At 47.3% G+C, this 540286-nt stretch overlaps 77 protein-coding genes, 1 long non-coding RNA gene, 7 other non-coding genes and 5 pseudogenes across 128 annotated transcripts in view; 40 read left to right on the top strand and 50 right to left on the bottom strand.

Moving 5' to 3' along the window:
• Window positions 1–2567, bottom strand: part of LOC117846026 (pyruvate decarboxylase 2) — a 2644-nt gene extending 77 nt beyond the window's left edge. The window contains exons 1-4 of the mRNA XM_034727127.2: window positions 1445–2567; window positions 704–1354; window positions 461–578; window positions 1–377 (exon numbers count right to left, since the gene is read on the bottom strand). The exon at window positions 1–377 is cut by the window's left edge and continues 77 nt beyond it. Of these exons, the coding sequence (XP_034583018.1) occupies window positions 21–377; window positions 461–578; window positions 704–1354; window positions 1445–2133 (1815 nt within the window). The 5' untranslated portion in view covers window positions 2134–2567 and the 3' untranslated portion in view covers window positions 1–20. The remainder of the gene's footprint in view (window positions 378–460; window positions 579–703; window positions 1355–1444) is intronic.
• A 142-nt stretch (window positions 2568–2709) lies between these two features.
• On the bottom strand, window positions 2710–5758 carry LOC117843526 (inactive receptor-like serine/threonine-protein kinase At2g40270). Its single transcript, XM_034724141.2, has 6 exons — window positions 5408–5758; window positions 5219–5303; window positions 4175–4614; window positions 3898–4088; window positions 3682–3814; window positions 2710–3583 (listed from the first exon to the last, which is right to left on the bottom strand). Exons 1-6 carry the CDS (start codon window positions 5484–5486, stop codon window positions 2988–2990), a joined length of 1524 nt encoding a protein of 507 aa, XP_034580032.1. The 5' UTR covers window positions 5487–5758; the 3' UTR covers window positions 2710–2987.
• A 633-nt stretch (window positions 5759–6391) lies between these two features.
• On the bottom strand, window positions 6392–11202 carry LOC117843525 (ubiquitin-activating enzyme E1 3). Of its 2 annotated transcripts, XM_034724140.2 has the most exons (7): window positions 11047–11202; window positions 10696–10943; window positions 10292–10509; window positions 9298–10092; window positions 8349–9217; window positions 7626–8058; window positions 6392–7128 (listed from the first exon to the last, which is right to left on the bottom strand). In XM_034724140.2, exons 2-7 carry the CDS (start codon window positions 10928–10930, stop codon window positions 6532–6534), a joined length of 3147 nt encoding a protein of 1048 aa, XP_034580031.1. In that variant the 5' UTR covers window positions 10931–10943; window positions 11047–11202; the 3' UTR covers window positions 6392–6531. The 2 variants fall into 2 exon arrangements, with proteins under 2 accessions (XP_034580031.1, XP_034580030.1); XM_034724139.2 differs by lacking the exon at window positions 11047–11202 and having other exon boundaries at window positions 10696–10969.
• An 894-nt stretch (window positions 11203–12096) lies between these two features.
• Window positions 12097–15163, top strand: LOC117846121 (eukaryotic translation initiation factor 2 subunit alpha homolog). The gene is made up of 5 exons (XM_034727235.2): window positions 12097–12724; window positions 13392–13538; window positions 13614–13718; window positions 14484–14582; window positions 14765–15163. Exons 1-5 carry the CDS (start codon window positions 12209–12211, stop codon window positions 14876–14878), a joined length of 981 nt encoding a protein of 326 aa, XP_034583126.1. The 5' UTR covers window positions 12097–12208; the 3' UTR covers window positions 14879–15163.
• Window positions 15164–15320: 157 nt separating this feature from the next.
• TRNAG-GCC (transfer RNA glycine (anticodon GCC)) lies at window positions 15321–15391 on the top strand. Its single transcript has one exon. It is a non-coding gene; the product is annotated as a tRNA-Gly (tRNA).
• Window positions 15392–22690: 7299 nt separating this feature from the next.
• LOC117843678 (SNF2 domain-containing protein CLASSY 1) lies at window positions 22691–28710 on the bottom strand. Its single transcript, XM_034724344.2, has 6 exons — window positions 28125–28710; window positions 27421–27515; window positions 27068–27303; window positions 25597–26958; window positions 24940–25092; window positions 22691–24849 (listed from the first exon to the last, which is right to left on the bottom strand). Exons 2-6 carry the CDS (start codon window positions 27467–27469, stop codon window positions 22951–22953), a joined length of 3699 nt encoding a protein of 1232 aa, XP_034580235.1. The 5' UTR covers window positions 27470–27515; window positions 28125–28710; the 3' UTR covers window positions 22691–22950.
• A 124-nt stretch (window positions 28711–28834) lies between these two features.
• LOC117843679 (uncharacterized) lies at window positions 28835–30885 on the bottom strand. The gene has a single exon (XM_034724345.2). It carries the CDS (start codon window positions 30609–30611, stop codon window positions 29145–29147), a length of 1467 nt encoding a protein of 488 aa, XP_034580236.1. The 5' UTR covers window positions 30612–30885; the 3' UTR covers window positions 28835–29144.
• Window positions 30886–31136: 251 nt separating this feature from the next.
• Window positions 31137–32349, top strand: LOC117843680 (CASP-like protein 4B1). Its single transcript, XM_034724346.2, has one exon. The coding sequence runs from the start codon at window positions 31507–31509 to the stop codon at window positions 32095–32097; it is 591 nt and encodes a 196-aa protein (XP_034580237.1). The 5' UTR covers window positions 31137–31506; the 3' UTR covers window positions 32098–32349.
• Window positions 32350–33121: 772 nt separating this feature from the next.
• Window positions 33122–36334, top strand: LOC117844648 (26S proteasome regulatory subunit 4 homolog). The gene is made up of 5 exons (XM_034725382.2): window positions 33122–33677; window positions 34440–34685; window positions 34856–35242; window positions 35327–35467; window positions 36093–36334. Exons 1-5 carry the CDS (start codon window positions 33192–33194, stop codon window positions 36174–36176), a joined length of 1344 nt encoding a protein of 447 aa, XP_034581273.1. The 5' UTR covers window positions 33122–33191; the 3' UTR covers window positions 36177–36334.
• A 99-nt stretch (window positions 36335–36433) lies between these two features.
• Window positions 36434–38490, bottom strand: LOC117844647 (uncharacterized). The gene is made up of 5 exons (XM_034725381.2): window positions 38259–38490; window positions 37900–38163; window positions 37732–37815; window positions 36819–37614; window positions 36434–36728 (listed from the first exon to the last, which is right to left on the bottom strand). Exons 1-5 carry the CDS (start codon window positions 38378–38380, stop codon window positions 36636–36638), a joined length of 1359 nt encoding a protein of 452 aa, XP_034581272.1. The 5' UTR covers window positions 38381–38490; the 3' UTR covers window positions 36434–36635.
• Window positions 38491–42307: 3817 nt separating this feature from the next.
• LOC117845885 (sex determination protein tasselseed-2) lies at window positions 42308–44276 on the top strand. Its single transcript, XM_034726962.2, has one exon. It carries the CDS (start codon window positions 42586–42588, stop codon window positions 43579–43581), a length of 996 nt encoding a protein of 331 aa, XP_034582853.1. The 5' UTR covers window positions 42308–42585; the 3' UTR covers window positions 43582–44276.
• LOC117844515 (uncharacterized) lies at window positions 43766–46265 on the bottom strand (annotated as a pseudogene).
• A 3813-nt stretch (window positions 46266–50078) lies between these two features.
• Window positions 50079–50709, bottom strand: LOC117844514 (senescence associated gene 20). The gene has a single exon (XM_034725207.2). The coding sequence runs from the start codon at window positions 50563–50565 to the stop codon at window positions 50269–50271; it is 297 nt and encodes a 98-aa protein (XP_034581098.2). The 5' UTR covers window positions 50566–50709; the 3' UTR covers window positions 50079–50268.
• A 2741-nt stretch (window positions 50710–53450) lies between these two features.
• LOC117845213 (uncharacterized) lies at window positions 53451–61802 on the bottom strand. Of its 2 annotated transcripts, XM_034726172.2 has the most exons (24): window positions 61291–61801; window positions 60949–61020; window positions 60287–60330; window positions 60062–60173; window positions 59789–59860; window positions 59316–59378; window positions 58871–58948; window positions 58699–58791; window positions 58484–58603; window positions 57973–58056; window positions 57542–57757; window positions 57404–57451; window positions 56856–57110; window positions 56547–56644; window positions 56201–56445; window positions 55939–56007; window positions 55791–55855; window positions 55363–55532; window positions 55193–55271; window positions 54835–55090; window positions 54358–54403; window positions 54101–54209; window positions 53959–54021; window positions 53451–53863 (listed from the first exon to the last, which is right to left on the bottom strand). In XM_034726172.2, exons 1-24 carry the CDS (start codon window positions 61591–61593, stop codon window positions 53783–53785), a joined length of 2841 nt encoding a protein of 946 aa, XP_034582063.1. In that variant the 5' UTR covers window positions 61594–61801; the 3' UTR covers window positions 53451–53782. The 2 variants fall into 2 exon arrangements, with proteins under 2 accessions (XP_034582063.1, XP_034582064.1); XM_034726173.2 differs by lacking the exon at window positions 57404–57451 and having other exon boundaries at window positions 61291–61802.
• A 733-nt stretch (window positions 61803–62535) lies between these two features.
• LOC117843179 (uncharacterized) lies at window positions 62536–65187 on the top strand. Its single transcript, XR_004637632.2, has 4 exons — window positions 62536–62729; window positions 63517–63598; window positions 63896–64091; window positions 64595–65187. It is a non-coding gene; the product is annotated as an uncharacterized lncRNA (long non-coding RNA).
• A 46-nt stretch (window positions 65188–65233) lies between these two features.
• LOC117844513 (uncharacterized) lies at window positions 65234–66097 on the bottom strand (annotated as a pseudogene).
• Window positions 66098–66424: 327 nt separating this feature from the next.
• On the bottom strand, window positions 66425–68216 carry LOC117843178 (probable pectinesterase/pectinesterase inhibitor 21). Its single transcript, XM_034723740.2, has one exon. The coding sequence runs from the start codon at window positions 68200–68202 to the stop codon at window positions 66505–66507; it is 1698 nt and encodes a 565-aa protein (XP_034579631.1). The 5' UTR covers window positions 68203–68216; the 3' UTR covers window positions 66425–66504.
• A 4969-nt stretch (window positions 68217–73185) lies between these two features.
• On the top strand, window positions 73186–75281 carry LOC117845310 (COBRA-like protein 7). Its single transcript, XM_034726306.2, has one exon. The coding sequence runs from the start codon at window positions 73186–73188 to the stop codon at window positions 75172–75174; it is 1989 nt and encodes a 662-aa protein (XP_034582197.1). The 3' UTR covers window positions 75175–75281.
• Window positions 75282–75508: 227 nt separating this feature from the next.
• Window positions 75509–78830, bottom strand: LOC117845311 (probable protein phosphatase 2C 33). The gene is made up of 6 exons (XM_034726307.2): window positions 78261–78830; window positions 78019–78190; window positions 77542–77867; window positions 77312–77437; window positions 76980–77212; window positions 75509–76074 (listed from the first exon to the last, which is right to left on the bottom strand). Exons 1-6 carry the CDS (start codon window positions 78471–78473, stop codon window positions 75852–75854), a joined length of 1293 nt encoding a protein of 430 aa, XP_034582198.1. The 5' UTR covers window positions 78474–78830; the 3' UTR covers window positions 75509–75851.
• A 5195-nt stretch (window positions 78831–84025) lies between these two features.
• LOC117843497 (uncharacterized) lies at window positions 84026–84974 on the top strand. Its single transcript, XM_034724104.2, has 2 exons — window positions 84026–84308; window positions 84406–84974. The coding sequence occupies exon 2, from the start codon at window positions 84501–84503 to the stop codon at window positions 84726–84728; it is 228 nt and encodes a 75-aa protein (XP_034579995.1). The 5' UTR covers window positions 84026–84308; window positions 84406–84500; the 3' UTR covers window positions 84729–84974.
• Window positions 84975–85116: 142 nt separating this feature from the next.
• On the top strand, window positions 85117–91530 carry LOC117843495 (BRCT domain-containing protein At4g02110). Its single transcript, XM_034724102.2, has 10 exons — window positions 85117–85504; window positions 85590–85679; window positions 85782–85886; window positions 86091–86192; window positions 86596–86680; window positions 87075–87141; window positions 87233–87277; window positions 87433–90327; window positions 90434–90650; window positions 90768–91530. Exons 1-10 carry the CDS (start codon window positions 85214–85216, stop codon window positions 91326–91328), a joined length of 4458 nt encoding a protein of 1485 aa, XP_034579993.2. The 5' UTR covers window positions 85117–85213; the 3' UTR covers window positions 91329–91530.
• Window positions 91531–92709: 1179 nt separating this feature from the next.
• LOC117843496 (uncharacterized) lies at window positions 92710–95919 on the bottom strand. The gene is made up of 3 exons (XM_034724103.2): window positions 95224–95919; window positions 94440–94891; window positions 92710–94360 (listed from the first exon to the last, which is right to left on the bottom strand). The coding sequence occupies exons 1-3, from the start codon at window positions 95299–95301 to the stop codon at window positions 93091–93093; spliced, it is 1800 nt and encodes a 599-aa protein (XP_034579994.1). The 5' UTR covers window positions 95302–95919; the 3' UTR covers window positions 92710–93090.
• A 1832-nt stretch (window positions 95920–97751) lies between these two features.
• Window positions 97752–99304, bottom strand: LOC117842694 (uncharacterized). Of its 7 annotated transcripts, none has more exons than XM_034723197.2 (6): window positions 99155–99260; window positions 98999–99054; window positions 98400–98459; window positions 98229–98276; window positions 98104–98163; window positions 97752–98019 (listed from the first exon to the last, which is right to left on the bottom strand). In XM_034723197.2, exons 2-6 carry the CDS (start codon window positions 99041–99043, stop codon window positions 97966–97968), a joined length of 267 nt encoding a protein of 88 aa, XP_034579088.1. In that variant the 5' UTR covers window positions 99044–99054; window positions 99155–99260; the 3' UTR covers window positions 97752–97965. The 7 variants fall into 7 exon arrangements, with proteins under 7 accessions (XP_034579088.1, XP_034579086.1, XP_034579087.1 ...); XM_034723195.2 differs by having other exon boundaries at window positions 98400–98462; window positions 99155–99246; XM_034723196.2 differs by having other exon boundaries at window positions 98999–99244.
• Window positions 99305–103360: 4056 nt separating this feature from the next.
• LOC117842957 (serine/threonine-protein kinase TIO) lies at window positions 103361–114331 on the top strand. Of its 2 annotated transcripts, none has more exons than XM_034723494.2 (22): window positions 103361–103866; window positions 103969–104043; window positions 104268–104360; window positions 104459–104533; window positions 104633–104725; window positions 105068–105131; window positions 107942–108026; window positions 108164–108236; window positions 108321–108389; window positions 108484–108561; window positions 108682–108784; window positions 108872–109009; window positions 109137–109275; window positions 109686–109851; window positions 110071–110169; window positions 110253–110768; window positions 111634–112779; window positions 112852–113085; window positions 113185–113328; window positions 113412–113492; window positions 113588–113776; window positions 113940–114331. In XM_034723494.2, the coding sequence occupies exons 1-22, from the start codon at window positions 103777–103779 to the stop codon at window positions 114183–114185; spliced, it is 3996 nt and encodes a 1331-aa protein (XP_034579385.1). In that variant the 5' UTR covers window positions 103361–103776; the 3' UTR covers window positions 114186–114331. The 2 variants fall into 2 exon arrangements, with proteins under 2 accessions (XP_034579385.1, XP_034579384.1); XM_034723493.2 differs by having other exon boundaries at window positions 108869–109009.
• A 284-nt stretch (window positions 114332–114615) lies between these two features.
• Window positions 114616–126464, bottom strand: LOC117842958 (lon protease homolog, mitochondrial). Of its 2 annotated transcripts, none has more exons than XM_072291706.1 (20): window positions 126325–126464; window positions 123138–123203; window positions 122832–123023; window positions 122664–122729; window positions 122542–122583; window positions 122251–122373; window positions 121835–121933; window positions 121316–121381; window positions 121149–121235; window positions 120982–121021; window positions 120700–120871; window positions 120499–120623; window positions 118700–118830; window positions 118496–118600; window positions 118179–118292; window positions 117472–117639; window positions 117031–117132; window positions 116344–116595; window positions 115470–115985; window positions 114616–115140 (listed from the first exon to the last, which is right to left on the bottom strand). In XM_072291706.1, the coding sequence occupies exons 2-20, from the start codon at window positions 123153–123155 to the stop codon at window positions 114952–114954; spliced, it is 2607 nt and encodes an 868-aa protein (XP_072147807.1). In that variant the 5' UTR covers window positions 123156–123203; window positions 126325–126464; the 3' UTR covers window positions 114616–114951. The 2 variants fall into 2 exon arrangements, with proteins under 2 accessions (XP_072147807.1, XP_034579386.1); XM_034723495.2 differs by lacking the exon at window positions 126325–126464 and adding an exon at window positions 124147–124694.
• Window positions 126465–127481: 1017 nt separating this feature from the next.
• Window positions 127482–133689, top strand: LOC117842956 (probable glutamyl endopeptidase, chloroplastic). Of its 9 annotated transcripts, none has more exons than XM_034723485.2 (16): window positions 127524–128054; window positions 128157–128313; window positions 128409–128610; window positions 128692–128802; window positions 128943–128991; window positions 129097–129203; window positions 129291–129794; window positions 130152–130280; window positions 130525–130821; window positions 130927–131385; window positions 131493–131558; window positions 131797–131857; window positions 132095–132244; window positions 132333–132467; window positions 132567–132830; window positions 133166–133689. In XM_034723485.2, exons 1-16 carry the CDS (start codon window positions 128049–128051, stop codon window positions 133229–133231), a joined length of 2763 nt encoding a protein of 920 aa, XP_034579376.1. In that variant the 5' UTR covers window positions 127524–128048; the 3' UTR covers window positions 133232–133689. The 9 variants fall into 9 exon arrangements, with proteins under 9 accessions (XP_034579382.1, XP_034579376.1, XP_034579377.1 ...); XM_034723486.2 differs by having other exon boundaries at window positions 127526–128054; window positions 128157–128295; XM_034723488.2 differs by having other exon boundaries at window positions 127530–128054; window positions 128226–128313.
• Window positions 133690–142690: 9001 nt separating this feature from the next.
• On the top strand, window positions 142691–144201 carry LOC117843618 (nicotianamine synthase 3). Its single transcript, XM_034724268.2, has one exon. The coding sequence runs from the start codon at window positions 142829–142831 to the stop codon at window positions 143861–143863; it is 1035 nt and encodes a 344-aa protein (XP_034580159.1). The 5' UTR covers window positions 142691–142828; the 3' UTR covers window positions 143864–144201.
• Window positions 144202–146583: 2382 nt separating this feature from the next.
• On the top strand, window positions 146584–152323 carry LOC117843617 (aldehyde dehydrogenase 22A1). Its single transcript, XM_034724267.2, has 14 exons — window positions 146584–146949; window positions 147070–147098; window positions 147529–147630; window positions 147806–147933; window positions 148013–148135; window positions 148647–148800; window positions 149482–149585; window positions 149668–149746; window positions 150165–150260; window positions 150361–150498; window positions 150918–151133; window positions 151216–151407; window positions 151634–151777; window positions 151858–152323. Exons 1-14 carry the CDS (start codon window positions 146838–146840, stop codon window positions 152020–152022), a joined length of 1782 nt encoding a protein of 593 aa, XP_034580158.1. The 5' UTR covers window positions 146584–146837; the 3' UTR covers window positions 152023–152323.
• A 1432-nt stretch (window positions 152324–153755) lies between these two features.
• On the top strand, window positions 153756–155387 carry LOC117844512 (uncharacterized). Its single transcript, XM_072291705.1, has one exon. It carries the CDS (start codon window positions 153953–153955, stop codon window positions 155108–155110), a length of 1158 nt encoding a protein of 385 aa, XP_072147806.1. The 5' UTR covers window positions 153756–153952; the 3' UTR covers window positions 155111–155387.
• Window positions 155388–158068: 2681 nt separating this feature from the next.
• Window positions 158069–159225, top strand: LOC117842948 (transcription factor bHLH149). The gene has a single exon (XM_034723477.2). The coding sequence runs from the start codon at window positions 158193–158195 to the stop codon at window positions 158946–158948; it is 756 nt and encodes a 251-aa protein (XP_034579368.2). The 5' UTR covers window positions 158069–158192; the 3' UTR covers window positions 158949–159225.
• A 4389-nt stretch (window positions 159226–163614) lies between these two features.
• On the top strand, window positions 163615–165776 carry LOC117842501 (ABSCISIC ACID-INSENSITIVE 5-like protein 3). Its single transcript, XM_034722972.2, has 4 exons — window positions 163615–163851; window positions 164051–164677; window positions 164806–164877; window positions 165408–165776. The coding sequence occupies exons 2-4, from the start codon at window positions 164090–164092 to the stop codon at window positions 165507–165509; spliced, it is 762 nt and encodes a 253-aa protein (XP_034578863.1). The 5' UTR covers window positions 163615–163851; window positions 164051–164089; the 3' UTR covers window positions 165510–165776.
• A 596-nt stretch (window positions 165777–166372) lies between these two features.
• On the bottom strand, window positions 166373–167895 carry LOC117842502 (uncharacterized). The gene has a single exon (XM_034722973.2). It carries the CDS (start codon window positions 167380–167382, stop codon window positions 166813–166815), a length of 570 nt encoding a protein of 189 aa, XP_034578864.1. The 5' UTR covers window positions 167383–167895; the 3' UTR covers window positions 166373–166812.
• Window positions 167896–169606: 1711 nt separating this feature from the next.
• LOC117844584 (uncharacterized) lies at window positions 169607–175377 on the bottom strand. 2 transcript variants are annotated; one of them, XM_034725302.2, is made up of 6 exons: window positions 175220–175377; window positions 174119–174512; window positions 173066–173652; window positions 171718–172976; window positions 171097–171303; window positions 169607–170195 (listed from the first exon to the last, which is right to left on the bottom strand). In XM_034725302.2, the coding sequence occupies exons 2-6, from the start codon at window positions 174457–174459 to the stop codon at window positions 169881–169883; spliced, it is 2709 nt and encodes a 902-aa protein (XP_034581193.1). In that variant the 5' UTR covers window positions 174460–174512; window positions 175220–175377; the 3' UTR covers window positions 169607–169880. The 2 variants fall into 2 exon arrangements, 1 of the variants encoding a protein (XP_034581193.1); XR_004637897.2 differs by lacking the exon at window positions 169607–170195 and adding an exon at window positions 171436–171547 and having other exon boundaries at window positions 171164–171303.
• Window positions 175378–175567: 190 nt separating this feature from the next.
• On the top strand, window positions 175568–179410 carry LOC117844585 (uncharacterized). Of its 2 annotated transcripts, none has more exons than XM_034725304.2 (6): window positions 175568–175934; window positions 176473–177384; window positions 177482–177556; window positions 177905–178017; window positions 178115–178338; window positions 178577–179410. In XM_034725304.2, the coding sequence occupies exons 2-6, from the start codon at window positions 176592–176594 to the stop codon at window positions 179223–179225; spliced, it is 1854 nt and encodes a 617-aa protein (XP_034581195.1). In that variant the 5' UTR covers window positions 175568–175934; window positions 176473–176591; the 3' UTR covers window positions 179226–179410. The 2 variants fall into 2 exon arrangements, with proteins under 2 accessions (XP_034581195.1, XP_034581194.1); XM_034725303.2 differs by having other exon boundaries at window positions 177860–178017.
• A 3298-nt stretch (window positions 179411–182708) lies between these two features.
• On the top strand, window positions 182709–183815 carry LOC117843952 (calmodulin-binding protein 25). Its single transcript, XM_034724743.2, has one exon. It carries the CDS (start codon window positions 182875–182877, stop codon window positions 183487–183489), a length of 615 nt encoding a protein of 204 aa, XP_034580634.1. The 5' UTR covers window positions 182709–182874; the 3' UTR covers window positions 183490–183815.
• A 1259-nt stretch (window positions 183816–185074) lies between these two features.
• Window positions 185075–188911, top strand: LOC117843948 (RINT1-like protein MAG2L). Its single transcript, XM_034724735.2, has 4 exons — window positions 185075–185353; window positions 185489–185596; window positions 186154–186263; window positions 186401–188911. The coding sequence occupies exons 1-4, from the start codon at window positions 185116–185118 to the stop codon at window positions 188363–188365; spliced, it is 2421 nt and encodes an 806-aa protein (XP_034580626.1). The 5' UTR covers window positions 185075–185115; the 3' UTR covers window positions 188366–188911.
• Window positions 188912–190104: 1193 nt separating this feature from the next.
• LOC117843951 (probable serine/threonine-protein kinase PBL18) lies at window positions 190105–192112 on the top strand. The gene is made up of 3 exons (XM_034724742.2): window positions 190105–190414; window positions 190506–191146; window positions 191243–192112. Exons 1-3 carry the CDS (start codon window positions 190354–190356, stop codon window positions 191789–191791), a joined length of 1251 nt encoding a protein of 416 aa, XP_034580633.1. The 5' UTR covers window positions 190105–190353; the 3' UTR covers window positions 191792–192112.
• A 1907-nt stretch (window positions 192113–194019) lies between these two features.
• On the top strand, window positions 194020–199401 carry LOC117843949 (alpha-L-arabinofuranosidase 1). 2 transcript variants are annotated; one of them, XM_034724739.2, is made up of 18 exons: window positions 194020–194237; window positions 194650–194826; window positions 194998–195052; window positions 195203–195414; window positions 195565–195686; window positions 195773–195926; window positions 196126–196195; window positions 196288–196433; window positions 196514–196559; window positions 196638–196690; window positions 197329–197473; window positions 197702–197820; window positions 197902–197973; window positions 198052–198155; window positions 198318–198374; window positions 198591–198789; window positions 198870–199013; window positions 199093–199401. In XM_034724739.2, exons 2-18 carry the CDS (start codon window positions 194806–194808, stop codon window positions 199210–199212), a joined length of 1839 nt encoding a protein of 612 aa, XP_034580630.1. In that variant the 5' UTR covers window positions 194020–194237; window positions 194650–194805; the 3' UTR covers window positions 199213–199401. The 2 variants fall into 2 exon arrangements, with proteins under 2 accessions (XP_034580630.1, XP_034580629.1); XM_034724738.2 differs by lacking the exon at window positions 194020–194237 and having other exon boundaries at window positions 194587–194826.
• A 172-nt stretch (window positions 199402–199573) lies between these two features.
• TRNAE-CUC (transfer RNA glutamic acid (anticodon CUC)) lies at window positions 199574–199646 on the top strand. Its single transcript has one exon. It is a non-coding gene; the product is annotated as a tRNA-Glu (tRNA).
• A 612-nt stretch (window positions 199647–200258) lies between these two features.
• Window positions 200259–204900, top strand: LOC117843950 (CBL-interacting protein kinase 31). 3 transcript variants are annotated; one of them, XM_034724741.2, is made up of 16 exons: window positions 200259–200766; window positions 200856–200923; window positions 201629–201870; window positions 202004–202066; window positions 202192–202263; window positions 202459–202566; window positions 202666–202746; window positions 202858–202911; window positions 202996–203121; window positions 203222–203311; window positions 203517–203639; window positions 203739–203849; window positions 203979–204092; window positions 204279–204335; window positions 204428–204502; window positions 204585–204900. In XM_034724741.2, exons 3-16 carry the CDS (start codon window positions 201682–201684, stop codon window positions 204660–204662), a joined length of 1341 nt encoding a protein of 446 aa, XP_034580632.1. In that variant the 5' UTR covers window positions 200259–200766; window positions 200856–200923; window positions 201629–201681; the 3' UTR covers window positions 204663–204900. The 3 variants fall into 3 exon arrangements, with proteins under 3 accessions (XP_034580632.1, XP_034580631.1, XP_072147805.1); XM_034724740.2 differs by lacking the exon at window positions 200856–200923 and having other exon boundaries at window positions 200261–200766; XM_072291704.1 differs by lacking the exons at window positions 200259–200766; window positions 200856–200923 and having other exon boundaries at window positions 201752–201870; window positions 202009–202066.
• A 156-nt stretch (window positions 204901–205056) lies between these two features.
• Window positions 205057–207174, bottom strand: LOC117843953 (dihydrofolate reductase). Its single transcript, NM_001422304.1, has 6 exons — window positions 207044–207174; window positions 206858–206950; window positions 206561–206659; window positions 206012–206053; window positions 205462–205693; window positions 205057–205348 (listed from the first exon to the last, which is right to left on the bottom strand). Exons 1-6 carry the CDS (start codon window positions 207158–207160, stop codon window positions 205197–205199), a joined length of 735 nt encoding a protein of 244 aa, NP_001409233.1. The 5' UTR covers window positions 207161–207174; the 3' UTR covers window positions 205057–205196.
• A 330-nt stretch (window positions 207175–207504) lies between these two features.
• LOC130494095 (calmodulin) lies at window positions 207505–209381 on the bottom strand. The gene is made up of 2 exons (NM_001422303.1): window positions 209172–209381; window positions 207505–208172 (listed from the first exon to the last, which is right to left on the bottom strand). The coding sequence occupies exons 1-2, from the start codon at window positions 209245–209247 to the stop codon at window positions 207799–207801; spliced, it is 450 nt and encodes a 149-aa protein (NP_001409232.1). The 5' UTR covers window positions 209248–209381; the 3' UTR covers window positions 207505–207798.
• Window positions 209382–210755: 1374 nt separating this feature from the next.
• Window positions 210756–213695, bottom strand: LOC117845837 (SNF1-related protein kinase regulatory subunit beta-1). The gene is made up of 4 exons (XM_034726924.2): window positions 213339–213695; window positions 212156–212340; window positions 211859–212021; window positions 210756–211297 (listed from the first exon to the last, which is right to left on the bottom strand). The coding sequence occupies exons 1-4, from the start codon at window positions 213693–213695 to the stop codon at window positions 210980–210982; spliced, it is 1023 nt and encodes a 340-aa protein (XP_034582815.2). The 3' UTR covers window positions 210756–210979.
• Window positions 213685–217096, top strand: LOC117843508 (rhodanese-like/PpiC domain-containing protein 12, chloroplastic). Its single transcript, XM_034724122.1, has 8 exons — window positions 213685–213993; window positions 214475–214597; window positions 214711–214802; window positions 215155–215255; window positions 215342–215452; window positions 216187–216295; window positions 216572–216622; window positions 216734–217096. The coding sequence occupies exons 1-8, from the start codon at window positions 213750–213752 to the stop codon at window positions 216812–216814; spliced, it is 912 nt and encodes a 303-aa protein (XP_034580013.1). The 5' UTR covers window positions 213685–213749; the 3' UTR covers window positions 216815–217096.
• Window positions 217097–217169: 73 nt separating this feature from the next.
• On the bottom strand, window positions 217170–217242 carry TRNAA-CGC (transfer RNA alanine (anticodon CGC)). Its single transcript has one exon. It is a non-coding gene; the product is annotated as a tRNA-Ala (tRNA).
• A 954-nt stretch (window positions 217243–218196) lies between these two features.
• On the top strand, window positions 218197–222703 carry LOC117843506 (transcription factor TGA2.1). 3 transcript variants are annotated; one of them, XM_034724118.2, is made up of 10 exons: window positions 218197–218293; window positions 219577–219623; window positions 219706–219889; window positions 220312–220419; window positions 220505–220564; window positions 221090–221167; window positions 221260–221311; window positions 221434–221705; window positions 221807–222052; window positions 222224–222703. In XM_034724118.2, the coding sequence occupies exons 3-10, from the start codon at window positions 219824–219826 to the stop codon at window positions 222368–222370; spliced, it is 1029 nt and encodes a 342-aa protein (XP_034580009.1). In that variant the 5' UTR covers window positions 218197–218293; window positions 219577–219623; window positions 219706–219823; the 3' UTR covers window positions 222371–222703. The 3 variants fall into 3 exon arrangements, with proteins under 3 accessions (XP_034580009.1, XP_034580008.1, XP_034580010.1); XM_034724117.2 differs by lacking the exon at window positions 218197–218293 and adding an exon at window positions 218837–219138; XM_034724119.2 differs by lacking the exon at window positions 218197–218293 and adding an exon at window positions 218841–219138 and having other exon boundaries at window positions 220336–220419.
• LOC117843504 (GDSL esterase/lipase At1g09390) lies at window positions 222657–225364 on the bottom strand. The gene is made up of 3 exons (XM_034724114.2): window positions 224243–225364; window positions 223783–224129; window positions 222657–223681 (listed from the first exon to the last, which is right to left on the bottom strand). Exons 1-3 carry the CDS (start codon window positions 224610–224612, stop codon window positions 223100–223102), a joined length of 1299 nt encoding a protein of 432 aa, XP_034580005.1. The 5' UTR covers window positions 224613–225364; the 3' UTR covers window positions 222657–223099.
• Window positions 225365–225496: 132 nt separating this feature from the next.
• Window positions 225497–227140, bottom strand: LOC117843507 (galactinol synthase 2). Its single transcript, XM_034724120.2, has 2 exons — window positions 226129–227140; window positions 225497–226024 (listed from the first exon to the last, which is right to left on the bottom strand). The coding sequence occupies exons 1-2, from the start codon at window positions 226903–226905 to the stop codon at window positions 225794–225796; spliced, it is 1008 nt and encodes a 335-aa protein (XP_034580011.1). The 5' UTR covers window positions 226906–227140; the 3' UTR covers window positions 225497–225793.
• A 10650-nt stretch (window positions 227141–237790) lies between these two features.
• On the top strand, window positions 237791–239609 carry LOC117845149 (transcription factor MYB2). Its single transcript, XM_034726078.2, has 2 exons — window positions 237791–238251; window positions 238336–239609. Exons 1-2 carry the CDS (start codon window positions 238092–238094, stop codon window positions 239118–239120), a joined length of 945 nt encoding a protein of 314 aa, XP_034581969.1. The 5' UTR covers window positions 237791–238091; the 3' UTR covers window positions 239121–239609.
• A 5500-nt stretch (window positions 239610–245109) lies between these two features.
• On the bottom strand, window positions 245110–249121 carry LOC117845147 (importin subunit alpha-4). The gene is made up of 10 exons (XM_034726077.2): window positions 248786–249121; window positions 248150–248246; window positions 247980–248071; window positions 247774–247899; window positions 247505–247687; window positions 247244–247407; window positions 247054–247132; window positions 246169–246297; window positions 245909–246036; window positions 245110–245823 (listed from the first exon to the last, which is right to left on the bottom strand). The coding sequence occupies exons 1-10, from the start codon at window positions 249080–249082 to the stop codon at window positions 245430–245432; spliced, it is 1689 nt and encodes a 562-aa protein (XP_034581968.1). The 5' UTR covers window positions 249083–249121; the 3' UTR covers window positions 245110–245429.
• A 1279-nt stretch (window positions 249122–250400) lies between these two features.
• LOC117845148 (nuclear poly(A) polymerase 3-like) lies at window positions 250401–255697 on the top strand (annotated as a pseudogene).
• A 423-nt stretch (window positions 255698–256120) lies between these two features.
• LOC117844511 (subtilisin-like protease 1) lies at window positions 256121–257324 on the bottom strand (the record flags this gene model as incomplete). Its single annotated transcript, XM_072291926.1, has 1 exon — window positions 256121–257324. A coding segment is annotated over one exon (984 nt), but the record flags the coding sequence as incomplete, so codon positions are not given.
• A 433-nt stretch (window positions 257325–257757) lies between these two features.
• Window positions 257758–259427, bottom strand: LOC117843370 (uncharacterized). Its single transcript, XM_034723948.2, has 2 exons — window positions 258191–259427; window positions 257758–258108 (listed from the first exon to the last, which is right to left on the bottom strand). The coding sequence occupies exons 1-2, from the start codon at window positions 259379–259381 to the stop codon at window positions 258010–258012; spliced, it is 1290 nt and encodes a 429-aa protein (XP_034579839.1). The 5' UTR covers window positions 259382–259427; the 3' UTR covers window positions 257758–258009.
• A 7515-nt stretch (window positions 259428–266942) lies between these two features.
• LOC117844594 ((+)-neomenthol dehydrogenase) lies at window positions 266943–271066 on the bottom strand. The gene is made up of 7 exons (XM_034725317.2): window positions 270927–271066; window positions 270309–270851; window positions 269142–269186; window positions 268818–269064; window positions 268651–268728; window positions 267944–268129; window positions 266943–267815 (listed from the first exon to the last, which is right to left on the bottom strand). Exons 2-7 carry the CDS (start codon window positions 270491–270493, stop codon window positions 267435–267437), a joined length of 1122 nt encoding a protein of 373 aa, XP_034581208.1. The 5' UTR covers window positions 270494–270851; window positions 270927–271066; the 3' UTR covers window positions 266943–267434.
• LOC117844595 ((+)-neomenthol dehydrogenase) lies at window positions 270959–274684 on the bottom strand. 3 transcript variants are annotated; one of them, XM_034725319.2, is made up of 7 exons: window positions 273318–273466; window positions 273097–273224; window positions 272623–272667; window positions 272299–272545; window positions 272132–272209; window positions 271748–271933; window positions 270959–271631 (listed from the first exon to the last, which is right to left on the bottom strand). In XM_034725319.2, the coding sequence occupies exons 2-7, from the start codon at window positions 273150–273152 to the stop codon at window positions 271251–271253; spliced, it is 993 nt and encodes a 330-aa protein (XP_034581210.1). In that variant the 5' UTR covers window positions 273153–273224; window positions 273318–273466; the 3' UTR covers window positions 270959–271250. The 3 variants fall into 3 exon arrangements, with proteins under 3 accessions (XP_034581210.1, XP_034581209.1, XP_072147804.1); XM_034725318.2 differs by having other exon boundaries at window positions 273097–273239; window positions 273318–273465; XM_072291703.1 differs by lacking the exons at window positions 273097–273224; window positions 273318–273466 and adding an exon at window positions 274662–274684.
• Window positions 274685–287653: 12969 nt separating this feature from the next.
• Window positions 287654–289815, top strand: LOC117842069 (protein ETHYLENE-INSENSITIVE 3-like 2). Its single transcript, XM_034722418.2, has one exon. The coding sequence runs from the start codon at window positions 287731–287733 to the stop codon at window positions 289603–289605; it is 1875 nt and encodes a 624-aa protein (XP_034578309.1). The 5' UTR covers window positions 287654–287730; the 3' UTR covers window positions 289606–289815.
• Window positions 289816–293229: 3414 nt separating this feature from the next.
• LOC117846479 (uncharacterized) lies at window positions 293230–297050 on the bottom strand. The gene is made up of 5 exons (XM_034727670.2): window positions 296773–297050; window positions 295096–295829; window positions 294941–294994; window positions 294639–294823; window positions 293230–293720 (listed from the first exon to the last, which is right to left on the bottom strand). The coding sequence occupies exons 2-5, from the start codon at window positions 295763–295765 to the stop codon at window positions 293634–293636; spliced, it is 996 nt and encodes a 331-aa protein (XP_034583561.1). The 5' UTR covers window positions 295766–295829; window positions 296773–297050; the 3' UTR covers window positions 293230–293633.
• A 5128-nt stretch (window positions 297051–302178) lies between these two features.
• Window positions 302179–306873, top strand: LOC117846633 (kinesin-like protein KIN-7J). The gene is made up of 13 exons (XM_034727867.2): window positions 302179–302471; window positions 302560–302649; window positions 302754–302854; window positions 302975–303088; window positions 303180–303261; window positions 303394–303461; window positions 303548–303613; window positions 303710–303834; window positions 303992–304325; window positions 304438–304554; window positions 304631–305524; window positions 305781–306079; window positions 306312–306873. The coding sequence occupies exons 1-13, from the start codon at window positions 302306–302308 to the stop codon at window positions 306610–306612; spliced, it is 2757 nt and encodes a 918-aa protein (XP_034583758.1). The 5' UTR covers window positions 302179–302305; the 3' UTR covers window positions 306613–306873.
• Window positions 306874–307560: 687 nt separating this feature from the next.
• On the bottom strand, window positions 307561–310567 carry LOC117846634 (probable lysophospholipase BODYGUARD 4). 2 transcript variants are annotated; one of them, XM_034727869.2, is made up of 5 exons: window positions 310001–310567; window positions 309553–309896; window positions 309233–309429; window positions 308746–309148; window positions 307561–308623 (listed from the first exon to the last, which is right to left on the bottom strand). In XM_034727869.2, the coding sequence occupies exons 1-4, from the start codon at window positions 310461–310463 to the stop codon at window positions 308791–308793; spliced, it is 1362 nt and encodes a 453-aa protein (XP_034583760.1). In that variant the 5' UTR covers window positions 310464–310567; the 3' UTR covers window positions 307561–308623; window positions 308746–308790. The 2 variants fall into 2 exon arrangements, with proteins under 2 accessions (XP_034583760.1, XP_034583759.1); XM_034727868.2 differs by lacking the exon at window positions 307561–308623 and having other exon boundaries at window positions 308625–309148.
• LOC140221754 (uncharacterized) lies at window positions 307872–308744 on the top strand (annotated as a pseudogene).
• Window positions 310568–314340: 3773 nt separating the features above from the next.
• Window positions 314341–325110, top strand: LOC117843805 (nuclear pore complex protein NUP214). Its single transcript, XM_034724521.2, has 18 exons — window positions 314341–314741; window positions 314826–315043; window positions 315426–315594; window positions 316253–316402; window positions 316749–316873; window positions 317343–317455; window positions 318270–318412; window positions 318511–318673; window positions 318804–318979; window positions 319091–319857; window positions 320063–320215; window positions 320340–320397; window positions 320838–320971; window positions 321051–321175; window positions 321331–321649; window positions 321790–321997; window positions 322114–324102; window positions 324748–325110. The coding sequence occupies exons 1-18, from the start codon at window positions 314531–314533 to the stop codon at window positions 324855–324857; spliced, it is 5331 nt and encodes a 1776-aa protein (XP_034580412.1). The 5' UTR covers window positions 314341–314530; the 3' UTR covers window positions 324858–325110.
• Window positions 325111–327680: 2570 nt separating this feature from the next.
• Window positions 327681–330571, top strand: LOC117843808 (myb-related protein 1). The gene is made up of 7 exons (XM_034724523.2): window positions 327681–327878; window positions 327966–328164; window positions 328271–328347; window positions 328440–328497; window positions 328583–328670; window positions 328752–328821; window positions 329678–330571. Exons 2-7 carry the CDS (start codon window positions 327966–327968, stop codon window positions 330224–330226), a joined length of 1041 nt encoding a protein of 346 aa, XP_034580414.1. The 5' UTR covers window positions 327681–327878; the 3' UTR covers window positions 330227–330571.
• A 3638-nt stretch (window positions 330572–334209) lies between these two features.
• Window positions 334210–337718, top strand: LOC117843807 (cyclic dof factor 1). The gene is made up of 2 exons (XM_034724522.2): window positions 334210–334369; window positions 336060–337718. The coding sequence occupies exons 1-2, from the start codon at window positions 334286–334288 to the stop codon at window positions 337425–337427; spliced, it is 1452 nt and encodes a 483-aa protein (XP_034580413.1). The 5' UTR covers window positions 334210–334285; the 3' UTR covers window positions 337428–337718.
• A 1441-nt stretch (window positions 337719–339159) lies between these two features.
• Window positions 339160–341438, bottom strand: LOC117842924 (WUSCHEL-related homeobox 11). The gene is made up of 3 exons (XM_034723449.2): window positions 340653–341438; window positions 339781–339956; window positions 339160–339597 (listed from the first exon to the last, which is right to left on the bottom strand). Exons 1-3 carry the CDS (start codon window positions 341251–341253, stop codon window positions 339583–339585), a joined length of 792 nt encoding a protein of 263 aa, XP_034579340.1. The 5' UTR covers window positions 341254–341438; the 3' UTR covers window positions 339160–339582.
• Window positions 341439–352413: 10975 nt separating this feature from the next.
• Window positions 352414–354117, bottom strand: LOC117846417 (thioredoxin-like 1-1, chloroplastic). Its single transcript, XM_034727574.2, has 4 exons — window positions 353783–354117; window positions 353313–353489; window positions 353036–353200; window positions 352414–352944 (listed from the first exon to the last, which is right to left on the bottom strand). Exons 1-4 carry the CDS (start codon window positions 353993–353995, stop codon window positions 352675–352677), a joined length of 825 nt encoding a protein of 274 aa, XP_034583465.1. The 5' UTR covers window positions 353996–354117; the 3' UTR covers window positions 352414–352674.
• Window positions 354118–371122: 17005 nt separating this feature from the next.
• Window positions 371123–373100, bottom strand: LOC117842207 (NAC domain-containing protein 92). The gene is made up of 3 exons (XM_034722575.2): window positions 372815–373100; window positions 372420–372694; window positions 371123–372200 (listed from the first exon to the last, which is right to left on the bottom strand). The coding sequence occupies exons 1-3, from the start codon at window positions 373008–373010 to the stop codon at window positions 371697–371699; spliced, it is 975 nt and encodes a 324-aa protein (XP_034578466.1). The 5' UTR covers window positions 373011–373100; the 3' UTR covers window positions 371123–371696.
• A 12541-nt stretch (window positions 373101–385641) lies between these two features.
• LOC117844510 (ricin B-like lectin R40G2) lies at window positions 385642–390628 on the bottom strand. Its single transcript, XM_034725204.2, has 4 exons — window positions 390278–390628; window positions 389432–390176; window positions 386824–386837; window positions 385642–386496 (listed from the first exon to the last, which is right to left on the bottom strand). Exons 1-4 carry the CDS (start codon window positions 390560–390562, stop codon window positions 385855–385857), a joined length of 1686 nt encoding a protein of 561 aa, XP_034581095.1. The 5' UTR covers window positions 390563–390628; the 3' UTR covers window positions 385642–385854.
• Window positions 390629–395066: 4438 nt separating this feature from the next.
• Window positions 395067–397439, bottom strand: LOC117842739 (ricin B-like lectin R40G2). The gene is made up of 6 exons (XM_034723243.2): window positions 397166–397439; window positions 396964–397086; window positions 396195–396875; window positions 395982–396104; window positions 395495–395723; window positions 395067–395401 (listed from the first exon to the last, which is right to left on the bottom strand). Coding segments are annotated over exons 1-6 (1323 nt in total). The 5' UTR covers window positions 397331–397439; the 3' UTR covers window positions 395067–395399.
• An 8326-nt stretch (window positions 397440–405765) lies between these two features.
• Window positions 405766–407937, top strand: LOC117842829 (NAC domain-containing protein 58). Its single transcript, XM_034723353.2, has 3 exons — window positions 405766–406123; window positions 406217–406527; window positions 406971–407937. Exons 1-3 carry the CDS (start codon window positions 405943–405945, stop codon window positions 407568–407570), a joined length of 1092 nt encoding a protein of 363 aa, XP_034579244.1. The 5' UTR covers window positions 405766–405942; the 3' UTR covers window positions 407571–407937.
• Window positions 407938–409211: 1274 nt separating this feature from the next.
• Window positions 409212–413423, bottom strand: LOC117845404 (probable apyrase 2). The gene is made up of 9 exons (XM_034726435.2): window positions 412563–413423; window positions 412326–412454; window positions 412184–412240; window positions 411995–412087; window positions 411327–411532; window positions 410800–410894; window positions 410118–410332; window positions 409798–409987; window positions 409212–409711 (listed from the first exon to the last, which is right to left on the bottom strand). The coding sequence occupies exons 1-9, from the start codon at window positions 412878–412880 to the stop codon at window positions 409602–409604; spliced, it is 1413 nt and encodes a 470-aa protein (XP_034582326.1). The 5' UTR covers window positions 412881–413423; the 3' UTR covers window positions 409212–409601.
• Window positions 413424–415737: 2314 nt separating this feature from the next.
• On the bottom strand, window positions 415738–419112 carry LOC117842291 (phenylalanine ammonia-lyase). Its single transcript, XM_034722681.2, has 2 exons — window positions 418533–419112; window positions 415738–417753 (listed from the first exon to the last, which is right to left on the bottom strand). The coding sequence occupies exons 1-2, from the start codon at window positions 418895–418897 to the stop codon at window positions 416007–416009; spliced, it is 2112 nt and encodes a 703-aa protein (XP_034578572.1). The 5' UTR covers window positions 418898–419112; the 3' UTR covers window positions 415738–416006.
• A 2149-nt stretch (window positions 419113–421261) lies between these two features.
• LOC117844509 (adenosine kinase 2-like) lies at window positions 421262–424399 on the bottom strand (annotated as a pseudogene).
• Window positions 424155–427817, top strand: LOC117846370 (uncharacterized). 8 transcript variants are annotated; one of them, XM_034727518.2, is made up of 7 exons: window positions 424177–425006; window positions 425082–425285; window positions 425674–425817; window positions 426013–426201; window positions 426489–426655; window positions 426871–426955; window positions 427600–427817. In XM_034727518.2, the coding sequence occupies exons 1-5, from the start codon at window positions 424398–424400 to the stop codon at window positions 426597–426599; spliced, it is 1257 nt and encodes a 418-aa protein (XP_034583409.1). In that variant the 5' UTR covers window positions 424177–424397; the 3' UTR covers window positions 426600–426655; window positions 426871–426955; window positions 427600–427817. The 8 variants fall into 8 exon arrangements, with proteins under 8 accessions (XP_072147803.1, XP_034583409.1, XP_034583406.1 ...); XM_034727515.2 differs by having other exon boundaries at window positions 427407–427817; XM_072291700.1 differs by having other exon boundaries at window positions 424181–425006; window positions 425115–425285; window positions 427407–427817.
• A 5188-nt stretch (window positions 427818–433005) lies between these two features.
• Window positions 433006–436860, top strand: LOC117846271 (uncharacterized). Of its 2 annotated transcripts, XM_034727410.2 has the most exons (3): window positions 433006–435212; window positions 435625–435790; window positions 436643–436860. In XM_034727410.2, the coding sequence occupies exon 1, from the start codon at window positions 433239–433241 to the stop codon at window positions 435105–435107; it is 1869 nt and encodes a 622-aa protein (XP_034583301.1). In that variant the 5' UTR covers window positions 433006–433238; the 3' UTR covers window positions 435108–435212; window positions 435625–435790; window positions 436643–436860. The 2 variants fall into 2 exon arrangements, with proteins under 2 accessions (XP_034583301.1, XP_034583300.1); XM_034727409.2 differs by lacking the exon at window positions 436643–436860 and having other exon boundaries at window positions 435625–436067.
• A 13156-nt stretch (window positions 436861–450016) lies between these two features.
• Window positions 450017–454261, top strand: LOC117844619 (zinc finger CCCH domain-containing protein 53). Its single transcript, XM_034725347.2, has 9 exons — window positions 450017–451439; window positions 451516–451701; window positions 451791–451976; window positions 452102–452181; window positions 452271–452504; window positions 452596–452710; window positions 452865–453089; window positions 453178–453262; window positions 453404–454261. The coding sequence occupies exons 1-8, from the start codon at window positions 450445–450447 to the stop codon at window positions 453215–453217; spliced, it is 2061 nt and encodes a 686-aa protein (XP_034581238.1). The 5' UTR covers window positions 450017–450444; the 3' UTR covers window positions 453218–453262; window positions 453404–454261.
• Window positions 454262–458570: 4309 nt separating this feature from the next.
• On the bottom strand, window positions 458571–460100 carry LOC117845622 (uncharacterized). Its single transcript, XM_034726686.2, has 3 exons — window positions 459905–460100; window positions 459708–459789; window positions 458571–459583 (listed from the first exon to the last, which is right to left on the bottom strand). Exons 1-3 carry the CDS (start codon window positions 459914–459916, stop codon window positions 458772–458774), a joined length of 906 nt encoding a protein of 301 aa, XP_034582577.1. The 5' UTR covers window positions 459917–460100; the 3' UTR covers window positions 458571–458771.
• A 3751-nt stretch (window positions 460101–463851) lies between these two features.
• LOC117844805 (probable galacturonosyltransferase 7) lies at window positions 463852–468895 on the bottom strand. Of its 2 annotated transcripts, none has more exons than XM_034725595.2 (9): window positions 468579–468895; window positions 468351–468385; window positions 468125–468202; window positions 467640–467787; window positions 467102–467154; window positions 466338–466636; window positions 465716–466073; window positions 465081–465623; window positions 463852–464777 (listed from the first exon to the last, which is right to left on the bottom strand). In XM_034725595.2, the coding sequence occupies exons 1-9, from the start codon at window positions 468703–468705 to the stop codon at window positions 464496–464498; spliced, it is 1923 nt and encodes a 640-aa protein (XP_034581486.1). In that variant the 5' UTR covers window positions 468706–468895; the 3' UTR covers window positions 463852–464495. The 2 variants fall into 2 exon arrangements, with proteins under 2 accessions (XP_034581486.1, XP_034581485.1); XM_034725594.2 differs by having other exon boundaries at window positions 467102–467163; window positions 468579–468894.
• A 474-nt stretch (window positions 468896–469369) lies between these two features.
• Window positions 469370–478057, bottom strand: LOC117844804 (uncharacterized). The gene is made up of 20 exons (XM_034725592.2): window positions 477730–478057; window positions 477481–477593; window positions 476848–476923; window positions 476597–476739; window positions 475802–475888; window positions 475468–475551; window positions 474797–475004; window positions 474348–474433; window positions 473615–473846; window positions 473394–473514; window positions 473047–473183; window positions 472607–472715; window positions 471637–471679; window positions 471323–471497; window positions 471145–471215; window positions 470972–471065; window positions 470578–470817; window positions 470290–470496; window positions 469799–470116; window positions 469370–469697 (listed from the first exon to the last, which is right to left on the bottom strand). Exons 1-20 carry the CDS (start codon window positions 477745–477747, stop codon window positions 469572–469574), a joined length of 2688 nt encoding a protein of 895 aa, XP_034581483.1. The 5' UTR covers window positions 477748–478057; the 3' UTR covers window positions 469370–469571.
• Window positions 478058–478199: 142 nt separating this feature from the next.
• LOC117844803 (mediator of RNA polymerase II transcription subunit 33A) lies at window positions 478200–486475 on the bottom strand. The gene is made up of 12 exons (XM_034725591.2): window positions 486111–486475; window positions 485910–486023; window positions 485021–485374; window positions 483753–484069; window positions 483510–483601; window positions 483089–483428; window positions 482585–482792; window positions 482047–482161; window positions 481440–481613; window positions 480030–480705; window positions 479698–479904; window positions 478200–479578 (listed from the first exon to the last, which is right to left on the bottom strand). The coding sequence occupies exons 1-12, from the start codon at window positions 486344–486346 to the stop codon at window positions 478488–478490; spliced, it is 3924 nt and encodes a 1307-aa protein (XP_034581482.1). The 5' UTR covers window positions 486347–486475; the 3' UTR covers window positions 478200–478487.
• A 5182-nt stretch (window positions 486476–491657) lies between these two features.
• On the bottom strand, window positions 491658–493392 carry LOC117844508 (protein GAMETE EXPRESSED 1). The gene is made up of 5 exons (XM_034725203.2): window positions 492920–493392; window positions 492698–492809; window positions 492427–492613; window positions 492184–492340; window positions 491658–492085 (listed from the first exon to the last, which is right to left on the bottom strand). The coding sequence occupies exons 1-5, from the start codon at window positions 493252–493254 to the stop codon at window positions 491815–491817; spliced, it is 1062 nt and encodes a 353-aa protein (XP_034581094.2). The 5' UTR covers window positions 493255–493392; the 3' UTR covers window positions 491658–491814.
• A 3882-nt stretch (window positions 493393–497274) lies between these two features.
• Window positions 497275–500911, bottom strand: LOC117845681 (uncharacterized). Its single transcript, XM_034726745.2, has 3 exons — window positions 500518–500911; window positions 499741–499917; window positions 497275–499648 (listed from the first exon to the last, which is right to left on the bottom strand). Exons 2-3 carry the CDS (start codon window positions 499856–499858, stop codon window positions 497520–497522), a joined length of 2247 nt encoding a protein of 748 aa, XP_034582636.1. The 5' UTR covers window positions 499859–499917; window positions 500518–500911; the 3' UTR covers window positions 497275–497519.
• A 6614-nt stretch (window positions 500912–507525) lies between these two features.
• LOC117843212 (serine/threonine-protein kinase AtPK2/AtPK19) lies at window positions 507526–512736 on the top strand. 2 transcript variants are annotated; one of them, XM_034723777.2, is made up of 7 exons: window positions 507526–508059; window positions 510346–511243; window positions 511354–511436; window positions 511520–511640; window positions 511720–511893; window positions 512002–512106; window positions 512204–512736. In XM_034723777.2, exons 2-7 carry the CDS (start codon window positions 510584–510586, stop codon window positions 512519–512521), a joined length of 1461 nt encoding a protein of 486 aa, XP_034579668.1. In that variant the 5' UTR covers window positions 507526–508059; window positions 510346–510583; the 3' UTR covers window positions 512522–512736. The 2 variants fall into 2 exon arrangements, with proteins under 2 accessions (XP_034579668.1, XP_034579667.1); XM_034723776.2 differs by lacking the exon at window positions 507526–508059 and adding an exon at window positions 508934–509126.
• A 293-nt stretch (window positions 512737–513029) lies between these two features.
• Window positions 513030–517047, bottom strand: LOC117843213 (eukaryotic translation initiation factor 2 subunit beta). Its single transcript, XM_034723778.2, has 10 exons — window positions 516902–517047; window positions 516712–516815; window positions 516004–516109; window positions 515873–515928; window positions 515720–515771; window positions 515535–515635; window positions 515045–515190; window positions 514799–514941; window positions 514527–514612; window positions 513030–513441 (listed from the first exon to the last, which is right to left on the bottom strand). The coding sequence occupies exons 2-10, from the start codon at window positions 516754–516756 to the stop codon at window positions 513370–513372; spliced, it is 807 nt and encodes a 268-aa protein (XP_034579669.1). The 5' UTR covers window positions 516757–516815; window positions 516902–517047; the 3' UTR covers window positions 513030–513369.
• Window positions 513521–513606, bottom strand: LOC117846696 (small nucleolar RNA SNORD34). Its single transcript, XR_004638422.1, has one exon. It is a non-coding gene; the product is annotated as a small nucleolar RNA SNORD34 (small nucleolar RNA).
• Window positions 513777–513860, bottom strand: LOC117846694 (small nucleolar RNA SNORD34). Its single transcript, XR_004638419.1, has one exon. It is a non-coding gene; the product is annotated as a small nucleolar RNA SNORD34 (small nucleolar RNA).
• LOC117846695 (small nucleolar RNA SNORD34) lies at window positions 514029–514112 on the bottom strand. Its single transcript, XR_004638420.1, has one exon. It is a non-coding gene; the product is annotated as a small nucleolar RNA SNORD34 (small nucleolar RNA).
• LOC117846693 (small nucleolar RNA SNORD34) lies at window positions 514281–514358 on the bottom strand. The gene has a single exon (XR_004638418.1). It is a non-coding gene; the product is annotated as a small nucleolar RNA SNORD34 (small nucleolar RNA).
• Window positions 517048–517610: 563 nt separating the features above from the next.
• Window positions 517611–522908, bottom strand: LOC117844624 (probable inactive receptor kinase At5g58300). 3 transcript variants are annotated; one of them, XM_034725351.2, is made up of 4 exons: window positions 522655–522908; window positions 522213–522244; window positions 518913–520267; window positions 517611–518470 (listed from the first exon to the last, which is right to left on the bottom strand). In XM_034725351.2, the coding sequence occupies exons 3-4, from the start codon at window positions 520198–520200 to the stop codon at window positions 517839–517841; spliced, it is 1920 nt and encodes a 639-aa protein (XP_034581242.1). In that variant the 5' UTR covers window positions 520201–520267; window positions 522213–522244; window positions 522655–522908; the 3' UTR covers window positions 517611–517838. The 3 variants fall into 3 exon arrangements, with proteins under 3 accessions (XP_034581242.1, XP_034581244.1, XP_034581245.1); XM_034725353.2 differs by lacking the exon at window positions 522213–522244; XM_034725354.2 differs by lacking the exons at window positions 522213–522244; window positions 522655–522908 and adding an exon at window positions 520456–520528.
• Window positions 522909–532485: 9577 nt separating this feature from the next.
• On the top strand, window positions 532486–534005 carry LOC117842029 (acid phosphatase 1). Its single transcript, XM_034722363.2, has 3 exons — window positions 532486–533038; window positions 533132–533338; window positions 533678–534005. The coding sequence occupies exons 1-3, from the start codon at window positions 532629–532631 to the stop codon at window positions 533853–533855; spliced, it is 795 nt and encodes a 264-aa protein (XP_034578254.1). The 5' UTR covers window positions 532486–532628; the 3' UTR covers window positions 533856–534005.
• Window positions 534006–534160: 155 nt separating this feature from the next.
• Window positions 534161–539468, top strand: LOC117842028 (cytochrome P450 714B1). 4 transcript variants are annotated; one of them, XM_034722361.2, is made up of 4 exons: window positions 534604–534738; window positions 536282–537498; window positions 537709–538550; window positions 538650–539468. In XM_034722361.2, the coding sequence occupies exons 2-4, from the start codon at window positions 537372–537374 to the stop codon at window positions 539085–539087; spliced, it is 1407 nt and encodes a 468-aa protein (XP_034578252.1). In that variant the 5' UTR covers window positions 534604–534738; window positions 536282–537371; the 3' UTR covers window positions 539088–539468. The 4 variants fall into 4 exon arrangements, with proteins under 4 accessions (XP_034578250.1, XP_034578252.1, XP_072147799.1 ...); XM_034722359.2 differs by lacking the exon at window positions 536282–537498 and having other exon boundaries at window positions 534161–534738; XM_072291698.1 differs by lacking the exon at window positions 534604–534738 and having other exon boundaries at window positions 534745–537498.
• The last annotated feature ends 818 nt before the right edge of the window (window positions 539469–540286 follow it).

Raw genomic sequence — 540286 nt, 5'->3', positions numbered from 1 at the left:
CGACCTGGTCATCTATATATCTACTGCGGGTTTGGTGGCCTGGAGTTTGCTGCGGAGACCCTGGATCCCCACTCGAGGAGCTCCTTGCTGGTGTCGTCCTTGTGCGCCACCACCTCGATGAAGCAGAGGCAGTCCTTCTCCCCGGTGGCCGTGTCGATGGCGGCCGTGAGCTCCTCCTCGCACGCCACCTTGGCCGTCCAGCACTTGCCCTCGCCGTTGTGGATGGCGTCCACGAGCCCCGTGTAGTTCCAGTTCTTGATCACGTTGTAGGGCCCGTCGTGGATCTCCACCTCGATGGTGTAGCCGCCGTTGTTGATGAGGAAGATGATGCTATTCTGCTCGCACCGGAGCATCGTGGACACGTCCTGGGCGGTCACCTACGTTTTTTACATTGCATTCATCAGAAAATCATCATCACATGTGACATATTCAGAGCAACTAACAATATACATAATTAAACCTGGAAGCTGCCGTCGCCGATGCAGGCGATGACCCTCTTGCCGGCGGCTCCCTGCGCGTAGCCGAGCAGCGCCCCCACCGACCAGCCGATGGAGCCGTACTGCATCTGGAACTCGTACCTGCACAAGGCACCATGGTGGAGCACGAGCCTGCACAGCTTAGTCAACTAACCCTGCGTATATACACAGCATGCTACTTGTACTGACAGGAACAACAACAACAACAACAAGTAAAGCATTCGCACCCGCATCCTTCCGGCAGCCTTAGCTTCTGGCAGTTGAACCACGAGTCTCCCGTCTCGGCCAGGACGGCGCTGTCGGGCGTCAGCATCCTCTGGATGTGCTTGAACAGGACGTTCACGCGCAGGGGCTCGCCGGCCTCGCTCTCCGCCGGCTGCCCCTCCGGCACGAAGATCCTCCGGTAGTTGTCGTAGGCGGTGGTGTTGCGCCGCACGCGCCGCCCCAGCTCCGACAGGAAATCCCTCATCATCACGCACCCGAAGGTGGGGCCGTTGCCGACGGTGACGCGGTCCGGCTGCACCACCACCGCCTTGTCCTTCTTCAGCAGGAACGAGTAGCCCACCGAGCTGTAGTCGTTGAAGATGGGTCCCGCGAACAGGTAGGCGTCCGCCGACTCCACGATCTCGGCGCAGAAGGCCGTGCTCACGGCGCCCCAGTAGGTGCCCAGGAAGCGCGGCAGCGTCTCCGGCACCAGGCCCTTGGCCGACGGCATGGCCGCCACCGCGTACCCGCTCGCCTCCGCCAGCTCGACGAAGGCCTCGCCGGCCTTGGCCACGCGGAGCTTGGGGCCGGCCACCATCACCGGCTTCACGGCCTTGTCAAGGAACGCGACGGTGGCCTCGACGGCGGCCTCCAAACCCATCTGGTTGCTCAGCCTACATCATATTTGCATGCAATGGTGTTTTTGTTTGTTCGATCCATCATGGAATTGAAGAATGGAAACAAAGCAAGCAAACCAAACCTACCTTGGCGCCAGGAAGTATGGCACTGGGTCTCTCGTGAACGTCGGGTGCGGCATCCCCGGCAGGTTGCAGCTGACGCTGATGTAGACGGGCTTGCTCTCCCTGAGCGCGGTGGAGATGGCCCTGTCGATCTGCTCGTGCGCGTCGTCGAGGTTGTTGACGACGGCCTGGTGGCAGGTGACGGGCTGGAAGCAGCGCAGCTCCTGCGAGAAGTCGGCGAGCCCGATGGTGTGGTGGAGGATGCGGTTGGTGCCGTAGTCATTGGAGTTGGGCCCGCCCACGATGCAGATCACCGGCAGGTTCTCGCTGTAGGCGCCGGCGATGGCGTTCAGCACGCTGAGGCCGCCGACGGTGAAGGTCACGGCGCAGGCGCCAACGCCGCGGGCGCGCGCGTACCCGTCGGCGGCGTACCCGGCGTTGAGCTCGTTGCAGCAGCCCACCAGCCGGAGCCCGGGCTCCGCGATCAGGTGGTCCAGCAGCGTCAGGTTGAAGTCCCCGGGGACGGCCAACACGTCGCTCACGCCCACCTGCACCAGCCGCCGGGCAAGGTGGCGCCCCAGCGTCGCGTCCCCTGGGGTGGAAACCGGCGCCGACGTCAGGTAGGGGCAGCCCGGCGCGGACGCGGCAGGGCAGGCAACGGCGCCGCTCGCCGCTGCACGGTGGCCGTCCACGGACCCGATGGTGGTCTCCATGACTGGAATTGGGGATGTTGTTTCTTGGGCTGGGAGTCGGGAGCGGAGGATGGGATTTGAGGCTGAGGCTGCTTTTGATTTATAGCTATGCGAGGCGAGGGGAGGGGCAACGAGACGACCGCGGGCGACTTGTGTCGCACGACGTAATCTCTCCACCTCTCCCTGACTCCCTCCACCGTTTCATCCTCTCCCTCCGTGTGATTCGCAACCATATTACAAGGAAAGAAATTGGAGATTGTTGGTTACCTGGACAATGAATGATTTTGGTTTGGGGAGCAAGCCAATCAGCTCTATCTTGTTATTATGCAACCCAAAGTAAAGGGCCCGTGGAGCAACCCAAAGTAAAAAGATTCAAAGAACAGAAAGTTAAATTGAGTCCCCAAATCAGCTCTTGTTATTATGCAACCCAAAGTAAAGGGCCCGTGGAGGCCTTTTAAGGAGAGAGGGGAGGATTGAGTGGAGAGACGGGGCTGACATGTGGGCCCATCTACCAGTTCCATATAATGCACAGTCTGCATGCCACATAGCTGGCTTAACTTGAATTAAGAAGATTTGGGACCTATATGATTCGATATATGATTCAACTAGCAAGTTTGGGGAGCTGATTACGCATTTTGCAAGTTTGGGGACCAGGACGACACACCGATACAAGTTTGAGTACAAGTTTGAGGACCGGTGATGAACTTTACTCTTTTGGTAATATATTACATGCAACACGGTGCTACCACCAGAAAGAAAGAAACCAAACTATACGACCCTTCTTCAGGCTCAGCAACCACATAACCAACCAAAGAATTTCTAATCACAACCGACAACAAATTGCTGCATGCGGATGGTCGTTTCATAATCAGGCATCAGCTAGCTTCAGAAGACATGATCTCCAGCTCCGCCCACCACAGCGGAGACACCTTTGGAGTCGCTCCCTCAGGCCCCAGCGAGGTGATCTCCTTCATCCAAGTGGCGACCTGCGCCATCTGTGGTCTCTTCTTCGGATCCAGCTCAATGCAGGACCTCGCAACCTCGCACAATGCACGCGCAGCTTCTTCGGGGAACGAGCTCAGGCTTGAGTCCATCAGCTCCGCAAGACACATGCTACCATCGAAGTAGTGTGATGCCCACTGCTCCAGTGACCCGTCTTCCTCACAGTAGGGAACTTTTCCGGTTAATATCTCCAGCAATATTATACCAAACTGATGCACGATACCATCTATGTCTGAAATTGTGGAGTCATCAGTGGCTAAGCTGGAATTGGATTTCAATCCCTTGGTGTCACTCCAGAAATCAAGGTCCGAGACCTTTGCAGCAAAATCATCAGTGAGGTATATAGTACTCGAGTCAAAATTCCTTGGCACAATAGGTGGATTCATCTGCTGCATGTGCTCTAGACAATAAGCTATCCCCATCGATACCCTAAGCCGCGTCGTCCAGTCCAGGTTCTCAGCCTCTCTAACTGCAACGCAAGCAAACACATTGTCAAGTAGCGATACGATATATATTTGCCACTGATATGAGATCCATACTAAGTTGATGCTTTCGTAAGTCACTTACCATGCAGATGCTCAAAAAGTGTTCCATTTGGAGCATATTCAAAGACCATTGCTCTAGTAAAAGGATGATCTTCCTCACAATAACCAAGCAGATTCATGAAATTCTTGTGGCTAACTTTGGATAGACTTGTAATCTGAAGCAGAGGCAATTCATTTATAAGTGTGCATTATGCAAAACACAATATATTTTTGTGCGTGCAAGTAACTAGCATGCTACCTTCTTCCTGAAGTGGGATTCACATTCTTTTGACCAATCCTTGACGGATGTTATTGAGCTCGACACAACTGCTATCTCAACTCCACTCGATAATGTTCCCTTGTACAGCATGCAGCTAGACGTAGAACCAACTATATTGCTAAAGTCCTCACAGGCTGCTTGCAGCTCGGATCGTTTCAATGCAGGTACACCTGGACACATGATCATATGCCATGGTGTAAGTTGAAATTGAAGTAGACAAGCATAGCAAATGCACCAAGAACATAACGAAATTTACCTGTCACAAATGCTCGTTGCAGTTGCCCGCTTAATCCTGTAGCCCACGGCCTGACACTGCCAACTTTCTTAGCTCGACAGTACATCACAGAAGCTGCTGCCATGACAAGAAAAACTGCGCTCCCTGCAGTTACTATCCTGTAGTTTCTCCATGAATGCTTGTGCGGTGGAGGGGAAGGCAAAGTACTAAGTGGTTCTGAAGGGGCTGCCAGTGGATGAAATCCTGAAGGAGATATTGCAGGTATAGAAGCAGATGGTGATGGCGAGGCTCGAGGTGGAGCATTGAGTGGTGAGGGTGATGGAGCAGGCACTGGTGATAGTTTTTGCGGGCTTTTATGATGCTTGTGCCGCTTCTTGTGAATAGGAGGAGGTGCTTGGAGAAATGCAGTATATTTATCACCAATGTGCAGTAATCTTCTAGCATGCCCATTTATGAGGTTTCTGTAACAGGAAACAATACAAAGAACAATTAATTGCATGTGATTTGAGTGGGAAACTAATCGGTCCCGAAGTTTTGAGTGTCAAATGCGCCGAATGCATCTGGCATGAAATTTGACAACTTTGTAAACAAAAAAAAAGAGAACAATGCAAAGCAGCATTTGGTACAATGGAGTTAAAAAATCACAGAGATGTAACTAGTATACTGTATGTTGACAGCCTGTTCTATGCAATTGCTAATGTTCCATACTACCATATAAATGGTGCACCAAATTCCAATTCAACAAACGCTGAATCATAGAGGAGACTGCTTTGTAGGCAAATTTGATGTCTATTTGATTAGTGAGGAAAAGTACACCCGTCGATAAGGCAACATCTGATCGGTTCTTAAGCTCTAGGACAGCAATATCCAAATAATAATTCATATCTATGCAGTGCAGCCATCAGCCCAAAAATCGGCAGGCAAAAACATACTTTTCTTTTTCCAATTCCACGTCTGGCTGTCGAAATTATGAATAAATGAGCAGATAGAAATAGAAAGGATATCGCTGCTCGAAAAGAAAACGTAAAAAAGAGGAAAATTTGTAAATTGTCATCACTCACTCACCCAAGATGATGAGCAGTAGGTAGTATGGTGCTGCTGCTGCTGCTCCAGCCATCGGCACCGATTCCTCCTCCTAGAACTCCGATCGCTGTACAACCAAGACATACAAGAGGACAATCACCGTCAGTACAAATAGATGAGGCCAGCCACTTGAGCAGAAAAACAAGGGGGCCAAAATCCGAGGACACCGACCTGCACTACCGCGGGCGAGCAGCAGGCAGGAAAGAGAAGCCAGCGGCAGGAGAAGCCGGAGCAGCGGCGGCGGCTCCATTCGCAGGGAAGAGCAAGAAGAGGAAGCGGGGAATGGGCAATGGCATGGGGAAGGAAAGGAAGCAGCAGATGGGAAAGCGAGGAATTGTGGTGTTTGGTGGCGACGGCGCGACGCGAATGATGAGATCTGCTCTGCGGCGGGGGAAACGCGTGAACGAATGGTAGGGGAAACTGAAAAGGCAGCAGCTTGGACGCGGCCAAACCAGAGCAGAGCAGAGCAGCAGCCAAAGAACAATGAAATGGAAACCCTTTTTTTCTTTGGTTCTTTTCTCCCCAGGTGTGCGGTGGGTGTGGAACTGTGGATCTATTCTGGACCAAAAGAAAATGTTTGCACCGAGGCCCTCCTAGCTTCTTCTAATTCTCACCCACTTTGAGACAAAATGATGGGCAGGGCAGGGCAGGTAACCAAAATTTTAGCCTATATATATTGTGATCAATCAATAAAAAAAAATAAGAAGAAGAGAAGCACATGCGGTTAGTTAGTCGTACCTTTCTTTTAGGGAGATTGTCAGTTGTTTTTTTGGATCATCAAGTGTGAAATAAAAAATTATTTAGCAAAAGAAACAATATGATCCCAAAACGAACGCCTCTCAACTGTTGACCATGACTGGTAACCGTACTTGGTAGACCCAATTGATTACGGGACTCTCACATGTTCCATTCATCCCATTTGGATCTTATCTCGTTAGTGGACCTGTAATTTAAGTAGAAATTCATCCAAAATTTCATTTTGTACGTTTTCAATTACATATATTTGCAAAGTCTACCAAAAAGTTTCGTTATTACTCTCTCCGTCATAAATTACTATTCATCTTGATAGTCGTTAGTTAAATTAAATGGCACTATCTCCATTCTCTCATATAACTACAGCAGCTTAACAGGAAACTAGGATGCTAGATAGATAGATACAGCTACCAACGCCAATGTGGCAACCAATTAAACCGGGTGATTCCGTACTGTTTCCGACACAAGAGCAAACTAGAGTGTTTTCAGTGGCAGGTCTCACACAAAGAACGTAGCCATCTTTCTTCCCAGAAGGAAGCTGACTACCGGAAATAGACGGACACGAGAGGGATATCAATGTCGTTCCCATCATCATCCTCACAGGCCACCACTAAATCTATGTGCCTCCTGTACTCGGGGACCTCCACCTTAGCGACTTCCCTCGCCACATCAACAACCTTCTTCTGCAGTCTTTCCTTGTGCCTCGCAAACATGCTGTTGTACAGCAGAGACGTGCCGCAGGACATGCTGTAAGCGCTGAGGCCCTTGTTGCTGAACCACTGCACCAGCTCCGCAACAGTCAGGTCACCCTTGATCGACCATCGATCCCATACAGTCCAGCTAAGGTCTTGGTGCTTCATCGCCTTGGCTGGAACAGGCTCGGCCATCGAGAACAGAGGCAGCGCTAGGTTGGCGAATGTGTTGCGGTAGTCCTCAATAGGGTGCTCCCCAGCAATAACCTTGTATAGCTCGAGGCACACAAGACCTGTGGCCATGGCTGTCGAAGTTGCAATAGCAGGGATGATTCTTCCAGCAATGAACTTGGCCTTCAACTTGTCAACCTCGGGAATGCTATAGTTCCTAGCACGCATGTTCGCAAACCCGGATATTAAATCCATGTGAAAATTAGTGTCATCGTCCTGGAAAAAAAGCAAAGGGAACGTAAGACCAGCAATTTCATGATGATGTAATGAGGAATGACAACTCAGTATCTGCCATACATCTAGCACAAGGTTTGCTTTTTCAGCATTATTTTAGTTCAAGGATGCAGACATAAAGTCCAGAACATCTGACAGTGAAAAAAAAACTTAATGTTGTCATAAAGGAAGAGCAGGAAGCATATCGGAATCCAGGACAGCCAACACACAATGTCACCAACAATGAGATAAATGAAATAATGATTTGCAACACCAGGACCAACTGTCCTCCAAAAATAAATAAACAGGTAGATTGTAAACTACTTATGGTGCTGATAAGTAGGCATAACTTGTTTACTAAGAGTAAAGAAGACATTGGCTAGATACAAACATCAGGAAGAAAAACTATAAACAACAGAGAATGGCAGCAGAATTTGCAGAGACAAAAGGCAAAAAGATCTTTGAACCTTAGATTTGCATAAAGATGTTGGAATACTCACCTTCTCAAATTGGATAGGTTTCATTTGGAATCCTGGAGGCAGATTCTTTGCACATTCTTCTAACTTGGAAAGAAGCTCATCAATAACAGCAACATCATCAACCGAGGTGCTAGAAAGGTTAGTTGCCTTCTCATCTGTCACAATATTAACCCCTTTCTTTGGCCTAAATTCAGGAACTGCAACCTTATTGACCGCCTCAGCCAGATTACTTGTGTTCTTTGCCCAGTCAGGTATAGCAATTCCAAATGACTCTGCTCTCAGTATTGAAGCAGACATGATGAAGTGAATTTGAGATGAATCAGTGGCTGAAAATTGCAGAGGCCGAGGAAAGCGCTTTGGGGCAGACCAGAAAGGAGTGCCCGTGCTAGTAGAAGCATCTTCAGGAAAAGTGAATGTGAGCTGCTTCACACGGTTTGAGAAATAATCTTCAAACCTGCTCAAGAAAAACAAAGGGAAGTTTGTTAATCTTACAAAAACAAAACTCTGAAGGTGTACCTTCTGAAAAAAAAAGATAGATCTCAAGTCAATCTTAACAGTCCTGGACTACAAAGGCAAGTTGGTAATATATAACAGTACAAGGGCATAATTATTTGTGGTTATGGACCCATATTTTCTTATGCATGCAGGAGGAAGATGCGGAATTCCATTAGACATGCAGAAAATAGTAATGGAAATCATTACAGAGAAGAATATAAAAATGCCAAGCAGAACATTTTAGCATACCTAAGTCGGGCCCAAGTTATGCAGTCCTCAAATGTAATGCATCTCTCCTTGCCAAGACATTCAGAGACACGCTCAAGTAATTCTCTTGCCTGGGCATCACCTGCCTTCCTCATGGCAGCAGCATATTGAGCAGGATTAGACAGAAAAGAATTCACTTCATTTGGTGTTTTCTCTAGCAAACCCTCAAACTCTGAACGAGCCCATGTCAAGCAATGATCAATATTGTGTGGAAACGAATGAACTGTGCACATGGGTGCCTGCTTCTCAGGTGGGTCTCTTGAAGCTCCATAATTTTCAGTAAGGTGAGGAATGACCATTTGAGTATTGCATTTTGCACCCAATGTCCCTGACTCCAGTAGTGGCTTCTGGAAGTACAGGCACCTCATGTCCATATACATCCTAGCGTTAACATTATCAAGTGCATTGATGACCACATTCAGTCCATCCCAGAATGTGTCATGGAACACATTTTCGGTATCTGGACAAGCACGGTTCTGAAGAGCGTCAATTTGGAGGCTGGGGTTGATAGTGCTGGCGGCAGCTGCTGCTACAATAGACTTTGCCTGTCCAATGTTCCAGTCACGGAATAGAAATTGGCGGCTCAAATTGCTTTTCTCGATGGCATCATCATCTGTTATAGTTAGCTTTCCCTTGGAGCTGCAAGAGACACCCATTAAGGCAAGGTTCTTCAAGAATTCACATCCAAGGGCACCAGAACCCACAACGAAAATATTTGCATCTTGCAGCTTCTTCTGAAGCTTGGAACCAAATACAGAGATCTGAGCATCATAGCGGCTGTTTGATGGCTTCAGGTCTTGGGGATCCAACTGGTACTTAGGGAGAGATTCGACAGAATCAAAGTAGAAGAACTGCATACAGTGGAGTTCCGTCAGACAAAGATAAGGGATGGCAATGTGACAAAGAAAGTATTACTATTCATAACACAAACCTGGAAAAGCGGATGGAATTTCCCTGAACATGCCTTCACAACTTCCTGACCAACAATACCGCCAAACATAGCAGCCATTGGGTTCAAAACAGCTCGAGAACCACTTGCAAAATGCCGGAGCAACTTCTCATCAATTTTTTCCAGCTTAGAATCAACTGATGCTTCATTAATATCAGCAGCAAACTTCAGAAAGCTTTGAGCATCCTGCTCACAACCAGCAGTAGGATATCGCCCATGCGCTTTCTTAAAATTATCCAGTGCTTGAAATGCTAGGTGAAGCACAGGGGACCGTTCAAATTTTGAAAAGTCACTCAGAAGGAAATCGCCAGGATCTCTCATAGCATCTCTTAGTGCCTTGAAACGTAGAACCTTTGGTTCCTTCACTTGTGTAACAATTCCACCTTTTGTATAAACACCATAGGTACTTGTATCATCCTCGATGCAGAATGAAAATGGCCTAGCATTTTTTACCTTTCTTGGTTTCCCATCATTCAATTCTACCATGCCCTGGACCTCAGAGAAAACAACGAGATCACCGTCCTGAAACTCAAGCCGCTCATCATCAACACAGGACACCATTGCAGGACTGTCATTGCTGATAGATGCAATTATACTGGTATGTGGATCTTCACCATCGACATCATGTACGGTAAACTCGGGTCCAAAATCACAAAAGGCGCTACCGAAAAGGCCACAAACTTCAGCTTTGATGAAGGAGATTGGAGGCTGGTGGCTGTGACAGTAGTCGTCAAATTCATAAGCCTTGTCTAGACTTATATCAGTGAAAACAACAGCCTGCAGCATCAATCAAGTTGTGAGTTAGGCAACCATATCAGGTAGACAAGAATTATGTGAAATCATCAGAAGTGTAATGCTTCAGCAGGCAACAAACATTGGCAGATGTGAGCAACCACAGCACGCATAACATGTTGAAGACCAAAAGACACTGCAAGTTGACAAGAACAGAAGATGGTGCTGAGAATTGGAGACAAACCTGGAACTTAGACAAGTGCTCTTTTGTCAATTCCTCTGTTAGAGCAGAGACCAGGACAGCATTGTTCAGCTCTTGCAACTTGGATACACAAGCAACTGCCCTGTTCTTTCCAATATCTTGCTCTGACAAAAAGAAATTGGCAGACAGGTCCCACATGTCCACATTCTTGGCATCATGTATAGTGACAGATCTAACTCCAGCAAGAGCTAGATTCTTTGCTGCAAAAGAGCAGCAGAATTGTTTAATGACTTGCAGTAGAATTGTTTAATGACGTGAAAACAGTTGGTATGTTGTTGCTTGATAGAATCAGCCGGTATGTGACACTTTATGCGTGGGCTGGCCTAAACTTTGAGCAAAACATAAAAGATTCTGAAAATGGAGGATGGGAAAGGGGACAGACGAACCAATCTCAGCACCCAGGCCATTGAGTCCAGAGACGAGGACGTCGGAGGCGAAGAGGCGGCGCATTGTCTCCCTGCCGTAGACGGCGAGCTGCCTGCTGTGCAGGTCCTCGTCGATCTCCGGCGGCGCCCCATTCCGACTGCCATTACTGGCGGTGGCGGCGGGCGGCGATTCCCCAACCTTGGACCTCTTGGGCTGGCCGCCGTCGGCGCCCGCGGACCTCTTGGATGGGAGCATGGAGAGGAAGCCCCTGCGCAGCAACCGTAAGCACCTCATCGCGAATGGCCGACACGAAAGGGAACGGCGGGGAAAACAAAACACGAGATAAGTAGCAATGGAGAGGGTGGGATTACCTGGGCGGGGCGGCGACCTCGGCGGCGTGGGGAGGGAAGGGATCGAAGTGGAGTGGAGTGGAGGGTGAGGTGCTTGGCGTGGCGGCTAGGTATCAAAGGGAGCCGAACGGAGGGGAGGCGCCGCCGCGAGCCTTGGACTTGGAGGGGAGGGAGGAGACAGACGAAAGGTATTTATACCGGACGAACCGCGGAGCGCAGGGCAGGAGCTGCCAATTGCCTTTTTCTTTCGGACGCGCACCAGGCAAAAGTGTGATACTCTTATTTTATTTAGTTCATCTTAATATAATAATAATTTAGTGTCATATAACATCGGTTTAAGACATGCAATTATTTTATTAATTGATGATCGGCCACCACTGATGTTGAGCTAATCGCTATATATAATAATTTGTTGCGAATAGGTTCCGTTAATTTTTACAATAAAATTTTTACGGGATAGGCAATTTAGAAGATTTACTGAATTTTTTTGATTTATATGTTCGACTCAATATTAGTAGGGATTAATCAGATGATTACGTGGCATAAACCGCCATTAGATACCACTGAACCATTGTTAAATCAAGGTGGGAATGATAAATGCACCGATTTAGTTAGTTAAAGAGTTGATTTGTACCAAATAAAATATGAGAGATGAATGACACGCTTCTGTAATACTTGAAGGATGAAAAATACATTTTTATTCCTTAAAAGGAGGGAAATAATACTCGTATTCACCCTTTTCTTTTCTTTGCGAGTAGTACCTTCAAAACAACTTGATTGGTAAAATTTAAAAAGGGTAAAATTATCACAAATGTCATATTAGGGAAAACACTTAACAATGATCAATTTTAAAAACAACTTAACAATGATCAATTTTAGGGACCAGCTGGGCCTGATCCAAGCCTCATAAGGCCTACCACGCCCCCAACATCTATCTCTTCCTATATGGGCCACCATATTGGTGCTGATGCGGGTTTGGGCCGTGGCTGGGCAAGACCATTTCCGGACAACAGCCGACCCCCAGCGCCCGTCTCTCGCTATAAAACAAAGAAAGACGGGACCCAATTTCCATCCCTCTCGGAGAAACCGAAACCGAAACCCCAATTCCATTTCGACCCACCACCGTGCTCGCCTCGCCGCCTCCCAAAACCCTTGCTAGACCCCAACTCCGGCGACCGCCGCAATGCCGAACCTCGATTGCCGGATGTACGAGGCGCGCCTCCCGGAGGTGGACGAGGCGGTGATGATCCAGGTGCGGCGCATCGTCGACACGGGCGTCTACGTCGCCCTCCTCGAGTACAACAACATCGAGGGCCTCATCCCCCAGACCGAGCTCTCCCGCCGCCGCATCCGCTCCATCGCCTCCCTCGTCAGGATCGGCCGACAGGAGACCGCCATCGTCCTCCGCGTTGACCACGACAAGGGCTACGTCGACCTCTCCAAGCGCCGCGTCTCCGACCAGGAGGCGCGCACCTGCGAGGACCGCTACAACAAGGCCAAGCTCGTGCACTCCATCATGCGCCACGTCGCCGACACCGTCGACCTCGACCTCGAGACCATCTACGAACGCGTCGCCTGGCCGCTCTACCGCAAGTACGGGCACGCCTTCGACGCCTTCAAGCTCATCGCCGCGGACCCCGACGTCATCCTCGACCCACTCACCTACCACGAGGAGGAGACTGGCCCCGATGGCGAGCAGGTTTGTTTGTTCCTCTCAGAGATTTTCCCTTTGCGCCCGTCTCGTCGTGCAAATTGACTTCAGCTAATGCATACTGCCTTGCGAGCAATTGAGTAGGGATGTAAGGCTAATGTGGTTTGCTGCGGTCGGTGGTCCCCAAACTCCCCCCCCCCCCCCCCCCCCCCCGCCCCGATTTGTTAATTCTCAGTAGTTTTTTTAGAACGAAAATTCTCAGTAGTTGGCTTGGAGTCTCTCGTTAATGTGTATGGAATTACTACCTGATTTAGATTTTTCATTTTTGTGGCTTTGGAATCGGTTGGCTGAATCATGAAAGAAATCTGGGGGTAAACTGCTGCTAGGTTCTTCCATTCACTGTTCATTTTATCATAAGCATGAGGTAGGCTCGGCTGATTGGGTGCCTCAAGGATACTTAAGCATAAATTTGACGATGACATGGATTTAACCATTGCTTGATTGTGAGTTGTGCATATATGTGATGCTGTCATCTCACTTTTAGTTCTTATGGAAACAACATGAAGAGTTGGTAGATTCAGTTAAGCTATTTGTAATTTTTTTATGAATCTTGGGGCTGATGTTGATCATTCATGTCCAAAGTAATCCCTTAGCAATGTAGAACTTGTGAGAAGTATCTTTCAGATTTGATTGATTCTCCTGACTCTTCACACAGGTGACTAAGGTCGTGCCAGCTGTCACCCCTGAGGTTAAGGAAGCCCTGGTCAAGGACATTAGGAGGAGAATGATTTCACAAGAACTCAAGATTCGCGCGGACGTTGAGATGAAATGCTTTCAGTTTGATGGTGTGCTCCACATTAAGGTCATGTTTGTTCTTGTCACTGCATATGGAACTCCAAGTATATGGTTGAGTTGCTGATTGCATTTAGTTTTGCAGAAAGCCATGAGAAGAGCTGAAGCTGCTGGAACTGAGGATTGCCCTGTGAAGATGAAGCTGGTCGCTGCTCCACTATATGTTCTTACAACGCAAACCCTTGACAAGGTTGGTGTTTACGTCCTCTCACTTTGCTGGGCAATGATGGCTTATGCTCTACCTCTTCTTCCACCCCCCCCCCCCCCCTTTTTTCCTCTCCTTTTTCACATGGAAAGTCCAGACCGAAATTCTTCACAAAAATAGATTTAATGTATTTGTCATGGGCAGTCGGCTGGGCCAACTAGGCCTATTGGACCGGGTCTTTACTACCTATGACAGTATTGGTGCTGCCATGTTTGAAACCTAAAACTGAAATAAGTATGGCTTTCACCTTTGTACATTTCCTAGTTTGTGGCGATCTTATTTTGGATGTTAATGTAGGCCCATGCTGTACATCCTTGCAAAATAATTTCCCAGCACTTGTGTTTTATTGAGGAATTGGCACTGCTCATTACATGAAGGATAGGTTGTGGACGGCATGCGTATTGATCTCTATTAAATTTCTTTCCAGATTCTGTTGATATAATATTTCCAAGTTGTTAGCCACTATCTAGAGTTCTATTTGCTTGTGTCAGGGGAACATGTATATCATGCAGTACTGTAGTCCCTAAGGGAGCATATACACTTGAAATGAGTTGCACGGTGATACGAGGATAGATATTGTAATTTGCTAATTTGGGTGCATGAAGCAATACTTACTAGGCTTTTAATTTCTTTGAAAACACGTTTGGGTCCTTTAGGAACTTCATGTTGAATGGCAAAGGGTACCTGCTTATCCACTTATCTAGCGCTTGAATGTGTTTCTAATGTATTTGGTATGTTCTTTTTGAACAGGAACAAGGCATCTTGGTTCTTACCGATGCAATCAAAGCTTGCTCTGAGGCGATTGAAGGTCACGGTGGGAGATTGGTGGTGAAGGAAGCACCTAGAACGGTAGGTTGTTTCACTGTCAGATCCGTTTACATCAAGCAGTGAGTGAATGTGGTAGTCTATTCCTGCTTCTGCTAGGCATCATGTTTTGGTAAAACTGAATCTGGGTGCTATTAATGTTGGAAGGAAAAAAAAAGATAGTTTGAATCAGCCTGCATCAGAAGTGATGATGTTTGCACATGCAGGTGAGCGAGAGAGAAGACAACCTGTTCCTGGATAGCATTGCGAAGCTGAATATAGCCGGTGATGGTGACCAGAGTAGCGAAGAGGAGGAAGACACAGGCATGGGCGCCCAGTGAGAGTTCCTTCCTATGTTGATGAGACTTGACTGTACAGCACGGGCATGGCGGGTGTCAGGTTCAGGGGTGTGTGTTGGTTCCTCTTGGGCGTTGCAAAGCTTTGGCTTGTTTTTGTTGGATGGTGGATGTTAGACGTGAAAAGTTTGCTAGGCTAATTACCTTACCTGTTGTGGTCTTGACAAAATGTTGGATGCTCCAGTTGACAAAGTGATTGGTGGTTTGGCTGCGCTGTTCAATAGTGGTATGTGGTCTTGTGATGCTGCATCTATCCAGTCGTTTTTTGTGCCTGTGTATAAATCTGCCATCATGGCAGCGGCTTGGGAGGATCGGTGATTGGTGGTTTGGCTGCGCTCGTCTCCAAGGCCTGTAGAGCTCGAGCGGAGCAACAGCGGCCAGAAGCATCAAGAAGAATACCTTTCGCACAAGCAAATACATCATCGTAGCACCAGTGGTCTAGTGGTAGAATAGTACCCTGCCACGGTACAGACCCGGGTTCGATTCCCGGCTGGTGCATGTCAGTTCTATTTTTTCTTTTACCCTGTATGGTTCCGAGACAGGACGAATACTGCATGGAGGAGGATGCACACTGCAAAGCAACTAGCAGCAAAGCCAGGTCCACAAGCAACGAGCCCACTGGTTGTCAACTGTCTCAATTGGCACATGATCTTCTAGTGACCCAAATGATAAGAATTTTGATAGGAGCTGTCTATCTACCGAGTACCGAGATGCTGCTATGCTACAATTGGATGGATTTCAGTTACAACTTCTACAAGGCAAACAAGCTAAGATGAAGGTTTGCAACAACTTGTCTGATTTAGATAAGATCAAATTAGGATATATTACATCATCAATTCATCACAAGTACTTTTAGCTTCTTCCATGTGGTGAACTAGATACCTCATAGCTTCTTCCATGAGGTGAACTAGATACCTCATAAGACACTACGATAATCTAGGTGTTAGAAATTAGCTCTCCGAGGCGACGAGTCGCCTGCCAATCTTCACCTGCAGAAGCGACGATTAGATCTACCGAGATGAACTTGCATGATCGCAGACAATAACGGAGACACAATCTTTGTTGACGAGGTCCAGCCGAAGTCTACATCCCCGGAGCATGACTACAGGCGCATCTTCCCAATACCGTAACACCGGTCGCTTTGGGATCCCGACATCGTGCCTCCTCCCCCCTGCGAGCCTGTCGCTATGTCATCATGGTTACAACAGCAGTTCTCATCTCATATTTATGAGGAGGTCCTCATCTCATATTTATGAGAGGCTCGGGTTACAGAGTATGACATGGACTCTACCCTATACTGCTAAATACAACTCAAGTCCCATCGTAACTGGACTCGTACAAATATTCGACGCAATATCTAACAAACTCCACCTTGGTGAATATTCCGCCACCTTGAAGCCGTCTTGCGCGAACCTCCATGTACATCGAACTTGAGCTATCGCCTTTGCCGCTCTATCAAGAAGTGCTCGAAGAAACACTGCTATCCCTGCAGTTCCCAACTCCGTGACTCCACCTGCAACTATGCACCCTTTTCTTCTATCACCATAGTTTCTACTAAGCAAAATTAGATTTATCTCCAGCCAAACAGCAACTAAATCTAACACACCATGCTCAAGCTGACTATACACCGTCATTACCGAGTCACATATCGGAATTGCCACACTAGCATTGCTCTTCCTACCGCTGCCATACTACATCGGACGTCTTACACCGTAATCTCCTGTAGCCATACCCAACTAGATTACTCCAGCTTACTTCCTTCCAGTTCAGCCCTTTGGTATCAACACGTCTTTCGATTCATGCTTCAGTAACCCACACGTGCAACTCGAATCGATTCGCGCCCTTGCTGATTTGGAAGCATGCAAGCTCCTTCCATGCAAACCTACATCCCAAGCTCGAGCCACGAGTCGCCACGCCAAGAGAACAACAACTCCATCGGCCACCACGCTTCTATGTCATCGCTTCTGACCCGCGGTATGACTAGCCTATTGCCGCCAGTCTCTCCGTCGTGCACCACAGTATGTTCACCCTCCAAGTGAACTATCCGCCGGCCATCTTGAACTATCTGCCTTGTGCCCCGTGATTTGTCCGACCCTGTTGACGGCAATTAGCACACCAATTTGTGAACCACAAGCGCACGAATCATCGTAGCCTTTCCCTTAGAGTATTCCATCCAAGGTTTATCAATCTGTGTATCTGCAACAAACTGACTAGGGCTTTCCATCTAATCTAATGGGTCTAATCCTAACATGAAGCATAGATTGCATATGAAGGGTAACTTTGATGTAAAGATTGATATAACACCACCAAGGATAGCAAGAGTCTATCATCTTCTCATTGTAGTTCCAGCCAAAGTGGTAACCAATTTATGTAACACCTTGATAAAGAGTCAAAAGACGGCTCGCAAGCGGCTTACTTTCTTGTGGTTGCCACTGCGAGGTGCGTGCTGACACCTCCGGTTTCCCAAAGCTTTACCTCAATGACTCCCACAATACTCACCATCGATCCTACTCAACATTATGCAATCGTTCGGCCTTTTCCTCCCACATGCTGTCACCATGCAAGGGTAATCACACCGACTTCCTACACACTACTAAGATGTATCCGCAAGACATAGACTAATCACCACGATTACACCTATTCCTACTAAAGGCATATGGTAGCTACACATATGAAAATAAGCATGCATCATAGTAGATCAAAGTAAGCACAAGATTAGATTGATCTCACCATCGTGTGTACATAAACCTTCATGATCACGAGGCTCGGCTCCAGAACTCCACCATAGCTTCGCTGCGCAGGGACGACCATGGCGGCTAGGGTCTAGCCTAAGACATCTCCTAGACAACCTCGAAGACTTGCAGCGGCCCTCAGCTCCCTCTGGTGTGTGTCCCTCTATTCATCGACTTCTGGTAGATTGATTCGGGGCTTGGTGAATTTTCGGGGTATTTATAGTCTGGAGAGCACGTGGCAAAAATTGGAAAGTGAGAGGGAGCAAGGAAAGCCTCAGGCCGATTGACCTAGGGGGTCCAGGCCGATCGGCCTAGCCCTTCCTTTTATCCCCTCGCGCCCAACTTCGTCACCAAGTCTCCTCTGATATTTTGGAAGCTTATTTTTTATGCATGTGGGCCTGACACGCTGATAGCTTCGGGATGAGATTGATCTTTGATAATTTTTCAAATCTCCGCTTGATCTTCTTTGATTCCTCTTTGATCCCGAAGTGATACTTTCCATATCTTCACAATCTTATCCCTTAAGTAATCTTAGAGGAGTGCTTGCTAAAAATGAGCGTCGGACGGGACCAGAAGACCCCTGACTGATCGGCTTGGGCTTCACCAGGACGATCAGCCTGGGCTCTTTCTGAGCCTGCTAGCCTTCGTTTTTTATAGGTTCGTTGCTTGTTCGAGGTTTTATTCATTAATATGCTTTTAGGTACAATTTTCTGAAAAAATAGAATATTCTCTAAAATACAATGCATATGCGAAAATGGGGTTATTTTAGGTGTCAAGTGGTGGGTTAGTATAAGAATATGTATAAAAACACCACTTAAATGACACTAAAAGTGTGTCACTAACGAGCGTCAACAGGAGCAGTCTATCCATCACAGGTAGACCACTAATGAGCTGCTCTACACCTCGACCATGTCAACATGTCACTGACTCTGTCGCTCCTGAGCACCCACTGAACCGCCATCGAACTCCTATCAGTCGCCATGTGCACCACGACTAAACACCATCGACAGCCTTCGCTCGCGGCCAACAAGCCTGCAACATCGGCCTGAGGTCCGGTACGCTGAACACTACCTCTCCTCCCTTGTCTGTTGCAATTCTCCATCAGCTTTTCCCCAACATCTAGTCGTGACCTGTAGCTCCGTTGTACACACAACCTGCACACTCCCGCATGCTCGTCGCAATAAACTAATCCGACTTGGTTTGTCGATCACCAGACTGTCCACCCTTGCCGTAGACTGTCTGCACAGATTTTCTCCGAACCCTTTGTCGCCGAACCATGCCTGCACCGAGCACTTAATCTTGTGTGCCCCAATGCCCCGCTGGCCGTTGCCTTACTGCTGCCTGCGTCCTCAGCTTCACACGCACGATGCATGCACATATATACCAAGCAAAGAGCCACAACGCCATGCACATGCAGCACGTACCCCCACGTGAGTTTTTTTTTATATTTTTTCTCCTATTCCCGTCTCGGCCTGATGACACAAAGAGAAAAAATAACCGGCTGCATCGTATGACCACCAGACTCCTGCAGGGACTCATGTCGATCGTGTCCTCATGATCCTGTACGCCGCAGCTTGCAACTGCACCGACACAACACCACCGATCCATGGCCGGGCTCCCTTGACTTCGTACTGTTCCCTCCGTGCATACACCTCCTACCAAGCACACGTGGACCCTACACACCACGCCTTGCGCTTGCTCTCGGAGCCGCACAGAACACATCGAATCCGTCTTCCAGAGTCCCACCATCTCACGGTTCCTACGGCACTCTGCACGCCAAGCCTGCAATGCTTCCTTCTCGCTCAGCAACGAGTCATGACCAACCTGGAGTCCTGGACTCGCCGCAACTCGCACCAGAGCCACCTCGCGACCCATCTCCGTACGCGACTCGATCCTCGCTTGCCTTGCCATCACGTGCCCGAATGTCAACCGCGCTATACTCGACAACAACAACCATCTAACCAAGAACCCTAACCACCGCCAACCCTCACGTCGACATGCCGTGACGCCACGACCATAGCCATGCTCCACCTTGCGTCGTATTTGCTCCGCACCGACCATATGTTGAACGACTCCTTGTAGATGCATAACCCTCGAGTCTTCAGGTGATCTTCCGCACAGCCTCTAGATCCAATCTAACCCTAGCGCTGATATCAATTGTTAGAAATATGCCCTCTGTGGCGACGAGCCACCTGCGGAAACGACGATTAAATCTACCGAGATGAACTTGCACGATCACAGATGATAACAGAGGCACGATCTTTGTTGATGAAGTTCAGCCGAAGCCTACATCCCGGAGCATGACTAAGGGCGCTCCTCCCCAATACCGCAACACCGGTCGCTCCAGGGTCCCGGCATCGTGCCGCCTCCCTTCGCGAGCCTATCGCTATGTCATCATGGTTACAATAGCAGTCCTCGGGAAACTTGGAACATCTCTGGGTCACATGATGATGGGGGAGCCCGTGAACGTTTCCGGAGGATCACACGGGGTTGGTTGTGACTGGAGAGTTGGACTCGGGAATTGGGATAACATCTTTGGGAGATCACATGGGTTGTATGTCATGGAAGAGTTGGCTTTGATGTGTGATGGGGGAGATTGTTAGGTTTAAACACACATCGAAAATTGATGGTGGGAGAGCACAACATATATGTGGGAGCAGCTCTCACCCATCAGACTAGTCTTTTGGGTTGAGTTAGACCCAAGGTCTTATTGTTGTGGGCTCCGGTTGACCTGGGCTTGATGGGGCATCGACTCATGGGTATAGCGGGTTGAGCTGGATTCCGCTGTGCACTCTGACAAGTGGTATTAGAGCCAAAAGGTCAGGAAACCTGGAACATCTCTGAGTTACATGGTGACGGGGGAGCCCGTGAACGTCTCCGGAGGGTCACACGGAATTGTTGTGACTAGAGAGTTGGACTCGGGGCCTGGGATAACGTCTTCAGGAGATCACATGGGTTGTATGTGATTGAAGAATTGGGTCTGATGTGTGACAAAAGAGATTGTTAGGTTTAGTTTCACATCGGAAATTGATGGTGGGGGAGCATAACATATAGGTGGAGGCAGCCCTTAGGCTAGTTTTTTGGGTTGAGTTAGGTCCAAAGCCTTGTTGTTGTGGGCTCCGGTGGACCTGAACCTGGTGAGGCGGCAGCTCGTGGGTATAGTGGGTTGGGTCGAAATCTGCCGCACACTCTGGTTTAAGTTTTGAATCAAATAAAGATAGAATGCACCAATGGTATTAAGCTCCTAAGAAAAAATTAGGAAGAGTATTTTTCCCTCTGAGCATCTTGTTTCTTCAAATCTGAAAAGTTCAAACATACAAGTTTTTATCAGAACTGGATTACGAACGTACCAAAAGAACACATTTATTTTTATCAGAACTAGATTACGAACATACCAAAAGAACACATTTCAGAATTTGTCTGGAACCTTCAGAAACACAAGGATAGATTATACCGATGAACAGAATGGAATATTTCCTAAAGGGTTGTATGACTTCATCAACTTACAACATATTTCATGATTTTTTTTTATCGGCAGTATTACTCTGAACATACAAGTTTGGCAGTCAGTAAAACCAAAACAATTAACAACCTACAGGCTCCTGTCCAGAATTAACACACAAGTTCAAAGGCTTGGTGACACATCTTGTGCACCTGCATGCACTGCTTCCAAATTACTTAAAATGTGTCCAAAATTTGTATGGGCAATCTACAACTTATTACTCACATTTTGTTATAGGCTCTTTTCCAGAATCCTGCAAAATGCTTAGTTTACTGGCTGACAGTTCAACCAATTCGTCAGAAACTTCAGGATAGATTCAATCTGTCCCATATTCTTACATTTATAAGCCTTTGCAAATGTTTTATTAGAACTGTAATGTGATGGTTTAGACTAACAAATATAACCAGAGAAGCTTGATCTGAAGTGTGAAAGAATAAGCCAAGTGACATTTTCCAACATGTAACTCTGATTGCACAACATGAAAGACTAACAAGCTATAACTAAGAATCAGCAGGGATGCAGAAGGATTGCCTCAAGAGTTCAGAAAAATTAGTGATGCCTAACACACTCATTGCGAGGTTCACAAACTAATGTGAGAACTTCAGCTACTTTGGTATATGCGAGGTGACTGCCCTGCTGCAGGGTGTCATCTTCTTCTCAAATCCCCAAATCATCATCTATCCTACCCAAAATTTCCTAAATTCCACGACAAAAATAGTCTACAAGCTTTGTCGGATTTAGTGGCTGGCAGTGCACCAGAGGTTACCAGGTGGTAGATTTGTAGGTAGAGGAGATCTCAAGATCAAGAACTCGAATGGTAACACAAGGGCGCAAGGTTTAGACAGGTTCGGACCTCCAAACAGTAATACCCTACGTCATGTGTTCTGGTGGATTGTATTGCTGGTATGGGCTGCGAAGAGTTGATGTGCATTACCCTCGGAGGGGCATCCCTGGCCGCCTTATATAAGCTGACAACCTAGGGTTACAATCAGATAGGATCTGATCCTAGTCGGTTGTTACATGAAAAACAATCTGAGTCGGACTACAACAAGTATCATGCAATATCCGGCAGAATCAATTTGCCCGACCTCTAGACTAGTGCTTCACGTATCTTACTGCCTTGGCCCGACCAATATCTTAGGTGGGGACTCGTGGGTACCCTTATCCATCTATCCTACACTTTCAAAGGAAGATCTTGCTGAAATCCAATTAGTCAAACAAACTTTTGCTACCGTAAGATATTACAAAACCTTGACTCGGGAAAATGACAATGTCCGAGCTAGATCTTACTCGCATTCCAAGCTCTTTTTTTTTGCTTGCAAGATACTAGGACCCACTACTAGTGCTGCTTCCTCGCAATTAGATAGCATTAGCATGGTACACTACACTTATATATACAATCAAGCAAGAACAAAGGCAGGACTAGGACCCAGAACCGTATAGCTAAACAAACCTACAACAAACATGCAAAATCTCGCAAATTGCAGAGTCCCATGAGATTCATGCCAGCGGCCGCTCGAGGCAAACTTTGTACAATACCAAACAAAGCCAGCAGAATGTGGCTTCTGAGTTCCCAATTCGGTGGTATATTTGCAACGATTGTCATCCATCAAACGGTCACCTCATACAGGCAAGCATGTTCATTAGGACTTAAAATAACATAAAAATCTAAGATCTTCACCTTTGAGTCGTAACGAAAAGGATCTCTAGATTTTCCCCAGCTAAAATCACTAGACTAAATACGTGATCCTTTTCCATATCAGCAAAATGCAAGTTTTCTAAGCATGAGAGGGACATGGTAGATATTACTCTAGTAGCATTTCTCAGTCCTGCTTCACTACTTTATGGAAAGCTTTGGTCTGATCTTCATCAGCAAGCTCCTTCAGAACTTCATCATCGATTTCAGTCACATTGTTTTGCAATGGTTCGTCAACATAACGTCCAAAGAAGACCATTTTTGCAAGCCGAGCTTTCCTCCTGTTGCTGTTGTATTTATCTTCCTCCCATGTCCCAGATGCCACAAGAAGGTAGACATATACCATTCTCTCCTGCCCAGGCCGGAATGCCCTTGCTATAGCTTGCATTGTCTTTGAATGGTTCCACTCTGAATCCAGCATCACTAGTCTTGATGCACCGGTCAGACTGATACCCTCGGCACAGGCTGTTGTTGAAGCAATCAGCACCTTCCTCTTCCCCTTTCTATCACCATTGAATTTATCCATGACATCCGAGCGCACAGGGAGCTCTTGATCACCTTGCAACACCAGGACTTCCTCCCCAAGACGCCATCCAAACACAATCTCTATCAGCTTGACAAGAAAGTTTATCGGGGATACATTGTGACAAAATATCAGCACCCTCTCCCCTCTGAATGAGGACTTGTGCAGAAGATCGATCACAAATTTTGTCTTGCAACCAACAGTGTACTTCTGCTTGTACTTCTCAACTCTAGCTACTTCTTTTGGGGTAAAGTAAGTGCTAGCACACTTGGTTGTTTTTATAAGCCAAGGATGGATAGAAGCAATTGTGATGAGCAGCTCAACCTCCAGAGGATAACGGGCAATGCCCGGTACGGGCATTGTTACTTTTGCTAGCACCTCTTCCTGGATGTCAGTGGGTTTCATGAAAAGGGTATACACACGTATCCCTGGAAGATTGTTTTCTTTTGTCCCTTCAAATATATCGATGAACCCACAAGTAAGCTTGTTTAACAATGAGATGCCATCCACTCTGTCATGCATGCTACTAGACTCAATCTTTTGCCCCACTTTTTCCACAAAAATGCGCCTTGCCACTGCTTCTTGATGTTTACCAGTCCTGTTCCGTGTTTCCCTTTCCGCTTCTGGAACTAGCGCCGTCATAACATCACTGACAAAACGAGGTCTGGCCAAAGATAAGGTGTTGAAATACTCTTCGAAGTTGTTCTGGAAGACTGTACCAGACAAGAGAATTCTAAATTCAGTCTTCACCTTCATCAGTAGCTTTCTCAACTTTGATTTGTTGCTTCTTGGGTTGTGCCCTTCATCGAGGATCAATAGCCCAGGGTTGTTCATCAGAACTTTCGCCATGAACGCCCGATGCTGCAGTTTTGTGTCTTCTTTTGTAAGTGCTAAGAAAGATGGATATGTCATGAGAAGAATGCTTGGATTCTCATGCCACTTGCACAATTTGTCCAGACTATCCATCATCCGCATCATTTTCAAGGATGGTTGGTGGAAATTCTTCAAAATCGCCTGTGTTTTTGAACTAAGAGTCCCCATTGCTTTTCCCCTTCCGTTAGAGTAGTGGAGCACATGTAAAGGAAGCGAAATGCCCCATGTCTCAAACTCTCTCCTCCATGTATGGATTGCAGCTTTTGGAGTAAGCACCAATGGTCGGCTTCTTGGGTGAACTTTCAAGTAACTGACAAGAAATGAGATCAGCAACAGTGTTTTACCCGCTCCGGGAGTATGTGCAACCACACAGCCACCTCTACTCGCTGTTGAATCATCCATTTCTTCAAGCTGTAATGAGCCTGCCAAGTTTTTCCATATAAATTCAAACGCTTTTCTTTGATGAGCATGTAACTTTGGTTCAAGATCAGTGATTGAAGCCCACACATTCCCAGATCCCTTAAATTTGGAGAATTCTGGTGCGCAGATCTCAAGAAAAGAAGAGTCAAGATCATGATCATCTTGACAAAATCCGCTCCGTCCAGACCTCTCATAGTCCTTACCAGCGAACTGCAAAGAGTGAAAATATGAATACGGTCAATAATGGGGTCTCCAGTAAAATAGAGAAAAATGCTAGTTTGATCTCTGTCGTGAAGCTACCATTGGTGGAAAGATATCCTTTGCCTCAGTGCACACGACGTTGCACAACCTGCAGGTTAGACCAAGCTGTTCATCCAGTATGCAGTCATGATGACAGTGTTCTCCTTTTCCTAGATCAGTATTGCTCTCACGAGTGGCTTCTGAATCTTGCATCTGGAAGTCCAAATTTGTTATTCTATAACACTATAACCACAAAAAGAAAAGGTAGCGGATTCCCAGCAAAGGACATGAAGCAATTTATGGCAAGTATTATTGCCATGGAATCTAAGATTGAATTCATTGATTTATAATCCTTATTGATCATCCAAAAACTCATTTTGCTAGAAGCCAGTCCAAATGATCAAAACCAATAAAATTAAATATTTCGATAGTAGAACATATTAAAAAACTATTTCGTGATGGGTAAAATTTGTGCAAGAGAATGTAAACTACTTCCAAGCTCTAAAGTTCAAACAATACCCACCAACTTACTAATAGGAGAATTGAACTCCGTTTTTCTACCGAAAAATAGGATCAAATCCCTTACTGTCTATACCTCAAATTATGCAGCGTAGAATAAAGATATTCTTAGACAAAATGGAAGCAGCCGTTTATATGTTTCCCAAACATAAGCCCCTTTCAGAAAACAACTAGGAAATAAAATCACGCTTCACGGACCTGCTTTTGCTCAAGAAGTGCTATTGAGGCCAATGCATAGTCCATTTCTTTCCACAGTTCTTCAAACTCATCCTTCTCCTCTTGACTATCAGTGGAAGGCGGCCATGTAAAATCCCCTTCTTGGTAAGCATGTCCGTTACAGTTCATTATCTGTACATCTAGCTTAAAGTCAGAATCTCTCTCCATTTCACACTGGATATTTCCAATGCATTGGTCTATCATTTCCTTGTATTCTCTTTCACGCATGTGTTTCTTTCTTTTCCTACCCCTCTTTTGGCAGAATGCTGGTTCACTATTGCCACCTTGGCTGTGAGATGAAGTAAATGGCTTCAATCGAAATGATAAAGGTGGACGACTGTTCTTCTCCTTGTTCTTCGCAGGTGTATGTGGAATGTGGGAATCCGGGCTCCTTTGCTCAGCTGCATTCTTCTCTATTTCCACGCAGGTTGGTTTTTCCTTTACAGGAAAAGAGCATTTAGTTCTTTTCATTGGGTTCTTGCGCTGGACTTCCATGGAACTTGGGTCTTCCTTGACCATGAAAGGCCCGAAAACTGTTTGCTTCACCCAAGGATTTCCTAGCACCTCTTCATCACTTGATTCTCCCTGAACTGGTGAATCCCAACTCGAATCACTCTGTGAATTCTCATTCTTGGTTGATGATGCGTTTCCCTCTTTCTTCTTGTAGGTTCGATTGAAATTAGGTGCATCGTAACAAGTAAAGCGGTCTGGCTGAGTTTTCATACGCTTTGAACGTCTCAAGTCCACATGCTCGTACAAGACTTCAACATCTTGTGCACTATCCAATTCATCCATCACAGCGGTACACATGTCTTCTGTGAAATTGTGCTTCTTAACCTGAGTGACTTGAACTGTTATGATCCTTGGACGTAAAGCCTCATCACGTGGTTTGAATGATATTATGTCCATGCTCTTGCCAAAACCTGGAGGTATGCTCATGGAATCATCACTATACCGCTCTTGATCTCCTTTGATGATTTGATAAATGATCTTACCTTCTACCACCTTGATGTTGAATTCCATTCCCCTCAGGCTAGACAAAACTACCAGGTGTGTAACTTCTGTGGAGAATCTTGCACTTAACAGCTTGCTTCTATTATGATGGAGGCAATCCTCTGCCGAACTCCATTGCACGCTGCCATCCTGCAGCTCCCCAGAATGGAGCTTTTGCAAGATGAAAACATCACCCGCTGTCACTACCTTGGCTATTGTACCAGTTGTCACTTTTCCTTTACTGCCAGGGCACTGGTCTTTGTAGAAAATAACAGTAAATAAGCAGAGGCAGTGGTCTGTGTGATGTTTTTTCTTGATTTTGATGAGCCTTGCATCACGATACAATGGTACCTGCGCTCATAAGAGAACAAAAGACACCTGTGAGATGATGCCATACATGTGGAAGATGTAACAAAGTGAAGTTCTAAAATTATAAAAAAGAAATAGTTAAGTGCCATACAGAAGATTTTGTTTCTTCTCTGGAACTTGCTTGCTTTACACAGACATCTGCACCTGGCCTGAGAACATGTGAGCAATCTAAGCAAGTTGCTTTTCTGGAATGTAAGCGCAGATAGTCCCCATCAATGTTATGCTCGACAGCGGATCCAGAGTGGACAAATTTCACAAAGAGGCTGCCATTCCGTATCCTTATAGAATTAACTCCATGCCATGATCCGTTATGAAATGCCTCGAATGCTGTAGGCAAAGTATAAACCGTCAGTTTTGTCATATATTTGTCAGCAATGTTTGAAAGATATCAACAATGCTGGCAGCCTGGCACAAAGGAAACAGGTGCTGAAACATATAACTTACGAACTGCACCGATGGGGTGGTTATGGTGGCCTGCGGTTCCCTTGATCATCTTGTAAGCAATATTACTTGAACCACATGATCCCAAACTGAAGTGCCTGCTAAGCAGAAGATAGACGGAACAGAAGGGTCACTTCATACCAAAATGGAGTTCTTAGACAGTACAAAGGATCTTCACAGGCAATGCATCTTGGTTTACAGATGGCACCTTTTGTTTTCAGAAATAAAGATCATGGTGGCGCAAGAAACATTCCATAAGCAAAAGTTCGGCTACACCGCAAACAACAATCCAAGCATGAATATATTTTCTGCTGACTTAATGTTTTGCCCGATGTAAAGGTATCCTAGATTGAGGTAAAAATCAGCAGCACGGTTCAATAGAAAACTGTGGCACAAGGATCCTGCCTATGCTAGTAATAAAATTGATGCATCTGTATGCAGGATAATAATGATACATTCAGGAATCTTGATAGAATGACTGTAACTAGAAACCAGCTTTGACTCAGCTGGTTGTCCAAAAAAAAGAAGTCCTTTTCCACAGCCGATTACTGTTCTAAGCACTTCCTCTACTTATTCAGCAGAAATGTTGCAAAGGATTCGGTTTGGTCACTCAAGGCAAATAAAGAAGAGATGGGGAACGCAGAAGAAGAAAACCCTAGAACGAGATTGCATTTGCATCCATCCAAGAAAAGGTTCGTAGAGCTTGCCTTATACCAATCCAAAGTCTGGGTGAACAGGAACGGCGGGTCGGCGGCGCACGGGCGTTTGAGGAGGAGGATAATGGAGATGGAGTGAACAGTGACGAAGAAGGGGGGAGGAGGAGAAAGATTGCAGAGGAAGTGAAGCCGGACTGCAACAGCAACAAATGGCGTGCGTCATTTCAGGGGGCGAGGGCGATCACCACCGCGGCGGGTGCGCGGGTCCCACCCAGCAGTGAAACCGTGGGGGGTCGAGCCAGCCAGAGCCTGCCTTCCTCAAGAAACGAGCACTTGCTCTTGCTTCCAGTGTTTGCGAGTTCCGACGAACAAGCATGGGTACAAAGCCAAACCAGCACAGGCGCAAAGGGAGGATGCGACAGAAAAGGCCAGACATTCCGGCCCAAATGTGAATTCACCACCATTGCCAGGCCTTCCTTGATCACGGTCGGACAACTGCCACTGCCTTGATCCTGGATAATACTTCCATTGCCGCATGCATACGGATAAACAGTGTTATGCAGAATACAGGTTAGGCATAACAGGGCCTGCTCCAAGCCAGAATAGTGACTACAGGTCATGCAGATGGTTCTGACCATTTTTTTTTACATTTCCAAGGAAGGTTAGGGCCTGCATAGCTATCATCATAACCTGATTTTCCTAACCAAAGTCAGTGTCATTTTGCAACCAAACTGGTGAGCACATTCTAGCACAAAGTGGAATTGCAAGAATAAAATGTCCATTGATCATTTCAATCGTTTGCTCAACAATGGCGATTGCAATCCACAGCAAGTTTTAATACCAGTATAAGTACATTTCTTTCCCTTCACCAGACTCCTTTAAACTACAGATCCTAGCAGCATAAAACAATTCAATTTGTGAATTGCCATGTTTACAGGAGAAATGAATACAGTGTGGAAATAAATTACCTAGTCAAAAAAAGAAAAAAAAACATCTGTAACTCTTTGTAGTTCAGCTCTATCTGCAATGAAACAATCCAGAAAACCATATGCCAGATTACCAGTGAAGCCTTTACCACCACTGGTGCACAAGAACGCCGCTCTCCCGCAGTGAACTGAAAAGGTCCAAGCACTCCTCGTACGTGTTCTCATACTTGGGCGACCGCTCACCAGGGCAGCACTTCTGCCAGCGGTTGTAATGGCACTCCAGGAACAGCTCATCGACCAAGCAGATGGCGCCTGTATCAAACAGCCTTGGTATCAAATCAAACTCTGTACCCTCCACATCCATCTTCATCACCACATAGTCCTGCTCCGTCACCGTCTGCTTCAGCCACTCGGCGAAATCAAACGCTGGGACACTCCTGACCTCACCGGACATCCTGTTCCCTGCTGCAGGGCGGATGCGCCCCATGCCCCGGCCATTGGCCTTAGCCTCTTCCTCCTTTCCAGGGTCACCATTGATCTCAAACTTGAGCGTGTCGTTCTTGACCCAGGCTGCATATGGAAGCAACGTGACACCCTTCTTCGCGGCATACTCAGAGTGGAAGGCGGGGTCGGCCTCAATGGCGTACACCTGGAAGGTGTGGTTCTGCTTAGGGTAGTGCTTGCGGAACCAGCTGCCTATACTGGAGCCGTAGCTGCGGGCGCCAACATCGATGTACACGTAGCGGCGCTTGAAGCTGATATCAGCGAGTGCCGGGAGGTACCTGATGTTGTTGATGTTCCTCTTGAGCGTGATCCATGGCTTGAGGGGTTCTTCCTGGATGAGTGGCTCGGCGTGCTTGAGGAGCTGGAGCTTGTGATCCCCAATTGAGCAGTTGTTGTTACCTGCGGTGCCTCCTGTGGAGGAGCTTGTGATCTTCTGGAAGACTAGTTCCCGGAGGGTGGAGGCGTCGTCCTGGGCGTTGATCTGGCGAGAGCGGAGCAGGCGGAGGGCCGGCAGCAGCGCCTGAAGCGAGCGGAGGCTGTAGGCGTCGGTGGCGCTTGACGTGAGCAGGACGAGATGGGCCTGTGGCTTTAAGATCCGCGCGGCCTCGGTGGCGAGGTCGGCCGGGCGCTTGGCGGTGTCGAGAGCGCGGCCGGCGAAGACGAAGTCGACGGAGTTGGTGTTGAAGGGCAGGCGGGTGTCGTGACCGGCGACGACGAGCGGCGGAGAGCGCTTCTTGTGGACGGCGACGGCGGCGGCGACCCCGAGCTCCCGCATGGCGAGCGCCTCCTGCGCGCCGCCGAGGCAGACGGCGCGGGAGGCCGGCGCAAGGATGCCCTGGGCGAGGTGGTCGGCGAGCAGGGCGGCGTGGTACTCGACGGCCCTGCGCCATTGGCGGGTGCGCCAGGCCTCCGGGGACGGGACGTCGGCCGTCCTCCTGGCGGCGGTGGCAGCAACGGCGGTGGCCGGGTAGAGTGACCAGGCGTTGGCGCCGGCGGAGACGGCGAGGAAGGCCCCGTAGAGGAGGCGGAGGGCGAGCGCGGCGACGGCGAGGAGGAGCGCGCGGTTGAGGAGGGCCCGGGCGGAGCAGGAGCACCTGGAGGGGTCCATGGGTGTGGATCTGGCGGCGAATTGAAGGGAGGGACTAGCGGGAGCAGAAGCGGGCGGCGGTGTGGTTGGCGCCGACGAGGAGGAGGAGGAGGGCGGAGCGGAAGAAGGTGGGGAGGGGAGGAGGGTATTCCTTGTTCTCCATGGGTGGGTGGGTTACTTGCGGTGGATCTCCATCTCCATCTCCATCTCCATCTCTATCTCTAGCGCCTGCCTGCCTGCCGGCCGGCCGCGGAGAAGAGAGGGGAGGAAAGGAAAGCAAAGGAGAGGAAAGGGCCTTGGTTGGGCCTTTAGCTGGGCCTGGGTTCCCCAATGTATTACAATCGTGCCACTGGCCTCCTCAACGGTCGGTTACGAAAAACGAGAATGGCAGTCGGAGTAAATCTGTACTCCATCCAAGGGTGCTTTGCACTAAAATAAAATAATGGGACGCGGTTTGGGCACTCCGGGTCCATCGATGCCCATCTGGCTGCCACCAAGTATGCCCGTTAGGACGCCGATGCCTCCGACAGAGGAAGGAGATGGTGGTAACTCTGAGCAGTTTGCACCACGATCCATCCGCTCTTTTTCTTTGAGCTCGCGATCCATCCGCTCGGTTTCCGACCCCCTTCTTTCCTGATCGCAACCTCCCCCTCGGCGCGATTACGCGACCTCCCCTGGCTCCAACACAGGAGTCGGAGTGGGAGGGGAGCTCAGCTTTCCCCACCACCTTTTTTTGACTCGATCGATTCGCGGCTTTGCTGGCCCCAATTAACACCCACAAAAAGCAAAGCGACACAAGCAAATTAAGTATAAATAAAATGATGATGGAGTCTGATCCTTTTCATCACCACTCAGACTCAGCATCCAACACCAATCCCACCGCTTCCTCCTTGCTTCTCCACTAAGGAAGCCGGCCATGGCCATGGCTGTCATCACCCCCAAAGGAGGCAGCAGCAGCCCCGCCTACGTTGCCAAGCCGCCTCCGCCGCCGCCGGGCTTCCACAAGACCGCCGCTGGGTACGACTCCTACAACGGCCGCGCCACCACCACCACCGCCGCCGCATCGGAGTCGGACGAACGCCGGGCCCTCGACGGCATCGTGCTGGCGCTGCACGCGGCCGCGGCGCTGCTGGCGTTCGTGGGCGTCGCGCTCGTCGCGTCGTGCCGCCACGGGGACTGGATGGAGTTCGCCCGCTACCAGGAGTACAGGTACCTTCTCGGCGCATCCGTGGTGGCCTGCGTCTACTCCGCCGTGCAGGCGCTCCGCAACTTCCGCCGCCGGACCTCGGGAGGCCTCCTCGATTTCGCCGGCGATCAGCTCGTGGCGTACCTACTGATCACGGCGTCGTCGGCTGCGCTCCCCATCACCATCCGCATGAGATCGGCCGTCACCAACATCTTCACCGACGCCATGGTAGCAGCCATCAGCCTGGCCTTCGCCGCCTTTGCAGCACTCGCCTTGTCCGCCACCATCTCCGGCTTCAGGATCTCATCAATCTCATACTAGCAAGCTGCTATCACTCTACCATCATCCTCTACCTGATGAGATATCGAGTATGTATATTCCAAGCTTCAAACAAACAGAGGATTAATTATATATATTCGACGAAGCAACATGCATGTAAGAATATAGATGCTTGCGTCAGTATCACACGTAGCAGCTGTGGATTGTTGTTCCAGATCGATCTGGTACGGTGAAAATTCTTTGGAGATAGCAACACAAACAAATGCAGCTGCTTTGGATGGGCCTCTTTAATCATTTCTCTTTTGCTGAAAATTCTTTCCGGGAGACTCTTCTCTGCGAATCACTGTGTGTGTCGTGATAGCAACAGGAGAAAAAAAAACAAAGACGAAACCTGGCAGACGATGAAGCGACCCATGTCTTGCAACTGGATACTACCGGCAGACTCTCTCTGTGTGAATCACTGAATTGTGTGCGTGATTGATTGCAACAGAAACCAAAAAAAGAAAGAAAAAAAAAGAAGAAGCAATCGCTCGCCGCTTGCTTTTAGAAAGAGGAAACGCGACGAAGTTACGTAATCTTGAGATGATTCAACAGTCAACCCGTACGATAGGTTGGCAGGTAGAGTTATATAATTTCTTAATTTGTGTATACGGAAAAGAAATATTATGAGTTGCATGGCACAATAACTCGTACAATAGTTATTAAGTTGTCTCATAGTCCTGCATACAATTTAGCTCATGAAGCAGTTGTTTCGCGAAACAACGATCTTCTTCTCTCTCCTCACTCTCCTTCCTCCACATTATTAAAAATTCTACGTGGCACTGCATGAGATGACTTATGAGACTGCTGACGTGTAGCAATGTACTCGCTCTCACGCCTGCTACGCGGCCCATGTTTTGCCAGTCGATACTACTTGGGCCGATTTTTGCCTTCATATCACAACGGATGGATAGATGGGACGGTAAACGGGCCACAAGAAGGCCCATTAAAGGGACCCACGTAACGTAGCCCACCCACCCTTCATCTTGCAGGGGAAGTTGAAGTCGGAGGAGGAAAAGGGGGCGCATCTCCGCCTCCTCCTTTCTCTACCAAGCTCGCATAACCCAAATCGAAGCAAACCCAAATCCTTGTCGACCATGGGGCAGGGCACTCCCGGGGGCATGGGCAAGCAGGGAGGCGCCGGCGACCGCAAGCCGGGGGACGGCGCCGACAAGAAGGACAAGAAGTTCGAGCCGCCGGCCGCCCCCTCCCGCGTCGGCCGCAAGCAGCGCAAGCAGAAGGGCGCCGAGGCCGCCGCGCGCCTCCCCAACGTCGCGCCGCTCTCCAAGTGCCGCCTCCGCCTCCTCAAGCTCGAGCGGGTCAAGGACTACCTCCTCATGGAGGAGGAGTTCGTCGCCGCGCAGGAGCGCCTCCGCCCCCAGGAGGACAAGGCCGAGGAGGACCGATCCAAGGTCGACGACCTCCGCGGCACGCCCATGAGCGTCGGATCCCTAGAGGAGATCATCGACGAGAGCCACGCCATCGTCTCCTCCTCCGTCGGCCCAGAGTACTACGTCGGGATCCTCTCCTTCGTCGACAAGGACCAGCTCGAGCCAGGATGCTCCATCCTCATGCACAACAAGGTTCGCTTTCTCTTTTTTTTTTTGCCCCCCTACCCGCTACTTAATCTACTAGGCACGAGCGGATCTACTACTACCAGCCCCCTTAACCTCCTCGATCTAAGTATCCCCGATCTACTAAGCTGATCCCTGCTGATTTGGGAGAGGTTGGATTTTTGAAGGCGATCTATGTATCTGTACCTCTGGGGTTAATTGTTGTTAGGTTGGGGGAATTTTTGTAGAATGGACGGGGAACTTTAGGCTCTCGTCTATTGTCCAGTTAATCAAGGTTTCAACATAGATTAAGCGAACCATGGAACTGAGATTCATCAGAAAACTATGGCCCTGCGGATTGGTGGTTTCTCCTGAGGAGTTGGGCTAATGTATCGAAACCTTGTTGTTTTAGCGATTTGTCTCATGCTGTACCTGATAAATTAAGGTGGTTAGGGTTTAGAGGTTGTTTCTCGAATCAAGGATGACCAACTAAGGGTTAGCACTTAACTAGGTTCTCCTGACTGTTCAGATTCATATGTTTCAGTTCCCGGAGTGGTGATTGATTCTGTATGCTATGCCAAGGCTGCACTGCCTTTCATTTTCAACCATTATACATGTATTCATTTTAGAGTCCTTTGTAGCCTCTAGCAGTTGTCCTAGACTCTTTCCTTACATACTCGATGTGCTCACCGGGTGCTTTCCATGGATAATAATCGTTTTGGTGTGCACATGCATTAGTGGATCCTTTACAACTAACTGCTAACTCACTCAAACATGCCTTTGCTTCTTCAGGTTCTGTCTGTGGTTGGTATACTGCAAGATGAAGTTGATCCTATGGTATCTGTGATGAAAGTGGAGAAAGCTCCTCTGGAGTCTTATGCTGACATTGGTGGGTTAGACGCTCAGATTCAAGAAATTAAAGAGGCCGTTGAGCTTCCATTGACCCATCCTGAGCTGTATGAGGACATTGGAATCAGGCCTCCCAAGGGAGTCATATTATACGGAGAACCTGGAACAGGAAAAACTCTGCTTGCCAAGGTCAGTGTTCTGGCTTGCAAGCATAGTAGCTGTCAGTATTATTTCATAGTATTGCAATTGCAGGCTTTGATCCTCCATGATATCCATGCTTATCCAAACTATGCCTTCCTTTCCTACTTTCTAACTTTTCAAATAGCGTGGGTGGTGATTAATTGAAACTGCCTCTGCAGGCTGTCGCTAACTCAACGTCTGCAACTTTCTTGCGTGTCGTTGGAAGTGAACTTATTCAAAAATACCTTGGTGACGGTCCCAAGCTAGTAAGAGAACTATTTAGGGTGGCGGATGAGCTTTCTCCCTCAATAGTCTTTATTGACGAGATTGATGCAGTTGGAACAAAGAGGTATGATGCTCACTCAGGAGGAGAGCGGGAGATTCAAAGAACTATGCTGGAGCTGCTGAACCAGCTAGATGGTTTTGACTCACGTGGAGATGTTAAAGTTATTCTAGCAACGAACCGCATTGAAAGTCTTGATCCAGCTTTGCTTCGGCCTGGTCGTATCGACCGAAAGATTGAGTTTCCTCTTCCAGATATCAAAACTAGACGGCGCATCTTCCAGGTACTGTGCCATCTGTAAATGATAAACTTTAATTTATTGAAATGAGAATTCGTTAGATTCTTAGCGAGGTTGTGAATTGCGCAGATACACACATCAAAGATGACGCTAGCTGATGATGTGAACTTGGAAGAATTCGTGATGACGAAGGACGAGTTCTCAGGTGCTGATATCAAGGCTATCTGCACAGAAGCTGGGTTGCTCGCATTGAGAGAACGGAGAATGAAGGTACGAGTCAGCATTTATCCCTAATTCAATTAGCTTTAACATTTTTTATGGATACAAGTATTCAGTGCTCTTTAGCTATTTCATAAATTGAAATGCTACTTGGGTGCATACAACTTAGTCTCCGCTGTTTCCTTACTGGTAGCTATTTCGTATAATAGAAAGGTGTAGTGTCTACTTGGGTGCATTCAACCTAATCTCTGCTGTCTCCTTACTGGTAGCTTTTTCATATGATAGAAAGATGCAGTGTCCTTCAAAATTGAATAGATATGCACCCTCGACTAGAATCAGAAGCAGGCTTGGAACGGATCTTTAAAAGTTTTAAGTATTTCAAACACAATGGGGAAGATCCTAACCAAATATCTTCCAGAACATAGTCCTCTCACCGTTAACCACTTGGTGTAAATTTGTTTCTGGACCAACATATTAGTTTGTGACTTTGTTTAGTGTAAATTTGTGAACTGGGAGAATTTCAGAAAGTAGTTATCTGTTAGTAGTGTCATGTTCATCCACATGGTCGTTAAATTCTGGTGTGTGCTTTATGCAATGTTGGTCTGGGCATTTGAACATATAGCCATTGCATGGTTTGATTTGACATTGCTGATGTTCCTGTTTTCTGGTACCCTAGGTGACTCATGCTGATTTCAAGAAGGCGAAGGAGAAGGTGATGTACAAGAAGAAGGAAGGCGTCCCGGACGGTCTCTATATGTAATGAATTAGTCCCCTGATTGTCAGGACAAGGTATCGTATTGTAGTAGCACTTTCTCTTCATCATGGGAGATATGTTGATTTGGTTGTCCTAGTACTTGTCGCACTCACTTATGTGGTTGGAAAACATTTATTATCCTTTGATTTAATTATTTCAAGTAATATTCCCTTTGCCAAGTAAAATATGCGTGTCAGCAGCATGCAGCTTTCAATTTGTTCCACGTAACGTGCCTGATTGCAGACGAAAACAACAACTAGTGGTGATCCAAACACCTTGGATATGCTTCAATTTCACTTTGGCACCAAGCGCGAATCCAAAGTCATCACCAGTTTAAAATTGCAAAGTGCCTCTAGAATCAACAAGCTACAACAGTATGGATACTAGTTCTGAAACAATCCGAGGAAATGAACCGCAAGACTTGAGACCGATAGAATCGAATCACAACTTTATCAAGATGTTCATTCACTTGTCCTTGTCCTTTATTTGATGTAGCAGTGCAGTCCTGCTGTCCAGAATACTTCTCGAACGATGGATCGGACTTGGACCGTTTCTTAGCTGCAAACACCACGCATCTTTCTTATGAGGGTCATGTTCTACAGTGGCAGATGCAAGAATAATACAGGGAAAGGAAAAAAAAACGTGTACCGTGATTCTGTCCTGAGATGCAACCTCAGGTAGGGGATGCTTGGGCCTTGGTACCCAGGGAGGTGACATTCCCGCTAGCTGTTCCACCGCTGAAAACAACACATTCTCATGATGCAGACTATCTTCATCACCTTGACCTGAAGCTGAGTCGGCCTGGGATGGTTTGTTTGCTTCTGAATCTGACACCGTATTGCCGCGACAAGATGAAATCTCCGGTCCCTTGTGCTTAAAAACTTGTTGCTGGTTTGTGCCTTCAGCTTCTGACCAAGCCTCGTATGAATGTATTGCAGGCTCAGACAACTCTGTAGTCTTGAGAATTTTGCCTCCTGCACGGTTCACACGATTTCTTCCGAATGAATTTCTATAAGTAATGGGTCCTGTATGAACCTTGACTGATAGCCACTGCATCGGAGGAATAGGTACAAGTGGCGGTGTATCAACGTTGGTATCCTCAATGCTCACACCCTTGTTGCAGGATGTTTCTTGCACGGTGCCATCAGCAGTTTCATACTCGTGAGTACTGAAGCGAGCACCTGGAGAGAGCCATGCCTCGAACGAGCTAGTCCTCTCGAGCTCATCACTGCAATTCCCCACGTAGTCCGAGCAGCAATTGGATGTTGGCGAATCTTTGGATTGCCCAGGGCGATTTTCCTTGGCCTTGTCCATTTCCTTCTCCGCTGAAGACTCGTAGTACTTTGGAAGGTTGATGAGGCTCCCGGGTGTCTGCCGATGTGTCAGCTGCCGGAGCATGGAAAGGAAGCCAAGAGACTGCTTTTCGGATGCATCTGTTTGGGATCTGAATCAGAGTAAGCAGCAAGTATGGATGGTTAAGGAGAAGAGAACACTACTGGAATAAACAAACAAACCAACCTTGATATGATAGAAAAACACAAGCTAACAACACAGGTGTTACCTGCAGTCGTCAGAATGGCAAGTCCTGAAGAAGGAGGGATCGGTGTACCTCTTCAAGCACGCGCCCTCGCCATGAGCATCAAACCTACAGATATGTATATACATACAGAATTGATGAGCTAGCAGAACAGACATGTCATCTGCAGAAAGAACATGGCCGTGGTACCACCTGTCAAGCGCTGACAGGTTCGGAGGCCCGCGACAGCGCTTGATGTGGTCGACGATGGAACGCGGTGGCGCTTCTCCGACGCCATGCTGCTGATGATGGTTGAGATTGAGACGTGGGTGCCAGTCGAGACGATGGTTGGGTTTGTTGTGGATGGACGGGGTCAGGTCGGCCTGGAGCCGCTTGGCTCGCATGGCGAGTCGTCGGCCTCGTGCGGACACGGCCATGACTTGGTCTTGCAGGCCGTCCAACACCTCCGCGGCAAGCCTGCAGTGCAGTTGCAGTTGCAGAGGAGAATTGAAGCTGATGGAATTGAACTGAAAGTTGGGTGGTGCAGCTAGCAGATGGGAGGCAACACGTACTCTGCGAGGTCTCCGAGCTGGCGGAGGACGGCGACGAGGCCGGCCATGGCAAGGCCCTCCAGGACGGCCTCCCCCTCGGGGGGCTCTTGCTCACTGCTTGGGCCCAGAGGCAGAGCCGCCATTGCTGTCTGCTTGCTAAATGCTAATGCTAGCTGCTCTGCTCTGAGCCTCTGATGTAAGCGAAGAATTATTTAATTGAATGGGTTGCTTTGCTTGCATCCTCATCCAAAGTAATGGCTCTGTCATGGGTCAGCAAGCAGCGGGTACATGCATGGATGGATCCATACCATGCGTGTGCTTGTGGCAACTTTGCTTACATACGTACAGTTCATTATTGTACCCTGTGCCCTTCCGTTCTGTTGCCTACATTCGTTGCTGTGCACCATCTACGGCTAGGACGATGACATGTGGTTCGTTTTCTCACTAGAAGAAACACTGCACTGTACACAAATGATTACATGATGACAAGATCTCGCTGGTGTATGCATGCTACATCTATCACATGACCCTGCATTGCCAGCCTTCCTCTGCCTACCAACTTAGCAAGAGCCAAGTGTAAACATGCATGGGTCACTCACAAAACAACACACAGATAGGCCAACGGCCCTACGATCGCATTGTCTTCAAAGCAACGATTAGTCGATTGCACGTACAACCACTCCTTGACTGAACTACGGATTAATTCAACAAATGTACCATGCATGCTACGTCTGCAAACGTACACTACCTGTGTCTTTGCTTTGGGCCGTGGCGAGTTTGTTGGGCCCATCTGGTTTGGTACGCCTCCTCAACTGGGCTGTATCCTCCAATATGACTTCGAATTGGATTCCCCTGTTTGCTGCATAAAGTATATACGTAGATAGATAGATACGTGTGTGTCTATATATATATATCTATATATATATATAAAGAAATGATTAGTGACGCACGATGATCACCCACAAAAAATTTGTTCGAAGAAGAAGAAGAATCAGCAGCTTCGTCGTAGCTATTTGTCATCAGACGATATTGATAGTGGTCAGGGGGTATATTAAGGTTGCGTTTGGCAACTGATTCTCTGCTGATTCCAGCAGGAGCTCTGCCAAAAAAAATTTCAAAGAGAATGTTGATTCTGTGAAGTGATTCTCTGAAATGAACTAAGAGGCTGGTAACTGAAAAAAGTAGCTTCTCCTGATTCTGTGAAGTGATTCTCCATCCTTATTTTAAGAGTTTATACTTTTAAAAGTTTATGATAGAGAATCAAAGAGAATCACTTTCAGCCACAGAATCACTTCTCTCAGAGAATCAGCTCCCATAAAGTATCATAATTAGATGGAGCTCTACCAAACAGACCCTAATACTACTAACTGCTGGGGAAAGCGCCATCAGTACCGGATCCAAACTCCCCTTTAGTACCGGTTTTGCAACTAGTATTGCTAAGTCGGTACTAAAGGGGGTCCTGTAGTACCGGTTTAAATAACCGGTATTAAATGGGGGGCTTTAGTACCGGTTGTTTATACTAACCACATCCCGCTGCCGCGCCTCCCCTGCGACCCCCCCCCCCCCCGCCTCTGCCACACGCCCCAGCCGCGCGCTGCTAGAGCCTCACCGTGACCCAGAGAGAGAGAGAGGGAGAGGGAGAGGGAGGGAGGGAGGGAGGCTGCGTACTCACATAGCCACTATCATCGCCGTTGTCGCTGCGCTGCTGCCAAACTGCGCCGCCGCTGGATCCACCTCCTTGCTCACCCGCCGCCACCGGATCCACTTCCTTGCTCAGCCGCCGCCACTGCCAGATCCACCACCTTCCTCACCCGCAGCCGCCGCTGCCGGATCCAGCTCCTCTTGCCCGTGCGCTACCGTTGCTCTTGTCCCGCCGCCACTCCTCACTGCTGCGCGCGAGTGAGGGGCGAGTGAAGGGGGGAGAGGAGGGGCAACTGAGGGAGGGCCGCGCGGAGAGAAGGGAGGGCCGAAGTGAGGAGCGACGGAGAGAAGAGGGCCAGTAGGAGAGGCAGTGGCCAAGGGAGAGAGATGCGTGAGGGAGGATAAGGCTGTGGTAGAGGGAGGGACGGAGGGGGAGGGGAGCGGAACCGAGACGCGATTAGTATCGGGTGGAGCCTCAGGCTAGGTGGAGGCTCCACCCGGTACTAATGGGTGACCTTTAGTACCTGTTGGAGCCAACCGGTACTAACGGGGGTCACAGGGGCTCATAGGAAACTAGCCGTTAGACTCGGGTCAAAAACGAACTGGTACTAAGGGCTAGGACCAATGCTCAGTTTTCCAGTAATGTAATGATCCCTATAGTTAATAAGGGCACCATCGATCAGTGAGTGCATGACCAGTTAACGAGTACTCGTACTCCCTCCATCCCTAAATGTAGCTACTTGTAAGATTAAGGACGTAGATTAAAAGTTTATATTACTCTTCACTAGTTTTCATGCGCTAATTAAGAGGTTAATTATGCATTTCCTATTTAATTGGTGGCAAGCTTGCATGTAGATCTACATTTCATAATTGATTTGCATATTTTAGACCTCTCAAGCTAAATAATTCACTTGAGAACTCAAAAGTAGGCGGAGGTGGTATGTATTGGTTCATCGGTCGATGTGCGATCTCGCTCCAATATAAGTGATGGCCCAAATCTCTGTTCAATAATCAATTAATCATGCGCTTATATATGTACTTGCTCGCGTTAGATTAGATCGTAATAATGTCCTACGCTTAATTATACGATCGATCCGGTGTTGGCGTTTCAGACCATCAGTACGTCTCTCTTCCTGTCTTTTCATCAAACAGTATCGTATCCGATCCTCATGAATAAGACTTCCATTTTCTTTATGGAGCATGAGCAGATATACAACAGGATCGTATCACGAGACCAAGCAAGGTTATTATGTGACTGATAATAAGAGATTCGTGTGGTAGCTAGCTGCCACTAGGCCGGGTTAGTGCCAGAATCTTGCAAGATGCAATCTCATTATATGCAACTGCTACAGCAGCATAACTTTTAACCCCAATCCATGCCGTGCCACTGCCGCAAGTTTAGCTGTAAGTAGTGGCTATGGTGGCACATTTAAGTTTTTGGACTTGTAAAGGTAAATGTGCTAGAGAGGCTACTGCTCCCTCTGTCCTGGAAATGAAAATTCTTAAACTCGATCGTGCCTATAGAGAGCTGTATCATAACTATTAGTATTTTTTTTGTATGAACTTAATCAAACTTAACATGATTTCATTTAAGAACAAAGCTAAAAAAAGTACTCTTTTGTGACACGGAAGTGAGTAGGTAGCTAGGTTTGAAAAGAGAGCGGTTGCAAGGGCATTATTGGAGGTGAGCTGCTTGCTGCCCAAGTTGGCATATGTGGCATGTGAGAATTCCCAATCTACCCAAACACGAAAACAGAGCCCTTCCCCGCTGCAGGTACAGGGAAAGCTGCAGTGTGAGGTGATGTGACGCCATTGACCGACATTTTACAAGTACCGTACCTTACCCCTCACATGAACCTGGCCTCAATCTTTCTCACTGTACACCTATGACTTGACATCACTACTGTCCACTTATCCCTGGCCTCCTGGTTGCAGCATGGTTGAATTTTGGCCGGTGAAAGCATGGCTTCTTTCGACAATGATACACTTCGGTTTGAGCTTCACACTAACAAGATCATCATAAAGCTGTGACAGTGCTTGCCTGAACTGGCGCTGAATTTTGAAGCAACTTTCTTCAGGGCTAAATTGAAAGCAACCTTTTTTATGGCACAAGTATAATGCAAAGCGGCTCATGATCACCATTTGATTTATATTTATTTCATCTCGTTATACATGCATGTACACATTTCAATATATACTGGCGACTTATTTTTGGGCCCTCGTGTGGCTCATGCAGCGGCATATATACGTGGATACTCTCAGAGACACGTAGGTAGGAAAATCTCAAGAAATATATGATAATACGATATGCTGTTTACATTTGCACTCCATCCAAGATAGTATATTCTATATTATGCATGCATCACAACAGAAACTGTAGTTGGTTAGGTTGCTCGATCACTGTTCACACGGGTTCGAGTTATTGATTTTATTGTAGCGGTAAATGACCGTAAACATTAGAGAAATTTTAGAATGGTTTGAAAAAATGATAGCCGTCCATTTCGAAAATATACCGTAGCACTGCACGGTGCGCATGATCACCCAAAGTACAATGCTCCTCTCGCATAATGTGGTGCTCCACGCTTTATTTGACACGAACGAACAAGAGGCCGGCCTGAGTTTTGTTTGGGCTCGCCACGCCAAGCAACAAGCTAGATGCCAAGGGCGAACTGTGTGACTATATATATGCGATGCAGCCGCGTGCTCCATGTCCATCGCTCCTCCCGCACGCAATCCATCGATGCACGGCGCCGTCGTCCAAGACCCCTCGTCCCCCGCCATGGCCGCCGCCGTCGATTACATACCCGACAAGAAGCCCACCGCCAACTGCAGCAGCATGCAGCACAAGAGCAGCAGCTGCTGCAGGCTGGAGGGGAAGGTGGCCATCGTGACGGGCGGCGCGCGGGGGATCGGGGAGGCCATCGTGCGGACGTTCGTGCAGCACGGCGCGCGCGTGGTCATCGCCGACATCGACGACGCGGCGGGCCAGGCCCTGGCGGCGGCGCTGGCGTGCTGCTACGAGCGCTGCGACGTGTCCGTGGAGGCGGACGTGGAGCGCACCGTGCGGCGCGCGGTGGCGCGGCACGGGCGGCTGGACGTGCTGTGCAACAACGCCGGCGTGCTGGGGCGGCAGGCGCCGGGGGACAAGAGCATCCTGTCCCTGGACGCCGCCGAGTTCGAGCGCGTGCTGCGCGTCAACGCGCTGGGCGCCGCCCTGGGCATGAAGCACGCGGCGGCCGCCATGGTCCCACGCCGCGCCGGCAGCATCGTGTCCGTGGCCAGCGTGGCCGGCGTGATGGGTGGCATGGGCCCCCACGCGTACACGGCGTCCAAGCACGCCCTGGTGGGGCTCACCAAGAACGCGGCCTGCGAGCTGGGGCGCCACGGCATCCGCGTCAACTGCATCTCACCCTTCGGCGTCGCCACCCCGATGCTGATCAACGCCTGGCGGCGTCGTGGCGACGGCGACGAGGACGACGACGCCATGGCCGCCCCCAGTAGCTGTAGCTCGTCGTCGTTGGATGTGGAGAAGATGGAGGAGGTGGTGCGCGGGCTGGCCAATCTCAAGGGCGCCACGCTGCGGGCCAGCGACATTGCGGAGGCGGCGCTGTTCCTGGCCAGCGACGAGTCCACCTACGTCTCCGGCCACAACCTGGTGGTCGACGGCGGCGTCACCACCTCCAAGAACGTCATCGGATTGTAAGCAACAAGCTGCTGCAATCTGTTTCTGTTAATTTGTGATGGATTATTGGTGGGTGGATCATATTGTTAGACAATGCTTGATCGAGCGAGTCCGTGTTCGATCTGAATGAATGTCGGCTTGGGTCGCAAACGCCGCTTGAGTCGCTGCTGTCAGTATCCGAACGAATGAACGTCTCTGAGCTAGGTTAGCGGTTGTTGTTTTCCTGCAGGCAGGACCAGACAATTGCCAGTAGCCCGTACTTGATGATTTTGCCACGTACTGATGGCCGCATCTGAGTGAATACTCAAAAAGCTAGGTTCAGCAAAATTAAAAAAAACAATAACACGCGACAAGATTCCTGCTGAAAACTGAAAAGAGCTTGGACACACCAAAACAGATGGACGGATTGCAGGTTTAGAAGCTAGCCAATGAAAAGCTGCAGGCCGCGTTATTAGGACCGCCGGTGAGGCCTTCGGTTAACGGTTTCACTGGTTCAACCGTTGAAAACCGGTTGAACCGTTGGTTCGATAACTTTGGATCGGAGAAGTGAACCGGCCAAAGAAAACTTTGAACCGGTCTAATATACCAGCCATAATTAATATATATACACCATTATATAACTACAATAGCAAATATTTCAAGTTCAACTATTCAAATGTTCGACATGCAAACCACAAATTCAAATAGCAAGTTTGCAACATGCTACATGCTGATATGATTGGCACACCACAAATGACAAATGCACAGCCAAAGTGCTACACACATGAACAGGGACAAGTTCACAAAGGTTTTTTGACAACTCAAAGTACTCGGACTTGCTTCCAAATCTTCATCCAATACCATATCAAGATCATCAAGCATATTTTCATTGTCAGTAGCCATTACTTCATTTTCTTCCATGGCATCGGCCTCAGCCTCATCCAAATTTAGCTCTAAATCTGAAAAACATTATCAAGTTAGATGTTAGCATAGGCAAACATGTATGCTGAAAAGAAATAATCTTGAACACTTGACATTACCATCACTGCATCGTATACTCAAAGAAGCAAATTCACCACGGAATTCATTTAGCTCTTCCAAGTTTAGACGAGGTGGATTATCTTCTACTGTCCATGCTTCATTTCCCTTACGAATCTCATCCAAACTAATTGGATCATAATTTCTAACAGTTTTCTTTGACCTAATGTAAGAAAAATTGAATATAGTGATGTATTATTTCTAGAAACAAAGTGAATAGCAAGGCAATGAATGTAATGAAGCAAAATAAAAAGGTACCTTTGGTGCGATCTCAAGTTGCAATGAACATAAACAATATCATTTAGCCTCTGATGCTCAAGTCTGTTCCTCCTTTTGGTTTGTACATGCTCAAACAAACTCCAGTTCCTCTCACATCCAGAAGCACTACGAGTTTGGCTTAAAACACGACGGGCTAGCTTCTGTAAATTTGGTGCGCTGCAGTCGTCTGTTTGCCACCACTCATCTACATGAGAAAAAAAGACAAAAAATAAATGTTGCTGAAATATAATGGAGAAAACACAGAACTAAAGAACAATATAAGACAAGGAGAGTTACCAGCTAGCATGTGTTGTCTATCATTGTTTGCAGTTGAACGCCCAAAGTCACCTTCTCCCTTTCTGAAAATTCTCATCTCTCTTGTCAAAGAACTTCGAAGAGCAAAATCTTTGCCAGCATATTTCTCAATTACATCAAGAATCCCAGAAGTGGTGAAATTATACTTCTCTCTTAGCTCATCATTATACTGGTTGTTGGGATTAAACCAAAAGCCAGCAGCATGAAGATTCTTATCAAAGTGTTTATCCGACCTTGCATCTATGTACTCTAAAAAAGGTCTAACTAACTCCTTCCTCTGAAACCTCTTCATGATTTCATCTCTTGAAGCATGGAAGGCTGCAAAAAGATATCCCATGGTAGATCGCTCGTCACTCTCCACAATTCTCAACACCCAAACTATTGGTTCTAATAATTGACAAACAATAGCACAATCTTTCCAAAAGGATTGATCTAGCATAGCTTTGGTAAACTTTTTCCCATGTGGTTCCTTACAATATGCAGAGGTTGTCCACTCTTTGGAGATAATCATTGCATGAAGATCAGCCTTATGCTTGTATATGCTTTGCAATGCAACAAAATTAGTAGCAAAACAAGTTTGTGCTGGACGAAGAATCTCATGACCTTTACTGAACTTTCTCAATAAATATAATGGATAGCAATGGTTGTAGATATATTTGTAATAGATGATGCATGAGCTACAGTAGTCTTCACTAGATTCTCCTTGCCAAAGTCAGACAGTACTAAATTCAAACAATGGGCAGTACAAGGGGACCAATAAATGGATGGAAACTCATCTTCTAACTTTCTACCAGCAGCAACCATGTTCAGGACCAACAAAGTTCACTACATCTTTAAATAACTTGAACAAGAAATCTGCAGTTTTGGAACTTTCAGTGGCAACAACTGACTTGAGAAAGACAATACCTTTGGGACAGTAGACCAAGAAGTTGATGAGTGTCCTTCTCTTCCTATCTGTCCATCCATCAGCCATAATTGTGCAACCAGTTTTCCTTTAGGTTTTGCGAAATCCATCAACAAAGTTTTTCTAGTTTCCTGAACACATTTTGCAAGTTAACTTTTGAACAACCAGCCACATTTTTAGGCCATTTAGCTAAATGTTCCATAAAATGATGGATTCCTCCTCCTTGAAATTTCATGTTACATTACATGTACTTGATCTTCTTTTTTCCTTCTTCAATAATTTGTGTACAATATCCCCATGTTGGATCAGTTTTTCTTCTTGTCTTTGGTTCTGCTACTGCCTCTTGAACACTGGGTGTTGACTTTGGATTACTCTCAACTGTAGTTGGTGTATCTGAAGAATTCACTGTATGAAAGAAAAAAAATAAAGAGCGAGTGTCGGATTTAGTGACCGGTAGTCCATCAGGGGATTACCCAAGTGGTAGATTTGTAGGCGGGAGAGATTGTAAGACCAAGAACTCTAATGGTAACACAGGGGTGCAAGGTTTAGATAGGTTCGGGCCTCCAGAGAGTAATATCCTATGCCCTGTGTTCTGATGGATTGTATTGTTGATCATAGGTGCGAAGAGGTAACATGAGTTATTCTCGGGGGACGTCCCTAGCCGCCTTATATAGGATGATGACCTATGTTACAAGTCGGATAGGATCTAATCCTAGTTGGTTGTTACATGGAATGCAATCTCCGAGTCGGACCACAACATATATCCCGCAATATCTGGGCGAAATCTGTTCGCCCGATCTCTGAGCTTGTGCTCCACGCGTCTTCATGTCTTGCCTCGCACGCCCTGGTCGGGAGGGGTCCACTTGCCAGGCCGACCAGTATCCTGGTTGGTGGGGACCCGTGGGTACCCTTATCCCTCAAGCCCCCGAGCAATGTGGAGTCGAACAGGAGCCTGTTGGATGCACAACAAAGCTTGTAATGTACTCAGCTGAAGTTGCAGTTTCATCATAGTGACAGAGGGGTTGTGCAGTGCTCAAAAATAGAAAGAAAATTTGAGGCTTCCGCAGGCATATGACAAATGTCGGGTAGCAATGAGGTGCGGATCGTCGTCCTTGGCAAGAGTGGGTGGCTTCATATTGGACCAGTAGATGAATCTGCCTTGAGGGGTTGATGTGATTACTAGACCCTGTTGCAGACCTGATAAAGGAGTCTCCTCATCCAGATCCGAGTAGTAGTCGAGGTCCTTGATTGTATCCATATCGGATTGTGATCTGGACAGGACCGTCTGATAGACAGTGGTCGTATTGCGGAGTCCGAACGGGAATCAACTTTGGTGGGAATCTAACTCGCACGATGGCTTATGTGCCGGCTCGTGAAAGTCAATCCGACTGGCAGAAGAAGTCAAATTAAACTCGGACTCATCCTCCCAGCGTCCGACTAGGTCAGGAATTGATAATTCGCCAAACTTCTTGACGAGATCCTCCAGAGCTTGGCACCGAAGCTTCATGGTTTGCTGCTTCTTCTCCGGGGTCGACGCAATGTGGCGGTTGAAATTTCCAGCGCCGTCTGTGATGCAAACTCAGGAGTTAAAGACGAATGTCGCGCCTGCTTCAAACGCGACGATTGGCTTGATGATGACTTGTGCCATCGAGTTCGCTAGTGGATTCTCGACGAGACCCCCTACCCGGAGCATAGCTATCCGTGTTTAGATCCGGCAACCTACTGAGAGAGGTGCCCAAGGTAGTGTTTTAGTTAGTGGGGCTCGTTGAGATTAGGAACTCGAAGGTAAACGCAGACACACGATTTAGACAGGTTCGAGCTGCTAGATTGTGTAATACTCTACGTCATGTGTGTTGGTTGGATTGAATTGCTTTGAACGGGGTTCCTACCTCACCTTATATTGCTGGGGGCAGGGTTACAGGTCAGTTGGTTACAAGAATACTAGTCAGATACGACTAGAGGAGTTCTACTCTTAGTACTTTCCTAATCATCGACTAGTTCATATCTTTCCATGTAGACTACGTCGTCCTACGCCATGGTCTTGATGTGAGATACGTCTCGGTGTACAACTCTAGTCATATTTAGGACTGTCAAAACCTTCTATGGGCCCATAGATGTATGTACGACCCATTGGATAATGGGTACCTAGCGGGTGATCCATACCCGCTTCAATGGTAGTCAATGTAACAAAACATGTAACTAATTGTGAAAGCAACATTAAATCACCGTTTTATCAATAGTTTTAGTCATACAATAACAATATAAGACAATAATACTAGTTTTAACTATGTCACATGCAAATGGAGTATCTTATCTCTTCAACTATATGATATACACTAGAAATAATCTAAAGTATTATATGTAAATGATTCCCAACAGGTGGTGGGTAGATGGAGGACGCAAGAATGTTCCCACACCCACTACACCCGATGGATGAAGGAATCACCCACTAAGGCACCCATTGGAGGAGAAAATCCCCATACCCACATCCTAATAGGGTTTTTACCCGCGGGTAAACGGGTGGCAGGTACCCATTGACCTCCGTACTTAGTTCCTGCATTGGGAGGTACCCACCCATGCGAGCTTCATTTTCTCAGTCAGCCTCCCATTTGTGTCACCTACGTGCGTACTTAGGGGGGGTTTGGATCTTTAGGACCTCCTAAAATTTATGTCACATCGAATATTCGGAGGCTAATTAGGAGTACTAAATATGAGCTAATTATAAAACTAATTACACAGATGGAGGCTAATTCACGAGACGAATCTATTAAGCCTAATTAATCCATCATTAGCACATGTTTACTGTAGCATCACATTGTCAAACCATGAACTAATTAGGCTTAATAGATTCGTCTTGCAAATTAGTCTCCATCTGTGTAATTGGTTTTGTAATTAGTCTATATTTAATACTCCTAATTAGTATCTAAACATTCGATGTGACAGAAATTTTAGGAGGGACTAAAGAAACAAACACCCCCTTATTTCGAGATCTGCATACGCAGAGGCAACAGATGCATCCATCGGGTGGTTCGTTTCATGAAATAAATCCATGGCTATATCTCTCCTGCGAGGCCTCCCCTATATCTGATCCAAAGAGAAGAAGAAAAAGGAAAAAGATCCCAAGCACCTCTCGTTCTGCTGTATCTTTTCTTGTTATCGTTTGACTCTGAGCGCGACCGCGAGTGCAAACAACAACAGGCAGCAACAAACAAGGAGCAATCAGCTGACTGTCTTTCTTGTCGCCGTTAAAGGAAGCTGACAAATAATCTTTGACGACAAATAATACACATAGAGGATGATGCTCTTGTTTCTTGTGTTTGGCGCGCCCACCAGCAGCAGCAGCGCCGCATTACCAGAGCATAAGCATTACATTCCAAGAATTAATTTTAAAGATGAGGTGCTAGTAGCAACTGACTCGGATCCTATCAGTAGTAGTATATGCTACATACCACCACTATGTATGCATCGAGAGCATCAGACAGACACACTCGCGAGCGACAATAATTCTCTTATTGATTCTTATTGATTCCCTTTCCGAACTGATGGCTTAGTAAAAGCAGGACAGTTTTTAGCTGGCTCAAATTACTTGGGTCAATTTTACTTGGGTCCAAACGTACAGGTCTACATCGGATCGGATATCATATCATCGTGGCTGCCGTCAACCTTTTATCTCGTCACTTTTGCTTTTGCTTTTCTTTTCTTTCTTTTGGGTGGTTGCTTTATTTCCGCCGAATATTACGGCAAGTTGATTCATGATTTAGTAAAAGCAGGAGCATGCATGGCAAGGCATATACCTTTGCTTAATTGCAAGGTAAGATTGATGTGCTTTTTTCTTTTTTCGTTTGGTCCATAACGCTAAATTAAAGGGTTTGTGAAAATTAATCAAATCCCTGCATTTGCTGGTGCTGACCAAGTAATCTCAGCAGCATTTGGTGGGTTGATTCTGTATGCATACAGATGTATATATCCAGTGACAGTAGATGAATAAGAAGGCAAACTGAACATATACAGATAATCCAATATGTATGCAACACAATACTAGTTTGGTTTTTATGATTACTGATGAGGAGGAGGAAGAAGCAGCAGCAGTACAGAGGATGCGGCGTCGCCATCTTGCTACTGTAGTAGTAATTTCACACACCACCAACACACCTACTATTACTTACTAATCGATTGCTCGATCAGCCCATCCAATTATTGTTCAATCAATCAGATCAGAGGGCCAGGACGAGGCCCGGGAGGGAGTTGGTTGCGCGGTCTGGGCGTCGGCTCTGCCAGATGCACTTGGTGGCGGCGGCGAGGCGGGTCACGGTGAGGTCGGTGTTGAAGTACTCGCGGAGCTGGGTGATCACCCCATCGGCGCCCACGGTCCAGGCGTGCACCCAGTACACACCCCGCTCCTGGTCGCCGCCCTCGGCGATGACGGTCGACCCGAAGGCGTCCACGGAGCGCGGCGCGAAGCGGAAGCTGCTGCTGCTGTTTGATCCGCCGCCGGTGAGCACGCGCATCATGTGCTGGTGCTTGGGCGGGCCATGGAACCACCACTCGAGGTCCGCCGCCAGGAGGGCCTGCACGCCGGCGTGGTCGCGCCCGTTCAGCGCCTCGTACAGCCGGAGCACCAGGAACTTGTTGCGCTGCTCCTCGCTCTCGCCGGCGGCGGTGGCGCCGAGCACTCGCGGCTCCTCCTCCAGCTTAGCAGACGCCGCCAGCTCCTTGGATCCTAGTGCGCGCGATTGGATGGTTTTGGTGTCTTGTTGGGCCAACAATCCAAGACGCCGGGGGAGATTGGAAGGCAGGCAAGGCGGGGCCTTTTTTTATAGATGCAGACAGAGCGAGGGGAAGGCGGAAACCGATGCGGACACCACACCACGCCGACCTGAGTCGCAACTCAAACGCGTGTCATCTGTTTACACACAACCAACACAACTCAAACGCGGATAGGATTGGAATTGGATTGCAATTTTATGGGGTAAGAAATACAAAAGACAAAGATAATGGGTTTTTAATCAAATATAATCACAGCCAAGTCTCATCACAGCAAGTCAAGTGCTCTCCTCTCTTTTGACGTGCACTCCACGTTGCCTAGCACACCACTTTGACATGCAATTGTATATATACTTTCTCAACCTCCTCAAGCTAATCTTCCTTACTTTTGCATAACTTTATTACATCTTTAACTTTATTACATCTTTAACTTTATTACATCTTTTTATAAATCTATTATAAATTATAGAGGATAACGACCAATGCGATGTTGAGTTGCGATCTTTGTGTAACTTGTCCTGAACATAATATTTAGATATAAACTAAAGGTACCTTGTCTTGAACATCATATTATATTTAGATATAAACTAAAGGAATTGTACTACAACTAAAATTTAGACCCAAGAATCTATGGATTATATGTGCACATGTGTACACACGGTGGACACTCAAAACCATTGTCTCCTCCTACAACTCTTGCATTGCAAACTCAGATTTATGGAGTTTGTAGTTGGACACTATACCGTTACTCCACCACGTGGTATTTGGTTCATTCCTGACGGTTTTCGTCCGTCAAGATTTTGCTGTGCCGCTTCCTGGTAGTGCACCCATACAGCTTATCATAGGCTGCTACCACCCCTTTTTTATTAGGGCATTACATGGAAATTCTCCTTCCAAATACCACCTTTTCTAGTTTTTGCCTATTTGTTTCATTACTCTTCGTTATTTTTGACACAAACTCAAATTTGATCTTGATCGTGCTGTCCACACAAATCACCAATATATCATCACCATCCCTTTGCCCTAAAATTTTTCAAATCCTAAATTACTACTTTTGTTACTTGGATGATGATGAGGACTTTCTAACTGGCTTGCTAATCCTCAACTCAAGATGCGCTTATGCTAACAGACTTTCAGTGAGTCTATTCAATCTGGAATTTTTGGTTTTTTCCCTTTTACCATCCAAAAAATAGCGCAGAACAAAAATTTCAGAGGGGCTGAAATGTAAAAGGTGCATGCGAGGTAATCCCTCCGTTCCAAAATTTTGATCATTTTATCTTTTCTGGATATATAGATTTTGCTATGTATATAAATATAATGTTATGTCTAGATACAGAGCAAAATCTATATAACTCGAAAAGATAAAACGATCTACATGTTGAAACGGAAGGAGTACGAGATACATGATGATTATTAGTGAGGTGGCGGACTGAGGGAGGGATGCGATGCATGTTTGGTGGTTTCAGGCGAGGTTTCTTTGTTGTGGTCCGCTGGCTCTTGCTGGTGGGCGCAACACAACAACAGGAGTGAGAAGCGACGCAGCTAGCTCTAGCTGGGGGTGTGCGCTTCGGGGGAGGCAGCAACCAACGAGAGACTTTATAAAAAAGAAAAGGAGCAATGAGAGAGAGAGAGAGAGAGCGCATTGTCTGGCTGTTTTCTTTCTCGTGGCCATATATCCATTCCATGACCTATTTGGTGGCCTTGGCAATGCATGATGAAGGTGAGTATGGACCGGCGGCGCCACGTGCGGAGACCATGCCTAGCTCCAATGGCACTGCCAATGCTGTTGCTGTGCTGTCCTGTCCTGTCCTGTCCTGTCCACAACATATTGCGATGAGATGGATCCACAAGCCAACCACAAGGACAGCAAAGCTTCTGCTGATTGTTTCTTGGTCCACCTGGGGGAGTGCCACTCGGGGCAGGAGCTAGGCATTGGAACGACGACGAAGCTGCCCAGAAGCTTCTTCGTTCCCTCTCACGATTAGTGACGATGCATCCGCCGCCCCAGCCGCAACGCTATAGCACGGCTGTCGCAATAGCGACGTCACCTACTATCAGCTATTAGCTGCTGCATGACCCTATCATCATCGTCACCATCCACCTGGCAGAGCATGTAGGATCCTTACATATGCATTATCACTCCAGATTCCTGATATTCACACGTCATGTGCATAAATACAAGCTTCACTTGTTGCTTGTTGGTATAATCTATTAAAGTATTAGTTAGAGCATGTATATTATTGCTACACGTCAGCAGTCCCATAGGTCATGAAGTGCCACTTTGGAATGCATTATTGTACATTATTGCTAAGTCGTCTCAAGATTACGTGTCAATGCATGAGACCGCCTAATCTTAAGACGACTTAACAGATAACTATACAATGGATTGTCTTATAAATCATGTTAATTTTATCAGTACCGATAGATGAATCATGCGTTATATATATGCCTGGCTGCCTGCTGCTTATACATACCAAGAACAGAAGCTATATATAAACGATATCATATATGACGATGAAACGACGTGGTGCAGTTGCGTACGTCCTACACACACTCGCAAAAAATACAGGAGGCGCCAATTGCATGCGTTTGTGTGGAGAGAAGAAAGAGAGAGACTCACACGCACAAGAAATGGAGAAATCAAGTATATATTCAACCATCATCCGAAATGTCTCCCTGCTTATCTCTCGATAAGACGCGAGCGAGCATAAGCTGCGACTACGTTCCTGTACGTACTGGTGGCTGATAGCCCTGCCGCGTGTGCCGCCGTGGCTTGTCACTTCAGTTCTCACTGCACTTGTGTGTCAACGACACGTGTAGCATGTTGGCATCGGGTAGTTCAGTCGTCATACGAAATCCAGATAACCAAACAAACAGTACCTCAAACTGTTGGTAGTAGTAACACAATCAAATCGATGCATGGTAAGTAAAATGACCTTAGAATTGATGGAAGCTAGACTAGTATTAGTTTGCCCTTTCAAACGCCAAATCCAGAAGAGTACGGAAAAACTTGTGGGGATACACGGGTGGTTCCTCTGCGAGTGCCTGTGAGTGACCAACATTATATTTATAATATTAGTTGTGAGTCGTGACATTGGTGGTGGTACAAATTTTATGCGAGTGCCGGCCGGCTAGCTTACTTGGTGAATCAACACGGTGGATGGAGTCATCCCAGGTACAGTATTCACTTCTATCAGCAGAACCTGCAGGACCAAACACGCATGTGAAATCACAACGAATATCCTACTTCATTTCCTCGCAACATTTATGTCACCTTCATACCTCCCCACTTCGCACGTTAACAAATGCATCGATGCGTGAAAAGCCTTCCAAACCTAGAGAGTTCGCCATCATCTCAATACTCCTTTTGCACCTTTGCAGAGCATCCTCACTACACAAGGTCAAAAGATACAGCAATGTTAACGCGTGATGCTGTGGATTATGTCAAGCAAAAAACGTTAACGGCATTTGAGTAAGAATCTCTGCTGTTATTAAAAGAAAAAAGGGGAGCTTGGAATAGTCACAAATAAAAATCAGACCTCATAATTGTTGCAGGAGGTGGTGTCAAGTTGATTCCAGTGCCACCTGAAAATCAAAGTACTCATGTTATGCCTAAGCAGGCTTAGAAGCATTGCCTAGTGTCTACTGCTTCATAATACAAACGGCCCAGTGATAAAACTTTTGAGGAAGATAAGCTACAACAGACACTGTTACCTATAGCGCTTATGATAATAACAGTGGAGTACTGTGCCCCACAAATAAAATTTACCAGCACAGGGCAACCAACAATACTAAACTGCCAGTGAGACAAGACGAGAATGAAACGCCAAATCTGAAACTTCCAAGACATACATGGTGTTCTACAAGAAATTATTTTTCCCCTTCTAGCATATTCATTTCCATGCCACCGTTATTTGAACAAAATATCGAAGGACAACACTCACAATAGCAACTCTTTTTACAATTTCAGTCCCGAGACCATAAACAAGGTAAATAGAAAGCGTGATGATACTTACCTTGAAATTTCTCCTCAAGAGATAAAATATCACCACTTTCTTTCACTGTGATGCTTGGATTTAACGAGTGCATTTCTCCACGTTTGCCAACTACACCAACAGTTATTTCAAGCCAGTCGTTTTCACCCTTCCATACCAGATGGCGGGCACTACCGTTCTCCAATTTATTTGAAATGATAATTTCATCAGTTTCAATAAAAGGCTCAAATATTAATGATTCTGGAGGAGTAACTGGCATCTCAATAACCCCATGTGCCTAAAAAATATAGCTTAGTGTTAAAAGTGCATCTGATTACTGGCACATATAGTAGTTCTCAATTGGCAAAAAAAAAACATGGTTTGGTTGAGTTTTTAGTACCCTGGACAGACAATTAGCTGGCAGGCGCTGAAACTTTTTCCTCAATGCATTTGTATAGACTTCTAGGTCCTTTGGACAGCTGAAAATAGTTATTTTTCTTAATGAGCCGTGCAAAATACATTGGTGAGATACAGCATATATTGAACTAGAGTTGAATAATAAATGCTTACCACAATCTTGCTACACCAGTAGAGCACCCGTCACGAGCTGGTTTCACACATACTGTCTCCGTTTGTAATTTTGCTTTAAGTTCGTTCCAGATATCAACAAGAGATGACTTCAGTACCTCTTCCGTTGCTCTTACATCCTTAGGTATGGTGTGAACTCCATAACTAGTCAGCTACACAAGTACCAGAAATACTGTAAGTAAAATCCTTTGGCATGGTGACAGTGCTAGCATGACTATAACTATTTTTTTTTCCCTGGACCAACTCTAACAAAATATTCAGTAAGTGAGAATTTTGCTATCAATAAATTGATTTAAGTTGGTTGCGTCATAGTGACATTATGAAATATCATTCTATCTTCGTACTAGGAAATCAATATTTAAATATCCATAGCAATCTGTAAAAGAGCGAAAGGTACAACAGGTTCATACATGTTCAACGGCAAGTGAAGTTGCAACTTTGTTCATGCATGTTCTAGAAGCTAATGGTCCTGGTCCTGCATGACAAAAGCTTGTAATGGTTATATATTCTTAAGTTTGGCCACATACGAATACACTATATATAAGCTACAAAGCGAACCTGTGTAAGGAACTCCTGCAGATTCCAACAATGTTTGAATGGTACCATCCTCTCCAATACCACCATGCACTACATGTAATACATAAGACATGAAAAATTAAATAAAAAGAAACAATAAGCAGCAACAGGATTGAATAATTGGCACTTGATAGAGTCCATTAATTCCAGAAATATTACATGCAATGCATTTTCAGATTGTATTGAATTGCAATAGCTGGGCAACTCATAACTTCATGAACATAAGTATCTTTTGGAAATATACCTGCTATAAACACTACAGCTCCAACTTCTTTTGCATGGTTGATCCACTGTTGCAGTGAGTATTTGATAGGTTGTTCATAAGCAATGTCAAAGCCCGCAAACCAATCATGTTTGCTTAATGCTGGCCCAAGTTCATTCATTACTTGTTCACGCAAACGAGAAGTTATTTCAACTCGTTCTGGTTCAGTTGCCTCAACACATGCAGCATGAACTTCTTCAGTGGTATGTCGTAACACTAATGAATACCTGCCACATAGAGTATGCCAAGGTAAGCCTTTTCAACAAATCAAGATTACGGTGTATTACTATAATATCATCCAGAAGATCCAATAAGATGCAACACTTACGGCAGCATCCAAACTTCACGTGAAATGCCACTGAAATCTTGGTCATGGGAGGAGAAATATCCATTAGCAGGTGCAAGAAAACATGGTGTCACGTCAAGCTGAAAGCAAGAGAAGAGAAAATGAATCTAGAACAATGGTACATGAAAATAGAACATATATACACTGGCACAAGATCAAGCTGGAAGCGTGGTATGCCATAGGTTTCAAGGTAACGGTAACAAATAGTAGATTGAACATAGGCAGAATTTTTGCAAAAACAATGCATAAGCATCAAGCATAGAACAAATATTTGAAGGCAAGAGATCTTACATCATCAAAACCTTGCAAATTGAGCCAGACATTGGTGCCACTCATAAGTGATACTTGCCGCTCTGAAGTGTCCCCTCCGAAGATCACAAAAACCTTCTGTCTGGATGTACCTTTTTGGATTGATTCTGCTTGTTTTGATGGTTGTAGTTTTCTGGACAAAGCGGTCCGTGCATTATTGAATGGAACAAGAGAAGGGAACCGCGAGCAAGCATGCTGAACAACTGTACGAAGGATTTGAGAGTGAGAGAATCCAACCTGAAAAGGGTTGTTTTTGGTTCTGAAGTTAGTGACAAGATTAAGCATTCTATAGAGTGCACAAGTACTTGCATGATACTTTCAGAAATAGCATGATAATAGGTATTAAAAAAATCATTAGATTAGAAATTTATACTGCACATCATTACCAAAATACAAATACACTCAATGGCTGCACAGTTTGAAGAAAAGATGCAAAGTAGCATGGAAGATCATGTATGCTACCTAAATAAGAATTTATCTAGAATCAGAATTGCAAAATTAAAAGGCACATGATACCATATTATTATTACCGCTGAAGCTTGTTGGAACAAAAAGCTGGTTTGCTCCATCCCACTTACCTGTTACATAGAGTACAACAGATATGATGCACTAGAAACTGCAGGACGTGATCCGAACTTGAGAACAAACAAGGATATGAATATGCTTACCAAATTAATATCCGTGAAAAGGATAGTGCCATACTTGGTATTTCCAAATTTGCCACTATTTTCAGCTGAGGGTAAAGAAGTAACTGGAGAAGGTAAAAACCAACCATCTATCCTTGCAAAGTCATGCAGGCCAAGGCGACGAAATAAAACAGAAAGCCCTTGTCTTATGCAATCAATCACCTCTGCCGGAAAACGTGGAGGTGTATGATAAACAACCTGGGAAGAGGTCAGCAAACGTTTCAATTGTTGCTTGTGTAAGAACACTTGGCTTGTGAAAAATGCAATTATTTGACTGAGGCCTTGTGACAAGAAGTTCTAAAAGTTTGTTTCAAATGAATCTGTATGACTGATGTAGCAGAGACCAACAGAGAGTGATAGATGGTTTTGTACACATTACCAATAGAACTTGCGTTTTAGTCTGGGATCTATACCTGTTGAGTCGGAAGGTACTTCCTGCGGTAGTTGAATATTGTATCCTCCTTGCTATCACTACTGCTGGAGTGCTGAAGCTCAACCTGCAAAAAGGAAAGGGAAATAAAAGAGGTTAATTTGGGTTCTCTAAAACATTGAAGTAAAACATGTCAATGAATAAGAGCAAATTTCTTTATCCGCAGTGGACCATCAGAAATTTTTGGTGAACCTTTTGAGGACATACTAAATATGTCCTTATTGTGATAGCTTAAAGATAGTACTCCAATGGCTTCCAAGTAGGCTTGAATTGAAGGTTGATATAAGGTCGCAGGACCTTGATTATGCTGATTAAGATATGGATTATAGTTACCATGCCTTTGTGATTAAAAAATGGTATCCTTTGCATTTTGGATGTCACGGTTGCTTTTGCAGAGAGAAAAAAGAAAGGACCCTTGAACATTGAACAAATTGTTAAGATGTTTCCAGGATGAAAAGACATCAAAGATAAGGAAAGGAAGATATGTATCATACTTCTGTTGGAAGCAGAACAACAGGCTCACTGTTGTTAGCAGCCCCAACATCAACCACGATAGCTGTAAACTCAGTGCCCCCTTCAAGGAAAACCTCTACAATAACTCTATCATCAATTCCCTGTCAACCAACAAAGAGTTTCAGATCTCAAATTATTACTGTGTTTAACCTGAATGGTTCCAGAAGTATAGTAGAAACTAGAAAGTATTCTGCACCTCTGAAATTATTTCCTCAGCTTTCTGAGCAGCGTCATTCACACCATAAGCAACAACCACACCAATACTTGACCCAGCCCTCGTAGGTTTGACCTGTGCAATCACATCAGAAGTTACATCTTCACATACAACCATGAAAACAATCTTTCAAGTGAAAAAAACTATCACTTACAATCACTTTTCCATTTTCTTTGCTCAAATTTGTGGTTTGGAACCATGCCTCCAGCTCTCGCTTAGCCAACTTGTCCTTCTACTTTTTCATAGATACAATTGGAGGATACATGATCAGGTCACCAAAGAAGAGCATCAGAATTACCACATACTACCATTCTTTTTCCTTAACTATTGTGGTAATGTAGTAACAGATAAGAATTATTTTTATTCCTTTTTTCCCAAGTATTAGTTAAGATTCAGTCCCCTGGAAGCAGCAGAAGAACTAAAACAAAACTTATTTTCAGATATATGAAGCACAGAAAAAAAAAACATAGTTGCAAAGATTTGAAATTTTCGACAGTCACTGCCTCTCTTTCAGTTAAACTACATACTGTGTGCATTAACAAAGATAAACATAATGCATATCACATTAAGGACACTATGAAATAACGAGCAAGCTTTACCTCCACAAGAAAGTTTGGCACAGTTAAGAAACCTTGTACATCAAGCTCGAGGGATGCGCTATGCTGCAGCCAAGATTAAAATCAGGTAACTATAAATGGATTCTTTGACATTAAATAAACTACAAGTTACAATAGTGACAAAACGAGATATTGATGGACATATCATATTTCACATGGCCTCTAGTAGCAATACTTTAAACCTGCTCACTGGATAGCATTTCATAAACTCCACTTACTCAGTGCATGGAACATTTTGTCCTACTAAGTTCCACAATATCCAATAATCACCTATCACGTTTCACAGATAATACTGGAAGACTTGCTTGTCAATTCAGAAAATGCTGGAGACGACACTTGATAGTGTGCTTGCATCCAAGTATGTGATGGCATAGAAGGATGGCGCAAGCAAAAGAAAAGGGGGGAGTTGATGACATATCTGGTCAAGAACAATCTTGAAGAACCATAGAACGTACCTTGTCAAAAGCACGCTGGCATTCCTTAGACGACGTCCCAACAAATGGAACATTTGCATTCTCCAAGAGCTCCTGAATATTTCAAAGAGATTGTGTGAACACATGGATGTCAGACCCAGACATAGTTCACAGGTGAGTGTGTAAACATTGGTCAAAACAAGAACCACTTAAACACAACATGCTAGTGCAATACCAAGTAAAATTTATAATCCACAAGCATGACTGACTCGATGTTTTTGCTTGAAAAGCAAGCTTTCACTAGTAACCACAAACCTGAATGCCACCATCTTCACCAAATTTCCCATGGATCACTGGGAAGGCAATGTCAACATTGGTGGAAAGATGCTCCGCGAAGTCAGATAGGGAGTGAAATCCTTGGGCTAGACTGCAGAAGCGAAGCTTAAAAGTGAAAAATTTTAAATGAAATAATATTACCAAGGAACAGAAACTTTTTTTTGAGGGGGGCAAGGAACAGAAACTTGCTGGCAATAGGCTTACCTTTCAAGTTTGAAATCAAAATCTGAAGGTGTGTTGGAATATAGCTGTGGGAGAAAAACATGACAGGCAGTCATTTTATTGTGAATTATGAGTCCATAAACTAGCAACCGAAGTGTGTGTTTCAAATAACTGTAAAGGACAAAAGGCTCTGTCGTTCGGGTACTAATTTCATCTATACAGAGCATGCAATTGTTAATCAAATTCAACCAAGGGAACCTATATCTTGTTACAATATATTCATGTGGGCTTGAATAAATGTAGCTGCGCTAAGTGGAGCTGCATAAATTCCCTCTTTCTCTCTCTTTTTTAATAAAAGGAGCTGCATAATTCTTATAGGCACAGCAGAGCACCTTGGAATCCTACAAAGCTTGAGTTGATCACGGGGAGTATGTAAAGCCAACAAAAGTTGGGGCAAGTGCGTTGAAGCAATGAAGCTGAGCAGAGCCTGATGCCTCGATCAGGGGGGTCTGTACAAAAAACAAGCAGCTAGCAGGTGCGGGTATAAAAAAATAGGCCAACAAGAGCACGTACACTCGGCAGTGCAGGCTCTGAAATAAAAGGCAAAAATGAGCGTGTGTGTTTGGCAGTTGATAGTAGAAACTTGCAAGCATGGATCACCGATTCAATTCAAAGAAGCGCATAGCTGGAGGGCCTGAGCTGACCTGTGCCGGCGATATCGCGAAGGCGTTCATGCCAGAGTCGATGTAGTAGCAGCTGACGACCAAATCATCGCCCTGCATCTTATTTATCGTCAGCAAGGAAGTCTCCAAAAGAAAACATATAGTAAGCGACGAACACGAGTGAGCTTAGGATGCTAGAGTAGACAGACTCGTGGCTCCGCTGACCAAGCGTTGACTGAGCCAGGATTCAAAGCAATATTATATCATACTCCGATTAGCTAATGTTGTCGAGTTGCTAACGCTGTAAGTACATCCGCTGAACTCAAATTCAAACCCGCGCGCCACCAACGACGATTGATTATCAGCAAGGCCAAGCGAAGCGACCTGAATGTGATCCAGCACGGAGCGCGCCGAGTTGAGGGAGACGCCCCTCTCGGCGGAGGGACCGCCGCAGACGAGCCCGACGCGGAGCGGCCTCCCCTGCTCCCCCGCCTCTATCCCGGGCTCCCGCTGCTCGGCGGACACCGCCGCGCGGAGCGGAGCCGGGAGGCCTCGCGCCGCGGACGCGAACCCTAGTGGCGGGGACGAGACGAGCGCGCGGCGCGGCGGGGCGAGGACGCGGATGAGGCGAGGCGTCGGAGAGGCGAACCGGGGGGGGAGAAGGGCTTGGGGACGGGGAAGCGGCATGGCATGCGATGCGATGTGGCACGCTGCGGTGGGCGGTGGGGAGGGAGTGGAGGAGCGAGGCGGCGATCACGCTGACGCGGCCGTGTGCGGTGGTGGGAGCCGGCGCCGCGCGGCCATGTCCTTTTTGTAGCGTAAGCGGCCGGCGCCGGCTCGTCGTGTTCCCCCGCCCGCCGTCTTCAGCTGCTTCCTCTGTTTCTTTCGCCACCTCCAACTTTATTATTGGCGAAACTACTTGTCACAATAACACCGTTTCTCTCTCTCTCTCTTTCTCTTTTTCCCTTTCTTTTCCTACTTTTTACCTCTCGAATCATCAAGTGACATCTACCCCTAACTCCTAAGTGGCCTTTTTTTAAACACTCGATTACAAGAAATTTATTTGGTTTGCCGTCTCAGGTTATTGTTAACTCATAGATTTTAGTTTATTGGTAGGTGAGGCATTTCATCAAACAGAACCAGAAGTAAACTAGCAATTTAAATCGGTCAAGAACTCAACGATGGGGAGAGAGTGGAGGGCCCGACGAACCCCGAGCGCTTCATAGTCAATCTTGCAGCTTTCTGAGATCCCCGCCCAGTAGTTGTCTTTAATTTAAAAATTACTTGTCTTGACTGGATCTTTAAAGTTCTTCATCAAGATTGTAACGAGACTATGACGTGCTCAAGCCTCAATATTCTTAATATTGTGATCTTCAATATCGTTTGCATTTTAAGATAATATGTTTTTAATAAAAAAATCTACTCAAAGTTGAACTACCCGCCCACAACATATTAATTTGATATTGGTTGCGGACGGCAGTTAAGTGTATGACGATGGAAGTAATAAAATTTTGCTTCACTGAACTTACCAGATTTGAGTTTGAAGCAAAAGATTAAAATTGAATTTATAAAGAACGTATAAAGTCGTCAGTGAGCAGCAGGCAGACCCATGAGTCTTGTGGGCTGGCCCGCAAACGTTGCGTTGGATGTAAGCAAAGGAATCCCGTCTGTCTCTTTGATTTCATCCGTCTTCTTCCTCGGGGCGGCTATCGACGTCGACACATCGCCGCCGGAACCCTAGATAGCTATCGAGTGAGGGAGAGAGAGGGCGGCGTCGAGATGACCGGCCTCCATGACAGCGCAAGGCCGTGGAGTCCCCCCTGGTCAGGAGTTAACCCCTCCACCTGCGTCACCGTCCTTAATTTTGCATTGGCGTCAGTTGTGGGTTCGTTGCTTTGCTTCGTATCGCTTTGGTAGTATTCAACTATGGCCAGTAATATGTGGCGTCAATTTAACCCCTGCTGCGCAGGAAACCATATTATGCTATCCTCAACTTAAAAAGCCAAAACCACCTATAATTTGGTATGGAGGGAGTACCTTTTTACCATATTCATGTTTTGCTCATCTGCATACTTTTCTAGGAGTTTTTCCTTGGCAGAATATAATCAGTCTTCATTTGAAATGTATCAGAGTCTTTACATTTTTTTTAGAAAAAAGAACACCATCCTATTACACTCAAATTATTCAATTTTGAGATGTAGCTAGCAATACACATGCCTTGTTTTAAAAATCTGGGGAAGAAGAACTTCCCAGGAATCAGGGGTCACTAAATTTGCCAGTATGTATGGAACTATTGTGCTCAAACAAATATAGAACTAATAATCATGCTCTGCGAATTTCCGTAAGGTGTTTATCATTAACACCTCTGAGTGAATACTAAGTTTGCCATTAACAACTGCAAGGCATACTCTCCCACTGGTGACTGCACCTAAGGTCCAAAATACTGTTTATTCATGCAACTTATCACCTTTTCAGAGTCATTGTATCTTAGGAACACTCTGCTTATTCAATTCCTTCCCGCACGTCTTCAATATGACAATCTTCTTTATGATTTAGATCGATGGTTATATGACAACAAAAAATGTAATGTTAGGACTTGTGCTCTTGCAGAAAGGAGCCCGAGTATGCTCCATCAAGGCAGACCCCAACATGTGCTCAGCTGGGTTTGGAACACTACAACAGCATTAATCAGGTCTGTAATACTCGAATAACCAAATAGCAGATTGAGAACATTTATGGAACACATTGCATTCTTCTATTTATCACATATCTAATTTTCTCAATAAAGTTGCAGTCAATCCCTAGTAGTAATACATGGAATATTTATACTCATTGTGCAATGTTAGCAGCTGAAAAGGACATAACACATAACTGGTTGTCAAATTATTACAGTAGACGGGGTTACAGTACATGTCAGTATAGTTGCTTTTGAGCAATGGCTCACTTGAGTTGCTAACAATCTATATATGTATGCTTGCAAATCGGTCAGGGGGATGAGCATGAGCTAGTTAAAGCTGTGGAAAGTAACGCCTTTATCTTCAATGGCGTGTGGATTCATGCAAATTTCCTTGCTAAGCCGATAGGTGCTACCAGCTTTGACGATCTTGCTCCTAATTACTTCTTTTCTGAACTGAAAAGTGATTATGAGGGATTCTCTTGTATCTCATGTGTCAAGATGGATCCAGGTGTGTAATTCATTCAAGCCTTCATTTTTCTTATCCACATGCTTGTACTTATCTTTATCCGAAATGTTATGGTGCAATTTTCATCCCTGTATTCTGTGTGACAACTAAGCAAAAGCAAAATAGAGTTGGCTTGATTGCAGCCAAGGCATGATGTGATGTGAGGAGGGTGCATAGGATAATAATATTATCTTGTCACTTTAAGTGGAACTTGTTTTGTAAACCCTGTGGCATTTTGGAGTAATTTTGCTCTGATAAACAAAGTAACATTTAGCATTGGTCTCGGCTGGGTTGCTGATATATTCTTTATGTACATAGCATGCCTCATATTCTTTTGGAGTAGATAGGCGCCTCACAGGCCTTACCTACTTAACTTGAGTTACTGTAGTGTGTCCTCTTGTATTTATTGTGCTGTACATTGGTTTTTTATCTTGTACCGTGAGCATTCTAACCAGCCAGAAGCTGAACATAATAACAACACTTGTGATATTTTTCCTTGATTGTAGGAGTACCCAAAAAGCTTGGTGGTTGTGGAGTGTTATCCATCCGGCTGATGATGGATATCAGAATGCGCAACCTTTTAATGACTCGGTTACCGCTAAAAGTGGTGTTTTCACTTTCTAAGTTGTGAAAGAATCGTACCTGAGAGCACGTACTGATCCGGAGGGAGAAAGCACTCACTGGAACCGAAATCACCTCTCCGCACCTGCCGGATTGCTGCCCGTTGTCTACAAAAGTGCCACCGCCGCCGCCGACGACGAACAGAAGCGAGCAAGAGGGCCGACCGGAGTTGGGAGGAGGGGATTGAGCAGGTGACAAGAAAAGGCGAGGAGAGAGGTTGCGGCGGCGCCCTCTTCTCGCAGTCACAGAGCCATGCAAAAGAGGAGGAAGTACACACTTTATTGTTTATTACTTTTCTTCACTTCTCTTCTTGGCCTCGGGACCTTTTTTTTTTCACGTCCTGCTAGGGCGAGCTTTAGCAAAACACCACAGAAAACTTAAGTACTTGATGAAGAGGGGAAAACATTCAATTTGGCTGTTTTGTAGCAAAACTCGTTCGAATAATTGTGTTTCAACAAAAGTGCATCACGATATACGGCATTTTTTGACAATGAAAAATACTGTAATGACGAGCCAAATCAAAGTTACAGCCGCAAGTAGCACCAGCAGAGTTGAGGCAACCAAACACAATAGCACAGCGATGACACCACGGTTTGCGCCGGTCGTCCGGCCCCCCTGTCTCGGTCCTCAGTGGCATGGCACATTCGTGGCCGTTGAAGACGACCTTGGACGGAAAGCCGTCTCCGGCAAGGACGTCGATGCCGGGGTTCGTCTTCTTGGTGAAGGAGAGCACCGACTGCAGCTTGCCAGGCACCGGGTAGTCGACGCCGCTCATGTTGGTCTCCCTGAGCAGGAAGTTGAAGCCTTCCCTGGCCTTGATGAAGATGGTGCTGTTCCCGACGGCCGTGGCGTTGAAGGAGTAGGCCTGCTCTAACCCGGCCTACGCCTTGTCCATGACGACGGCGGTAAACCACTCCTGCATGTCCGCGTCGCCCCAGTTGAAGAGCGTGAGCCGCGCGCTCCAGCCGCCGGCGAAGTCGGTGGCCACGTGCCAGTTGATGCTGACGCCGCAGAAGTCGCCGCAGGGCATGGGGTTGGGCACCGCGAAGCGCTTCTGGTCCGCCCACGAGAGCGCCTCCTTGGCCCGCCTCCCGAACGGCATGAGCAGCGCGAAGGGCGGCAGCAGCATCGCCGGCGCCGTCGTGCTGCAGGACGCCGACACGGCCGGCTGATGGCTGGCGGGGCAGCCGCACGCGCACGTCCGGCAGGGGATCACCGACTGGTTGTAGAAGGACGAGAAGGAGACGCATGCAGCACCTGGGCGGCTTGGACGACTTGGCCGTCATGGAGGTCGTGATGTTGCACACCACCTGCCACGACGCCACGACCCTTTCCATAACACCAAATGATATGGCGTGACCCTTGGCTTAGTCACAACATACATGCATTGGCAGAGTATTTGAAGTGACTAGTAACATGCAATATTCATGTATTAATCGGCAAAAAACGAGACTAGGTGAGCTTATGTTAACATTCGAGTATGACGATCCCATATGCTAAAAGTCCTTTAGTGCATGTCGTAGTCACGAGTAAAAACCGATATTCAGGTAATAATTGACAAAAGAAAAAAAAATACAGTATACATATCTTAATGAGTGACCATATATCGAACCCGCGCGCCGGTGAGACTAGGTGAGCTGATGATGTTGGTAAGAAAACAGTGGAGCTATCTCTAGGCAAATAACCGGCAGGTGCAAGCAATACGATACGGAACAAAAGAGAAGAAGATCGAAGAATGCAAGGTAGCTAGCTGCTAAGAGAGTATGTAGGATGGATGGATGGATGATGAGTGCCGTCAGTGCATCCTGCCTTGCTGCGCCTGCGGCAGCAATCCTGGGATGAAGGGGACGCCGAACTTTGGTATGAACTGCTGTCCCTGGATGAAGGTCTCGACGGTGAACTCCTTCTGCGCCTCCTCGTAGGTGACGGTCTTGATGCCGCCCCACTTGGCGCGCTTGCTCATGTCGGCGCCGGCGCCGCGGTTGTCGACCTCGGCGTAGAAGAGGGTCTGGAGGCCGAAGTCGCCGTTCCACTCGAGCCAGCCCTTGGGGTCGATGAACCCTCCGATGTCGTTCTGGATGTAGAGCGTGCGCGAGTACTCCTTCCATGGGCGCGCGAGGTAGGTGGGGATCTTGCCGCCGGCGTCGGCCTTGAAGTCCGGGTGCGGCTCGATGGTGCAGTTGTGCAGGACGGTGCCGCCGACGGAGCGCTTGTCCCGGCGGCCCTGCGCCGTGATGATGTTGGCCTGGTTGTCCATGGGCTTGCGCGGCTGGATGAGGCAGTTCTGCAGCACCACCTGGGAGTTGCCGAAGATGAAGTCGATGGTGCCGGTGACGGTGCAGTCCCGGAAGAACTGCCGCTGCGCGTGCGTGTAGAGCGTGTCCTGGTAGCCGTCGAAGGTGCACTGGTAGAAGACGGCCTGGTCGCTCTGCACGCGCAGCGCCACCGCCTGGTGGTTCTCGGCGCCCGCCGTGTTCTCCACCCGGACCCCCTTCATGAAGAAGCCGTTGCCGATCGCCTCCATGGTGGCCGTGTCCTTGGTGGTCAGGTTCATCTTGAAGTTCTTGTTGCCCGTGATGATGGTCTTGTCGGCGCCGTCGCCGATGAAGGCCACGTTCGTCTGCGGCCGCGCTACCGACACGTACTCCTTGTACGTCCCGGCCTTCACGTACACCACGTACATGGCCGCGTTCTTGGGGGGCACCTTGTCCAGCGCCTCCTTGATGGTCTTGACGTCGCCGCTGCCGTCCGCCGCCACGGTGACGTTGGGCTTGAACTCCGGCGACTCCGGGCTGGCCTCCAGGAGGTGCCTGCTAGCCGCGTCGGGCATCCAGGCGGGCGCGCCGTCGTCGCCGAGCAGGCGCCTGCCAATGCTGAGGCCGCCTAGCGTGTCGGAGAACTGGTCGACGACGGCGAGGATGTCCTCGGTGAGCTCCTGCGAGGCGTTGAGCGCGTTCTGCATCTTGGCGGAGGCCTCGGTGGTGGTGGCGTTCATGAAGCCGTCGAGGCAGGTGTCCTGGTAGGTGAGCGCGGCGCTGAGCCAGGTCTTGAGGTCGTCTACGGCCTTCTTGAAGTTGGTCATCTCGAAGCCGCCGAGCTTGTCGAAGGAGGACTTGAGGTCGTCAATGGCATACTCGAGCATCTCCTTGCAGTTCTGGAGCGCGCCCGAGGTGCGCTTGTCGTTCTTGAGCTCGGTGAGGGTGGCGGACTCGCTGATGGCCTTGTGGATCTTGTCGGAGGTGACGCCGAAGATGACCTTGGCGAGCTCCGTGGGGGAGCTCGCGTTGCCGGCCGCCTTGCTCAGCTCCGCCTCGCAGGTCTGCTGGTAGTCGGTGGGCTGGCAGAAGGCCTTGACGGACTTGACGGACATGGAGAGGTTGTCATCGCCCTCGCCCTTGCTGCTCGAGTTGCCCTTGAAGGACACCACGCACACGGCCGCCACAACCGCCACCACAAGGACGGTCGACGCGCCGATGATAGCACCTTTGCTCATTGCTAATTTCTGATTATCCCTCTCTCGATTTGCTTATTGGATGGATGAACAAAGGTGCTTGGTGGGGAGGGCAGAGATGGGTGTCACCTCCCATCCATCTTATAGCGTCCGCCAATGGCGGTCATCGATCCATCGAGGTGAAGGAAGATGGTACGTACGTGCGATCGGACCGACGACGACGGTCAGCCGCACGACCCAATTGACGGCGGTCCTTGGACACACCAAACAGTTGTCAAAATGTGCATGCTTACATTAGGCTTTGCATTGCATGCAGCCATGCATGCACGCACGCATACTTATTTTCGGTGCCATATGATAGTATAAAATTAGCTCTGCACGAATAATTTGCAGAGTAAAATACCGGTCCTAAAATCTCAAAATGGTGTTATTCGAGTACCTAAACTACTAAATATTTTTAGGTCCCTTATTTCGGTAAGCCATCCGAGTTCCTAAACTACTAAAATATATTTTAAAATCTCCGAATTCGTGGTTACTCCAAACACCAGGACGGAAGTACAAGGAATGCTCTCATTTCTATGCTTGATCTTGTCTGTTCCCACTATCCTCTCCAAATCTAGCATAACATGATATGATTGCCAGCCAAATCTAGCATAACATGATATGATTGCCAGCATAAGATGGTTGCAAAGGTGTCGAGTGAGGAAGAAGAACTGCTGTCAGCGGCGGGCAACATGTTTCGAAATTTGAAAATGTATTTTGAGAGTTTAGGAGTAAAATGTACGGCCGGCTCTTCAACTTGGCAGCGAGTGTCATCTAGGTTCCCAAACTCCCAAAATGCACATTCAGATCTCTAAACTTGCTAAACGATTTACGTTGGGTCCAAATCAACGTTACCCGCATTAAACTACCTGCGTGGCAGATTGTGCATTGATGTGGACTAACATGTGGGTCCCACTTGTCAATTCCACCATCTACTCTCCACATTCTCTCTCTGCCTCACCTTTCTTCCCTCTCTCGTCACTAGCATCTCCAGCGGGGAACCGTGTGGCACGGCGAACCGGAGGCGCATCTCCGGTGGGGGCCATGGAAGCAATGGACCAGTGGAGCATCTCCGGCAGGGTCCGTGAGGCAGCGACGCATCTCGGGGGGAGGGGCGTGAGGCCACTCCTAGTGCTGCGCCACCATCTTCATCCTTCGCTCCTGTACTCTGTCCGTTGCCCATCCACCGCCGTCGTGGCGCATGGCTACCGCTACTGCCAGCGCTGGGATGCGCGGCCCTAGAGCTCAGGCCGCTCGGGGGCTGCCCCGGCTGCGGCTCGGAGCCTACCGCCCTCGAGTTTCGCAGGGGAGCGGGAGAGAGAAAGAGGGTTGAGAAAGATAGAAGGCAGAGGGAGATGATGGAGCTTGCATGTAGGCCCTACATATTAGGTCCACATCATTACGCAGTCAGCATGCCACACATGCAGTTTAATATGGGCACGGGTGATTTGGACCTCACGTGAACTGTTAAGCAAGTTTAGGAACCTAGATGTGTCTTTTGGGACCTAAATAACACTCGTTGCCAAGTTAAGGACCGATCGTACATTTTACTCAGAGTTTAGGGACCCGGATGACACCCGGGGACAAGTTTAGGGATTCCAAAATGTATTCTGAGAGTTTAGGGACCCGGATGATACTTTGAGACAAGTTGGTGGGGGGTTGAAAATGCATGTTGAGAGTTTAGGAACCTAGGTGACAGCTCATGACAAGTTTGGGGACCGCTCGTGCATTTTACTCATAATTTGTACATGCAAATCAACCTCATCTATACAACTTGCAAGCTCCTTGCAACTATGTACGGCCATGGCAAGCTGGATATAAAGTTGATCATGCTATGGCACAGCAATGTATGCAACGCAACAGAAGAGAGCATGCATTTGATGAGTGCAGCGTGAAAAAAAAAGAATATATGTGATCTCTTTTCTTTTAGTTTCCTTTTAAAGAGGATACAATCAAATACCAATTCCATCAATGAATGAACAAAAAATAAGTCAAGACAACAACATTAGGAAAAAGTCCTATTTACCTCCCTAGACGTTGGGCCGAATCCGAGTTTCCTCCCCGTAATCGAAAACCGTCCGTCTAGACTCCTCGAGTTACGAAAACTGAACATGTGACCCCCCCACCCGATTCCACTTAGGTTTCATCCAACCTGGCGCCACGTCATCACCACGCCCACTTGCCAACGTGTCATGGCCCCAGCTGTCAATCTCACCGACCGCTCGGGGGTATAAAACATCCGTCGCCGCCATTTCCTCCTCATTCACCGCCATTCCCCATCCCCTCCCAAACCCTAGCGAACTCACTCCGTCACTGATCTAGTGTGATGTCGAGTTCGATGAGCGGCTCTTCCTAGAATGGCGATGGCTGATGCCGGAGCTCTCTTATCCCCTACCGCATAGGGCCCTCGACTATGAGCCGGCCGTCCTATGCCACTGTCGTAAGAAGGTGGCACTGTGGATCTCGTGGAGCAATGACAACCCTGGGCGGAGGTATTTGAAGTGCTACCGTGCTCGGGTGAGGTAATGTTGAGTTCTTGATGTGTTGTTTGTAAGGGATCTGGACATTGAATCGATGTTTGAACTTGTGTTGTTGCATTCTGGAGGGTGTGATTTCATTTGTTGGTATGAAGGGCCTGTTGATGAGTTCATCCGTGGCCTTCTTGTGGATCTGCGTGATGTTGTTTGGTCCCTGCAGTGCGAACGGAGGGAGCACAAATGTGCTCATTTATAAAAGTTGCTATCTGCCAGCTGGTTGTTCTGGAGTTCTTGGAGCACAAACAAACCCAAGGACAGTGCTGCCAATCACATTTTGCTCTAACCCTTGTAGGCTCATCCTTGATGAAGTTCACTACCTTCCTTTCATGCAAACAATACCTTATAATAACATCCTTGAATTCTTTCTTCCCATTGAACTTCATCCCCAACTGAAACTTGGGGACTTCATCCCTAGAATTGAACCTCCTATAATGGTCTTTCTTCTTTCTTAATTCCCCATCACTGCCAATCTCGTCAACTGAGTCGTCATCATCTGAATCAGCATATGGAGTAGCATATCCTTCACTGTCATCCTGAGTTTCACCTACATTTGGAGCATGCCTACCTAATTCCACATCATCTAGTGTAGCCACTTCACCACTCTTCAACTTCATCTTAAAAGCTTTGAACCTTTTCAAAATATCAGAAGCTTCATCATCTTCTTCGGAGGAACAAGCATCACCAGGCATGTAATCACTATCTTCATCATCTTCTTCTGAAGAATTTGATCCATTCTTGCCGGCTGCCTCATCCTTCTCGCCACTACCTTCACATACTTCCTTTCCCTTCTTACTAGGACTGCTGTAGAATTCTTTAACAAACTTGATTTCCTTCTCAACTTTTTCCCTACACTCAGATCTGCACACTATATCCTTTACTCCTTTCCCTTGCTCCACCATATCCACCAGCTTATCCTCAAAAGCACTTACATTTTTCACATCTACAGGTTCATCATCAGACCCTATCTGGGCTAGGACATCCTCCACAAAAATATCTGCAACCCCTCCTTCCACAATGCAATCAGACATATCCTGGCATGCCTTGTCATCAACTAAAACACGAAGCCCATTCTCCGGTTCCTTTCCAGGAAACAACCGATGCAACAATATTTCTTCACACGCTGCACAATGGTCATGCAGGTGACCCACTATCTCTGATAAAGAAATCTTATCTCTATCAATGTATGACAGTGCTTCGTTGCCTCCATAGTACTACAGTTTTTTACCATCTTTTAAGAAATCGCTCTCGAAATGAAACCTCACACAGAGTTCATCTAGGACATCCATTCCAAAATAGATCTTCCACCCTACATGCAAATACGAACACAAACAGTGCTAAGCCTCGTGCCGAATCTAGCCATAACCAAATAAACAAACCATCCAGACTAAACAAATCCAACTCGAATGAATAAGAAACTACATTCCCCACTCCCCACAGCAATATCGAGTATAATATCCCACGGGGACCACCTAAAGTGCATCCATCCACTAGATCCAACAAATCAACCCAAAATAAAAGAATCGAACACAAAATCACCGCCGTAGTACAAACGTGCGATTCAACACCACCTCCCCGATGAGTTTGGGAGTACCCGTCGAGCTGTCCCCGCCGGCTCGATAGGAGTGAGTTCGGCTAGGGTTTGGGAGGGGATGAGGAATGGCGGCGGATGAGAAGACGACGGCGGCATATGTTTTATCCCCCCCTCCCCTCCCGAGCGGTCAACGAAACTGACAGGTGGGGCTCATGACACGTCGGCAAGTCGCCGTGGTGGTGGTGATGATGTGGCGCCAGGTCAGATGAAACCAGAGTGGAATCAGGTTGGGGGGATGGGTCACGTGTCCGATTTACATGCCTCGAGGAGTCTGGACAGTTTTCGAGTCCGGGGTAGATCGGCCCAAAGTCAAGGAGGTAAATAGGACTTTTTCCGCAACATTACTGCTGCAGCTCCCTTACCGGCGCACCGGCCCGCTTCATTCAAGTCCAAGAAAGGATCTAAAACTGTCTTTATTTGGGCCTATGGACGGCTTGGAAGTCTGGGCCACCATCCATCCGTTGTGGAGTTTGGGCCCATGGTTGGTTCCGCCGTCCACCAGTGTGCGCGTCATCCGTTGGCCGGATGCCAAATGTCATCTCCTGACCGTCTGCTTTGAAAACTAAGAGCTCATTGTGATGTGTGACAGCGAGACTTGCTTCGAATCATCAGCAGCGAAAATTGCCGCCCCCACCGTTATTCGTATTTGACAAGATCAAACATGTCCTGCAATCCAGCATTAGCATAGACAGACAGCTTCCTTGCTTCGTCTTGGTCGTCGTCTTCGTCTGCTTGGACGGACTCTTGCAACGCAGACTCGATCCAACCCGCGACCTTTTGTACTTGTACATGGAAGCGGCCAATTCCAGGTCTACGCTTCCACTCCAGCGGCCGTGCTTGCCCGGCGCTTCAGCCATGGCCCTGCGCCTCGCCGCCCATCCCTTCGTCTCATGCTCCGCCGTGTTCCTCCTACTCGTCGCGCACGCGCTCGCGCAGCCGGCTCCAGCGCCTGACGCCGGCTGCAACGGCATCCTCCTCACCTACACGCTCCAGGGCCGCGACAAGATCAGGCCCTTCGTCCCCAACCCCGACTCCCAGCCCTACGCCTTCCGCGCCAACGCCACCGTCCGCAACGCCGGCACCCGCCCGCTCCGCTCCTGGGCGCTGCTTCTCACCTTCGTGCACGGCGAGATCCTCGTCGGCGTCGACGGCGCCGTGCTCACCTCCGGGGCCGACCTGCCCTACAACACCACCGCGGACGCCGGCAACGCCACGTCCTTCACCGGGTACCCGCAGACGGACCTCCTCACCCCGATCGCCACGGCCGGCGACCTCGCCAAGATACAGGCCACGGCTAACCTCGTCGGCACGCTCTTCGCCGGGCCCGAGCCGATCGAGCCGCTCCCCTCCGCGCTCTCGCTCGCCGACCCGTCCTACACCTGCCCGCCGGCCACCAACGTGTCCAGGTCCCTCTCCACCTGCTGCGTGCTCACTCCCGCGGCCGCCGCCGGGAACGCCAGAGCCGCCACGGACCCGGCCTTCCTCCCGCGGCGCACCGGCGACCTGGTGATCACCTACGACGTGCTCCAGACGCACGAGACCACGTACCTGGCGCTCGTCACCCTCGACAACGACGCGCCGCTGGGGCGCCTCGACGGCTGGCAGCTGTCGTGGGCGTGGCAGCGCGGCGAGTTCATCAACTCCATGAGAGGCGCCTACCCGCGGGAGGTGGGCGCGGCCGCCTGCCTCTACGGTCCCCAGGGCCAGTACTACAAGGGCCTTGACTTCTCCAAGGTGCTCAGCTGCGACCGCAAGCCCGTCGTCCTGGACCTGCCGCCGTCGCGGGCCAACGACGCAACCATCGGCCGGATCAACCACTGCTGCCGGAACGGCACCATCCTGCCCAAGTCCATGGACGTCGCGCAGTCCAAGTCCGCGTTCCAGATGGAGGTCTACAAGATGCCGCCGGACCTCAACCGGACCAGGCTCTACCCGCCGGCGAGCTTCGAGGTCCGCGGCGCGTCGCCGCTGAACCCGGAGTACGCGTGCGGGCAGCCGGTCCCGGTGAGCCCGTCGGAGTTCCCGGACCCCAGCGGGCTCGCGTCGAGCACGGTGGCCGTGGCGTCGTGGCAGGTGGTGTGCAACATCACCACCTCCACGACGGCCAAGTCGTCGAAGCCGCCCAGGTGCTGCGTGTCCTTCTCGTCCTTCTACAACGAGTCAGTGATCCCCTGCCGGACGTGCGCGTGTGGCTGCCCCGCCAGCCAGCAGCCGGCCGTGTCGGCGTCCTGCAGCACGACGGCGCCGGCGATGCTGCTGCCGCCCTTCGCGCTGCTCATGCCGTTCGAGAGGCGGGCCAAGGAGGCGCTCTCGTGGGCGGACCAGAAGCGCTTCGCGGTGCCCAACCCCATGCCCTGCGGCGACTTCTGCGGCGTCAGCATCAACTGGCACGTGGCCACCGACTTCTCCGGCGGCTGGAGCGCGCGGCTCACGCTCTTCAACTGGGGCGACGCGGACATGCAGGAGTGGTTCACCGCCGTCGTCATGGACAAGGCCTACGCCGGGTTCGAGCAGGCCTACTCCTTCAACGCCACGGCCGTCGGGAACAGCACCATCTTCATCAAGGGTAGGGAAGGCTTCAACTTCCTGCTCAGGGAGACCAACATGAGCGGCGTCGACTACCCGGTGCCTGGCAAGCTGCAGTCCGTGCTCTCCTTCACCAAGAAGACGACCCCCGGCATCGACGTCCTTGCCGGAGATGGCTTCCCGTCCAAGGTCTTCTTCAACGGCGACGAGTGCGCCATGCCACTGAGGATACCGAGCCAGGGGGCCAAGACAAATCGTGGTGTCGTCATCACTATGCTGCTGTGTCTGCTTGCCTCAGCTCTGCTGTTGCTGCTGTAACTTGCCACTTTAATCCGGTTCCGTCATTCTTTTTGCTTACTATACTACTATTATCAATTTGTTGAAACTCAATTATCATTCGGTCCATTTGCATTTTGGATTTTGGATGTTACTTTGCCCCATTTGCATTTTGGATGTAGATCAAACGGTTTGGTATGATGCTACATCTCCTGATGAATCCCCTTACTGCAGTTCAATTGTTCTATCTATCAACAGCTCAAAACTCAAAGATAAAACAGCATGTCTGCAAGCCAATTCAGCACGAGCAGAGCAGGTGTTTTACACATCAGCACACGTTTCGTACTTCAGTTCCAGCAAAAAATACATTCCACAATTAATCCAAAGAGCACCATCGATAGCTATTCAAAGAAAGATCCACAGACAACACTAGGCAGGCCAATTTTCCCTGCACAAGGCGAGACACACTATAGGGTACATCAAAACTACAAGCTCCGAATTATTTTTAACTAATTCCTCAAGAATATCAAACTTTTCAGTTGGGGTTGTACGTAGACAACAAACTGGTTAGCACTTAGCAGCCAATATTTTGTACCAGGCTGAGAATACAGTTAGTTACTCTTCAGCAAACAATTATACTTGGATCCAGCAGCTTATTATCCTCTCTTTAGTTTCTGCACCCAGCAGCAGGCTTGTCTTCAGCAGAGTCTTGATTCATTTCACCTGCATGCTGTAGAGCGGCTAGATCTTTTACCTTCCATAGCGTCTTTCTTTTTCCGACAGTCCAAACAAAGATGTGGACCGCCCCATGGCGCATACGGGGAAGAGCAGTAACCATCACCATTATCTGTCATCAAACCTTCAAATGGTTCTTGGTCCACTTGGCAGATTGCACAACGGAAAGGTGGTGAAGCTGCTTTCAAGGACAAATTCCTACCGAGCCTGCAACAGTAAGGCTTTGTTGTTAATGTTATTTAGGAGCAAACACAGAGGTGCGAGCAGATTAGTCTTCCTCAACAACAAATGCAGCAGCAATCCAAGGTAGCAATTGAAAACCACAAAGCCTCAAAGTTCAATATGCATTTCAAAGTCCTAACCATGGACAAGTGTTTGTATCTTTCTAAAAGGAAAAAAAGGTGTTTGCTTATCCCTGGCTCCCAGCTGAAATATTTTATGTGCCATACTGCCATCTAGAGATAAGAGGTTCAAATGTAGGTGTGATGTGATATGACACCTGGACCCAATATTGTTCTGTTCATAAAACTAATTCAAAAAAATCAAAAGAACCAATATTGTTTATCTTACTAAGATACTCGTAGGAAAAGAAAGAAAGAAAAGGTAAGTTAGGCTGTGAAACTGATTCCTAGAGTCATGGTATATAGCACACCAGATTGAGCTAAACATTTTCATCACCTATACAGAACACAGGCAAAGTACCATCAGTGGTCTAGTTTAGGAAAAAAATTGGCTATGTTCGTTTGTTCTACGTATTATTTACTAAAATAGCTCTGGAATCTCAGAATAAAACTGATGCGACATGTCAAAGAAAGCTTCATTGAACATGTATAGAGATAATCTAAGTCAACAATGAGGATAGGTTTGAAAGGCAAAGCCAGTAGAGATACAACAGGTTGTCCAGATGCTCTAAGAAATTAACAAGGCAGCCTACTACCTGACCATTCCATGCTAAACACATGTGACCATTTATGCGTTACATATGTTACATCAAAGTCCAATTTGTGTAATACCTCACTAAATTGCACAACATAAATAATACTGAAGTACTGAATTATGACAAAGAAATTGACCAAGAAGAATACAGTGGAGCAATATCAAGTATGACATACCTTTCCTCTAACATCGCAGACCCTTCTTCAAATAACTCCTCCACAGAACCAATTGAAGCAGACTTGCCTCCAAGCTTTCCAACTGAACTATGAGACCTTCTACGGAAAAGTGACTTCAACTTGTTCTGATTTTTCTTTGGAGACAATTGCGGTGATGTCAAATGATCGGATGGTATAATGTCCACAACTACACAGGTGGTGTCATCCTTCAGCCCACTTGTTTTCAGAGCTTGCTGCACAGATAACAGGGGACGTTGAAATTAGAAACTGAGTCAGTCATGCTTATGCTCCAAAAAAAATCTTCGAGCTTCGAGAGCTATACGCAGAATTACCTTAACCACAAGCTTTGCAGCCAGTTCTGCAGGCAATCCTCGGCATGCCTTTGCAGCTGCTTCATTGGATAGTGCATCCCAGATGCCATCTGACGCTATAATTAGCCTTCCTCCGGCATTTGATAACTGAAATTGCAAATAAAAAAGAACATTTTCACAAGTCAGCATAAGATGCATCATAGCAGAGTAGACTAGAAATCCCCTGCATTCTGCAAATGATTGGTATGAACCTTGACTTGTTTGACATGTGGAATGGGCACAATGAACTCCCCAACATCCGTGTCCCCGATGGATCTTGAAAGGCACAAGCCACCTGGCCAGCACCGGAGAGGACCGACCTCCTGGCCTCCGAAGAGATTGAGGCGGCCGACTTCCCCGCCGCTGGCCGTGACGCGCTCCCGCTCCTCCGCATTCTCCTCGAGGCGGTGGTCGACGGTGAGCAGCTGCAATTCGCCGCCCTGCGTGTCGAGGATGCAGCGCGAGTCCCCGACGGACGCGACCGTGACGGTGAAGCCGTCGATGACGACCAGCGTTGCCGTGGTTCCCGACACCTCGCCTGAGTTTGAGTTGGCAGGCACAGAGCGAGAGAAAAGGTGTTATTTTTTTTGAGGTCTAAATAATTACTAGAGCTGAAGGGGGGGGAGGAGAGAGAGAGAGAGAGGGGGGGGGGGGGGGGGGGTTCGGGAAGGAGATGCGATCGGGGCGACCTTTGCGCTGGAAATCGATGTCGGCCTTGACAAATCCGGCGACGAGCGCGCGCGGCAGCGCCTGGAGCCAGTCGTCGCGGCCGATGTCCGGCGGCAGCGCGCTGATGACGTGCTCGAGCAGATGCTCCTTGCTGTAGACCGCCGCGGAGACGCCGTTGTGGCCGTCGAAGACCTGCGGCGCCAGATCCAGGCAGCGGGCGTGAGATGAGGAAGCAGCAGCCAGGAAAAGAGAGGGAGCATACGGCGAAGACGGAGAATGCCGATGAGGGATCTCCAGGGACGCGGAGGCAGTCGGGCTTGACGAGGAAGTAGTCCTCCCCGCGCTTGGCGAAGCCTGCGTGGCCGTAGCGCAGGGTCGGGCGCTCGGAGCCGGCGGCACGGAGCTCCCGGCCGATGAGCGTGGCGAGGGGCAGCGGTGGCGGCAGCAGACGCGTCTCCCTGGCGGCGGTCGCCATCGGTGGCCGCACCTACCGCCTGCCTAGGTCCTCCTAATAATTACAGTAGTGGTAGAACACAGCATTCGTGGCGCGGAGGAAGGGACGCAGAGCAGAGCAGAGCTTGGTGGTGGTGCTGCAAAGGCCTGAAATTGGGTGGGATTTGGGGGAGAGGGAGAGCGGCAGAGGAAGAGGAAGAGGAAGAGGCAGAGGCGCCGCGGAGACGGAGAGGATCGGAGGAAGCCAACAAGCAGAAGCAGCAATGGAATTGGAAGGAGAGACAAAGCCCTCCTCGCTCTCCTCTATAATTCGAGGGAGACGGTGGAGTGGTGTGGAGGTGAGCTAAGCCCAGCTGGTTGGTCGGTCAGCCCATCAGGTGAGGGTGCTCACTGCGATTATCCCTTTTCCTTTGGATTAGTAGGTAGTTAAGTGACCTGGCCAGGCGATTGGTTGCTGTGCCAGGCCAGGCCATGTGGTGTGCTGCCCTGCACTTTACAGCCCCGCCTGCATCTCACTCTCCTCATCTTAGGATGATGGACAGGGCAAGCATTTTTCATAGTTCATCACTACAACTCCGTAACATGTTACTGCTACTAGAAAATCCAGGAGTGTAGTAAGTATTACCGACTCCTAATGGCAACAAAGCAAGAGGTTAGTTACTGCACTCGTTACCGTTTAAGGACCCTCGGGAGCCCACAGCACTCCAGCTGCCTGAATAGAATTAATGATTTGCTTTGTTTAATCGGGACCGAACGCGTCAATTAGGTGAGGGAGACGATGAATGGGAACGGAATGCAATGGATTAGTATGTTGTTGGTGATGATGATTATAGAGTACTTATGTTGCTGCTGCTGCTGGTTACTCCACCTCTTGGTCATCACTAATCAAACACCGCGTATAACGGCGATTGGCTGCTGCCCTTCCGAGGCCAGGGCCACTACGACGCCACGCTCGATGCCCGGCTACGTGTGCGCCTGCGACGTCGTCCCGCTCCCGCCCACCGCGCCCGGACTGGGAGCTCGTCAAGGCGGACGGGCTCTTCGTCGCAGATCCGGAGGACGGCGTCCTGAGGCAGAGCTTCATGACGCTTGCCGGCATGGGCGACGCGGAATTCTGCATCCTCGAGCCCCTCAACACCGGCGGGGGAGAGGTGACGCTGGACATGGACACCGGTTGCTCCGCGTCACAAAGTTCCGCCTCCAGCGCGCTCGCCATGGCCACCTGCGAACATCGTCTCGACGCATTGCCCGATCTGATTACAGACTGCACAAATACGACCGCAATTTTGCACCCCAAGCATTCTGTATGTTTTTTTAGAAAATGGATAAATATCCGACCTGTGCCAAAACATCCTGTATGTGTGCGTTGCATTCTCCATCGCAATTGTGATCGAGATCGTGGAATGAATTTCTTTTTGGATGTTGATATTGGAAAACATGGAATTGAATTAGGTTCACTGCCAAATCAGCCAAGGTATTGAAACGCGATGCATGTCAAATTCTAGATGTCATTCAATTGGCTTTTGGAATCATAAGAAGCAGCCCAATTCAAATCCTATTTGAACATACAAGCTCCGCCTTCTTCCACGCCGACGACCGCTGCTCCACGTGCAAGCACGACCCACTAGCCACCTCGTCACCCTGCTGGTGGCGCCCGTTGAGGGGAGAGAGGGAGGGGGGGAGGGAGAGAGGAAGGGGAAGAGAGAGATGCCTGAGCTCCACGGCTTCGCTGCCTAGATCCATCGCCTATGGTGAAGCGTCCCACATAAGCAGAGACTAAATGTGATACAAATATCAGTCCCAGGAGGTTGATAACATATTTATTCAACAGATGGTTCAAAAACCATACAATTCCCGAGGGAGCAGACGCGAAAGCCACACCAAAACGATAAGTAAATAAACAACGGTAACGATCCAAGCTACTATCCAGAAACAACACTCGGGACTACACGTCAGCGGAAACATCCTGCGAAGGGTCAACGCCACAGACAACGTTGGGTGCGGAAGCGACCTCCTACTCGATGTCTTCAACAACGAAGTACGGGTCTTCCTCTGAAGCAACAAAACAAGGGTGAGTACAAAAGTACTCAATAAGTTCAACCCCATCCATGGAGGGGGATAATACAAGAATATCCACAAGTCAATCAAGGATAAGGTTAAGGTTAATTTGCAATAAAGCTAGATTTTTAACACATGCAAGGGTTCATTTTCAAAAGGGTTTTCGTAAAGTATTTCTTTAGTAACCGAATCATTAAGTGGGCTTGATCTTACACAAATTATCCAATTTTTAATACTACCGGACTCCCGTCCATGGTAGCTCACTGCACAACTGCTGAACACTTCCAAAATCCAACACACAACATGAAAAATCATCAATCTCCCAAAAGCTAGTTACGTGCCCAAACCTTAACTCGTCCAATACCATGGACACGGCTATTCAAATAGGTTTTAACTCTGCAGAGATGTATAATTTACCCACAAGTAGGGTACCACAGCACGATCATTTTAGTGTCAGTGCGGATCCTATCAAAGTCATTACCCACCTTAGCTAAGACCTGACTAGCCAACACGAAAGCAACCAAGGGGTTAACGACCTACCAACGAGGTCTTAACCGGGACCTAAGTCATAAAGACTTACTCCTCAATGATCTTCCGTTGCTCACCAACTCTCCTGATGGCTAACAGACCAGCTAGTGGGATTTATGCTAAGCCTTCGCCGCATACAAAGGTCGAGTGGTTGCATGATAAATTGGGTTAGGCAAGATGACACATCAACTCGGGCCTTAACCATGACAAGACGGATATCTCCCAACCTGCTCAACCACTAAGGTACAAGCCCGACTTGGTATTTCACACAAGAAACACCCACCCGTCTCATCTAAACATTTGTTTTATTTTATTTCCCAAAATCCATTTCCTCCTTTAAAACACTCACACCTTTATTCTTTGATAAAAGACATTGTAGTCATGATTTGTAATAAAATGAGTAACAAGGTCCTAAGCGTTCTAGCAGTAATTATCATCCAAACAGAGCATATCATATTTAGAGATAATTCTAGGACATCAAGGAATAATCATAACAATCAAGGGGTGGCTATCCAACCGGGTTTTTAGCAGTAAAACAATATACAATTTTATAAAACATGCCAATAGGTTGTGTTTGAAAAACTAGGATAAATATGCATCAAAGGATGGGATTAGACTTGCCGTCCTCAAAACCTTCCGGGAGTTTCTGCTCGAGGTACTGGCCATCAAGCTCCTCTTCACGCTCCTCCTCCTCGGTCACTCCACGGTCTATGGCACACACAAGCAGGCACACAATAAATAAAAGAAAATAAAGTTTTACTTGTTGAGCTCGGAGAGAGTGAGAACCAAATATAGAGGAAGAAGAGTATTTTCAAGGAATTTGTAGATGACTCGGCGGGAATATGTTTAGGAATGACGTGGTCGAATTTGGAGTGCATAGGAGGAAGTTTGGTGCATAAAATGTCGGCAAGAAGGTGTTTAGGGGCTGGTTTTGAAGGGTTCAGGGACTTTTTGTAAAGAACTTGAGGGAGGGAGGGGCTTCTGATGGAAAAGGAAAAGAGAAGGGGGAAGGGTCTCGATATAAATAGGGGTAAAGAGGGGGGCCTTAAAGGCAAAACTGCCTTCTTCTCGAATAGATTTAGGGGAGGAAGGCCGGGCTTGGGCGGTCGGCCAGCCGACAGTGGCTGGGAAGTGGGGGAAAAGAGGGAGGAGACCGAGAGGGACCGATTCCTCTTCTCACCCCGGGCTGGGGTGGCTTGAAGGGGCGGCTCCACGGCGGCGGGCAGAATGCGGTGGTGGCGGTTATGGGCGGCGGCGTTGGGGAGCTCGAGAGGGAAGGGAGATGGTCGGGGGTGCTTGTGGTGGAGTGGAGGGTGGAGTGGAGGGTCTTTTATAGGCTGGAGGCGAGAGGGAGGGGACGGCCAACGGGTGGCGCAAAGGGAGGTGGCAGGCAACGTTAATGGCGGCCGGGATGGTTGGGCACAAGGTGGCACTGTAGCGGGTGGCGCGGAGACTTGGCGATGGGCGGCACGCCAGCGGCAGGAGTGGTGGCGTGTCGCGGTGGCGAAGTGCGAGCGCGGCAGGACAGGACCGGGGCGCGCGCGACGAGGTGGGCAGGCGTGCAGGGCCAGGCAGTGGCGTGCGGGGTGGGGCGCGTGCGCGCGGGGCTAGGGGCAGGCGCTGGGGCGAGCGGTGGGTGTGGGGCTGGGGTGCGGTGGCGAGCGCGGCGCGTAGGCGGTGGCGCTAGGGTCGGGTGCAAGTGCACGGTGCGCGGGGAGGTAGGCGCGGTGGCGTGCGCGGCAGGGGGAGCGCGGTGGCTTGCGCGGCCAGATGGCGCGGGAGAAGGAGGAAGAAAGGGAAAAAGGAAGGAAAGAGAAGGAAAAGAGAAAGGAAAAGGAAAAAGGGAAAAAGAGGAAGGGAAAAGAGAAGAAAAGGAGAGGGAGAGATGGCGGCGATTGTGGAAACGGTCGCGAGCACGTGCGGCGTGACTCGCGGAGAGGAAAAGGAAGATAATGGTGGGTGGTCGTCGGAGATTTGCGAAAGCGGTCGGGCTAGCAACGATGCGTGACGCGCGGGTGAAAAAGAAAGAAAATGGATAGTGGTTGGCTTTGGTGTTGGGACGGCGGAATCGCTGGGAAGATGGGATTTTGGAGCTCAAACAGTGAAAAGATTTTGAAAATGATTTTTAGCGAGTGATTTAACTTGGTGAATTTTTCCGGAACATTACACATGGAGAGGAAGAGAGCGGCGACGCCTCTACCGGATCCGCGCAAGGAAGAAGATAAGGGGGTTGATGCTGCCGGCAATGAAGAAGGTAAGCGGACAGAGCTCACCCGCGCCGCCCTTGACTCGCAGGAGAAGGTCGCGCCACTCTCGTGTCCGGGGACTGGTGCGCGGCATGCCGGGGAGGAGATGATGGGGTGGCACGGCTCGTGCTGAGGGGAAGAAGGCGGCCGGCGGCCGGAGATCGGAGATGGAGGGGTGGCGCGGTCCGCGGAGGGAGATAGTGGGGCAACGAGCCTCGAGCGGAGGGAGATGGTGGAGCGGGGGCAGCTCGAGCGGAGACAAAGGGGGAGGTTAGAGTTGCGAGAGAGGGAGAGAGAGAGATGCGGGAGGAGGGGAGGGTGATTTTCACCTAATACGAAACGGGGTGGCTCGGTAGCTGGACCATATGGTATTGGAGTAAGATCACGACCATCAATTCCAAAACCGTCCAAACAGCAGAATTCGGGTGCCAATTCCGAGCTTCAATGTCGACATCCAAACGAGCCTTCCATTGCCTGCATTCACGTGGCAGCAGTCCAACAGAGATGCACTTTCCGACCGGACGGCTGAGGGCCTGTTTGGCTCCAACATGTTAAAGTTTAACACCCGTCACATCGGATGTTTGGATACTAATTAGAAGTATTAAATATAGACTAATTATAAAACTAATTGCACAGTTGGAGTGTAATTCGCGAGACGAATCTATTAAACATAATTAGTCCATGATTTGACAATGTGGTGCTACAGTAACCATTTGCTAATGGTGGATTAATTAGGCTTAATAGATTCGTCTCGCGAATTAGCACAGGGTTCTGCAATTAATTTTATAATTAGCTCATGTTTAGTTCTCCTAATTAGCATCCGAACATCCGATGTGACACTGTTAAAGTTTAGCACCTCGTATCCAAACACCCACTGAGACGATACGAGATGGGACGAGACGGCAGTTTATTCTTGAGACGTTGGCATAGGATGCCGCTGGCGGCCCGGCAAGAATCGCTGCGCTTCATTTATTCTCGTTCTCTTGTTGTTGGTCCATTCATCCTCATCTCAGCAACGTCTGCAGGTCTGCTGCAGCCTTGTTATTCATTGCTTTGTTTTCTGCTGACTGACTGGTGTCTGAGCCTGAGTCGTCTCTCTCGATCCACCATCTCCAAATAAAGGAAGCCGCTGCAGGGATCCGAGACGCTCAGGGCAGGCTCATTATCTCTAGCTCCTCCCACCCCCAACTTGATAACCGGAAGAGAAGAAGATCGCCATGGCCCCTTCGTACCGGCCCTACGGCGGCGGCGAGGAGCATGGTGATGCGCAGCGGAAGAAGAAGGGCGGCGGGCGGTGGCTGTGGGGCGGCGACCCTGCGGAGATGAAGCGGCGGAGGCGGGTGGCCGGGTACAAGGCGTACCGGGTGGAGGGCAAGGTGAAGGCGTCCATCCGCAGGGGGCTCCGCTGGATGAAGGCCAAGTGCGCGCACATCATCCACAGCTAGTAGCCGATGATCCTTTGTGTTTGTTCAACAATCGGTTCTTGCATTGTTTCCTTTGTCTGCCGGTACATGCCAGGGATAGATACCATCCTTGGCATATCTGTATTGGATTTTATGGTTTGCTTGCGGCTGCAGAGATCGACATGCACGCAATGGTTTGTGGCTGCCTATGCCTTGTTGAACCAACTGTGAGTAGAGAATTACTAATGATCAGCATTCAGCAAGGAAATGCATGCTTGGTGCAATTAATCTTTGCAATCATCATTTCCCTGCTTTCATCTGTACATGTGACCGATGGATATGAATAGCGCGAAAGCAGAATATCGCTTGCTTTGGGGACACGCCGAATGCCTCTATTACTTCCCGATGGATCCTACCACCTCCATCCCCAGGCAATAAGGGATGTGCAGAGTTGCAAAAGTCCATCTTCATCTTCCCCCGCCCTTGAGATGAACAAACCTGAAACGAAAATTAGTTAAAAAAAAAGAATGGGTATCGAAAATAAAGCCCAACAGTCGTCGGCCCATGGTCTCCTCGTCCAGCCCGATAGCCCGCGCCGCGCGCCGCGAAAAGCAAAATCCTCATTTCCCTCCTCCGTTTTCGAATCCCATTTCCCCATTCCCAAAGGAATCACGCGACGCGCGCAACAATTCGCGGCGACCTCCAACCCTAACCCCAATCTCCTCATGCCCCCGCACGCCGACGGAGACGCCGAAGCGCGCCTCTTCGCCGGCGTCCGCTTCGCGCTCTACGGCTTCAACACGGTCTCCGAGTCCCAGGTGCGCGCGCCGCCTCCCTCTCCCCCCGCCGCGCCTCGATCCGATCCCGTTCCGATTCCATTGATGCGGTTTCCTTCATTCGCAGTATCGCTTAGAGATAGAACGGTGCGGCGGCGTCCACGCCGGGGCTTGGGACGGGGACTGCACCCACGTCATAGTTTCCGGCACCTTATATGTGAGTTCAGTTCTACTTCTACCTGCGATTGTCTTGTTCCTTCGGTTGCTAGTTTGGTCACCTTTGATTCGCTTCACATGTGTCAACAAAAAAAAAATGCAGGATGACCCAGTATGCGTGGCGGCGCGGAAGGACAAGAAGAAGGTTGTCACCGAGCATTGGGTGGAGGACAGCTTCGAACTTGGAGAGTTGGCTGATGCAGATCGGGTCAGTCTCGCTTCTCTGTCTGCATTCTATGCCTAACTATAGCGCTTGTGTCTCTTGAACAATAAACTACGCAAGTGGTTTTCAGTAGGGTATCACCAATTCACCATGCTTAAGTCCTTTCTCTAAAATTAGTAATTTAATGCGAATTAGTATTTTCTACTGATTAATCTGAGGCTGTGAAGGTGCTTGTTCTTAATTTGCCAGGTAATATACACGCCAGTCAGAGATGTCAAAGGCATTCCGGGTAGTGATGAACTTCACATTTGCTTGACGGGGTACCAGAAGAGTTGGCGTGAAGACATAATGGTATGGTAAACGATGCTACTTCGATCCATTCCTCATGTCTTCCAATTTTGTTTCATTCCACCGCACATAAACAGTGTGTAGCCAAGTTATTATGATTGCCTTCAGTTGATGAAGAGAGCATGTGTTAGGACCTTTGTTTTTGTTGTTCTCTTTGCTCTGGCACTTATTTTCTGTTCCTCTCTTGACATTTCTTTGTTGTACCATTCATTCCATTTTTCTAAGACCAGACGTCTTCCAAATCAACATGCCCACTGAATGACAAATTCTCAGCTTGCTATAGGAGTAGAGCCACATGTGGCAGATGCTTAATGGGGGTAGTTTATTTTCAGAATCAAGTCCAAAAACCAAATTGTTTAGTCACCCTCATTACAGTCGTTTCATGATTTATTGATATCAAATGTAGAGAATGGTTTCTTTGATGGGAGCGCACTTCTCCAAGTCTTTGAGAGCAAGCGAAGACACCCATCTCATTTGTTACAAGTTTGAAGGTATTTCTTCATAGTTTTGTATACTATATACTTTACACTGAACTTGTGTTGCCATTAGTGTACTTCAGTCTTTACTCATTAGTCCATTTAGAGATATACGCCCATCTATTCAATGCATTGATTTGGCAATTTCGAGGCTCATTTGTCCTCCATTTTCTTATAAAGGTGCTAACATGTTCATTTATGGGCGCTGCTGGTAGTTGCTTACATTGGCAATACAAATTTTGATCTTTCTTTCCTGTATTTAGTTGGCCTTAATTTCAACAAGAATGCAATAATTTAACCAAAGCATTCCTCTGAACATTCTCCTGAAAATTTTGAACTTGTAGTTTCAATCATCAGTTGCACTATTATTTGAATGTCATTCGTCAACCACTTTTCTAAATTGTGCTAGGTGAGAAATACGAACTTGCTAGACAGGTGAACATCAAAATTGTGAATCACCGGTGGCTGGAAGAATGGTATGTGATCTAACCAGTCTACCCCCAAAAATAGTTATTGTATAGTGCCATGATTATTTGTACTGAAGTATTGTATATGCTGTTACCACAGCTTAAAGGCATGGGAGATTCTTCCAGTTGATGATTATACGAAAAGGTAAGTGTACCCTCATTTCTTTTTTCTCTGATGCTTTCTATTTTATGTATCATTCAATATCCTGAGGATCGTATCGTTCTTATATTCCAGGAGTAGTATAATAGTATACGCGATGCTCTTATTTTATTCTAACTCTGGTAATTTATTGGATCCAGTGGTTGGGAAGTAGAGATAATGGAAGCACAAGCTAAGGACTCTGAAGATGAAAGAGAAGATGTTGGTAGAGGCTCATCAAGTGGTAGACATATTATCAGAAGCACCCCTGTTGCAGAGATTAGAACAAAATCTCATGTTGATTCTGCTGTGGGTGCACCCATTCGAGGTCCTACTATCTCTACTAGCAATGCAGATGGTGCTACAGGAAGACACTTGGGCACTCCAGAACCGATTATGAAAGCAGAAGATGCGAGCACAAAGTCATTTGGCATCAGAGCTGATTCAGGAGGTGCCCCTGACACAAAATATGCTACAATTTCTGTTGATGGGGATGCCCATAAAACTTGCCCCTCTCGCGTTTATGAGAGTGAGAATTGTGAGTCTCCTGCAGATCAGGTCAGTAGGGATAAAGCTAAAGGTGATCACAAAAGGGAACCTGACACTAGGGCTAGTACCCTCTGTACTCCCAGTGTACATAAAAGCATTGCTACTGCTATTCCAGCAGACAACACAAAGAATATTGACAGGAACTCTACGCACAGCTCCAATCAGTTCAATGTCAACAATGATCTTCAGTCAAACTCTTCTGAAGAAAATTGCTCCAAGAAAACAGTACACTCAACAGAAATGAGCAGAAAGGTAGATCAGAAGGATGATGGGCATATACCTGATCCCCAACACACCATTTCTGAGTCATTTGCTGAAGAAAAGCTACGCAAGCGAGAGTCTAATCTAGGACCAGAAGACAAGTCAGCATCAAGAAATAACCAAATTTTAGGCTATTCCAGAAGGCGATCTTCAAAGTCAGTATCACCTGAGGCTAATTTAAGATCAGTTCATCAAACAACATCGTCTCAGTGTTTCGAGGGGAATACGTCAAGGACTGAGTTTAATGTTACACCAAGAAAGAATAATCAGGATTTTAGTTGGCACGCTGACACCCAAGGCCTGCAAGAAAATGAAGTGATAAAGCATGTTGTCAATAGATCAGGTGGTGGACATGCTCAGAGGAGGAAGAGCATTCTTGCTTCATTCAGTTCAAAGGCACCGAATGAAGCCCCAGACTCAGAGACTGGAATATCAAGTAGCCCTTTATCAAGCAAGGAAAGTGCATCTGAAGCAGCTGTTTCTAATCTGGGTAGAAGCCCTGCTGAATCTACCAAAGTTGATGGTCATCTAAACAGTGGTCCAACTGTGAATTTTTCAGAGAAGCAAATGCCTGGCTCATTTAAAAGCAACTTGTTAAGTAATAGGAGGACATCTTTGAAGCTTGCAAGCCCTGCTGAAGTAGAAAAGCTTCCTGAAAATTCTGCTAATGAGAAGAATATGGGGGCACTGGGTGAAGTAAATGCACCAGCACTGCATGAGACAACAATTGAGAAGCATTGTGCTATATTCCCTTCTGTCAATTCTGAAGTTAGAAAAGAAAGTTCAGGTGTCTCTCTTCAAAATCAGGACACTGAGATGATTGATCCTGAGCAGGTAAACAAAATCGAAGCTGCAGCTCCTTGCTCAAAACCTGAGAAGGTGGTTTGTCACCAGGAATTGGAAGCAGATCCTAAGGATATCCCAGTTAACGAGATCACTGATAAAGATGGAACATTTCCCCCGAAAGTATCAACTTCTAGAGTGAGGAATTTTGGTGCCAAGAGGTCTCGAAATGCTGGCAGTAAAGCAGCTCCTCAATTGATTAATAGCAAAAGTGAGGTTGCACCTTCTAAGCCCATGCACGATAAAGTTGCTTCTCATGAAAACGTAGAGACGCAACAGGCGGAAGCATGTTGTAGTCCAAATGCTGCCAAAAGTACACCTTTGTTTCCTGCAGAAGTCCTGAGCAACAAATCAAGAAATGAAGTTCGGAGCAGCTCTCTGGGTCCCAACCGTAAGATGAATGAATCACTAATGGCTTCCAGGGCAGAGTCTGTTAATATGCCTCTGCAGAGAAATACAAAGGGGAGCCACAGAAAGCTTTCAAGCACTGCTAGTGTGGATGAAAATCAAGGAAGTTCATCTCAGAGGGTGCCAAATTCCAAATCAAGTAAATCAGTTGCAGAGGGGTGTCGTACTGCTGATGCTGATATGGCCGATTCACCAACTATTGAAAAAACTGAGACAATACCATCAAAGTCAAGTTTTAGTGAGGCGGTCCCTCCACAAAATGGAGAAGAAAACCATCAAAAGATTTTAACCAGTGCAAGTGAAGCTGACCATGGAGTATGTACAGCAAATAAAGTAACAGACAACAGAGTGCGCAAGGTAGTAGCCAAGAGGAAATTGTCTGCTGTCCAAAAGAAAAAATCTGGCAGTGTATCGGTATCTGAAGATAAATCTGTCTCATCAGCAAGAGCTGCACAGAGTTCTAGAAATGCTAACAAGGTAATGGTGGATCAAGAGCTGCAGAACACCAAAGAGGATAGGACGAATGATACCTTTGGATCATTATGCAAAGATGCCATAAAAGGGAGATCGAAAGACATGCAGAGTTCTAAATCGAGGAGCAACAAGAGACAAAAAACTGCAGATTTAGTGGATGATTCTACAGATTATGACAAGGAGAACATACCAGTCAATAGTAATTTCACTTCCAAAACAAGAGCAGGAAACAACAGCATGAGTTCCAAATCCACCACAAAAGCATTACAAAATAGCAAAATTGTGCTTGATGACTGCGGTATGATAGAAGGAAATAATCGTGGAACCTTGAACATGTTGGAACCAACTTGGTTTATGTTAAGCGGACATCGCCTGCTGAGAAAGGAGTATAAGGCGATACTTAGACGTTTGAAAGGCAGAGTTTGCAGGGATTCACATCACTGGTGTTTCCAAGCAACACATCTTGTCACCACTGAGCTCCGCAGGACTGAAAAATTCTTTGCAGCTGCAGCTGCTGGCAGGTAAAACCTTCTAACTCAACTTCTACTCTCGTTGTATAATCATTCTTCCTTTTTCTTTTATGTTTTGATGAAATCCGAATGAGTTCCCTTTATTGTTGAAAAAAAGGTGGATACTCAGGCCTGATTACTTGACTGCTTGCAATGAGGCTGGCAAGTTCTTAGAGGAAGAGCCATTTGAGTGGCATGGTGATGGCCTCAACAGCGGTGATACAATTAGCTTGGATGCTCCAAGGAAATGGCGCCAACTGAAGCTGCGTACTGGCCATGGTGCTTTTTATGGGATGCGGGTCATCATATATGGAGAATGCATTGCTCCAACACTGGTAAGACCAATCGGGCAAGTGCTGTTTTTACCTGATAACATTGGTACCATTCATCTTTTTAGTGGCTGTGATTGGAAATACCAGTACCTAGCTCATTTATGTTTATTTCCCTAACAGGACACACTAAAGCGCACGATCAAATCTGGTGATGGCACCATCTTAGCAACCTCCCCACCGTACACCCGGTTCCTCAAGTCCAGCATCGATTTTGCTGTTGTATCTACGGGCATGCCAAGTGTAGATGCATGGGTGCAGGAGTTCATGAGGCACAACATCCCTTGCATCTGCGCAGATTACCTGGTGGAGTACGTGTGCAAGCCCGGGTACCCCCTGAGCAAGCACGTCCTCTTCAACATGCACGATCTAGCGGAGAAGTCCCTGCAGAAGCTACTGAGGAACCAAGAAGACGTGATGGATGCCGACACCGAAGAGGAAGGCGAGGCTGATGTAGGCTGTTCTACCTGCGGATCAAACGAGCAGGAAGGTCTCATGCTGACATGCGGCGGCAGCGGTGGGAAGCAGGCCGGGTGTGGGGTTCGCGTGCACGTGGATTGCTGCAACCCTCCGGTTGAAGCTGCCCCAGATGGCGAGTGGCTGTGCAGCAAGTGCGACCAAGGAAAATCTGCAAAGAAGGCTAAGAAGTCTGCTGGGAAATCAAGAGTGCTGAAACGCCGATGATCCTATTGCGTGGCGGCAAGTGTAGCTGCGTTTTTATAATTTATAGTAGAAAGAATAATTGAGATTTGTGCCTTTGTGACCAACTTTTCGGGAGATGCCCGCTCAGCATTTCCAAGGATCAACAGTGGTCTGTCTGGAGGTTTAGTATACAGCCTGCAGTTCATCAATATATGAAAACCAATGCTTAATTAAGGTTGTTAAATTTGGAGATGCTCTTGGTGCGTTAAGTGGAAGAGGAGGCATGGCGGGGAAGCGGGGCAGCTTTAAAATACCTCATGTGAAGGATGAATGGAACTTGATGATTTCGTCTAAAAAACAGCTCACGCTCTGCTCGTGTTGAATCATGCTCTGCATTTCTGCAACCTCATCATCATCATCAGTAAACTAATGAATGCAAGCCTACGGTCCAACCAAATCAACATCATCGTAGAGATTCAGGAACCGTATGTAATTTTGCATCCCACGGCATGATCATTCAGGAACTGGCGACGCATACAAAACGTAATGCATGCAGGATCCCAAAGAATAAGGGATGCCGACTCTGGACGATGCCACGTATTAACATCAGGATGGATGACCAAGCTTTGCCTGTCTGGTCCCTGCCTGCCTCTCAATAAACAAAAGCCGTCATCCTATTAATTATTTGTCTCAAAATTCTCGCAGAAAAAAGAAAGAAAGAAAAGCAGCCTCAAAAGGGGAACGTCCTTTCTGCACATGAGTTTGCAAACTGTAAAGTGCAGTATGCTATTGGTATGATCCACGCTGCTACAGTGCAACAAGGACACGCCTCGTTGTTTTCAGCTCAGCCTAGGCCGCTTCTCTCATGGCTGCATCAGATCAGGCCACTCAAGCTTAAACCACCGAGACCTGCTCCTGATGGGAATCACATGGACCTTCAGTCAGCGCAAATCGGTCCATCGATCTGAGCACTTGAAGAATTTTCGTTAATCACAGATAATCTTCAAGTAAGCCACAAGCCCACAACACACCAAAGGATATGCTACTGTAGCTTCAGCAGTGAGGGGATTTGGGCGTCTCTGAAAAGCTTGTTTTGACAATATTGTCAGACAAAAAAAATGATGGTGCATCCGTGGGGATGGGACCATGATTCAGAGATCATGCAGAGCGCAAATGCAGACGCAGTACACCATGCTCATGCAGTCATGCTCCACCACAACTGCAATTCTGCGCCGCAAAGCATCACCGTGCAGAATTCAGATGCAGAGGGGGTCATCTGCTGCCTGCCCACCAACCTCAGCCACGTCATCTTCTTCCAGCACACAAGCATGGGCCCTCTCTCTCTCTCTGCATCAACCTCAGCAGAAACCTTAGATCTCAAGGCCACCATTGCCATGTGTGATGCCATCTCTTTGCACCAGTCTTAACAAACACACTTCACCATCAGCTTTCAGGGACCAACAGATCCACCCAGAGAGGAAACGGAGGGGAGAGACCTCCAACATCTCCAAATCTAGAATGACAACTGTACAAAATTTGCAGTACCAAGTACTAGCATCTACATGAGCAGATTCGGAAAACTATGACAAGCTCGCAAAAGGAAAGGACCTGTTGAACAAGACGAAATCAAATCTCCCCTGCTTCCATCCTATTTTTGGCTCATCCGTCATTTTCATCTTCCCAAACTGTACAGTGCTACTACTGCCAGCCACTAGAGCTTCAAATTCTCTCTGCATTTTTTTCCCCGCCAACTCTGTCCACGAGTCTTTTCTTCCCACCCACCGATGTTTTGGATCAACAAGTATCAGCAGCTCATTGCCTCGCACTTCACCGGAATCGCCCGGTCGAACCCGCCTCGGGACACCAGGGAACCCACCACCGCCATGTCGCGGCAGAACACACCTTGGAACCGCGGGCTCATTGGTGTCGCCGCCGCGGTCACCAAGTTCCTGGGCACTGGAATTGGAATCACAGTCACAGGCGCCGCCTTTGCAACCACAACCTCTGCCACGGGCTTCTCCACCACGGTCGCTTCATCTTCTTGCTTGGCCGCTGCCGCGGCAGCCAAGGCAGCAGCGGCGTCCTTGGCCCTCTGCCTCTCCGCGGCCTCCTCGTCCAGCACGGCGGACATGATGAACGAATACCCCTTCTGCAGCATCCGGTAGAGGAACAGCGCCGACATGCGCGCCTGGTCGCGCACGGCCTCAAGGTCGCGGTGCTCGTCCACGAGCTCCAGCCTCTCCGCGAACGACACGGATCGGTCGGGCTTCAGTTTCAGCGTCAGCAGGAGGTGCGCGCGCTCAAGCTCCGAGCGCGTGCACCCACGCGGCACCCCGAGGAGCGCGTAGTAGTCGACGCTGCACCCCTCGCCGGCGGCGACGCGGCCGCGCAGCTGCTGGATGCGGGCGGTGAGCGTGCGGTGCGCGCCGGCGATCTCCCCGAACCGGATGCCGCCCTGTGGCCGCCAGCTCGGCCCAGGCAGCTTCCCGTCCCGGAGCGCGGCGTCGTAGAGGAGCTTGAGGTGGTCAAGGTCCCGGAGGCAGTCGGGGAGCGCCCCGACGGACTCCAACAGATCGGCGCGCGCGCGCAGCGCCGGGATGAACGCCGGGTCGAGCGCCAGCGCGCGGTTGCAGTCAGCGATGGCGTCTGCCGGGCGCCCGGCAGCGCGGAACGCGGCGGCGCGGCCGACGAGACAGGCCGTGGCGAAGGGGTGCGGCAGCACGCTGCGGCGCGTGTCGAGAACCTTGTTGAAATGGCGCACGGCCTCGGCAGGGAGACCGGCGTCGAGCGCCGCCGCCGCCGCGGCGCGACGGCGGAGGAGGAGCTTCACGTGCGCAAGCAGCTGCGACACGGACTCCGCCTCGCTTGCCGGCGCCACCGACCCCGTGCCGGACTTGGACGTTCTTCTCTTGGCGGCGTTGGCCGTCAGGTTGGACGGGGAGAAGCTGTCCTCCGACCAGCACACGCTCTCGCGGCGGAACGCCGCCGAGGCGAGGCGGCGGCCGGTTTGGAGAAGCACCACCGCGTCCTCCATTAATCCGAGGTGGAAGCAGGCCTGGCCCAGGACCAAGTACCTGTACAGGCAACGGCATTGGATATTAGCACACCAGGTTGCAGCTTACTAGAATTAAACGGCGAGGGAGACGCTTTTACCTCCACTGGGCTTCGGTGTTGGATTTCTTGGAGAAGCCGGCGACGAGGCGGCGCTTCAGCTCGGATACGTCGAAGCAGCACAGGAAGCGGGTGCGGCCAGCGCCGGCGTGGGAGCGGTCGCGGTCCGGGGACAGGAGCTCCACCCTGGAGGCGGCGGCGAGGTCACCGGAGCCGGATGAACAGGAGGACGAGGAGGTGGTGGCGTCGTCGCCCGAGCAGGACTTGACGCAGCTGGGTATGTAGTCGCGGAGCATGTCGGCGACGTCACGGTAGCGCCTGAGCGCGAGAAGCGCGCGCGCTCGGAGCTCCAGCGCCGGCTCCGCCGGCGGCGACATCTCCAGAGCCAGGCTCACCAGGTCGAGCGCCGCCGCCGCCGCGTCGTCCCCATCCTCGGTGTCCTGCGCCGCCGCAGCGAGAGCCGCCCGCGCCTCGCCGAGGTACCTATCAATCACCTGTCGCCACATTGGAATCAACACGTCGCCATCAGATTTGATTTGAGCCGCAAGATTGGATCTTTCAGTGAAACCATGCTCCCGTCGCGGAGAAAGACAATTAATCGGTTCTTGGACTCCGCAAACAAAATGCATCAGAAGGTTTATCGACCACGCATCTCGCCATCTGGAGGCCAACGGCGAGCACTTGCCGCGTGGTGAATGCAATGGATCGAACCAGCCACCTCGGATTCTCGGGATTGCGGCGGCAAAGGGCAAAGGCCAAACCAATTCGGGCATCGAAGGGAGAAAGCAGAAGATGAAATGGGGGGCAACGCAGTGCAGGCACCAACCTTCTTGTTTCCGCGTAACCACTTCATCTGTTTCTTCGCCGGAGCCGGAGACGAGGAAGGGGATGACGCCGCCGCCATGGCATCAACCGGCCCAAAGATATAGTTCTCGTGGGCAGCAGCAACGGCAACAAGGTTAGGATCCTACGGATATGGAACGCCTAGTTTCCTTGTGGTGACTGATCCTGATTGATCTTCCGGATGAATTGGGGATCCGGAATGCCAGCGTCGCGTCGATCTGCTCTCTCTCTCTCTCTCTCTCTCTCTCTCTCTCTCTCTCTCGTCTCTCTAAATAGTGGCTGGCTGGCTGGCGTTGTCCTCTCTCTCTCTGGAATGGAATAGAAATACTCTACACAAGAAAGATGAGTGAGTGAGCTTTGCTTGGGTGTGCTGACTGGGTTTTGCTTTGAGGGAAAGAAAGCATCGATCCTTCAAGTTCCTAGCTGGAGGAGGGAGGGGGATACCCAGCTGCCTGCCTGCCTGCCTGCTCCCCAGCTAGAACAATGGACAGACAGTTAAAAACGAGATTTCGAAGAGGATTATATTAAGAAGGAACAAGGTCACATGTGGAGGCAAGGCAGCGTCAGCGTGGTCTTTCCAGCGCATTATCCAGGCTAGGCCATGTGTTGATTGCTTCCGGCAGTTAGTAGCAGCTCAGCAGCGAGCGGCAGGGAATACTCCACTCCACTCCACTCTGCCTGCTGCTCCTCCAGCTGGACTGACGTCTACATTGTCAACTCATCACACGGAGAGTAGATTCATGTTTTCAACGGCTTATTAGCAAGCAATCCAGTTTTTTCATTCCTCCTCCTGCTGCTGCTGGTGGAGATGAGATGAGATGAGATGAGATTGATTGAATGTTAGGTTAATAAGATGATTAGTTATCAGCTGGCTGCTGTTGAATACTCCTAATTAATAAGATGATTAGGGGAGGTTTGGATGATGGGAATATAAGCCCGCTGGGAGTATAAAGTAGTAGGGTCTGCTGAATATTTTCTACTAGTCTGGCTACTAAACAGTGCTGCTGTCCAATATCATGTTGATATGCAGGTAAAACTCGATGCAAAAGAAATAGAGGCAGGCAAGTACTGTTGCTAGGTCTTGGTTACCAGGGACCTCACTCACACCTAGCTAGGTCATTGTTAAACTACTCATAAACAGGTGCATTGCATGGCATGAGGTCCCTCCCATGCAGTTCCCTTCCTTCCATCACTTGCATGCAGTCATCGATCCAACAGTAGCCTACTGCTTCTTTGTTGGTTTTAGGGACCATATCCCCCCCCCCCCCCCCCCCCCCCCCCCCCCCCCCCGCCTCTTTCTCATGTCAGTTAGAGTGTAGCCCACATAACTGCAGTTGCATCTTCATCATATATATGATCCATGCATCAAATTATTGGAGGATAAGTAGCGGCGGCAGGCAGTACTAATTAAGTTCCAGTGCCAGGCAATTAGCGATTGGACGGATGCTTTATATTATTAATTGCACACGCATTGTTTTATTTGCAATGAAAATGACTAAATGAGTGATGGATATGCATGGAAGAAGAATAAGGTCTTGGCGTGATTGTATACGTACTGCTGCGAGTATATACTGGACCCGGGCAGCAGTGTTACGTCAGTGTCATGCATCGTCTGACAATGATGGATCGAAGCTAGCTGTTGGTCGTTACATGCATCATGGATTCATTACCTTACCTGCATACTATATTATATTTTATTTTATATAATCGATCTGTGACTGTGAAGAATGAACTACTAATCATCTATATTAGCTTGGAAGTACAAGTAGGCATGCAGTAGCTGGCTATTAACAGTCCTGGAAGGATCATGGATCGATTTGTACCATCATTTCTTTTCTTCACACTCATCCATATGTTCTAAGGCAATCTTGTGGCAGCAAGCAGGCAGTGATACTTTTCTTTTCTTTTTCTTTGAAAGATATAAAGCCGCAGGCAGTGATAATATAGTGATGTGCCTTTGGCTGCCTTTTATCATATGGATCGATGATTCACAGCCCCTGCGTGCATACCCCTTTCTTCTTCCAGTCCATCCATCCATCCCGGGCAGGCACGTGAATAGACTGGTACGTATTTTGGATATTTGGTAAGGAAAAAACAGGAGAAATACTTCTTATCGTTACAAAAGTTGTTTTTTTTTAAAAAAAACGACTTCATCACCACCAGAGAAACTGCATGACTTTTTCTTCTTCCTTTTTTTTTCTTTTTGGATAAGTATGCACTTGAGTGACTTGATGATGATGCAAAAAAGCGACTGGCCGGAGGGAGGAGAGGGGCCGCGAACTGAAGCAGAGCAGGCCGGCCCCCCAACCCACCACGCAAAACAATCTAGCTTGAGAGGCCCAGTGCTGATACAAAATTCTCAGCCCAATATGCTTCTGGGCCGCTAGATAGCAATTCTCCTCCAAAAAGCCTTGTCATTTCCATTCTATCTCTTGTTATTTTTTTTTTGGATAAAGTAATTCTACCTCTTGTTTGCTGGATACTTACACAAGTATATATGGAGAAGCCAAGTACTGTAGAAGAGGATACATTCATCATCTGAGAATACCAGATCCAGCTTAGACCAATAAGCATAGGAATGCTGCTACAATTGTCTACAATGCAACCAACTAAACAACTAATTAACTATAATCCCAGTCAGTATATATGGAGCGAGCAATCCCTGCTGCGTGCATCATAACACAAGCTAGAGGCTCTTGTTCACATCTCAAATCGTCGCAGAGGTTCAGGTGGACGCGCAGGTCGGCTTGCGAGGGGGAAGCTGGTGATGGGGCGTCCTCTGCACGCAGAATTGCTCGCTTTCACCACAATGCAATGCAATGCAACTTCATCAGATGATGGTGAGCTCAAAATCACTCCTCACCTTTAACTTTGGCTTCAAGGATTCGATAGCAGCCCGTGCGCCGCTGCTGTTTGCAGCTTCCTGAAGCAAAGCATCACAAATTAGGTCTATATCTCTGGACGGTGCGGATGAAAAGGATTGGATACCTTGCCAAGGACCCAGTCCGCTGAATCAAAATAGGCACGCTCGTGATCCTGCACAAGAAAACGACCGAATTAAATAAAGGAGATTCCTTGCTGATCGATCGGTGTTGTTGCATCTTTTTTTTTGGGTTTATAATGTATGTACCTTTTTTTTGTTTGAAAAGTAGTATGTACCTTTGAAATCAGAGGCTTCTTAGGTGCCATTCCTCCGTACTTCTTCTCAACGACGACATCCTGCTGCAACAGGGAAATATATATTCAGGATCATATATAGTTCCTACCCACCCCGGTAGGTGCAGAGTGCAGGCTGCAGTACAGTAACGTAATATTGCAAAGAAGTACGTAGTATAGTGCAAGCATGTGAAACATGCTTAACGATCGAAGCTGTCCCTGACAAGGACAGAAACGATTCAGATGAATGTGCTCAAATCAAATGATCGAGGTTCGCAAATGGTCCATGCCGATGCCAATATAATGGGGCCCCAAAGGTGAGAGATCGAGAGTCCATTCCAAGGTTGTCTCATTGGTGAAAAAAGAGGCAAGTGAAAGGCTAGCTGGTAGTACTGTTCTAGTCTATCTATCATGGAACAAAATGCACGCGCTTGGGGCCTCAGAAAATTCAGATCCCTAACATCACTTTCATTTTTGTTTTGGGGATTTCAGTGGATGTAAGGTTCAGAGATCACAACTGATTTCAGTAGCTGCATATGTAATGATTAATGAACTCAGAGAAATCATGGCAGACTGGGAGATCGAGTAAGGAGGAGGAGTACCTCTTGTCCAATGGCCGCCGAGGAGTTGGCGTTGCAGTCGGCCATCCTCGATCTTCCTGCTCCACAAGCAAAGAGCTGGAATCACCCAGACCTAGGGACAGGGAGGAGGAACCGATCGAGCAGCGGAGCAGGTAAACAACAACAAGGATTGGATACCTTGGCGGGGGCACGTACTGTATCTCTGTATCTCGATGGAAGGAAACGAAACGATTTGTGCTGTTGGGTTGCGATGCGGTGGAGTTGAGCATATTTATAGACAAACGGAGGAGGAGTTGTGCATCCATCCATACACCCGGTTCACGCTGCTGCCTAGTACTATGGTATTCTCTCAAGATATACTATACTGAAAACGAATGCCCAAAGAGGGGAACCTATTTACTGCTACTATTGTTTACTCACCAGTTTTGTTATTCTTCATTATGATATAATCCGTATATATCATGTTTATCAAAAAATAACTGTGCGAGATATATTAATTTACTCCTTCCTCTTTTTTTATAAGTTTTGACCAACAATTAGTCCAATTATATGCTTGTTTGGTGCCTAAAAATTGTAAAAATAAATCCATACTTTACACGTCTTCAATATGGTATTGACTTTGTAACACTGATTATGTATTCTACGATAAATTAATGGTCGGAGTTTGTTTTCAAATGCTTTCTCAAATGTTAATATAACTCATGCATAAAGAAAAGGGAATGGTAGATTTGAATCAGGCTTTGCAAATAAATAGGGAATATCATGAAAAGAAATTACTCAAGAAAAAAAGTACACTACTAACGTCACTTTTGTACATTTTGGAATTAATTAACTGCAAACAGCATGCTAAATGCAAATGATTAATTCTTGTTCATTTGTGATAACAGCACCTTGTTGAGTTGTTATTCTTGTCTTGTGGGTTTCAGACTTGCAGTGGCTGGCTGGGCTTGAAAGATCCCTAGCCTCTCCCCAAATCCTCCTGCTGCTCCTGTCTGACTCGGCCTCCAATCCCCCTCCCCCCCCCCCCCCCCCCTCTCTCTCTCTCTCTCTTACACACCTTTTGTTTTCCTTGGCTACCGATGCATGCTTTCAGACAGATGTTCCGCCCTATCTCCTGGTTGCGTGGAATACCAACTTTAAAAAATTCCCTATCTTTTACAACCAACCAACCGATCCATCCAACATCCATGCCTGGTTGGAGATTGCTTTGGCTCTGCACCAATTCATCTCAGACTTATTTCAGGTCAGCTCAAAAATTTGTGGAGCGCAGTGCAGCTTGCTGACTGTGCTAGTTTCTGCAGCTGCATGATCCTTATTTTGGTACTGATGATTACTCGCATTCGATTGAAAATTAAGATCTCGATCGGATGGCGTGTTTTGTTTGGAGTCCAAATTGAAACTTACCCATCTGATGAATATGAAGCAAGTTTGGAGTACCTTATTACTAGCTTGGTGAATGTGAGTAATCATCAGTACCAAAACACGCCATCCAAGCAAGATAGATAGGAAACTACACGCCATCCGACTATAATTTGTTTGGACTTATTTTGGAGTACCTTATTTTAGTACTCCAAACAAGATAGATAGTAGTAGCAAAATTAAACAAGATAGATAGAAAGAGTTGCCAAGCGTTGGGTGGATGGTGGATTACTATATTTATATGGTAGATTACTATATTTGCCAATGCTACTATATTTACATTGTTCATGTGATTGAACATCTGAGGCAGCAGCTGCCATGGCCGGCCCTCTTCACGGCGATTGCTACCGCCTACAACTCGACGGTCATTGGATCCTGTGGCATACCTGCGATTGTAATCCAACTCTAACCCACACCAATCCACATCAAGTTAATTTATTTTTTAAACCTAACTCACCCCATATTTATATTATCTAAACCCAAACCAATTCACCCTACTAGTTGATAGAAGCCATGTGTTTGCTATAAAAAATCATGGTTTGCTATATAAATTTATAGGCTCATGTAAAAAACTCGTATATATTTGAAATAGATATGAATGGTCAATTGGCAATCAATCAATACAAGCCATTAGCCTAATTCTATTTAGATAAGCTTCTATGGTTAATTATCTAGCACCAACCATGCATCTTTCCTAAAACAAAAGGTTGTGTTATATTTTACCTGAGCGCTTTTAACGCTAGTAACGATGCTAAGTTGTGTGCTAGTGTGTTCTCGTTAAGGACCCTATCATGTTAGTGTGCTCTTGTGCGGTTGATTGATTTGTTATTGTGCTCTTGTTTGATTTGGCTTTTTGTAACGAGTGTCTTTTGGGTGGACGCAAAGCCAACCAAGGAGGCACAGGCTACAGCACAGCCGCCAGTCAGGGTGGTTGTTGGAGCACTAGCGCACAGGAGTAGCAGACGAACCTACTTGCAAGAATCGAAGCGGCAAATAGGATATACCAACAAGCATGATTGCTTGCCGGTGTGGTAATGGCATATATGCTGGTGGAACAAGCAACTTCATCCATGTTTGGTTCTTCCAATCTCTTCTCTTCTCCCGTGCAAGCAGTGTAATCTTACTGAAAATGCAATTTTTTACAACTGATTTAACGACCCGCAAATCCCAATTCAATTTTTCGAATAGACTAATTCAATATTTCATGAGAGGGTCGGGTATTTATTTATGATTGGCATGAGGGATGAAATATTAACTTATAGCTGTAAAAATACCAATAGAAGATATATAGGTTTTCCGGTCTATTATGTCGATTATGCAATTTTGATCATCTTCCTTCGGTTCACTCCATTATTTCTTGCTCCAGCTTGCCTTAGTTTGTCTCAGCTCAATTTTGAGCGTCTACACTTTGATGGTCAGCAAAGCACGGATAAACAACTGACGTTTCACATATATTATTTCTTGAAATCCCACGTGGAGAGTGAAATTAAATGAAACAGACCATATTCTCAAAAAAGAAAAAGAAAAGGAAACAGACCATACTCGCAAAAAGAAAAAAAAAACAGACCAAACCTGTCTTAATGGATTCAAAATCAAAGAAACATATGGGCCAAGTAGAACGTATGAGCCAAGCCCAACTGCTACTCCTTCCCTCCGGAAGTTTTTTCTCCCTCACCTTTGAGGATTTGAGATTTGTGCAAAACAACTCACACCGTTGGATCCCACAAACTCTAACACACATGACCACACCCCCTGCCTCCTCCACTCTCGCCGCCACCCGTCATGCGCCCTGCAGCCGCCAGTCGTTGCTTCGCCCCCACCCCCCTGTCGTCGCCGTGACCTCATGCATCGCCGCCCCTTGCAACCTGGCCCTGTCGCGGCGTCACCCCGCCCCGCTGCAGCGCATGCCACGGACGCCGCCGAGCCTGCACGCCACCGTGTAGCCCAGCCCACCATGGTTCGCACCCCGTGTAGTCCAGCCCCACCACCGCGTGCGCCGCTCGACGGCACCAGAGAAGAAAGGTTCAAAAAAATATTAGCTGAACTTTGTCAAAAAAATATTGGTTCAACTTTTGTTGGAAAAAATATTGGTTCATATTTTTCTGAAAAAATGTTGATTCAATTTTTTCTAAAAAATATCGATTCAACATTTCTCGTCAGGAAGAAATCTATCTTAGATAGGTAATTCTTACATCGGGAAGCGAGCAGAACAATTTGGTTGCCTTTATCTCAGCAAGCGTCAGCACAACTAGTTGAACTTAACCTTGGTATCGAGCAGTTGAACCTGAATACCAATCAAAATAATGTCTAGTCATATATCTGTAGCTCAGATGTTTTCACAAGTAAAAGAGCATATCTTAGCCTGCAGGGCTCATGTCCAGCTTCTCCTCTCTTCGAATGGTTATGGAATCAAAGGCGCAAAATAAGCATAAGTTCATTTTTTAACTGTTGCTAAAGGATAGATTGAACACCAGTAACCTGCTACGAAGAAAACACATGGAGTGTTATTATTGTGTGCTTTGTATTGAGAACTTAGAAGAAAATATTGTTCACTTGTTTTTCGACTGTACAATTAGCCAAGCTTGCCAGCTGTAGTTGGACGTTCACTGGGAGTGTTGGACACTTCCTTGGACCCTCAGGACATGTTCATCAGGGCTAGAGGGCGATTTGGATCGGTCATCTTCAGGGAGGTAATCATTGTTGCAACTTGGACGATCTGGTGTTATAGGAATAACATTATTTTTTACTGTGGCTCCCTCTCCTTTGCTCGTTGGAGTTCCTTTGTGGATGAACGGTTACCTTACAGGGGAAACCGAGCCTCTTGTAATTTTTCATTTCTTCCTTGGGCCTAGGGCCTGGTAAAATGTACACATATCCTTTTCCTTTTTAAAATAATAGCGCCCTGAAAATAAATGAAAGAACGCGGCGGCGGCGGCCCGGAACCCACACCACCGACCGACCAACTGGGTGGGGGCCGGACAATTCGAAATCCGCCGAGCGAGCGGGAAAAATATTTAGTTTAATCCCCAAGCAAAATGCTACTCCCAAATCAAATCAATCAATTCAAATCGAAACTGCAAAGGCGAGGCGAGCACCAGGCACCAGCGACCGGATCCCCTCCTCCTCCATCGTCGCCGACCTTGCCGCCGCCAGCAAGCAAGGGCCGGGAGCCGCCGCCCTCCATCACTCCACAGCACACCAGCGACCAGATCCCCTCCTCCTCAATCGCAAGCAAGGGATTGGGGAGCCGCTGCCCATACCTTGGCCGCCCTCTGCTTGTGCAGTGGATTGGGCATCGATTCGTACGGGAATCGATCAACTTTGTCTTTCCTTTCGTGGGAAGGAAGGATCCATCCGTTCGCCCCTGATTGCAATCCGAGATGGGGATAGAGGATTACCATGTCATCGACCTCGTCGGGGAGGGCTCCTTTGGCAAGGTTTACAAGGGCAGGCGCAAGTACACTCGCCAGGTACAACCCGCTGGATTTGGGCCCATGTGATGAGTACATCAACTGGATTGCGTGCCTTATAATTGATCTAGTTTCTTTTCTTCTGTCTCGAGTTTGATTCAGACGGTTGCGATGAAGTTCATTCTTAAGCATGGGAAGACCGATAAGGATTTACACAACCTTAGGCAGGAGATTGAGGTAACTGCAGCTAGCTGCTTCTCTACATGCACTTCAAACCTAGGCAATTTTGCTGTAAAACACACAACTAGGGTGTTTAAGAAAACTATATTTCATCTGTCCTTGCAACTGCAGCATTTAGCAATTCGTTTTACACCTGTTGCCCAGGCACTTGTTTAGCTTACTGTGTTTTTTCTTATCTCACTGTACCATCTCACCTTTTGCTGTCACCCACCACTTTGTAGATCCTCAGGAAACTCAAACATGAGAACATAATTGAAATGATCGATGCTTTTGAAACCCCTCAGGAGTTTTGTGTTGTCACGGAGTTTGCTCAGGTACACAACAACTCAGTTCGATTACTGTGTGATTTCTCATCTTTGACTGGTTTCCATATATTTGGGTTGGCTAACGTCATTGAAAATGCTTGTCTCAGGGAGAACTGTTTGAGGTGCTTGAGGACGATAAATGCCTTCCAGAAGAACAAGTTCAGGCGATTGCTAAGCAGCTGGTATGCACTTCACTCTTATTTCTGTGTTCTTTGCTTATGCACCACGGCAGCCCAGAGTTGTATTGGTTGCCTTCATGGTTTCAACACATCTCGTTTCAGGTAAAAGCATTGTATTACTTGCATTCCAATCGTATTATTCACCGGGATATGAAACCTCAGAACATCCTTATCGGGAAAGGATCTATTGTAAAGGTAACTTCTGATCCATGTTGGCATGCATATTTTGACAATGGCTGATCATCCATATTTGCTACATCTGTGTAGCTGTATACATATACAGTGCACACAATCCTATATTTCATGGTTCAATGCAGTTTATCAATCCATCTGGTGTGTATCAGTTTCCTGCTAAGTTTCTTACCACATGATGTTACTCGAATGGGCTTTCGCCCCAGCGGCCATGATTCTTGCCTTGAATGTTCAGTTCAATAACTGTCGTTTATGGCACATTGGTTTACTCTTCTAGATGCAATTCTCATCCACTACACAACAATGGTTGAAATTACAATTTTGTTCTTTCATGCCTTTTTACAGCTCTGCGACTTCGGGTTTGCTCGTGCCATGTCAGCTAACACTGTTGTATTACGCTCCATAAAAGGTACTTATTTTCCATCTTCTCATGCTAGATGTCGTTTCTTTTAAAAAATCATTTCTGTCTTGTAGCCTGTTTGGTATGTTTCATTTCATAATCGACCGGATCTCTGGATCTTGGAAGTCCCTCTAGCCATCTGTTGCCTATTGGCAGAATATTAACATTTTGATTTCCTGAACATAATGTAATAGCGGTCGATGAATTTTAAAAGAGGCCATGTGATTTAGTTGTACTGTTATCTTTCTCATCTGGCTATAGTTTTTTAGTAGTGGCCAACACTATAGCCAGATTGAATTTATCCTCAGAAGAAGAGAGGATAAACGGGCATGCTTGGATTGCAAGGTGATACCAGGGGAATGTGTTGTTTCTCAACATAAGCTTGTGGTGGCGGACTTTTGTTTTCAGATGCGCGCACGCAGGGATAAACAAGCCAAGATTGCAAGAACAAAGTGGTGGAAATTGAAAGAGGAGATGTCAGAGGTCTTCAAGGAAAGGGTAATCAAAGAGGGCCCTTGGAAGGAAGGAGAGGACGCAAACAACATGTGGGAGAAGATGGCAAACTGCATTCGAAAGGTGGCCTCGGAGGTGCTTGGAGTGACCAAGGGGGCTGGAGGCGTAGATAAAGATACTTGGTGGTGGAATGAGGAAGTCCAAAGGACTATTAAGGAGAACAAAGAATGCTATAGGCGCTTGTTCCATGACAGGAGTGTGGACAACATAGAGAAGTACAAGGAGGCAAAGAAGATCGCAAAGCGAGTTGTAAGTGTGGCAAAGGGTAGGGTGTATGAGGATCTTTACCAATGATTAGGTACGAAGGAAGGAGAGAAGGACATCTATAGGATGGCTAAGGTTCGTGAGAGAAAGACGAGGGACTTCAACCAAGTTAAGTGCATTAAGGATGAAATGGAGAACATCTTGGTAAAGGAGGATGAGATCAAATATAGATGGCAAGAGTATTTTGACAAATTGTTCAATGGTGAGAATGAGAACACAACCTTTCAGTTGGATAACTCTTTTGATGACACCAACAGGCACTCTGTGCAGAAGATCCAAGAATCTGAGGTTAGAGAGGTGTTGAAAAGGATGAAAAGTAGCAAGGCAATGGGCCCAGATGGTATCCCAATTAAGGTGTGGAGATGCCTCGGGGATATAGCTATAGTATGCCTAACCAAGTTCAACCATATTTTTCAATCGAACAAGATGCCGGAAGAGTGGAGAAGTATTCAAAGTTGTACTAATTACCGAGGAATTAAGTTGATGAGCCATACTATGAAGCTATGGGAGAGAGTTATCGAGCATCGTTTGAGAAGGATAACATGGGTCTCTATGAACCAATTTGGTTTCATGCCTGGGAGGTCAACCATGGAAGCTATTTTCTTAATAAGACAAGTTATGGAGCGGTATAGGGAGAAGAAGAAGGACCTACACATGGTTTTCATTGACTTGGAGAAGGCGTATGATAAAATACTAAGGAATGTTATGTGGTGGGCTTTGGACAAACATAAAGTCCCAACAAAGTACGTTGGACTTATTAAGGACATGTACAACAATGTTGTAACTAGAGTCCGAACAAGTGATGGCAACACAGATGACTTTCCGATTAGAATATGATTGCATCAAGGGTCTGCTTTGAGCCCTTATCTATTTGCCTTGGTGATGGATGAGGTAATAAGGGACATTCAAGGGGATATCCCTTGGTGTATACTCTTTGCGGATGATGTAGTGCTAGTTGATGAAAGTCGAGCAGGAGTAAATAGGAAACTGGAGTTGTGGCGGGAGACCCTAGAGTCAAAAGGTTTTAGACTCAGCAGAACTAAAACTGAATATGTGAGATGTGACTTTGGCACTACTACACATGAGGAGGGAGATGTCAGTTTGGAAGGCCAAGTAGTGCCCAGGAAGGATACATTTGGGATCAATGCTACAACGAGATAGGGATATTGATGAGGATGTTAGTCATAGAATCAAAGCGGGGTGGATGAAGTAGCGCCAAGCATCAGGAATTTTATATGACAAGAGGGTACCATTGAAGCTAAAAGGCAAGTTTTATAGAACGGCGATTAGACCTGCAATGCTGTTGGCCTACAAAAAGACGACATGTCCAGCAAATAAGTGTTGCGGAAATGCATATGTTGCGTTGGATTTGTGGTCATACGAGAAGGGATCGAGTCTGGAATGAGGATATATGTGATAGGTTAGGGGTAGCACCAATTGAAGAAAAACTTATCCAACACCGGCTGAGATGGTTTGGACATGTTCAACGAAGGCCTCCGGAGGCACCGGTGCGTAGTGGAACCCTAAGGCGTGACAGTAATGTGAAGAGAGGCAGAGGAAGACCAAAATTGACATGGGAAGAGGCAATAAAAGGAGATTTGAAGGGATGGAATATACCCAAAGATTTAGCCCTAGATAGGAGTGCTTGGAAAACAGCTATTCATGTGCTCGAACCCTAATTTGTGGCTCTTGTTGGGTTTCAACTCTAGCCTACCCCAACTTGCTTGGGGCTTGAAGTCTATGTTGTTGTTGTTATCTTTCTCATCTCTCTTAAAGCTGTACTACTTAGCTGATCTATGAATGCCAACTGCTCTGTCTGTGTTTCCTTCAAATTTTTGAGTGGTCTTCTCAATGGATATAGTTGATCCCAAACTCATACTTTCCAAAACACACTGGCTGCTTCTGTACACTGTAACTTATTGTATGGAGTTGTCTCCTTTAAATTGAGCTGGTTTCTTTATAGCCTGTTCAGTCATATGCTATATTGTCATAAGTTCTTTTTGCCAACCTCTCATTTCACTAGGTTTGCTTTACCTCTGCAGGGACCCCCTTATATATGGCTCCAGAACTTGTGAGGGAACAACCATATAACCACACAGCTGACTTATGGTCCCTTGGGGTTATCTTGTATGTACATCCATATTGTTCATATTTGGACCTTGTTAATTCTGTAATCTTCTCTTGCTAGTACATTCTGGATTTCAAAGTATTGTGCTTCACTTTGTCACTTGCGACCTTAATATATGAACTGTTTGGTTGGCCAGGTATGAACTGTTTGTTGGACAGCCCCCTTTTTATACAAATTCAGTCTATGCACTCATACGGCATATTGTCAAGGTACTATGCTTATTTAGTTATTTATTAATTTGTGACCTTTTGCTATTTTCAAAACTGATTTATACGCTTTCTTCAATGCAACAGGATCCTGTTAAATATCCAGATAACATGAGTGCAAACTTTAAGAGCTTCCTTAAGGGTTTACTAAACAAGGTCATAAATGCATCTTTACCCAGATCACATCTATGAGTTCATCCAGTCCTCCTTTTTATTTACTAATGCTGTGTGACTTTGTATGATGGAATAGGTGCCTCAAAGTAGATTAACCTGGCCAGCATTGCTGGAGCACCCATTTGTGAAAGATGATTCAATGGCATCAGCAGCTGTAAGCATCTTCAGTTATGTGCTAATATTAATAGAGGAATTCTAGTATCTAAACAAATTAGTACTTAGAATATCACTAAAATTACATGCTCAAAGCATATAGTTATTTTTTTTTACCCAGGATACTCGAACTGCACCTTTTGAAGTTAAAAGATCAGAGGATACTCGGAAAACAGAAGAAATCCAAACATCAAGGAACCAGCCTTCCCCAGATGATCCACAAAGTAAATAATTTAAATACTAAGCCTATTTCCTTTTGCTTAGGCATTTTTTGTTCAAGTGTTACCTTGAACTGATCTAATGTTCAGCAGGTAGAATTACTGCTACCAATGGGGAAAATGCCTCTGATAAACCAAAAGGCAACAGAAAACTAGATGTTCCTATGCAAGCTACCCAGGACCATCATGGTTCATCTACTGGTGCTGTTCCTGAAAGCTGCTCTCCCTCAGGCAAGTTATTATCCGAACAAATATTCAAATTTGACTTCTAAGTAGTTCGTGTGGGCAGTGTTGTTGATTAGCACAGCAGGTTTCTTCCCTGGAAAGAGAGGTGATCTTTCTAAATGCTTCATTGCAGAGTGTACTGCTTTGGATGAACTGGAAAAAGCTTCGCAAACAGTTAAAGGTGCAAACAACATTGTTGAAGACAGTGAAGCACTGTCAACCGTTATCAGCCCCATCAAAACTTGGCTGACTAATCCTCCAAGCTCACCCAGGTAGATTTGTAGCTTTTCCATTCCTCATGAGCTGTTCAGGTATTCTTCTCTCCTGAAAATGTGAAGAAAGAAAATGGCTAACCCAAAGTAATGGGGTTGTGATGCAAATAGTTTTTCAAGATGGTGTTTACCCTTTATTGTGTTGTTAAGGGCATAGTAGTCAAGGGTACTAGAGTCATTTTCTAACCTAGGGTTTCATCTGTATCACTTTAAATGTATGCACTCTACTAATTTTACATCAGTTCAGTGGTAATTTCTCATCTATAAAGCATTGCGCTGTCTAAAGGCATGACATCAGATAGAATATTTGGATGAGAATATTGTATGACATTCACTCAGCAGAAGTCTTTCTCCTGGTTTCATCCTGCCAAGTCTCTAATTTCATTGGATGCTTGATTCAACTTTTACAGGGAACTGAACATTGATGGAGCAAACCAGTCACTCAGAATTATTAAAAACTTAATTGATGCCGGGTCATGTCAATCTTATGCAGCAATTGACATCTGTATGCTTCTTGAATTTACAAATCTCATTATCAGAACGAAGCTTTCAGATGCTTATGGCCTTGTAGTGAAGGTACTTTCAGCAGTCAGACTGATTTTTGTTCACTAAAGATATTGATACACCCCAGCAAAGTAGTAAACCAAATGAAAGCAACTTCTCTTCTTTTGTCATACTATATCACACAAATATGTCCTGCAATTCTTAGTTTGAAAAGAGAACGTAATTCTTACTTTACTGGGAATGCCTTGGATGGTATAGTTTGCAATATATAACCATGTTTTTTATTGGTAGTGCCTGGCAATTGCACGAAAACTGCTGGATACAAATGATGAAATTATTTTAAGTTCTTATGACAGCCACTGGTGCTCTCTGTATGAGCTTTATTCACAGGTAACACTTTGCTACCCACTTCGGGTTTCGTTGTCAGCTATTTCCCCCCTCTTTATCTTGATTATGCGATTTTTGGTATGCAGATCCTGGTTTCTACAGTGGATCCATCTGGAAGAATTTCTCGTGAGTCAACTGCCTGCCTTGCTCTGATGTTATCCCGGGTTATCTCTGGGTTGAAAGCAGGTATGTCATCCGAAGGCCCAAAGGCAGTTGATGAAAGTCTCATCAAGATTATTGATCACGCAAGGAGGTCGCAGTTACTGGAGCTCTTGTGTGAATGCCTGATAGCTTCAGGTTCAGACATAATATCAGGTTCTACGAACATGGTACCTGCTGCATGTGAGGCATGCAAGGCTATTTGGTATCTAGCTCATGCTGTTGACATTATGTCCCTTAGTGCACACCATTTTTCATTTCCCTTAGCTAACTCATGGCGACAAATTCACTCTATGCAAGAGCAAGGTTCAATGGCAGATTCAAACTCTACCAATCTGATAAACATATTTGTCAAATCATTTCTGGCCTCACGACCGATGCAAGTTGCAGTTTACCACTGCTTGCATAATGGTCTAGAATCAGCTATTCATGCTTGCCTCCAGGTAACTCTCAAATGCTGTTTGACTATGAATCCATACATTTTCTCTCAACACCTTCCCCATGGTGATCTTTTCTGTTGGCGTTGTGTAAAGTTAAGATAATACGGATTCGTGTCCTCATTTTAAAGCAATCCATTCATCACACTGCATTGGCATGGGGTAAATACCATCATGCGTTGTAGTTTGCTCTAAAACTAAATTGTAGAAATTAGATTTTAGTTTTCTCTAAAACTAAATTGTACTACCTCCGTTCTTAAATATACAACGTTTAGGACAAGCAAGTTAGTTCATTTCTGAACTAATTTGCTTCTAAATGACGTATCTTTGAGAATGGAGGGAGCAGGTATTAGAAATGGATGCATGGCTTATTGAGCATCCTTTTGCACCAAGAACTGTTAGGAGAGAATCCTTATTTTATTCTGTACATTCAAACTGCAAGTTGTTGCATCCACAGTTGGATATGTAATAAACTAAGTATGGAATCTACAATTGATCCAATTAGATTTCATGAGGGGTAGCATTGACACAGGTAACTTGCTGAAGTAATTCCTTGGACTCAGAATCCTGGCCTCGTATCAATATTGTGATAGCCTTAACCTCAGAGTTATAAAGCATGCCACTTATAGTTTAGTTGCATTGTCATCAGCAACGTTATGAAAAATCCCATTTCAGAATTTCTTTGGACAGATCAATTGGCGATCAAACAATTACTTACATTACACATTTTACACTCTTCAGTTCACATGCCACATTGCTGCAATCCTTTTCCCATTGCGATAAATTAATACAATATATTAGTTTTTTTTTACTAAAGTTACATCTACTTCTACTGTCTCGATTCTTAATGCTTCTAAATGTTGCTTTTCAGCTTATCTCAAGGGCATGTCTGCAGAATGTTCCTTTCTGTGCCATCATTTGCCGTCCATGGAATTCACCATCTGATGTGGATGGAGTAGAATACGGTGGAGATGGAACAATTGTGTCTGATATGTTTTCGTTATTGTCACTGTGCGGATCATGTTTAAATAAGGAATCCAAGCAGAATAGCAATCAGAAATGCAAGCTATCCAACCCTCATGCCCTGGCAGTGCATTGCTGCCTTGCATTAGCAACAATAGCTGCATGTCTGAAGTCAGAGGGGGAGTTTTCAGCATCGGTTATCCTAACAAGTTCCCAGAAAAAACAGCGGTCCCGGCTCTCAGTTCTTGCACACCTCTCATCAGTTGATGATACAGTCAAGAGTTGCCTGCAGCCACACTGTGCATCTGCAATGCTCGCACTCTCGTCACTTGTTTCACTTGAAAATGGAGGTCATACCAGATCTTCTCTTTGTGAGACCGCCCTTGCTTTGTTTCCTCGTATGGCAACACTGCACACACTGCTGAAGCTTTGGTTATCTGATGGAAGCGAGGCACTTTGTCGATATAATGCTGGCCTTCTGAATCTTTTTGGACTCCGTGATGGAAGTATTGGGCTGTTAGAGACAAGATTGAAATGGGGTGGTCCATTGGCCATCGAACAAGCCTGCTCAGTTGGCATCCCACAGCTCCTAATCCGCTTGCTTACAGATGGTTTCTCCAAAGAGACATCTGACGGGAAAGATGGTTCAATGAGCCGCAGTGGGTTGTCTCCTCTGGGAGTTGTCTGGACTCTTTCTGCTTTATCTCAATGCCTTCCTGGTGGAGTTTTCCGTGAAATTTTGTATAGAAGGGAGCACTTAAAGCTCTTAACTGACTTGTTATCTGATAAACACCTCAAGGCATTGGCAGCCTGGACGGGTCTTGGTGGTGGGAAGAGGGGAGTTCGAGAACTGATAAACTCAGTTGTTGATATCTTGGCATTCCCATTTGTTGCTGTGCAGAGTTCTCCAAACATGCCATCAGCATCTGCATCCATCAATAGTGGCTTCCTGCTTAACGTTGCATCGCCTGGTGGACGAATTGGTACTGAGAATAAGGAAATGCTGAAAACTATCGAGCAAAACATGCCTCAGTACATTCAAGTTCTGCTAGAGGTCTGATTAGTTGGCTCTACCTTTTCCTGTTTACCAGTGAACATTTCCATGATTTATTACTCTCTTCTACAGGTTGGTATTCCTGGATGTATGCTTCGCTGTCTTGACTATGTTGGCTTGGAAGATCTAGCTAGGCCCTTGGCCATTGTGGCCAAAATGGCAGGCTACCGGCCGCTTGCTTTGCAGCTTCTTAAAGAAGGCCTTCTAGATCCTAGTAGAGTAGCAGGATTACTTGAGGGTCCTATTGCAAAGGAGACTTTGCTTGATTTCCTTATGATTGTTTCTGACCTTGCTCGGATGTCAAAGGTTTGTCATTCCTTGGCATCTCTAGGATAGATGTTATATTGTGATGCTGAAGCTTTGTTGGATACTTGGATATGCAAACTGATACATTGTGACTGCCAGGATTTTTATGTACCCATTGATAAAGCTGGCCTTGTTGGATTTCTGAAGAGCTACTTGTCTAATGATGATCCTGATATAAGAGCAAAAGCATGCAGTGCCATCGGCAACATGTGTCGCCACAGCTCCTACTTTTATAGTCCACTTGTAAGGAAGTCTACATATATTTTTAATTTCTTTGCAGACTGAAATCATATGCCAGTATTAACTTCGCTGCTGTCTGGTAACAGGCAGCAAATAAGGTGATCCAGCTCGTGGTTGACAGATGTTCCGATCCTGACAAGCGCACACGGAAGTTTGCATGTTTTGCTGTAAGTCTGTAAAATGCCTATAAAAGAATTGAACTTTATTTTTCAAGAGGAGAGTCAGACTGACTGAGCTACTTGTTAAATTCTTGCCATGTCAGGTTGGCAACGCTGCTTATCATAATGACATGCTGTATGAAGAACTAAGACGGTCCATACCTCAACTGACTACGTTACTTCTTGGTCCTGAGGAGGATAAAACCAAAGGCAACGCTGCAGGTGCTCTCAGTAATCTAGTGAGGAACTCTGACATACTTTGTGAAGATATTGTCTCCCAAGGCGCAATTCAGGTTTGTCAAGTCTGCCTATTGCTCATTCCGTGTTCTGTTGTCTGCGTTGAGTGGCTTCTAATCCTACTTTGGTTCAGTAAAACTGTTGCTTTGCCTTAATGCCGATTGAATCACTTGGTCAAGTCTTGTTACATAACTCGTATCCGCACTTATTGTTGTGCAGGCGCTGCTGAAGATGGTGGGCAGTTACTCTACTGTTGCGCTGAGCCCCAGCAGGCGTGATGCTCTTACTGAATCGCCGCTAAGAATCGTGCTCTTCGCCCTGCGCAAGATGTGCGACCACGCCATCTGCAGGAACTTCCTGCGATCTTCAGAGCTGCTCCCAGTCATTGTTCACCTGCGGCAGTCACCCGATCCAACGATTTCCGAGTACGCTTCTGCCATCGTGAGCAGAGCGTGCCAGGCTTGACGGTTCTCCAGGCTGTTGTACACAGGGCATGATCATGCCAGAGTCCCAAATCTCTAGTTGCTGGAGTCGTGATGTAGTATACGGTCTTACAGATCAAGTTGTCCACAAGACTTTTGCCAATCTAGTCAGGTTATGTTCTTGATCCACTGTTTGTCTCGTTGGTCTGTCCGCGCGTCTTCCTGACTCGAGGCCCCATCGCCCAGGTGCACCTCGATAGAAATCCGCCATGGCCACTGGCTATCTGTGCTCTGTAGCCAAAGCCAACGAGAACGCCGCGACCGAGGCCACCGGGACCTCAATTGAATTGATCCACCAAGTACCTTTTCAATGCGACAAATTTAGGGCTTTTCTGGAACCAGTGATTCACAGAACCAAACTGCCCTCGAATCCAAGTTTTACGCCTCCCTCTAGCACAACAAAATGACCTGTGTGAACAAAAGGACCGAAACGACTAGTTTTACAATAGAGCCTAACTGTTACATACCACAAGAATGTCAAAACTCCCACACCAAAAAATAATAAATAAATAACAACTCTGCATCCCTGGTGCTTTTGGATAGCACAAGTGCGGTATATTGGTTTACACTGCTTTCTTTTCTTATTTGTAATACCACTACAACCACCTAACCAAAATTTCTTAAATTGAATGTCTTATGGGGTGAAAAAAAATTGTCGTGATGTCAATTAACTCTACTCATCTCAGTTACAATGGGCCTGCCAACATCTTCGCTATTCAGCCCGTCCCCAGGCTCTTGAGCTTCATCTGCTAGCTTGTTTCTGTCCTGGCGTCACTCTGGAAAGCTAAATCATATATTTCACCGTATGCGTCAACAAAATGAACCTCGAGGCCTTCCTTCACATTAGAAGCAAGTTCATCAAAGTCCCTTTTATTAGCTGCTGGAAATATGAGTGTCTTGATCGCACTTCTCCTTGCAGCGATGGTCTTCTCTTTTACCTGATAGAGACAAACATGATGCACAAGATTTAGTGTCCAGTGATCCTACTCATGAAATTGTATTAGTATCACCGTGGTGTTGAAGTGAATTGGTGTTAACATTGATAGGCTTAGCTTTCAGATGCTGTTTGCTAATCATCAAGCACCTTAAGATGTAAACATCACAACAATCATATGAATGTCACCTAGCATCTGAAAGCTAAGCCTATCAACAAGAACGGCGGAAGATGAAATAAGGAAATCACTTCACATTTTTCTGTAAACAAGTGATATTTTCTTGCTTCATATACAAAAGGCAAGCTTGAGTAGGGAATACAGAGAAAACGCACCCCGCCGATTGGGAGGATTCTCCCAGTTAATGTTACTTCACCAGTCATTGCAAGGTCCTTCTTGACAGGCTTTCCCATGGCTAAGGACAGCATTGATGTTATCATGGTGCATCCAGCACTAGGGCCATCCTTAGGGGTGGCCCCTGCAGGAACATGCAAGTGCACTTTCGACTTTGCAAAAAATTGATTATCTGGCTCTTTCTCCAGTAATATAGCTCTGCCAACTGTTTGCGCAATCTGAGCACTCTCTTTCATGACATCTCCAAGCTGCCCCGTCAGCACAAGAGCACCTTTCCCTTCCCCTTCCTCCACTTTTGTTGTTTCAACGTACAAAGTAGAACCACCCATAGCAGTCCAAGCTAAACCCATGACCACTCCAACAGGAGTCTGTTCATATATACGCTCTGCCTGGAAAACAGGTTTCCCAACAAAATCACCAAGGTTTGATGAATCAACCACAACCTTCTCGATTGCCTTGTCTGCCCCATCTTCTTTTGCTCCATCTGTGTCCTTGCCCTACAGAATAAAGGGATCAGTAACTTTCTTACAAGGTGACATATAACATCGTAATATAATATTGTTTCACACTCTCCTGAGTCCAAAGCAATATAGATTATCATATAGTTAGTTAAGTGAGCTAGCAACCACATCCATGGTTTTCAGACCAACACGATGTATAAAGACAGGAAAAAGTGCTGTTCAGTACCCTATGTGATTATATTTGACCTGTTTATAATACCCAGCTGCCATACACCAAGGGTAAAGATACCATATAGAGGACCCATTCGGCATACTAACAGGGAACAGGGCAGTACCAAGTTAAGTATCAATATTTTGTTTGAAAGAAACATAAAACTAAAGAACATAACACTACCTCGGATACACTGTCTTCTTTGGGTGCTTCAGTTGTATGCACTTCATGAAGTACTGCTTCAGTTGTATGCACTTCATGAAGTACTGCTTCTTTTGCCAAATTTGCTTCATTAGCTTCCACAGCAGAATCCTTCAAAATCTCATCTTTTGCTATGGCACCATCACCACTACTAGGTTCCTCATTTGCTGTGACAATGAGAGCCTCCTGGTCTGGCTCATTTGATACCCCTTGGCGAACAAGCTGCAGAGCTATCTGCAAACATAAAAAGTTTGTAAGGTATTTATGGTCAGAGTATGACCATATTGGCGAGCAAAGGATATGGGTGGAGGCATTGACTTGAACTAGCAGTAACCTTTCATACAGATGACTTGAGATTGCTTAAACACTACCAACAATCAGCCAACATATACCCTTTTTTTGTCAGAGGGACCAATTCCAGTGTGCCAAGGAATGCAGACAGAAAATAATGTTAAAATGCATCAAGAAGCAAGATGATGTCACAACGCCATTTTAAATTTAGCATCGCTAGCAAATACTAATGCACAATAATAATAGGAAACACACAGGAACTGATACCAGATAATTCAAACAAGAAAGGATTGTAGCCCTACTTTCTTTTGTAGAGAAGTTAACCTTTCATTTCTTGAAGGTAAAAAAGTCAGATCAGTATGAAGTTATTTTGTGCACCTTACGGTAAATTTTCTCAATCTGCTTTTGAAGGTTCCGCACTCCAGCTTCACGGCAGTAATTTTCAATAAGGGCAAGAAGAGCTGCATCTGTAACTTCAACCTGTACATGTTCGTGGCTGAACCGTTAAGTCAATATTGATAATAAAGTGGAACAAGAAACAAGAAGTTTATTGGGACACTTCACATACTGCTGATGAAACTATGCAAGTATATATTAGGTGGTGCAAGCATATGGATATTATACAAACATGAAGTTTACAACATGTTGGCATTTGTTTTTAATCGAATTTACAACAAATTTTCCCTTTTATGTTGTTTGTTTTTTTATTCATGGAAGCAATTCCAAGGTTCCTTTTAGAAACGAATGTCCTATGAAATTAATGATTCTCTCTCATGCATATTAAATGATATGACAATTATAAGAAGGTGTCCAAGATACCTGTTCAGGCTTAATGCCACAAGCCTCTCTTGTATTCTTCTCTAGATAGTCCCGAGCAATATGCATCTTCTCATCAGTTATATATCCAGCTATTGCAATGATCTCCATCCTATCCAGCAATGGATTTGGTATCATCTCTATAACGTTTGCTGTGCAAACGAACAGAACCTAATTTTCATAAACAAAGTTACAGAAGATGACAAGAATATTACAAACAGAAAGTAGCATGAAAGAAATAGTTGAGCACAACTGAACACACTCCAAAAACAGCAATAATAGAAGATTGGAAAGGCAGAGCATAGTGTGAAAACCATCTTAAGCTGAACCGAAGACCATCCTACTGTCAAAAATCTCATCATATAAAACAGAACATAATACTAAGAATATTGCACCATTGACATAGCACACTAAGACCACAACTTACTGTAGCACACTAGCACGTAGCACCATTGACGTGAATGATGTGATAGCACAATAACCAACAACGTATACCCAATGATTGCAGCAAGCGCCATGAGAATACAAGATTACGAGACGGTGATGGCAATTATCAATCTCTTACTATTAAGCTTTGGGTATGTACTTCAAAAGAAAAATATCACCTCAATTATTTTTAAAAAGCTAACATGGTGAAAAGGTTAAATTGTAAAGCCAACCACACGCATACAGTCAAATAGGCAAAACTCTTGAGGGATCAAGGAACTAACCTTAGATAGGTCAATAGGGACATCGAGGTAGTGATCTAAGAAATTAACATTCTGCTCAGGGTCGAGAAGTTCCAACAATGCACTAGCTGGATCGCCAGAATGCCCCCTCCCAAGCTGACAGCCAGACAAGTACATTAGCATTCATGAAGCATGCACAGAGTTGTCACATTGGCTAATAAAATAACTGTTAAAGTGCGTCCTGTGTCAAAGTTCCATCACAGGCCATTATGCAAGTATAATGCATGCAAGCTGTTATTAGCAATTTAGCATTCAAGCAACATAAGACCAAATGGACCATAACCAGTAGTTAGGAGTACCTTGTCAATCTCATCTATCAAAACTAGAGGATTTGCTGTCCCAACTGATTTAAGACATTGCACCATCTTTCCTGGCATTGCACCAACATACGTGCGTCGATGACCCTAAGGTTGTTGACAAGTTACTTACACAACTCTGGGTTTGTAGTAGAAAATAAAACACATGCATCTGTACAAGACATATCAGGAATATTTGCTATGTACCTTGATTTCTGCCACGTCAGCCAAACCTCCAACAGAAAACCTGTAGAATTGACGGTTGAGTGCACGTGCAATTGAACGACCAATACTGGTTTTACCAACTCCAGGTGGCCCAGAAAGACATATGATCTTGCCTGTTGTAAAAGATAAATAGAATTATGGTTAGAAGAACTACAGATGGGCAGTGAGGAACCCAAGACATCAAATTTAGGGTGTGTTTGGTTGGTGGGACGAAGTGGGATGGAACGGGATGATCCCAGTTCGTCTCACGTTTGGTTCGGAGACACGAGGGATGAGTCCATCCCCAGAAGGGGATATTCCCTCCAGATGCGGGACACCCCATCCTTCCAAAACAAGCGGACGGGGGCGTCCCACTTCGTCCCCAAAGGCGCCGTGGTTCTCTGTCTCAGCTGCTCGAGCACGTGGGCGCTGGAGGAGGCTGGCCGGCGACGCCACGACGAGCAAGCGGCGGCACGGGCCAAGGGCGACAGGCAGGGGAAGGCGCTGCAGAGGCTGTCGGCGGTGGAGGCGGGGTAGAGGAGGTCGGCCTCGGGGCAGCAGGCCGCCGCCCGCGGAGCCATCTCAGGGGGCGGGACGGCCAGGGCCGCCGCAGGCGGAGCCATCCCGACGGGCGGCGCTGCCAGGGCTGCCGCCGGCGGAGCCATCCCGGGGACGGCGTTGCCAGGCCCGCCTCCGACGGAGCCTGCCCTGGGGGGTGGGGCAGCCAGGGTCGCCGCCGGTGGAGCCATCCCGGCGGGGCAGCCCTGCTTGGCGCGGCATGGCCGAGCTCAGCGAGCAGAGCAAGGCCTCGAGCTCAACAATGGTAGCCAACAGCTATGCGGTTGAGGAGATAAGGTTGGAAGGAGAAATTAATAAAGGGAAAAGGTGGATGACAGGTGGGGCTGAGGAAAATGTTTAGGGTCCACTGCTAACGGTGTTAAAATCCTCATCCATCCCTCACTCTCAATCTCTCCAACCAAACAAAAAATTGGGACGGACTCATCCCATTCAACCAAACACGAGATGGGATGATCCCATCCTAAAAAAACTGGGACGGGATAGTCCCGTCCCGCGTTGTCTCCGAACCAAACATACCCTTAGAGACCATGGTGTGCTATATGATCTTGCCTGTTGGCGCTTCAAGAGTAAGTAGATTAAGAAGTATCCCTCTATTTGTTAGGCAAGTATCTTGATAAGTTAGGAAGTAGAGGATCATGCCAAGCCAAGCCTCCTCTATAAATCCCCTTCCCTCCTGCACCCTTTATGGTTCAGGTTAAGATAGAAGGGAAATCCATCCATCCCTCCCAGCCCTAGCCAGGGGCCACACCCTTCTAGAGTAAGTAGATTAAGGAGTATCCCAATAAATCTAAAGCCAAGTCAACACGTGGTTACTCCATCGCAAAACATAAGGGGTATTAGTTTTGTCCTAAGTCAAACTTCTCTAACTTTGACCAAGTTTATAGAAAATATGTATTGTGGATTCATTCTTCTATAAACTTAGTCAAAGGTAGACAAGCTTGACTTGGGACAAAACTAAAACACCTTACATTTTGGAATCGATGGAGCAATGCTCATGTGAATAGTACCGCAAGCCCCTGTGAATGCCGCAACCCTCTCTCTCCCCCTCCAACCAATCTAAGCACATAACAGTTATGCTGAATGAAACAGAATTGTGAAAACTCAATGCCATTTTTTCATTATGACACAGTTGAGGATGCATTAATGCAAGCAGAACAATACTTAAACTTCTTTACAAGCTCAATACAATAGAAAAATCAGGAAATGATATGTATGTATCAAACCTTGTGAAGTCCCTCTTAACTTCCCAACTGCTATGAATTCCAGTATTCTCTCTTTCACATCACTCAAACCATAATGGTCTTCATCAAGAATTTTCTGAGCATGGTGGACATCGAAGTTTTCATCACTGCAACGGAAGGATAAACACTAATGAGGCACAAGCATACTACAGATTTCTCAAGGAAAGGTAGATAAATACAAACCTATAATTTCCCCATGGCAATACTGTCAGCCAGTCCAAATAATTACGAGTTACATTGAACTCACTAGAACTGGCTTCCAAAAGCTGAAGCTTGGTAAGCTCTTCTTCAATGACTTGAAGAACATGAGGAGGACACTTGTCCTTCTTTGATTCTATGCGTTCCCTAAATTTTGCTGCAACGCATAACCAATAAGTCAATTTGAATAGTCCGTGGCAATTGTGTAGCTATATGGCTGATAAAAGCATATCCAAAGCTCATAAGTATCATAGTTCAAAAACAAACCAGACAGTGCTGTTTTGTCATCAGTCTCCAAGCCCAGCTCCTGTATACATGACATACACAGTCAGGTATTATTGGTATCAGGCTTTTCTACAGCAGTATTAATTTGATCATCAACATTTAAGGAACATAGGTGGCCTGATAGGACCAGCAGAAAGTAATGAAAGTACCTTCTTGATCGCCTTAAGTTGCTCGTTCAATAAGTAACGCCGCTGATCTCCACTAATCTTTTCTTCAATTGCTTTTGCTATGGATTGCTGAAATGGAAGCATATTAAATACCAAGAAGATCGGACGGAACATGATAGCAAAGACTGGAAAATAAGAAAATGAATTACCTGCAACTTACTAATCTCCATTTCCTTTTTCACTAACTCAAGAGTCAACTTCAAACGCTTATATACCTGTTCCAGATGCGTAAAAGATAGCTCAGAGAACCCCAAAAAAATAAAAGATGGATGAAGCAGATAATAAACTCCAGCAGCAGATGAATAATTCAAAACTTTCGTTAGGAATGCATTCAGAACAGAATGCGATCTTCAAGACAATATAGATGACCATTGTATTCCAAAATTCATTTTCTGCAATACTTCTCATGCTCTTTTGGTTGCTTTGGAACAAGAATCCTCTAGCCGAGGAATTAATAGTTATGACTGGCCACCGATGCTTAACAAACAAGCCAAGCAAGTAAGAGTGAACAAAACACAATACAATAATCTTCTGCTAAATTTTATGAAAATGTTAAACTGATAATTCCAAATTATGACAAGTAGATTTAGAAAGGCTGATGGCCCTAGATGGACAAAGCACACAAGGAAACATTTAAAAAGAGAGGAGTTTAAGCAAATTTTTCTTACATCTAATTCCTCAAGCACCTCCTGGCAAAGCAACTTGTTGGCACCAGAGATAGCAGCACCAAAGTCTGCTAACCTTGGGTAGTTAAAATCACCAATGTGCTGAAATAGAGCGATGGAGTTCAAAATTCCCAGTTGTTAATATGAAATCCAATGGCATCCAGAAAAATAGAAATGCATATCATCAAGGAAACTAAACAAACATATTGGTTATATGATCGGTCCAGAAAAATAGAAATGCATATCATCAATGTGGTTAATTATGCACACCCTGCCTAATACTGGATCATTTTACAGAACAAAAAACAAATCACCAATTGCAACAAGCTTGAAAAGTTATCTCATCTTGCAACAATTCCAACTTCAAGCAAATGATTAAAAAATCAAATGTGAAAGGAAAAAAAATTAAAAAGTCTGACCTGTGTGTAGGTTTGCACATGATCCTTCCAAAGGGAACTTGCCCTTAGAACTTCCCGTAAAGTTGATATAACTTCGAATGAAGTAGCTTTTATAACATCGTCATCCTTGTTATAGGGATTTTCCTGCAAAGCGCAACTTAAATAAGACATTGCAAAGTATATTCCAAAGAAAAACATAGAAATCCTACACTGGGTTCATGGTGAAATCATGTTTAAACAGAAGATGATAATTTACTGATAGCATATGTATGAAATACAGAAGCAAGCATGAGCAAAGATGAATGGAACTACCTTTAGATGGTCAACTTTAACTGTTAGTGGATCCTCTTCGACCTGCAATTTTTCGCATATTGATGAAACAAATGAACTTATACCCACAGGAGTTGAATGGCATGCAATCTGAAGTATCTTACCATCTCAGTTATCCGTAATCGCCGGTGACCAAGTAGCACTACCTGATCCCCCTGAATGCTTGTAATCTACAGAAATAAAATAAGTAAATAACGGAAACTAATTACACAGAACACTTTACAAGACGGGGGAAACACAATTCTTCGATATTTTGAAAATATTCAATTTACCTGAGCAAGCGTCCCAACTTCGTGAAGACGCTTAAGCAAGTCTTTCCCTTTCAGATCATCAATGCTTTTCTCTGAATCTGAACCAGTCACAATATTAGGGTCAGTACCTTCTTCATCTTTCACAAGAAAGGCACCAGCATACGAAGCTGATCTTTTGCGATTTTCTATTAAGGCTTGCAACAGCTTTTGGTCCTGGGGTATTTTCAAAGAAGAGGAAACAGCACATCATTTTGCAGGGAAACGATGAAGTCATGCATTAAGAAAGTTATGAAACTCATTTCACAAACTCCAGATAGAGCAACATACCTTTACATAGACCGGCATGTAAAATCCAGGAAAGAGTGGTCGATGTGGAAGAGGTAATGCTACAACCTATTTGAACAAGTGAGCATGACAGTGACAGAAGGTCATGACTGGCAGAATCAAATCATAAGATATAAACACACATCAACAGTCCACTTAACAGATTTTTGTGCTACCACTTTGAAGTTCGATATCAAGAAGAATATATTCACAATTCGCTTCAACAGATAAACAACAGTGGTTTCTAGGATATAAGAGGTCTAAAGGGGGGCCAACACAGCATATCCATTTGGTGGAAGAGAGCAAGGCCCTTTAATGCTTTAAGAATGACCCTACTGAACCCATATTTCATAAAATGATGGCATTTACTCAGCTTCAGCCACACTAAAGATGAAGTTAAAATGTATAATAAACCTCTGATACTATAACAAAAAATAATAATCAGTCCCAAAATGTTTAATTTGCATCCTAAAAAATGCAAGCCATTTTAGCTACTTGGGTTTCTCACACGATATATGATTTTCCTCCCAAATTGGAGGTGTTCTACGCAATTCTCATCATAACTTCATTAATACAGTTCATGTTAATTGTGCAAGCGAAACCTTTGCAATCCTCTCTGTCACACCAGCAGACTCAATAAAAGCCCTCAATACTGGCTGTCTATATAATGATCTCTCTGCACAGCTCTGCCGAACTAGAAAAATATATGAAACAGACTAAGCCTGTTTGGTTCAGACCAAAGGATGTCTGGTATTTATCCCGGTGCATTCAAGCTGTATTGTAAATTTTAGCACAAACTTGCAATCCAAAGTTATTCCATTGCTCAGATTGAGCAACGGCTCTGCTATCAAATGCAGCACACTACTGAAGCACTGAGTTAGTGGTTCATTTGCGTCCGAATCAATCTGGCGCTCAACCCAAGATACAGAATCTAATTGCACATTTCCAGGCGAATGGCTGCTGCAAAAGCAACTAAGCAAGTGACTCTGACCCAGACGGACAGAGCGCGTACCGAGAGGCAGTCCTCGATCTTGGGGTTGGTGGGCACGATGGCGGAGGACGCCTTGCCGTCCGCCTCCCCCTCCGCAACGGTCGCATCCTCGGCCTTCGCCTCCGCCTCGGCCGCCGCCGCCTCAGAGTCGCTCGCGGAGGAGTTGGAGCAGAACCGCGCCCTCCTCCCCAACAACACCGAGCCACGGCCGCCCCTCAGCGTCCCCAGGACCCTGAGCAGCGGGGACCTGAGGTCCTCCGCCGCCGCCACCGCCGGTGCGGCGGCGAACCGCGCCGGGAAGACGGCGGCTGCCGCCGCCGCCGCGCGCAGCATGGGAGATGCGGGAGGTTTTGCGGCGTGATTCTAGGGTTTCCGACGGGGCAGTAGAGAGAAGTCGCGGCCTTTCCACTACGGTCCGGTGTTTTGGTTTGGGGAGGAAGAAAGGGAGGAGGGCGAGCCGGCGGCGAGGGAACGAAGCTACCGAACCCTTCTAAAACCCTCGAATTTAGGGCTCGTTTGGCGCCGCCGGCTCCGGCTCCGGCTCCTGTGCGTGGCAGGGTGAGCCAGACTAGGTGGGAGCTTCACCAAAGTGGTCTTTAATCACGTTCTTACTGAAGGAATAAAAAAAATAGGCATTAAATTTTACCAATAATGATATGAAAAATAGAAAAGCATTTGAAAAATACGGTTGAGCCAATCATTTTCTTGAAAAGGAAAATAAGTGGATTTTTTACGATGACCCTCTAAATTATTATAATCAATTGTATTTGTGTGAGTTTAATATTATTTTAACCACAAATAATATAATGATTTAGATGAGCTAATTATTAATTTGTGTACAATTACATGGAACAAAAATATTTATAAAGGTCCACTAACTGCTATCCTTTTTTCTAAAAAGTACGATCATGATTGGGTGCTTGGCGTAGAATAAGTGGAGCTAGAAGTCATAGAACAACTCCAACTCTCCTCCTATTTTTGGACTCCTATTTCACCCAAATGAGAGTCTTTCGTTAAATTTCTCAATCCTACTCCCTCCGTTCCAAATTGCAAGTCATTCCAAGAATCTTGGAGAGTCAAAACATCTCAAGTTTGACCAAAATTATAGAGAAAAATATAAAGATTTATGACAAATAGATATACTATGAAAATATAATTGATAAAGAATCTAATCATACTTAGTTGACATCATAAATGTTATTATATTATCATATAAATTTGGTTAAACTTGAGATACTCTAACTCTCCAAGATTCTTGAAATGACTTACAATTTGGAACGGAGGAAGTATTTAACAATGAACTCCAACAAACCCTTCATATTTATCCTTATGTTTATCACCGGCAGCACTACTGGATCAAATGGTAGTGGTGACCATCAAAATGGAATTGCATGGAGGTAAATTAGTGGGGGACTAATCATTTTTTGGGATGTGTGGTTTTGGTGGCTAATTTTGACGATTGGCAGCGGTATCTTGTTGTATTCGATTCACACACCAATGCACAGTCGCACTGCAGAGCTATGCGCGTGGCGTGCAGAGCACAAGCTTGTTGCTTGGAGCACCGCAGGCCCTGCGATGACGTGCGGTCCCAGCAATGGCGCGCATGGCTAGGGCTGCAAAGCATCGAACCTCGCGGCGGTGCTCTGTCTACAGTTGCGGTCAGGAGAGGGGAAGTCTGCGGCGGCGCGGGAAGCTCGATGATTGCGCCTCCCTCTCGGATGAGAAGTCGGAGCAGAAACTCCTGCATATGGAAGAAGGTCGAGGACACTGGATGAGAGGTTTCAAAGTTAGGAAGCGGATGAGAGCTCGGTTGGAGTAATTTTTTGCGTTTCTCTCTCCAGGAGGTGGGATGACGGGTGTTAGAGTTGTTCTTAGCTTCTCTGGTACATCATTCATCTCTACATCCAACCTCGTCTTCGCTATCATTTCGGGTAGATGTAAATAGTTTTCGAAAAGTTATCACTGAAAAGTACTATCGGGATGAAGATCTGATGAAGAGGATTACCCGTATAGGAAAACTAGATCCGTTAAAGAAGATAGAGCTTGATCATAATTCATACCAGCATTTTCTACTCCAGCTTGTCATTTTTATTTGAAAAAATTGGTCGACTTCCACATCGACCCCGTAAAATATCACTGAAAAGTACAGACCTCAACCGAAAATACCAATCTGAAAATACCAATTTGAGAGGTACAGACCTCAACTGAAAATCCAATCTGTTAGACAAAAATGCCCCTCCATCTTCCCCAGAACACACCTCATCGGCCATGGCAGCGCCGAGCTGGATCGGGCTCCGGCCGCCGCGCGCAGCCCTCCTACTCCTCCTGCTCCTCGCCCTCAACCTCACTTTCTCCCTCGCCGCCAACTTCGAGGGCTTCGACTCCGACGACCTCCCCTCCACGGTTGGCGGCGTCGATGCTTACGATGACGAGGAGGGGCTCGACGGCGTCGACCTCTCGCCCCCTCCGCCCATCTCCCTCTCCACCTTCTCGCCTTCCCCTCCCGTCACGATGACTTCGGCGCCGAACCCTAACCCCGCCGCGCCCACGCCCTCGAACCCCACCCTGGCGCTCGATCTCTGGGACGAGGACGAGTTCGAGGGCATCCCCGTGCCGGAGGCGATCTCCTCCGACGACTCCGCCGCGCCGGCCGAGGCCGCCCCATCAGATCCCTCCGTGTAGGCGGCGGCCGAGGCGGCGCCAGCCCCGAAGAGGACGCCGGCGGAGCTCCTCCGTGCCTTCTCCGTCGAGATCGCCTGCGTTAGCTTCCTGATCTGCTTCGTGCTCAACTACTTCACGGGGAAGAACGAGAACATCGTGCTGGCCTGGGCCACCAAGTTCGCCACCAAGGACTCCATCTTCGCAGCTGGGAGGGGCGGCGTCGCAGTGCTGGGAGGGTCGGCGCCGCCGGTCGGAGAGAAGGGGAGGGCGACGCCGCGACGGGATTGTGCGAGGGGAGGGCAACGAGCCAACGAGTCACGTGTGTGTGGATATCGGATAGGATAACGCCTGGTACTGGATTTTCTTTTGCTCCTCAAGCCAAGGGTAGAAATGTCATTCCACGTTCGTATTATGTGCTGAAAAGTGTCAAAAAATAAGTTTTTGTTGGAAAAATGTGACGGAGTGCAAGGTTCAGTTAACATCTGCAGGCGTTTGGATACGGAGTACGGAGGGTCACATCGGATGGTTGACGCTAATTAGGAAGACTAAATATGAGCTAATTATAAAACTAACTGCAAAACCCTTACTAATTCGCGAGACGAATCTATTAAGCCTAATTAATCCATCATTAGCAAATGATTACTGTAGCACCACATTGTCAAATCATGAACTAATTAGGCTTAATAGATTCGTCTCGTGAATTAGACTCCATCTGTGCAATTAGTTTTGTAATTAGACTATACTTAATACTCCTAATTAGTATCAAACATCCCTAAACTAGGTACAAACATCCTCTTAATGGTATTTTACGAGGTTGATGTCTCGTTATTCTACGGAAGTCGCGATCTTCGCCTATATTATCCGTAAGGAAGAACAAAAACACTGAACACGATCCAAAGGCTACCAGTGTTTCCCAAGCTCTCCTCAAAGACTTGTCCATTCCACAGACCACAGGGACAGCAGAGGCCGCCGGAGGGAGGTAAAACAATCGCGCGCGCCGGCGGACTCGTTCATCCCCGTGGCCGCCAGAGGAGAGAAGGGGACAGTTCGAAAAATCGCTTATTCCATGCTGCTTCCGAGATTTGACCAGCGCATGTGCTTCTCCCGCGCCAATTTCATCGCCGGACCATCTTACTCGGCTCCATTCCGTACCCATACGCCTCTGCGCCTTTTGCCTCGTCGGAGGATTGCCAGGCGCATCGGCCTCGCGACGGCAGAGTTCGCCGCCGGTTCCTTCTCGGGCCCTGCTCTGGAGGAAGACGATGGAGGTGGGTCTCTGCCTGTTGTTGAAAAAACCCGAGCTTTAATTGATCATTATCATGCCTTGGTTGAGAAAGAACTGTAAATTTTGCCGATGTATTATCTGGTAGATATTGGGGATTTTGTTGATTCGCATGCTGAAAGGGCCCCTTACCTCTGTTCGTATGGGTACTGTTCAGTTGAACGTTTCCTTCACTGGTTTCGAGTGGATTAACAGTGCTGGCCTGCTTGGATTCTGGCTAATCGGAAGTAGGCGAACTTGTCAAAGTTCTGTCCGTGGCTCATCCGTTCAAAGTCACGTTGGTTCTAAGGTATAATCTGCAGAACTAATTTCTAGTTTTAACACGATGTGCTGTCCACAGATCTCGGATATCGTCTCCCTCCAAAGGAAATCCAAGAGATTGTTGATGTGCCACCGAATCCCAGTTATTATATCTCCCCTCGCCGAGATAGGATCATGTTTCTAAAACGTAGAGCTATGCCTCCATTGTCAGACCTTGCTAAACCTGATAAAATACTTGCTGGTATACGGATTGATCCAAGTTCTAACACAAGGAGTCGAATGTAAGTGGTGGAAATTATAGGATTTTGTGAGAATATGTGCTAATAACTTTGCTTCAGTTAATTTGCACCTGTCTTTTGTAGGTCCTTTTATACTGGGATCAGTATCCATTTGCTGATGGATGATGGAACTTTGGGTCCAGAGAAAGCGGTTAACGGATACAATGCTAATGCAAAGATTAATTTTGTAGGATGGTAACTTTCCCATCATAATTCAAAGAGTCGTTATTTTAGTATGCAAAAGAGTTACAGCATGCTGTTTTTTATTCCCTAATCATGTTCTCTGTTCCTAGATCAAATAAAATTGTGACTTCTTCTATAATTCTGAATTTCAGGTCACCAGATGGTCAGCACGTGGCATTCACTGTGCGCTATGAAGATGAGGTGATAAGTTGATGCTTTAGAGTATGATGAAACAAGAGCACTTTTTGAGTGGTTACGTGGTTGATGATTCTATTGTCTACTTGATGGCTTGATGCATCTGAGTAGGTGGACAATGGCAGCAATTTAGCATTGTGGATTGCTGATGCAGAATCTGGAAAAGCTAGACCTCTTTTCAAATCAGCAGACATCATGTTAAATGCTGTTTTCGAGCTGTGAGTACCAATAACTTTCCAGATGGTCTGTTTTTTCTGTTCTTTTTTTCGCCCATAAATCCCCGTTCTTATTCTGATACTTTTCAGATATGTATGGGTGAACGAATCGTCTTTGTTGGTTTGCACTATTCCTTCATCACGTGGAGATCCACCTACGAAGCCGTTGGTTCCTTTTGGTCCAAGGATCCGGTCTAATGAGCAGAGAAACATCATTCAGATGAGATCCACAAAAGAAATGCTGAAAGATCTGCATGAAGAAGAATTGTTTGATTACTATGCAACCTCTCAGATAGTATTGGTTACCTTAGATGGGACAGTGAAAATGATTGCCCTTCCTGCTATATACATTTCTCTTGATCCTTCACCAGATGGGAAATATTTGATCCTTACTTCTGTGCACCGACCTTATTCTTCTATAGTTTCATATAAAAGGTTCCCCAAAAAGGTTGAGCTGTGGACAGTTGAAGGTAGATTTGTCCGTGAAGTTTGTGATTTGCCCCTTGCGGAAGATATTCCTGTTGCAGCTAATAGTGTCCGTAAGGGAAAGCGTTTAATCAGGTGGAGGCCTGATATGCCTTCAACATTATTTTGGTAAGCTTAATATTTCAATTGATGATGCAGCTTTACTGCAGTAGATTGCTTCTATCTTAAATTCTGGCAAGCCAAACTAACCAAACTCGGCTTTGTGGTATTTATAGCACAAATCTATTTTACTTTGTTGCATTTGGAGTTATCTTCCGAATCCTTATACCTTAATGGTGATTGTGCGAAGGTGAACCATGAGTTTTTCCACTCTTTATATATAACAGAATCAGCGTCTTACGAATGTGACCATATATTTTTGACCTATTATAATACTATCGACAGTACCTAATCAATCATGTACATAATTAATTGTTTCTGGGTACCATCATTATTTTCTGAAATCAACATATCGTATTTTGGAAGGGTGGAGGCACAAGATGGAGGAGACGCAAACATTGAAGTATCGCCACGTGATATAGTTTACATGGAACATGCCGAACCTTTGGATGGTGAAAAGCCTCAAGTCTTGCTTAAACTTGACCTTCGATGCAGGTACCAAATTACTGGGGGGCTAACCCTTCCTCTACGCAGTGATGCTCACATGCAACATGGATTTAGCTCGGCCTATATGCTCTTGCAGAAAATTTGAATTTTACCATGAAATATTAGGCTGTGAAATATGAAGAATTTAGCCTAGTTGATTAGGTTCCTGTCCTAAAAAATAACATACATATACTTTATTGACCTGCTCATGCCCTTGCTGCTACAACCATCGTTTTGGTTGTCAAATCTACAGAAAGACCTACTGGTGCTATGGATCGTTTGCACTGGTCTATGAATATTGGTACAAGACACGAATAACAAGAACGTGGGTTATATCACCTGACCTCAAAAATCATAGACCTCGGTTATTATTTGAAAGGTCTTCAGAAGACGCCTACTCAAATCCAGGATCTCCAGTGATGTGCAGAACTCCGGCAGGTACTGTTGTCATTGCAAGAATTAAGAGAAACTGTGAAGGAAGCTACATCTTACTGAAGGGAAGGGGTGCCACACCAAAAGGAAGCACCCCATTTCTTGATCTTTTCGATGTGTATGTTTTTCTCCATCAAGCATTGAAGTTGCACATCTCATGTCCAATTTTCTATTCCTTTGAAGTCGATTAACATAACATGGGGCGGTACTTATTTCCTTACAGAAATACTGGAGAAAAGGAGCGGATATGGGAAAGTGACAAAGAAAAATACTATGAATCTATCCTTGCACTTATATCATACCATCCTAAATGTGAAGTGCAGCTTGATCAACTAAAGTTACTTGTGTCTAAAGAGTCAAGAAGAGAAATCACCCAGTATTATATCAAGATTTGGCCAAACAAGAAGCAAGTCCAGATTACAAATTACCCACATCCATATCCTCAACTGGCACTGTTGCAGAAAGAAATAATCAGATACCAGCGGAAGGATGGTGTTAAACTTACTGCTACATTGTATCTGCCTCCAGGCTATAGTCCGTCAGAAGATGGGCCTCTCCCATGTCTCATTTGGTCTTATCCTGGAGAATTTAAAAGCAAAGAGGCGGCCGGGCAAGTCCGTCGATCACCAAACAAATTTGCACGCATTAGCAACAACTTTCCTCTTCTTTGGTTAGCTAGAGGGTACAATATGCCTTGCTTGATGTTATTGAGTTATTTATACTTTTGTTTTGCTTTGCAATATGTTGAATTCGTTTATCTGATAAGCTTATATTTGGTGCATCCTACAGGTTTGCTATTCTTGCTGACCCAACAATCCCTATCATTGGTGAAGGAAACCAAGAGGGAAATGATAGGTAGTGTTATGCTTGTTAATATAGAAGATAACAATATGATTATACTGCTCTGTTATTTGGACATCTGGAGCTTCATTTTTTGCAAAATGAGTTAATTGTCAAATACTCATTAATCACATGCTCATCCTGTTGAAACTTATCTTTGTTTATTTTTTCCCTAGCAAAGCATTAAAGTACTAGACATAATGCTATTGCATCCTACTTTGATCGAGTTGTGAAACTTCATTGTTTTTTCTAGGTACATAGAGCAACTAGTTGCTAGTGCGGAAGCAGCAGTAAATGAAATTGTAAGAAGAGGGGTAATATTTTTTTCCCTGCTTTTATATTTATGCAAACATTTCTGACTCACACATACTTATTGCGCTTATCTGGTTCCACTTGTTTTCCTACCATGCTTGATATTTATTTCAGTCCCCTCCTTTTAGAGTCTTTTGGAAGTAATTAGCATGCGAATATGAAGTTGTGGTCCATTGTAAAAAGTATTATGCTTCATGCTGCTTATGGAGACTTCTAAGCATATAAACTATCTTCTTCAGGTTGCTCATCCTGACAAAATCGCCGTGGGTGGTCATTCATATGGTGCGTTTATGACTGCTAACCTCTTAGCACACGCCCCTCATCTGTTTTGCTGTGGAATTGCTCGCTCTGGAGCTTACAACAGGACACTGACTCCATTTGGCTTTCAGGTGCCTGACCTAACTGCATAATGCATCCTTTATCTAAGCTGAACAAGTTTATGTTGCCTTTTGATTTGTCTATGTTTTTGTATTGAAGAAAGAGATGAGGACGCTATGGGAGGCTACCGATACCTATATTAAGATGAGTCCCTTCATGTCAGCTAACAAAATCAAGAAACCAATTCTACTAATTCACGGAGAAGATGACAGCAAAGTAACTACAGCAATGCAGGTAGCAACAGTAGCTTCTGGGGTATTAGTACTGAACGTTTTGTTTTTCCTCCAGCTTCAGTTGGTATTCTGGAACTAAAGTCTTTGCATAATTCTGTAGTCAAGCCAATTTTATGATGCCTTGAAAGGTCATGGGGTGCCATGCCGTTTGGTGATTCTCCCATTTGAGCGGCACCAGTATGCTGCGAGGGAGAGCATTATGCATATAATCTGGGAGACTGATAGGTGGCTGCAGAAGTACTGTGCAACTAATCCTGGGAACATCAAGGATATGGAAACGAATGTTGACACATCACAATCACCTAATGATGCTGTACTGGATCATGAAGCTTTGACCTTAAACTTCACTAAGATATCTAGTTTGGTAAGTATTTTTATGTCATGAGGTTGCCTTTTTATTTATTATAAAAATTATCTGTCCTTTGTGTGACTTTAAGTGTGCAAGTAATTCCTGGATGGGTTATTACTTCTTCGATTTGAGTTTGGAGTAACAACAGTGTAAAATCCAAATACTGGTGGGACCAGAAAATGATATGTTGTGCAAAGTACGTATTTGTGCTTTGGGACATGCTATTCTTTGTCTGGGTGTTCTGAGCTATTGAGTTTTAGACTGAAATACATCATACCGAAATGCTTCCCTTTGTACATTTTGATGTCCTTATAGTTGAGTGAGGAATCTGATGTCAAGTTATTTTGCAGATCAAGTTGATACGGTTGGCCTTTGCTCAAATTGTTTTTAGGAAGTCAAAAAACAATATGCAATGATATTGATTGGTTCCTATGCACAGAGCAAAATAATCCTTTGGGTATTGCTTTCGTGAGTGCCGAGATCAGTGCTTAACCCAACCAGAAGAGTATTGCTTCACTCGTTGCTCTTGGGTTTTCATTCTGTTCTTGTAACAAGAAGCTCTAAGCCCCAGTAGTCATACTTGTATAGATTGTTAAATATCATCGATATACATCTCTGTAGCAGTGTAGCTGATAGCTTGGGAGTTCCCTTCTGGTTAGACTAGGGCTATACAAAGTAAGCCCATTTGCATCTCTGAAGCAGTGTCATGCGATGCTGATGTTGACATAAAGCTACAAGGCCAATAATACGTGTTTACTGGTAAAAATGCTTTTACATGTAGCTGTCAAATGTTGTATCAGAATGATTTCCTATATTAAGCAGAACCATGTGAAAACTGCGAAAGGGAAAGAGTTTCGGTAAATATTTTATTTTACCTGATGACGCCTGCAGAACAATATAATATCCTCTACCACCAGGATCGTCTTGTTTGGTTGCTCCAGCTGGACTAGACTTGGATGCCTAGCTCCCTGTCCCTTTTCATACGCGCGTTTGGATTAGCTTGCTTTGCTAGGTAGTTTGCAGAGTCTTTCTTGATCGCGCCACGTAAAGAAGCCGAAGAAATTAACTTTAGCACGATGTGAACCGTTCTAAAAAGCTATTGTGCTGCTTTGACCTTTCATCGATTTCATTGGCATCCTGTTTGTACTGTTGAGCTGAGAGAAACTTGGAAGCACTGTCGTCTGCTTTGTATTTTGACCAACAATGGGGCAATAGAATGACTGGTGGCGGATGCATGGGAGGACTTTGTTTCCCTCAAGCCATTTTCTCTTGGACAACAATTGTTGTGATACCTTGTGTGCGCGCGCGCGCCACCGTTTGGTTACAAGACAAGGCATGTACAGAGAGTTGTGGTCCCTATCATCTACAAATAGTTCCAACAACTGTTATGTCATGTGACCTTGTTTGGAAATTAGGTGATGCCTGCTGCCAGAGGAGTGCATGTCCCTCGATTTTTTGGGTGTGAATGTGGTGCCCTCAATGCTCGAATCATTTTCGATAGTATCGTGCTGTTATCCTATGCACTAGGATATGATCCGGGATAGCAACAGCAAGCAGTAGCAGCACATACATCATCTTGCCAAGGCAAATCCTAGCTAAATCCTAACATTTCGTCAGTGGGAAATGAAATGGCAAAAAAAAAATTTTATGGGAACGTCATATAAAGAAAAACAGAGGGAGTATGATGTAGGCCGGGTCGGGTAAACTAAAAAAGAGATGGACGGAAGAAGTTGCCGAAAACAATCGCAAGCACCACACCCAGTGGCACATTATATTTGGACAGGAATTGGTTTGCTCGCGCACTATTATTACAGGCCTGGTAGCAGTAGAAATGCAGGTCGTTTTCGAGGAATACAATAATGGAACCGATTCGATTGGAGCGCGCATGAACTCCCATCGAAGCAAATTAAAAATTGTGTGATCCTAGCAGCTACCTAGAAGACTCGTGCCCGCCACAAGCCCTGCGCATTTTTTTCCACACACGCAACGCCCATGTCCTTGTCGCAACTTTGGCGAGTGGAGATCCATTCCTATCGATCAGGATATCTATAGCTGAGAAAACAGTAGCTAGCGACCGTACCCCGGGCCATAATAATTCAATTCAATTCAATGCGCGACCTCGATTCTCTTATCTTCGATCCTTTTACATCATATTCTTATACTTCTTCGACCTCTGCGCGACTGCACACAGTCAAATTTTTACATAATTTCTAACTTTTCAAGCTAAACACAAATAAGAAGGGGAAATAGTACGCAAATGATAGGAGTAAATTAAAAGATCCATCAATTGTTAGTAAAAATATCTAAGGCGACCACTTCCAACACCTTGCTTGCAACATGAATCAGAATCGTAGCCAATTCAATACGCTCTCTGAAAACAGCCGGCATTTACGTACCATATGTCCATGCGATGCGATGGATAGATCATAGATGAGATGCTACCATATATATATACCAAGCAAAAGACGATGGAATGTGAGCTTTTAACAGTCAATGTATATCGATATCGCCTCGCCCGCCGAAAGTTGGATCAACTGGCTGGTGTACATCATTCTCTTCAGAGCGGAGCGGAAGGAATAGTTTCATTCCCATCTTTTCGTCCAAAAGTTCCATTTGAGATGCTGCCGGTCAGCTAGCTTTGCGTGCAGTACGTTGGTTGAAACTTTTTCGATCTTTGGTTGTGCAGCAAGGTAGCGGCTGCAAGGAAAATGACTCGCGCTAGCTGTCCTCCCACGTACTACACCACCTCTGCGTATGCTTGAGCTCTTTTGTTGGCTTCCGATGATTTCCAAGGGCCAACGTTGCCGCTTCGGTGCCCCCTACTGCTGCCTCACTACAGTGACAACCAAAACGAGAGGAGGACGAGCAGCAGCTGGTGCGTTGAATTACAAGAGAGATCGATATGATCCAGGAAACGCATGCATGCAGTAGTATAGCTGGATCCATCATGCTGCAAAAATCGATCCAGAAAGCGCCAGACCGGTTTCGCGTCGAGTCGTCGCATTTTTGTGTGCTCCCATTTCCTGATCCGAATTTCCTGTTTGTGATGTGGAATCGTACCTGTTGGTTAATTATTCATCAGACAAGAGCAGTAGTTGCCGGTGAGCCTTCACTGGCACTGTGTACTCGTCTGAAACCGAGACGTTTCGATCGTTATGCTGCTGTCGCTCACTAGCTAGCTCTATCTTTTTTGGGATGGTCCCTAGTCTTTCGGCGCTTGCTGAAATTTGGATACTATACTATATATGGCATCTAAATGGACTCCATTTGTGCTTGACTTAATTTATTATTAGAATGAGAAGAAGAAAATTTAATTTGTCAATGCTAAATTAAAACTGCATCGGGTCAACATGCTGCAATATGCCAATCACCAAGGTTGATTCAACCTCTGGTCACTGTGGATGTAGACCACCAGGCACCACCCCATCGATGATCATGGTCCTTTTTAGCATGACCACATTGCAGCCCTTTCAGGTGGCAGGTGTGTCACCATATATTCAGGGCTAGCTTCATCCAACCATAAAAGGTTGCAGATCAGATATGCGTATTCCCTGAAGAAAAAGAGGGAGAGAACATTAATCTTCTAATGAGAAAAGTCAACCATCCAGTAATCTTAATTCTCAAGCAAAAGAGATTGCAGTTTGCATGTTGGTAATCACTAGAACACAGTATGTAGTAACTAGAACAGCTGAGATCACTCTTCTCCAAGTGTGTGCAGTAAAAGAGGTTGCAGTTTGCTGTGACTGTGAGGATTACCTGTGACTGAGAGGAATCCAGACCACTTTACTAGCTAGCTCGCAGTCTTGTCGGTAACAGGAGATTATAATAAATGTCATCGTAATCAAGTAGTGATATTGCCATCGTGTGTAATCCTCAACACCGGAGCACCAGTGCTGTTTGATATTCTGCACTTACCCACCAACAGAATAATGCACCAATTATTTTATGCATTAGGCATATACTGATACTAATACTGGTACATAGGTGATGTTCCTTTTCCTTGTAAAAATATGTTTTTGCGAATAAAAAATATAAATTGAGAGAACCCTTTTATTGACAAAAAAAAATTCAACCGCTCTAGCATTTTTTTTTTACTATTGCCATTACAGCATTACCTGAGTTCACAAAAAAAAACTGGAATAGTTGGACTTGTACACAGTATACGTGGCATTGTATATATTAAAAAACTGTAGATGTAACATGCATGTATGCATGGTACCACCAACCCTAGCTAAGGTATAGCCTGCTGCAGGTAGATCTATCCGATCGACCAAATGACGACACCGTGAACTCATAAGGTGAAGGCGGCTCCCTCGCATCATTGTTCTGCCCAACAAAGTTGCTATAGCCTTTAGATGCTTTCTTTAGGCACATGCTCATGACAGTTTAGTATATGAATGCAGCGGTCGTAGTAATAGCCACTGACAATGCGGACCTATTCTCGATCGCTAGATCCACGTACTAGCTGTTGTAAATGGGTATCCATAAATAGTACCACGAGTAACTTAAATAGTCCTACAAGATTCGCATATCTATATCTTGTTATATTTTAATTGTATAGAATGTAAAATAAACGGTTGTATTCGCCGCCCCTTACGCGGTTCCAGCTAGGTTACGTGACGCAAGATACAACTGGCATAGATAGACAACTGATGAAAATCACGTAAGATCTGTTCGTACACCTGTATCTATATCTTGTGGTATATTAACTATTGATAATACACCGTTCTCCTTTGGAGTTACTCGATACGCGCATCAGTCATGTAAATTGGTAGTTTCCCACAGATATATCAAAGTTGTGCCAAGAAGCAGAGGAATTGCCTAAAACATACACACCGTGATATAATTGCTGTTTCACTGATGTTTATTTCATTTTTCATACTTTTTTACTTTTGTCTGACTTTTATATGCTTCCCGTAACTATTTATTTGCAGAGGATTCAAGGTCTTGTATATAACTTCGAGAATTGTAGGCTACATAGTAAATTGATGTCTAACATTACCAAATGGATAAAGAAATATGAACAGAAATACGTTAAATCCATCATGTTAACTATATTATGAAAACAGGTCCCTTCTCGAAGATATTGTATTCTATAAAAAAGTAGAAACCTATCAACGCGTGTACTTGTGATAGCGTAACTGAGTGATATTGCCAAGCATCAGTTCCATGACGAGTCGTTGGTGAAGTAAATTGCACCACGCATGCATGTAATCTGTATCGATTGCTATAAACTAGCAACGTAATCGTTGAAGCTTTTGTAATGAAAGCCATATATTTCCTTTCTTACATGAAGTCAGAAGGTGAGGCAGCCCATACGCACGTCTCTATATGTGTGAACACGAAATATTCCTCTACGCATGATGATGGCATGAAATGAGCCACCATGCATTTGAACTCTACCTACACATATAGTTTGAATAATACACATATGGACGAAATAGCCCAATTCCAATCATGCATCCTATTGACTTTGCTTGCAACAACATGCATATATGAAAAATCTTTTGTGTGAAAAATCATTTCTTTCAATAGGAATTGCAATGTGTCGTCCTAGATGGCTCTAAACACCCTTAAGTGCAGATGATTCCACTGACGTTTGAGATGCCATGACAGACAACATAGAGACATGCATATGCTTTAGCACGTGTAGAGTTTGAGTTCTCGACTCGGCGCAGATGCTTCCAGGAATTCACCGGCGCTATTCTTTCAATGATAAGCAATGTGTCCGTCGACAGCGAGGTACCAATGGTCAGCTCATTCTCTCAAATATACTCATGGAGGTAAGGTTATGTGTGTATTTATAGAGTTGGGTGCGTGTGCGTTTACGTGAACTTCTGCTTATGTACCGTGTGTTTCAAAAAAAAAGTTGTGTACATGTACTATGTTTTGAAAAAAATAAAGTTATCACCATAATCTCAGTATTCCATAATCCCAATTTTCAGATGATTTGTGTTTATGATAATGAAACCTAGGATAGCCTATCCGATTCGTGTGCTTTTGTAGGAGTGCAATAACATAAATGCCTTAATATTTTGTATTAGAGGGAACATATTGAAAGTACAAGCAGGTGCAATCTCATATATATATATAAGTGCATTATTTTTCTATTAGAGGAAGCATAATGAAAGTACAAGGACAGAAATAAGTGTGGATAATTTGAGGTGTCATATATCTGTAAGCATCGTTGTCATCGACAGTCGAGAATATAATAATAAGTCTTTTGGCGAGTTTTTCGTTTACAAAAACGTTAACGACGATGGCGTTGAGATATCACTGTTTTATCATCGATCGAATTGCTGCACGACGTATGACTTGTTAACAGCTAAGCTTTGCATCTAGTACTACTACAGGCGTAGCGCCGACGACCACAAACCTAGTAGTCAGAATCGTATATCGAACAAATTAAAGGTAGATAGCTATCTATAAGCACTTGTCGAGTTGCAGCTGCAAGCGTCCTAGCTACCACCCGCATCCGGCCTCTTCTTGTTTCCATCGCTTCTGTTGGTACGTAGCTTTTTAATAAGAAGATCTCATCTGTTTTTGGATAAGGAAAATTTTATTATTTACATTCAAGATTTTTACATACAAAATTGCTAAACTTTATTATATTCAAGGTTTTAACGTCGAGTTGTTAAGGGACATTAATAATTAATATAATGTGATCCAGGTAGGCCAAAATATACAAGAGCAAGGCGCATAGCTGCAAGGAATAAATCAAAGTCAGAATCCTTTTTTTTTCCCTTTGCGGGGGCAAAACCTATATATTTCCTTTAGCGCATGCATGATTTCCCCGCCAGGGTCAATATATATTTTATCATCTTCTTCTCAGTAGTCGATGTTAGAGATGAGATCAGACGTCTACCTCGAGATGCAATTCGTCAATTTACATGAAAATATGGTCGGTGCATTGTCGTTTACGAGAATTTAAAGACGAGAGATACACATGTATGAATGAATGTATGTATGTATCTCAATCGAGCCTCGTTCATGATATCCGATCCATATGGTCAATGGATCGGTTACGTTGGTGCATGCATCTTCTTTTTAGCTTGATTTTTTTTAAAAAAAAATCTAGGACCAATCGATTGATATGCTGTGACCGCGCCAGGTATCTTTTTATTTTTTTTAACGAAAAAATTTGACAAGATAGTGCGAGTTTCTAGTAGAAAAAAATATAAGACTATAGCACTGAAGAGGAAAAAGAAAAGAAAAGAAAAAACAACATATACTCGTCCGGTGAATTGGGACATCAACGCGGGTAACCACTCATCTCGAAACCACCAAACCCGACTGGTTGGATTGGAACCTCAACGCAGCCGCACCGCTCCACTCGGCAACTGCAGACAAACTGAAGCCTTAATTATCGCGGCATCCACCAACATTCTCACGCTTATGTAGTCGTCGAAACCTTCATGCGTGACCCCGCATCGACGAGGACCCGAGAGAAACAGACTGCACCGCACCGAGAAGGCCACCGCCATGCGGGACCCTTCGTCATAGTGCTGCTGCAACACCACATTCCACCCAACAAAGTGATACCACCAAATCCGGACCTCTTGCAGGCTGCCTCGCAGTCACCACCACGATAACACAAATGCGTGGGGACCTCGCCACACTTGCCGTTGGACTTCACCTTGCTCTCGTCGTCTCGAAGAAATATTGCGCGTGGGGCCTCGCCACGTCCGCCACACTACTCCATGTCACAGATCCGTTTCTTTTGTCGCCATTAGAATGGAGGGAAATGTTGCCCCACTGCAGGTCAACGATATAGCCAAGATCTCCATCCAATAGCCAAGCCACCGCTGCAGGTCGACTTCGTCTCGTTGCTCCACTCGCGCATATAGCCTTCGCCGCCAAGCCAGCAGCCAAAGTAGTTGCTTGCGCCATCTTCTGATGATGTACCACACCGGTGTAGCCCAGCAAAGCTGAGCCGCCCGCCACAGTCCGCTGCAAGCCTAGTCATCTCACGATGTTGTTACTGCAAGCGTCGTCCTCCGACGCAGTCCCACCTGCACTGACAGTTGCAAAGCAACGCCAGCTGCCGCGGTCCGTTGCAAGCAGTCAACCCGACAAAAATGTGATAACCCCTAGCCGCCACCAGAACTGCGATCGCCTCCACGCGAGCTCAGCAACCCCTGTCAAGCTTGTCATCCTACACCATGCCGCCTTGCCGCGCCGCAAGCCTGTAATGGCGGGGCTGCAGCCTCCTATAATCAACGGCGTCTCCAGCAATGCCACAAGACGAGTTGGGTCTCTAGAGATGACGCCTCTAAGGATGGAACGACACCAATAGCACCGCCGTCACTCGTCTAGAATATGGACAGGGTTTTCACCCAAAAAACCCCATGCAGCAGGAATGGAGCTCCAAAATGACACCCCAACGGGGAAAGCGACGCCCTAGGCGCCGCCGTCATCGCCACCAGCAAGATCGTCGGCAAAGGCTTTCTCCTGAAGCATCCTATCCGTAGACACTGCACGTACACGGCCCGACACTCCAGGACTGCAACCATGGAAGCCCCCCGGGGGCAGTGCTGCCGTCATGCCTCCTCGCGCCACGCGTAGACCCCCTCTGGTTGCGCCACCACAACGCCTCACCGCAACATCACTGCCCGCCTGATCGCCGCCTACTGCCGTGCCGAGCTGTAGCCTCTTCCACGTGCTTTGCAGGGCCGCCGCTGACCGCATCCATGCAGCCACCCGCCGCGCTGAGCAGGAGCCGCGCGGCCACCATCCGGCCCGGTCTAGCCGCTTTGCCGCACCGCGGCCCACGCCGTCGGGTCGCCTCGCCCCACCGGGATGACCTCCAAGTCCCCCGTCGACTGCCAGGGATGAACAACGAGCGTCCCGCCGTCAGCCGCCTCCTCGCCTCGCGTTGCAAGCAGGCACAACCCGATCGCCACCGTAGGGCCGCCGCCTACCGCGCACATCGCCTGGCGACGCCGCTGCAGATTGGCCTCCCCAACCAGGAGCCCCAAAGCCACCGCCGACCACGCCGTTCCAGCCCGCCGCCGCCATCCCACGCGAGCACGCGCAGCGGCCGCCGCAAATCCGCACGCGCGCAGTCGATGGCTAGCACCGTGGGCTGGCCCTCTATGCAGATCAGGCCCCGAGGGCGCCGGATCCAGTCCAGAGGACACCGGATCCACCGCCCCGAGCCGCCGCCACCGCCTCTACGCCCGGCGCCGCTGCATCGTCAACTAGGGGTGGGCGCACCCTGGGTCGACGGGAGAAGCCACGCCGCCGCCTTCCTTGCAGGCACATAGGCTTCCGGTGCCCTGCTCCGGCGGCGACGAGGTGGTGAGGAGGCTCTGAGGGGGGGTGGCAGCAGTGGAGGTTGGGGCGCCACCCGAGTTGCCCCTCGAAAGGAGACGACGCGGGGGTTGGACGGTTAAGGGGCCTATAATTTTTTTTGTATTTTATCTATCAAGAACTAATTACTTTGATACAATATAGTTTGACATTAATCTCGATCGATCGATCACAACTTGGCTTTGTGTGTAAGCTACCTACCAGTATGCGTAGACAGGGTCGACTGACGTTGACAGGCATGGTCGGCCGGAGAAGGAAAGAAACACAACGCCGAGACGCTCTGAATTTTGTGCACCCCAAGGCCAAGGCTGAACAAGCAACGGTCCAGGACCCTTTGTCCCTTCTCCGCATCTGCCACTTGTCATCCCGTCTCTGCCACTTGGGCCCTATGCGACATAGCCAGGCACCACGTATCCTGCCTCCCGCTGCCACTTGGGCCCCATGCTAGATCCTGGGGTGCCACGTGTCCTCTCTCACTGCCAGTTGGGGCCCACGCAGTTTACATGTAGGCTCCACCAAACTGCCCGCCCAGCTACCTATATATAAACTGCCTCGCCCGCTGCCCCCAAATGCCATTGCCCATTGGTCGCCAAGCAGCAGCAAACCTGCTCTGCTGCAGCAGTCACAAACAACAAGTCACTGCCTAGCCTTGCTTGTTGAGAGCTGAGACTGTGACTGACCGTACGTGCCCGCCACGCGCCATGGTCGACATGGGGAACAAGCAGGAGGAGGAGGTCCAGGTACCAGTCCCGGAGGAGGGGATGGCGTCGGATGAGGAGGCGGCGCTCGTGCACAAGATCGCCGGGCTCGCCGCTGCCATCGCCAAGCTGCCGTCGCTGAGCCCGTCCCCCGAGGTGAACGCGCTCTTCACGGAGCTGGTGACGGCCTGCATCCCTCCAAGCGCCGTCGACGTGGAGCGCCTCGGCCCCGAGCTGCAGGAGATGCGCGCGCGGCTGATCCGCCTCTGCGCCGACGCCGAGGGCCTGCTGGAGGCCCACTACTCGGACCTCCTCGCCGGCTTCGACAACCCGCTCGACCACCTGGGGCTCTTCCCCTACTTCAACAACTACATCCTGCTGAGCGAGCTGGAGCACGGCCTGCTGGCGAGCCACGTTCCGGGGCCGGTGCCGGCGCGCGTCGCCTTCGTGGGCTCCGGCCCGCTCCCGCTGAGCTCCCTGGTGCTGGCGGCGCGCCACCTGCCGGCCGCGTCCTTCGACAACTACGACATCTGCGGCGAGGCCAACGAGCGGGCGCGCCGCCTGGTGCGCGCCGACGCCGGGCTGGGCGCGCGCATGGCGTTCCGCACCTCCGACGTGGCGCACGTGACGCGGGACCTGGCGTCCTACGACGTCGTCTTCCTGGCGGCGCTCGTGGGCATGGCCGCCGAGGAGAAGGCGCGCGTGGTGGAGCACCTCGGCCGCCACATGGCCCCCGGCGCCGCGCTCGTGGTGCGGAGCGCGCACGGCGCCCGGGGCTTCCTGTACCCGGTGGTGGACCCGGAGGAGATCCGCCGCGGCGGCTTCGAGGTGCTGGCCGTGCACCACCCGGAGGGCGAGGTGATCAACTCCGTCATCATCGCGCGCAAGCCCGTGCCCGCCGACGCGCAGGCCGGCGGCGGCGTGGCCCACGCGCACGCGCACGGCGCCGTGCTGAGCCGGCCCTGCCTCTGCTGCGAGATGGAGGCACGGGCGCATCAGAAGATGGAGGAGGTGGCCCTGGAGCAGCTGCCATCCTAATTGCTTCATCGATCCATCCTAATATGATGATGATATGCATCATCATCATATTCATAGTATTACTATCTATCTATCTATCATGGGGATTACTATGATTTACATCTAGCACTACTAGCCATTAATTAATCTTAATTTATCCCCTCTATCATATCTGTATCATCGACGGACGACATGATGCATGCTAATAATCTGCTTGACCGCATGCATGTCGTTGCTATTGAATTGCTCTAGTAATTTGTGTTTGCGTGAGTGATGAAGAGTCGTCGTTATTAGCAGTGTGATGATTCCTGAATCCTGATGATATATAATTTGTCTGACTGTCTCCGTGTTTGATCTCATCCGATTTAGCAGCGTGTCATCCGTTGTCTGTTTTGATGCGACGGCGTTGGTGCTCTGTCCGGCAACGGCAAATGCTATGTTCCGAGCCTGGGCTTCTCCGGCTGTGCATGCCTTTGCTTTCTTTGTCCTAGGCTCTACGCAGCAGGATGCTCTCGGCAGGGCAGTGTAGCCAAATGATTCAACTACTAGCTAGAAACGTAAGGAGGCAAGCAGGACTGCTGAAAATTGGCTCCCCACACACCTGCAGTATTCTGCTGTGATGCAGAGTAATAAGGTTATCCTCCTTCGTATATATCAGACAGAAATGCAATTCTATCAGTACACTGGTATGTACGGTATTTTGAATACTTCTGTGAAAATATATTATCTTAAATTAAAAAGTTCTATATTCTGAAAATATTCTGAAACTTCTATAAATTCCTATCCATTGTCAAAGTTAAAGAAAACGACTTGGGGCCTAGATATTTCCGTTCTGATGAGGAAGTACTGGTTTGCTTGTCCTGTCGATCAGCTTGTCGAAGAACACCGGATTGCTATGTGTCAGAAAAATTGGGGTATCACAAGGTAATAATTCCTTGATCCAACGGTTATCACCAGCTCACCACAACTTAACATCAACATAATCTTGCCACGGACTCCAATCGTGTTCTACCGCCGCCACACGCCACCGTCCAATCCGGGACCACTGCCGCCCACACCGCCAGAAAACCACGCAAATTTGACCGAATTTGAGCAGGAATGACAGCAAGATCAAGAATAGTGATTGGTTTTGCGCATCAGACGATTCAACCTCACCAACCTACTCAGTTTTCAGCTCGATGGAGTTCGTGATTTCGGAACGGATGCGTGCGATCAGATCACTGCCGACGTGAGATAGACTAGGCTCAAACACAGGCAAAATTTGGGGAACCGAGGAATTTTCCTTTCCTTTTTCTATTGTAACTGTTATATTGTTCATACCAAATTCATTACAGCAACTTGGCTTATAAGCCAACGAACTCACCCGGTACCCCTCGGGTCCACATGTCATACAAATAAACGCACGCACTCTTTTACTTGGTGCTTCCCTTCAACAAAGACGCCTTCTCGTGGTACGCCTTCTGTCACTTGGTTGCCGGTGTGACAGCGGTGGGCTCAAGACGCGGTGGATGGCGTCGCAGAGGGGCGAGCCCCTCCGGTGGCTCTGTGGAGGTTGTCGCTCGTTGGAGGTGACGAGGAGGATGGCGGTGGAGAGGGGCCATGATCCCATGGACGCAAGGCTGCTCTTGAAGAGGAAGGAGATTGCAATGTAGTCGATTCCCATAGCTTTCTATTAAAATCAAATATAATAATAAGTATAGGGGCCTCAGCAAATTACAATGATAGTGTCTTGCGGCAAAGTCATCTTTTTTCAATGGTTTGTGGCAAAAGGCAAGGTTGAAGTTATGTATCAACATTTTAGAAAAAGAAATAAAAATGCATCGTATACACATATGTAGAAAAAAATTGATGTTAGGATATTAAGGAGAGAACATCTAAAGAAAAGAAAACGAAAGTGAGGACGACGATGGTGTGGAATGGAGGAAGAAAAAGATAATCCGGATAAGTTATATGGGGACTTATCTTTCTTTCTTTGCATATTGCAGCTACTAAGAGGATTAACTGTTATCGTGAGATGTGAGTAGCAACAACTGTTGGATATTTTCGTAGCATGATGTCTTGGAAAACATAGAGATACTTCAAGTCTACGTGCCCCATGTGTCAGTGTCTTATCAAAACTTGCTACAGTGCCTTGTGCCCTCATCATTCGCATGAGCTAGGAGCTTTAATATAGAGTAATAATAGATAAATGGAAAAGGTGTATTTTTCATCCCTCAAGTAATGACATTCATCCCTCGTATCAATCCTTTAGCTAATTAACCTGGTGCATTTATCATCCCCACCTTAGTTTAACAATGTTTTAGTGCCATCTAATGGCGGTTTATGCCACATAATTATCTTACTAATCCTGCTTAACAATGTAATATGCTAAGTTGAAGATATAAAAATCACAAAAAATAAATTCTCTAAATTTTCTATCCCATAAAAATTGTATCGAAAAGATTAACGGGACCGATTCACACCAACTATTATTATAGCGATTGACTCAACATTAGACATGACCAAGTAGGGAATAGTAATATGATTACATGGTCTAAGCTGGTGTTATATGACACTAAAGCAGTGTTAAACTAAGGCAGGGATGATAAATGCACCTGTTTAATTAGTTAAAGGATTGATTTGCACCAAATGAAAATAAAAATGAGGGAGGAATATCATATTTTTGCAATATTTGAGGAATGAAAAATAGAAAAATAAACGCATAATCTAGCAGGCCAGCTCCTCCCTCCCGGGCTCCCCACTGCCACGCGGCAGTCAAGTCAGATGCCGCTGGGCTCCCACTCCACTCCTCCAGTAAAGTTGTTAGCAAGGCATTTCCCCCTCCCCCTCCCGATCCGATTCGATTCCCTCCTCTTTGTTCGCTTCTTCCCTCCGATGCAATCTCGCCGTCGCCGTCGCTAACAAACCCACGCTTCATCACTCGCCGCCGCTCGCCCTCCGCCGGCGAGCCGCCGGAACCCTAGCAAGGGACGGAGGGAGGCTTCGCTGCCCACCCATGGCGTTCTGGTGGCCGCTGCTGGTGCTCGCCGCCGCGTACGCGCTCTGCCGCCTGCTCCTCTTTCTCATCCCGCCCACCGTCCCATCCATCGACGTCGACGCTTCCGACGGTACCGCCCTTTCTCCCCCATTTTCATCTCATCTCATTCTTCTGCTGCTGTTATTCCTTCAGATTTTAGGGCTTTGTGAGGGTTTACTCATTCAGTGTGTTCCGTTCCCATTTGGCGCAGTGTTGGCCAAGGAGGACAGCTTCATCTACGTAAGCCCCTCCCCCCTCTGCACTTCTCCACTTGTTGCTCTTGAATCGAGTTGAGCTAGCCCGGGAAGCCACTGATGATCCAGTCTGATTCTGTACTATTAGCGTTGGCAAATTGCATTTTAAACTTCCATGAATGATTAATATGGGTTAGATCTCAGGCTCAGAGTGGTTCGATGCAGTAAAGAGGATGGTACCTTACAGTAAGTTTGAGTCTTATTTCCGCCAATATAGGTTTCAGAAAGCACTAGACATAGCTTTTCTCTACGGGTGCAGAGGTGATTTGCTTCCACCTGGGTGCTGAAGCACTGACAGTTTGAAATGTCCTGTTGTGGCCACCGTGATAGCTGTAATTGCAACAGAAATTTGTTTTTGGCTCATCGTGTTTATCAATTGACGGAATGTATCATTCCAACTTGATGCGTTTCTGCAGATACCGAGAAAGGGCAAAGCAGCTCAGACCGACAAGGTCCAATGCTATGAACCAGCAACCATGAAATACTTGGGGTATTTCCCTGCATTGACTCCTGATGAGGTATGTCCCTGTCCTGCTATACTTAGGTAGGGTCTCTTGAGCACAAACTAGAGATTAATCTGGACCGGCAAATAGTTGGAGATCGCATAAAGATTGTTACGCTCTTGCAGTATTTTGGACCTCATTAATGTGGCTCTATTTGGGTTTAATTGTGGCGAATTCTTTAACTAATTAGGTCAAGGAACATGTTGCACAAGCCAGGAAAGCTCAAAAGTTATGGGCAAAAAGCAGCTTCAAGCAAAGGCGCCAGTTTCTACGTATCCTTCTCAAGTATATACTTGAAAATCAGGATCTCATATGCGAGTAAGCCCCCACTTTGTGTTACACATGTTCACACATCCTGCCATCTGGAAGACTGAGCTCAGTCCTGTTTATGGTGCAGGGTATCATCTCGGGACACTGGAAAGACTATGGTTGATGCTTCATTAGGAGAGATAATGACCACATGCGAGAAGATTACCTGGCTTTTGGATGAGGGTGAGAAGTGGTTAAAACCTGAATACAGGTTAGAATGCTCACAATTATTCCTACATGATGGAAAAGTAACTTAGGACCTTATATCCTTGCTGGTAGAGGTAAACAAGTGCTTGTCTGGATGACTGTTAATAAGTAAATAGTAATTGTTTCTGTCAGGTTTGTAATTTGTTTTTGCTTTCACCGTTTATCTTCAAGTTGTCAAGCATTAAAATCATGTTTACCTTTCATATGATTTGAGACATAGAGCACTTGACTTTAAGTGTTGAATATGAAAATTTTGTTGGACTACACTTACTTTGTGGTGCTGTGCACCATTGTTTAGTAGGCCAATATTTATGGACTCTGGAAATTAAGAATCTTAAGGCAAAGTGAAATCTAGGTCTTTATGTAATGATGCACATCATGACCTGGATATAGGAATAAGTTTTCCATTCCTTTCTTGATGCCTGAATTACTAATTCATTAGCAGGATTTTTTTTTCTTATTATCTGTCTCCAATTAAGTATATCGTTTGGCTACTTGCCTCTTATGCTGCTCAGATCAACTGGGAGATCAATGCTGCACAAGAGAGCAAAAGTTGAATTTTACCCTCTTGGAGTGATTGGTGCGATTGTATCTTGGAATTATCCCTTCCATAATGTCTTTAATCCAATGCTGGCTGCACTATTCTCTGGTAATGCAGCAGTGATAAAGGTAAACATCATGATCTAGCACCAGAACGTCTTTGTATTCTTTGGGCATAATTCACTTGTTAAAAGTCAATCACATTGCCTTGTCGATGGGCGCTTGGCCCTAGCTATGGAACCTACTGTTTCTTTTTCTTCTTATGAATACTAAAAGGTTGAAATTGCCTAATCTGTTCTTTAACAAACCGTTTACATGGACACGACACATCATAGACTCATAGATCAACTAGTCAATGTTTTCTTATTCAGTAATATTTGTATCTATGTGTGTTATGTGCCACCACTGAAGCTGATGGCTGTTGTTTTTGTGCTGTATCTTCTGTTATCTTTTTCAGTTAACCTAATACATTTCCCAGATAGTAGTAAATTGCATATTGAACATATGTTGGTTCATAGAAAGTGCCCTTCTCAAACAAGTGTAGAACTTTTCTCTATTGAGCTTTATTGGATGGATCTTTTCATTTGTACTGAGTGCTGATGGAATGTTGGCATGGCAACATCGAAGCGCATTGTGTCATTAACTTTTTTCCCTTGCTTTTCTAAGTTAAATGTATGCAGACTGTTATATGCGCCTTTCTGCTGCATGTAGACATTATGGAGGCCTCTGAAATGTATTGTTTCATCTGATTTCTGATGTACATTAAACACTATTCATGATTATTCTGATTGGTAAAATGACTTTTTACAGGTCTCTGAACATGCGACTTGGTCAGGCTGCTTTTATTTTCGTATCATACAAGCAGCTCTTTCAGCTGTTGGTGCACCTGAAAATCTGGTGCACATAATAACTGGGTATGAGTGTAGTTTTCTATATTCTTAGTTTACATGCTAAGTGCACATCGCTTACCTAGTCTCTATTTTTGTTTGTTTTAAGTTTTGCCGAAACAGGCCAAGCTCTTGTATCTTCAGTCGACAAAATAATATTTGTGGGATCACCTGGCGTTGGAAAGATGGTATAACTCACATCTGAAGTAGTGTTTTCTTAAGCTCGTGCAACTATCCGTATTCTTTATTTTCAGTATGTACTATGTAGCATGATGGATTCTGTCTAACCTATAAATACACCTTCAGTGTTTGCTAAATCAATTGATTGCTTATATTTACTCCTAGGTTCAGTGTCCAGATAGACCTTGAGCAATTGCCACAATGTGACAGGTGTAAGGACTACATGTGTATCAGTGTATTAGATATTCTGTCTGCAGCACGATGCACAACTATTTTTATAGGAATTATGTAGCCATGACCTATCTTCTAACATATACTTCTCCGATATTTTAGGTGCCTGTATTTTTGTATATGTCCATTGTTAAGTGTTTCTTCCCTCAGTCATTTCCTCTGTTTCTAAAGCCTTAAGTTTTCTGCTTATTACAGATCATGCAAAGAGCATCGGAGACTCTAATACCTGTAACTCTTGAGCTTGGTGGCAAAGATTCATTTATTGTGTGTGAAGATGTAGATTTACCCAATGTAAGGATAGTTTGTGTTGCCTATTTCATGAACAGCATATTTTCTTCAACAAGTCCTAGCAGTGTACTGAAACTAATCTGTCATCTTTTCCCGTTTGAAGGTTGTTCAAGTTGCCGTTAGAGCTGCTCTGCAATCTAGTGGGCAGAATTGTGCCGGTGCTGAAAGATTTTATGTCCACAACGATATCTATTCCGCCTTTGTTTCTCAAGTAGTGAAGATAGTCAAATCTATATGTGTTGTAAGTACACAAACCATGAGCCAACTTTTATTGCCTTACCTTCTGATTCTTGTGCTGCTTCACAGGATTACAACCTTGTGCTACCAATTCTGTATTATTATCTGTTATTTATGTCTTACGAACAAATGTAAATATGTGCATTAACACATGAGACTATGAGTATACTTTCCACATTTGTAACCTCTTGTTCCATATTGTGTAGTTTTTTGTTCCATAACACCAAATTTTCTGACATTTGTCAGTTAAAACTTATCTTAATTAAATAGATGATCCTAAGCAATTTTAGTAGATAACTCCATGGGTGTTCAGCAAACATCTTTTGATGCCAATACATTAATTTTCAATTATTTCGTTAAAACTTGTACTCCTGCAATATTGCTTATGGTTTGCCCCTTTGTTTTCCTTTGTTACTGTCTTAGGGCCCCCCATTATCAGGCAGGTATGATATGGGTGCAATCTGTATGATGGAGCACTCTGAGAAACTTCAGAATCTTGTTAATGACGCTCTTGACAAAGGTGCCGAAATTGCTGTCAGAGGGAGCTTTGGCCATCTTGGTGAAGATGCAGTTGATCAATTTTTCCCTCCAACTGTCCTGGTGAATGTTAATCACACAATGAAAATTATGCAAGAAGAGGTAAGCTGGAGCTGACCTATGATTTTCTTTAGTACCAGTGACAGTACTAGTAGTCTTAGCACTGTCTATTGCTGACCATCAGGCATTTGGACCAATTCTACCAATCATGAAATTCAGTTCTGATGAAGAGGCTATTAAACTTGCAAACGATTCAAAATATGGCCTTGGTTGTGCTGTTTTTTCTGGCAACCAGAAGCGTGCCATCAGAATAGCATCCCAATTACACTGTGGTGTAGCAGCAATCAATGATTTTGCTTCAAGTTATATGTGTCAGGTAACTATATACTTCATCTTCTGTCAGTCCTTTGTAATAGTTAAAACTCAGAATTGATGCATGGTGCTGGCAATAAGCTGTACCTTTTTGCAAATTTACTTTAGTAGGCGGCGCACTTATCCTATAGCGTCTATTTTTTTGTATCAACATCATGCCGGTGTAGTGTTTTTCCATTTTGTGTTATCCTGACAATGCAAGTAACGATTGCTTCTGTTTCTGGCTTCAGTCTTTGCCATTCGGTGGTGTTAAAGACAGTGGATTTGGGAGATTTGCTGGCATAGAAGGCTTGCGAGCTTGCTGCCTTGTGAAGGCTGTCGTAGAAGATAGATTCTGGCCGTATATTAAAACAATGATCCCAAAACCTATCCAGGTCTATTTCTCCCCCTAACAGATAGTCTGATTTGCACAGTTGTCTTGATTTCTGATATTCAGCTGCTGGTCATTTTGCAGTATCCTGTCTCGAAGCATGGATTTGAGTTCCAGGAGCTCCTTGTGCAAACTCTGTATGGCTATAGTGTTTGGGACAGGTTGCGGTCCCTTGTGAATCTGGTGAAGATGATCACGGAGCAGAACTCTGCCCCAGCTCCAAGTACGACAACGAAGAAAAGGCGATGAGACGATACGGAGGTGTTCAGTAGCTCTTATGCTGTTTCTTTCATGAGTGATCTAGTCTTTAGACGCAAGGTCCTGTCCTCCCCAAGCTTCTTGGGGATGTATGTAGGTGTGCTTAGCCGCACTGTCTGCTTGTAAACGGCCTCGAGAAATTAGAAGTAGCCCCCTTTCATGACGAAAAGGAGGTCAAAATCGACAATGTGGCCCATGGTTTCGATTTTGGTCTCCGAAAACAATGTACATGCAATGTTGGATCTATTCGAGCTCGGGAACGTACTAGCTTTCAGAACCTTTTTCTGCTTCAGACCTGTTGCCTGGGCAATGGAATGAAATTCTACTATGAATGTGCTAGGATCAGTTATGAATGTAGCATAAACCGGGACACATCGGGTGTCTGTGTGCGTGTCAACAGGCAACAGCTAGTACAAGAGGAGGGTGCGCTGCGAAGGCATCGGCATGTGATTGGATTAAATGCTCTCAGCCTGTAGTAATATTATTGTGCAATTAATTGGCACGCAGCCTTTGCTGATCAATTGCTTCGCTTGGTGTATTCATGCATGCATGGAATCGACGGGACAGCCGGTACGCGCAGAAAGATGGATCGGGCTGCCCTAGTAAGACCATGTTTAGTTGCCCAATTTTGAAGTGCCAAAATCACTGTAGCACACTGTAGCGTTTCGTTTGTATTTGTGAATTATTGTTCAAACATTGACTAATTAGGCTCAAAAGATTCGTCTCGCAAAGTACAACAATACTGTACAATTAGTTTTTAATTTCGTCTACATTTAGTACTCCATGCATGTACCGCAAGTTTGATGTGATGGGGAATCTTCTTTTTGCATAGTGCCAAAATTAGAATTTGAGGGTGAACTAAACAAGGCCTAATACTAATTAAGCTGTGGGTGCAGTCCACCGACGGGTTTAGGATCGGATAACCTGTCCTTAACGCTGAATGACAAGCATCAAAATTTAGGGAGCGAACTGCATAGGCTCCTGCATATATTCGATGAACCCATGATGTTTTTGATAGATAGATGCAGGAATTGCACGTACGTTGTCTTGTGAATGGTGAACAGTAGAGTGGAATTCCGGTGCAGCCTGGCTGCCAACCAAAATTCATTGCCCAAGCTACTTCAAATAAATGCTAGCTAGTACTGTTCCATGTTCCACCCAGACCTGCACCCACAGTAGTTATCAGAATGAATTTCTATCACATGAACGCGTAAGTTCATATGGCCGGCCGCTCAGCTCAGTTCAGGTTCTGGTACTCTACTACGTACTCTTCTTGTGCATGACAATGTACGTACCAGTGCTGGAGTATATGTTGCAGATCAGAAGACGGTGCATGGATCACCATCTAGATGATTAGACGACGGTTGAGCAGACGAGCAGCGAGCGCGTGGGCATAAATGCTCCGTCCACCGGCGCGGCCAGCCCATGTGCTTCCTCCCCGGCCGCAAAACCACCGCCTCCGATATGATCACCCCGTCAAATCCGTGGACCAATCCCGCGGCCTCCCGCAGTCTGTATGTCACCGCGCGCCGCCGTGGGGGCCCGGCCATCACACTGCTCTGTGCTGTCTGCTGTGCCTCCTCGTCGCCGCGCCGCGCCGCGCCGCGCCCTCCGCCTCCGGCCCTCCCCTCCTCCTGTGTCCTCAGCTAAGCTAGCAGGTAGCTCCATCCATCTCTAGCAGTCTAGCTAGCTGTGTACTATCACAGATAGATAGATGGATAGAATAGAATGGCGAGCGAGACGAGAGCCGCCGCAGCGCCCCAACCACCTACATTTATTACTCTGCTCTGCGAGACCTGCACTTGCTTCTTCCATGGCGCGCGCGGCTATATAAAGGGAAGCCTCCAGTCCCAGTCGCAGAGCACCTAGCTAGCTTGGTCGGGCTAGACTGACTGACTGTCTGTCTGAGCTCTGAGCGACGATGGGGAAAAGCGTCTGGGCGGCGGGGTTCGCGGCACTAGCCGTGGTGGTCGCTCTTGCTGTGACCACCGGCGTTGCCGACGCGCGCACCTTGGAGAAGGACGGCCTGCTGGGCGGTGGAGGCGGCTTCGGTGGCGGAGGCGGAGGCGGCTTTGGTGCTGGCCTCGGCCACGGCGGTGGCGTTGGGCTCGGATTTGGAGGAGGTAAGGGTGGCGGCCTTGGAGGAGGAGGAGGCTTCGGGGGAGGTGGTGGTGCTGGCGGAGGGATCGGCCATGGTGGTGGTCTTGGAGGTGGGTTTGGCGGTGGGAAAGGTGGCGGTCTTGGTGGTGGATTTGGAGGTGGGAAAGGTGGCGGGCTTGGTGGAGGCGGTGGCCTTGGAGGTGGCGCCGGTGGTGGTTTTGGAGGTGGTGCAGGCGGAGGCGGCGGACTTGGCGGTGGAGCAGGAGGTGGTGCAGGCGGAGGAGGTGGTTTAGGCGGTGGCGCCGGTGGTGGTCTTGGAGGTGGCGCCGGCGGAGGAGGTGGATTAGGCGGTGGCGCCGGTGGTGGTCTTGGAGGTGGTGCAGGCGGAGGCGGCGGACTGGGAGGTGGTGCCGGTGGTGGTCTCGGAGGTGGTGCAGGCGGAGGCGGCGGACTGGGAGGTGGTGCCGGTGGTGGTCTCGGAGGTGGCGCAGGCGGAGGAGGCGGACTAGGCGGTGGCGCAGGAGGCGGTGGCGGACTCGGTGGTGGCGCGGGAGGAGGTGCTGGCGGTGGACTTGGGGGCGGTGCTGGTGGAGGCGGTGGTCTTGGTGGCGGCGCGGGAGGTGGTGCCGGAGCTGGCGGTGGCTTCGGAGGAGGCAAGGGCGGCGGTTTCGGTGGCGGCAAAGGTGGAGGCTTCGGTGGTGGAGTTGGCGGAGGCGGTGGTGCAGGTGGTGGCGCCGGCGGTGGCTTCGGAGGAGGAAAAGGCGGTGGTTTTGGCGGCGGCAAGGGAGGCGGTTTCGGCGGCGGAGTGGGCGGAGGCGGAGGTGCAGGTGGAGGCGTCGGTGGTGGCTTCGGAGGAGGCAAGGGCGGTGGCTTTGGTGGAGGATCAGGCGGAGGCTTTGGTGGCGGCGGCGGTGCGGGCGGAGGCTTCGGCGGTGGAGCTGGTGCCGGAGGTGGCGGTGGCATCGGTGGGGGACTGTAAATCACGTCGTCGAGCTCGCGCACGTCGTTACAGGACATTCGGACGTGCATGATGAGCAAGGAAGGGCGTTTTGGAATGGGCCGGGCCAAAGTTACAGTAGTAGTACCTGAGTTAACTCCTAAGCCTACTAAAAGTGAATAATGTGATGGATTGAGAGATGCATGCAGTAGCAAGTGTTTGGTATATTGAGAGATGTACGCCCGTGTACTTATTATCAAACTTGTGTTATTTTTTGAACCAAATATATCATATATGTTGGCAACATAAATTTTGCAGACGTTGATGCTTGTGTGATGGTGTGCTTTCAGCCTACTTGAGGTTTACATTTACTGATGGAATCGTCGACACACGATTGCATTGTGAATTTATTCCGAGCCTGAATTTGGCCCTTGCTACTTGGGCCTTTGTTTGGTGGTGTCCAGCCCAATATCTATCAGTCCTTGTGCTCAAATAAAGGCAAATTCATGCTCTGACATTCATGCCTTATTCATCCTCCTGCACTGTTGTCAGTTATGTGTGTGCCAAGTTCAAGCTTCATCACCGATCTGTAGCACTTGGCCCTGCAACATTCCCGTCCCTTTATAAAAAAATGCTCCGGGGTCCTCAGCTCAGCAGTAGACAACCACCCCAAGCTGACTGGACAACCCTTCTTCCCTGCATGGAAGTATGAAACCTTCAGAGAGCTGTGCCTAACTAAAAGGAACTATCTCTCGTTAACTGTCGGCATGAACGATAGGTCCCTAAATCGCAGTCAGAATTCCGTGCATATGTCCTTTCTTTTAAAGCGTTGAGCTTTGGTTTTCAGGTTGAAACTTCAGTTTCATACATGACTGTCGGCGTGACCACCTGTCTTTTCTTTCTGATGCGCATCATATCTGGACTAACATGCACACATGAATCTGGCACAGTTTTGCATTTGGGATACAACACTCTGTTTGCAAATTCTTTTGAAGTGTGCAATGCGTCATAACGGTTTATATTCTGAACTTTTGTATTTGTTTGGTCGTTTCTCTGAACCAGGCACAGGCAGGTAGGCAGATAAGACATTCTTGATCGACCTTGCCGCGTCAGATGTCATTCCCAGACTAAAAATCTGCATCGTATCCACTAATCCTTGCATATCCTGCCTGTACCAACAATCTGAACTGGATCACTCAGTTTCATCAACTTCTGACTCCAATAGATTAACCTCAAGCAAAGTTACCGGCTGATTGCCGTCAGTTATTTATTTGCTTGTCAAATCAACCGCAACTCCGATTATCCTAGGTAGGTTAGTTGGTTGGGCTTGTGCAAAGTTTCTTTTCTTTTTTTTTGGTTGATTTATATATGTTGTTGCATTATGAGTGTGCTTGTAGACAGGCAGGCATACAATTTCTTGCAAATTCTAGGCAGCAGATAGGGATAGATCTTCTTTTTGGCGAGGAAAGGACAGACGTGATCACAAATATCATCGAGATTGGTTGGTTTGTAGTGGAACTGTGGAAGCTGGCCACCGCCTTTGTCCTGTTCCTATTCATGCGTCTTCAGAAGTTGAGCGTGAGAGCAGCCGCCCTGCACGATCCTGCATCAGGGCAGAGAGCAATTGCTATCGTTTGATTACTAGCAGCCAGTTTGCCACTCATTCATGTCTGGTCCTCAGGCATGCTGACAGTTTTTGAAACCCTGGGTGTGGTGGGCATGCATGGGATGGCTCCTACAGTGGTGTTAGACGTCAATCAATATATGAATAAAAGCATGCTGCAGGATGATGAGTTCTCAGAAAAATGCTTAGGATTTAGGATAGCCAGCCCAGGGCGACCAAGCTGATTAGGTAGGTGCCACCGTACCCATACATTGTTGGTGGACGGACATAGAATGGATGCAGGAGAAATGCCATAACCAAAGAGCCCAAGAGCAAGGCAGGCTCTCATGTGGCTGGTTTTGGGCAGGAACGGGCATGTGCCTGAATAACAAAGCTCTCCGTTCCTGTCTGCCCAGGATATCTGTGCTGTCATGTATCTGATGTGCATGAGGTGAGGGCGGCAGGTGGGACAAGGGCCGTCGTGAGGCTGTCTCCCTCCACCCAGCGTCGTCCTGGGATGGATGGATCATGCATATGCATTTGGACAGTGGGATTTGACTCGACTCAAGCTAGCAGCTGGATATATGCATTTGGCATGCATATTTCATGTTTGAGAAGATGAGTAGATATATAGACCATGTCCAATTCTGAATTCTGATCCAGTAGTAGCTTAATTAGTACTAATATAATTGACTTGGGATGGGACATCATCACATTCTGGCCTTCTAGGGGTTGGCAATGCAATGGCAATATGGTTGGCAGGCAGGTGGCGGCAGGTTAGATTCTCTCCAATTAAGCAGATGCAGAGCAAGCAGCTGAAGAGTGAAGCCTGAATGGTTGGAGGCCTGCGCTGCAGCTGCAGCATAGCACGCTAGCTCTGTGAGCAAGTCTGGAGCGCGGGTTTGTTAATGGCGGTACAGCGTTCACCTGGCGTGGCACCGCTGGCATCCATCCACCACAAAATAAGGCCAGGCAGATGCAGCTGCAGGGGAGCCATCCATCTAGAGTACTACAATGTATGATTGGAATCAGGCTGCTAGCTGAGCAGGATTGGATGGGATGGGATCGGATCGGACCTTGCTTAAATTAAAATAGGCTTTTCTGTTAGTAGCTAGTCTGAAGGCAGGCCATGTCATGTCACTACACTGTGCGCGCTGCCTTGTTCTGTTCTCCGCTAGGAGTAATGCATACTACATGCTGTTCCAAATAATTAACTAATTATTAACAAGGGAAAGAGAAACGTCCGATATGATTATGATCCCTAGCTGCTGATGAATGAATGAATGAATTGCTGGACATCTTTTTGCATTGCATCGGCGTTTCATTTTCAGATGATGCATGCATGGCTCCCCTTGCATTGAGTCCCCTTCAGTAACTAGTAGTGCACACTGCTCTTCAACAGTCAAATAAGGGAGCGAGCATGGTGCGTCGGCGCTGATGATCCCTATCTCCTTCTCTCCTTGCCTTGCGGTCATCCCATGAGGCATCAGGTAGGCAAACGTACTTACTGTTGCCAATGCAATGCTGCAGCAGGATGTTGACAGGGATCATCGAGATGAGATGAAGACATCAAGTGGAGACCTTAGCAGACGGTCCAGACCTGAGCGGCTACAGACAACACTCCATGTGCTGCAATGGCATCCAATTGGGAAAAAACATGCCCGTGCTTGGGTTCACCTCCCTCCTTTTATATGCCCACGCCCAACCAAAGCATCCATCCACTCCCCTCGGCCCTCGCCGCCCGCCATGTCGACGAGCTCCGCGGGCGACAGCGGCGGCCGCAAGCGCAAGAGGGACTCAGACGCCGACGCCGACCAGCAGGACCCGCCGTCCAAGTGGCGCCAGCCGCGCGCGCAGCAGGCCTACTCCTCCAAGCTCCTTGACGCGCTGCGCCTCGTGCGTTCAGGCGGCGCAAGCAGCAGCGGTCGCGAGGTGCGCGACGCGGCCTACCGCGCGCTCGCCGTGGCCGCGCGGGGCCGGTCGCGCTGGAGCCGCGCCATCCTCGCCCGCCGGGGCCGGCCGCTCCAGCGCGCTCGCCTCGTCCCCCGCGCGCCCCCCACAGGAACCAGCAGCAGCAGCAGGCCGGGGTCGCTGCTGGCGAGCAAGACCCGGGCGCTGGGAAGGCTGGTGCCCGGGTGCCGGAGGATGTCGCTCCCCGCGCTGCTGGCCGAGGTGTCCGACTACATTGCGGCGCTCCAGATGCAGGTGCGCGCCATGAACCGGCTCACGCAGGACATCGAGGTCGCCGACGGCGTGATCATTCACACCCATCCATGACTGAATTGGCCGCCGGCTTCCCTCGCTCTGTAGTTGATTGATTGGGCTGCTGCTCACTTTGCTGTGCATCTCATGTAATGTGTTGTTCTGCACCGGGTGGTGACGACGCTCGAGCAGTCGTCCATACTGGTTCTTAGGTCTTGTCGCTGTCCAGCCAGATACCTTGGGCTGGCACACGGGCCTTCAGTTTCTTCTTCCTTCTGAAAAAGAAAGGCCAGACTATCTGAGGCCCAGTGGGCTCGGATTACTGCTGCTCTCCGGCCCATTAAAGATCCAACTCAACAAATTACTAGTTAAAAAGATGGTTAGCTGCAACAAAACTAGCGGTTCTCAGTCGCTGTTGCCACTGCCTCAGCCATTGCCGCCCATCTTCAGCTGTTGTGCCTGGGCGATGGCTAAGCAGTAAGCGCAGATCAATTTTGCAGACAGATTCACTAAACAATTGTTTAAAGGATGTGCACCATCATTTGTATACTTTATTTAAAATGTTACTAGGAATTCTGAAACTGAACTCTTCAAGTACAAGCATGCATGGTGCCATACTGAAATTTGACTAAAAAATTCTCAACTGAAAGGATAGCACCATCCATCCTTCGGTACTTAAAAATGGAGCGTTCTGAAACTGAAATTTTGCACTGTTCGGGATTCTATTTGTGGATTCTCGTCAATCACCATTCACCTACTGAAATTTCCTTTACTTTTGTGAGAACTGCATGCAGCAGTTAAGGAACACTGCAAAAAAAAAAATCTGAACTCCCTTTCAGTACTTAAAAATGGAGTCTTCTGAAACTCAACTTCCTTTCAGCTAAGGAGCACTGCAAATTAAAGGTGCACACCATCCAGCGCAGCAGGTGCCATATATATAATGACATGCTAATGATACAGCGGTGTGTGAAACTGATGATGATGGTCATCTCTCAAATCCGGGCGTGGTGCTCGCTGCTCTTGCTGATGATCCGCGTCCTCCTCCTCGTAGGCCTCGAGAGTGTCTGCCCATGCTTGAGCAACGGCGTGGAAACTGGATAAACTACTCTACCACCTCATACCAACCAAATGTCTCGTCTCGTCTCCCTTGGTACCTACTACTACCTGTCACCTGATAGTGCTAAAGATTCATTCAGCTGGTTGGAATAGACTCTGGGTTCTCCCAGGATTCTTTCTTGTACTCGACCGATCAAACTGTTTGGAATAGAATAGTGTCGACGATGGCTACCTTACCTAGGCAGACAGAGGGATCAAAATGCCTTGGAACTTGAGCTCTTGACTGGCCTATCATCCGGCCTCTCTTAATATTGCAATGCATACTCTCTCTAACAACGAGACCTTTTCATGACAGCTTGTGATTTGTTATTTGCTTCCAAAAAAGGAGTATTTGTTAATTAAGGGAAAAAGGAACGATTAATAGTTTTGCCCTTTGTGGAAGTGGAACGAGAGGCAGGCAGGCAGGCAGGCAGCCATGAGTGCGCCCACCGGCATTACATACAAAAGCCCAAGGGTTTCGAAGATGCACCAAAAGTCACTGTGCGTAGCGTAGACTGCCGAAAATTGCTCAAGAATATTGAAATTCTGCTGCAGTACCATCACGCAGTTTCAAACGTAAACGCTACTGTACGGAGAGGGAGCAAATTAATAATCCGAAAATCTCGTACCGAAAGCTTGCTTGCTTAGTGGTAATTGAAAAGGAATTATGGTAGCTCTCCCACCAATGTGGTGACGGTAGTTGCGATTGGCAGAGAACGTACCGTTTTCTTTACTCGCCTTGCTATTCTTTCCATGGAAAACAAGAGAAAGAAAGCCCTCAGGAGGAAAGGAGAAGGAAAAGCTAGCTTCAGGGGGGCATGTGCACCTGTGCACAGGGTGCAGCAATAATAGAGTATACTAGAATTCCTCTGTGTTACCCAATAAACTGACTTCAATCTCCTATAAAGCACCACTACTGACTCCAACCATGCACAGTAGTGGTAGTAAAACTCATGTCATTTTAGGATGCATACGTAGTACGTGGTTATTTTTTGGTATTGACTTTTAGATGTTAAGAAAGACTTTAACAATAGAATAAGAAAAGCCCTGCCAACGTGGTTTAATTAAGTATGATGATGTTGACAGTTGACGTTATGGTTACACTGGCATTGTGCAGTCTGTGTTCGTGTTCAAAATAGCATCCATTTTCGGACTCTCTTGTGTAGCGAGTAAATTGATATGTGACGTTCCAAGGAAAGCAAATTGATGATCAACAGCACAGGGGCATGGTAATTAACTCTTGTGGTGTTGTATTGTGCTCTCTGCATAATAGAAAACATAAACCTCGAGTGAGTCCTAGGCTGAAAGAGTAGAGCTTTCACAAAACATAAACTGCAGCTAAGCCCTATGTTGCTCACTGTCAGCAACCAAACCCAGCCACAAACAAGCAGTTTAGTTAGTGCTTTGCTTACAAAGACAAAGTCGATGGATGCCTAGTTGTTTTCTAGGGCTTGATCAGATTTCCCTGTCCCCCTGATTATCGGTGCTGCTACTGCTAGTGCTAGTATAAAACAAGATGGACTAAAGAATAAAGACGATGGGTAACTTGCCTTTTTTGCCAAAGCGCGGAGCATCTGCTGGGCTGGAGTTCCCAATCAGAGGCCACACTGTCACTGACTCCTTGTTCTCATCTTCAGTTTACTAAAGTTTAACCAATACCAACTGCATCTGATGAATAATCGTGTGAACCAAGCACCAGTAGCACATGTGCAAGCCTGGATAAGTGAGTCTGACATTTGCATGATATATACTGCTACAGTCCAAGGTAGCACCACTAACGTACTAGCAACTGAGCTCCTGTAATTTCAGCTGCTCAATGCCACTGTAAAGCTTGTACGGAGTAGAGATTCATCAGAGTCAGGCCCCAAGGGCAGGGACAGCCCAATTATAGGAGCGAGTTGCTTGTGAAGAAACCAACCACGAAGCCTAGTGCGGCAGCAGCTACTGTGCCAATAATCGCTACAGCTTCTACAACAGGAGGAAGAGCCTTTCCAATGGACCAACCAAAGAATTTCCACCCTCTGAATTTTTGTCCCTGGAGGCTTGGAGCCAGCCGTGGCAACAACTGTCAGGCACCAACACCACTTCATCACTTAAGTGGGCACACACCAGTGTCTTCATCCCTCACTCCCAAAAAGAAGGAGAAGAAAGATTCAGTGGGCACTCTTCTCCTCTGCCCCACACTTTTTTTTACTGGACTTGCTTGCAGTGCAGCATTTACCCTACACAGTAGCAGCATTCCTCTTCATCGCCACCAATTGATGATGTTCACCTTAGAAAAAGTTAGGATATTTCTCCTTGTTTTTGTGATGATGTGCAGCTGGGGGATGGATAACTTTTATTCAAAGATGCAATAATTGCCATCATTAGAGGATAAGCTTGCCCCCAAATTTTGCTTACAAGAGAGGCTTAATTAATAAATCTTTGTTAGTGCACCTGGCTGGCCTCTGATTGGGCCACCACAGCAGGTAGGATGCGTGATTCTTCAATCCAAAGGTGATGTTGTTTCATACAACGGGAACCGATGAATAGATTAAAGAGAATCCATATAAAATATAAATTCATTTATGTGCTGCTGGCAATTTAAGGGATATGGATTTTCGGCGACGTGTAATGACACCGATGAAACTTTAATCTGATGCTCCTCCATCATTACATGCTGATGAATCTGTAGCCAGGTGCTTTGCTAATGGAAACATGAGGAATTTCCATGTGTGTGGTACAAATTCCCTGCCCGGTTTCATGTCTCGATGCTCATGCAACCGAAAGACACATAGCCATGCATCGTCATGAATTGAAATGCTCCCCTAGCTATGATCCTGTTTCTTTTTGGTAGCTTGCTTTTCTGAGGGAATCCTGTTTCTTTTTTTTTGTCACAATGATTCCATGCCCAGCCACCTTTCACTAGGAATTGCACGAGTGACTGTAAAAGAAAAGGAAAAAGGAATTCTTGAATAGAAGAGGCTGTGAAAGAAAGTGGAGACAAAAGAGATTCGGTAAACGAGTAATTACTTGGCGGGGGAAAAACCGAGCACATTCACTTTTTTCATCATGAGGAATTTGACAATCCATCCTTTGGCCCTTGCTGTGAGACAGAGAAAATCGACCCTTCAACCAATCATTTGCTCAGGGAAAAAAGTTACCGCGAAAATTTCACCGAGTTCGTAGCCAGATTATGTCAGATCGCCTTATCCACAACAGTCAATTCACTATTCTCTCCTTTAGCTACAGGAGTACGGGACGTCAACTCCATAGCATGTCATCCTTGAGACCTTGACCCACAGGAGGTAGCGACGTGTCCTTGTTGGGCGCCATTTCTTATCCAGCCGCGAAAGCAAAAACCACAAGGCTGCTTCTCCTTCTACTCCTACAGGGTAGCATTAATCTACAATGCTATGCCTTTTATCTTTTGTTTCCTCTGTTCCACACGTTTTTTTTCTTCTTTGAACTGCATGTAACTGCTGCATTTTGTACATGCCTTTTTCAGATTTGCACTCACAAACAAAATCTCAAGCAGAAAAGCCCAAACAGCTTCTTTTGTGAATTAATGAATGAGGCCCCTTTGGTGGGGTACCACTGGACAGTATACCACTCAACTCACTCTCTCTCTCCTAATGTTCTTCTCTCTCAGAAAGCAAAACAAAACAAAACAAAACAAAAACATAATGCAGCAAAGCCTGGAGCATTGGCCTTGCAAAAAGGCAGCCCCTCTTTTGGTTCCCCTTCCCCTTCCCCTTCCCCTTCACAGCTCTCCTCCTTCCTTTGGGAGAGCCTCCTCTGCTTCCTTCCCTTTTAGGACCCTCCTCAACCCCCCGGCAATCCTAAAATTAATGCCCCCATCTGCCGGTGGTGCATCGATCTGGTCCCTCCTCCCCCTGCTCAGGTAAAAATAGGCGCAAGAACTGCACCCCCTGCTCTTGTTGCTCGCAAGATTCTCTCTTTCTTGTCATATGCCCCCAAAGATTTTGTTTCCACTGTCGCCGCTTCGATTCTTGGCTGTGGTTGATGTTGTTGCCACTTCCGATCTTGTTGCACCTGCCCTGTCCATTGATTTCTCCCCTCCTTGGCTCCTTCCTTTGCAGCTAGGTGATCGCGCGTAGGGCTCCGGTGGGCGCGCCTGGATGGGAGTTCAGACAATGTCGTCCCACGGCGACGACGGCCGCCGCGGCCTCTCGCGGCAGGGCTCGGTCTACAGCCTCACGCTGACCGAGGTGGAGACCCATCTGGGCGAGCCGCTGCGGAGCATGAACCTGGACGAGCTCCTGCGCACCGTGCTCCCGGCCGCCCCCGCCGCCGAGCCGTCGGCGGCGGCCGCCAAGAAGACGGTGGACGAGGTGTGGCGCGACATCCAGAGCGCCAGCGGCGCCCGGCAGCCGACCATGGGCGAGATGACGCTGGAGGACTTCCTCTCCCGCGCCGGCGTCGCCGTGGACGCCGGCGGCGCGGGCTGCGCCGGGCCGCATTGGCTGCACCAGTACCCGCCGCAGCAGCAGTACCTGGTGCCGCGGCCCTTGCCGCTCGGGGCCGGCGACGCCGTGTACCGCGACGGGGTCGGGGTCGGTGTCTTCCTATCGCAGGTGGCCGGCCGGAAGCGCGGCGCGGCGGCGGCGGTGACCGGGGACGGCGTGGTGGAGAGGACGGTGGAGCGGCGGCAGAAGCGCATGATCAAGAACCGCGAATCCGCGGCGAGGTCCCGGGCCAGGAAGCAGGTGGGGTTCCGTTCCACGTTAGATTTTTCATCTTTCCCAGTCCCTGTCCTCCAAACAGAGATGTAACTGCAAGCTCCATGGATTCCCTTCCTTCAATCTAACAAGGTCTGTCTGCCCCATGCGTGTAGGCGTACACCAACGAGCTCGAGAACAAGATCGCCCTACTTGAGCAGGAGAACGAGCGTCTCAGGAAGCTCAAGGTAAAATCAATCAATCGATCAATCCTCAAAGTCACAGAAAAGAAGCTTGTCCCTTAATGCGGTCACTCAGTTTGTTTGTGAGCTTCATCAGTTGAGCTCTTGGGTGGACTGAAGCCTGCAAAAACACTCAATCTGAAAGTGAGTCATTTTCTAGTCTAAACAAAAGTAGCAAGATACGGCACCTTATTTGTTTACAAGATGTAGGCTTAAACTGGCTATGGATGCTTAGTGGAGAGGGTTCAAATTGAGACCGGTCCATAAGCGATAATTCTAGTCACCGGATGTTAGCACGCACACTGGGTCATAGAAAGTACATAGAAAGATGAGAAAAAACTGGCAGCACCAGCTGTGGACCATTTGGCTTTAATAAATGGGGCCATGGACGATCACGCAGTCCAAGTATCTTATTGCACTCCATTTGCAGTGTAGTACTAATCTGTCTAATGCGCTCCTATAGGGCAGGCAATGACAGTTGTGGCTGGATTTTTTAAGCCTAGGCTGTAACAACGTTGCTGTTGGTTTTGGTGCAGATGCTGGAGCCGCTGGAGCCGCCACCGGAGCATGAGCGGCGGCCAGTGCCCCAGCCGGAGGTGAAGCAGCAGCTCCGGCGAACGAATTCAGCCACCTTCTGACGAGACGACGGACGGGCCTTAAAAGCGGGCATATGCTTGTTCATAGTGAAGCTCTCTCTCTCTCTCTCTCTATTATATCTCTCATTCTCTCTCTAGGGCGTCTAATTGACGGGTTGGGTCCGTGTTTAATTAGATGGAGATGTTGTGAACCAACGAACGAACTCTGCTCTGTCTGCAGTAGTTGCAGATTGTGGACGGGTGTTGCTGCAATGCAATGAAAGTTGAAAGCAATGCATCGTGCTGCGATTTTGTCGCTGCGGTTCCTTCCATGCTTTGTGCTCAAGATCTTCAGATAGGTGTAGGATCCCTTGTTTGCAGCAATGGATACAACATAGTGGAATGTCCCTGTAGCCCTGTAGGGTACAGTTGGGTAGCTAGTGTGCAGTGACATCCGTTTGGAATTCATCGCCATGTTGGAAAGCGAGGAAGAATAAACGGGAGTTTTCTGATGAGCACGGTAGAGCCGCCCTGCAGGCTGCAGCAGCAAAGTTGCCAAGAAGGTGATGAAATTCTGAAGTGATGATGATCCAGAGTTTCAGACAGAAGCTGCCAGTCCAGTTCTCGGCCCAATTATTGTACAAACCATGGGCCAGGCCCATTCGAGCATCAACGACGAACGGGGGCTGCGAAACGGCAGGCAGGCCCCAGCCCAGCTAAAAGAGGTAGCTAGCCGGTAGGTGGTTGGGCACCCAGCCAGTCGGGATGTATTGGCAGCTGCAGACACGTACGTTGAGCAAGTCATGGAATTGACAAGCAGGAAGTGAAGGAGAAACTCGACGTGGATCTGTTGAGTCAGTCGTCGGCCAAGGCACCGTTCGGCTTCCAACACGTTGTGGACTAGGACTAGGACTAGTACATACACGTGCGTCGACTAGTACACTCTGCATTGCATTACCAGAACTAGTTATCAAACAAAAAGAAAGAATACAGTGGATCTGCTGCACTTTACAGCGATTGATCCATCTCCAAGGTCAGGAACTCAAAAGAACGAGCTAGCTGCCGACGTGACATCTTATGCCCCCTGCCATGCTCATGCTCAGCCATAACAGAGCGTAATAAGCTCCATACCTCATCATCCATGGATGGGATGGGAATGGGATGGGATCCATCGGTGGTCTGGTCTGGTCTGCAAAAAAAAATAATGCTACTGCAAGTCTGCAACCCCACACACTACTGTTGTACATCGGTACACGTGCGCACACGTGTACGGCAAACGAACAAAAAGGCAGCAAAAGCTAGCTAGGAGAGGGAGAGCCCAACAAGGTCTGGTGTTTGGTGGTGTCGCCGGCCGGCACGGACGAGATCACGACGGCCACAACCAGCTGCTCCGGCTGTGCACGCACGCCATGAACAGCATCATGTCCGAGTCCGAGTCCGAGTCCGAGTCCTCCCCCTCGCCGTAGTCCTCCTCCCACGGCGCCCGCGCCGCCGCCAGGAGCCGGCAGCGGCAGAGCGGGCACGTCGCCAGCGGCCGCGCCAGGAGCCACCGGTCGAGGCAGCACCGGTGGAAGAGGTGCCGGCACTTGACCTCCCTCACCTCCGACCCCTCCTCGATGACACTCAGGCAGAACACGCACTCCGCCGCCTGCTGCTGCTCCTCATCCTGCTCCTCGCCGCAGCAGCTCCTCCTCCTCCTGTAGTACAGCGCCACCGGCAGCTCGCGCATGGCAGCGTCGCCGCCCTGCTTCTCCACGCCAACGGGGAGGTAGTACCGGAACGACGGCGACGACGACGAGCCGCCGGACGGAAACTGAGCACGCGCCAACGCGCTGAGCTTGCGCGCCGCCACGCGGCAGAGGCACCGCACCGCCGCCACCAGGAGGACGGAGACCGGAGGGAGGAGGAACAGCGCCGTTCTCACGCTCGCCATCATCGATATGATGGATGGACGGCTCAAGACCAAGTGAGGAGCCTGCAGCACCTACTTTTGCAGCTAGGCCAATACACAAAAGGCAGGAGCGGCAAACATATGTACTTGCAACTTTTGCATACAGAGTCACGACGACTGACGTGTCAAACATTATGGGTGGGTTTGGACGGAAGGATGGAGGGGACTGGACATGATCATCTCTCTTTTTTTCGAGATCCCCATGCTTGGTTGGAGGAATGGGAACGTCCGTTTGGTTGGAGGAATGGGTGAGGGACGAGATGGACGGCATTTTTATGCTGTTAACTGTGGGCCCCAATTATCATTCACCTAAAAACTGTGGGGCCCACTGTCAGCTGCTTCGCCGCCGCCGCCATGGCATGCTCCGCCGGGTCCCATCCCTGCGCATACCCCAGCCTTGCTCCGCCGCTGTCCCATCCCTGCGCGTACCCCGGCCTTGCTCCGCCGCCCCATCCCCGCGCCACTGCGCGAGACGACGCTAATACCATCCGCGAGGGACGGATCGGTCCGGCCATTTTCTATGGATGGATCTATCCCACTTTTCCAAGAAATATTCTACTTTGATGCCATCCTCGTCCCACCATCCCAATCAAACGCATGCAAAACTAAAATCATCCCATCCCGCACACCTCATGTTTCTGAGGCATTATGTTGCTGACTGGCCAGATCAACAAGCTTTTCCTGTTCTCACTTCTCAGTCATAGCTACCAAAAGCTGAAAGCAAACTAGGACAGCAAGTAACTTGCAACTTCATTTTTTTTCGTTTTACGTAAACAACAAGCCCCACCATTATTAAATTTCAGTACTGTGCATGTGCACTGCAGATGAGACTTTTGCTTGTGATTTGATCGCCGATACCCCACCCCATTTCCTTTTTTGCTTTGTTTTGTTTTGTACAGCTACAGTACCTCACTGGACAATGTTCCTTTGATTCGAATTTAAGTTAACCGAGTACGTGTACAGTGCTCCGGCCCCATAAATTGAGTGATTTGCATCGCATGTGTACTCCGATCCACACAGATACCTGACGTTTTGAATAAGGTCCAAATGAATTTGCAATATTTATGTTTAGATTTGTCGTACAAAGCTATTGATTTTATTGTACATGCACACATCAGGATCGCGGTGGCCTGATGCAGACGTCACGACCCAATCGCAACTCGCTCATTTCGATCGCCCTCGAGTCCTTGTTAGATTTGGTATCGATTATCAGAAGGATCAGGGAGCTAGAGAATTAAACTGCTATACATTAATTAATTCCATGCTAATCCCTACCAAGCTTGCGCAATTGCTTCGACCGCGTTCACTGATCGATCTGCATAACGACACCCGATGCATGATGATGAGTAATACTAGTCCAAGAAGAAGAAACCTGATCACAGGACGACAACTGTGGTTGGCACTTGGAAAAATTCAACCAAAAAACAAGTCACGTTTTTTCGATCTGAAATCGACCTTGGAGATGCAGGCACTATATATTTATATATAATCTCTGTAGCTAACCACACCAGAGATGTTATCAGCAACAATAAATACCATGACACTGAAGGTCTAGAGCGCTACACCATACATGGCGCATTCAGCGTGTCCATGTCCACAAAATTAAGAGAGGGAACAGATGAGGCAAAGGCCTCGCTTACGTTGACACCGAACTGCAGTAACAAAACCTTGGGCGTAATTACGTAAATGCTCACCAAGACCTTTATTTGGTATTTTCCTCTGAGCACACCATTACTCACTAGTCACACTACAGGAAAGTGAGTATAGTACAGGAATACAGATACCTGGTAGGCAAGGCCAGCAGTGCACTGTCACATCATGTGAGGAAAGGCACCAACTGATGGCTGGTGTAGTATAAAGTCTTGGCCATTTGATTCAATCCATCCTTGACTAGATATTTAATCCAGCACAATATATTTATAGTACTAAGATACAAGTTTTTACCATTATGGCAGGACAGTGAAAGGGATCCTGCAAGTGTAAGGTGGAGCGACGACGAGGTAAGCCTGCAAGCTGACTTCACGATTTGGTAGCTTAAAGATATTGGATTCCTGGCCCAGCATTCATGAAGAACTTGACAGAACAGGAGCCATGTCCCTGAAGCAGCCTTTGGGGGTCGGCGACAGACGCCTACCTGTGAAACTCAGTTCAGAGCAAGCCCATACCATGTTATTAATTCAGTAAGCATCAGTAAATAAGATCCACACAGTAACATCGAAAAATTCTATTGCCAACTGACTACTGACAAGTGATGGTAATTGGACAAGGACTACCCTTTAACATATCCCAAGTTATGCACGCTTTACAAATGGTGTAAACCGGGCAATGAACTCCAAAACAAGCTACTATGATATACTGCACGAAGACACTGCGGAAGCGTATGAACGACCTATTCACAAGCACCCCTCTGTCTTTCACGAAGTACACATCATATCTGAAAAGGATCATGTTGTAAAAAGAAAATGTTCTTGGCGCCGCACTCTTCACTCCATGTCAAACTCTCTCATGGACCTGGGGCTGCAGATGATGTCGAACGGCTTGTCGATGCTATCCTGCAGTATTGTGATCTGCCCCTCCTTGAGGAGTATGTCTTCGTCCAAGGCTTCGATCTTCTTCTTCAGTGACACGACCTCGTTCTGCATGATGTTGATGTTTCTTCTGAGCTGCTTGGATTCCTGCCACGACAGGTCCCTCTCCTCAGTCACTGTTTTCAGTGTTCCGCGAAGAGAGGCAAGCTCCTTCGCAGATTCCTGGAAATCTTGTTGGAGCTCATTGATTGCTTCATCCTTCTTGGATACCTGTTAAGTGCATTGCAACAAATTTGTAACAACAGATCATATAGCCTATCGAAGCTGGCATCTAAGATATGTAGCATCCAGCATGGAACAACATCCTTACACCGAACAAGTTATTAGATTTCTGACTTCAAGAATCATGCCTTTTTTGGAAGGTAAAAGAATAACCACAACAATATGTCTAGTGATCAATTGTTGCCTCTCTAGGCAAATTGATCTGAACACACCGTATGGTTTGGACCTTTTGTGAAGTTGTGCGCCCCACTTAGTGCGCAAACATTATTACAATGCAATACTCTTTTAGCTACTTTATGTTGGATTCTCCCAGGTATTCCTTTCTTTTATGACCAACAGTGATGATTGATGCATCCAGAACTACAGTATGTTGTTTCATAAGCTACCCCCATCATTTCAATTTTAGACCTGGTTCCAGAAACATTCAAAAAGAATATCTAACTGAATATCCTAAATAAGAAAACTTATTGGAAGGATTTCCACAATAGACCAAATCTCAACTTGCGCACATTATATCCTAGATTCTAAGCAAGATGTCAAAACTTGAAAAATAATGACTAGCAAAGGCTAAACAAGCAGCACACTATCTTGATTGAAAAACTTAAATGGATCTGTCCAGGTTAACAATATTTTTTAGACCAATGATATGGCAGTTACATCGCCCGTTCTGCGAACAGTCTGGTAACCAAGTCATTCAGCAAAAAGACCTACCTGCTTACAAGTATTTTGAGATACACTGAAACCTGAACATTACAAGTGGCTAACACCAGAGACAAGACAACTCAAAAGTAATACACAATGGAAGGGAAATCCTACTTTGATCAGAGAAAAAAATAATGAACTATTAGTTTATTGGGGGGGGGGGGGGGGTGTAAGGATATGATGTTACCTGAAGCTCTAACTTCTTAGCCTTGTGGGTGATGCAAGAAAGTTCATCCTGAACTCTCTGGATCTCGTTTCTCATAACAACTTGAATACGAAGTGAAGATGCCAGATCAGACTCCAATTGTTCAATGTCAAGTTCCTTTGACAAGAGTGCCTCCTTTAGTACTCTACTGAGCATAGCCTCTTCTTTCAGCTTGAGTCCGAAATCATCCTACAGAAGAATGAAAGTTATTTGGTGATGAAAAATTATATGCTTAAGGTGCTAAAGCAATTCATGTTTCCATAATAGTTAATCACTACTGATTGGGCTAGATTTCACTAGGCATCCTATGAAAATTCTTACCATAGAAGTTTCATGAAAACACATTCTGTAGAACATGTAACTATCCAGAAACATACTTATTGTCAAAGTATTTTTTTATTGGTAGGGTCCTCTCCTCCACACTTGACAGCTACTGTGTAAACGACAAGGTGGAAATTAATTTACTTCAAACAGCAAAGATTTACTGTTAAAGATTATTTTTTACTGGTAGGGTCCTCCTGTACACTTTTTACAACTAAACGACAAGGTCAAAATTAATTTACTTCAAACAGCATAGGTCCTTTTGTACCAGAAATAACTCACCGTTTGCTCTCTGGAAGAACTACCTCTAGCTGCAGTCTCACCAGATTTTTCTTTTACACTTTGCTTTTCATTCAGTACAGAATTGATTGTCTTCAAACTTCGCTTCAAACTTTCAATTCCTCCTTTGATGCTTTGGTATTCAAAAGTGTAATCACTGACTGTCAACACATCATTGCCACTGAAAGATTCATTTTCAAGTTTCTTGTGTTTCATCAAATCCAGCAATTTGGTGCAAAGTTGGCTGATCTTATCAAGCAATGACAAGCCTTGCATCTGCAGGCTGTCCACTCTAGCCTGAAGCTCCTGGTCAAGGCGAATTGAGGAGAAGGTTGCTCCATTTCCAACACCTTGTAAACGATTTAAGAGTGCAATGTTCTCTTGTCTGAGGGACTCCACTTCAAGATGACAAGATTGAATTTCACCTCTCAACTTTTGCTCCACCCCTGTCAGTCTAATAAGTTCCATTTGCAATTTCCTCGTTTTATCACTGTCACACTCAACAAATTTATTGTCTAATTCAGCTTTGCATCCCTGTCTTAGACCTGTGATTGCCCTTTCCTGTTCATTACATGTTGTTTGTAGTCTAGCAATCACTTTGTGCAATGCTTTGTTCTCTCCCTCCTTGTCCTTCAAGTATTCCCTGATGTGGTCCCTTTCCTCTACAACCTCGGTAAAACGAGCACGCAAATCTACTGAGGAATTATGGAGCTTCTCATGCTCGTTTCTGAGTTTCTCTATATCGTCATTTAGTTTGTTGTTTTGCATTTCCAAACTTGCAGCTTTGGTTGAAGCTTCAGCCTTGTTTGCTTCAAGAAAAGTAACTTCTCTTTGAAATGAGACATTCTGCTCTGCAAGTTCTCTCACCCTTTCATGTAGTCTCTCTTCTTCAGATTGAAATCTTGATAGTTTGACAGACCAATCGTGTGACCTTCTGTCCATCTCTCTCTCCAGTGTAGTTTGTATTTCACTCTTCTCCTTCTCCAACCTCCTAGTTCTGGTATCTAGTTCTTTCTTTGATTGTTTGTATTGCTCTTTGGCAGCAGATCTTTCTGCAATACGTGCTCTGATCTGTGAAGACAGTTCATCTGCTAACTGTTTCCTATCTTCTATCAACTGCTGGATCAATTGAAACATGTCATTTGAGCTCATTCCCTTATCTCTGAGCATGTTGAATTCATATTCATCTCCACAAGGAACAATGAACCTTGACTCAACTTCTTTAGCTCTTTGCAGCAACATGTCATCAGTTTCTTGCTCCCCTGATGCAAGTACAAGTCATCATCATGAAAATGTTGAGAAGCATCACAACAGAAGAGTCTACAATGAATGGAGCACCTTGAGGTCATACCTGAAATAGGACAAGCGGAGGGGCAAATAACATTTGGAGGTCTCACATCTTGCAAATCTTCATAAATATCTTCAACAGATGTAGCACTGTCTCTCTCGAAAGCATCTGGCATGCTTATGTGGTTTCTACCTGCATTGCACATAGCTGTAATCTTGCAGTTATCTCTTGTACCCTCTTGAGCAACTTGCCAAAGGCAGTCATCTTTTATGTCTACATTTGGGTAGCTCTCTGTATTCTCTTTCATTGATTTTGGTATGGGTGGTACTGTTGATTGGGGTCGAGGTGGCCTTCCCAAATTAGAAACCATAGATGCGGTGGAGGAGTACTGCCTCTGTTTCTCATTTACCATTGCATCTTCATGCCCTCTATCAATGTATCGATCTAGTACTTCATTCTTGTTTAATAGATTGCTTAGTCTTGTTGACCTGCATCGAAGAGCAATGGGAGAACTAACAGGAGAGTGCCCTGCCGAGCATGAACAACATCTTGAACGAGGAGAATCATTTTCAATGGAAGAATGTTCTTTCGGGATCTTTATTGCATATTCTCTCAAAACTGGATTCCCTTCTGGTGACCATATGTTGGGGCTGCAAGTTAAGAGTACTGTTAAAATAATTTCTCAGATGACTTGCTGAATAAAACAAGCTACGACACACAAGGCCTTAATACCAAAATGATATCTGCCAAATAATGCTAGTCTTAAAGTGGAACTCAATCACAAGAATATATATTTGGGTGAAAAATGGAAGGATGTAATGTTTATGCAATCACATCTAGTACAGATAACTGATGCCAGAGAAAATTTGCACGTGCATTGAAACTGAAAAAATGTAAAGAGGACCCCTTTGTCAAAAGAAATAAGCATCTAATACCTTAAATGAGTAGAGTTTGCAGATTTACACAAGGAACGTATCCTGATCTACCCCGTATTTGCCATTTTCTTGATTTAATAACATTACCAACACGGCAAATAGGCAACACTTGCTTATATCCATACATGTTAGATTATAAGGGAGTACCGATAGAAAATCATCAAGCAGTGGAACCACTTACGTGACATCTTTGACATGCTGAGGTGCATCAAATTCATCATACAAAGTGCATGGAACATCACCAGAGAAACTAAAGCATCGTTCGTCCAATGAAGTGTTTCTGGCCGGAGACGAGAATGACATGGACCTCCTGAGCTGCTTCGGAATGGCTGGCTCCTCCTTATTCCGCTTTTGACGACGGCTTCTGGATCTTGACAACCTTGTGCTGCAGGAACCGGAACTTTCCCTGCCCACATCTGCCTCCAGCGTCTTTTTATGCTTAGTCCCGCTATCACTGCCTGGTGTCCCATTTTCATCCCCAGCATTTGCAGCGGAGGACCCAAAGAAAAAGAATCTTCTCATGTTTCAGAAATCAGAAGTATGGAACATTCACAGATTCACCAGAAATTGTGTCCCTGCATGGATTGGATCTTGGTCAACAAAGCATTAACTATGAAACAGATTATGTAGCAAGCTGTACATCTGAAATAACAAGACAACAAATCCTTTCTTTACGAATTAGCCGAGAACTAACAAAAATATTAACACGAGACTTGGGAAACAAAACCATCCCAGAAAATGAGAATCTACAAGAATCTTTTTTTAAAGATCACAGGGAAATCACAGGGAAATGTTCAGTAATTCCACATATCATTGGAAAGGAATAGAACTAGCTGTCATCTCCCAACTGAAGTTGGACATGTTCTCCACGCCTGCATCTCACTACCTCGAGTAGGAAATCAATCGAACATGTTACACGCACAGCCACCGGCACCATAGTAAAAGCAGAACGATGCTCGTTTGATCCTCGATCGTAGGGCACCGAACCGAACCGCGCAAAATTCAATCAGAAGGGCAACTGAACCCAAAAACCCAAAAATCAAAACAGCAACAGGCATTCGCCTAGCGAGCCGTGTCCCGTAGATCCTTGATCCCAGACCCACCGACGACTCAAGGACGCCCCTCCGATCCTCGACCCAGCGCACCAATCACCCAAAACCCGACGCGGAATCCAGAACCACCCGCACCGACTACACCCGGAACTAAAACCCAACGAGAAGTCGCAAGACCTGGAGCCCGAAGGCCATTGCAGCGGAGTAGAGAAGAAGCAGGAGGGGCAAACCTGCGAGAATCCCAAGCGCGGCGAGGTGAGGCGAGTCGGCGGCTGCGGTGTGGAATATGGATGGGATGGCAAAGCAACGGTCGGGTCGGGGGTGATTAGCCCGCACTAATTGCGATTAACAGCTGGCCTTCCTTTTCCCAGCGGAAAGAAAAGATCACGCAAAAGAGGGGGGAGTTTTGAATTGGAGCGGCCAGAGCGGGTTGGTGGGCCCGTGAGGAGGAGCGGGTTTGGTAGAGTGAAGGAAGGAGGAGGTGGGCCATGGGCGTCATTTTGCATCGTAGGCCGGCCCGTTTAGGAAGCGAAACGGAGGACCGGATGTTTTAATGGGCCAGTTGGATCCAGTAGAGAATCCAGAGGGTCGCGGGGCCCACCACACCGCCCGCAAGCTCGCGCCACACACAGGCGCATCTGTGCTTTTACTCCGCCATGGCTGATAGATTGATTGATGGTCCTCCACCACCACCGTCACCATGGAAGGGGACGCGGACGCAGATGAGTCGTCGTCGGCGCTCTATAGCCCACGGCAATGGCGTGGCCTCCTCTGCACTCCGTCATGCTTTGCGCGCCGCTCGTCTTTTCCTCTTTCTCGGGGCTCGGGCGCGGTGTGGCGGCGGGAGCAGTCGATCGGATCGGAAGAGGCGACAACGGAGGGGCCCCGCCGAGATTTGGCGCCGGGTAGCGGATTCCTTCGCGGTACAAGCTGCTACCATAAAAGGTAAATAATTTTGGACCAACCGCTTCTACTGAGTACTCATTGTGTTTGTTCCGGCCGTCGGATTAGTCACGAGTGGAGTGGTTGCTCCTTCGAACTAGTACTACGGAGAGGTGGTCGGCTTCTTCGAGTTGAGTACTTTTTCCATAGGGCAAGCAAAAATGTAACCCTTTTAATCTGGTTATTATGACACTTTTTTTTTTGGTTGCCACAGTTGTGCACATAACACCTTTTTCTTTTCTTGTGTGAATCCGTTATGTCATTTACTTAAACAGTGTGCTATGCTACAACTTAAATGTGGTCAGCTAACTCTATGTATGTCATTGAGCCTTTATAGTAAAAAATATAAATGAACAACCATTTGATGCAGCAACAATGAAATGGAATCAACTGGCCATGCATCCCCTTGGGGTGAATCTTTTCTTCTTATTGTTGAGGTGTTTTGAGTGTTTCACTTTGGTGATTCTGATATCCTTATCGACTTTACCAATTCTTGCATATAGTTTAACTGCAGTGATTCACTGGTTCCATGCTCTTGCAGCGTTAGACGTGGAAAACTCCATCACACAAATATTGTTACTTGCAAATCATCAGCGGGTGGCCTCAAATTGGCATGTCCTTGTATTGTCCATGAGGCTTTGAGTGCTGCTGCTCTTCAAAATGGGGGTGGCACCTTCTAAGCTTGAAGATAACAAGGTCCTTGTGTTATGCCAGGAGAGGAAGCGCCTTGTTAGAGAAGCACTAGATGGAAGATGTGCACTTGCAGCTTCTCACTACGCTTATATTCTGTCTTTGAGAGAAATAGGTTCTCTTCTAAGGAAATGTTTTGAAGAGTCAATAACAAATGTGTCACCATCTCTTTTGTACGTCAATCATATGAGTGCAGGGAGGAACTCTGTCAAAACTACTGAGGAAGTGTCAGTTCCTGCTCAATCTTCATTTCCAGGTGCTAGAGAGGGCAGTCAGGACATTGAAAATGCTGATGGCGTTAGGCATCTTCAAGAAGAGGAGGTGATCCCTGAGCTCAAAGAGGGAGAGAATACTCCAACAAATGGGTATGGTGGTTTCGCAGAGTCAGAAGATGATTTCGACAATCCATCCACTGAAACTCTGGTGCAGGTGTTCAAGAACCAGAATGATGTGCTTGTTGCTAGTACTGACTCACACTCACGACATGCTTTAGAAAACATTGCTTCACAAAGTACTGATTCTCGCAATCGCAACAGCAAAAATAAGATGACAATGACTGGCAGATCTTCACTGGATGTTCTTCCTGTGGATGTGGAATTGAAGAAACCTTATACTGATGTGGGTAACGTGGTAAGAGATATAAATTCATGCATGAAAAAGGTTGAGATATTATTCTTTCGGGCATGTGATTCTGGAAAAGAAGTCCCATTTATTCTTGAGGAAGATAAAGTCCAGTTCCGTCTTCTACTACCTGAAGAAATAGGTTAGACATCAAGCAAATAAGTTTCTGTCCATGACCATTTTTCCTAGCTTCTCTTACAATTTGAGATAATATTAAAATAAAAAATGATTTGCTGCAGCACATGGATCAAAACCATCAAGTTTTCTGGCAGCATTGTTTGCTTGCCGCTCTGAGGACACCACTGTTCCTGAATGTGAGTTAATTTTGTCTGAAACTATATGTTTGCCCTTTTTTTTTCCTTTGGCACAGTGCTCTGCAGTATCTGTGTTGCAAATACAATTACAAGGCTTCTTGTAGTGAGTAACCATAATGCGATACTCAGATAAATTGTTTGAAGTTATTGTTATACTGTAGTTTTCATTCCATTGTGATTACTGCATTACGATAGCTTCTTAGATAAGTGGTTGTTTTTCCGCTGTTTTGATTTGCACTGTAGAATATCAAACATGACCTTTCCCACTATACAAAGAATGTGATGCACCATGGTTTAATGCAGTTCCTCCTCAAGCTGACATAAAGTATCTTACCTGGCATAGATCAGTGTCCTCACAACTGTCGCCATCTAGAAATTCTCTTGGAATTAATGCTGGCAGCCATATCTCAACACTTGATAGATTGTATGCATGGGAGAGCAAGCTTTATGATGAAGTCAAGGTAATGGTTATTTTCTGGATGTCCTAAGCTGTTTGATGGTTGTCCGGCAATCAGAGATTGGGACACTTGGAGCTGATCTATTTTGATCTGTTTTCAGGCCAGCAGCGCCAACTGCAGGAAGTATGATGAGAAATGTAAGAAGCTGAGGCACCTGGAAGCAAGAGGGGGAAATCAAATTGATATCGATTTTACCCGTGCTGCTGTTAAGGACTTACATTCCAGAGTTCTAGTGTCTGTTCAGAAAATAGACTTCATTTCTAAGAGCATAGAAGATATGAGAGATGAAGATCTTCAACCACAGCTGGATGAACTAGTTGGATGGTATGTTTTTCTATATCAACGTCGATCAGTCTATGCAAAAAATATGTTTTCTCTGTGCATTATAATACATTATATATGGCTGTATGATATATAGTGTGTTGTATTAGGCATCACTGTCGAGACATTTGTCAGATGAGATTAGCTTAAAATAATGCGCACAATAGACAACATGCGTTTGTCTAGATGTTTCCATACTGGTTCCTGTGCACGTCTGACAGAGAAACTGTTCTCCTTGCAGTTTCACTAGGATGTGGGCCACAATGCTTGAGTGCCATCAAAGCCATTGTGGGATAATCAAGTTTGCATTCAGAAGCTGCAGCCTGAAAATATCATTTCAGTCGGAATCCCAATGCCAAGCTGCGCTTCTGCTCTTGGTGGAGCTGAGAAAATTATGTTCCAACTTCCAAAACTGGATTGCATCCCACAAGGCGTACCTCTGCAGCCTAAACTTATGGCTGCACAAGTGCATGAAGCCCCTGAAGAGGAGGAAGGTCTCCAGGAAGCGAAATGCTGTTGACGTTTCACTAACAGGTTCTGCCGTTGCACCGATCTTTACAACCTGCGAGATGTGGATAAAACTTCTGGATGATTTACCGACCAGGGACCTGGAAGAAGCCATTGAAGGTCTCATCGCAGATACATGCCGCTCCATTCCTCGCCAAGGCAAGGTGCCAAATGATGGGAAGGGGGGAGATGTCCAGACAAGTCATGCCCCCGCTGATCTGCAGTCCAGTCTGCTGAGATTCCTGGAGAAGCTTGAAGCCTTTTCTGAAATTTCAGTGCAAAGGTACGTTGATCTGCGGAAAAACGTCAGTGCAGCGAAGGAGAGGATTTGGAGAAAGGATTCCAATAGTGCTGCAAACACAAACTACCTCATATTGGTTTAGAATTGGCTAAGTAAATGTTCCTTGTGAAAAAAAAAACTGAAGTCTGCTGCTGGTGTCCTGGTGATGGAACTATGTTAGTACCGATTTGGCGATTTCAAATTTCAATATACGAAGTCTGTAGTATGTAAATATAGAGTGTGCAATATACGAAGTATGTAGTATATGCTAGTCGAGTTTCTGAATCAGTTGGGTGGCAAGTATCGATGTACACAGGAAAAGCTCCATCTCCAGTTTCTGCAGTTTGACCTTTTCATGGCATTGCTGCTGACACGATCCCTTTGGTTGTCTGCCTCTACCCTTGTGACTAATGAGAGTTACCGTTATGACTTGCTTGGTCTACAGAAGTAAATTTGATGTAATATCCTTTTAAAAGCTGTCACCCAAATCCAAGCGTGCATAAGTTGACGAACAGCTGAGTGGCCGATCGAGCCAGGCAAGATTGTACCGAAAGATTCAAACCGGTTGACACTTGACAGAGAACGAATGCTATGCAGGGCCAAGCAAGCAGCCTAGTCTGTAGCCTCACCAGTTGCAGCAGTTTTTAATGGACGGAATCAACGGGCAAGCCAAGCATCTGACCTCTGGGAAACCAACAAGCAGGTCCACCAGATTCCAACGAACTGCCGCAAGTGGAGTGGAGTTGAAGGCCTCCCTCCGTCCTCCAAAGTCAAAAGCCATTGCAGTCACTCACTCCCCAAGCAGGCCATGATGCTGAACCGAATCGCTGATGCCGCCTCCTATGTTTCTCGTGCCGCCTGTTTGTCGACTCGCTCTGTCGCCTGCATATATTTTTATCGTACTGCAGGCAAGGCAGGCATCAACTTGCTGAAACTATCTGCATGTTCCGATCAAACCCCAGAGTAAAAGAATTCAAAACTTTTCACCATTGCTTCAATTTTCATCTCCTTTTCCTTTTTCCAGTAGATGATCGAACACGCACATATCACTAGGCGATGCTATGCTGATGTGCAACGTTGCGGTTATAGCATGATGCTAGCATGTAGTAGGAGTATACTACCATATAATGGATGGCAGCATGAGAGAGAGGAGGTTTGAAACCTGGAGCAAAAGCCATGCAGAAAACAAAGCTCTCTGGGGCTCACACGGCGGCCAGCAGGCAGGCATTCTCTGATCTGAATCTGATGGAGTGATGGGGGCAGGCCATGGGCATTGACCTGTGGATAGGGATAGGGATGTTCCCAGCACATGACGTCCCTGAATGATGGTCCAAGCTCAAATGCTTGTTTACTAATCGCCGCGAATCAACGGCCCATCCGGCATGGTTTGGAAATGGTAGGTATTGTATTCATGTGTTGTGTAGCCCCAGCCAGAGATGAGGAGGATATTCTGAAACTTGTTTCAGATCAGACATCAGAGTGCTATAGAGTATGTATTAAAATGAAGAAGCAATGCAAGTGGATGAGGGAGCAGGTGTAACAAGTCAAACAGGCGTAGTATCACATGAACTAGTTTTATAATATGTGAGAATGGATCTGATGTGTATGGGCCGGGAACCTAAAATAATGGCTGCTACCAGTCTGAGATCATCATGCCCTCACAAACCCGTCACTCTTGCTAGTTGAAGCTAGCTAAAGACTGAAGAAGAAAGAGTCGAGCCGATCAGTTTTGCAGCGGAGAGCGTTGAAACAGTTACAAGTCAGAAGCAATCGCTTATTGATAGGGGCTGCTAATCATCTCCATTTTCTCATGTCAAAGATGCATGCTTTTTGGCACCTAGAGCACTTGAAGACCAACGGAGTAGGTGGTTAACTTTACTGGTTGCTACTGTCTTTGTATTCTGGATGAGAGACGACTGACTGGACAAGTATTACTGCTACTTTTTTTCCCCCCTGATCATGTCAAAGAAGCTTTCTACCTGACACCGATCTTGATCTGCTGTCAAGAACGAAGAATTCGAAGACCCATCCATCTGACCAGAAAAGGCAGTAGGATTATTAGTGGAGGCAATGGAGTGCTTGATGGACCTTTTAATTAAATGGCGCACAAAAGTCTTGCAAAGCACTCAATTACAAGGGATGGATGTTCTGCTTCGATCTGCCTGATTAATTAGTAATCTAAGCTGAAAGCCATATGCATGGTCTTCTCGAACGGTGGACTTCAACTGTAGGAGTAGGAGTATTGTATTGACCACTATACTATACGTCTATACTCCTACTTTGGTAGCATCCGTCAGTTTAATAATTGGAGTGGTTGGGTGGTGCAGGAAAGGATCGATGCTGGCGGTTTTCAACGCTGACAAACGTCATCGGAACCCGTCAAACTTGCTCAGTTTATTTGTTTGTGTTTTGTTTTGTAGAATATATATAATCTGCAAGCGTCCATGCTACTGCCTCGCTGTCAGGCCATCATCTGCTCCTCGATCGACCGTCTGTCTCTCTGTGCTGCCATGCATGCTGTATGTAGAGGCCTGTAGACAAACGCGTTGTTGCTGTACGGTTTGCTCTGCTCAAATAATGGCAGGGGATTCTTGCGGCTTGGGAGTTCAGACTCGATCGAGTTGCTGCTGCTGGTTTTAGGGCAAGGCTTAGCAGATCACACAATCACAGGATGGATGCCATGCCTGCGTCGACGACGCACAAGTAGTGGACTCGATCGCGTCAAGAACCCTCTTGTTTTACCCCAGAAAGCTAGTAACGGGTGATCGATCGAATCACGGAAAAGTAAAGGTGCCTGTCTGTAATAATCTTATACTAATAAAGAAACGATTGTTTTTAGAGCACTCTGAAGAAAGAAAGTCGGAACAAGCAAGTTGTAGAAATGTGGATCGCACTAGCTAGTAACCACGCCCCGGGAATAGAATGAATCCAGAATCCAGATGGTTCGCCGTTCGTTTTCGCAGAATTTTGTTGGTAACAAGGTAACGCACTGGGCATAGCATCTGCTGCTGCATCTGCGAGAGGACAAGACATGTGGATGTGATTCCTGCCAGCAAGCGCTTTTGTTACCGTTTGGAGATCTCTCGGGGCGGCAGAGGAAATCCCCGGCGAGAGCGACGGCCAGCCCACCATATGCCCCCCGATATTCCCGGCGACCAGCAGCTGATCGACGGCCCGGCCGACACCCGGTCAGAATTTCCCGTCCAAGGGAGGAGATCCAGATCCTAGCTAGTACATTTCTCCGTACCGTACCGTAGGAGACGAGAGTGGTGGTGGCACATGGCAACCTTAGCTTTTGGCGTACCACAGTTGGCGAGTCAACCTCACCGCCGAAAAGCGTCGGACGCCACGCTTGGGCTGCCGCGCGGTGCCACACTGCACCTGCAACTGCAACCGCTCGAGCTCGACCTGCTGTTGCTGCCGTGCCGTGTGCGCCGGCGTGGCGATGAGTTGACTCCACACCGCGGCGGGGCTGATGGGCTGGCTGGCCTGGCGGTGGCCTCCGACAGCCAGACAAAACCGGGCGGCCCCGCCCTCACGCCGACCGACGCCCCCACGCGGTTTCCGCCCAAGCCCCACGCAGCGCCTCCTCCTCCTCCTATATACACACCACACCACACCACACGGCCTCCCCGTCTCCATTACCACTCGATCGACTCCCTCCTCGATTCCTACCATCCTTCCTGTCGCTGTACTACACACACTAGCCTCCTCACCTAGCTCACCAGCCTGATTCAACAAAGGATTTGAACATGGACGCCATCTCCTGCCTGCCGCCACCGGCCGCGCTCCTGGCCACCTCCTTCGCCGACGCCGCCATCGCCCGCGCGCTCCACTTCTCCATCTCCTCCGCCGACTCCGCCTCCTCCTCCTCCTCCCTCTCCGCGCCCCCGCCTGCTGCCTACTACGCGCCGCCGCACGTCACCACCACCTGCTGCGACTCCGTGCTGGTCGCCGACTCGCCGATGGCCGGGCGCCGCCAGCACAAGCAGCAGCTGGCGCCGGCCGGCGGGCGCGCGGGGAAGCGCCGGTCCCGCGCGTCCAAGCGCGCCCCCACCACGTACATCAGCACCGACCCCGCCAACTTCCGGATCATGGTGCAGCAGATCACCGGCGTGCAGGCCGACATCGAGATGCTGCACCCGACGGCCACAACGGCGATCGACGCGGCGGCGGCCGTGCTGATGGCCGCGGACGCCAGCGCCAGTGCCACGGTTGGAGCGTATGGTGGGAACCCGCTGCAGCTGCCAGTGCCAGGCGGCGACGAGGCGTCGGCGACGCTTCACCATCATCAGCAGCTCCAGCAGCCGTGCTTCCCGACGCTGGACTCGTGGAACGTCATGTACGAGAGGAGCGAGCTGCTCTGAGCCAGCAGGCAGCATCAGCCTCGGTTGCTAGATGCATTGCCGCCGGCGCTTCATTAATTTCTTTAATTAATTAGGACGTCGTAGATGGCCGGAGCTGCTGAAGCTAGGTATTACTGGGTAGCCTAGCAGCAGCATGGCAATGTGTTCTCTGTATGCACATGAGATGGAGGACTGATCGATGGAGCATGTGTAGTGTGTTGTACAGCATGCATCTGTGTCCAGGGTCCTAGACTCGTACGTAGTACGTGCTGTCAGCTTAGCTTGCTGTATGGTTCACAACTCTGAAATATCAATGAACTACTACTACTGAGCTAGCTTTTACAGTACTTAGTAATCAGATTATTATTTTATTTGATGCTGATCTGGTGAATTCAGTCTATTAGCAGGAAAGAATGCTGGATGCAGAGCAGGTCTTTTGAATGTCTGATGATCACATTCATTGGTTCTGCTCGACTGATGTACTATGCTATGTCAGTGCGTCGACAGTTGAGGACTTAACGTGACACGAGGTTAGCAGAGATTTGTGCAGAGAGAGCGGCCAACAAATACTCCTAATGGAGAAGAGTCAGGAGAAGGAATGGAAACCGCGCTCCGGAGCAGACGGCGGGGGTTGCGGGATCTGCTCGTCAACGGAGCAGCGAATGGATGGATGGATCGTCAAGTCAATTACTTGGCTGTAAAATACAAGGAGATGTTTGCTTGGTTGATTAATCTGATTCACCTGTCCGTCCGTGGGGCTTTGCTGCTCTAATCACGGAGGCTTTGCTGCTCCATGATTAGAGGATCGGAGAAAAAGAAAAGCCTTGTCCAAACGACAGAAGAAGCCCAGCGAGGCCTTTATTTCCATCTCTCTCTCTCACACACACACAAACCTGGTAGTTTTGGGTCGGCTTTTATAGGCCCAGACCCACCTGTGGTTTCAGACAAAATTCAGGTTCTTGTCTCTTCTCTCTCGTTTGTGGTTTCTGACAAAATGTCAGTCATGAGCTGTGTCGCAGATTGGATGCATGGTCTGTGAAGCCACACCACGAGGAATCACAGCCGTCCATCACCATCTCTTCGATTAGATTTGATCAGACCGGGCTGGGCCCTGGGCTGGCCCAGCACAAGAGCGAGCCCAAGCTTGCCTTTCTCTCTTCTTCGGTCGCACGCGGCCACGAGCCCACGAGAAAGAAAAAGGCCATCCACTCGCTTCCTCTCTCTCTCTCTGGGGAATCTTCCGCAACTTCCACTGTTTGAGAATCGTGCGAGATATCAACAGCCGTTGGATCCTCCCACCGGCCGCGCCGCCCCCCCTTGCAGGCGAGCCGTCCTTAGGCCAGTCGGAGGTTGAAGAAGAAGGAAAAAAAAACCTGAAAATGTTGATTCTTCGTTAGAGAAATGTTGAATCCAGTTTGCTAAAATGTTGAAGTAGGTAGTTCAAAATGTTGAATGTAGTATTTTTTCTTACAAAATGTTGATCTATATTTTAAAAAATGTTGAATATGTTAATTTTAGATGTTGATTCAGTTATTAAAAAATGTTGAAACTAGTGTGTTAAAATGCTGACTTAGACTTGTAAATGGGCCCAATGGGCTTTAAAGTGGTGGAGCTTCCACAAGCTCTCCCACCAGCACGCACGCACCCATGTCCACCCCGCGGCCGCGCCCCCCGCCGGCGAGCCTCCGCGGCTTCCTGGACGCGCACTTCGCCTCCCCCGACGACCTCGCCGCCGCGCCGGCGCTCGCAGAGTTGCTGCGCCGCGAGTGCGCCGAGCTCGACGCCTCGCTCCGCCGCCTCGAGGCGCAGCTTGGTGCCGCGGCCGCGTCCTGGCTCGCGCGCTCCGCGGGGGCCCGCTCCGGCCTCCACCGCATCCGGTCAACAGGTTCATTCGCTCGCTCGCTTCCCTACCTGATAAGTAATGAACCATAGCGACATAGGGTTTTAATCCCGGTGCCGCGCACTGTGGGAGACTGTCGCTCCGCTGCTGATCCGCCTCGGGTTCCTTTTTGCTTCCTAGGCGGAGCCGTCGGCGCGGAGGATGAGGGGGCGGAGACGGTGCGGAAGGTCGGCCTGCCCGCGCTCGTGCGGGAGATCCAACGGATCGACACCATTCGCCTCTACGCGGGTCAGCGTTTCTTCCTCTCCCCCTTCGTACCAACTGTACTGTGTCAAAATCCTGGACTGGAATGCCTGCGATATCATTGTTAGCAAGATGATTTGCTATCAAAGTTTGCTATAAGTCATGCCTCCTGTGATATCATTGCGTGCTTTAACTACTGCAACACTGGCAATCCATTTCTATGCACACTCATTTCTCAAGAGCTCAAAATGTACATTGCAGCACTGATCTTTCAAATTGCTACGAAATGTAGTCATATTCCTGTTCAGTGACCAATCTTCTGTGTTGATTTAAGTGCCAGTCTATTGACTAAGATACTCATGTAGGTTTGTATGCCATAAACTAGTACGTAGTATTTGCAGTTGAGTTCATTATCTGAATAAATGTCTTCCGCACAGTGTCAAATTTCGATTTGATTCCCCCTCTGCATGACAATCTGCTCATCTTTGCTATTTGGCACGGAAAGGATTTTGTTGGCTTCTATAAATTGTATTATTATACCTTCTCAGTACGGTGTAGGAATGTTTAGTTCATTCTATAACTTTGCTATGCTGACATTCCAGAAGCTACTCTACAGTTGGAAGCTTTGGTTGGCAACCTGGAAGATGTGGCATTTTCCATCGTTAGACAGGCCTCAAAGTTGAACCTATCATCCATACTTCGAAAATCAAATGTGAGATCTTTTTCTCATTTTTTATCCACTCATCATCTCATATGGAGCTAATAATAGGTCATGCTGATGCATAGGTGTCTCAGCAAACTAAATTTCAAAGTAGTGCACGAGTGCTAACCCCACCTTTTTAAATGTAGGAAACAGAATTGAAGCAAGCAAAGTTGCTCAACGCTGTCAATGCTGTGAGGGATATTGAGCGAGAATTGGTAAGGATCAGAACAAGTAGGCCACAGTGGACCAGCCTTATCATGGCAGTTGATTCTAGAGTGGACAAAACTCTAGCCATTTTGAGGCCTCAAGCACTCACGGATTATCGGGCCCTACTTGCAGCATTGGGTTGGCCACCTCCTTTGTCCTCACCAGACACACAGAATGATAAGTACTCCCAAATCCCAAATCCTCTAGTCCTGATGAATGGTGAAAATAAAGAGAAATATTCTCAAAGCTTCCTAGCACTCTGTGCACTGCAGCATGTACAAGCAAACCGTGAAGTCCGTCAATGCCAATTAGCAGCAGCAACTCCTGCCTGGGCAGATTCAAAGTGCTTTGATAAAACTGCTTGCTTGGAAAATGGACTCTGGGCAATTGATGAATTAGTTCACCCTGTTGCTTCAAGGATGGAACATCATTTTGCGAAATGGTCTGAGCAGCCAGAGTTCATTTTTACCCTTGTTTACAAGATAACAAAGGATTTCATGGATGGGGTGGATGATATATTGCAACCTTTGATCGATCATGCAAGGTTAGCAGGCTTAAGTGCCAAAGAATCTTGGGTAACTGGAATGGTGAAAATGCTTGTAGGATACCTTGAGAGGCAAATTTTCCCAGCACTCGTCACCTCTAATCAGGATCAGTCTACTGTTGGCAAACCTGAAGTAGAGTCCTCTTGGATGCACTTAAATGACCTAATGATTTCTTTTGATAAAAGAATGCAGCTTCTGGCAGATTCAGGAATTCAGAAAGCCGCATCTCTTTCTGAAGGTCTGTCTAGGTCATTATCAGTCTTTTCAATATATGGTGAACACCCTGATTGGCTTCACATATGGGCTACTGTTGAGCTTAGTTCAGCACAGGATAAGCTGAAATCTGAAATGGAGGATGAGACAAATTGGTCATGTAGTGATAGTCAGAATGACCAGCTTGGTCATGTGGAAAATTCAATGAAGTTTCTTCTCTCTACAAGAGAAGACTACAAAGCTCCACCACTCTCTGAATTTGTTGTCAAAACTGCTTTGTCAATGATTGAAAGAGGCCGTGCTCTGCCAAATAGGGGAATGCAGATCCAGTATAACAGATCCTCTTCAGTCAAGTTCCTGAATGAATTTTTTCTTGTCTTGCGTGATCGATGTGAGGCATTGCAATTGTCAAATACGGCATTAGAAGATCAGTCTATATCAAAAGCTTCATGTGCAATTAATGCTGCACGTTACTGTGAAAGTGTGCTTCGGGAATGGGATGAAGATACTGCCTTCTTGGATATGGATCCTCAAGGGTCCCTGTTTGCAGGTGAAACCAGCTTTTTGGTTAAATTAGGGACCAATTATCTCGAACAGATACTGTCTGCCATTCTGCTTGAGTTTGAAGATATGTCATGGGAATATGTCCAGAACATTGGATCGTGGAGTGGGCAAACCGCCCTAGATGATCAGATCCTGGATGAAGAAAACACAGGAGTATCCCCTGGTTTTCTAGGTAGTCTAGATGTTCTGACAGACAGGACCACTAAGCTGAAGCTATATCTTAATTCCAAGGATTTCCTTGATCTTTGGAGGAGTATAGCAGAAGGCCTCGATTACTTCATCTACAGCAGCATACGGTGGGGTGAAGTAAGTTTCTCCGACACAGGAGTAATTCAGTTAAGAGTTGACACAAAAGCTCTTCTCCACATCTTTAGGCCCTTCTGTTCGAGACCTGAAGCTTTTCTCCCTTTCCTAAGTGAATCCCTGAGGCTGTTAACCATGAAGAAGTCAGATGCACAATACCTGCTGGAAATGTTAATGAATGACACGAGCAGCGACAATTGCCTAAAGCATCAAGGATTGCACCATGTAAATGCTAGACAGGCTGCAAAGATCTTAAGAAGCCGGAAGTTTGGTGGTTGATCTTATTAGGACAAAGTGTAGCAGAAAATTATTAGAAATCTAATGTTGCCATGCTGATGCAGATTTCTTGGTATATTTGTATGAATTCATACTTGGAGAGTAAGGATTACAGGCGGCTGGAAAGACAGAGATGTGCACTAACCAAGGATACTTAAGAGATGCTTCACCAGGCTATTGGCACGTATGGCAGTATGGCACGCAGCAGTGCTTTCCAATAATAACAGGATTTTTAACAGTACTGCCTACTTCCTGGAATTCTTTAGGTGACAACATGGAAATGGCCGTTCACGGAGTACACTTAATCATATTCGCGCATAGCAGCCATGGAATTCTTTAGGAAACCATATTCGCGCACCGCAGCCATGGAATTCTTTAGGAAACCGTGTAATATTTGTATCCAAACAAAGTTGACATGTAGCAAAACTTTTATATCTGCCTCGAGATAACAAACCGCAGATGGCCACAGCTCACACAAGGTCAACCTTATGTCTGTACTACTTTGATTGGCTTGATGAATTGCATCCATTCTATTCATCTTGCACGAAAGAGATACCATAAAGCTCAAACGCTTATGTTATTGTTGTGATGTCATATGCTTAAATCGACTAATCTGAGGCCCTATTTATTTCAGTTACTAATTACGGGTTTAAACTTTTATAATCCCTACCTGAAACAAACACCTGATTTTTTTTTTACCGCGGATTCCATAGTTCAGCTTGCCCAGATTTCACAATCTAACAGTCCACTCTTCTTACCAGCTTTTTTAGCTTTTTATTAAGCCAGCTTTCCTTAAAGCCAGCCTGCAAACAACAATCATACCCACTCATAATCTAAATAGGGTCTATTTATTTCAACTTTTAGACCCTCAGCTTTCACAATCCAGCTTTCCACGATCCATGATCTATAAGTTTAAAAGAGTTTCAAGAGCTAAAACAAACATGGCATAAGTTCATTGTCTCAAGGAATGATTACGTTGGCACTTGGCAGATGTATTAAATCCAAAATGAAAGCTTATGGCCTAGCTTGTTTGGAATTGATCAAAAACTAGTCGCAAGGTCAAATGAAGCCTACGATCTTGTTTGAAACTTATAACCCGTGACTTTTACCTGGTCGATCCATATCTGAGCAGCACACAAGTCCCCATCATCTCCAAATGACAACTCTGAAGCAGACATTGTAAACACATGCGGTGTGTACTTGCCACCTGTCAATTGGTTGATCTCATCTTAGTATATGAACATTCTCAACTGAATTATAGCTACTATACTTCACTTCACATGGCAATACGGCACCGCGGTGTTGCATCATCTTCATCACCACAAGTACTGAACTAGGGCAATTTTCTTGTCTCTATTCTTTACGATAGGATGCAATCGCCGTAAAGTGATCGTTGGAGTATCTATCAGCTTGACAGTGTCAACAGCGATACTTGAAAGTTTCCATCCTTTAGTAGGTGCAGAAAAATTCTGTGCTTACCCGCTAACTCCCGTACATATCTTCAGCAGCTACGGCACTTGACATGACGTGTTACTCCGTTGACACTATTGTGGCCAGCTGATGCAATATGCATGCAATTTGTAGATCTTGTTTAGTTTCCACCACAAGATCTTCTCGTAGGAAACCCTTGTTTGGTACTGCAAAAAGTTGAAGCTAGCTGTCAAAGACTTCAGTTCAATAACATATAAATGTCCTGACGTGGACTTGTTTATAGGTGATTAACTGAGGAGATAACGAATAAAGCCTGTGGGAGAAATATCTTGGAAGCTGTAAGTAGTGGCTGGGAAAAATAAAGCCTTCGCGCATGCTTGACTGACAAACTGGAAGCCTCCATGTATTGCCAAAGTCAGTCAACTGAAGGATTTGTCAGCATGTCCCTCCCTTGACTTCCATGCACCTCGCCTGCCTTATAGTCACCTACGACTTGCTCTATTCAGAGCCTATCTTAGGGTTGTGCTCCATTTGGAGTCTGCATCAGCTCCATTTGTCCAATGGGGAACTGCTGCACGGGCTCTGCAAAGTGTGCCAATGCCTCCACTCCATTTGAATCAAGTAAGTAAGATACGGCAGTTTTACCTGAATCCTTGAATCGGATGTGCATACATGTTGCTTATTTCTACCATGATCGATCGATCGATATCAGAGGTGACAAGGAGCACGGCGTCCAACAATTCGGCGGCAGGCTTGGGCTTGGGCTTGGCCACCGCCAAGCTCGCGTCGCGCCGCAGCAGCAGCAGGTCGTCGGCCTTCTCCGGGCAGCTGCCCGGAGGTGGAGGTGGAGGCGGCTCCGACGTGGTGGACGGGCTCAAGTCGTTTAGCATGAGCGACCTCCGCGCGGCGACCAAGAACTTCGGGTCGAGCTCGTACCTTGGCGAGGGCGGGTTCGGGTGCGTGTACAAGGGGTGGATGGACGAGGCGACGCTTGCTCCGACCAAGCCCGGCGTTGGCCGGATGGTGGCCATCAAGAAGCTCAAGAAGGAGAGCTTCCAGGGCCACAGGGAGTGGCTGGCCGAGGTCACCTACCTGGGCGAGCTCCACCACGAGAACCTCGTCAGGCTCGTGGGCTACTGCTCCGACTCCGACAGCAACAAGCTGCTGGTGTACGAGTACATGGTGCGCGGCAACCTGGAGAACCACCTGTTCCGGCGGGGCACGCAGCCGCTGTCGTGGCCGATGCGCGTGTCCATCGCCGTGGACGTCGCGCGCGGCATGTCCTTTCTGCACGGCCAGGACAACCCCGTCATCTTCCGCGACCTCAAGTCATCCAACGTCCTCCTCGACGCCGTGAGTAGTGTAGTGCTATTTGCTTTTTATTTGGTTTGGTCCTACCAATGGAAGTTTCGATCGACGACCTGACATGAATAATTCCTTGTTCTCAAGGATTACCGGGCGAAGCTGTCGGATTTCGGGCTGGCCAGGGACGGGCCGACGGGGGACAGGAGCCACGTCTCGACGCGCGTCGTGGGCACCCGGGGCTACGCCGCGCCGGAGTACATCGCCACGGGGCACCTGTCGGTGAAGAGCGACGTCTACAGCTTCGGCGTCGTGCTGCTGGAGCTGCTCACGGGGCGCCGCTCGCTGCCCCAGTCCACCACCGGCGCCACCAGCGCGACGACGCTGGTGGACTGGGCCAAGCCGCAGCTCGGGGAGCGCCGCAAGGTCATCCGGATCATGGACACCAGGCTCGGCGGGCAGTACCCCAAGAAGCAGGCCAACGAGGTGGCCGCGCTCGCGCTCCGGTGCCTCGACAATGACCCCAAGAACCGCCCCACCATGGCCGACGGCATCCTGCCGGAGCTCGAGCAGCTGCAGCAGCAGAGCCACCACAGGTCCTCCTACGCCTCATCGACGACGCCGGTGCACAGATCATCAGGCCGCCACTCCAAGTCTCCAACTTGTCCAAGGTCAAGAGCTAGCTTAATTAGCTAGGTGTTACTGTACTGGTTAGGTACTATACCTTGTTAGTTGTTTGCTCGTTTGATACATGTGTATACTACTAGAATGAGAGAAACTTGGATAGAGCTATGGCATTTTCTTTTTAATTTTGGGTTGAGACACGCTTGAGATACTGGCTAGGCATTCAGCATGGATGATATAGGTTGTATGTACGGATCATAGGTTTGTTTTCAGTTCAGATTGGTGTGTGAATGGACCATTGGTTGTTTCTTGTACCCACAGCGGCGGCAGTGATGACTGCCTGTTGCTATTGCAACTACAGCTGCAATTCTTAAACACGAGGGTCAATTCTTACCTTGGTTATTTTAAAGATGAAGCGGTCTGACTCTCGATCGGATAGCCTGAAATTCGACAATTGACACGTATTAGGAGCAGCTTCCTTCAGTAAGCGTTGCAGGATGCAGACGTGCACGCAAACTCGTCCCTTTTTTTTTTTTTTGCAAGGAGAACAATGTTTTTTTCCCCTTTTTCTTTTGGTGAGAGAATAGGAGAAACAAGAATGCAGAGCGCATAACTCGTAATTCCCCTGCATCAGCAGATTGAATTTCATATTAAACTGTCGTGGTCTGCGTTTCAGGGAGACGATTAGAAGAACTAGTACAACCCGTGCTCCCGCACGGGCTAATATTTTTAAAAGCTATTGCATTTAAAAATTATTTAGAAATTAAATTTCTAACTAATAATCAAAATTGTTTACCTACTGCTCTCCCATTTTTCAATACTTCAACATAATACTCATATAGACATATACTTATCTTTGTCCAATTATGATTAATTTTTAATTAGTAATTATCCTATACATTTTTTCATTCACATTCACACCTTTTCATTTGTATCGCACCTCCATATATTATGTTTATCATAAAAATTAATATTTTTCATTAATTTCTCACATACATATATAAATAGTCTAAATAGTGACACTCATCATGTGTATATACTTTAACTTAGTATATTAACAATGACATAAAATAGATAACTTAGAATCATATATTAGTTTACTTTTGGACTTTTTATATGATACGCATGAAGATTATTTGATTAAGATTTAGGTTTTTACTTTAGATTATTTTTAATAACGACATACGTAGATAACTTAGATACAAATTTAGAATGACATTTTAAGTAATGCTTTATAATGATATGTATGAGTGGGGTTACCTTATATTATTTTTTATTAGTGGTCAAGCTCAGTAATTTAGATATAAGTTTAGAGTTTATTTTTTGAATATTTTTATTAGTGGTGGGTAATATTTTAGAAAATATAATAGATCAATGACTATGATTATTAGAGTTTACATGATTGATGTTTGATTGATGTTTTTATTTTTACGAGAATTTCTAGGGTTTGCCTTTTTTTAGCGTGTCTCATGGGAACTAATGCTTAGTCTCTAATGGAAAAAATAAGACCACATTTTTTTAGAACTATTACATTGAGTTACCCCTCATTTGTTAAATATTCGACATAATACTTAGATATATACTCCGGTTGTGATGCATTTTAGTTAGTAATTAATCTATAATATTTTCTATCATATTTATAATCTTAACTTTTCACTTTGCATCATAGGTCTGCGTTTGAATTTGTTTAATGAACCCTAAGTTTGAGCTATAATTTTAACATAGAAATCTATATTCTCATTACTTCCTCTATATCTTTATAAATGATGACACACATCATGCATATATATCTTAATTATTATATCATATACCAATAGTGTAAGAAATGGACGATTTAGAATCATATATTGATTTAGAATCATATATTGATGTATATTTTTAATTAAGGTGATTTGGATTGAAATGTAGGATTAATGGCATATGTGGGTAATACACATGCAAGTTTAAGGGTTACTTTATTTTTTTAAAGTATTAACAGTGGGCAATTTAGTTGCAAATTTAGGGGATTATTTTAATTTATATAATGGCAGAGGTGGGTAATTAGATATAGATTCATGGGATTACTTTAAGCTATTTTCATAATAGTATAGGTGGGTAATTTTTTAGAAAATATAATAGATCATACGACTATTATGATTTAAGTCTACCGATCAGATATTTTGTTTTTTTAGAATTTATAGAATTTTTTTTTCTATAGTATCTATTTCGGAATTCTAGCTAAGACTTCACTCCGATTAGTAATAGTAAGCACGATGAGAGAGATTAGTAGAAGCGAAGCAACCCGGCAGCAGTAGTGCCACCAACCCGAGCCGTGAAGCGACGACACTCCTGATACTATGCTCGTCCGATGACGCCGATTGCAATCCCACTGACGCGGCGGCGGGGCGGTTGCCGTCTCCACCGCCGCCGCGGCACCGCGTGCCCGCTCGATAGCGACCTCCATGCGGGGACGGCGGAGCCCTAGACACCTCGTGGCCGGCCCCCACTGGTGCTACCTCCTCCCGGCACGACGACATTGGTGAGCCGCCGCAACCCTAGTGGGGAAAACTCGCAGCTTTGCTTCCCCGCGACATTGGCCACCATAGATTTCCTTTTCGTTTCGTTTCTATTCATTTGATTTTATCGAGGAATTTTTTTGAGCGGATTTTTTTAGATCGAGGAATTGATAAATGATTGCACATTGTTGCTTCCCCGCGATGTAGTGCGTGAGTGAACGGAGAAGTAAAGCTTCAAACAGAATGCTGACGTCCCTGTCCGTTCTTATCTTCCATGCTCATCATCGTCTGCTTGTTGGCTATCTTTGCTTCCACTCGTGCAACTCCTTTTTGCACAAATTGCTAGTTCCTTAACATAGTAGCGTGTGCGTATATATAGAATGCCCTTTGAGTTTTGAGCTATGAATTCACTCACTGAGAACAATGGGCGTGCAGAGACAGAGAGCCCGTGCTGCTTCATTGCTCCACGCCCTGGTTGTTGGGTGTGTCTTGTGCTGGACATTGTCTGCTCGGTGTGTGGAGGGCCAGAGCCAAACTGGGCAGCTGAGCGTGGATGCCTCACCGCAGAATGTTAGGAAGATCCCTGATAAGATGTTCGGTATCTTTTTTGAGGTGAGAGTCAAGCTACAATTGTTTTTTTAAGTTAGCAGAATCAGTTCATCTGGTGGCACAACAATTCAAATTCTGAAACCAAAAGAACAGAAGCATTTTCTTTTTGTTTTTCTGCTCTGACGGTTATCCTGAGGAAAACTGGTAATCTGAAGTTTCTGGTTCTACTTGTAGGAGATCAACCATGCTGGAGCTGGTGGTTTGTGGGCAGAGCTTGTAAGCAACAGAGGTAATGAAAAGCAACTATTACTTACTTCTACATCCATATCCGATAAAGTTAGTATCAGGTTTCATTTAATGCATGAAGTGTCCATTTCTCCACTTCTCCTTTTGTTTTGTTTAATTTGTGTACGCTACGCTCTCACAAAGTTACTTCCAGGTTTCGAGGCTGGCGGCCCTAATACACCTTCCAATATTGACCCATGGCTGATCATTGGGGATGAATCAAGTATCATTGTTGGAACTGATCGGACATCATGTTTTGAACGTAATCCAGTTGCACTTCGGATGGAAGTTCTTTGTGATTCAAAAAGAACCAATGCCTGCCCATCCGGAGGTGTTGGGGTCTACAATCCTGGTTACTGGGGAATGGTATGGTATTTCCATTTACTTATGTTTTTGAAAAAATATGCATACTGGAACTATAAACTTTTGTGAAGCTGACGTGATATTATCTATCCTATAAAATGCTGCTACCTTTTCTACCTTGCCTTGTGTGATGTGTTTCTCTCTCTTTTCCAGAACATTGAAAAAGGGAAGGTTTATAAGGTGAGCCTGCATATTAGGTCATCAGACGCAGTGTCCTTGACTGTCTCATTGACAAGTTCTGATGGTCTACAAAAACTTGCTGCTCATACCATCACGTAATGTATTGTGCTGTTAATGCTAGCATGAATGGATGCGTACATTTTTCATGTAATATTTACGTGATTTTTTGCTGCACTTTCAGAGGTAGCAAGAAATCCTTTGCAAAATGGACAAAGATAGAATTCCATTTGAAGTCCAGCCAAAATAATACCAACTCGAGGCTTCAACTTACAACCAGCAAAAGCGGGGTGATTTGGCTTGATCAAGTGTCAGTCATGCCATTGGACACTTACATGGTATCCTGCTATTACTCACATTTGCTTTTTATATTCTTTATTTTCTAGTGGTCAGTTATTTCTTATTGGTTGGTGTAACATATCTGTTAACCTATTTCAACTGGCCCAACTATCTATAGTTATAAGTTATGCTTTATTTTCCTCCAACTTAGAGGCTCATTGATCGTTTGACATTTTATTCATTAAAATTTTGTCTTAGGGGCATGGTTTTCGGAAAGATCTTTCTTTGATGTTGGCCAATCTCAAGCCTCAGTTTCTCAAATTCCCAGGTTTATATCTTTGATTTTCTTATGCTAGTCTAAAGTCAAGTTAAACAGTGTACATGTATTTATGGTGATGGTATACATCTTACATGTTTCAGGCGGTAACTATGCCATGGGAAATTATCTACGAAATGCATTTTGGTGGAGTGAAACAGTGGGACCATGGGAGGAAAGACCTGGTCACTTCAATGATGCCTGGGGATACTGGACTGATGATGGACTTGGATTTTTTGAGTTCCTTCAGGTAGTTATACCTGTAATTTGACTTTGAACCTAAGATATCTAATGTAAATATATTTAATATTCATTATTTCTGTACTGTAGTTGGCTGAAGACCTTGGTGCTTCACCGGTTTGGGTGGTCAATGATGGTAATTTCAGTCCCTGAAGATATTTGAGGTCTAGCTAATCACTTGATTTATGATGTGAAATTCTTTCCAACAATCCAGGAGCAAGCCTTAATGAAGAAGTTTCTACTGCAACAATTGCATCATTGGTTAAGGTATTTGTTTACATATTGTTCAGTCAAATCTTCCTTTGATATAAGAATGGAATATGACTGAGTTAACTACTGCACACCATGGTTTCTATTTCTATAATTCATTTTCTAGACAAAAGAAATGTTAGTTTTTTTAGCTTGACAGTTTAAATCATCTGCATTAATTATCTTTTGTTAACTGAAGTTGAACAAATCATGGAAGCATTCGAGTACACAATTTTTCCTGATGATGAATTTCAAGGACATCTTAGCATTTCCAATCTGTTGTGCAGAGGGCAAAATGATCATATTTATCAAGTGACAATTGCTATGTGAACACATGACAACAATAACTAGTATATAAAAACACAGTTCACAACTCACGAGCTTACAGTTATGTTTGTCTCAATGTTTTGATGGGGACATGTGAGGTGGGCAAGTAGTACTGTTTTAGTGGATCAAGAGGTGAATTTACTGTTACTGTTGTCTATTCCCTAATTCACCTGATCTGATGCTGATAATACCTGGCTTTGGGACTTCCAGTTCCAAAGTCACCGAGTTCATCAGTATTGCCTGTTACAAGTCGACTAAATTTCTAGTGTCTTGTTCATCACCCTCTTATTGCTATTTTCTGCATTTTGTTTATGCTTTGACTATTTCAGGATGTTGTTAATGGCATCGAGTTTGCCAGGGGAGGACCCAAAACACCTTGGGGTTCAGTTCGTGTAGCAATGGGACACCCACAACCTTTTAAGCTTGATTATGTTTCGATAGGAAATCAAGAATGTTGGATGCTCTACTACAGAGGTTTATAGTTCAACTATATACCCACTTAAAATATGCATGAACTAACATGATTTGGCATGTTTGTATACTAGTGATTTTTTTTTCTGCATATCGGTTATGAATACTGTAGGTTCTACTTTTCAGTCATGTTATCTTTTGATGTGTAAGAAGATAGTCCAGTGTGCCTTTTATGTTCAGTTATGCATAAAGCAGTAGAAGGCTCATGCTCTTATGTTTTTCATTTGACAGGAAATTACCAAAAGTTTTATTCTGCGATTAAGGCTGCCTACCCTGACATCAACATTATATCAAGTTGTGATAGGTCCACTATTTCGCCATCCAACCCTGCTGATCTGTATGATGTTCATGTAATGTCTCTATGCTTTCCTTGGTTGCTTGAGCAAAATTGTTACATGGTTGACAAAAAAGCATCATCTTTTGGGATGCAGGTCTACACCTCTTCGAGTAATATGTTTTCCAGAACTAGTATGTTTGACAACACACCACGTAGTGCACCGAAGGTTTGTTCTGCTCTCTATATCTGCAGTGTTTTCTGCAAAACTTACACATAGAAATGATGGGGAACACTGACTCTTTAGGCAATTGTTAGCGAGTACGCTGTGACTGGGAATGATGCTGGCAAAGGAACACTGGTAGCAGCACTAGCAGAAGCTGCATTTCTCATTGGATTGGAAAGGAACAGGTTAGCTTTACTCTTTCTTCTTCATTGTAGTGTTGTGCCATATAACCAATTCTCAGATCTGTGTTGCTTGTGGCTACCAAATTTAAAGCGTGATACTATTTTTTATTAGAAAAAATATGTTGCAAACCTAATTTCTTGTCCCTTCTTTTTTGGCTACTGCAGTGATGTGGTCGAGATGGCAAGCTGTGCACCCCTTTTTGTAAATGACAATGACCGCAGGTACGGACTCAGCATCTTAAGAGAAACATGTTACGGTTTGAAGTCTCTGTTTCTGCTTGCACAGATTTTAAAGATAAACTGGCATTCTGTTAATCATCTGATATTCTCCGCAAGGAACTATTTGAATTTTTATCCAACTTTCATAATGATTTCCTTCTGTCATGTACTTGAATAATCCACATGATTCTTTTTTTAAAAAAAAATGTGTGAAACTAGGTGGAACCCAGATGCCATCGTCTTCAATTCGTGGCAGCACTATGGATGCCCCAACTACTGGATGCTACACTTCTTCAAGGATTCAAGTGGTGCTGCCCTTCATCCTACAACCATTCAGATCTCGAACTACGATCAGCTGGTTGCATCTGCCATCACTTGGCAGAATGCTAAAGACAAGAGCACCTACCTCAGGATAAAGGTAATAATTGTCTTGTTTCTATGTTTCCGCAATCAGAAAAAGGAGCAAATATGGAGTGTGGATGCGAAATCGTGTTGCAGGTGGTCAATTTCGGGAGCAGAGCCGTGGATCTCAATGTCTCTGTGGCAGGGCTGGCGAACGGCATCAAGAAGTCTGGATCGAAACAGACGGTTCTAACATCCAGCAGTCCGCTTGACGAGAACTCCTTCCAGCAGCCGGAGAAGGTCGGTAGTTTAACTGAATCTGTCATTGAGGTCGGACTAGCAAGCTAAGGAGGAATGTTTGGTGGATGAAACTGTGCAGGTGGTGCCGGTGTCGAGCCCGTTGGCGAACGCGAAGCAGCAGATGGGTGTGTCCGTGAGGCCGTACTCCCTGACCTCGTTTGACCTGCTGCTGGAGCCGAGCAAGCATGCCAGCATCTGAAGAAGCAGCAGCTGTACTAGCTACGGCGGCCAAATCGACGATGAGGAGAGAATAGATACTACGTACGTACTAGTTATCATCTATGTTGCTCCAGTATCATTAGTTGGTAGATTATACTACGTACGCTACCGGTGATTGTCCTAAACATGTCCTTTGCTAAAGTCTGGTCTTCAAGATACCATTGGTTGAGCAGCTTGTGCAGAAGTACAGCTTTCACCTGAGCTGTTAGTCCGTGACTGTCTTGCAACGGTGAACCATCGCTGAGACGAACACTTTCCAATATTGCTGTGCTGTGGAGAGCGCAACCGTGTATGTTGTGACCAGATGATAACTAGCCTTATTCTTGGCATAACCAATAAGCTCCGTTGTAGTCTAGCTGGTTAGGATACTCGGCTCTCACCCGAGAGACCCGGGTTCGAGTCCCGGCAACGGAACAACCTTTTTTTTTTTCGTTTTCACATGTTTGCAGTTCTCCTCTTGTTTGCGCTTCTCTTTTATTTTGTTTTTTTTCCCCACCCTCTTTTTCATGTTTGCCGTTCTCGTCTTGGTTGCGACGCGGCAGCAGGCTGAAGCGTTGGTGCTGCTTTGCATTGCCTGCTACTGCTGCTGCTACTGCTACAGAGCCAACACCGTGCGTCCGTGACGTAGCGCGAATGCAAGTGTCCAAGGCCGTTGGGTGCCTACAGGACGCAAACGCAACTGACCCACCTACCTACCTGCGACCTGCGTCCGTCCGAGCAGCACGCAGCTGCCAGGAAGCTTCCCTACCTTCCTTCCCCTGCAGTGCAGGTCGTCGTCAGTTTGAGGCCAACACCTGATGATTCATGATGGATACGATAGACTAGTCGTATCCATTCTGCTGGCTTTGCCGCGTCAGTTACTGGCATGGCATGGCACGGGGAACATGCACGCATGATGCCCGCTTGCATTGCCTTCCCAACTGCCTACTTGTGCACCATGAGGTCTCAAACAAAGAGCATTAGGCACGACGCCTATCTCAAATAGAAGAAGAAAGAAGCAGCCAAATAAACCCAACCCCAATTGGATCCAAGTCAAGATCCATGGCTAACAAAATTAACAATGTCAATGCCTAGCTGCTGCTCATCGTTTTATTTAAAATGCTCCTACTAATAAAAGCCTGCATTGCAATGGGCATGCTAATCACGTCCACCACCCCCCTCATAAACAAACAATGACTCCTCCAAAAACAGATTATAATACCAAAAGTCGCCCTTCAATTCATGCTCGTTGTCATTGCAGGGCAAATTCGGCTTGGAGTTTTCATACTAACTGCAACTTCTAGTAGCTAATTCCAAATTAGTAGATTAAAAGCTGCTTTCTCTCCTGTCTTCTCTCCTGTCTTGTTGCCATTTCCCAACCTCTGCCTCTCCTCGTCCCCTTGCTGGCTTGCTCTGTCTCCTTCCTACCGCTCTCTCTTTCTCCACACATCTCTCTCCCCGCAATCCAAACCGCCTCGCCTCTCCTCCTCTGTCTCTTCTGGCGCTCGGAACGTTCATATCCTCCTGACCACGCCGCTCTACGCGCTTCTTCAAGGTACACTGCACTGCACTTGAGCATTCCAGTTTCCCGTTTATTCTTCGATTCTTCCGCTTGACTCCACATCTGCGCGCGATTTTCATCAGTCTAGCATTGCCCTTCGCATTTGGGCCGGTCGTCTCCTTCTCTGACGACTTTTGGATCAGGCAGTGAGGTGAGGCAGCCATGACGTCTTTGTATGCGCGTCAGTTAGTTGCGCCTTGATCCTCGCCTTTCTCTCGTTTTGCCCCCCTTTCCTACTGTTGCTGCAGAATTGTTGCCAATCTGCAGCAGTCGCGCTTGTTTGGATTTGTATACCTTCTGAGATTCAGTTTTGTGCATTTATCCCAAACACGATTCCTGCAAATGCTTCGAATCACAAAAGCCCCACGTTTCTCTGAAATTTCAGGCCTTTCTGAAAAAATGCCAGGTCTGAATGGCTTGTTTGGTGTACAGTGTCTAGGGGTTTTACTAGGGAACAAGTGAATGCCGAGATCCAATTCATTGAATCCCTTTCTAATACATGCTACATTGCCCATCTAGTGATCTGCTTTGCTTTTCGAGCCTGAATGACTGTTTACCTTGCAGTTTTAGTGTCTCAGGTTGTCTGCAGTTTGTATGACAAAGGCTTTGCGCCTTGCAGATTACTACTATATTCAGTACAGGTTTGCTTTTGCGACAGGACACCAAGTTCTATCCCCATTTCCCTCCAAATTTTTCTCCTCGATTCAGTAACATGAGATGTGCGCTGTTATAATTGTGTCTGCAATGGATTCAGATCGATATCTACCGTTTCTCTCTACTACTGTCTTCTGAATGCCGAACCATTAAGTTTTCGCTGCAAAATGAATATACTGACACACCCAGTTTAATCCTTCAGTACCAGGTCTTTGAGAACTGGTTTCAAGGAGATTAGGAAGACTGTCTTGGAGCATGTATAGGGCCAAGAGAGCTGCTTCACTTAAAGTGAAGCGCCGTGTTGGCAAGTATGAGCTTGGGCGCGCAATTGGGGAAGGAACATTTGCAAAGGTCCGGATTGCAAAGAACATGGAAACTGAGGAGCACGTAGCTATCAAGATCATTGACAAGGCAAAGGTTAAGAAGCACAAATTGTTTGAACAGGTGGGGGCTTAAAACTGTGTGCTACTTTCCTTGATTTTCACCGTGCACGGAAAGTTTCCTCAAATCTTTCGTTTTGTTTGTCATATCTACTAAAAAAGATAAATTATTGATGCCACTCTAAACTATATGGCAGATTAGGCGGGAAATTTGCACGATGAAATTAATACAACATCCCAATGTTGTCCGATTGTATGAGGTGAACCCTAAACTTCACATATACAAACAATTTTTCGTTATTACATCGTCTGAAATAGAAATATGCACATCCAGATCTAAAGTTTTGTAACCATTTGGATTATTTTTTTTTCTGTCTTATAACAGGTGATGGGAAGTAGAGCAAAGATTTACATTGTTCTGGAATTTGTTATGGGTGGAGAGCTCCACGATATCGTTGTAAGTTCTACTATATCACTGCTTCATCATATTTGATCTTATTCTTTTTTCATGTAGTTTATGTAGTACCCTAGCTGCTTTTCTAGCCTAAACTTTACATATACAAATATTAGACATGTCCCTGCTTCATATAGCACCGTAGTTGTTTTTCTTTGCATGAAAGTTTGGTAATTTATTGTCTGAATTCACAATCAGGCTACAAGTGGAAGATTGAAGGAGGATGAAGCATGCAGATACTTTCAACAGCTGATAAATGCAGTAGATTATTGCCATAGTAGGGGCGTATACCACAGAGACTTAAAGGTGTAGTGCTGACCCTTGATTATGCGCTTTGTTTGTGTCATCAGTTATGATCTAGCAAAATAGTATGAAACTGACACAGTGATGTTTCTCGTGTGCCAGCTAGAGAACCTGTTACTTGATATTGCTGGAAACCTCAAAATTTCTGATTTCGGTTTAAGTGCTATATCTGACCAAGTGAAGGTACTATCAGACAACAATCTGAAAGATTACCGAAGTTATTGCAGTTTCATTCTGTTTCACTGCATTTCACTAATTTACACTACAATTCTTGAACTATTTCAATGCTAGCAGAATGATGGACTGCTACATACTATATGTGGAACACCTAACTATGTTGCTCCAGAGGTAATTATGTGTTTTTACAGCTCCTCGTCTTTTGCTTTAACCAAAAATAAGTTTGCCTAACACGAATTTCTATCCTTTATGTAGGTTATTGATGACAAAGGCTATGATGGTGCCCTTGCAGACCTTTGGTCGTGTGGGGTGATCCTATTTGTGCTGCTTGCAGGATATCTGCCTTTTGAGGATGACAACATCGCATCCCTTTATAAAAAGGTACATACAGATGGAACAACACCTCTTGCTATGCAAAAAACAACACCTAAAAAATTCTAACATTTTAGGATATATTTTTTAATTTAATCTCTGTTAACAGATCTCAGGAGCTCAGTTTACATGTCCGTCTTGGTTTTCTGCTGGAGCTAAGAAGCTGATCACCAGAATTCTGGATCCTAATCCTTCAACTGTAAGTTGCTACTGAAATAGGAATGTGGAAAAGAACGATTTTCATGAAGCACAAGTACTGTATGAGTTTAAACATTTAGTTGCTTAACATTTTCACACTCTGAATGGCTTTTCCTCTACAAATATTATGTCCTTTTTGTGTTTCTCCAATGCCTATGCTACTTGTGGAGTGCTGTCTTACTTGGTTTTCCATTGTTTTTTACCAGCGGATTACGGTTCCTCAAGTACTAAAAGATCCATGGTTCAAAAAAGGCTACAAGCCACCTGCTTTCGACGAGAAATGTCAAGCTAGTTTAGATGATGTTGACGCTGCTTTTGGAGACTCAGAGGTGAATTAATTGATTGAACCAGCTTATCACCTGGAAAGTACTGAGGCTTTTCGTGGTTGAAATGAGATGATTAAGTTGACCATGTTGTACATTTTCCAGGAACTTCTTGTGACAGAGGAAATGGAAGGGCAACCAGCTTCGATGAATGCATTTGAATTGATTTCAATGAACAAGGGGCTGAATCTGGATAATTTTTTTGAATCTGATGAGGTAGGAATATTTGGAGTTGCAGAACTGTACCATGATTCAGTTTAGTGTATTTTGCTATACACACTATCTATAAAGCAATTGGAACTGTGCCATTGTGATGAGAAGCTCAATTTTGCTAATCTCTGACAGAAGTACAAGCGGGAAACAAGATTTGCATCGCAATGTCCTCCGAAAGAAATTATCAATAGAATAGAAGAAGCTGCTAAGCCACTTGGGTTCGATATCCAAAAGAAAAACTACAAGGTATGATGACAATCCTGGCCTCTAATGTTCCTATTTATCACAATATAGCTTTCAAATTAATCCTACAGATTTGAAGGAAAAAATTGAATATCAATAAATAAAACCATGTTTATAACCCCCCCAATCCCATGACCTGAATCTTGACAAATCTTTGTATCTTTTTATCTCACCCACTGTTCTTTTTAGATGCTAATGGAGAACCCAAAAGCAGGAAGAAAAGGAAATTTAAATGTCGCCACTGAGGTAAGGGAGGACAGTAGGACACCCTGCGATATTTTTTTTTTGGGAAATAAAAGAGTATTACGAATTGAAACATTATCCTGTGGCATGTTTAGGTTTTCCAAGTCGCCCCATCCCTGCATGTGGTTGAGCTGAAGAAGGCAAAGGGAGATACTCTGGAGTTTCAAAATGTACTGTCTTTAAATTCTGTCTGCAAACTCAAGTAACTGTAATCATCGATTCAGTATCCAAACTCACATCTATCCTTCACAGTTCTACAGAACTCTGTCCACGGAGCTGAAGGACGTGGTTTGGGTGTGCAATGATGAAGACAGAACCTCCACACCATGAAGCAGTCGCAGACGTTCAGAGCTTACAGAACTTGGTTTTCCCTGTACATAGCTCGCTTGTTACAAAAGATAAATTTGATGCCTAATGTAGTAATGTACATATAGGCTTCGCCTGAAAAAGGCAGCTGAAGGTTTTGATGAATGAAGAGGTAGATGAAGCATAGGCCAGAAGGTTGGTTGTTCCTGTAGTGAAACACTGACATGGTGTTCGGCTATTCATATTCGTTTGTTCAAATTTCTCCGAATATCTTTCTGGACAGCTGAGATGAATGCTTGTTAGTTGGCAAAAGTCCAAACGGAAACGGACCGTCGTTATATCTCAACAAAGTTGGTATACAAGGATACCTTGCGAATGAAAGTACGTGTACATTACACTGAACGTTCGAACCCACTAGTTTCAGTTGAAACTTCAGAGAATTATTTTTATTCTTAAGCACATGGGATACACTTGTCGATCGAACGGGTTTCTTGGGATAAGATTATAGAAGACTAGAATGTTCAAACACAACACAACCACACCATGCAGCAAGCACGTTCAAGCAGCAACTTGTTCCACCAGGTTTTCTGAAAGTTCTGCACCAGTGCTCTCCTCTGCATCCAAGGCCTTGGGAACATGAACATCTTCATTCTTGATGTTTTCCAGGATGCTTGAGCTCCATCCAGAAAGCTGTTTCACAGATGCATCATCTGCAAAAGAATTATCATACTATCAGCAAGGAAGTACAATAAATAAACACGGCGCTTGTGCTGATTCCATGGAGGCATGGAATTGAACAAGACGATCTGGGGAGAGTGCGAACCAAGCCTGGGGACAGTGTGGCCCTGGGGATGCCTTATGATGAGGGGGTCATCAAAGGCAGAAGCAAGCTCCTCAGAAGGTACTTTGAGCCAGTCCTTTTCTCCAATAAAATGCACTGATTTCACCTTGATCAGGTCCTTATAGGCGATATCGCAGATGCTTGGGTCCCTGAACTTGCTCCCAGATATTGAGACCATGAACTTAATTGGTGGATGATCACTCAAAACCTTGCCCTATATTGCATATGGTTAGGCAAATTTCAGCATAACCAACTTCACTGCTTAAGTTTCCATGTTCAAGTTAATGTTATTACAACAGTTAATCAGGATGGTTGTGCCATTTATGACTACTAAAATTCACATTTTTTATATTCTCCCAGAAAAAGGGCCAAGCTTTATTTAGTATGTAGTAGCCACAAAACTCACAAGTACCAAAGCTTATTGCTATCTTTCACAGTACATTCGTTAACATTTGCAAACACAGTTTGCTGCATCTTCGTCTTTTGCTAGAATTTAACTCAAGTCCTACAGAATTTAGGAGTAGAAATTTACCTGTGCTTGGTAGCCAATCAGAAGGGCTGAAAGTGTTGCACCCTGGAAAGATAAATGAACAAATAAGGTGCAAGACTCCACCATATGTTGTTCAAGGGGGCGAAAAAAAAGAAGTCCACTATATGTTCAACACAGGTTGAAACTTGAAACTTGAAAGACAGCCACAGCATCGTTCAGTAAGTCAGATCTGATTAATTAAAGGTCACGACTCAATCCAACTGCTTGGACCTCATCAAAGTGCTTGTGAGTTATAATCCTATCAGAAGTGCACCTTGGGTAGCAGGAAATTAAGAGGTTAATTGCAAGACATCACTGGGTTTCCAGTTTCCACCGAAAGTATTAGATAGATTTTTTTTTACAGCAGCTCAAAAGGTGTCAGTTCGGTGCATTTTATGTTTGATATGCGAATGCTTAGCCCAAATTCAGTATGCAGATATCATCATATACTAACGAATCTGAGGAACTATATAATATCAAATTAGACAAGAGATTGGGACACTCAACTATCAGGTGCTCAGTAATAGTTATTTCATTGGTTTTGATTTTTACCTGGGAGAATCCAAGCAGACCTTCAAACGGTCCATTTCTCACCATGTAATCGCATAGATACGAAATGCATTCATCTAGATTTGTGTATTCAGTGAATTCCTGTGTACAAAAACACCCAAGTGTTACGGCACATAGGAATGAAAATGACGGAGTGGTCATCTCTGGCATGAATAGCTAAGACATGGACTATGTTATGACGATGACTAAACTGTAATTAAAATATAGATCATGTATCAGAATGCCATGATAACTACTTATTTCAGTTTGGTTTCATCTGAAGCAATCCGAAGCATTAACCTTATTGAACTGGAACCACTCAAAGTACGGTGGTGGGAATATGCCCTCAATCTCTGACTTTCCACCAGCTGGGAAGATGCCATCAGGGAATACCTGAAAAACCATAAAAAAATTGTTCAAGAACAAAACAAAACAGAGAGTAGACCACTAAACCAATCAATCAGATCTTCGAATCCAGGGCAGAACCATGTCAAACTGCTGGAAGATAGAAGGGTGCCACTTGCTGATCTGCTTCTTCAAGAAACTCCCACTTGTCCGGAAGCCATGCAGGCACAGCACCTTTGCTTTCTTGTCCTGCTCCATGAGCTCAACTCCCCAAGGCACAGTGCAAATTCAGACAACTCAAGAAACTTGGAACCTTAAAGACCAGGGGCGCTGTAGTAGCTGGTACCTACCACTCCAAGGCTGCAAGTTGCTATCACCCAACAAAAATATGGTTGCAACCTACCACTCCAAGGACAAGACTGTATTTTGCTTAAATAAATTTTCAAATTTAGTTCATATTATTGCATCTTAAACTAAACAATCTTTTCCTGCAATCCAGAATGAGTAAATTTGCATTGAAGCACAGTAGCAATTCAGATTGAATAAATTTGCATTGAAGCACAGTAGCACCTATCAACTGAACAAATATACCATGGCAATAGAAATAGCCAGCCATCCAAATAATACTGAGTCAAGCGGAAGTTGATGAAAAAAAAATATAACTACATAAGGGAGCAACTGCAACCAGTACACACCAGGCAGGATAAGCATTACAGGTTCACATAAAACAAGAGATCTGAAAACACACAGGAGAGAAGAACATAGCAGGAACTGCACTGTCCTTTTAGCAACTACAGCTAATAGAATGTTTCACAGCAAGTTGATGAAATAAGAGTTGCATCTTGACTAATATGCAATGCACAATCTTCTCCGCCTTCAGATTATGGTTCGGTGGCTCACTTGGCCATCATGACCTTGACAAACTCCTCATAGTTGATCTGACCATCGCCATCGACATCAGCCTCACGGATCATCTCGTCCACCTCCTCATCAGTTAGCTTCTCACCAAGATTCGTCATGACATGGCGGAGCTCAGCAGCAGAGATGAAGCCATTTTGGTCCTTGTCAAACACACGGAAGGCCTCCTTAAGCTCTTCCTCTGAGTCGGTGTCCTTCATCTTGCGAGCCATAAGATTGAGAAATTCTGGAAAATCGATGGTGCCATTGCCATCGGCATCAACCTCATTGATCATGTCCTGGAGCTCAGCCTCTGTAGGGTTCTGCCCCAGTGAGCGCATGACAGTACCCAGCTCCTTGGTTGTGATGCAACCTGCACAAGTCACCGACAAACAATTCTGTAATCAGATCCTGAACAATGCAGTGTGATTATAATTAGGTAAATAGTGGACTCAAAATGCATGCAACGATTCATTACGTGTCATGTTTGAGGAGATCCACATGTCAAAAGGGGCTGTACCAGCCAAAACTTTGAATGCTGTGGAAACCAGGGCAGTTGCTAAGTGGTTTAATCATCCACTTTTGACAAAACATGTGTACATGGCAACAAAAAGTTAGCTAACCAGGGTGCTAAAAGTGCCCTCGTCTAACATAAACCAGTCCATCTTTATTTTTCCCCCCAAATGTAGTGAACATTAAGGACTTTGAAAAATGGGAACGAGGTGTTCGAACAAAAAATAAAAACGTCACTGGTAACTTGTTGGAGCTATAGCATATAATTACTTACATATGTTGATTGAATAATAAATTCTTAAAGTCTCACCACTCTCGGGTCAACCTGAGGCATATATAAAGCCTAAATTGGAGAAAGTGGTGTTATTAAGCGGCTGAACTATCACAGGCTACAGCCAGGAAGACTGGCTCAAGTTAACTTTTCCCCGAAAGTCTTAAGAGGAGTAAGTAAGTTATTAAGATAAAACGTCCAAATGCCTCTGCGGATACGGGGACCGAATTCAGGAGAATCTAACTCGAACACGCTGTGAAAAACAGAATTCAATAGGATCCGCGTTAGCAGAGGACAACGAGACGCTAGAGCCAGTGACAAAATGGTCAAGCTAGGAGATAAGCCTTGGGTCTACATCGCCAGTTCTCCACTAGGCACACCCGACAGCGACCGGATTGTGGCCCCCCGACTCGTCAGATCCGGGCCGGATCGGATCCGCTCATGTATAAACAGACTTACAGGCAGCAATGCCGCTACGCAAGCCGAACGCAGGCATCGCGCTTGTAGAACAACTCCACAGAGATCCGATCCGAACTTGCAGAGAGAGAGAGAGGGAGGGAGGGAGTCAGAGAGAAGAGGGAATCTTACCATCCCCGTCCTTGTCGAAGAGGCTGAAGGCCTCCTTGAACTCCGCGATCTGGTCGTCGGTGAGCTGATCCGCCATGAGCCCGGTGGTGGGTAGGGATCGAACCGGGGCAACGAGCGCGGGATTAAGGAAGGAAGGGAGTGGGAAGCGACGGAGGAGGAGGAAGAAAGGCCCGGGGCGTTCAGTGGTGGCGTGGCGTCCGCTGGAATTTTCCTCCCCCCGATTTATACGCGCGGCCGCTAGACGCGGCCGTCACCTTCGGCACATCCAAATCCCCAAACTACCCCGTGCATTCCTTTTCCCATTTAGAAACTCAATGATGTTTTTTTCCCCTCTTTACACATAATACGATACGGGTAATCGAAGTGAACATTTTTTATATATGAAAATCAAGTGTGATCTCTATACAAAAATTGAGAATGGGACTATGATTTTGAATATGGAAAAATGGTATTATTTGTGCCCTAAACATGTCGTTCGCAACTTTGTCCGATCTAAACTTAGTTTGACCTTGCATAGCCCCCTCAATTAAATATCCTCTAGCTTTTTCAACATTCATGGGTCAATCAAGTCCCTCAAACTGAACATTTTGCATATATGAAAATCAAGTGTCAGATCTACACAAAATTGAGAATGGGACAATGATTTTGAATATGGATAAATGGTATTATTTGTGCCCTAAACATGTCATTAGCATTACTAAAAAATATGTCATTAGCAACCTTGTCCAATCTAAACTTAGTTTGACCATGCATCGCCCCTTTGATTAAATATCCTCTAGATTTTTCAGCATTCATGGATCAATCAAGTTCCTTAACACACTAAACATCGACGCCAATTACTTTTTTTGTTTTGACAAAGATGGTAATATACAGCATTATCCATAGTAATCAAGAAATTAGCATGTCCATAACATTTAAATCATGCATCTACATGAGTGTTGCAATTCTTATTGAACATAAAATTTGAGCTTAAATTATATTGTTACACTAGTCCGTTTAAAAGACAACGAGCCTACATATTTTATAGCATTCAAATGGTAGTCAAGCTATCCCTGACAAAAGCCTCCTAAACACTTGTAATCGGCTTCAAGTATAGACTCTCCATCTTTTTCAAACAAATTTCTAATAGTCAATGATAAGAGTAGAAGCCAGTGTTATCATCACTTCGTCAAAATGAAGATGGGAGGGAACTGTGGGCATTTTGGTAACTTGTCAACCGCTCCGTTACGGCAAGGCCGGTGACTTTTGCAGGACGATGCGAACATGTGGGGCCCTAAAGCTATGGTATCCGGATAATGGAGGGTTAGTTGGCATTTTTCAAACGAGCGAAATGACGAATATGACCCCCACGCGGTTGCGACGCGGAGTGCCAAAATTTTAATCAGGTTTGGTAGTTTTCATAAGGACCCCTCGATTTGTGATTTTGACACGTCTGGTGCTCATGGGCTTTGATGAGATCCGGCCCAACTGGCCCAGGAACTTTCTTGAGCCACATCAATAATATCCTCCCAATAAACGCAGAACAATATCAAGCTTCAAAAATTTCTACCACAGCAGTAAAGTCTCCAGCAACAACACTTGTGATACGCAGGCCACATCTGAGAGTTATTCTTAACAGTAACATCGTCACCGTCCTCAGCATCGAACCATCAAAATTATCATTATTCAATAAACAAATAAATTAAGGATCAGAATGCTAAGTTCTGACAGCTGAAACATTCATTTGCACCGACCTGTTTAGGTCATCAGATAAATGAATTAAGCAGAGAAGACTCCTAAACCTGAATGAATTGCCAAGTCCGCTCAGGCTATCGCTCGATGGCCTTGTACAGGACGCAGGTCACGTACTTGGAGTGGAACCTGTGAGTGTGTCCGAGAGCCACCAGCGGCTGCGAACCCCAGCCCTTCTCGATGTAGAGGTGGTCGAGGACGACGTGCCTCGGCCTCGCGCAGCAGCCTTCTTCCGAGCTCCGTGAATTCAGCACGCCGAGGTAGAGCTGGGCCGGCAGCTGAGGAGGCTCCTTCGAAAACTCCTTTTCTCCGGGAACACGGAGACCGTAGCTGGATTCTGGGGAGGGTGGAGCCATGAGCTCAGATACACTTTCCACGCTTTCAGGAATGAAATCCTGCATCAGCATGACAGACAAACAAGGTAAGAATCTACATGTAGCAGACAACTGAGTTTTTCACTTCCACCAACGAACAAAAGGTACATGCAGCAAGCAGTCGACTTGACAACCTCATTGACATGGTAAGCTAGAAACATGCTTACAGATGATCTCCCCACGGTTGTACCTTCTATTTTTTTCCCCCTCTGAATCCATTCTTGGAACTATTTTATAGTCTAAATTGCAAGAACGCCTTTGGGTTTCTCTCCAGCCAAAGTCCAGTTAGCAATTATTGTTATTGTCGGTTAATTGATTTGTAAGGACGGCATCGATGTTACTTTCAGTCTTTCAGACTAATGGACTTGGCCGGCTGTTATCATGCGAACTGCATGCAGAACTGAAAGTCTTACAAGTACATTTCCATATATGCATTCTGCCTGATTTCTTGTGGTAAAGTCTGTTTTTTTTTACTTGTATAAACACTAATTTAAGCAGCATGTTGTGTTCGGTAAGGCTCGAGTTCGAACAATAACTTTACTGAAGTGGTCCAATACTTGGTATGAAGCAGAATATACTTACATGGACATCTACAAGGTTCACAATCTGGCCCATGTTGTCAGTTTCCCAGGGAAGATCAGGTATAAATCTTCTTTCTCCGTCTACAATGAATCTGTAACGGTGAACTCCGGATGAAAGCATCAACAGAATGGTGTGATCTTTTCCAGATTTTTCGACAGGTTTCCTGTGACATGTATTTATTAACAGAATCAGAATCAACTCTCTTATATCGATATACTCCCAAAAAAAATGTAAATAAGTATCAGGACTAAGAAAAAAATGGAATGCATAAATCTCTTGTCCGTTTAATGACCATACTTTGATGTCCAGTTATCCCATGATCCTTCTACATAGATATTCCTCCCTCCAAGAGTCCACGTAAGCAAGGTGGGAATTTTCTTCTGAGGTGGGCCATCAGAATCGTCCTGTTGTTGATTCATCAATATCTGGTTGAACACTGGAGGAGGTACTTCTGCAGCTCTTTGCAGCGGAGTTACAGGACTCTGCAATATCAAAGATGTCAACTCATTTACCAGAAAAAAATGTTTGATCAGAGAATGCTGCATGATATTAGCTGGACTGCTCAGATTGAATCACAAAAATCAGGCCCTGGAACGTTAGTTAATGGGCATAACTGCATTGTTCTGCCAAAATCTGAATAACACATACATATTAGTGTCCACGATGTGTATATAACTATATATACACTTTGCAAAACTATCAGTACTTAAAACATAATAAATTAGTCTCGTTTCAAAAAAACATAATAAATTAGTTTAGCCCATCACAAGAGGTTACAGTACACATTGCGATAATATCATACCACTACCCTTAATGTTCAGAAAACAATAATAATAGGAAGTGCATCTTTTCACATTGATATATTCCTCTACCTACCAAAAGTCTATTCATATTTGCCTCCAACCTGTTCTTGAACACAAGCAGAGTTAACCTATGAACATCAAAGAGCACACAAAAAGGAAGGGTACCCTAACTAACTATGCAGCCCTTGCCCAACGAGTAGGAAAGCCATGCTGTCATCAGCTCGAAGCAACGAAAAAAACCGTTTGTGCAACGAGAAAAAGAAATCCGGTTGATAGTACAGGAGATGGAGGATTTATAGATTATATAGCACGTGAGCAACAGCCCTTTTCAGGCATGGAGAAAAATTCAGGTACAGCATATCTTCAGAGAAGATTGGAGTTCTCACGGTAAAAAGGGGCTATTCTAGTTAATGCCTTCCTGAGCCCTCAACAAACCTGAAGCAATCGAAGCAGCCAGCTCGCAGCAAAACCACTTGCATGCTGATCACGACAAGTTCACGACAGCGCCAAATAAAACTCCCGTATCAGGATCGAAACCAAGCCCCCCAAAACAGCTCGCATCGCATCGGGGCGCAAATCCCAAGCCATCGACTACGTACGCGGCGTCGGCGGAGCCAAATCGATGAGGCGGAGCGGGATTATAACAGTTATATAAAAAGCGACGTACGTGATCTGACCTGGGGCACGAACATGCGCGGCGAATGCGGCCTCGGGGGGCTCCCCGGCGGGGACCCGCCGCCTCGGACGTATCCGACGGAGGAGGCGCGGCGCACATGGTTGCCGGCGCGGAAGCCCTCGTCCATGTCGGCGTCGGCGGTGTCGTCCGCCCTGCCGATGGCGTTGCCCATCTCTGCTGCAACTGGAAGGAATCGCGGAAACGCCTGCTGCCCCGTCGCGTTTCTCTTGTGCCGGACACGTGCCCATCCTCGTGGGCCGCCGAAAGGCCCGCCCGCCCGCCCCTCGTCAAACAAAGCCCAGCCCGTCTGCCTCGTTTCTTCTTCTCCCCGTCGAAGGGCAGTAGTGAACAACGCCATCCAACAAACAAATCCCCTTCCCCACTTCCTCACGGCAGTGAAAGACCAGCGGCCATGCTCGGACTTCGAGCCCGCGCAGCGGCGCAGCTCCCTTGCCCTTCCCCGTCTCCCTCCTCCACTCCCACGACCTCGCTCGCGAGGTTCGCGCGCCTCTCCCCGCTCGCCGCCCTCGCGCCTCTGGCGTCTGCACCTCCGCCGGCGAGGGCGAGGGCTCCGCCGCCGGCCTCCCTCTCCACCAATTGGGGCGTGCCCATGCGTCCCGGGGGAACCGGAAGCAACTCAAGGCCTACCACGCGGGGTAAGTGAGGGGCGTTTCTGGAGAGCCAGTGATCCAATGGTTGTAGAGGGTTTGCTCTCGGCCGTGTTCTACTGCGATTAGTATCCTATTCATTACTAGATTATGTAGTATACTTGCGTAGTTGCGTGTGCCATCGGAATGAACTTAGTGAAGCTTCTGGGGTCTGTTCCGAGTGATTTTTTGCAGTTAGTTTTGTGAATTCCTGGGTCAGACTGTCAGAGCACATTCTGTTAGTTCCATGTTCAGAAAATTACAGACAAATTGTCACCTGGTTTAAAGGAAATTGGGTATTATTAGCGTTCTGTCCAATTGTGCAATTCACCAGGATTTTTCTGTCTCGGATTGATGGTCACCTGGTGCAAATGAATGTTTCCGTTATGTAATGTCGTTAGTGGTTACTGGTTACCATCATTTCCATTTGGAATACTTGCTGATCATACAAGGTTAAATTGAGTAACTGAAACGAATATTTGCTGCTTAGTTTTCTGCACCGCTGCCAGCAGCTCTCAGAGAGAGGGAAAAGAGTTGCTAGTCCAGCATTTGCTTGTTGGTGAGAAGGATGTCAGGCTTCTGGTCGATCTTGAAAAGAGCATCATTGCAGGAGGTACCATTTGATCCTCAAACTACCTATATCTGTACTTTTGGATGATCTTTTAATCTAGTCTGCATGAGCAACATATGCATTTACACTGAAAATGGCATTTCTGAAAATTTCAGGGGCAGACTTGAGTGATTTGGCTGTGGAGCACTCCTTATGTCCATCCAAAGAAAATGGCGGTATGCTTGGGTGGGTTCGAAGAGGACAGATGGTACAGTGTTAACTTGTTATTTTTAGCATGCTACTAGTAGACAGTGTAATTATCAAATAAGTAGTAAACAGCATTCTTCTTATACATTACATATTGTTTAAATAAGCCTGCTGTTTACCATAATGTAGCCATAAATTGATTATCTCCTTTTTCTGGGTAGTGTCCATGAAATCCATACAGGAAATTGAAAATTGTTTTTGCTAGTTCTTCTTGTTGAAGACATTTGAACTGTAAGTCTTCATTGTTGAAGACATTTGTACTATCTGTTCACTGAAGGCTGTCTCCTGCATACACACCTAAAGTTATAAGCCACTGAAATACTGAATTGAGCTTTCAAACTTGCATTGGGCAGGTTCCAGAATTTGAAGAGGCAGCATTTAGTGCTCCTTTGAATAAAGTTGTACGGTGTAAGACAAAATTTGGATGGCATTTATTGCAAGTTCTCGCTGAGAGGTAGATGGTACTAACTTTGAAAATACTGTGTGCTGATAATTTTGTATTCATGAACAGCAACTGATATCTTTCTTATTGAATGCCAGGGATCAATGCGTACTGCAAGACATTGACCCACAAGATCTTCACACGAAGATGCAAGATCCTAGTTTTCTTGAAGGAGCTCAACTGATTGATGTTCGGGAGCCTGATGAAGTGTAAGCCATTTCTCCATTGTACTTTCTTTTGTCTCAGTTATAACCGCACGATGATCAAACCAACATGCCATTTATGATGAGTACCCCAGCTTTTTATTTGAGGCATGTGTGGCCTTTTGTCCTTACTATGTAAGGTCTGCATTCATCAATGAGGATGCAAATACTTTGCTGATATTTGCTTTCTGGTAAAAAGGATAGTAACTTTTACAGTAGCTGCATGGAATTGTTTTCTTGGGAGATGGTTGATAGGTTATGTGTTAACTAGAATGATAAGGTTGGGACTTGGGAGTTGTCCTCATTTGATAGTCCCATCCGGACATTGTCATGATCTCACAGATAATGAACTGAATCATAAATGTTAAGGTGTTCGACAATTACAGTATCTTTGTATCGTTTCTAAAAGGAATTCTGTGAATTAATATGCTAAAGCTGTCAAAACAAGCAAACATTTGTTTGCAGCTTTATCTCATATGGACTGCTGAGTATGTTAACCCTCATACTTGCAACATCCCAACTGCACAAATTTTTGAGTGTACCAACCCGCTAAATACTTGCAGCACATGAACTGGGACGTACAGTTTTTTAATTCAGTTTGTATATTTCTTGTAGTTCTTTTGCATTTCCAGGAATGCTATTGTGATGATCCGATTCAATTCAATTCTTTTGTGAGCTTACACTCCTATTGGGTTGATGGCTCGATGCTGATTTTCTATTTTCCACTACCTGCATGGCAGGGCTAAAGCTTCACTTCCAGGCTTCAAAGTTCTGCCACTTCGGCAATTCGGGACCTGGGGACCAGTTATGACAGATGAGTTTAATCCTCAGAAGGATACTTATGTTCTGGTAAATTCATTTCCACTTGCTGCCAGTATGCTCGTGGTAAAGGGATAGAAGCGTATAGATTTGCATGCTTGAAGCACTAGTACTTCATCTGTTTAAACTTTGAAAGAAAAATAAAATCACTGATACTACTGTCAAGAAATTTGAGTTTGTTAAGTGATTGTAGAAATAAGTAGCACCGCACACTTTTTTTTTGTGAAAGAAAACTCTGTTGCTATATACAGCAGCCACAGTGCATAATGCGACTTAATGACTCTTTTCCATCCGGTTTTGTTTCAGTGCCACCATGGCATGCGCTCGATGCAGGTGGCTAAATGGCTGCAGTCACAGGTGATTGGTGCACTCACATTACTATGGCTCTTGCAAAAGGATGCTCTTGCTCTTTGTTCGATATGCAAACAATATCGCATCTTGTAATCCTCCTTTTCCATCATTTTGTAGGGTTTCAAAAAAGTTTACAATGTCACTGGTGGAATTCATGCCTACGCGGTTAAAGCCGACTCCTCCGTGCCAACTTACTAGAGGGACGGGACGGGACTGGACTGGACTGTTGTCATCAACATGTGGTTTGATCTTATCAAGAAAACCCGTGGCCAGATACTGTTAATGTGAAACCAAATGCAGTGCGCCATTCTAGGATTTGGCCATGGGTTTGACCCTTGACCAATGCCAGAATTCAGAGCTCAGTTTTCTTTCTGGCAACCTGGCATGTATTAGAGTTAGAATCCCTTTGGACGAAATGTATACGGCTATTCTTTTTCTAAGGAAAAAAAAGGAATACTTGAGAATTGGTTATTGGATGAACCATGTGTCATCTGAGGGACTTGCTTATTGGATGAAGCACGTGCCAAAATAGTTCAAAAAGTGCAGTTGGGAATGGAGGTGCGGGGAATCGAACCCCGTGCCTCTCGCATGCGAAGCGAGCGCTCTACCATATGAGCTACACCCCCGCTGTGTTTGGCTGGCTCTACTAATCTCAGTCATTTGTTGGTAAAATCAGTGGCCATCCGTGGGGTGCAGGCCCAGTGTCCAGTGATGATGACTGCTTTGCATAATAAGGGCGTCGACTTCAACTCGTGGCGTTGGTGAGGCATTGTCCAGGGTCAAGACCGAACTTTCTCATCAAGCGCTGCCATTTGTTTGTGTTGTGCATGTCAGGCTTGGCAGCACAGATTAGTCGCAAGCCAGCATTTCGCTTTCGTACCCGCTCCGGGGGCGGTGTGTACGTGCTGGTGCTATCCGTTTAGCCGCCGGAGCAGATGGGGATGCGTTTACCGACGTGGACAGCGGCGAGCTTTGACTTGCCGGCCGTGCAGTGCTCGCGTCCGCCTTGTCAAAGCTGCGACTCCAGCGCCGGATTGGAACTCGATCCTCCTCCTTCAAGCGCCCAGCCTCAATGGTTTGGGCACTGTTGCGATTACGCCACCCGTAGGCTTGTGTTCATCAGGTCAGGTGGAGGATAAAGGAATCAGGTGGCGGAGTTGGTGAGGATCGGAAGAAAGCAGGCAGGCAGAGACGGGCCGGCGGCGACCCACCTAATCCAGCAAGTCCCATCACGTCACGCGACGCCAACCAACCGCCCCCACATGCCACTCCGTGCGCCTGGTCCATGCTCCCACCACTTTCTTTCTCTTGGCGCCTTCCTTCCCCTCCACCACCACCACCACCAGACCACCAGCAGCCAGGCGCCTTCTCGAAGCTTCCCTTCCGGCTCGGCTCCCTCCCCTCGCTCGACCCCCAGACGCCCAAATCGCCACGGCTCCTCCCCTCCGCCCCGCCCCGAACCCACCCGCGGCGCCGCCAGCTTCGCTCCGGAGCCGTCCGACGCCAGGTGTCCGCCCTGCCCTCGGTACCACCGCCGCTTCTTTTTTGTTTCCCCCAGCCTCGGCCGTTTCTCCGCCGGCACAACCCAAGGCTCCCCCCCCCCCCCCCCCCCCCTCTCTCTCCACGGTCGTGGCCCTCCGGCGGCATGCCAAGACTCGCCGCCGTCCATCACACACGGTATGCTGCCTTTTTCTTTTTTCGAACGATTCGATGAGTTAAATTTCCCCTCCCTTTCACGTTCTGGTGTTCGGGTTTTTTTGTTGTTGTTGATACTCTGGTGTTCGGGTTAATGCTTACCGGGATAATCAACAGACAGCATTTGAGCTGTGACTGCCTCACTGCTGGAGAGTGTGCTGCAAAGCAAAGCAAGCAATCATCAGCACGCCGAGCTGCTCGATTTAGAGAAAGAAAATACACCCAAAAAATTGTAGAGTGCACCTGTTCGATTGCTAACAAATAAATTTCTTTTGGAAAATATTGCTAACAAATAATTATGCACGCTTGATGCTTGCAAAAATGGAAGTCCATTGAGGATTTGAGATTGAGACAAAAAGGAGCAGCAGATGGGGAACAACGAACAAGTCAGCGTTGGCGGGCTGTCGGATTCTCGGTCGTTGGATGAAGCTTGGACGGTTTCGATCACCCCGACGGCTGACGCTGCAGTCCCCACTGGGTTACTGGACGCCTGCCTGCACCCGGTTCCCAGCTTCCCACTAGTACTTGACTCGAATCATCCCCTCTGGCCTCTCCCCCAGCCCTGTCCTCCCCACCCCAATTTGTCAGCGCCGGCGCGAGCACGTCGCCGGCGCCCTCCTCCTCCAGGCTCTCAGCTCCCGCCTGCTCTCGAGCCGCCGGCCACGGGGCCCGGTTCTCCTTCCACCGGAGCACCACGCCCCCCTTCGAATTCGTCGTCCTCTATCTGTCTCCTGGCCGTTCCCCTCCAGCACATACCTTGGGTTGGTACTGCAAGTGCAGATCCATCCGGACTTGGAAACTTCGATTGCCTTCATCTTCGCCTGCTGGTAAGCAAGCCCTAGCTTTACATCGATGGATGGATTGTGCTGCCACTTGCTGTCGCTCTCGTTCGTCTGGCCCCTCCCCGTTCTTTTGTGTCAGCAATTGACCCCAAATCTTCTCTCTGGGATGGATTTCCAATCCCACTCCGGCCAACTCGTTGCTGCGCGGTTGGTAGAGTAGTAACAAGTAACAGCAGTGTATTGCGCACAATTTTTTTTCCTACTGAATCCCCGTGCCCACCCACGTCGAGTCGTGCAGTGCCACTGCGGGAGTAGCTGTAGCACCGCGCTAGTTCCTGTGGTCCGGCCGGGTGATTGGCCACCTTGTTGGCCTTCGGATCGACAAAAGTACAGCAACGTGCGCGCGTGTTTTTCGTTCCCATGTGTTAACTTTAGGTGGTACTTATGTTTCCTAATATAGAATGGCCCTTTTTTCCCCTGCAGATCGTATGATTGCGATGAAGCCTGACCAAGTACTGTCTTGGAAACAAGTAAGCCCAAGTGTTTCTGTGCGCCATTAGCTGTATGATGAAATTCACAAAATAATATTCTCCTTTTCCCTTACATGAACAGATTTCAACATTGATCAATCACGTGGAGCATTAGGCGGCCACTCGTTACCTTGCAACTCGAGAGGAGATAGCAAAGTGATTTGCTATCTCCTCGTGACCCTTGCCTGCAAGGCCCAGTGATGGCAGATGCTAGTTCAAGGACTGACACATCGACTGTTTTAGACGACAACGACAAGAATCAGAGGGTAATTTCTTTTTCTTTGTTATGATGTTCACAGCTTGTTAATATTTTTTTCTTGGATTTCAGCTCGATCCCAGCCATTGGAGCATCACATGTATATGTTTTCCATATTCTTCTAATACTTATTTTTGAGCAAATATAGGCTAGCATCTTTAAGTCCCTTACACTATGCCTATGCCTGCCAACAAATTAAATACCGGTGCTCAGTATTTGAGTTTATACTCTGAAGTATGATAATCACTAGAGTGCAGGCCAAGGCATTCTGCTTGACCAATAGTCTTTAGCAGATGTCGTTTTGCTCTATAAAGATTTCCATGCACCCTTTGAACCTTGAAAATCCATCAATGTCACACCTCTATAAGTTGATATTCTTATGAGACAATTGGTATGCATTGCCTGAGCCTGAGTGCCTGACTGATGCTATAGATACGCTCAACGAAACATTTGCAGATGGAAAACGGACAAATTATGGCAGCTGCGCCTTCTAATTCATCAGATAGGTCTGATAGGTCCGACAAACCTTTGGACCAAAAGGTGATATCTTTAGTTCTTTTTTCCTCAAGTTCTTATTTAACCATGAATTATTTGTTAATTGCATTTGTGATTTTTCATATCATAGACGTTGCGACGGCTTGCCCAGAATCGTGAGGCAGCAAGAAAAAGTCGGCTGAGGAAAAAGGTATTCGCTAAACATTCATCGTAACTCAACAGATCTAGATGTTCCTTTTTTACTCGAATACTAGTCATATAGCCTAAATTGAGCTGGTTATCTAATTTTATATGTCAAATCTGCGCTGATATGTTGAACCGCACGCTATTGTGCTGTAGTTTTATGTCATTTTACGAGTCTGTTTTCTTGTCTGTGATGTATATTGTGTAATAAATGGGCACTTTGCATTTATAATTCAACTCACAATGGAACCGGCAAGACACTGCTTCTTCATTTAATTGAAGCTCCAATAGATCCTTAATTATCCATGAATATGTTGAACTCCGGGAGTCGTTGAAACTCCTGTCCCAACCCGGGTTCGAAGCACGGCACCTTCTTAGAACAAAGCCTGGGGGGAGTCTCCTCTCATGGTCGAGTTTTAAATAGTGGCATAGTTTCTACCAGTTATTCATTTTCATATGCCATGAACACAAGTATATAGATTTTTTTCTTAGGCCACTAAAAACCTAACTTGTTCCTTTTTTTTGGTTGAAGGCATATGTGCAACAGCTAGAGAGCAGTAAGCTGAAACTTGCTCAATTGGAGCAGGAGCTCCAGAAAGCTCGCCAGCAGGTATTTCTTTCTTGGTTGCATGTATGTTTACCGAGTGCTTGGAAATGGTACCTTTATGCTGTTATTTTGACTCTGCTAAATATTACTTGCAGGGAATATTCATTTCCAGCTCTGGCGACCAAACCCATGCCATGAGTGGAAATGGTAATGTTTCAATTTGTTATATCTTTGTGGTTCTAAATGTTTTGGATTTGATTAATCTATCTTGATTGGGTACTGTCTTTATCATTAGAAATGCATCTGAAATTATACGCATATCTTTGCAGGAGCGTTGACTTTTGACATTGAATATACTAGATGGCTAGAGGAGCAAAATAAGCAGATAAATGAGTTGAGGACTGCAGTGAATGCTCATGCAAGTGATAGTGACCTACGACTTATTGTAGATGGCATAATGGCACATTATGACGAAATATTCAAGGTCAAAGGTGTTGCTGCAAAGGCTGATGTATTTCATATACTTTCAGGCATGTGGAAGACACCTGCAGAAAGGTGCTTCCTGTGGCTCGGGGGTTTTCGTCCATCTGAACTTTTAAAGGTGAGTGAAGGATTCACTTTCAGGCTTTGTTTTGTTTTTTTCCCTATGCCCTCACTGGAAATGTAAGATTACTGATCGCCCCATATAATTCAATTTTTCAGCTCCTAGCGAATCACCTCGAGCCCCTAACTGAGCAGCAATTGCTGGGATTGACCAACCTCCAGCAATCTTCCCAGCAGGCAGAGGATGCGTTGTCCCAGGGCATGGAGGCATTGCAGCAATCATTGGCAGAGACTTTGGCTGGATCTCTTGGTCCATCAGGTTCTTCAGGCAATGTGGCAAACTACATGGGTCAGATGGCCATGGCCATGGGCAAACTTGGGACACTTGAGAATTTTCTTCGCCAGGCAAGCATCTTCTCTGTATCCTTGTAGGCAATATGTCAGCATTCAAAAACCAATTTGGTTTTAGGCGATCACTTATCTATGCACTGCTTATTTGGTCTTTTGTTGCTTTAAGTTTGAAGAGTAGTTTCATCAAAAAGAAATCTGAAGAGTAATTGTGTTTAATTTCTGCAGGCTGACAATCTGCGACAGCAGACATTGCATCAAATGCAACGGATTCTAACGATCCGACAGGCTTCTCGTGCTCTTCTTGCTATCCATGACTATTTTTCTCGGTTGCGTGCTTTAAGTTCCCTGTGGCTTGCTAGGCCACGTGAATGACCGAGGATAGTCACTGTGTTGAGTTCCCGGAGCTGCTGTGAGGAATCATATGGCGTTCTCATTCCCGACGACGCATTGCAAACCATTGGTGACTTGGTTTTTGATTGTACAATTACTTTTAGCTGCTGCTCGGTCCAAATTGTACTTAAGTGATGTACAAGTAGGTTAATCCTGTAAGTTATGGTGATTTATGGGTGTATTAGCAATAATGATTAGAGAAATCAGGATCAGTGTTGTGTTGTTTGTAATGGTTAGAAATTTAGTCGTAAATGTAACTCCTGGGACATGGGGGGCAGAATGGGAAGAGTAATAAGAGTCTCCCGTTGGTTATTATGTTGCATCTCATCTCAGTTGCTCACTTTTCAGATAGGTGGCATAATTATTCTGTTTGTGTACTTGACTGTCGTTTCTAACCATAGCATGACTATGAGTGCTAGCTTATTGCAGATGGTGGTATTACAACAGCAGTAGTGAAGGCATCCACTGTATAATCAGCAGCTGTGGCTGCTCATGTTAATTTCCTGTGTATGATCAGTAGCAGAGCTCGCTATCAGGCTTTCCAAAAATGGGGATGAACTGCATATGATTCCCTTCTTTCTCAATTGCCTATGAGCAGTAGCGGTGTGTTGTTACAGTCTGGTGTGCTATGATCTGGACTGCCACTTCTGTGATAGTCAGGAACTGGTCGAGTAACCATTGCGAAAGAGGTCCACCACACAAATGTTGCTGTCAGCTTGGAGAGGTGCAGAGCGTCTGTAGCCGAAGCGGAGGGTCACTGTACTCCGCCGAGAGTACCTCGTCGGCGACGACCCTGTTTGCCGCCTCCGTGTAGTGGAGCCCGTCCCAGCTGATGCGGTGGTCGCCGTCGGCGCACGCCTTCACCTTGGGGCTCCCGCACGCCTTCCCAGGCCTGTAGTTGTACGGCGGGCCGCCGCTGCCGCAGCACGTCATCAACGGCTCACTGAAACCTGAAGAAAAACAAACTGATGAATCTTTCGCCTGAACCGGCCGAGCCTGGTCTGACAATGCAGTAGCCTTCTCACCGTGCGCCGTGTGGTTGGCGACGAGGCCGTACTTGATGGCGTGCATGTCCACGCACACCACGGTGGAATTGGCGAGCTCGGCGCGGAGCTCGCCGCAGAGGCGGCCCAGCTGCGCGTTGAACGCCCCGGCGACGCCGTTGTGGTCGACGAGGCATCCGGCGCGGTCGAGCTCGCCGCCGCCGCGTCGCCGCGCCAGCATGCTGGGCAGGCACCCCACCGGCCCCGTGTTGTACAGCACGAACTTGCGCCCGCCGGCCTCGTGCAACATCTGCAAGCGTTCGTATGAACAGAACAGTGAGCGTCGATTGTGACGACGACAGACAGTTGATTTTGCTGCAGATTTTGGAAGGACAGAGAGTGCGTGGTCACCGTGACGGCGTTCTTGATCCTTGCTACGATCGCCGGGATTCTCTCGAGGACACGCTCGTACGAGAGGCCGGCGCTGAAGGCAGCCTGGAGGTCGTTCTGGCCGATGTCAAAAGTGTACACGGCGTTCTGGAACTCCTGGCTGGTGATGCCGGACCCGAGCCCTCGCGGGCGGAGGTCCTCAGTGCGTGCCTTGAAGTGCCGGAACTGCCGCACTTGCGTCGCCAGCTCGAACGTACCCGCGGCGCCGGCGACCATTGCACCGGCGACGGCGAAGTTAGCGCCGTGCCGGAAGTTGACCCCCGACGACTCCATGTACGGGCTCAGGTGATCCAACCCCAGCCTCTCACCTGCGGAATTGAAGCAAATGATTCATCGCGTTCCACAGCAGCTCGTCACGCCACGTGCGTGTCCAAGAGCTAGTCGAATGTCGAAATGCTGATCGCAAGAACGCGCGACGTACAGATGAAGTCGATGTAGAGGCGGCCGTCGGAGAAGCGGCCGCTGGGCTTGCCGAAGAAGCGGCGTCCGACGGGCCGGTGCAGGCGGAAGCCGGCGCCGGCGACGAGGTTCCCGGTGTCGGAGTTGGAGTCCCCGAAGTTGAACACGACGCATTCCGGAGGGGCCAGCGGCTGCTGCTTCTTAAAATCAGGCGCCGACGTGAACGGCCAGCTGCTAGGAACGATGACGACGGACGGCGGCAGAAGCTGGCTCGAGACGGCGGCGGCCACGGCAGCGACGACGACTAGAAATCGGAGCACCTTGAGCCGACGAGCTGGTGGGGCACTGGAATTGGAAACAAGATGAGCAGCGCCACCACCGCCGAGTTCCATTACTGCAGAGAGCTGTGCTTGTCAGCTTGTGCATAGATTACCGACGACATAGTACTAGCACTGTAGATACCGTAGTGCTACGTATGGACATGGATATGGATCAGCACGTGAAATAATCTTAATTGTATGCTTGGTAAACGCCTGAACACGGCAATGCTATTGACTTGGCACAAAGCACAACATATGCCAACCACTGGTGTGTGGCAGTAATCAAAATACTCCAGTAACCTAATCCACTTAGCACGAGCGTGAGTGAGAAAATTGTAATGCGATGGGCATTAATTGGCGGCACATTCTCAGTTGCAGCGAGTTGAGGTCAATGCACATGCACTCAGCAGACTGTGTTCTGTCGTCTCATGCATCGCCTAATTTATTCAAAATACAATTTCTAGGCGTGTCCAGTTTAGCAAAACCGGTGTAAACTGTTTCGATTTCTGTGTATGTGTTTCGATTTTGATCATCAGCACAAGTCCTCGCGTAACAGTCAGCCAACTTCTTTCCTAGAACACGACCATCGGTGTCAGTTGTTGGAGAAACAGCATATCCATCCTCTCACAGGATGCAAGTGTACATTGATCTATGGATTGATCTCGATACAAGAGGTCGCACACGTCTTAAACGTCTAGCAGGCTTGATGTGTGGTCAGCCGGTCTTATTCAACTCCCACGCACGCCCAAATTCCTTGTTGGTCAGCCGGTCTTATCGACCGACCGCGCTGATTTTGACACGACAACCACCCAGCCAGCCGGCCGTTGGTTGGCCGACAGCGATGAACTCGTGGCCGGTTTAGATAACGCGCGTCACGGAAACCATACAGTTTACTACCCAACTCGATCAAACTGATGATCAACAAATTAAACCCACCACAAAAAAGAAACTGAACATCAAAGCAAACTAGGAAAATATTTATTATTTAATTGGCTTCAAAATGCATGTGGTACGTACATAGCAGGAAGATCTATGGTTAGACCGACCTTAATTAATTACGTACTCTTTACAAACCCAAATAACAAAATAGGTAACCTGCAAAGTTAACGGGGGTACTGTACAATGTTTGCACGGTACTGATATGACCTGATGATGATCGTCTACAATACCAAAACCTGTAGACCGCTAATTAACTACTGGTAAATCCGTACAGTATTATTAACCGCCTCCTTCAACGGAACCGATCGCTCCGCCTAGGCTGCCGACGGCGCCGGGAAGAACTTGGCGGCGCCGGCCTCGGCCAGAGCCTGCCGCAGCGGCTCCCTCGCCTGGTCCACCACCTCCGCCCCGTCGTCGTCCACCGCCGGGCCCTTGTAGTCCAGGCTCTCGTCGTTGAAGATGTCCCACCACTTGCTCACCAGCATCTTGATGTCCTCGCGGTCCATGTTGGCCTCCTCACCCGTGTACCTCCAAGGCTTGGAACCCTACGCATTTGATCGAGTTGCAGTTCATTAGTACCAATCTCATCCATCGTTACGTACAAATACAATTGATGATGAGCAAGAAAAAAACAAACGACGACACGTACCGCTGCGCAGTAGTGCACGACCTTGACCTTGTCGAGCGGCTTCACGTTCTCGGGGTGCCTCCACAGCATGGCCAGCACCAGGTTGTACACCGGCGGGATGGGCTCGTAGACGTCGCGGAAGAACATGTTGAGGAAGTCCTGCTCCGCGAACGGCGTCGGCGGCGTCACCACCAGCGCGTCCAGGAGGTCCTTGGCCGTGCCCAGGCTCGGCTCGTGCACGAACATGCCGGCGTTGAAGTAGCGCGGCGGCGGAGGGCCCAGCTCATGCTCCGGCCAGGTGACCTTGTCAGGGCACTGCTGGCAGTAGCCGATCTTGTACTGCGGGGTGTGGCTCCACGTCTTCTCGCAGAAGCAGTCCATCACCGCGTAGAACCGGCCCTTCTCCAGGTCGAACAGGTGGTCGATGTTCTCGTACACCTGGATGTCCGCGTCGAGGTACACCATGCGCTCGTACTCCACGAACTCCCAGATCCGGAGCTTGGAGTAGTTGATGACGTAGTACGCCATGGCGAACTGCGTCTGGTTCTCCGGCGGGTACACCGGCTGGATCTCGCGGACGACGCAGCCCTGCTCCCGCAGCTTGCGGCGGTGCTCCTCGGGGACGTCGGGGAGCACGGCCACCACCAGCGGGTAGGCCGACCTCACCTTCCGCAGGCCCTTGGCCAGACCCACCACGCCCTTCCAGTAGTCGCCGTCGCCGGCAAGGAACGTCACGTACGCCCGCCGCTTCGCCGACGCCTGCTGCTTGCTGCTGAACGCCGACATGTTCGGGCCCATCGTCGATCGTCGTCGCAGGTGATGCTAGCTGTTCCTCCTCAGATCCTCTCCAGAACACTCTCGTGCTTGCTTAATTTGCTGTGCGTGTGTGTGCTTGATGATCGCTGTGGCGAGCGAGTTGATGCCTGGGGAAGTGAGGACGCCGTGGTTTTTATAGGCAGCCGGCGCGGGGTCTGGACTGCTCGTGTCCACCACCACCACCACCCACCAGCGGCGGTTTTGCCCGTTGCGTCGGTTGCCGCGTGGGAATCCCGAGCGTACGCGTGGTGAGCGGACGGCCGGGATGCAAAGGACGGAGGAGGGCTCTGGAGGGGAAGGCGCCGGAGATCACGCGGCTGTCTCGCGCCCGGCGCCTCCATTTGATTTCCCTTCCTCCCCTGCTTTTGGAATGCAATTTATTATTTTAAAAGGATGGTATAATTTTTCTTAAAAAAAATTTGGCGCGTGGGCCCTGGTGATTAAGGTTGAAAGGGCTGCCTTTGTGATTAAGGTTGAAAGCGCTGACAGATGGACGGCTGCTTCTCATCAGCAAGGAAAGGAAACATCTCTTGGATTACTATTCTGCCTGTCGTACTTACTGTAGCTGGATAAGAAACGGATAGGATTACTCTTGGAATGTGACAGATTCTTGCTATTGGAATTTCCCTTTCTTTCTTTCTTTCTTATAATCAGCTTCCATTTCTGTCCTCTTGCATGCGGCTGGGATTCCTTTCATTACGGATTTCACGTCAGTGACCACCTTCCCTATCTGAAATTCTGAAAACAGAAATGGAGGTTGTTGATTCAGTGCCTTGATTCTGAAGATCACATTATCCTTTTCTTCTTTTTCAAAACAAAGATGACATTATCCATTTGATCTGCCGCCGGTTGCAGGTACTCCTACTACCCTATCGATGATGCCATCGTGAATGAATTGTGAAAAGAAACGTTTGGTGTACCTGTAACCCTCATTTGGATAGCTAACTAGATATCCTGATGATAGATAGGAATGATGACAGTGTCATTTTGGCTATCCTGCATGATAGCAAGTGATTACGTGAGAAATCTGAAGATAAAGCAAGCAGTTGAATACAGTGATTCAGTGTAACTGCTTGCGCCGACTTGGTTGTCTTTTGACGGTCATCTGACGTGCTCTCTCGGGTACGTCTACGTCTAACGCGTGGCTGCGTGCGTGGACCAATGGGATGAAGATCAACACCTACCGTTGGTACAGCACACAGCAGGTGGTGACTGACTGACGTGATAGCGCCTCGATCGCCCCGGTCCGCGTTGATGTCGGGTGGCCGGTGCACCCTCAGCCACCGGCCGCCCCCGAGACTGGGACGCGTACGTGCTGCGACGCTTACCGGCGACGTGCTCTCTCTCTCTCTTTCTGTCGCCGACGAGGCGATTTGGACGGCTCCTGTCTCTGCCACGGGACGACAGGTCGCGCGTACGACAAAACGCAGCTGGACGGCCACGGTCACACGCACGTCCCCGTTGATTTTTCTCTCCTAGGTCTCTGGGGCCACGGCATTGCATGGATCGTCCATGCATCTTCGATTTGGATAAGGAATATCGATCCTCTGTTATGATGATGGCGCGCCATCTCCTTCCTTCCCCAACCACACACATCATGCTGGTCAGAGCGATGGAGATTGCTGTTATCGCATCATGTGGCCATTGCTGCATCAAGCCCTCTTCACAATACACTACGTGCTGGGCTCTCTGTTCCCAAACTAGCACTTGTGACTCTTCAGACAACGCATCCAGAATTTTGTTAGCGAAGCTTCAAAATTCATGCAAGCTAATAGTTCCTTGGGAAGAAACTGATAACCAACAAGGCAAACTGCAAAACCCAAAACACCACACAAGCAAAATAATTAAGCCAAGGGAGAACGCCATCCACCTTCCTGTAATTCTGCTTAATCAACGTGCTTAATCGAGTGTGAATTAATTTTCCTTCTTTATCCTCAGCTAGCTAGCCAACTACAAACTCCTTGTCAACCTCTTAACCATAAAGTTGTGCTTAGTGCTGGGCTTCACTGGGCCAGAGTAACAAAACACTTTTTTCTGTTTGGGGCCGAGGAAATGGAATGGCCCAGTTATGAGTTCTTTGCAGGCCAGGTTGAGCCTAAATCAGGCTTGTTTATCAGTCAGGTTGGGCCTCCTATTCGGCTTCCACAAGCCCAGAAGCTACTTGGGTTCTAATACCGGAGATTTGTGCAGCAACTATGGGCCGGGCAGGGTCGGAGAACCGGTGGCTAGTGGACAACGGCGGGCTGGGGCAACGAGAAGCGCCACGCCGGCAGTTGGGGCGATGGATGAGGAGGCGGAGGTGGAAGCCGGATATTGGAAGGACAACAAAAAAACAAGAGTTGATTCAAGGTATGAAACGGGTTGAAGCAATGCAAATACAAAAAACGCCACGCAACATGTCCGTTGCTACCGGATTAAACCAACCATGCGTTGGCTGACACCCTGAAAGTGCCATCCACTACTAGTAATTGTTGCTGATGATGCGAAGCTACCAAACTAAACTGTAGCCTATAGACCTATGTAGCTAAGCTAGGCATAGGCAAATGGAAGCTAAGACGAACTAAACTTCTCCTGATATACATAGGAGTAATAGCTAGCTAGTCAACTGGTGAGTGAGTGTCCCTTTCTTTCCAAGCTAGCTAGCAACCTGTATATGCATGTATATAGTACAGCAGTACTTGTGATCTTGGATGCGATCTTCCCTCTCTAGCTGCAGCAGGTCGATCAGGCTGCATGACGTGTGCGTGCATGCATCATGATCAACGATGGATGTTTACATGCACCTACATGCATGCATGCGGTGATCCACTGATGATGACTCAGCTGCCGGCCGGCGGCGTCAACCCTTGATCTGTGTAATCCTGCTCCTTACGAGTCCGGTGTCCACCCAGCATGCACAAGAAGAATTGCATGCATGCATGTTTATAAGTGGCTAAGGATCCTTGCTTGCAACTTTTATTTGGCATTCGCATCTATAGTAAAAAAAGCAGCAAATAAAGTAGATCTGCAGCAACAGTTACAACTAACAACGAGATTACGACAAGTTAGGTAATATAGTGGTGGCGCTGTAACGTAACTATCAGACAGAATACAAGTATGCAGCAAGCATGCAATCCTTGTTATTATTGGTCAGCCAGCACAATCTGCCTACTACAAAGTGGATAGGAAGACGGTGGTGGTGCCTTGTTCCGAGCAATCCTACTTGCAGCTGTTCCCAACTGATGACATGGACGCCACCATAATCCAAGGCTTTTTAATTTGCCTCCACTACCGATACACCACGCACCAAACTACAACACCAACAAACATTTTCCACGCGGATGTTTGCGCAGGCTGCTGAAACTGAAAGTGGTTCTCCGGCCGGTGTCTGCACGATGCAAATAACGACCACGCCTTTGCATCTTTGTTTGCAAAAAAAGACCGGCATGCAGATATGAGCTACATTTTTTTAAAAAAACATACTGTAATGAGCTACAAATGATTGATTATTCATGTGTGATATGCTCCTTTATACGGATGTAAATTAACAACTAGCTTCTCCTTTGACTTCGGACAAAGACGACGACTCGTGGGCTCTACACGGGCTTGGGCTGGAATAAGGCCCACTTACATGTTCTGGGCTGCCACGCCATGGACCGGAAAACTCACAATGCAGTACTACGGTCGGTTTTCTGTGTATGATCACAATCGAGAAAGTGTATGATTGGGGACAGTGGTGCAAGCCAAGAACAGTGAGCTGTGTCAGGACTCGCGGGTTGCTGCTGCTGGAAGAGAGACAAGCAGCAAGCACAAGGCCACCACCTGCTTGTCCAATCCTGTTCCTCTACTGATGGCCATAGGGTGTAGGAATAGGAGTATATGCTTGTGTTCCTTCCCGAGGTAGAGCAGGAGGCTTTAATTTGTCGGATTACTGGATTAGTGATGCTGAGCAGAACAAAAGCATAGTGCACTCCAGTATGCAGAAGAGCTGAAATTGACTGAATTTCTTTCTAGTAGGATTTGTATGCCTGAGACTGAATTTGACTCATCGGAACAGGCAACGTTTGCGGCTGCAGCTTCTAGACGCAGTCCTAACTAATCTAGTCAGGCAACTGAAGCACTCGCTTCACTTCTCAAATTGAAGGCCTTCCGGCTGACTCACGATGCGAAGATATAGTAATGCAGGATCCTGGCTCGGCCCTTGGATTGCCAGCTCTGCTACTCTTGTTGTATCCACTGTCGGACTTGACCGCAACAATTGAAAAGGGATCAGATCTGGCAAGAATTTGATCGTGACCCTTTGGTCAGAGCAATAAGAGCATCTCTTCAATCCTCGATCCATATATTCTTCTCGTTTCCTTTCCAAGTCTTCTTTCCTTCCAACCCACTAAAAATAGCTAGGACCAAATTGGTTTAGTACTTTAGTGTGTGTGGTTCTGGAGGGCTGCATGGACTACTCAAGAGTTGCAGTATTTCTATCTGTACTTGCCAAACTGAACCATCATCCAAGATTTGTCTCCCAGTCAGAGTAATTCAACTCCGACATTGTCAAACTCAGACCGATCCATCATCGGCCCAAGATAATTTGTCTCCGAGGTAGAGTGATAATTTGTTCAAAGTAAGTCCGACGAAACGTTTCAGTTTCAGCACATGGTCGGTCTGTACTGTCAGTACATGTAAAGTTTATGCCGTTAAATTTTGTCTCTCTTCTTGTCCCTTTACAGCGGTGTAAACACGACTGATGATGGAGCTGTCAACAACCTGATAGCAAAGATCATTCATCAGTGCTTCTTCACCTGGCTAATACCTGATAGCAAAGACCCCAGCAAGTACTACTCAATAGTATGCTGCTAGCTAGCTAAATTCCTTTAGACTGGTTCTTCTAGAAGATGGATCATGCTCGCTCATCACAAAACGGCATGTCCTTTTCTGCATGGACCTCGCATTGAAACTTGCACCCTCGCAACAACTCCTGCCGTTTAATTTCTTCCCATAAAGAAACACATCATCTATCCCTGAAACGAACCCAGTGCCATTTTTTATATGAATCGTCACTCACCTAACACGCACAACACTAGCACTCCACTGCATCGCAAGTCAAGACGTTGTCCTGAAAGAATGGCTGTACGAACTCTGACGAATCGGGCAGTCCTTTTGCACAACCATTATCTCAATGATAAGACCTCACATCATGCAGCATTTGCCTCCATGAACAAACAAAATGCTGTCTCGCGTCACTTATTTTTTGACTCGCGACCATGTTTGAACGGTTTCGCTTGCTTTGCATTTGACTGCAATGCATATTTGTGTCGTGTACCAGTTTTCTCTGAAATTGTTGCTATATAACAGCCTATAAATAGCGAGACATTAGGGCATGGCAAGCGTCTAAGCTGGGACCCATACCAAGCAGTCTAGATCGAGCTGCACCAGATTGCTGCCGATAGATGGAGTATTAAACAGTGCTGGACATGATTTGAACATGGAAGGGTCTAAAGATTTGAAAGTAATTCGGGTCAAAGACGCTTGCAACTTGCATTGGAAGCAGGCTGACCACTGGGCTACTTAGGAATGAATGAATTGGGGCACCCAGCGATCACTTTCATGCTTGCAGTGGTAATGCTAGTTTATTACTAGTTTGGAATTTGGATTAGCCGCTATGGCTATAACTCAGTTCCATGCGAGTCGGGCGTCTTACTGAATATAATACAGTAGCTTCAGTTATTAGTCTGACTAGTCAATAGCAACGTGCTTGCAGGGCATGCGGTCTATCTACTCCAAAGAAACAGTAGTCACCATCAAACCCTGGTAAAAAATGGTGAATCTTTCATGAAGTAAAAGGAACTGTAAAGACTAAGGATGGTCTGGTTTACCTATTTCTTCGCGCACCAGTAATAAGTTGATACTAGAAACCTAAGTTTAGATAAGGAAAAATGGTAATTCGCCTGTAGCTCAACACTAGTACTCTCCAACAGACTGAGCGGTTGTGCCACTTGTTTCCAAATCGAGGAGAGCACAGATATGCACCATCAAATATAATGTCATAGTGACTAAGGATAGCGTGGCATCCACTAATATCTGCAAGGAAGGGGCAAGCTAAACAGTACTGCTTTTACATGTTAGTTGATGGTGCCATATCAACTTCACTGCCATCATTGGTGGTCTCACTCATCACTTATCCCTTGTAACCTTGGAAAGCTTTGCAGAGTTGTAGCAGTTGCCAATCGTGCAGACACAACGATGGTGAAATTCCACATGAAGATAAGTGAGTAGTACCTTTTCCTTCCATGATTTCTTTGCACCACTAAACAACACATTTATAGTTTTACTAATAATAACCCATGAAACTGAACCATCAAAACATGGCTAATTAAACTTTACTCTTTGGTAGTTGTTTTCCATGAACCGTACCCAAAAGGATGGTTCAGTTCTATAAGTTTTCCACATGAATACTTTAAACAATAACAAAGTAATAATTGATATCTCGGTGGAGTACTAAGTATGTTTATTCATGCATTAGTTCTATCTCTTTTTTCTTAAGAATACGCAGGAGAGCTAGTTTCAAAAAAAAAAAGTTTCAAAAAGAATACGCAGGAGAGCTACATATATATCTCTATATTAAGAGGAAGAAAATTAAAGTTTACAACACGGGGAGGATTATTGATCTCAATCAGCCACTGCATAACCATGGCCTCTTTTTGGTTAAAAACCGGAGCAATCCGTTCCTTCTAAATTCGCCTCTGGACACAAACAAGAACATTGAGTCCTGGCCCCTCTGATGTTCCGCACAGTAGCAACCACCAGTACTGCTTTATGAGACAAGTTCAAGTTCTATTTTTTTTCCTTTTTCCTTAGTAAAAGTGCACATGAGTAGATAGGCAATATGGATTAATTCACTATCTGTCATGTATTGTTATTCTTGCTCGTTTATGTTCTATTGATGATAAAGTAAACTATGAGTTCACCAAAGAAACCAGTACTACACTTGTTGCCTCTGCTAATGCTTTCATTAGAATATGTACCAGACCGTTGTTTGCTTAAGTTTCGCCGCAATTAGCATGGCTTTTCAGACTGTGTAAGCATCAGAATACTGATTAGTCCAGGTTGATGCTTGCTTAGTAGTGCTAAACTTTCTTACCGAAAGAATTCCCTTTTGATTTAATCAGAATATGGAATCCCAACCATGTAATCCCTTGCTCTTCCGTTTCTTACAACATGAGTAACTGAGATGCTTTGATGCAAAGTATAGACTGATATTCAAAGCACATGGTGTTAATTCTGTTTTTATATATATGCAAAACCTATCGTCATGTGGAAGCCTTACATTGCTTTAGCAATTAAATTAGCATGGGAACTTGAAACATGGTGGTGAAAGTGGGAACAGGAAGTTTCTTGCAAAGGTAACTCCAGCTTTTTAAAGCTAAAGATAGCATGATGGTGACTAACTAGAGGATGAAAAGGTGACGCACTAAATTCTTATGCTGCAGTTCCAACCCCTCTACTCTTCTAGTTGAGTTGAATATATTCTGATGAGTCTGCGAAGTGCACTGTTATGCTCTTTGGAGGGAGAGAGAGAGACAAAAGCAAACTTTAATTGAGCTTCGCGAATAATCCCTAAGGAGACTAATGTTGGGATCGAATATGTTCTATCCTTCTGACAAGAAGCTACTAGCAAGTTTCGGCATCCAAGCTAATAAGCAGGGTGAACGTACTACTGCTAAGTCTTCATCTTGTTTTCAGACATGTGTCATATTTCTCCCCGGTTCCTTTCACTTGGAACATGGAGGTATTAGTATAAACAATTCGAGATTAGTTAGGAGAAAAGTCTTCTTTACTTCGACTCGAATCGAAACAAAACAGAGAACAACACAACGGAAGGAAGAAACAAACAAGGAAAGCAACTTTAATGTTATTCTATACACTAATATAGTCTATAGCTAGGTAGTATGATCAGCCTAGGAGCCACATCTAACACATTGTCTTAAGTTTAGTGCTAATCATACCAACAAACATGTTGCTGCTGCTTTAAGGAACATGTTCTTGAGCCTGTCCTGTCCTTAAATTCGGGACATGTTCCTTTCATCGATCTATCGATCAACGTGTGTGCTTTTTAATTTTTGTTATTAAGGCTCCCTCCTCGTGTGCCAGATGACTGACTTTTTTCTTTATAGCTCTCTGAATGTGCATAGATATGGCAAAAAAAAAGAAGAAGGTACTATCAGACGTGACATTGTAAATCAGATGTAGTACCACTACGCTTCAATTATTGATTATGTCCAGCCGCTTCCAAAACGAAAATGATTGTTGTCCAGAAAAGTTTGGCTTAGTGTCAATAGTATACTTGAGTAACACTAGTTCTAATTTCTACGCCGCTAATTTCAGAAAGATTTTACATGCTGTAACAAGACAAACCAAACAAATTGATGCATATATATGGTAGTTTTGCAGGCAGATGTGCTTGTGAATGGGCAATGGATATCCGTTTTGGAACTTGTTGAACATATATCTCTGCTGAAGTGCAGCCTCCAGATTTGGAACACGCAATGGATATCAGCAAGCGGCGGCGCCGGCCGGAGTTAAGCGGAGACAAGGAAGCATGCATAATGCATTGGTAGTGAGTCCCCTTTGAAGCCTACAAACACTGACCCACACGCAGAATCATGGATGCCTTCCACGACGACAACTAACGACGACAACTAGAAATAAAACATACAAAGCAAGACAAATCTGTTAACCTAAAGGGGAATCGATCGATGGATTAGCACGCGTGGCAGCAACGAACAAACCCCCGGTTTCCCACTCGCTAATCGCATGATGTGTCCCCCACTCGTTATGATCATTATATTGTTACATTCATACAATGCATATGCTTTCGATCTGCGTGCAACGGAAAGCGAAGGAAGATATTAGCTTAATCGGCCGGCGATCAGTAGTCTTTGCTCATCACCGACGTGATTTGTCTAATAAATCCTGTCTGGTCTCGCACGCAGCTAGCGCATGCTCCATCTCCTCCTCCTTTTGGAAGGAGATAGGTTAGTGGGTTTGGAACACTACACGCACGTGCTGCCTCTAACCATCTGAAAATTCTAAATAAGCTAGTGTTCATCCGTTTGCTGCTGTACGCACTGCTGCTGCATAAAGAATCCATCGCACCCAGCTAGCCTTCTGTAAATTAAGATGGATGGGAACGTGCAGCACAGGCTCGCCGGAGCTGGCTGCTGTTACAAATCGGATCCCCGATCCAATTCCCCAATTCCCATCCAAGAACAAGGCGCTCCCTAATACACATGATCACCATAGAAGGAACACAAGAGACAAGTATGTGAGGGAGCCATGTGTTCTCATTAGTTTCCTTAGTATTGCACATATAGCTCCTATATATAGGTGTAGCTTCCAAGGTCCATCTAGTAACCTACAATGCACTGCAAGGAGAATTTGTAACAGCTGCTGCTGCTACGCCGGCCGTAACGCCACCGACGGCCGGCTGGCCGGAGAGAGATCAGTTCTAGCTAGTAGTAGAACTGTAGGAGACCTAGATTCTTTTTTTAAAAAAAAAGAAATGAAAAGAGAGCTGGATTCTTGTGTTGCCGTTGGGCAAGCACCGTCTTCAATTCTTCTCCCAAGTACATTTGCAAGAACAGGACAAGTGAGTGACCAATGGCCATACCGTAGCACGTACTATACCATGTGTGACATGTCTGATAGAGATTCCCATGCCCTTCCTCGATAGATGACAGGACAGACAGACATACGTCGGCGACCCTTGTGGATTTGGTCAACTCGCGCGGATCTATACACATACACATACACATACTCGTACTCCAGCTAGACAGCCATCAGCAACGTACACATGATGGTTCAGGGAATAATTTGACCTTTGCAACCACACCTACTTACGTTACGTGTGCATGCACATTGCTCGACGATCTAGGCTACGCTAGGCATGCAGCTGGAACAAGACGTGTACAGAGAGGGATAAACAATGGCGGGGACAAGCTGGCGCCGGCGACCTCCGCCGCCACACCGGCCGGCCGGTTGGATGCGATCCAATACCATGGACGGATCCAGGTCAGGAAGAAGCAGCAGCAGCGCTCGCTCTGAATTTCTAAAGGAGGACAGCACTTGGGATGGACGACTAGCTGGCCGGAGATCGGCATCAGAGGGGAGACCGGAGTCGTCTGCGCCTTTGACAAACAGGGCACCCATGAGCGGAATAATCCCATCCCGGCGTTTCGATTTCAACTCCCGGTGTGGAAGCGAACCACACACACACACACTGGCCGTATTTTATACTCCATCCATCGGTTCGTGGCTGTTTTTCAGTTACACAATCCGCAAGTTGGTGATGTTGCCATCTCATTTCTACAGTGCCGCCGAGCAGAAATTTTGCTCTAGCGGTTGACTGATTGCTAATAATTGAGGGCTAATCTCTCTGAATATATACCTAGCTCTATCTTCAGTAGCTTGATGACAAAATTTCAGTTCAGTGCGGATATGCTCATCCAATCAGGGCACGAATCTAATCTGAGGAATGAGAATACAGTAAGAAACCCCATTGGAATTTTTCAACATTAGGAATGATTAGTTTCTGTTTTTTTTAGAGAAGGGATCATTATCAACACCCTGTTGCATGCTCAAAACAATCAGTACCATCTGACAAGTTAGTTATTTGTACAGGCATGGCTGGCAGTAGTGTATTGTGTTCAGAATTACGGATGCATGTAGAGTGTAATAAGCAGAAGGCAGGAGGAGAGGTCAAAGCACCCGTCAAAGTTGACGTGTGCGCGAGGATTAATCTCCCCTACGCTTTTGGCTTTTGGAATCAGTTCAATGATCAACAGCGATGCCATAAACAATTTCTCCACAGTTGCGGCGTGCTCCCTCACATGCCGCTGCTGCCTGCCTCTTCTTCACCTCTTCTTCTTCTTCTTCTTCTTTCCAAGTCCACGGCACAAGCCAACCCAACCCAACCCAACCCAACATCTCTCTATAAAAGGCTCCATCTCCCGCCCTTTTCACCATAATCCTCCAAACTCCTCTCCTCTTCCATACTCCATTCTCGGCTACCCAGCTCATAGCTCTAGCTCTCTGAAAACTGCTTACTTGCCCTACGTCTCCTGCGTGCTAGCTGCTTGCCGATCGACACACACAGCTATCTTGCTCAAGCTAAGCTTGTCGATTGTTTGGTGAAGATGGCGCCGCGTGATCAGCGAGAGATGAGCAGCGACGAGGAGTCGGCGGCGTCGGGGGACCTCCGCCGCGGGCCGTGGACGGTGGAGGAGGACCTGCTGCTCGTCAACTACATCGCCGTGCACGGCGAGGGGCGCTGGAACGCGCTGGCGCGATGCGCAGGTATCCATCTACGTTCTCGTTGCCAACACATGATCCATCATCAAAAGCATTACTGTTGTCTGATCAAATCAAACTGAATTGCAGGTCTCCGGCGGACTGGCAAGAGCTGCCGGCTCCGGTGGCTCAACTACCTCCGGCCGGACCTCCGGCGCGGCAACATCACGGCGCAGGAGCAGCTGCTCATCCTGGAGCTGCACTCGCGCTGGGGCAACCGCTGGTCCAAGATCGCGCAGCACCTCCCCGGCCGCACCGACAACGAGATCAAGAACTACTGGCGCACGCGCGTGCAGAAGCACGCCAGGCAGCTCAACTGCGACGTCAACAGCCAGCAGTTCAAGGACCTCATGAGGTACCTCTGGATGCCGCGCCTCCTCGAGCGCATCGGCTCCGGAGACGGCGCCGACGTCGCCACGACGGCGTACGACGCGCCGCCGCCCCAGCTCCCGGCGTCGTGGCCCGTCGACGACGTCGAGCTGTCCTGCACCACCGACGCGTCGTCGTCGTCCGTCTCGACCGACGGCACGTACCAGCAGCAGCTGCTGCAGCACCAACTCGTGTCGCCGCCACCACCACCGGCGCCCTCCGCCGCCTTTGGCGAGAGCGCGCCCAGCGGCAACAACGAAGGATCCTACTCCTACAGTAACAGCAGCAGCAACGCTGCTGCCATGTGGGACACGTTGTGCCAACCACCACCACAAACAGACTGCCACCCGACGACGGTCGCCGAGACTGCTTGCAGCTGGTCCGACGAGTCGCTGCTGCTCCCGGGTCTCTCCGGCGACATGGGGATGGGGTTGTCGGAGCTCGGCGACACCATGTGGGGCGCCGGCGCCGACGACCTGTGGTACACGCAGATAATGGGGTTGTGAAAGCAAGTCCGCCGCTTGGATTTGACGACAGCGTCCACCGTACGCGACGGGCAGCCAGACCTTGAAAGATCACAGACAGGAAACGTACTCAAGACGGGCTAGAGGAAGGAGAAGCTTATTATTGGGGGGCTTCGGTTTGAAGATTCAAAACAAATCATCATCTTCTTTCCGCTTTGCCCGCCAATAATTTCTTCCCCAGTTCTTGCCCATCATCACATCTCTCCTCTTAGTATACTACTACTACTACTGCACTGTGCTTTCTAGCTTTAGTTTGGAGTAGCAGTAGCGCACTAGCAGTTTAATGACCATGAGGTTAACTACACTACTACAGTAGTAGCTTGGTTGTTTTTAGTTTCTGCTGCTTGCTTTCCTCCATTAATTCTTTGTGGGTAAATACGGAGTGGTTATTGGTTTGTAACTATGTGTCATGTCTGATGATCCTGGAAGGTCGATGGAAATAAAAAGTTGAAATACCACCTGCACTGCACACATGATGAACGAATAGCATAAGCCTCTGCACATATTCATATTCTTCAGCCTTCAGGTATGTGCTACTAGCTTATGTACCAAGTGGAGATTAACAAAGCATATATTTTGTGAAGCATCGATCTGATCGCACAAGCACTGAGATAGGAACATGGCACGCGTACGCATGATTGCTGCGGATCACTCGCTTTAGCTCAGACTGCATAGGTATAGCATGGGAAAAGGGAGTAGCAAAGAATGAAAAGGAGAAACCGGCCTTTTCCTCTGGCATCAGGCGGGCCTCGAGGCGAGGGATGGCGGCCAGTTCTAATCGAGCATGAACGCGGATTGATCGATTTTCCTTTTTCACACGTCAGGTATTCTCTCCCCTCTTCCCGGCGGCTCCTCTCGATCCATCCGCTGCCACTGCTGCTATTGCTGCTCCGGCGATGGCGACGGACCCATCGACCGATCCGTCACCTGAGGAAAGCGAGCGCGCAGCGAAGGAGGCATCAGTCGATTCATGAACTGGTTGGTGCTTGATGGTTTCGTGGCAATTCGATGCTTGCTCATCGAGAAGACGAGAAGAGAGGTGGCTGTGGCTCCCCCCGGCCGCAACTGTCAATTCCCCAATCATTGCATTTGCATCCACCATTAAATTATTTCAGGCTTAGGCGAGATGCATCGCCGAGATGGATAGAAGAATAGAAGATAGGAAACGGGGAATTGAACGAGTCCAAAGTTTCGTGCAGCTGCAGTTTGTGTGATGGCGAAGCGCATTAGCCGACTACGTACATGCCTATCTAATCATCATTCATCTGTCTTTCCACATTAATATCATATCTGCTGCCACCACACCACAGGTGTCAGTAGCCTTGTTGTGCCTGTCTTCGTCCTGCAGCTGCTGATGCAGAGACCCCACACGCGGACACTGGGACAGGCCCCAAGTTCAGATACAGAAACGAATCAGTACAGCACAGAAGCAAATAAGGTCCCAGACTACTTTCTGGCATGTTATTAGCACCTGCATTCAGATGAGATCACAGGTAGAAGCAGAGCCCGCTGGTTTGTTGCTCGGCAACAGCGACGGGCACCGTCAGCAACTCGATCAGCTGAGATAGATAGATGACAGGGCCCGCCGGAGGCAGCACCACGCGCATGGCATGACGATGACGGTGACTTGTGAACGCGCCGCGTGCCCGCGTCCGCGTGCGCACACCGATAGATCCCATCCCGTCAGGTCAGGTCAGGGGACCTTTTCTTTTCTGCCTCCCGATCGAGGCTCCACGACCCTTTCACACTGATGAGCGATGAGTGCACCATGCAGCGCAGCACGTACGGGCTTCACACTGATGGCTGCTCCATCGTCTGACGATCCTCCTAATCGACCATTTGCTCCTGCCGCATCAGTCGATCGAGCTCTGTGTCCATTGCTCTTTGCTTATTGAATTTTTTACACCCTGAAGCCGATCACCCATAGAGAGCCTAGTGCATCCCAATTGGGAACGTGCTCAATTGCAGGTACATGAAGCAACGTGCTTCAAGACTGAACAAGCAAAATGGCAATGCAATAGAAATTCTGGTTTCGTCATCCGATACTTATCTCCTGCAATAGCGGAACTAGCAAAGTGGCCCACGCAAATAGCGCGGGTAGTTGGATATTTTTCACTGATAATTATGATATTTTTTAAATTGAAAATAAATTATTCAAATGATTTTTTTTTACTTGAGAGTACATTGATTGAAGCCAAGTGGGAATGGGAAGGATTGAAAACATATCGATATTGTTATACTGATCTGGAGGTTATTCCAGTTGTTTGATCCTCAACCCAAAATATTTTACTCCATGTTCGTGTTAATACTCTAGAGTTTCGAAGACTCCATGTGATGTATTACTTCCTTGCATATGAAAAGTATTTAACTTGATCATGTGCATCTCGTCGAGAATTCAATTTTAAATTTAATTGCGTGGCACACATCTCCCTGCCAATATTAAGTTATGATGGATCATTTGTAAATCTTTTTTCTATGTTTTGTCTGGTGTTCAAGAGTGATACGGTGAGACTTCTAAAGGTTTTATAATAGGTTAATCAGCGAAATTACACTTGTAAATTGCTATGTGTAAGGGGCTTTATAATTTTTAAAGCATGCAACAGTCTGTAGTAACTTAATTCATAGTAGGAGGACACACTCTTTTCATCCTATCTCTTTTGTGAGCCACGCATCAAGACTATCAGTTGCAATGATTCTCAGCGTACAGATCCGACTTTTCTCTTCCACGATTTTGTTTAGTTCTATTTTTGCTCCTGTTTTGCGTGAATTGACTCTTCCGTATCCGATTCTTTTCTATTTATGTAGCCATTATTGATCCATTGACACTATATATGCATCTGGGTGAAGTGCCTAGCTACCTCATTCACTCTCAAGCATATCTACAAACATCTCCCAAAGCTAGGCGACTGTCTTCTGCTAGGTGGGTGGCTCTTAGCTACATCTCGGCTCTAATTATAATTGGCCATCCAAGGAGTTTATCGGTCATCACTGCCATGGAGGAGAGGTAGTGTCCTTCAGACCGGTTTTCTGAGGCTGGCGACTTGCTGCCATGCTCAAGCTCTCGTGTACCTCCACCCACATCACGTGCACTCATTTGCTCACTTGCTAAAACATTCTCCTTGGTCTCTTTATTTCCTCACGGTTTGTTTTCTTCACGATTGGATTCCCAACATTCAATTGGAGCTGCGAGTAGGATCGGATCGGGAACCTATGAAAAATCTCATTTTAAGATTATTTCGATATTTGTATCATATAAAAATGCATTTTACAAAATATCTTAGCTCATAAGTGGGCTGCTCCTGCTCGTTGATAGTCAAAAGAAGATTTGCTGTGCTTTCGCACAAAAAAATTGAAGGTTTACTGTTGTAAAATAAGGTATGTAGTGGATCAACGGTTGGATTGAGAGAAATTAACGATTGAGATAAGTCATATGGTCACATGTACATGTGGTTTTACATTTTCCGATTTACTGTGTACTCCTTTTCTTTTGAAAGGTATTGTGTACTCCTTTTTTCACTTCCCATTCTTGTCATTTCACCTGAGTCCAGAAGCACCCGTCTTCTTCTTCTTTTCTCTCTTCGCGAAAAGATCATGCTTGTCCACGCATCACGCTGGTGAGCAAGATTTTTCTGCTGCTCGCCTGCTCCTCGCATCTTAGTTGAGTTGTGGACACCGTGCTGCTCGTTGAGGCACGATCGCGGCTGCGAGGCCCGCCGCTTGCTAGAGGAGATGAGATCACGGCAGGGCATCTCCAGAAAATTGGGGGCCACGACGAAATACAACATGGGGCCCTATTTTTTTAAAAAAAAAATCATGCCTAATATAACTAAGACATATTTTCATATACTTATGTAACTTTAATATATGTGTTATTTGGTACAATATCGACTCATTACGAAGGGGTATGATCTAACATGTGTTGTGAATCAATGATAACGTGTGTGATGCTCTCAGCTTTTAAGATTAGAAATCAGATGAACACATGCTTTTAGGGCTGATTTCGAAAGCTCATACTGGCGTTATTGCGTTGGGTGAATCGTGGAGGCAAACAGCGGACCAAGGGAGCCAAGAGTGGGCCTTTTTGTTTCCTGTTTTCCTCTCTTATTAACTGACTTCTTAATGACAGATTAGTCGACGGCCCTAGGTTACGGCACAACGCCGCTCGCTGGGGGAGTCAGGTAAGGCCGTAAGGTCATCAGTCGTCACCCTGCTCGCGAGATCACGGTCGTGGCACAGCTTGGCTGACACGGGAGCCGAGGTCGTGGCCGCAAGGCCATCTCACACTGGAGAAGATGAGGTCACGACGTAGGCCAGCTTGCTGGAGGTGTAATGGTCGTGATGTTTTCCTGCTCGCCCGAGTAGAGGACATCGCAGCTCCACAGCCGGCTGACCGCGCCGGTGCCATTGATTCGGCGCCGTGCGTAGGATCGTACAATATCAGCTTCGTGTCGCGATTCTAGCAATTCCATGACTCCAATCCGCATCGTTGAGCGCAGGTAGTATTGTGGGATCCTGTGATCCTACGATCGGGTATTGCGATCATGATAACCTGACCAACGGTCGTGCTGTTCATGACCCATCCATTCATCAATACGTGACCATGGATTAAATTGGAGTTGGACATATTTCATATTTTTAGATAACGTGGACACACTCATGGAAATTTTCTTAAATCAAAGTTGTATTCTATACCTATAATATTTTCTTTCCATACAATAAAGTAGACTTGCACGCACCTGAACTTTATTAGTTAGTCCAATTGTATTTATATAACTTTAATATTTTGATTATAGTCCTTTTTGACATGAACTCTTTAGACTAGTTTACACCTTCGGATCATCGTAAAGTCCAACGGTCAATATTCTTCTCTTTTTTCCAATTATAATGTGGAAATTTCTAGACCCTCTCGACGAACGTGGTGGTTTTTTTTTAACACTATTGTATTAAGATAATAGAAGATTGCGGGGACCAACCAAGGATCCATCTTTTTCTTCTTCTTGTTGAGGCAGAAGAGTAGTGCTTGTGCGCCATACAATGCGATACAATCTCTCGCCATCGCATATCTGAACTTGTGTTTCTTCGTCATCCTTGAGACTTGAGTACATATACGCATCACGATTATCTCCGCCGCAACACAAATCACTGCCAAAAGCTAGCGCATTGGCAAAGTCAATCAAAAGCGTCCCTGGACGAGTTGAAAACCGCAGAAAAAAGGAAACAGAGGAAGTGGACAATGCATCCAGCAGCAACATCTCTTGCATCCTGAGGCATGGGTGATATTCCTTCCTTCAATCCTCGATCGACGATCGGAGTTGAGTTGCGGTCGCCTCGCGCTTACCTGAAACTGGACGTCTTCCTCCTCTCGCTCTTTATTTTCTCGACTCGTCTCTTCAACAAAAAATGCATTATGGTGCAACATGCACGTCCAGATTCTTGCGTGCGCCAGGAAAACATGCATTGACGATCATGTACATCCTCGAACTTTCCTAATGGGGTGTGTGTGTGTATCGAATTGTGTCTGTCCATGCTTTGCTTCTGAATGTGTACATCTATCTGTGCTAAGTAGTTCTGATGCTGATCGGTGGTTGGTTGCAAACGTCCACGGCATTTCAGTCTTTCAGAATGGATTAGGCAGGAGACGTGCCATCATCTCTCCCTGTCTCGATCAAGGCCATCTCCTGAGAATGAGCCACGAATAGTGCGTGCAGATACCTTATCCATGGAGCATATATACGCAGATATGCAAATACTCCTCCACTCGTTGTTGGGATGGATGGATGGATGGATGGATGATGATTGGCAGCAAGGAAGGAAGGAAGGAGGGCAAGTTGCACACATCTGCTGCCCATGACACTTGGAAAGCCTCTTTGGCACTTGCCACACCTGCACCCATTCCAGATTTCCTTCCATTTCGGCAACCACCATCCAACGCGACCAAACCATCTACAAAAACCAAAAAAAAAAAAAAACAGAGAGAAGGGTGTTTCGATGATATCAATCAAAGTATTCTAGAACCAGCCCACCAATAGAAATGTGGGCCAAATCTTCATCTCTGAGCATGCCCCAACTAATAGCTCTCTCTTCACATTGAATCTCTAATGTTGTCAGCGCCATTCACAGACTATCATACGAACAGCAGCCTAGAGGCAGGAGGAACGTAATGAGAAAATTCTGCACATCGCTACCGGATCTTCACACATTTCTTTCTATCGACATGCTACAGTATCATACATGTCAATAGGAAAAGGAATCTGGATTTATCTCCAGCAATACAATAAAATGCGTCTGCCATCATTCAGCTTCATCTGCACCAGAAGCTGGTGCTGGTGGCTGTGCTGCGTCTTCAGATGTGGTTTCCACGGTGTCTGCCGAGTCATTTGAACCTGGGACAATCGGATCATCGCTCTCGCTTACTTCTTCCTCCCAGTAACTCTGTAGCAGCTTCATGACCAACTCGTAGATCCTGTCGTTGTTGACTTCCTGCAGATCCTCCAGTTTATCCAACCACCCACACTCTAGGATGAACTGTGCGTATGGGTTCGTCCCAGATTCCTCGCCCTTCTTCCCTGCCTCACCTGCCTGGAGTATATTCTCAAGACCTTCCAGACAAGCATGTACTAGGTCAGGATCTTGGTAGGTGAGGACGCTGCACAGGGGCTCTAAACATCCCCGGCTCACCAAATACCTGCAGCCATTGCAAAGGATCAAGTTCGACGTCATGCACAAAAGGTACTGAAGATACATTCAGATGAACGCAGGCTGGAACATACTGAATTTGTTCACTTGAAGCACCCAACGCAGCATTCGATAAAGCCCAAGCAGCTTCCTTTTTTATATCCGCCTCTGATGTCTTTAGGAGGACAATGAGAGGACTAATAATGCTTGCATCAATTACTGCCTATTGGAAGAATTACGAGACACAACATAAAAATGAGATCAGGTACAGGGTTTAGTTCACATGGGGAACATCCCTTTGATGGCACGAACAGCATTTGTATAGGAAACGCAAAAGGGATTCAGACGATAATACCTGAATCTGATCCTTGCTGCCAGTGGCAATATTAGAAACAATTAGACAGGCTTGTTTCTTGATGTTCTTTGGGTAGCTTCGTGCTAGCAACTGGGCTAAGCAATCCAGAATGCCATTTTCTATTAAGACCTGCAAAATATTATTGCATTTGTGTTCAGTATCACTCATAGAGGTTGAGGCAAACCAAAGCAGAATTCAGAACTAATTGCCTATATATTAGACGAAGTATAAGAGCTTTCTCATAAGCACACAATCTTTTATCTCCCTCTTTAACAGCTACAGCAGCTACACAAATATTCTACAGTGAAGATGTGTGGAGCCCCTCATAGAGTTCATCAGACTGAGGACAACACATAAAGGAATCATAAGATGAACTTGAGAAGCACAAAAGCAGTTACACCATGAAAAAGAGTGTTAAGAGGATGAAGCCTGGCATAGTTACAGATATGATAAAACTGATGAGCTTTATTGGGGGCGTCAGATGAGGCCTATAACTTTAGTAGCGTAATGTGTAATAATAGCTGCAGTTGTAGCAATAAAATGTGACTGCAGAACATACAAGCTTTAGGTCATAAAAGATCAAAGCATTATCACGGACAACAACCAGCAACTTCACACTGAGTGTTTTTTATCATTGTATTCTTGGTTTTTGTAGTTGTCCTTGGATAGGAATGCATGAAACTCAGCTATTAAAATGCCTGAACCAGAACAGACTTTAGATCCCCTATAATAATATCACTATTACTGATGCCTTATACATATTTATTTAATCTCTCTTTCTTTTCCCTTTTTGTTGGTGGCTCATGTTGGGTTTCAACTGTAGCCTACCCCAACTTGCTTGGGACTAAAAGGAATGACACAACGACAAAATAGCTATAAAGGTACCTGAACTTGAGCATCATCTCCGGCAGAAATTCTTGCGAGTGCCATGATGACAGGGAGAAGAACACTAGCTGATCCATGCCTAAAATCAAGAGAAAATAAAGAGGCCAATTAACTATAAGGAATACCAGGTAAGTTTATAATACCTTATAATACATACAACTTTCACTAGGAAAAGAATCTGGTAACTTACATCAATAGGTTTACAAGTTGAGGGCAGACCCCAACATCTAGTATGTCTTGGATGGCATCATCTACCCCACCACATATATAGTATACAGTCCAGCATGCATCTGCCAGTATCTTCTCATCAGCAGAATGAATAAGCTGGCTGACAATTTCTAGTATTGGTTTCACCTGCAGCGATAAGACAAAACAGATATCACCAAACCCTTTCTTCAAAAATTTAACAAGGGGAATTTCAGGAGATAAACAGTGGTAAGAAAAACCCTACTTGCACTTCGGCTGGAAATTTTCCAAAACAAAGATTTGACAGGGCCCACATAGCAGTTCTCAGAACTGGAATTTTCATGTCTTCTCTAAATTGAGAAAGTAATGGTGTCATAACACCATGGTCAAAAAGAATGTCTCTGCAGCTAGGCAAGTCCGCAGCTATATTTCCAAGACACCATATAGCCTGTTTAACATGTCAAAGCCAACAATATCACAGACCAAACTATCACACACACAAATAATGATTGAGTACAAGTAAAACTGCTTCACCTGATGCCTGATGTTCGCATTTGGTGACTCCAAGAGTTCCACCAACCTTGGAACAGCACCACATTCTGCAACCAGCAGTGTATAATCAGATGCAGCTATGTTGGTAAGCACCCAGGCCGCCTCCAGCTGCAAAAAGTACACTAGGTAAACCACAGAAGAAAACAACGACAAGAGAAAAATGAGGAGACAGAAGGCAAGGGACATACCTGGAGCTGAGGAAGCCCATGTCTTGAAAGAAACTCAGCAAATCTGGGCAGGACATCCGCTCTAATGATTTTTATCACAGTTGAATTCTTCCCTACAGACATAGCTCAGTTCAGAATACACATAACAAAAAGGAAAGGAGCTGCATGTAGCATTAAACATGTCAAAGTACCATCTGAAAGAAGTTTCCTGAACTGGACTGTGGCTTCAAGCTGACTGGTGCTATCATCTGAACATACTTTGTCGACCAATTCTGACAGGCCTTCAAGCTAACTGGATACAAAAGACAAACTAACGAAATTTGAAAAGAAACACACAAAGTTCAGGAAAAAAGCACTATGTTTTTCTTACACCTTAAAATACAAAAATGTCATACTCCTCGCATACTATTCACCAATTCCCAAGTCATATAGAAACATGGACTGGTCCATATTTTCAAAACAAGTAGTAGAATATAATTCTGCCACATCTTTTTTTTTTGCGGGTATAATTCTGCCACATCTATCTATTAAGTGTCTGCGCACTAACATGGTACTGGTAGTGTAAACAAGATTTTGGGTGAAAAAAAGGGCACAGTAGCCATCTAATTAAGAAAGTTTCAGCTCCAAACTGCATTTATCGTCTGAATTTGAATTGCTGGTTTCTAGACCTCGTGGATGTATGACATGATTAACTAATTGCACGAGAGAATGAGAATTAAATTGGCATCACTCCGTCCAACACGAACATTCGCTTTATGGAACTTCTTCTGGAGTTACTAAAATCGCCAGAACAATCGAAATAAGTAGAGAGAACCCTAGGCACACACCTCTGACTCGGCGGCATTCCGGGGAGCCGCTGCGTCGGGCGGCGAGGAGATAGTGGGTGGCGGACGAGCACTAGCTGCGGGTGGGTCTGCTTCGGCCGGTGCAGGAGCGGGATCGGAGGCGTGGACGGCGGGAGAGGTTTCGTCGCGGCGGCGCTTGAAGAGGCCGGCGTCGCGGTCGAGGCGGCGGAGGGCGAGGAGACCGTCCTCGCGGCGGCGGCGCGAGCGGCTGAAGTCGACGCGCGGCTTGTAGGCGCCGCGGCGCGCCTCGTCGGACGGCCGCCGCGGGGCACGCGGCATGCCAGTCGCCGGGGAGGGAGGTGAGCTCTGTTCCGGTTCAGGCCAGGAGCAAGCGCAGTTTTGAAATTTCGGGTGCGGGCGGAGGGCACTTTGGTCACAACCCACAAGTTTGGTCAGATAAAACGGGCAGTCAGATGTTTCGAAAGCAGATTTTTTTTATAAAAAAAATTAATGTTTTGAAAGCTGGCTGTCAAAAAAACTGGGGACATTGATTATAAATGAATCAAATTCACATCGCAGATTCGATAACACTCTTAATCTAAAAAAAAGATTCGATAACACTAATATGATTATACTGTCATGACAAAATACATAATATGAAATCCAGCCAAGTACATATTTTCTTTCAATATTTGTGAAATCCAGACAAGTATATCCATGAAACCCAGCCTTGTGAAATGCGAACTCTTATGGATATGCCCTCGGCGGTGGTGGTGGTGGTACAGTCCAACCTAAGAAATAAAGTACGTACTATTAGATGATTATCCACACTAAAAAATGAGGCTATAAAAGGAAGCTTGAACAATTTCACTTTGTATGATATAAAAGTAATATTTTGAGTATAATAGAAATATGAATAACATTAGATACTTACTTCCACATTTACTTTCCGCTGGCAAGGGATAGCCACAATCTCCTGCAAGTTGAGCAAGTTTGATCGCACTTACAAGCTGCTCATCCTTGTGGGTAAGCACGCGACAATTAAAATGCTTCCACGGCAATGGTGAAGAACCACTCCTTTCTCTTTGTAACAATCCTTCTCACCCCAAACTTGAGGTGTTGTAAGCATGGTAACAAGTAAAGCAAGGACCAAGGGGCGAAGGATCAATTTTATGACCATCGTGTGCTTAGTTTGGTGTTGAAGGCACTAGGACCGAAGTATTGCAACACTTCTATTTATATAATATATGAGCATCCAAGATTAATTATGAATCAATGTCTCCGTATCGAAATACTAGTCACATCTGCATATCTAGGCAGCATGTTATTTTTTTTCAACATTTAATAAGATCGTGTCATTTTGTACCTCATTGGATGGACCAATGGTTCATCTATCCCATAAGATATAGAAAAACAATTTTGTACAATAATAGTAATAATAATCATTAATATCATGTTATGGATTTATACTCCTTCCGTCCAAAAATAAGTGTCCCTTTAGTATTCAAATTTTATCCCGCAAAGAATACTCTTTTAGCTTCTAGCAAGGCTCGTTTAATTTTACTCCTTTTAAATAATCATGATAAACACTGCTAGATGACACTATGTACGCAACTTTACGGAAGGCCGTCTCCAAGTGTGCATCCCTCCGCCGCCACACTGCCGCAGCCGGCTGGCCCAGGAAAGAGGAGATCCACGAACACGGCGTGCCCGCGCCAGATCAACCACAGCCAGCCACCGACGTATATAACCGCCGCCTCGCCCTCGCCCTCGCCCTCGTCACCTCCCCTCCCTCCCCTCTGCTCTGGCTCTCGACTCCCTTCCCCTCTCCCCGCCCTTGCCGAGTTGCCGTGCTCTCCAAACCCACCAATCTCCCAAGACAAGGCCCCGGCGGAAATATCTCCGCCTTCCTCCGCGTCCGCCGCGGCCGTCGTCGGCGACGAGCGCGCCCGCCGTGCCGTACATGGCAGCCGTCGCGCCCGTCCCCTGGTGGCCTTCCCCGGCACTGCCGCCTGCGGGCCTCCTCGCCGTGACCGCACCCCCCGGCAACCCGGAGCCCCAAACCCTACCGTTCTTGCTCCCACCGCCCCCGCCGCCGCCTGCGGGCTACCCTCTCCTTCCTCCGCGGGGCCCGATCGTCCTCCAGCTCCACCCCCACCCCATCTTCCTCGCCGAGGTGGATCGCCGCCGCAGCTGTTCCCTCGTGCAGGTGAGCCCCGGAGGTTCAATCTTGCTCGGGTTGCGCTCACATTCCTGCCGGCTTCTTTCGAGTAATTCGTGTGCTTTCTGCCATGATACAGCTCTTGAAGGATGAGGGGGCCGTCCCGTCGCCAGAGGATGAGAAGAGGAGGGAGAAGGTGATCCGAGAGCTCAAGAAGGTAATGGGGCTCGGGATGTTGGGCCAAAGAAAGAATCTTGCCAATTTGGTGCCCTGCCTGGATTTCTGACAGGCTCTGTTTCCGCGCTTCTCCCAGATAGTGATGCATTGGGCCAAGGCGGTGGCGCGTGAGCAGAGTGTGCCCCAGAGGCTAGCTACGGCCACGGTCCTGACATACGGTTCCTACACATTAGGGGTAAGCGATGGATATGCAACTTTGGGCTTCTGCATTTTCTGAATTGTCACGCGGTTTATGCTTCTAGTTCATGTTGTTGACATATTGTTCTTACAAATCGGGCGTAAGAGGAGAGTGAGAGGTGAATTTGGAGTTTTGTTGTACCTGAATCAGTGAATTGTTGCACGGTGATGGGCGGATTTTGCTTCTAGTTCATGTTGTTGGCAGGGCTTTCCCAAATTTCATGTACTGAAATTCGTTTAGAATATTACATTTGAGTTATATCCTAGGTTTGATGCTTCACATGTTCTGCTATTAAGCTGGCCTACATTATAATTGAAGCGCATCCCTTGGTCAGTACTTATATCAAATGATTGCAGATGATTTGAAATCTTTTCCAAACAGCTTTACTGCACACTTAACTGTGGCTACTGCATTTACAAGTTTCTGTTTAGCATATTCTGTTTTACCTTCTATTTCGACATAGTTTCTGCTTATGATCATATCAATTCCATGAACTGGAATAAATAAATGAAAAGCACCAACAGTTTCATTCCCCCGCCCACATTGTCCTTTTCTTTTGAACAAACACATTGCCCTTTTCTAGACTTGTGTTGAAATGTTTATAGAGGAAACGAGTTGCCACCATTGCCCTTCAAGCTTAGGGTCTAGGGATGGAAATTAGTGTCAATGCTTATATAAAGTAGAATTTGACATGACACATCTCCACTGGATTAGACTGATCTTGTTTACTCCTTTCAAGGCTCATGGACCTGAATCTGACATTGACGCACTTTGTGTTGGGCCTTGTATTGCAACACTGCAGGTGGGTATTGTTCTTTCCGTTTCATGTCTTTACTCTGACTTCATATTATTCGGAATGCCAACATGATAACTTCTGTCTATTTTGTAGTACCATTTCTTTGTTGTTCTGAGACAAATTCTTGAGGGCAGACCAGAAGTATCGGGAGTGCAAACTGTTGAGAGTGCTAAGGTTCCGCTGATGCGATTTAGATTCACTGGGATTGCAGTTGATCTCACATATGCTCAGCTTCCTGTTATTGATGCATCAAAGGCAAGCAGATTCCATTGACACCATAACTTGTTGCGTGTTTTTTTACTCTTATACTATCATCCCATGTTATCTGTGTTTTCTACTTCTCTTCTGGTCTGATGTTGTGTGGTATTGAACATAAAAGTATCGTTACATACCTTCTAAAGGGCACAGGATGTGCTCGACCTAATGACAAAATTTTTGTGTTTGTTAGCAATCCTGAATGGATTAACCTTTTAACTTTATGATTTTACTGTTACTTCATCTTGCCCTGATTGTTGATACACCTTTGTTTGTTATACATAAGAGGCATATCAGTTAACTACCACATGAACTATATAGCATTCACATCTGATTTTTCCAGTTACTTTGTTAGGTCGTAACCATTTGATGATTTGCAGTACTTCTGCATTTCTACTGGATTCTCTCACCCATGTGATTTACTTGATATATTCTACATCACAAAACTATGGTCTTTCCAACTGCATGTTATGGCTGCTATTACTTATAGACATAGAACCATATGTGGTGGTCAGTGAGTATCATGACAGTTGGAGCCTCTTCTGGTTTGACATATTCATTACACAATAGACAGTCCAAGTCCTCATGACTTTACTTGCTCCTGCAGGCTATAAATACATTTAGCCCTCTGTTACTACAGAAAATTGATGAACGAAGCTGGAGGAGTCTATCTGGAGTTCGTGTTAATGAACAAATTGTTCAGCTAGTACCAAATGCTGAGGTTGAAATCTAATCTAATTAATTTACTTGCCCTACATTTTTATCTTGTCTGATGAATTTACTATGGATCAACATCCAATTAGTCATGCCCGAGCCATGTCCAGCCCATGACAGTTCTCCCTTTTTCTGGTTTATTTTTCTTCAACTCATATGTTAAGACCTTCCATTTTATTTCCTTTGTTGTCTTGAGTTGATCTATGACCGTGTCAACTTACTCATTATGTATATCTGTCAGACACTTCAAGTTGTCTTTATTTTTTTCTCAAATTGTGTTCTTTTTAAAATATTTTACTTTCCCAAAAATGCGATGCAGAAGTTTCAAGCTTTGTTGCGATGCCTCAAACTATGGGCTAGGAAGAGAGGACTTCATTGTCATGTATGTGGTTTAATTTTCAATGCAGACTGTTCAGTTTTAGTCCAGCTATATCAACATCATATCATCGTTTTGGTCTAACAATGTGATTCTTACTTGTGCCATGACATTCAGCATCTTGGCTTCTTTGCTGGGATTCATTTAGCGATCCTTGGAGCTTATATCTGTCGGAGATATCCAAATGCCAGTGTCAATGGTTTGTTCATAGTGTTCTTTCAGACTTTTGCTCACTGGCCCTGGCAAGTTCCAGTAAGTCTGCATGATGAGCAAACTAATTGCCTGCATTCAGAGGGGCGTCTCATGCCCATAGTGATGCCCTGTACCCCACCAGAGTTTTGTGTGTCCAATGTGACAAGGAGCACCTTCAAGAAAATAAGAGAGGAACTTACACGTGGTTATGCTTTGACCAAGGTGAGTGAATTAGTGGAATCTACTTCACTTTCTGCTTTTTCTTGATGTTCATGAACAAATCCTTGAAGTAGCATCCATGATGGTTCATATGTCTCTTAGTATTCGCTAGGATAGAGTCAACCAAAGTCTAGAAGACTCCATTTTTTCCCCAGTTTGTTGGACTCCGATTCCCAAACTGGAGTCATTTTTATTATTTGTTTCCATCCAGACCTAAATTAGAATATCCGTTTTAGTCTGGATATTTATTAAAGAGCACAGGGAATTGTTGCTTCTTAGTGTTGGCTTAAACCATTCTTGTAAATTTGTAGACTAGACTGAATGCATAACGGGGACTTTCTTTACTTACTTAAGTTTAGACAAAGCATTCTTGTATATTTGTGAACATTATTTTTGTTCTGCTATTCTTTTGGGGCATAAATAATACCACTTACTGTGCCAATCTGTACTTCCTTTGGCACATGCGACCTACACCATTTCCCCCATTCAGTCCATGCATAATACAGGTTGTCTTAGTTTCTCTATAGGCTTAAGCCATTTTTTGTAGTCCATTCAAATTTTGGGGCACGTGATCATTTTCGTGGAAGTGAGATTACAGTTTTAATTTTGTGAAATTGATTGGTGACCAGGGAATTTGATGTCCCGTTTTGCAAATTTGCTTTGCACTTGCAACTCAGATTGAAACAGTGTCTACAGCAATGTCTTTTTTTCTTAGCAATATATTTTTTCTTTTTCGTGATTAGCACCCTTGTGCATTGTTATGCAGTAATGTTCACTGCTTGAATAATTGGGTGTCAATATGTGATCAATTAATAAGTCTTTGTCTTTGTTTCAGGATCCATTGAGGCATGGTTTTGAGTGGACTTGGCTTTTTGAATCCTTTCCCTATGCTGAGAAACATCATCAATTTCTTCGCATTGCTTTATGTGCGCCAACATTCGCAGAGCTGCGTGACTGGGCTGGATGGGTGAAATCTCGCTTCCGTTTCCTGATTCTGAAGGTACCATTGATGCAGCTGTTCTTTTGTTTCTTCGTGCTCTTGCTGCACAATTGCATGGTTCTTTATTAATTGTTAGGAATCTTGAACAAAAACATAAAAGCTCAGTCAAGTTTGCTTTCGTTCCACAGTTGGAAAGGGTTGGCATTGAGTGTGACCCATGCCCCTCAGAGGAGATTGATCATACAGTCAAGGAGCCAAACATGGTCTTCTACTGGGGCCTCATCCCTGAAAAAATCATTCATGTGGACACTAGCTCTCTGAAAGATGATTTCATGAAAGATATCACCAATGATGTCTACGGCAAGGTGAAATGCACACGTTCAGATGTGACAATATCTGTGGTTGGTCTGTCACAGCTGCCAAAGAGTATGTGCAGCCATTCTGTTCACTGGCAATACATGCAGCATTGCATGCTGGGCTACCAGGCCACAAGTGAAGACCAGAGTGCAGGTTGGCTAGGACTTGGTTAGGTCATCTCATCTGGGAGGGGCATGTTCCTGTCTTTTGCGGCAACTGTGTACAGAATTAGTCAGGTCAGGTGTTTTGGGCATCTAGCACAGGGATTCAGGATCCTTGGCTGGGTATTCTTTTGAGCTGAGGTTTGCACGAGTGCTTGTGTGCTCATGATTCATTAACATTGGACCACTGACCAGTAGAAGAACAGAGAGTAGAATGTATAGCAGCGACATGTAAAAACATAGGTTTGTTTTGCTCGTCAGCAAAAGTGTAAGATTCTTCTGTGTTCGTGAATCATAACTGCTTGGACCCTGATTCATTCAAACTTTGTATGGCCAAAATTTGTATATAGTTGGTTCTCTTTCGACTCGATGGATGTAAATAATTTTGAGTAACAAGTGAGCTGTGAGCAGAATAACCCTTGCCCTCATCCGCTTGTTACTGTAACTTGCTTGATGGGTATTGCTGCCTAGAGTTGGAATGTACGGCAGGACCATATTTCTGCCAGCTGATCTTGGCTTGCTTGGGCTTGACTTGGTTGTTTGCCCCCTCCTTGCCACATCCATTACCCAAATACATGGCCACGGCATGCAGCTATGTTCTGGTTTCAGGCTTGAGCTAGTAGCTGTTTATGTACAGGCTTGAGGTAGGGTGTTCTGACTGAACGAGTGAACGCTGCATACTGATCGACCTTGATGTTTCAGTTTCATCTCTGAATCTTTTTTGCAATGTACATTTTAGTCATCACTGAATCATTTTTTTTTCTTGGGGACTGCTGTTGCCATCACGTAACTTGGCCGTAGAGATGCAGAGCTACTGTTGTTGCCACTGCAATAGTGGGCGGACCAAAGAAATAAAAAATAAGTGCTGCATGGATTGTTGGGTGCAGATGTGATCAGTGGCAATATATAGTAGTACTATTTATTGCTATCAAATATGTGACGGGATTTGTTTATTGTTCGATCTTTTTCTTAAGCTGAACCAGATTGCTATATATCAAACCTACGCGTCGGTCACCGTTCCGGACGAAGCCCCGCGGCGGCAACGATCGGGCTTCGCACGACTTGCTCCCCTGACACCCAGCTCAAGCTTCCTTCTAACACGTCGCCGCCGTGTCCGCTCACCGTCTTCTTCTCCCCGGCCTCGGTGAACACCAGCGTCCCGGGCGAAACCCGCACCGTCAGGGACTTGGGGGCGTCCACCTTCGCCGTGTACTTCGATGCCGCCGGCCCCACGTTCGTCACCGTCCGCTTCAGCGTGAACGGCGCCGGCTGCAGCGGCACCTTGATCGTCGGGTAGTTCAGCTGCGCCTCCGCCGTCCTGGACAGCTTCTCGCAGCTCAGGCTCGAGTTGCGCGCGACGACCGCCAGCGTCGCCTCGCCCAGGAGCCCGCAGATGTAGCTGGCGTAGTCCGCGGCGTCGAGGTCGTACACCAGGCCGGGATCGGCGGCCCTGGCGGGGTTGACATGACCGGCGCCGGTCGCGTACGCGTTGGCCTTCCTGCGCTGCTCGTCTAAGATCGGGCCGCCGTCCTTGTCGACGGTGTCGGAGCTCGTCATGATGGCCGACTTGATGGCCTCCGGCGACCAGTCGGGGTGCGTGCTCTTGATGAGCGCGACGGCGCCGGCGATGTGCGGCGTGGACATCGACGTGCCGGACAGGACGTCGAAGGGCCCGGCTCCGAGGAGGGTCTTGGACTGGTACGCGGCGAGGATGTTGAGCCCCGGAGCCAAGACGTCCGTCTTCAGCACGCCCAGGGTGATGGTGCTTGGACCACGGGACGAGAACAACGCCACGGTAGGAGACGGCGGACGCCGAGCACCGTCTTGTGGTTGAACCTGACGGCGAGGGTCGTCGCGGCGCGGAGTTCGATGGCGACGACGACGCGTACCTGGTGACTTTGACTCCGTCGGCAGCCGTAGTCGTAGAGGACGGTCGTGTAGCCGTCGGCCTTGGTGTTGATCAGCACAACGCCGGTGGCGCCGGCGCTCTTTATGTCACGGAGGATGGACTTCTCCGACGTGTTGTAGGGGAGAAGGTTGCCTTATGTTTTTTTTTGAAAAATCACTGAGCAACGAAAGCCAACAATGTTATGTATGAGTTCCCGCTTAATGAACCCGGTGCCGTTTTCGGTGATATTTCAGTCCCCCACGTGGCCACGTTGTTGACCCATCAGCGGCTACAGGCCCATAATTGGTGCTACTTGGGTTCAGAATGGGCCAGAATAATGTGTGGGAGTTAAGTTTCAGCCCACGAAAGGCCATGGCCCACGAACAGACATACTTCGTGTTCGTGTGGTTGTCATCTTTCTCGCTCATTTTTCCATTACTACTCTGCACAAGCTTGTGTCAATCCTGTGTGGGCGCTGCTAGTAAGTTCATGACCGCGAGTCTTTTGTGTGGCTCGACTGGGATGCGATTGGAAGTCCTCTGCCACGAGTCAACAAGTTCCTTCTTTTTTCCGAACGAAATCCACAAAGTTCAGAAGTTGTTTTTATACATCGATCCGACACGTGAGTTGATGCTGGGAAAGATAACACACGCACACACTCCATTTTTCTGCTAAAAAAACAGATTCCCCTAGAGAACATGTCCTCCATGGACTGCTTCAGATCAGAGCCATGGCGTGCCGTCTTCTTCGACGCTCCTGTCCGCTGCAAGCTGCACCGGCACGGCCCTTCGTTCACTTGCCCCCCTCCTTCCAGCGCCGCTCGCCCTCTGCCACCTCCTCCGTCCGCTGCCTTGTCGCTCCCAGCTCTTGCCGCGCCAGTTCCTCCGTCGCCTGCAACATCACCCCAATTTTCATTTCCACCCGATCCGGCAGTAAATTAAGCATCCAACACTTTTACTTGCACCGTGCTTACCTCGCTCGCGCCGGACTGCTCCTTGGCCTCCTCCGTTCGCAAGGTCAGGGACTCCATGGCCTTGCGGGCCGCGCTGGCGGCCGACTGCTTGTACTCCTCGAGCTTCTCCTCCGGGGACTTCGTCGTGTCCTCCTCCATGGCCTGGCCGTCCCCCGCAGCCTCGCCGAATTCCTCCGTGCTCGGCTTGGCCTTCGACGAGGCGGCCTCCGTCGTCTCGCGCGCTTTCCCCACCGCTCCCTCTCCGTACTCCCTTGCCTTGTCCATCGTGGTGTCTTTGGCGTTCTTGGCCTTCTCCGCCGCAGCGTCGCGGTACTCCCCTAGCTTGTTCTTGCCGGCATCCGCCGTCTGGCTCGCCTTCTCTGTCGCCGAGTCCTTCGTCTCCATGGCTGCCTGCGCGGCGCTCTCCTTGTACTCCCCGACCCTGTTCTTCGCCGCCTCTGCGGAGTCGCTGGCCTTCTGCGCGGCGGCGTCCTTCATCGCCGCAGCCTTGTCCTTGGTCGCCTCGGCTGTCTCCCCGGCCTTCTGCGCGGTGGCATCCTTCACCGCCACCGCCTTGTCCTTGGTGACCTTCGCCGTCTCCCCAGCCTTCTGCGCGGCCGCATCCTTCATCGCCGCAGCCTTGTCCTTGGTGACCTCCGCCGTCTCCCCAGCCTTCTGCGCGGCGGTGTCCTTCATCCCGGTGGCCCTGTCCGCGGCGTAATCCTTGTACTCGCCAAGCTTGCCCTTCGTCGCCTCCGCCGCCTCGCTGGCCTTCTTGGCGGCGGCGTCCTTCGCCCCCGTCGCCTTGTCAGCGGCGTAGTCCTTGTACTCGCCGAGCTTGTCCCTGGTCGCCCCCGCCGTCTCGCTCGCCTTCTGCGACGTGGCCTCGCCCGCCCGGCTCGCCTTGTCCGTGGTGGTGTCCCTGGCGACGCCGAGCGTGCGGCCGACGGCGCTCACCAGGGACCTGGCGCCCTGCTGCACGGTCTCCAGGATCCCGGCGCGGTGCCGCTCCTCGGGCTGGCGCCGCTGTGTCTCCGCCGTCTCCTCGAGCCCGCCAGCGCCGACCACGCGCGCGCGCTCGGTGCGCTCGTGCGCGATCTCCCGCGCCGCCTCACGGGCGTGCGCCTCGGCGCGCGCGATCTGCTCGCCGGCTCGCTGCGCTTGCGCCTCGCCCTCGGCGCTGGCCACTCGCTGCTCCTGCCTCGACGACATGGTTGTCTTGTTGCGCTCCCTATCTGCACTCGATCGTGTAGCTAGAATTGCTGTCTCTTCTTAACGATGATTCGCGAACACAAGGCAACCTCGAGTGTAAATATGCATCGGTGGAGAGGTGGCCTCCGATGGACACGTAATGCTCAAAAGAGGGACACGTATGTACCTGTGTGGATAACGTCACATGGACAGCGACACGTACACCTATGACTTGCCACGACGCTGTTCAACTTCTGACAGGTCCATTCTTTTTTCTCGTCTCAGCCATACACCTGTGACTTGCCACGACGCTGTTCATTCGTGTCATCGAAAAGCTCATAAACAGGAGCAATATCGCGATTGTTTTTTTTTCTTTTGTTGTCCAGTTGCTGCTACCATTCAGAGTTCAGACCAAAGGCTCTAGCGATGCTGGGATTACCAACTCAACAGTGTTGACTTTGGAGCTCAAAAGATGATCGACATAAGTTCAAAGGACAAACTGTTGGTCTAAAAATTTCAGCTTATAAGCCGGCTCAAAAGCTAAAACGGTTGATTTATTGTGAGAGGAAAATACTGTTTGGTGGCTGATAAGCCGGCTGAATAAGCTGAAGCGAACAGGTCCGATCTTTTTCTATTAACCCCACGTAGTTTTAGGCTCCATATAGAGAGACAGACAGGGTAGCTACCAGAGGCATTTTAGGAAATAAGTTCCTACTACATAGATAAATAAGGTGCACATGCAGCATCAACCACTCCAACACACGTGACTTATGCTATCAATCTCTCCCTAAATCTTGCGTGTCTTGAGTGGCAGCTGGACCATCCCGATCCTGGAGCAAAGTTCCTGAAACTTGATCCTTACAAGGGACTTGGTCAGGAGATCGCCGAGATGGTCTTTGGTATTGATGTAGTTGGCCTTCACGCTCCCTTCCTCCAGGCAGCCCCTGATGAAGTGGTACTTCACCCTGATGTCTTGCTTCGCTCATGGAAGACAGGGTTCTTCGTCAGATCCAGAGCGGACTTGCTGTCCACCCTGAATTCCATTGTTTCAGTGTCCTTACCAAGGAGATCACCGAGCAGCCGAGCGAGCTAGAGAGCCTGAGTCAAAGCGAAAGAAGCGGCGATGTACCTAGCCTCACAGCTGGATAGGGTCACCACCTGCTGCTTGACTGACTGCCAACTGACAAGGCACTTGCCGAGGAAGAAGAGCATCCCGCTCGTGCTCTTGCTGGTGTCGATGTCGCCGGCGTGGTTGTTGTCATTGTAGTCGATGAAGTGTGCCGCCCCGGAACACCTTGAGTAGTGGAGGCCGTAATCGAGAGTCCCCACGATGTAGCGGAGGATCCTCTTGACGGCCTGCTGGTCCTCCGCGTCGGTCGCTGCATGAATTGACTGACGTAGCCGACGGAGAACGCCAAGTCCGGCCGTGTGTGGGCGAGGTAGCGAAGGCTCCCTACAAGGCGCCGGTACTGTGTAGCATCCACCTCCTCAGCCGTGCTATCACGGCTTAGCTTCAACCTCTCTTCCATCGCAGTGAGAGTCGGGTTGCAGTCGGTGAGCCTACCCAGCTCAATGACGCGCTTGGCGTAGGCGGTTTGTCGGAGTGCGATGCCGGAGTCGTCCTGGTGTACCTCGATCCCTAGGTAGAAGGAGAGAGGCCCCAGGTCGCTCATCTGGAAGGCAGCCTTCATCTCCTCCTTGAACGCCTCCACCTCCTCGTCCTTGGTGCCTGTGATCACCAAGTCGTCGACGTAGGCGCCCACCAACAAGGCATTGCCTCAGTTGCCTCGTGCGGGCTTTGCTCGAAGCCCATAGTCTTCAGGGTGGAATCCAACTTGACATTCCAAGCTCGTGGTGCCTGCCACAAGCCGTAGAGGGCCTTGCGCAGGCGCAACACCTTATCCTCCTTGCAGGGGATGACAAATCCCAGCGGCTGGTGGATGTAGACCTCCTCCTTCAAGTCGCCGTTGAGGAACGCCGACTTGACGTCCATGTGGTGGACGCGCCAGCCCTCCTAGGCTGCCGGCGTGAGAAGGAGACACTTGGACTCCATCCGTGCAACAGGAGCAAAGGCATCGTCGAAGTTGACCCCCTCCTGCTGCACAAACTCGCGTGCCACCAAGCGAGCCTTGTGCTTGACGATAGCATCGGCTTCATCTTTCTTCAGCTTGTACACCCACTTAAGGGTGATCGCGCGGTGACCGGGAGGAAGATCAGCTAACTCCCAAGTCCGGTTCTTCTCAACAGCTTCCATCTCCAGCTTCATCGCGGCGCGCCATGCCGTGTGTCCCTCAGCCTCAGTGAAGGAGCGAGGCTCGCCGTTGTCGTACGCGAGGTGCAACTCTGCCTCCAGGTCATGCGGTACAAGTCTCGGCACCGGCTGGTCGCCAAGGATGTCCTCCATGGTGTGTTACCGCAGAGGCTCGCCATCGTGGTACGTGTCGATGCGGTCCTCGTCATCGGAGAGCGGTGTGGCGAACTCCATCGGGCTATGCTCGTCGTGAGTTGATGTTGATGCAGCCGTGCCCAGAGTAGTCATCGACGGTGGAGTGTGTGGCATGGCCGGCTGTGGTGGTGGCGGTGAGCTCCTTATCGCACCCGAAGGAGTACTCGCGTGAGTAGGTGGAGTACTCGCCGACGCCGATGAAGAGCTCGCTGTAGTCGATGGAGACCTGAGGACTGGGGTAGGCACGCTTGACGAAGAAGAGATGTCCACTCCCCCAGCTCCCTCGAAGTGGATGCAGTCGACGACGAAGTCGCTGTACGTCGGAGTAGAGCTGTCATCCACCATCTTGCCTCATGCCCAAGCTCGCCCTTCGTCGAACACAACATCGCGCGCCGTGCGCACACGCTGTGTCTTCGGGTCGAGGATGCGGTAGGCCTTCACTCCCTCTGCGTAGCCGATGAACACCCTTGAATGCTCTTGTCGTCGAGCTTGCTGACATGGTTGAGTTCCTTGACGTACGCGAGGTAGCCAAAGACGCGGAGATGGCCGACCGCCGGCTTGCACCCATGCCAAGCCTCGTTTGGTGTCATACCGTCAAGAGCCTTGGTGGGCGAGCGGTTGAGGATGTGGATGGCTGTCAGCACCGCTTCTCCCCAGAAGATGCCCGGCATCCCCCTCTGCTTGAGGAGGGCCTAGGCCATAGCCACCACCGTCTGGTTGCGCCACTCAACGACACCGTTCTGCTGCGAGCTGTAGGGTGCAGAGTAGTGTCGCTGGATCCCCTCATCGACGCAGTACGACGTGAACTCAGCCACTGTGAACTCGCCGCCGTTGTTGGTGCGTAGCACTTGAAGCTTGCGGCCGCTCTCGTTTTCCGCAGCAGCTTGGATGTGCTTGATGGCGTTCGTAGCAACTCCCTTGGTGTCAAGGAGGACCACCCACATGTACCGGGAGATGTCGTCGACGAGTAGAAGGAAGTAGCGCCGCCCTCCAGGGGTAGCCGGTGTCACCGACCCGCAGAGGTCGCCGTGCACAAGCTCGAGCCTCTCCTTGGCTCGGAAGGTCACCTGGTGAGGGAAGGGGCGCCGCTTTAGCTTCGTCATGATGCAGGTGTCGCAGAGCTACTCAACATGGTCAACACACGGCATGCCCCACACCATCTCCTTGGTGCCGAGCTGCCACAGGGCCTCGAGGTGTAGGTGCCCGAAGCGCTTGTGCCACCGCCAAGCCTTGTCATTGCGGCGGGCAGCAAGGCAGAGAGGCTGCGCCACCTCCGCGTAGACGACGTAGAGCCAGTTGCTCCCTCTTTTCACTTTGGCGAGTAGACGCTATTGTCAATCCCAGATCCGGAGCACTTCGCCATCGATCTCCACAGGCGAGCCACTCTCATCCAGCTGCCTAAGGCTGATGATCGAGTTTCTCAGCGCGGGGATGTAGAAGACTCCGATGAGGAGTTGGTGCTTACCAATTTTGGCGACGAGGACAACGGAGCCGATGCCCTTGATGTCCATGGCCGAAGAGTTGCCAAACTTGACGGAGCCGCGCACGTCGACGTTCAAGTCAAAGAAGAACTCCCGGCGCCCGATCATGTGGTGTGTAGCACCACTGTCGAGGAACCAACCGTCGATCTTGTCGTCGCTGGTACCATCACCGAGGAAGACATGTGCACGCGGCTCGTCGAGGTGGAGGAGAGCAGTCGTGGCTGATGTCGCGGGAAGTAGCTCGATGCTCCCATGAGCCAGAAACAGAGCCGGCTCATCCTCCTCCTCAGCCCGCACGACGTGGGCCTAGCCGCGCCTCGGATGGCGACACTCCCTAGCCCAGTGGCAGGTGTCGTCTCGTGCGGATCTGCGCTCGCCAACGGCGGCGCCCTCGGTGCCTCCTTGCGCCTTGGGCACCTTGCGCACCTTGCTGCGCTTGCGGGCCGCTTGTTGAGAAACAAGGCTCTCCCTTCTTTTGCTCCCTCTGGCGAGTGAGCCACTGCTCCTCAGTGAGATGGAGCTTGCCACCGATGGTGACAGGCCCACCAGACGTCATCTCTTCGCGATCGTTGACTACCTTGAGCCGCCCTATCAGCTCCTCGATCGACAACGCTGAGAGGTCGAGCAACGTCTCGATGGAGAGGGCGAGCTACAAGTACTTCTTTGGGACGATGCGCAGGAACTTTGCAACGACTTTCTCCTCGTTGATCTCGTCATCACCGTACCGCTTTAGCCACTGCATCAGGCTGGAGAGGCGGAGAGCAAAGTCGTTGATGTCCTCGCCCACCTTGAAAGCCAGACAATCCCACTCCTGCCGAAGCTTCTGCAGAGTGGACTTGCGAGCGCGGTCACTGCCAACTTGGGCCACAGCGATAGCGTCCCAAGCGGCCTTGGCGGTCTTCTTCCCTGAGAGGTTGGCCACCATTATAGTTGTCCATTTGGCCCGCGGCATGGCATTTTGGCCCGATCCAGGCACGGCCCGGCACGGCGGCCTTGCAGGCCGGGCCGGCCTAGCCTACACCACGGGTCGGGCCTGGGCCGCTGCCTCAACTCGTGGGCTGACCCGGCACGGCCTGGCCCCTTTGGCCCGTGGGCCAGCAACGGGTGGCACGGCCTGTTTAGGCCTGCCAGGCCTGCCTCGGCCCAACCAAAGGCCATATAAAACGCTGGCCGAAACCCTACCCCGCAGTCCCGCATCCGCTCGGCCGCTCTCGCATCGAGCCACCTCTCGCAGTCCAGCGCTCCCCCCACTCCCTCCCCATCCCCGGCTCCTCCCTTTGTCCCTCGACGCCTCCACCTTCTCCCCTAGATCCTCCGCCATCCTTACCCGTCGTCATCTCGCCGGTGGCCCCTCCGCCTCCCTCCCCCCGTAACTGCCCCTCCCCTCTCAGATCCGGTGTCCTCGCCAGCCATCGGCTCGTCGGTGGCCCCTCCGCCTCCCTCCCCTCGTAACTGCCCCTTCCCTCTTAGATCTGGCGTCCTCGCCCGCCGCCGGCTCACCGGTCACCCATCCGCCTCCCTTCCCGTAACCCCGCTTATCCCCTAGCCCCTCCGCCTCCCTCCTCGGCTCCTCCCCCCGACCCCTCACAGATCCTCCTCACTCCTTGGTTCCCCACCGTTACGGTTCATCTTCTCTGACTCCGGGCTCCAGCTGCGCAGGTAAACAACCTCCTCTCGTTCCTCTTCTTCTTCCGACCCCTCCCAGATCCGCCTCCCTCACTTGTCTCCTCTTGCAGGTATCCTATGGGGGTCGCACGTCGATGAGGAACGGAGCCGCCGAGGTGACGACGTCAACGGTGGAGGGCTCGAGGGTGTGTTCCGGGTGTGCTCGAGGATGGACGACGACTATCCAACCTGCCTCAATGATGAGTTGCGGTTGATGGGGGAGACCGGAGATGATGATTCTGACATGGAGGTGGATCGGCGTGCGCTGCTTGGTGGTGCCGTCCCCGATGCTCAGCCAGGTAGTGGAGATTCTCCACCACCTGCTGCTGCTGGCTCTGGTGCTGGTCCGGGCTCAAAGAGTACGGGCAGCAAGAGGACTCGTTCTTGCAGCTCTAAGGTATGGGACGACTTTGAGCCACTGTACGAGGTAATGAATAACAAGAGGGTAAGAATTGGTGCTAAGTGCCTACGTTGCAAGAAAGTATATTCTGGTAAGTCTGCTAGTGGTACTGGACACTTGCATAGGCACCTTCCAAAGTGCCCAGTCTTGCTTGGAGCTTCACATATGGCTCAGTCCCAACTCAAGTACAATCCTGATGGCTCTCTCCATATGTGGGAGTACAATCCTGAAGTTGCTCGTATCCAGTTGTGCAGGTTGATTGCTAGACTAGACCTTCCTTTATGCTTTGGTGAGTCTGATGCATTTGAGTATATTAATATTGCTCATAATCCTAGATTTAGTTGTGTGTCTAGGCAAACCACCACCAGAGATTTTGTTAAGTATTTTGATGAGCGTCGTACTAAACTTGTGGCTTCTTTGCAATATGTTTTCTATGTTGCTCTTACATGTGACATATGGTCTGGTAATGCTAAGAAAGATTACCTTAGTGTGGTTGCTCATTATGTGAATGCTGATTGGCAACTAGAGAAGAGGATCTTAGGTCTTCGTTTAATTGATGTTTCTCATAATGCTGATTGTTTAGGCCTCCTTCGGCTCAGGACGGCTGCCCTGCGCCGCGCGCCTCAGCTCCTCCTCGCGTCATGCCATCACACGTGTCGCCTTCGCCTCCGCCTCCTCGTGCAGCCGGTCCGCCCATGCCTCCTCGATGGCTAGGCGGGATGCCTCGGCTGCACGTGCCGCCGCGGTCTCCACATCCGTCGTGCGCGCTGCCCGATCTGCAGCCGCCTCTCGCGCCACGACGTCGCGCAGCCACGCTGCCGCCGCACGCCGCTCCTCCTGTCGCGCCGCGCGCTGCTGCGCAGTCGCCTCCTTCTCACGTCGCGCCGCGTTCCGCTCCTCCTCGTGGCACACCGCACACTGCGCTGCTGCCTCCTCCTCCCATCACGCCGCTCGCTGCTCCTCCTCCGCCTCCCCCTCCTCGGTCGCCGCCCTGCGGCGCCACCCACTGCTCGTGGCCGAGTGGTGGGAAGAGGAGGCTCGTGAGGTTCAGGAGCGGGCCGGGGAGCGAGCCGAAGCCACTGGCGACGCACCGACCGCGCGCCTCACGTCGTCTGCGGGCGCCACGCCGGCCACCGGGCCAGGCCGCCTGCCGCCGATGCCCGTCGGGAGCCCACCATAGGTGAGGAAGGGGTCGGGGAAGTTGAGGGAGCCGTCGTCGTGCCGGAGAAGAGCCGCTGCCCGTCACCGGATCCAACCCGCCACCCGAGCCGCCGCCCCGATTCGTGCTACCGCCCGCGGGTCAACACCGCCCGTCGCCGTCGGATCCATGGGGAATCGAGCCGCTGCCGCCGGATCCGAGCCGTGGGATGGTGGAGGAGACCCGCCGGCCGTCGGATCTGGGCCGGGAGGGTGCGCTGCCGCTGGATATGAGCCCCACGGGCTAAGGTTTGGCTTGGGGGCGAGAGAGGAGCACGGGAGAGGGAGGGAGAGATTAGGCTCTAGATACCAATTGTTGGCTCAAAATTATCTTTTCCATTGACCACACATAGCAAAGTAGTTTTGGGGTACATATATAGAGATAGACAGAGGTAGGTAGAGGGGCATTTTAGGAAATAAGTTCCTACTACATACATAGATAGGATGCACATGCATCATCAACCACACCCAACACACACATGATTTATGCTATCACAAACAGCAACACAAATAAACCCTATAAATATTGTTCAAACAATTATAGCACAGAACAACAGCATATGCTGCAATGTTTCAGGGCCTGTTCTACATCCGAAACTCCAATCAGCTGCATCAGATAATGTGACAGCCTCCAAGCTTCTTTTTATTACTGCCTCCCCAGCAGAATTTTTTCAGTGGACAATGTGCTGCACTTCAGGCAAAAAAACGGCAAGTAGATCGACCGTTTCACACGACCGAAACTAAGCAGCGGCAACCACGTTTTTGTGTGCTATGAGATCATGATGTCATAAGTAGATCTGAAGATGCCGCTATAGTCTGAGCCACACACAGTCTGGGAAATAACACCACACTAACTGCCAATCTGGGAAACAATTCAACCGTTGATCACCAAACGTTCACCATTTCTGTCTGATCAAAATAGCACCCAGTTGGTCCATCGTCAGGGAGCAGAGATAACATGACTGGCCCTCTAGCACCTTGCTCAGGCGTCAAGACCCCCAGATTCCAGTTGATGCCGGTCTTGACAAAGCCAGGACGCACACAATTGATGCGCATCTCCGGATACCTCCTTGCCATGATCCTGGTGTACAGATTGATGACCATTTTTGATACGCTGTAGGCTGGTAGCATCATGGGCCATCCAGCCTCTTCAAGCCACCCATTCTTCAGGTCATCCAAGAATGTGTTCAGCACTGCTTCTATTCGGTCCTCATCCCAGATCATGATGTTGCTCAAATCATTTCGAAGCTTCTCATTTGGCATTCTCTGGTAACAAAATTGAATATATGAGCTACAGTAAGTCGGTAAGTGATGGTAATACGAACATCTTCTCAGTTTGTGTGGAAATGCAGGAATTTCAGGGGTGAAAAAAAAAAAGAATACAGATGATGCACCTTCAGCTCGGATGCAAGGGAGGAGGCATTAACAATCCTTGCTCCTGATGTAGATAGCTTCAAAAGTGGAAGAAAAGCCTCTGTTACCCGTTTGCATCCATAGTAATTGGTATTGAGACAGTTAAATGCCTCATCATAGGTATTCTGGAATACTTCTTTAAGAAGATTAGCGGCCCTGCCAGATGTCTGAAACACAAATATTAATGAGTGAAGCACATACCATTGGTTGTAGCCATGCCAACAAAAAATTCTACAGGCATCCATAATAAAGTTCTCGCAAAACACAAAGCAATTAAAACATGCATTGAGATTCTGACTCCAAAAGACTATAGATGCATTCTGTGTTAGAATTAATCTTGTTGTCTAGCTTTAGCTTGAACATGAGGAGCGAGCTCTTTGACATGTGTACATAAGTAAAGGAGACATGTGTTACTTAAAGAGTCAAGTAGTATATCGAGGTCAATGTGAACTCGAAACATGCTGATTATGTACACAAGTTGCTCTAGGGTTAAATCAACTAGGTACTCCCCTGTAAATATGAGAAAGAGAAAGTGGTTCTAGTTCTGCACCACAAAAAATCTGAAGTGCTTCTTGTTTATCTCCTACAAACAAGTGCGTGTGAGTTCCACAAATGGTGATCCTGGTTAAAACCAAAGTAAACAGCACAGATAGATAAGATGCCGAAAGCTAATGAACAATCTAAGTACCCATGTCTCTGAATCAATGTTGAGAGCTTTCAGGCCTTCCTCATCTGCTACAATTCCTGTAATGGCTGCATTGTTCACCTGTATCAACCATTGTATCGTCACTTCCGTATTCTCAAAGATAAAGTGATGTCATTTAATACTATGAATAGGAGTAGACTACGATTTACCAAGATATCAAGCTTCCCATATCTGCTTTCAATATACTGGGCCAATGAGGTGACACTATTATCATCTCTGACATCAAGCTGATGGAAGATTATGTTGGTGAGTTCGGATTCACAGCGAAGGGACTCGGCAGCATCTTTTCCTCGTTTCTCATCCCTCGCTGTAAGGATAACCGCCACACCCTGGAGAGCAAGCTGGCGGCATACTTCGAGGCCAACTCCTTTGTTTCCACCTGTGACCACCGCAAGTCTGGCGTATTTACCAAATATCAGCATCAATGTCCATCGATGAAAGAGCAGCTTGCTTTTCGAAACTGTAAAAATCACCTTTCAGGAATCACTTCTGCCCGGTCATGTCTTACTGCATCAAGCCTGTGGAGCAACGTGAGCTTTGTTGCATCAGGTAAAGCAGTAGAAGCACCTAAGCATACAAAAATGGGAAGTGGCAACAGAAATCTTGATTTATGATCCATGGTCGCAACAATAACAAAGTGACTAGATATGCATTGATGGCGTTAAGAGAACTGGAAGAAAACAATTTTAGAGCAACCTAAGTAAGAACTAGGATCAACCAGTCCTAGTCTACCCAGGTACAAGGCTGTGGAGGTGTTGGGCTCCAACAAGAACCACATACTTGATACTGAAAATCCTAGCAAAAAACGAAGGTGCAACATAGGAGTGTAAAGTTTTAATGATGCAGCGCTTATCCCTCACGGCTACATAGGAAGTGGTCTTTTGGGGGGGGGGGGGGGGGGGGGGGGGGGGGGGGGGGGGGGGGGGGGGGGGGGGGGGGGGGGGGGGGGGGGGGGGGGGGGACGGACATAGCTGGTTTTTTATTAAGAAAGAAAAATGTTAAAAGATAAAAAAATAAAACAAAAAAAATACTCTAATTTGTTCCCAATGTCTGCAATTACAAATTTAAAAGCAGATGAAGGTAAAAATTACTCTAATTTGTAACAATCTAAAAAGGTACCCTGTTTTGTGCCAATTATATGAACGCTCACCGAAAACCATTGTCAAATCATAATATCTTAATTTTTTTCCCACGGAGGGGAGTGGGATAACCTGAAATAACTTGTCAAAAAATACAGGAAAAGTAACACGAACTGGAAACTCAGCTGACAAATGGGTCTTTTTAGGTCCAGTTTAACTGATTGTGTGTAGCCTGTTATACACGTGGCTATTACTTGATAGTTTGCAACATATATGTATCGACAAATTAGGCAAGAAAGAAAATTTGTGTGGAATAATATGTTGGTTGAAGGATGAATGTATTCGACACTCTCCCTTGTCCACATCTGCAAACTAACCACCGCAATTAAAATCTAAACTTGCAAACTAACTTATCCAAAAGCCGTGTTCAGAGTTCAGACATCTGTATAGCATTATCTTGCTCAAAAGAAAAGCAGACAATAGCAGAGCAATACATCCATGGAGAGTTTAACAGGAGGGGGACACCGCGCCGCGCGCGCACGCAAGGAGAGAGGACGAGACCTGTGCTGCGGAGGCGATGCCCGCGTCGCCCCCGCGGCTGCCGCGGCCGCGCGCGCGTGCACCAGGCGAGCGCCGGCAGGGAAGCTGACTCGCGGCTGGAGACGGGCGCGGGGTAATGGTGCCGCGGCGGAGGGTCGAACTCGGACCCTACAAGGCGAGCTCGGGGACGCCCCGAGGTGGCGCATCTCGGGCTCGGGGTCGTCGTGTTCTACCTCTTGTCTTGCTCTCTGGCGGGACTAGAGGGTGGCGGCCACCTGTGAGGGTGTGGTAGGGTAGGCGAGGGCGCAATGAGCAGCGGGCTTGGCCGCCGCATCAGCGACCAATTACCCTAACTTTTTTTTAAGCTCTCTGCAATGTGCACGCCGGCGCCGGGGCTGTGGGCTCTGTGGCAGGGCAGCCATGTGCCGCCGCCGGCGTCCGAGGTGAGCAGCGCTCCGGACGGCAATTGCTCAGGGCCCACGAAGCAGTGAACCAAGTAGAGGAGAGGCTTTGGCGAAGGTTGGATGATTTTTCGGTGGAACAGAACAGGTAACTGCTGTTGGCCTGTCAACGTTCAGTGTTTTAAACAAAGCCACAGTAATAAATAAGATAAACAGAGAAGTGCAGCATTTTACGTACCATCAAACATAAAAACGTTAAACCAATCCCAATGAAAATCGACTATTTATTTTTAGGATTCGATGTGATTGGCTTTTCGATGAGCTCAACTCTTTATTGTTGTTCAGAATACAAACATGGAAAATTTATTCCAAATCGGAACAGCAAAGAACATGTGGAAACAAAACCAACTGCTCTTCAAATCATGGCATTACCCTCGGTCATGAGAAGATTTTACCGTGTGTTTTGTGTTTATGTAAAGATATGAAGATGCCGTTATTGTCTCACAATCTGGGCACATAATATCACACAAACTGGCCAACGAACGATCCATTCAAACGTTGATCACCAAATTTTCACCATTTCTGTCTGATCAAAATAGCACCCAGTTGGTCCATCGTCAGGGAGCAGAGCTAGCATGACTGGCCCTCTTGCACCTTGTTCAGGCGTCAAGAGCCCTAGATTCCAGCAAATGTCAGTCTTAACAAAGCCAGGTCTCACACAATTGATGCGCATCTCTGGATACCTCCTTGCCATAATCCTGGTGTACAGATTGATGACCATTTTCGATACACTGTATGTTGGCAGCATCATGGGCCACCCGGCCTCTTCAAGCCGCCCGTTTTTCAGGTCCTCCAAGAATGTGTTCAGCACTGCTTCTATTCGGTCCTCATCCCAGATGTTGATGTCGCACAAATCATTTCGAAGCTTCTCGTTTGGCATTCTCTGGTAACAAAATCAATTACATGTGCTACGGTAAGTGCTGCTAGTATCGATGTCTTCTTAGTTTGTGTGGAAATGCAGGAATTTTAGTGGTGAAAAAATAGATATAGACGATGCACCTTCAGCTCCGACGCAAGGGAGGAGGCATTAACAATCCTTGCACCTGATGTAGACAGCTTCAAAAGTGGAAGAAGAGCCTCGGTTACCCGCTTGCATCCATAGTAATTGGTATTGAGACAGTTTAACGCCTCGTCATAGGTATTCTGGAATACTTCTTTAAGAAGATTAGCGGCCCTGCCAGATGTCTGCAACACAAATATTAACAGTGAGTGAAGCACATACCATTGGTTGTACCGACAACAGGTTGTTCATAAGCATGCCCAAAAGGAAAAAAAAACTACAGGCATTGTTGATCCTAGTGAAAAAGCCAGCTTTCTGAATCTAAAGTAAACAGCTCAAATAGATAAGCAGCTGAAAGCTAAAGAACAAGCGCATTGTGTTACCCAGGTCTCTGCATCAATGTTGAGAGCTTTCAGGCCTTCCTCATCTGCTACAATTCCAGAAACACCTGCATTGTTCACCTGTATCACCCATTGTACTGTCATTTATGTATTCTCAAAAGACACAAAGAGGTGCCATATAATACTAGGAATAACAGACTACAATTTACCAAGATATCAAGCTTCCCATATCTGCTTTCAATATACCAGGCCAATGAGGTGACACTATTATCATCTCTGACATCAAGCTGATGGAAGATTATGTTGGTGAGTTCGGATTCACAGCGAAGGGACTCGGCAGCATCTTTTCCTCGTTTCTCATCCCTCGCTGTAAGGATAACCGCCACACCCTGGAGAGCAAGCTGGCGGCATACTTCGAGGCCAACTCCTTTGTTTCCACCTGTGACCACCGCAAGTCTGGCGTATTTACCAAATATCAGCATCAATGTCCATCGATGAAAGAGCAGCTTGCTTTTCGAAACTGTAAAAATCACCTTTCAGGAATCACTTCAGCCCGGTCATGTCTTACTGCACAAAGCCTGTGGAGCAAAATGAGTTTGTTGGCTTGTTGCATCAGGTAAAGCAGTAGAAGCACGTAGGCATGCAAAAATGGGAAGTGGGAGGGAGTAGAAATCTTGATTTGTGATCCTATCGCTGACAATGAGAGCCTGACTAGAAAATTGAAAGGAAAATAAATGGTAAACAAGAAAATTGGGCCCTGCAGGTTGGTGGTAGTTCATTACAACTGCTCAAGTGACCTGGTAGCAGAATATGTATTCTCACATTTATAGAGTCACTCAAATAGCAGACAGACTATTGGCTGAGACCAAGATATGCCTGAACTGTCCCCCCCCCCCCCCCCCCCCCCCCCCCCCCCCCCTTTACTATTAGCATCAACAGACGCACCATTTGAAGCGAGCAGCCAGGCGGATCGATCAGGCAGAGGGGGAAGGGGGTTAATTCTAAACCTGTGCTGAGGTGAGCCCTGCGTCGCGCCGGTGGCAGCTTGCGCTGCTTTCTCCATGAGGTGGGATCCGATCGGACACGCAGTTGTTGTGGGGAAAGGAGTAGAGTTCAGCGGGGCCGGAGCCGGGCACTGCAAGAAGGTACGCTGACCAGTGGGTGAAGGGGGTAGGTGAGTCGAGGGAAGCGCAGATTAACCCTAATCACTGTAATAAACTACACTAACCTTAACCTTTTTCCGTACTGGTTAGTGCCGCGCCATTGCTCCGCCGTGGCCAGCGTCGGCGCCGCCGGACGGTTTGCTTGGTATGGACGCTGGCGGCGTGGCGGGGCCCAGCGGCCCGACTGCTCTGACTTTTCAGTGGGGAAAGGGCCGAAGGGCTATTTGACTCATCAACGTTGCTGTATGGGCCTGAAGTGGAGCGTCAGCCCGTCCCGTCCACACTTCGGGCCCATGCCACGACCCAGTATGCCAGTGTTAGGCAAGGCAACTCTCTCCCGAGGAGCCTCTCGGGCCCAACCACACGGAGACCGTGTGCTAGGCAAATGCAACCGAAATGGCAAAAAAAAAAGATAATAGGAAACAATACAACGAGATCGAGTTATTTGAACGTGGACGGACAGATGATTTGCCACACAATACAAGCAACGAGCTCGAGTGCCAAAGCTCGCGTGCCAGATCCGATCAACAAAGAGCACGTCCTTGTCTCTTGTGCTGTGCTTTGCTGCGGTCCATGGCATCTACACATGCGACCATCAGTAAGTAATTCAGTATCCTACCGTCAGTCGTTCGTTGTTCAGAGGATCTGTACACTCTGGGAGAAACAAGAAGGCATGTGCTTGGCAAATACTGTAAGTGAAAGTGTTGAATTGTTTGTTGATCGAGCGCCGAGCCATGGAAGAAGGCTTCATTATTTGCGAATTCCTGGGTTATGCTTATGCATTATATTCAGAAAAAAAACTTAACCCAAGTTTATCTGAACATGGACAGACAGTTGATGATTTTCCACCCAATCCAAGCAACAAGCTCAGGTTTCAATCTTGAGGCAGCCCCGTGCAGTGAACTCAAGTCGTGAAGCAAGCAAGCAAGCAATTGGACTCCAAAGATATCGTATCGATCTCCCCGCAGGATCCTCCTAGATCCGATCTGATCCTCGCGTGTCCGACGCCAAGGGAGCACGTCCTTGTCACTCCCAACTATTTGATCCGCTTTGCCGCTGTCTGCGCCATCCTACACATGCCCCTTCCTCCGTCGTTGTTCAGAGAACCTTTGGGAGGGAAGAAGCAGGCGCCATGTGCCCCGGCGAACAAGTTCTGTTCTTCGAGCACCGAGCTGAAGAATTGCATCGGGACGGCATGGCCAGCCAGCTACATCCTATATGCATGCATTGATCCCTCCCCGGAAACAGGGTGAATTATATTCGTTCGTTGACAATGCTAATTAGAAATAAATGATGCGATAGAGAATCAAGTTGTACTAAACAAATTAGTACTAGTACACATGTTTACAGTAGATTATCGATGGGGGAAGAGATCAACGAGAAGACTAATAATAAGTAAAAGCATTGACCTGATCATTGCTGCGATGTATGGTTACAGGTTGGGGCAAGTTGCTACTAGTTGACTTGCGTATGTAATGAAAAGATGAGCAGACCACGTTGGTGCAAATCTTCTTCCTTCTCTCTCCTCTGATCTTGCAGAGTATTTTTATGCAGTTGACAGCAATGCTCATCTCATATTCTCATGTGTTGTTTTAAGGCCTGAGGTTATCACCTTAGGCTGCATCCTGCGCTCTTCAGGATGGCAGCACAGTGATGACTGAATCCTGAAAGGGATAGATGTTGCTTCTGCATAATTAAGCACAGCTGGCTGACCTGCCGACACCTAAGACTTTGAGGAGCATGTCGACGTCGAAATGGTAACAAGGAAAGGGAGATGGTATTATTAGGTTAGTGGGCCTGCACTGCAAACCAATCGAATAATAGCCGTGGCCGTGGGAGATTAAGCCGAGTTAACTTGTGTGTGGCCTACCTGGAGGTCGGCCACCTCACCTCCCCAACCAATCCTGCAGGCCCGGCTCCTAGCTTCCCTTCGAGTGATGGCCATGAGACGCATGTGGGTAGGACCTGCCTGCCTCGTTGATGCTCGTTTTGGACCCAAGAAAGAGAAAAAAAAAGTGGTGACACTTCCTGCAATCCATGGAGTGATAGCGATCTGATCAGGGGCAGGTCATCAAAGTCTGTGTTGTATGTTTTACTGCAACGTTGTAATGAGAAAATCGTCCTTATATTTTAAGGGGCTTCTCCATTGTTTTTTTTTTCAAAACAAACCTGTTGATTATATTAAAAAGAAGAGAGATTCTAAACTGGGAACAACAACAGAGCCACAAAAGTAGCTCCCAACTGATAGCGCCGACTCAACTCAACTTAAAACAAAAAAGAACTCGATGGCCTGTCGGATTGAGACATCGATACAAGCCACACAACGCTAACGCCTGAGCAGCGACCACCACTCCACACCACCACCACTCAGCAAAAAAAGCCGACAAGTAGCCCTTATCGCAAGCGCCATCATCTCTGACGATGTCCCACTCCGACCTAGTCGCTGCCACGCAGGACTGGCCGCTGCAGTCCGCTGCAAGCCGTGTAGCTATTGGGGCTTCTCCACCATGCCGCCGTCGGCCTCAGGTCACACACATGGTCATCGATCTCCCAATCACGACTTTGTGTCAGCATAAGTTAAGAGAGGAGCACACTGCACCACACCGAAAAGGCCACCGCTCTGCAGGACCCAACGCCGAAGCACCATTGCCGCACCGTACACACCAAACAACCAAAACACCGCACCGGATCCTGGCCCTCCAAGGCAAGTCAAAACGCGTGGGGGCCTCACCACATCCACCGCCGCACACTACTTCTCGGACACATCACCTTAAAGCGAACGAGGGCCTCGCCACTTCCGCCGCTGGACTCCATTCCAAGGATTCGAATTTGCTTTGCCGTCAGGGATAACATGGTGCCACCGAGCTACTCCAATAACTTTGCCTCCACCTTGCCGCCGTCGGAAGCTCAGCAGGACCTTGTGCGTAGAAACAAAACTTCCCACGACAATGTCTCACCACCACCTCTGCCGCCCCTAAGCCGCCGCCGCCACCGCCTGCCGTTGCGCGCCTAGCTTGCTCGCTACCCCCCGCTCCACACCGTCGAGTCCGCGCATGGAAATCACCACCGCACCTCCACGCCAGCCCGCCGCTCCGAGCCGCGCCGCCGCATCCACCCCACACCGTCTTCGCCCGAGCCGCCGCCGCCTTCGCGCGACCACTTGCCGGGGTGGTTCGGCGGCGGCGGATCCGGGGGTGAGGAGGCTGGATCCACCCACAGCGGGGTTGGATCCGGGTCACCGCCGCTCCGACGCGCCACTCGCCACGTGGCACAGGGGCATCAGCGGGCCCTCATGCCCGTGCGCAACTCCACCACTACCGACCGCCGCGCGCGCGGTTTCCTTGCTTGTGCCGAGGTTGCCGCCGCGCGCGGTCCTCACCCGTGGCTAGGGGCGGCGCTGCCGCACACGGCCTCACTCCCCGCGCCGGTTGTCGCCGTCACACCCACCATCCTCCACCCGGTGCACCGCCACCGTCGCGCTGCCGCCCTCCGCTCTGCTCATCGCCCTGCTGGAATGTGGCGGGGGCAGCGGATCTGGGGGTGGGGAAGCCGGATCCGCCCATGGTGGGGTCGGATCCAGGCCACCGCCGCTCCGGGGCACCGCCCGGCCATGGCCTTGCTCTATCCCGCCCCAGCGCTTCAAGCCCGCACCAGGCAGTCTACCCCGCCGCCGTCCTTGGGGGCCGCACGGGCTCGGCGACCCCCTCCGGCAGCGGCGAGGTGGGCTCGAGGTGGGGGGGGGGGGGGTTGGCGGCAGCTACAATGGCGCCGCCCGTGTCGCCCGCGGTGGGGGGTGATGCGGGGGCTCTGGCTTCTCCATTGTTAATTCTCTGAATCCATGCAGTCATCTTCCTTCAAGTCCTCCCCTTCCGATGACGGCGATGGCGGACCGGATGGGAACCCTGATCGCTCATATGGATTTTGCCAGGCAACTGGCCTTCTCCTAATGGGGTTCCCTCGAAGGCGTGGCGGTGGCAATGGCGGCGGTGAAGGGAGCAATGGCGCCACCCATGGGGTGCGGCTGCGGGGGGCAACCATGGTACAGCACCATGACATCGCGATACTGGAAAAGGCAGAAGCAACCCAATTTGCTGAGGGAAGGGTGCTACAACAGAACTTTCCCAAAGTGGATTCAAACAAGAAGAAGGAGACAACGACTCCAGTTGTGCTGGCACCAGTATAGCTCATGGGCTCCCAGGTTGCAGCCTCGCCAGCCAATTGCGTCGAGCAGAGCCGTGTAGCTGTCCCCGCCTAGTCACTGATGGCCCTGGAGCAAGCGGTTGCCTTTGAGCTGCACCATGACTGGGAACACTGCCCCCCTTTGACGCTAGACCCAATGTTGATCAAGGCTAACCAACTGGCTTTTTGGTCAAGGGAGACAGTTGCAAGCGCAACGATGTGCCCATCCACCACAAGGGAGGCCCATATTGAGGAGGAGAACCCGAAAGTCCATTTGGTAGCCCAGACGGAGGTTGGGCCAGGCCCAGCTGGTGCAACCAGCTGTGTTTGCTAGCCTGGTCGGCCTCTCGTGCTAGGCCCACGCAGTGCAAAAAAGGCCTTCTAGCCTGCACCGCGTGGAACGCCAAAATCGGTCGTTCCACGTGGTGCAGGTCCAAACCGGTGCTCGCGAGGTGTTAAGGTAACCCACGGTTCTTTTCTCCTCACACTTGCAATGTACCGCTGCTCCCCACGCGCCATCGCCGGTCCGCCGCCTCGTTCACCGCGCCATCCTCACCAGCATCATCAGTCCCGACCCTAGAGGTCCTACCTGATGTAGCCATCCCTGTGCCCCATAGCCGACCGTCGGCGCCGTTTCCCCCATCCACCATTGTCCGAGGCGCGCGCCATGGATGGCCCCGCCATGGGCTGCCCCTACCTGAGCTTCCCTACGCCGTTGTGCGCCTCACACCCAGCAAAAATCGATGCAGGAGCGGAAGAGGATGAAACCGGCGGAATCGACAATCCGCCCGCAAGCTCTCCTGCCGCTCAATCGAACCCCATAGGCAATCCCAAGCTGAGCTGTGGCACTATGGCAAAAATTCTATCTTGCCAATTGCTTTTTCTCGAATTGATCGATTATGTTCTTACTGCTGCTAAGTTAATTCATTCTGCTGATGTGATGTGTTCTTTTACCCTTTTCAAAATCCTTCTTGCTCTTCAATTTGTACAATTGGGATTATCGAACAAGGAATGTAGGTTTTAGTTCAATCAGGAATTCATTTGCTGCTTATGTGGTAGCTTGAATTCGAGTAATGCTTGCATGGTCTGTGTTGTGCCGGAACAATAGAGCGATAGTGAGAGGAAGAGTTGGAATTATCAGTGGTAGATCCACCACATTTTCAGTGAGGAAAGCGGCCGCGGCGGATGCGAAGCGGAAGCAGCGCCCGGGGGTTGCGACCGCATGAAGCAGCCATGTCGGGCAGGGGCGGCGGCCAGGCCGGGTGAGGTCGCGGCGGTCACGTAGTCGAAGCGGCTGTGGAGGGTGACAGCGTGCAATGGCGCGAGCGCGCGGGTGCGGGCGAGCCGCGTCGGCGGCGCGCATGGCGGGCGGGGCCGCGGTGGGGCAAGCTGCCACGAAAGTGGGCATGGCAGGCACGGCCACGGTGGCGCGGACAGATGCAGACGAGTGTGGTAAGTCTACCTTAGATTGGATGCAAGGTAAGCTTATCAATTTGTGCAGGCTAACAAACATAATTCCAAATGAACTAGGATCATCAGATGCAAATTTGCCAAACATAATGTCTATATACCATGAGCCTGGCTGAGCTGGACCAAGCTGCCAAACGCCCCTCGAGGCTTTCACCAGACAACCCCCCTGCCCCAGCACAGAAGATGCCACGTGCCATGTCGACGTGCTGCGAGGAAGCGAACAACACCATCGGCGCTCATGCGGCGATGGGGATTGAGGTGACGTGGATGGTCCCGGCGGCTGCGGCTACGACGGAGAACCATCTGCTCACGTTCACTACCAGTGGTGCAGCCCAAGAGGCAAGTACCATTGGGCTGGCAACGGCTCAACACGCGGCGGGTGATGAAGACACGGAGGAGGCTACAGACCTAGTCTCTCCACCAGGCTCCTCCAGAAAAGTGGACCATGACGTGGGTGTAGCCAAACTCGTGGACTTCACCAATGAGGTGCAGCGTAAGCTTCGCTCTCCACTGGCGCCGCGGCCAATTGAACTAAACACGTTGCCCAGCTAACGACGCCAGGAGCAAAAAGAGAATTGCCCAAGCGAAGCGAGTGCCTTGCCAACCACCCCCTAGCGAAGGTGGCTTCCTCCAAGAGAGCTGAAGTCGTCCTCATGCGCCTGTTCGCAATAGTCCTTGAGCAGGTGTCGGTAATGACGGAGGGGAAGCAGGCCTACGACAAGTTCTACTTGGCAGAAATGGGCGACAAACACTTTGAGGCAGTAAGAGATTTGCTGCCTGCCCTACGGAACGCCTCCCCATTATTGGGGATGCAAACCTGAGAGAGGCGGACTTCGCCATGGTTGTCTCTTTTCGATGGATCACGCCACTCTGATCTGTTGGAATGTACGCGGGCTCAATACCAGAGCTTGACGGGACGTGGTGCGTGTGTTGGTGGATGAGACTCGTGCGTTGTTCGTCTTCCTTCAGGAGACGAAACTAAATGTGGTTGATAGGCATGTAATTCTTTCCCTGTTGGGTGCGCAATTCGGTGATTTTTAGTACTTACCGGCGTGTGATACACGGGGTGGTGCTCTGATCGCTTGCCACAGTGACGTCACCACGCTCTCTAATCCGCACATTGGATGCTTTTCGGTGACTGTTCGCATTCTGGCTACATCCGACGAACAACCTTGGTGGCTCACGATGGTGTATGGCCCACAGCTGGACAAGGACAAGCTGCATTTCCTGGAGGAACTAGAAGCTATCCGGGATACATGCAAGGGGCCATGGGTTGTCGCAGGTGACTTCACCCTGATTCTGGATCCGGCAGACCAAAACAATGACCGAGTAAACCATAGTAACATGGCTCGCTTCAGAAGGACGGTTGACACCCTGCAACTGAAGGACATTCACCTCCATGGTCGTACTTACACCTGGAGCAATGAGAGGCGGAACCCAACCTTGGTGAAGCTGGATCCGATGCTCACAACAGTGGCTTGGGAGGAATTGTTCCCTTCATGCTTTCTCCATGCTATCCTCTGAAGATTGCGATCACTGCACACTGTTGTTGCACCAAGCCACGTTTCCACTTTGAAATTTTCTGGCCCAAATTCAATGACTTCCTGGAGGCGTTTGAAAGAGGATGGCAATGCCCGGCTGATGTAACCAATGCATTCAAGCAATTGGACTGTCTCATCCGGAATGTGACCAAGGAGTTCCAGAGCTGGTCAGCAAAGAAAACTGCCTCTATCAAGTTACAACTCCTGGTGACCAAAGAATTGGTGTTGCGGCTGGACACACAGGACACTAGGATGCTATCGCTAGCGGAGGAGGACCTAAGGAAGCACCTGAAGAAGCTTTCACTGGGCCTGGCATCATTGGATAGAACCATTGCCAGACAGCGATCCAGAATCCTTTACCTCAGCGAGGGTGACACGAATACACGGTTATTTCACATCCACGCCAATGGGCGAAGATGCAAGAAACCACATCACCACCATTCGTACGGAGGATGGGGAGATACATACTGCAAATGCAATGGCAAGGGTGTTCTTCAACTACTATGATGTGCTGTTGGGGACAGAATGGACGCGAAATCACATAGTCAACCTCAGCTCACTGGGATCAAGTCTCGGGACCTCTCCGACCTGGAGAATCCTTTCACTGAGGAGGAAGTCTGGCAGGTCATCAAGGAGTTGCCGTCGGACAAGTCGCCTGAGCCAGACGAAATGACGGCGGCATTCTACCAAGCAACGTGGCCAGTCATCAAACACGACCTCATGCAAGCAGTGCACGCCTTCTACGCGATCGACCGGCAGGGCTTCACGTGTGTCAATGGCGCCCTTCTCACCCTCATTCCTAAGAAGGTAGAGGCACAAAGATCGGGGGATTACAGCCCATCAGTTTGATCCACAGTTTCCCCAAGCTACTGGCAAAACTCCTTGTGAACCGGTTGAATAGATACATTAGAGAGCTGATACTCTGCAATCAAAGGGCTTTCATTGGTGGACGGTCGATCCTGGACAACTTCAAATATGTCCAGTGGGCGGCAGCGCTGATCAAGAAGAGGAAGGTCCCAAAATTACTGCTCAAATTAGACATCTTCAAAGCATTCGACACCGTCGCTTGGCAATTCCTACTGGAGGTTCTGCAGGCCTGGGGATTTGGATCACGGTGGCTCAATTGGATCTCATTGCTGCTGTCGACGGCCTCGACAAGAGTCGTGATCAACGGCTAGCCCGGGCAACCGATACAGCATCATCGCGGCCTGCGACAGGGCGACCCATTATCGCCAATGTTGTTTGTCATTGCAATAGATACGTTGAACAGGCTATTCCGTAAAGCTAGCAACGATGGTGTTCTCCAACCTATGGGGCTATTGGCGATCAAGCACCACTGTAGCTTGTATGCTGACGACGCAATCTTGTTGCTGGCACCAACTGTGGAGGAAGCAAGGGCAGCTCAGCAAACCCTCTAGATCTTTGGAGAGGTCTCCGACCTGCTGATCAACTTGGGGAAGTGTTCAATTACCCTAATCTTTGATGATGATGTGGGAATCCAAGAATTTCGATCTGTGATACCTTGCTTGCTACAAGAGTTCCCAATTCAGTGTCTTGGTGCGCCGCTGTCCACTAGAAGACTACCTAGTACTGCCCACTAATTGAGAAGATGGCGGCACGACTGCCGGCTTGGCAAGGACCGTTGATGAACAAGAGAGATCGCCTCATGCTAGTCAAGTCAACCTTGTCAGCGATGCCCATCTACCTGACAATGTATGACAAGCTTCCTTCCTGGGTTATCAAAGAAATCGATGCCATTAGGAGGAATTTTCTGTGGACTGGCAAGGAGGTGGCAGTTCGAGGGAAGAACGCAGTGGCATGGCCAATTGTTTGTCGTCCGACAACATGGGGAGGATTGGGTGTACTGGACCTCAAACTTGCAGGTTTTGCCCTAAGGACAAGATGGTTGTGGCTACAAAAAAGGGACAACGAGAGGGCTTGGTGTGAGCTTCATATCAAGATCGAGCCCGAGGTACATGCTTTGTTCAATGCTTCTATCATGGTACAGCTTGGCAATGGATGCAGAGCACTATTCTGGACCGATAGTTGGGTGGAGCACCTTGCACTGAACCTGATTGTCACCGTTCAATGGATGCAGGGCACTATTCTGGACCGATAGTTAGGTGGAGCACCTTGCACTGAACCTGATTGTCACCATTCCTAAACGATTGAGAAACACAAGAACAGTCGCACAAGGGCTCCAAGACCGGAGATGGGTAACAGACATCCATGGTGGCCTGTTATTCAAGCACTTGTGGAGTACGTCAAACTATGGCACCGTCTCTCCATTGTGGCCTTAAACCATGGACAGGAGGACAGATACTTGTGGGGATGGACATCAGATGGAAAGTATTATGCAGCATCTGCCTACCAAAAAATGCAAGAAGGTAGCACCAAACTGCAAAGAAACAGTCGCATTTGGAAGAATTGGGCGCTACCGAAAGTGAAATTCTTCACTTGGCTGGCAACGAAAGGTAGGCTTTGGACAGCGTACCTATGGCGGAACCGCCCAAATTAACCTGACTAAAATGCATTGAAGTCGCCTGACATGCGATTATGCACTTTAAGCAAGTCAACTTGGTCGACCATCGGATTTCCTCCGATAAACCACATAAACAGGATCGAGAAGCATCGCTCACGCGAAGGTGAGTAGCACAGAGATTACAACATTCCATCATGACAACATAGTTCAACAATTTATTACATCAGAGTTTTTGGAAATTCAAACCGAAATTTTTCATGGTTCGAAGTCAAAGGAAAACTAGCGGAAGCTAAACGTCGATACAAGACATCATGACGGAGCCGATCATGACATCAAAAATTCCTTCCTTCGCCGTCCGAGGAAGGATCCCACTCGACGGTCCAGCCTGGAGGAAGCTGGGTCGGCCAAGTGGTACCAACACCCAAGCTACTGACATTACCTGAAAAAGATTAGCCACAACAAGGCTGAGCAACTAGTACTCAGCAAGACTGACCCGTCGGAAAGACACGACCGAGACCTAGACATGCAAGGCTTTCTGGCTCTGGGGTTTTCTTGCCAAAAGCATCTAAAGTCAGTCCTTACTTTCAACATTTTAGCTCATGTTCTATGTTCTTTATCCATTCTAGATTAGCAACTTATGCTGAACAAACATGGTTTCCAGGCAATTACTTAACAAACATCAAGATTAAAATCATCATCATGTTCCATCTTTACTCAGTGCAGAATAGTGATCAAGTAGTCCCAATCTGTGAGAGGTAGACGAATCGATTCGAATTTATTAACCATGCATGGCAAACCTAATCTCACGACATCCACGCACCATGAAGGGTCGCTTCATTTGTCAGCCGTCCCCATCGATCCCTTAGGCACGTGTCAGGGCCAACTTCCTTTGGCATGCAATGCTCCACAGTCCCAGCCTATTGCTGCACTGTGACCGCACTTGCACCCACATGATGCACCATGGGAACGACGTTCCAAGGACAGCCGGAAGGTATGCCACGCCCCAGTTCAATCAGGTACTAGGCTTCCCCATCCCATACTAGGTATGAGATTAGTACTTTCAAACACTTGATCACGAACGCCGACACGTTTCGACCTTAGTTCATTTTCATTTAGACAGACGGGGCAAACCACCAAGCATCGAACACTAGCCTGACCCCGTCCGTCGTCCTTATAGTTGCAACAAAACTGAAACATTCAACTCCTATAACTCGCGAGTGACAGGACATCACTCGACTTTTACCGAAACCTATTAAGCAATGCAACTACTCGGCCTTAGCAACTAGTATTCAAAAACAAGGTACTAAGTTATGCATCTAAGGTTCCATTACAACTCCTCGAAACGTAAATGCGCAATCAAGTAATCAATAAGTGGCATGAAAGTAAAACAGGGAGTTCATGCACCGAGGCTTGCCTTCAGAAAAAGCTTGCGGGTCCTCGGGGTCTTGCTCCGGATCGGGCTCTCCTTCGCAGGGATGCAGTTCCTCGGCGGGGTCTTCTTCCGGTGCTGGATGAAGCTCGTACGTCCCGTCGGCGAGATTCAACTCTACACGGAATGCAATGCAGGGGTTAAACATTTTAGATGGTTATTTCAACACACTCATGTTTTACACGGACACTGGTAGCAAAGCTACAGAAAAGGTGGGGGAGTTCAACTTCTGTTGGTGGAGAGCAGGATGAGAGGGTCGGATTGGGGAAAACTTAGGGTCTGACCCTCAGGTTTAAGGAAAACCGTACCGAGGTCCTCAGACTCAACACAGAGGAAACCCCGAAAACATTTCACCGATACCCTCGAATCAAAGAAAAAGTTACAACTGAGCCCTCGGGCGAGGCGGAGAAAGGGTCGACGAACTTGGCAAGGTCGGCGAGGCGAACGGGAAAAGGTCGGGCGAGACGAAAAGAAAAGGGGTCGGGCGAAACGAAAAAAAAAGATAGGGGTCGGGCGAAGCGAACGGAAAGGGGTCGGACGAACCGAACGGAAAGGGGTCGGACGAACCGAACGGAGAGGGGTCGGACAAACCAAACAGAAAGGGGTCGGTCAAAACGAAAAAGGACAGGGGTCGGGCGAGACGGAAAGGACAGGGAGGTTAAGTAGCTTACCTCCAGGTCTACCGGGGCGAAGCCTTGGGGCTGAGCAGGAGCAGGCTGGGGCGGGAAGGTTGTACGCACGAAGGCTTGGGCGGCGGCGAGACTTCGACGGTGGTCCGGCGGCAGTGATGCTTCTGGTGGACACAAGCAAGCTCTAGTACCGCGCGGAGGAGCGGGCGGCTGGTGTGTTGGAAGAAGCGGCTTGAGGGTGGCGGTGAAGTCGCCGGAGTGTGGGGTGGCGCAAAGGGGTGAGCTCCACGGAAGCTCAGCGGTGGCGCGGGAAGAAAGCGGTGGCTCTGAGGAGAAAGCAGGGCGCAGAGGAGAAAGCGGCGGTGCAGGTGCGGGCGGTGGCAAGGGGTGGCATTGTCGGTGAGGGGGTTCCCTTTTATAGGGCCGGGGTGGCGCGGAGGGTCGAGGCGGGGCTCCGGTGGGGAAAGGATAAGGCCGGGAGCGGCGAGTGCTCGAGCGAGGCGGCCATTGGCCGACGACGCCATTGGGCAGAGGAGGCGGAGCTCCGGGTGGTCTTCGGCGGCGATTGGCCTTGGGCGGCGCGCGTCTGGGGCTTCCGGTCTGTCGGGCGGGCGAGGCGGAAAGGCTACCGTGGGGGTTGGGCGAGCAGGCGGAGACGCGGGACGTCGGGGGCATCTCAGCTTTCCTGGCGAACGGGCGGAACAGGGTTGGCGGAGCAGAGCCGTGGCAGGCGGAAGGCGACCTGCGCGCGGTCGGCGATTGGCTCGCCCTGCGCTCGCTCCGTCCTGTCGCGGGCGCGGGTTGGGCGCCATGGCTCTCGTCCTGTCGCTGTCGCACTGGTGATAGGGCGCTGGCGAGCTGCCGGTGGCCGGCGGCCACGCGGCGCGCGGCGCGCGAGTGAACATGCTCGGGCGCGCGGGCGTCGAGGCTCCCTTCGGGCAGCAAGCCCGACCAGCTTTGGAGCGATCCTTCTCCGAATCTTTCAACACAACTCCCGAAACTCCCTTAAACAAACTTGCCCAACTCTGATCGTTCTTCAAACTTTGTTTAAGGTGTCGGTTTTGATTGTGAGAGGATTCAAAGATATTTCCGGCCAAAGTTAGCTAAAAATCTGGAATTCCAGACTTAGGATTTTTAAGCATCCGGGGGGAGGAGTTGACTGGTTTACCTCACTTTGACCGGGATTTTGAACAAGTTTGGGTCCGATTTGGATCCGGGTCAGTGTAACAAACCTGGAGCACTCTTGAGGTACTACAACTTCTATTAAGGCTCTGACTCGAGTTTAGATAGGAAAACGGCAGATGAAAGCTTGCAAAGATGGAGGAAAACTCGAATTCCAGGACTTAAGAGATTTTTCAGGGTCCCTTTTAGGAAAGCCGGCTTTGGTTGCTGTTTTTGACTCCCTTCCACTCCGAATTAGTCAAGGTGCCTATAACAAAAGTTGTTGGAATTTAAAAGTTTTACAACTCTTATTTGGGCAGAAACTTAAGTTTGTATACAGAATTTCAAGGTTTAAATTCGAACTCCAAAAAGAGCTTCTTAGGTTTATAAAGGTCATTTCACTTCTTAACTTAGGGATTTCTCACTGGTTTAGAGTTAAAGCACTTAATTTAGGTAGAGTTGTTACAGTACCGGAGACGATGACACAACCTAGAGGCACATGATGTTTGCTCGTTGTGTGAGCAGGAGCATGAAACGGTGGATCACATCCTAGTGAATTGCTTATACACCAAGCAAATATGGTGGGGTGCACTGTCTTGGCTGGGGCGAGCTTGCACCTTTCCGGATCAACCTAGCTCATTGCAGGATTGGTGGTCCCATGTGAGGAGGCTACAGCCGAGAGAGATGAGGCGAGGACTTGATACGCTTTTCATGTTGATCATTTGGCGCTTGTGAAAAAAACGCAATGCGTGCCTGACGGTGCAGCAGCTACTGAAGGGCATCATCAGAGAGAAGGCAGAACTTTGGATACATGCAGGAGCTCACCGGTTGCAAAGTTTGAAGGGAGAGTAATACGGTCTAGCTTTCTGATTGTTTTTTGTTGGGCGCCTGCGGCGACTAATGCTTTGCATGAGTCCTAGCTCGTTGTGTTGTAAAACTCTAATTTCTTTATCTTAATAAAAAATGCGCAGCTCTTCTACGTATTAGAGAAAAAAAATCTGCCGGTTGTCTTCTAACAATTCGAGTTCCTGCGCAATTGCGATTTTTGTCGGTATTTGCACCAATTTTAGTCTTCTTTTTTCTTCGCTTGTTTGTCCTCTCTCTCTGACTTTGATCCAATTCTCAGTGGCACATGGGTGCGTGTTCATATGGTCCAATTTTATCGGATCCCCGTGGCCGGTGCAAAAGAATCCACCAACAAATTCTGTGCCACGACGTCCCCGTCTGTCAGTCAGATAGTACTTTCTGTAGCAGACTATTTCAGTACTCCTACAACGATATACTCCTACTGATGTGGAATTTACATGTACCACCTCGCTGTTAACCGCGGGCAATGCAAATTGGGGAACGTCAGCCAGTGTCAGTTACTTCACACGGTCCTTGCAAAGCTGTCGAGCTTGAGCTCACGGCTCACGTACTCGCTTTGCGCGTCCTGCTCCTCCTTCCTCCTCTGCAGCCACCTCCTGCTCCCGGATACATATATAGCTAGCGCTCCCCCGGCGATACTAATCACTAGCCAGGGGTGGGTGGGTGGGTTGCTCGCTTCGCTTGCCACCTCCCAATCGAGCTGCCTCTACGCCACCCGCGATGATGGGAGGAGGGCCGCTGCTGCTGGATCACCGCTTGCCGCTGCCGGCGGATGACAAGGGCGCCCTCTTCAGCGGCTTCGGGGGCGACTGCTTCTTCGGCGAGGGCGACCTCGTCAACCCGCCGCCGCCGGCGCACGACGAGATCATGAGCTTCCCCGGCGGCGACGACAGCGACGACGGCGACGACGATGTCGTGGGCGGCATCGACGAGCTGGAGCGCCGCATATGGCGCGACCGCGTGCGCCTCAGGCGCCTCAAGGAGCAGCAGCTGCAGCAGCAGCGCGGCGGCGGCCGCGGCAAGGAGGTGCCGCGGGCGCGGCAGTCGCAGGAGCAGGCGCGCCGCAAGAAGATGTCGCGCGCGCAGGACGGCATCCTCAAGTACATGCTCAAGATGATGGAGGTCTGCAGCGCGCAGGGCTTCGTCTACGGAATCATCCCCGAGAACGGCAAGCCCGTCACCGGCGCCTCCGACAACCTCCGCGCCTGGTGGAAGGAGAAGGTCCGCTTCGACCGCAACGGGCCCGCCGCCGTCGCCAGGTACCAGGGCGCTGGTGGTGGCGACGGCGGCGCCGTGGCCGCGGCGCCGGCGGGGCCGCACTCCCTGCACGAGCTGCAGGACACCACGCTGGGATCCCTGCTCTCCGCGCTCATGCAGCACTGCGACCCGCCGCAGCGCCGCTTCCCGCTCGAGAAGGGCGTGCCGCCGCCGTGGTGGCCGCAAGGCGCCGAGCCGTGGTGGCCCGAGGCCGGCGTGCCCAGGGAGCTGGGCCCGCCGCCGTACAAGAAGCCTCACGACCTCAAAAAGGCCTGGAAGGTGGCCGTGCTCACCGCCGTCATCAAGCACATGTCCCCCGACGTCGACAAGGTCCGCCGCCTCGTGCGCCAGTCCAAGTGCCTGCAGGACAAGATGACAGCCAGGGAGATCGTCACCTGGCTCGCCGTGCTCAAGCAGGAGGAGGACCTCTACCTCATGCTGCACCCGGGCGCCCACCCCCCGCCGTGCTCCACCAACGCCGCGGCGCTCCCGTTCAGCGCCAGCTCCGGCGAGTACGACGTGGACGGCGCCGACGACGGCGAAGAGACTGCCCGGAACACGAAGCCATCCCCCAACGACGCACCCGCGTTCGTGGACCTTTCGTCGTCCATGGATGCTGATGCTACTACGGGCAATAACAGGTTCCTCATGCCGGCTGCCCTGATGAAGGAGGAGGCCGCCGACGCCGAGTTATTCCAGAAGAGGAGCGCGGTGCCGGCCGCCGTGGAGCCGGAGCTGATGCTGAGCAACAGCTTCCGCGCCTACACCTGCGGGAACGCGCAGTGCCCGCACAGCAGCTGCGTGCACGGGTTCCTCGACCGCAGCGCGCGCAACACCCACCAGTACGCCTGCAAGTTCAACAGCCCCGCCGTGGCGCCGAGCGCCGCCACCGACAACAACAAGCTGCTGGCACCGTCCGTCTTCCTGCCGCCCGGTCAGGCGGTCGGCGGCTTCGACTTCGACGTGCCCGTCGACGGCCAGAGGTCGCTCGCCGAGCTCATGGACATGTACGAGGCCAACGTGGGGACATCCCGGAGCCTGAGCAACACCGACATGGTCGCCACCGGCGGCGTGCAGGTGTCCGGCCAATTCCTGACGCCGTGCCTATTTGGCAACCTGAACCAGCCACAGCAGCAGCAGCAGCAGAGCGCGGGGTTCTACGTCCGTGACGATGCGTTGCCGTTCGGAGGCGACATCGCCGGCGCGTCGCCGGAGTTGAGGTTCAGTTCAGGTCTCGACGGCGTGGCAGTAGGCACGTCATCACATTACGGCGGTGCGTTGCAGCTGCAGCAACCGCAGCCGCACAAGCCCGCGGCGGGATCCAATTGGTTCTACTGAGCGCTGACTGCGGCAGGATCATGGAAGGAGCTTGTTAGTTTCTAGGGCATTAGAATTCACGAACATTATGAGTTCCAGTCTTGTATTTAAAAGCTTGCGCCTGCCTGCCTGTATAAGGTTTTGGCGCTGATGGTGTCGCTGCAGATGGCATCCAGCCATATACCTTTCTTAATAGGAACTTCCTTCCATCTTGCTCCGTTGGTTGCCTCAGTCGATCCTGTCCAGCAGTTTGACTTGAATATCAGTACATGATTGCTGCATGGAATTTTTCCATTGGAAACGAGCCATAAGCGAAGAGGCCTCGTTTTGGAGCCGGGGCCAACTCACATCTTGGTCAGTGAGCTGCTCATTTCTTTAGATCAAATTCCTGTGCAGCGCCGGGGTTTCCTCCCGAGGTGGAGAAGTTGGGTGACGACTTTACTAAGCACATCTACATCTAAGGTCCTCATGAATGACGCGTCGGGGGAGGACATTCAGCATGGTTGAGGACTCCGACAAGGAGACCCGCTTTCGCTCCTGCTATTCGTCTTAGCAATCGACCCGCTACAGAAGCTACTACATTTAGCAACCGAAAGGAGGGCCTTATCCAGACCGAGAGGCAAATATGTTCACCTAAGACTTTTGCTATATGTAGATGATGCGGTAATCTTCGTCAATCAGACAGAAGCCGATGTTCCTAGCAGCAAGGAGCTACTGAACAAATTCGGCTACGTCACAGGACTAAGCACTAACATTCATAAAAGTTCAGTGGCACCCATACGCTGCAACAGGATCAACCTAAACACCATCCTCGCTTGCTTCCCGGCAGCTAGAACCAACTTCCCAGTTAAATACCTTGAACTACCTTTATCCCTGGGCAGGCTACAGAAGATTAATTTCCAGAGTTTATCCGACAAAGCGAACACATGTTTAGCGAGCTGGGCTGGCAAACTACTCGCCCCAGAGGGAAGAAGAACTCTAGTCCGGGCTGTATTATCCTCACAACCAATTTATTACCTCTCTGCCCTAAATGCTCCAGCATCAGTACTAGAGGAAATTGATAAACGACGGAAACACTTCTTATGGACGGGCACAGACCAAATTGTGGGTGGAAAGTGCAAAGTGGTGTGGCCCATGGCGTGCAAACCGACCAAACTAGGTGGATTAGGGATCCTGCACTTAAAAAAGTTTGCAAGAGCCCTCCGACTCCGCTGGCTTTGGAATGAACGGAAGGAACCACAAAAACTATGGGCCGGCATGCCAACTCCGTGCAGCGAAAAAGATAAGGCTTTGTTTGTGACCACAACAACCATCACTCTAGGAGATGGGGAGAAGACCAAATTTTGGGAATCGGCGTGGTTAGGCGCCGAAACACATTGTGCCATCGGTATATAACATCTCAAGAAATAAAAAACGGACGGTCAAGGACACCTTAGCAAATGACATATGGATATCCGATATAAACGTGGCCAATTTATCATCGGCAACACAACTTGCAGAATTCACTATCCTTTGGGACTGAACGAGAATAGTCCAATTAAACCCGGACATGCCAGACTCCATAACATGGAATCTTACTCGACATGGCGAGTACACGACAGCATCGGCATATAGGGCACAATTCTAAAATTCAGCACCGTCCGACATGGAGTGACTCATCTGGAGGACGTGGGCACCGCCCAAGTGCAAATTCTTCTCATGGTTAGCCTTCCAAAACAGGATATGGATAACAGATCGACTAATTACGAGAGGATGGCCGAATCAAAGAGTATGCATGCTCTGTCATACGCACGATGAAACACTGCTACACCTACTAGCAAACTGCCGCTACACGGTTTGACTTTGGGATAAAATTTTCGAGTGGACGGCTAGCCATGTACCACCCAGACCGGATTGGTCTGTTGTTTCATCCGTCAACGAATGGTGGACGCAACTAGGGTCTATGCCTAGTGCGCCTCTTAAGGGTTTAAGATCCCTTATTATTCTTGTGTCATGGAAACTTTGGAAGGAGTGTAATGAAAGAGTTTTTCAGCAGAAGTTTAAAAGTTTGGACCAACTCTTTCACAAAATCAAGGAGGAAGTACGATGTTGGATTTTAGCGGGGGCATGACACTTAGGCGATATCTACCATATAGAGGAGTGATCGTTTTGTAAAAGTAAATTCGCTTTAATTTTGTACGGTCTTCATCTTTTTTGGTTTTTTGCTTATTTCTATTAATTAAAACCTGACAATCTCTATCGGGTCCACAATTTCAAAAAAAAAACAGAGAGAGATGTCATGTTTTCATTAGTTTTCCTCCTCCAGGCTCCAGCTCGCGAAATGTGCCTTTTCCTGATCTACAAAAAGTAAGGTCGCCCTGGCCTTTGGTAAGCACAAAATGCTCCGTCCCTGTGCTGCTGGGTGCCGGCGGCGATCGCCGACACGAGACCGCTCCATCCCCATCCATGGTCATCGTCGTGGCCCCTCGCATGGTCTAGTAGTCGCCTCGCGCTCCCCAATATCATGGAATGGAACAGCAAGGTGGTGTGGTGGGTGATGAGGACCCTGCACCGTACCCGACCTGACTGACAGCCCAGCTAACAATGCTAGAGATGCCAAGAGGTGACATGACACGCACAGATAACATTTCGGATGTTCGATACTAATAAGAGTATTAAATATAAGTTAATTACAAAACTAATTACGAGACTAATTCGTGAGACGAATCTATTAGGTCTAATTAGTTCATGATTTGGCAATGTGGTGCTACAATAATCATTTGTTAGTGATGGATTAATTAGGCTTAATAGATTCATCTCACGAATTAGTCTAGAATTTCTGCAATTAGTTTTATAATTAGCTCATGTTTAGCCCTTCTAATTAGCATCCGAACATTCGATACGATAAAGATTAAAGTTTAACTTGAGGATCCGAACACGCCCTGACGCTGCTAACTTCGGTGGCTGCTCTACTCTGCATTCCAGACCTCGTCTGCAGCAACATAGATACTCTATATATATTCAATCATCTAATCACATCTTCCTTAACCACAAGGCGATCAAGAGCTGGTAGAAAACTCGTGGCACATGTCCGCCTCCTTCCGCTAACAGCAGCTAGCTGCCTTTGACACGGAACATTGCAAGGACTGGCTCTGTGGGCTGGACCACTCCACTCACTCAGACTCAGCCACTCAGATGGCCCAGCACTCCCTGCTACAGAGAGGTGCGGCGGGCTGCTCCCTCGCCCTGAAAGCAACGGCGCCGCGGCAGGGCCTGTGCAGAGGTCGCTCTCATCCGCCGTGCGGGCGCGGCGCCGGTGGGTGGTCCTTGCAGCAGAAGCTCCACGGGCTCACACGTCTCCACCCTGTGATTGGCCACTCCACGCAGAGTTTCCAGTTTCACACCCTGTGATGTGTGTGCTCCACCCTTGAGGCGTTGCCACATGGATGCCCAACAAAAGCTGGCTTGATTGATCCCGACCACTGTTCCTGTCTCAACAACATGCCACGGTACAGTACAAGTGCCAACGCGTTGCTATAGTTCGATGCAGAAAGGCGAATTTATAGTACAATTTCCTTGCCTTTTCCAGTGCAATAGATTCTAAAGCATTTGAAATGTCACTGAACTATCAGAATCAAGTAGACCACCAGCGTAGGAGACCCAAGAGACGAATAAAACCCTCTCTCTAAGAAGATACAATTTCCACCACTAGCAAAACTCACCAACAAGCTCCAAACGACACTGTTTTCCCTTTTGTTTGGAGATAGACAAACAATCTTCAAACTACCTCCGTTTCGCTCGCTGCAAAGTACAGGTGAACAATTCTACGTCTCAATGAGACAACACATACAGTTTCCTAGCTTACCAAGGATATTTTTACATCAGCTACAAACATGCTGGGGCTATGCTTTATGATACGAGTAATCACTACAGCCAAAGTCCCAAAGTGATGGCAACTACCACCCATTCCTAAAGTTGACAGCCTATCTCAACGCGCATCTTGATCAAACCGAGCCAGCTGCTCCAAGTCTCAGGGAAACAAACAGTTCAGCATCGCATCCATGCATCGCTCATTTTCCCACTGAAGAATTGCCGATCGTCTCAACATCTGTCTTGCAGTTCTCCCTCAGTTCCTTCAACTTCACAAAAGCTGAATGCTGAATAAAAGAATTTTTTACTATTAGGACAGAATTGGAAATTGAAAATGCAAGTTAGTGGTGTTAGGTAAGCATGTCAAAGGCAATGTACTGAATGCAACATTATCTAGGCCCTGTTGGCACATCACCAAGCCCACGTATAGCTAGCTGATTGGGCTGCCAGTGTGCGCACTGCGCGCATTGATTAAACATGCAAAATTAGCAACTATCACAGTTCACAAACTCCAGCAGTATACCCAGAATAGAAATCGCTTTATAGCATAGAGCAACCAAATAGGAGCAGTATACCACAGAATAGAAATGTATCTTTATATATATGTGTGCGCGTAGAGCAAACAAATAGGAGCAATATGCCGATATACCACAGAATATAAATGTATCTTTATAGATATGTGCATAAGCAAACGCTCAAGGCATAGTGGCATACACCCAAGAACAAAAATGGCTAATAACTCATGCAAGCAGTTAATGTTTTGCACAACTCCATTTCCAAGACTACAGCCAGGTTCTCACACAGTTCAAAGTCACAACAACTGTCAAGGAATTCACTACCCAATAGGCCAATACCATCTTATAGGATGGCTACGCTTTTCTAGCTGACTGCACAATAAATTTGTGGGAGGAACTTTTTTGCTTATTGTATTAGACCCAAATAAATTATTTAAAGACCTAAAATGGAGAAAACATGAGTTTAAACTCTTACAAATCATCCTCACAAAGCAACGATCCTTCCAGCAATCCAATTGTATCAACATGTGGAAACAGATGAATATATGCTGAACAAACTATGCCACACAATTCCATTTTTCACGTACAACCAAAGGCATAAATTTATGGCAACGGGCAAGATACAGATGCACAAGCCACACTTTTTTTTTTACTAAGCAAGGAGGGTGAAGGATGGATAAAATAACTTACAAGCTGTGTTGACTCACGAACAAGGGCATTCTCTGTATACAGAAAGAGTGATCTCCGTTGTTGAGATAGTTCAAACTCCATCTCTACAGCTCGTTTTGAGTTATATCCGGCTACATTGGCAGCATATTCATCACCTTTGCTTTTTGCCTCCAACAACCTAGCAAACTTTATGCTTTTCTTCAATACTGAGGAATCAACAAAGATTGATTGACATCAATAAAATGACCAGCAGTCACGTAAATAAAATCAGCAAGTACTTTATCTTATGGATAAGGTTGAAGGAGTTGAATTTGCAGTCATACCAGAAAGACGGCTTCTCGCATCCTGACAATGGAGATCCGTCCACATTAAAGCAGCTATTTTGGAGGGCAAGGAAACATAAGTAAGGTATATGTTTACATGCGGTCATGCTGGAACAAATAAATATCAAAAAAGAAATGCATGCATGTAAACATACCCTTAAGGCAGAAAGAACAAGCACAGGACTTTGTGGCGACAGCTTCTTCTGACCCGCTAGTTCTCACTGAAGCATGCTGAACACTAGAACTTGCCATGTCACCACCTGTCGTGAAGTCCAATGAAGAAAGAGGCTTCTGATTTCCTGATGATCCAACTATCTCCTCTTGAGTCAGGCACTCACCATCATTAGCTGCTGTTTTATTAGCTAGCTCTGAGCTACTAAAATGGCCCAATTCACCACCCATCTCATCATCATCCTCATTATCATAGTCACCTTCAGATTCCAGCGAAGAATCCTGTCCCTTAGCACTGAGATCAAATGAATCTATTGATGCACAATGGTTCCTCAGGTCACTGTCCTCCTTGGATAGCAGCCCAGCTGCTTCAGCAGCCATGTGCTGGACCTTAGAGTTCCGAAAAATAGAAGGCCTTTCAAAATTCTCTTTGGAAACACCATCAAACAAATGCCCATATACAATTCCTTTCCCTCCACTACTGTTTTTTGCATATTCATCAAACTCTTTCCAAGTTGCAGTGTCCTTTTCGATCCGTCTAATCTTTACTCCACCCATGCTCTTCTCTGGGTCTGATGGGGCTGGCCTCTTGCGAAGGACATTTGTCAAGTCCCCAAACACATGGCGACCACTACCATGAGTGCTTTCCGTCATTACCAGGTCCAGAACCTCACCAATTATATATATGAATTCTGCACAAACCCCAGAATGAAATGTCCTGGCCAATCCACAAACAAAAGACACAGTAAGCAACATGTTCACAGTATGTTGAGGTAACAGTAGAAGTATAACTCCAGCAGCATGACATGGACTCAAACAAAAGCGCTATGTTTTGCTGATTGTGAAAACAATTGGATCTGGCCTACACAGGAGGCAAATCAAGCACATGCACGGGGTGCTATTTGACTTTTTGAGCAAATCCAAGTGCCCTTGCAGCATAAATGTATGCCACATACCATACAAGAAATCGAAGGTTATCTAAGAAACTATCCTCCCAATTTTCGCCCAAGAAAAAGCAAAGATCAAAATGCACAGTTGATTGTGCTATAACTTATAATCAATATCATAGCACTCATAATAAAGGAACACCTGAGGAAAAGCCTATCTCTGTGTTTCAAATATGAAAAGTACAATTATCAAGTCATCCTATGCCGGCTAAAGCACGTTGTTTTCAAACAAAAATCCGAGCCTGCCCTGCGGTGTACATATCCTATTGTTCCAGTACAGTGTGACATAACTAGTTCTGTGATTCAAAGGTGAATAAATAGTTCCCACATAACTAGTTCCGTGTTTCAAAGGTGAAAAAAAGATAGTTATCACATATTATATGTTGCATTTTATTTTGGGTAACAGAACAAAAGATGCAAGTGCATACAGCCATTACAGCGGTTGATTAAGTACTTACAATAATTGAATAAGCATACAACATCACAGATGTTGATGGCACGAGCAGCCATTTCAAGCGTAGAGCAACACTGCTACGCATACTCACCAGATTGACACGAGTAACAATAACGGCCACTTTTTGTATAAAGCAAACACTTATGTTGTGCATGCCTAATTCGTTGCATATGCTCCCACCGCAACCCCCCAATAAGCAACACCAGCATACTCAAACTTGAAAGCCAGAGCACGGCATACAGCAAATCTGGAGGAATTACCTCAGTCAGATTGGAAGCAGGCAGCACCGACGGGCGTGGGGGCAGGCTCCTCCAGGGGTCGGCGTCACGGGCGGCTCTGGGTCCGGCGTGCCTTCAGCTCCGGCAGGCAGCACGGACGGGAGCCAGCGTCATGGATGAGGCAGATTGGGGGCAGCTCGACGGACGAAGGGGGACGGATGGCTCGATTTGGGGGGAGCGGCGCGGGTTGGGGGCGGGGAACGGCGCAGGATTGGGGCGGCGATTGGCCGGTGCAGGAGGGGTCGGGTTGGGAGGGTTTACAAGTTTTTGGGGGTGTTTCTATTTTTTTTTTCTCCTTTTCCGGTCACGCGCGCGGCAGGCAGCTTGCAGCTAGCGCCGAGGCCCGCGCAGAGAGAGGCCTGCCTGCGTCGCGCGCGCGCGCGCCGTGCAAAATAGCAGCGCGCCGCCAAAAAAAAAATTATTTGTTTGGGCGCATCAAGGTGCACGTAATTTTAATTTTTACAGCGCGTTTGTTTTCCTGTGAAGTTTTGCGTCTAATGACAAGCTAACACCTATTTTCATGAGAGTTTTACGACGACCGAATCACCCCTATGTTTTTTCTCGTGCGAGTTTCCACAAATCATAATAAAATAATTCTCCTTGTATATTTTGTGGGAACCTACGAGGTAATGTTAATTTTCTTATGTGATGTTGAAGAAAGCATGGCAACCTTCTAAAGTGTTCCCCATCGTGCAAGAAGAAAATATTTACCATGGATTAGTCTAGATTTGGTAATAAAATAAATTAGTAAATGTTGTAATATTTGAGAAGTCTCTAGAAAGGGGGATAATTATCTCAACCTCGTGACCCCCTTCTTATAAATAGAACCCCATTACCCTGCGATCCAACATGAGCACGGTAGATGAGCAGAGCATGGTAGTAGTAAAGGGTGAGTGCTAGGCTAGTCACTAAAGAGAAGGTGTTATATACTCTTGTGTAATATTGGTGTGTTGTAATAAAGTTTTCTGTTCTTGTGAGTGTTAGTCTCCCGGTTGGACCTTATAATTTCTAATTATTTAGTGCATAAGTTGTAATCCATCGAAGATTGGCTTAGTCACCCGAGATCACAAAGGTCTGGACTTCATCATAGATCGGCTCTGCCACCCGAAAGTCAGCTTTATATGTTAGTAGGCTCTGCCACCTGAAAGTGAGAAGGCGGCTCTACCGTTTAAAGAACCCGTCGCACTAAGTAACTAGAGTTAATTGATGTCCTAGGTGTAAGTCCTTACCTCAGTGGGTATTAGGGCTAACTCAATTCACAACATGTGGTTAACGATAACAAAACTAGTGACCTATAGGAATGGAGCTGTCTCCAGTGCTACGAATTATAAGGTGCTCTTAATTATTTGTTTATTCATTTTTTCAGTTATACTCGTATTTTTAAAATTTTATTAAAATTCTAGATAAACTAGACTAGACCAGATCCGATAACACGCAGCAGCCCTTAAGCCTTTTTCTTTTTTCTACCCGGTCTATCCGCACGCGATCCGTGTTCCTCTTCCACTCTTGCCTGCAAAGACCGGCGTTGTCGCTCAAGGGCTGATGTGGGCTGGCAGCTACTATCCAATTCTAATCGAATCCCAGGGAAGAGATCCGATCGATTTTCCTCCCTACACGTCTTGCTAGCACCCAAACTGTCAGGATAGATCTCAGTACCTGCAAGGGAGGAAGAAGACGGTCCTATAATCCTACTAAGACTTCTACCTTATAACTGACTAGTAACGACTAGTAATTCCATCCTACTGAAGTATATAAAGGAGGGCAGAGGTCCCTAAATCGGTAGGCCAAGACCTCATAGAATCACAACAGAGAACCAAATCCTCAACACCAAATGACACCCAAGCGTAGGACGCAATATACTCCACCAAATAGGACGTAAGGTATTATGCTACTTTGGTGGTCCGAACCTGTATAAATCTGTATCTTGTGTCCTCGCTTTTACCTTCAATTTTCAGATCCGGCGATCCCCCACCAACCAATCTACTACCTCGGGATGCCCCTCGGTAGGTTGCCGGGTATAAAACACGGACACAGATGTCTGGCGGGAGCAGCTCCCATGAGACGCATACATCATAGTCTGAGTGAACATTAATCATAGGCATCGCAACAGTGAAAAACAACATTTGCAACACTAGGAAAATAAAGTATGTAACATTTTAAATAACTTTTGCAACACTGATATTACAAAATCAAATTGATATCATTGCTCGCATCTGAAAAGATCCCCTCCCACATCCTGCCTGCCTGGTTCGTTAAAAGAGAGAGAGAGAGAAAAGATCCCACCACAACAGCACGACGCGTCATGCAACATCAGTTCCACTATTGCAACATCACAAAAATCATGGTTGCATGATGGGAAAAACTGCGCCTTGTTGCCTCTTGCATTTGTACGAAGTATTCTGCTCTGCCGCCTGGGAGGTCGTAGAGAGCCAAAGCATGAACCATGAAGGAGCACGGCAACGCGAGGGTGCAAGGCCTGGATTGCTAGGATAACTAAGAAGGAATTACGCATTGATAATCTGAAGACCCCTCTTGGGCACATTTGCTCCTGACAATTCCTCTTCGTCAAGCATAGTGTTGTCCTTAAGATGAAACTTTGGAAACATGTGTCTTTATGGATGAAGGAGGCAACGATCCTCCCAAGTGGCGTCTTCTGGTACCGAATTCAGCCATTGTATGAGCCATTCCTGAGAGGAATTGGGCGGCGTTTCAAGATGGCGATTAGTTCTATCTTGATCATACCATCCGCATCCACTAGATGTAGATTGGGGTTTGGTGCAGCATAAGTTCCCAAGTGCTTCTTAAGCTGGCTCACATGCAAGACAGGATACGCATAGCAGCTGTTTCAGGTAGATGAAGTTGATAAGTAACCTTCCCAACCTTCTCCAGAATACAAAAGAAGGACCATAGAATTCGGAAGCCAGCTTAAGAGATTTCTTTAGTCCCAATGCATTCTCACGGTATGGTTGCATATTAGGATAAACCATGTCACCCACTTCAAAGACACGCTATGTCCGTTGCTGGTGAGCATAACGTTTCATCCTATGCTGAGCCTAAGTTAGGTTCTTCTTGAATTTTGACAACATCTCCTCCTTTTCTTGTATTCTCACCAAGGCTTCTTAAGTTGATGCAAATAACCAACGAGTTAGTTTTCATGAATATTAGCTAGAATCTATGCCATCATAGCTCTCTCCTCATTAAGGTTATTTGCATCAACTTATATCCATTACTACTTCTAATACACCATCTCACTTATTTGTAACAGTGGTTAACATCTATTTTAAATATATCATTTAATTTAGTTATTACTTGTGAACTTGATTTTTCATCATTGTCAGCTGCCCGCCCCTTTTTTTTGTTTGTATATATTCGGTGATAACCACAAACTCAAAAATGCAACTGGAGCTCTAATCATAATCCCTTTTAGATAAATTTGCTATGATTAACTTCCTTACGTGTAAGCACTCCTATAAATTATACGGTGATATTCTTTGTGTACCTAACTATGATTGAAATTATAAGAGTTAAATACATCATTAGTACATAAACTTAGCAAGTGGATGCATTTAGATACATCATCTCTCAAGTTGCTAAATGAGAACAACAACTTGGCACATGTGTGCGTATAGGATCATTGAGATGACATGTGGGCAAAAAGGCCATGTAGGCAGCTTACGTGTTAGCCAATGTTTTTCTGAAAAATATCCTTGCTCATCTTGCAATTTATTTAAGTTGAGAAATGTTTGTTTTCAGGTCTTGTATCCTAGGATTTGCGGAATGTACAAGTCCGATGACAAAATGAGCAAATAAACTAGAGGCCAATTTGCAATAGTGTGCATTACAGGTTATATACACGCAAGAGCTAAATGTACACATAAGCTGCCTAAGTGGCTTTTTTGCTCATGTGTCCTCCAGGTGAACCCATCCGCACCCACCTGCTAAATTGTTGTTCTCAAATGAACAATTCGAGAGATTATGTACCTAAACGCATCCACTCGACAAGTTGATGTACCAATGACACATTTAACTCAAATTATAATAAGCAAAAAAGCTTATTCCTACATACTTTTTCAATGTGGCGATAGATAAAACACAACATGCTCAATTATTTTTAACTTGCTGGGCAAGATGGTAGGGGGCAGTACGTAATGTAAGACATACTGCCTGCCATTTCATCACATGATCTTTGCTTGCCATGATGCCATCACTTACTCAACTTAGCTTTGTTGATCATTAGGTACATTTCTTTGTGAAACCGACATTCTGTAGCGGTGTAGCCCATGTACTCATCCAAATTGTACCCCATATACTCATGCAGTGTGCCTTTGCAACTTGCATGAGTACCTTGGTCGCCTCACTATTCTTATTTGCTTGACGACGGTGGTGCCAAATCTACATTATATGGATTTACTATGCTTCATTGATTGCGGGAAAGGTGCGATTTACAAACGGTGTTTAGCATTTCATCTTGATGTGTGAAACACTTACATCATGATTGTAAACAAACACGGCTATTTATTCTATTGGCACTGATTTTTGCCTTACAATGTTCTGACAGGGTTATATGAACTGAATGAATGTGCCACCAATGTTTTATTATGTTTTCTAACCAAGCCGAAGAAATGCCTCTATGCTTACACTGCAACAACAGACAATGGCAGACAGCAGGGGAAAAAAAATCCACCCACAACAAAAGGCCATCTTTGAATCACTCGGTTCAATGTTCATGAAGCGCAACATGAAACATTTTGAACCATCACATGCAACTAATTCTCAAGTGAATTGTAGTAACATCAAGAAATAGTAACCGCAACAAGAAAAATAGTTTTTTTTGGAAAGAGGCGGGAGCATTGCCGATTCATTTAAGGAGATAGAAGTTTACGATTACAATAAGTGCATCGAAAAATAGAGCTAACATAGATAACTAAAGCATTGAAAATAAAACAAGAAAAATAGTTACGCTCAACATCTCAGTCCATCGACTTCATCGAATTCTCAAATCATTGCGATGCAACATCAAGAAATTCTAAGCCCAACATCCTAAATCACCAGCTGCAACTGCAACATAGTAAAAATTTATTAAGCCCGACATTTAAACCCATCTTCCAAAATTTACAGCTTGGAGAAATAATAAAGCCAACATCCAAAAAAATTCTGAACCCAGCATCTCAAACTGTCTTATGGACAATTTCCCAATTGACTTGCTGAAGCAGCAAACAGCAAGAGACCTGTGCACACCGCTGTATATTTAGGCATCCCTTTTTTTGATTCCACGAGGCCATGGCACGGTTATATTTAGCGGCGATGGCATGTCCTCGCGCCGCTAGCTCCTTCGTTCACCGTCCGGAAAGAGGGAACATCGCCACCGCCACCGCCACCGCACAAAGGGGGGCATGCGGTGCTGACCGTTGGCGCACCGCTTTTGGCCCCCGCCGCCGCACGACACCGGCCGGGAGGCCGCGGCCAACACCGACGACCTCGCGTACGGGTCTCGCCTCCGTCCTCGCCGGTGGCAATGGCAGGGGAGGAGCGGATCCTGGTGTCAGTGCGGCTGCGGCCGGTGAACGCGCGGGAGGCGGAACGCGGCGACGGCTCCGACTGGGAGTGCGCCGGTCCGACCACGCTCATGTTCCGCGGCAACATCCCCGAGCGCGCCATGTTCCCCGCCACCTACACCTACGGTGACCATGCGAGCACATCCTTCCATTTCGCGTTCGTGTCTGTCCTCGGCTCCTCGCTCAATCAAGTTGCTCTCCTCCTCCTCTTCAGACAGGGTGTTCAACCCGGAGTGCAACACCCGGCAGGTGTACGAGGAAGGGGCCAAGCAGGTGGCCCTATCGGTGCTCAGCGGCATCAATTGTACGCACTCATCAATTGTAGCAGCAAGACCAGTTATTTCATCACAACACTGAAATGCAAATGCAAATGCAAATGAATTTTTTAATTTGTTCCCTGCATTGCAGCAAGCATATTTGCGTACGGTCAGACGAGCAGCGGGAAGACGTACACCATGGTCGGCATCACGGAGCACAGCATGTCAGACATCTATGACTACATTGACAAGGTTGAATGATTCATGTAGAGCTATCGATTCATCAGATTCTATCACAATATAATTCATGCACCACCTTTTGGTTTTGCTGTGATTTCCTTCCCTCTTCAAGTTTTATACTGGTCCCTGCAGCATAAAGAGAGGGAGTTCGTCTTGAAATTTTCTGCTATGGAGATATACAATGAAGGAGTGAGGGATCTCTTGAGCCCCGACGCAACACAACTAAGGCTTCTTGATGATCCGGAGGTCAACTGTTCTACCTTGATGGTTATATAGTGATTTTTCTCATGTTGTTTGTACAATTCATGTTTATCCATTGCCATTTTCTATCGACCAGAAAGGAACTGTGGTAGAGAAACTCACAGAGGAAACTCTCAGGGACAAAGGCCATCTCTTGGAGCTCCTTGCAGTGTGTGAAGGTATTAGCGAGACTGAAACTTTTCTTGCTATTGCAACAAACAAGAAACACCTCATTTGTTTGTTCTAGTGTGCTAATAATCCTTGTGGTTTGTCTTCGAAAACAAAAATAATCCTTTCGGTTTGTGGCACAGCTCAAAGACAGATAGGGGAAACTGCGTTGAACGAAACGAGCTCCAGATCTCATCAGATACTCAGACTGGTTGGCCCTTTCTGCAATACTGAATGATGTGCCAATCTTTCACCAAGAATTATTTTTTGTTCTTAGCCAAGATGTGTACACTGCAGACAATCGAGAGTTCGGCAAAGCAGTTCATGGGACGAGGCAACTCAAGCACCCTTATAGCCTGTGTGGTATGGACATCTCTTATATGTGTTTTTTTTAATCTCATTTCAAGCATTACATTGTTCCATGCATTATACTGAGTTTTTCATTTTTCTTCTGGGCAGAATTTTGTTGATTTAGCCGGAAGTGAGCGTGCATCTCAGACGCAATCAGCTGGAATGAGGCTGAAGGAAGGTAGCCATATTAATAGAAGTCTGCTTACACTTGGAAAGGTCATTCGGCAACTCAGGTTCTTTCAACTGATCTTGTCATCTGTCTTTGCCATCGAAAAGATAGACTTCCAATCATATTACTGATACAATTTTGCATTTTTTTTCTTGATTTAAATGCCTTTTAATGTTGTCGATGCTGGACCTCTGACTTTGGACAACTTATTCCTGCTGCAGCAAGGGGGGAAATGGCCATATACCTTACAGAGATTCAAAGCTCACTCGAATCCTGCAGTCATCTTTGGGCGGCAATGCTAGAACTGCTATCATCTGCACGATGAGCCCAGCACAATGCCACATCGAGCAATCTAGGAACACACTTTTGTTTGCAAACTGTGCCAAAAATGTAGTTACCAATGCACAAGTTAATGCGGTGATGTCAGACAAGGTATTGGTGAAGCATCTTCAGAGAGAACTTGCAAGGTTAGAAAATGAGCTGAAATCACCTGGATCAGCCTCTTGCAGCACTCATGCTGAGGTTTTGAGAGAGAAGGATGAACTGATCAAACAGGTACTGTTACTCTCAGTGAGTCCCTTGCTTTCATCCATGGTCTTTGTATTGATTTATCCTTAGTGCATTTTCAACATTGTATGTTGTTCTACGATCAATTATGGATTTCCAGCTGGAAGAACAGTTGAAGGAATTGATGGAGCAAAGAGACACCGTTCAATCTCAACTTGACAATTTTCGCAGGGTTGCAAGTGATGGAAATATTGATGACCGCACAACAAGGCGATGGGTATTGATTTTTTTTTATTGCTGGATTCCTTCTAAAGACCATGCACCAATCTTCTTAATGTTCCCAATTCTGACAGGATGAGCATAATCGGTCTTCAGACTCCCTCCCACGTAATGTGTCTGAAGACTTGCTTTCTTCTTCTGATACTTATGATGCCGCCTATGAAGATCAAGACGATCTTGGCTCAAAAGCACTTGATGCATCACATGATTGTAACGGTCATCATCATGACCCAAAGATCCCCAAAGGACCAACGGAGCCACATCAACAAACAATGTATGAACAGTCTCTGTCTAGTATGCATCAACCAAGAAACCATATTTCTGATAGTAGCATAGAAATATATCAAGCAAGCAGCATGCCTTCATCTGAGCTGTCTGAGGAGCATTGCAAGGAAGTCTCATACATTGAGACAAATGAGCTCAGGAGGAGTCAAGCATTCTTTCCTTCTGATCATGATGGTACAGATATTGATGAAGAGAAGCATGGTGAAAGCATGATAAACACAGCAGACAGTGCCATCAAACTATATACATGCGATTCTGACCCATCTTCTGATACTGAAAAACCTAACAATGACGAATCTTTGGCCCTGAAGAGGTGTGTTATAATCTCCAGGGGCAGTGTACTTACCAGAAGTAAAAGCTGCAGAGCTAGTTTCATGGTCATTCCAAATAGTTGGTTTGATGATTCAATGGATATGAAAATGACAGAACCCGGTGACATTTTCAAATATGCTCCTATAAGGCCAGAGAAGGTTAGGAGGAGCTTGTATCCTGAAAACGGTGATTGCCAAAATGATCTTTCATTAGACTGTTCTGTGGCCTCTGGAGGAGTTGCACCTGACACAGTTGTAGACAAGAACACTTGCAATGACGAAGAGGAAAGCGCCATCAATGACATCAGATGCATCAGGGAAGTGAAGGAGAAGGTAGAAGAGTGCCGTACATCCCAACTTGAGGGGAATCAGGTACAAGTAGTTTCTTTATCACAATGGTCTCTCCGTAGGCTCTGCTCGTGACACCTTTGTCAGTTTATTAAAACCTACAATTTTTTATTACACAACCAATAGAATTTGAAATAGGGAAAAAGCATCAGGTTCAGTTACTTGAACAACACAGGAAAATGACTAGAGTTGTATAAGGCGCAAATGTCTTTCCTAATATCATCCTACCCTTTTTTACTTCCTCAAGATGATTCTGATGTATGTATAATTGTTTAAGCAGTATATCATTACTGAAGATTTTTCGGACATAAAAAGTGCCAAAGATGTTGGTACAGATATATCCATGGCCACTGTTGACTCTCCTTCACGGTGGGCTATTAATTTCGAGAAAAAACAGAAGGAAATCATTGAGTTATGGCATGAATGCAATGTCTCTATAGTACACAGAACATATTTCTTCCTCCTCTTCAAGGGCGATAAAGCAGACAACATCTACTTGGAAGTGGAGCACAGAAGGTTGTCCTTCATTAAAGGTTCTTTCAGTACTGGGTTTGAGACTAGTGCTACCATTACATCAAGGTAACTTTTCATAGTTCATATATACTACTCCTTATGTAAAAGAGACATAATGAACTGCATGCATATAATGGTAACTTTTCATAGTTCATATATACTACTCCTTACATCAAGGTAACTTTTCCTAGTTCATAGTTCATAACTTTTCATAGTACTCAATTTTACAAATTTTCAGCTACTTAGTTATGTAAAAGTTGTGTATATAATGAACTGCATGCATCCTTTTTCTTGGCAGCTTGAGAAATCTTCGGCATGAAAGAGACATGCTCTACAGGCAAATGCTGAAGAAACTCCATCATCTAGAAAGAGAGAGCCTTTACACCAAGTGGGGGATTGATCTGAATTCCAAACAACGAAGGCTGCAGCTATCGCGCCGCATATGGACACAGACTGACATGGATCATGTGAGGGAAAGTGCAGCTCTTGTCGCAAAGCTGGTAGAACATCTAGAGAAGGGGCAGGCCATCAAGGAGATGTTTGGGTTAAGCTTCACACTGAACCCACGAGCTGACCGGAGATCTTTCAGCTGGCAATGATATGAAATGGTGAAATAATGACTTATGTCTGCATAGTGGAGAGTATCTCTTATCAGGAGATGATATCATCCCAGCATTGATTTTTACTGATGCCCATGTATGTATTTCTTTTTTACAGAGTGAATTCTCAAGATGAAACGAAGTGAGATACCAAGTCCTTTACGCCTACTGCGTAAAGTATTGCCGTGCTGAAATTATCTTGGCATCAATGTATATATCTAATTTACCTGATTTTTGCTAACTAATGCTACGCATGCAATGTTTTTTTCCCCCTATCCCTGGCTCGTTGTCTCTTTCCCTCCTTGTAAGAGGTGCATCATGCTAACCTATGACCAAAATCACTCAAAAAGCTGAAAATGGGGGATATAATGCCTGTTTCAACCCCATTCAGAAACCCACTATCAACTGGATTCAAACACTTTTAAACGACTCAGCAAACACTTCCAATTCATTTGGAGAGCGCTTTCAACTCGATTGAAAAGCACACTCACCTTGATGTTAATAACACTTCAAAATCAAGTCCAAAAAACACTTTAATTAAACTAGTTCAAACACACATTTAATTTAACTTACAAAACCGACGGCCTCCAGAGCGCCGGACTCTGCGCCGGTGGAGCTGCAAAGGGACGAGACGACGCGACGATGACGAGGAGGGAACAAGGCGACGCCGAGCGAGCCTACTGCTGCGCGCACCGCCTGAGGGCAACCCAGGCGGTTATCCGCCATTCCGGCGCCACCCCTACCTAACCAGAGCATGCCAATCCCTACTCGCTGGGCGGCCAGGACACACGCCGGCGCCGCACCACTTGGCCTGGTTGGTTACCAGACCAACTTACGATTCGAATCGAAGCGCCGCGGGGCGTCCTAGTGGCGGCGACCCTGACTTGTGACTACTCCGATCCGATTCCGAGGCGAAGTCGCCGTTGCCAGAGACTATAACGAACCGACTTAGAATCCAATCGATTGTGCTCTCTTCATCGATTATAAATCGGAGGAAGGATGGAGTGGATCCAAGACCGTATTTTTCTCTCCTTGCTTGTTGGGACCGAGTCACTATGGTCAGCAAATTGGAGGAGGGATCCTCGTCGTCTAAGCGGCGGCGGCGGGACGATGATTACGCAAAGCAGAGTACCTGCAGACCTCGGCGGAAGCAGCACCTGTATCTAGCGCTAGATGACTGGAATGGCGGGTACGACATCCTGGACCATGCTGCTGGAGGAGGAGACGACAAGCTCCCCGAGCCGGCTGCCGTCCGGATAGCGTGGCCGGCGGGTGGCCCATGGCCTTTGCCGCCCTGGGCACCAACATCTTCATCGCCACTAACCCGCGCAGCCAGGGCGACCGCGCACCGCCGACCCTCGTCTACGACACGAACACATCCGCCCTCACCTTCGGCCCGCGCGTTCCCAACAATATCCGTGACCTGAACGACGCCATGGCCGCCGCCGAGACGCTGTACGCCTTGACATCGGTTCCCTACCCAGGGTACTCCTCGCTGCATGCCCTGTCGTGGGCGCCCACCGATATTCCGGATCCCGAGCCATGGGATCCGGCCATGGAGTGGTCCTGGAACACGGCGCCCTCGCCGCGGCCGCCCCCGTGCGATGGGATCGACGTCATCGCCTACGCGCTGCACCCGGACGGGCGCACCGTCTTCGTCTCCACAGGCTTCAGCACCCACTCCCTGGACGCCGGCAGCGGCGTGTGGAAGGACCTTGGGGATTGGGTGCTGCCCTTCAGAGGCCAAGCCTTCTTCGACGCCGACCTGGACGCCTGGGTCGGGCTTCATCATACATACTATGGATACATTTGCTGCTGCCCAGTGGCCTCCCGCGGCACCGCCGCCACACGGGCGCCGGAGTGCAGGATGCTCATGGAGAAGCTGTTCCGCCGCAAGGAGGAGGACCCAAAGCACCGGTCCCTCTTGAACATCCTGCGTACTGACGATTACAATGACGGTTCCGTGCTCCATATCACCTTGTTTGGCCTCAAGTACGATCACAAGGGAGAGCTGCAGACCAAGGTTCGTCGTGCCACTAGATCATACGCAGTGTCCAAGAATAACCCTATGTTTTCTCATGCAGCATTCTGGATGTAATGTTGTCCTTTATTTATGGCTATCTGATTGATTACCTGTACATGTCAGTAGAATCGAGTCTCGTCGTTGTTGCTAACAAATCAGCAGCATCCTGCATAAACCCGCCGTCGTGCACCCTGAGCCCGAGATCCTGACCAGAACGCCGCGAGCTCCTCGGCGAAACCCCTTTCCCTACCCGAGACCACCGTCGCGTGGTCACATCCAGCCATGAGACGGAGCTCCGCGTGGGGGAGCTTCGCTTTCAGGTGACGGCTGCAGTCGACCGGAACCACAGGGTCCCTGACGCCGTGGATGATCATCACTGGGATGCCGGCCGCCTCGACGGCCTCCAGGTTCCGGTCCTGCAGCCTCGCCCCTCCGCAGATGACGTTGTGCATCGTGTGCCACGCGGAGTGGTGGGTGTGCCTCGTCAGGTCCCTCACCCGGAAATCCACGTCCCTGCACGATGGAATGAATTTTCAGTTCCTAGAGGCATTTTTCAGTGTCTGAAACTCTGAACTCTGAACCCGTATGGATAGTTACCTCTTTCTCGTGAGGAGCCTGAAGAGCCATTCCCAGGCCAGGTGGTTCTTGCAGAAGAGGAAGCAGATGGTCCTCCCGATGTGCTCGTACCAGGACATCACCGCGGAACCGAACAGCAATGGCGGCCACAGCTTCTTCTCGGCGAGCCTGCTCAGCGCGACCTGGCTCGCCTTCTGCTCGGACGGCAGGAAGTACGGCTGCAACCAACGGAGGCGGTCAACTGACGGATCAGCAATTACTTCTCATCTCCCAATTCAGAGCTAACTCTGCTTGGGTAGTTGGGTTCATTGGAATTGGAATGAAGGCACTCTGCTACTTACTGGCGCGACAAGTGTGATCGATTTCACTCGGGTTGGGTGCTTGGCAGCCAGCGCGAGGGCGATGACGCAGCCCATGGAGTGGGCAACCAGGTGGAAGGAGCTCAAGTTGTGGTGCTCAACGAGGCTTCTCTCGATCGCCTCGACGTGGTCTTTCAGTCTGTACTTGCAGTTGGCCGGCTTGGGGCTCTGGCCGAAGCCGAGGAGATCCACCGCGAACAACCTGCTGTTGAGGGTGGAGGACTCGCGGAACACCGTCTCAGCCCAGAAGGACGACGACGACGTGAAGCCGTGCACGAAGATGGCATTCTCGGCGCTGATCTCCTCGCTATCTGTTCCTGCTTCATCTGCAAACCTACAAGCGTTACTGTTCCTTAATTGAACGGCGAAAAAGGGAACGGAAAAGAGACAGAATTGCGCGTCGAGGTTGCAGACAAAACCGCATGCTAACCTTTGGCCTCCGGCTCTTTCACGGCGACGTGCAGCCGGCCGCCGCCGCCCCGCCACGCGACGCACGACTTGCACCCGCAGTCGGACCACCTGGGGCTGCGCCATTTGCACGGAGCCGCCGCCGGCCCCTTCTCCGGCGCCCGGCTCTTCCTCACCACCACCCGCACAAGCCCCACCAGCGCGTCCCTGACGGCGCTCCTCCGCGCGTACAGCGTGTCGGAGACCTCCTCGTCGCCATCCCCATCCGTGGCCACCGCCTCGCTCTCGTAGCTCCTGTGGCAGTAGCACCCAACGGGGCTCTCCTCCAGGATGCCGTCGAGGAGGGCGTACACGAGGCAGAGGAGGACGTCGACGACGTCCAGGAGCGCGAAGACGGCGGCGGCGAGTGCCGAGGCGGCCGCGCCGGCGGCCGTCCGTGGCCATGTGGACCACCGCCGCCGCCGGGGGCTCGCAAACGTTGGCATATGCTCGACGTGGTGCGTGCCAGAGGGGACCCGGCCGGAGGGAGGCGAGGGGACAAACACAAGCGGATGGATGCGATGCGAGTGGTGAGGCTGGAAGAGCGTTCGCCAATGGGCGCATGTGTTGACCGTTGCTCCACGTCACGTCGTCGGTGTGCGCGGACAAGGCCGCAAGCCAAAGCCGAGTGTTGGCGTGTGTCTTCCTCCTCCTGCGTGTTTCTCGTACCGTGTCGGGGTCACTGCCTGTCTCGAGTGCCTTCCGTGAAATTCTAGCCTTCTTCCCGCGCGCGGCTGCTTCCGTGACTTTCACAAAGGGACTTCGTACTATCTAGCATGATCCTAGGTGCATCTATCCATCCTCCTATTCATGACTTGACGTAGGTCTCCTTTTTTGAGAGGACGAAACTTTCCTCTTTTCACGAGAAGGGTTGGATTTCATTATCACAGTACTTTTACAGGTACTTTTACAGGGTGACTCTAACGAAAGGAAAAAAATACGATGAATTCCACAACAGGAGCACCCAACGATCCTCACCGTCGCCGACTGCTATAACCGTTGCTCGAGCCTTCTCCATCTCCCACAATGAAGAACCCAAGATGAAACTCACGGCCGGAACCTGAATCGACGAAAAGATCTTCAAAGTCCGCCAGTAGCACACTAGAAGCATGTTGTTTATCCGTTGAACGCTCCAGGCAGTTCTCACATTCACTGGGCTCGGTCGCCGATCACCTCACCAGCAACACCCAGTCAACAAGTAGCAATCCCACAAGGGTAACTGAAGAACACCAGCTCGCACACACGAGCAAGTGGAGAGCAAACCTCACAAAAGCAGTCGCAGGCTACAACAAGGTCGTCTGAACCACTTCGGAGGGACAAAATTTTGGTATCACCATAATTGCCCTGTAGGGTCAAAACACATCCAAAACTTGTCCACATATCCCTCGCCATGTTCTGGTTTACAAGTCCAGTGCTGTCGTTGACACCATGGGCACCGACGGCACCAACAAAATCACAAAGGAATCGAACACCGACACAAAGAGGAAAACGATGGCATACCCGTCGATGTCGAGACCCCCGCAAAATATATCCTCACCGAGCACCACTTGCGCTTCGACACCACCATGACTCGCTCACCAAAAACAAAGGCAATGGTAGAGAAGCTATGGAAGTGACAAAAGATTACCGGCGAGATCTTCACCGGTAAGAAATCCAACCCTAACCTATCTAGAACTACTCTATTAGGAGGAGATATGTACATCATCCACCGGATCCGCAGTTCCCCAACCACACCAGTGCCAAAGAGGCTGCCGACGGCGAGGAGAAATAGCGAATCCGGCGGAGAGAAAGGAAACCCTCGAAGTCGCCTCTCAACTGTTTCTGGGGAATGGGATATTTAACTATTTGCCATCCTTATGGTTGGCACTCCTTCAAAAGCCATTCTTATGGTTGCTTCTATATATTTACCATCCTCGTACAAATGAAGTAACAGATTTACCAATCTTGCTGACGTGGCAAGCCACCTCCTCATGCCAATGTGGATCTACCATGGAAAATGACCACACCACCCCGATTGGGTGTCGGAAGTTCCAACATGTGCCAGAAGTTCCTAATAACTTCCGACCGGGGGTGCTCAGCGGATTAAAATTGAGCAGGGTCGGAACTTCTAATCCAATGTCGGAAGTTCTGATGATAAGTGTCGAAAGTTCCCAATAACTTTCGACAGGGGATGCTTAGCTGTTTTATTTGAACAGGATCGGAAGTTCCGACAATAACTTAACAGCACAGCAACGGCTAGTTTTTGAGGCTCAGGTATTTATACCTCCTCAGCCCCCCTTCATTTGTTGCTAACCTAACCCGAGACAAACACCTCCAAGAGCATTCAACACTCCTCCCTACTCTCTCCTTGAGCTAAATCTTTGAGAGTTTTGAGCTAGGGTTTAGGTGAGAGAAAGATTTGAGATGTGTGACTCTAGCTTTGAGTGTGAGGTCAACCAAGTTCATCTCGAGTGCACTTGAAGCATCTTCGATTTTCGATTCGCGTTTGTTACTCTTGAAGCTTACTTCTAGACAGTTCGACGTCGCCCATTTGAGCGTGCTCTTGTTGTGGTGCGCCTGGAAAGTTTGTATTGCCCACCCTCTTGGAGGATTCATAGTAAGTGACTCAATCTTCTTTTGTGGTTGATTGAGAGAGGTAAAGGGTTAGTGAGGACCCGACTCTTTGTGAGCTCCTCAATGGAGACGTAGCTTCCTTTGTGGGAGTGAACTTCAGTAAACAAATCATTTGTCTCGTGTGCTTATTGTGTTCTTCAAGTTCTTGTTGACCTAGAACTTAATTTGTGCCGATCTACATTCTTATGAAGTTTCTCTCATAAAGATCACCTGCAGTAGTCTCTATACATGTTTGCTAAACTTTTGATTCAAATAGATTCTTCTAAAACCTATTTTATTTTGAATTTCGTAGAGTACTTTTTACTCTGTCGGAAGTTCCGCTCCTATATTGGAAGTTCCGACCCCGTCAGAAGTTCCGACACAGTGTCGGAAGTTCGGACCCATTTAACTCCACTGCGAAGAATTTTCAGGTTTTATAGATCGAGCCTATTGGCCCCCCTACTCCCCTCTAGGCATCACACGATCCTTTCATTCTCCCGCTGCCCCCTCCATCGCAACATCCCCATCGGCGGTTCCACATGCCGGCGCCCGCGCCTCGCGCACCACCACCTGCCGGTGGTGGCCAGGTGCACCCCGGTCTTTGGCCTCGATCTTGGCAGTTGTGGCGACGCGCATCCTCCAGTGCCTCCGATCTCATCCTCATCGTTGTCGCAGGCGGGCGACCCCCTCGGCTCGCTGTTCGCGCTTGGCACCACCGCGCACGCTGCTCGATGGCCCCGCGGTGCCGATACTGGAGGCCCGTGACGCAAGGTTGTTCAACCTCAACCTTGAGGTGCCAGGAGGTCTCGTGGGTGGCGTCGACGATGCGGCCGTGCAAATGCGGGGCCTCGGGCTCGGGGGAGGTGGCGGCAGCCATGCCTGTGCGTCCCCGACTGTTCTGGCTTGCCAGGCTGCTGGACGTAGTAGTCTGTTAATTTTTTTTCATTCCCCAAACAAAAGCGCTATGGGTACGTAGTCCGTTAATTTTTTGTTTTAGGTGCTCTGCAAATCCATGTCTTGGTTCGTGTGATGGGTGAGGCCAGGATGGCGCAACTGCATAGGGGCGCGTGTGGCGGGCGCTATGGACGCCGTACGGTGAAGGTTTGGGTTGCTGGGCTCGGTCTGGAGGCGACATGCGTGTAAAGGGGATTCGAGGATGCCCTGTCATCGAGCTGCAGTGGCGACGCGGTGTGGATGCGGCACACGGCTGGGCGGAGGAGTTGCGGTGAGGAAGAAGAGGGCGGCGAGAGGTGGAAGATGATAATTATAATCTGATCCCACGCGTCATTGGCCGGAGAGGGATGAGATGGCTAACATGATAAGGGTAAGGGTAGCGTGGTCATTTTTCAGGATCGATCCACGCTGGTACGAGGAGGTGGTTCATCACGTCACTAAAAGTGGCAAATTTGTTACTTCATTTTTCAGAAATGACAAATATACCGGGGACAACTGGAAAGATGGCTTACGGCTTACGAAGGAGTGCTAACGGTTGGCTTTTGGAGGGGTGACAACCGTGGCAAGTAGCTGGTGAATGGACGCTTCCAGAGGCTATGAATAACCCCTTTCCTAATAACGAGCTGGGCTTGTTTAGATGATCCAAATCTCCGGCCCATGAGCTAGTGTCGCTGAAAAGGGCAAAAGGCCGAGACTGACAGCCCACGTCAGAAAGCCCATATCAAAAGGTCAATTTTTTGGTGGCCCAAAACCAGTTCACCCCACCACACCGTCGGGTCCGTCGCCGCCGGGATCCTTCCGCCTCCGCCTCCTCCCCCGCCCCGCCGCGGCGGTCACTCTGCTTACAAACCACGCCAAGGCCACAAGCCATCCCAGCTACTACATCCTTCGCGTTCCCTTCACGCTTCCAGCCCAAAACCCTAAGCCTCGACCCGCCACCGCAGTCGTCGCCACGCGCGCGCCAGCCATGGGCTCGCCGCGCGAGCTGGACCTCTCCGACGAGGTCGAGGGCGACCAGGACGGCACCACCGACTTCGTCTTCCGCCTCGCCGGCGACCCCATCCCGCTCCTCCCGACCGACTCCTCCCCGCTCCCGCTCTTCGACCTCCAGTCCCCTCCCGCGCGCCCGCTCGCCGTCTCCGACCGCCACGCTACCGTCTTCCTCGCCCACCCCAACGGTATCGTCGAGCCAAAGGGTTGCTCCGCTCGGCATTCGCACCTCGATCTCACCGGCTAATTAGGGTTTCTCATTCGATTTCCAGGGTTTATGGCTGTGAGGACGAAGGAGTTGATCGAAGCCAGTAAGGAGGCGCGGGAGAAAGGCAAGGCGAGCACCCGCTGCGTGCAGGACTGCTGCGTCGCCGACGTGCCTCTCCCCGGCGTCTCCCTCCTCGCGCTATCCCATGACGATTCCGTGCTTGCCGCCTGCACGGACACTGAGATCCACTTCTTCTCCTTGGCGTCTCTGCTCACTCATAAGGCAAGCAGGTTTTCTCCAGTCTCAACAGAATTTGCGCACGCTGGATTTCTGTACTGGCTAGCACAGTACTGCATGAAATGTGGGGACTGGTTTTGCTGCAACTGATTAATTTCAGTTGTTTCACAACGTTGAGTGAGGCTTTCATGTAAGAACAAGCTGTGCTCAGTAATGGGCTATGGGTATATCCATACATGTGTCTCTCTGAGTAAGTTCAGCACTGGTTACTGGTTTCATGCTGCTGGATAAGGCCTGCATTGTGCTGTTTATTGATCTGATTTGTTTTCAGTGTCATTAGCTTGTTTGCATGTTTATATGTCAGAGATGGTGTTATTGTTTTTGTCAAGTTTATTATAACATTTCTTAATATAATTGCGCTACACAGGATGTTGTACCATCCTCATCATGCAGCATGGGACGAGCTGGCACCTTGAAAGATTTTAAGTGGTTAAATCGTGCCTCTGCAGCATACGTTGTACTATCGAATGGTGGGCTGCTGTGTCATGGGACTTTGGGCGAAGGTCTGAAGGATGTAATGGAAAATGTTGATGCAGGTGCATGTCTTTTCCTAATATTATTGCTACTGCATTTAAATTTGAGGCACATATCATCAACTGCTGGTATGAATTGTACTGGAATATTCTTAATGTGTGAAATATGGCATATACTGGGCTACTAATATTTACACCATATACATACTTATTAGGTCCACTTAAAAGTGAAATTCAGTGGTCTGAATGATGCTTCTGTTTTTTTGACTGGAGAGAATGTTCTATGATGATTCTGTAGTTTCCTTATGTCATATAGTTGATACGTGCAAATTAAAACACATCCATTACTCCACATACTACATTCCAAGGATCAAAACAAAGGAAATTGCAATCACAACCAATAGAGCAATCCTTTGATATATTTTCTCTAATTGTTACTCTTAGCAGTACTTCAACACCAACAACAAAGCCTTTGGTCTTAGCAATACTGACTACATTAAATTTATCAGAGGTCTGTACATCAATAGTGATGCAAAATGTTATATTTATCTTGCATGCATTGCTACTTCTGAGGTCATTATGCATTCTCCTTTGAAGCTTTAGTTTTTTTGCTAAGTTAGTTCTCTAACAAACCATCATTGATGCTATGTTGTAACTGGAGTTAATCATCACTGTCTTGGTTCTCAAACTGATATCAGCTATATTTCTTAAATGTACATAGTTGACTGTTGCAAGGAAGGAAATCATATTGCTGTTGCAAGAGAGAAAAAACTTACCATATTATCATCAGATTTTAAGGAAACATGTTGCATGCCCCTCTTGTTCCAGTTGTGGTCTGATGAAAGTGATTCAGAGGGCAGTACCATCAAAGGTAAACCATACACCTTTTATTGTGTAGCCTATATTGCAAAATCCCTAGATACAGAATGAAATGCTCTAATTTTAACAGTTTTGTTATTTTCTAAACATATATTTTTCCGCATAGCCTACCCCGACCTGCTCGGGACTAAAAGGCTTTGTTGTTTTATATTTCTCCTCAGTCATGTAAGGCTGCCAGTTGTTCTAGGTGGCTGGAAAACTGATTTTCAACATTTGCTCTATGACCATTGAGACATAGGACATGAAATTTCGTTTTGTACATTACTGGTTTACTTGCAGCTGCATGATCGAATTATATATTATTGTTCATTATTGTTGAATTTTCCATTTTTAACCAGTGGATTCCATTGGCTGGATACGTGATGATAGTATTGTTATCGGTTGTGTTCGATTAAATGAAGATGACAATGAGGAAGGCTATCTTGTTCAGGTTATAAGAAGTGAAGAAAACACATTTTGTGAGGTTAGTTGGTCCTCTAGATGACTTCTTTTCTCTCATCGGATTCATATCACACGCTATGTGTTTTTAGCAAAACTGCAAAAGTTTCATTTGCAAACTTTTAAGAACATGCTTGTATAAAGTTGCTTCAATAGCTAGAGATGTCTCTGAGCATAGCTAGGCCATGACAGCATGCATATGTTGCAGCAAATGGCAAATCATGTTCCAAGGGTATAATCTGAGTGTTGTAGTCTTGTCGCTCATCAAAGTTTATGTTCTGGCTAGCTTTGGTCTTAATAACCCATATGCTAACTCCTTCCATGAAATTCTTACGGGACTTTGGATAACAAAACATAAATTCTAAAATTGGTTGATTCTTGTGTCATTTATTGGCAAGGTTTACAGAATGTATGTTAATGCAATTCCTGCATTCTTAACAATTATAGTACTGATTGGTTGAACTGAACGCATTACTTTTGCAATGTGCTTATAGAGCCCAGGCAAGCCAGTTGTATATACCTATGTGGATTTTTTCAACGGCGTCATGGATGATGTTTTACCATCTGGAGTTGGACCTAATCTGCTATTGGGTTATCTGCGTCGCTGGTATGTGGACTGATCCTTGGAAACCTCCACTGAATATTTTCGGCATGTATGTTGGAAGGCAATTATTTGGACAGGATTTTATCAACACTGATATGGGAAAATAATTTTCTGCATGGATTTGTTGTGGTACTAAACAGCCTTTTACACCAAAAATCTTGTTATACCTACACTCCGTCATGGAGATTGGTTCCAGGAAGGAAATCCGTGATTCATACGTTCATTCATTTAGATGAAAGTTACTGTTTCTTGGCCATTTATGGGGTTCTTTACACAAAGTTAGTGGTGTATGCAAAGATTTAGGTTGTCCATAACATGAGGTGAAAGGTCAAACAAATCGTGTACAATCTACGCTGTTCCTATACCAACATAAAAGCACAATGGTTTTGTTTTTACACCCTCCCACCCAACCATATCCATCATATCGATTGTATCTAATGGATCCTAATGTCTTTATACTTCCTCTTCCTCTGTCCAACAGTTAATTAATAATATAATACCAGTAATGTGTGGCCCCAATCACCATCAGCTCACCTAATTAAAGGCATGCCATTGTGCACAGTACTAGTCATATTATTGGCCCCATTTATCATGTGATTTGTTTCAACTTTCATTAGATAAAGCCTCAAGGGAGCATATAGTGAGTATTTTCCATCTACTACCCCTATAGCAATACGAATGATGGCACGGAACAATTAACTGTATATATTAGTAGGGTTTAGCTTGCCTTCTAACCTTGATTAGACACTTCAATGCTAGGTTCTTTTTGTGTTTCTTCTGTGTGATTGAAACATGTCTGGATTTTTACAATTTATAGGGATCTCATGGTGGCTTCTAATAAAAAGAGCATTGATGAACACATTGCCCTTCTGAAGTGGCCATCCACCCACGATGATGAAAAAACTGTAAAATGTCTTGAAATGTTGGAGGATAAATACAATCCTAGGATCGATTTGCAAGGTGAATCCTATACCAGAAAACTATGGTTTTTAGAAAACTCAGCGCTTCTCTTTGAAAATGAAGTCTAAACTGTTTTTGTTTTTATTTTATGATTTCAGAGAATGGTGATGACAATGTCATACTAGGGTTTGGTGTTGAGAATGTTTCACTATTTCAAAAGATCACTGTTACAGTTGGACCTGAACAAAAGGAGGTTGCCCCTCAACATATTCTACTCTGTTTGACTGGTGAAGGCAAACTAATTCTATATTATCTCGCCAGGTAAGTATTCTTTATTGGTACTTGGCATTGATATATTGCAAACATTTTGGCCACTTTAGCTACTTTAACCTGTAAATATTAAACTTCTGTTGGGGAAACATTTTTGTAATATTGACACTATATTGTTTAGGATTTCGGACCCTTCTGATTTACCTCATACTGCTCTGTCTACCAATGAGGACTTTTGTGAAAAACAGATTTCACCTGCAGCTGTATCTAAAGAGGAGTTGACTCCAAGTGTTACAGGCTCGGTATCTAAGAGTATTCTTAGAGAACATGGTGCTGAGCCCTCTAGTGCACAAACAGGTAAGAGGTTGCTACCCAAAAGTTTCTAAGTTGCACTTTGATGCCACTTTTTGCTTCGCCATTTGCTTTGGAAACTAAAGTACCCTTCTACATTTGTTTATATCCTTGCAGGTAGCAATCAACAGGAATCAATGGATGTCAGAAACAGTTCCTCAGTTTCAAAAAAACAGGGAACAACTGGCAATTCGTTGCTTATCTCTTCTGATAAGAAGCCATTAGACACCAAGCAAGTGAATGTGACTGCCCCACTCGCAACAGCACCAAGTTTAGCACTGACAGGAAACACAAAACCTGCAGAAACTTTCAGCTTTTCTACTGTCAATAACGAAGGCACGAATCCAACAGGAAGCAAGGCACCTAGTGGATTAGCTCCTTCCTTGCAACAAAGCAGCAACAGTTTTGGAAACAACCAAAGTGGTAAAGGAGGCCTGGATTCAATCCAATCAGTGGGAACATTTGGTGGATCTCAAAACTCCAATAAGGATGGTGCTGGCTTTGGTTTCAAATCATCATTGTTCGCCTCTAGTGGATCTGTCCCTGCCAAGATCGGAGAAAGGAGTGAAGCTGGTTTTGGAAATCCTTCGCCGCAAACCAGCTACACTGCTGATAGGAAAGTATTTGGTCCTCCAGTTGCCTTAAGTTCTGGACCTTTACCATCCATATCTCCAGCTAAACCTTCCCTAATTGGATCTTCATCAAGTGGGTATCGGACAGGAAACTCTGAAGCACCTCAATCATTGCATGGATCACCTCCATCACAGCAAACTATAGGCAAATCACATAACAGCAGGACGCAAGCACCAGTAGACTATTCTAGAAACTCCAATATGGGCACAATATTCGATTCTCAAGAAGACTTGTCTAAGAAGTTGTACAGTGTAAGATCACTGAACATTTGTAATTATTTTATTTATTTTTCTATCTTTTACTTTCCTTTTACCTGTAGGAAATATTATCATCAATGCAAGGCGAATTTTAAGTAATGGATGCACCTTGTATTTTATTGCGTCATGCAGCATCACCATAACATACGTACTTCGGCATCTTCTGTCTTGGACACTAAAGTTTTCCCCTTCGTTACAGATAAATGAAATGACAAAGGAATTAGATGCCCTACTAGCATACATAGAAAAAGATGGTGGTTTCAGAGATGCTTGCATAACCTTCCAGCAGCGTCCTCTTTCTGTGTTTGAGGATGGTTTGCAAAACTTTATGGAGTTGTTGCAGGTCTTTAAGGTATATCATAATTGCGAGCGCTCCCCACTCTTCCTCCCTCAATTGTCTCTTTGTGGTGCTGTCTGTTCTTCTGTTTCAAAAACTGAAACTGTTACTAAATGTATGTGCTTGTTTCAACCCCCAGAATAAAGTAGAGGGACAATGTTCAAAAATTGAAGATCTGAGGAACAAGATGTTTCAAGGTGAGCCTTTCATATACTTTTTTTTTTTTGCTATTTTTGAGTAAAGTAGTTAGAACAAGCTATACGATTTCACCTATTGCTTCATTTCTACCTTCATACCTGAGAATTATTTGATCATATTATTATGCTTTTGCAAGATAGATAGTTTATATCATTTTTTAAGTTGTTTAATCAGCAAAAATACATTTGCAAATGATTTGCCAACATGATCTGACCATAATTTTGAAGAAGTGATCACTCTTGATTAATAACCAAGTTTATTGCTTTATCGGTTCATTTTCAAATGAGTAAGCTACATTTCTTTGTGGTAGACTGGTAGAGAAGTTGATGTATTGATTGTCTCTTAGATATTTCCACCAGAAAAAGACTTTGCCTTCAAGTTATGTATATTTTTAGAAAAGGGTATGCTGATATTTCACCTTATTCTTTGTTCTCTCCAGTTTCTGCTAGGCAAGCTTACATGAAAGGAATTGTCAGCCAGTCTTCAGATACTCAGTACTGGGACATATGGAACCGTCAGAAATTGAGTCCAGAATTCGAAGTAAAGAGGCAAAATATTCTCAAAGCTAACCAGGTATCAATATCTGACATTCTAACCTACTTCGCTTGTTTCTATGACATTGGAAGAGAATAATAGATTCTTTGTCATACAGAATTTGACAAATCAGCTGGTCGAGCTAGAGAGGCACTTCAATAATCTGGAGATGAACAGATCCAGTGAAACAGGAAGATTGGCTTCTAGTCGTAGAGCTGTTTATTCCAATAAGTCAAGGGCGAGGTATTCAACTGTTAGACCATCTTGCTACAAATTTCATGTATAATGCCTTCACGTACCCTATATTCCAATCATGTGTTTTCGTTTACCTTTTCTTTTTTTAATCTTTTTTTATTATGATTTTCTTTTAACTGAATGTTTTGCTTTTACTTTTTCAGTCAAACACAATTATCTAGTGTGTGCAATGCACTGAACTCACAATTGGCAGCAGCTGAGCAACTATCTGAATGCCTCTCAAAACAGATATCTGTGTTAAATATAGGTTCTCCTACTACGAAGCGAGGGGCAGTGACCAAAGAGTTGTTTGAATCAATTGGTTTAGCCCACACAACTGACGCAACCAAATTTTTAGGCAGCACTCCTTCTAAGTCCATTAAGCGGTTTCCATCAGTGAATGAGCATTCAAAGGGAGTATTAGGGCCTTCCAAGAGTGCTGAACCTGAGACTGCACGAAGGAGGAGAGAATCACTGGATATGGTAAATTATTGAACCTAGACCAAAAACATACTCTCCTTTCCTGCATTTTTTCCCATTTGGTGTACATTCATCTTATTTTCTTGTTCTTCATGTGGCGGATATACAGTAAATCTGACTACAAATTGTTTGTCAATTTTTAGAGCCTGGCTAGTTTGGAACCTCAGAAAACTACTGTTAAAAGAATAGCACAACAACAACGCCTCAAGATCAGCAGTGATCTGCCATTCAGATCAAACAAGAAAATATTTGATTCTCAAATGGCAGCTATATCGCAGGAAAAGCCAAGCGATAGCTCCAACTCCTCTATAGTAGAATCATATGCAAGCAGACTGCGTTCTCCTAGTGAAGGTAAGTTTTTACAAGTTGACTTCAATTTCTGTGGGTTTTTATTAGCATTATGGAGATTCTTATTAAACCATCATTCTTACTACTTTTTAACTTGGAACATTTTTTGACAATTTCAGATGTAAAAGCAAAACCATCAGGATCCCAACAAAACTCGTTGTTCAAATGGGTCAAGGAATCAACTGGGCCAACTCAAAGCTCAGAGCAAAAGCATTTTGAGTTACCAGGGCAAATGAAAAGCACTGCTCAATCTTCAAAATTGGCACCATCTTCACCGGCATTCAGTTACACACATAAGGGTGCACAAGATAGTATCAGTCCATCCAATGTTTCATCTTTTGGAACGACACATATTGTGCCTAAGTCAAATACTTTAACCTTCAAAACCACTATAACCCCTAAAAGTAATGCCAACACGGAGCCAAATATACCTTCCATGGCAACAGCAAAAACTCCTCAGAGTCCACTGTCTGTGAAAACTCTAACTGGGGAGTCTGGAGATTCGTCTACATTAGCTATGAAGAACAGACAGGATAATCAGGCAATGCCATCTTTGGGGAACACTAAAGGATCGGGTCCTCCACAGAGCAAGGGTGACATATTTAGAGATCTTAGCAAATCATCTTTTACTTCTGAACATTCCAAGCCTGCTGTATTACATGAGAAGACTGGTCAGCTTAGCAGGATTAGTGATGCTGTGCAGAACACGGTGAAAGATACACCCAAGGTGGCATCTCAACCTCCTGCGTTCTCTCCAACGCCTGTTACACAAACCAATTCATATTCCATAAAGCCAACTGTTTCCTCTTCAGCTACATCAGCCTCGTCAGGTATGCAAGCATCAGCTGCAAAGACTTCGGATATTTTGTCTAGCTCAATGCAGAAATCAACGCCAAAAGTTTCTCCATTAGTACCTGAGGATAATGTGTCTAGCTCCCTACAATCCATCCCAACACCTGTTAAGGATTTGTCAACTGGCTTGGGTAAAAATGCAGCCAAACCTGAAACACTTACATCAGAGGTAACTAGAGCCATAGTTCCTGCAAGTATGGCTTCAGTCATATCGACCACTGAAAGCAAGCCTTCATCGCCTCCAACAACTGGTGCCAACTTGCCTTCTACTCCAGTCCCTGCTCCTAAAACAGCACCTACAACAGCAGAATCTGTTGTCACTTCTACAGGAAAAGATGTCGGACCAAACAACAACTCAACCGATGAAGATGATATGGAAGAGGAGGCGCCTTCTGCAAGTGCCGAACTCAATTTGGGAGCCCTTGGTGGGTTTGGACTCGGGTCTCAGCCTTCTTCAAGTCCTCAAAAGTCAAATCCTTTTGGGACCTCCTTTGGTACATCTGAAAATAAAAGTTCTGGCACGCCATTTGCTTTGACAACCAGTCCAGGGCAGCTTTTCCGGCCAGCATCACTAAGCATTCCTTCAGCCCAGCCAGCCCAGCCATCTCAGTCAACTAGCTCTAGTGCCTTTTCTAGTACGTTCTCAAGTGGGTTTACTGGATTTGGACAGCCTGCACAACTTGGATCTGTTCATCAGGCAGGATTTGGGCAGCCAGCACAAATTCAGTCCGGTTTTGGTCAGCCAGCACAAATTGTATCTGGGCCGCAGTCAGGATTTGGGCAGCCTGCACAAATTGGGGTTGGCCAGCAGTCAGGGTTTGGGCAACCTGCACAGTTTGGTGCTCAACAGGCGCTTGGGTCAGTGCTGGGTTCTTTTGGACAATCGCGCCAGCTAGGAGGCGTAGGTTCTGGAGGATTTGGTGGATTTGCTAGTGCTGCTACACCCGGGGGCTTTGGTTCTTTATCTTCAAACAATGCTGGATTTGCTGGTGCTGCAGCAGGTGGGGGCTTTTCGGCACCTGCTGCTTCTGCAGGTGGCGGTTTTGCTGCTGCTGCTACTGGTGGAGGTTTTGCTGCTCTTGCCTCCAAAAGTGGCGGTTTCGCTGCTGCAGCTTCATCTGGTGGCGGTTTCGCTGCTGCAGCTTCATCTGGTGGCGGTTTCGCTGCTGCAGTTCCATCTGGTGGTGGTTTTGCTGCTGCAGCTTCATCTGGTGGTGGCTTTGGAGGTGCCACGCAGGGCAGTGGCTTTGGCAGTGGTGAGATCCGGTTTTTAGTAAATACTTAGTTTTGGAAGTTTGGATAAATGCTAATGTGTGATAGCGTGTATATCTATGTTTTGCATACGTGCCTTTAGGTTGAGACACCTCACTAAGACATTAATTAATTGTTTGACCTAGATTGATATCATTTTTCAGTTAACTATTGGTATTTGGATTTGAACTGCTAGGTTCTGCTACTACTCGTTTCTTCTAGAAAGAAAATGCTTGTGCTCTCCCTTGTCAGCAATAATCAGTACCTGATAGGTTTACTCATTTTGGCTGTCCAAAAAGAATCTACAAAAATTTTGGTCTTTAGCATAGGAATACTATGTTTATTTCAAGTCTCCTATGCAATTTTTGATGCGGTAATCCATAAACCCATTTCAATCAGTTCATACTCTTGTGTAGAGTACTAATTATTGATCAGTCTCCATGACCATCCTTTGAAATATGTTTTAACTCAAATGTTAGGAAGAGAATGTCTTGACATTCTTTGACAGCCGCAGATTCTTAACGGTATTTCAGTTTTCTCTGCAACTTAAAGTTCTTTCACTTGCACACTCCTTTTTCCTGTTGTGTCTTGGAGACTGATGCTGTCAGCTGCATGTTTCTGGCAACTAATACTATCTGTTTGGTTTGAAGGTGGTGGATTCGGGTCCTTTGGTGGTAATCAAGGGGCTGGGTTCTCGGCGTTTGGAGCAAGTGGACCTGGAAGACCGCCAGCTGATCTTTTGACACAGATGAGAAAGTAGGCTCCAAGGTGACCCCGAAATTCGTCGTCTTCAAGGAGAAGGTTCAAAAGATTTGTGTCCATTGTGTACATTAAATCCTTTTTTGGTGGTCGCATGGTGTATGATTAGTTTATGCATTAGCTACGGCTAGATGCAATAGGCCTCGGAGATAACTTGTACTGTGATATCCGAAAGGTACTTGCATTGTTTGTTCCGTGCTTAACCTGTATAGACTTTTTATTAGCTAATATATTCCGTCAGGCCTGCCAGCGTATCCCTGAAGCGTTTTGTCATTGGGGATACAGCCCACAGGCGCGTAACTGCGTGGAAAACTTGCGTCGGTACGAGGCTCCGTATGTGGCACCCAGGCTACGATTTGGGACCTTGTCTTGGTTAGGCCCCTTAACACGGCCGTGGCAGCGTTCCAGCTGCTCTCTCAGCATCTGTTAAGGTAGGTGCAAATATTAGATTCTTAATTCGTCTTAACGCTGCTTGGTTTGACTTAGCGCTCACAGGCGAGGAACATCATGGGCCACTGGGCCTGCGCGCCCCGTTCCATGCTTCTTTCTTTCTGGCGACAGAAGTTTTCTCGCGGCGCGACTACAGTTCGTGCTGAGTGCTGAGTGACGGCTGCTCACCTGCAAGGCTGCAACACCAGGCCGGTTTCTGTGCAGGACTATGAGCAGGTAGCTCAGGCTCAGGGAGGGTCAGGCTCATTCCTTCCATGAAGCGTACGCCTACACATTCCATCTCATCTTTACAAAGAAGAAAGGCGCCTGATTCTGATTCCTCCTCCAGCTTTGTCAATAGCCGGCCGCTTTCCCATATTCCTTCTCACGAGAGCGGGTCGCGTGCCTGCCCTCGGCACATCAAAGTGAAACTCAAGAGCTTGCTTGCAAAGAGATGGAGAGAAACAAAAGCATATGATACCAAACACTTAACACATCAAACCGAATGTATTCGTGCAAACTGTACTGCTGTGCCCAATAATATGTAACGGCATCAAACTATAGTTTTTTTAACAAAAAATTATTTTCTCGCTCGCCCAAGGAATATATACGTGGTTTCAGTTTCTTGTTATGATCATCGACCGGCCATCTTTGCTGACAACTCTGAGCCAATGCTCGCTCAAGGAATCCTGCAGTGCAGCTATCTGGAATGGAACATATGCAGCGCCCCAATTCTTCTACAGTGAAGTACAGGTATGGTATAGATACCATATCACTTCAACTCATCAGGGCCTCCTTGCTTATCTTAGTATAAGTGCTGCCCGTACCTGGTGGTTACTTGGTCAGTGACAAGGATTCCCTTACCAACTTTGAGCAGAGCTCAATCGGTCCACGTAACAGAGCATTCCTCCTTTGCATATGCAAGCTCCTCAAGCTTTTTCACTACTTTAGTGCAATGTGCAATAATCCGGAGTGGGTTGTCATTCTTGGTGCACGTGTCGCTTCCGTAACTTCAATCCTGATGTGAAGCAACTGTGATAGTACAGTTTCAGTTATCACACCGGGTTCGTCAATGCTGGATGCCCATCATTAAATTAAATTAAGGTATGAAGAAAAGATAATCAGTTACAAAATAAAACCCAAGAAAATCAAAAGAGCAAAGACCTAAGGAAAATAAAATGGTAGCAATAAACATCAAAGCCTAGAGATGCTGTAGCTAACCTTTTCCTTTTCTTCTTCACATGCCCTGGTCTTTAGAAGGACTAGAAATTACGCTGATGCAATCATGCGTGCTCACGACGTATGCATCATAACTAGATAGCTCTGTGGGGGCACAGCCATCTGGAAGGCAAAGGCCATGCAGTTACTCATGCAAGAAGCATCTCTGCATGGAGGACGACAAATCATGGTCAGAACAAGTGCAAGCATAAAGCAAAAGAAGGATACAACGCAATCCAAGAACCAGGGCTTCATTTTAAGCTCGCTTTTGTGTGCCATATGTAGAACAGTGAAGTTGCAGCACCGGCTTCAAAGTTCACACGGGATACAGCCTATGAGATTGCCTTACCATCCCTTTGGCCTAGTAGCTCCACAGGTGCCAAACTTACCAAAGGAGACAAAGGGGAATTCTATGCTTATTCCGTTATTCCATTCGTTGCCTTTGTGCAGTCCCAAGAAGGCATCAAAGAGTTATACAATGGCCACCTTAGCTTTATCTCTATGCTAAGCTTTACGCAATTCGTCTTCTCGATGCCTGCAGTCAAAAAGAAGGGAAGTTTCAAGCTTTGTCCACATAACCGATATTCCTAGGTCGTACTGTGCACCTCTTTGCTTCTGAAACCCAACAGTGTAGTGTAGGACGAAGCAATATAATTCATGTGATCGCAGACGATAAGGGACCCTAACAAGTATTGGTCGACCACCAATATTGCCCCCTTTCATTTCAGCAAACTAGAGGCAGGGAACGCAGTGGAAACTGGAATTGGTTCCGAGCAACTAAGATATCATTGAGGAATCTGAGAGAGGAGGCTGGCAAGTTCTAGGACATCAGATTGCAGACCACAGCCCCAAAGGTTCTCATGAGAATAAGGTGCTCCATTCCCTCCAGTTTTTCAAAAGAAAAGAAAAGATTGTGCTTCGCTTTCGCCCTTCTCATGTGTCAAGTAATTTCAACCAAAAGCTGCTACAAGTGTATATGATCAGAAGAGAAGAGAGCTGCTGGAATTGACAAAGAAAAAGACTGGTGGCGATAGGGTCCACGGGTACCCCAAGGGAATAAGGATAATATCTCTTTTCAGTTACTGCAAAGATTGGGCAGCCAGGCTTGAGTGCTTGTTCAGATGATTCGACATTCTCCCTCTGCCTTATAAGACGGCACTCGCGTAAGATCTCGGCAAGAGGAGAGGACAAGAGGTAGGTAGTTTAGTTTGAGAAGCCAAAGGTTGTCTCACTCCCGGAAGACCACAGAACAACTCCTTGGTTACTAGAAATAGAGGCACTGAGACTGGATACTGATAAAGCTGCCAAGGATCTCAGCAGTCAGGAATGTGCAGCCTGCAAGCAGACATTTCAGTACATAACAGGAATTGAACAGGTGAGATGTGCTTCTACTCTTTTGTTTATTTGACCTATGATGTACTCCATGTAAGCAACGTACTAACATGAAATTCTTGGTGGGCAGATGTATCATCAGCAACAGCTCCACGGCCATAACCAACACCTGTCCTCAAGGCCTGGCTTACCTCCGGAGAAGCAGTTTCTCTTGCAAGGAGGGGATGCAGGCCTCGTCCTCTCCACCGACGCTAAACCTCGGCTGAAATGGACACCCGAGCTGCATGAACGATTTGTGGAGGCAGTACAACAGCTAGGAGGACCAGACAGTGAGTATACGATCAAAACATATTATCCGTCACCCATACATGTCAGAATTCAGAAACACAATGGTGGTGGATTATCTTCTAAAGTACGCATGCAAAATTCTTGCAGAAGCTACGCCAAAAACAATCATGAGGCTCATGGGGATCCCTGGACTCACCCTGTACCATCTGAAGAGCCATCTCCAGGTACATGCATGTGGAGTTCTTAACTACTGCTGTATAGCATGATAAATGGCTTGCCATCGCTATCACAAACTAAACTAGATGCTTTCTCATAGAAATACAGACTTAGTAAGAATCTCCAGGCCCAAGCTAATGCTACCAACGCAAAGAATGGTACGCTATATGTTTCTTAAATCTGAAGTCACTAAAATCCCAAATGTGCAATGAGGGAGATACTAAACTTGCCTTTGTGTCTCAGTGTTGGGCTGCAGGACAGGAACAGACAAACCGTGCGAACGGAATGGATCGCCAGCTAGTCACTTGAACACAGAGCCCCAGATAAACAGGTAACAATCAAGTTAGCTTTGTTAAATGTCAACGTTCTTCTCAAATTTTGAAAAGGTGACGCATTTCAGAAATCTTATCAGGTCTATGCACATAAGCGAAGCCCTCCAAATGCAGATCGAAGTTCAGAGACGGCTGCATGAGCAACTAGAGGTACGCAAGCAACTCAGTCCTTTAAAATCTCCTGCATACTTTCTTTTGCGTAACACTGCGATTTAAAAATAAGCATTTGGCAGCAGCACTACTGTATTAGCATCAAGAGGACTGGTAACAACTCCACTAACAGACAATCGCCATTTTGATTCAGCAACGCAGTAATTTTGCATGCCCATGAACCCATCCATGCCACCTATAGCTAATGGTAAAGGAAATTAGAACTGCAGGGTAAAATCAAAGCCTTTAAATGATGTCATAATTAGTAAAGCCACAATCCAGAAATTGCTACTTGCAAAAGTATCTAAAACCCATGGGTAGGTAGGAGTCGAATTCTCACAGACCAAGGAAAGAATGGAAGGAGCTAAAGAAAGTGCTGTGGGCGAGCCGCCGGAAGACTGCCGGCGAGAGGCGGCGACGGAGGCCGGAGTCCGTTCAGATTCAGCCAGAAGGGAGAAGGCCGGCGGATATTCGTAGATGGTGCGTTGGGCCCGAAATACACGTCATTTCAGCCCAATTGGATCGCGATCCAACTTGGGCCCGCCCGCGAGTGATTTAAAGCTCACTTTGTCCTGTTCACACAACTCAGCTGGGCTCAGCCGACGGCCGACGCTCGCGCACCCACCCCCACTACTTTCGGCCCAGTGTTTGCCCATCCTTTTAATTCTCAGGCCTTAGAATTTGGATCGCGATCCAAATTGGGCTCGCCTTCAAGCGATTTGAGGCGTGTGGCTGGCCTCACTACCGGCCCATTTGCCTGTTTTATTTGTTTTCCTTTTTGTCGACAGAGGTTGCAAGTGCATTGCATATTTTCATTGCGTGATGGTTGATGGATTGTGAATTTGCGATGCAACAGGTGCAGAGACACCTGCAGCTCCGGATCGAAGCGCAGGGCAAGTACCTGCAGTCGGTGCTGGAGAAGGCGCAGGAGGCGCTTGCCAAGCAGAACGTCGATCTCGACGCCGGCGTCCTCGGCGCAGCCGCCGCCGCCGAGACGCAGCAGCTGTCGGAGCTCATCTCGAGGGCCTCGGCGACCAAGTGCGCCCAGCACGAGCACCTCCACCACCAGCACCTCGGCGGCGTCGGAGACGGGTCGGTGGACAGCTGCCTGACCGCGTGCGAAGGCTCCCAGAGGGACCATGACATGCTGTCCATCGGCCTGTCGCCTGCTCCGACTCCGAGAGGCGGCGGCTACCCTTTTGAGGCGGCGAGGTCATCAGGCAACGAGAGAGGAGGGGCGAGCACGAGCTGCTGCGAGGAGTTCCTGTTTCTCGAGGAGTCTGGCACTGGCAGGAGAGGTTCCACAGATGAGCAGCAAGAGCTGGATCTGAACATCAACGACAGGAACACTCGAAGGCCTCGCAACTGCGAAAAGATTGACCTGAATGGATCGAGCTGGAACTGATGATCATTTAGCCATTTAGAAAGGAGTTGAGGCGTCAGGCAATGCCAGGCTTCTTCCTATACGGATATGGGTGATCAAAGCGAAATGCACTATGCACTTTCATGTCCTCGAGCGAGTCGTTCGTAGTAAGATGCGGGTAGAGCTACTAGCATGGACAACCTGCGTGTTGTCGGCCACGCGTCATGGATTCATGGTGCAGCAAATAAGCAGCGACTGAACTGAAGATAAATTTCTCTTCCGATGAGGGCATGCATGTGAGAAGAACCCAGATGTTCTCCTCTGCCATCTGATTGACTGTAACTCTGTAGATCGATTGTATGATATATATGCTAGTACATTTGTTTCTGTCGCACTGGCCACAATTTTTTTTTGCTTCAGTTATCTCGCCTGAAGGAGGAATGTTCTATGCACGAAGCATGTAGTTCCTCCCCTTCCCCGACTTCAGTTCTGCGTTACGTGCTAAACCTTCACATTTCAGAAGTCTAATACTGTTCTGATCCGGATCAACAACCGTTTCGAGCACATGCAGCCGATTGATAAGCCAACGAACTGAAGGAAGCGTGGCGCCTTGCTGAATTTTCTTCTATGTTCAGTTAACCGTGAACAGTGCCTCTGTTTCAGACTGAAGCTGAACTGTCTTCACATACGGTCTGTCAAACTTCAGACGACTTCTTGCTGGGATGTACGCCACCTGATTGTACAAGAGGCCTTTTGAGACCCCAAGAGGTGTGGTGAACAGTGTCACCTTGTTCAGACTTCAGAAAGAAGTACAACAGTGAGTGCTTGTTGGCAGCTCGACCACCTGTCTGGCTGTCGCACTGAAATTAAGCTTCCATTGAGATGGCCTATTATTCATATTGGCTCTGGGCTCCAATCTACCTATTTTATTTCATCCAGTACAAATTTCCTAGAAAGTTGCGGGCATGAATCATGGCCACTTTGCAAACATGGAAACAGAGAGAGAAAGTACACTGTATGCGGCCACTCTTTTTTTGCTCTCTTTGGAATGGTCTGTATCTTTTCAGCAACGGACAAGCTCAGAGCGGATGCACACGAATATAAATTATTCTGTCTCTCACTGCAACTTGCATCTTTCCAAATCCATGCAGCTGCCTTGCCTGGCTGTTATGTTGGTCCATCAGTCAGTACGCTATTCCCCAAGTGGAAAAATCATTTCATTATTGATAAAATAGGGTGCGTTTTTGGCAGTTTCTTTTGGAGTGGCCTCGTCCTCGGCCAGATAAAAATATCCAGCGCTGACACTGCTGCTTGCATTGCATGCATGCTTCTTGTTGTTTGTGGTGGAACAATCCCCTGTTGTGTTTCCGTCCATGGCCATCTTCCCTCTACTGGTCTCTTTCTCACCTTTTTCTTCATTTCTGAGCATTGTTTCTTTGACTGATAACTACTAGATCTCTGCAATAAAATATATGAGGTTGTAGCATGCATCGGATGTTTGGCACGAACATGAGTTTGAAGCATGATATTTCAACAGCAACCTTTTTTATTTTCTTTGCCGTACTTGGCAGAATTGATTTCTGATTGGCCATGTTTCATCCACTAGTCTCTTTCTCACCCTTTTCAGTCATTTTGGGCATTTGTTTCTCTGACAGACACTCCATAACTGTTATATAGATTTGACACAAAGTGTCGATCGAGGCAATGATGACCGAAGACGAGTTCAGCTGTCTTCGTGTAACTGGAGCATATTTGTCATTTGCATGGCATCATGTATTACCGTAGCCTAACTACAAACTACTCCCTCCGTTTCAAATCTAAGGTCGTTTCAAATTTAAGATCATTTTAACTTTTTTAAGTTTATAAATGTTTGTATGCATCTAGACATACACTACATTTAGGTGCATAGCAAAAACTATGCACCTAGAAAAGCCAAAACGACCTACAATTTGGGACGGGGAGTACTATGTAAGCACCTTGTTAAAATGTAAGTGAATTATCCATATTCTACTATTAGTTTAGTCTTTTGGTGCATCACGTACCATGTTGACGTGCAAGTGAAATACTCGCATTTTTCCTATTAACTTATTAACTTATTTGTTTGGGTTGAACTGATTGTCACATGCAATGGTATTGGGTCAAAGGTCTAAAGTTTGGAGTCCTAACAGGGTAAAATACAAATGAATTCCCCAACATTTCCCTTTAAACCAACTTTTTTGGGTTGAAATACATCCATGTAAGATTTTTTTTTGATGTAATGCGTGCAGTGTATATGGTCTCGTCTTTATTTTTTTGGATCACAAAAAGTGTAAAGATGGACCACTGTACTGCACCATGGTCCATGTGAGTATGTGATCAGTACACCTGCTGCAAGTTGCAATGTGGAAATTGTATATTTGATGTCTATTGCAACGGCCAACAAATGGCAGCAGAGCAAAAGATCTTTTTTTGTGTGGCTGCAAGGGTTGCCAGCGTGGATGTGGATATCATATGTGTCCATGTGTAAGCGCAGGCAGTCGAATTGTGCCAAAAAGGTCTGAAATGATTTTGCACGGAGCAACCAAAGGCCGTCGTCTGCTTTGAAATCTGAGACAACCGTGGCCTTGTCGGCTACATGCATGTTGCCCAGGTTGCTCAGAGACCTCAGAGTCAAGCTGGAAATGCCCGGCCTTTTCAGCCAGCTTGGAGCTTGCCGTCCATCCAGGGCATTATCCGGATGGAGGGCCATAATGTCCACGGCTGGCCTAACAAGTTGCCGCAACATCCTTCAAGACGTATGTTACTTGTCTGATCAAGTTACATAGCAGTTTTACATAGAAGTTTTGCAAAAGAAAAGGTACACAGTGTATCTCTAGGTCAATGTTGGATAACCTTGACAAGCATAGATGTAATGCAAGCAAAATTGACGGCAAGAGTAAATTTTCAAGTTGATAAAAACACTTTAACATGGTGAGCATTTGCCATGACATTCTAAGAGGTCCTTTTTCTTTTTGCAATGTTTCTTAGTACGTAGGTAAGGTTTGCATGAGAGCAAGAATTGCTACTGAAAAGATCATGAGAAAGAAAATGAATTCCAAAGAGGGAGGCATGAGGGCAAGAGTAGTGGCCCATGTGTAGCTCCATAACCAAAAGCACTAATAAAAGCGGAAAGCTCCTTTTGCCGGCCTCATTACTTTTCTTCCACAAAGCGCACCAATTCTCTGCGCAGTCACGGACACGTGGGCCAACGGCTCGTCCGGACCTACCTGACATGGACGTGCGCTTTCCGGGGGAAGCAAGAAACAACGGCTTTGGCGGAAGGGGAATTTCGCCGGCCGCGGGCGTCTGGTACGTGCACCCGGCGTTCCTACACGGGTGATTTGGCGCGCGCGGGCACCACGCTGGGTGAACTCGTGGCCCAGGATTGCTCTCCGCCCGCTGACTAGGACCCAACCGGCCCAGTCGGTCTCGCCCGGTAAAGAAAACCACTGGAGTCTGTTTGTTAAAACCACCCCTTTGTTATTCCATAATAACCATATTTATCTATACTACTTAATTGTAGCACACCCTATATAAAATCTTATCCGCAAGATATATATTTGCCAGTTGTCCTCGATTCTGCTCTAAGAGTGAGCTCATTCTCTGTACTACGAATGACCACAACCACATGTACATCTCATTTACTCTACTTTCTCAAGATTGTTGCACACGATGTTTACCGTAGTTGACTTGTAAATTTTAGTAATGTTATTATATCAACGAATCGCACTAAAATCAAAGCATGACAGTTCGCTTTATTTTAGGTTTAGGGTACACGATCAACCAACCGTTACTCATTATTTTAAATAGTAAAAAGAAAACGAGCATGTACCACGCAACCAATTCTAATATCTTTAGATCCATATAATGCTCTTAAGAGATAAACTTTTCTTTTCAGAAAAATATTATTAAGCACAAAACTTCACATCATCAGGATCCGACCCGTTAGAAAAAACAGGACCACTGTGCAATTCCAGGAATAGTACAGGGGCGTTGTTGCACGAACGTGTGACACAAATTGGGCAAATCTTTTTCCCCTTTCTGGCGTCGCCAACTCCACTTGTCGGATCTTGCCCGTATGGTATGGAGCTCGCCGGAGCCGCGTCCCCTCGGTCGCCGGAATCCCACGTGGCGCCGCCCCGCCCGCCGCCGCAGCCGCCGGAGAAGGTGAGCTCGCGCGACTTCGCACCCTTCTCTCCTGATTCCTCGTCAAAACCTACTCTGTTTCCCCCTTTCAGTTCATCGTCTTCTGTACCCTTCCTTTCGACGATTTGGTTTGAGGAAAAAAAGTCACGGTTTTTATATTCCAAGCATATTTGCAAAGTTTTCTTCTCCAATACTTGCAACCGCTCCAATTGATGAAGTTGTGAGGAACTGCATCTCTGTGCCTCTGCCCCTGTAGAGTCAGAAAGTTTGCCGATAGTCCTAGTAGTACTGCAAGATATGGTCTGATTGCCCCTCTGCCTGCTGATTATTTTTGCTGATTCTACGGAGATCAGTCTAGGCTAGCTAAGCATCATGGAAAACTACTGTTGGATTAAGCTGGCTGGTGCAATTGCAAGAGGCTGATTTTCGGGTTGTGTTTTGCGACAACGAAAAGCTATGCTTCAACTTATGCAGACAGAAGATCGTATTTTTGTAATGGATAGCCCCATGAGTGAACTTTTATTCCCCTCTCAAGTACTCGTTACGTGATTTCTTGATGTGGCTACCCATCCGGTTCTGTAGAACGCGAGTATTTCTAAACAGCTTGGATTAGGCAGGACTCGATTCTATCTAGATGGAAATCCCGCATCGAGTTTACTCTTGTGATGCAAAACTGCTCTTATGCTGTCAGTTTGTATTTTTGCAGTTTCTTGTTTTTGTTGGTGGTGAGTGGTGACCAGTCTTGGTCTCCTGGATAGGCAGATGCTTCTACTTCAAGTCAAAAATTTTGATTCCATAGAGCTAAAGCTGCTGTTATATCTTGGTTTGGATCCACAGGCATTTATGGGGCATCGGATACAGTTGGCCCAGAGTGCTGAATTGATTGAACTTAAATTCCCCAAAATACTGAAACAAAATAGGTCTAAAACTTGCACCCGAAATGCAGTTACTAGAGTTAGCGATGGCAAACTGAGTCCGAGGAATAACGACCATAAGATTATACCAAACATTCCTGGTTTCCACTACACTGTATCCAAGCAAAAGTTCTGTCAATGATACTGTACAATAGAGATTGGTTAATTGCAATGAGAGTAGAGTAATACCATCATCGCCCTTATCTTTATGGAATATGATACACCACTTAAGTATATCTGATTCACCTTCAAAGCAAACTAATATGTTCTCTGAGAAAGTGAGAACATTTGAAGTTCCAAAATGTAGGTCGTTTTGACTTTTCTAGATACATAGACTTTGTTATGCATCTAGACATAACCTTATACTTAGGTGCATAGCAAAATCTATGTATCTAAAAAAGCCAACACGACCTACATTTTGGAACGGAGGGAATAAGATGTTAAGGCAAGCAAACTAATCTGTGCTCTGAGAATACTTGAACTTTAGCCTATTAAGCTGCTCCTCTTTTACAGAATAAGATGTTAAGGTTTGCTTAGCTGACAATTTTTAGCACGTCAAAGATAATCACTGACTTTAGCGAAGAGGGTACCATAATTGTGTGCTTTCTAGGGCTCTAGGCAAACACTCAGTATGGCTTTAGATATAAACTATATGACTATATGAGCATTGTGCTTCTAGTCCTTGGATTCCTAGAGTTTAGTGATTGGCCTTTTTTTCCTTACAGAACATTATTTATGCATATTATAAAACACATTTCAATGCATCTTATTTTACTTAACCTTCATGTATTTGTCAGGATGCATGCGAAGATACAGGGGACATGAGTATGGCTGTGGAAAAGCCATGCACACGTCAGGAGGTAGACCTTGGTCAGACAAATAGATCTAGCCTTAACAGTTCCAGTGAGTGTGAGAATCAGGCAGCCAGCAATGACGAAATGACTGGATCAGAGTCCAATTTGGAGACAGCCAAGACCGAGGGCGATGTATCGAATGGAGAGAAGGTCCTGAAGAAACCAGATAAAATCCTGCCATGTCCCCGTTGCAACAGCATGGATACAAAGTTCTGTTACTACAACAACTACAACATTAAGCAACCAAGGCATTTTTGCAAGAGCTGTCAGAGGTACTGGACTGCAGGTGGAAGCATGAGAAATATTCCTGTTGGTGCTGGTAGGCGCAAGAGCAAGAGCTCCAGTGCTAATTGCCGCAGCATATTGATTCCAGGCAGTAGTGTAGCCACTCCTGCGGGAGAGGCTGCCCTCTTTCCATTGTCTATCAATGGAAATCAAGCAGCAGTTAACTTTGGGCCTGATTCCCCTCTCTGCAACTCCATGGCCTCTGTGCTGAAGATTGGAGGGGAGCAGAGTAAGAATGCCAACCCTGCCTCAACAGCTCAGCCCAGAAATGGAGAAACCCAGACGTGCCCAGCTTCTACGACAGCATCAGACGGTCCTCGTAGTGAATCTCATAAAGGAGCAGTGAGTGCACATCAAAATGGAGTTGTTGGGCATGGCAACGGGGTCACTTCCATTCATCCCATACCATTCTTCCCTGGTCCTCCCTTTGTGTACCCATGGAGTCCAGCATGGAATGGCATTCCCGCCTTGGCAGCACCGGTATGCCCAGCCCCAGCAGAAGCAGCAAATTCTTCAGAAAATGGCAACAGTAGTTGTAATGCTCAATGGAATGTGCCACCAATGGTGCCAGTACTGCCACCAGGATTCTGTGGTCCACCCTTTCCAGTTCCGGTAATGCCATCTTCAGTTTGGCCATTCATTACGCCTTGGGCTAACGGAGCATGGAGCACGCCATGGCTCGGACCTAGCTCTAGCGTGCCAGCATCATCTCCCACAAGCAGCAGCACATGTTCAGATAGCAGCTCTCCTGTCCTTGGGAAACACTCGAGGGACTCCAGACCTCAAGGTGATGAGAAGGCAGAAAGATGCCTGTGGATTCCGAAGACACTTCGGATCGACGACCCTGATGAAGCTGCAAAGAGTTCAATCTGGACCACACTTGGGATTGAACCCGGTGAGCGAGGCATGTTCAGACCATTCCAGTCCAAACCTGAAGGCCGGGAGCAGATCTCCAGCTCCGCTAAAGTCCTGCAGGCAAATCCAGCGGCTCTATCGCGCTCGCAATCTTTTCAGGAGAAAACGTGATATGATCAAACCTGTGTGATATTATTGAAAGACGCTATATTAAGAAAAATTATATATTCTGTACAATGATTGGCGGCGTAGGTGCTGCTAATGTCCAAGGCAGCACACACCCGTACTGTTGGAAGAGTATTTGTTCTCAACATATATCCCAGTGATTTGCTCGTAGAGCATGCACCAACATATGGGGGTCATGGTAAGGTTTGGAGCATGTGTTTGGTTGTACAAGAATAATTGTTAATAGCTTCCCCTGAATCATTAATTGTATTACGCTGATCCTTCAGCAGTGCAGTATATGGCCACGGTATATTATAATTCCCTGTTTAGGGGACAGTGTTGAGAAGAAAACTATCCCTGACACGAGGCTTAACTCTGAAGAGAGATGGTTAGCAGTTCCGTACTGTAGACTGTACTTGATGTGTAATTGTGTATTGTTGTTCCTTTTTGCTTTTTTTGGGCTTGTGACCTTGTGTGTACTTAAGACTGGGATTTCTCAACCTCACATGTAATGAGTGATGAGCACTGACTGAATTCGTAGTACTGAATAAGCTTCAGAAGATGCTGCCCGGCCTGTCCCGGGTCGTCTAGAACTACTAACGCTTCCGTTGCCTTTTCAGACTTGTGTGGCGGTTAGTTGGGATGCCCCTGTATTTTTACTCCATTGTGCTGGTTCCCTTTATGTATATCAACATCCGCGCTCAAGTCTCAAGTCGTAAAGCTAGCTTTGTGATTCCGTAGCGTCATTGGAGAGCTGGCAAGTGACTGGGTGCATCGAACGCCGTGCCCCCTGTATGCGTGCTCCATCATGCTCCACCACCTTTCGTCGTGCTAGGGTTTGCGTTACATTGCATAACCTGCTACGCCACTGGTGACCGAGATGGATGGTTTGGCTTTGAGCTTATTTTTAGAGCACCTCGGCGCTTAGAGAAATGATTGCTTCTTCTGCAATTCAGGTTCGGATACTGAACTCCGGCAAAGACAGTGCTTGTCTCTAACCGAAAAGGCTGGTTGTCCACTAAAGCACACTCTCCCTGAAGCGGTAGTCAAGTAGCTTGTTTGATCCCAGAGCGTGGCATCGTCAGCACTCGGTTTTTAAAACCGACAAGTACAGTTGTTTAGGCAGGGGTCACTGGGATCTGCAGCCAGTTTTTGATGTGGTCCTCAAGTGTTAGGCAGAAAGCAAAATTAACCAAGGGAAGCATGCAGAAATAGAGACGATGCCTGTACCTTGTCCACGATCACCAACAAGTTGTCGTAATGCCAGGAAAACAAAATCATTCCATTTATCACATGTGCTAATTAATCCCAGCCGGAAAGGGAAGGGAAGAGACTGAAGGGCTACTGGTGTAGGTAGCTAGCGACTCTGCTGGTTGGTGATTGGTGAAGCTGCCGGCCGGGCGGGGTCGGCAGGCAGATCCAACAGGCAGGCATCAGGCTCGGAATGCGGGCGGGTGACGATGCAGGGGTGTTGGAATGGACACGCGGTGCGCTCCTTTTGGTGGGCAGGGGCGGTGAGCAGTGACCTCGCCACTTGCGCTCGACACGTCCGCGCCGCCGACCGCCGTGAGCCCCAGCTGGCCGATCTCACCGGCGACATGCATCCATGTTCATGATGAGAGCCATTTTTCGATTGAGAGCCAGTAACGTACTGGTAAGTAGTAGTAGTACAATTAACAGTTCAAAGAATAAGGACTCTGATGGGCGATGGCCACCGATGGACTCTGATGCACGCACATCATCAGAAACTGTTGGCAAATAATGGTTCCTTCCAATGATATATGACTCAAATATATGATTGATTACACATAGATGGATGGAAATGTGATGTGGATGCACATATATGTAGTACTATATCTCTCTAGTATATCGATCATGTCGTCCCTGCTTGCTGTTTATATACTGCCCGTATCCATGCATGCACGCATGCCTGCCTGCCTGCCTGCCTGAATAATTCCATCACACACGTCTCGGTATACCCTCCATGTCAGAGCTAGATGACCAGCAGCTAGGTAGCTGCAGCCTGACGACGCGTGCACATATCCTACCTACTAGGTGTACGTAGCTAGCTTGCAAGCTCCTGATGATCGTCTGGCACTTTGCAGTACGCAGCAAGATGCATCTATCTCCGAGAATAGCATCCAAGAATGCGCCGTGCTGGCTAGCCCCTCGTCACCTGTCGAGATTAATTAATTACGAAACAAAACAACAAATCAGTGATGAAATGCTTCGCATCAAATGTGTGGTTGATCGATTGCAACAGTTAGTTAATGTGTCCTGGATAAGAAATGATCGAACAAGATCGATCAACAAGATGTATGCTGCTGCAAATTGCATGCCATGGAGTAGCGGTACTGACCAGGAAGTAGCTCTCGCCCATCTGCAGGCTCTGCATGAGGACGCCGTACTCGTTGACGGGGAGGAGGCCGCCGGTGGAGTGGACTAGCATCACGTCCTGCCCAAACATCGACCGCAGGTCGATCGGGCCCCGGGGAACCTCCGTCGCCACGCCATTGATGAACACCGTCATGCTCCCTGCATGCATGTATATGTGCAGTTGCGAAATCATCAAGTTCCATCTTAGCTAGCTTGGATCGGATGATGAACAACCACTTAATAACTATATCCTATATATGTTCAGGACATGCGTAAGAGACACATGTTATTTTTTTTTAAGATCCGATACACATGTTATTTGTTGGCATGCTAAGCTAGCTACTAATACTGTTAGTATATTGCATGCACGCATGCGTAAAGCTTCTAAGCAGCATTATTGTATACTCCTACTGCATAACAGTACAAGCAGTCTTGTCTGAATTAGCTAGCAGGTGGGAGTATGATATTATGAGAGCTTCCATCCGGTCAAAGACTACATCATCCCTCCCCTTCCTCTCCAATTAACTTCCTGTGCTGTCAACTGTGATTGATACTGTCAGTAATCCTTCCCATTGGCACCCAAGAGAACAAGTACTAAACGAGACTACTACACCAAAACAAGATTGCTATATATGCGACATGATCTCATGTCTTGCATGCAAGCAGATCCGGATCGGAAGTGCTATATATGGCAGTAATAAAGAGATAATTATAAGAGAATTATCATAAGGTTTGTCCGATCCTGAACTCCTGCAATTGTAGAACCCAAGCCCATGATGACTGCGGAAAACCAAGCTCGATCCATGGAAATTGAGCGACAAAACATGCATGCATGGATCGACCGGCGGCGCTCACCTGGCTGGCACGAGTAGTAAAGCTGCTGGTGCTGCTGCTGCTGCGACACGGCCGCCGCCGCAGACGAGCCGGAGCCACCGCCGTCCGCATAGCCCATCTGCCGCGATATGGCGAACAGGTCGTCGCCGCCCCCGCAGTCCAGGTCCCCCATCATCCCCGCGGACGACGGCGGCCACGACGCGGACGCGGACGAGCCGTAGGCCGCGCCGTGCGCGAACATCCCCATCGTCGACGAGGCCGCCGAGCCGGCGTGGCCCGGAGCGAGGCCGGCGCCGCCGCTCGTGGGCGGCGATCCCGACGAGGACGAGGATCCCGTGGCTGCCGCCGCGGCCGCGGCCGCCTGCGCCTGCGCCTGCAGCTGGCGCTGGCGCCGGCGTGAGCGGGAGCGGCGGTTCTGGAACCAGTAGAAGACGTTGGCGTCGCCGACGGCGCCGAAGCGCTCGAGCAGCTTGCGGATGCGGACGGTCTCGTCCTTGGGCGGGTTCACCATCCCGCTGTTAAAGATGGACTCGAGGATGAGTATCTGCTCCGGCTTGGGCGTCCACCGCGACCGCACCGGCTCCGCCGCCGCGTGCCGCTCGGGGCTCAGGCCGCCTTCCATGGCACCGACTGCTGCAGGTTCGTTGGAACCAGGATGATGATGTGATGTTTGTTTCGTCTGGCTGTGTGCTGCTGCTTTGGTCTCTCTGCCCAGTGACCTGCACTACACTATATATGACGCAAGCAGGGAGAGAAGAGGCCGGAGACAGTGTTGCGTGCTACTTCCACACTAATGCGTTGCTGCGAGTGGGAAGCTCCTACTTATATAGGACATCCAGAGGGCTGCCTTCTTACAGGTGCAATGGAATGTCCCTTTTCAGAGGAATTTTTCTTTTCTGGCCAAGCTAAGGATTGTAGCTTGCATATGTGGTTGTTTTTTCTTTTCCTTTTTTGAGTGAAAGAACAGTAGCATATGTGTCTTGATGTACTTGATATGGAGTGGTGGTTGTTTGCACCAACTTCCTAGTGGCGGATCTAGGATTCAAGGGAGGGGGGGTTATTTTTCTCTTCTTCCTCCTTCATCCTCTCTTTCTCTTCTTCCTCCTCCTTATCCTTGGCTATTTTTTTTTGTGTGTGTGGGTGGGGGGAGGGGGTGTTCTCCATGGGCTGCGGGCTCTAGCCTCCACGCTGAATCCGTCCCTGCTTAATCCGGTATAGGGATTGTATGTGTTTGCCAAATGAAAACTTGACATTGTGTATCATCACACTTGCACTAACTTGAAGTAGAACTTCTAGTAGTTCAATGTATAATTTATGACGCTCATTCTTGTTGCAATGGATTAGTGTTTGATTTGCAAACAACGGTTCCATAGACAATTTATTTATTTATTCTATTTTTTCAGTACTTACAACTAATTACACATATCTCTCTCCACAAGTGTTTTCATATGCAATAAACCCTAAACGACGGCCAATCTTTGTATAATTGATTATTAGGGGACAAAAGCTAGGATAGGCAGCCTTTTGCTGAGGCCTCTAAGCTCTTTGGCCAGGCCGTCCTCCAACTCTAGCGAGAACTAACGTGCTGAAATTCGAATTGAACCGGTTGAGTCCATTTGTCAGAATGATCCAATATTAGAGATAGTACCGGAGAGGAGACTCATCCGAATGCGGAAACTCATCCGAACTGGATGGAGCAGCTAGCCACCCTGAGTCATCTTCATATCCCTTTATCCTCCTACATTTTGATATCCTGCGTAGTATCCATTTCATCCCTTGATCGATCCTCCTCCAATTCTCACCTTACCTATTCTCCGATATGAATCTCAATGCTTGCAAATGAACAAATCTTGCGAGCACTTTGTCGAGGTGAAATCGGATTGTTAGTTCTCCACCTGGTGCTGCGGTGAGTGTTCTCTAGCTAATAAAAGGAACTGACCTGAATTAATGCACATGAAAGATTAGGTTTGGCACCGATGGACAACACAATGTGTTGCGTTCCCACGAGTTAACACGAGGCTACGCGGGAGGTTTATGTGTCGCCCGTGTAAAGAAATACTACATGGGAGGTTGTTTTGGCTTTTTTAGGTGCATAATTTTTTTATGCAGTTAGATACGATGTAGATCTAGAACTTAAAAAAATCAAAACGACCTGCAACCTGAAACGGGGAGGAGGGCGTGGCCACGCATGCAAGTCGTCTGCCGTAGCAGAAGCAGGTCAAGATGAGCCCTTTGTTTTTAGAAACCGGGGGGCAGCAAGATAAGGCTTTTCTATCTATGCGTACGGATCGGAGCAGAGGATGGTATTTGTCATTGTGTTTGTCCTGGCCACCGATAGATCATTCCTTTGCTTAGAGTGGAGGTGTTCCGAGGAAGCAGTACGCCATGCATGGACGTATGCACAGTCGCACAGTGCATGTAGAATAGTAAGAAGAAGCGTAGGCAGCAGGGGCAGGGCGAGAGAGATGGTGGATGGAGAGGCAGGGTCCAAAGCACATGTGGGCGTGCTGGGAGAAGGAAAGGAGCCGGGGAACACATGTGCCCCACGGTTTGGCTTGCATTGACCTTTGGCCAAGCCCAAAGCCGAGAGCTTTTTCTTTCCTTTTCGGCATCCATCTTCTCTAATACTTGAATGAATCATAGAGCTAATCGTCGCCGCTTCCTTGGGTAAGTTGGGTTGGGTCGGCGCGCACCGGGATCGAGCGAAGCAGAGGCAGAGCACGTCGCGACGCGCGGAAGGAGGGAAGGGGCCGGCAAGAGCAGCGACCCCCCTGGGTCTGGGTGGCGGCGGCGGTGGCATCGGAACGTGGCTGGCCTGCCCGCGCGTCAGTGTGTCATGTGTAGTCAACCGACAGTCTACCTTCCTTCGTCTGCTCATCTGCGACGATAGACGGTGGTGGCCTGGTGGGTAAGGAGAAAGACAAGGAAATCCTGCGCATGCTCTCGCTCACGACGTACGTCACCCAAGCATTCATGTGACCCAAACACCAGAGTCCTTCCTTTCCTTGGGCGTTAGTCCTTCCTTACCGTGTGTGCATCATCTCGACATGGCATGCTCTGCTGGTGCTGGGAGGAGGAAGAAAGAATCTAGCATCCATGGAGCTAGCTGTGCTGAAAGATTCTCTCCTCTGTTGACCAGTCCAACTTACCGACGTGCGAGCGTGGTGTGGAATCTCCGAGCAAGCGAAGTACTCGTAGCAGCGGCCAACTCCTCGCAAGTCGCAGGAGAGAGAGAGACCCGATCCCCCGGCCATAGGAGGGTCGGAAGTAGGAAGAGAATAAAGAAATTGCGTGATTGGTCGAATCGTTCGGTTCCGCCCAGCCGCTTCCGGCTTTCCGATGCGCCACCTGCCCTGCTTCCTCCTCCCCCTCCCCTCATGACGGAATCTTCTCCTTCTCCTTCCTAGTTGCATGGCATTCCTATGTCTGTGATGATTGACACCCCCACCCCACAAAAAAAGAAGCTACTGCCGATCGATGGATTGGGCGCCGAATGCACTTGCCTAGCTACGTGGTGGAGCTGCCGACCGATGCTTTCACGCACCAGACCAGCAGAGATCATTCGTACTAGATGCAATGCAAATGCTCTTGATCATTGCGCACATGCATATAACTCTGGCCTGGAACAACTAACAACGTGTCCTCGCCAAGCCAGCTTTGGAATACTATGATTGCAGAGCCCATTCCTGAAATGCAGCACCTGCCGGTAACGTGTCATCGGGTGCACGGATATGATAGACGGGCAGTCTAAAGTAGCAGCCGCCGGCCAGGGCGGCATCCATCACAATCACATCGGTCGGTTCAGACTCAGACGACGGATTTCGGCGCTGTTCGAGTGCTGAGTGGGGCGACCGACCCAGACACGGACAGCGGCCGGAAAGGAAAAGGGAACTCCCTTCCTCTCCGGCTCTCCCTGCGTCTCGTCTCCAGCAGCCACCGCAACTTGCAACACTACACTAGACTAGCTACGCTTTGCTCCATCTCAAAAAAAAATGTAATCTCAGCCAAACCAAATCAATCATGCACACCTGCCTAACGCCTCACCTTTTTGCTGCTACCAGTAGTAGGGTGGAGCACATTTTACTCCACAGTTCGGGGATATATAAAGTACGTGGTAATAATCAATACGCCATGGCCCTGGAAACAAGGGCACCCAGGTAGATCAACATCATGATCATATGCCTGCATTCTCTATAGTTTCTTGATCGACATACAGGGATTTTTACACGTCAGGGTTCGTCCTTTTGTTCTCAAAAAGCCCGCCACAATCAACTTGCTAGGCCTTGTTCATATCCATTGTATCATCTCAGTATACAATTTGAGCTATACAATGCAACAACATAACAATTAACAATATGCAAAAAAGAAATTTATAACCAAAGGTTGGGTTGGAACGTCTAACTACAGGCAACTCCAACAGGATGGCCATCTGCCTCTCGAAACTAAAATTTGGCAAGTCTGAACCATCCGGCTTGCCGATTGTTCCCTCGTACTTGCCAAACTTGGCAAACGAATTGAGCTTGCTAAATGTGGGAAATAGAGAAGTTGTTGTAGTGCGACATGGAGAGGCTGATGGAGTAGATGGAGAGTAAAAATTTTTAGAGAGAAAAATGGATGTTGGAATTTGGAGTGTGGAAAATAAATAGTCTGTTGGAACGTGCAACTCAGTATGTTGAGAAATCTTTTTGGCAAGTTAGAGAGTCAAATGAAGAGCTAAAAATAGCCATACTGTTGGAGTTGCTCTAAAATTCAACTTATTGATGTATTACCATAACAAATTTACGAATAACCACTCCAATATGTATATGATACATTGTCCCAATCATTGGTTGCCTGTAACAGTGTTATTAAACAAAAACTAGTAGGGAAGCTAGCATGAGCTTTAACTATTGTTCCAACTACTCGACCTCGTGAGCCATCTTTGTTTTGAGTCCCTATCATCAGTTAAAATAAATTATAGTGCTTACCGACATATAATATCGCTGTAATAACATGTTGCAACTTTGCAAAGCATATACCACTCTAAAGACTGGGTAGTTTAGCTACCGAATTTTTTTACACTTGTAAAGAGCTAGGGACGCGCCAGTAGTGGACTTGCCACCAACTTATTATGTGCATGGCCAAGATGAAAACAAGGAGGAGCTAGCATGTATTGGCTTCATGTTGTAGCTACTAACCTAATGCTTTAGGCTGTCACACTGCTGATGAACCTTTGTATTAGGGGTGCATAATGATGTTAATCAGAACAATCTATCGGTGCGTAGCTAGCTAATGCCTTTTTAGCAAACAAGTAGGTAGGTTTTCTGTTAAAATTTCAGCGTTCTTAAATATAATTAAGCTGCGTATATAGTAGAGATGTTAGAAAACGACCCCAAGAAGAAGAGCATCCGTGGGCCGTGGCTCGTGTATCATGACAAAGCCAATAATAAGCCAGGAGACAAGTAGAAACTATTTAAATATAATTGCACGCATGATGTTGCGGAATTGCCCAACTGATCAATAATTCATTGGAGCACTAGCAAATATTTCAGAAGCTAGCTAGCACGCAGCTCTGCCGGAAGCCTAAAGCCACAGTTTAAAATCTGCTACATACTTAAGTAGTTGAACACGGCGGCAAACAGGATCCAACAAGGAAAGAAAAAAGAGAAAATCAGGAGACAGAAAGTGGTAGAAAACAGAGAGGATGAGAATCTAGTATAAGTGCGTGTTCATGCATGCATTCTTCCTTTACAGCTACGATCGAGCAACATTATGTTCTTCGGAAAGATTCCCCTTGGGGAATACCGAGATTGTACCACCCTCGAATCGCATGTCATTAAAAGATTTTGCAGAGCATTCGACAGTTCGTTGTTGTTGTTCTTGTCCGTATGAATCGAGCAACATTAATCAGTGATGACCAGTGGTACAAGATTAGCATTACTTTCCTTGGGGTCAAAATAATTAACAAATAAAGATTGATGAGCAATGGTGATTGGGATGGATGGATCGTCGGTCATGATCTTGTCTCATCCTAGCAGGGGCAGTGGCATTGTTGCAGGGTCCAAGTGAAGGCAACAAGACACGGCACGAGGCGGTGTCGCGTCCAGACACCACGCACGCACACCAGAAGATCGATGGAGGACCAAGGAACAGCCGGCGAAGCAAGTGCGCCGCGGCCTACTACTACTACTCACTAGAAAGCCAGAAAGGATCATCGGCTAACCCGACCCGTCTTAACCCGTAAAAGTAATGTTGTGTGGGTTAAACAGTTTCCGGGTTAGGCCCGTAACATCCAAAACGGGTTGGAACCCCATTCCTAGGTTAGGATCTGCTGGCGGCGGCGGTTTTGGTCTATTTGAACTAAGACCTTGTTACAGTTAGGGCCAATTTTTAATAAGTATCTAATTGTCTATTCTATATTGCTGCTGAAACTGATAAAATGTTGATTTTACAGATGGCTTATATAATACTATTGCCTGGTTCCACTATAAATGTCTCTTTACCAATGCTTGCTCGACGCTGTTGTTCTATTGTGTTTATTTGAACTGCTTCATTTTGCATATCATTGTTGTCATTAAAACTTAGTTGGCCAATTCCTTTTGAAATCTTTTCCCGCTTTGCAGTGGTCTTGCTAAATGCTAACAGCTTAGTTAGAGCTCTGTTATTCATATAGTAGCTTTACAAGATCAAAACTGCAAGTGGCCCTTGTTTCCAAAAGAAACAACCAGTAGGTGAGCCGATCACCAGGTTCCCTGACTGTCAGATTGATAAGAGTCATCTTGCTCAAAAGATTGACAGTGTCACGGATCCATTCTTTCCCTTGCTCTGTTTCCAAAAAAAAACAGGGGGCATGGCTTGATTTGAATTTTGAATTGACGAGTGACTGTCTTCTCTATTTTTATTGTCTTATAGGCTGATTGTCTATAATTGAAGATGCATTCTTGTTCCTGTCACTTACCAAGTGAATACGTTAGAATGGAAGTCTCTCAAGCAACAATGGAAGCCTCTCATTTAGCACTATGATGGATAATTAGTGATATAAACTGAGTGGTTGTTTATTGTAATAATTTTATTTTGTAGCATATAGTGTTACTACTAGATGCGCACTGCAGATTTGGACAAGGCCTTAATGGCGAATGGCCTGGGTATTACATTAGTAAAGGCATTAACTTGAGTGAACACGGTCTATTCTCTGAACAAGGGAAGAAATATTAACTGATGAAGCTAGCAGTCAGGAAATCTCCGGTCAAAGGGTAAGGCAGCAGCAGCCTGCGAATTGATTTCCAAATCAACTAAACCGTTAAACCAGTCAGTCCAACCCGCTTAACCACCACTACTATATATCATACATATCAAACCAACCCTGACAAACCGTCCACTGACGGATTGGGCTCAAAAACCACCGCTATGAGTGAACAGGCCTACTCGCCGGGGTACCCACCGGCTGCGCCCCAAAAGCGAGACCGGCAGCGCCGTGCCATGTCTAGGCTGGGAGAGTTTATTAGCGAGAGAGCCGGAGGCCGGAGGAGAGGAAAGGGACATGACAGCGTGGCTGTTCCCTGAAAGCGGAGTAGAGTGTGCAACCCGACAAATCGGAGTATTCTACTGCTCTGCTACGAGCAGTATAGTACTCCGTATGTCTTGTGCTCTCCTGTCGCCGTTCCTAACTTTTGCTGGTCAGGTCAGCCGACGCTGCCTGGCCTAATGTGTCCACCACTCTGCCTGCCTGACGACGTGGGAATGGATGGGCGACAATGGTAAGCACAGACAGAGACAGAGCGCGTCTCATCGCATCGCATTACCTGGACCTGGAGGTGGAGCGCGTCTCGTCGCATCGCATTACCTTACCTGCACGCACGGCACGATCGAGCACGACATATGTCCAAGTTCAGAACACCGTCGTCGATGCTTCTTCTTCTCCTCTCAGCCTGCCTGCCAGCAGCAACGTTCACCATCGGCTTGCCTGGCTGTCACCCGAGTCCATGTGGTCTGTTTAGCAGCTAGCCGTCGGCGCGGGCGGGTGGCTCCGGGAGCATCTCGGCGATCGCTGTCTACCCCTGGCCTCTTGGCCTCTTCACCTGGCAACAACGACGGCTGGCTGGCTGGCTGGCACCACGTACTAGGCTCAGGCGCTCAGCTCAGTCTCAGGACGTCGCGCGAGCAGAGCCTGCAGGGAAAGCGAGGCCACCGTACTGGATGCCGGCGAGCAGAGCAACATTGAACAGAGGTTTGGCCTGTGCCGGCCCGGTGTGGTAGCGGGCAAGGATAAGACGGCGGCCCGTCTGCTACCGCCGGCCGCCAGCACCAGCACGATGGGGTTCACTTGGACGACGCGACATGGCGCGGGGTCCGCCACACCGCTCCAGGTAGCGCTAGCCATTCCGCTAGGCTCTTGGCGTGTCCCCGCGACGACCAACACGCCGAGGTCCACACCTCCTCCATGCATTTCTTTTTCCTTTTTCTGCTACCGGCTACCGCTAGCGCTAGGAGAAGATGGAAATTGTCCACGATGCACGCAATTTCCGATCTCGATGGTTGTAGGATGTTTATTATGCATGTAGATGTATACTAGATCGAAGTGTATAATAAAAATTATGCACATAGAAAAGCTAGGCAACGTATAATTTGGAACGGAGGAGTAGTAGCTAGCAGGTGTGAGTTGCGTTTGCACTGCACGGGAGTGATGAGTCGGTCAATCAATGCCGCGCAATCATGCGTGTCAGTGGCCGGCCTCTAGCTTTTAGTATTGTTTTTGGTTTTGGCCGTGCTCTTCCACTAGCCGAACCATCCCCTGTCGGGGGCAATATCGGCGAAACAAATTAATGTGTGCGGATGGAGGGCACGAGTAGATTATTAACAAGTAGTAGTAATGCTGTTCATTTTCCTCACGAGGATGACAAGTCTGTGCGTTCGATGGATGATCTTCGGTACAATGATACGCAGCTCTACGTACGTATTTAAGATGGAAAAAATTGGAATAACATCCCACTAAAAAGCAGAGCACAACAAAAGCTGGTGCTTTCGAACTGGAGGGAACTTTTGATTTTTTTTTTTTTTGGTTGGGTGGAGCGCGCACCACCGAATTTGTTCATTCTCACTGGAATCTTGGACCGCAATTGCGGCTGCCGAAATCCCAAGCCCGCCGCCGCCGCACCGGGCCAGCCCAGCCGTTCGTCCTGTACTCACCCCATCATATCACGCAGTGGACGCCAATCGCCAAGGCCTGTTCTGTCCGCGCGAGTCCAGTCCACCACATCCACCAAAGTGCGGTTTAGGCCTCTTGGGAGTTTCGGATTTGTAACCCAGAAGCACCTTCGTTACGGGCCGAAAATAATTTTATTGGTCGCCTGGGCTACAAATTTCATTCTGTCATCACTTTCGATCGGTTTACCGTTCGCGGCCCATTAGAATGTTTTTTCTTTCTTTTTTCCTTTCCTTTTAAATTTTTTTATGATCCATATGTATTTCCCAAAATCGGACTTTTAACAAACTTATACTTGAACATGTAACCATACAATTATGGAAATGATCCACTTTTATGTCCCGTGTGGTGTTTTCTATTGTTCTAGCGGTGAAAATTTGTTATTCCGTGCTATATTTTGCATCGCTCTAGTACTGAAAATTCACTGTTCAGTGAAATGTTCTGAATCGTTCCATTCTTTGCCTATCAATCCCTTGACAGAAATTACCTTGTGCGTTCAAAACTTGAAATCCACAGGTTAACTCGTACAAAGGGCGAAAGGTCACAACTGAAGCAACTGTATAAACTCCACGAGGAACTGGTAACAGTGCTTCTAAATAGCAGATGACGATGATTTAAAGTTCCATTAATGCACCAAGATATTGATCCTCCCAAATTTTCACTCTCCTTATAGACTTTTTCTGGCAAGCAGTGGAGGACCTGGAGGTGAAGTCATGTCTTATACTCTATTCGTTCAACAGTGCCAAAACTGCGGGCCTGTTCGCTTCAGCTTATAAGCCGGCTGAAAAGCTGAAACGGCTGATTTGTTGTGAGAGGAAAACACTGTTTGGTGGCTGATAAGCCAGCTGAATAAGCTGAAGCGAACAGGCCCTGCAACGCTAGCGCGGCCTGAAGCGACGGTCTCGCACGAGTCCCGACACTTCTCTCTCAGCACCAAACTCGAAGCTGCCTACTGCATCTGTCGAGGTGCTAAACTTTAATAGTGTCACATCGGATGTTCGGATGCTAATTTGGAGGACTAAACATAAGCTAATTATAAAACTAATTGCAGAACCTTGTGCTAATTCGCAAGACGAATCTATTAAGCCTAATTAATCCATCATTAGCAAATGGTTACTGTAGCACCACATTGTCAAATCATGGACTAATTAGGCTTAATAGATTCATCTCGTGAATTATACTCCATCTGAGCAATTAGTTTTGTAATTAGCTTATGTTTAGTACTTCTAATTAGCATCCAAACATCTGATGTGATAGGTGTTAAACTTTAATAGGGTGTTCCCAAACACCCCCTTAGAGCTACCAGCTGTCAGCTGGAGCTGCCCTTACTGCGATGAGGACGTGTGCACACCTGCAATATCAGTTTCAGTCTCACTGCATACAAGATTATGAGCTGCCAAACAATTTATTATGTGAGGGGGTTCTCTGAAATTAAATTCAGAGGTTAGAAGTTGAAAAAAATAGTTTTTTCTAATTTTATGAAGTGATTCTCCATTCTAATTTTAAAAGTTTATGTTAAAGAATAAAAGAGAATCACTTCTATCAAAAAATCAGTTTCCATAGAAAATTAGAATTAGATGAAGCTCTACCAAACGAACGCTGAATCCAACTCCTACGTAGGATATCCTATCGTGGGTTCAGATATTCTCATGCCAATTTGTGGGTGTTTCTGATGGTCAGCAGCCGATGTGCCATGAGTTACGACAACCAAAGCATAAAGCCATAAACTGTAACAGAAATCGACACTCGACGTTGCAATCGGATAGCTTTTCAGGTTGTTTGTCTACCAGTTGAGATATTTTATCCACTGCATCTCAAATCTCATTCCATCGCTGTTACTAAAACCACCTTCTGAAGAAATCGCTGCTCTTAGTGAACGTGACAATTTCACATCTTTTTATAATTCTGATCAGCAGACTCAAATGGTATATCAGAACCGATTGATTCCTACTCAGGCTCGTTTGGTGCATCTTGCGCCAGCTTAGGCTTTGGTATTGTAGCGCATCGTAGCACGTGCTAGAGCTGAAACTAGGTAAGCTACTTTTTTTTGACTCCACCAGCTTCCCCTCTTCTTGGATCATTTTTTACCTCTTCTCGGATCATTTTTTACCTCGTTTTGTATTCCAACCTCACGCTGCAGTAGAGAATGAAGCTAAAATCGAAACCGGCTAAGCCGTGCCGAAGGCCCTCAGTATCATAAGCACCACATCGGCCTGCACATGGGCAAGATAACAAATGCATTCTCGTGTGCCGTGACCATGACCTAGACCTACCATCACCAATGGCATAGCACGTTGCTTCTTCCGTGGATAAAGAAACTAAAAGACACGAGCCACGAGCCAGAGAGGCAGAGACTACCTTATCCATTAATCCATAGTAATGGCTATGCCCAACTGAAACTGATGGAACAAAACAAAGACTGTTAAGCCTTTCGTCTGAACAGTCATCTTTTCCAAGACAAGGTTATGCAAATGCAATTGAAAGTTCAGATGAAGGAACAGGTAGGCTTGTACAGGTTCAGGTATCAACACTTCACCATGAGCACCAAGGTCAGAATTCAAGTTCTCAAGCCCTGAACCTTGCAGCAAGACAAACCAGGCAGAAAGGGTAGCTCAAGCATTAATATTATCAATCATGCCGGAACGAATTCTCCGTGCACAGAGACATGACTCAGACAGGTTCGTCAAGCAAACGATTTCATGCTTGAGCAATGACTAGATGCTACAACACAGATGCAATAGTCAGCAGACTTGTAAACTAAAAGCCAAAGCCTGCGCATCTGCATCTCAATATGTCACTCAAACATCAGAACAAGAAAGAATAAATCTGTACAGAAAGGGGCAATCTGGATGGAACTACTGCCTATCTTCCGGATGACAGCAATGAATTCTCTGATCCCTGAGTGAGGAACTGCGTCGCGGACGCAGGCAAAGGGAACCACGGGCCTCCTGGTGCAGCAGCCTCCTTGGCAATGGCTTCTGCAAGTGGGACAAGGCCCGGCTTCTCGTAGGTGAATTGCAGGTCCTTGTTTGCAGCCAAGGCCATGAGCTCCGAGTCCTCCAGCCCCCGTGCAGGGCCGAGGCTGCACCTGTCAGGTCCGTGCTTTGCGAGCGCGTCCTTGAACTTCTTGATCTGAAAACGTAATCGCAACGAACATATTAGCAAAAGGAGAATTCATTTTCTGTTTCTCATGACTTGAGAGAGCTAGTTTATGGAGGCTTACAGTTGCATTTGTGCAGCTGAAGCTGCTGACCCGTCCCTCGGCTCCCCTGTAGAACCTGAAGAAAGGGAGGACATGGACATGGAGGCTGTAGCACATGGACTTGTGCGTCTCATAGTTCACTTGCAGGAACATCACATCTGGGTTCTTCTCGGCAAACTGGGCAATCTGCGCAGCACAATTAAGAAAGAAATCTTCATCAGCACACAACAAAATGCAGTATTTTCAATGCAGTTGTTGGAATCAGAGCAAGCAGCGTTCAGCTGTGAGTTGGGCGTACCTTGGCATGCAGGGCGCGGCAGCCGCCGCAGCCAGGGGAGAAGAAGTCGACGACGACGAGCTTGTCGCCGGCGTTGAGCAGGGAGTCGGCGAGGTCTTGCGCGGACTCGATCTCCCGCATGTTGGGCTGCAGCCCCTTCTCCCACCACCGCATGGCCTTAGGAAACGACAGGTTCATCTGTTTAATTCAACAGAAAGCCTGAATTTTAGCATGGATCTAGCACAACGCAGAAGGAATTCATCAGGCAGAAAAGAAAAATCTCAGTCTGAAAAGGGTCAAGATTAGCAAATTTGTGAGCCCCAAATTCTAATACTAGTAGGAGACTGAATCTAGGGAAAAAAAGAACTTTCATTGAATCTCGCAGCTGTAAGAACAGATTTTTTAATAAAAAAGCCAAAAAAAAACATGACGAACACCAAGAATCAAAGTGGAGAGCCCCAAAAGAACAGGAATTTGACTGACGAACGGACCTGTCCAGGCGCGGCCTCGATGCTCCGAGGCAGGGGCCTCATCTTCCTGTCGGTCATGGCCATCCTCCCTGCGGAGAAGGAGCTCTTGGTGCGGTAGCCGCCGATCGGCACGGACTCCGCTAGCGCCGCCGCGGCGCCACTGACCCGGCCGGCCACGCCCACATCCCCGCCGCACGGCGACGGCACGACGCCGTTGCACAAAGCCTCAGCCATGTCCAAATCCTTGGTCGTACCGGATCGAACCCTTCCGCAGCGAGCGAGCTTGGTAGAGAGATGGAGCACGCGGAGATGTGGATGAGAAGAAATGGCGAAAGGCAATGGCGGATGGGGAGATGCGGCGAGGAAACGCAGCGCCCTTTTAGAGGAGAGACGGGAAAGAGAGGCGCACGCTTTTTACCCCTTTCACCCTCCTCGCCGCGACGGCTTTCGCGTGCGGTAATTCTACTCTCGCGCGCTGGCCGTTGGATTCGCGGCGCGGACGGACGGATCACGGACGGGAGGCAGCCGTGTCCCAGCGGTTAATCCAGATCGCTTTTACCGCCGTAAAAGGGCGGCCGAGTGGATATAGTAGTATTTTGGATAAGATAAAATTAAAGGCTGGGCCTCACCCTCACGAGCGGTGGGTACACGCCACGTCTTTGTAGTGCCGCCCGGGTACGGGGGCTCGGGGACGCGTGCCAAATGCGGATCTGTTCGAGGGGCGGGCCCACTACAGCGAAAAGTGAGTGGAACGGATGACCCACCGGTTTTCTTTTGTTTTATAATTGAAGATGGCAAATATTGATTCTGTAAAATCATATCGCGTGGTAAAAACCTTGGAGTACTTTTAAAACTTTGTTTCTCTCTCTGTTTTAATTTTTTTTTTTTTGTGTGTGTGTGTGTGGGGGGGGGGGGGGGGGGGGCGCAAAGTGGAGTAGTGTAGTTTGCTCGTTCAAAGAGTATATACGATTGATTGATTCAAAGCGAAGAGATTTGGTCATATCAGTTGATTCTTCTGGTCAGAAAATACTTTTGCGATCAGTGTTGACGATGTGCAGTGGTGTCGGTGCGATGATTTCGTGTATCTGACCACTGACTGCCTTAGGTAACCTACAGCGATTTTTCTTTCGAGAAACCATGCTAGAAGGCCTATGAATTCACGTGCGATCTGTGTGTTATTTACGGGGTGTAGGTTTCACGTTTACTTTGTTTAGCATCTGGTAAAAAAAAAAGGCATGGTGCAGCTGCTGGTTTACTATTCGAGAGCGATATGCACGGGGCTAATACTACTAGCTGCAGGTAGTTTGCTGGTGGTGGTTAAGTTCTCTGGCAGAAAGGATTGGGTCCTGTTTTTCCTTTAGGGACTAAATCCCCTTTAGTCCCTGATAAAAGGCATTAAATAAGTTCAACAAAGATCAAACTGCACATAATCATTGCCTGCTCTTACCCATTTTACTTCTCCCACTCCTCCATGGCCGAGCCCCAAATCCATGGGCGCACTCCTGCTCCCACTCCTCCTCCTCCTCACTGGGAACCTCACGGGCGCTGGCGACACTAGCCTCCGCGCCACGTGGTCCTCCTCTACCGCCGCCGCCGCCGTGTGCTGCGCCTAGGACGGCATGTCTGGCGACATCGGTGGCCGCGTCGCGTCCCGACACCTCCCCGCACGCGGCCTCCCGGGGCCCTCCCGATGGGCGGGAGCGGCGGCGAGCGGGTGGCCGGGGGCGGGGTGAGTGGGGTGGGCTGGGTAGGGGAAGGAAGATACGGGGCATCAATAAGAGGTACACACTATTCAAGATCCCTTTTAGTCCCTGTAAGCAACTCCTTGAGAACTAAAGGGTTAAACTTTAGTCACCTGTTTGACAATTTAAAAACTAAACTTTAATCTCAAAGTTTAGCATTGCAAAACCAAACATCCGCTTAGTTTGCTTCCGCTGCGACGGGTAAGCCTGGATGACTGGATAGGCTGCCGCTGCGAGCAGCGTCTCTTTCCGCTGTCGCCGATGATGGCGCCGCGGCGGCTGCAGTGTTCACGGGAGGTTGTGAAGAATTTTGTCCCTTGCTAACCACCCGCCCGATGATTCTTCCTTGTGATACGTGAAACCATGGGATGCTTTTCGGCGGCACACAGAAGCAATGAAGAAGCAGGGATGGCTCGGATTTTCGTGCTGCCGGTGCCATGTGATGTGAGCCATACTCTTCTCTTTCTCTAGATGGAGTGAGACAGAGAAGAAGGGAGCAGAGCGGTACGAAATGCCGGTTATTTCTGGTACTAGAATTCTTTATTTTAAATTTCAAATGGATATGGCCCGATGGCACAGCAGAGACGAGCCAGCCAACACGCTACATTATTAGCTGCATCGCATCCGTTTCAGGCAGGCGGGAGCACGAGTCACATGCGGGCCATGAGGTGGTGGGCCTGTGGCTAGTTTTGTGTCTCTCTCTCCTCGTCAGCAGCAGCGTGGCTGCAGGCCGGAACCCCACCCACAGAGACGCCAGACGCCGAGCGACACCGACCGGTCTACGCAGGCCACCGTCCTTTCTCGCCTGCGACTGGATTTGGAGCATTGGATCATTGCACAGGGCAGAGATGCAGCGAACCGACGCGCTCGGAGTCGGAGAGGACATTGTAGATAAGGGTCTGACTCGGACGCCAGTCAGCCGCTGCCGCTACCTTCCACGGCCGGGCACGGTCCATGCTGCAGTCTGCCACCGACCGACTCACCGTGCCGTGCGTCAAAAATCTTTAGCTTGTCATAGCACTCCAATTTTTTAGCCGTGTCTGTCACCGGCCGGACATGGCATGCAGTTTTTGGATGCAGGTAGCTTAGCTTTCCCATAGCACTTCTTCCAAAATAAAAAGAATCTTTAGCTTGTCATGGCACTTCAATTTTTTAGCCGTCGATTATTTTCAAAAAAACAAGAAGAAAAATGAACTGTGAGACCTTTTACATACCACCTCAATTGTTTGGCTGTTGATTATTATTGAATTGCCCCCCTTATTTTAACCCTAGCTCCGCCACTGACTGTACGTACGCTATATCTGCACGGTTTGTACTGTTAATCTTCTACGGTACATGAGAAACTCAGAGGTCAGTACCCTTACCCACTAGTTTATTTTTAAACGCCTTACCCAGTAATTTTTTTTAACGAGGTACAGGTACCCAGTAGCTTAGCTGTGCGGTGCATCACAAATTCACAGGGGCCCAGTGTTGGCGGCGGACGAAGGCGTCGGCGTCTCATCGCTCCAACTGTTGTTCGGGCAGAGCGAGCGTTGAGAGAATTCAGCAATGCTGCTGTTGGGCTGCGCCTGAAATTTGGGCCGGAGCTCTTGTTGCTATTATCACGACGACTAAATGGACCTATCAACCTGCATCTAGTTATTTAGGACTCTACTGTTATGTTTGGGCCTTTGGTGCGTCCGAAAAAAGCCCAGGTTGCGTCCTCTCTCTCTCTCCTCCTCCGGCCGGTCCGGCTAAAAGGAAAATGTGGTGGCCCATATACCCGCTGGAGCTGGGCTTCGAATCAAAGCCCATGACGCAAATACGTGGTCGGCTATACGTGGGGACAGATGTCACTATATGAGAGGAGAATATGGGTGGGATGCTAAACAAGTTGCAAACTTCAAACGATTTTTTCTCTTAAACCGTGCATCCAATTTAAAATCTGTTCGAACCATGGTATTTGTTGGAATTAATACTACAAAATGAGATCCAATATCACCATGTTTTGTTATATTTTTAAAAATTAACATTTTAGATGAAATGTCTCAATACTTTTTTACTTAAAAATATTGGTGAATGTCAAAAAAATATTAAGAGACATTGTAAATGTAACAAAAGAGTTGGTGCGTGTCAAAATATTGCAAAAATTTTTAACTTATGTTTTAGATATTCACCATTGTTTTTAATATTATCCAACATTTCATTGACATGGGCTAACTTATTATGGGCTAACTTATTATGAACATATAGTACCGTTTCATAATATTGACCAACAATTTATTTTACCTTAACCAACATTTTTCTTGATAGACCAACATTTCTTTTACATAATTCAACATTTATAACATTTTTTAACATATACCAATATATTCTTAAAATGTTTGGCCAACATTTTTTACACTCTCCGACATTTTCCCAATAATGACCAACATTTTTTGTTGACATGCACACAACATTTATTGATGTTCTCCCAACATTTTTCTCCAAACACCAACATGTTTCTAACTATTTTTAGAGTATCACCAACATCTTTTTTACAGAGGATGACGACTTACCAGCATTTTTCTTAGGAGTGACCAACATTTTCCAAACATTTTTCTTTAATTTATTTAGACACTCACCAACAATTGTTAACATAAATCAACATTTCTTACTCACCAACAATTTAGATTCACATTTTCTGGGTTGTGCAAATCATACTTCTGAACACCCGGCAACCTACTGAGGGGTATCCCGAGGTAGTAGATTGGTTGGTAGGGAATCGTCGGACCTGAAACTCGAAGGTAAAAGCGAGGACACAAGATACAGATTTATACAGGTTCGGGCCGCCAGAGTAGTATAATACCCTACGTCCTGTTTGGGGTGTTGTATATTGCGCCCTGCGCTTGGATGATGTTTGGTGTTGAGGATTTGGTCCTCTGTTGTAGTTCTATGAGGTCTCGACCTACCAATCCAGGGACCTCTTTCCTCCTTTATATACTTCAGGGGGCGAGATTATTAGTCGGTTATAAGGAGGAGTCCTAGTAGGATTACATGGTATTAGTCCTAGTAGGACTAGGATTACACGAAAATTCTAGTAGGAGTCCGTCTTCTTCCTTCCTTTCGGGTAGTGGGGATCTATCACGATGGGGACACCCTTCCCCTTCTTCTACCTTTTTCTTTTTTTTGACCTTGCTCCTACCAAATATTATTTCCCATATGAATGATAAATACAAAGTAAATATTAGAATATATTTTTTCCCGATTATTATTTCATTTATGAACTTGAAACTTCAACTTGCAAGTTCCCACCCATTACTATCCCTTTCAAACCACGTGCCCCGCAAAAAATATTAAACTTCCGGACTATCTATGGTGCTGCAAAAAAAAGTCAAAGGCACTGAGCCCTTACCTCTTCTTGCGATGCATTCTAATGGAACGGAAAAGAATTATATGGCTAGCGCGCTCAGCATACATACACACGTGGGCTTACTGTATATACTTATTGGGCTTTATAGTTCATCTGCTTGAACATCTTCCGGAAGCCATATAGGTTCCCATGTAGGTGAGGAACAGAACACAACAACAGCTGCCCTGCACCGATCATCAAACCATCCTGCAGCTGGTAGAGAGAGCAATCAACTGAGAGTCTGATACTAGTACAGTAACAGCTGCTATATCTCTTCTCAGGACAGAGGTGCAAGAATTTGGACCATCTGCTTACACCTCCTTCCTTCCAATTTCCAAATGGATGGGCAATCACAGAGGTCGGTGCCTTGTCACCTGATGACCTGAATATTAGTGCGCCTGACATTGAAAGCCTAACAGTGGCGTAACTGTGCAAGATTTTTCTCAGCTTTGTGCCACTCGCCACCCTCCGTCCAGCTTTGTGCATTCTAGCTAGCAGACCTAGCTAGCTCAGCATGGGCCTGTGCTCGCTCCTGGCAGCAAATATATTCAGAGATTGCATGCCTATGAGTCTGTGTCCTTATCCAGTCAAGGACAAGCTATCCACCGTTCTGAGCTCAGCTGAGCCCAGCAAATAAAGCTCACTTTACGCTTACTTGATCCCCATCGACCCGTCCCCGCGAATACGGCGTCCCACCTGAGCTGCGACGTACGAGATGGGTTCATCTCATTGCCCTTTTGACTCGCATGCATCTCCGGCCGGCATACCCGGATGAGGACGCCTCCCTGATGATCCCTCCGCGTTGCAGCCACTAGCACCACCATCACCGTGGGTCCGACGGCGCCTCCGTCTGGCTGCCTGTCACCTGCGAGCGAACGCGGTGATGGATCGGAATCCGATCCCGAAATGATGGATAACGAACTGGCAAAGCTCAGCTATCCGAAACAAAGCTTTCCCTTGTCACCTCTGCTTGCTGTGATCATCTCATCCGATCACCTGCACATGCACCCACTTTCAACCCCGGCCCTTCTGCTTGCGTACACACATCACGTCCTACCTTAGCTAGCCCCCTGTGCATTACCACATTTCCGTGCTCTCATTTCACTCGCAAGTCGCAACAATGTGCGCTTGCGCTCATCACTTCATCAGCCTTGTGGATAATCGATCTATTGCTTCCTTTGCAAGTCTCACCTTAACCAGCTGCTAGCTGGATATTCCAGGATATACTACTGCAGGCATATATCCGAACGAATGGGAACTGAAACTGAGGTTCAGTCCAGGAAAGGTTGGTGCCGTCCATTTCTGGAAGGTCTCAGGCGGGGTCAAGGCCTCGCCAAATTAGCATTTCTTGAGTGCCTTGGCTGAACACCTCTCTCAGCTCCTTCCCCTCCGCGGCCAGCAACGGGACAGAATGGATCAATATTCACTCATCAGCAACCGCATCCTAATCATATTGTTTCCCATCATAACACTCTGCATTGTCGAAAGGGATTATCACGCCACATCATAATCGTTTCGCGCATGTTTTCCTCGCTAACGCCGGCTACACACAAAAAAAAAAACTCAAACCCTTGCTTCCCAAACTCTCGAAAGGATTTGCACAGCGATGCATGGACATCGCGATGTGTGTGCCACCTGTTCACCAAGGAGCCAAGAAAGGGGCTACACGAGAGGGCGCCATCACGAGTGCCCGAGTGGCACACTCAACGTCCCACGTGGCACGCCGGCGACAGAGAGTCGACTATATCCCCCAACTTCTTGGATCAATGATGAGCCATCAAAAGATTCCTTGCACCTGCCTTTATTCTCGCTCGACTATATGACTAGCAGCACTTCATATCATTAGCTGCTATCTGCCAACAAAAAAAAACATCATAGCAAACAACCTACTGTAATCATCTGTGCTGATTAATAATTGACAAGGTCTTATTCGTAGCAACTGTGGCTTGCCTGTGTAGAATCCAAGTTATTACTTGAAGCCTTGGATCTTATCTCAGCCGGGTACGCACATCGATCGGTTGCTTTCACCATCTTTTACTTGCGCGCCATTTTCGATGGGGACATGAGGAACCGAAACTAGCCGTCCTTAGATCCATGGACTTGCAATATTGCTTCCGATCAACCACGGACAAAAATATCGCTTGACTAGGTTTAATTCCCTTCCCCTAATCAGCCCCTGACAATGACCAATGCACACACCAAACTATAGGAAAGGACAGCAGAGAAGGTATGTAGGTTAATGATGGATGTACCAACCCTGATCAACTTAGCTTGTTGCTAGTGGAAGACCTAAAAAATGGTGGCATTATTATTAGCTACCGTATGTGCATAGTTGAGCTACACATGAGGTGTTTCTACGTACCAGCTAGGGTGAAGGACAAATACTACATCATGGACTTTGGGTGCACTCTAAAATACACTAAAGGCCTTGCTTGTCCGGTCTCTTCCCTAATGTGGTAGGGCACTTTTAGTGTGATGAAAACAACGGGTGGTCCTGGTTTCATGCGAGATAAGGGGAGGCATGCCTCATGGCTTATCAAGTGGAGTACAGTACTTTGGATTCGTAAGGTAATAGGCCATGTGAAGCATGCTCTATTGCATCTAGATGTTCCATTGAAGCCAAGCATGTGGGTTTGGTGATTGGTTCCAAGTCTCTAACTAACTGAAAATATCTTCGATCGATGTTTTGCACTTGTCCCATATCTTGCACTTTTTGCTTAGCATTGATGGCAAAAAGATCACATGAAGCCTTATTCAGGATGAGGAGTACTTTCAAGGACATGTCGCCCCACCAAACATTAGCAAAATCCATTATACATGGATGCTTTTCCAAGTTTAGCATGATAATGGCGATTGAAAATGCGCCATCGTTTGGCAATAACACAAACCGTGCGAAATTTAAATTAAGTCCACCGCAAGATTTTTTTTTTGGATAAAAATAGTTGAACATGATCTCGGTTGGTAAAAGTCTTGGCTCCTATTTGACTCATGTCACACCACACCATTGAATTTGAAATCTTCTATCACCCAATGGATGTATAGGAATGACAGGGCTCCACATCCACATACATGTCTATCCGTAGAATAGTACATTCCCTTGTCTTTTCCTGTACAGGGACGTATGTCCCACGTGGCATCTAATCATCTGCTGGCTGGTTATCTATCTGGCTGGGTCTTCTAGCAAGAGTTTCTTTTTTTTTCCTTCTTGGAGACAAAGACCATCGCAGCCAATAGGCGATGACCGTAGGGCCCGCGGGCCCACCGCTCCACGCGCCCCGGCCGCCGGGGTGACGTGGACGCATGAGATGCCGTCGTGGGAGTGGAATAAACTAGTGTAGTCCACTCGCTGGACACGGGTGGCGTGACGCCAGCGCGGAGGTGTCGATGATCCATCGATCCATGGACGACGACGACGATGCGTCGAGGCCTCAACTTGGCCTAACGGTTCTTGCGTCGTCGCAAAGTCTCGTCAGAAACGGAACCGTTGCTGTGACGACTGATCGAATATCGATGATGAGCTGCACAACCGTGTGTGGCTAATCAAGCACAGATTTCGCAAGTTGCTGCAAATGAATTGAATAAGGTTTTTCTCTATGCGTCCTCTTGAATTTAGAATGCCCAGTTTGAGCTGTACCCGATCGAACGTGTTTGAAATGGGTTCCGGACTTTCTTTGTCAGGGGTTGGACGACGACGGACGAGAGCCTTATCTTATCTAGCTAGCTAGCTTAGCTTGTGTTGTGTGTGAACTCAATGACAATTAGTTTGTGTTCCTTGAACTTAATGCGAGAACAAAACAAAGACACATGCTAATTGTCATTGAGTTAATCAAGTGTGATTAGTCGAGGTGAAGTTTGAGTCTTCTGTGGCCTAAACCTCAACTCGAGTACGTAGGAGTAGAGCTGCCATTGAAGACACGTTCAAGTGGCTGGCTGTATTGTTATCTTGTGAAGCAATGCAAGGATCGGATCGGCCGGAGTAGTACGCCGTACTCCTCAGCATCAGCCATCAGATGATGTACGAGCACCACCAGGTGGTCATTACGCTGCTGATTTGATAGATCCTAGCTACTTCTTCTGGAAGGGCAGGCGCATTACCGTGTTAAGTACGTACATTCAAAGACAGAAAAGAAGAAGAGGAGAATGAAATACGCATCACGTACTCCTACGACTTGGTGGCACTGCTGAAATCCAGGAATCCTCTGCTTCAAGACACCAACTCCTCGCTGTTTTCATCTCACTCTAGCTTGCGCATGACGTTCGTAGCAGCTTAATGGCAACAGTGACACTACACGCGGATGTCAGGATCGATCTGGGTTGAAAAACGGTCACGGAAAATGTCCTCGAAAAAGTTCGTCGCTGCAACATGACATTGGCATTAGCATGCTCTCTTAGCTCAGTCGTCACCTGTCACGGTTCTTTTCAGAGGTCGGTCGTTTCCTGGTCATATCGATCACTGTTAGTACTAGCCAAGCACAAGCGCAGAGCCGTCAGTCACGGTGCTAGGTGCTCCTTGTGCATTGCCAAGAGCCATGCGTTGCATGTAGGGCACCGTGTCTTTGTTTTGTTCTCGCATTAATGCAGAGAGACGACACCGATCAGGTATCTATCTCCATGCCAATCATGCCTGAGTTCGGACAAGAGCACCGTGTGGAAGCCTGTTGCAAACGATCAGACGTTCAGATCACCACTCGTCCGGATACATGCAGCTAGTGGGTTACCGGCCACAAATAATCACACTCTGATGAGATGCGGTGCTCAGTTTTGTTTCCAGTACTTGATCGAGCTTCTTGGTTACGGATCGATCACACACGTACACATTGATTGCCAAATGATAGTATATCCAAGTACAACTAGAAAGGGAAATGTTACTAGGGGTGATGATCTTGTCTAATCGGCAATTACAACTGATGATCGAGGGATATGGGTATCTCATGGGTTCCTACCCAATCAAGGTACTGGCCGGATCTGACAAGTGGGTCCACTTGATCAGGACGTGCGGGCTGAGGACATGAAGTTACTTAGAGCACACGTCAAGGCAGCAAGACAGACCAAATCTGCTCGGATATTGCGGAACGTGTATTGTAGTCCGACTCAGATTACCTTTCATGTAACTACCGAGTAGATTAGATTTAAACCGATTTGTAACTCTTGGCCGTCAGCCTATATAAAGCGGTCAAGGACACCCCCGAGGGTATGAAACATCATATCAATCCCCAGCAATACAATCCACGCACACAGGACGTAGGGTATTACTCCCCGGAGGTCCGAACCTGTTTAAAACCCTCATGTCCCCTTCGTGTTCTTACCATCACCTTCAAGTTCTTGGTTTCACAATCGCCCTCACCTACAAATCAACCACTTAGGTAACCCCCTGGTGGACTGCCAGGCTACTAAATTCGACAGTTGGCGCGCCAGGTAGGGGTGGTTGCGAGATCCTCTTGGCGACCTCGATGGCATCTCATCCCGGCATTATTTTTCCCGAGAGCATGAAGGACTTCCTCGCCAACCCGATCCAGCTCCGCTTCGAGCATGCTGCTGGGCTCCGATTCCACCACCTTCTCCATCGACTCGGCGTCCGTCGCCAACTCAGTTTCTATCGGATCTACTCCGATGAAGTAAGACCTCCCCCCGAGGATCATCACGCCGCTTGCCCAGTAGGTCGGCGATCTCTCTCTCTCCTCGAGAGGATTCCGCACATCCTTGCTGCAACCCGCCCACCCATACCCTCTGACCTGATCATGAGGCTAGATCGCATCAGCAATACTATTGCTGAGTGCATAGATCTGTCGAGGTGGCGCTACGTTCAACAAGATCGGTGCAGGGTCCGTCCCGCATCCCCTTCGGTCTGCGGAACTCAGCCGCCGAGTACTCCGCCAAGCTCGGCCAGGCATTCTAGATCCAATCTGGAGACACGCCTGAACCCACCCAGTTTCTAGACTGTAGTGAATTCCAGGCACCTCGCATCGCCCTTACGCCAAACCCCTATGATGACTACAACGAGAGCAACTCCACCACGCCAGATCGCGAAGCCTTCATGGTATCTACTGGCGGTCCACCCAGTGATGGCGAGACCTCTTCTCAGGAAGTAGGTCGCAACGCCAAGAACCATAAACGTCCAGTACGACACCAACAGGAGCAAGCCAGTACCCAGCAACGCCAACAACCAGCTACTAACATGGGAGCCGAGGCAGCAGGCGACCAGCGCCGACCTCCCCCATCACCAACGTCAACCCAACGCGTGCCAACAACGGTGACAACGCCTACCAGGACGGTGCTTGGGGCAGACGCAGGCGCCGTATATGCACCCGCAATCTACAAGCCGACCTCGAGGAGGCCGGCCGCTACGTTTCCACCATACCCTAGGCTAACCTGAGGGCCGCCTTCGCCGACCTAGAAAACTTTTTAGATTCGGAGCCACTCCGGCGAATCCAAGCACGTATCTGTGTTACCAACGCCCAGATAGAAGAATGGGCCCGGAGCCAGTCAACACACTACCGGTCCATATCTACCCGGCACTCACAAAGCCAATCCTCTTACAGCAGATCCAGTCTCCGCCAAGACGACCACGGTAACTGCGCGGGAGGTCGGCTAGAGTTCGTCCACGAAGAGGAGGTTTAGTCCTCCCGACTTCAAAAAAGGACCCCCGAGTTCCTCACTGCTAAAGCCGATTCCGTTAGTCCAACCACCTTACTCTGGGAAGAATTTGATGACACCATGAACGCTCCGTACCCCTTCCATAAGGACGCACATCACAACCTTCAGGACTGCATGGTCGTCAAGAAAGAGCTCGACGCCTCGGTGAAGTGCAATCATTGCGACAACCGCCGTCGTGATGACCGTGATGCCCCTTCATCGTCCGAAAGGTCATCCAGCCAGGCACCTATCGACTCCAACGGGCGGACGGCTTAGGCACACCCAGTCCGCGAAACATCAAACACCTGCGGCGCATCTACCCTTAGGGCTTAAAATATATGTATTCTGTTTTCCATTTTTACCGAATGAATAAAACCTTCAAGGTTCCTCGCATACCCGGGGGCTGCCCGACCTATTCGACAGACCACTCGTTGCCAAGCTCAAGGGCTTCCCTCATGCACTGACCTCTGGGTCTCGCATCCTGTTCCTCCCCCTCTCAAGGCCTCCTAGCTCGTGTGGTCGGCCTCCTAAACTGCAGGACCTAGACAACCTTGCGGTCACCCCTACTCTTAGCAGGACGCTGGTCAGGCAAGGCTAGGCGCTTAGTGGCTATAGGCCTCGGCTACACGCTGTCCTGTCGTATATACCAAGGGAGGGGCGACGCCTCTTTTTACTTGCATACATCAAATTATTTACAACACATGCTTCTCCATATAGATTGATACACCACAGAGTTTTTTTTATAGGTCCAAGTCATTTACAATGCTTTCCACCACATCATGATACTGCTCAGCCAACTCTGGAATCCAGTCCACGTTGAAATCGACTGCGACTCCTGTCGCAGCGTGCTCCAAGGCCAACTTCGGGAAGTGTGACGCCACCAGAGCAAAGGTGTTCTTGACACATTCTACTGCAGTGTCCTTCAGCAATGCCTTGAGCCGACCTGGTGCGGCCTTGAGGTGATCCAGCAGTGGCGTTGGCATGGTTGGGTCGGCGTTCGGTTGGACCATGTCCATCACATAGCCAGCCTTCTTCCGTAGCTGCTCCAATAGCCTCTAAGCATTGGTCATTCTGAAGATTACTTACAGCAGCCTCTAAGCATTGCTCGGTTTCCTTGCGCGCATTGGCTTTGTAGGCCAACTTCTGTGATGCCGCATACTCATGCTTGACCACTGTTTCATGCTGCTGCTGAAGGCGTGCATTAGAGTCCTCGCACTCCTTAAGGTACCGCTGGAGTTTCTGCTCCCTCATTGCGGCATATGCGTGCCCAAACAAGTTCACATCAGCATTAGAGTGCCAAGGACAAAACTGATTAAAACAGGTCGGCACACCCTACCTTTCATATGCGCAGCTAGCACATCCTTTTCCAAGCTCTTCTGCAGGAGCTGGCAGGCAGCGTCCTCTTTGGCCTTCTTGAGCTCGGCTTCAAGGCGCTCGGCCTTCAAATGATAATACTCAACCCGCCGAGTCACTTTCATCCTCTTCCACACACGGGCGGCTAGATTCTGTTTACACTTCAATATTAGGAGTTCTGCAAGGAAACTTGGATTTAAACGTAGGTCGGCAAATGCACTTACAAACAATAGCTCGTCGGCATCCAAGGACATCTTTCGTCGCTTGTAAAGGTCTTCCTTATCTCGTGCTGTGTCCTTTGCCACATCCGTGTCGGAGAAGTCCTCAGGGTTAGACTCATCTTCATGAATCACACCAAGGTTAGCATCCTCGGCGGACCTCTCCAGCAGCGGGTCATCCCTGGGAAGCTCCTCCTGTTGAGGCTCAGCTCTGGCCCCCTCACCAGTCGCGTTCTCAACCTCAGGGTCGACCAGGGCAATATCTGCAACTTTGGAGCCGGCTTCATCATGCTACGGCGCTGGGTTTGGCGCGACTTCCTTGGTGCGACCCTCCTTATAAACTCCAGCCTCCGAGGTCACCTCGGTCTAGATCGAGCAACTAGTTAGCTGCACACCACCATTATCGGACAGCACGCCGGTCCTGCATTGCCGGCACAATAAGCAATTCATACAAGTGAGTCAGCAACCATAACTGCAACACGGACAGCATAAGTAGGCGGCACTTACAGGGTGCTCTTCTTCTTCACTCGGTACTTGGGGCGCAATGGTGGCGGCGGCGCTGATGTATCTTCGTTGGGTCCGCCATGGATCTTCGCCTTTAGCGCCTCCTTGACGCGCACCGCATTAGTCGCGGTGGTCTCCTGGCGCTCCGACTTCTTCTTCTTGGCGACTGGGCTCAGCGTGTTGGATTCCTCATCTGCGTCACTAGCTGACCTGGCCGGGACAGCGATGCTTGGCGCAGCCTTCTCCCTTTTCTTACCGGCCATCTTGTTCCTCTTCCCCCTTGGCTGAGGCACCTTGGGGACGGCCTGCTTGCGCACGGTCTGCCGTGTTTGTCGCCCAATCGGCTCAGTGCCTTGGGCCTGGCCGGCTTCCCCCGTCCACCCTTGTCCGACCCAAAGGAAGAGTCTGAGTCCCACTGAAGGTCGGCGGGCGGCGCAACGGGCTTGTCGGTTGGGCGGATCTTGCGATGTCGGCAATTTTCGCCAATAGATCATCCACTTGGACCTGCTCCTACGATGTCGGCTGGTTTGACTACTCAGGCGTCACCACTGGTCCATACCCTGTGCGTGGTGGCAGCTTGGGCTGCTGATTGGCAATAATGGAAACGACGACCGTTTCAAGTGAGAATGTCTCTGTGGCCCATACATCCCCAAAACCAGATGAAGGGATATATTTTTACTCACCTACAATTATGTTTCCTAGAAAGATTACTGGCAATACATATTACAAGTGACTGTGAACAGCTCTGGGATAGCTGTCATCCAAGGATAAGAAGCTACAATGCAGAAAAAGAAAAAAACACAATACAAGAAAGCTACGCGAAACACTTGCCCTAGAACTGTCCTGGACAAAGTGGCGGGGTTCACGATACAACCTCCTCATAAGGATTCTTCTAGCATTGTTACCTCCCGACTTCATTGAAGAGACTGCGAAGAGAAGGAGCATCCAGATTTTCTTCACAAGAATTCTTCTGGCATCAGGCTTCTGAGCGGGTGCTACTCGTATCAAAAACTATAAGCTTCAATCCTACTAGCACTATTATTTGGGCCATGACTCTCCACGCTGAACGTTGGTCTATTTATAGCCTGGCCGCTAGCTAACATCCAACATGCTACAGTAGACTCATGAGGGTTCACGATATGGTCTTCCCATGCCAATACAGCTCTACAGTGTTCACGTGATGCTCGGCCTGATCTCCAAGTACTAACGGGAATCCTGACGCTGCTCAGACGGTGCGGTACTCCCGTGAACAGGCATTTTCGTCGCTTATCTATCAGTGCACGAGGCCTTATCTCTAGAGATTTGGACGTGTATTTTTGGTCGGCAGGCCTCCGTGGCTGCGCCTATCCTCGTGCTCGGGCACTGAGATCTACTTCAAGGGATAATTTCTTCTTTTTTGACCATTGGACCGATTATCCTAATCACTTCAATGCTCGAGGGCTACTCCTACGGAGAGCATCTTGCGACGCCCTCCGTAACCTTCGCTTCGACCTGCTGGACTCGGCACTCGTCTTCGCTCTGCGTGTTGGCTCTGCGTTCGCTCGGATTTTCTTCTTTTTTTAGCATTGCACAGCCTCTCCGTCACCATGACGCCATCACAGCTTCATCCAACTTCATTTCAAGCTTCGTTGTGATGACCTCAAAGTTCCTGTTCGCCTACACATCGCTCGGGGGCTTGAGGGATGGGCACCCAATGGGTCCCTTCCGACCAGGATACTGGACGGACCTGACAAGTAGGCCCGCCCGACCAAGACGTGTGGGCCGAGGACATGAAGTTTCTTGGAGCACACGTCAAGGCAACAGGATAGACCAAATCTGCTCGGATATTGCGGAACGCGTATTGTAGTCCGACTCGGATTACCTTCCATGTAACTACTGAGTAGATTAAATTTAAACCGACTTGTAACTCTTGGTCGTCAGCCTATAAGGTGGCCAAGGGCACCTCCCGAGGGTACGACACATCAGACCAATCCCCAGCAATACAATCCACGGACACAGAACGTAGGGTATTACTCTCTGGAGGCCCGAACCTGTCTAAAACCCTCGTGTCCCCTTCATATTCTTGCGATCAACTTCAAGTTCTTGGTTTCGCAATCGCCCTCACCTACAAATCAACCACTTGATAACCCCTTGGTGGACTGCCGGGCTACTAAATCCAGCAATGATCGTCTCAGCCAAATCCAACTCTCTCTCGCAATCTCTTTGCTATGCATTGGTCTTCTCCTAGCAACCAAGGGCCCCAGTCTATCCCCAATCATCATGGATCCGAAAGCAACAGCACGCATGCATGCACCTGCACAACATCAGACAACAACCAGTTCATCAACTAACCACATGCATCCTAGGATCACCAGGAGGGAGTAGTACCGGTATTCAATTCAACAAACCCAGGACGACCATGTAAGCCTAGTTGAAATGCCGGCGTTTTCCCACATACAAAGCGGTGTTTACTGTAACACTGACATGTGAGCCCAACTGTAACCCTTGCGGTTTCTCCAGAATTTTGCAACAGTTGCGTGTACAGCGCCAATGTTAGATCGGTGCAAAATAAAAGTATTATCAACCTCAGAACCTGTGATAGATGATCTGATTCTGTAGAGAACTGGGATTCATGGGATGCGCAGCCATAGACCCTGTGAACTGGGATTCATGGAATGCCGTGTGAAGAACGTATGGCAAATTGGCAATCCGATGGTGGTGCGAACGGAATGGAAACGAGATGGAGCAGTTTAGCTAGCTGTCGCCGTGGTAGCCACGGACATGCCAGCTTGTGCGCCCCCCACACACAACGGACGGACGGTACGCGGAGCGGCGGGGGTCAAGGCCGGCCGCGCAGCCACCACCCCCGCCAGCCAGCCTAAAGTTGTGACGTCATCCAGGCCGTGGCGACAGGGACAGGCCAGGCAGTGGCAGGCCACCACGCCCCAACCTCTCTGGCTGGTTTTCACACCGGAGCGCCGTGCGATCGGGGCGCGCCGTCCACCTCCGCCGGCTGGTTCCGTGACCCGATCCCCTCTCTCCCGGCCGCGTTAATGCTGGCGCGTTTGCGGCGGCCTGCCGGGTTTCGATGCACGAAGTGAGGGAGGAGGAGAGCGAGCGCGGCGCGTGAAACCCGCCCGGCCTCTAGCTACCACCAGCTCTCTCCCTGGTTGCGTTGCGTTGCGTCGGATGGAAAGCAAGCGATTCCATCGATCCCGGCAGAGCAATTTGGTGGCATTCCAGCAAAACCACAGGCCGGACGGCCGGGTCGCCGGGGTCGGGACGATTCATCCCCAGCTGCATGCAGCTACGGTTACTCTTGTTCACTGATGCTAGTTGCAGGCTGCTGCTAGCTGGTTCTGTTTCTGTGTCGTCCAACTGGATCCGGGGACAGGGACTTTGGCCTTGGAATCATTGCTGGCCCCCCGGCACCCCATGCTTCTTGCCCGATTTCGGCAGGGATCAGGATCATCGATCGATCAAAGCCAACTCTCGTCGACGTCCGGCCGTCTAATCACGCGCCATCGTCCGGGCAATCAATGAGCAAATGACGGGGAATTAATTAAAGGTTAAATCACCACATGTCTACAATTAACTCATGGAGTGCATTTACAAGGGGGGAAACCACAACCAGTTACTCTACAGCACACATTAATTCAGATACAATTAACCAATCAACTGCATATATTTTTCCCTCATCACTCAACTAGTTACTCTGCAGCATGAAGCCAATCGGCTGCTACTATCTACACATGCATGCATCCACCAACACTACTAACAAATCAAATATTACTCCGATCCTACTAGGCTAATGATGAAGATTAGCCGGCCGGCCACCAACCTGCAGGAGGATAGGAGAGCAGGCCTTCCTCGACGACGCCGGCGAGGTCCCTTCTTCGTTCATCAGACCTCATCGGCAGCGCCTCTCAATTCCCCTAATTAATTAACACCATGCACGCATCAGCAGCTACCAGATTCGATCCATCCATCTCGCCGATCAACCCCAAACCTCAACTGTATGTTAATAAATCAACTAATCGACCAAATCGAACTACTACTAGCTAGATAACTTCTATATGGCTAGGTGGCAGCTAGCTCCAACTCCGGCGAGGCCTATCTAGCCTGGTTGATTTCAGTCAGAACTTCCACATGTTGGAGTAGTCCAGGTAGCCGCCGTCCAGTAGTAGGTCGTCCAGCTCCGGGTAAGGCCTCGACGACATGTCGGCGTCGAGCGCGGTCTCGCCGACCGACGGGCTCGGCAGCGCTGGCGCCTGCTCCGGGCACCGCTCGCGTATCGCCTGGTGCGGGTACCCGCCGGGGTTGCTCGCCGCCGGCAGGGAGAAGTAGGTTGGCTCCTGGATTGGCTGCGGCGGCTCGTTCTGCTGCTCCGCCTTGACTTGGTATCCGCCGCCGCTGCCCGTGCCCGCCGCGGCGCCGGAGCCGGAACTACCGGCGCCGGCGCCGCCCTTCAAGTCGAGGAGGTCGTCGACGGCGAACGGCGAGTCCATGAGCGGCGGCAGCTCGGCGCCAAAGATGTCCTCGAAGTCCATGGTCGGCTCCATGACGGCGGCCGCCGGCGCCATTTGGCCAGCCTTAGCCGCCAAGTCTTTGTTGAACACGCGGCAGACGGCCCATTCGTCCTGCACGCAACACGTTGAAAAGAACATGAGGCGAGAGGGGGAAGGGGGGGGGGGGGGAAAACGAGAGCTTGACATGTGAGCGCGTCGCGTGGTCCAGCCAACCGCCCGGCATGAGGCCGGCCGGCAGCTCATCGATCGTCGTCTGGATCATGACGAACGAGCCGTTCCAGTCCAATTCCATCCATCAAAAAGCATCAAAGACAAGAATTTTCTTTTTACCTTGGCGGCGCGGGGGAGGTTGGGCGGCAGCTTGCCCTCGAGGCGGTACTCGTGCATCACCCATGGCGTCTTCCCGCCGCGCGGCGCGCGCCCGGTGTAGAAGACGAGCGTCTTCCTCATCCCGACGAGGTCGCGGCCGCGGTAGATCTCCTTGTCCTTCCCGGTCGCCTTCCAGTAGCCGCTGGGGGTGGCACGGTTGGTGCGCGCCCCCGTCGGGTACTTGCGGTCCTTGTGGCAGAAGAAATACCATTCTTTCTCGCCCATCTTCGCCTTGCCTGCCGAGAGCGCCGCCGTCACTCGTCAGGTCAGTTCATCAGATCCCTTCCAAATCCAGAACTTGTACTCGATGGAGATGATGAATCGGAGAAACTCATGATGGCTTTGCTGCTGCTTACCTGGGAGATCCCACGGCTCGGTCTTGTTGAGGTCGACTTCGGTGATGACGATGCACGAGAAGCGGCGGTTGAGCGCCTTGCGCGTGAGGTAGTCGACGATGAGCTCCCCGTCGGTGGGGTGGAACCGGAACCCAGGCGGCAGCACCAGGGGAGACTCCTCCTCGCCGAGGTTCATCGTCGCCGACACATCCGACATGGCTGCGCGCGGCTTCTGCTGCTTCTCGCTTCAGCTCTAGGATCGATGAGCCGCTTGGGTGTGAATGGGAGGGAGCCGGATGGGTTTAGGAGAAGGAAAGGCCCGGCTAGGGGGTCGGATTTATAGGGCTCCAGTGCCGTGCTGGGGAAGCCAACTTGCCACACAAGCCCCCTCACTTGTTACAGCGGCCGCGTCTAGTAGTAATTACCAGGGGGGTAAATTAAATCCTTGGCTGTCCTAATGGGTAGTACTAATTGATTACTCCTAATTATGCTGCCTCCCTGCTTAATTAATCTTTTTTTTTGTTGCGAGGAGCTCTGCTTAATTAATCTAATGATAATCCTACCTTTCTCTCATTGTTAACTTTGACATTTCTCTCAACTGCGCGAGGATGGATCCTAATCCTGGCTAGTTTGAAAGTGCCTTATTCCGAATATTCTTGTCGCTCCGCCGGTACACGACGACGGCGCTTAGGACCAGTTCGGTAGAGAAAACTAGTTTTCTAAAGAGTTTTGCACTGCCCGGAATTGAATTTCCAATGGTTAGTGCAGTGCTTATCTTTTGATGCAAGAAAGTTTCAACACATCCCCGGGTAATGACTCCAAGTCTTGAACAGAAGAAAATTAAATCTCTCGCATATTCTAGTGCTGCATTCAGGTTGCTATTTTTGTGCGCTGGCGATGATTCAGCTACCCCAGATTTTTATCTTTATTTTCCCTCCGGCCGTCATCGATCAGATCAGTCGTCTGAAAGATACCAATAACAGCGAGGTTTTAACGTGTAGCTGGTTTGCGGGCAGAGGCCATATGTGGCCAAACCACAAGCCTGGAATTTTTGGTCTTGGATTTTATCGATTCTGCTCATGTCTAATCGCTCATCACGCATATGTGAGTCCAAAGTCCATATCCTTTTCTCCCCAAGCCTCCTTGTCCTATCATTGACAGTACACTGCCCCCACAAGTATCATATTGCAAATAACTGGCGATTTCTTAGTTAAATAAAGTAGACCTATCTTTCTTTCAGTTTCTAAAGATACTAATCTCTCTTCCTTTCAAAAAAAAAGAGATACTAATCTCTCACCCAAATTCACGAACAGAAATTGGGTGCCTATTTATTATGATTACAAAGCTGCCAAATTTCTCATTAAAGTAGACTTAGCTTGCTATCTTTTTTCAAAGATACTAGCTAATCTCTAATCTGTCACTAAAATTTGTGACGGAATTGGGTCTTATGTGACCAAACCACAAGCCTGGAAATTTCGATAAAGTAGAGGCTATAAGTGGCCAAACCACAAGCCCCAAAATTTTGGTTAAAGTAGAGGCCATATGTGGCCAAACCACAAGCCTAGAATATTTTTTGTTTTGGAGATTATCGTTTCTGCTCATGTCTAATCATTGATGAGGCATATGTGAGTTCAAACTCCATATCCCTTTCACCCCAAGCCTCATCATCCTATCAATTGACAGTACTGCCCTCACAAGGGGAAACATAATTAATGAGACCAGTAAAATTTTCAATGCTGACCAAATACATCCTTCTGATCAAGCTGACCCATTAGCTCAGTTGCTTGAAGATATGGACACGTTTCACCCCACCCAAATTCCCACGCGGAATCCTGGTATGCCTATTTACGCCTAAAGATTCCAAATTTGTGACGGGATTTGGATGCCTATTTTTATGATTAGAAAGCTAACCAAATTCCTTGTTAAAGTAGACATAGCTCGTTATCGGTTTATAAGCATACTAATCTCATACCCAAATTCGTGACTGAATTCGGGTGCTTAGTTATTGTCACTACAAGATGTATAACTTGCTAGCTATTGGTTTCTTAAGAAACTAAAGTCGGTACTCAAATTTGTGACAAAATTTGGGTGCTTATTATTTATTGTCATTATAAAAAGCTACCAAATTCCTTGTTAAAGTAGATGTAGCTTGCTATCGGTTACTCGTACTCAAATAAGCGACTGTATTTTTGGTGCCTATTTATAATTATTAGAAAAAAGTCCAAATTACTATCCTGAACTGTGAACAAAGTTCGAATAACCCCTTAAACTATCAAACCAATATACAATACAATACACATTTTGCCTCTAATCAAAACCGATTTTGCTTACGTGGCGGTGATTTAATGCCACGTGAGCTGATTAATGGATCCACGTCATCGGTTCTCTTCTCCTCCGTTCGCTTGCCGTGCCGTGCCGTGCCGCCCCTTGCTCCCACCGCTGGAGCCAGATTCGCTGGACCTCTCCACCTCCATAAGCGGTAATTGACTTGCTCTAAAATTTCATCAACAAAACGGAATACACGGACAATGCTTAAGTAGTAGTATAATAAATGATGCACTTAATTAATGCTTAGCCGTGAAGGTACCGAGACATGCCGAGATATATAGGAAAGAGGTGTATATATATACCACCCTAGGGTCATATATATATAGTATATATTATCATCAGGACATATGTCATGGCACTTCAATATGAATCCCAGAAGAAATAGGCTTTATATTTTATTGTGTGAGATTAGTTTATGGATCAGCCACAAACATCCAAGTGTTGTTAGTTTATAGATCAGCCACAAGCATCCAAGTTTTTTTAATTACGCAAAGACCAAATCTTGTGAGGGAAATACCATCCATGAACTTGCAAACATTCTTATCTGTTAATTCCAGATGCAGTGCGCGCTACGGAAATTGGCATCATCAGCTCTGTTATGTGACGCCGCGAAATTCTTTGCGTCACTCATGACACACCGGCATGTGGTGCACTCCTTGCCATCAGCTCCAGTCACAACCTACGCGAGATGCTTAAGGCTGGAACAGAAAATTTATGACAAGAGTTCCTTGGCAGATTAGGATGTGATGACTCATGAGTAAGCTGGCTACAGTTTGAAACAGGCAATGACCTTGAAATTTCTTCATCGGTGTGAGCTGAAACATTCGTATTTACGCCAGTAAATAAAAGAAATGGTCATATTTACATGTTGTGCTCTGATGAAATAATCAATATTGAATTTTCCAGTTCATTAGCATGCATGCAACCCAGAAATTTCATCAATGGTTAATTGACTCTAACCAAAATCATATTCTTATTTAAAATCAGTCCATGTGCTGGGGAATCTCTAGCTGCAAGATCGAAGTTCCTTCAAATACTTTTAACTGGTCTTTGTGATAACAAATCATATAACTAGCTAGAAGCTGCAGGAGAATCTGTGGATGGTGCAGTATGTATTGGTGGTGGGCCCGTGGAGAGTCCCTGTCACCGGTCACCACATTATCGGTTTCGGAAGCGCGGAGAAAGTCTTGCTTATCATTCTTGGACAGCAACACTGTACCTGCCACCGCCATTAAAAAGTGGATCAAGCATAAATTGGAACCCAAGTTTTCAAGTATAAAAATCTGCAATATGGCATTGAAAACCCCAAGGAAGATTCCGTGGAAATGTTTTACTCCAAATCCAAACCCCGGCCGGACGGACGGGCGATTTAAAAAACGCAGCGGGCTTTCTGTGGTTTGCCACGATCGTCGCAGGAGGGGATTAATTTGCTTGATCCCCAAGCGCAGGAACAGAGGGAACATATGGCGCATGGAAAAGCCTTCCTCCCTACGGGTTTCTTTGTAAGAATGCAGGATCAGGATCCATCATTCCTTTTTTTCTTGACCGAGCAGTCAGTCACACGACGATGCAGCAGAGCCAGGAACAGCAATGTTTCATGAACGTCAGTGAACAACGTTGTTGACCGGCCACACACAGAGTCCCCCCAGCCAGAAATGCTAACTAATCTTGTAGTTCTAGGAGCAGTGCTCGAGTGCTAGCCAGTGCATTTCAAAACAGTAGCATCCTGTAGATAAGAAGCTAGCTAGCCCACAGAAAAGACCCTTTTTTTTTCTTCTTTAATTTTGTCAGTTACTAAAGCTAGGGCTAAAAGCCATGGAGCTAAGAAACGGTCGCGGCCTTTCCCGTGGCCGGCGGGAGCGGCGGGGCCCTGCTGGGCTCTTTGGTGGTGGGGTGGCGGTGGCGCCGCGGCGAGGCCGGGATCCCAGGTGTGGCTGGCGCGCGCGAGATTCGTACGCACGCGGCGTCCACCGCACTCCAACGTGCCGTTTCGCGCGCTTTCTGCTGGCCTGGATGATAGCTAGCTAGGTAGCAGGATAGAAGAAGAGAATAGATCGATAGGCATAGGCTTGCCCCAAGGGCAGGGGTAGGGTGTTGCCATCGCCGTCGGTTGGGGCCGCGATTGGACGCCATCCCAGCCGTTTACCTTATTTAGAAAGTAAACATGGGCAATGCCGGGCTTGGACTGGCCATTACTCAACACATCCGTGTCAGCCATGCTAGCTAGTTTGAGGCGTGTACATTCGGCTCGCGTTTCGTTTTCCTTGTTTGAATCGACGCGGAAGACCATGGGAATGTTCCTCTCAATTTCGTGATTTCAGTGTTTGAGAATGTTGTGGTTTTGTGAGAGGAGTGTGCGCCCACTTGATAATCTTGCTTTTGTCCATTTTGAACGCGGTAACGACACTTTCATCGGTTTCCCATCAAAAGCCGAGTGGTCACAAGGTTACTAACGCTGCGCGGAGAGTAACGCCGACTTGATAAAGTTGCTTTTTTCCATTTTAAATGTTGTAACCGCCATCTTTCGCTGATTTTCTGTCATGAAACAGTAGCGCACTAAGATTTTTGGATCCATTTTCCCTTATAAGATGGGTCAACTCCTTTTTACCTATATCAAACTACGAACTTCCCGTCCTTCCTTGAAAGTTGCTCTGAAAAAATAATATGACGCCGCTCAATCTTATTGTATATAGTAATATTATATGACTTGATTTGTGATTGGGTTTTCATAAGTGAGGAGGTTTATCTTCTTTCTTTGTTGTCGTTATTTGAATCAACGTGGAAGATGAAGGCAATAACCCTGCTCATTTCTGCTTTTGCCTGAATAGTGACATGGGCCATAGTCGAGCTTTGTCTTTTGCCTTAAAAACACTCTCCTCTACCCTTTCAGTTCACAACCCCATTCGTGAGTTGGACAGCACAATCGAACTCTCTGAATGTTTTTCTCCATTTCAATGTTCGAATAATGTGGTTTGGAAGAGGAGGACTACACTGACTTGTATCTTTTGCCAATTTTTCTCTAATAAATCCTCGGACTGTAAGGTTTTCGGAGCCTTTTTTTAATCATAATAAATCGGGTCAACTCCTTTTTTAACCCATGGCGTGCTCTTCTTGGGTTGCTTAAGAAATAGAATTGGCATATTTTTAATGTTACCATATATAATCAAATTATATGAGGTGAATTGTGAGTGGGTTTTACACTCAGATCGCGTTTCATTTTTTTTGTTTGAATCAACGTGGAAGACGATAGGGATGTTGCCATCTATTTCATGATTTCAACATTGTGGTTTCTGACAGGAGAAGAATAACCCTAACTTGATGAGCTTGCTTTTATCCATTTTGAACGTTGTAACTGTACTTTCGTCGGTTTGCCTTCATTAACCGAGCGACCGCAAGGTTTTTAGGTTCAGGTTTGCATAAAACTGGGTTTAACTTTTTTTCTACCTGGAGATTCCATTTAAATGTTGTGGTTTGCAAGAGGAGTGCGACGCTAACTTGATGAGGTTGCTTTTATCCATTTTGAATGCATCTTTTGCCGGTTTTTCTTCAACAAACGGTAGGATAGTTAGATTTTCGGATACGTTTTCCCTTGTAAGATGGCTCAACTCTCTTTTACCTATACCTTATATCTTTCTTGGAGGTTGCTTTGAAAAAATAAACTGGCATCGCTTAATCTTATTGCATATAATGATGTTATATGAGTTGATAGTGATTGAGTTTACATGAATAAAACTTAAACTATCAGATTGTAAGTTCTCGGGGCCTTTTTTTTATAAACTGGGTCAAAACTCTTTTTTTACCTATAGTGAATTGTAGAAAGTCCCTGTTCTTTTAGGTTGGGTTGCTTATTGGCATATTTTCAATATTATCGTATATAATCATACTAGTACGAGGTGATTTGTGAGTGGGTTTTACACGAGCAGTAGAATCTAGAGCGAGTCGGTTTAGCTAGTGGTCCAAATGGGCTACCCACATAGGAACCGGCCACGCGAGTGGGGCCCCCGCCCGGGCTTCCATGGAAAATATAAAGGTTCCATTGGAAAATATAGAAGTGGGCCCAGCCGGGGCCGTGATGCGAGGGCGTTTTTTCGGTGACGAGCGGAGGCGCGAGCAAAAGCGGCCGCCGGCCGGCCGGGGGACGGTGCAGAGTGCTTGGAAGCCAAGGGTGAGCCTAGCCTAGCCTGCAACGGATCGATGGGGATGGAAACAAAGGTTCCAATCCAATCCACGGCACCGCCGGCACTGGCCTTGGCCGTGGTGACGCGGGCGCCGGTGCGGCCGGCGGGGCCCGGTCGCGTAGCCCCTTGCAACGGGCCCAACTAACCCTACCCTACCCTAATCTGATCCAAAAAGTCGCTGCGCACGAGTGGTTCGGTTCGTTCGCCTCGTCCCTCATCAGCTCACACCTCAGATGGAGATGCCACGGTCCAAATTAACGGGCCGCACGAGCGCCGCGAGGAAAACGACGTGTAGCCTTTGCTCCAAGAGTTCGTTTTTCCTCTGTTTTTATTGTTTTTAAGGTTCGTTCCCATCGCATCCTTGATCCTTCTGACTTTCTCTAGCTCATAAATCCCTTTTGAGCTAGTCAAAGCGATGACTGGAGCAGGACAAATAAACCAGCTTCCTGAATTCTTCATCTTGCATTGAGATGCAGTCAATGGTTTAGGTGACCTGCAAAAGCAACAAGAGCACAAGAACTGAACACCCCGTGACCAAAGTTTCAGACTTTTTCCCACAGCTGACAAAATAGTTCTATCAGACTTGTGAGCATCATATTTCTTCACACAGTACTGCTGCTACAATTCAACGCCTGCATGCGCTAGAAATTCAACAGCCTCACCAACGATCATGGAGCAAGTACCGAGACCCGAGAACCCAAATCATGCGTGCGTCTCCGCCGGCCGGCCTCGTGCTCGACCAACCACGCCGCGCCGCCGTCCGTGCCTCCTTTCATGTCACGCACGCCGTCGTGCGCCAATAATTAACACAGTTAACTTTTTGTTACTGTTCACCGTCCTTTAGTTTGTTAGGCACGGTGAAACTGCGCGGAACGACGGGTAATTTCAACTCCTAACCCATTTCTTAATCCGCACGCGCGCGGCGTGCGGTAACTTCCCGGAACCACCACGTACGTACGCATGCATCGAGCACGGCGGTGCGGCGGTCTCGCGATGCCCGGCGCGGCGCCGCCACCGGGCACCGTGCCGACCGTGGAGCCGACGCCTGTGACCGGCGGCCGGTCTGAAAATATCGGCACATGCATAAGGTGGTCTCGCTATGGATAGGCGAAGAATCAGCATCGTGCTTGGCAAAGCGATCACTGCTGAATAATTTACTACTACTATGCATCAACCTCGAGGGAGGAATTAATGAATGAATAGGTACCAATGATGGGATCAAAGAGGCAGGACGGTCGTCGGGGACTCCATCTCTTTCTTCTGGCTAACACACATGATTAGGCATGATAAGGATCCGTTTTTTCAAGAGAAAGGGAGGCATCTTCTTCCAAATTGATGATCCTGAGGCCACTAGTGTATATAATATGCAGCAGCTGGTGTCGTTTGAGCCAGTCATAGAATTCATCCATGCCATCAGGATGCATATATGGCACGCGCAGTTTGGGCTGCCTACCTCAACACGTGTCAGACAAGTCACATATGCTATTTTTTTTTCATCTTCCCCTCAACTTGATCTGCAATATAATGCTCTATCTGAATGCCATGGCAGCACGCTTGTGACGTTCCAGGACACGGCGGTATGGGTGGTAGTGTTCAATCATCAGTTGGCCGGAGCTGGACAGGGACGATCGATCAGGCAACGTCGACGGCAGGTCTAACGCATGCATGGCATATGCTTGGCACAATTTTGAGTGCACGGCCCGGCCGGGTTTATATCTGATCATATGCATCCATGCATGGAATCTAGCAATCGGTGGCAATAATGCGATCACAGACCTTTGTCGTCTGCTGGGGTTCTTTTGTTGGGTTGCCAACCCTGTCCACGAATGCTCCATCGTCTGCATGCTCAATCGCACATCCATCTGCTACTAGGTGCTACATACAGCATGATGGTGCAGGGAACGTAGCAGTAATCCAACTGGTTTGCTAGCTAGCTTAAGGTAAGAAATGGACGGTGGCGGCGGTGGTGAACAAACTTGCAAGTCATCAAAACACGCATGCTTTATATGGTTTTCGCTAGCTGATGCAGACACAATATGGGCGGTGACGATCGACCGCAACTTTCAGAGACAAGGAATTAAACGCATGCACGCATGCATGCTTATTATCTGATGGCGTGTTATTGTCAGGTGAGGGTGCGAGGACATTGCGTTGCAATTCAGCAAAGCACGCAGATTCTCGGTTTGTCAGTGTCTTGAGATTTCCTATTACTAGTATACATACAGTACTGATCACGAGCTAGCTGATCCGGGCTCTGGCATGCATCCGCTGGAATTCTGGAACCACTAGCTGGCTTGTTGCCAACACTGTACTTTAAAAATCTGGATCCTGGGGAGCATTGCAAGGGAGGAGAGGAGATATGCCGAATCGAGCGCGCGCGCGCAGTGGCGTCGGAATCCATCCTTCTAGCGTTGGCCGCATGCCAAGATTTCGTGTCGCCCGGCACACATGCATGTTCGCTTGCCGGCCGAGGAGGACTAGGAGCCTCGATCGATCGGCCGATGGAGCTTGCGAGTTGCTGACGAGCCTATAGCTGCTGGCCGGCTGCTCTGCTACTAGATAGTGTAGTGGTGGCAGCACTTGCACGCCAAAATTAAACACTGCAACACGCACACAACACCATGGATATATGTCGTCGTCATGTCCATCAGTCCATCCCATTCCCAGCAACATCGGCTAGCTGCTAAAGTGCTGACGATGATCCACATTTGTAAATGTGCAAATTGCATGCTTCGCCACCACGCTGACGCAACGACTCGATCGACCATTCGCAACCAGAGAAGCCAGAGCGCGCCATGACGCACGCCTTGCACACATCTTGCTAGGCTGCGGGCTAGCTGCAGCTGGCTAGGCCATCGGCGTGTACTTGTTCTTCTGTACATGCATGCAACAGCTCTTGCGTTGCCGACTTGGCGTCAGGTCAGATGATTAATCCTAACAAGTAATTAACAATGCAAAGGCCTCTGTTAAAAAATGCTCCTCCACAGAGTCAGAGATGTATATATGCTCGTACACAAGCAACCACCGTCGCTTCTCATTTATTTACTGGAGCCTTATTAACAGCGCAGCTCGTCGTAGTAATCTAAATCATCATCAGAGACAATGCAAACAAATGAATTTTTCGTGGATTGGATCGGAGGAGATGTATCAGATCCCAGCATGCATGCATGACATGTCCAGTGCAACTGTGCAAGCAAGACTAACACTGCACGCTTGATGACAGTTTCTCGAGCAAGGGAAACTTGCTGGTCTCTCCATAGCCAAAGTCCAAAGGATGAAGCACAGCAAAATGCTTTAGTTTATGCTGCTAGCTGTAGCATGTCGTGCATGTAGCCAGGTCTACGAGTCCAAAGTCTACGAAAATGTCCAAATCAAAGTATCACTGCGCAGCAGTACACAAGGATCTTGTGCCTAGAAACATCAAAAGGGATATAACTGTGCGCAAGTACATTTTGTTTAGGAAAAAGCTATGTTCCCTTGAAGAAATGATTGGGGAACATGTGGACTATCTGGCCACCACATCCGGCCAGAAAAGAGGAGTATAATACTCCAAAGCTACAGTGAGTACATTTTTTTTTGCAAACATTGTCCATATGTTTTTCGCTGTACATGTGGCGATGTGCTGTTGGTTTTGCCACGACCTTTTTTCTTTCTTTCTGTCCCCACCGTCGTAAGGTCAACGTTTTGTACTGGTAGGTTGGCTGTACGACCGGGGAGTATGTAGTTTCTCATAATCCACAACTGTTGCCCATAATCTTAGATAATTTCAATGCATGTAACTTACGCCATTTACGTGGCAGTTTGGCATTGACATGACATTATTTCTCCCCGAAATGTCATTGCTGCGCGCTGCCACGGAACGGAACGTATACGCCCTACACCAGTTGGTAGTAGCATGGTTTAATCGGAACAAAAATAATGTCACTGTAAATGCTATCAAGTTGCAATGCATAGGGCAGTTTAAGGTTATAATTAATAAAATATAATAACTTCACTGAGAATGGATGGATGGCAAAGGTCAATAAACAAGCTGGTCATCGGTACACTGGTGTCACCTCGATGATTAGATTGTTCATGAGTTGTGTATAAATTATCTTTAGGGTGGATGATGGATTTTCTCCTTGACTTTGGTGTCATAAGTAGTAGTGCACTTATTTTAGACATGACATGCCGGTGAGATATACTAGTGCTGGGCTAGGGTAGTTGGTGGCCGGCCTATTTCCATGCAGGCCACTGTGGCAGCACAAGTATTTGAACAACAACGGTTTGGACAAATGTGTGCAGTATGGTTTTTGTGTTTAAAAAATAAAGGTGATGGAATGGAACTACCTAGCTAGCAGCCTAGCACCGGACCGACCAATTTTGACGCAGTTAGAGCATCTCCAGCAGTCTCCTTTTTCCCAATTCAACTATCGTATTAGGAGTGTTCGTAAAAAAATAGTGCTCCAGTTATCTCCCTTTACTTTTCCTCTTTCCCAATCATTATTAAGACACCTTAATAATTCACCCCAACTCTCCCAGGGAGTTGTGACTCTTCCAATACGATATTTGGATTGCGATGAGATTATTGGGAGACTGCAAAATTAATTCTCCCAATAACAATGAAATAGATGTTGGGATATCCCTATTAGCTAGTTATTAGAAAATATTTATTGGAAGACTGCAAGAGATGCTCTTACATCAGATAGCCTGCAAGTTAGAAAAGAAAGATGTGCGATGAAAGGCCAATATAATTACTGTACAGATCGAAAGAAGAAGAAGGCGGAGGCTACCAAGCAATTTGCAAAAGCAAGACGATGACAGGCTAGTGAGCATAGAGTCATCAAGGTAAATGTAACATTATTTGACCTAGGTAGCTAGTACTAGGCAATAGCAAGCATGTCCGTGTCAATGCTCGTGCGCCCTGGAAAGCGGTAAAGCTAGCGACGGCCCATGAATCCGTGGATTCTGCCTCTGACCATCTCCATCAGGTTTGGGAGTACGTGTGTTGCAGACTCACAGGTTGCTCCGGTTTTCCAGCCTCTGACCCTGCCCTGCCCTGGGACGCCGATCAGCTGACACCAGAATTCTTGGTTGGAATGGAATAGAACACCGCGCCGTGCCATGCTTTGACTCGTGGACGGTGGTGGAACGGAAGGCGCCGCACTCAAATCGCCGGCAGGCGTGCTGCTGCCGGTGCGCGCAGGCAACGCCACCTGGTACCGCACCGACATGCGACATGATACCCTGCCCAACCAAATAGGGAAGGACCGAGACGGAAAGATATCGGCCCATCAACTGGTACCGCACCAACATGCGACATGATACCATATATGCTGCACCCCGTTTCTTTGGGTGGGCTGCAATCTTAACTAAAATATCGGCCCATCAATGTGAATAAACATCACAATTCACAAAATTCCCCATTCTCATGCTCTCGTCTGTTTTTTTTTATAGTAGCACAAAAAAGCTCCTACGTAGCTGGCTGGATAAGCAATATGGCTTTAAAGCCCATTAGGTCTAACTAATAGACCCAACTTATAGATAAGTAAATTCAATATTTTAGAAGAATACATTCAATATTTTTTGAGAAATAGATCAACATTTAGAAATACTACATCCAACATTTTTGGAAAAATGTATACCATTTTTAACATTTTTCACAATCCATTTCAATATTTTGAAAAAATAGATTCAAGATTTATCGATAATTGCATCAACATTTGAGAGGAATGCATTCAACATTTTTTCGAACAAACATCAACATTTCCATATCTCGGTCGTTTTCTTCTCCGGCGACGGGTAGCAGCAATGCGGGAGGCAGCGGAGCACGGGACCACGCGTAGCACAGGAGGCGACGAAGCGTGCAGGAGCCGCAGCGGCGGCATACAAGAGGAGGCGGAGCTAGGGGCCGTGGGCGTTGGAGCTCGGGGTCGCGGTCGCCTGCTGGCAGCGCGCGAGAGGCAGCAAGGCTCGGGGCTGCAGGAGGCAGCGGTGTGACGGGAGGTGCAGGACGTCAGGATCCCGAGTGGGCATGGCAGGTAGCGATGGCGGCGGCTTAAGCAGGGAAGAAGGTAGGGTAGGGTTAGGAATCGTGGTTACATCCAACGGACAAGGTAATTGAAGCTATATAACTAACGGGCTACTGGAAGCCATACAGGATTGGCGGAAAAAAACGGACAGAACCAGTTTAGCACAAATTCTGGCCCAGCCCAAAAAAGAAGGAGAAGGGACAGACGGGCCGAGCCAAAACTTGGGGCAATATCGTTCGTTCTGGCCCGCCCGTTCATTTTTTTGGTTGGATCGGTGTTTCAACAGCCCATCGGTATTAATCACCATACATATACGTATTTCACGGCCGAATACACTGAAGATACTTTATGGTATCGCAACTGGTTATTACATACAGTAGGTACAGATGCAACGCATACATGACCATAAGTAAGCGCTTGATCCTGCTTTTGTCTAGTGCCGAGGCTAGACAATTATTCCATATATCATTTCAAGATCTCCATGCTCCTGCTCCTGCAGGCGTAGTAGCGTGCGTAGGGATGAGGCAGCTGATGGATCAGTTGTTCAGTAGTATGGCTGGATCTTCCAGCGCTGGTTGTCTCCCTCGCACCACTTCCAGAGCACGATCTCGGTGCCGTCGCGGACGCCGCCGTGCCACTTGTCGCCGTGGAGCGCGTCGAAGTTGAGGTAGATGTTGTTCACCATGCGCACGCAGCGGAAGCCGTTGCCGACGTCGCGGCTCTCCGTCCACAGCACCGACTCGTCCAGGAAGTCCGGGTTGTAGGGCACCAGGCGCACCGGGTGGGACTGCCCCAGGGAGTGCTTGATGGCCTCCCCGGTGGCCTTGTTCACCAGCGCGAACGCCGGGTACCCCTCCTCGTCCTTGACGCTCGTGCTCCACCGCATGTCCTTGATCCAGTGCTGGTACTCGTCCTTGGGGTTCGCCGGCGCCAGCACCACCTTGCCGTTGCGGACCGTCATCGCGTAGTTGGGGTCGGCGCGGCAGTACACCTTCACCGTCGGCTGCGGCGGCAGAGGGCGCCCGCAACCCTTGCCCTCGATGTTCACCTGCGACATCCCGTACGGCACCGGCGGAGCGTACCCCGGCGTCGCGATGCCGCCGTAACCGCCGCCGTAACGCTCACGACCACCGTAAAAGTCCATCTCTCTTTTCTCTTTGGTGTGCCTGGTTCTTTTCTTAAGCAGCTAGCAGCAAGCACTTGTGTTGTGGTTCTTGTTTGTGATTGATTTATAGGGCAACGGACGGGGGATTTATAGGGCTCTCGCGTCGCGGCGCTGCATTGTGGGTGCGTGGCGTTAGCATCACGCTGCGCGGTGTAGCAGGTGATCGATGGCGATCTGCATCTATCGAGCGACGGGGGCGTGCATGGGCAGGAAGGATGATGCCATGCGACACTAGCAGCCCAGCTTTGCGTGATTCCGTTTCTAGTCGTTTTGAGAAGAATCGTTGCTCTGCGGCCATTATTGACGGCGAGGATACAAAGTTGTGGAGGGGCACGCGTTGTGCTTAACCGCAAGCTGGAGGCCTGGAATTAAACGTAATAATGCTCAAAGAATAAAAAAACTAATGGGATCCAATTAAGCAGCGAATTCGAATATTTTTCGTTGATGATTATCTCGAATCGTTATCGACGTATTCCTTCTGGTTTACGTGCCTTCTAGATGCTGCGCGTTACTGTTATCTGCACTCTGCGTACATTTGCAGTTGTTTTGCATCAGGGATACTGGCCCAGTTTTCTCCTTTGGAAACAAGAAGGCCCATTCCGTTTCCTCGGCCCTCCCAGTTTCAACTTTTTTTTCTTAGAAAAATGCTTCACCGGGAAGCACATGGATTTCTTTTCCTTTTTTTTTCAACACGTAATATACGCAAACGTTCAAGTAGATGCATAATATATTTTTCCACAGTTATTGAAAACATATTATTTTCTTTATAGTTCCTGGACATTTTTCTGAAATATTCTTGTAAAAGAAATGAGCTAGTACTTTTATTTGAAATTCAGATTCGACATAGCAGGAGTGATATTTGTGAAGAACAGGTCACCAAAGCAGCAGCAGGGCTATGGATCGGAGAAAATAATACAGAGATGGTAATGATAAAAAAAAAATCAGAATGCGCAGATTATAACATAGATTCTTGAATTGGTAGAGTAGGCAAAGTAGGACTACAAACTTAAGCGCGCACAGAGCATGAGGAAGAACTGCACAACGAACACTGCAGTACATTTTTTTTCCTCGTCTCTTCACCGCAGCAAAAACAATGTGCTTCTCTGATCGCAGCATTTATTGATCCTTTCCTGCTTTAACATGTTGAGTTTCGATTCCAAGTCGGTTTGGTTGGGCCCGCTTTAGGCCAGATAAACCGAGATTTTGCTTGTTTCAGAAGGCCAATCTTTCAGGGGCTGGACCTGGATGTAATGGGCCTGCTGCGGCAGATACTTGGGCTGGCAGCCGAGCGAGCAGGCCCAGCTCGTCCAGTTCTCTCCAGGTACAGATGTACATGCAGCCTGTAGCCCGACAGCCCAGCACGAAGCTCATTTTTGGCCCATCCTAAGCCCAGCCCGGCCCGATGCTTCGTTCCAGGCGTGGGCTGCCACCTAGGCCCGATGGGCGGCACAGCCCGGCATGAAATCGAACAGCCGGCCCGTCAAGCCGGCCCAACTCTGTAGCCCACCAATGATCGGGAGCGCCCGGCATATATATGCCCCCGCCGGCCTCGGCCTCCCCTTCGCAACTGCAAACCCTACCCCTCCACCAGCCGCCTCCTCGCCTCGCCTCCTCCGCTCCTCGCCTCCTCCACTCGCGGCCATCGCCTCCTCCTCCAGTCCTCCCCCATTCCCCTGTCCCGCACCGGCGCACCCGCAGACCGCAGTCCCATCGAGGTGCCGACGGCTGACGGCAACATGGCGTCCCGCCCTGCTCCGACACCTCCTCGTCTCGAGCCCTCGACCTCAAATCCTCCGATCCGGCGCCTCCACGCCTCGAATTGGCAGATCCGACACCTCGAGCGCTCAAATTGGCCGCTCCCCAGCTCCCTGCACGTGATGAATATGTGTGAATGTGAATGTGAATGTGAATATGGGATGAACTGATGAATGTGATGAATTTCTATGTGTTCAAATGAAAGTGTTAGATTATGAATCAGACGTTCATTCGGTGAAGTCTTTTTCTTAACGGGCTGTAGGCCGGCACGACACGTAAAAAATACCGGGCTATTCGGGTCGACCCGGCACGAAAAAGGCACTACGGGCCTGTGTCTAGGCCGTGACTGAGGCTCGTGGGCTGGCCCGGCCTGGCACGATGGGGTTGTCGTGACGGGCCAGGCCCAGCACGAAAATGAACGGGCCATGCTTGGCCCGTGCCGGACCGCCGGGAGGCCCGAATGTACATCTATATCTCCAGGAAAGCTGCAGTTCCACCGTGACTGACATTTGTCCGGCACAGTTTGATTTATTTTAATGTTTAAGAGCAGCGCGATCATCAATTTATATAATATTTGTAACTTCGAATTTCTTTCTTCTTAAATGAATCAGCAGTGCTCCTGCTTAGTTTTTTTTAAAAAGATTGCTTTGCACAGGCGTCGGTTTGCAGCGCTCTGTTATTAAAAAGAAAGTTTTCCGCGAACAACCTGGGGGTTTCACGTGGACCATGGAACAGAGTTGGTCCCCAGCGCAAAGATAGGTGAAACGGAATGCAGATGCATATTCATTCAGTAGAACAAAGGAGACGAGATGATACAGAGTTGTGGCGCCGGAAATCGAAAGAAAGCCAGAAGGATCGCACCACAATGCAGGATCAGATCGAGGCTACTCCTCCACAATACAGGTCACTCCTCACATGGTGAGGCACTAAGGCCAGGCTCACAGAAGGGACAGGACACTAGTCACACTGTGACCGACAGTCTGACGCAAATACAACTCCGAAATCCGCGATTACAACATAACACACGGTTTATTCAATCGCTGCAGTAATCGGTTATTATTAGGTAGCAGCTCCTTGGTTCCAGTCCATCAGGTTCCGCCGTCTCCATCGATCTCTGCGAACGCAAGCAACCATTGATTGGAAAACATGAGATTTTCAAAGGATGTAAGGCAGGGCATCAATGGCATGGATGTACACTTACACCAGGGGAGGATCTTCCAGCGCTGGTTGTCGCCCTTGGCCCACTCCCAGAGCACGATCTCGGTGCCGTCGTGGACGCCGCCGTGGGCCTTGTCGCCGTGGAAGGCGTCGAAGTTGAGGTAGATGTTGTTCACCATGCGGACGCAGCGGAAGCCGTCGCCGACGTCGCGGCTCTCGGTCCAGAGCACCGACTCGTCCTGGTAGTCCGGGTTGTAGGGGACCAGCTTGACGGAGTGGCCCTGCCCCGTGGAGTGCTTGATGGCCTCGCCGGTGACCTTGTTGACGAGGGCGAAGGCCGGGTAGCCCTCCTCGTCCCTGATCCGGGTGCTGTGCCTCATGTCCTTGATCCAGTGCTGGTACTCGTCCCTGGGGTTGGAGGGCGCCAGGCACACCGTGCCGTTGCGCGCCGTCAGGCTGTAGTCCTCGCCGGCCTTGCAGAAGACGCGGACGGTGTGCACGGGGACGCCGCCGATGGAGGCGTTCCCGGGCCCGGCGGCGGGGGAGTGCGCCTCGGGGCCCCATGGCAGGATCTTCCAGCTCTGGTTCTCGCCCTTGCACCAATCCCAGAGCACGACGGTGGTGCCGTCGTGGACGCCGCCGTGGTCCTTGTCGCCGTGGAAGGCGTCGAAGTTGAGGCGGGTGTTGTTGACCATGCGGATGCAGCGGAAGCCCTTGCCGATGTCCTTGCTCTCCGTCCACAGCACCGACGCGTCCTCCTCGGCAGGGTTGAAGGGCACCAGCTTCACCTGCATACAGCATATGGATCGATCGGATTGCAATCAGAATCGATCTCCATCTCCTTGCTGATGGTAGATGAACATGTACAGACAGACAAGTAAATACTTACCGGGTGGGATTGGCCGAGCGAGTGCTTGATGGCGAGGCCGGTGGCCTTGTTGACGAGGGCGAAGGCCGGCATGCCTTCCTCGTCCTTGACCCTGGTGCTGAAGCGCATGTCCTTGTACCAGTGCTGGTGGTCATCCTTGGGGTTGGCGGGGGCGAGCACGACGGCGCCGTCGCGGACGGCGAGGCAGTAATTCTCGTTGGCGCGGCAGAAGATCTTGAACACCTGGTTGGGGCCCGACGCCGCGGGAGCCGGCTGGTTGTGGTGGTGGTGCCCGAACCACGACATCTTCGGTTGGCAGGTGTGGAGTGTGAGCTGTGGTGAATTGTGATGAGGTGCGAGGAGAGGCGCTGCCCCGCCGCCGCGTTTTATAGCGCAGGCCAGCGGCCAAGTCCCTAACGGCTGCCCTGGACTCACTGGATGACCAGGAAATGAGTCATCGGCAGTAAAACACTGTACTACCTGTAATTGGCAGCTAGCGTTAAAAAGTAAAAACTGCCGGCTCTCTCGCTGGCAAGTGGGGCCCGACTGATTCTCCGCGTTGGATCCCTCGTGATAAGCGTGTTTACAGTCCCTGATTACCATGATTTGGTGAAGAAACTTTTGTCATGTTTTGCATTCTAGCCGTTTGAAATCTGGGAGTTTGTACTGGCAGATTTTTGGTTCGATGAACCTAACCTTACTACCCTTCCTGAAGGTGTCATGCAGTGCAGCGAAGGCCTGGCTGGATGGTCATCAATCTAATGTGAAGGATTACTGGAGCACAGCTACTGCAACAAAATTTCGTTTTGTTTTGTTTGCATTAGCTGTATGCAAAGGAGGGATGGCCATGCCATGCCAGGATATCCATTGTGAAAGGAACAGTGAATCACACGCTTCAAGGTTGTGCCAGTAGTACCCTACACTTGGCTGCATTTTAGCAATCCTAGCTATGCAGATGGCGTGGCCTGCCTCTGATGTGAGTATGTGACAGGTTCGTGGAGCACAGTTCATTGCACTGTCAGCATTCCCTTCAGTTCTTAGATTGACGTCGTCAGTACTCCATCTACTCAGATTCTAACTAAAGCATTTCCCCGGGTTTGCACCGAAAATTCAGAAGTTTTGTGCTCGCTCAACTACAGCGTCCGGGCTCTTTTTTCAGAGAACCAGAGACCATGCTGTTCGGTGCCGCATGGCATAGAATTTTCTTTAGTCGACGCGAATGACAATATGCGGCTTTCCTTCCAAAAAAAATGCATCTTTTCAATATAGGGAAATTTGATTCTTGTCTTTGCAAAATTCTTGGATTGAAACTAGAAAAATGCTGTAACGAAGATGTGCACCCACCAGTGGCCACAGATAGACGCGTGAACCCGACGCTGTATGATTCCCCGCAAAAACAACGGTGGCTGGGATTCCTGCCGGTGCGGTGCACTGCACCCCAGTTGTGCTGGGTTTTTGTAACCTTCCTCTCTTTCTGTTACACTAGAAACAGAAACGGACTACTTTACTCCGATCATGGATGACACTTGCTTGTGCACCTTTATCTCTGTATGCTGTGTCGATCTACGTGCCAGGCTTATCGTAGATAATGATACGGCGACGTTGGAAGCACAGTGCTTAGCGGTAATTTGCCACGGTTAAAAGGACAAGGAACCAGCTTAGAACTCAGCAAGCGAAATTGAAAAGCCGTCACCATTCCCTAGTTCGATTCCGATGAGCACATCTCTCCCATTCCCTGGCTCTTACCTGATAAGAATCTTCCAGCCAGTCAGCTTGCCTGCACGAGTGTCACTATCTGTGAAATGGATCAGAATGTTCAAAATTTCGACACCATTCGCATCGTTTTGCTGAACAGAAAAGTGAGCATTGCTTTGTAGTACTAGCCTTGCTCTGTGCCAACTCTGAACCATTTTCCGGATGAAGTTTGAGCCATTTCGACCTCAAGTTTGAACTCTCAACTACCGCGTCCAACAAAAACAGGTGAAGGATTCCGAACATCTGGAGCGTTGCGCGGAGCAACCGAGCAACGGCTGGTCCGCCGCGTGAAACCTGGTGGCTGGGCGCGTCGTCAGCGGAGTCCAGTAACGTTGGTTGGTGCAGGCAGTTTCCTACTTTCATGATGAGAGAGTGAACCGCTCCAGCTCGCTCTGCCATTGCTGCGACCAGTTACCGCCAGTACTTTTACCAGTGGGAGTAGGTGAAATTTGTCCTGTAAGCTGCAAATGAGGCCTGAATGACTTCATTCAGTAACATCACTAGTCACTGACTCACTGCTCGTGCTATGTGTCCTGTAATCCAGTGAGCGTTGGGAAAGGTACGACGCGTTGTGATGGTAAACCTTGTTGTCCTGGTGCGGTTAGGTGGGGTTTTTGGTATGTAATCCCAAATTCCCATGGGCACCACACCAACAACTCTCTTCAAGAACTTGCTCTAGTATGTTTGCAAAGCTTGGCAGGTTTTATCTGGACGGTGGCATGCACATCAGGTAGGTTTGCAGTTTGCTTCGCTAGACAAAGGCCTGGATTGCCAAATGCGTTCTCCCTGTCCAAAACTCGAAATCCCGATCAAAGACGTGTGTGTGTCCATCTCGAAGCAGAAAAGGTGTCGATGTGGATCACCAACTCATGATACCTTTAGCAAAGGAGGTTAGCAGCTCCTGATGTCATCATAGTAGCCGTGCATCAATTATTTCATCATAGTACTCCATTGTAGGTAAAAAGTGCACAAGCTCGCTATCTCTGTGTGGTTCACAACGGATGGGATTATTACAGTGCCTTGGCTCTCTGAGCTGATTATACATGGAACCCAAACTACTCCAAACCCACGGAAACGTGTGAAATTTTGAAACCTGCCTTGTGGAGAGTAACGGCTGATTGATTTGCGTGAAATCTGGGCGCGTCACCAGCCGAGCACACCAACGTTCTGTGGATCGCAGTTACTACCTTTCACAATCTGGGGGTGCAGTGTGACATCGGATGTTCAGATGCTAATTAGGAGGACTAAACATGAGCTAAATAAAATTAATTGCAGAACCCTGTGCTAATTCGCGAGACGAATCTATTAAGTTTAATTAATCCATCATTAGCAAAATGGTTACTGTAGCACCACATTGTCAAATCATGAACTAATTAGGCTTAATAGATTCGTCTCGCGAATTAGTCTCCATCTGTGCAATAGTTTTATAATTAATCTATGTTTAATACTCCTAATTAGCATCCAAACATCTGATGTAACATGTGCTAAACTTTAGCGGGGAGTATCCAAACGGGACCTCAGCGGTTGTTCACGGAGGTGTTTGGTTACACGAACTAAAGTTTAGGCCCTGTCACATCGGATGTTTGGATGCTAATTAGGAGTATTAAACATAGACTAATTACAAAACCAATTGCACGGATGGAGACTAATTCGCGAGACGAATCTATTAAGCCTAATTAATTCATGATCGTGCAATCATTAGCACAATCATGATTCACGAGACTAATTCATTAGCACAATCATGAATTAATTAGGTTTAATAGATTCGTCTCGTGAATTAGCCTCCATCTGTGCAATTGGTTTTATAATTAGCTCATATTTAGTTGTCCTAATTAGTATCTAAACATTCAATGTGACAGGGACTAAATCTTAATCCGTGGAACCAAACACCCCAAAGTCGCTGCTCGTGATCTATGTCTGTCCTATGAGCGTTGTGGAACTAGGATGGGAAAAGACACCGCGTTGCTGCTGTGCAAGTGCAATGCTCAACTTTGGTTGTCCTGGTGTGATTGGGTGAAGGTTGTTTCGATGAGCATTTCAGCGGCACCAACTAATTTGACTTGGAAGAAGAACGTGCTGTCAAGTGCTTGGGCGCCGATCAGACCAGATCGTATGAGGTAGGCAGGCCAGGTCCTACCAGCTACTACAACTTTGCAGTCTCCATCTAATCTGATAGCACAAACGTATCAGTGCGGATCACCAACTCTAGCTTGGTACCTCGCTCGTCTTATATAGGATTTGATAATTCTTGACGTCGATAAGTGCAGTATTTCTTTCATTAACAAAGAACATAGCACACGGGTCGTCTTCCTCGCATTGGCATACCTGCTTATTTATCTTGTCAGTCATGTGCAGGTCTGCATCCTCAAGGAGTAAGTTGTCAGAGGATTATTTTTTGGTTACCTGTAAACAATGCATCTGCATTGTTAGGGCCCGTTTGGTTACTTTGCTTATTTTTAGCACGTGTCACATCGAATGTTTAGATACTAATTAGAAGTATTAAACGTAGACTATTTACAAAACTCATTACATAAGTGGAGGCTAAACGGCGAGACGAATCTATTAAGCCTAATTAATCCATCATTAGCAAATGTTTACTGTAGCAACACATTGTCAAATCATGGACTAATTAGGCTTAATAGATTCATCTCGCCGTTTAGCCTCCACTTATGTAATCGATTTTGTAAATAGTCTACGTTTAATACTTCTAATTAGTATCTAAACATTTGATGTGACAGGTGCTTAAATTTAAGCCAGTGAACCAAACCAGGCCTTAATTCCAGCAGCCAAGACAGACTTGAGATGCTTAGGCGTTAAGGATTGGATTGATATAGTAGAATACAGAGGCGTAGAACAGTAGTACGTGCTGGGCGCCGTGGAAATTGACAAGGTAAAGTCCCTTTCGTCCTATGCCACCAACAACATCAGAATCAACGCTGCGCATCAACGCTGCGCATCAACGCATTACTATCAAGTAGTATTAGTATACTGTTCACCTAGTCACAGTATTATTAGGCGCGTGTCACGGTCAGATGAAAAACAAGAGAACGCAAGATCATCATCAACATCCTCAAATGCATGTCTTTAAGGAGGAGATAGACAGGTACATGCATAGGCGACACGAATCGGCAAGTCTGAAACTCATCATCAACATCCTCAAATTCATGTCTTTCAGAAGGAGAAGACCAAACAGAAACTAAAGCCAGCAGGGAAGAGCGACACGATCTGATGACATCGTCGCTGCTGGGGAGCTTTTATTGAAAACCGATAATGCGAAGAAGATACTAGAACGACGACGACTCGATCAACATGAAGAAGCGGCCGGATGGCAAGACAACAGCAGCAAGGTTCCTCTGGCCGGTCCTCTCAACGTCACGCTTGGCTTCATCTCTGCGTAACAAACAAGCCAGCCAATTAGTGAAGGGATCGGAGATTCCGAGGATGAAAATTAAGAAGCCAGGACTACTCCAATGTGATGCTTACACCAGGGGAGGATCTTCCAGCGCTGGTTGTCGCCCTTGGACCACTCCCAGAGCACGACGGTGGTGCCATCGTGGACGCCGCCATGGTCCTTGTCACCGTGGAAGGCGTCGAAGTTGAGGTAGATGTTGTTCACCATGCGCACGCAGCGGAAGCCCTGGCCGACGTCGCGGCTCTCCGTCCACAGCACCGACTCGTCCACGTACTCAGGGTTGTAGGGCACCAGGCGGACCTGTACGTCGCTCATCATCAACATCAGATATGGAGTTGTTGGATTACTGGTAGCGTTGCTTCAGATACATCAACTAGTGTACTAAATTCAACACCGTACGTGTGAGGTGTGACGCCCATCAGGAAATCGTGTAAAGATAGACAGGTACGTGCCAACCACTACACTGACTGACGAGATTGCTAGCGACCTAACATGAAACAGACTAACTGTTTGGTGGTCGAACTGACAACAATGCAACGCAAATGCAAATGCACATACCGGGTGGCTCTGTCCCAGGGAGTGCTTGATGGCTTCGCCGGTCACCTTGTTCACCAGCGCGAACGCCGGGTACCCCTCCTCGTCCTTGATGCTGGTGCTGTGCCTCATGTCCTTCACCCAGTGCTATGGAACAGAACAATATTAATCGTCAGATCACCATCGTTGATCAGGCTGTATCATGACAAATAATCAAAACATTCTAGCTACTAGTACCTGGAAGTCATCCCTGGGGTTGGTTGGTGCAAGGCACACGTTGCCGTTCCTTACGGTCAGGCTGTACCCGTCGCCGGCCTTGCAGTAGACGCGCACGGTGGACTCCGACGCCAGCGCACGGGGCAGGTTGCTGTACCCGTACTCCCCGCCGTATCCCGGGGCGGTGTTCCCCGGCGGCGGGGGGCGGTAGCCGCCGTAGCCAGGCTCCTGGTGGTGGTGCGGCGGCGCGTAGTAGCCCTCTGGGCCACCGGGCGGGGGGCGGTAGCCGTAGCCGGGCTCCTGGTGGGCAGGCGGGGCCCCGTAGCCCTCGGGGCCGCTCGGCGGGGGAGGGTACCCGTAGCCAGGCTCCTGGTGCCCAGGCGGGTACGGGCCCCGGCTGCCTCCCGGGTACGCGTAGCCACTGCCGGCGCCGTAGGCCGGTGGCGGCGGCGGCGGTGCGTAGGCCTCGTCGCCCCATGGCAGGATCTTCCAGCTCTGGTTGTGGCCCTTGCACCACTCCCAGAGCACGACGGTGGTGCCGTCGTGGACGCCGCCGTGGTCCTTGTCCCCGTGGAAGGCGTCGAAGTTGAGGTGGATGTTGTTGACCATGCGGATGCAGCGGAAGCCCTTGCCGACGTCCTTGCTCTCCGTCCACAGCACCGACGCGTCCTCGTATTCAGGGTTGTACGGCGCCAGCTTCACCTGCATGCATCATTGCAATCACTCAGAATGCATGGATCTCCTCCTTGGTGATCGTCGAGCAAGTAGAGAACACTAGTAGTGGCTTTACCGGGTGGGACTGGCCGAGCGAGTGCTTGATGGCGAGTCCAGTGGCCTTGTTGACGAGCGCGAAGGCCGGGTGGCCCTCCTCGTCCTTCACCTTGGTGCTGTGCCTCATGTCCTTGTACCAGTGCTGCATGCATAAGAAAGCAAAATCATGAGCACGTGAACACAGATGGATCTATCGATCAGAGAAATCAAGGACGTAATACCTGGAACTCGTCGCGCGGGTTGATGGGCGCGAGCACGACGGCGTCGTGGCGCACGGTGAGGCAGTAGCCATCGTCGACGCGGCAGAAGATCTTGAACAGCGTCTGGTCCTGCGGCGGGGGCTGGTTGCCGCCGTGCTCGTGGCCGTGGTGGTGGTGGCCGAACATGGTGCTTCGCTTCGCTTCCAGAAGCTCAAGCCACGGAGGGAGGTGGGGAATGGGGACCGGCGCGGCTGATCCGATCCGAGGATGTCTGTGACTGGCCTCGCTCCCTGCCCCGGCTTTTATAGCGCGCGAGGAATGAAGCCGGCCGGCAGTGGTCTGCAGCGCCTATCTATCAACTGCAGCCCATCGACGTCCATCTATCAGCTGCAGGCCGCGCACCACCGCCGCCGCGTACCGGCTAGAGATGACGTGGCTGGCCTGTACACCGTCCCGTGGGTCAGCCCGTCAGTGGGTGGTCAAGGGCGCGTTGGTTAGCTGCATCACATCCAACCAAGCTGGTAGCATGCAACTTCACGCTGTGTTGCCTGTACGGAGACCTGGGCCTGTCCCGGTGCATGCAAAAGAGCACGCTCGGCCTGGCTCCAGGAAACGAGTTTCGTTTCCGTTTCCGTTTCCCGCGAGCCTGGCTCGCTGCATGCGAGTTGGCTTACAGCTGATGACGGTATTAGTACGTGATTAGTATACATTAAGTAATATTAGTGTTTTCTGAAGCTCATTAAAATTTGATAATGTAAACAAAGAGGTATTATAATATATTTATACAAAATAAATATTATTATGATACTTGCCTTGAATTTTTTCATCTCATGCGTGCGAGCAACCAAACATATTCTACTTGTCTTGAATTTTTTCATCTCATGCGACGCTTCTCGTGCGAAAAAAAACATATTCTACCAGCAGCCTACCCACAGCCTGGTTGGATGCGTACAAGCAACCAATTACCAATTGGACCGTTGTTGCATTCGCTGAGCCTGGCTCCCATATACGAGCCAGGCTACGCAAACGCCCCCTACAGGTCTGTGGCGTGCTGACCGATCGAGATGAAGGCTGGGGTATGGTAGGCGCGGCCTGCGTTAGGACCGAGGAGTGCCGGAGCCGCCCCGGCGACCGCACCCGCCGGGTCATGCTCTGTATTGGTGTGGTCGCCTTCGCAGGCGTGGCCCCAACTGTCGATGACACGCGGACGGTGCAGAGCTTGTTTGGTGAGAAGGTGCCGCCGTGGCTGTTGCAGTCCGCGTCCGATGAGTTGACCGTGGTGCGGTTTTCCTTCCATGCTAAGGCATTCTGGTCTTTGCCAAGTGGCAATCAAGAGGGTGCGTGTGGATCCATTTGGCAGGTGGAAGGATTTAATGGAACGTGTGCGTATAGATATTGTCACATTTTGATTGAGAAAATAATGCATATACAAATCTTCGTTAGGGGAGGATTTCAGATCCGTGTGAAGATACGAGAATTAATCGAAAATATCTATCACTAAATCAAATAAAAATTTTCCAATCGTCCAACAGTTCATGCTCACGAGATTTACTGCTACAGAATTGGCCTGCAATTTTTTTTGATCCACACAGTTCGCCCACTTTGAAAGAAGCAATAAGCAAGAACAGGGAATCTCTTTTGAAGACAATTTTGGCCCACGTATGGTTCCTGTTGGCCCAAAAGATGTGTGCACAAGAAAGAAAGGAATGGTCCATTAGAAAAGCAGACCGTTAGGCCGCCGGCCCATCACTATACGCGAGTCAGGCCGTGGTCGTTACAAGGCCCAGCAGCAAATCCCCAAACGCGTGTGTGATTGGTGCGCGGCCCAGACAGCAGTTGCAGGTCGCGTGCCCGACTGCGTGCAAGTCGATGGATCGCACAAGTTGTAGGTTCCTCCGCCGCACTGCTAGGTGGCCCCCCACACTTCTTCTTCCTCCACGTCCAGAAAACCTATACATCTTCCGGAAGATGGAAGACCTTTGATATTCATGCGGTCACCGCTGGCCGCACGATCTCCATCTTCCTCACGCGCCTCGCCTTCTTCTTCATGTACCGCCGCCTCGCTCGTGACGCGCTGTTGCTGGGGTAGAAGCTTGCCGGAGGGGTGGAAGGTGAGCGGGGGCAGCTCAACGGCAACGTCACCGCCGGCCGTGGGCAGTGGTCGAGGTCGGTGGTACTTAAGGTTAGGGTTAGGGTTCAGGGTTCGGGTTTCGGGAGTTCTAATGGTCAATAGCCTCAGAGGAGGAGAGAGGTCGACGGCAGCTGCAGGCAGCGGAGGCAAGGCGGCGCGGGAGCGACACTACTTTATGACGGTTTTTTAACGAGATTTGATAAATTTGTTCCGTCACATATTAAATAGTTTCTTGTAGTGGTTGCTAGATCCGGTCGTCCGTACGTGTCGAGTCATATCATCCCCATATCGAGATCATCACGTCCTTTTCGGGCAAAAGAAGCAGCATGAAGAAATTCCAACACGACGAGCAATCCCATCTGCAAGTATATATATGCTTGGAGGAGACGATCGAGGAGTGCCGTAGCGTGTGTGCGTGTGCATGCAGCGATGGCTACGCATATATAATGCACGTGCAGCTGGTGCTCTCGATCCCACGGCGGACACCTGGTTGGCCACAAACCAGGCGATCCATGGGCCAGATCTTCTTCTTTTCGATTTGCATCACGTTGACAATTACCGCAACCTACCCCGGCCCACGGATCCGGCCGTCATTTTCTCCCACTGCCACCTTGCACCTGCCCTACTTCTCACTACCACATCGTCACACATCTACCTGCTGCTGCAAGCTTTACACAACTTCGTCCTAGCCCTAGCTTCCACCTGCTTTCTCCTGTATGCATGTATGAGCAGATGTGATGATCATATCGATTCCTCTCGCAACTATTTGTGATGAAGCCGCCGAGTGCTTTTCACTATTTGATCGATGATCATGGTTGTATATGTACCAATCCGCCATGTATGCATTTACTGAGCAATCGATCGAGTGAAAGTTTTCCAGGTCGCAGTCCTTCCTTTCACATACGTACCTTGCACTGATAGATCGACCATGACAACGAACAATGCCCGATGCTCTGACGGAAGGTACCCAGGTTGCGTCGTAGCGAGGTGGACGACCATCTCCTATCCAAATCACCTGGATTTACCTAGCTTGGTGGCGAAGGATCGGATCACCAGGTGGATCAACGCCCAGCACATACTGCCATCCTTCTCAAAAAGGATAAACATCATGCACACAGCAATTATCTCCCACTAAACATATTATTATTCATATATAAACCTCCCTCTTCAAGCAAGAAGATTACTATTAGTAGTATACCATGCATCTTGCTTTCAAAAAAGAAAAGAGTAAGGTTTTCAAAGCGCACCATGATAGCGAAGTGGCAAACATCGATGGGTTGTTCATCTCTTTAATTTCCATGGAGTTTTTATATATATGCCTTGACCTGCCGGTATGCCGCCTGCCAGTGATCTGACGACGCTGCCTCAATAATGCAGCATGCATGTTTTCACGCACATGCCTGTTTTCTTTACCAGCTAGCACATCACTGGTCAGTTCAGTTCGTGCTTATCGTCTAACCTGCTGGATCGGAATCAGAAGCGTATACTTTTACGGCAGTCACTACTACAGCTAGCAGTCAAAGTAAGTGCCACATAATCAAATCAAAGTGGGACAGTAATTGTCGGCAGCAAAGCTTTTTAGTTTCTAATTTATTTATAGCTGGGGGTTGCAGGTTGCTTTGCTCTTGCTTGGTCTGGGCTAAAGCACGCAGACGGCTGCCTCGCGTATACTCATACATCACAAACAACCTGCAGCCTAGTGGAACACAATCATTTGGTTTCTTTATTTATGTACCCGCTCCGATCCCTAGTGACATTATATTCCTGACTTTTAAATTCCAAAACATGTCAAATTGACAATTAAATTATATTATAGACGGATAATGACTTGGAAGATTTCCTGAGAAGTGCACATATTTTATTGCAACAGGCATACAACATGTTATTGTCTGTCAACCTCTACTTTATTAACTACCCAGGCAACAGCAGCCTAGCTAGCTCATTTTTTTTTTCTATATGGAGGATTGGAGGAAGAAAGAGAAAGCAATGGCGGCCGCACCAGAGATTAATTAAAAAGAAAATGAAAACAGAAGCTGAACTTGTGGCTAAGGTAGGCCAAGGCCGTCCAATATAATGTGTGCAGGTTGAGCTGATGATGCTCTCTCTCTCTCTCTCTATTTCTCTTCAAGGTTGATTGAAGAGGAGGAATGAATGAATGAATGAATGAAGCTATCAGAAGCTTTTCCGTTGAGTGCAACAGCACTGCTCTGGGAGCGTGTCCACTGAAGCGAAGCGACCATGCCATGTCCCACCCCAGCTGCCTGCTGGTCAAAAGGAGCTGCCCGCCCATGCGTACAGATCGACATGCATCTGCATTTCTCTCCCAAAAAAGAGAGAGAGAGAATGAAAAATGCAACCTGTATGGAACTGCTACGTAGGGCCACAATCTACCGCACCAGGAAAGGAACTGCCGCCAACCAGCTCTTGAGCAGATATAGCAACTTGTCATCCATTTATTAGTTGCTGCTGCTTTCTCATCGCCTGATCCATCAACATCTTCGATCGATCGCCAGTTGCGACCACACATGCATGAACACACGTCAGACCCTGTTGTTCTACGACACAGTAGTATCTGCAGGCAGGCAGCTGCCTGATCTGATCTCACTGAGACTGGGCGAATTGAAGGGATCGGATATAGACCCGTGTAGGCAGGGGCAAAGGGATCGGATGTGCAGTGGGATATGCCGGTCTTGCTTGCACGTGTGGGGCAGATCGAACACGCACTCCGCCGGATAATCACGAGAGGACTTTTGTGATCCTCCATCTACCTACGTATGTAGCCGGCCCGGCCGGCCTTTTCCAGTATTTTTCGTATTCCTTCTTTCGTTCATAGTCGTTTGTCAGTTGTTTGTCCACTACTGCTGTAGTTGCCTGCACTTCTCTTTCTTCAAGCTAGTTCACCCCATTGGTTCCAACCTTGCTGCTGCTGCCATAATAATTTGACCCAAATGCATGCATCTGCTGTGTGTGATGTGATCACTGTCCATCCAAAAGAAGAAGAACAGATGTAGAGGGACAGAGTTATCAGCACCACCATCTAAGTTGTTGACTGCCCAAGTTGGATCAAAGGTCCAGGCACAGCAGTTCTGATGATATGCTAATTCTGACCAAAAGAGAAGACAACTGTGTATCTGTCGGTGCGATTTTCTCTCTGAATTTTCATTCACGCAATAAAACTCATATTATCATCAGAATCTTGAAGTTTTCTAGTCGATAGCACAGCAGGTCACGCTGAATCCAATCGAGACGCATCGACCAATCTTTAGTTTCCAACTTGTGTGGCTGGCGGCTGAAGCAGCAACGAGATAGAAGGTAGTACTGGTCAAGACATGACAGATGCAGCAGGGAGTGGTAATATGCGCCAGGGAGGGTCGTCGTCAGCATCAAACCGCTTTCTTCATGCAATTGAATTCCCCACATCCCTTAGTAGTTTATTCTCACCAGCAGCAATGTTTATCCATTTCCTTTTCCCTCTGCAATGCATCTCTCTCTCTCTCTCTCTCTCACACACACACACACACACACACAGCATGGGCTATACCAAACATGCTGAAAAAGTTCAGTTATCTGTACTATCCTCTTCTCATCATTTTCCGTTGATTCATTCCTTAAATATACATACTGATACCAGTTGCTTCGTTATTTTTGTTATCTGCTTAATAATTCTCACCAATCAGGAATTTAAAAGGTCACTCGGATCCTCCTTTGACGTATACGCACTGATGATCTAGCACAGGAGCTCCATCGTACGTCACCTCACCGGCGTCTCACCTCATGGATTGGAGATCAGAGATGGATGTCAATTTTGGCAAGTGGAGTAGTGAGGAAGAGTTCCTCTTCCTCCTCGAGTCCGCCTCGCCATGGATCGCCATCATCCATCGTCTTCCGATCCACAGGTCGCGGGGCGCGCACGGCGACACGTGCCCACCGCCGGCAGCGACGACGGGATGACTAACCGCGCCAGCCCGCCCGCCAACGCAAGTTACAGCGACGGCGACTCCGGATCATCGGAGCATGTCGCTGTTGCATCGCGCGTGCGTGCCACAGCAGCCATAGCCATGTGCAGCTTGCCTGTTACTGGCTTTGATCCCTATGGCTAGATGCTTAGCCGCTGTCCACTTTGCTTTGACGAGTCGTACATGCCACTGCTGCTACTGACACCAACTAGCTAGCGCGCTCTCGATCGATCTTGTCTGCAGCGCTAGCTAGCCTCTGCGCGGAAAAAGGCTACGGGGCCCAGGCTTTTTGGCAAGATACCATATGCCGTTAACGTTAACACGTTGCTTGCTAAGAATAAGCATTCTCTTGATAAGATGGTCCCGACCTGTCCATTGACGACCGAGTTGGGATTTGATCGGGTGCTTGACCTGCCTTTCAGTACCATACAAATCTCTTGGCAATTGATGTGTTGTTTGGCTTGTTCAACTGGCTCCACATATATATTTTCGGAGAGAGATGGATTCTTTGTGATCAGTTAGTTGCCAAGCAGATGTTTGGTGCATCCAGACGACGTACTGTAGGTAATCTCGACTTGAGCACGCGCACCTACATTAGGCTTAGCTAAGCTCTGATGACACGACACGCTTGCATGGCTACCGGGTACTTTCATGCATGCGTACAGCTTGATGATATTGACTACAAGATTTCCCAAGTCATTTTCTTTAGAATCTTCTCAAATGGCTAGGAGTTTTTTTAGAATTTCCAGAACATTTCTAATGATAAACTTCTCAAATGGCTAGGAACTTTTAGCCAAATTCAGATAATTCATCATTTCTAATTGAGACAATTCTATAACTATTCAGTATTCATGGAGACTGGATGATGATGGTTTGAAATTCTTTTACTAATTTATTTTCAACCTCGGGGAATGATTAAACTATAAATTAAAACACTCGTCCACTTAAGAAAAATGTGAAAAATGAACAATGGCTATCAGCCATTTGAAAAAAGAAACTCGGGAAATCTAAATATTAATTTATGGAAAATGGATATATATATATATAAAAGAAAATGTGTTGATAATTCAGATACTCACTTTTCCAATAAAGTACATTTTTATCATATGTACTCAGGTTTTTTGTTGAACGTTTTTTCTATGCATATATTAAGTAATTTTATCGAAGTGATGGACTGACAGCATGTATGTGTACTCCTTACAAGATCTAAATATACACACTTTCCTTCACATGCAGGCTCCCTCAGGCCGCATACGTGGAGATTGGAGTGGGTTGAAATTATTTTATTTAATCGCGCTCGCCAGAATTCGAACTCGAGACCTCTGGCCTTGATACCATATTAAGTTGCATGCACCAACCAGTTCAACCCAAAAGCTTAAGCTGATGAAGAGAGGTGCGCAACCCCAAAGCTTAAGCTAATAAGAAGACGTGGGCAATTCACTTATACTCCAACAAGTATACGTGACCACTTGAGTTCCGGAGTTAAGGGAGAGTTTGGCCTTTGGATGGACAAGGACCAGCAGCCCCGCTGAGTTCATTCATTTATCCAGTACAGCTAGCTAGCTAGCAATGCAATGGAAGCCCCACCCATTGGATGTGACATACGAATAATTCCTGATATTTATTAATTATCGGCGCAAGAACATGTTCACCACGGCTTAGCGTTGAAAAATCACACCGGCCGGTACTCTGTTCGATTTTCGCATGGTCGCAAATTTAATTGTTCTCGAAACCACATGCACGTACTATACTGCAGTATACCGCAAGAACAAGAGCTAGCTAGCTAGTTTCTGCGCGCATGCACGAGCTTGCAATTCTTTGGTATACTGTATACAATAAGTCGGATGAAAATTAATGGTACCTAGCTAGTACACGTCTTGAGACCTATATGCATGTACAAGCTAGGAAAAGGCGAGCATATAGTATGTTTATTTAGTGTCTCCTTATTGTAAACTAATAACTTTCTGTGATATGGTCGAGTCTTTTTCGTTCAACGTCTACTAGCTAATACTTGTGCTAAAACCACTTACGCATGCGCAAATCATGCATGGACCGTTGAGTGAAGCTAGCTGTACCCTCACGTCCCAGAGATACTACTACCATCTAGAATTAAGCAGGCGCGCAGCACAGTGTAAGCAGGCAGCTGCCTGCCTGCTGGATATGTTGGCACTCGACGAACCAATCACGCTGCAGTTTTAAGGAAGGTAGCAAGCAGCAGTTATGGCGGAGAGATATCACAGGAGATTGATGAGCAGGCAGCGCTGCCTGCGGTGGCTGGGCCGGTCACCACCGCCGGGCGCCGTTGGCTGCAACGTCCTCCGATCATTCATTCCCCCCCAACCTTCAGCTGACGCCACACGCCCCCACGAGTCATGCCGGACGTGAGGAATAACGAATCAAACGACAGCCCGCTGTACTTTCCGGTTCTACCCCCCGGGGGCCCCGCACAATCGCGAGACTGCCACTGCGGCAGCCGCGGCCTCGTCACGCTAACGGACAAGGCGGGCTCAAGCATATAAGCGGCCCATCCCTTCGTCCCCGAGAGGTTCATTCAGTCAGTTCCCCACTCGATCTTCTTCCACGAGCTGCTGGTCTAGCTACTACCTAGTAGCTCCCAACTCGATCGATCGATCCATCCATATTGTCGAGGTGATTCTCTCTCTCCATTGATCCCTCAGATCAGCCTTCTCGTTGAGGGGATCGATCGGTGGATGGAGATGATGTCCGCGGCGCAGGCGGCGACGTCGCAGCTGCCGCCGGGGTTCCGGTTCCACCCCACGGACGAGGAGCTCATCCTGCACTACCTCCGCAACCGCGCCGCCTCGGCGCCGTGCCCCGTCCCCATCATCGCCGACGTCGACATCTACAAGTTCAACCCATGGGACCTCCCATGTAAGTTTGATTGCCTTGCTTGCTTGATCATCATCATGATCATGGATATGTCGTCGACGACAGAGCTGATCGATGATCCACCGCCTGCTGCAGCCAAGGCTCTGTACGGCGACGGCGAGTACTACTTCTTCAGCCCTCGCGACCGCAAGTACCCGAACGGCATCCGGCCCAACCGCGCGGCGGGGTCCGGCTACTGGAAGGCCACCGGCACCGACAAGCCCATCCACGACGCCACCACCGGCGAGAGCGTCGGCGTCAAGAAGGCGCTCGTCTTCTACGAGGGCCGCCCGCCCAGGGGCACCAAGACCAACTGGATCATGCACGAGTACCGCCTCGCCGCCGCCAACAACCCGCTCGCCGCCGCCTACCGCCCGCCATCCAAGTTCAGGAACGTCTCCATGAGGGTACGTGTGCTTATTGCGTCACCTCCGAGCTCCGACCATGACCACAGTCTCGTCTCCTCATGGCGTCCGTGCACGCACGCGTGCCCAATTTGATTCGTTCCTAACGACTGCAACAGCATTCGTGTGTCATGCCGGCCGCATGCACGCTGCCTGCGTTGCACCAGTCGTCGCGCCGCTGGTCGCCACTGCTTTTTCGTTGACCAAATTGCCCTTCCCATCATCATGCACACCGCGGCACTAGCGTCGCCGTGAATGGCAGCTTGCCGGTGCACGCAACCATAGATACAAGATTAATTAATTAGACGCACGCATTATATTATCATCACTAGAATACTATGCATGTATCGTGGATGATTTGCGAGTTGGGTAGGCGGCCGGCTAGCTGGCCGCTGACAACGATGGCCATGACATGACTCTGATGACATCGATCTTGGTGCGTGCAGCTGGACGACTGGGTGCTGTGCCGGATCTACAGGAAGTCCGGCCAGGCGTCGCCGATGGTGCCGCCGCTCGCCGACTACGAGCACCTGGACCACGACGACCCCAATTCCTCCGGCGGCTTCGACGACCTCTGCGGCTTCGCCTACGCGCCCACCAGCAGCAGCGGTGCAACTAGCACGACCGCCAGCAGCGCGATGATACCACAGCCGCCGGCGCTGCTGCCGAGGCTTCCGAAGATCCCCTCAATCTCCGAGCTACTGGACGAGTACGCGCTCGCGCAGATCTTCGACACCACCACGCCGGCCGAGCAGGACCTGCTCGCCGTGCACCCGTCCCTCAACCAGCTCCTCGCCGTCGGCGGCGACAGCAGCGCGCACCCCGACCTGACGACGATCTACTCGCCGTCGACCCAGGCCGCCGGCGGGAAGCGCAAGACCATGTTGAGCCCGGACGACGAGTGCGCCGCGATGATCCACCCGCCGGCGGCGGCCAAGAGGCTCAACGGGTCGTGCTTCGACGCGCCGCAGCCGGCGAGCGGCTTGCCCGCGACGACGACGTCCGTGCTGGGCGGCCTCAACCATCACATGCTTCCTCAGTTCTAATTGACTTTTAGTTCGGAATGAACTGATGATGATCATTAAGAAGTCTACGGATCCGTCACCTGCGGCGACATGAGAAGAAAGAATTCGGGTATGCGCATTAAGATGGATCGTGCGATGAAGAAGTATTGTAGTATTGTACTAGAACTAGTATTGAACAAGTACTACGCCTAGGCATGCGATTTTTTTCTCCTATGTACTGTTGTATGTACTATTCATTTCAGGCACAGCGCAAAGCTAGCTGGAGCTTGATCTCATTCTCATCTCATGTACTACTGCTTCTAGTTACGAGTATATGTAGCCACATCAATAATGATTCTTTACTGGAAATTAATTAATGTATACGGTAAAAGATCATTAGCTGCAACAAGAGTAGTGTTATTTTGAAAAACATATGGCTCTGGAAATGGTACAATGGCGCATGCGATTTCATTCAGGTGTTGTGGATGGCAATTCACGGCGCGCCGTTTTCACAGTGGTTGAGTGGTGGATTGACCTTTCAGCGATTACTTTTATTACACTAGTAAGTAAAGCTGTTTTTCTTTTCCGGGAAATAGCATTAGTATTGTGGTAGCCGCCATTGCACTAGAAATTCGACGAATAATAAAATGACGGCTGTGGAAAAGGATGGATGGATACAGATGATTCTCTGGTAGGAGCTCCTTCAGCAAAGTGTATGATTCCAGATAGCTTCTACAAGTGGTAAGAGGATAGAATATACTCCTGTGATGACCAAATAAACAGCTCAAATTCAGTTCATATATATTGATCACTTTCCTTGGCCTATACATAGTTCAACACTCCTTTGATTAATTCTTTCCAGGTGAAGCTTGAATATTTGTGGTTTTCAAGTTTGAAAAACTGCCTTATAGTGCAAGCATGTGTGAGCTAGTGATACAAAATAAATGGGGGTAGTACCAGAAATACTTTAGGTCATTTCAGACAAAGGAAGCTGGTACAAAGAAGTTTCGACCCATTCGTCCCGCCAAAATTCTATCCATTCATCGATGAAACAGACCAAAAAATCATGGGCGTGACGTCCGGAGATAGCCTTTCGCGTGACGTGGTGGTTTCAGCTTTGTTTACACCTGACACTCCATTTTCAGGTGAGGTCGACGCAATGGTTTTCTTACTTGACGGAGTCATCCACATGTAAAGTTTTCCACACGGTCACCGGGCACTCAAAAAGTCGTGGAACGAATTGCACTTGTTCGAGACCCAGTGCCACGTTCCATACAGCACTTCTCCCCATTGGCTGCTCAAGTTCAGACTTGTCCCTGTTTTTACCTCACCCGTGACGCATCAGAACTCATTCCCTGAACACAATGGACTTTTACGTTTTACCCATGGTGTTGCTCCTCTGAGAGCCACTCAACCACAGGACAGCACACAGCAGTAGCCGCCGGATCCACATGCACACCAATGCGAATATGCCATAGGCAAAATTGCGACGGCAACTCAACGATGGCAAGCCCATCTTTACCGGGGAGGAGCCCAATAAACCATCAAGCCTCAAGCTCTTTGCGTCTTTCAACAGGAGCGCAGGACGACTGCAGGCAGCCGGCACGGTCTCTGCGAGACGACGAACACAATATATCCTGGTGAAGCTATCTCAAGCACAGCCACAACCACATAAAGTCAATCTTCAGTTACAAAGGGCCAAGCCTCAGTATCCGTTTTTAATTACTGACGAAGGTCATATCTTCAGTCAATGGACGATACATCTATGCATTTCTCAGTGAGCGAATGATGTGTTTTATGCACATCCTTGTGTTCTTCGTAGAGGTCAAAAAGAATGATAGAGACTCTCATCTTACTTGCATTAGTACAAAAAATAGTGCTCACAATGGCAGCTGGGACGAAGTACAACAGAGACTACCCTTGTGTATAAAGCTATAGTATAGGAGGCCAAATGAATTGAATGACAAAATGGTGATTTTAGCAGGCTCAGCACTGATCGTATAGGAAAACCTCTCCACCCAAAACTTCACGATGGCAACACCTTCTCATGTTCCCTGATAACCTGTTTTCTGCCTATGAAGATGCAACCTCAATGGCACTGCCAAGAGGCCATGCTGCTTCAACGTATGCTCCGTTGTAAGGCACCTTCTTTACCAAGGTCATCTCATGGTTTGGATCAACGCCTGTGAGAACGGAAGCAAAATAAGTGAGATTTTTTTTCTTTAAACCTTCATGGTATTCTGATTATTTTCATTTGATCAGGCCTTACCAAATCCATCTACAAGCAATGTGTACTGGTAAACGAGATCCAAGCAGATATATGGAAGGTTATCCTTTTGGACACCAGGGTATGCAGCTTCGGCATCCTTCACGCTCAACTTACAAGCACGCTTTGCAGCTTGTTCAAAATCTGAGGGTTTAACCTTAGCCACAGCTGCCTTGGGGTTTACAAATCCAACCTGACCAGACACCAGGAGATGGTTAGAAATGAATACTGATAAAACAAAGAATACCAACCAGCTGGAATCAAGTTCAGAAGTTCAGACTTTAGACACAATGCTAGAAGAATCAGTAGCAGCAGAACCTTACCTCAGCAGCCCTGTCAAAGAAAAACGATGCCACAAAGAGATTCTTCTGTCCAGCACCACCGCCACCATTCCAAATGCCACCAAAAGAACATTTCATGTGGGTGCATGCTTCATCCACTTTAAGAGCTTTCACTGCATCATCCTTGCATTTTGAATAACTTGCACCAGAAGGTGAAGCTGAGGCTTCAAATGTTTCAGAGCCATACTTATATTGCCCTACAAACACAAACCCAATACAAGTATGTGCAGTCAGTAAAAAGTCAGATGATCATACATACAGAGTTATGGCAGAAAGCATGCCATGTAGAAAGTTAAACTGCAAATCCAACCAGGCTCATAATCTCTTATCTGCGCATGTATTTGTTATGTATCTATGAGTACAGTCATAATCAGCACTATAACAATATCTTAATGATGGACTTAGCTCTTATCTCAAAGAATGATAACAGTAGTCAGATATAGAATGAAATCGAGGGAAACAGCTACCTGACTTTGTTACAAAATACGAAATTATCTGTTTATTGTACAAAATATTGAAGAAACTTAACAAAGTTCACCGCCATCTTTTCAGTATCAGAAATAAGGATAAATCAACTTCATTGGCAGGGAGCTAATACATGATTATAACACACAAAAAGGAAACCCATGACAGGAAAGAGTAAAGTAGAAGTAAACAATGATACCTTGATATCCGTCTAACATACAGTTGCTGTAACCATTGCCATCGCCAGCTTTTAAGACCTCTGCTCTAGCAGCCAGCAACCCATAGTGCAAATAGCTGGAAAAAACGTAGTCATAACTCATAATCATGTGGTGTGGTTTGGAATAGACACTCACCAAAATGCATACAAAACACTCGTGCATGACTTTACACCTTGAAACAGTACTAAAATACTGGTTTTTTAGGTCACACTTTTACACACAATGGCGTAATATGCCCTTAAGGTTGCTCTGGCATAAGTTTTGTGCTATTTCTGCCTTTGTAATTACATAAGAATTCCCTTGAGTTACCGCTTTCAGAACTACAACACCTGCTTTTTGGTGAAACTATGACCTATGAATTCAAGGGAGAAACAAAGGATTTACAGGACTGGAACACAACTGAGAGTTTAAATAAATTTTGGAAGTTACCACATGCAAGGTTCATAAAGTAGAAGAACTTTTTAAAACAGCAGTAATCACGCAAAGCTGAATAATTTGTAACACTGACCTGTGAACATAAAGATTATATGTGGTTCCTTTCAGGTAGAGTTTCTTCACATATGTGTCTTCCCCGTCAGATGGTTTAGGAACCTTTTCTGCATCCTTCTCTGCGATCGCATATGCCATTTGGACAGATCCACCACCAAGATCGACCACTCCAACTGTGTCTGCATAAGTCTTTCCCAAATTTCCCAACAGATAATTGATAGTAACCTACAGGGGAGAAGAGTAATGCATGTTACTTGTTTCTGGAGTAAACTCAGAATATAAAAGGAAAGACCCAAAAGATTTTTCGCACTAACTGTGAATAAATCCTAAAACCTCACATGGATAATCAGAGTGTATGAACAGGAGATATCAAAAGCTCTATAGTACTCACCTTGTTGTATTAGAACTTGATGAATTTAAACTAATTAACTTTTATGAATCTACACTGGTTTGAACTCTCTTATATACTACCATATATGCAGCATGCCGGATATCGGTTCTTCAAAAGATTGACAGATTGATTGCCCACTGAAACATTTGTAAGTTCAAATGATTGCAGGTATGCTAGCTAATATCATCAATACAGAGCCTGAGCTACATTGAATGGTGGCAAGCCAAACATTTCTGAGAATCAGCAGGGAAGTGAATACACAAGAGCAATGGTTAGATAAGGCCAGAGCATCATACCCACTCGTATGCACCTTCCTGCGATCCATCAAGAACCGTAACCCAATCTGCTTGGTTTTTGAACGAACTCTTTTCACGAAGAAGATCCCTAACCTGCACCGGTCGTGGATTCAGCAATGGTCAAATTCAGTCAATAAGAATTACGATCATTGTAATCAAACTAAAAAGAATGATATAAGAGAAATTTACCGCTTGCAAGATCTCCTCAGACTTCTCTGCTCCCAAATTTCTCAGCCCCGCGGTGGCCTGCGAGTGGATAGAGGAAGAAGGCAATAATAAGAACATTATCAAGCATTAATTACAAAATGTACTGGTGCGTTGTGCCACCCACCCCGACTCTGACAGGCGTTTGGTCGCGCAATTCCGCAGGTACCACTCGCTTGGCTTCATCAAGGAGAGAGACGAGCGACTCGGCAGCCTCCCGCGGGTCACTGGCATACGCGCTAAGTCCCGGTTTTTTCTGCAGGCGGGAGGGGGGGAGAGGTTAAGATGAGTACTCCTAGATAGGAACGAGATCCAGATCCAATAGATGAACACATTGCTAGTACTATTTGGCCAGTTTATATACCTGGACGAAGAGCTCGATCTCGCTGCCAATGTTGACCAGATCCAGGTTGGCGTCGAAGCAGAAGACGTGGACGCGGCTCCCTGAGCTCCCGGCGTCGAAGATGACGGCGTACTTCTTACCCCCGGCGGCGCCGTCCAAGGGCCCCGACCTCCTGGAGGCGGCTGCCGAGGAGGCGGGCGATCGCGGCATGAGTAGGAGCACGAGGGAGACGAGCGCGAGCGGTGCGAGGACAACGAGCAGGACGCCGCGGTATCGGTGGAGGCGGTCGGCGAGCGTGTCCTGGCGGCCGTTGGGCAGCGCGGAGTAGCGCGGGCGCATCTTGGCGTCGGTGGGGAGGAGGAGGTCCGGTGAGGAGGGCGTGCGGTAGCGGATGCGGCCGGGGGGCGTGGGCGACGGCTTGACCGCCTCCTGCTCCGCGGGATCCAGGGCTCCGCGCCTCGGTGCGCGCCGCGCGCGTCGGTGGTGGATCTGCTGTTGCTGCGGCGACTGCGTCGTGGCGCGAGGGTTGGCGGGGTGTGGGCGACGCGGCGCGGCAGAGTTTAAGGCGGGCGTGGGGGTGGTGGATTTGAGTTGACCTCGGCCTTGGGATCGCGTGTCGTCGGGACGGGCGCAGCGGGCAGGAAATGCGAGCCGCCTCGGGATCTGCCGCGAGCAAGGAAGAGAAGGAGATGCTCTGGTCTCTGCTCGGCTGCTCGCGACGGAGGAGACTGGAGGGGGAGGGGGGAAGGGAAGGATGCCCGCTGCCGAGCTCGCCGCAGCCGAATCGGTGCTCTCCGGGGGCGCGCGCGTTGCTTTCAGAGTTTGGCCGGGGGCACCGGAGTTGCTGCTCTGGCGCAGAGGCTTGGAAGGGACTCCATGCTCGGTCCACGCCAACGGCGGACTTCTTACTGCTTGACCGCGTACACGAGATTAGCATGTGGACGATGGTGGATTGTGAACTAATTTTCTACGGCCACCTCATGCCTTCGCCGAATGTTTCCTTCCAAATCGAGTGCAGAAAAGGGTCGATCTAGTTTAGATATGACAAAATGAGACCGTAACACGAGATGGAGGATTGTGATCTGTGAACTAATTTTCTACGGATCATATACCAATTCTATTTCTAGGTCCATTATGGATCCAGATATGGCGATTGGATCGATTAGTGGCTCTTGGCCACATTATTAGGGGTGGCATTCGTGTGGCTACAAGATTTCGTGGTGATGGAGGAAATTTCAACTTGCGGTTAGAGTAGCGAGGGGTCAGTAAGAGATCAGAGGGCTCAAGGTGGAGTGGCGTGACAAACTTTTTGAGGGTGATTGGTTTCTTGCATGCGGCCAAACCAGGTTCGCGGGATGCAGGGTAACGTTAGTTTGGTTGTCTGATCTGGGCATCGAGTCAGGCTCTCCGCGTGCAAAGGCACCCCGCGGCCAGGCTTCGGGGAAACGAGAGAATCGGCCAATTCTGCCAGGCCTGGCTCGCGCGGTGCACGCGAGCGCAGGGAGGAAAAAAAAGATAGACCAGAACATAGATTGCTAGGATTCTATGTTATAAACCGAAGGTCAGGTGAACGGATTCTACCCGGATATCACGGGATACTTGTTGTAAACCGACTTAGATTGTTTTCTATGTAACAACCGACTAGACTTATATCATATTCGATTGTAACCCTAGGTCGTCAGCCTATATAAGGTGGCCCCTCTCAAGGGTAACGCACATTGACCCTTCGTATCCCATACTTGCAATATAATCCACCAGAACATAGGACGTAGGGTGTTACTCTCTGTAGGCCCGAACCTGTCTTAATCTTGCACCATTGTGTTACCATTCGAGTTCTTGGTCTTACGATCTCCCCCGACTACAAATCTACCACATGGATAACCCCCTAGTGGACTGCCGATCACTAAATCCGACCGGGAGAATCCATGAGTAGCCTTCGGAGCAGCAGAAAGTGAATGAAAGGAATGTTGTACCTGCTGCTCCGGCAACAGCACAAACGAGTGGTCTTTTTAGCCATGGCACAACACATCCTCGCAACCCATCCTCGCCTGGTGTCGCTCCTTGGTGAGCCACAAATCCATGGCAACTTGTAACAGCAAGAATAGGGCGTGAAGAATCTTCGCTGTGAATAGAAAATGGATAGAGTTGACTGATATGAGATATCCCTACACATCCGTTGGTACTTGCTAAAACTGAAAAAACAAACTATTCAGTGACCGGCTTACCTTGGAGGCATTTCCTCAAGCAGGTTGGGCGTTGTCTATATTGACGGCCACTCTAGCTGCTGGGGTGATGGCCGGTGGGCTCTGCGCCATGGGAGGTCGCTCGGGGGTGTGAGGGAGCTGCCCACGCTTGCACGTCCCATGTCTTCGTTGCACCCGCGCGCACCTTGCGCAGTGCTAGCGCGAACATTGTGTTGGTTCCTCGGCGAGCGGTGGACAGCAGGCGTCGGGGATGGACGAAGGCTGAAGGGAGGTGTAGAAGGAGGCGCTATGCGCTGTCGGCACCTCAAGCTGACTGTGTGCCGCCGCTGCCGTCGGATCGGAGACCCAGCAAGAAAGCAAGAGGGAAGAACAAAGGAGAGACCAAGGTCTCCAACGGACGGAATGAGCAAATGTGAGACTCTGCAAGAGCACGTAGCCCTCACCTAAAAGTGAGGCGCCCACGCCGTGGAATGCTGGCGACGCAAGCAAATGGGCAGCCACTGTCCACCCGTCCCGTCGGTCACACCACGCGCGTACGGAGCAGGACTGTAGGAGAAGGCGAGAGGGCGAGCCGCAGCGCATAGGCGAACCAGTGGAGCTGGGGCGATGTGCACCGTAGAACACTGGCGATGCAAGCAAATGGGAGAGGCGCCATCCTGTCGGTCAATCACACACGTACGGCTCAGGAACCAGCTGGGGGAGGTCGGGCGACATGTCTAGGCCATACGAATAGTACTATCTTCATCTTGAAAGGTGCGTTTCTCGAATTTTTAAGGAAAACTAGTAGTCACTAGAAATGATCTATTTGCCCCTAATCAAAGAGGTTAGTTAACCAAACATGCCGCATGCACCTTCATGAACCAAATCTTTAAAGGGAGGAAAACCAGCGATTTAATGTGCATGCACCTTGGTAAGAAAAAATCAGTCATTAAATATGTACGTAGCTTGGAAAGTGAAAAACAAAGACGATTAAATCTAGCTGGTCGAAAAGCTACAAATCATATTTCGTAAGATAAATTTTTGAACGTTAAAGTTGCACTTATTTTCAGGACGGAGTATGAGCTTCGTACACTGTTGTATTGGTCAACATAATACACGATTATACTAATCAGTGTATCAAGCTCAAATAGGACGAACAGAGAAGATCTGCGAAGTCACAAACAATAAGAAGCCTTCCAAATCCTGAAATGCTACTTCCTTTATTTTTCGAGTACTGTGGTCTGCTCCTCTTCGTCGTACTATACGTGGCATTCGCCCGTGCTTAGCAGATGGGCAGGGGCTCGCCGTTCCACTCCTTGAGGCACCCGAGCATGGGGTCGATGAGCTTGCCCTCGCTGAGGGCCAGGAACACCTTGTTGCACTCCTCACCAGCGGATTTGAGCTTCTCGCCGGTCAGGTACACGGCGCCGAGGTCCTCGCGGATGAAACGGTACAGCGGGTACGACCGGCTCTCCTTGATCCTGTTGCCGATCGGCGCGGTGCCGGTCTCGAAGGCCACACGGGTCTTCTCCATCTCCCTTGGCAGGGCCTCTCGCAGCTCCTCTTCAAACTTGGTGATCTTGGAGAATATGGGCGCGCGAGCTTCGTTCTCGGCCTCACCGTTGGCCAGGGCGTGGTCGACCAGCACGGCGCGGATCGTCATCATTAACGAGGAGCTGGCGCTGCAGGGGTCATCGTAGTAGCTGTAGACAGCCTTGCGGTCGATGGCCGCGAGCAAGGCCTTCTCGCTGAAGCGGGCGCTGCAATGCTCGCCGTCGGGGCTCGTGGTCAGCACCTTCAGCGCCACCGTCTTCACGCAGTTCTTGACGGCGCTCTTCAGGTTCTCCTCGAGGTGGCGCAGGTCGACGGCTTGGCACAGCGCGATCATGAACGTTGAGGACATGAGCTTGAGGATTTCCACCGCCTCGGCTGTCTTCCTAGCGGAGATGAGGCCCAGGGAGTTTACGTCCTGGGTGTGCTGCTCGGCGCTCTGGACGTGGTTGGTGACCGGGTTGGCAAGGTACTGGAGCTCGGAGCAGTAGGACGCCATGGCGATCTCGGCGCCCTTCAACCCGAAATCCAAGCTCAGGTTGCGGCTCCCGGCCAGGTTGGATGGCAGCCCGTTGTTGTAGAAGTCGATCACCAGCTCGGTGAACTGGGCGAACATGAGCCTGCCAATGCTGGCGACGGCGAGGCGGGCGTTGTCCATGGACACACCGATGGGGGTGCCCTGGAAGTTGCCGCCGTGCAGCGCCTTGCCGCGGTTGACATCGATGACCGGATTGTCGCTGACCGAGTTGATCTCACGCTCGATGGCCTTAGTGGCAGCGCGGATGACCTCGATCTGGGGGCCGAGCCACTGCGGCGACGTGCGGAGCGCGTACCGGTCTTGTTTAGGCTTCAGGAGCGGGTCCATGGCGTTGACCTCCTTGGCGTGCTTCATCAACGAGCTACCATCAAGGATGTGCTCCATGATCGCCGCGGCCTCGATGGAGCCCGGGTGGTGCTTGAGCTTGTGGATCAGGTGGTCGGCGTACTCGGGCTTGCCGTTCATGACCTCGCAGAAGACGGCGGACAGCACCACGGCCAGGACGGCGAGGACGTTGGCGTCGAAGCAGACCATGGCCGCGAGCGCCGAGCCAACGGACGTGCCGTTCACCATGGCGAGGCCCTCCTTGGGGTTGAGCTTGAAGAAGCCACCCTTGATGCCGGCGACCTTGAACGCCTCGGCGGCGTCCACCTTCCTGCCGTCGACGGTGACGGCCTGCGCGTTGGGGCGCCCGGTGATGAGGCCGGCAATGTAGGACAAGGGTACAAGGTCCCCCGACGCGGTGATGCTGCCACGGAGGGGCAGGCACGGGCTGACGCCGGTGTTGATGAGCTTGGCGATGGCCTCGAGGATCTCGAAGCGGATGCCGGAGTAGCCCTGCATCAGGGCGTTGATGCGGACAAGCATCGCTGCACGTGATACCTGGGACGGTAGCGTATGGCCGTCGGAGCCGGTGCCGAAAATTCCAGCGTTGAGATACCTGGTTGGAGAGAAGAAAACAGAGCTTAACTTCAGCACGGTAATTAACCTCAGCCATAAAAAGCTAGTCCAACATGCAAGAAGTTTGCAACTCTCGGTTTGTTATGTTTCACGGTTACTCAGAGTAGAACCTGCCCTGCTGCCCATCCAGGGTAGGGGCGATGCTATTGTATCCAAAGGGGCCTAATGATCCCGATGAATTTTGTGCTAATCCATGCAAATCAAGGTACTTTTAGTGATCGACACCCTACTGGAGCTTGTAGTTACAATAAGTGACCTCAATGGCACTTTTTTTCTGGCTACGTCCCTGATACGTAGTTAGAGCTTAAGGCTCTGTTTGGTTGTTGTTCAAAACATGCCATAGTCGTTTGCATATGGCATGATGTCCAAGAGCTGAGTTATAGTTTTATTTCTGTTTCTTTCACTCATGTAAATTGGGATGCAAACTTATCTGCACACGTTTGTGCTAAGCTAGCTAAGCTGGTAGTACTCATCATGTTTGGATTACCTATGCCCCACCTAGGATGCAGATGTAATTACCAAAAATGTACTCGTGTCTCTGATTAATATAAGCTCTTGTGTTTTGCCTAAAAAATATAATATTTAGAAGTTCTTGATATTGTATTTTAAAATTGCTAGTCCATACTACTTAAATGATGAAGGTGTAGCAAACAGAGTAATTGGCTAATTGCAGGTTGCAAACGTGCAACTACCGAATGACGTCGCCAGTGGCTCCTCCAGTGCTGTGCTGTACTTCTACTCTAGTGCAGCGCGAACTACCTGAGCAGCTCGACCTGGAGCGCGTGCCCATCCTTGGTGCGGCGGTGCGAGTTGCCCCCGAAGCCGGTGGTGACGCCGTAGATGTCGCCGCCGTTCTCGATGCAGCTGAGGACCCACTCGCTGCTGGCCTTGACCCGGAGGCGCGCCTCCTCGTCCAGCTCGACGGCGACGCCCGAGGCGTCCTTGGCCGCGGCCACGGCCGCCACCTTGCCAACGTGCAGTCTGGACCCATCGACCCTCACGATGGGCTCCCGGGACTGCGCCACCATGCGCCTCACCTCGTCGAGGTGGCTCCCCGTCAGCTCCGCGGCCGCCTTGCCCCAGTTTAGCGGGTCGCTCGTGACAATGGCCGTGTTGCACGCCATCTCGCTGGGCTGTCGGTGATGGAATAGAGATGACGCGATGCGAGATGGTAGAAGAAGAGCGCGGGAGACTAGCTGTGGAGGAATGAGCAATTCTGGAGCTTGGATGCCAGTTTCTTATGGTGGTGGAACGGAGCATGGAGCATTAATTTTTGGTCCCATGGCACCCATTATGATCATCTACCCAGAGCGATCCCGGGGCCTTATACTCGTCAGCCAATTGAAGAACCTTGTCTCCCTAGCTTTTCCTAGTATGGAAATGCTAGGAAGTATACGTCCGACGCGGGCACAAAAGATCGGACGTCCTTATCCTTCTTATCAGTTGCTTCCAGATATTTTCTTTCCTCTCCGCACCGCTCATTTCGTTCAGACGTTCATACCTCACTTTCTCTCTCCGCGGTGGTGCTCGTAGCTCGCAGTTGCCGCACTGGCCGTGGTGCTCGCCCCTCGCTGCTCCTCGCAAACTGGACGGGTGTTACCGAGCCCACGTGGAGGCAATCGCAGTTATGGTGGCGGCCAAGGGTTGTCGCATGGTTGTCGAATTTGGTTGCTTGTAGCGGATCGCGGCGGCTGGCGTTACTTAGCAACGGTCAGTGTGGCATGGGACTGCGTCGGAGGATGGCGCTTGCGGCAACAGCATCGTGGGACGACTAGGCTTGCAGCGGATCGTGATGGGTTCCTCAGTTTGGCTGGATCATCCGGTGCGGTACATCATTAGAAGACGGTGCAAGCAACTTCTTTGACTCGCTGACACGACAGCGGAGGCTATGTGCGCGGGTGAAGCAACGAGGCGAGGTCGACCTGCGGCGGCAGCTCGGCTGATTGATGGAGATTTAGGGAAGCGGGGCAACATTGCTCTCCACCCTGACGGCGACAAAAGAAATGGATCCATGACGTGGAGTACCGTGGCGGGCGTGGCGAGGCCCCCCCTGCGCGGTGTTTCTTCGAGGCAATGAGAGCAATGTGGAGTCCAACGGCGGATGTGGCGAGATCCCCGCGTGTTGTATTATCATGGTGGCGACTGCGAGGCAGCCTGCGAGAGGTACTCTGTCAGGTTGTGAAATTGGTTGTGAAATTAGCCTATGTTTAATACTCCTAATTAGTGTCCAAACATTCGATGTGACAGGAGCTAAAATTTAGCCCGGGGATCCAAACACCCCTAAAACATCATTGTCACACAGCTATTCCTAGGTTAGCCCGGGATCCAAACATCCCTAAAACATCATTGTCACACATAACTATTCCTTAGTTAGTAGGTTACTACTGTACTGTCTTGCTCTGTCACTATCCGAAAATGAAAGCAGGACTAAAATTTATGGCGTTTGCGTACCTTCAACTGTTGTTTCCTCAATTGCGGTTAGGATTCGGCGGCCTGGCAGCACGTTTCTGCACGCCTTTGCTTGTGTTGCTGGTGCTTTGCTTGTGTTGCTGGTGCTGGCGAGTGGCGACCCAAACAGCACAGACGTTGGGTGCTGCTTTGGCGTCAACGGCACCTGTGCGTCTTCTACTCTCCTCGGATTGTCGTCCTGTGAATTTGTTCTGGCTTCAGGGGTGTTTGATACACCCTTCTAAACTTTACCTATCACGTCGGATATTTGATACTAATTAGGAGTATTAAATATAGTCTAATTATAAAACTAATTGCACAGATGGAGTCTAATTCGCGAGACGAATCTATTAAGCCTAATTAGTCCATGATTTGACATGTGGTGCTACAGTAACCATTTGCTAATGATGGATTAACTAGGCTTAATAGATTCGTCTTGCGAATTAGTATAGGGGTTCTGCAGTTAGTTTTATAATTAGCTCATGTTTAGTCCTCCTAATTAGCGTCCGAACATCCGATGTGACACTCCTAAAGTTTAGCACCTCGTATCCAAACATCCCGGTGTCCTGCCTCGCCAGGATTTGGAGCAGTCCGAAAAAGCTGCTTTGAACATGTTAACACTTAACACGCTGTCAGATGTCAAGGATGTAGGGTTGTACGATTACTTTTGTCGTTCCGCGTTTGGTTCCTTTGCTTAAAAGTACATGTCGCATCAAATATTTAGATACTAATTAGGAGTATTAAATGTAGACTATTTACAAAACCCATTACATAAGTAGAGGCTAAACGACGAGATGAATCTATTAAGCCTAATTAATCCATCATTAGCAAATGTTTACTGTAGCAACACATTGTCAAATTATGGACTAATTAGGTTTAATAGATTCGTCTCGCCGTTTAGCCTCCACTTATGTAATAAATTTTGTAAATAGTTTACGTTTAATACTCCTAATTAGCATCTAAACAATGTAACGGGTGCTAAAAATAAGCAAGAGTAATCAAACCAGGCTAAGGACGCGCCACAAGGATAAGTACAGATATGCCGCAAATTAGAGATTGATATAGATAATGTTGGCCAGATCTGCTGAGGAGCAGAGTTATACAGAGGAAATGTCACAAAAACTGTGGCCTTACATGTCTTCAATATGCTAGAGATCGCTCTAATTGAAGTCGGGCTTTTCAGGGTAAGTGCAGCCTGAACGCTGGATGACAACATTCGCGGCGTAGCAAGCAGCTCTGACACACTCATCGATGCTCTTCTCTTGAACCAATTGAGATAGAAAGCCTCCAACAAAGGCATCACCTACCAAACAATGCTTAGATTCAGTAACTAGCACGACGCGAACATAGTAAACATCAAAAGCGTATGCGAGAATCATTTACTGTAATGGTCAACTGTGTTGTTTCAATAGAGTGGTACGTATCTACGAAGTTTACGTTGAAATAGAGGATGGCTCAGCTGCTCAAGAAAAGAAAACTGCAGCACATAATTTAACATTATTACTACTGAAAGCTACGGCGTACCTGCACCATTAGTATCCACAAGCTTCTCCTTAGGCAAAAGGATCACGGGGAAAGTTTTCACCTGCAAGCACCGTATTATTTAAGATTATCAGGGATCAGGATAAACATTTACCTCGAGTAGCCAAGGTTCAATACACAATAATTACGTGAATGTTAACTTTGTCACGACTGATATTGTGCCGCAAATAATCTATATATTTTCAACAGAATGTAAAATTCACAATAATCACAATGCAATGAAGCCTATCAGTGAACCAATACGCAACCATGGAAAGCAGGAGGTTTACCTTTCCATCATCAGCCACAACTACTGGATCACGGCCTTGAGTGATCACAGTAATCCTCGTGTGTCCCTGAAGCCTTGGGCAATTGTGAGATCTTCAGAGCAATCTCCTCCACATTCTCAGTCTACAATTTTTTACGGAGCAATTTATTACAACTTTCTAACCAGGTGAAAATTACAACACAAGATGAAACTTTACCTCCCAACCACGAACTTTAGCAAAGGTCCTTGCCTCAGTTTCATTTCCAAAGATGTAGTCCACGTACCTATGTTTGCAAACAGCAAGAAAATCATAAATTTTATATAGCGCACCAAAATATTGGAAAAAACTAACATGCAAGAGAGTTGAAATAAAGCTTTGCACCCCAAACTGAACCTTTTATATACTGCTCTCACATAAAGGTCACATAACATAATTATGCATGCAGTTTCCAGTACTTACGGAAGAGCTTTCTCTTGGGCATCACGGAAAAACTCACAGATAAAGGGAGCGGAAAGGTTCATCAAAAACACCTGCAAACATGGCCATCAATGGAAATGATATCAATGGAAAACAGTCTCTTTTTACTGGCACCATTTTACCTTGTTAGTTGCAGCAGCATGCTCAGCAACAAGTTGAATAGAATCCGGTGACACAGTAAGGAAAAAGCCAGCAATATAAATATATTTTGCCTTCTTAACTACAATTAAGGAGTATCATTGTTAGGAAACATGATCGATAATATAAATCCACCAAGTGCAAATAATTAGCAAAGATGCTTTGTAAGTAACTGCCAACAATGACTTGATAAGCTAGGTACCAGAAGGTGCTATGTTGTTAACTGAAACATAGCAAATGAACTTATTTTATAAGATAACATTTGGAAATTGCTTACGCCCCCTGTACTAAAGTACTACTTAAAAATAAACCCCAGAAAATGAAGAATAATGGTGCAGTTCCACTCAAAATTTTGGCTATATGCAAAGCTATAAATGTACTTATGTTAAGCTGGACATCCACAAGATGTCTGCACAATGGAAAAATTCAAAGCAGGATGTTTTGTAACATTGTGCCCACTGCCCAAACAACATGTGAACCTTGTCTGTACCATGAGAAAATAACGGTGGAAATCACAAAAAGCAACTCTAGCTATCCATTTTCATTACCAAGTGCCCAATTCTCTGGTTTCTTCAGATGTTCAGACTTGTAGCAGTTTGCTGCGGACAGGTTTGCAATGAGTGACCTGGTTATAGATAGAAGAAAATTCGTTAAAATTAAGTCACTTTTGTTAGTGAAGACAATGTAGGAACCATACCTTTCGCCACCAACAACACAGACCGCACATGTGCCCGTCAGAGCATTCTCATCCTCATGATAATGGGCCTGTTGTATAAATGCCAACGTTAAGCAGCTAGTGGTGAAAAAGGGTGAAAATCATTGCATGAAGAAGAAAAAAAAATTAACAAAAGCAAACTTATAACTTACATTAATACCAGCAGCTTGTGCATTTTTCTTCGTCTCCTCACAAAACTTGTCCTTTCCAATGCAACCTATGTAACTTTTTAAAGAGTATGAGCAAATATACTTTTAGACACCATATTTTCTGTTAGTTTAAAAAATATTGTTATGTGTATGTATTATGGGAGTATGAGCACATAAATGTTAATTTGATCTAGATGAGTTAAGAGCAAAATGAACTTTTTGCATTAGAGTTATGCTAAATTAGAGCAGCATATCAACATAAGGACGAGTTTGATAAAAAATAAAAGTCAATCTAAAAGTTGAGGATGAGGTACGAAATTGACCCTTTGTGGAACATTTAGGGACCCAAGTGTCTATTCTACCTTTCTTCCGCACCCACGAGCAGCCCCCGGAGTCCCGGACGGAGTTGCCGCCGCTCGCCGCCGGCGGATCGTCGGCCTCGTAGAAAGCGTTGTCCTGATTGCACTGGATCTCCGTTGACTCGCCGGATAGTGTTTACTGTCTGCCGGTGCTGGGATCCGAGCTCCCACGTGGCAACTTGGCACGTGCCACGTGGTGCCGTGACCGTGCGTTTTGACGGCCGAAGCGTCGAGCACGCCAGGCCCACACTTCCCACCTCCCAGTGCGGCGCAATAATGGCAGGCGTGGCTCCGTCTCCTTCCCCGCGAGCGAGGCCGCATTGCCGCAACGCCGCAATCCCTTCCAGCCTACGCCTCCCGCGCACGTCGCCATCATCCCGAAGCGGCGAAGTTAACATGCCACCAGCCGGTACAGCCGCCGCCTCGTCGTCGACCCTTTGTCCCACTGTTCCTTCTCCACTCCTCCCACTTCTTCCCACTTCGATCCCCTCCTCCACAACACCCACCCTCCCATCCCCACGGCCCGGCCGTAACCACCACCCTCCACCATGGCCGACGAGTACCTAGACGACGATGAGTTCGACGACTACAACCCGCACCCCTACGCCGGCGGCTACGACATCTCCGCCACCTACGGCTCCCCGCTCCCGCCCTCCCCCGCCACGTGCTACCCCGTCTCCTCGCCCGCCGCAGTCCCCGCTCCCACCGCTCCGCAGCCGCGATCTCCGCTTCCTCACCAGCCGTCCCCACGTCCTCAGCCTCCTGCGCCAGCGCAGCCTCGGCCGAGCTCGCCCCCGCCGCCCGTGGCGGAGCCGTACTACTGGCCCAAGCCGTACGACTACGGGGATGCGCCGCGTTACCAGCCGGCCTACGCCACGCCGGAGGTGTTCCGTGGGTGGCCGTTCTTGCCGGGGGCGCCGTGCCGCTCGGCGTGCGGGCGCGACTACTGGAGGCAGTGCATGCGGGGGCTCGATTACCTCTTCGGACACTCCGACGGCTACGGGGAGCGCCGGATCGGGGTCGACTGCCTCGGGGTCCCGGTGTACGCCAACAGGAAGGGGGGCGTCGAGGACGCCGTCGTCGTCGAGGTGGCGCCGCCGGCCACTGGGACTGTGGAGTGGCACGACACCAGCGAGGAGCAGTATTATCAGAGCAATGTGAGCAATTACAACTCTCGCCGTTCTGAATTTTCTGAACTGACATGGATTTATTAATTATTACTGACGGGTTAGGGCCTCCTCTGCCGTGTGCTTGTTTGGAAACAGCGATTGTCTTGGTATGGGAACACAGAAGAGGAGACGTATGCATATGCACAGCCTACATACCCTTCCTATGATAGTTCTTATGAACAATCCTATGGTGTTTCAGATGAAACTACCTGGTTCCCTAATCAGAGCTACCAGGAGGTCTACAATGAGGAGGAATCTCAATATCAGGTACCTATCGCACATGAGTAATCAATAAGAGAGTGGAATTGTGAATCAGTCTTGGTAGCATGGGCCTTAGCTCATTTATGCGTTTCTGCTTCGACAGTTTAATCAATCAACTGCACTATTTGATTTATCTGTCACTGAACGAGTTAGACATATGCATGCAAGTTCTGTGTAACTACCCCACGTGATTCGTGCTATCTTTGTCAAATAAATAAAGAGTTTGGTGTGTAGAAAGAAGTGCAGTAGCCAAGAAGCGCCAAAATAATCAAAGCATTTTTTTAATGTACTGGGAGCTAGATGTTTCAGTTAACCTATGATCCATTACTTTGAACCTTTCAAACTGATGCAGCACGAACTTTTTTGCTTCTGATAACCTTTTTAATATTACAAGCAGGAGTTCTTTTCTTACAATGAAGACAGTAAGATTTCGTCTCAACCTATTTTTAGCTACAATCAGCATGTTGGTGAAGAACCACTACATTTTCATGTTGAGCCTCCGGAAACAGTTTCTTCTCACAAGTTGGAGTACTATGAGGTTTGTTATCTGGCAGCCGCATTGCTTTGTGTTTCATTTTGGTTCTATGGAACATACTTTCCTAGTGTCCCTGGATTATCTGGATTGATAAATTAATTTGCTTCTTCAGGCCAAGCCCATGTATATGTAGCATGTCTTACCTTTATCAGTCATTATGATTATTATGAACTAAATTACACCTTCAACCTGATGTAGAACTTCTCAATATACAACAGTCAAAATAATGTTGATAATTTGGAGAGTTTGGGACAATTATACGAGATACAACCCTATATGCACATGCCTTATGATCAACTCGAGCCTTGTACGCCTTCATGGTCTCTGAATCCGGGATACTATCGAGCTTGCACAGAAGGGATGGCAATGACTCCTGAATATGATAATGTAAGTTAGATAGTATCATATGTATTGCCCTGCTATGCATATTGTTCAATTTTCACGTCTAATTTTATTTCAGGAATTTTTTCAATAATGGTGTGATCTATTTATGCTATCTATTTAAGTCATTCTGTTGTATCACATCTGAAGATTATTTCCATCTTAGCTATGATGTTACTGATACTGTTTGAAGCCATTTCTAGATACTGACTGAATATTTCAATTAGATGTAATCAAATTGTATTCGCTATGTCTGTGGAATCTAATTATTCTTTAATCACATTTACTTGCAGCATACACTGGCATCAGGTGACTGCTGGGATATGTCGAGCTTATTTATGCCTCCATTCTATCCTCAAGATATACAAGTATATGAGCAGTCTCATGGTGATGAGAATGTCTAAAGTGGCAGAGCAACTAGAATGTGCTTTCTGAAGATGACCATCAGATAACTAAATCGGTATGCACAAACTATGTACATGTTCTATAGTTCGTAGTCACATGAATCTAGGCCTATACTGCAACTGAACCGTTGCTCCATGTGCCATTGAATGTGCCATAATGTCCTTTCTATGTTTCCTTGTGATTTATGGGTGACCTTTTGGTGGTGGCAGCCGTTTTTCTTTCGTGGATTGCTGAACTGTTCATAGCAATGCTTTCTGTTTTGAAATGCAGCACTGTGGGTTTGTTTGGATGCAGCCCTCGTCAAAATTGCCTGGTCAGGCAATCTTGCAAGCAATAGCAGACAGCTTACAGGCAGGTGAGATTCTCAGGCAAAGGGTCCAGGGCTGCATCCAAACAAGCCCTGTATGCATTTATCACTTGCTGTGTCAAATGTTAGGCTAGAATTTTTTTCGTTTTCCCAACCAACCAGACATAATAATAGTACTACTTAGAGTTCCAGGGCTGTTGAGCCCCCATCCATAATGCATTGCATAAACAAGACAAGGTTTACATGACATTGTTCAGATGATGGACTTGTCGAGTCTTCACAACCTCACAGCCACTGCCCCCATCAGAATTCTGTTCAGTACTCCACTTGCAAACCCTTAATATAGAATGTGCGTCCTATCCTGGATAGCATGAACATTGTTGTTGGACTTTCCGATGCAATTATGCTAAACATACAGAATTGTTTTGAACTCCTATTACTCCATTGGATGATCATTATTTTCTTTACCTTTAGCGTAGCTATATTTTCTGTCTGACAGTGGCACGCATGGAATGGATTTTACAATGGTCTGAACTGGCAGTTTCAATAGATACTTTTCCTTGGAGCAAATCAGGACTCAGGATACAAGTTTCTCTTTTTTTTTCCATTTGACATGCTTCTGCCCTTCTTGTGCTGGAGTGTTATCTGGCTTCATTTTTGTGTAACAAATTGGCTCAATGTGTAAACTGCAGAGTGATGGAGCTAACCATATAAATCACTTCTTCTGGCCCTATGGAGAGTACTCAACCTGTACTGTATACTCAGCATTGTAGTAATGTTGCTTCAGGTTCAGCTGTATAATTGTATTCACATTTGTTTTAGATTTACTTGGCCAAGTGTAAATAAAAACTTTATTTGTAAGATATTATGTTCCAAGTATGTGCAAGAGCAATTGCTGCATTTCTGATCAGAGATATATTCATCATGTTCTGATTTCCAGTTTATCTAAAGCTGAAGCTAATCTGTACTACGTTCTTCCTTGTCAGATTGTTTTGTACCAGAATATTTTGTTGGTCTTTGTGAAACCAAAGTCCACTGTTAATTGCTAGGCCTGTGAGAACTATTAGCTGATATTGACATCAAAACTACTCGTATGGCTGCCTGTATGGACAGCAGTATGCTGTATGGCTGCTTGTATGGACGGCAATTATTTTGTATGCTTGCTTTTGTATGGTTAATGTTCCTGGTATGAACATTAATGGTTGGTTATTCTGTCAAAAATATATGGAGGTCATTGCTTTGCAATGTTCAGTGAATGTGTTTGATATCTTTGTGTTTTGCTTGGCCTGTGCATCATGGACTAATCAATTATCATTGCCTTTTTTTCCCCCTCAAACCACGCAGGAGAACTGCGTGTCATCGAGTACCAGGACACTGCCGTGCCATAGGCTGGGGGGGGGGGGGGGGGGGGGGGGGGGGCGAGCTTTTTCGCGTATAGCCAACCTCGAAGCCCAATTAGCGCAAAACTTAAGCTCCAGCTGGCAGCAATCTGGACATAAGCTGGGCAAGCTTTGAAGCACCAGCCATGCACCAGAAGCCAGACATAAGCTGGGCAAGCTTTGAAGCACCAGCCATGCACCTCCTGAATATTCGGCCTTTTAGATTCACAAATGAAACGAAACCTTCCCTTTGATTGAAAAAGCGTTGGGTCTTTACAATACGGTTGGGTCTTTACAATACGGTAGGGCTCCCCTTTTATAGTGATTCATAACCTACTTTATATTGTTGTCAATCACTACCCTCGAGTCCTCATAGGAGCAGAGGTGGTGCAAGGATACGAGATTTACTATAAGAGGTGCCTCCATACAGCATGCGAGGTTAAAGGGGTTCCGCTCCCTTGCCGCTGACGTACAACTTGCGAGGTTAGTCTCGAGACTTGTTAACAACGTTCGAGGGTAACTGAGTTTTACTTCTCAGTTTGGAACTCGCGAACCTAGAAAGGCTCCGCGCCTCTTTATACTTGATGTAGAACTTGCGAGGTCAAAGAGTTTCTTATGTTGTGGACGGCGCTCGAGGGTGTTTAGGTTTTGGCGATTCCCAATAGTAGCCCCTCGTGGGTGAGGGTCGACTCCGACGGGCCGAACCTCGAGCGTCGGAGGAGAAATGAGCCAATGGTGATTGTTGAGGCTTGACGTGTCACTTTCTAAGTGGGTGTCGTTTCGAATTCAGGTCGCCGTTCGAGGTGTCCCTTCGCACCCGCTAACTCCCTTATAAAAGGTGGGGGTATGGGTTGCTCGAGGTTATCCTCGCGTCTTGCTGAGAATTTGTTCGCTGTTGTTTTAGCACTTTGAGATTCGTGCTTTTCGGCTCCTTGCATTGATCATTCTAGCTTCAAAGGTATTATTCTTATCCTTTTCTTTCATTCTTTCCTACCTTTTGCTCTTTCACTTGCTGTTTTGATTTACTTTTATATGTTATCTAAGTGGCTCGTATTATGCAAACTGCGAGGTTAATGACTCCTGAAGAGCTGGAAGAGCAAGTGAGGCTGCGTGGGGACACCTCAGATCACCAAGAAGATTGTGAGGGTTCTCAGCATCAGGATATTTCTTCCGATTTGGAAAATGGAGAGGATTTGTCCAACATTGAGGCTGATCCCTCAGAACTCATGGCTTGCAAAGAAACTCTTGTGCCAACTCTTTGCTTTGGCCAATCGGTGGTCTCTCAGAACACGAGTCAGGTGAAGCCAACCCGAGCACCAGGACACCACACACACATGCTACACTAAAAATAGCTTATAGCCGCACCACAGGCTGGAAGGGGGGGGGGGGGGGGGGGGGGGCGATCAGCACACACCAAAACTTAAGCTCCAGCGGGCAGCAATCTGGACATAAGCTGGCCAAGCTTTGGAGCACCAGCCATGCACCAAAAGCCATCCTCTGTGTTTACAGAACTAATGACCTCCTGAATATTCAGCCTCACATTTTAAAAAACACAGTCGTTGCGTGCTTCCACACCTCCCAAGAAACCAAAATTATCAAAGAGTTGAGTCCCTTTATTATTTCCTTTAGGGCTGCTGGGATTGCCTTCCGCCACCAACCAGAGAAACGAGTCACCGAGGGGTCAGGCGCCAATTGCAGCAGGTTCAACTGATTGAAAATTAGGACCCAAACTTGGTGAGAGAACACACAGCTAACCAGCAAGTGATGAATTGTTTCATTTCCCTGATCACAAAAGGGACAAACCTCTGGATGGGCCAGCCCTCTTTTAGCCAACCGGTAAGCCATCCAGACCCGATTATGAAACACTAGCCAAATAAAGAACTTACAGTGCGCCGGGGGGGGGGGGGGGGGGGGGGGGGGGGGGGGGGGGACTTTTCCGGATCCTTCTCCGTGGACCAAATTTAATGGTGCCCACAAAGAAGGCCGCATAAGCAGACTTGCTGCTGTGAGAGGCATCATGAGATAACTTCCAGCTGTACTGACCTGGCACATCCTGTTGTAAAACAAGGCCATCCACAATACCCCAAATGTGAAGGTACTCGATCAGGACTTCAACTGTAAGAGCCCCTCTTATGTCACTAACCCATGCTCTGTTATGAATAGCTTGAGACACCGTCCTCCACTTGACCGTTCGTTTCGTGACTGTTTTGAGAAGATTGGGAGCTATCTCAGCCATGGTATGACCATCCAACCACCTATCAGACTAGAAAAGGATTTTTTCCCCATTGCCAACTATAGCATCCATGGCTACATCAAAAAGAGCCTGGGCCTTGCGAGGAACTGAAACTGGAAGGCCGGTCCATGGTCGACCAGGGTCAGTTTTTTGTGCCCAAAGCCAGCGAATACTCAAAGCACAGCCAAGTAGCTCAAGGTTATGGATCCCAAGACCTCCTCCCAAGACCTCCATATTCAATCAGTCATTGTACTCGTTCCCAAGCTACCAAACAGTTGCCCCCATTGGCCTTTTCTTAGCCCTTCCAAAGAAACCCTCTCCTTTCCTTTTTTTTGTCCAGAGCCTTGAAAAACCATTTAGGCAGATCCAAAGCTATTAGATGATATATTGGGGCAGCTGTTAGAACCACTCGCACCATTACCAGCCTCCCAGCTCTGTTCCTTAGTGATGCCTTCCATCCTGGTAGGTAATCAGACACCTTATCAAGCAAAGGCAACAACACCTCCTTGGTTGGTTTGCCAATTGTGAGTGGAAGGCCTAGGTAAGTACAGGGAAAATTCTTGATGGGGCAAGATAGAATGTCAGCAGTGAGGGCCAACTCCTTATTTGTACAATGAATAGGGGAAACCGAACTCTTGGACAAATTAGTTCTAAGACCAGAGGCGTGTCCAAACAGCTCAAGAAGATGCCTGACCACATTCAGGTCCATACTGAAAGGCCTCAAGAAAAGCACCGCACCATCAACATAAAAGGAGACCCAATGCCGGGCTTGCTGAATTGATAACGGATGCAACAACTCATTTTGTGCTGCATACCTAATCATTGAGTTCAGAACATACATGAACAATATGAACATCATAGGTGAGAGAGGGTCCCCCTATCGAAGACCTCGGTGATGAACAATAGTCTCTCCCGGCTCACCATTCACCAACACTTGTGTTGAGGATATAGACAGGATCAGGCATATCAAATCACACCACCGCTGTCCAAACCCCACATGACGCAATATTTCCAACAGAAATGACCAAGATACAAAATCAAATGCCTTGGATATGTCCAACTTAAGGAGGATATGAGCCTCCTTTTTTTGTGCAAGGATTTCACTAACTGTTGCACCAAAATGAAGTTATCATGGATATTCCTTCCTCTCACGAACGCACTTTGGTTTGCAGAGACCAGAGTGGGTAATAAAGGAGCCAGCCGATTAGCCATGATCTTAGTCACCAACTTAGCAAAACTATGGATAAGGCTTATAGGTCGGAAATCCTTTACCTCCATAGCATCCATCTTCTTAGGCAGCAAGGTAATGAAGGTTGAGTTGAGAAGTCGGAATTTGAAAACATAGCCCCTGTGAATGGCGTCCAAAGCCATCAGAATGTCACCTTAACACTCCAGCATGATTTTATAAAACCGCCCAATAAACCCATCCGGGCCCGGGGCCTTGTCCAAAGGCATATCTTTAATGATAGCCCACACTTCCTCCTCTGAGAATGAACCTTCTAACATAGAAAGGTCATGCTGCTGAATACCTAATTCATCCAGATCAATAGAATATTCCTGCTCCTCTGCCTTCCCTGGAATGCTTTCATAGAATTCATGCACTGCTTCTTGCTTATCTTCTTGAGAGACTACCAGTTGATCCCCAACCTGCAACTTTGGGATAAAATTCTTCTCTTTTTTTTCTAAATTTGGCTTGCTGGTGGAAAAAGGCGGTGTTGGCATCACCTTCTTGGAGATACAGAATTCTGGAGCGTAGCCGGGCAATGGTACGCTCCAGCGAGGCCAACCCAAGGCAGTGGAGCTTGAGTTTCTTGCGCAACCACTCCACGTCAAAGGATGGAGGGAGTATTAATTTTCTCCCGACACACCCTTATTAATTCCCATGAGCAATCAGTACCCAGATCGGAGGGGAACTGGCCGGAACGGGGTCTCCATTACATGTACTCGTGAGCGGCGTAATGCGTCGCAGCAACCGATCGACGGATCGATCTGGTTGGATTTGGCCGGCGTACTTGCCCTGGGGGACCCCTTCCCGGCGTACTGCCGGTCGGCCGGCCGGCCTGGGGCAGCCGTACGCTGACCTAGTGATCGCTGTGACTGTGCCGGCCTCGCGTACCTCCTCAGCCGGACCGTGCATGGAGATGGACTGTGGACATTAGCACTGCTCCCTTGCTCATGCTCAGTGTGAGAGAGGGAGGATAAGAGATACCCGTCTGCACGTGAGCAACAGCATCTGCAGTCCTGCACTCTGCAAGCCATGCAAGCTGATCACCCGTGTCGGATTTAACAAGCCCAACCTCAACACCTCATTGTTATTGGTTGGGTCGAGAAAATTGGGGGATCAATCACTTGGCCCAGGATCTGCCATTTCCACGCCGAAGCAGGCTGGCGGCCCATGTGGGTGGTCAGCGCCGAGGCCCGGGCCAGACCCCGCAGAGCCCATCCAGAGTTGAGAGTTCCAGACCGAGCAGCGAGTCGATGCACGCGCACCGGCAGAACATCTCCCCCGCTTCGCGCGTCGATTTGGCCGCGCTTCTTAGGCGGCGGCGCCGACTCCGCAGCCCGCACTGCCGTGTCGCCGACGCCTGCCGGCCGGCTAGCGCGCGCGGCGCCGTGTTTGCCCGATTTCGTGGGGGGAAATACGGCAGGCAGCGGTATAACCCCTGGCACAAACAAAGCCGCCGCCCGCCGCGCTCCTGCTCCCACCGTACCCGCTGCGATGAGAAGGCGCCCGGAGCCCCGCCTCGTCCGGTCCCTCGCCACCACCGCCTCCGCCTCACCCGCCGCGCCCGTCCCGCCCCCGCCCCCGCTCCCGGCCTCGAAGCCCCCCCGCCCCGCCGCGCCGTTCGTCGCCGTGCTCCTGCGCCGGGGCCGCGCGGCCGCCGCGTTGCTCCTCAACCGCCGCCTCCGTGAGGCGCCCGCCCCGGAGGCCCGCTCCCTGCTCACAGCGCTCCCGGGCGTCCGCGACACCGTCTCCTACAACACCGTCCTCGCCGCGCTCTGCCGCCGCGGGGGCGACCTCCCCGCGGCCCTCTCCCTCCTCCGCGACATGTCGATGGAGCCCGACCCGGGCGCCCGCCCAAACGCCATCTCCTACACCACGGTCATGAGGGGGCTCTGCGCGGCACGCCGCGCGAACGAGGCCGTCAGCTTGCTCCGGACCATGCAGGCCCGCGGCGTCCGCCCCGACGTCGTCACGTACGGCACGCTCATCCGTGGGCTGTGCGACGCCGCAGAGGTCGACGGGGCCGTCGAGCTGCTGGATGAGATGTACGAGAGTGGTGTTGAGCCGAACGTGGTTGTATACAGTTGTTTGCTGCGTGGGTACTGCAAGTCCGGCCGGTGGCAGGCCGTAGGCAAGGTGTTTGAAGAAATGTCCCGGCGGGGGGTTGAGCCGGATGTCAGCATGTTCACTGGTTTAATCGACTGCCTGTGTAAAGCGGGGAAGATAGGAAAGGCCGCAAAGGTGAAGGACATGATGGTGGAGCGGGGTTTGGAGCCAAGTGCAGTGACATACAATGTTATGATCAATTCCCTGTGCAAGGAAGGATCGGTGAGGGAGGCGATCACTCTAAAGAAGGAGATGGTAGAGAAGGGGGTGGCACCGGATGTTGTGACATACAACACCCTGATTGCAGGTCTTTCTGGCGTGCTCGAGATGGATGAGGCAATAGGGTTGCTTGAGGAGATGATCCAAGGAGATGTGTTGGTTGAGCCTGATGTGATTACTTTCAGCTCGGTTTTACATGGACTATGTAAGATCGGTCGGATGTTCCAAGCAGTCAAAGTTCGTGAGATGATGGCTGAGAGGGGGTGTATGTGTGACTTGGTGACCTACAATTGTCTGATTGGTGGATTCCTTAGGGTTCACAAGGTTAAGATGGCTATGAAGCTAATGAATGAGCTTGCTAGTTCTGGATTGGAGCCTGATTCATTCACCTATAGTATTCTGATAAATGGCTTCAGCAAGATGTGGGAAGTTGACCGTGCAGAAACGTTCTTGTGTACAATGAGACAACATGGGATAGAGCCTGAGCGAGTTCACTATATTCCTTTGCTTGCAGCTATGTGTCAACAGGGAATGATGGAGCGGGCTACAATTTTGTTCAATGAAATGGATAAGAACTGCGGGCTTGATGTTTTCGCATATAGCACAATGATCCATGGTGCTTGTATATCAGGGGATAAGAAAATGGCTAAACAACTGCTTAAAGATATGCTTGATGAGGGTCTGACTCCTGATGCTGTGACATATTCTATGCTAATCAACATGTTTGCAAAACTAGGAGACCTAGAAGAAGCTGAGACGGTGCTTAAACAGATGACAGCAAGTGGCTTTGTGCCCGACATTGCTGTGTTTGATTCATTGATCAAAGGTTATAGCGCTGAAGGTCAGATAAACAAGGTTCTGAAATTGGTACATGAATTGAGAGACAAGAATGTAGCTCTCGATTCAAAAATCATTCGTACTATTATGACTTCGCTGATGGCAAGCAACGAAGACAAAAAAATATTGGAGGGGCTGCCTGATTTATATCTGAATAACTATTGCAAGGCAACACCATCATCTTGTCCTAGGAGTTCATGAACTCACTATATAAATCATGCCCTGCACTTGAACCTGGTGTCGCTGGATGAGCCCCAATCCATGTTCTTGTGTGCAGATAGCCTGCATGACGGCTATTCAGCTAATGTATGTGCCTATGTTTGAGATTCCTGTTCAGCTCACTTTTTTTCTTTACATGATTTGCCTGTGTCATATTTGTTAAAGTTGTGGTAGCGATGACCCTACATTTGCTGGTAATGGTACTGCTGGGTCCAAAAAAAATCACTACCTCACATTCATTTCAGTGTACAGATGATGGCCTATATCACTTAAACAAACTGCCACCAGTGGCATGATTTGCCAGATGATGGCCTATTTAAGTCAGTTCTGTCGTATCACATCTGAAGATTTTTTCCATCTTAGCTGCGGTGTTACTGATACCTTTTGGAGCTCTCCCCATTTTTTCTGGATAATCACTAAATATTTCAATTAGATGAAATCAAATTGTATTCGCTATGTCTGTGGAATCTAATTATTCTTTAATCACCTTTACTTGCAGCATACACTGGCATCAGGTGATTGCTGGGATATGTCAGCTTATTTATGTCTCCATTCTATCCTCAAGATATACAAGTATATGAGCAGTCTCATGGTGATGAGAATGTCTAAACTGGCAGTGCAAGTACAGCATGCGTTCTGAAGATGACCATCAGATAGCTAAATCCGTATGCACAAACTATGTACATGCTCTATCGTTCGTTGTCACATAAATCTAGGCCTCTACTACAATGTTTTCTGCAACTGACCCGTTGCTCCATGTGCCGTTGAATGTGCCATATTATCCTTTCTATTTTTCCTTGTGATTGATGGGTGACCTTTTGGTGGAGGCAGCTGTTTTCTTTCTTGGATTGCTAAACTGTTCATAGCAATTTTTTCTGTTTTGAAATGCAGTAAATCAAAATGTCATGATATGCATTATGCAAGCATTGTATGCATTTCTCACTTGCTGTGTTAAATGTTAGGCTAGAAGTTTTTTGTTTTAACTAACCAGACATAATCATAGTACTACTGAGTTCCAGGGCCCTTGAGCCTTCGTCCATATTGCATTGCATAAAAACAGGACAAGGTTTACATGACATTGTTCAGATGCTGGACTTGTCGAGTCTTCACAACCTCACAGCCACTGGCCCAATCAGAATTCTGTTCAGTACTCCGCTTGCAAACCCTTAATAAATAATATGCGTCCTGTCTTGGATAGCATGAACATTGTTGTTGGACTTTCCGATGCAATTATGCTAAACATACAGAATCGTTTTGAACTCCTATTATTCCATTGGATGATCGTTGTTTTCTTTACTTTTAGCATAGCTGTATTTTCTGTCTGACAGTGGCACCGCATGAAATGGATTTTCCAATGGTCTGAACTGGCAATCTCAATAGATACTTTCTTCGAGCAAGTCAGGACTCAGGATACAAGTTTCTTTTTTTGTCATTTGACATGCTTCTGCTCTTTTTGTGCTGGAGTGTTATTTGGCTTCATTTTTGTGTAACAAAGTGGTTCAATGTGTAAACTGCAGGGCCATGGAGCTAATCATATAAATCACTTCCTCTGGCCCTTTGGAGGGTACTCAACCTATACTGTATACTCTTCATTGTAGTAATGTTGCTTCAGGTTCAGCTGTATAATTGTATTCACATTTGTTTTAGATTTACTTGGCCAAGTGTAAATAAAAACTTTATTTGTAAGATATTATGTTCCAAGTATGTGCAAGAGCAATTGCTGCATTTCTGACCAGAGATACATTCATCATGTTCCGATTTCCAGTTTGTCTAAAGCTGAAGCTAATCTGTACTACATTCTTCCTTGTCAGATTGTTTTGTACCAGAATATTCTGTATTATGATTGCAAATATCATCAGATATTACACCTGGGTTATTTTCATCCTGCTTTACCCAGGAGTAGCAAGATGGCTTAATTCATACTCTCAGTCTCAATTTACAATTTTTCATCTTGTCTGACGTAAGCTAGTTGATTTTCTAGCCTGTCTCAGTCTTTATGGTTTTCACCATGTCCTGTCAAATTTATAGGGTGCTGGAAAACGAAACAATCCTGTAAGGATCTTCACAGTGCTCTTCTTGCCCGGCATGTCATTTGATACCAGAGGCCATCATATAGCTTATTGAACTACTTTATGCAATTCTGTTATACCCTTTTTAATTTCTCTGTGGATAATCATTAGCAAGATGTTACATAAAACATTTCTTCATGTCACTTACTACTTTCTCGCCAGAGCTGTTCCTTGATTATCCTTTTTGAAGCTGTTTGGTTTTCAATACCGGGCAAATTTGTGGAGAGCATATTCACAACAGTGTTTTCTATCAAGAAACTGTTTGTTGTTAACTCTTCATTCTGTCATTATTCCTATGCAGTGACAAAGAAAAGCCCAGAGCTGCAGTGTTATTCACTATTCAGGACTTCTGACATGCCTGAAAAACTTGATCATCAAGCAAACAAAAGGGGAATTTTGATGAAGCTGCTACGGCTAACTTACGGAGATGGAGCCAATTTCATGGGCAATCTATTGACAGGTAAGCTGTCGCTTTTGTGCATCTCCTAGGCCCATAGTCTGCTGGTGCCCAACAGGAAATCCTCTGGTGGTTAACACTACCACACTAGTGTTCGTTGCTAGCTATTTTCAGATCAAATCTTTGCAACTATCCTGGGCCTCCTTGGCCTGGCCCAATTGGTCCTCCTGTCGTCCTCGGAACGAAGGTGAGGGGGATGATCCAGGAATGGAACAGAACTACAGAGGTTCTAAAGGTACGAATTAATACATTTCTGAACTCTATCATAAACTAACTAAACAAGGTGTAAAATATTAGAACACCTATACACTCCTTGTTTCGTGGTAGCACTGATGCACAGTGATCCACTTTTGTTGCATGTAGTATCTACTTTTTTCTTGCCCGGCGGATGGTGATCGAACAAACATGCCTTTCCGCCATGCACAATTTTTTAGCTAAAATACATGACTCTCCTTTACATATCTCTGCATCGTTTCGGCTAGTTCCCCGCGCGTGTAAAGGGGTATCAAAAGGATCATATTGCTATTGCAATAGGATTTGACGATTGCAAAGGCTGCAGCTGCAGCTGTTGCTGCACAGCAGCGCAGCCGCTCGGCTGCAAACTTGGCTGTTGAGAGTGCAGAGTGCAGCAGCTGCTCCTGGCTGGCTTGCGGCTGCTGGCTGCTGATAGGTGGTGTAACTGCTGCTGCAGCCGCAGCCGCAGCCACCCTGCTGGCTTCCGGATGCCTCTTTCTTTTAATTAATCATGATCCTTTAAATAAGGGTACCTTACCCTGGGGAAGATAAAAGGCAAAGGCAGACCAAAGAAAATACAAAGATGCCCATTGATATCTAGATTCATCATAACTTACCCTTTTACTCTCTTGTTTGCTTTAGTTGGGCTGCCGTGAAAACAAGAAACAGCTGAAAAGTGAATGGCTTTGCATCATTTCCTATCTGACTGAACCTTTTCTCACAACTACGTGCAAAAACACTGTAAAAAATAGCTGTGCAGAACACAAACAGCTGTTCTCATGATTCTTCAATCTCTCGACTTCTTGCACCGTTACCGAGCGGGCTTTAGATATTGACGCAGAGATGATTATGGCATACCTGAAACCAGTAGAGATGGTTGCCAGTGGGCAGTGTTATATGGAGTCATAGTCGTGACATGTTATTGAAAATTATGACTTCTACCGAGGTAACTTTCTCAGTATGGCCAAGTTGCAGCATTAAAATCTCAACTCTTCAGCAAGTTTTGCCAGTTGAAAGTATTTGATAAAACGTCTTATCAGGCCAAAAATGCTTGCCAGCTTGGAACTAAGATATGACAAAACATATACTATTAGACACCAGATTTCCATTTATTTTAAGAGTATGATTAGCCGCTTTTTAGTACTGCTAGTGGTGTGCATATGTCATCTAAGCTTGCATCCTTTTCCTGTCTGGGATGAATTTTTAAAGCTGGTGCATGAAGACAAGGACAAGTGGAAAGAATATTATTGTGAACACATAGGCCCATATGATCTGATGATCCTGAGCAGATCCCACTATTTAATTAGCTTCTGCATTATTCAAAGAGGAAGTGCAGGGAGGGAGTCAGATTATAATTTGTACGGGTCGACCAAAGTTGCCACTTGAGCATAGAGAAGGGCAAACTGATTTTTCTCTACTCCAGTGGTGAGCAGATGCAAGGAGGCACTGTCAACCTCTACCTGAAAGGTTCCAGTCTTCCACAGCTCCGGTGGCAACTATCTGTCTGCATCATGTATCTAACCGCGTTTCCATGACTGCCAAGTTTATCGTCGGTTCCTTTGTAAAAGAAAAAGGAAAGATTTAAGAATCACTATATCTTGTTTGCACTTTCTCAAAATAAGCTGATGACTACTTGAGTTGTTGTCTTCAGGAATCTGATCAGGAACAGGTGAGCTGATCGAGATTGACGCTGCATATTTTCTGATCAAGAGTAGCTTTCTCGATATAGTGTGATCAGTGGGGAAGACCCGTATGCAGTAGCAATGGCATGTCTATGTACTCCAGCTGGGACTGGGACTCTGGGAGGGTGAGATGAGATCTCCGCACTCCACAGTCCATAGTGCAGCTGCAGCAGAGGTGGTCTCTCCCCGAAAATTTCGGCCGTGTCCAGCAAGAGTCCAAGTGCCACCCACATGGGGGGTGGGTGTTTGGCTGGCTGCTACTGTTACTATTGCCTCCATCTCCTGCTGCTGCCCAGTGACCTGACCTCGAGTCCCTGACCCACAGGCAACGCTACGCGGGGAGCAGAAAAGCTTGCTTGGAGCTATGCTCTCTTTCTCTCGTGTGCTGGACATCGATGGCGAAACAAACAAAAGTGAGGGCAGGGCAACCACCATGCCATGCGGTAGAGCTCCCATGCATGGCCATGGCCCATGGCGATGGGTTGCCATGGCAACCTTGCTCTCTTGTACTTTTTCACCAGCTGTAGCTGCAGCTGCACAGTCCAGCTGCTCGGCTGTAGCTCAAGCAGCAGCTGCTGCACAGCCATCTGATCGGCTGATACTCCGTGTCAAAAACTCGGGTGCAGCTCAAAGAATTTTTCAGTGAAAAGCTTCCTATTGTACAAGTGATAGATAAGTGCTTGCAGCCTGGTTGCAGCAGCTACAGCTACAAGCAGCCGCAGGCTTGCAGGAGCACTGTAGTCGCTTCAGGCTTGAGGCTGCAGCTCAGCCACAGCTCTCTCTTATTTCCACTCTTAGCTCGGACGCATTACGAGGTGCTCGCGGGGCCTGCTCTTGCGCACGCCGTGTCCTTGTCTCTCTCCCTCGTTTCCCATCTGCGCTAAAAGCCGGGAGCACCGACGGGCGCCCGTGCGCCGACGGGGCCGAACTCGAGCCGCCGGAGGAGAGGGAGGTGACCTCGCCAGAATCAAACTCGTTGTTCGCGAGCTGGAAGAGGATGTGCGGACGGTCGGACCGCGGACCAGGACCGCCGGCGGTGGCGCACTGCGAGCGAAGCGCGGACGGTTGGACCGGAACCGGCTGCGGCAGCGGTGCGCGCGACGAGAGAAACGAGGACGGCCTCGCCGGGCCGGCTGCAGCGTGGTCGGCGGCGGCCACCGACGAGGAGGCGGGAGCGGCACCACGGAGGCCGCCGGCAGCTCAAGTCCATCAAGCGTGCAGCGGTGCGGCCTCCGGGGTGGACCATGGCTCGCGTCTCGGAGGCCATGGCGGCCTTCCCCTCCGTGGCTCTGTGTGCCCGGAAACAAACGGGTGAGAAAGGGATAGAGTAAAAAGGTAAGTTGGGTGGGTCCCACGGTCACTTTGAGAGGCGTGCGAAGAGGTAACCTGATGGACGAGCTGTCTTTTATATCGACGTGGCTCTGCCACGTAACTCTATGAGCTAGTAAGCCAGCTCAACCGTTGGACTCGGCCTAAGAATTCGGAGCTGACAACGTCCGCCGGCGACAGCCAACTTCTGTGAGCCCGTGAAGGGGAACAGTGTGGCTGATGGCGCATCTGGAGGAAACAATTTTATGCTGCGGAGGCGGAGCCACGCCATGCCCTGCGCTGCGGCGGCACGGCATGGGCGTCGTCCGTTCCCGATAGATTCTGGCCATCTCCCTCCATTGCCCACAAGAACCCAAGGTTTGGAGTTTGGGCGGCACAGTGTCCGTTGCAACAAAAGAGTTGAGCATGATTAGCTCCGCTTTATTTGTGGCGTGTGCACAGGGGATGGAGACTGGTCGTGCGTGATCAGTGGGGTAGACAGATTACAGGGGAACAAATGGTGATGGAGATGAGCAGGCAGCGACAGATCTGATGAAAGCAAGGCATCAACGAGGGCAAGTACAGAGTTTACCGTACAGCCATGGCATTAGGGCATCTAGATGGCGGATTAGGGACACGGTTACCTACGTTAGTACTAGGCATGATTGCGAGTGCTGAAAACCAAAGACATTTAGAGACTGGGTGAGCTGATTGATATTCCTTGCTCGTCTTGGGCCATGTTTAGTTCACTCCAAAATCCCAACTTTGGCACTATGCAAAAAGAAGATTCTCCATCACATCAAACTTGCGGTACATGCATGGAGTACTGAATGTGGACGAAATCAAAAACTAATTGCACAGTTTTGTTGTACTTTGCGAGACGAATCTTTTGAGCCTAATTAGTCAATATTTGGACAATAATTCACAAATACAAACGAAACGCTACAGTGTTGCTACAGGAATTTTGGTTGCCCAAAGTTGGGCAACTAAACAAGGCCTTGAGCTTATCGGCCGGCCATGTTACCCGTCGTGATCACGGTCACCCGCGTAAAAGCATTCGGCCCCGGCGCATTGATGGGGCCGCCCCGTGCACTGTCGTACGTCTTAATGTCTGGGATTTGCAGACAATGGCTTGTCAGGAGCCGCTTGATTTGTGCCTTCAATTTCATTGGGACAAATAATGCATCAATACTTTTATGTTAGTAATAATAGTAGAGTAATCTTTCTTTGGTCAAAAACTTGTCACGATGGAACGAAACACTAACGGAGGGAGCAAGCAGTGAATACTGAATGCTAACCGTTGAGGTAGATGGTGGGAGGAGGAAGGCGCCGTGAATTGAGGAGAATTGAAACTGAAATGGTGTCCTGTGAAAAGTTGGTGCCAGCAACAGCAGTAGCAGTAGCTAGCAACAAGGCATTAACTTTGATGATTGCCATCTGAGTGTGCAAGGACAGGCCCTGACACCGCCCACATGCCGCTGAATCGGCCGCGATCCATCCATCATCCTCATCGTCTGGGTGCGCGGCAGCCATGTTGCAGCTGTCTGTCCATTGGATACGGATGCAGCCATGCATCCATCAACAACGGGCACGGCGCCGAAGGAGCTCAGCTCGGCGAGATCACACCTCCAACTCCAACCCAACCCCAGAAGGAGAAGCACAGCACGCACGCAGCGCCCGCTCGGATCCGGCTCCGCTGCTGACTGACGGATGATTCGGCCACTCTCCCCGGCTTTTTTTTTTCTTCTCTTCTTCACTTTGTTTGGTTTGTATGCCAGTATGACGTGACGTGAAGAAAGGCAGCCGAGAACGACGGTGGATGTGAACCTGGGTAGATTTTCCAACTGCCCTGCCTTTCGAGAATATCTCTCGTGCATTGCATTTGTTTACTGTGCACGCCCACGCGAAGCTCTGCTGCGCAGCACGTCCCATTCCCTTTTTCACAGCTCGTGCACTCTGTCAGGGAACGGGGGAAAAGGTTCTGCCACCACTTCAACCAGGATTTCACTTGAATGTACGTAACAACTTGCTTCGAATGGGAAAAAAAAGAATTATAGCGATGCTCTTAGAAGTAGAGTATCCTATAATACTACAGTATCAAGTACTTTTTTTTGTAGAAATATTAAAGTATCAAGTACTCCGAGGCATGCAGTTTTCTCGTGTAGCTCTGCGGGGTGGGTCTACCACTTCCCAATCCCCGGTTCCAGCGCAGCAGTCCTGACCGGGACGTTGTCCCACAAGGGACAATATGTCCTGTCACCTCTACAAGGCGCAGACAAAACTCCAAACATGGTTTCCTAGCGTGAATCCACCAATATCCAGGGGCGCATCTCAAATTTTGCCAGGTACGCTACGCACAAAGTGACATTTTTCTCTGCAACTATAGTACGTGCACACTGTATTTGTGCACATATAGCTGCGGCTACTCGTAGCTGTGTGGAGCACGCACCTTTTCTTGGAAAGCTGGTTTCGCCGTGTAATTGGAATCTCGGAAAGAAATAGTTGCTGTTTGCGTTGGCTGCGTCAACTGTCGTGTCATTCTACTGATGGTATCGCGCGTTTCACGGGCGGAGATCATTGTAGGGCTGTCAAGATTTGGTAGGCAACGCAAGCCGCACCAACACTGCTGCAACTCGAGATGTCTCGATCTGATAATGCACATTAGGTGCGCCCACAGAATGTTTTGGTTCTGTCAACGACATCGGGAAGTAATTCAGAGTCCACAAAGTCATTCACACAGCATGCAGCCATGCAGGTGGTTATTATCGTTAGCGCCGTATCAGTATCATGATGGTCTCAAGACTGCAAGCAAAGTACGTACGATACAAGCTACTCTCTAAGCTAGTCTAGTTGCATGTATATTATACTCTCCCCGGACGGTGATCAAGCGAAGGTCATCCAAGTATCCAAATCCAACAACATAGGCATTGCCTACGGACATGGCAAATTAATTGTGGTCATTAATGCAAGTTAATGATGTCTCATGCAGACCGACCGCCCACTTGATTAGCTGGATCAGTGAATTAACGTCGTCTCTTCGCAAGTCCTTTCGGACATCTCAATGTTACGCTTTGTTTAACAACACTTAAAATGAATGATATGTTACAGGAAAGATTCATAATGAATGCAGCAAATGACAAATTTTTGTACCACCGCCGTTTAATGTATAAATTTTTATGGCAAGCTAATTAGTTTTAGGATAAAATAATCTGCTTGTTCTAAACGGCACATGCTTGAGAAGGGAGTGTTTTGATAGTCTAAGTAAAAAAAAAAGTTGGACTTCAAACACAAACGTATATGGATATGATCGAGCTAGTAGCTCAGTGCGAAAGTGTCTCTAATATATTGATTAGAACACCCGAGTAGCATCCAGCAGGTCTGGGTTTGACTTACCATGGGAGCGAATTAAATAAATCTGGATTAAAAATAGGTTAAGTTTCCCTTACCGACTTCAAAAAAATTAAACAAGTAGCTCAGTACAGCACAGGGGAGCTAATAAAGCGACTATGTCATGCATATTTACCCGAAGTTGCAGTCGATGGATCAGTTGCAAATTACAACTTGCAACACATGCAAGTTGCGGAATCGGGAGTTGAGGTCAATTGTGACGGTCGGATGATATGAATTGCTTGTTTCCTTTCCATGTGTGCTATGCAGTGTCATGTATGCAAGATGCCGGCGTGGCTGCCACCTTCGATCTCGCGCGGCCTGCGCTGCTCCTCCCCGCGGTCTTGGGGGACGGCTTCGTGGATACCGGTGGCCGCGCGGTGCCGATTGGACGCCGGGGTCGTGCAACGAGAGTGCAGTACATGTATGCAAGATGCATGCAGCTTGTGAACACAGCTAGGTAGCGAGTTGACCACTTGGCCGAGCCTGCAGCACTGCTTGTCCATGCATGCATGTACGTATAACGTGTGCATGAATGGAGTGTGGACCAGTGGTGGTGGTAGTCCACACGCCCTGTCACGTAGGTACGGCGCCATTCGTCTGCTGGGGTCTGGGGAAAAAGCCGGTACTCACGGCGAGTCACTCACCAACTATCTTCTTCAGCTCGGGTGCTCTGTTTTTCCAAAAAAAAAATAAAAGGTCGGGTACTCCTAGGTGCCAAAGTCCGTGCACCGAGACACTTCTAAAACGGCACTGTCCAGCCGGGCAAGAAGTGTCCGTGTTTAGATCCGGTAACCCACCGAGAGGTACTCGAGATAGTGTTTTATGCGTGGGGCTCGTTAAGATCAGGGTCTCGAAGGTGAACTCGAACGCACGATTTAGACAGTTTCGGTCCGCTTATGTCGCGTAATACCCTACGTTCTTTGTGTTAGTTGGATTAGGGAGGGGGTCCTTCCCTCGCCTTATATTGCCGGGGGCAGGGTTACAGGTCATTTGTTTACAAGAATACTAGTCGGGTTCGACTAGAGAGTCTTATTCTAATTGCTACGAGTAGTTTCCTAATCCTCGACCATTTCCTTTCCTCCACGTAGACCACACTATCCTGCACCGTAGCCTCCATGTGTGACATGTCTCAGTGTACAGTCCTATATTTAGGACTGTCCAAATTTTCTGGTGGGTCCATAGATATATGGAAAGTTAGCAAATACCCACGCAAGCAAGTGCACCCTCTCATGCGCTTTGGATTGGAGGACGAAGAAGGGAAAAAAAAGGTAACTTTTTTACGAGAGAGGAAAAAACAACAACTTTTGACTGTACAATCCATGTTAGTTGCTACCCACCTTGCTATTTATATGCTTAATCCCGGCTAGGAAGTGTTGGGTTCTTCCCATCACTAAATTGGCAACTGGAGCACTACCACTCTTTTATGAATCAGTACGTGGTTGGACAGCAACGACAATATCGAGCAGGGGGTCGTGGCGCCCATGCATCTCCTGGCCCTCTCTGTCGCCAGTACGCAGCTGCCTTCTTGTCCGTTGCTCCAATTCCACATACACTTGGCCTTAATCTGTTGTTTGTGTAATGACGTACCCAACAGCGATCGAACCCACCAATGGCGCGATTAGGAGCTCGATCATCGATCCTTAAGTGAATCGAGCAATGATCGATAGACTTTGATATCATGCATGCGTGGATTGTGTGTTTCATCGTTCTATATACGGAGCATACACCAGCCACTTGGCATGCAGTGATTTAGCTAGCTAGTCTCCGTGTTGAGCTAGCCACGGTGGCAACAAGACAAGATGGTGTGATGTGAAGGTAGAGCTGCCTCAGCCACGATTAAACTTGATATATAGATAGTAGAGATAGATACTGGAGAGAGAGGTCACAGATCTGGTCAAAGGGGAGTAGTAGTATAGCGAGGGGGTGTTTGGTTCTTCGGGAGCTCCTAAAATTCCTATCCATCGAATGTTTAGATACTAATTAGGAGTATTAAACATATATTAATTATAAAACCAATTGCACAGATGGAGGCTAATTTGCGAGATGAATCTATTAAGCCTAATTAGTTCATAATTTGACAATGTGATGCTACAGTAAACACTGTGCTAATGATGGATTAATTAGGTCTAATAGATTCGTCTCGTGAATTAGCCTCCATCTGTGTAATTAGTTTAATAATTACCTCTATTTAATCCTCCTAATTAGTTTTCGAATATTCATGTGACATCCAAACACCCCATAAGTGTAATATCATAGCAGGCGTACGCTACTGCGATACATAACTCCTTAGGCCACAGATTTATTAATACTCGACATGTGCTACGACTACGAGGACTCACCCTGCCCCTGCCTAAGCCCCTCTGCTCTGCAAAGTCCGCTCCGCGCGTGCGCGCAAAAGGCGGTAAAAAAGAAGAGAGTGCGAGGAGGGAAAGACGAGCCCCGCCCCGAAACCCAAAACCTTTTGCTGTTTGCCGTGTGGGCACCAAATAAAAAGCACAGCACGGATGGTGTAAAAGCCACCGGATCTCATCTGTTGGATCCATCCATCCATCCATCCGCGGCTTTCATTCATTATTGCTGTGAGCATCCGATGTGGGTGGCTCAACTCCAATGAACTGAACCCAACAACAAGAAAGCAACAAAAACCAGCGGGGGCCCAGGCAGGAGGAAAGCGACTGTGAGACGCGACGACGGGGAGGGGGGTTTCCAGCCAACAAGAGAAGGGACGTGCGATTTCCCATCCGGTTCATCTGCCGCCTCCCGGGCTATCAACCAAATCGCTCCACTCCATCTCCTTGGCGTTGCTGGGAGAATACCCAAGAATACACCGCGCCCGCCTCCAACTATCTACAAGTACGTCTTTGCCTGTATTTCTGGTGGGTTTTTTTTTCACGCGCACAACCTTATAATAACGCCCAAACTGTTTCCTTTAGTAACCAGCAGCCTAACCGGTACTCCCTGCATTCCCTTTTGATAGGTTATTTCTAAATATGAAAAATTCTCTTTTAATACTCCCTCCGTTCCTATTTACGAGGTGTACAAACTTTACCATCTTTAATCAATAATTTACCTAACAATTTTTTATTTTTTAATGTAAATTTGGCTTGTAATCAAATATATTTTTTCAATGATTATAAGTTTATAGCCATAAACAATATAATATAAGATAAATGAATGGTCAAAATCTAATTTGGAAGACCATGCTACGTCACATCACGCCTTGTAAACAGGAACGGAGGGAAGTAGCTGTCTCTTACCCTTCATTCCTTCACGCAAGATTGGCTACGTGGGTATCTAAAAAGTACGAGCATGTGGTTTACCAGGAATGACTAATTGCATAGTTAAAGGGACGATAAGTATAGGATGATTATCTTTTCTTAGTCATGGTGCCATGTGCTGACTGCTTTGACTAGTGTGTCCTCGAACCCCTCTCTCCTTTTGTGTGTGTGTGTGTTTCGGATGAACAGGAAGCCTTTTCGGATAGTAATGTAAGCCACTTTTATTTATGCTCGCAGGATTGATGATTCCACACTCCCTTTTTCCTTAACAAAGGAAAAACTAAAATGATGATTCCACTCGAGCAGTCGGGCACAGGAGCATGACAGAATCAAAATGGGCATTACAGTACTCCAAGCATGCATGGTAGGTATGGGGTGCATGGTGCAGAGTGTCACACGAAACAAAAAGGCACGGAATTCGCGGCGCACACTGGATATTTGTTTGATGTTTTTGGGTACCTTTGTCTGCACCCATCCTCCTTTTTTTTGATTGATCGCATCCCGGTGTAGAAGCACTGTTTCTTAACCACCAAATTATGGGATGCCCCATTGTTATGGGGAGAACCCCACAAGGCATGAGTAGCAGCATATAATATTCTCACTTGTCAGTCTCCAACAGGCAGCGCAGCATCGCGTGGAGTGAAGTGAAACAGCCATCTGGGAGACGGTTTAAGATAATGATGCCGCATTATCCCTACACATGATAAATATTATTTGGATTTGGATACCATGCCATGCCACCTCTCCTTTTTTATTTTCTCGTGAAAAGAAAAGGGCGCGTAACGAGCGAGGGATGCAGAAGCAACAGACCGAGGTGAGCGGGAAAGGACAGAAAGGACAAGGGGAACCGGGACGGGGTGGGTGTGGGTCCGGGTCAGCACCCGAGATTGCGGCCGTTCCGCACATGAAAAAAAAAACCCAGCGGATCAGCGGGTCACCGTTTTTTAATTCGGCGGGTTTTCAATTGGAACCCAGTAATTTAGCACGGTTTCTGTGAACCACTGTATTTTGTTAAAAAAGTTGCGAGTGAAATGTACCAGAGGACATCAACAACAAAATGCATTTTTAGGTACACAAACTTTTCAATGCATTTCTAGGTCCACAAACTTTTCAAGTTTCTAGGTCCACATCAACGGCACATCAGCGAGCGTTGCGGCCGGTTAAGCGGGCCCCAAGTGGTGAGCGGCGTGCCAGCCAAGCGGGTCCCGCGCCCCGGGATAGGAGGTGGTTTGCCAAGGTGTAGCTGCTCAAGCACCTTCGCCGCAGGCTTGGACTAGTGCTGGGTGTCCGCGGCCGCGTCCTCCGGGCGAGTTCTATGCTTGGACACCCTCATGGAGACCGGATGTGAGTCGTCGGCACTGAGGCAGGAGACGGCGGTGGTGAGCTCGGGCGTCCGCGGGATTCAAAATCCCCGGTGATTTATGGCCTTTTGATGGATGAGGAGGCGACAGGAAGGTCGAGTAAGATGTGGAGGAGGTTCGGGCGGCGGGAATCAAGGAGTGGTGGAGTGTCGGTAGCGAATCGGACCGGCGATTAGGCTCTATTCGCGGAGGCGAGAACGGAGAAAGGGAAGAGAGAGGAGGAGGAGGGTGTGAAGATAGAAAAAGAAAAAAACTCAATGGCTTTTTTATATGTTTGTCCATGTGGAGCTACGTTGGCATGCATGCCACATCAGATTTTGAAGGGGTATGGACCTAAGTGGCACAACTATTTTGATTTTGCGAGTGAACCTAAGTGGCACCTCGGGACAAGTTTGAGAGCCGCTGGTATAAATATCTTTGCTTTGAGTATCGTGATAGACTATATCTTTCCATAAATGTTTGTCAATATGCAATTTTTGAGATAGGTTTTTGGGTCGCTTGTTTTGATCCATGTCATAATTGAGCCGTATGATACTATGCAATGCAGGAGGAAGCCTAACTGGAAATACCAAGCGATGATGCCATCTATCATGGCTAGTCGAAAAAGTATATATCCTCCGCATTGCAACTTGGTATCAGTAGGTGCAAATCTTTACGATGCTACTTGTACATGGATAGAAAAATACGTGTAAATTATAAAATGGAAATATTGCAAGTTCGAAAATGAAAAACTCTCCTAGGAGAAAGTTCTAAAAACAAAAGAAAGGTTGTAAGAAACTGTTGTTTTCGAAGTATGGATCATGTGCCGGTAATGGATATGGAGATCGCCGAGGAGCCATCACAGTAGCATCGACCGAGGAAGCAGCCAAAAACAATACACACAATTTTCTCTCGCAGCATGCAGTGAAAAAATAAAATAAAAGGAGAAGACTGAGAAGAAAGGGGCCAGCCAACACGGTGACAGAGGCCTGGATCGAGTTTTATACGCTGGGGGCCACGGAGATCTAGATCTATCCACTGCTCGCTCCCCATCCCGAATCCTCCTCATGCTCATCCAACAAAAACCAAAGCAAATTGTTTGCGCTCCAAACAAATGCTCCAAGATTCCGCAAACCACCCTGGGGAAATCAGAATTCGCGTCGCCCGGCCCCTCGTCCCCTTCCCCGGGGCCCCCTCCATTCCGAGACCGCGAGAAAGCACAAGGCCGGCACAGTGAGGAAAGGGGAGCTTATAGATAGATAGCGATGCAGCGCGAGGTGCGCACTACGCCCCGGTCGCTGCTGCCAGTAGAGTAGCGTAGCATAGCTTGCCCGCCGCCGCGACCTCCGGGTTCTGGGAAATGGAGCAGCTGCTCACCGCTGCCTCACTGGCGCCGCACCAAGTGAAGCTGTCTTGAGCTCGAGCTTGCTTGCTTGCTCGCTCCGTTTAGCACAGCAGCGAACACAGCTCCAAGAACGCAACTCGGGAGAGAAGAGGAAAAAGGAGAAGGAAGCTCTTGTGCTGTGATTGCTTGCTTTCTGTAGACCCAGAGCCGCTGGCCATGGACGCCTACGAGGCCACCAAGGTGGTGTTCTCGCGGATCCAGGCGCTGGACCCGGACCACGCCGCCAAGATCATGGGCTTCCTGCTCATCCAGGACCACGGCGAGAAGGAGATGATACGCCTCGCCTTCGGCCCGGAGGCGCTGCTCCACACCGTCATGGCCAAGGCGCGCAAGGACCTCGGCCTGCTCCCGGCCTCCGGACCGGGCACGCCAACCTCCGTCGCCGCCGCCGGGCACTCCCCGTTCCTGCTCTCGCGCCAGAACTCCGGCCGCTGCGGCGGCGGCGCCGGCACCGCGCCCTCGCCGCTCTCGGTGTCGTCGCCCTCCTCCTGGGCGCCGCCGCCCGTGTTCTCCAGGACCAACAGCGCCACCAATGGCGCGGCGGAGGAGATGGCCGGCGTCGGGGAGGACCTCATGAGCCCCGCGAACGGGAACGGCCCGCCGTCGCCGTTCTTCGGCGCGACTGCCGGCGACCAGCTCCTCGACGAGCTCCAGCTGCAGGAGCAGCTCGCGTTCCTCAACGACGCCGGCGCGGGGGCAGGGCACCAGCTGCCCCTGTTCGACGCAAGCGAGTGCCGGAGCCCCGGAGCTGGCGATGGCGGTTTCTTCCCCTACGGGAGCCTCGGTTGGGCCAACGGCGGCCCCGGGCACCGCCGTAGCTCGTCGGTCAGCGAGCTCTGCCTCGGCGGGGCCGCCGACGGCCTCGGATGGAAGCCGTGCCTCTACTACGCCCGCGGGTACTGCAAGAACGGCAGCGCCTGCCGGTTCGTGCACGGCGGGCTCCCCGACGACGCCACCGCTCTCGCCGGTGGAAAGATGGACCCCGCCACCATGGAGCAGCAGTGCCAGGACATCCTCCTCCGCTCCAAGTCCCAGCGCCTTGCTGCCGCTGCCTTCCCTTACTCCCCCACCGGCTCGCTCCCAGGCTCCCCGTCCGCGGCCAGCAAGTGCCTGAGCTTGCTCTTGCAGCAGCAGCAGAACGAGAACCAGAGGTGCCCACCCCGTTCTTGCCATCTCCGAGCTCGAAGTCGCTATCGCCCCTACTCACGATCTCTCTGATTCTTGCAGGGCGGCAGCTGCAGCGGCCGCCGCAGCGCTGATGCTGGGCGGCGACGAGGCGCACAAGTTCATGGGGCGGCCGCGGCTCGACCGCGCCGACTTGGCGAGCATGATGAACCCCGGCTCGCGCCAGATTTACCTCACCTTCCCGGCGGACAGCACCTTCCGCGAAGAGGACGTCTCCAACTACTTCAGGTACTCTTCTGCTTCCACCGCGCTGCTAATCATGCCGGAATCATGCATGGCTTCTGACGCGTGCGCCGGCTCCGGTGAACTTCCTGCAGCATCTACGGCCCGGTGCACGACGTGCGCATCCCGTACCAGCAGAAGCGCATGTTCGGGTTCGTCACCTTCGTCTACCCGGAGACGGTGAAGCTGATCCTGGCCAAGGGCAACCCGCACTTCATCTGCGACGCGCGCGTCCTCGTCAAGCCCTACAAGGAGAAGGGCAAGGTCCCCGACAAGTACAGGCAAGCCGAGCTCCCGCGTCAATGCCATTTGCCTTGTGCTTCCGGCAACTGCTGCTGCGACCGTGTCGTTCCAGGCTTTTTCGCTCTACAACACAATGACCAATTATCTGCTTGTTGCTCTGCAGGAAGCAGCAGCTGCAAGGCGAGAGGGTGGATTTCTCCAACGGGCTAGACGCCAGGGACTCCTTCGATCTGCACCAGCTCGGTAAGGCATTTCGACATCGGCTGCGATCTCCATGTTCAGTTCATGATTGGTGCTCGAATTGAGTGTGCCATGATGGATGCTGCTGTCAGGTGCGAGGATGCTGCAGCACTCGAACAGCGCCAACGAGATGCTGCTGAGGAGGAAGCTGGAGGAGCAGCAGCAGGCAGCCGAGCTGCAGCAGGCGATGGAGCTCCAGAGCCGACGGCTGATGGGTTTGCAGCTGCTCGACCTCAAGTCACGCTCGTCGCCGAGCCCCATCGGCATGCCCTTCAGTCCCACCCGGGCCGTCGCCTCCCCTACCGTCGAGTCGCCGCCGGATTCTGGTACGACGACACCGCCCATTTCGCTTCTTGTCGGCATGGATGCGTTGCTGTTGGTATTCACCGTGCTGAACTTACTGAACAATTTCAACAGGGGAGCAAGGCAAGGGCAGCAGCTTCCTTCTTCCCCAGAGGCGGGCGGCGGTCAACGGAGGCGATAAGGAGGAATCTAGCGGCGAGGCGAGCCCGAACGCAGACAGTGACCAGAGGTGGAATTAACGCTAAACAAGTCATTATCACCATCATTTGTTGCGTCCATCACGTTTTGCTTTCATCCAGCAACGCAGAGAAGCAACATTTCACCAACTGATCTTTGGGCAACACTTTTTTAACGCATTGTATTGTTCTTGTTCTCCTCTGCAGTGCGGAGCATAACCTGCCGGACAGCCCGTTCGCGTCGCCGACCAAGTCCGCCGCAGCAGCATTTGCTCATGATCCTTTCGCGCTCACTGAGTCGGAGGTCGCAGCTGCCTCGCCCGGTCGCAACACCTCGTTTGCTGGCATCAACAATGGCGGCCTCACTACTCATCTCAGGCCCTCTGCGCTGGACATACCTTCACCAAAGCCTTACTTCTTCCCCATGTCCAGGTATGCAACGTTCTATCGCCGTTTGTGCAATTCTACCTGGGCGCCATGATTTGCTGAATGCCGAAGCGCATCATGCAATCTGTTGCAGGCTGTCCTCCGATCACGGCGCCGGCGCGATCGGGATGTAAAGTTGTCCTCAACGGGAGGGAGTATGATACTACTGGCTAATCATAGTAAGCACTTCATCGTCTTCCTTTTGCGAAAGCCCGTGGATCTGGAGCACTCAGCGCCATGCTTCCAAAATGACACGCTTTTCAGATGTGGAATGGTGGTGTTCTTACTTTGGTTTCGCCATTCTCTTGTTGATCCTGCAGGAATAATAGAAGCAAAGAAAGAAGATAGTGGAGTATAGGAAAAAAAGAATGGAGAAGTTGCAGCATAGTGTTAGTTCAGTTCCTTTTTTCTTCCTTTTTTTACTTTCAAGAGTTTGATAGCTTTTATGAAACAAAACCATAAGTAGGAGAAGATGCCAGCCATGGCCACAAGCTGGGGAAGCAGAAAGCAGCAACAGATTAGTGGTCTCGTATCCACATTATTACCATCTGCATTACTACTAGTTACTACTATTAGCTAGTGTACTTAGTATAGCCACCACCAGCATTGATGTTCTACTACCAGCGTCTACCACAGTAACCTAGTAGCTCCATCCATGATATGCTACTGCTACAGCAGCCACTAGTTCATACTACACTTGATAGCACTAGGTGTGATGCTTACCAACCACAAGATGGTACATACATGTAACTCTACTAGGCTGCCTTTGCTTTCTTGCTCGCTGTGTGCAAACAGCCATGCGAGGCAGATGTGACAGGCTTGGATTGGAGAGGAGGCTGCTGGTCCAGTCCAGTGTGGTGTATGTAAAAAGATCTCACGAGACAAGATGAAGAAACAAACGAGTGTCGAGTGTAGGTGTGTGATTGAAGGACCACCCTCCAGTCTGCTGATGCCGAACCAAGCTGTTTGTCAATATAGGGAGGAGAGGTGTCAGCGTTGTTGGCTGGGTTGTTCATGGTCCCCTTCTTTCAGCAGGTGCAGCTCACTACAAAAGAAAAGATGTTTTTTATTTTTATTTTTCTTTTTTACCTTTGCTTCTGTCGAATGAATATACTGTAGTGACAGTGTTATTATACAAAGGAAAGAAAATGAAAGATATGGAAATAATTTGCCCTCTATGGTTTCATTTCCAGATTCTTATATGCCGAGTTTCTGCACTGCTTGTTCATCTTTTTCTTTCTTACTGTAGCAGTAATAACTTAAGACCACCTGGTTACAGTAATAGATCGAGCTCTAGTACATGTATATCAGTTGCTGCTCTGCTATGAGAAGAAGAATTGAGACAGAGGAGATGTGGGGAAAGAAAGGAAAGATGATTGGTGGTGCGTACGAGTATAGTTTTCTTTTCTCCGTGGCTGGCAGCGCACAAACCCGGTCCGGTGATGCTTTTGGAGGGGACAGGACATGCTTTTGGGGATGCCAGGGCTAGTGCGATGTTGCTACTACTACTCCGGTAAGGTAAAGGTAAATAATGAGTCGCCGGCGTCGACGTCTGAGGATCAGGGCGAGATGGATCTGAATACGACAGGTAATGTTAGAATAGCCGGAGCCCTGAAAAAGAATATACCGCCCGCCACAATTATTTCCTGAAAACCATCTCCCGAGTGGTCAGCTTCAGTGCTGGTGGTGCTGCTGATAGTACTACCTGGTAGGACGAACCCGCTGAGTAATCACTAATCAGTGGTGATTATTGACAGGAAAAGCAGGGGGTTATTACGTTGATCAACAATAATGCCCTTTTCTGCTTTGCTGGCTGAGCGGCTGAGGGTGCGCTTGGTTTGTGGGTTCATATGGGTTGGAACAGGCTCGACCCTTATCGATCCCCGTTTGGTTGGAAATGTATCTGGTTTGGATCGGACCTAGAAGGAATATTCCTTCCAGATATGGGTCGAATGCACCCGCCAAAACGAGCGGACGCACTCGACCCGCACGGACGCCGTCGTCTCCGTTCGTGCGCGCCCTCCCGCCCGTCGTGCCGCCTCGGCCGATGCCACCTCCTTCCGCTGCCCGCCAACTCTCGCCGGTCGTGCCGCCCACCCGGCCCCGCCGCCCTCCGCCCGACCCCTCCCGCCGGCCCCACTACCCGCCCGCCACCCGCCTCCACCCGGCCCCGCCGCCCTCCGCGCGCCCGTCGGCCCTTGCTCGCCTCCATGCAAGAGATGCAGAGACACAAAGAGGGGAGGCGGCAGCGGCGGCGCGCGACCGGTGAGCCTGGGAGCTCGGGGAGAAGTGGAGAAGAAGTTGGATAAAAAAATTATAATGGATGACACGTGGGATCCACGTACTACAGTTACAAACGGTGTTAAAATGATATCCAATCGACGTGTCTCAACCATTTCAACCACCAAATATGAGATAGGTTGGACCTAACCCACAAAAGTGGAATAAACGCGTGCTGAGTGTTCATCGCCATCCACTCCTTCTGGGTAGAGCGATCAAGAATGTGCCGAACGTTGCTGATGCGCCTGCAAGACACAAGGTAGATCTGCCATCTGATGCGGGACGCTGTAACTTGTGCTTGACCAGCGAATCCTAGTACGGCGCACGTCAGTAGAAGACTACGTAGTACTGTGTAGACGACCGACCACAAGCAATGCAATGCAAATATGCAATGCTGTCAGTCTTGAGTTCTTAAAGATGACGGTGAGGTAGCTCCCAGTCCCAGCACAGTACAGTCTGGGAGTACGTACGTAGATCACAATGGGAGTGCGTGAAGTGAGACGGCGGTGGGGCCCATCACGCCAGCGGCTTGGTCACGCCCATGTGTCCGTTCGTCCCCCCTCTCCCTGCATGCTTTTGCCCTTGGGAGGGACCTTGTGGGTGGCGTAGCATGAGATGGAATCCAATCCGACCACGGCGCTGCCTGCCTTGCCTTGCGCCGGCCGGCCGGCCGCCCTGGTCCATCCCCGTCTCGCTCTTGGCCTTGGCCTCCTACGCGCTGCACATGCACCCAAAAGACTAACGACTAGTCACATACTGCATGCACTTTTTGAGTTGTGACTCTTGTCGTTTTTTGCATGGCCAAGCATTATATTGCGTCGTTGCGGAGAAAAAGGTCGTAACCTTTCGGCGTGTCGATCGCCTGTTGCCACGTGAAGTTGCGAAGCAAACATGAGAACTATTGTGTGTATATATAAAAAAAAAGATGGGTGAGAATCGCATCAGTCTCGCTCGCTCGCGGCCAAGTGAAAGCAGTACTGCGGAAATCTCGCCACCATGACTTTTAGCTGCTTCGATCGATGGCAGTGCCATACCACGGGGTGCTGCGTGCAAATTAGCGAAGGCGGCGATCCTTTCCTGATTAGTCAAAGCAGCGGCAAACAGGCACTGCTTTGCATCTTGGACCGGATTGCTCTCACGCAGTCTCAGGTTGTGAAGCAGCGGCAATAATCAGAGCCCATATGCTCGTGTTGTGTTGTGTTGTGTCCCAGAAGAAAGATGCTAGACCCGTCCGTCGCAAACACGGGGGCCCAGCAGGTTTGGCCACCTGTGCCGGGCTCGTCCTCCTCCGGCATCATGTGCTTGCATGTGCCGCTCCGCTGCGCCCATCCGGCCTCTTCCCCCCCCGAGCCAGTCATCAGTCATGTATGATATCGCATGCAGTTGTATGTACAGTACTAGTACCATACATGTCACGTGTCAATGTGTCATGCCCGTGGATGAGAGCTAGCCATGGATGAGATCATGAGATGCCATCAGGCATGTGCGCTTCACCGTCGGCCGCGCTGCAGATGCTCGCGTCAATGGCACTAGCTAGGCCTGATGATTTTCAGCTGGTGCGTGCCGACTGAAAAGAAAAGAAAACGGACGGACGTCACCGTGACCGATTGCAACAGGATGTATGCGCCGCCATAACTGCGGTCTCGATCGGTCTGGTCACGTTCACGTACGTGCAGTTAGCTGCTACTGCAGCTACGGATGAGGGCGCTGGGCAGCGAGGCCTTTATCGTATCGTATCGTATCACTACGACTCCTACGGCCTCCCTCCCTCCTGCCGTTCCGTTCCAGACAGATGCGTGAATTGCCCTTCATTAATTCGCAGGCACAGACAGATCCGTCAGCCCATTAATCACCCACAGAAAAGAAGCTACTAATCGGACATCGCTGAAGGGGCCGGGGTTCCTTTCCTTTCCTCGGCAGCCTACAGCCTGATCACGGGGCGTGGAGCGTGGTGAGACCAAGGCCAACCGTCGTGCGTGGGAGACCGTGCTGCAGTGCATGCAGGGGCTCCAGTCTCTCTCTCTGTACGTACGTGTATTGTTAAGTTGGCGCCGGCCTTAGCATTGGTTTGCTTCGCATGCACGGCGCTGTTTAGTTTCAACTTCCAAGCGCGCTGATGATGCGTGTGAGGGGACTCGAGCGCCCGGTGTTCCCGCCAGATTCGTCTGCCTGCTACCAAGTAGGAGTATCTTTTATTGTATTGTACGGTTCCTGCCATGTTTGTCCCGTACTACGCCTGCAGGTCTTGGTCGCTGGCGTAGGTTTATCGCTACTTCGTTTGGCATGGCTTAGAGAACTTCGGCTTGGCAAGTGCAGCAATATTGTAGCAGCACGGAGCTGAAGTCACGGGGAGCTATTTGTTTTGGCTTCACTGGCTTCACCTCCTTTCCAATTTATTTTGAGATATTGGTATCTATTCCGACTTCGTGCTATAGTAACGTACAGTACTAAATAGTGCGTTATGCGATGCCGAATCCCCCTTTGACCTAAGCCGTGATAAAAGGAGGCCTTAGCTTGCTTCCCGAGTTTGGTACGTAGCGTTTGCGTTTTCACCTGTCCTCGCATCGCGTCGCGTCCCATGCAGCACCACCTCTCTCTCTCCCCCTCTCACGCATGCGCGCAGCCATGACATCCGGCGCACGGCCGCAGATTAATGCCGTCAAAATAGCACCGGCAAAGTAAAGTAACACCGTGTTTCCTCACCGCCTACGACAGCAGCTGTCACGGGCGACGACACTTGTGGCCTCGCAAGTTATGGGCCACCACGAATTGTCCTTGCATGATGGGCCCATGGAATTTACCCTCTACAGTCACGGCCCATTCACTGTTCCTTGGTTTAATTTTCTCGGCGCATTTGTTTGTCGTTGCGTGTGCTTTTCATCCCGAGAAGCCCACCTGTGTCTATGGGCCTAGTCCTTTCACACCGTTCTTCACTACTGAACAATTGGCCCAGCAGCAAACTACACCCCCGTCCACACTTGTTCACATGACCATATACATACACAAGGTTATGGATGCAAAACCTTTAATTAATTGCTATCACAAGAAACAATTTCTTTGCAGGAAAAAATATTTTCCATACAACTAATATATGACAAGAGGACGCATGAAGGAAGGAGGAAGTATTGTGGCCTAACGAGCTGAATGATCTGACCTTCAAGGTCGGCCATAGAAAAGAACACATGGTTTTCGTTATTCTCAAAAACGAAAAAAGAAAATGCAAACACTGCTCATGTACTTATTCCAATGCACTGAAGATTATGGACGTGAATCAAAAAACTAATTTCCACAACAAAAAAAACTTTTCATTTGCGAGAAAATTACTTCCAAAAGTCAAATAATATATGTGCTATTTTAACGATAATTCAGAGAGCGAGCTAATATACGATTCAAAAACCACAGGTGAAATCACATGATGTCACATGCACTCGACGGGTACTCTTCGTAGCTGAACTTGGTCTCCTGGACGATCTTGCATCCGTTGCACCCTCTGCACAGCGACGGCCCGGGGCAGCACATCGGCTGCGCCGGCGGCGGCGCCCAACCGTGCACGCCACCGCCGCCACCGTGGCACCACCCGCACCCGCCGCAGAACGAAGGCCCCCCGCACGGTGCCCATTTCTGAGGGGCACCGCAGGGCGGGTGTGGGTGGTGAACCGGGGCAGGTAACGGCGCCGGTGCCGGCAACGGCGCGGGCACCGGCGCCATACCTCCGCACGGCGGCCACTGAGGTATCATTTGCTGCGGGTGGTGGATGCCCCAGTGCGCCGGGTCGCTGCACGGCCACGGGTAGCAGATGCCGCATATGTTGGTGAACTGCAGGTTCACCGTCGTCGTCGACGACGACGGCGCCTTCGCCTTCTCGTCGTCACCCTTCTTCTCTTCCGGCTTCTTTTCGTCGGCGGGTTTCTTCTCCTCAGGCTTCTTCTTTTCCTCGCCAGGTTTCTTCTCCTCGGGTTTCTTCTCTTCCGGCTTCTTCTTTTCCTCGGCAGGTTTCTTCTCCTCGGCAGGTTTCTTCTCTTCCGGCTTCTTCTTTTCCTCGGCAGGTTTCTTCTTGTCCTCGGGCTTCTTCTCCTCTTGAGGCTTGATCTTGATGTCCTTGATCACGTCGCAGGCCTTGCATCTCAGTTTCTTGGACAGCCTCGCTGGGTCGAAGCGGCCCGAGATGGTGACCGTGTTCTTCGTGTTATCGAAATCAATCTTCCTGATGTCCTCCTTCGCTGCACGCAGGTTGAAAGACAAAGCAGGGAACAAAATGAGGTGACTTCACACATAGCACAATTTCGTGAAATTAAATTTTGTTGCCGGATCGAGACGATCAAGATGTTTAATTTCACCACGCACACTGGAGTTTGCTGAGGATTTTCTGAATCTTCTTGTAACATTTCTCGCATTGCAGGTCCACTTCAATGATCAAAGTAGAATCCTGCAGGCAAAAGAAAGCAGAGAAGAAACCAAAAGATTGAGAAATGTTGACTAGAATGCAATTGCAATTTGTTTCATAATAAAAAAAATCGTTAACATGGAAAGCCACAACTCACCTTTGTTGTCATGACGCTGTGGAGCTGATCGATGCCCCTCAACAACTCGTCCTGAGTTCAGAGAAGCCGGGAACGAACAGAGAAATATATAGGCGTCTCCGTTTCACCAATCGTCCAAGAGAGAACAAAATGCCAATTCGAATAGTTGGTATGGAAGAATCTCTCATCACACTGGGGAGCTTCCATAACCTAATCTTTATTTTTAATATGATGAGATTCCTAACAACAACCTTGTGCACCATGATTAGAGCAAAGACTCTTCCAAGTTCAGAACATTTGGACTGTCACTAGTACCACCTGTAGTCTCCAAAACGTGGTGGTTACTCCCTCCGTTCATATTTATAAGGCGCACACGTATACCAAGATTAAAACTTTACAATCTTTGACCAATAATTTAATCAACACTTTTTTATTTTTATAATATAAATTTGATATGGTTAGATTCATAATTAAATGTACTCTCCAATAATTATAAGTTTATAACTATAAACAATATAATGTAAGATAAACAAACAATCAAAGTTTAATATAGGAGATCGTGTCAAGCCTTATAAAAATAAATGGAGGGAGTAGTTGGGAACTGCTGCTGCTCAAAACCACTGAACGTGCCCATCCTCTGCACCTCCACGCCCTAATCCCTGCTTCTTATTTTTTTTCGCTGATCTCTCCTAACCACAGAGGCCATAGGCTTTTTCTAGGTTTTCTTTTTCCGTCCGAGCTCTTGAATAAAAGAACTAGTTCCACAAATAATGTGTTTGTGCTGTCACCTGTAAACAACTAATTGTGTGCATTTCCGTATCACTAGGTGGTCAGTGAATGTAACTTGATTGACAGTATCATTGTTGTACACTTTTATTGGAATTGGAGAGCATAGGATACCATTCTGTGTTGAGTGTAACAAACTAGCAGACTACAGACCACAAAGCTTATTTTTAAGCGAGATGCAAATGCAAGACTCCAAACACAGCTTAATTCAACGTAGCATATTCTTACGAAGATCTCCATCGTTTTGTGCTTATTGATTTCCTTCCTTGATAGCTTCATTGCATGAGGTGCAAGCGATGATGTAGTACATCCATCGACCGACCACATGTGGAAATGATCATCAAGCTTCATCATGCATGCTAACGATATTCGACGGTAGCTGCCGAGAAGATGGCTACCTCGCGGTGATGTGCTAATAATACTCGAATCATTTTTTGGTTAGGTGTTGACCGATGGGATGAGCTTTCTGAGTCATTTCAGATATTACAGGGCGTGGGATGGAAAAGACAAGAAACTCAGAGCAAAGTTTACAGGGTGGGTAATTACCATGCCCCTAAGCAATCTTGAGAAACGGGCATGAAACTGAGATTTGTCATGTTGCTAAAGAATTGAGAGAAGCAGTATTCACCATTCAGAACACACCATCTGTTGTTTCTGACAATTCTGAAACCTGCTACCATGATCTAAACACGCAGATGTTCCCGGCAGCTACGTAACATTCTCTACCGCTTGTGGCTTGTCTGCTTGTGAAAAGATAACACCCAACATCATATTATCCTGTGACCTTTGATGAATATATGCAGTGACTAGTACGTGACTGACAGGAACATGAACAATGAGACAAGTAAAGGAACAAATGAGCTAATTGAAAGATGCATGGACCGAAGGTACCTCGCAGGATGATGACAAAACATGAATGATCGCATAAGACGAGCGTTGACGCCTTACCCACCAGGATGCTTGAGCTTTGCCATTTCTAATTCCTCGGCCTGCACAGCTTCATCACTGCGTTGAGCGAGCTTGCGAGTTGCGACCCGTGCGTCGTAGCGTCCAAAGTAGGGATTCCATCGGAGCTTGTTGTCTCAAAGCAATTTGACACCGAGCAAATTTAAAGTTTACAATAGGAACAATATTCACAATTGGAAAAACTGATCCCCTTTACAATGGAATAGGGTAGAGCTCTCTTTTATAGTAATACATGACCTATTTTGCATTTCAAAAATGTTCTTACTCAACCACTACATTCCTAGAATATGTCATACATAAAGGTCATTGAAGAAAACGTGTACAAATTCAACTCTTCCATGTGGTCACGCTTCTCACGCCTTCTGCCCTCTAACCTCGGGACTTCATCTTTATTTTGAGCCTCGGGACTTCATCTTTATTTTGAGCTGAGCGCTTAGCCTCGAGTCTTCACCCGCGTCCCGAACCGAGCGCCCAGCCTCGAGGCTTCTAATTCATAGAGTCTTGTCGAAAGACCTTAACCTCGAGTGGCTCCCTTCTGAGTGTCATCCTTGAGCAAGGAATATAAGTATGAAAACTCGACATTCAGGTAAGATTCCGAATACTCGAGGGTTAACCCACTTGGTGTTAGTTTTTGCCGTTGTTAATTATTACCCTCGAGCCCTTCCAGGAGCAGAGGCGCTGCGAGGTTACGAGGTTTATCATTCGAGATGACTTCTCAGAGCGTGCGAAGTTAAAAAGGGGTTTCGCTTTCCTTGCTACCGAGGTTGAACTTGGGACCTGCTACTGTCATTGGAGAGTAGCTGAGTTTTGTTCTTAGCTTCGAACTCGCAAGACTAGAAAGGTTCCGTACTTTTTAGTATATGACGTACAACTCGCGAGGTTAAAGGTTTCCCACAACTAAGACCGACGTTCGAGGGTAACTGTCTTTTTGGCTATCCCAACGAAGCTGAAGCTTCCTTGATAATAACTTCGTTGTGGTGGCACATGGTATACCAGATACAAGTCAAATGGAAGCTTCGATGAGCTGTGTGTATACATGAAGTGATAAAAAAGAATAACTCAAGTACTAGAACAAACAAGTGGTGCTATCGTTTGGACTATTAACTTAATAGGGCATGGTACAATGCACATGGAGCCATAAACAAGTGCATCAGCTAGCCCAGCTGCCTAGGAGCATCCCATCTGTAATGAAGCTGAAAATACACATTGTCGTTTTTGTTCAAGTGGAGCATTAAAAGAACTTACCAACACATGGTGAACAAAGCAGTGTTTTCGGCATGAACGCATAATTCTTAAATCCAGTGGCACTTGCTCCCTTCTAAATTATAGGTTGTTTATATTTATTCTTAATTAAATCCATATAATTTTTAACCAAATTCATTGAAGAAATATATTAACATCTAAAATATAAAATAAATGCAGTATAATACATTTCGTGGTCTATATGTAAAATTGGTTTGACGTTGTAGATATTTGTATATTTTTTAATAATACTGGTCAAAGCTAAACAGAGGATCAAATCCACTAGCTTCATTTCGCAAAAAATAAATGTAAAAATTATACCCGCTACAAATTTTTTTTGAAAGGACCACAAACAACATTGGCCCAAGGAGTGAACTGCTGATCCGTTGCAGTGGGCCTTTTGTTTACCGGGCCGTAGACCTATCGGGCGGGGCCGCAGGCGTACGGCCTTCTTCTCCGACCTGTTCAAGGCATTTTCTCCATCGACCAAATTTGTCAAGGCAATCAAATGTAATTTGCTGAAAGGCATTGCTAATCTGTACATCGGAGACATCTCCTCTGCAAATATAGAGGTGGATAAAAAAGAACAGAAGATAAAAAATGCATAGCTCTGTCAGCCAGCTTATACCTGTTGATAGTTTCTTAGTTTTTTTTTTCCCTCTTAACTGTTGTCAGTAGTAAGGGAAGGGCGGACTAGTGGCTTCCTGGCCTTTCTCCCCTTCGCTACAGTAAAGGGCGATAGGGAGGCGATTCGGAATCCGGCGTCGATTCCGCCGCCGCCTCCTCGCCTCCGGTGGCCGCTTTGGCGCCGGAGGTGAAGGGGAGCCTCTTCATCAATTCCATAATCATAACCAAGTCCTGACAGGGTCAATTTTTCATCTAGAGGATAGATGAGATGTTGGACAGCGAATGACATGACCAACATGGCATCACATGACCTACACATTTACAAACAAACCGTTACAAATAACACAAGATCTGTAAGCATGAAGTTTCAATATATCGACCAATGTGGGCATAGGCGGAATTTCTTGATAGGGAAGCCCCTACGGCACAAGAAGCATTGCAGTAGGAAGCACGGACAAATAATATACAAGTTGTCAGCAGAACTGTCAGTAGGTCTGGTGAACAACCTTTGCAGAATTGTAATTTTGGTAAATAATCAATGCCTGACAACTAAGAACGAAAAATTTGACTATAGCAGAATACATGTGTGTGCCCTTATTGGCAGAAGGAACAAAGGGAACAAATCAGCATCGACGAGCGTGATACCCCACTTTCAGTAAAGGTACCACGACTCATCAAAAATCCTATCTACAAATCTCAACAGTGAGGTCAACTGGCTACTTGAAGCCATCCTTGCTTGCTGCACAGTCATCTGACTTATGACTAGCCCGGAACACAAAGATTGTCAATCAAGCTTGTTTTCAGTGAACAGAAGGTGCTGTCTCTACTCCATACAGCATTGTTGGCCAACGACCGCACCACTTTTCCTGTTCAACATCTGTGTTTGTTGTTCTGGTGCAGAGCTTTTGAGAAGTCACGCATCCACACTTCACCGACACAAACTTTAGATGTAGCAATCTATTGCCAATTGTTCTGATTTTGTCCATCTGTGTCATGGATTTACATTGCACTCATCCATAAATTGATCTCCTCGAACAAGAAACCTCTTCCAGTACTTTTTGTAGTGTGGTATACCTAATTCAAGCCAAGGTTTCATGTTACCATTGTAGTGCAATGATACTGATCTCCGAGCAACCTCTTCATCAATTCCATAATCATATCCAAGTCCTGACAGGGTCAATTTTTCATCTAGAGGATAGATGAGATGTTGGAAGGATAGCAAGCTTAGAGGAAATGCTGCTGCTCGCAGAGATTGCTCATCCTTGAATTTGAACTGTAATGAAACAAGAATGAGATAAGTAGATGCACCAGCTAATACTATGAAAAGCAACATCCAAAATATACCAAAAAAGACTATTAATTTTAAGGTTGTAATGGAGAAAATTCAAGAAATGTGAAAGAAAGTAAATCGAAGTCCAGAATAGACAAAATAGAGAGGAAGAAAACAATGCAGCATGCTTCGTGTTTGATGCAATGAGTAACATGCAAAGAAAGAAAGGCAGGCCACACATGTGAGCGTCCCCTGTTATAACATGCTCTAGTCTGAAATTTACTGGCCTTGAAGCAATATACTGACCTTCTTCATGAGCATCAGATAGTTTTCTGTAACATTATGTTCCCTCCATTTATCCAAATTAATCAAATTCACCCCTGAAATCCATGCACATGACTTGGGATCGTATGCTGTTTTACCCAAGACATTTCTCATTTGACCCAGTTTCAGACCACAAAATTCGACGGCACCGTTTACCTTGTCCCCCATATCAATATTCCACAAGAAGGACAAATCTCGTTGAATGACTAAATCGTCATCCAACAGAACCACTTTGTTTAGATACTTGAAAATTTCTGGAATAAGGAAATGAGAGTGGCTGAACAACGATAGGTATTCCATTCTTGTATTATCAGTAGGCTGCTTAGTGCTCCTAATGAGAACACGAAACTCCTCTGGCAAATACAGGTGTCTGATACTATACTTTGGCAACCTCTCCAAAATAATTGCTTCATAGTTTATGACATGGATAGCTGCACTTTTATATGAATTCCTGGCAAACCAGTGTTTCATGGCATAGAAGTTCTGAGCATCAGTTAGGATGTGAAAAGCAAGGATGCCTGGCTCCTGCAAAAAGACCAATAAGAATACTAGGGATACCCAGCTCACAAGATAGTGTATGGATTAATATTGTAAATATCAGCCAATGAGCCAAATACCTTACAACTGCTCACAGTTGAGTTGATCACTACAGAAGCCGCAAGAACATTCCTAGACAGTATAACATAGTGCCGATATTTTGGACTATTGAACTTGCCAGAAGGAGAATCATCCGAATCCAGCGAAGATGATTTGAAGTATTCTAACGTCAACCTCATAGAAAGGCAATGATGACTTTTCGGCAATGTCTGGGCACCAAGATTGTAGAGGAATGCACTCTGCTTCATATGAAAATGAGCTTCATCCTCAGTCATATCAAGTATCTGGCGAAGCTTCCTGTCAACATTCTTACAATCCACTGTGCAAGATTTGGATCTCGCTATTGTTCGTTCCATCTGCTCCATCCTCTTGTTGATACTGAAATAACAAGACAACTATCATTCAAATTATCCAACTAGTAACTCCTACTAATGATTGGAAATAACGTCCCTAGGTTGAATTAAATATATTAACTCCTACTAGTCCATCCCTAGGTTTGAATCATTAATGCGTAAATATATTACCCGAAGAGGCATTCACAAAAAAAAAAGATCACATTAACTTATCATAATCAGCATATAATGCAGCTTTAAGACTAATCACAGTGAAGAATGGTCTTAAACAGTAAAATTTGATTCTCACAAGGATGGTAGATCAGCATCAACTGTCGATACACTAAGAACCCTCTCATGGTCTTGTATGTTCTGCTTCATTTCCTGAGTGAGAGCTTCCTGTCCTTGAAGTTTTGCAATGCTCGGATAGTATGAGCGTGCTACAAAGAGTTGATCTTTTAGCCTTTTCACTATAGAATCTTTCATTACTTCTTTGTGCTCTATGGACCAGAGACAATAACTCCCAAATTCAAGTTGACAAGCCTTCGCCCTTTCCACATCATCAGCTTTTGCACCTTTTTGTCGCTCTTGTACATCTTTTCTGATCTCCTGAAAAGATAGATGTGCATTATGGTCTAAGTACCAGCATAAATCTGGCTGATGCAAAAGTTCAGTAGGAACTAGGAAGAACACTGAAAGGAAACATGAAGTTATGCTTTGAAAAATAAAGTACAGGGATGCACTATAATCTACTCAAGATTGTCATAAGACAAGCTTAACTTTTTAAACTACTGGATTAGTTTATGATGATGGGAAATTATTCAAAATGCTGCATCATGTAACCTATGATCTTCAAGGTGTCTGAGCTGAGGAAAACTAATATATGATTATTTTAGTGTCCCTGTTGTGTTACAGAAAACAATTTTTCAAGGTACAGTTTCATATAGCCAAAATAGGACACCAGACTTCCATCTTACCAACAAAAGGTGTATAAAAAATAAGCAAATTCTGAAATGACATGAAATAGCAGTTCGAAATCAACAAAGTACAACTTTGAATGCTTAAGGTCCGTACTCTGGTGTCTCGAGTTGATTCCCCCACAGCCTTTGATGGGTTAACTTTTGGTGCTGGAAGAACTGTGTGTAAGATAGCAATTATTGAGTCAAATGTAAAGGAAAGCAAAATACCTAAAGCATCAGACATGAAAAAAAATAACCATCCAAAACAGATGGATTGCAACCTCTAAACAGCTTTGACCAAATACCACTACTGATAAGGACAACTATACGAGAGTCGACATAAGCAGGGTGGACTGGCTGTCTGGGATAGTTGGGTAATAATAATTGCTGCTAGGTTCTAAAGTAAATCATGAAATGGAGGGAACCGAGAGGGAGGAAATGAAAAAACTAATTTGACCTCTGGAATTCTAGTGAACATCAGAAAGTGAATGATGCCCAAATATAGTTTATTAATTTTCACTGCGGCACCATTGAGGCCTCATATAACCTCAATGAACAGAATTGGACAACTTAAAATTTACACATCATGAGCAACGTTCTACCATTAGCAGCAATGGCATTTGTGGTTTTGGCCTTGTACTGCTATGACATACCTTTTGGTTTAGCAACACCATTTGTTGAGTGGCCATCAATTTGCTTATGCTGATCAACGACTCCTCTACCTTCGGAGATCCTCTTCTCTGGTTCATGTTGATGAATGACTCCTGAACTACCTCTGGTGATCTTCTTCTCCGGCGCATCCTGAGGAAAATGCAACTGTCATGGACTGCAGATGCAATCTTCACAATTCTTAAGCAAGTTTGACAGATATACTCAATTCTACATTCACGAACATAAAATGATAAACATGGTCAATCGACTTTCTTTAACATGTAGAAAACAGCATTCCCACCAAGCTAACAAGTGAGGTGCCTCTTATTGCAAATTCGTGAGCAGTAGACTAGTCTCAAATATCCTGGTCGGTCTTTTCCAGGTGATAACGAACAGACAGCATTGGGTTACCCCCAATAAAGTCGCTATTCCAAACAAAACAAAATTACAAAACAATCGCCATCAATAAGAGTAAAAGCCAACCGACCTGTCTACCTCCAGTGACAGCGCCACCACGACCCTTCCTCTCCACGACCACGTGATCGACCAAAGGCAGAACGACCTCCTGAATCCAAGGCAGTAATGAACACAAGAAGAAGAAGAAAAAGTGGAAACCAACGAATGAGTCGTCTCCGCTCCCACATGGTGGCATCCAAATCAATCAGCATCAACAACGAATACCCGGAAAGGGGGAGAAACAAATAGTGCGCTACCTGTCGGTGCCGCTCCTCCGTCGTCACGTACCCTCCTGCATCGCACAGCAATCGGAGAGTAAGCCAGCCGAAATCCCCAGGACGAAGCGGTTAATCAACAAAGCCGCGCGGCAATCGAACAACCGCTGGACCCCCAGATCCACCGGCGGAGGCGGTGATCCGAGCACGACGGCCTCCGCGCTCCCGCATTGAGGTGAAGCGAGCGAGGGGGAGTGCTAGGCTACATACCAGTGGGGGCGCGGTCGAAGAGGAAGGCGAAGGGGACGAGCAGGGAGCAGAGGACGAGCGCCAGCACCGCGACGCGCGGGCCCCTCCGCCTCTTGAGCGGCGCCGGCAGTAGCGGCTGCGCCTTCATGGCCTCCTCCTCCTGGGGTTCCCGGAGGCCGCGGCCTCTCCTCTGATCATCGCCTGCTTCAGCGAGACGGGCTCCAAACGCGCTTCCCGAGTTGGAGGCAGTTGTGTGCGATGGGATTTGCTTTGATCGCGGCCGGCGGCGCAGTGCGGTTTGGTGCGCGCAGTGTGAGTGAACTGGATGCTGGTTGGTTGGTGCCTGCGCTCGTGCCGGGTACGTTAAAAGCAGTGTGTACCCATCGGACATGTGAGCCACGAATTGTTTTTTCAAAAGACAAAGTTCACCTGCTTTCATACATCTCCTACAAAGCAAACTCCATTTGGTTTTAAATGAATACAAAACTAATTAGCCTTTTCTAAATGTCTCCATTTGGTTTTAATGAATGTATAAAGTAAACTAATTTGCTTTTCTAAATGTCATCTATTTAAAAAGAGGGAGCACTGTTTTTACACCTGAGGCAAAATTCTCTGAAGGTCATGCTATCGCCTCTTCTATTTGCTAACCGTTTAATACTTGCACGGTTAACACATGATGGAAATTAACGGAGCGAAATATAGAGAAACCGTGGATAAATCCATGGATCATGATACCCATGTATGAGATAGGCAGAATGGAGGGCCGTAGAGTACCCCAAACAAGCGTTCGTGCAACTTCTGGTCGGTCCCCAAAAAGGCAAAAACGTGCATATGCACACCAGCCGGAACAGCGATGTTGCTGATAAAAGGTTCACCCAACCATAGTCCAGAGTCATCGCCAGCATATATACATACATCCAGGTACAACCTACACTCCTACAGGCTACAGGCGTATCCCCTCCCTAGACTAGCCCGGCAAGATCTGAAAAATGGGTTGTAGCGGCCCTCGATTTGTTACATGATCTTGTATTTCCCATTTTTCTTGTAAATTTCGAATTCGGATTCGAGGCTGTCCAATATCTCAACAACTGATTCTCTCTTGGATCCATTGAAGTGCTTGACAACTTCGTCTAATAACACCTGAAAACATAGTGAACCGTCAACGCTCAACACAGAACGAGTGAACGACGTGGGTTACCAACCAACTGGACTTCAGAAAGAATGTTTGGGTGTCTGCTTACCCCATCGCGGCTGGCGACAAGCTCTAGCACAGATTCTTCAGTGGCGACAGTTGTGCCAGAAGATTCAACTCCATGCTCTTCTATCTTTTGCTGTTTCATTGCTGGCTGATCAGCAGAACCAATCATGCCGTCGGTTTGGCAGCCTCTCTTTGCTGAAGGGTTTGCATCAAGAGTATCAGCCGTTAGGACACCATCTCCCGGATTATCATCTCCGCCGGCTTCGGTTGCATGGGAGGAAGCAGGTGCACTACCGAAAACTTGCTCTGACAATCCACGCCCCTCAATCGTCAGGAATGTCTTGATCATGTCGTAAGTTACCTGGGATTGTCATGTAACAATTTTTCCAATGTAAATTAGACATTCATGACAGCTTTGGATGCACATACAATGAACTATGGCCAATGCTAGATAAGAGTGGCTATTGCATTTTTTTTCAAGCAGTACTAAATCACAAACAGAAATAGAGTGATAATGCACTGAGGGAGAATTACATTCTCTGGGAGCTCCTCTTTGATTGGCTTCAACTTGTCACGTGATCCAGCCTTTGCAATTGCAAGTTGGATCCCTGAGGCTATCTCAGGTGTCAGCCCTACCTCCCTGCAAAACCTACTCCAATCCACCTCACATCCTTCTCGAGCAGCATCAAGTATGTAGGCAATAACTGTTTGCTCTTTTATTGGCACGGCTCTGCGAAAATACTAGAATACATAATCATATTAAGCTGTGAACTTGAGTATTCCATCAGTGGAAAACGAAAAATGAAAACAATGGTAACTCACTGCGATTTTCAGGAATGAAAACTCCTGCTTCTGCCACAATTCCCATGCAGTCAACTTTGCATCACCCAAGATACCTGGAAGATTGTTTTGTACAGGCTTCGGTAAACCAGCTATATTTTCCACAGCTGGATTTGTTGGTGGTGGTGGTGGTAATGGTGAATTATCCAATGGAAGGTTTAACTCCTTCGACAATTGTGTGATATTTTGGATGAAAATGCCACTGAAACGCGAGATAAAATGCTGCAAACAAAACATCAGATGTATCAAAATACAAGTACAAGATGGAATAGAATGGTCACACTATTGTGTATTTTAAAATTGGATGTACTGCAGAAATGCATACTATTTGTATTAACAAAAGATAGTTTGCTATATATCTTTTTCAACGTAATACCTGGTTGACACCATCGATATTAGCAAGTCTAGCTCCAGTTGAAGGCCTCATCTTTGCAAAGTTTCTTATTGTCTGATCACCACATATAGCATATCTGTAACAAGTAGGATTGAAAAAACACTGAAAACGTGATTCCTAAACTCATTGTTATTATCGTTTAAATTTTTACTCACGGAGCGGTCCCAATATCTTGAGCAAGCTTCATCCTGACATTGAGGAGCATTTGATAGAGTTTTGATTCATCCTGAAAGAAATTTAAATAAGACAAAAACACACATAAAAAATAGCTAAAATTTCCAGGGTAAGTAGTGGGTGGGTGAGGATGAATAAAATAGCATTTGAGGAACCTACCTCAGAAAATTTTTCAGACTCTAATGTGGGCACAAGATTTAAACCACCACCTTCTTTGTGCTGTGAACTACCATGTTCCTCTAGATCAATCATCTCTGCAGTCAGCTGTAAAACCAGTGGTGTTCCATCCATTTTATCAGCAGTAGAGAGAAACTTGACCCCTTTTGGACTGACGCTGAATATATAAATGCACAAGAGTTAGTGGTGGTTGTTCTTAAGCATTTGTGCATTTAAAGACTAAACTTGCAAAGGGCTACAGAAAGGGAATGATTAGAATGGCTACAAAAAGCAAAAGGAAAACAGCGACACAGCACCTGACAAATCTAAATGTATCACGGACAGTCTCCTTCAAGTAATCTGCACATAGATAAAAGGAGTGAATGAATAAATAAAAGCAATTCAAGGATGACAAAATATTTCAGTATCCTAACAACTGGTGCAGAGAATTTGCCATTTGCCCAGCGTAGTCATAATCAAGTAGCACAGCCATTATCCTAACACTCTGAAGAACAAGGCAGGTTTACATTCAAATAGAAGTTAAAAAAGTGTGAAGTCAGTAGCTGAGAGCCTGAGATGTCCGTGAATGTATTTAGATTTGGTAGAAGAATTTGCCTTGAGAATTGAGATCGGTGCATACTTTCTAAGCTTTACAGGTTTCAAGATTAACCTGAAAAGGATAACCAGCATACAGTTTGAAAAGACATCTGTAAGTGTTAGCAAACTCGCTTGCACGCCAAGGCTGTTGCCTGGCCGGTTGCACCAGATAGCTCACGTGTGGACCCGATCGGCAATATCCCCCGATTCTGTTTCTACAAGTCAGGGTGGTTGAGATTGCCTTGATCCTGGGCCTATATATGTAATCCTGAACCCTCAGTTGAATACATTGATCTATTGCGTGAACTCATCCGCTATCAATTCAGTGTACCTATGGTCATATCTGCTGTAAATATCTTTTATGGACAGAGAAATTACTGTGGAGACAGGATATGCCATTTGCTTGCATACAAATTGTAGACCATAACTCTCTTCTTAATACAAAGACACAGTCCTGTGTATTCTATAAAATGATCGAGGGCATAGGGTTTACCAAAACATTACTTCTACTAACATGCTCACAACAACAAAGTGTAATACTATCTCCAAATCTTTTTATAATGCTACCTTTCTCAGGAAAAAGACAGCAAGAGAATAGGCTTTGCACATGGAGAATCAACAATTTTAAAAAGTGATATTTCATACAACTCACAAGCATGACCAAATGAATAGAGAGGTCCGCAATAGTACCATGTGCTATAAGGAGGCCACCAAGTGCTTTCCACCAGTTTGGTGAGTAGTCTTTACCTCGTCCATGCATTTGTAGTTTATCATAATTGTTGTCAACAATTTTCTTCGCCTACAAACAGGAAAGTATTTGCTATGCACCATCTTCATTTCAAGAAAGAGCAATTTAATGGTCAAGATGAAGTTCTAACAAAATTTACTGTTCAATCTATCATTTCGATCTCATAAAGTAAAGATATCATGGAAGACTTCAAAAACTTATGCAACCTACATGACAAGACTGCACCAAATATAACAGTACATTACATTGAAATGATTTAACTAGGAGTAATCCTGTCCAATATGATTGTCCCCAGATATAAAATTATCAGCACATACGTTTGAACAGCCAATGTACGTCGCAACTCTAGAAAATCAGGAAACAAAAAAGGATAGAAACTTACTCGTGATCCACGGAGAACATCAATAGGTAAATTAAGGCCCCAGCGTCCTCCACAAGATTTGATGCACGACAGCAACAAAAAAGTTTCTTTTGACAAATCTCTAACATTTTTCACTGCTGTGCAGTTATCACAGTTACCTATATAGCAAGAGATGTGGAGTCATTAATCAAATGTCACTGCAAGGCAAATTCCACCTGTTGTGTTATATAAGATTGCATGATGCCTCCTAACCCAATTAAATAAGGACAAGAATAGGCAAAAGAAACCTAAACTGTTTCAGATTGATATTCGCAGACAAAGTCCAACAAAATCTTAAAATTGTTCTCTTAAAAATAAGAATAGAATACCACAGTCGGAGTTGAGCTCTTCGCCAAAATACTGCAATAAGAACCTTCTGCGGCATGTAGCAAGGAGGCAATATTTTTGTGCTGCCATGAAGGAATCCATGATTGCTTTCCTCTGGGTTCCCTGTTCAATGAATTGAAACATTAAGAAAAGGAGCCATACATAAGAAGCACTAGGCTGCAGGGATGGAGTGAACAAGCATCCAGCATGCACAGTTACATACATTTTTTGCCTCGGCACAATAAAAGTCAGCTTTCGTAAAATCACTTCTTTGGTAATATAGCCAGCAGACTGAAGACAGACCATCCCTTCCACAACGCCCACTTTCCTGGTAGTAGGACTCCAGGCTCTTTGGACATCCATAGTGTATTACACATCTAACATCAGGTTTATCAATACCCATTCCAAAAGCTATAGTTGCCACCATCACAAGAACTTCATCCCTAATGAAGGATCTGCAAAGGAGCACTATGACCCGATCAATCATAAAATTTAAGTGCTGTCACCATAGTATGTAAAAAGCTGGATGCATGAATCACATAACTGACTATCCTTATGCCCCTTTACCCAAGCATTTGTCTAAAGGCTTTACTTTTCCCATTATCTAATTACATGATCAATGCAAATCTAACAGAACAAAGACATCTCGGCAAATATTTTACAGAAAACGTTGGAGTAAACCAAATCCAGGCCCTTATGAACCACATGATATTATGTGCCTCACAATGACATGGTCAAGCATATCGACCAGGCCAATATAAATAATTCAATAAAACCGTACAATTCAATAAAACCTTTTTTCAGAGAAGATGTTGATAATTGGTTCAAAATATCATTTGAGAACTGGTCAAAACTCAAAACAATATTGTTGGAGGATTTAGATTGTTCAAGAAATATGAAAGTACAAGCAAGAGAACATAACACCCAAAACAGAAGCCAGTGAATAGATAACAAACCTATGGGATTCCTCTCTAGCTCGGCTGCCCATTTGACCATGGTAAATTCCAGACTTGATTCCAGCAGTAACCAATGCCTCATGAACCTGGGAAAAGGATTATTCATGTACCCAATTAACACAGCAGAAATAAAGAAGCCCAAGTTTATCAAATAATTTAGAATTTGTAAAGTCACCCTTCCAAATTTGTTAGATTTATTTACTGAATCTATCCCTGTAATGTGAATGGAATCTGAAAGTTCCCACATGGACCAGAAAATAAAGGAGGTATCTGTTACTCAAATAATAAAAAACAAATATTAACAGTGTCACATTCCAAGAATTTGATGTGCACCTATATAATCTGAAAAATGAACAACTCTTATTTTTAAGAAAAACAGAAAAAAAAATACATACTCCAGCATTAGGATTTGCAAGTTAAAAATTATATGGTTCTGAAAATTCACAAACCTGTTCTGTCTCCCGGATGGTAGTACAATATATTATTGTTGACTCACCCACAGCACTCCTCTTTGAAACATCTTTCACAAGTTCACTGATAAAGGATATAGATCGGTTGCATGACTTCACACCATAGAAAAGGTTGTGACGATCAAACGATCCAACAACAACATGAGGATTGCGCAGAACCAAGGAAGTAGAAATATCTTTGCGTACCCTGCAATTAGACTTCAAGTGGTTTGAACTTGGTACAGAGAGAAAAATGACAGAACCAGCTCTAAAAAGCACCTGCAACGTAGCTGGGAACACGCTCCCTCCACCCACCCATAAAAAAAAACATGAACATGAGGGCACTCATGCTGACAATCCACAGCTAAGGTATAGCTGTGGTGTCTGTCTGGCAGGTTCAACTGCTTGTATAGTCTATGCATATGTTTTTATGACACTAGGGGCATGGTTAGTATAATTCCATCAGTTCTGTGATGATATCTGAACAATCAAACACCTATCAACCTCTAAGGGGATAATCTAGTGCTGATTGTTATTACGTTTTGGGAATTTTGTTGTTCTAAAGCTAATTTTCACCTTGTCCTTTCAAGCAAAGGAAAAATTAGATACAATCACAAGACAGGTACAGAAGCAACGAGGAAGAGAATAAGGTGATAGTGTAACATCCATACCTTTCAGTGGCTGTGGCAGTTAAAGCAACAAAGGGAACACCCACAAGAAGGTCGCGCAATAAATGCAACTGCTTGTACTCCACCCTGCATTTAAGAGAGTCTGAATTATGTTAATCACTCAATAGCAAATGATGGGGTAGGGGAACTATAGAAAAAAAAAATGCACATAATCTGGATAAATAAGCACATACAGTAACCAGTAACTGCTACAAATACATTTTCAATAGGTGCATACAGTATCGTCCCAAATGCGTACATATACTTATGAAATTCAAATGACTAAATACCAGTTACTTTTATTAGAAGTTCTTCATTTATCAAAAGAAAAAACAACCTGAAATCATGTCCCCATTCTGATATGCAATGTGCTTCATCAATGGCCAGCAAGCATATTCCGGCAGCCTGCAAGTTATTCCAAAACCTGGACAAGCATGAAAAAAAGGTAAGTCGACAGAACAAAAGCTGCATGTCTTATTTGTTTTGCTTTATTGCTTTCAGAAGAAGGGAGGACATTACTTTATGTATACAAAATACAAAGTTCTACACGACCAACAGAAACTAAAATTTGCTAAGGCCATGGGACTATTGTATAAATAACAATCTATCCAGAACAAAATTCTTTTAGTTGTATTACAGCCAACTCAAGGGCAGGACAAGATGCCTTTCCTTGAGCAAATCCATATTTGCCGCTAGCATTACTTTCATAAATTTCATTTGGAGAAATTTTATCAAAGATTACAAGCTCTTTAGAATAAATTTGGAGCCAGATATGCCAACAGCCGAAGATTACAAGCTCTTTAGAATAAATTTCTGTTGCATCCCAGTTACATCCCTATTCATAGCTATGTCCCTGTTATGTTACTTTATTTAAGGAAATAAGGTTGACATGAGCAATAACTAGAAATTATCCATATAATGACAAAACATGTACATGCCTTCCTTTTCAGCCAAAAAGTATCCACAATCTTTTCGATTAATCCTGCATACTCAAACGGACATGCTACTCAAGTTTTGCAACAGCCTACTGTGGTCTCACAAGAACATGTCAAGCACTACAGATTTTAACAGTAAAGCACATCATAAGCTAAGATACCCTCTGAAGTATTTATAAAATATCACAGGATTTCACCTTGAAGGAAGTGAAATGGCTTTCTCTGGTGTCATGTATAGTACATCAAATATGCCTTTTTCAGCATCACTGCTGGCTGAGCTATTTGTTTGGGTGCTGCCCAGGTACTCAGATTTCACACCTTTTTGTTTTAAACTCATAACCTGTTTCATGAAATTGAAACCCACAGCGAGACTTTTGGTTAGAAAGAAAAAGGGAAAACCACGATGAGAAGAACACCAAGGATATTGTACTGAACATTCCAGACTTACCTGGTCTTGCATCAGGGACAGAAGAGGGCTTACAACAACAGCTGTCCTCTTTGTAACCAGTGGGGGTATTTGATAGCTGCCAGAAAGGGGTTTGCCATGATTGAATGGTGAATTTGTATTTAAAAGGAGATAATCAAATTGACAAATCATAATCGATTAATAAATGAGTTGGCGGAAACAGGAATGCATTTATTTTTTTCTCTGAAGGAAATGCAGAATATTTACAAACCATTAACGAAAACGAATTTCTATAGCTATAACAAACAAATCAGCAAATTTTAAGTGTATAGTTTCGAAATCCTGCTGCAAACCTATTGCTCACCTCAACAACCCATGGAACAGAGAAAAATGTGCTCAAGTCTTTTTGAGAAGCTGATTTTGCTGGTTTTGGCGAAATGTTTTCTGATCATGATTTCCTAAGTGGACTTAACTTCCAACTAATCCGATGATTTGTTGGAACGAAATGTAACTTTGCTGAAAGTGACCTGAGCAGTATAGCTTACAGGCCACATTTCTACCAAAGATTTTTTTTCTTTTTTTTGAAAGCCCAACCAACGAAAATGTATTTATGAAACCATCGTTACCTATTAATCAACTAATCTCGAACAAGTGAGGGGGGCGGCGGCGACTTACCAGATGGACTTGCCGCTGCCGGTGGCCATGACGACGAGGCAATCCCGCCCATCCAAGACCTTCTGTATGATCTCCCTCTGGTACGGTCGGAACGACGAGTAGCCGAAATAGCCCTGCAAAAGTGCAACAAACACAAACGCCCCGGATTAGAAAAGCGCCGGAGGGTTAGGGTTCTAACGCCGCGCGCCGTCGCGGCCCCAGGGCGCCCAGGGTTTTGGGGGCGTGGAGTTGGAGCAATGCGATGCTTGCCTTCAGCGCCGCCTCCATTCTGGCAGCGGTAGGGAGCTACGCCGGGATGGCTGGATGGAAGCGGAGATGTTTCGCCTCGGGAAGAGGAGGCGAGCGGAGATGGAGTGGGGCCGTGGTGGTGGAACGATCGGATGGGTGGGGGCGGGGGGGTAATCTGGTAATGGCGGCCGGCGAAGGTGGGGGATTTGGGGAAGGGAAACGGCGGCGTTTCGTCGATGTTCCCGCCAAATCCTTTCTGGGCCGCGTAGCACGTTAGGCCCAGTAGGGTTCTTTCCTCCACTGCCGCCGTTTCGAATTAAGCAGTTTGCTTATGGTCGATAGTGAAGCATAAATGTCCAAAGCCAGCATGAGCGCCGCGTCACTTTTCATAAATTCAGGTGTTACTTGGTTTAATGTCCATGTTGCCATGTTAGGCAACACGATGCCTTGTAAGGTGCAACAACTTCACCGCAGCCGATGATGCTATGCTCTAGACTTCGAGAGGGGCCATAATTAAAACAAATACAGATGTTCAGTATAACTTCCAATATATTACATGTTGTTAGGCTAAAGTGAATAACTCCTAGTAGGTTGCATGCTCTGCAGTATTGGATTCCCGAAAACCCTGACGTGCTCGCCATGCTTGAGGAAAAAAAAAAGTCATACTGATGATTCCGCTGCAGTGGAGTTCTGGAACCAAGCCGAACAGATCACTAACCTCAAACCACTCAAAACTCCAAACGACCCCTGCTATGTCAGGGAGGGGCGAAACGGCAGGGTCACAGCAACGTCTCAACTACAGCAGAGATTGCTTGCGGTCCCCCTCGCTCAAGAAGAGATAGAGCAAGGTCATGTTCATGCCAACTCCGGAGCCCAGCTGCTATCTTCTTCAGCGTATCCAGTTTTATGTCCCGCAACCATGATGGGACAAACTTCACCACCAGGAACACAAAGCGAGACACATATGCTTTCCAGGTACCCGGATTGCAGCCAAGAAGAATGTGTCCATCCAATACACCAGCTATGAAATCCATGTGGGTTCCGACAACTCGCGGCCTCCTTGAGAGGAAAGACAATTTCATGACAGGAGAAATCCTATCTGCTCCCCAAAGCAGGCTACCACAGAAGAAGAGCATGTTGGCCATGGCATAACCTTGGAGTGTGCTAGAAACTGGCCCAGGGTCCTTCAAACTCTGTTCTCTGGCTGATAGCAGCAGTGTTGGCAATGTTTCCTCATACAACACCTGGACCACAAGTGGTCCACCTGCAATGCATAGGAGCCCTCCACCAAGCATTGCGACCTGATGTGCCATGGATGCTGCACAAGATAGTGGTGTCCGCCCTGACTTCAACTGTGGAGGCCCATTAAAGGACCATCCATTTGCAAGTTTGTGGGACCACTCGATCACTTGCTTGAGGATCACTTCACTGACAAAGTAAGTGTCGTGGAATGTTCGACACGTTCTCAGGTAGATGAAACCAGGTGCCATCGGGAGCCTAAGACCTTGATTTGTGATCGAGTCTCCTAGTAAAGCCCCGACTCCACGATTTGCAGTTATGTCAGAACCACCGGATGACGACAGCAGAAAGGACGAAAAGCAACTTTGGATGAGCTGCGCCACTGCATCTTTGTCTCTGCCGAATGGAGAACGCAAACAAGAGAGGACGATAAAGTCATGCCATCTTCGCACTTTCTGGGTCCACAATGCCCCAATAATGGGCATGCTCGGCCATGAACTCCCCCCTGCACAGTTCTCTAGTGCTTGTCCAATGACTCCTTGAATGCAATCCAAACTTCTATCTAGCTTAAATGTAATTGTCAAGCTGACAAGTGCAGCCATTGGTAAAGGAAGCATTGGTGGCACACCACCTGAAAGAATATAATCTGTGCTTTATATGACAACATAAGTGGAATAAAGGTATTGAAACGCGACAATAATTATGAACGAAGGCAATTAAGTTGATGCAAAAACGGAATGTAAATCATACGTGGATAGCAGCTGTGAATCTGAACACCAGCAGATGCAAGAATTTCCTTTATTTCAGCTTCAATGGAATGAAGTGAAGCACCAGGGCTAGGCCATTCAATTCCATTCATTGGGACAGGTTTCCAGATTCCTCGTGTAATTTCTGCTGAGAAGTAGCTAACAATCGCAGCAAGAGAAGCAGGCAAAAAGTCCACTAAATCTCTTAAGCCTACAGTACGGTAGCACATTAGCAAACATAAATGAGATTAAGAACTACCCCCTAAGAGTATGGGGAGTCATTAAGAACTACCCCCTAAGAGTAATGCATTAAGATAAAAAAAAAAGATTACTCACTTGTAGTCAAGTCTCGGCTGGAAAGCCGCCCATGAGCACATGCTGTAAGAACAGCTTCAAGGACAAAAGGAACAGCTTCTAAAAATTCCCATGCTGGAACAGCAAGCCTTTGGAAAGAATCATCTGATGCATTTACAGAGGAACCACTGACACTACTACTAGAAGTGGATGAAAGATTACCAGATGGTACCCCACCTTTATTCATTTTTCGGCAAATCATACTCAAAATTTTGTTTGCAACTTGATGGACGGGGTTTTTGTTGCAAAGACCAGATAGGGTAGAGGCTATGCAAGCTTGATTCTGGAAATACCAAGCCCTTAACTTGGGAAAAGAATCAATATACACCGGTTGAGCAGGGACCTCATTGACTGAGCTCATATTGTTGTAAGAATCCCTACTAGGGGCAGATGAATTTGAGAGGTCAATGCGGTTATTGCGCATCAACAACAGATAGTCCAGAGTAAGTTCCAGCCTTACTGAGCCTCCACGACCAGCAAGACAGTACTCTTGAGGAGGCTTATAAAACTTCCACAAGCGAAGGAGACAAAGAAATGCACAAGAGAAGACTGAATAAACAGATGTTTCACCAAGGATGGTAGACTTGTGGTTAGGTGGGGGTGCTATTGACCCAAAAGCTTCACATAGTGGCATCAAAGCTGCAGCAACATCTGGAACCTGTATCAAATAAGGATTTTCTTAAATTCAGCATAGAAAACAATGCAATCATGTTTATAAATATGTAAAGCTGTGGGTAGCATTATTATAAATTACAAGGCATAAAATGGAAATAATCCTATGCCTATTTCATAAAAATATTTGTGTTTGTAACATGGTAATATTAGAACACAAATAGCATTAATACTTCATTTTCCACAGCAGGGCCAAGCAACTAGTACTTCATGCAGGATAGTCCTGACAAGATACCGAAATAGTTCCAAAACCACACGAAATTACATAGTACACCTATTTGTCTATGAGCCTAGGGCTGTCATCAAGTGTTAGTGAAGCAAGAGATAGTTGTTACAGTCAAATGCAATGCCAACAACTAATAATACTAATAAACATGATAAGTTAACAAGGGGATGCCAAAGTACAGTAGAGGTACTTTAAAACTGTTGCTGAAGACCAACTGAAAAGTGAACACAGTAAATTAAAACAAAAATTGCATACAGAGAGCAATTGTATAGGGATACTAATCTATTGACATTCTGATTAACGATGTGATGACACTTTTTTCCTTGATGGCAATGTAACAAATAAGAAGCCTTTTTTTCAGAAAGCAAAACGAAGCATGTGTTTAGTAGTGAGGAGAATCGAAATAGGCAAGCAATTGCCTAGTTTAATAAACCTATAACAGATTGCATACTCAAATAAAAAGCACAGGCAAGTTATAATGCATTTTTCCTTACCATTCCATATAACGAAAGAATGTGGATGGCATCACCATAAGACACACCGAGTAAGATTTCATTTAACGTAGACATCTGGGCAAGGTAGTGGTTCATGCTTCCAGTTGTTGAGATTGAGGAATCTGAGGGCAAAGAAGCTGATAATAGCTTGACCACCATACCAACCACATGTTCCTGACAGAATATGTAAAATTTAAAGAATACTTGCAGGGAAAAAATGTTCCTGGATAACAATAATCTGAGCAATGATGAATACACATACATTTTGATTTGCGCACGAGCATAACCACAAATGAAAAAAAAATGTCATCGAGCATGGTAGCAAAATGTGCAGCAGAAGAATTTATTTGCAGAGATTTTGTAATATAAGTGTGCTTATATGTTTTCCTAAAGGGCCGTGACACAGAATTGATATTAATAGTGTCATTGTCGGTCAAAGCTTTGTCCAAATGAAACGAAGTGCACCTTTTAAGAAAGGGAGGGGTACTACACTTTGTCACAGAAGAGACAGATATTACAGTCAGTTATAAAAATTTATTGCGCATGGCAATGTGAACAATATGGGAGCTCTTCACACAGTATGGTGTACAAGTGTAAATCAAGGTACCTGAATGTTCCAGCCACGGACAAGTGATGCGCCGCAAAGAATCTTTGCAGCAGCTGTTTTTTCTTCTTCTGAACCATTTGCTGCTATATTGTATAATTTTTCCAATTCCCCAACACTGAAGAAACAAACAGATTCCAAATAAAGGCAGGAACACCATGGTGACAGCAGTAGAGAGCCAAAAAAAAGTACAAACAAAGGAACAAAACATCTCAAGCAGATTCAACTTAAATTACGGACAATCAGGATAACTAATTTAACTTGCATGCTCTCTGGATGCATCAAATTTTACTCCCATTTTCTGAATGATGCACTAGAGCAAATCATGCAGCAAGCTAAAGTAGTAAAATAATAGCTTAAAAGATGTCTTCAGGAACAAACTGTCGAAGTCATGACTGGCCATTAGAGTGTGCATGTTTGTGAGTAAGGGCCCCGTTGAACCTTTTTTCCTTTTAATGACAGGCATTTTCCTGCCGGTATGAGGAAAAAAATGACCGGCCACTAGAGTTTCAATACCAATTGTGAATATAAATTTACACACCTTGAAGCAGGAGTAGCGACGAGAGCATCAATAAGTGGATCAGAAAGTGGAGCCCCTTTAATAAAGTTTAACCAAGGGGATTCCTGGGGTAAAGTTGTATCTTTCAAAGGCCCAGATGATACAACATAACCAGGCCATAGGTAAGCAGATGTATCCATCAATTTTCTCGAGATACAGGCTTCAATAATAAGATGGAGCATGTTCCCAACTAAAAAAATAGATGGCAAGTAAAAGTAAGGAAAAGGATAAAATAGTGAAGGATTACAAATAAATATATCTCCTATGAATCAGAGAATACTGAAGGAAATAAGGGCATAAATGTTCCCAGAATAGCTAGCAAGCAATATGATAACAAAAACTGGTTATCATGGGGACCCAATTAGTGGAGATCAATTAGAAATAATAAAACCAAGCGCTTGAATGTGTCTCATGCAGCGTACTCTCTGCTTTCTTTCAAATATGATCACTACTAATTACTTAGTAGAATATGAAGAGTATAAGTACCAGCTTTCATCGAAACTTTCGTCGAAGAGTCGGTCTGGGCCACCATGCTAGAGTTGACAACCCCAGCCGTATAATTAGCCTTAAATATTGCTGCTTTCGAGGCTGCAGCATTAGCTGCATTCACCACTGAAGAAGGTGGTACAAGAAGTCCTGAATACTGGATCAGATCCTGGAGAGAAGATATCAACCCTTGTCTTCGTGGAAGAATTTTGCTTCCTTCAGCTCCAAATATATCACTTTCCTCTTTAAGAATTGCATCAACTGATAGTGGTATAAGAGCTAACAACATGCATAACCTCGCATCCAGATGAGGAATTGGTCCTTCAAGAGGCTCTCTAGCCTATTACAACATTTGCAAGTGAGAAAGCCACACAGAAGTAAATACATATAATTGATCATTATCATAAAAAGATTTATTCACCCGCTGTACGAGACGAAGAGCGGAAATCCAAAGAGCTTTAAATGTTTCCTGCCAGCTTGCCTCATTAAGTACTTGCAGTGTCTTCGTCATTTCTGAATAAGAGAAACAGGATATTAGTAAAAAGGACCATGTCACTCTTGCAAGAAAACTGATAGCAACCTGAGTATTTTGATTGCAAACTCATTGATCATTTTCATCTGCATACTTGTCTCGTAGTCATCTAAAATGATAGTCAGGGGGTACCTTTTAAAACCTCAATAGCTGATATACCACTTAGATGTTTCCCGTCAATTGCATTTTCCACATAAATATCAAATATTATCCAGCAGGCAGCTCTCCCAGCTCCAGTAAGTTGGCCCAATAGGGAGCCACCAGATCTCATATTACCAAGAACATCCACAATGCGTTTGTTATTTGGTTGATAGTTTGCATTACAAACTCTCCGGATATCTATTAACAAGTCATTAATTTTGTGTCCAGAAGGCAGTAGTCTCTCCAAGGCCACCTTGTGAGCTTCAATAGAACTCAACCTCTGGCTTAGAGAACTGAACTTTTCAGGCCTAACCTAGAAAAGTATCATCGTTAGCACATGTGTACGGCTGATTATTAGCTACATAGAAAGTACAAACCACAGCAACCATGTCAGCAGCCGAATTGAAGGAGAGGCTAGGCTCTGGCAACATGCCGGGGGCAAACACTAGGGTGGTTGTTCGGATTGAGCTCTTAGTTTTCCTGGCTCTCCATTTCTAGGTTATTTTTGTTTGCCAGTGTAATCCACAATTCAATTCCTATCTAATACAGTGCAAACTAAATTACCCAGCTCTCCATTTCTAGCGAACACCTCAGCAGTTCACACTTTTCAATTCCTATCTAATACAAAGATACGCAGTTCTCCTACATATTCTAAAAGAAAAATAAAGCACAAAACAAGTAGAAATGTATGTTTTGAAAGTTTTTGTGAAAGGTCATGGCAATAAGGATGGAAGGTTAGGTAACCAATCCTACAATATATATGGCTGACTGAGAAGTTGATAGCAATTTAAATGACTGTTTGAAAAGTGAATAAGAGTATTCATCTATCACGGAAAAAAGTTCAAGAAATCTATCTTTCCTTTGAACATCGTTATTACTATCCAATTTACTGCTTAAGCCTATTCCTACCCTTATATATATCACAATAAAACTGTAAATGAGAATATTTTTCATATATGGTAGCCCAAGTACCCAACAAGTTTCCAAAGTATAATGCTTGACAAGAGAGCAAGACTAAAATCTTGGATATAAACATCTTCAATATCAACATATAAATAAGGCGGGCTGCACTTAAAACAGCTTGTATTTGGTTGCATTTGAAACAACAGGCTAATGTTCTGCAATTAATTTCACCCTTAGCTGCAACAAGTCTAAGTTAAAAGCTATCAATAGGGTAATACATAGACGAAACTCACACTCTTGACCTTTCTATCATACAATCCTTAGAACAGATGATAAAGGGTTATGAGAAAATATACATGTTCAGGAATATCAAGCGCAGAAATGACTGAATCTTTCTATCAGCAACCATCATATGCAATACATCCAAGGCCATGGCAGTGTTCTTCCTGCGTAACTGTTCGCGATGCTCATTTTGGTTCTCTGTAGAGACCCTTTTGACATCTAAGTCCATAGGTTGTGGCCCTTCGATGGCATATACACTCTCTTGCCCCTCTTCCATCCCAGACGGAAAGCCACAATCCTCAAGTATGCTATCAATCAGTTTGGTGGTAACAGCCAACACAAACATAATGACAACATGTCCAAATTCTGTTCCAGAAAATCCATAAATCTTTGATAGTTGCAAAGCATCAGAAATGGACTTTGTGATCCTGGGAAGTACAGTAACCGCATATGAGCAACAGACAGTAGTGTTCACAAATGTAGTACTAGCAGACTACAGTCCAGCACTGATTAATAGATGCTATGACTATACTGAAAAGGCGAAATCAGAAAACATGAAGAGAAAACATGCAATAGAAAAGGTTAATGTGAGGGGACAGAACCTACAATCATAAAATATATCTAAGATTCATGACATTACAAAACGTTTTAGGCTTTTAGCTATCCACATATGAGCCTAAATTTTGATCCAAGTAGAAAACAAGAATTAATAAGGCTGAAAATAAAGCATTTCCACTGTACCTCAATCTTAAACGTCTAACTAAACCTCATAATGTTGTATATTCTAACTTAACTGTACATTTTTAGCCAAAAGTATACATGCGTATCAATTGAATTGAGAGTATAGCTGAAAAATCTGAAAGAAAACTTGAGTATTTATTTTCAAAACCCTGACAGTGATAGTGCAATGCAAGGTTCAAACACTCAGGTTGCCGAGTAGACATTTCATAGCAGAAGTCTTACTTGTCACGATTAGGCCCGGCCTCCATAGACAGCGAGGAGGACGTGATGTTACACTTGACGAGCTCCAAGTAGAGCCGATACGCCTCGGGCTGCGCTCGCCGCTGCGGGAGGACCCTGCAAAAAAACCGCCGCGAAGTCAGTCAGCAAGCACTGGAACGAGCACCAATTCAACTCGCGCAGGAACGGGAGCCGTGGAAGTACCTGGGGGTGAGGAGCGCGAGCACATGGAGCGGGCAGAGGAGGCGGGAGGCCATGGCCTGGCCGACGAGCTTCCAGAGCGAGGGTGAGTTGTGCGCGAAGCAGAGGTTGGAGACGAGGATCCCCGCCAGGTCGGCGCTGGGGATCCCCGCGCCCTCCCCGGCGACGACGCGAGCCAGCTCCACCGCTCGCAGCAGCGGCGGGTCCCCGCGCGCCTCTGACGCCTTCACGGCCGCCATGACCCTCCTCTCCAGGTCGCCGGGACCGGCGGGGACCAGCCCCGCCGCATCCGCCGCCGTCGCCGTCGCCGTCGCCACGGTGGCGTCCTCGCCGAGGGTATGGGTTTGGATTTTATGTGAGGCGTCTCGAATTATTTTCCTTTTTTCCCCCTCTTTCCCGTCACGAGGGTCTCGCGAGTCGCGACATTGGATTCGTTAAGATGCGGAGGGGAGAGATCTGGGCCGTTGGATCCCGGCCCCGTCGCCGTCGGTCGCGACGGTGGGAGACCGGTTGACTTTTTGGGTTCGACGGCGTACACGCCGGCTTCTCGTTAGCCGGATTGGATTCAGGTCGGGATTATTTTAGGTGTGGTTAGAGTGATTCCACCTGCATCATTCAATCTCCCGATAATCCACTTAAACTGAATAAAGTCCTGTTTGGGAAGAAGGGGCTAAACTTTAACCTCCTCAAATAGAGAGTTAAATTTTAGCACCTTACGGTGTTTGGGTGGTAGGCTAAACTTTAGCACCTAGTGTGCAAAATGACCAGACTGCCCTCATTTCCCTCCTCCCACTGTCTCTCCTCGATCAAACCCCCAACCACCCACCCTTCACCCCAGAGCCCCTCATCCCCGTGCCCGCCGCGGTGACGAAGGCGGCGACAGCACGGCCGCCCCACCCCCCAAGCTTCTCGCGCCGCAGTCGGATGAGGCGGCGGCTTCACGCCCGGACACCGCCGCCGAACTCCGCTTCCTTGTGTCACGCTCCAAGACTAAGGATGGGAAGCGAGGATCCGGTCGGCCGCCCTGGATCCGCAGTTGCGCGGCGGCGACGTCGAAGCAGGCGGCACTGGAGGAGGAGCCGAGGCCCGTCCGGTGCGGCGGTAGGCACGACGGCGGGGCTAGCGGAGGCCGCGGGGGCGGACGGAGGCGGTAGGGCTGGCGGAGCGAGGATCCGGCCAGTCGCCCCGAATCCGGGGTCGAGCGGAGATGGCGAGGCCGGCGAGGACGACGAGGCCAGCGAGGCGGAGGTGGCGGGGCTAGCGAGACGAGGCGGACACGGCGAGACGGAGAAGGCAGGACCGGGCGAAGTCTGCGGGATGAGTGAGAGTGCGGTGATGGGGGGCACCGATGGAAAGAAGGCAACCGGGGACCACTTTTAGCCTCTTTAGTCCATTTTAACACCTCTTGGAGGGGCTAATAGATTATGGGGAGCTAAAATTTAGCATTTCTATTTTAACCCTCCTGTTTGGGAGCAAGGGGCTAAAATTTGGTTAAAATGGGGAGGGCTAAAATTTAGCCCCCCTAAGTACAGATGGAATAGAAGTCTGCAGCCTAACGAAGTAACAATATCGAACAGAGGAAAAGAAGAAAAAATCAGCCCAGAAAGTCTATACTCTAGACGTTTATGTCAGGGAAGAAGCATCTCTTCTTCTCTGTATGCATGGCATGACGTTGAACTCTGCCTTGCAGGCCTCAATGAGCAAACATTGTTGAATATGATATTATTGTGTACATTTCAAATGCTCCGATATCAAACGTCAAAACCAACAGAGTTTGTACTACTCGCAGAAAATGCACCTCCAAAGAGAAGTACGAGAGGATACCAATAGCATTTAATTATACAGTACGTTTAAAACATTTATCCTAGATATTTAATGTATAGGTAGAAAAAATTAAAACATTCCATCCCAGACATCCAATTTACGGAGATGTTGATTGGATAAATATTCACCATACGAAGTCCTTCCTTACTGGTCCCTAGATGTCTCATCCGGACTTGTGAAAAGATGTTGCTCATCCGGAAACATGCTGAAACACGGCATCCTTGTATGGTTGTGACCAGCGACAAATTGAGCACCTCTCCGGTGTTTGATGCGTTTGCTGCAAGCATGACAACGGTCATAATCCAAGTCCTTCCTTACTGGTCCCTTGATGTCTCTCACCATCTCATGACATCCACCTAAAAAGACACCATAAAATTTCCAAAATATTATTCAAAAGAACAATCCACGCAACAAAAGAATGCCCTAAATCATAAAGGTCAACTTTGACCCAAATCACCTCAGCATAAAACAAACCGTGCAATAACACTATTCAGAATAGAGAAAGAATTCAAAATGCATGCATGTATCATCAAACTATATAAGGCCAGTTTGGTTGGGTGTTCCAGATTGCCACAGTTGAAAGTTTAGGCACACATCAAAGCTGTGGCATGACTGTATTTGTCGTAAAGTTGAGCTATTATGTTGATCACCTTGTCAAACTAGACCAAATTGTGGCAAATTGAATGAGGTAACTGTTCGGACTCCTAAGCATACCTGCCACAGGTTGAAAAGAACACATGGCAGCTATTTGGTATGTAGCCAAACATCACTCAAATGTGTGGAACAGTAAGAAGACCATTGTAAGCACGTTCATTCAGTTGGGTCTTATGTTTGTTATGCATCTCAACAGTTATATAATGATGGTACACCAATTTATAACGTTAAACAATACTAAACAATTAAGGTGTAACTATTGAAGCAAATCCACTTAACATATCTGAATCAAAACAATGTAATACAGCAAGCCACAAGATACGAGGGCAGCTGAACACAAAAGAAAAGGGAGGTTGCTACTCACACTATAGAAGTACACTCGAACAAAATAATAGATTCACCATAAGTCTAAATGCCTAATTTTACAAATCATTAACCTTGAACCAAACAAATTGCAACTTGTTCTTCAGCCATGACACGCAATTAGCCACAGCACCCCTACACAGACGGTGTAACCATGCTTCTCGGGAAACATCTATCAGCATCAGACATAAGTTACACTGTCATTTTTTTCTACATGACTACAAAGAATTCAAACATACCTTTGCTATGCAAGATGCTTCTTGCAAGGAAATTTGTTTGTTTGTCATCACTGAACAAGCAATAATCTTCTTACAAATTACGATTTGGAGACAAATAATGATATTTGAGGGGTGGGTAAAGAAGTTACGAGGAGGAATATGGATCACCACTCAACTATAAGTTCCTGGATCGCCGAGTGAGGAGAAGACCACGGCAGCCCATACGGTGGGTTCTCAACACTATCCATAGTTCCATACATGGCGATAATATGGAGGCGCATCAGGAGATGATATTGAGGGGACAGAGAAAATTGATTCGAGAGAGATATTTCGTTATGTCTGATTGTCTGAGTGGCAGCAAAGAAGAGAAAGAGTCACAGGAAACGGGGTCCGATTCGAGGGTCGGGGTCGAACTGGGTCGCCATCCCCGTCCCCCCACGTATCGGGCGACGGGCGAGCCGACGGCCACCCGCGTACGCACACGCAGCTTGGTTGGGAGCGATAGGGGTTTGGAGTTGCCTCGGCGGTGTCGTGGGGTACGACGGCGGCTGGGCGGGTCCGTTGGTGCGCTCGGTGGTTGCGCTCAGGGGCGCTGTGGCGTCCGGGGGGTGGCCTGGTCGTCACCGCATCTGCAGGGGTTTGCTTTTCGTTGGTGGGGGTGAGTTGAATTTGCCGAGCTCTATCATTGGTCGAGGCTCTGCAGCCTGCCTGGTGTCCGAACAAGGATGATGGGGACGAAACGGCGTACGTTTTCAGCTGATCGCCCGGCGTGTCTGGTCGGCGGGTCCTTTCTCCATGAAAAACACATGCTCGCCGCAGCAGAAAAATTCAGGGGCTTCGACGAAACTCATCATTATCAATTTTATCATCATGTCAGATCTTAGCGTCGTATATTTGGTCCTAGAGGCTCTGCTCTGTTCGGACGGCAGAAATATTTAGTGGATAGCGATGACGAGATCACGGGAGTAAGACTCTGACAGCGAGTTCTACGTGATGATCCTCCTACTACTATTAAGGTTGCTAGTGGGGCGGGTTCAAATGGGTTTTACGGACCTGTTGTGACGCGGGATGTGTTTGAATGACTTAAAATGGATTTTAGTATCCTACAGATTAGGTATATCACAAATGCAGATTGGGATGGGTTGGAAGTATGTATTTTTGTTTAAGTTTGTATGAGTTTACTCATAGGTTTAACTTTCAGGTCGGCTCTTGACGTGGGGTCGCGATATAAGTCTAGCCACACTACTTTGCACAAATTAGAGGACTGTCAAACTAATTCAACTGCATTAAATTTTGGTCAAATTCTTTAAAATTTTAAGTGTGAATGTGAGGTTTTAGTTTTAGGGTCTGACTGTTGACGTAGGGTCTACATATAAGTCCAGCCGCACTACTTTGTATAAAGTAGCGGACTATCAAACTAATTCAACTGCAACAAATTTCGGTCAATTTCTCCAAAATTTTAAGGTGTAAACACGAAGTTTTAGTTTTAGGGTCCGACTCTTGATGCGGGGCCCACGTATAAGTCCAGCCGCACTACTTTGCACAAAGTAGCGGACTGTCAAACTAATTCATTTGCAACAAGTTTCGATCAATTTCTCCAAAATTTTAAGGTGTAAACACGAAGTTTTTGTTTTAGGGTCCGACTCTTGACACGGGGTCCACGTATAAGTCCAGCTGCACTACTTTGCACAAAGTAGCAGACTGTCAAACTAATTCATCCGCAACAAGTTTCGGTCAATTTCTCCAAAATTTTAAGGTGTGAACGCGAGGTTTAAGTTTTAGGGTCCGACTTTTGACGCGGGTCCCACGTATAAGTCCAGCCGCACAACTTTTGTACAAAGTAGTAGACGGTTAGACTAATTCAACTCAACTTTTGTATAAAGTAGTAGACTGTTAGACTAATTCAACCTGCAACAAATTTCGGTTATTTTCTCTAAAATTTTAAGGTACGAATACGAGGTTTTAGTTTTAGAGTCCGATTCTTGATGCAGGCCCACGTGTAAGTCCAGCCGCACTACTTTGCATAAAGTAACGGACTGTCAAACTAATTCTTCTGAACAAATTTCGGTTAATTTCTCTAAACTTTTAAGGTGTGAACATGAGGTTTGTATAAAATTATAGGTTTATGTACTAAACATACGAGTTATATCAATTTGTAGAGTGAGTTGGGTTAGGTTAACATAATAAAATTATGGAACGGGGTGGGTGAATGAGTTAATTTATTGCAGGTTGGTGCAGGTTTGGAGCGGGGCCAGGTTTGCCGTCGACCTATGGTGAATTCGTGATGACTGATGAGCCTTTTTCTGGGCAGAAAACGGGCCCATGTCAAACTCGGCCTGCGACTAATGGACTGCTGCTTCAACGGCCTTTTCGTTCTGGGCCGTTGAAAACTCAGGCCTTCCTTGGGCCTGGTAACGCTTCTTCTCTCGTTTTAAAAGATCAAGAAGCGTGGGAATGAAAACTCAACAAACGTCGGACGTTAGAACAAGAATGGCGAATCAATCAGATTTTGACAATGCATATTAATCCATCACAGCATGCTAAAACATCATCGTGTGAACAAATTTTCGTCAACATCTCATTTGGCACCTAAGATAAGAGGCCTCCTCCCAACACAAAAACTACTAAGATGGAGGACGTTTGACTGCCTACTTCCGCGACCGTAGATTGTACCTCCGGCCCACCAACGTTGCGATGGAGTTCTCGCCGACCTCCGGCAACACGACCTCGTAGCTCGGATCCACCTTGCTGTCCACCTCGTCCGCCAGCTCGTCGAAGACCCACGAGTAATCCATCAGGCTCCCCTCGCTCTCCTCCGTGTCGTACGGCAGCTGCGCCCTCCCGCCGGCGTTCTTCTCCAGCGCCCGGACTTTCTCCACCAGCGTCTGGAGGAGCCGGTGGTTCAGCGCCTCGTAGTCCCTGAAGGGCAATCAGCAAGTTAAAATTGCAGCAACGGTTTTGGTCAACATGCTACTGAAATTCTAAATATGCAGTTCGTTTGTCACATACTGGCATACCTGTAGGTGAATATAGAGTGAAGGATCTGGACAGTGGCGACCCCGAGGAACAGCATTCTGACCAAGAACACCTTGGACATGACCCAGAACTGCTTGTCCGAGTTGTCGGCGCCGATCTTGATCAGCCCAATCTCCAGGACTAGTGTGATGCAAAGACCTGACGGGGCAGACATGGATGTCAGCAAAAATGGGCATTCACCTGATGTAGAAATTAAGTTGTGAATTACAGGGATGAAATCATACCAAAGTAGAGCTGGCCCCGGATGCTGAACGTTTGCTTTGCACTAGTGAGCATGTAGATGAGGAACACGATGCAGCAGTAGAAGAAGAATGCCTTGATGAAGCGATACTCAGCTAGGATGGCGTTGTGCAGGATGTGCAGTTTATCCAGAGCGGCAAAAATGTTGGCCTGCTTTGCTCTGAACTCTTCCTGCGGGTGAAAAATTCAATAAGTAGGTGGGAGATTTGAAGGGACAAAATTATTTAGATTTTTCAGAATGAGATGGATAAGAACCTGTGCTTCCAGTATTGAGTGCGAGTTTTGGATGAGATGATCGTGGGCTTGCCGGGCCAATAGCTCTTCCTGCTGGCGTTGGCCAAACTGCGCAAGTTTCTCAACTGTTTCCCTGCAAATGCCTCGTTTAATCAGCATCTTTTTTTTTTTGCTTTCACATGTAAACTAACCATTCGTCCATGAACAATAATACAGAATGGGCAGTACACACAAATACAATACCTGCTTGCTTCAAGAGCTTTTGCTTGAAAGCTGTGGAGATTATTCAATCCTTCCATGGTCCGGCTCTGACGATCCAGCAGGTGCATCTGATTCTCCAATGACTTGCCAGCCACACTCCCAATATCATCAGCCTTGCTCTGCAAATCTTGCATCTTTGAAGACATTGAGTCGCCAACACTTTTTATTTCCCTCTTAACGTATCCTGTCTCCTCTTTCAGGTTATCCATCCCTTTACCAAGGCTCTCATACGACTCCTCGACGCGCGCCATGCCTGCGTCCATCTTCTCCCTCATCTCCGTTTGCCCTTCCTTGAGGGCTGCCTGAGCTTTAGCCATCTCCTTGGACTGCTCAAAGATGGCCTTCGAGTGATCCAGCACGCCATTGATCTGCTCCCCCACCTTCTTCGACGTCTCTGCCAGACGGTCGGTTTGTTCCTCGATCGATGATATCTTGTCCTGAACCTTTTCAGACTCCTTAATAATTTGATCTGACCTCTCCTCGATCACCTCGAGCTTCTCCTCGGGGCGACCCTTCTCTATTTCGCGCGTGAAACTTGGCGTTTCGTCGCGGGAATTAAAAAGTGAAAGAACCGGAGATTTTCATGACTTGTTGGAGCGGCGAGATCAGGGAGCCTGCGGAACGGCGGCGTCAGCGATTCGTCAGCTTGAAGAAGGATGGCTGCTCGTTCAGGAGCGGATTCAGTGCCGCGCAAACGAAAAACATCCTGGATGATCCTTCCTGCGAGCTGTGTGGACAACTTGAAGACTGTGACCATATTATCTTCCGATGCGGCTTCGCCCTGAACGTTTCGGAATCGCTCGGTGTCCCAACTGAAAACGCAACCGTCAAACAGCTGATGGTTGCAGTAGCCCGTCCGACAACGCTGCCGGCCCGTCATCCTTCTTCTCGTCTGTTGGATGGTTTGGAAACAGAGAAATTTTTTTTGCTACATTTTTTAAGCTCATTGAACAAGCGCTTGTTGTTCGTCTCCTTCAGTTACATTTTGTAAGCCCATTAAACAAGCGCTTGTTCTTCGTCTCCTTCAGTACATTTTTTAAGCGCTTGTTCTCGTCTCCACGGCCAGCCGCCAGCTGTCGCACGGCACGCCGCCGCGCCGGCCGAGGTCCCCGGCGGAGCCCACCAGCGGGCGCAGCGCGTGGATCACCGGCGCCGCCACCTCCTCCTCGACGAAGCGCTCCGCGGCCGCCTGGACGGCCCGCGCCGCCGTCGGCATCCGGAGGCCGCTCAGCTCCCACGCGCCGCCGCAGGAGGTGCTACCGGCCACGAGGGCCACGAGAAGGACGAGCCTGGCTGTCGCCATGGCCGCGATCTGAGTCTGCTAAGCTAAGCCGGTACTGGACAGTGTGCTGCTTAGCTTGTTGAGATGAACGGCGGCAGGCCACGAATGGCCCATGAACGGCGGCAGCAGTTTCACTCCGCGTGAAACTCACGCAGTAAGAAGCGACGTGTCGGGTCTCTATTCGTGAGCAGTAACCTGAGGTCTCCGTTGGCCAGCAAAATCTTCGTGCCTATGAGGTTTCTCATATAAAAATCAAATGATCAAATATATACATATCCACAAGATATTCACATGAATACTCTTTTTTCTATTATCATTGGAAAGCCTGACCATTACATGTCACCATCTTAGAAGTTACAGTACAGTGGATGGTGTAACACTCGTACTGTCATCATGAAAATTCAGTTGGCAATATCTATTCATTTCAATTTTCCAGGGAGGTGCAGGTTCGTATGCAGCATTGCTTTTAGGAAGAGCGGTACCAACCATGCATATACTAAATTGTTGTATCAATGGAATAAAATTGCAAACAATAAACAACGGGCCATGGAGATGAAAAGAGGACAGGAAATGATCTCCAACCAAGACGCACATCAGGGACAAGTTTAAAATTACTTTGCAAGAGAGTTAACCTTGCCTTCAAATGCTATATGACCAGATTTCTGATTAATGAGATAAGCAACCTACTTGGCAAATTTATGGGAATAAAGCACTTATCAAACTGAAGCATGGACATAATCTTTTCACTAAACTATCGAACAAATCACGAGATGTCTTATAAAACCCTAGAAATGCAGGTTGCTCGGAGACTTGAAATCTAAATTCTATACAATGCAGATTACCAAATTAATTTGGACGGCCAGTGAAAACCCCAAAAAAATTCTAAGCAGAGTGAGTTCAAACACTGAAAAAAGCACATTAGCAGATATGTCTTACAAAACACAAACAATTGCACAACTAGCCCATTATCATCACATGTTTGGAACTTTGGATTACATGTCAACCATATGAAAAATACACGAGAAGCATGGAATGTACATCTCATTAGCTAGTGTAATAACAATAATCAAGATGTAAGTTGTACTGGCTACAGACTTGTAAAAAGACTACCAGTAAAGAATGAACAAGATGGAAATGCAGGTTGCTCAGAGACTTCAACTTTAATTTCTATGCAATGCAGATTACTAAATTAATTTCAGTGATCACTGCAACGCCAAATAAATTCAGATTGCGCAGATGTCTCAGATTTCCCAAAAAATTATATGCAAATCAATTAAATAATTCAGATTTCTTTTTTTATGAATACAGATTAACATAGTAATTTGGGTGGTCAGTGAAACCCCAAAGACAGATTGCTCAAATTTCCCCAAAATTATCTACAGATTACTCAAATAAATCAGATTTCTTCTCCATAGAATGCAGATTAACAAATTAATTTGGGTGGTCACTGAAACCCCCAAAGAAAATCAGATTGCTTAGATGTCTCGGATTTCCCCAAAACTATTAACAGATTTCAAAGATAATTCAAGTACACTGCAAGGGCGAATTCAGTTATAACTATAGAACTGGCACAATCCTACCAACTTTGAACAACATAACAACCATATATCAATCTACATGTCGGACATATATAACTTACACTTGGTAAGCTAGTGTAACAAGACTAATGACATCATGTAAGTTAAACTAATGCACAAAATTTAGCATATAGGATCAGAGAGAATACTTTGGAAAAGAAACAGAGGGATAACCTTGTAGGGGCAACAGGCAGTAAAGTTAGGTAGGTACACTAGATAGGGAACATAGAGAGTATTTTGATGAGGCAGATGTGGCTGACCTATACAAAGCTAGTAGAAATTCTAGGAAAATACTCTATGGACAGCCTAACAGTAGATGACATGAGGATAAGATATGAAGATCCAGAAATATACACCATATAGATACCATATACAAATGCCAAAAAGGATGATAGCGCATGGTAGAAGACATATGGGTACATAAAGCCACCAAACAGGAGCAAAATTTGTGACGATCAGTCAAGATTTTCAAGAACTACATTGTGAAGTATTATACCAAACAAAGGTAGTAGAATTTTTTTATGAATAAGAACATTACAAATTGTTGGCATGTATAGAAATGGTATTTATAACCGCAGCAGTAGTGCCAAACAGAGTTAGTAGCACTTCTGGTGAACCCCAACAAGAAAGTTTGCTACCAAGACTACAACAAGACAAAACAACATCACAACTCGGAATTTCTACATAATAAACATATTTGTTGGCAAGGTTCTGAAACCTATATGCTATATATTTACAATTCTCATGTATATTCTTAATGGCATCAAATAAATCATTTCTACCCATACTGCAAACAAGAATAGATCAAATCACACAGAAAAGAAGAAAAACGAGATCTGCCTTTGCGACCTTGATATTGTCCTAGAACTCATGAAGACGACTATAAAGGGAGATATCAAACCCTAGACGACCACATCGAAATAGCAACCAGTCAGTGCTCCAAATAGACACATCATCTCATCCGATTTGGGATCCGCATGAACATTTGAACTAAAATCGATCGCAGATGCACATCACCAAGGACATGTTAGACCACACTGTACAATAATACTCCATTACACCAAATAGAAGTAGAGCTAAATCAGAACTACAATTACAGAGATTAACTCAAATCAAATCGAGATCTAAAATACGCAATCAAATGAAGAACTAAACAGTAAAAAAAGGAACCAAAATAACAAACAATTGAGCACCCAGAACTCAATCGACCTGGGTCGGCGGCGGCAGTCGAGGGAAGGCAGCTTGTGGCTGCAACGGCAGTAGGGGAGCTTGGCGCCCGTCGTTGAGGAGGGGCAGCCGTGGATCTGCAGGCCGGAGCGACGGCGATTGCTATCGGGGTAGGGGCAGCAGTGGTCGGCGCGGAGGTGAGGAGCGGCGGCGGCGCAGTCGGCAAGGAATTGCGACGGCAGCAGAGCGGAAATACGAGGGAGTCGATCTCAAAAAGAAAAACGAGGGGAGTCCGGAAGACAAAAAGCAGATGACAGAGCAGATCAGCAAGGATTCTTTCTGAGATTCGTAATGCTGGATATTCACATTTCGTTAGTACCGCATTTTCACGGTCGAATTTTTTTTTTGGACAAGCAAGCTGGCCGTAAATCAATACGGCAGCTAAAATGAATGGTACAGCTACATCTATAAGAATTGCAAAAAACCAGAAGTGCAGTGATTGAATTCCAAAACCTCCATTCCAGCAATATGCACGATCCTACCCTGCTATGTGCTATCACTTGATCCTGATGGCTCCCGGTGCAGGGGTCCCCTTGCCGAGAATCCCTGGGAGCGGCCAACGACCAGACCCTCTCGCCACCGATCTCTTCAGCGCGCCGCCGTCTTCCTCGTCGGAGTCATCGACGTCGTAGTCGTAGACGCAAACACCTTTCCCTTTCCTGTCGTACCGACCCACGTCAGGCGTCGTCCGCTCACTGAAGCTCTCGTACAGGTCAGGGGAGTGCCGGAGCAGCTCGCTCGCCGACCCGTACCCCATCAGCCGGTGCAGCCTGCCCACCACTTTCGTCCCGTCCATGGTGTCGAACGACGTGTTCCTCGAGACGTGAAGCGGATGGTCGTCCTCCGTCGAGTAGCTGCTCAGCCCGAAGCCGTCGACGAACGGCGCGAACGGGTCCGGCTGTCCCGCGCAGCCTCCGCCGCCGTGCAGCTCGGAACCGTCCGTGCTGAACTGATCGAGGGAGTCCTGGTAAGCCTTCTTCCTGGCCGGGTCCCTGTAGGAGTAGGAGAGCACCGTCGAGCAGGCGCCGCACCGAAGCTTGCGCACCGTCTTGGTCGAGACGGCGAAGTCGGCGGGCACCTGGACCAGCGTGAAGCAGCTGGAGCAGACGATGAACGGTGCGCCCTTCAGCATCGGCCGGCAGTGGTTGCGCGGTGGCAGGCGACGCTTGGCCTCCTTGGCCGCCGGCGGTGGCTTCCGCGGCGCGGATGGCTCCGGTGCTCTGGGCCTGCAGCAGTGTCCCCGGCAGCTGCCGCACTCCGGCTTGCCGTGGTGGCGGCAGCAGCCGTGGCGGCACGGCCTTAGCTGCACGGTGTGGCAGCACGGGTCGGCTCTGCACCGGCGGTAGCGCCGTGACGGCAATCCACGGGGAGGAGGCGGAGCAGAAACTTGGCCGTGCTTGACCGCACGGTGGCTGTCTGCGGCGGCAGCTGCACGACGAGCTCTGGCGGCAGGGAGGCCCGAGGCCACGGCCGCGCGAGACACGTAGCCTTCTTGCTTGGGAAGACGAGGAGGGCGAGCGCGTGGCGTTGGATTGAGCTCTGGGGACTTCCTGAAAAGTTCAGAGAGGTCGCCTTTCAGCTCTTCCACTGTCTTCAGAATCTTCTTCCGCAAGGGGGCCAAGTTTTCTGCTTCAAGCTCATGGCGGGAGGGGCTCAACGCCTTTTCCCCGGCAGCAGCAGCAACAGTGTCATCTTCCTTTGCCAACACACCTCGTGCAGACTGAACAGCTGGGGCTTGAGCTGATTTCGGCGCAAGTTCTTCGTGATGGTGGTGGTACTGTGGCTGCACTGCGGCTTCACCTGAATGTTTCTTTCTTGCAGCGTCGGGTGATTCAGCCTGGCGTTTCATCCTCTTCTCTGTATCGTCCTGCAATTCAGAAGTAGCATCTTTGTTTCCTCCGGGGAAGTGGACACTGACGCCGGGAGAAGTAGCAGTGCGCTCGGCGACACCGCCGTCTCTTGGTCTGCGACCTTCAGAATTGTCAAAGACCTCCTGATTGGCAACACTCTGATCATGTTCCCTCTTCTCGATCACTGCTTCTTGCCCAGAAACACGATCCCTTGCCGACACAAGGTCACCGGACTCGCGTCGGCTCGTCGTGTCAGTGCCTTGGCGCCTGCTGCTTGTGGCATCAGGGGTGCTGCTGGTACTTGCAACATCATCAGAACCATGCCTCCTCGCGAACACGAGATCACCGGACTCGCGTCGGCTTGTTGTGTCAATGCCTTGGCGACTGCTACTTGTAGCAGTAGGAGTGCTGCTGGTGCTGGCAACATCACCGAAACCATGCCTCCTCGCCGAGACGATATCGCCGGACTCGCCTTGGCTTCTCGTGTGAGTGCCTTGGCACCTGCTACTTGTAACAGTGGGAGTGCTGCTGGTGCTGGCAACATCACTGGAACCATGCCTCCTCGCCGACACGAGATCACCGGACTCATGCCGGCTTGTCGTGTCGGTGGCTCGGTGCCTGCTGCTCGTGGCCTCAAGAGAAGTGGGGGTGCTGGACCTGCTGGTGCTCGCGACGTCAGTGGAGTCCAAGTGTCTGCTCTGAGGAGGCAGCGCACTCCTTGAAGGTGAAGGCGAACCCTTGGGCGCATCTCCTGTGTTGCCGGTGCGGTTTTTCGCTGTACGAGCACAGGAGAATCCATCAGAAATCTGTAGTGTGACCAGGCATCCAAATGCTAGCGATTGAAACAAGAGCGGAGCCTGAAATTACCTCGAAGACTAGTGCCGCATCCACCGCATTGGTAGACGGGTGCGCCGGGCTCCTCAAGAACGCTGTGGCACTTCGGACATCTCACACGGCGAACCGGTCTGGCGTCTGAATTTTCCATGAGCCGACAGGCCCCCAGGACATCAGGAGCTGCCGCCGATGATCGGAGGACGCCGCTGCCTGTGGTGTCAAACAGTTAACAGGGAAACACATGAGCATTCTGTTCACATCTTATAATTCTACAGAGATAAACGGATATCAGGAAAGAGATTTTGTACTTATATGTAACGTCTGGTAGGCAAAGTCTGACTTAAGTGCGAATGATGATGACAGAGAAAGAACGGTAAGCATGTAAAAGCGACACCTATATTTGAACTGTTCTCCTTTTCATTTTTTCAGGAAACGTTCGAACTGTTCTTTTCCTTTCGGTAAACAAATAGTAAGTGCACTAAAACCGCTCATTGATCCCACTCTAAAGAGGAAAGAAAGAAAAATAAAACTAGTACCGTTTAGTCCACTACTCATTTCAGTTAGGCTGTACTGCAAAGTCCAGAATTCCAGGAGAGAAATTGCCTAGTAATAACTTCTGTTTGGACAGAACGGGCAACAGCCAAGGCAAGGAAAACAGGTGTTTTGCAGTGCAAGCTAAGATTTCTGTGCATTTGGTTCAAATTCCCTGAATCTACTGCCACATACCGCATGTATGCATGAAATGGAACTGAGATACCAGAACATTCTGGAAGGAAATCGCAATCTGAAGGAACAGAGCGGCGCACTCACCTCTGCTTTCCCCTTCCCGTCGACTCGAGACGCTTCTTCTTCCCCTCGCTCCCGTGCCGCCCTTCTCGTCCCCAACTGCTCCTCCGAATCCAATCCCCGGGGTGCTCCGCTATATATGCCTCCCGCGTCCCCGGGCTTCAACTCTCGGTGGTTGCGGTTGCCTAACCGGGCGAATGAACAATTTAGTTATGGACGGGGATGGATGGGGAGCTCCCTCCGCGCCGCGGGGTAGTACGTGTGAACTGCGAAGCGAAGCGAGCGAGCTGATAGACCGCTGCAGGTGCTGTTGCTTGGTGCTGGTGGGCGGCGCGCGCGAGGGAGCAGAGCAATAGAAAAAGAAGGGAGAAGCAAAGAAGTGGCCAGAGGGTGAGCTCATGAAAAACGATGGCGCGTGCTCGGCAAATATTTATATACGCGGAGGGGGTGCTTGCGGAGGAGGAGAGGAGAAAAGGGGAGGAGGCGGCGAGGAAGGGTGCGGGCGACCGCTTCAACGACAACGAGTGGTCTGGCCGGGGCGGGACGTCCACCACTGCCTGGAGAGGCAGGGGGGGGATCGGAGGGAGGGCCAGGTCGCCTGGCGGGACCGTGTCGCCGACGCCGGTCGCGCATGCCACCGCGTCGTCATCCCGCGCGGGCGCGAGCACGTAGGATAGGAACCGCATCCCTTCTGGATGCCAGCGTGGTGGTGGTGCCCGCGGGTGTGGTGGTGACTGCTGACTGGCGGATGGCGCGCGCGTTTTCTCCGGGGGGCAGCGGGCGACCGCGACGCGTAGCGGCTGACACGGCTTCTATCTTGACGCCCACCGGGGATGGGCGGGTCGCGTTCGCGGACACGCGGCCCCGGTGGGGAAAGGCGGCCGGGGCGCCGGGTTGTTGCCGCCTTGCCGGGCCCGGAGAGGTGCGGTCCGGTGGCCGTCTTTCTTTTCAAGGATGATGAAGGAGGTAGGCGCGGCGCAGTTGGAAAAAAGTTGAGGTTTTGTAGGGGCGCAGGTCTGGGATCGGGGCACCCACCCACCACCACAATTCAACTAGGCGGCGTGTTCAGGCGGTACGCGATCACGTCCAAAAGGCGGTGCGGTGCGGCTGAGATGACAAATCGGACGACCGGGGGATGCATCATGCACGATGATGATTGTGCGCCGGCCGACGCATGGATGATTAGCTCGTGTAGCAGCGTGGCGTAAAGCTTGGGGCTCTGCTCTCCAGGGAGTTAGTTATTGTACATGGCGGCCCAAGCTTTGTTCACAACTTGACGACCATTGCACACCCTTTTCCTTTTCTTAAGGGTCCAGGACCCGGGTACTAATTTAGGACTGCAGCTTCCCTGTTCCCTTAACATGTTCCCATCCGTGTCTCCGAACACGTGGAGAGCATCAAATCGCTCCTCTCCAGGGGCGGGCCTTTTGTTTTTTCCGTCCCAGCTCCACATGCACACGCCACGAGAAAACGGCGCCGTCCGTCAGCCCCGTTCCTCCCGTTCTTTCTCCTCCCCTGCTGGAAGCTGCTCGCCTAGCATATGCTGTGAGGAGATCGATTTAGATGCAGGAAGCGACGGCACAAAACTCGATTTGGGTTGCGGCAAACTTCCATTCAGCGACAAGGAAGTCGATTTGGGCAGAAGCAACTTTTGCCCAAATCAACCTCGATACTAGCTGCTTGGATTTCGATTTGCATTATCGGGATCCCGATTCCTGCTTCGGGATTTCAAATTGGGTGGTCGGGATCTCGATTCATGGTGCAGGTTCTCGATTTGGGTGGTGAGGAATTTTATTTTAGCATTTTTTTTGGCTGCTCGTCGAGTTAAGGTTGTCGTGGTGGAACATTGACCTGATAGGCATCAATTCCTTCAAGAATCTTTTCTTTACAGTGTAGTGCGGCAGCAATATGTTGTGATTGGCGTCATTTTTTTAAAACCGACTTTGTAACTACCGCTAATGTTAATGTGGGGAACGAAACTAATGAGATGTTTCCGTTTTCTCGATGCGGGCTTGTTGACGCCTTGACGGAAAAAATAGAGCTTAGCTCCTAGAGGGAAGCCAATAGATGGCTTCCACGTGTTGGGACATGAAAAGGAAACACGCAAGCTGCAGCCTTCGTCGCCCCCCCCCCCCCCCCCCCCCCCCCCCCCCCCCAAATGCGCACCAGGTGCATCTCAAGAAATCATCCTGTGCGCAACAATGAACTCGGGCGGAAGCGTCAATCGAGATCCAATCGGGCCGCCATTGAATGGGCCTCCCTGCTCGAGTCACCGGGGGTGCTCCAGGTGCCGGTGGCGATGGTGCTCCAGCCATCTGGTCCAGTCGTCGGTGGTGGTCCTTGAGCTAGCAGGGCTCCAGAAGCTGGTGGTTCACTAGGAGCGGGTGGTCCTCGTGCTCCAGCGATCGGTGATTTTTCTGCCGTCGTTGCTCATCCTTGCCTTCTCCTTCTTCCTTTTGATATGCAATCCACCGACTGTGCAGGTACCAGCTGGGAATCAACTTTTCCGTTCCGAGGTCGGGCGGCGCAGCAGCATTTATTGGGTTGGGCCCATCGGATCGATGATCCCATCCGTACAGCCGCAGCCGCAGGCATGGCGTCACCATGCGACCTCCTCCTCCTCCTTTTTGTTAAGCAACCGCCTCACCTGCTGCCATATTCCCTGGGGCAAAGCAAAACAAAAGTAGGTAGGTGATGCAAAAAGTCAACGCGGCACATACCAGTGGAGTGGGTTCAGGTGAAAATACTGCATGCGCCTCAATTCTCTTCTCAATCCGGTCCACCGTGGCATTTGATATGCCTAAATTAAAACTAACGGAATACCTAAAAACGGCTTAAAAAACTCCTACGGTGTACCTATATGAATTGTTATCCCTAAATATTTTAGGCTATGACCTAAGTGCCCCCCGTGGGAAGGCCAACCGCCTCGCTAGGGATTGTTCTGCCCCATGACCACCACCGCACTTTCCCCACCGGCGACTCCTCCGTCCATGGATCTCACATCTGACCTTGAGCCCGCGTGACCTCACCCTCTATCATAGATATATCTATTGGCTCACCAGAAGGTTTGGACAGTCTTAAATATGGGCCTGGATACTGAGATGCATCTGACATGGAGATTATGGTGCAGGATGGCGTAATCTACATGGAAAGACAGGAACTAGTTGAGGATTAGAAAAAGTACTCGTAGTAATAAAAGTACATGTAATTCTGCCCCCGACAATATAAGGTGAGGCAGGGACCCCCTCCAAAGCAATTAATCCAACCAACACACAGGATGTAGTGTATTACGCAATATAGCGGTCCGAACCTATCTAAATCGTGTGTCTGTATTTACCTTCGAGTTTCTGATCTCGACGAGCCCTACTAACCAAAACACTACCTCGGGCACCCTCCTCGGTAGGTTGCCGGGTTTAAACATCGATAGCTGACGCGTCAGGTAGGAGACCTCGCCGAGAATCCACTAGCGAACTCGATGGCACAAAGTCATCAACAAGCCAATCGTCGTGTTCGAAGCAGGCGCGGCGTTCATTTTCAGCTCCTGGGTTTGCATCGCAGACGGCACTGGAAATTTCCACCGCCATATCGCGTCGACCCTGGAGAAGAAGCAGCAAATCATAAAGCTTCAGCACCAAGCTTTGGAGGATCTCGTTGAGAATTCTGGTGAATTTTCAATTTCTGACTTAGTCAGAGGCTGGGGGATGAGTCCGAGTTCAACTCGACTTCTCCCGCCAATCGGATTGACTTTCACGAGCCGACACATAAGCCATCGTGCGAGTCGGACTACCACCCGAATCGATTCCCATTCGGACTCCCCAACGCGACCACTAGTTATCAGGCTACCCTGTCCAGATCACAATACAATACGGATACGATCGAGGACCTCAACTACTACTCGGATCCGGACGAGGAGACTCCTTTATTAGGTCCGCAGTAGGACTTAGTAATCACGTCAACTCCCCAAGGCAGATTTGTCTACTGGCCCAACACGAAGTCACTCGCTCTTGCCAAAGATGATGATTTGCGCCTCATCACCTACCTCAACATTCTCCTGTACCATGAGGGAGCTCCTCTGTCGCCCATCTACAAGGAAGACGACACCACAAAGGTCATCACTTCAAGCTCGGGAAGCCACTCTCCAGAGCGAGAACTTTTCACCGTCAGAGCAACGGGACAAAAACCCGTGACATGAGCATCACCCCGATGACGTCTCGTAGGATGAACTCACCGCTAACATTATTGAAGAAGAGATCAAAGCTCAAAGAACTCGACGACAAGCAAGAAACGCCGCAAGAGCATAGCGCCACCGCCGACTTGCAGCAGACCTACCAATTCAGAACCTGGATAACGCCTTTGAAGCAGTTCAAACACGTCACCATCGTACTCCCCTGGCTATCGTCGCCTCCATGCAGATGGGGAAGTAGATGACTTTGGTGTCGTCATTTTTGGTAAGAGCAGGTGACTTCATGTTAGGCCAGTAGACAAATCTACCTTGGGGAGTTGATGTGACTACCAGGTCCTGTTGCGGACTTGATAAAGGAGTCTCTTCGTCTGGGTCCGAGTAGTAGTCGAGATTCTCGATCGTATCTGTATCGAATTGTGATCTAGACAGGGCAGTCGACTTGGGTGGTAGTCCAACTCGCATGATGACTTATGTTCCAACTCGTGAAAACCAATCCGATTGGTGGGAGAAGTCGAGTTGAACTCAAACTCATCCCTGTAGCCTCTGACTAGGTCAGAAATTGAAAATTCGTTGAAATTCTCGATGAGATCCTCCAGAGCTTGGTTCTGGAGCTTCATGGTTTGATGCTTCTTTTCCGGGGTCGACGCAATGTGGCGGTGAAAATTTCCAGCACCGTCTACGATGCAAACTCAGGAGTCGATGACAAACATCGTGCCTGCTTCGAACGCGATGATTGGCTTGATGATGACTTATGCCATCGAGTTCACCAGTAGATTCTCGGTGAGGGCCCTATTCATGTTCTCTAAGCTTCTCGCTGATATGCCTCCAATTTCTAAACCCATCACCTGCTAAGGAACTAGAACTCCTGCTAGTGCTAGACTTGAAGATTTTACAGCAGAAACAAAAAACTTTGTCAACATGCTTCGAATAAACTAACCAGTTTCTATCATGTACCTTTCCATTGCTTAATTTTCTAGAATAATGAGCATATGAAAAATATCTTGAGGCAGCATCTAGAGGAAATTCGATATTTTCTTCTCTTATAGATCCTTTCTTAACTAATATGTCTCTTGCTTTATTATCAAGATTATCCTAATTTTTTTGATCATAAATATCTAAAGTGTAAACTGGTTGATCATCAATAGTAGCAGACTGTGCATGTGCACCTGATGCATTTACTATATTCTCAGAGTCACTTACATTATTATCATAGACGTTGATGTTAACACTTTCTTTCTGATTCCCATTAGTTGATTCATCCACAACAACTATTGCCAACTCATCTGGGTTCGTCGAAGCGCCCGTATTACTCTCAGCGCCCTGATTACTCTTGCAAAATTTATCCATAGCTCCTCTCTGTGATTCTATCAACTCATCCACATGTCGTTTTCTTTTCGTTTTCTCGCTACCTGATTCATTTTTTCTAGACGACATGATATCCCACGGTGTTGCAATTATTATAAATACATAATAGTTATAAATCAGTTGAGATTAAATAACTTGTGATAGTGAATTAATAATTAATGGTATGGAGAATTGGGGAATTGACAATCGAATCACCTGATCACAGAAGCGAATTGACGATCTCCTATCTGATCTCCACCCGTCTGCCGTTCCACGTGGCCGCGTCGTTCATACCTAGGGGTTGTTCGCCGTGAGAGGAGAGTTCAGAGTCCCTGCTAAGTAGTGAGTACTACCTATGCAAGCGCCAACCGCAAGCAACAAGCCGAGAACCGGCGGGCAGCGACGGCCCTGGCCCTTTAGCGGCAGTCGAGTACAGAGTACCAAGCTCGAGCAAAGGAAAGGATCAAAGGAATTGGATCTAATCGCAATTAGACGAATCGGCACTCGATCGGTCGCCTTGATCGCGTCGTCTACTCGTCTGCTGGGCTACCGCATGCATAAATAATTACAGCTCACCAAGTCACCGGCCTTGGGCCATGCTACATGCAGGCTGCATGCGACCTGCGTAGCAGGGCAATAATTACGGCTCACCAGCCTTGGGCCGTGGTACATGCAGGCTGCATGCGACCTGCGCAGCAGGGCAATAAGCACACCTAGGGTGGGGCCCTTGAGATTTGGGGGCTCGGGGCGGCCGCACACTGTGCCCCCCCTCTCACAGGGCCGGCCCTGTGCGAGGAGGCGGGCTGGCGCAGGGAGGGGAGCAGCGACAGCCGCCACGGTGAGGCGGGTAGCGGTGGCTAGGAGCAGAGGATGACAATAGGTGCTAAGATTTTGCAAATTAGCCCCTGAAAAAAGATTTCATTTGTGGATTAATCCTTGGATGAAATATAGGTCATCAAGATATGCTGTTGGAGAAGGTACCTAAAATTTTCTCTCTCTTATATTAAAACTAATTTTAGATCACCAATTTTACACATGGTGTTGAAGATTTTCTCTCTCTTATACTAAAACTAATTTTATATCACCAGTTTTACATATGGTGTTGGAGATACTCTAAATCCAATGGATAGGCAGAGCTATCTACAAAACTGATTGGAGGGTCTTGAAGCCCTTTTTCCACCTCTTGCACATTGTTTTCTCGTTTTGTGGTGTGTTGGGTGTCGCCACTATCAATTCAAAGACGGATCGGTTTGTTTTTTCATATTACGTTGAACATGCAACTTATATAGTCGATTAAAAAGGAAAGGAACATCCTCTCAAAAAACAAAAAAGGGAAGGAACATGTAACTTAGGCCACCAGTTCCCTATCTTGACGCAAGGACGAAAACCTGTTCCGTGACAACGACTTTTCCTACGAATCTACTAGTAGTTGGTTATGTTTACTCGGCAAATGCAATTTGTCAACAGACAATGTTATTATTATTAAAAAGAAAAAGAAAGAAAACAAAGTGAGAGCCGGGGCTTTCGGTTGATCATGCCAAAAGCCTCTCATCCGTCAGCCTACTGCCATGAACAAGCCTCCCCATCTCCACTGCGCTCGAGGAAGATGAGACCCCTGTCTAAACTCCCCAACTCAATCCTTGCTACAGTTCCAACAGGGCGAATCTAAGGCGATTCTCTTTCCGGCGACCAAATCGACGGGTTCTCCTCGCCTCCGGCGGCCTTGCCGGCGCTGGGGGATTCGGGGAACCTTCGATTTGGCCATCCGGTGTATATACCCTATACTACTAGGCTTGGTTTGAGTAGGCTAGGGTAAGGTTGCTCGCCGGCGGTGACGGCGGAGCTAGGGTGCCCGGGAGCGGCGGCGACAGCGGGGCTGCTCTATCGGCGAATAAGCTCCTTCTCCGGCTTTTTTTGAACGAAACCTTCTCCGGCTTTGAAGATGGTCCGCATGTCTTCTCCGGTGAAGATTTTGTTCCTCTTCGTTCCTCCGATGGAGATTGCGACGGCGGTGTCGTCTCCGGTGAGGATCGAATGAGGTTAGTTCTGGTCTGTCTTCTTGCAAAGGGGATGGATCTTCTGTGCTCCCCTGTGAGCTTTCTCTTCCGGGCTGGTGCTTTCGTCGCCGGCGGTGGATCCGTTGCTAGGCTGTTGCTTCTTTCTGGAAGTGATAGCTCTTGGGGTGGTTTGTTTCTTGGCGTGTCGGTTTTCTTGTTGGGTTTTGCCAGAGCTGTGCTCCAGTTTACTCAGGAGAGGGAGAGGTTGGGTTGTTAGATTGGGAAGCTTGACGGCCGATGCTCTTCTACCGAGGATGTCTTGCGGCTTACCTTCGTTTGGTGTCGGCTTCTTTGTCTGGGCACGAGGTGAAGAAGGTGGTGGTGTGATCTGGCGCACTGATCTGCAGCTCCAGGAGATGCACAGGCACGAAGAACTGAGGAAGAAGAAGAGGGTCTTCGTTGTAATTTTTGGATTTCTTAGGGACCCTTGTGCTAAAAGGGGATGCACTGTTCTTGTACCTGTTTTCTTTTAATATGATGTTATCCCTTCTCGCAAAAAAAAAAGTGTTATTTTCCATCACCCTCGATCCGTTTTTTGGATGATCAACGTGAAACGTTTTTTGGATACGTTGGGTGATGAACATGGGCTGAGAAACGGTTGGGCTCGGCCTATCTCAGCTAGGCCCACTCGGCCTCCTCAGCCCATCAACTTCGAAGCGACGGCCGGCACACAGCTGTCCGGTCAACGTGATTTCCCGCGAGTCGGAAAAGATAAACGAGTAATCAGATCCAGATAGAAACGAACTGGCGGCTGGGCAGAACCTGGCCCACAGTTAGCCACAGACCGGTGGGCCTCCCGCGCCCGATTGGTTGGACGGCGGCGAGGCGTGGCGTGGCGTGCTCCACAACGTGCGCCTATTCGGAACGGAAGGCACCCAGCCCGCATACGCTTTCCCCTTCCTTCCTCGGCACTCCTCACTCGCCACCACCAACCAACCATCCATCCACGCGCCCCCGCGCTCCTCGCCCCTGCCGCCCAAGGAGCAAAGCGGATCGGAGGCCGGAGCTGAGGACGCCGCTAGCCCTCTCCTCTCTTCCATCGGCGATAGGTATCGGAGAATTGCCCTCCCTCTTCTTTTGTGCTGCATCTTTTTTGTTCGTCGGCTCCAATCCACGCGCAGAGGTCCCCTGCGATCCACGCAGGGCGCAGAAGGAACGAATCGGCCGTGCGGTTCGGTTTCCTTGCTCGGCTGATCGGTTCCCTAGTTCGTTTCCCTCTGCGAAGTTTTCCTGTCGCTCGGGGCGGTTGGTTGCCTCCACCGTTACGATTTCGATGTGGTTGAGCTGGCAAGGAGAGCACGCGATTTCTGTTACCAATTATTCGGCTGCCTCAGCCAGATTGCCAGTCGTTTGCCCACGCAAGGGCTTAATTAGGAGTTTGTTGGCAGCTGGGATCCGAAACTCGTAATTGGTGTACACTGGCAGTCTGTCACCTGCTACTGGATAATGCGGATAGGATGATAGGATTGGAGGGTTTGGGTAAATTCTGAGACTACAGCTATAATAGGATACCATTGCCAGGATAATAGGATAGGAGGATTTGGGGTAAACTTTTAGACAGCAGGCATAGGTCCTACTTTGTTAGGGGAACAAACTTATGACTTGCTAAGCAGGTTCTGTGCTTCTACTCTAAAAGTTTAGGAGCTTAGTTTTGCGAACTGGTGATTTCTTGCCATGCTCTAATGCTTCAGTTATGTAGTTTTGATAGTGTTAGTTCACATTAGCAGAATGATAAGAATTCCTTTGGCATTTAAGATGCTCAGCACACACTTGTCAGTGCAACTTCATTACTTATAAGCTGCGAATTTGCATAGTTACCCCCTTACTCGCTGACATATGGTGTTGGAGTCTTTAAGGTACCTGGAAAGCAGTGCTAATAATCCCGTGTTGTGACACTGTGTCGTAATGGTTAACTTACTGTCATTATTTCTGGAGATTTAGAGAAATCAGCTATAGTATTTTTGGCTGGATTTCTCTTTAACTTTTATAGCATCATTCAAATTAAAATTTGTTTTTCAGTTATTGGATCTGTCCATAATGTCAGTATGCAGAAATCCTAGCGAAAGGTCTGAAGAACTTGCTAGGATTTGTAATTTCTCCTTTACCTTCCTCTGCATAAAAGCTTCCTTTAGAGTTGCAGCCAATAGCACACAGAGATAGGGTATCCCTGTCTGTTTTTTCCCGTACAAATTTCCTTTCTCCTTTCTGGTCTTCTTTGCGTGAAAGATAATGCTAACCAAATATGAAATATCCATTTTTTGTGTCCAGCGTTGACGTCTTCGGCTTCATGAGTTCAGGGAAAGCACTGGCATCCAGCATTTCTCATTCAACAGTAAACAGCAGCATCTTCTTTCTCTGCCTTTTTGCGGGATACTTGGGAATTCCTGGTCGAAGCTTCCCCTTGCTTAAGGCTGTTATTCGCAGTGGAGGAAGCCTAATTTAGTCCTAACTGTGGGAGAAGAATTTAGTGCAGAAGCTGTCCTAGGATTTGGTAGGCCTTTGGAAGATGGTCTCTTCTCAGCCTTCGTCTCTAACAGCAGCCCTTGCACAGGGCCCCAACCTCTGCCCAGTCAAGATACTTCTCCCAATGGGCCCCCCAGATGTTGTCTCATCAGAAAGTATTGAGTATGATTTCTCTGATGTTTTTGGTTCCACCCCAGTGCAAACGCCAACAAATCTTTGTGGTCATGAACCGGACAGCCCTGCACATACTGTTGAGTCCAATGAAGAGATTTACAATGATCCTGTTGTCATTATCAAGCGATCCCATTCTCTTGTCGGTCCAACATCACTTGTTAGTCGGTCCTTGCTACTTAGCAAGCTCAGTCTAGGAAAAACAGAGGGATCATCGGAACTTGTAAAGTGCCTCTCAGAAGAAAAGGAAGGGGACCAAGGGCAGCTCAGCGACGAAGAGTTTGATAATGCTATGACAGAGGATGAGGGTGTTGGGCTTGATGACTTTGAAATCTTGAAGCTTGTTGGCCAAGGGGCATTTGGCAAAGTATTTCAGGTGAGAAAGAAAAATACTTCAGAGATATATGCAATGAAAGTTATGAGGAAGGATAAGATATTGGAAAATAACCATGCTGAGTATATGAAAGCTGAGAGAGAGATATTGACAAAAGTTGACCACCCTTTCATAGTGCAGCTGAGGTACTCATTTCAGGTAAACTGTTGTTGTGCATATTCTCACCATTATACACTGCACAGAAAGAAGAGATTATGTTTGGTGAAATCCTAGTACAAATTTTAAAATGCAATTGTCTGATCATGCAGACAAAATATCGACTTTACCTTGTCCTGGACTTCATAAATGGGGGGCATCTTTTCTTTCAGCTCTACAAGCAAGGATTATTTAGGTATCTTCCATTTCTTGCTAATAGTTTTGTTTGTCAAAAGGCAGTAGCACTGGCACTGAAACTTTTCTGGTTTCACATAACAGGGAGGAGCTTGCAAGAATCTATACAGCTGAAATTGTATCTGCTGTAGCTCATCTTCATGCGAATGGAATCATGCATAGGGATCTCAAGCCCGAAAACATCCTCCTTGATGCTGATGGCCATGTAAGAATCCAACACGACAACTGGCATCTTTACTAGTTACTCAATTTGCTGACATATCTTTCTTTGCCCGCATTTCTAGGCCATGCTCACCGACTTTGGCCTTGCAAAGGAATTCTGTGAAAATACTCGATCAAACTCGATGTGTGGCACTCTTGAGTACATGGCCCCGGAAATTATTCTTGGCCGGGGGCATGATAAGGCTGCGGACTGGTGGAGCGTGGGAATCCTCCTCTTTGAAATGCTTACAGGCAAGGTGAGTTGCATGGTTGCATCAGAGCCTCACGTGAGATAGATATTGTGGGGTAGATGGTGCCATCTAGTTTGCTTTCATTGCTAATTGTTCATACTCGTTGCAACACAGCCCCCATTTGTTGGGAACAGGGACAAAGTTCAGCAGAAGGTTGTAAAAGAAAAGCTGAAGCTTCCTTCATTTTTGTCTAGTGAAGCTCATTCCCTCCTGAAAGGCGTAAGCAAATTCATTCCCCTTTGATCTTATTGTTTTAATCAGCATAGAATCATTAGCTTGATTTGAGCTGACGTTCTCAATTCCCACCATTTTCCAGCTGCTGCACAAGGAGCCCAACAAGCGGCTGGGCAGCGGCCCTGGGGGCAGCAACGAGATAAGGAACCACAAGTGGTTCAAGCCGATCAACTGGAGGAAGCTGGAGGCCCGTCAGATCCAGCCAAGCTTCCGGCCGAATGTCGCGGGGCTGACCTGCATCGCCAACTTCGACGAGTGCTGGACGAAGACGCCCGTGCTGGACTCCCCGGTGGCCACCCCCGCTGGCGGCGGGCACGACAACTTCGCGGGGTTCACTTATGTCAGGCCTGCGCCGATCCTTGAGGAGGTGAAGCCATCAAGCTCTAGGCTGAAAGACTAGGATGGTTAGCGCATTTAAAATATGCGTACAATTTTGATCGAGTGAGACGTTATGTAGATATGTCTTCTGTGATGTATCTGCAGAAGAGACGATGTTTCTGTATCGTGTTGTGCATCAACCATATACCATTTGCATGGAAACACAGGCTAGGAACAAATAGTTTATTTTATCATGTTGAAATATGTTAATGGTAAGTGAATATTGAGGTTTGGTAATTTGACATTTCATTTCAAAACTGACGCGCAGCAGTTTTTTGTGTCCCTGGTGAAGAGCGGTTCCATGCTTAATTCATAGACCCTGTTTGTTTGAAGTTGAAGTTGCTCAACTTTTGATGCGTGTCAAGAAAAAGTGATTTGATGAAATGGGACAGCGGGCTTCTCAAAAGCCTCTTCGATCGCCTTCCATTGCACTATTGAGCCAAACAACGGGGGAACGGTTTTTCAGATAGAAGGGGACCAGACAAAACACTTTTACTAGAAACTAGCATACGTTCCATGATCAGAGCATATAACGTGCAATGAACAAACATTGCAGAATACATAACTACTTTTCATAACGAATCTAGTGAAGTCAATTTGTGCAAATTTAGATGAAATTACATTTGTGGTAGGAGGAACTAGCTGTTCAACTGCCATCTACCGTTATTTGTTAAACTCATCCGGCCCCAAAACCAGCCACATATATAGATAATCATAATTTGAAACTCAGCTGCATTCACATGACACGAAAAAGAAATACACGGCCACAAAGGTCGCAGTACAAAATTGGTCACCAAAGCGGAGCACAAGCTCAATTCTAACACCATATGGCAGCTCACAGGACTAACGATCCGAAGCTTTGTATTGTGTTCAGGCCTTCCGACGACCAACTTGAGCAACGAACCCAGCCTTGATGGGAGCAACAGACCTTGAAGATCCACACTAGAGAGCAAAAGAAATACCTCATTCAGAGTTGCGATCAAGGAAACAGCAACAAAGTCTAAAATTGATTTAAAAGAATGGCAGCAGCAGAGCTTTGCAGATAATATCACACTATTTCACTCAAACAATGTAGGCAAATAAGTCTGCAATTCATCATAGGCTTAGCAAGGACATACACAATAATGAGGTAGCTTATTTCAGCACAGCAGATGATTGATTCATAAAAGAAAACTCAAGTAACAAGATAAGGCTCGCATGAAAAAATACCTAGAAACGAAAATAAGTGATAGTAAAACCAATAGCAGATACTGCATGCCACAACTTTATGGCCTTGTTTAAGCCTCAGCAATTGCACTTCTTATCACAGAACACTTGTCAAACAATGTAGGCAATGAAGTTGCAACTCATCATTGGCAGAAATGGTATCTAGAGCAGCAAATAAGTGATTTTTGCGAACCAAAAAAAGACAGAAAACAATTGTTTCATTTAGAAAGAAATTAATATACGCAAAAATATCTAGAGCAGCAAAATAAGTGATGCTAAAACCAACCGGAGAGAATGCATGGCACGAATTGACGATATTGTATTTAAGCCTCAGTAATTGCACTTCTTATCACAGAACACTTGTCAAACAATGTAGGCAATGAAGTTGCAACTCATCATTGGCAGAAATGGTATCTAGAGAAGCAAATAAGTGATTTTTGCGAACCAAAAAAAGCCAGAAAACAATTGTTTCATTTAGAAAGAATTTAATGTACGCAAAAATATCTAGAGCAGCAAAATAAGTGATGCTAACAACAACCGGAGAGAATGCATGGCATGAATTGACAAGATTGTATTTAAGCCTCAGAAATTGCAATTCTTATCAGACTTTCAAACAATGTAGGCAATAAAGTTGCAACTCATCATTGGCTGAACCATAAGCAAACGATGCCGGGATTCATTGTGTCAGCTAACAATGTTCATAGTCAGCAATCAGGCGTAAACTGGAATGTAACTGGGCATAACTGAATGTGGCCAGAGTAGATGGAAAATATATCAAATCGCAACCCACACTTCTACATGCTTTTGAAAAGACAGTTTACCTGTTCACAACGAAGGAAGAACAGACGATTTTCCTTGGATAGAATGGTATCAGGGCTCTTACATCCATTGCAGATGACATACTCATCTGAAAGGTGTAAAAATTGCATAAGTTTCAGATAGCACACATAGAGTACACGAATCTAAAGCAACTTGCAGGGAGCGAAATAGTAAAAAAAAAACAATTCAGCAGGTATGCTTATAAGAGGAACGCAACAATCTGTTCAGAAACAGGCATACCACAAATGTCAACACCATTGAATTGGTAACTTACTAATGTATCTCCTCAAGATAGCCTCAAAGTTTTTGGGAGCAAATCTTCCTTTGATCACCAGCCTTTGCTGCCCATCAAGTGATCCACTTGTTCCCATTTCAGCGAGCAAAAACATCATCACATGCTCAGGTTGCCTATGCATCCTGGAGGTACAATTTGATGAGTTAATCATAGTTTTATCCATTGGAAAGAGTACTTGAGAAATTATCGCTTAAAAATAACAATCAAAGTGATGTTGAAACTCACGTTTTACACAGGTCCATAAAATTAACAAAAACTGTCTTCTTTGTTCCCTCCCTAAGAACTTGAGGTGGCCTCATAACAGTTCTACGCCTGTCCCCGGCAAGATCTGGGTTGTTCTCACGAAGAATGTTGAACACTCTGTCCAGGAGCTGCAACAGAAATACCAAATGTCAAATTTCACAAGCAAAAAGGTAGCACAGCGCTCTACTTCTGCATGGGAGACTGGCAGTGGCAAAAAGTAATAAAAATTAATGACACAGAATGATGCATATTTTAGTGCTCCCAAAGCTAGATGTCAGAATCACTCAGGTCATAAAGTGGAAACAACAGAATGTGGTTGTAATATCATAAAACACCTCCAAACACAAATTTAATATGGATGTAAAGATCTCAAAAATTGCTTAACATATTCCACCAGAACACTATAGCATAACCGTTGCACAGAGATTCATGTTTAGAAAGGAAAAAAAATGGCAGAAAAATATTGAAGTACCTCTTCGTATTTGTAGTCCCTGTCAGTTCCATCCCAAGGGTATCTAGGGCCACCTCCAAGCATAATGCCTTCCCCTTGTTCATCATCTACAGCTTGATCATCTAAAGAGCAGGGACTCAGATATTGCAAAACAGCAAAAGCAGTCAACAAGAGCAGGGTTTGAATCAATAACAAGGGAAATGCACCTTGGGTGTCCTCCCCATCTCCAAGGTCAGCAAGAGATGAATCAAGATCCACCTGAAAGATTGTAGGATGAATAAATGTAAAACCTCACTTCATTTGCTCTCCTTCACTTCAGACATTGCACAATCAAGCCCTCTAAGTGTCCACAACCTAACCTGTTTCTTCTTCTTCTTCTTCATCCCACTGAAGTTGAGTTCAGCAGGCTCTGAGACTGAGGATGACAAGAAGGGCATTAACAAAGATTCTCCAGTGAATCACCAACTGTTTTTGTGGCAGAAATGTTTACCTGCCAAGCTTTCTGTCTTATCTGCCAGTTTGTCCACTTCATCAGAAGGGTCTTGGATGGAAACCTTCTTCTTCTTCTTCTTCTTGGTTGGATCAAAGGGAGCAAGCTGTAGGACATGAAAAATAGATACATAAACATGTGGTCATAAACAAAAAAGGAGGAAAAGCATCAAGCCATCAATCAATTAGTTAACTGAGTACTGAAGGCTGACGAGAAGGTAGTGAAGTCTTAACTAAGTTGAGACAAGTTTGATACAGCCACAAGTAACTAAGCTAAATAAAATCCAATCAACTACTCGCAACTCCATTCTGTTTGTAAATATCCCAGAGTTTCCCGAATTCATTTCTGGCTGATCGATTTCAGGTAAATTTGTTAGTGTTCAAAGCAGGCAAGTGCTAATATAACCCGTGAGAAAGGCATAGATTCGCTACTTCGGGCTTGAACAATCTCATTGTCCGCTGATAGACTAATTCTAGACGATCCGACACAAAAGAGACGACACTAATCGACGGATGCCCACACAAAGGCAGGCCGAAATACATCCACCCCAGCAAGATCCCGGTACGTATGTAGCGCAAAAGCAAGCTCAGGACACCCTCAAATCAACCCGCAACAGCCAACAAGCTCAACCCTAGCTCGAACTACATCGCATCAAGGATTGCAACGTATCGATCAGGGAGGCGAAGGAATAAGAAGTGAGCCTCTCACCTCCGAGACCTCCTCCCTCTTCTCCGCGTGCTCCTCATCCGCCATGGCTGACACGCTCGCCTTCACCTCCGAGAGGCGCCTCCTCGAACCGAGCGCTCCGATCCCTGCAAAGGCACGAACTTGTTCAGATCGAATGCGGGGGCGCTGGTTCGATTCGATCGGCGCGAGATGCTCGTATAGGAGTTCTTACGGGCGGAGAGAGCGCGCGCGAGCGAGAAAGAGACTGCGGCGGCGACGGCGGCGGCGGCGGCGTGGGGTGCTTCGGGTTAGGGTTTTCTCAGACTCCTCTTGGCTCTCACCTTATCTTTTCTACTGCATCCGTATTTAGAAATCACGATAATTCCAGGGTTATATGGGCAAAAGCGTTCACCGCCTCAATCCCAGCCGCTTGACTTCGATCGAACGGATCTTTTGTCGACTTATTGGTGCTGGACTACGAAATATGTTACCTCCTGGGGTTCTTACTGAAACATTCTAACCGACGAGTCAATCTGAACCGTTTGTTTTGGATCGAACGCGACGCATCGTTCTAGGAAAACCCCCTTACAATATTCGAATTGACTTGCGTCGCCGTCGTCCCCCTGCAAATGTCTGCCACTTGCGAGCGGCCTCGATCCCTTCCCAACGCCGGCATGGCGAGACGAGTTGTTCGAGTGCGCACATACGGGATACGGCGGCGGCGCAACTGCGAGTTCTCCGGCCTTCAGCGGCAACGGTGGCGGCTTCGTTATCCAGTCTGTTCTTGTTCGTGTTTCGATATGTGTTAGTAATTGTGGAGTGGTGCTGTTTGGTCACAGGCTTCACAGTCCACAGGTGATCGTCGAATGCTCTGAAAGATGCAGTCATAAAAGAGTTTGAAATCTAATAGGCATACGGCGAGCACAACCACAACATGGAACTGGAAGAAGTCAAGCAATTAAATTTGCCAGCGGAAAAATCCTACACACACCAAGATACAAAGTTTTCAATCTTTCGATGAGAAAGCTCAGTTTTTTTTACTGAGGCTGAATGCTCCTGATGTCAACCATGGTTTACATGAACTCAATCACAAATTAGATAAACAAATCGAATGAGCTTCAACTGGAAGCAACTTGTGAGGCAGACGAAGGGAACTGCACTGCGCAGGATTACACTGATGGTGGGTTGGACTCCTTGGGTTTTTCGTCAGAGGATGCTCGGCTCTCCGTGGCGGACTGCCGGAGCCCCTCGATCATCCTGATCAGTTCCTCCATGGTCGGGCGCCGGTCGGGCGACCTTGCTGTGCATGCCATCGCTATCTGGAGCATCTGGACCAGCTCCTCTTCGATGTTCTGCTCCTTCATCAGCTCGACATCGAACACCTCGGCGGTCCACTCCTCCCGGACCACAGAGTGCACCCATCTCGGGAGGTCGACGACATCATCGTTCCCTTGGGTCTGAAGTGGGGCTTTCCCTGTCAGCATTTCCATGAGGAGGACGCCGAAGCTGTAGACATCGGACTTCTGGGTGATCTTGCGGTTCTCGACTGTCTCCGGAGCACGGTAACCGACTACAACGCGAGATGCGTTCACTGGCACACTCATCAGAGCACTGAGGCCATAGTCTGAAACTGAAGGATTGTGATTTTTGTCTACGAGGACATTAGTTGACTTCACATTGCCGTGGGTGAGCTTCGCGCCACCTTCTGCATGTATGTGCGCAATTCCATAAGCTGTTTCAAGGATGATCTTCACTCTGGAGTTCCAGTCTAATGGTGTCTTCTCAGTAACACCCCTGATACCTGTTGATCAGCCGATTCAGTAAGAAATACTATTAAGGTAACCAATGAATGTCTCCTTTATCTGGCACTATGTTGCACTTCATAGCATGAAAATTTTCAAGTCATGTAAAACCAAAAAAAATGCGGCTTCAGCCATCCCATCAGGCAAGTGGAAGATAAAAGCAGGTCTTATTTTACAAACCATATTGATATTTGAAAGAAAAGACCCAATAAATATCTACTCAATAACATAACTTTTAACATTTGAGGTCAAATTGAGAGCACTAACTACATAACATGGAGTGGATATAGCAGGTTATGTTATTCAAGCTAAGCATGCTGTCAGGGGTTGACGCTTTCAGGAATGCTGGCACCTTATTATGTTCTTAAATTGGGTATCAATCAATTACCAAAAAATTAATACATCTGCAGGACATATGTAAGTAGTAGTGAAAAGGCATACCATGCAACATGGCTGAAACGCTGCCAGTGTCAATATAATCGTAGACGATAAGCTTCTCATCTTTGGAATAGTAGTACGCACGAAGTGGGACTAGGTTGGCATGTTTGCCCAACCTCCCAATGAGCTCCATCTGCTGCTCAAACTCTCTTTTCCCTGCCACAACATCTTTTAATCTCTTGACAACCACGACAGTACCATCCTCAAGTATAGCTTTGTAAGCAGTTCCATAACTCCCCTTGCCAAGGACTTCTGCAGAAGCTCTCAGTAGATCCTCCAAGTCAAAGCTATAGGTGCAGCCCTCCAAGAAAACTAACTTGTTCTTCTCAGCAATTTGGACACCACTACTGAATTCTTGCTTCGGCTTCTCACTCCTGGTGACTGTACCCTTACCTTTGGATTCCACATCACTCTCATCCTTGCGTTTCCTCTTCAAAAAGCACACAACCAACACAACCACAACTAGCATCAGCAATGCGAATCCACCAACAGCAACTGCAATTATGAACCCTGTGCCTAGTTTCTTCTTATGATGTGGCAAAGGTGGAGATTGTGGCAATGAAGATGACTCAGGTGAGGGTGTTGGTGAAGGAACTATGCATTCAGCTAGAGGTAGTCCACACAGTCCAGGATTCCCTGAGAACGAACCATTTGGAAATGTTTGCAGCGAACGAGGAATTGGGCCTTTCAGCTTGTTGCTGCTCAGATTTAATAGTTTCAGACTTGGAAGCTTGAGATCAGGGATGGATCCAAAGAAAGAATTATCTTGTAAATTTAGCACAGTTAACTGAGTTAGCTTTTGTAAACTTGCAGGAACTTCTCCTGTGAAGGAATTGTAGGAGAGGTCTATTACACCAAGGCTAGGACTGAAGGAAGAAGGCAACTGTTCTGAAAATTCATTGTGCTGCAGGTATATGGAACGTAAAGAAGGAAGTGAGGCCACATCAGATGGAAGACTTCCAGTCAAACGGTTAGATCGCAGGCTCAATACTTGGAGAGAATCGAGCTTTCCAAGAGTGTTTGGTGGAATTGCTCCGATGAGACCAGCAGCTGGTACCCTCAATTCAAAAATGTGTGACTGATCTGCTGAGCATTTTATGCCATGCCATGAACAAGATGATGTATTTTTATCCCAGTTGAGCTTGTTGCCATGAGAGACTGCAGAGATGAAGTCCAGAAGGGCTTGCTTCTCGGAGGCTAAGTCTGCGACAACCAAGGCGTTGAACAGTGATAGCAGCAACTGTATCGAGAGGAGAATATGGAAAGAGCTCCTAAGATTGAGGTAATCCATCTGATGATCTCCAAATGGGCAAATTAAATGAGCAGCATATTCAATTGTATTGAGGCGTTAAACAACCCTGTTCAATCAAAAAAGTAGAGCTCAATCAGTGACAAACGCTAGCATGCTGACACTACGATTTCAAATGCAGCCACGTTTCATCCAAAGACAACCAAGCACATATCAGCAATAGTTACATAGATATATCTGTGTAGTGTGTGCCCCAGAGTGAACAAATATGTCTGCTTATGCAAAAGTGATGCACACCTGTGCATGACGCAGTAGGGCAGCACAATAGACTTTCCTTTCCAGCAAGTGACTCATGACACTGACCAAGACACTTTGAAAAAGAAGAAATTCCCATCAATGTCTAATGATTACAGAGTTCTCATTCCAACCAATGCATTTGCTTTTTCACTGGTTTCTTATAAAATGCATGCAAAATCAATAATTATTTATGCTAAGCTTGATTTTAGTATCTCCTTAGGAGCGCGACACAGCTGGGCATTTTACTGGGCTGCGTGGCAATGTTGAAAACAGGAGAATCAAATTAGCAGTTAAGCAGCACAAGAGACATAAATCCCACCTTTAAAGAATGGGAGTATGGAACAAAATAAAATCAAAAGAAAACAAAACCCAAAAGAAAATCAAAAGAAAACAAAAACCATGGCCTATAAAATCCTGGGCAGAAAGCAAATAAAGGGGAAGAAAGGAGAAAAAGTGAAATCATCCGGTCAGCATATAAAAGTCTAAAGCATCAACAAAGTAGGCAGAAAAGAGGGAGCAAGAACAAAGCTGAACTCATCATAGCGTACACAAAGATGAGCATGTCCCATCATGCATTTGATGTTTATTACTTGCTCACATGAAAGACTAAAGTAAGCCTAGCATAGACAGGCCACTGGCATAGACTCGGGGGCTCAGGCAGAGCATCCTTACACTGGTGATCAACAATATCGACCAAACAAATTATCATGTAGCAACTTTATGAACTATTCGGACTAACATGGAGCAGCCTTACTATCTCACAAAGGGTTCTTCAACTAAGGCAGGGATCATGGAAAAAGGCTAATGTGATCTGAGAAGCGACTAAAAAAAGGTGAACAAAAAGAGAAAGAAACAAAAGCAAAGTTTAAGCTAATCTAACCTAATTCAAATGGGAAGTCAGGAAGCTGCCATTGTCAGGAAGACGTGTCTGTGGGAAACTACCGCACATGCCAATGTGCGTGGAGATTTACCACATTGTTTACGGACTTCAAGATCTAGATTCTAGAATAGTACAGAGTTACTTAACCTCCACTTAAAGAGACCCTGAGATGAACCAATTCCTTAAATCAAGCCAGCAAATGACCAGCGAGCGCTGCTCCAAGTCCAAGCTCAACACCTAGTAGTTGTTTGCAAGGATCCACACATTTTTCAAGTGGTGGCTTCTAACTCCAAGAGCGAAACCCAAGATTGACCGCAGGCAATTCGAGGGTACAAGATTAAATTTATAGCTCAAGTGGAACTTATTTTATTTTGAGTCAATTCTAAGCAATAGGAGGAACATGCTACAGGAAATTTGTAACATTATAGCAATAGCAACTACTGTTTACTACTAGTAGTTACTAGTAGATCCACTACACATCAGGATACAAGAAGGGGAACTAGACGAAGATCTAACCTTTGTCCATTTCAAGTTAGCTAAAACATGAAGACTGAAAGGAACGAGTGAAGGTAGTGAAATATTATGGATGTATGTTACTAGCACCCTAGTATGTGGTTTGGCGCCAAACACAAACATTACTGCACAAGTACATCCCAGTTTGGCTGAAATACCGGAAACAGCAAGCACGTCAGTGCTACCAAATTCGCCGCAAACTCAAATGGCTATTAATCATTGTAACTGAGGGCGAAACACCGGTGATGCAAACCCACCCCAGCTCATCTAAAATCATGAGAATGCCTAGTGCGGACCTGTGTAGATTTGGGCTGTATCGAGTAAACGAAATGCTGAATTTTGGAAGGAGAAGCAAAGAACTGACCTTTCCTTGTTGGAAACCTCGTCAAATCGAAACTGCACGAGAGAAAAATGGTACGGCTCTATTAATTAATTGGGAATTTGGCATCCCAGGTACGACTGAGACTCGAAATGTAAGTGCATAAACCAAAACACACAACCAAGAAGGGATTGGATGTGAACAGTCGAAAACCACACATGTAAAAACCCTTGATTTCCCCTAAAATCTAACAAAAGAGAAGTGCTTACATGCCCCCGCCTATCGGACGAAAATTGCCTAAAAGACGAGTAAAATTTCAGAGGGGAAACGCTTAGCTAAGCTAATGCTCATCCCGCAGAGTAGCCTAAAAGGATTAGCACACCAAGAGCAACCAAAATCGCAACGCAATCGGAGCACAGAACAGGATGTAAATGCAGAGCCGGAGTAGTAGTAGCAGCAGGGAGGCGCGAGGACGAGATGGGTTTACCTCCGCGGCGGATTGCCGATACAGCGGCCCAGCAGCCACCAAGAGCAGCAAGCAAGGAATGCGCGCGGCCTAGGGTTCGGCCGTGGAGCACCTCTGTCGGCAGCAAGAGGATTCGCGTGGCGCTGGGCTGCTGCTGCTGAGTGCTATGGCTTTGAGATGGAGGGAAGGGGGCAGGACTGCAGGAGAGAGATGGAATGGCTTCCAGGCCAGGACAGGAGGAGAGAGAGAGAGAGCGATGGAAAAGGAGGAGGGAGAGCGAGGTGCGCCCGCATTTATGAGGGGGAATGAAACGGGGGCAGCGACCGAGTAGCAACGGGAGCCTCTGACTGACACTGCCTGAAAAAAAAATTGTGGAGGCCGCCACTGTACACTGCACTAGTGCCATTGCTTACTGATCACTCTCCCTACCGTTGTAGTAGTACGAACAGCAAATGATTCAGAGACATGAGAGCTTTGCGTAATTCTATTCTACAATAACTGGTGGCTGTGCTATCTGAAACCAATCAAGCCTCTGAAAATGCAATTGGGATGCTAACATGGACTAATCGTGCTGCTTGCTGCTGCTGCACAGTATCTTCCAGTAGTACATCTCGTTTCTACATCGCTGTCACTTCTGCATGACTGCTGATGGAGCCCCAACCATCCCTGCCTGCCTGCTACACGCCCAACAATCTTCGGAGAGCAAACCAAGCACAAGCAGAATCAATAGATACTCATCATCAGTTAGTTTTCAATAGCAGATGCGTGCAACAACCCCAGTTATTGCAGATGCGTGTTCGTGCAACGTACGCGCACAACCACCCTAGTAATGAGCGGCCGGTCCCTGTCGATCGATCAGCAAGGCCGGCCGTCTCCATTCACCAAGCTTTTCCAAGCCGTTGCAGGCTGAGCCCCATGCATGTTGTAGGTGTAGAGGGGTGAGGGGTCGGTGCCTTGGACCTGAAGATTGCATGGAATGGGCAGATCATCGAGCTGTCCAGCACGGCCGCACTGCACCCTCGATCCACCGCCCGACAATCATAAAGGGTATTGGGTACTCCCTCTGGGATTATTTTTTTTTTACAGATCCGGTCCAGGGTTAGTTCATACGTTGGGATTCGAGAGGTGTTTAAGGGAGTTAGTATATGATTTTGCTAAGAGAGTTTTTAAACAAGTGCAGGCCGCTCGAAAGCGTAATATCTTACGTCATGTGTGTTGTGTTGCTAGAGTTCTCTGTATCATTCGTACAAGAGCTGGCCTTTTATAGGTAAGGCCCATGGGAGACAATAGTTGGGGCGAGCCTTGCACCCTAATCCATCCCTTTATACTAAGTGTGTGAACGTAGCGGTCCAATGGCCGCCCTTCTTGCTACAATTCTCTGACGTGCCATCCACTTGCCCTGACACTTCCTATGCAAGGTGCCGGAACACCCCGTCCAAGTTCTCTGTATGTCAATCTCACATTTTACCATCTTACTTTCCTTACTTTTATCATCCCGGGCCCACCGTCCTGGGACGGGGAGCACTGAACCTAGCTCCCGGGGACCTTCCCGGAGCCTTCGCCGTTTCCCGAGTCTCTAGTGCGAGGTCCACCCTCCCTGGAGGCCTTTTGCTACCTCCTGGGTCCTCAATGTGGGCCCGCCTCCTTGGCAGAGGGCGGGCCGGGAGCATGGCAGGACGCTCTTGACATGAGGGCGGCGCAGCCGCCTGTGGGACGGGACGGGTGAGGCTGTCGGTCCCCGAGACTCTTAGGCGCATCCTATCATGATGTTTTTACGGGAAAGAGGCACCTGCTGACGGGCTGCCTCGGCTTTCGCGCCCTTCCCACGTCAAGATACGCCACCGCTTACTTCGCCTCGAAGGGATCGGAGCCTTCCGGGGGCCTTCCCAGGAGGCCTCCCCGGTGCGTCCTGCTCCTGCTATGTGGACCACTTAGGCGTGATATTTTGTTGATCCCTCCTGGGCCTCAAATTCCCCGGCCTATCTCTTTATTTGGGCTTATCAAAGAGGGAAGCCCCTTTTAAGCAGGCGGGCCCTGCTTGTAAGTGCCTTCTCAGGGGACCCTGTTCCTTTGGCGCTAACACCCTCTATCCTAAATTGTAGGAGATGTTTGTATGTACCTAAATATGCATATATGAATCTAGAAAAGCTAAAACGACCTACAATTTGAAACAGAGTGAGTAGGTTGGTACGGGCGACAAACTCTGGTCCATGCATGTAAACATAACGATTTGGAAGTTTGCTTGGTGTTGCAATCACATGTTGTTAGGATTTGAGAGATTTACAATGCAGAATTCGAGTTCATGTGTCAGCAAGATATTTTACAGCAGCTCATGAGAGTGACAGGCCTATTGGTACAGCCAGTCATGGAACTCATGGATGTTATTACTTGCAACTCCCTCGATTTGGAAGTTTGCTTGGTGTTGCAATCACAGGTTATTAGGTTTTGAGAGATTTACAATGCAGAATTCGAGTTCATTTGTCAGCAAGATATTTACAGCAGCTGATGAGAGTGACAGGCAGATTGGTACAGCCAGTCATGGACTCATGATGTTATTGCTTGCAACTCCCTCGCTCGCTCGCTCAATGAAATCTATTATCTTTATATAATAATGTTAAAAGAAACCATCACATTCACCGAGAAGGTCTAGAAATTCCCACATTAATTGAAAAAAGAGAAGAATACACACCGTTGGATTTTATGAAGATCTAACGGTCTATAGTAACTCAAAGAGTCCATGTCAAATTCTATTAATAAATAACTATATTTGGAATAAAAATAAAATATCACTTGACCAAAGAGTCCGTATTGAATATGATTAGTAAATAACTAAATTCGGAATTGAAACTAAGGAAATTAGGAGTTGACCAAAGAGTCCATATCAAATACTATTAGTAGATATTTAAATTCGGAATTGAAAAATATGGAAATTAGGAGTTGACGGAAGAGTCACGTCAAATTCCCCTGAAACCTCCTGCACCTCAGGAACACCACCGGGATTGGCGAGGAGAACCAGCGCCGCCCCTGACAGCGCGGCCACCGCAGCGAGGACGACCAGCTGCATGCTTTTCTTCTTGCTCCCGCGCTCGCCATCGCCTGCCGCGCCGTGCCGCGTCGGGCTCTGCCTCGGCACCGTGGCATTCCCCCTCTCGTGCTTGTGGGCAACTTTCCCGGGCACCGACAGTCGCGCGTCCTTGTGAAGCGGAGGCAGGTGAGAGCACGAGCCGGCGCCGGCGCCGGAGAGACTCCATGGCCGTGGCGCTGCTTCTGCCTCAGGCCGAGAGTGTTAAGACCACGCAACACTCTGAACTTCGCCTCGCCATTGCTGGCCTCCTTCGTCCTCTCACCTTTGCCGGTGATCGAGAGGAGAAGACCGGCCCAGCACGCGATCAAGAAGAGGCAGAGCATGCATGAGGCGTCGGGAGGGACTGAACATGGCGGCAGGCATCAAACCATTTCAAGGGCCGGGACGGGATGAATCCATGGTGGGAGATCAGAGGAGGGTGCTGTTTGTATAGGACTCTGGGAGAAAGCTGCGAAGGCTGTGAGATACAATCATAACAAGGATTGGCGCCGGCCGGCAGCCAGGGACGTACGCGGGCAATGCCACTTCCTTAGCAATGCCAGGCGTTAATGCCACTTCCTTAGCAATGGCAAGTGCACGCGGCAGTGCAGTGACGGCATTGTTGTTGCATGTACCTGCCGGCGCGCTTTTTCTATGCACCTGCGTCCTAGCTTCTGTCTAGATACGATCTCCGTGGTAATAATTGGTACCGTTCCAAAATGTTGGTCGTTTTAGAGTTTTCTAGGTACATAAATGTTGCTATATAGCTAACTATAGGGTTATGTCTAGATACATAGCAAAATCTCTATACCAGAAAAGCCAAAATAATCTATATTTTGAAACAGAGGAAGCAGTAGTTTTCGATGAGAGAACTCCATCGAAAATTTTCTGATCTCTTCATTAATGAGATTACTAGATAAGTGTGCGCTCCTTCCCAAAGTATAAGTGTTTCTCTTTTTTTGCGAAACAAATTATAACTGTTTCTAAGTTTGCCACAAGCTAAGTCAAAATATCCTAAATTTGACACACTTATAAAAAGTATTAAAGGGAGTGTCTATGACACATCCGAGTGTTTTAGATCTTCCTGACACTAGAAGTAAACTATAGAAAATTACTTCATAATAAATTTAATTATGCTCATTTGATGTTGTGAATATTATTTTTATTTTCTATAAATTTGATTAAAACTTAAAATAGTAAAATTCAGAATTAAAAAAAGGAAATTAGCACTTGACAAAAGAGTACATGTCGAATACAGTTAGTAAATAGTTAAATTAGAATTTCAAATAAAATAAAATTAGCAATTGATGAAAGAATCCATATCAAATATGATTAACAACAACTAAATTCAGAATTAGAAAAATAAGAAAATTAGTAGTCGATGTGTATACGAATTAGGAAGCAAAACAAACTAAGGAAATTAGGAGTTGACCAAAGAATCCATGTTAAATATGATTAGTAAGTAGTTAAATTCGGAATTAAAAAATATGGAAATTATGAGTTGACAAAAGAACAGCTATGATCAAAAGAAAGGGGAGGAAAAACAACAACATGGGTGATGACAACTATGGAGAAAAATTGTGGGTTGGCCAAGAAGAAGTGTAGCCACATAGCAATATACAAAGAACAAATGCACAATCAGTAATTTTGATCTCAAAAGTGACATAGTTTTTAGACTTGGAAAGTGCAACAATAACCATGCACGGAATGCCGATGTAATCTAGTAACATGGAAGAAGTCGATGTTTGGTATGCATGCCCATCCATAGAAAGCTACAGGAAGTGTTCAAGAAGAGGAAACAACATGCACCATCAAGCGTTAGGGATGCATCTCGATGATCGCAACATAGCGGGTAAATCTCCTTGGTAGCAGAAGCAGTAGAGAGTGGGCAAGCACAAAGGAGAAGGCTATACCTTGCTAGCTCCATAAAATGAATTTGTAGACCCTAGCACGTGCATGGGGGAAAATGTGTAGCTGTCTTAAGGTGATATGGGAGCATTTATGCATGGGGTTTTAGCAACTGAGATTGGAGAACAAAGAAAAGAAATGTGATTATTAGTATCGATTGAGCTACTCATGTAGATCTTTTTCTAAAAGGCCTAACATAGATTCATGCACAATGACTAAAACTCTCAAGGAAAAATTGCATCGCCGGTAATAAAAATAAAAATTAAATTCATGGAAACAATGTTCCATGTAATATAAACATGAGGCATCAGGAAAATATATAAAAAATGTTTCTATATAAAATATTTCCTTTTTCCCAAAATTAATGTTCCAAAAACTACTCCACACAATATGACTGAACTCAATTTGGTCCATTTGAAAAAATAATTACAATGACACGATTGCATAAATTATTGGCATATATTTTTAAATTAAAAGCAAAACATAAACATTGGTAAAAAAAATTAGCTACCCGCGCTATTTGTGCGGACACCTTGCTAGTTTAACTTAATTATATAGTACTAGTATAGAAGTCAACCGTCTATTGTTTTGCTCCTTGCTCATGTAATCAGTAACGAGAACCCTGACCCACACTTAAAATAAAGTAGTAACGAGAACCCTGTTTCAAATTGGTGCTCATCGTCTATTATTCAGACTTTCAGAGTGGTGTGATATAAGCACGCACACCTAACACTCTGCTGCGTGCTTGTCAACTCTTCCTTTGACGACGACTTGCTACTTCCGGGGAAAAAATATGTTTTTCTTCGTCGAGAGTGAAAAAGAAATTACCTCCTTGTGTGACTTTCAGTTGCATAGCTGGCAGTCAAATTTGACAGCACCACAAGTGGCGTCGAATTGTCAGCATCTTTCGTGGTCTCCCAGCTACAAACTGTGCTGTCTTCTTCTTTTCCCTCTCAGCGAGGTCAATGTGCAAGAGGATGATTCGACTCTGAAAGAGAAATCGCTTGGACTATCTATAGCAGCTGGTTGCTTTTTAATTAGGTGGTGAGACGTTCTGACGAAACCTCATCTCGATCCATTCTCAGTTATAATTTCCATGCTCTGTCGTGCCGCGTGGCCCATGCATTAGTGAGGCTAGCTTGATGAAAAGCTAATCCCATTCAATGCTACTTCGGGGCCAGGTGTGTCGATTGGTTTCGTGGAGCCATCATGCATCGCTGTCGACCTTGTTCAAAGGCCACGTCGGAGGTAACATGTTGAAGACCATGGATCTGAATAGCCCTGAGTTTTGTGTGCATTTGACCGACAAATAATGTAACCTAGCTTCAAGCTCTGAGCCATAGTGGAAGAGCTAAACTGGTTAGCATACTTGGCTACTTTGTTGGTTGGTTGGAACTAAATGATTAACGTTTGAATGCAACAACAGGTTACAGCTGATGCAGTCGATCCAGGAGGAGTGGGCACATGCACTTGGCATCTCATGGCAGTGTGGAATCTTCTGCAGGCAGAAGTCTAATCCAGAGACCAGTAAACAAACAGGAACGGAGCTGTGCTTGGCTTGTTTATTATTATTGTGCTTGGCTTGTTCTGTGATCTCTTTCTCTCCGGCGTCTCCAACAATCTAGCTCTAACCTAGGAAAATTATTTTTTTATTCATTGAACGGTGCAAAAGATAAGAGACTAGCAGGAGTGAAGAGATAAGCTCATTTATTTCCCAATACACCTTTCTCTCATTGCACAACATTTAAAGACTAGCTGCTGCACACTCTCTCTTCTTTAAATTTATCAACTTAGAGCTAGTGCTAGCTCCTATCATTGGACACAACCTGGGAAGAAAACGAAAAGCATGCAAAGCCAACATTTTTTTTTCTTTTGAGGAAAAGACATACTAGTACGTACAAGCTAATACTGGTAGTATATAGTATAAACCAAGATCCTGCAGGTAGGTATTGGAATTTGGAAAGATGAGGTCAACAAAGACGCAGGCCACAAATGTCCAAATCAGCCAATGTATTTATGTGATGTATAATTATGGATTCATGGCAATGCAGACAAAGGAATGCTTGCGAGAAACAGCATCGATCGGGGGCCTCATCTTGACACACACTTCACTATCAACAAGAATATATCTGCAAGTGTGTACGATGCATGTTCGCACGCTGCTGTTTGTCAACTTGCAGAAGCCGTCTTATAGCTCGCATGGGCGACTAGCATGTAGGGTCCTGGCACTGTTGTAGACTTGTAGATATATGATATATACAAGAGATTACTGTCATGTCATATGGCCACTACGTACGTGCCGGTTCATCGTTATCTTAAATTCTTGGATGTCTTTATATATCATTGTCTCCACGTCGTTAGCGATGATGGTGTACAAAATAGAAATGGCGGTGTACGAATTATGATTATGGCTTGTATATATAGTCGTGTGTGCGCGCGCTTCGGATGGTGCCGAGTGGTTGAACTACGCGCCGTTCCCTGTCGCGGGGTACTTGTGTCCTACATTTGCTAGCTAGCTAGGCACTGGATTGTTTGCAGTATGGCAGATGCAAGGTACTCCCTCAGTTCTAAATTGTAAATCATTTTTAATTTTTTGGAAAATCAAACCATTTTACGTTTGATCAAAATTATAGAAAGAATGATCAAGATTTATAGCACCGAATAGATATACTATGAACATATATTTAATGAATAATTACTTATTTGGTAACATTACTTCATTGTATAAATTTTTGTATAAATTTGATCAAACTTAGGATGCTTTGACTTTCAAGAAAGTTGGAACGACTTACAATTTGGAACAGTGGGAGTACTATATAGCATTCATAGCGCCCGCAATAGTGGTAGCGGTAGGGCGGATTAATATGTCACTTGAACCATAAATGGACCCTACCGCTACCGCTATAAGGTAGCGGGCCCAAGATAGCATGTTTGGAGCGGCTGTCGACCGCTATTGTCTGCTATTGCTCATGTTAGGCTGCTATTCGCTACATTTATGGTTCAAGTGACATATTAATATGAATCAAATGGTAATAATAATGTTTAAAATGATTTATTTAGGTAATGACAAGTAATTATGGGTGATAAATGAATTTGTTACCATTACGAGTTAATATATATCCATACATCTTAATTATATCTATTTATTTGTGATTGTTAAAATGGCTAACTTAAATCTTTAACTTTTTTTAATAAACTCGATGTTAATATTCATATATGTTTTAAAACTGTAACTTTTTGTTGAATTCCGCTATCTGGACTAACACCCACGATCAGCTACACTAGAACTAATCTGCTACCGTACCGCCGAACAATAGCCAAGGATAAAAAGGGCCGTATCGTCCGACAACAAACAGTTGGGTTGTATACGGCCCAAGCCTGACTAGTCACTAGCCTCCTTTTTTTTGTGCCCTCGCTTCCCCTCTCTCTCTCTTTCCTTGTGCTCACTCTCAGCTTTTTTGGTTGTGGCACCGCACGGTCCGGAAGCATCCGATCCAAAAACCAATTCGCGTCATCTCATGTACGGATGCGTCACCGTTGCCCGCAAGCTAGCCCGCAAATCAGATCAGTTGTTGGCATCTGCTGGCTCCGAATCAAAAGGAGTAAGTATCCTACCCTAACTTATTAGATATAGATGAACCAACGAAGGATCAACCCCGCGCCATACGGTTCCTCGAACCAAACGCCCTTTTTTGTTCATCCTGCGCCATACTGTTCCAGGGCGGCCTCCAAAATGCGGCTTCGGATGGCTGCCATGCCATTGCCATCCATCCATCCTGCGCTGCCGCGCTGGTGCTTGGGACATCTGAACCTGGCACCCCTGTGCACGTGCGTCCATATCATGGCGGCAACAGCGCCCCTTTTCCATTTCGCCGGCGAGATGTGCTTGCTAGCTGACTCCTCCTACATTCATCGATGAGCGCATGATCCTCCGCTCCGCCGCCCCCCTAGCCTTTTGGGATTTCCTGCTCTATCACCGTCAGGCAGATCCGCGAGATGCACACACTGCACCGTATCTTCAATTATATATTCCTAAAGCCGTGGCGCATTAGACGACACCAATGCCTCAGCTGTGCTACGTTTAATTGGCTAACCATGTCCCGCCCTCGCATCCACCACTCAGCTCAGTGGCCGCCGCTGTTCGTGTTTCAATTTACCAGGGACACCACCATCATGTGCCCTGTCCTGGGCTTACGTGGATGACATTCACCAGGGACATTGCCGGTTGCGCTACTGTCGTACTGGTTCCCAGCAAGGCCAGGCGCCGCGCGTTAGGTCGGTCACCTGCCCAACGCCGCTTTTGCTTCGCTCGTTGCTATCTGCACTCATCGTCAACTTGCAAATATTTCATCTCCTTCTCCCTTGATTCCGGCTTCCTTCTCCCTTGATTCTTTTTCTAGCTTTCAGCTAGGAGCTTATTAGACCTTATTAGGATGGTCCAGCACCACAGACGCCCACTCGCTGGCTATGCTTTTGCAGAAACGGTAGGGTGCGGGCATGCATCAGCAGCGACCTCTGGATAGCTGCTAATTCCAAAAAAAAATAAAATCTACCGCAACTAACGTCGTACCCATCTTTCGGTGGTCAAGTTACTATGTTTAGTACGGCGATGTGTATATACTATGTTCCTGTCACTTACTTGCTGATCCAAAAGCGTCACAACGTGGAATTGTTCGAACGAATTAGAACGAAGGTCAAGAGCCGCACGTACCATGGCACTCGGCCACGTGTTGCGCCGGCGGTGCGTGCGAATGGCGCGGCAATGGCGTCGGTGTGGATTCATTGGACCTAATCCAAAAGCGAACCCCTTACATTAGGACGCTCGGAGGTCATATATTCTTTGACGCGCCCGGTCTCGTCGTACACACCGGACAGTTTCGGCTAATGTTGCAGCCTTGTCGAGCATGCGCGTGCCTATAAAATCCATGCATCGCCTGCTGCTTTTGCTCATCCGATCCCTCAGCGCACACTGCTTTCTGATCGAGGTCGCCTTGTTAGAGTTTCATCAGTAACCAAGCATGCAATGGCGCGCTTAGCGATGTCCGCTCGCGGTAGGCTGACGATGCTCGTCGTCTTCTTCCTGCCATTGCTGCACTGCGTGCTGCTGGAGGGTGCAGAGGGTGCGCCGTGGTTCTGGCGGTGGCCACCGATAGGCGGCGGCGGCGGCGAGGACCCCTACTGCCTGAGCTGGCGCGTGATGGTGGAGGCCAACAACGCCAAGGGGTGGCGCAGGGTGCCGGCGCCCTGCATCGGCTACGTCCGGGGATACATGGCCTGGGGCCAGTACTACCGGGACGTGGGCAGCGTGGCGGACCAGGTCGCCGCCTACGCCGCCCAGATCGTGCCCACCGCCGACGGCCTCGACGCCTGGGTCTTCGACGTCGACGACACCTGCCTGTCCAACCAGCCATACTACCAGGCCAAGCAGTTCGGGTTTGTCTCGATCGTCAACAGTGGCTATAGAGTAATTCGCTCAACACTCATCTTGCCATGGAGGATAACTTGGGCTATTTGGATACCCTGCAGGGCGTATGATCCGGTGACGTTTAAGATGTGGGCGAGCAGAGGGGTCTGCCCGGGGATACCTGCCATGCAGTGGCTGTTCCAGACGCTGAGAGGCAGAGGGTTCAGAGTCTTCCTCGTGACCGGGAGGGATGAGGAGACCCTGGCCTCGAGCACCGCCGCCAATCTGGCCGCGGCAGGGTTCTTCGGCTACGACCGGCTCATCATGAGGTACGTACAGTACCGGTTCTCCTGATCGTCCGGTCCTGACGAGTTCCTCCGGCCTTGTCGAGTTGACCTTGTGACCTCTCTCTACAAAGGATGTTTTTTTCAGGGGGGAAAAAGGGGTTGGAAATAGAAAAATTTTGGCAACCGATGTAGGCCTGCATCATCGATCAATCAGCTTAAAATGGCAACGGCACGTTCCGTCGCGTGCCACATAGTTGTGTACTGCCTAAATAATCAATCAGTCAGCTGATTGATCAAGAGAATAATCAGTATGGTTGGAAGATGAAATGATAACAAGCATGATGCTGATCAGATGCGTGTCATGTACTGTTGCTGCTGCAGGAGCGCGTCGTACCGGGGGCAGAGCTCGGTGGCGTTCAAGTCGGCGGTTCGGAGGCAGCTGGTGGCGGAGGGTTACCGGCTCCGCGGCAACATGGGCGACCAGTGGAGCGACCTGCAGGGCGAGTGCGTCGGCGACCGCGTCTTCAAAGTGCCCAACCCCATGTACTTCGTCCCATGACTCTACAGCTGCAGGCTGTTCATGTTCAGACATGCAGACAAAACCCGGCAAGTTCCCGGCGGCAACAAAAGTTGGGTCATCGTCTCGAAAAGGGGCGTGGTAGGATTGGGTTATTCCTTTGTCTAGTAGCGGGCACGTAACTATCCATCATATGATGCTGCTTGTCTTGTCGTCGATGGATGCAGTGGCAGTGGCAAGGGCAAGCAGGTTCTCTGTAGCATTACATCTCGTGCCGGATTAGGAATCAGCAAGGATTTGATTTGATTTGGCCGATGGGCTCGACGCCACGTCGGATAGACACGAATGGGAGGAAGCATCGCTCTCCCTGCTCCGGATATTTGGCGGAACGAGCGGCCCCCGCGCTCCACACCCCGCCCCGGGATATATGAGCGCGCGCGACTGCGCGACGCCCGTTCCAATTCCATTCCATCCCCCCACGATTCACCGGCGGTTGCAGTCTGCGCCCACACCCTGACGCATATCGATCGCTACGTTGCTGCAACCGCCAGTTATTACGTAGTAGTAGTACGCCGTAAGAGGAGAACGTACTGCAGATCAAGAGAGGGAGGCGAGCGAGGATCGGAGATGGAGGTGGAAGTGGCGGCGAAGGTGGCGGCGGGCTTGTGCTGCGTCGGGGCGATCACCCTGGCGCTCTACCTCTACCACGCCCTGTGGCTGGCGCCCGAGCGGGTGCGCGCCGCGCTGCGGGAGCAGGGCATCGCCGGCCCGCGCCCTTCCTTCCCCTACGGCAACCGCGCCGAGATGAGGCAGGCCGCGGCCGACGCCAAGCAGGCAGCGGCGGCGGCTTCTCAGCGCGGCAGCATCGTGCATGACTACCGTCCGGCCTTGTTCCCCCACTACGAGAGGTGGAGGAAGGAGTACGGTACGTGCGCACGCTACTTACCTCGCAATGATATTAATCTCGTTCATGCATGGGTTTTATTTGGGTTGGTCGGTTGCTTTATGCCCGTCACTGATGCACCATGCCTTCTTCCATGGCCAAACTCTGATATGGGTTATACTAGCAAAGTACAAAAAAGAAAAAAAATTAAGGTTCACGCCTCTAGAGATTTGCTGGACAAGCAACAGTGAATAGGATGGTGACATTATTGATCAAAACAAACTGTCCATCAGTCTATGCTTGCTTCCTCTACATGAATAGCAATCTGGTATGAATTGAAAGAAACGCAACCAAGGAAGCAACAATTGAACAGCGGTGGGAAGAACTATTCTTGGCTATGCTAGCTAGAGAGAGTAGATAGGTATATGCTTCCACGCGAAATGACAACCTGGTCCAAAAAAGAAGTGAAACAATAATTGAACCGCTAATATTATATATACACATATGATTTCACGGAACAAAATCATGGACTGCTAATCGCGAACAATATCGCTCCGCTGCTGATCAATTAAACAATTGGAGTAGTGGTATGTATGGAGAGCCTTTTTCCTTTTTGAAGAGTGAAGACCATTGAACGGTGCCTGCAAAAAGCAAGAAAACAATTTTGTATACTCCTGCAATGAGAAAATCAGAATCCGATCTTTGATTGTTCTTCCGACTTCTGAGTGAGGGAAATAATATAATTGCACAGTATGCGCATCATGGAGCAAATGATACCATAATGTGTTGAGCTGTTCATTCCCTCGGTTACCGGCCAAATGCCACCGATTTGACAGATGCAACAACTCAGTTTATCGCCAAGCAAAGTGCGGCTCTTTTCAGGATTCCGATGAAATGATTAGTCAATGCGTCGCCTGCTTGCAGTACTTTTGCATAAAAAAAATTAGATCATGTTATCAAAATATACAACTAAAGTCGATCAGGGATTCTTCCCACCCATAAAAAGTTTACAGCAACATAGAGTCAATTCTATCAAAATACTACTCTAGTAAGTAAAGCACCCAAGTTGCAACTATAAAATACGGAAATGTAAAGGAGTGGGTTAGGAAGAATGTAAATTCGTCCTATGGTATCGGTAGGCAAATGGCACTTTAGTTCATATTGGAGCTCCACCAAGGATATGCTCCTGGTCACCAAGTCTTTCCCGGTCAAGATCTTAGAATCGCCATGCCAAGCCGGATGAGAAGCTTGTCACTAAGGTAAGGCATGTCACTCCCTCTCTTCCAGTCACCTTGACGCCGTTTCCACTATAGAGCTTCTCCACGAAGGAGGGGTCTCATCGTCCCCCGTACACGATCGTCGACGCCGCTCCACACCAAGCCGGAGGAACGAAGACTTGCCGGCGACCCACCAAGGCTCCGAGGCGCCGGCACACCTTGTACACTTGTGGTTCACTCCTTGAATCGATCACAAGGCAACAACACCTTGCACTCTCTTCTCTAGGCCTATCCTAGTACTAATCACTATTTTAAGCTTGTGCTAAGCCTTTTATTAATCACTTATGCACTTTTGGTGGCTTGTCCAGCAACTCCAAATGGGCGAATGGTGGGGGTATAAATAGCCCAAGGCCTCAAAGAACTGTTGCTCCAACGACTAGTTAAAGTGTCCCGTGCTGACGCAAGTAGCCGTTGGACCCCTTGCCCAAATTACTTCGATGCGCCATCCGATGGTACAAGTGCTGAAGAGTTTCTGGCCAAAACATTTCTAGAGCTTGGCAAAGTAAATATGCTTTGTCCAACGGTCACCTCCACAAGGCATCAGAACATCTGGTGCTATAGGTCTTTTTTTGCCTCCTCTGAGAATTGCTCCGACGCTACTAGAAAATAGGCATCAGAACAACTTAGACAGCTTTCTGCGCGTTGTACCAATTGCCCCGATGCTTTATCCGACGCTTGTTCTGGGGATCATCGGAACATCCGATGGTTCTTAGGTTTTCTCAGTCATTTGGACACTTGAATACCATAGAATAATCCTAGATACCATGACTTGGTTACTTGAACACCATCATTTGGATATGGAAAATACCGTCATTTGGATCACTTGAATATCATGATTTGGACCTTGCCATGGTTTAATTTGCATACTTGAAATCTGGAAAACCTACGAAGTACATTCTTGACAAGGCATTAATCCTGATAACTATATTATCACACAATCATCAAAATCACAAACGAGCCATCCTCGCTACACCTACGTATCAATCAATTGGATATCGATCGTTGACGATGGCTCGAGAGACTTCACCCCAGGTGAACACCTCCTGTAGTGCTGTTCCAATGGCTTGGCCCCTGTTCCAAATTCCAATGGCTGCAGCCTGACCCGTGGGTGCGCTGCGATACATGAACGCACCTGCCTGCCTGAATCTGTCCCGATCGCCGCCGGCTCACCTGAGATGGGTCTATCTGACCAAAAAGATTTGATCTGATCCATTCGCCACCGCCCACAAGCGACAAAGGGCGCTGCTGCCTTCGGTCCTCGTCGCGCCGGCCCGCCAGTCGCGGAAAGTGAGGCAGAGATCGCTGCAACGCGCGAGGCGGCTTTGAATTGATTTGCTCTCCTTTGTCGCATTGCCAAAAGTTCCAGTACTTGCCGATGCCCACACGCATCACGCGTCCATGCCTGCCCTGCCCACAATGAGTGGGGAGGATCGCTCGGCTCAGCACTTGTGGACTTGTGGTGGCTGTCTAGTATGCCTTTTCCCAATCCGCCACGCAACCGAATTCCGGCATCGGTTCATCGATGGTACGTAGATTCATACTACTCTCTGTCAGCACTGTCACATCGAACGCGCGCAACACGCCAAGAACTAATCCATTCATCGATGGTACGTAGATTCATACTACTAGTGATCCACTGGAGGTTAAGTTCATGAAGAATTAATTCATTGTTCAATTGACCGATCTGAATATGAATATCTGATGATGACTGTGTACTGCATGCTGACTAATGCAGGCCCGGTCTTCACCTACTCGATCGGGAACATGGTGTTCCTGCACGCGAGCCGGGCGGACGTGGTCCGGAACCTCGGCCTCTGCGTGTCGCTGGACCTCGGCAAGAGCTCCTACATGAAGGTGACGCACCGGCCGCTCTTCGGCGACGGCATCCTCAAGTCCAGCGGCGAGGCCTGGGCCTACCAGCGGCGGCTCATCGCGCCCGAGTTCTTCCCCGACAAGGTCAGGGGCATGGTGGACCTCATGGTCGGCTCGGCAACGGCGCTGGTGGAGTCCTGGGAGGACAGGATTATTAGTAGGGATAACAATGGAGGCGGCGGCGGCTTGGAGCTCAAGATCGACGACGACATCAGGGCCTACTCCGCGGACGTGATCTCGAGGACGTGCTTCGGGAGCAGCTACGTGAAAGGGAAGGAGATCTTCGCGATGATCAGGGAGCTGCAGAAGACGGTGTCCAAGCCCAACCTGCTGGCCGAGATGACCGGCCTGAGCTCTCTCCCGACGAGGGCCAACCGGGCGGCGTGGAGGCTCAACCGGCAGGTGAGCAGGCTGGTACTGGACGTCGTGCGGGAGAGCGGGAACGACGACAGGAACCTCCTGAGCGCGATGCTCCGCAGCGCGGCGAGCTCTGGCGGCAGCGTGGCGGCGGAGGACTTCATCGTGGACAACTGCAAGAACATCTACTTCGCCGGGTACGAGACCACGGCGGTGACCGCCGCCTGGTGCCTGATGCTCCTGGCGCTGCACCCGGAGTGGCAGTGCCGGGTCCGTGAAGAGGTGCGGCACGCGTGCGCCGGCGCCGGCGCCGCACCGGACTTCACGTCTCTGCAGAGAATGAAGAAGGTCGTTGTACACGCCAGTCGATTCACAGTAGCATGCACTCACGTACCGGTACCGTATCCGTGGGAGTTCTCAGCACCCTGACCGTGTGGAGTGTTGCAGCTGACGATGGTGATCCAGGAGACGCTGCGGCTGTACCCGGCCGGCTCGGTGCTGTCGCGGCAGGCGCTCCGCGGCGTCACCCTCGGCGGCGTGCGCGTGCCGGCGGGCGTCAACATCTACGTGCCGGTCTCGACGGTGCACCTGGACCCGGCGCTGTGGGGCGCCGACGCGCGGGAGTTCCACCCGGACCGGTTCGCGGGCGCGCGGGCGCCGCCGCCGCCGCACGCGTACCTGCCCTTCGGCGCCGGCGCGCGCACCTGCCTCGGGCAGAGCTTCGCGATGGCCGAGCTCAAGGTCCTGCTGGCGCTCGTGCTCTCCAAGTTCGAGCTGAGCCTTTCGCCGGCGTACGTGCACTCGCCGGCGCTCAGGCTAATCGTGGAGCCGGAGCACGGCGTGCGGCTCGTGCTCAAGAGCGTCGTCGAGCCAAGGTCATCGTGATGCGGGACCTCCCCTCCCCTGTGTGGATGGGCTGGACCTCGTTTCTTCCACTTTGGGCCTCATTGACACGGAAATTTCGGCCCAATTATTAATAATTGGATTGGTGTCTCATTCAGTTGTAAATCGAATCAACGTGGCGCACGCACGAACGCAAGTCCTTTGCTGCGATCTGCGAACGAAGCTAGGCACTTCCAAGCTGACGGCAGCATATTCATGGCGCAAATGACAGCGACTTGAGCTAAACAATCAAGGATCAGCTGCTCCGATCCAATGCCCATCACGGGTTCTGCAGACACTGTTGCAAATGCAGACTTCATGCTAGGATGCCACATGATTTTCCTATTCATTTCTAATAAGCGATTCTGCAGCCAAATTTTGCCAGATCAAGACCCTGGATCAATATATTCGTCGTCAACCTCCAAAGGCATAAAAAGTTGGCTTATCTAGACAAGCGTCAAGGACAACGTATGCATTCAATTCTCTCCTGAATCTCCGAAGAGAAATGCTTCTTGATCAAAAACGCCGAGACCTGAGACCTGAAACGTAATGTAACCTCATGTATATACTCCCTCCGTCCCAAAATATAGCTGCGTTTAGCATTTAAAATTTATCCTAAATATAACTACGTTTGGAGTTCCAACAGGTGATAAAATCAACAGATGGTCCAAAATACCCCTCCACCTGATACCGCATCTCCCTTGTCAACGCGTGATCAGTAAAATTATGGGATGGTGGCAAAATATGTGCTCCTTAATTGTCGTCAATATAGTGCGTGATCAGTGTAATATTTGTGCTTTTGGCGGTAACACTGATTTTATATGCTGCTGTCTTGAGATGAGTCGTGCACGCATGTCGGTAGAAATTTGTTTTTGCATGGCCTCCGGTAACAATTTGTGCATGGATACTGAAACTAATCTTTGCAGTGAAGACAGCTGTTTTTGAGGTGTTGTGCATCACGACGGAACTGATTTTGGGCAGCGGTGAAATTTGGCACCAACGCACAGAACAAACAGAACAAGGTAACCGCATGCATGATAAGTAGCGAGCGCGTAGTACGCGGGCACGCCAGCGGACCCGCATGCGACACAATTAATCAAGGTCAATTTCAACTTTTCATTCCCTCCCAAAATAGTTCAGACGGTAGCTATATTATGGGACGGAGGGAGTATCTTAGGTAGGTAGGCTTCACGCTGAAGGCT

This window comes from Setaria viridis, chromosome 2 (genome assembly GCF_005286985.2).
Source record: "Setaria viridis chromosome 2, Setaria_viridis_v4.0, whole genome shotgun sequence".
In the NCBI taxonomy this organism is placed as follows: domain Eukaryota; kingdom Viridiplantae; phylum Streptophyta; class Magnoliopsida; order Poales; family Poaceae; genus Setaria; species Setaria viridis.
The sequence above is the reverse complement of the archived record's forward strand: the minus strand, read 5'-3'. Positions and strand labels throughout refer to the sequence as shown.

Coding starts and splice junctions, on each gene's coding strand:
- LOC117845149 (XM_034726078.2), top strand. CDS start 238,092: ATGGCGCCGCGTGATCAGCGAGAGATGAGCAGCGACGAGGAGTCGGCG. Junction 238,252..238,335: donor CGCGCTGGCGCGATGCGCAG/GTATCCATCTAC, acceptor ACTGAATTGCAG/GTCTCCGGCGGACTGGCAAG.
- LOC117843953 (NM_001422304.1), bottom strand. CDS start 207,160: ATGGAGCAGGACAAGAAAGCAAAGGTGCTGTGCCTGCATGGCTTCCGG. Junction 206,951..207,043: donor TCTTCCAGCAGTTTGACATG/GTTCTGCCCTGG, acceptor ATGGTTTTTCAG/GTATTCCCTGATGGCATCTT. Junction 205,694..206,011: donor TGATTGGCTACCAAGCACAG/GTAAATTTCTAC, acceptor TATGCAATATAG/GGCAAGGTTTTGAGTGATCA.
- LOC117843526 (XM_034724141.2), bottom strand. CDS start 5,486: ATGGAGCCGCCGCCGCTGCTCCGGCTTCTCCTGCCGCTGGCTTCTCTT. Junction 4,089..4,174: donor GCAACGAGCATTTGTGACAG/GTAAATTTCGTT, acceptor TCATGTGTCCAG/GTGTACCTGCATTGAAACGA. Junction 3,815..3,897: donor AATCCCACTTCAGGAAGAAG/GTAGCATGCTAG, acceptor CCTCTGCTTCAG/ATTACAAGTCTATCCAAAGT.
- LOC117845837 (XM_034726924.2), bottom strand. CDS start 213,695: ATGGCGTTGTTCACTACTGCCCTTCGACGGGGAGAAGAAGAAACGAGG. Junction 212,022..212,155: donor TGGGATAACTGGACATCAAA/GTATGGTCATTA, acceptor TACATGTCACAG/GAAACCTGTCGAAAAATCTG. Junction 211,298..211,858: donor TGAACCTTGTAGATGTCCAT/GTAAGTATATTC, acceptor ATGCTGATGCAG/GATTTCATTCCTGAAAGCGT.
- LOC117843808 (XM_034724523.2), top strand. CDS start 327,966: ATGTATCATCAGCAACAGCTCCACGGCCATAACCAACACCTGTCCTCA. Junction 328,348..328,439: donor ATCTGAAGAGCCATCTCCAG/GTACATGCATGT, acceptor GCTTTCTCATAG/AAATACAGACTTAGTAAGAA. Junction 328,671..328,751: donor ACAGAGCCCCAGATAAACAG/GTAACAATCAAG, acceptor AAATCTTATCAG/GTCTATGCACATAAGCGAAG.
- LOC117845213 (XM_034726172.2), bottom strand. CDS start 61,593: ATGCCGCTTCCCCGTCCCCAAGCCCTTCTCCCCCCCCGGTTCGCCTCT. Junction 57,111..57,403: donor TGTTCCAACAAGCTTCAGCG/GTAATAATAATA, acceptor AACCCTTTTCAG/GTTGGATTCTCTCACTCTCA. Junction 54,404..54,834: donor TCTTGAGGAGAAATTTCAAG/GTAAGTATCATC, acceptor TTTGATTTTCAG/GTGGCACTGGAATCAACTTG.
- LOC117842958 (XM_034723495.2), bottom strand. CDS start 124,458: ATGCTGCGCGCGGCGGCGGCGGCAGCCGCCGTCTTCCCGGCGCGGTTC. Junction 123,024..123,137: donor ACATGCCGGTCTATGTAAAG/GTATGTTGCTCT, acceptor AAAATACCCCAG/GACCAAAAGCTGTTGCAAGC. Junction 120,624..120,699: donor TTGCCATGGGGAAATTATAG/GTTTGTATTTAT, acceptor CTTCCGTTGCAG/TGATGAAAACTTCGATGTCC.
- LOC117842829 (XM_034723353.2), top strand. CDS start 405,943: ATGGAGATGATGTCCGCGGCGCAGGCGGCGACGTCGCAGCTGCCGCCG. Junction 406,124..406,216: donor CAACCCATGGGACCTCCCAT/GTAAGTTTGATT, acceptor CGCCTGCTGCAG/CCAAGGCTCTGTACGGCGAC. Junction 406,528..406,970: donor TCAGGAACGTCTCCATGAGG/GTACGTGTGCTT, acceptor TGGTGCGTGCAG/CTGGACGACTGGGTGCTGTG.
- LOC117843495 (XM_034724102.2), top strand. CDS start 85,214: ATGGGTATCGAAAATAAAGCCCAACAGTCGTCGGCCCATGGTCTCCTC. Junction 85,887..86,090: donor AGTTGGCTGATGCAGATCGG/GTCAGTCTCGCT, acceptor TTAATTTGCCAG/GTAATATACACGCCAGTCAG. Junction 86,681..87,074: donor CATTTGTTACAAGTTTGAAG/GTATTTCTTCAT, acceptor AAATTGTGCTAG/GTGAGAAATACGAACTTGCT.
- LOC117846370 (XM_034727516.2), top strand. CDS start 424,398: ATGGCCGACGAGTACCTAGACGACGATGAGTTCGACGACTACAACCCG. Junction 425,007..425,081: donor AGCAGTATTATCAGAGCAAT/GTGAGCAATTAC, acceptor CTGACGGGTTAG/GGCCTCCTCTGCCGTGTGCT. Junction 426,202..426,488: donor TGACTCCTGAATATGATAAT/GTAAGTTAGATA, acceptor ATTTACTTGCAG/CATACACTGGCATCAGGTGA.
- LOC117843504 (XM_034724114.2), bottom strand. CDS start 224,612: ATGGAACTCGGCGGTGGTGGCGCTGCTCATCTTGTTTCCAATTCCAGT. Junction 224,130..224,242: donor CCTCTACATCGACTTCATCT/GTACGTCGCGCG, acceptor TCAATTCCGCAG/GTGAGAGGCTGGGGTTGGAT. Junction 223,682..223,782: donor GGATCAAGAACGCCGTCACG/GTGACCACGCAC, acceptor GAACGCTTGCAG/ATGTTGCACGAGGCCGGCGG.
- LOC117843949 (XM_034724738.2), top strand. CDS start 194,638: ATGGGCGTGCAGAGACAGAGAGCCCGTGCTGCTTCATTGCTCCACGCC. Junction 195,687..195,772: donor CTTGCTGCTCATACCATCAC/GTAATGTATTGT, acceptor CTGCACTTTCAG/AGGTAGCAAGAAATCCTTTG. Junction 197,974..198,051: donor CACCACGTAGTGCACCGAAG/GTTTGTTCTGCT, acceptor CTGACTCTTTAG/GCAATTGTTAGCGAGTACGC.
- LOC117843617 (XM_034724267.2), top strand. CDS start 146,838: ATGGCGTTCTGGTGGCCGCTGCTGGTGCTCGCCGCCGCGTACGCGCTC. Junction 148,801..149,481: donor GTAATGCAGCAGTGATAAAG/GTAAACATCATG, acceptor GACTTTTTACAG/GTCTCTGAACATGCGACTTG. Junction 150,261..150,360: donor AAGATGTAGATTTACCCAAT/GTAAGGATAGTT, acceptor TCCCGTTTGAAG/GTTGTTCAAGTTGCCGTTAG.
- LOC117843952 (XM_034724743.2), top strand. CDS start 182,875: ATGGACGCCATCTCCTGCCTGCCGCCACCGGCCGCGCTCCTGGCCACC.
- LOC117843370 (XM_034723948.2), bottom strand. CDS start 259,381: ATGTCGTCGAGGCAGGAGCAGCGAGTGGCCAGCGCCGAGGGCGAGGCG. Junction 258,109..258,190: donor AGCAGTCCGGCGCGAGCGAG/GTAAGCACGGTG, acceptor GTGATGTTGCAG/GCGACGGAGGAACTGGCGCG.
- LOC117842924 (XM_034723449.2), bottom strand. CDS start 341,253: ATGGAAGGCGGCCTGAGCCCCGAGCGGCACGCGGCGGCGGAGCCGGTG. Junction 339,957..340,652: donor TTACTACTCGTGCCAGCCAG/GTGAGCGCCGCC, acceptor ACATGCATGCAG/GGAGCATGACGGTGTTCATC.
- LOC117844647 (XM_034725381.2), bottom strand. CDS start 38,380: ATGGCGGCTCTGCCTCTGGGCCCAAGCAGTGAGCAAGAGCCCCCCGAG. Junction 38,164..38,258: donor CAGCTCGGAGACCTCGCAGA/GTACGTGTTGCC, acceptor ACTGCACTGCAG/GCTTGCCGCGGAGGTGTTGG. Junction 36,729..36,818: donor CATCTCAGGACAGAATCACG/GTACACGTTTTT, acceptor TGGTGTTTGCAG/CTAAGAAACGGTCCAAGTCC.
- LOC117845681 (XM_034726745.2), bottom strand. CDS start 499,858: ATGGAAAATTCAGACGCCAGACCGGTTCGCCGTGTGAGATGTCCGAAG. Junction 499,649..499,740: donor ATGCGGCACTAGTCTTCGAG/GTAATTTCAGGC, acceptor GTGCTCGTACAG/CGAAAAACCGCACCGGCAAC.
- LOC117843805 (XM_034724521.2), top strand. CDS start 314,531: ATGGGCTCGCCGCGCGAGCTGGACCTCTCCGACGAGGTCGAGGGCGAC. Junction 315,595..316,252: donor AATGGAAAATGTTGATGCAG/GTGCATGTCTTT, acceptor AAATGTACATAG/TTGACTGTTGCAAGGAAGGA. Junction 317,456..318,269: donor TTGGGTTATCTGCGTCGCTG/GTATGTGGACTG, acceptor TACAATTTATAG/GGATCTCATGGTGGCTTCTA.
- LOC117843807 (XM_034724522.2), top strand. CDS start 334,286: ATGGAGCTCGCCGGAGCCGCGTCCCCTCGGTCGCCGGAATCCCACGTG. Junction 334,370..336,059: donor CGCCGCAGCCGCCGGAGAAG/GTGAGCTCGCGC, acceptor TGTATTTGTCAG/GATGCATGCGAAGATACAGG.
- LOC117844585 (XM_034725303.2), top strand. CDS start 176,592: ATGGGGGTGGCACCTTCTAAGCTTGAAGATAACAAGGTCCTTGTGTTA. Junction 178,018..178,114: donor AGCTTTATGATGAAGTCAAG/GTAATGGTTATT, acceptor ATCTGTTTTCAG/GCCAGCAGCGCCAACTGCAG. Junction 178,339..178,576: donor CTGGATGAACTAGTTGGATG/GTATGTTTTTCT, acceptor TTCTCCTTGCAG/TTTCACTAGGATGTGGGCCA.
- LOC117842957 (XM_034723493.2), top strand. CDS start 103,777: ATGGGGATAGAGGATTACCATGTCATCGACCTCGTCGGGGAGGGCTCC. Junction 113,329..113,411: donor CCTACTTTTATAGTCCACTT/GTAAGGAAGTCT, acceptor GTCTGGTAACAG/GCAGCAAATAAGGTGATCCA. Junction 113,777..113,939: donor TCTCCCAAGGCGCAATTCAG/GTTTGTCAAGTC, acceptor ATTGTTGTGCAG/GCGCTGCTGAAGATGGTGGG.
- LOC117844803 (XM_034725591.2), bottom strand. CDS start 486,346: ATGGCGGCCGTGAAGGCGTCAGAGGCGCGCGGGGACCCGCCGCTGCTG. Junction 485,375..485,909: donor GCCGGGCCTAATCGTGACAA/GTAAGACTTCTG, acceptor TGTACTTCCCAG/GATCACAAAGTCCATTTCTG. Junction 484,070..485,020: donor CGCTTGATATTCCTGAACAT/GTATATTTTCTC, acceptor TTTCTAGGTTAG/GCCTGAAAAGTTCAGTTCTC.
- LOC117843678 (XM_034724344.2), bottom strand. CDS start 27,469: ATGATCAAGGGAACCGCAGGCCACCATAACCACCCCATCGGTGCAGTT. Junction 27,304..27,420: donor CCACCCCATCGGTGCAGTTC/GTAAGTTATATG, acceptor CTTTGCCTACAG/CATTCGAGGCATTTCATAAC. Junction 26,959..27,067: donor GAGAAGAAACAAAATCTTCT/GTATGGCACTTA, acceptor TTATGAGCGCAG/GTACCATTGTATCGTGATGC.
- LOC117843618 (XM_034724268.2), top strand. CDS start 142,829: ATGGTCGACATGGGGAACAAGCAGGAGGAGGAGGTCCAGGTACCAGTC.
- LOC117844648 (XM_034725382.2), top strand. CDS start 33,192: ATGGGGCAGGGCACTCCCGGGGGCATGGGCAAGCAGGGAGGCGCCGGC. Junction 33,678..34,439: donor CCATCCTCATGCACAACAAG/GTTCGCTTTCTC, acceptor TTGCTTCTTCAG/GTTCTGTCTGTGGTTGGTAT. Junction 35,468..36,092: donor TGAGAGAACGGAGAATGAAG/GTACGAGTCAGC, acceptor CTGGTACCCTAG/GTGACTCATGCTGATTTCAA.
- LOC117843506 (XM_034724118.2), top strand. CDS start 219,824: ATGGCAGATGCTAGTTCAAGGACTGACACATCGACTGTTTTAGACGAC. Junction 220,420..220,504: donor ACAAACCTTTGGACCAAAAG/GTGATATCTTTA, acceptor TTCATATCATAG/ACGTTGCGACGGCTTGCCCA. Junction 222,053..222,223: donor TTGAGAATTTTCTTCGCCAG/GCAAGCATCTTC, acceptor TAATTTCTGCAG/GCTGACAATCTGCGACAGCA.
- LOC117842029 (XM_034722363.2), top strand. CDS start 532,629: ATGGCGCGCTTAGCGATGTCCGCTCGCGGTAGGCTGACGATGCTCGTC. Junction 533,039..533,131: donor TACCAGGCCAAGCAGTTCGG/GTTTGTCTCGAT, acceptor GATACCCTGCAG/GGCGTATGATCCGGTGACGT. Junction 533,339..533,677: donor TACGACCGGCTCATCATGAG/GTACGTACAGTA, acceptor TTGCTGCTGCAG/GAGCGCGTCGTACCGGGGGC.
- LOC117843951 (XM_034724742.2), top strand. CDS start 190,354: ATGGGGAACTGCTGCACGGGCTCTGCAAAGTGTGCCAATGCCTCCACT. Junction 190,415..190,505: donor CTCCACTCCATTTGAATCAA/GTAAGTAAGATA, acceptor GATCGATATCAG/AGGTGACAAGGAGCACGGCG. Junction 191,147..191,242: donor CCAACGTCCTCCTCGACGCC/GTGAGTAGTGTA, acceptor CTTGTTCTCAAG/GATTACCGGGCGAAGCTGTC.
- LOC130494095 (NM_001422303.1), bottom strand. CDS start 209,247: ATGGCGGATCAGCTCACCGACGACCAGATCGCGGAGTTCAAGGAGGCC. Junction 208,173..209,171: donor CTTCGACAAGGACGGGGATG/GTAAGATTCCCT, acceptor TGACTTGTGCAG/GTTGCATCACAACCAAGGAG.
- LOC117844510 (XM_034725204.2), bottom strand. CDS start 390,562: ATGTCGTGGTTCGGGCACCACCACCACAACCAGCCGGCTCCCGCGGCG. Junction 390,177..390,277: donor CGCTCGGCCAATCCCACCCG/GTAAGTATTTAC, acceptor TGCTGTATGCAG/GTGAAGCTGGTGCCCTTCAA.
- LOC117843212 (XM_034723777.2), top strand. CDS start 510,584: ATGGTCTCTTCTCAGCCTTCGTCTCTAACAGCAGCCCTTGCACAGGGC. Junction 511,894..512,001: donor TTGAAATGCTTACAGGCAAG/GTGAGTTGCATG, acceptor GTTGCAACACAG/CCCCCATTTGTTGGGAACAG. Junction 512,107..512,203: donor CTCATTCCCTCCTGAAAGGC/GTAAGCAAATTC, acceptor ACCATTTTCCAG/CTGCTGCACAAGGAGCCCAA.
- LOC117844624 (XM_034725351.2), bottom strand. CDS start 520,200: ATGGATTACCTCAATCTTAGGAGCTCTTTCCATATTCTCCTCTCGATA. Junction 518,471..518,912: donor CGTTTCAGCCATGTTGCATG/GTATGCCTTTTC, acceptor GCTGATCAACAG/GTATCAGGGGTGTTACTGAG.
- LOC117845885 (XM_034726962.2), top strand. CDS start 42,586: ATGTCCATCGCTCCTCCCGCACGCAATCCATCGATGCACGGCGCCGTC.
- LOC117842694 (XM_034723195.2), bottom strand. CDS start 99,043: ATGGCCGACTGCAACGCCAACTCCTCGGCGGCCATTGGACAAGAG. Junction 98,164..98,228: donor CGGACTGGGTCCTTGGCAAG/GTATCCAATCCT, acceptor GCTTTGCTTCAG/GAAGCTGCAAACAGCAGCGG. Junction 98,020..98,103: donor CCTTGAAGCCAAAGTTAAAG/GTGAGGAGTGAT, acceptor TTCTGCGTGCAG/AGGACGCCCCATCACCAGCT.
- LOC117842207 (XM_034722575.2), bottom strand. CDS start 373,010: ATGTCGGATGTGTCGGCGACGATGAACCTCGGCGAGGAGGAGTCTCCC. Junction 372,695..372,814: donor CGAGCCGTGGGATCTCCCAG/GTAAGCAGCAGC, acceptor CGCTCTCGGCAG/GCAAGGCGAAGATGGGCGAG. Junction 372,201..372,419: donor ACCTCCCCCGCGCCGCCAAG/GTAAAAAGAAAA, acceptor TGTTGCGTGCAG/GACGAATGGGCCGTCTGCCG.
- LOC117844804 (XM_034725592.2), bottom strand. Junction 473,184..473,393: donor AGAGCTCAACTCCGACTGTG/GTATTCTATTCT, acceptor CTTGCTATATAG/GTAACTGTGATAACTGCACA. Junction 470,117..470,289: donor AAGAGGAGCTCCCAGAGAAT/GTAATTCTCCCT, acceptor TGACAATCCCAG/GTAACTTACGACATGATCAA.
- LOC117843950 (XM_034724741.2), top strand. CDS start 201,682: ATGTATAGGGCCAAGAGAGCTGCTTCACTTAAAGTGAAGCGCCGTGTT. Junction 203,122..203,221: donor TCGCATCCCTTTATAAAAAG/GTACATACAGAT, acceptor CTCTGTTAACAG/ATCTCAGGAGCTCAGTTTAC. Junction 203,850..203,978: donor ATTTTTTTGAATCTGATGAG/GTAGGAATATTT, acceptor AATCTCTGACAG/AAGTACAAGCGGGAAACAAG.
- LOC117844619 (XM_034725347.2), top strand. CDS start 450,445: ATGGACGCCTACGAGGCCACCAAGGTGGTGTTCTCGCGGATCCAGGCG. Junction 451,440..451,515: donor CAGCAGAACGAGAACCAGAG/GTGCCCACCCCG, acceptor TGATTCTTGCAG/GGCGGCAGCTGCAGCGGCCG. Junction 452,182..452,270: donor CTTCGATCTGCACCAGCTCG/GTAAGGCATTTC, acceptor TGCTGCTGTCAG/GTGCGAGGATGCTGCAGCAC.
- LOC117842069 (XM_034722418.2), top strand. CDS start 287,731: ATGATGGGAGGAGGGCCGCTGCTGCTGGATCACCGCTTGCCGCTGCCG.
- LOC117846479 (XM_034727670.2), bottom strand. CDS start 295,765: ATGACGGAAAGCACTCATGGTAGTGGTCGCCATGTGTTTGGGGACTTG. Junction 294,824..294,940: donor TGCGAGAAGCCGTCTTTCTG/GTATGACTGCAA, acceptor TTGATTCCTCAG/TATTGAAGAAAAGCATAAAG. Junction 293,721..294,638: donor TTCGTGAGTCAACACAGCTT/GTAAGTTATTTT, acceptor TCTTTTATTCAG/CATTCAGCTTTTGTGAAGTT.
- LOC117843525 (XM_034724139.2), bottom strand. CDS start 10,969: ATGAGGTGCTTACGGTTGCTGCGCAGGGGCTTCCTCTCCATGCTCCCA. Junction 10,093..10,291: donor AGCACTTGTCTAAGTTCCAG/GTTTGTCTCCAA, acceptor TTGATGCTGCAG/GCTGTTGTTTTCACTGATAT. Junction 9,218..9,297: donor AATTCCATCCGCTTTTCCAG/GTTTGTGTTATG, acceptor CACTGTATGCAG/TTCTTCTACTTTGATTCTGT.
- LOC117844595 (XM_034725319.2), bottom strand. CDS start 273,152: ATGGAGAAAGCAGCGCAAGCTGCCACCGGCGCGACGCAGGGCTCACCT. Junction 272,668..273,096: donor CAGGGCTCACCTCAGCACAG/GTTTAGAATTAA, acceptor TTTGCTCCACAG/GCTTTGTGCAGTAAGACATG. Junction 272,210..272,298: donor ATGGGAAGCTTGATATCTTG/GTAAATTGTAGT, acceptor TGGGTGATACAG/GTGAACAATGCAGGTGTTTC.
- LOC117843948 (XM_034724735.2), top strand. CDS start 185,116: ATGTCCACCCCGCGGCCGCGCCCCCCGCCGGCGAGCCTCCGCGGCTTC. Junction 185,597..186,153: donor CACCATTCGCCTCTACGCGG/GTCAGCGTTTCT, acceptor CTGACATTCCAG/AAGCTACTCTACAGTTGGAA. Junction 186,264..186,400: donor CCATACTTCGAAAATCAAAT/GTGAGATCTTTT, acceptor TTTTAAATGTAG/GAAACAGAATTGAAGCAAGC.
- LOC117842501 (XM_034722972.2), top strand. CDS start 164,090: ATGGGAGTTCAGACAATGTCGTCCCACGGCGACGACGGCCGCCGCGGC. Junction 164,678..164,805: donor GGTCCCGGGCCAGGAAGCAG/GTGGGGTTCCGT, acceptor CCATGCGTGTAG/GCGTACACCAACGAGCTCGA. Junction 164,878..165,407: donor AGCGTCTCAGGAAGCTCAAG/GTAAAATCAATC, acceptor GTTTTGGTGCAG/ATGCTGGAGCCGCTGGAGCC.
- LOC117845147 (XM_034726077.2), bottom strand. CDS start 249,082: ATGCCGCGTGCCCCGCGGCGGCCGTCCGACGAGGCGCGCCGCGGCGCC. Junction 248,247..248,785: donor GGAATGCCGCCGAGTCAGAG/GTGTGTGCCTAG, acceptor GTATCCAGTTAG/CTTGAAGGCCTGTCAGAATT. Junction 246,298..247,053: donor GAGATGATGCTCAAGTTCAG/GTACCTTTATAG, acceptor AATATTTTGCAG/GTCTTAATAGAAAATGGCAT.
- LOC117844508 (XM_034725203.2), bottom strand. CDS start 493,254: ATGGCTAAAGCTCAGGCAGCCCTCAAGGAAGGGCAAACGGAGATGAGG. Junction 492,614..492,697: donor ACTCAATACTGGAAGCACAG/GTTCTTATCCAT, acceptor TTTCACCCGCAG/GAAGAGTTCAGAGCAAAGCA. Junction 492,341..492,426: donor CCGGGGCCAGCTCTACTTTG/GTATGATTTCAT, acceptor CTGCCCCGTCAG/GTCTTTGCATCACACTAGTC.
- LOC117843497 (XM_034724104.2), top strand. CDS start 84,501: ATGGCCCCTTCGTACCGGCCCTACGGCGGCGGCGAGGAGCATGGTGAT.
- LOC117844514 (XM_034725207.2), bottom strand. CDS start 50,565: ATGATGCGCGTGCTCACCGGCGGCGGATCAAACAGCAGCAGCAGCTTC.
- LOC117842291 (XM_034722681.2), bottom strand. CDS start 418,897: ATGGCGTGCAACACGGCCATTGTCACGAGCGACCCGCTAAACTGGGGC. Junction 417,754..418,532: donor CTCCAGGTCGAGCTGCTCAG/GTAGTTCGCGCT, acceptor CTCTCCAACCAG/GTATCTCAACGCTGGAATTT.
- LOC117842948 (XM_034723477.2), top strand. CDS start 158,193: ATGCTGCAGCAGGATGTTGACAGGGATCATCGAGATGAGATGAAGACA.
- LOC117842956 (XM_034723484.2), top strand. CDS start 127,853: ATGCTGCTTCCGAGATTTGACCAGCGCATGTGCTTCTCCCGCGCCAAT. Junction 130,822..130,926: donor TTTCTTGATCTTTTCGATGT/GTATGTTTTTCT, acceptor ATTTCCTTACAG/AAATACTGGAGAAAAGGAGC. Junction 131,559..131,796: donor AACCAAGAGGGAAATGATAG/GTAGTGTTATGC, acceptor TGTTTTTTCTAG/GTACATAGAGCAACTAGTTG.
- LOC117845404 (XM_034726435.2), bottom strand. CDS start 412,880: ATGCGCCCGCGCTACTCCGCGCTGCCCAACGGCCGCCAGGACACGCTC. Junction 412,455..412,562: donor AGATCGAGCTCTTCGTCCAG/GTATATAAACTG, acceptor TCCCGCCTGCAG/AAAAAACCGGGACTTAGCGC. Junction 409,712..409,797: donor ATTGCTTGTAGATGGATTTG/GTAAGGCCTGAT, acceptor CCGTTCTCACAG/GCGTTGATCCAAACCATGAG.
- LOC117846271 (XM_034727410.2), top strand. CDS start 433,239: ATGAGAAGGCGCCCGGAGCCCCGCCTCGTCCGGTCCCTCGCCACCACC.
- LOC117843213 (XM_034723778.2), bottom strand. CDS start 516,756: ATGGCGGATGAGGAGCACGCGGAGAAGAGGGAGGAGGTCTCGGAG. Junction 516,110..516,711: donor AGAGGGAGGAGGTCTCGGAG/GTGAGAGGCTCA, acceptor CATGTCCTACAG/CTTGCTCCCTTTGATCCAAC. Junction 514,613..514,798: donor TATCTTGAGGAGATACATTA/GTAAGTTACCAA, acceptor TACACCTTTCAG/ATGAGTATGTCATCTGCAAT.
- LOC117846121 (XM_034727235.2), top strand. CDS start 12,209: ATGCCGAACCTCGATTGCCGGATGTACGAGGCGCGCCTCCCGGAGGTG. Junction 12,725..13,391: donor CTGGCCCCGATGGCGAGCAG/GTTTGTTTGTTC, acceptor CTCTTCACACAG/GTGACTAAGGTCGTGCCAGC. Junction 14,583..14,764: donor TGAAGGAAGCACCTAGAACG/GTAGGTTGTTTC, acceptor TTGCACATGCAG/GTGAGCGAGAGAGAAGACAA.
- LOC117844584 (XM_034725302.2), bottom strand. CDS start 174,459: ATGAGAAGATTCTTTTTCTTTGGGTCCTCCGCTGCAAATGCTGGGGAT. Junction 173,653..174,118: donor CAGCATGTCAAAGATGTCAC/GTAAGTGGTTCC, acceptor CTTAACTTGCAG/CCCCAACATATGGTCACCAG. Junction 172,977..173,065: donor CTCCGCTTGTCCTATTTCAG/GTATGACCTCAA, acceptor TACTTGCATCAG/GGGAGCAAGAAACTGATGAC.
- LOC117846634 (XM_034727869.2), bottom strand. CDS start 310,463: ATGCCAACGTTTGCGAGCCCCCGGCGGCGGCGGTGGTCCACATGGCCA. Junction 309,897..310,000: donor GAAAGAGCCGGAGGCCAAAG/GTTAGCATGCGG, acceptor GTAGGTTTGCAG/ATGAAGCAGGAACAGATAGC. Junction 309,149..309,232: donor AGGCTCCTCACGAGAAAGAG/GTAACTATCCAT, acceptor TCCATCGTGCAG/GGACGTGGATTTCCGGGTGA.
- LOC117842739 (XM_034723243.2), bottom strand. CDS start 397,330: ATGTTCGGCCACCACCACCACGGCCACGAGCACGGCGGCAACCAGCCC. Junction 396,876..396,963: donor CGCTCGGCCAGTCCCACCCG/GTAAAGCCACTA, acceptor TGATGCATGCAG/GTGAAGCTGGCGCCGTACAA. Junction 395,724..395,981: donor CCCTGGGACAGAGCCACCCG/GTATGTGCATTT, acceptor AGCGACGTACAG/GTCCGCCTGGTGCCCTACAA.
- LOC117843680 (XM_034724346.2), top strand. CDS start 31,507: ATGGCCATGGCTGTCATCACCCCCAAAGGAGGCAGCAGCAGCCCCGCC.
- LOC117842028 (XM_034722359.2), top strand. CDS start 534,441: ATGGAGGTGGAAGTGGCGGCGAAGGTGGCGGCGGGCTTGTGCTGCGTC. Junction 534,739..537,708: donor GAGGTGGAGGAAGGAGTACG/GTACGTGCGCAC, acceptor TGACTAATGCAG/GCCCGGTCTTCACCTACTCG. Junction 538,551..538,649: donor CTCTGCAGAGAATGAAGAAG/GTCGTTGTACAC, acceptor GGAGTGTTGCAG/CTGACGATGGTGATCCAGGA.
- LOC117844594 (XM_034725317.2), bottom strand. CDS start 270,493: ATGCGCCACCTCGGGGCGTCCCCGAGCTCGCCTTGTAGGGTCCGAGTT. Junction 269,187..270,308: donor GCATCGCCTCCGCAGCACAG/GTCTCGTCCTCT, acceptor GTTGCTCCACAG/GCTTGATGCAGTAAGACATG. Junction 269,065..269,141: donor GCAGAAGTGATTCCTGAAAG/GTGATTTTTACA, acceptor TAAATACGCCAG/ACTTGCGGTGGTCACAGGTG.
- LOC117845310 (XM_034726306.2), top strand. CDS start 73,186: ATGGCCCTGCGCCTCGCCGCCCATCCCTTCGTCTCATGCTCCGCCGTG.
- LOC117843178 (XM_034723740.2), bottom strand. CDS start 68,202: ATGAGCAAAGGTGCTATCATCGGCGCGTCGACCGTCCTTGTGGTGGCG.
- LOC117846633 (XM_034727867.2), top strand. CDS start 302,306: ATGGCAGGGGAGGAGCGGATCCTGGTGTCAGTGCGGCTGCGGCCGGTG. Junction 302,650..302,753: donor GGTGCTCAGCGGCATCAATT/GTACGCACTCAT, acceptor CCTGCATTGCAG/CAAGCATATTTGCGTACGGT. Junction 303,262..303,393: donor GCTCCTTGCAGTGTGTGAAG/GTATTAGCGAGA, acceptor TTTGTGGCACAG/CTCAAAGACAGATAGGGGAA.
- LOC117843679 (XM_034724345.2), bottom strand. CDS start 30,611: ATGGACCCCTCCAGGTGCTCCTGCTCCGCCCGGGCCCTCCTCAACCGC.
- LOC117843496 (XM_034724103.2), bottom strand. CDS start 95,301: ATGGCGGCGGCGTCATCCCCTTCCTCGTCTCCGGCTCCGGCGAAGAAA. Junction 94,892..95,223: donor GGTTACGCGGAAACAAGAAG/GTTGGTGCCTGC, acceptor ATGTGGCGACAG/GTGATTGATAGGTACCTCGG. Junction 94,361..94,439: donor AACACCGAAGCCCAGTGGAG/GTAAAAGCGTCT, acceptor TTGCCTGTACAG/GTACTTGGTCCTGGGCCAGG.
- LOC117845622 (XM_034726686.2), bottom strand. Junction 459,584..459,707: donor AATCCTCAGCAAACTCCAGT/GTGCGTGGTGAA, acceptor ACCTGCGTGCAG/CGAAGGAGGACATCAGGAAG.
- LOC117844512 (XM_072291705.1), top strand. CDS start 153,953: ATGGGGAAAAGCGTCTGGGCGGCGGGGTTCGCGGCACTAGCCGTGGTG.
- LOC117845311 (XM_034726307.2), bottom strand. CDS start 78,473: ATGGCGACCGCCGCCAGGGAGACGCGTCTGCTGCCGCCACCGCTGCCC. Junction 77,438..77,541: donor CACATGTCAAACAAGTCAAG/GTTCATACCAAT, acceptor TTGCAATTTCAG/TTATCAAATGCCGGAGGAAG. Junction 77,213..77,311: donor CTGCAAAGCTTGTGGTTAAG/GTAATTCTGCGT, acceptor TTATCTGTGCAG/CAAGCTCTGAAAACAAGTGG.
- LOC117842502 (XM_034722973.2), bottom strand. CDS start 167,382: ATGATGGCGAGCGTGAGAACGGCGCTGTTCCTCCTCCCTCCGGTCTCC.
- LOC117843507 (XM_034724120.2), bottom strand. CDS start 226,905: ATGGGCCCGAACATGTCGGCGTTCAGCAGCAAGCAGCAGGCGTCGGCG. Junction 226,025..226,128: donor TCGTGCACTACTGCGCAGCG/GTACGTGTCGTC, acceptor TCAAATGCGTAG/GGTTCCAAGCCTTGGAGGTA.
- LOC117843508 (XM_034724122.1), top strand. CDS start 213,750: ATGCTCGGACTTCGAGCCCGCGCAGCGGCGCAGCTCCCTTGCCCTTCC. Junction 214,803..215,154: donor GGGTTCGAAGAGGACAGATG/GTACAGTGTTAA, acceptor TGCATTGGGCAG/GTTCCAGAATTTGAAGAGGC. Junction 215,256..215,341: donor TTGCAAGTTCTCGCTGAGAG/GTAGATGGTACT, acceptor ATTGAATGCCAG/GGATCAATGCGTACTGCAAG.
- LOC117844805 (XM_034725594.2), bottom strand. CDS start 468,705: ATGAAGGCGCAGCCGCTACTGCCGGCGCCGCTCAAGAGGCGGAGGGGC. Junction 468,386..468,578: donor CTTCGACCGCGCCCCCACTG/GTATGTAGCCTA, acceptor TGTGCGATGCAG/GAGGGTACGTGACGACGGAG. Junction 467,164..467,639: donor TGGTGTTGCTAAACCAAAAG/GTATGTCATAGC, acceptor TCTTACACACAG/TTCTTCCAGCACCAAAAGTT.
- LOC117846417 (XM_034727574.2), bottom strand. CDS start 353,995: ATGGCTGAGGCTTTGTGCAACGGCGTCGTGCCGTCGCCGTGCGGCGGG. Junction 353,490..353,782: donor TCGAGGCCGCGCCTGGACAG/GTCCGTTCGTCA, acceptor TGAATTAAACAG/ATGAACCTGTCGTTTCCTAA. Junction 353,201..353,312: donor GCCGCGCCCTGCATGCCAAG/GTACGCCCAACT, acceptor TGTGCTGCGCAG/ATTGCCCAGTTTGCCGAGAA.